The sequence below is a fragment of the Idiotropiscis lumnitzeri genome, chromosome 2, assembly GCF_059441095.1.
Source record: "Idiotropiscis lumnitzeri isolate Australia: NSW breed Sydney's pygmy pipehorse chromosome 2, RoL_Ilum_1.0, whole genome shotgun sequence".
Lineage (NCBI taxonomy): Eukaryota > Metazoa > Chordata > Actinopteri > Syngnathiformes > Syngnathidae > Idiotropiscis > Idiotropiscis lumnitzeri.
In genome coordinates, this window is record NC_142392.1 from 4,057,038 (window position 1) to 4,509,357 (window position 452,320).

General features: G+C 44.2%; 16 protein-coding genes and 3 long non-coding RNA genes across 133 annotated transcripts; 10 read left to right on the forward strand and 9 right to left on the reverse strand.

The window, feature by feature from the left end:
- The first annotated feature begins 313 nt into the window (after positions 1 to 313).
- LOC148341339 (adiponectin receptor protein 2) lies at positions 314 to 8,391 on the forward strand. Its single transcript, XM_088288710.1, has 8 exons — positions 314 to 440; positions 3,631 to 3,929; positions 6,366 to 6,518; positions 6,587 to 6,758; positions 6,828 to 7,014; positions 7,583 to 7,770; positions 7,849 to 8,042; positions 8,118 to 8,391. The coding sequence occupies exons 3-8, from the start codon at positions 6,453 to 6,455 to the stop codon at positions 8,244 to 8,246; spliced, it is 936 nt and encodes a 311-aa protein (XP_088144836.1). The 5' UTR covers positions 314 to 440; positions 3,631 to 3,929; positions 6,366 to 6,452; the 3' UTR covers positions 8,247 to 8,391.
- Positions 8,392 to 10,060: 1,669 nt separating this feature from the next.
- LOC148341340 (uncharacterized) lies at positions 10,061 to 32,757 on the forward strand. 20 transcript variants are annotated; one of them, XR_015842104.1, is made up of 7 exons: positions 10,061 to 10,253; positions 10,734 to 10,829; positions 13,278 to 13,414; positions 13,628 to 13,692; positions 13,772 to 13,869; positions 13,952 to 14,610; positions 15,714 to 16,818. XR_015842104.1 is itself a non-coding variant. In XM_088288668.1 (6 exons), the coding sequence occupies exons 1-5, from the start codon at positions 10,197 to 10,199 to the stop codon at positions 22,061 to 22,063; spliced, it is 423 nt and encodes a 140-aa protein (XP_088144794.1). In that variant the 5' UTR covers positions 10,061 to 10,196; the 3' UTR covers positions 22,064 to 22,086; positions 22,169 to 22,696. The 20 variants fall into 20 exon arrangements, 8 of the variants coding, with proteins under 8 accessions (XP_088144794.1, XP_088144792.1, XP_088144797.1 ...); XR_015842099.1 differs by lacking the exons at positions 10,061 to 10,253; positions 10,734 to 10,829; positions 13,278 to 13,414; ... (2 more) ...; positions 13,952 to 14,610; positions 15,714 to 16,818 and adding exons at positions 18,264 to 18,451; positions 18,929 to 19,018; positions 29,972 to 30,077; ... (2 more) ...; positions 30,640 to 30,951; positions 31,169 to 31,371; XR_015842095.1 differs by lacking the exons at positions 10,061 to 10,253; positions 10,734 to 10,829; positions 13,278 to 13,414; ... (2 more) ...; positions 13,952 to 14,610; positions 15,714 to 16,818 and adding exons at positions 26,573 to 26,886; positions 27,359 to 27,449; positions 29,972 to 30,077; ... (2 more) ...; positions 30,640 to 30,951; positions 31,169 to 31,371.
- LOC148341341 (uncharacterized) lies at positions 12,972 to 48,646 on the reverse strand. Of its 50 annotated transcripts, none has more exons than XR_015842118.1 (11): positions 23,201 to 23,472; positions 23,057 to 23,114; positions 22,720 to 22,772; positions 22,635 to 22,662; positions 22,536 to 22,569; positions 22,288 to 22,379; positions 22,149 to 22,218; positions 22,009 to 22,066; positions 13,597 to 13,673; positions 13,464 to 13,511; positions 13,218 to 13,392 (listed from the first exon to the last, which is right to left on the reverse strand). XR_015842118.1 is itself a non-coding variant. In XM_088288694.1 (10 exons), the coding sequence occupies exons 1-6, from the start codon at positions 48,384 to 48,386 to the stop codon at positions 47,328 to 47,330; spliced, it is 252 nt and encodes an 83-aa protein (XP_088144820.1). In that variant the 5' UTR covers positions 48,387 to 48,646; the 3' UTR covers positions 46,571 to 46,769; positions 46,842 to 46,890; positions 46,970 to 47,046; positions 47,139 to 47,222; positions 47,305 to 47,327. The 50 variants fall into 50 exon arrangements, 11 of the variants coding, with proteins under 11 accessions (XP_088144811.1, XP_088144810.1, XP_088144816.1 ...); XR_015842113.1 differs by having other exon boundaries at positions 13,219 to 13,392; positions 22,288 to 22,382; positions 23,201 to 23,471; XR_015842122.1 differs by having other exon boundaries at positions 13,197 to 13,392; positions 22,288 to 22,382; positions 22,536 to 22,662; positions 23,211 to 23,475.
- LOC148341342 (uncharacterized) lies at positions 29,856 to 32,530 on the reverse strand. 8 transcript variants are annotated; one of them, XM_088288681.1, is made up of 10 exons: positions 31,667 to 32,530; positions 31,504 to 31,561; positions 31,166 to 31,218; positions 30,982 to 31,015; positions 30,753 to 30,825; positions 30,583 to 30,648; positions 30,447 to 30,504; positions 30,252 to 30,328; positions 30,122 to 30,167; positions 29,856 to 30,049 (listed from the first exon to the last, which is right to left on the reverse strand). In XM_088288681.1, the coding sequence occupies exons 1-8, from the start codon at positions 31,675 to 31,677 to the stop codon at positions 30,301 to 30,303; spliced, it is 381 nt and encodes a 126-aa protein (XP_088144807.1). In that variant the 5' UTR covers positions 31,678 to 32,530; the 3' UTR covers positions 29,856 to 30,049; positions 30,122 to 30,167; positions 30,252 to 30,300. The 8 variants fall into 8 exon arrangements, with proteins under 8 accessions (XP_088144807.1, XP_088144806.1, XP_088144803.1 ...); XM_088288680.1 differs by having other exon boundaries at positions 30,753 to 30,828; positions 31,667 to 32,497; XM_088288677.1 differs by having other exon boundaries at positions 30,726 to 30,825; positions 31,667 to 31,883.
- LOC148341343 (uncharacterized) lies at positions 43,254 to 49,446 on the forward strand. Of its 8 annotated transcripts, XR_015842150.1 has the most exons (6): positions 43,267 to 44,133; positions 47,001 to 47,065; positions 47,145 to 47,242; positions 47,366 to 47,660; positions 47,879 to 47,965; positions 49,093 to 49,446. It is a non-coding gene; the product is annotated as an uncharacterized LOC148341343 (long non-coding RNA). The 8 variants fall into 8 exon arrangements; XR_015842145.1 differs by lacking the exon at positions 49,093 to 49,446 and having other exon boundaries at positions 43,254 to 43,565; positions 44,043 to 44,133; positions 46,714 to 47,065; positions 47,366 to 48,081; XR_015842148.1 differs by having other exon boundaries at positions 43,264 to 44,133; positions 47,366 to 47,965; positions 49,093 to 49,445.
- A 2,275-nt stretch (positions 49,447 to 51,721) lies between these two features.
- Positions 51,722 to 85,448, reverse strand: LOC148341344 (uncharacterized). Its single transcript, XR_015842368.1, has 4 exons — positions 85,241 to 85,448; positions 84,851 to 84,938; positions 84,477 to 84,622; positions 51,722 to 52,107 (listed from the first exon to the last, which is right to left on the reverse strand). It is a non-coding gene; the product is annotated as an uncharacterized LOC148341344 (long non-coding RNA).
- Positions 85,449 to 85,800: 352 nt separating this feature from the next.
- plxna4 (plexin A4) lies at positions 85,801 to 199,121 on the reverse strand. 2 transcript variants are annotated; one of them, XM_088284347.1, is made up of 33 exons: positions 199,061 to 199,121; positions 198,051 to 198,343; positions 188,056 to 189,406; positions 178,639 to 178,821; positions 126,611 to 126,739; positions 121,229 to 121,329; positions 116,100 to 116,223; positions 113,800 to 113,953; positions 113,139 to 113,238; positions 112,948 to 113,062; positions 107,802 to 108,002; positions 107,269 to 107,365; positions 106,221 to 106,411; positions 104,298 to 104,449; positions 104,108 to 104,231; positions 103,890 to 104,026; positions 103,071 to 103,238; positions 102,872 to 102,965; positions 101,962 to 102,201; positions 101,743 to 101,889; positions 100,839 to 101,073; positions 100,620 to 100,762; positions 99,344 to 99,612; positions 97,616 to 97,682; positions 97,082 to 97,228; positions 96,834 to 96,993; positions 95,583 to 95,686; positions 94,884 to 94,983; positions 93,847 to 94,037; positions 92,435 to 92,604; positions 90,670 to 90,882; positions 88,984 to 89,134; positions 85,801 to 88,450 (listed from the first exon to the last, which is right to left on the reverse strand). In XM_088284347.1, exons 3-33 carry the CDS (start codon positions 189,298 to 189,300, stop codon positions 88,355 to 88,357), a joined length of 5,748 nt encoding a protein of 1,915 aa, XP_088140473.1. In that variant the 5' UTR covers positions 189,301 to 189,406; positions 198,051 to 198,343; positions 199,061 to 199,121; the 3' UTR covers positions 85,801 to 88,354. The 2 variants fall into 2 exon arrangements, with proteins under 2 accessions (XP_088140473.1, XP_088140463.1); XM_088284337.1 differs by lacking the exon at positions 199,061 to 199,121 and having other exon boundaries at positions 198,051 to 198,467.
- An 11,117-nt stretch (positions 199,122 to 210,238) lies between these two features.
- Positions 210,239 to 247,053, reverse strand: chchd3a (coiled-coil-helix-coiled-coil-helix domain containing 3a). 5 transcript variants are annotated; one of them, XM_088289050.1, is made up of 11 exons: positions 246,804 to 247,052; positions 245,848 to 246,099; positions 245,553 to 245,628; positions 240,020 to 240,113; positions 235,132 to 235,312; positions 226,902 to 226,916; positions 226,084 to 226,167; positions 222,354 to 222,424; positions 213,362 to 213,497; positions 213,186 to 213,220; positions 210,239 to 210,338 (listed from the first exon to the last, which is right to left on the reverse strand). In XM_088289050.1, exons 1-11 carry the CDS (start codon positions 246,882 to 246,884, stop codon positions 210,329 to 210,331), a joined length of 1,035 nt encoding a protein of 344 aa, XP_088145176.1. In that variant the 5' UTR covers positions 246,885 to 247,052; the 3' UTR covers positions 210,239 to 210,328. The 5 variants fall into 5 exon arrangements, with proteins under 5 accessions (XP_088145176.1, XP_088145179.1, XP_088145178.1 ...); XM_088289053.1 differs by having other exon boundaries at positions 245,950 to 246,099; positions 246,804 to 247,050; XM_088289052.1 differs by lacking the exon at positions 213,186 to 213,220 and having other exon boundaries at positions 246,804 to 247,051.
- A 2,767-nt stretch (positions 247,054 to 249,820) lies between these two features.
- On the forward strand, positions 249,821 to 309,797 carry exoc4 (exocyst complex component 4). Its single transcript, XM_088289062.1, has 20 exons — positions 249,821 to 249,931; positions 250,341 to 250,530; positions 250,601 to 250,795; positions 252,380 to 252,573; positions 253,380 to 253,489; positions 255,525 to 255,625; positions 255,754 to 255,908; positions 257,103 to 257,283; positions 261,909 to 262,054; positions 262,231 to 262,319; positions 272,380 to 272,476; positions 286,984 to 287,086; positions 287,154 to 287,270; positions 294,941 to 295,077; positions 295,137 to 295,292; positions 295,995 to 296,173; positions 301,176 to 301,320; positions 303,489 to 303,667; positions 304,367 to 304,526; positions 308,996 to 309,797. Exons 1-20 carry the CDS (start codon positions 249,852 to 249,854, stop codon positions 309,231 to 309,233), a joined length of 2,952 nt encoding a protein of 983 aa, XP_088145188.1. The 5' UTR covers positions 249,821 to 249,851; the 3' UTR covers positions 309,234 to 309,797.
- Positions 309,798 to 310,040: 243 nt separating this feature from the next.
- lrguk (leucine-rich repeats and guanylate kinase domain containing) lies at positions 310,041 to 318,341 on the forward strand. 2 transcript variants are annotated; one of them, XM_088288238.1, is made up of 19 exons: positions 310,041 to 310,428; positions 310,827 to 310,925; positions 310,999 to 311,080; positions 311,152 to 311,252; positions 311,446 to 311,527; positions 311,599 to 311,723; positions 312,450 to 312,593; positions 312,669 to 312,749; positions 312,841 to 312,927; positions 313,431 to 313,537; positions 313,902 to 314,021; positions 314,217 to 314,313; positions 314,937 to 315,050; positions 315,342 to 315,543; positions 315,940 to 316,011; positions 316,130 to 316,287; positions 316,396 to 316,484; positions 317,610 to 317,650; positions 317,729 to 318,341. In XM_088288238.1, exons 1-19 carry the CDS (start codon positions 310,417 to 310,419, stop codon positions 317,902 to 317,904), a joined length of 1,989 nt encoding a protein of 662 aa, XP_088144364.1. In that variant the 5' UTR covers positions 310,041 to 310,416; the 3' UTR covers positions 317,905 to 318,341. The 2 variants fall into 2 exon arrangements, with proteins under 2 accessions (XP_088144364.1, XP_088144365.1); XM_088288239.1 differs by having other exon boundaries at positions 317,615 to 317,650; positions 317,729 to 317,775.
- A 7,841-nt stretch (positions 318,342 to 326,182) lies between these two features.
- col7a1l (collagen type VII alpha 1-like) lies at positions 326,183 to 351,308 on the forward strand. The gene is made up of 102 exons (XM_088288596.1): positions 326,183 to 326,282; positions 327,386 to 327,566; positions 327,631 to 327,790; positions 328,863 to 328,956; positions 329,678 to 329,851; positions 330,264 to 330,427; positions 330,494 to 330,623; positions 330,688 to 330,804; positions 330,884 to 331,039; positions 331,345 to 331,461; positions 331,529 to 331,675; positions 331,753 to 331,872; positions 331,933 to 332,091; positions 332,186 to 332,299; positions 332,381 to 332,530; positions 332,592 to 332,729; positions 333,149 to 333,295; positions 333,374 to 333,493; positions 333,741 to 333,887; positions 333,957 to 334,163; positions 334,234 to 334,373; positions 334,452 to 334,575; positions 334,651 to 334,794; positions 334,870 to 335,066; positions 335,129 to 335,203; positions 335,277 to 335,294; positions 335,363 to 335,386; positions 335,465 to 335,530; positions 335,742 to 335,822; positions 335,913 to 335,939; positions 336,004 to 336,048; positions 336,124 to 336,198; positions 336,276 to 336,362; positions 336,440 to 336,466; positions 336,534 to 336,587; positions 336,661 to 336,732; positions 336,804 to 336,863; positions 336,972 to 337,007; positions 337,081 to 337,116; positions 337,219 to 337,254; positions 337,594 to 337,638; positions 338,141 to 338,212; positions 338,287 to 338,319; positions 338,502 to 338,573; positions 338,635 to 338,694; positions 338,785 to 338,820; positions 338,888 to 338,968; positions 339,118 to 339,153; positions 339,226 to 339,270; positions 339,365 to 339,436; positions 339,545 to 339,580; positions 339,785 to 339,811; positions 339,980 to 340,015; positions 340,106 to 340,159; positions 340,275 to 340,313; positions 340,399 to 340,452; positions 340,526 to 340,558; positions 340,632 to 340,697; positions 340,812 to 340,856; positions 340,932 to 340,967; positions 341,053 to 341,079; positions 341,145 to 341,216; positions 341,406 to 341,468; positions 341,556 to 341,573; positions 341,645 to 341,680; positions 341,764 to 341,802; positions 341,882 to 341,917; positions 342,004 to 342,135; positions 342,207 to 342,287; positions 342,359 to 342,523; positions 342,584 to 342,685; positions 342,775 to 342,819; positions 343,369 to 343,428; positions 343,790 to 343,840; positions 343,956 to 343,997; positions 344,082 to 344,336; positions 344,419 to 344,454; positions 345,333 to 345,359; positions 345,435 to 345,494; positions 345,827 to 345,952; positions 346,024 to 346,095; positions 346,280 to 346,315; positions 346,389 to 346,448; positions 346,544 to 346,588; positions 346,678 to 346,713; positions 346,810 to 346,845; positions 346,920 to 346,976; positions 347,044 to 347,115; positions 347,175 to 347,246; positions 347,320 to 347,355; positions 347,452 to 347,532; positions 347,604 to 347,711; positions 347,776 to 347,838; positions 348,073 to 348,135; positions 348,243 to 348,359; positions 348,750 to 348,827; positions 348,913 to 348,966; positions 349,069 to 349,117; positions 349,518 to 349,670; positions 350,164 to 350,220; positions 350,441 to 350,635; positions 350,725 to 351,308. Exons 1-101 carry the CDS (start codon positions 326,207 to 326,209, stop codon positions 350,632 to 350,634), a joined length of 8,232 nt encoding a protein of 2,743 aa, XP_088144722.1. The 5' UTR covers positions 326,183 to 326,206; the 3' UTR covers position 350,635; positions 350,725 to 351,308.
- A 788-nt stretch (positions 351,309 to 352,096) lies between these two features.
- Positions 352,097 to 354,214, forward strand: ucn3l (urocortin 3, like). 2 transcript variants are annotated; one of them, XM_088288595.1, is made up of 2 exons: positions 352,097 to 352,187; positions 352,403 to 354,214. In XM_088288595.1, exon 2 carries the CDS (start codon positions 352,420 to 352,422, stop codon positions 352,864 to 352,866), a length of 447 nt encoding a protein of 148 aa, XP_088144721.1. In that variant the 5' UTR covers positions 352,097 to 352,187; positions 352,403 to 352,419; the 3' UTR covers positions 352,867 to 354,214. The 2 variants fall into 2 exon arrangements, with proteins under 2 accessions (XP_088144721.1, XP_088144720.1); XM_088288594.1 differs by having other exon boundaries at positions 352,117 to 352,187; positions 352,400 to 354,214.
- Positions 354,215 to 356,538: 2,324 nt separating this feature from the next.
- LOC148341351 (uncharacterized) lies at positions 356,539 to 358,595 on the forward strand. Of its 10 annotated transcripts, none has more exons than XM_088288650.1 (11): positions 356,539 to 356,800; positions 356,886 to 356,943; positions 357,228 to 357,281; positions 357,340 to 357,367; positions 357,435 to 357,468; positions 357,622 to 357,724; positions 357,800 to 357,869; positions 357,952 to 358,009; positions 358,128 to 358,204; positions 358,295 to 358,338; positions 358,411 to 358,595. In XM_088288650.1, exons 3-7 carry the CDS (start codon positions 357,257 to 357,259, stop codon positions 357,844 to 357,846), a joined length of 237 nt encoding a protein of 78 aa, XP_088144776.1. In that variant the 5' UTR covers positions 356,539 to 356,800; positions 356,886 to 356,943; positions 357,228 to 357,256; the 3' UTR covers positions 357,847 to 357,869; positions 357,952 to 358,009; positions 358,128 to 358,204; positions 358,295 to 358,338; positions 358,411 to 358,595. The 10 variants fall into 10 exon arrangements, with proteins under 10 accessions (XP_088144776.1, XP_088144777.1, XP_088144771.1 ...); XM_088288651.1 differs by having other exon boundaries at positions 357,625 to 357,724; XM_088288645.1 differs by having other exon boundaries at positions 357,622 to 357,869.
- On the reverse strand, positions 357,312 to 361,936 carry LOC148341352 (uncharacterized). 4 transcript variants are annotated; one of them, XR_015842086.1, is made up of 6 exons: positions 361,594 to 361,936; positions 361,025 to 361,115; positions 358,387 to 358,492; positions 358,109 to 358,173; positions 357,932 to 358,030; positions 357,312 to 357,808 (listed from the first exon to the last, which is right to left on the reverse strand). It is a non-coding gene; the product is annotated as an uncharacterized LOC148341352 (long non-coding RNA). The 4 variants fall into 4 exon arrangements; XR_015842085.1 differs by having other exon boundaries at positions 357,312 to 357,378; positions 357,499 to 357,808; positions 361,025 to 361,936; XR_015842083.1 differs by having other exon boundaries at positions 361,025 to 361,936.
- Positions 361,937 to 365,338: 3,402 nt separating this feature from the next.
- On the forward strand, positions 365,339 to 367,068 carry LOC148341353 (uncharacterized). Of its 3 annotated transcripts, none has more exons than XM_088287158.1 (10): positions 365,339 to 365,416; positions 365,699 to 365,752; positions 365,811 to 365,838; positions 365,906 to 365,939; positions 366,093 to 366,195; positions 366,273 to 366,342; positions 366,422 to 366,479; positions 366,598 to 366,674; positions 366,765 to 366,808; positions 366,881 to 367,068. In XM_088287158.1, the coding sequence occupies exons 2-9, from the start codon at positions 365,728 to 365,730 to the stop codon at positions 366,778 to 366,780; spliced, it is 411 nt and encodes a 136-aa protein (XP_088143284.1). In that variant the 5' UTR covers positions 365,339 to 365,416; positions 365,699 to 365,727; the 3' UTR covers positions 366,781 to 366,808; positions 366,881 to 367,068. The 3 variants fall into 3 exon arrangements, with proteins under 3 accessions (XP_088143284.1, XP_088143292.1, XP_088143274.1); XM_088287166.1 differs by having other exon boundaries at positions 366,096 to 366,195; XM_088287148.1 differs by lacking the exon at positions 365,339 to 365,416 and having other exon boundaries at positions 365,748 to 365,752; positions 365,811 to 365,939.
- On the reverse strand, positions 365,783 to 375,800 carry LOC148341354 (uncharacterized). Of its 5 annotated transcripts, none has more exons than XR_015840530.1 (7): positions 372,649 to 374,300; positions 370,110 to 370,178; positions 369,505 to 369,600; positions 366,857 to 366,962; positions 366,579 to 366,643; positions 366,357 to 366,500; positions 365,783 to 366,281 (listed from the first exon to the last, which is right to left on the reverse strand). XR_015840530.1 is itself a non-coding variant. In XM_088287179.1 (7 exons), the coding sequence occupies exons 2-6, from the start codon at positions 372,735 to 372,737 to the stop codon at positions 366,611 to 366,613; spliced, it is 393 nt and encodes a 130-aa protein (XP_088143305.1). In that variant the 5' UTR covers positions 372,738 to 374,195; positions 374,440 to 375,800; the 3' UTR covers positions 365,783 to 366,500; positions 366,579 to 366,610. The 5 variants fall into 5 exon arrangements, 2 of the variants coding, with proteins under 2 accessions (XP_088143305.1, XP_088143320.1); XR_015840528.1 differs by having other exon boundaries at positions 365,783 to 365,849; positions 365,970 to 366,500; XM_088287179.1 differs by adding an exon at positions 374,440 to 375,800 and having other exon boundaries at positions 365,783 to 366,500; positions 372,649 to 374,195.
- Positions 370,752 to 376,060, forward strand: copg2 (COPI coat complex subunit gamma 2). Its single transcript, XM_088287131.1, has 24 exons — positions 370,752 to 370,945; positions 371,325 to 371,377; positions 371,461 to 371,541; positions 371,626 to 371,697; positions 371,762 to 371,841; positions 371,916 to 371,991; positions 372,222 to 372,314; positions 372,507 to 372,593; positions 372,711 to 372,868; positions 372,954 to 373,087; positions 373,171 to 373,238; positions 373,304 to 373,492; positions 373,564 to 373,659; positions 373,742 to 373,985; positions 374,065 to 374,140; positions 374,202 to 374,305; positions 374,480 to 374,605; positions 374,684 to 374,752; positions 374,822 to 375,003; positions 375,073 to 375,202; positions 375,272 to 375,369; positions 375,442 to 375,580; positions 375,660 to 375,758; positions 375,843 to 376,060. The coding sequence occupies exons 1-24, from the start codon at positions 370,909 to 370,911 to the stop codon at positions 375,971 to 375,973; spliced, it is 2,622 nt and encodes an 873-aa protein (XP_088143257.1). The 5' UTR covers positions 370,752 to 370,908; the 3' UTR covers positions 375,974 to 376,060.
- On the reverse strand, positions 375,849 to 378,978 carry mest (mesoderm specific transcript). 3 transcript variants are annotated; one of them, XM_088287136.1, is made up of 13 exons: positions 378,785 to 378,961; positions 378,413 to 378,580; positions 377,829 to 377,908; positions 377,653 to 377,730; positions 377,457 to 377,593; positions 377,172 to 377,230; positions 377,069 to 377,109; positions 376,909 to 376,979; positions 376,747 to 376,848; positions 376,446 to 376,522; positions 376,310 to 376,373; positions 376,117 to 376,243; positions 375,849 to 376,028 (listed from the first exon to the last, which is right to left on the reverse strand). In XM_088287136.1, the coding sequence occupies exons 2-12, from the start codon at positions 378,564 to 378,566 to the stop codon at positions 376,126 to 376,128; spliced, it is 981 nt and encodes a 326-aa protein (XP_088143262.1). In that variant the 5' UTR covers positions 378,567 to 378,580; positions 378,785 to 378,961; the 3' UTR covers positions 375,849 to 376,028; positions 376,117 to 376,125. The 3 variants fall into 3 exon arrangements, with proteins under 3 accessions (XP_088143262.1, XP_088143265.1, XP_088143259.1); XM_088287139.1 differs by having other exon boundaries at positions 375,849 to 376,243; positions 378,413 to 378,587; positions 378,785 to 378,978; XM_088287133.1 differs by having other exon boundaries at positions 375,849 to 376,243; positions 378,785 to 378,958.
- Positions 378,979 to 379,433: 455 nt separating this feature from the next.
- Positions 379,434 to 448,613, reverse strand: atp2b1a (ATPase plasma membrane Ca2+ transporting 1a). Of its 6 annotated transcripts, none has more exons than XM_088281728.1 (27): positions 447,885 to 448,613; positions 447,487 to 447,763; positions 444,980 to 445,385; positions 444,494 to 444,646; positions 439,662 to 439,730; positions 438,481 to 438,517; positions 396,179 to 396,677; positions 392,076 to 392,273; positions 391,687 to 391,944; positions 391,459 to 391,584; positions 390,626 to 390,790; positions 390,474 to 390,512; positions 388,703 to 388,858; positions 388,166 to 388,380; positions 387,503 to 387,745; positions 387,174 to 387,415; positions 386,575 to 386,812; positions 386,274 to 386,453; positions 386,100 to 386,187; positions 385,913 to 386,019; positions 385,647 to 385,838; positions 385,090 to 385,303; positions 384,812 to 385,023; positions 384,625 to 384,732; positions 384,232 to 384,420; positions 383,595 to 383,684; positions 379,434 to 381,842 (listed from the first exon to the last, which is right to left on the reverse strand). In XM_088281728.1, the coding sequence occupies exons 7-27, from the start codon at positions 396,369 to 396,371 to the stop codon at positions 381,453 to 381,455; spliced, it is 3,843 nt and encodes a 1,280-aa protein (XP_088137854.1). In that variant the 5' UTR covers positions 396,372 to 396,677; positions 438,481 to 438,517; positions 439,662 to 439,730; positions 444,494 to 444,646; positions 444,980 to 445,385; positions 447,487 to 447,763; positions 447,885 to 448,613; the 3' UTR covers positions 379,434 to 381,452. The 6 variants fall into 6 exon arrangements, with proteins under 6 accessions (XP_088137854.1, XP_088137828.1, XP_088137820.1 ...); XM_088281702.1 differs by lacking the exon at positions 383,595 to 383,684 and having other exon boundaries at positions 447,885 to 447,971; positions 448,070 to 448,612; XM_088281694.1 differs by lacking the exon at positions 383,595 to 383,684 and having other exon boundaries at positions 444,980 to 445,086; positions 445,297 to 445,385; positions 447,885 to 448,611.
- Positions 448,614 to 452,320: the final 3,707 nt, after the last annotated feature.

Consider the following 452,320-nt stretch of genomic DNA (forward strand, 5'->3'; position numbering starts at 1 on the left):
TACTTTCAGTTATATTAAATTGAAATACAAGAGATAGATTACTTGGATTAAAAAATATATTAAAAAATTAATTCAACCCAGATGTTATCCAATAACTAAATAAAATGTTATCATGCAATACGTCACAACTTCTACGTCGCTTTTTTTTCATTCAAGGGCGATTGAGTGAATGAAAAACTACAAAAAGCAGTTTTGTCACTTTCTTTTCCGGGTACACGACGATTGGCCCCCTCTCCTCAGACTACCACACCCACGATTGGCTATCTGCCTCTCGTGTGTTCTACGTCACGTTAATCACGCCCCCCAAGCCAACAAGACGTCCGCGAGTGTAGTCTGTCATAAGAGAACAACAGAGAGGGGAGCAGAGCGGATCCTTGGTTACAACTCTGACAAACTGTCCCTCCCCACGAAGGAAATTCATCGAAACACGCCGGGACGAGGTAAGACAGTACAACTTTCCGTTTTCAAAACATCGCGTTGTGTATTGTTTCGAACACTTTACCTCATTTTAATACTTTACGAGTGCTAGCTGTCTTAACAAAAACACGAGCTAGCCACCAACAGGGACAAACAGCTTATTTTCTTCCCATTTTTACATTTTTTTAGTTCATTCGTGTTGTTTTAATCGAGAACTTTAAGCGCGTGAAGCTGTCAGAAGACACACGAGAGTAGTTGTGGAGTTTGTTGTGTTTTCCCGTGTTAGCGAACTAGCTCTGCTGGCTAGCTCGGTGTAAACAAACATGCGGGCTGCCCCTCAATGTGCCTGTTTTTCTTCTTCTTTTTCTTCTCTCTGTCTTTATTTATTTATTATTATTTTTTTTTAATTACCTTCCGACGAGACCCCGGGCGTCTTGCATCACACACGGCATGACATGCACACGAGGCGTGACGTAATTCACACTTAAAAGAGTGCAACCTGATTACGTGAGGCGTGGATGTCAAAAACAGGAGTGTGACTGGAGTTTGAGCTCCTTTTTGTCTCCCTTTGGTTGCCATGGCCCATGTCAACCTTGACCGTTTCTGCATCCAGACTAATGGTGGGCCTCCCTTTGCACTATGCGTGCTGTTTGTGTAAGTATGGAGAGCATCAAAGAGAAGCGATATATCACAACATATCATAGCAAGCATGCAGAGCATGCACATGATATCTAAGAAATGAAAATGCATGCAAATGTCAGCGTCAGTGTAGCTCATTGCAGCACGAAATGTCTGCTTTTCGTTGAACCCTCGCCCTGTTTTTTCTGTTCCGATTCCCGCCAAGCATGAAGTCATGCTGTCAATATTTAATAACCTGGCTAGCCGATAGCCTGCTCATCTCGAACTTTTGTCCTCGCGCGCGCAAACACGGCCAACTTGTCTTGTCTCGCATGAGATTAGCGCATGGATATTTCATGGCGTGTTCAAACGCATTTTGTATTTTTAATCTCCCTTCGGGGCACCGGCAATCTCATAATTGTGGATGTTTCTGATGAACGAATGTTTTGCTATCAATCTGTCATGACGGATTCATGAAAAGTTTTTTTTTTTCAGAGGATTGGCAACAAAGAATACACCCACCGCACCCTTCTATACGTTTGTATTTCATTGCGTAATGACGCAGCCGGGCAGAAATACAGCTCAACTTGGCTTTGAGAACTGTCATTACAAAAAAAAAAATGACCCACAGAAGTCTTTTAGCCCTCTCCAAATTTTCTTCCCCAAGTGCACAAAAGTCCACTGTAATGCTCAAAGGAAAAACAGAAGCTCTTTCTTTTTACTGTAATGAGACGGAATCAGTGGTATCAGATGAAGCCACGCTCAGATGTGTTTTACGTCTCATGTAAAAAAGACAGCGCCGATATCTTAATATAGAATGTAGCTTTCGGCTCCCTTGTCATCAGAGCGCTCTATTTTTACCGCCGTGTGACCACTGACCACCTTTGAATTGCCACCCAGTGGGTTTGAAGAAGAAGAAGAAGGAAAAAATAAAAACATCTCGTCAGAAACGCGCCAGCATGCTGACCTTGTTGCCATGAGTGTGGCAGACTATTCTAGGACACAACTTCGAGGAGAAAGGGCTCTTTTATATTAATTGTGTCTGAGATGACTTATTCATCTCCAGTGACTCAATGTCGGATTCTAAATTGGCTCCGGAGGTTTTCAAACGTAACGGCCGAATAGTTTGATCATAATGAATTGTCTGTGTCTGCTTGGCTGGATTGTTTAGTACCACCAACATTAAAATACAGTAGCATAGTAGACCCAAGTGTTCTTCAAAAAGTTTACTGTCCTTATTAGCTTAATGCTAACAGAAATGCTAAATTATGTAAGCATGCTAACCTATGAGATGGATGTTTGAACGCAAACATTGAGATGGAAATTAAAACGATTTAACGCCGACTCATGCGTGCACGTTCTAATTTTTATTTTTTTTTGTCAAGTACAAAATGACTCTTTGTCTTGCATACTTGCACACTCTGAGCTTTGAGCTTTTGCCTTGGAATTTCTTTTTGAAAAATGAACTTTCAATCTAAAAGCGCTTTGAGGAAATTACATTGACGTTAGCATTAGCACTAGCAGTTGTTGTTTTTTTTTAATTAAAAAAAAAGGATGTTTTGTATTTTAATATACAATGTGTGTAATTATTATTTTACAGTAAACTCCAAATTTGTTGTCTTTTATCAGCTTCTAACGATTAATTAAAAATAAACCCCTGGTAGCACGTTTTAACCGAGCCAAAGAAAGCTTTTTCTGGAAAAGGCTAAAGAGCAACTATTTAAAATAAAGTATATGCAACTTTTTTTTTTGTCATGTCTGGACATTACACAAGGCAAAAAAAAATGACAGTAGGTCCAAAGAGCAGAACATGTTGTCTTATCGTCTTATTGAAAGTATCTAAGTTGACATCAGATAAAAAGTGTTGTTGCCCAAGCGCCGCAGTTTGACCACACTCGCCCTTTGCCCTACTTTTTCTTTTTCAGTATTATCAAGACATAAAAAAAAAAAAAAAAATCTTCCTTCCCTTCAAATGGCCGTTGGCGCAGTCACCGAATTCTTCACCGGCTGAGTGTAATGAGTCATGTGTTTGTCTTTGCTTAACACTCACGCCCGAGTTAATTTGTATCCTGACGCTCTCCTGGAAGCAGAACAAAAAAAGAAGAAAGCGGACCAATCGGCCGATGACATTTCTTCGAGCTGCTCACTTCGCTGACTTGTTAAGGTGTACCTAATGTGGTGTCCAACGCTCTTATCCCAAGCGTCGCCGCTATCGATCGGCGTGTCAAATGGGCGCAAAATTCCAATAACGTCAACGGCTTGAGAACGATCGTAGTTATTAACGGCTTTGTCGCGAACTCGCAGCGGGTTTGCAGTTTCTCAGCAATGAGGCCGACTGAAATCTTCGAGATCTTCCCGTTTGTGCGGAGAGGGCTGTTTTGTTTCCGTGCTGCGGTTGTCTCGGGAATTGATTTGACTTCGACACAAGCGCCTCGTGTCTTCTATTTTCTCGGCTAATAAAGACCCAGGGTGCGCCCAAAAAAAATAAAACACTTTTCGTGCTGATGGAAAAAGAATGTGATTTATTTAATTATTTTAGTGCAACATTAAAAAAGAAAAAAATGATGCTTATGAAATGCGTTTGTGTCTTTCCAGCTCCATCCCACGAAATCCAAAGTGACCTCCCGATCGCAGCGCAGTGCTCCGAAGGAGAGCCAAGCACCTGCTCGGTCCCAGCGTCTGCAGGGTGGGGGGCCGGCGTTTTCAAGCTGGACGAAGGAGAGGCGAGTGGGCCCGACGGCCCGGCTTTCGTGCTGAGACACCGAACTTCCAGCCATGCAGAGCACACGACAGATAGCGAGCCGGCGGCAGACCGGGAGCAGCACCGCGCCGCAGTCAACTCAGGTTCTTCAAATGGACACCTCAGCACCGCTCAGTGCCACGCACACAATGGGGTGAGTTGCAAAAGTCGTTTGCAAGCGCTCCACTCAGATGGAGGAAATACTCACAATAGCGGACATGTGTGCTTGCATTGTGCACGGCTTGTGCCGTCTTTTTTTTTTATTTTTTTTTTACCTCTTGTAACTCAACACGGACACCTGAGAGGCTGCCTGAGGCAAAAAAAAACAAAACATGCCAACCCAACAAAGGGCAAAAGAAGCCTGTTCAATTTTTTACCTGGTCGCATGTCATGTTGAGGTTCCTTCACACCTGTTTTTTTTTTTTTTTTTTTTAGCTTGCCGTTATAATCTACACTATACTTAGTGTTTTTTCCCAACTCTTCGTTTTATGATTAAAACAAAAAAACACAATATTAATCAAATAAAAAAATATTTTATTTTATAAATGAGAAAACAAAATAATGACTTGAATCCTCACTTTTTAAAAATATTGTTTTTCTCCCCAACATAACAGCACAGTTACAGTTAAACTCTTTTGTTTAATTTCTTAAAAATGCAAAAAGACAAAAAGTCGTCTGAGAAGTGCAATGCGAATATTTTGCTTTTTCAAAGTTAAATTACAGATGAGCTGTACTTAATGCATTTTTTTTAAATCCTGCTGCTACATTCAAGTTTGAACATTGAAATCGATGATTTGCATTAAAAAAAAAAAAAATGCGCCTCCCACTAAATAAATATTTTCTGTGCTTGAGTTCGGGAAAAAAAATGATATTGGTGTTTTATCACACGTATATCTACTTTTGGAAACAATGTCTGCACATCCTCTCGTCCGTTTTAATTAATTTTTTTTTTTTTTTTAATGATTGTTTTTGTGCATTCAAGCTTCCCTCGATTGTACACGGCCTTCGCTATTGTTGTCCAAGTTAAACCTTGGACAGACTTCTATTTATTTATTTATTTTTTTGGGTGGTCGCCGCCAGCTGCTTTGTATTATTTTGCATGTGAGGAGAGTGTGTGCATGTGTGAGTCACATGTCGTGTTCACAGTGTACAAGGGTGAAGCGCTTCCCTCCCGGCGCCGTGTTGTTATGTTGCCTTCCGAGGTCACGTGACTCTGCTTCTGTTTGGTGTAATGTTCCACGGTCTCCGGAGATTGTGGATTTTCCGTCCTCCTTTCGGTGTATCTTGTTAGGGGGGAGCGCAAATATGAGCATGGCAAGTTTAACAGCGGCCATTTTGGTTATTTTGTGCGTCTAAAATAAAAGCAATTAGCACCAAATGGTTTGTACTCAGCCAGTAAATGGCCACCGTGTTGATTTAGTCCCGCCCCTGAAGCCTATTCTGCTTAGCAACAGAAAAATTTGGCAGTTTTGCACAATTGCGTTCTGAGGCGCCACATGTACTACTTTTATTTTTTTTAATCGCGCCACAAACAGCATGTCACATGTGGGTGTGCTAACATCTTGCTAGCTGGAAGACGCCAATTACCCCGGCCGCTGCAGCTATTATCGTTAGCCTGATAGCATCATTCGTTTTGTAAAATTTTTTTTTGAGAAAAAAAAGACCACAACAAATTGAACATAAGATGAACAAGAAGATACCCAGACATAAATATATATTTTTTAGAACAGTTTAAATTGTGACAGTAAGTTAAAAATATTATAACACGCAGCACATGCATTCCGACGACAGGGACTCTTCACACTTCACTTTTTTATGTGTATCTACAAATACCGTGCAATAGATGAAGAAGTATTTATTTACATGCTTGTTAAATTAGTTAAAGCTAACACAGGCGTCTTTTGTTTCAAATGTAATGAGTCTGCAGGGAGCACATTATGCATTTTTTTGGGTAGTGTGTCTGCATACAACAACAACAACAAAAAAAATAGTCTTTTGGGATCAAGTGCAGGGTTTAATCTGGTGCACGCGTGTGTGTGTTTATCTCCACAAGTGCACCTGGCTCGCGCTAAGCACTTGATGGTGAAAGTAATTAATTGATCTCCTGGTGCCATCCATACTCGGGGTGAGCCTGCAAATGTGCTGATAAGTCTTGAGCTGATACTCGTGTCGATCTTGTCGGGTTTAGCACCAAATTGCACGACGTGTGTCGGAATTCAAGATTTATGATACAAGCTGGTCAAAACACTTGTTGTTGCATAAGGAGGCGGCGCTTTAAGTGCCGTTTATTGTCCGTAAGCAGATAAATGTTGCGCAAGCGTCAAATTGAAAACAGAAAAGCAGTCTGGTCAAGTACAGTTCCAGTATTGAATTGGAAATGGAGTTCCACGAAGAAGCAGGGAAAAAAAAAAAAAAGCAGTGTTTTGTCGGCGGAGACGATTGCGCAACGCCGCTGCGTGTACACACTGCGAGCCACTCACAATGCGACGTTGAACTTTAGAATCATTAATAGACATGTAAAAATCGATTTGTGATTGAACGATACGTCGCGTTTAAACGTGTGATGAATGGCGCGCTTTTTGTTCACCAGAACCTCCCGACGTGCGACCAGGAGAGGAGAAAACAGGAGGAAGACGCCAGGGGAGAAAGAGAAGAGCGGAGTAGCGACGAAGGCTTCATGGGCATGACGCCGCTTCTTCAGGCTCACCACGCCATGGAGAAGATGGAGGAGTTTGTTCACAAGGTCAACATCCGAAATCCGGCCGGCATCCTGACGGGCCCCGAGTCACGTTTCCGCTTTTGCGTCGCCAGGTGTGGGAGGGCCGGTGGCGCGTCATCCCTCACGACGTGCTCCCCGATTGGCTGAAGGACAACGACTTCCTGCTGCACGGCCACAGGCCGCCCATGCCTTCATTCCGCGCCTGCTTCAGGAGCATCTTCAGGATCCACACCGAGACGGGCAACATCTGGACACACCTGCTAGGTGGCTCGCCGCGCTTCACTCTCAGCTCGCGCGATGCTTCGGCCACACGCTAAAAAAGTTGTTTCCTAGGCTGCCTGTTTTTCCTCTGCCTGGGCCTGATGTACATGTTCCGACCCAACATGTCGTTCGTGGCGCCGGTCCAGGAGAAGGTGGCCATCGGCATGTTCTTCCTGGGCGCCATCCTCTGCCTGTCCTTCTCGTGGCTCTTCCACACCGTCTACTGCCACTCGGAAGGCGTGTCCAGGGTCTTCTCCAAGTAAGACACATCAGAACTTTTTTTTTTTTAAATGGGTTTTTATTCGCGATAGAAAAATGAAGCTTCAAATTTGCCTCATGAACCAGTTGTTGTATTTTCTTTACTCTTCTAGATGGCACTCTCAGTTCTGTATCGGGCTGAAAATATGATGAGTTGCCATTTCATAAATCATAAATCTCTTGAATTAATCTAACACGGACTTGTAGAGGAGTCAAAAAATTACAACTGGTTCATGAAGCACATTTAAAGCTTCATTTTGCCATCGCCGGTTTTTACAGAACTATAAAATATTTTCTATACGTTTTATCCTTAGGAATTCTTGTTTTTGTCACTTTTTTTTTTAATCAAACACAAGTCATAAATTCATCTGTTTGATAATAGACGATATCCAATTTATTCTATTTAACTATATCATAGTTTTAAATTTTTTTTTTTTTGGGAGGGTATTGGGATGGAAATGAAAAGATGCTTTTTAAAAATCCAATTGAATAATAATCGTCATAGTTAAATTAAAATGGACTCAGACTTGGTTGCAAAAAGTTAGATAAGAGTTTGCTACGTTCAACAGGCTGGACTACAGCGGCATCGCCTTTCTGATCATGGGCTCGTTCGTGCCATGGCTCTACTACTCTTTCTACTGCTCACCTCAGCCGTGCTTCATCTACCTTCTGGTGGTGTGCGTGCTCGGCCTGTCCGCCATCACCGTGTCCCAGTGCGACTTCTTCGCCACGCCGCAGTACCGAGGAGTCCGCGCAGGTAGGTAGCGGCCGTCGCCATCTTTTCCTCCTCCTCGGAGGTTTTCATAATGTGTGACGGACTGATTTCTCGCTGCAGGTGTGTTTGTGGGCTTGGGGCTGAGCGGCGTGGTGCCCACTTTGCACTTTGTCATCAGCGAGGGTCTCATCAGAGCCACCACCATCGGACAGATGGGCTGGCTTTTCCTCATGGCCACGCTTTACATCACCGGAGCTTGCCTGTACGCCGCTCGCATCCCGGAGAGGTTCTTCCCCGGCAAGTGCGACATCTGGGTACGACACACACACACACGCACACTTGCAATCCCAGCAGCCTCCATTGAGCGTGTCTTGCATTGTGTGTTCCAGTTCCATTCTCACCAGTTGTTCCACATCTTAGTGGTGGCCGGCGCTTTCGTTCACTTCCACGGCGTCTCGAACCTGCAGGAGTTTCGCTACACAGCCGGAGCGGGTTGCACCGACGACAGAATGCTCTAACGCACGCACGCGTGTTCACAACACCTTACTACAGGGAGCCGGCGCTTTTTAATAACAACGCGCACACTCGCTGGCGGTCCTTCCCAGAGGAGGACAATGTGGCTTGTAATGTCACGTTACGGCCTGACAGAGGGCGCCATTTTGAAACTGACTCAGAAGCCACTTTTTGGAGAGGTTTGCTCACTGCGAGCTAGGACCTCTGGACATTAATTATCGAGTTCCTCTTGGAGATTTTCATGATTTATATCACAAAGAAAGCATCATTTTTATATAAAAAAAAATGGGGGTGGGGTGAGATTTTGTTTGTTTGAATGCTGTTTTTTTTCTAATTCAAACCTAAGAGCATTCATAAAAAAAAAAAAAAAAAGTACTTGAATATCTTCCCTGATTGTGAAGGTTACAAGGGGCTTCTATGGGTGTCGCTTTTAAGTAAATAAAAAAACAAAGTTTCTCATGTAAATAAGATTTCTAAATTTGGGTTATAGATTTGTATGAAATATCTATATATTAACATGAACAAAAAATAAGGCTGTGTTGGTTGAGGATGGGGTGCTACTGTGGAACTATTATTCTTATTTTATTGAATATGCAAGGAGAAGCATTGAAAAGGTCTCCAGCAATTGTTTTTTCTTCTCACATTTGCTGCGCGTCCAACTCAGATCTCGTGCGAATGTTTGCGCTTGAAACCAAATCGAAGATGATATGAAAGAATATGTAGCCATTTTTTATTCATCTGTTTACTATGCCGTCAGTTTTATTTAATTTTTTCAATGCCTTTTATTCTGAGCGAGAGCAGAACCAAATAAATAGCATGTAAAATGCCAAATTCAAAAGATAACAGTAAATTTTGAAAAAATTGCGCAGTATGGCGAATCCATTTTTTGACATCAACAAGCTCCGTTAATGATTGGCGAGTGTCTTCAAAAATGTATTTGCTTTTTTTTCATGACCATATTTTTATTGTGTTGACCTATTAATTTATTGCAAGTGGGATGGCATATTGTACGTTGATGCGCACTTTGCGTTGTGGTGGGATTGTTCGCTTCAGAGACCTTTACATCCGCTGTACTGTTCTAATAAAGACGCTTTGTTGAATTCTACATCTCTGATGTTGCCTCATTGACAAGTTCATAACACCACACAATCACAAACTCAATTTAGCTTTTTTTAGCTGTGCTTCATCTGGCTCAAACGTAATCAAAACAGACCTTTTGTGAGGGTCTTGATTTGGATTCTTCGGGGCTAAGTGTTACTTTGGTTCCCCCTGGTGGACATGAGAAAAAGAAACCTGATTTATTTTTTGGGGCGAATGTAAAAATGTTTATCAAACGTTGACGTCAGCCCCAAAAAACCCACAATAATAACAATAAAATAATTGCCTCCCTTAGTTAAACAAACCAAATTGTGCTGCATAAGCGTTTAATAAATCCATACATTTCCTATGAGTATATCCTGTGCATTTATTAGGTTTCTGGTTGTTACGTCACACGTTTTTTTTCAAAAACAAAGATAATTTCAAAACACCACAATACGACAGAGATTTTTTTTATTTTGGATTTTTTAACAAATCCAAGGGCTACTAGTTTGATACACGCCTGAAATTTTCTCATTTTTTTACTTTCAATGTTCCAATTTTTGCGCATGCGATAACAACCTTGATTTCTTTTTCTTTTGGTGGGGGACGAGTAATTTATTTTTCCGTATGTTCATTTGACAATCTGTCCCTCTAGTTTGTTAATCGCTTCGTCGATTTTTTAAACTTTTTATTTTAGCGTCGCTGCGACCCGGAAGTTAAATCCACCGGAAAAGGAAATGAGCAATTGTTTGTTTTGGTGTTTTGTTTGCTCGTGTTGTTACGTGGAATTCGAACAAATCCATTGAGTTTGTTAAGCTACGTTAGCGCAGAATTGTCTCTTTTTTTAATAGTTTACACGCGTAAAGACGTCCACGATGCAGGAATATTGTCTCCACGTCGGCTGTACAAAAGTGGCGACGTATTTTGCAAAGGTAACGCATGCTCACCTTTTCCACGTTTTCACTGCTTGCCTCTCTAAAAATAGACATTTCTTTAAAAAACAAACATAATATTCTATTTCGCGTGTCGCTCTAGTGACTCGATTTGTTTTAATCAAAACATTAGGTGCATTTACAATTGTAATGCTATTTTTAAATGTAAAAGTCGTTTCTCGTTACCATTTGCGATATCTTAAAATACAAATATATCTCTTGTATGTTTTAAATGCATTTAAATATCACACTGACCTTAACGAGTGCATTTCTACTTTCGATTAAAAAATGGACAGCCCGTCATCAAAACAAATGTTACATTTACGGATTAGCGGCATAAACATTTAAGAGTATTTTAATACTTCGCAGCTATTGGCTGGCAAACCACGTTTTTTTTCTTTATGCAAATTGACGCATATGCAAATTAGGGCATATGCAAATGAGCTCAATCAAAGTTTATGTTTTTGTTGATTTTTACAGGATGGAGGATGTTTTGGAAACCAAACAACCCACAGATTGAGTTCTGGACATCTGGACTCGTCTGCACTCCAAAAACGGCAACTTTTTTTGGGACCGGTGAGTGTTCTCTTTCAAGGCAAGGGACTCCATGCTCTGTGCTTAAGGGGATGGCATGCCAAATCACGCCAAAAAATTAATTTTGCCGATTTTCATTTTAATGAAACTTGATGTGCTTGGGAGTGATGGCATAACATTAAATCTAAAATTTGAGGTCAATTAGAGCAGTTTTTAGGTACTGCTAATCCACGCATATTAATGAGTTTGGCAAAAAGGGGCGTGGCCACCTTACTTTAAGCCCTTTTTTCTCCGGAACTACTTTATCAATCGTCACAAAACACATATTTTTGGAATGTGAATTTAACAAGGATTCCAAATCTGCAATCATTTAGAAGATCAGTGCTTATTTTTTTAACAGCTGAGCTAATTCATATTCGGGTGGCTGTAACTCCAAAATCTCTGCTCTGATTGACCTCAAAATTGAGATTTAGTGTTGTGCAATCACTATCAACAAGTACAGCAAGTTTCATTAAAATCAAAATCGGCTTGGTTTTAAACACACTGAGTGATTTGGCATTGAACGAGCCCTTGAGGAGGTGAGTGTGATGCCACTTAGTCATTTTTCAGTGCGCCTTGACCTCTGCTTCATCTACTGCACACACACAAGCACATCATTCAATGCTTTTGAACATTTGTTTTTTGTCTAAATGGTTTAAAAATAATTTGTTTAATTTATACGTTGCCAAAATAACACAGACTTGTTTTTCTAAATATTTTTTAAATAATAAAAAAAAAAAGATATTTTGCATGCTTAAGAAAAAAATATATATATATATTTTTTTAAATCACATGTTCAGAAGCATTGAATGATGGTCTTGTTGTGTTTTAAAGTGTTGTGCAGTACTTGAAGCTTTGGCCTGTTGTGCTGATGTGACGTCACACACACTTCCTCAAGCACACTTTGTGGCGTCCTCTGCTGCTGCTTCCATGTAGAGCCTGTCAGCCAGTGTTTAATTGTTACTTAAGTCAGACATTATTGCTAAAATGGTGTCAAATTGTTAAAAAATAGCATGTTTGTGTACGATATTGTTTAACTGTAATTCGAATGTTTTATTGCTAACTGCACCCAGACTGAGTTTAAAAAAATTTAAACATTTTAAAAAATTTATTAATTTTTTTTTATTTAAAAATTAAAAACTGTATTTATATATATTTTTTAAAGTGTTGTTATGCACAATTTGTTTTTGTCATGTTCTCATTTTTTGAATGGATGCAACTGGACTGTTTGAGATTTTGTTTGGTCTCTGATGCGAGCAAAACCCAAACAGTCCTGTTGCCATCCATTCAACAAACGAGAACATGACAAAAACAAATTGTGGATAACAACGCTTTAAAAAAAATAATTACAGGTTTTAATTTTTAAAATAAAAAAAAAAAACTCAGTCAGGGTGCAGTTAGCAATCAAAACACTCAGACTCCAATTCCAGCTGAGCAATTTATTGTACAAAAACTGCTTTTTTTTAACAGTTTGACACCATTTCAGCAATGTTGACGTGTGACTAAAGTTAAACACTGGATGACAGGCTGTACATGAAAGCAGCAGCAGAAATCGCCAAAATGTGTGCTCGAGTCAGTCATGTCAGTTCGCTTTAACCTCTGCTTGATGTAAAATGATGTTTTTGACAAAAAAATGGCTTCTCTTGAAAATATATTCCGTCAAATGTCATTTGAGTCTCCGTGTTTTATTGCTCACTACACCCTCACCGAGTTGAAAATGGCCTTGTTCTGGATGCCAACTGGACTGTTCAGGTTGTGCTGGAAAACGTTTGGCCTCGGCTCCGAGCGGGCTTGTTGGTTTCGTGCTCAAACAGCAGATGGCGAGCTGTCTTTGCTGGCGTTTGAGCAGGAACTCAAGAAGCCTGCTCGGACGAGAGGCCGAAAGTCTTCCAGCGCAACCTGGACAGTCTGGTTGCTGTCCAATCACGGCCCGGAAAAAGCAAGTTTGTAGCTACACCCACTTTGCAAATCTTTATTTGTCATGCGAAAAAAATTTCCATTACTCCGCCTACCTCTTGAAAAGACGAATCAGAATCCGTCATGCAAAATAATTTGCCTAACTCCACCCACTCTGTGGAATTGACCAATCAGTTTGCCGGTATGCAAATAAATTTGCATAGCCACGCCCACTTCTGCCGAAAAACGGCTGATTTTGGCACTAATTTGCATTTCCACACCCCTTTATGCTAATATTGACATTTCATGCAAATTTTTCTCCTAACTCCACCCCTCTTCAAGCTCAACCAATCAGATCACTTGCTGCTTCCTTATTTGCATAGCCACACACCCCTTTTTGCCAAATTAACCAATCAGATGGCTGCCTGCTCTTTATTTGCATAATGCCCCACCCACCATTCTTCACTCCATTTTCTTTGAGAATGAATTTGTTTCATTTATTTTTTATTAAAGATGTTACAAAAATGCATGACAAGATTTTATTTATTTGCAAAGTACGAGTCATTGACAGGTGTCTCTTTGCTGCTGCCTGGTGAAGTCATCAGTCAGCGGGACCAAAGCACGGAGAGCCCAACAAAACGACAGAGTCCAAAGTCATGGACGCCAGTCACTACCTGGAGAAACGGGGACATGTGAGTTAAATAACATTTCTTGTGCAGTCAACAGTTGACAAAATTAAACCTACCAGGGATGAAGAGTTTGCACAGCTGCATTCACAGGAAGCCAACTCTGAAAGAGGGGAAAAAAAAACAAAACATTTTGTTGAAGTTGTCAAGTGCAGTCAGAGCACGCATGTACACACGAGTGGTGCAACCGTCTCAAACTCGTCTTCCACTTCTTGGCAGGCTGCTCCCAAGTTGGCTTCAACATCTTCTTGATGTGTTCCTCCAACTGACGACATCGACGCAAAGTAAGCAAAATGCCCACAGTCAAAAAATAAGTCTGCACCAATCAAGTTTTGTTGAAATGACCATTTATTTTACTTGCAGATTAAAAGTCAACTTCCACACCATGGGAGGGGAAAAAGTTGCAGACCGAGGACAGCTTGGACCAGTGTGTCGTGACTTCTGGAAAACAAAAAGACATTGTGAGTCAAAACATTTAAACAACTTTGTGTTTGAGATTGCGATAAAAAGCACGACTACAAACCTGTCAAAATTCCACTTCAGACATTTTTTTTATGCTGGAACCTTCTGCTTGATGATGAACACGTGCCAGTTCTGCAAAGAGAAAATGAGCAGCAGTCACAGACAAGCCACCAAAAACCAAACGAGCACTTCCTTGTTTGGCCTCACCTTGATGTCCTGTGTGCTGGGGCCAACTTTGATTTCTGGAGGGAAACGGCCCAACATCCAGCAGAAGTGGGAGCAGAAAATCCGCCATCATGTCAAGCTGCTTCTGTCAAACAGGAAAAAATATTTAATTGACTTAAAGTCACGAGTAGTTGCTCAATCAGGTTCTGCTGGGCCAAGATGTGCTTTGGCGCCACCTGGTGGACACAAGCAGGAAGAAAACCAACATGTGAGTATTGGCACAGAATGGCAAATGTACCTTTGTGAAGCGCATCTCAGTGCAGCTTGGGAACTACAAAAGGGAAATTGGTTAAAAAAATTTCATGTCGGCCATTTTGTTTTGCAAAGTGATCAAACCTTCCATGTCGCTCATCTTCACCATGTTCTGAAACAAATTATAACATGATATCATATTTGTATGCATTTGAGTGTTTTTATCTCACCAGTGACGAGAGCAGAGTTGGACATCTCAGCAATGACCTGGAGCAGGAAAAGGGCTGAAAGACACAATGACATAGTTAGCAACATGGCATTTGGTAAGCGGTATTTAAATGGAGGTTAAAAAGAGAGAGACGCCATTTTAGAGTAAATTTGGCTATTCAGTGCAGGATGCAAGCCCGTGTACAAAAATTAAAACAATTAAAACAGAGCAATTGTTGATTCTCATTTGAATTGTGAACATACAAACGCTGGCAACCTACCTTCTGCCAAACGCGGCTCTTTTGCTGCAACGCAAAAAGTAAAAGTGCGTTAGTTTAAAAAGTTAACAGCGTTTACTTACCGCTTGAAATCTCAGGCGTTTGTGTCATTTTATCCCGCGTTTGGGATAATTAAACACTTGAGCTGCAAGACAGAAAAGTTATTGGACGCTAAACACTTGAATTCATGGTCAAAATTACAATGACAAGACTAAAAAAATAAACTTTAAACACTCACTTGGACAAACCTTTTGGTCATCTTGTCGAGGCGTCGACGTGAAGCTGTCAGCTCGCTGGAGAAAGAGAACGCTGGTTTCAAATTGTCGCAGCTTAAATAGATTTTCGCTAACGACGTGGTCACGTGCTTCTTTTTTTTCCTAAAAAGCTTTATTTAAACAAGAAAACAAAAATTGCAAGACGAAACTTGCAGAAGAACAAGTGAAAAGAGAACTAGACGGGATTCGAAACGACACCGCTCGCAGGTGCTTGCACCGTAATGCCTGTCTTTAACCATTCGGCTAATTGCTCTATGATACTTCCGGGATTTTCTTCGTCTATATTTAACCCGTTTCCATTGTCAGCTTCTGAATTGTATATACTTTAACTATAAATGTAACCCAAACGCTTTTCAGATAAGCTAGATATAGTCGAGTGGTTTTCGACTTTACATTTGGTTAGGACATACCCGCGTTCGAATCCCGTTTTCTGCTTATGTGCAATTATTTGCAACGGTGGTGCAGAGAGCGAGACTCGAACCCGAGTCACCTGAACCAGACGCAAAGTTGTAGACCAGTCAACCAACCCAGATGAAAATTTTCGCAATTTTTTGGTTCTATTTCTTTCTAATGTATATCTGTTTTCTATGTATAAATTCGATTATTTTCTAGTCTGGAACCAATAATTTCGTGTCCTGTTCCTCATTTCTATGTATGTTGAAAAAGGTTGCAAAGAGCAAGGTTCGAACAAGTTCACCGCGGTAACGGAATCCTTTTCTTACGCCATGAGCCAACCAGCCGTGTCGTTCCGGCTAAAAAAAAATGAAAGTCATGAGTAGGCACCCTGTTATCATTTTTTTTTAAAATCCAAAATCGGGTGCTGGTTTTCTGCTTCCTCCACCACATCATCCACTGAACTTCGAATCCAAGGACGGCCATTCTTTTGCATCACGACCAAGTCAACCCTCCGTGCAGTTACTCCAGTTATCCACAGGAGGGCAGTATTGCATCACATCGAGTGCTCCGGCTGTTTCCTCGAAACTTTTGTCTTGGTTTGCCTCCGCACACTATTGGGTTTATGCGTGACTCATTGGAACATAAAGAACATGCAAAAATTGGACTGGGTTATGTCAGCTTTATTTGGGGAAACACAATATGACAAAGACATTTCACTTCAGTAATTTTAATTCATGTTTTTTTTCACAACCATTCTGCTTTAATATAGTGCAGAACTTAAACTGGGCTCAAAAGTGACCAGCAAAAATCTAGGAATAATTTGTGCTCTGCCTTAATAGTTCAAACCGTAAAAATATCACAAACTATGATCCCAAAACATTTGGAAAGAGGTTCGCAAAATATGAACCATTAATCTGTACTTCATAAAAGCATGTAGTCATAGCAAATATAATGTAAATAATTGAACAGTTTGCACGTCATATTTAATTGTGGGTACCAGTGTGTACCATGCATGGCTTGTGCGTCAGTTGAAGCGAGGCTAAGAACACCTGAGATTAATGTAAGAAGTCTCGTTGCACACTTGAGTACAATGACAATAAAGGGATTTCTATTTCTATTTCTACACTCTTGATATTTTCCCCTGTGCAGTCACGATGGACTTAGAAAGCTGAGAATGGAGATGGTTAAAAGCGAGCAAATGTTGCGCCTCTGCAGTCCCTCAATAATGACACTTGACCTTTTCCATCAGTCTTGTATACTTGGCTTGTGTTGACTTCCTCCGCGTGTCCACCAGGTGGTAGTCATTATCTACTGACCTTGATTTTTATTTTATTTTATTTTTTATTGTCGATGTAATAAACTGAACTTAAACTGAGTGTGGCTGGTCCGTTTTTTTATTTTGTTTTCAGCCTTCAATCTTGGAGAAGTCTAACGCGAATGTTTCGATCTAATAATCGAGTCATATGGGCAACAAGTAAAATCGAAGTCAATGGTCCCTTTGTAATCGAAATGTACTTTTGGAGGAGCATGCAGAAAAAATGTGTTAAAGTTGAGCATGTGTTACCTGAGCACAAAATGTTCACAGTTAATGTGGACAATACAGCAGCTTCATTGTGGGAACATCTGCTCGTGCAAACGATCAAAAACTCGTCACTTGGCGTTTAAGCAAAGTAACTAAAATAGCCACGCGTTTAAAGAAACAAAACAAAGTTTATATAAACATGCCGATCAATCCAAACACTTTCTTGTTTTGGTTACATCGGGCTTTTCACTTCCGGGTTATAAATGTCTTTAACCCTCCACAAAAAACTTTATTCTGCAGTCTGTCAACAAACATTAACACACGGGAGATAGAAAAAAAATAAACCACCCAAAAACAAAAGAAATATATCGTCCGAGTCTAGTGGCTTCCTACAGTCTCGCCAACAATAATAAGACATTAGGACCGACTTGAGAGGGTCTTCCGTTGATTGCATTCGACAATAGCCACAACAGTACAACACTTTTTCATGACGTGTTTGAACACGCAATTGTTATCAGTTATCCACCACCTGAATGTAGTTACAGCGATTCACCGCAAGACGGCAGCATATGTTGCGTTTTGCCCATTTCCCCTCTTAACGTTCGCATCTTCACGACTTTTCATCTATGACGTGATTTGACCATGCAATCGTCAAGTTTTTTCCCCAACGACGAAATCTGTGGTCGTGTTCATCACCTCCTCCTGCACATACATAAAAACAAAAGTTTCTCATAAGAATATCATTTTTTACATCGTACAACAGACTGTTACAATTTAACAAGATGAAACAGTTTTGTATATCATGTGCATTTCTTTATCGCCGTACACCTTAAATGATTGTATTATTTTTGCACATTGCAAACATTTTAGCTAGTAAGACGTTAGCACGCAAAAAAAGATGTTAGCACGCCATTAGCTCAATTAGTCGCGTCTTGAAAAGGTTTCGGTTATGACGTCACACATGTTTTTTCTTCAAAAACGTACAGAGAATTTCAGAAATCAACAATACGACAGCAATTTTTTTATTTTTGATTTTTAAATGAAGCCAGGTGCCACCAGTTTGAAATACCAAATTTTATAATTAGTTTTTGACTTTCAATGTTCCAATTTTTGCGCATGCACGGGGCAGCCTTGAAAATTATTATTTTTTCTTTCGGTGGGGGACAAATATATTTTTTAAACTCTGTATGTGCTGTTTTACACTCTGTCATTTTAGTTTGTGAATCGCTTCGTCAATGTTTTTTTATTTTTATTTCGAGCGTCGCTGCGACCCGGAAGTTAAATCGACCGGAAAAGGAAATGAGCAATTGTTTGTTTGGGTGGTTCGTTGGCTAATGTTGTTTTGTGGAATTCGAACAAATGCGCTAAGTTTGTTAAGCTACCTTAGCTCAAATTAGTCTCTTTTTTATAGTTTACATGTGCGTCCACGATGCAGGAATATATTCTCCACGTCGGCTGTATAAAAGTGGCGACGTATTCTGCAAAGGTAACGCATTCTCATATTTTCCAGGTTTTCACTGCTTTCTCCTCTAAAAATAGACTTTTCTTTAAAAAACAAACATAATATACAATTTGGCGTGCCACTCAGGTGGATTTTTTGTTTTAATCAAAACATTAGGTGCATTTGCAACTGTAATGCTATTTTTTAATGTAAAAATCGTTTCTTTGCGATATCTTAAAATATAAAGATATGTATTGTATGTTTAAAATGCATTTAAATATCACACTAACCTTACCGAGTGCATTCCTGCTTTCGATTAGATAAATGGACAGCCCGTCATCAAAACCAATGTTACATTTACTTATTAGCGGCATAAACGTTTAAGAGTATTTTGATACTTCGCAGCTATTGGCTGGCAAGTCACGTTTTTGCCTTTATGCAAATTGCCACATATGCAAATTAGGGCATATGCAAATGAGCTGACTCAATGTTTATGTTTTTGTCTATTTTTCATGGATGGAGGATATTTCGGACACCAAACAACCGACAGATGCAGAGTTCTGGACTTCTAGACTCGTCTGCACTCCAAAAACGGCAACTTTTTTTGGACAGGTGAGTGTTCTCTTTCAAGGCAAGGGACTCCATGCTCTGTGCTTAAGGGGATGGCATGCCAAATCACTCCAAAAAATTAATTTAGCCGATTTTCATTTTAATGAAACTTGATGTGCTTGGGAGTGATGGCATAACATTAAATCTGAAATTTGAGGTCAATTAGAGCAGTTTTTAGGGACTACAAACCTGCGCATATTAATGAGTTTGGCAAAAAGGGGCGTGGTCACATTACTTTAAGCCCTTTTTTTCAGGAACGACTTTGTCAGTCTTCACAAAACACATATTTTTGGAATGTGAATTTAACAAGGATTCCAAATCTGCAATCATTTAGCAGATCAGTGCATATTGTTTTAACAGCTGAGCTCATTAATATTCGGGTGGCTGTAACTCCAAAATCTCTGCTCTGATTGACCTCAAATTTTAGATTTAGTGTTGTGCAATCACTATCAACAAGTACAGCAAGTTTCATTCAAATCAAAATCGGCTTGGTTTTAAACCCACTGAGTGATTTGGCATTGAACGACCCCTTGAGGAGGTGAGTGTGATGCCACTTAGTCATTTTTCAGTGCGCCTTGACCTCTGCTTCATCTACTGCACACACACAAGCACATCATTCAATGCTTTTGAACATTTGTTTTTTTTCTAAATGGTTTAATAATAATTTGTTTTATTAATACGTTGCCAAAATAACACAGACTTGTTTTTCTAAATATTTTTTAAATAAATAAAAAATTGATATTTTGCATGTATTTTGCATGCTTAAGAAAAATAATCTTTTTTTATTTTTTAATCTTAAGCACACGTTCAGAAGCATTGAATGATGGTCTTGTTGTGTTTTAAAGTGTTGTGCAATACTTGAAGCTTTGGCCTGTTGTGCTGATGTGACATCACACACACTTCCTCAAGCACACTTTGTGGCGTCCTCTGCTGCTGCTTCCATGTAGAGCCTGTCAGCCAGTGTTTAATTGTTACTTAAGTCAGACATTATTGCAAAAATGGTGTCAAATTGTTAAAAAATAGCATGTTTGTGTACGATATTGTTTAACTGTAATTCGAATGTTTTGTTGCTAATTGCACCCAGACTGAATTTTAAAAAATTAATAGATTTTTTTTTATTTAAAAATTAAAAACTGTATTTATATATATTTTTTAAAGTGTTGTTATGCACAATTTGTTTTTGACATGTTCTCATTTTTTGAATGGATGCAACTGGACTGTTTGAGATTTTGTTTGGTCTCTGATGCGAGCAAAACCCAAACAGTCCTGTTGCCATCCATTCAACAAACGAGAACATGACATGACAAAAACAAATTGTGGATAACAACGCTTTAAAAAAATAATTACAGTTTTTAATTTTTAAATAAAAAATTAAACTCAGTCAGGGTGCAGTTAGCAATCAAAACACTCAGACTCTAATTACAGCTGAGCAATTTATTGTACAAAAACTGCTTTTTTTTAACAGTTTGACACCATTTCAGCAATGTTGACGTGTGACTAAAGTTAAACACTGGATGACAGGCTGTACATGAAAGCAGCAGCAGAAATCGCCAAAATGTGTGCTCGAGTCAGTCATGTCAGTTCGCTTTAACCTCTGCTTGATGTAAAATGATGTTTTTGACAAAAAAATGGCTTCTCTTTCAAATATATTCCGTCAAATGTAATTTGAGTCTCCGTGTTTTATTGCTCACTACACCCTCACTGCGTTGAAAATGGCCTTGTTCTGGATGCCAACTGGACTGTTCAGGTTGTGCTGGAAAACGTTTGGCCTCGGCTCCGAGCGGGCTTGTTGGTTTCGTGCTCAAACAGCAGATGGCGAGCTGTCTTTGCTGGCGTTTGAGCAGGAACTCAAGAAGCCTGCTCGGACGAGAGGCCGAAAGTCTTCCAGCGCAACCTGGAGAGGCCGGTTGCCGTCCAATCACGGCCCGGAAAAAGCATGCTTGTAGCCACACCCACTTTGCAAATCCTGATTGTCATGCGAAAAAATTTTCCTAAGTCCGCCCACCTCTTGAAACGACGAATCAGAATCCGGCATGCAAAATAATTTGCCTAACTCCGCCCACTCTGTGAAATTGGCCAATCAGCTTGCTGGTATGCAAATAAATTTGCATAACCACGCCCACTTTCTACCGAAAATGGTTGGTTTTGGCACAAATTTGCATTTCCACGCCCCTTTATGCTAATCAAAGCATTGTATGCTAATTTCTTTGCTTAACTCCACCCCCTCGTAAGCCCAACCAATCAGATCACTTGCTGCTTCCAAATTTGCATAGCCACGCCCCCTATTTTGCCAAATTAACCAATCAGATGGCTGCCTGCTCTTCATTTGCATAATGCCCCACCCACTAGTCTTCACTCCATTTTCTTTGAGGAGTTTATTTCTTTTATTTTTTTATTAAAGATGTTCCAAAAATGCATGACAAGTAAGATTTTATTTATTTGCAAAGTACATGAAAACATTGAATGAAAAAAAAAAAAAAAACTTACAAAAAAAAAGTACGATTCATTGACAAGTGTCTCCTTGCCGCTGCCTGGTGAAGTGGTCAGTCAGCGGGACCAAAGCGTGGAGAGCCCAAAGTCACGGGTGCCAGTCACTACCTGGAGAAATGGGGGACATGTGAGTTAAATAACATTTCTTGCGCAGTCAACAGTTGACAAAATTAAACCTACCAGGGATCGAAGAGTTTGCACGGCTGCATTCACAGGAAGCCAACTCTGAAAGAGGGGAAAAAAAAAACCATTTTGTTTAAGTTGTCAAGTGCAGTCGGAGCACGCATGGACACACGAGTGGTGCAACCGTCTCAAAGTCGTCTTCCACTTCTTGGCAGGCTGCTCCCAAGTTGGCTTCACCACCTTCTTGATGTGGTCCTCCAGCTGACGACGCAGACGCAAAGTAAGCAAAAAGCCCACAGTCAAAAAATAAGTCTGCACCAATCAAGTTTTGTTGAAATGACCATTTATTTTACTTGCAGATTAAAAGTCAACTTGCACACCATGGGAGGGGAAAAAAGTTGCAGACCGAGGACAGCTTGGACCAGTGTGTCGTGACTTCTGGAAAACAAAAAGACATTGTGAGTCAAAACATTCAAACTACTTTGTGTTTGAGATTGTGATAAAAAGCACGACTACAAACCTGTTAAAATTCCACTTCAGACTTTATTTTATGCTGGAACCTTCTGCTTGATGACAAACAGTTGCCAGTTCTGCAAAGAGAAAATGAGCAGCAGTCACATACAAGCCACCAAAAAACAACCGAGCACTTCCTTGATGACCTGTGTGCTGGGGCCAACTTTGATTTCTGGAGGGGAAACGGCCCAACATCCAGCAGAAGTGGGAGCAGAAAATCCGCCATCATGTTAAGCTGCTTCTGTCAAACAGGAAAAAATATTTAATTGACTTAAAGTCACGATTAGTTGCTGAGTCAGGTTCTGCTGGGCCAGGATGCGCTTTGGCGCCACCTGGTGGACACAAGCAGGAAGAAAACCAACATGTGAGTATTGGCACAGAATGGCAAACGTACCTTTGTGAAGCGCATCTCAGTGCAGCATTGGGAACTACAAAAGAGAAATTGGTTAAAAAATGTTCATGTCGGCCATTTGGTTTTGCAGCGTGATCAAACCTTCCATGTCGCTCATCTTCACCATGTTCTGAAACAAATTAAAACATGATATCATTTTTGTATCATTTGAGTGTTTTTATCTCACCAGTGACGAGAGCAGAGCTGACATCTCAGCAATGACCTGGAGCACGAAAAGGGCTGAAAGAGACAATGACAGTTAGCAACATGGTATTTGGTAAGCGAAGTTAAATGCAGGTTAAAAAAAGAGAGAGACGCCATTTTAGAGTAAATTTGGCCATTCACTGCAGGATGCAAGCCTGTGGACAAAAATTAAAACAATTAAAATGGAGCAATTGTTGATTCTCATTTGAATTGTGAACATTTAAACGCTGGCAACCTACCTTCTGCCTAACGCGGCTCTTTTTCTGCAATGCAAAAAAATTAAAGTGCGTTAGTTTAAAAAGGTCACAGGGTTTACTTACCGCTTTAAATCTCAAGCGTTTGTGTAGTTTTTGCGTTTGGGATAAATAAACACTTGAGCTGCAAGATAGAAAAGTTATTGCATGCCGAAAACATGAATTAATGGTCAAAGTTATCGTCTTAAAAAAAATAAAGTTTAAACTCACTTTGACAAACCTTTTGGTCATCTTGTCGAGGCGTCGACGTGAAGCTGTCAGCTCGGTGGAGAATGAGAACGCTGGTTCAATTTGTCGCAGCTTAAATAGATTTTCGCTAACGACGTGGTCACGTGATTGTTTTTTTTCCAAAAAGCTTTATTTAAACAAGCAAACAAAAAATTGAAAGACGAAACTGACAGAAAAACCAGTGAAAAGCGAACTCGACGGGATTCGAAACGGCACAGCTCGCAGGTGCTTGCACCGTAATGCCTGTCTTTAACCATTCGGCTAATCTTGCCATGTCACTTCCGTTATTGTTATCTTTTATATTGTCTTTTTTTCATTATCAGCGACCGAATTCTCCATACGGAAACTATAAATTCAAACCAAACTTGGGAATTCCTAAACCCATGATTAGTCGAGTGGTTTTCGACTTTACATTTGATTTAGATGTACTCGGGTTCGTATCCCGTTTTCTGCTTATGTGCATTTATTTGCAACGGTGGTGCAGAGAGCGAGACTCGAACCCGAGTCACCTGAACCGGACGCAAAGTTTTAGACCAGTCAACCAACACAGATGAAAATTTTCGAATTTTTTTGGTTGTATTTCTTTTCAATACATTTCTGTTTTCTATGTATAAATTCCGATTGTTTACAAGTCAGTGGTCTAAGCCATTATTTCGGCTCCCGCTGACCGAGTTCGTGTTCTGTTCTTTTCCTCGTTTCCATGTATGTTGAAAAAGGTTGCAAAGAGCAAGGTTCGAACAAAGTCACCGTGGTAACGGAATCCTTTTCTTACATCATGAGCCGAACAGCTACGTCGTACCGGCCTTAAAAAAAAATGAAAGTCATGAGTAGGTACTCTATTTTCTTATTTTTTATTTTAATCTAAAATCGGGTGCTGGTTTTCCCCTCCACCACATCATCCACTGAACTTCGAATCCAAGGACGGCCATTCTTTAGCATCACAACCAAGTCAACCCTGGGTGCAGTTACTCCAGTCATCCACAGGAGGGCAGTATTGCATCACATCGAGTGCTCCGGCTGTTTCCTCGAAACTTAGTTTGCTTTGACACACTATTGGGTTTATGCGTAACTCATTGGAACATAAAGAACATGCAAAGATTGGACTGGGTTATGTCAGCTTTATTTGGGGAAACATAATATAACAAAGACATTTCACTTAAGGAATTTTAATTTGTTTTTTTAACAACCATTCTGCTTTAGTATAGTGCAGAACTTAAACTGGGCTCTAAAGTGACCAGCAAAAATCTATGAATAATTTGTGCTCCCCTAACAGCAATCATAACTGCCTTAATAGTTCAAACCGTAAAAATATCACAAACTATGATCCCAAAACATTTGGAAAAGGTTCGCAAAATGTGAACCATTAATCTGTACTTGATAAAAGCATGTAGTCATAGCAAATATAATGTAAATAATTGAACAGTTTGCACGTCATATTTAATTGTGGATACCAGTGTGTACCATGCATGGCTTGTGCGTCAGGTGAAGCGAGGCTAAGAACACCTGAGATTAATGTAAAAATGTACACTCTTGATAATTTCCCCTGTGCAGTCACGATGGACTTAGAAAGCTGAGAATGGAGATGGTTAAAAGCGAGCAAATGTTGCGCCTCTGCAGTCCCTCAAGAATGACACTTGACCTTTTCCATCAGTCTTGTATACTTGGCTTGTTTTCACTTCCACCGCGTGTCCACTAGGTGGCAGTCAATTGTCTACTGACCTTGATTTTATTTTATTTTATTTTTTGTGTCGATGCAATAAACTCACCTTAAACTGAGTGTGGCTGGTCCGTTTTTTTTTATTTTGTTTTCAGGCTTCCATCTTGGAGCAGTCTGACGCTAATGTTTCGATCTAATAATCGAGTCTTAAGGGCAACATGTTAAATCGAAGTCAATGGTCCCTTTGTAATCGAAATGTACTTTTGGAGGAGCATGCAGAGAAAATGTGTTAAAGTTGAGCATGTGTTACCTGCGCACAAAATGTTCACAGTTAATGTGGACGCTACAGCAGCTTCATTGTGGGAACATCTGCTCGTGCAAACGATCAAAAACTCGTCACTTGGCGTTTAAGCAAAGTAACTAAAATAGCCACGCGTTTAAAGAAAGAAAAAGTTTACATAAACACGTCGATGAATTCCAAACACTTCTTTGTTTTGGTTGCATCGGGCTTTTCACTTCTGGGTTTTAAACGTCATTTCCTTTTCCCAAAAATCTTTACTTGTCGTCTGCCAACAAATATTAACACACGAGAGAAGAAAAAAATAAACCACCCAAAAACAAAACAAATATATCGTCCGAGTCTAGTGGCTTCCGACGGTCTCGTCAACAATAATAAGACTTTAGGACCGACTTGGGAGGGTCTTCCAATTATTGCATTCGACAATAGCCACAACACTACAACACTTTTTCATGACGTGTTTGAACACGCAATTGTTATCAGTTATTCACCACCTGAATGTAGTTACAGCGTTTCACCGCAAGAGGGCAGCATATGTTGTGTTTTGCTCATTTCCCCTCTTCACGTTCGCATCTTCACTATATTTAATCTAAGACGTGATTTAACCATGCAATAGCCAAGTTCTTTTTTTCCAACGACGAAATATGTGGTCGTGTTCATCACCTCCTCCTGCACATACATAAAACCAAAAGTTTCTCCTAAGAGTATATTTTTTTACATCGTACAACAAACTGTTTCAACTTAATTTGACGAAACAGTTTGGCAGGTAGTGACCGTGGTTGTAGTTAATTCAATTTACCACGGGAGGGCGATATTCCAATGCAATCAATGTTTGAGACGTTATAAGTGAAGTTTTTTTCCAGTGACGAAATATTTGATCGTGTTTATATCGCCTCCTCCTGCACATACATAAAACCAAAAGTTTGTCCTAAGAATATTATTTTTTTACATCGTACAACAGTTACAGTGGACAGTTACAATGTAACCAGACGAAACAGTTTTGCACATCCTGTGCATTTATGTATCGCCGTTCACCTTAAACGAATGTATTATTTTTGCACATTGCAAAAATTTTAGCTAGTAAGATATTAGCACGCAAAAAAAGATGTTAGCACGCCATTAGCTCAATTCGTCGCGTCTTGAAAAGGTTTCCGGTTATGACGTCACGCACGTTTTTTCTTCAAAAACGTACAAAGAGAATTTCAAAAATCCACAATACGACAGCATTTTTTTTATTTTTTATTTTTAAATGAAGCCAGGTGCCACCAGTTTGATACACGCCTGAAATACATAATTTTCTAAATACTTTTTGACCTTCAATGTTCCAATTTTTGCGCATGCGCGGGACAGCCTTGAAAAATGTTTTTTTTTCTTTCGGTGAAGGACGATTTTTTTTTTTAACTCTGTATCTGCTGTTTTAGACTCTGACCTTTTAGGTTGTTAATCGCTTCGTCAATGTTTTTTTATTTTTATTTTTAGCGGCGCTGCGACCCGGAAGTTAAATCGACCGGAAAAGGAAATGAGCAATTGTTTGTCTGGGTGGTTTGTTTGCTAATGTTGTTTTGTGGAATTCGAACAAACGTGCTAAATTTGTGAAGCTACCTTAGCTCAAAATAGTCTTTTTTTTCATAGTTTACATGTGCCAAGACGTCCACGATGCAGGAATATTGTCTCCACGCCGGCTGTCCAAAAGTGGCGACGTATTTTACAAAGGTAACGCATGCTCATCTTTTCTACGTTTTCACTGCTTGCCTCTCTAAAAATAGACTTTTCTTTAAAAAACAAACATTCTATTTGGCGTGCCACTCTGGTGAATTGTTTTGTTTTAATCAAAACATTGGGTGCATTTGCAACTGTAATGCTATTTTTAATGTAAAATTCGTTTGTTTGCGATATCTTAAAATATAAAGATATGTATTGTATGTTTAAAATGCATTTAAATATCACACTGACCTTAACGAGTGCATTCCTGCTTTCGATTAGAAAAATGGTTAGCCCGTCATCAAAACGAATGTTACATTTATTTATTAGCGGCATAAACGTTTAAGAGTATTTTGATACTTCGCAGCTATTGGCTGGCAAGTCACGTTATTTCCTTTATGCAAATTGACTCATATGCAAATTAGGGCATATGCAAATGAGCTGACTCAATGTTTCTGTTTTTGTCTATTTTTCATGGATGGAGGATATTTCGGACACCAAACAACCGACAGATGCAGAGTTCTGGACATCTAGACTCGTCTGCACTCCAAAAACGGCAACTTTTTTTGGGACAGGTGAGTGTTCTCTTTCAAGGCAAGGGACTCCATGCTCTGTGCTTAAGGGGATGGCATGCCAAATCACTCCAAAAAATCTGAAAAAATTAATTTAGCTGATTTTCATTTTAATGAAACTTGATGTGCTTGGGAGTGATGGCATAACATTAAATCTAAAATTTGAGGTCAATTAGAGCAGTTTTTAGGTACTACAAACTCACGCATATTAATGAGTTTGGCAAAAGGGGCGTGGCCACCTTACTTTAAGCCCTTTTATTTCAGGAGTGACTTTGTCATTCTTCACAAAACACATATTTTTGGAATGTGAACGTAACAAGGATTCCAAATCTGCAATCATTTAGCAGATCAGTGCGCATTTTTTTAACAGCTGAGCTAATTAATATTCGGGTGGCTGTAACTCCAAAATCTTTGCTCTGATTGACCTCAAATTTGAGATTTAGTGTTGTGCAATCACTATCAACAAGGACATTAAGTTTCATTCAAATCAAAATCGGCTTGGTTTTCGACCCACTGAATGATTTGGCATGGAATGACCCCTTGAGGAGGTGAGTGTGATGCCACTTAGTCATTTTTCAGTGCGCCTTGACCTCTGCTTCATCTACTGCACACACACAAGCACATCATTCAATGCTTTTGAACATTTGTTTTTTGTCTAAATGGTTTAAAAATAATTTGTTTAATTAATACGTTGCCAAAATAACACAGACTTGTTTTTCTAAGTATTTTTTAAATAAAAAAAAATATATATTTTGCATGCTTAAGAAAAATAATCTCTTTTTTTTTTTTTTTTAATCTTGCATGTTCAGAAGCATTGAATGATGGTCTTGTTGTGTTTTAAAGTGTTGTGCAGTACTTGAAGCTTTGGCCTGTTGTGCTGATGTGACGTCACACACACTTCCTCAAGCACACATTGGGGCGTCCTCTGCTGCTGCTTCCATGTAGAGCCTGTCAGCCAGTGTTTAATTGTTACTTAAGTCAGACATTATTGCTAAAATGGTGTCAAATTGTTAAAAAGAAGTGTTTTTATAGTATGTTGTTTAACTGTAATTAGAATGATTTATTGCTAACTGCACCCAGACTGAATTTTTAAAAAAATGTAAACATTTTAAAAAATATATAGATTTTTTTTAATTTAAAAATTAAAAACTGTATTTATATATATATTTTAAAGTGTTGTTTTGCACAATTTGTTTTTGACATGTTCTCATTTTTTGAATGGATGCAACTGGACTGTTTGAGATTTTGTTTGGTCTCTGATGCGAGCAAAACCCAAACAGTCCTGTTGCCATCCATTCATAAAAATGAGAACACGACAAAAACAAATTGTGGATAACAACGCTTGAAAAATATAATTACAGTTTTTAATTTTTAAATAAAAAAAATAACTCAGTCAGGGTGCAGTTAGCAATCAAAACACTCAGACTCCAATGACAGCTGAGCAATTTATTGTACAAAAACTGCTTTTTTTTAACAGTTTGACACCATTTCAGCAATGTTGATGTGTGACTAAAGTTAAACACTGGATGACAGGCTGTACATGAAAGCAGCAGCAGAAATCGCCAAAATGTGTGCTCGAGTCAGTCATGTCAGTTCGCTTTAACCTCTGCTTGATGTAAAATGATGTTTTTGACAAAAAAATGGCTTCTCTTTCAAATATATTGTTTGAACTGTAATTTGAGTCTCCGTGTTTTATTGCTCACTACACCCTCACTGCGTTGAAAATGGCCTTGTTCTGGATGCCAACTGGACTGTTCAGGTTGTGCTGGAAAACGTTTGGCCTCGACTCCGAGCGGGCTTGTTGGTTTCGTGCTCAAACAGCAGATGGCGATCTGTCTTTGCTGCCTTTTGAGCATGAACTCAAGAAGCCTGCTCGGACCAGAGGCCGAAAGTCTTCCAGCACAACTTGGAGAGGCCGGTTGTCGTCCAATCACGGCCCGGAAAAAGCAAGTTTGTAGCCACACCCACTTTGAAAATCTTGATTGTCATGCGAAAAAATTTTCCTAAGTCCGCCCACCTCTTGAAACGACGAATCAGAATCCGTCATGCAAAATAATTTGCCTAACTCCGCCCACTCTGTGAAATTGACCAATCAGCTTGCTGGTATGCAAATAAATTTGCATAACCACGCCCACTTTCTGGCAAAATCGGTACATTTTGGCACTGATTTGCATACCCACACCCCTTTATGCAAATTTCCTCATAACTCCACCCCGCTTGAAGCTCAACCAATCAGATCACTCGCTGGTTCCTCATTTGCATAGCCACACCCACTTTCTTACCAAGGCAACCAATCAGATCGCTGCCTGCTCCTCATTTGCATAAAGCCCCACCCACTATCCTTCACTCTGTCTTTGAGAACAAGACGTTCGTTTTATTTATTTATTTTTATTAAAGATGATACAAGAATGCATGACAAGTAAGATTTTATTTGCAAAGTACATGGTGAATGGCAAAAAAACTGACAAAAGACTGACAAAAGACTGAACAAAAAAAAAAATCCTTACAAGTACAGTCATTGGCAGGTTAAGTCGTCAGCCAGCGGTACCAAAGCGTGGAGTGCCCAACAAAACGACAGAGTCCAACGTCACAGATGCCAGTCACTACCTGGAGAAACGGGTGACATGTAAGGTAAATAACATTTCTTGTGCAGTCAACAGTTGACAAAATTAAACCTACCAGGGATGAAAAGTTTGCACGGCTGCATTCACAGGAAGCCAACTGTGAAAGAGAAAAAAAAAAAAAACATTTTGTTGAAGTTGTCAAGTGCAGTCGGAGCACGCATGTACACACGAGTGGTGCAACCGTCTCAAACTTGTCTTCCACTTCTTGGCAGGCTGCTCCCAAGTTGGCTTCAGAACCTTCTTGATGTGGTCCTCCAGCTGACGCCGCCGACGCAAAGTAAGCAAAGAGCCCACAGTCAAAAAATAAGTCTGCACAACCAAGTTTTGTTAAAATGACCATTTATTTTAATTGCAGATTAAAAGTCAACTTGCACACCATGGGAGAGAAAAAAAGTTGCAGACCGAGGACAGCTTGGACCAGTGTGTCGTGACTTCTGGAAAACAAAAAACATTGTGAGTCAAAACATTTAAACTTTTCATTTGAGATTGTGATAAAAAGTACGACTACAAACCTGTTAAAATTCCACTTGAGACATTTTTTGATGCTGGAACCTTCTGCTTGATGACAGTTGCCACTTCTGCATAGAGTCAAAATAAGCAGCAGTCACAGACAAGCCACCAAAAATCAAACGAGCACTTCCTTGTTTGGCCTCACCTTGATGTCCTGTGTGCTGGGGCCAACTTTGATTTCTGGAGGGAAACGGCACAACATTGAGCAGAAGTGACCGCAGAAAATCCGCCATCATGTCAAGCTGCTTCTGTCAAACAGGAAAAAATATTTAATTGACTTTAAGTAACGAGTAGTTGCTGAATCAGGTTCTGCAGGGCCAAGACGTGCTTTGGCGCCACCTGGTGGACACAAGCAGGAAGAAAACCAACATGTGAGTATTGGCACAGAATGGCAAATGTACCTTTTGTGAAGCGCATTTCAGTGCAGCTTGGGAACTACAAAAGAGAAATTGGTAAAAAAAAAATGTTCATGTCGGCCATTTTGTTTTGTAGAGTGATCAAACCTTCAATGCTGTAGATCATCATGTTCTGAAACAAATTGAAACATGATATCATTTTTGTATCATTTGAGTGTTTTTATCTCACCAGTGACGAGAGCAGAGCTGACATCTCAGCAATGACCTGGAGCACGAAAAGGGCTGAAAGACACAATGACAGTTAGCAACATGATTTTTGGTAAGCGGTATTTAAAATGGAGGTTAAAAAAAGGGAGAGACGCCATTTTAGAGTAAATTTGGCCATTCAGTGCAGGATGCAAGCCTGTGGACAAAAATTAAAACAATTAAAACAGAGCAATTGTTGATTCTCATTTGAATTGTGAACATACAAACGCTGGCAACCTACCTTCTGCCAAACGCGGCTCTTTTGCTGCAATGCAAAAAGTAAAAGTGCGTTAGTTTAAAAAGTTAACAGCGTTTCCTTACCGCTTTAAATCTCAAGTGTTTGTGTAGTTTTTGCGTTTGGGATAAATAAACACTTGAGCTGCAAGATAGAAAAGTTATTGGACGCTAAACACTTGAATTAATGGTCAAAATTACAATGACAAGTCTAAAAAAAAATCAACTTTAAACACTCACTTTGACAAACCTTTTGGTCATCTTGTCGAAGCGTCGACGTGAAGCTGTCAGCTCGGTGGAGAAAGAGAACGCTGCTTTCAAATTGTCGCAGCTTAAATAGATTTTCGCTAACGACGTGGTCACGTGCTTCTTTTTTTTTCCTAAAAAGCTTTATTTAAACAAGAAAACAAAAAATGCTAAACGAAACTGACAGAAAAACAAGTGAAAAGAGAGCTAGATGGGATTCGAAACGACTCCGCTCGCAGGTGCTTGCACCGTAATCCCTGTCTTTAACCATTCGGCTAATATCGCCATAACACTTCCGGTATCTTTTTGCATTATATTTAGCCTGTTTCCACTGTCAGCTGCAGAATTTTATATACTTGATCTATAAATACAAACCAAACGCCAGTGACCGATAAACCAGAATTAGTCGAGTGGTTTTCGACTTTACATTTGGCTTAGATGTACTCGCGTTCGAATCCCGTTTTCTGCTTATGTGCATTTATTTGCGACGGTGGTGCAGAGACCGAGACTCGAACCCGAGTCACCTGAACCGGACGCAAAGTTTTAGACCAGTCAACCAACCCAGATGAAAATTTTCGCAATGTTTTGGTTCTATTTCTTTCTAATGTATATCTGTTTTCTATGTATAAATTCCGATTATTTTCTAGTCTGGAACCAATAATTTCGTGTCCTGTTCTTTTCCTCATTTCTATGTATGTTGAAAAAGGTTGCAAAGAGCAAGGTTCGAACAAGGTCACCGCGGTAACGGAATCCTTTTCTAACACCATGAGCCAACCAGCCATGTCGTATCGGCTAAAAAAAATGAAAGTCATGAGTAGGCACCCTGTTTTCTTTTTTTTTTAAATCCAAAATCGGGTGCTGGTTTTCTGCTTCCTCCACCACATCATCCACTGAACTTCAAATCCAAGGACGGCCATTTTTTTGCATCACGACCAAGTCAACCCTCCGTGCAGTTACTCCAGTTATCCACAGGAGGGCAGTATTGCATCACATCGAGTGCTCCGGCTGTTTCCTCGAAACTTTTGTCTTGGTTTGCCTCCGCACACTATTGGGTTTATGCGTGACTCATTGGAACATAAAGAACATGCAAAAATTGGACTGGGTTATGTCAGCTTTATTTGGGGAAACACAACATGACAAAGACATTTCACTAAATTAAGTGCAATTTTAATTTGTTTTATATAACAATCATTCTGCTTTAATATAGTGCAGAACTTAAACTGGGCTCAAAAGTGACCAGCAAAAATCAATGAATAATTTGTGCTCTGCCTTAATAGTTCAAACCGTAAAAATATCACAAACTATGATCCCAAAACATGTGGAAAGGGGTTCGCAAAATGTGAACCATTAATCTGTACTTGATAAAAGCATGTAGTCATAGCAAATGGAATGTAAATAATTGAACAGTTTGCACGTCATATTTAATTCTGGGTACCAGTGTGTACCATGCATGGCTTGTGCGTCAGGTGAAGCGAGGCTAAGAACACCTGAGATTAATGCAAAAATGTACACTCTTGATAATTTCCCCTGTGCAGTCACGATGGACTTAGAAAGCTGAGAATGGAGATGGTTAAAAGCGAGCAAATGTTGCGCCTCTGCAGTCCCTCAATAATGACACTTGACCTTTTCCATCAGTGTTGGAGAGCCTAGTGGGTGGACTGTATAGGTGATTTGGTTCAATGGGGGTATGCTCTTTTCACCCCTGGGTGTCGGTCAGAACACAAGGATGAGTCCAAGATGTGGGTTGGCAGCTTTAATAGTGTATCTTCACATAACATGTAACAGCACAGGCAACAGGCGGACAACACATAGGCACAGATGGGAATGAGGTGATGGGCTCAGGCATGCAGGATGCATGTGAGCTTGTGGCAGTGAGCTCATGAAGCAATGAGCGGGTGGCAGACAGTGAGCACGTGTGTGCCAAGCAGTGGTCACGTGTATGTGTGTGTGCGTGTGTGGTTCTGTAACAGAAGAAACATCACATAAATATATAGCTCAACTCAACAAACAGCAGCTATAAACTGTATTTGCATGCGCAATTACATAAGCTCAAATGAGACATCAACTGCATCAAACAGTTGCCAACTACGGCCGTGGACGGCGCACAATGGCGGCGGCCATAGGGATTGCGTACTACCTAGGTTACAGCCGACGTACTACCTAGGTTGCAGCAGACCTGACGCACCTAGGTGCATAAACTATATAAAACAATACAAAGGGGCGCGCTTTAGTGGAGCACAACCTCCCTTTATATGACTAGCACACCGCGGGGAACATTTAGGCATTCACACACCGAGCGAAAGGCACATATTCAATGACGCGGCGAACTTCAAAGGCAGCTCGGCGACGGCGCATGGCCAGAAACATGGCGGCGGCGCACAACGACATACAGACTAGACGGGAGTAGACAAGACGATGCACAGCGGCGCGATGAATGAACGCTGTAAACAAATAAATACACCGATGTACTCACTTGCGGTCAGGAACGCACACAGACACTGAGGCATCGAACACGTCACATACTAGTGGTGGTCGGCTGACAATTGCTGCGCTACAGGCATTTGCCAGTAACCCGTATGCGGGCGCTTCTCGCGAGAGCTCGGCACCGACGCAACTCCAGTCATTCAACAAGCACACAAACAATGACGACACTCAACTTCGGAACCTTTCTAACAGCCGCCCCCGAATGTACGAAGTACATTCGCTCCTAAGAAAGGTGATAGAGTCTCGAATGTCTCACGGCAGGCTGGTCTTGATTGTAGCGACGTCCTCATCACCAGCCGGGAGAGCTGGCAGAACGACCAACCTGGCCACTGGTCTGGTGTAGTTGCGCTCGCCGATCTGCACATCAACGGAGCGGACGTGTCCATCGGCGCTGGGATGGACTTGGGTGACATGGCCCACGGGCCACATCGCTCTTGGCAGCTGGGGGTCCACCAGCATCACGACAGCGCCCTTGATGATATCGGCTCTGGTGGATTGCCACTTCTGTCGTGTCTGCAGGTTCGGTAGGTAGTTACGCAGGAAGCTGGACCAGAAGTGGTTCGCCAGAACTTGGGAGTGTCTCCAGTGGCGACGGCTCAGCAGGTCAGTCTCTGGATACACAATCTGGGGTAATGATCCATCCGGCCGCCCCATCAGCAGGACGTTGGGTGTCACAGGATCGAGGTCATTGAGGCTGGATGAGACGTATCCTAGTGGCTTCGAATTGAGGATCCCTTCCACTTCAAGCAGTACGGTCCTTAGTACTTCCTCTGGGACTGGCTGGGCTCCCACCGTGGTGTACAGGGCTGCCTTCACTGAACGTATCTCCCTTTCCCACGTCCCTCCGAAGTGGGGTGCAGCTGGGGGGTTGAAGTGGAAGTTGATTTTCTGCTTGGCAAGCTGTTGCTGTAGATCTGGGGACAGGGTAGCGAACGCCTCTCGCAGCTCTCTTTCTGCTCCTCGGAAGTTGGTTCCCTGGTCCGAATACAGCTCAGCGGGTGTCCCTCGGCGTGCAATGAACCGCCTGAGGGCCATCAGGAACGAGTCGGCGTCGATCGTGTTCAGAAGGTCTAAGTGAACGCCTCTGGTGGTGAGGCACTTGAATATGATGCCCCACCTCTTCTCCGTGCGTCTTCCCACCTTGATCTGGAATGGCCCGAAACAGTCCATCCCAGTGGAGAAGAAGGCTGGCTTGAAGAGGCGTAGCCGAGCAGGTGGCAGGTCCGCCATCTTGGGGACAGCAGGTCTAGCCTTCCAGCGTCGACATTCTGTGCAGGTATGTTGGTAGCGGCGTACTGCTTCACGGCCACGCAGGATCCAGTAGGAGCGCCGTATCTCTGCGAACACTCTCTCTGGTCCGGGGTGATGCAGACGGCTGTCGAAGTCTTGAATAAGGAGTCTAGTGGAGGGGTGGCTGGGATCCAGCACGATAGGATGAACGGCTATCTGGTCTACATCTTCAGCGCGACGAAGCCTACCTCCAACACGAATGACCTCCTCTTCATCCATCTCAGGAGACAAGGTGAGTAGCCGGCTGCTGGATGAGACAGGCTTGGCAGCCTTCAGGAGCCTCAGCTCGTCTGGGAAGCTGTCACGTTGGGATCGCTTGAGGATGAGGATCTCTGCCCTGCGGTAATCTTCAGCAGTATGACCGCTGCTCTGATCTGCCGCCCCCTGCAGCTCCTGCACTGTAGCGAGTAACAAGTCCTTCCAGGTGTCATATCTCGTCGCATCTGCGGTGCTGACGGGGATTGTCGTGACTCCACAGAAGGCAGACCTCCTTAGCTCTGAGGTATCGTCGTCTTTATCAAGCTTAGGCCGGACTGGCCAATCTTCTGGGGGTTGGAGAAGGAAGGAAGGTCCTTGACTCCATCGGTTGGGCTTCACAAGGTCTAGCAGTTTCTTGCCCCTTGTGATATCATCCGCAGGATTCCTCTCTGAGTCTACATATCGCCAGGCATCAGGGCTGGTGAGTTCCTGGATCTCTGCCACTCTAGTGCCAACAAAGACCTTGAAACGGCAGGACTCCGACTGCAGCCATGTCAGAACCGTGGTGGAATCAGTCCACAGGATTGTCTGGGTAATCTTCAGCGTGAGCTCCCTCCTGACGAGCTTGGCTAGTTGGGCTCCTGTGACAGCTCCGCACAGCTCCAATCTGGGTATAGAGAGGAGACGCTTGGGTGCAACTCTTGAGCGTGCAAGAAGGAAAGACAGGTGGACTTGCCCTTGCTTGTCGCTTGTTCTCAGGTACGCCACTGATCCGTATGCTTGTTCGGAAGCATCCGAGAACACGTGAACTTCATGGGTGACACTTGACGAATCTACCTCGGCAGGTAGGTAGGCTCTTGGTAGGGTGACTTGAGGGAGGAACCCTAACTCTTCTTCCCAGCTGTTCCATGCTTGTAGGAGATCTTGGGGGAGGAGAGGATCATCCCAGCCTCTGTGCTTCTCCCAGAGGCGTCGGACAAGCATCTTGGCTCGAGTGGTGTATGGGATCAGGAACCCTAAGGGGTCGTACTGACTGGCTAAGACGCGGTAGATGTTCCGCAGCGTTGGCGCGCCATATTCGATATGTCGGTGTTGGTAACTCATAGTGTCCGTATGACAGTGCCAGCTGAGTCCTAGCGTGGATTCAGGGGAGTCTGCCTGGTCGTGGGGAAGATGGAGCTCAAAGCTGTCTGATCTTGCCTGCTTGGGTAGGTGTTCGACAACGCTCGGCATGTTACTTGCCCACTGCCGTAGGTCGAATCCGCCAGCAGCTAGGAGCGTCCGGAGTCTGTCCACCAGACGACTGGCTTCCTGAGGCGTAGGAAGACTCTGCAGGAGGTTGTCCACATAAAAACATCTCTCAATGGAGAACCTCACGTCATCTTCTGGTTGGCTATGTTCGGCTACATGGCGTTGCAGGGCGAACGTAGCGCAGCAGGGGCTACAAGTGGTGCCAAAGGGAAGAACTTGCCACTCGTACACTTCTGGAGGGTCACCTTTGGTCATGTCACGCCAGACGAACCGAAGAAGGGAACGGTCAGCAGGGAGTAGGCGGACTTGATGGAACATCCCCTTAATGTCTGCAGTAAGGGCGACAGCGTGTTCCCTGAAGCGCAGCAGCACTCCCAAAAGCGATGCCCCGAGAGTGGGTCCAGGCAGCAGTGAACCGTTCAGGCTCTGGCCTCTATACTGATAAGAGCAGTTGAAGACGATTCTGTTCCTGCCGCGATGGCTCACCATGTGGTGCGGAATATACCACTCTTCTCCCTCTTGGTTAACTTCTTGATGGCTTAACTTGGAGACGGAGCCTGCATCCACCAGCTTCTGGATCTCGAGGCCATAGACCTTGGCACGCTCTGGGTCTTTAGCCAGTCGACGTTCTGTGCTCCGCAGACTCGGGATGACGGCTTCTTTCGGGGCGCGGAGAATAGGCATGTCTCGTTTACGCAGAAGGGGGGTGGCATAGCGAAGGATCCCGTGCACCTCTAAGCGGATGGTCTTTTCTTCGAGCAGGGCCACGGCTGCTTGATCCTGCTTTGACCTCGTCACGATCTTCTCGCTTCTGTAGGGAAGAGTGTCGAGTTGCCAGAGTCTTTCGACGTGTCTAAACAGTTCTGTATCGACTGGGGATACTGATGTCAACAAACACTCTTGTGGACGTAAGGGGTCCTGGATGACCTTCGCTGGACCCTGGAGGAACCCAGCCTAATCTGGTACGGAGAGCTACTGGTCCGCCTGGAGTGCCCCGTCTGATTGGCTCGACAGCGGTAATCAGGTGTGGGTGGTCGGACCCAATAAGCAGCAGTGGCCTGGCATTGTGAAAGGGCTTAATGGGTAACCCAACCAAATGAGGGTACCTCCGTTGGAGTCGATCCATCGGGTAGGACTGGTCTGCCAGACCAAGGCGCATTGCAGTGAAGGCTTTGGAGACTTTGAAACTGGTCTTGGGGTCAGCAGCGGGAGAGATGCGGAAAGACACCGTCGAGCCACGGAGAGTCTGAACATCCTGTCGAATGGTTCGCAGTGGGAGGTCCTCCCTCGTGCCTTGTATGCCCAGGTCCCGGGCAGCTGCTGACAGGAGCATTGTCCTCTCTGACCCGTCGTCCAGGATGGCATAGGTAGTTATGGTGCGGTTGCCGTGATGAAGAAGCACATGAGCGACCTTCAGTAAGACCCTGTTTCCCTCTCGGGGGCGGTCGAGGTACAGGACTTCAGTAGTGGGGCTCACTTGCTGACTGGTATCGCTGTTCGAAGGTCTGTGTTGTCTGTCGTTGACTTCATGAAGGACCTGTAGATGCTTTCCTTGACACAGGCTGCAGGGCTTCTTCAGATCACACTGGGCTGCTTGGTGATGCCTTGCACAGCGCCAGCACCTCTTGTTGTTCTTTATCCAATCTGTGAGTTCTTCTCTGCTCAGCTTGGTTACTTTGGCGCACTGACTAAGAAAATGCTCTTCATTCTCGCAGAAAGGGCAGTAGGGCTTGGGCCTCCCCTTCTTCCTCGGTGAGTCCTTCACCGGTGCGCTGTTCTCTGTGCTCTTGGCGCCGTGGAGAACGGCAACAGTTCGCTGTCTTTGGTGGCTCTCGAACTTGGATGCTTGCTTCTCCTTTGCCCCTTTGGATCCTGTTGGCTCATCGAAGTCCAGACACCACGATTCATATTTGAGCCACTGGGCCAGATCAAGCAGAGTGGGAATGTTGCCTGCTTGTCGGAAGGTGGACCGACGGAAGTCTGCTCGCTGCTCTGGGGGTAGTTTGCTGAGCAGTCTCACCACATGAGAGGCACAGCGGAGTTCGACGTCGCCGGCGGTGCCCAATGTCCTCAGGAGACCGACCAATGCTTGGACATGAAGGGCGAACCGTTCAAAGGCTGCGGTGTCGCCGCGACGAACATCGGGTGAGTCGAGGACACTTGCAATTTTCTTGAGGGCTATTTGGTGGGGCTGACCAAACTTCTCGTTGAGGGCTAACATGGTGTCTGTGTAAGGCGTAGGTGAGTTGATGTTGGAATCTGCAATCAACTTGGCCTCTTCTAATTTCAGATGATCAACCAGGATTTGGTAATTGAAGAGCTCTGTCCCTCCCACTGGTAAGAGGTTCTCCAAAGCCATCTTCAAGCGTGCAAACTCACATGGATCACGGTGGCTGAAGTAGGGTATGGAGGGGCGTGGCCCTTTGTAGCTCTGTTCAGTGGTGGCGGGTGGATCCTGGTGCCGTGGAGCTGGAGTCTCCCAGCCTGGTCCTGGCGTCCCGTAGCTTTGCTGTGTGGGTGCTGGCAAGTACGTTGACTGTTGAGGAGTACAGGTTGCAGCATAGGATGGACATCTAGGAGGTAGATGCTGTGAGTGCGCAGGCGGGTGGAGGTTTGGAGGCTGCTGAGGTGCATAAGCTGCGGCATAAGGTGTATCCCTAAACGGTGAGGGTTTGTACGCAGGCTGGTGCTGGAGTTTTGGCGGTGGCGCCGTAGCAGCTGGATGCTTTGGTGAGAAGCTATGACTCCACTTGTAGTGCTGTGACGCAGTGGAAGAGGAAGCTAGATGAGGGTGGCCGGGCTGCGCGCTCAACTGATGGGATTGGCGGCGCAACGGCTGACTGTTGACCTTGCCTGGCGACGCTTCGCAGTGGCTAGAGGCTTGTCTCTTCATCCGATGTAACTCTGAAATCAGCTCTTCTATTTGCTCAGTCATCGTTGGAGTCGGCGGGTTGTCACAGTCTGCTGTGTCAGGCCATGGCGGGGGGTCAGGCCAGTCCTCTTCATCTTCATCTACCGAGTGGAGGGGACGGAGGTCATGACTGCTGACAGAGTGTGACATAGCTTGTTGAAGACTGAGTACTGTGTTGGTGAGCCTCCTCATTTCAGCCTGAACTTCTTGGAGTGCAGCTACGTCGGAATGAAGGGCTTGCTGTGGTTGATGTAGCACGACCTTCTCTTTATGGATGTCCTGTGTGCCATCTCTCAAGGCGCGTTTGTGCAGCACCGGATAGGGGGAGTGTGGCTCTCGGACTTCCTCCCTGGGATCTCCCTCTGGACGCTGCAGGTGGGCTAGCTGGGAATCCGGACTGTATATCCTCCGCACTGGGTGGTACAGGTCCGCCTCATGGAGGTCAGCATCCCGCCTGTGGTGATCCGTATAGGGAGTGGGGGAGAAGTGAGGGGGTGTCATCTTGGCTGCTCCCTCTTCGTGAGATGGCCACTCCTCTTCGTGCCCATGCCTGTCGCGCTGCCTGTGCCCAAAATATTGGACATGGTAGTTGTCTAAATGGTTGGGGGGGGGGCGTGTCTGACGCGTCGGTCGTGCTCCACAATCTTCAAACTCCATGTTGATCAAGGGTAAAGAGAGCATCCGGCTCGAAGGACCACAATGTTGGAGAGCCTAGTGGGTGGACTGTATAGGTGATTTGGTTCAATGGGGGTATGCTCTTTTCACCCCTGGGTGTCGGTCAGAACACAAGGATGAGTCCAAGATGTGGGTTGGCAGCTTTAATAGTGTATCTTCACATAACATGTAACAGCACAGGCAACAGGCGGACAACACATAGGCACAGATGGGAATGAGGTGATGGGCTCAGGCATGCAGGATGCATGTGAGCTTGTGGCAGTGAGCTCATGAAGCAATGAGCGGGTGGCAGACAGTGAGCACGTGTGTGCCAAGCAGTGGTCACGTGTATGTGTGTGTGCGTGTGTGGTTCTGTAACAGAAGAAACATCACATAAATATATAGCTCAACTCAACAAACAGCAGCTATAAACTGTATTTGCATGCGCAATTACATAAGCTCAAATGAGGCATCAACTGCATCAAACAGTTGCCAACTACGGCCGTGGACGGCGCACAATGGCGGCGGCCATAGGGATTGCGTACTACCTAGGTTACAGCCGACGTACTACCTAGGTTGCAGCAGACCTGACGCACCTAGGTGCATAAACTATATAAAACAATACAAAGGGGCGCGCTTTAGTGGAGCACAACCTCCCTTTATATGACTAGCACACCGCGGGGAACATTTAGGCATTCACACACCGAGCGAAAGGCACATATTCAATGACGCGGCGAACTTCAAAGGCAGCTCGGCGACGGCGCATGGCCAGAAACATGGCGGCGGCGCACAACGACATACAGACTAGACGGGAGTAGACAAGACGATGCACAGCGGCGCGATGAATGAACGCTGTAAACAAATAAATACACCGATGTACTCACTTGCGGTCAGGAACGCACACAGACACTGAGGCATCGAACACGTCACATACTAGTGGTGGTCGGCTGACAATTGCTGCGCTACAGGCATTTGCCAGTAACCCGTATGCGGGCGCTTCTCGCGAGAGCTCGGCACCGACGCAACTCCAGTCATTCAACAAGCACACAAACAATGACGACACTCAACTTCGGAACCTTTCTAACAATCAGTCTTGTATACTTGGCTTGTGTTGACTTCCTCCGCGTGTCCACCAGGTGGTAGTCATTATCTACTGACCTTGATGAGCGTCTTTTTATTTTATTTTATTTTTTATGTCGATGGAATAAACTTAACTTAAACTGAGTGTGGCTGGTCCGTTTTTTTATTTTGTTTTCAGCCTTCCATCTTGGAGAAGTCTGACGCTCATGTTTCGATCTACTAATCGAGTCATATGGGCAAAATGTTAAATAGAAGACAACGGTCCCTTTGCAATCGAAATGTACTTTTGGAGGAGCATGCAGAAAAAATGTGTTAAAGTTGAGCATGTGTTACCTGCGCACAAAATGTTCACACTTAATGTGGACGCTACAGCAGCCGACATGGAGAAATAATTTCATTGTGGGACCATCCGCTCATGCAAATAATCAAAAACTCGCTACTTGGCGTCAAAGCAATGTAACTAAATCAGCCAAGCGTTTAAAGAAACCAAACAAAGTTTACATAAAAGCGCCGATCGATCCAAACACTTCCATGTTTTGATTCCATCTGGCATTTCACTTCCGGGTTATAAAACGTCATCCTCTCTTAAAAACTTTATTTGCCAGTCTGCCAACAAATATTAACTGGCCAACAAATATTAACACACGGGAAAAGAAAAAAATAAACCACCCAAAAACAAAACAAATATATAGTTTAGTGGCTTCCTACGGTCTCACCAACAATAACAAGACTTTCGGACCGACTTGGGAGGGTCTTCCGTTTATTGCATTCGACAATAGCCACAACAGTACAACACTCTTTTACATGACGTGTTTGAACACGCAATAGTTATCGGTCATCCACCACCGGCAGCATATGTTGTGTTTTGCCCATTTCCCCTCTTAACGTTCGCATCTTCACGATATTTCATCTATGACGTGATTTGACCATGCGATAGTCAATTTTTTTTCACAACGACGAAATCTGTGGTCGTGTTCATCGCCTCCTCCTGCACATACCTAAAACCAAGAGTTTCTCATAAGAATATTATTTTTTTCATCTAACAACAAACTGTTACAACTTAACTTGACGAAACAGTTTGGCACGCCGTTTCCACAGTTGTAGTTACTTCTATTTGCCACGTGAGGGCGACATTCCTATGCAATCCGTTTGAGACGTTATAAATCAACTTTTTTTTTTCAACGTTTATTTTTTCAATGACGAAATATTTGGTCGTGTTCATCACCTCCTCCTGCACATACCTAAAAACAAAGGTTTCTCCTAAGAATATTATTTTTTACATCGTACAACAGACTGTTACAATTTAACTAGACGAAACAGTTTTGAATATCGTGTGCATTTATCTATCGCCGTACACCTTAAATGAATGTACTATTTTTGCACATTGCAAACATTTTAGCTCGTAAGACGTTAGCACGCAAAAAAAAGATGTTAGCATGCCATTCGCTCAATTCGTCGCGTCTTTAAAAGGTTTCCGGTTATGACATCACACATGTTTTTTCTTCAAAAACGTACAGAGAATTTCAATAATCCACAATACGACAGCAATTTTTTTATTTTTGATTATTAAATGAAGCCAGATGCCACCAGTATGATACACGCCTGAAATACCAAATTTTCTAATTACTTTTTTACTTTCAACATTCCAATTTTTGCGCATGCGCGGGACAGCCTTGAAAAATGTTTTTTTTTCTTTCGGTGGGGGACGAATATATTTTTTAAACTCTGTATGTGCTGTTTTACACTCTGTCATTTTAGTTTGTTAATCGCTTCGTCAATGTTTTTTTTATTTTTATTTTTAGCGTCGCTGCGACCCGGAAGTTAAATCGACCGGAAAAGGAAATGAGCAATTGTTTGTTTGGGTGGTTCGTTGGCTAATGTTGTTTTGTGGAATTCGAACAAATGCGCTAAGTTTGTTAAGATACCTTAGCTCAAAATAGTCTCTTTTTTATAGTTTACATGTGCAAAGACGTCCACGATGCAGGAATATATTCTCCACGTCGGCTGTACAAAAGTGGCGACGTATTCTGCAAAGGTAACGCATTCTCATCTTTTCCACGTTTTCACTGCTTGCTCCTCTAAAAATAGACTTTTCTTTAAAAAACAAACATAATATACTATTTGGCGTGCCACTCAGGTGAATTTTTTATTTTAATCAAAACATTAGGTGCATTTGCAACTGTAATATTATTTTTTAATGTAAAAATCGTTTCTTTGCGATATCTTAAAATATAAAGATATGTATTGTATGTTTAAAATGCATTTAAATATCACACTAACCTTACCGAGTGCATTCCTGCTTTCGATTAGATAAATGGACAGCCCGTCATCAAAACCAATGTTACATTTACTTATTAGCGGCATAAACGTTTAAGAGTATTTTGATACTTCGTAGCTATTGGCTGGCAAGTCACGTTTTTGCCTTTATGCAAATTGACGCATATGCAAATTAGGGCGTATGCAAATGAGCTGACTCAATGTTTATGTTTTTGTCTATTTTTCATGGATGGAGGATATTTCGGACACCAAACAACCGACAGATTCAGAGTTCTGGACATCTAGACTCGTCTGCACTCCAAAAACGGCAACTTTTTTTGGGACAGGTGAGTGTTCTCTTTCAAGGCAAGGGACTCCATGCTCTGTGCTTAAGGGGATGGCATGCCAAATCACTCCAAAAAATGTTAAAAAATTAATTTAGCCGATTTTCATTTTAATGAAACTTGATGTGCTTGGGAGTGATGGCAAAACATTAAATCTAAAATTTGAGGTCAATTAGAGCAGTTTTTAGGGACTACAAACCTTCGCATATTAATGAGTTTGGCAAAAAAGGGGCGTGGTCACATTACTTTAAGCCCTTTTTTTCAGGAACAACTTTGTCAGTCTTCACAAAACACATATTTTTGGAATGTCAACTTAACAAGGAATTCAAATCTATAATCATTTAGCAGAGCAGTGCATATTTTTTTAACAGCTGAGCTAATTAATATTCGGGTGGCTGTAACTCCAAAATCTTTGCTCTGATTGACCTCAAATTTGAGATTTAGTGTTGTGCAATCACTATCAACAAGGACATTAAGTTTCATTCAAATCAAAATCGGCTTGGTTTTCGGCCCACTGAATGATTTGGCATGGAATGACCCCTTGAGGAGGTGAGTGTGATGCCACTTAGTCATTTTTCAGTGCGCCTTGACCTCTGCTTCATCTACTGCACACACACAAGCACATCATTCAATGCTTTTGAATATTTGTTTTCTAAATGGTTTAATAATAATTTGTTTTATTAATACGTTGCCAAAATAACACAGACTTGTTTTTCTAAATATTTTTTAAATAAATAAAAAATTGATATTTTGCATGCTTAAGAAAAATAATCTTTTTTTATTTTTTAATCTTAAGCACACGTTCAGAAGCATTGAATGGTGGTCTTGTTGTGTTTTAAAGTGTTGTGCAGTACTTGAAGCTATGGCTGTTGTGCTGATGTGACGTCACACACACTTCCTCAAGCACACATTGTGGCGTCCTCTGCTGCTGCTTCCATGTAGAGCCTGTCAGCCAGTGTTTAATTGTTACTTAAGTCAGACATTATTGCTAAAATGGTGTCAAATTGTTAAAAAATAGCATGTTTGTGTACGATATTGTTTAACTGTAATTAGAATGTTTTATTGCTAACTGCACCCAGACAGAGTTTAAAAAAATGTAAACATTTTAAAAAATTTATTATTTTTTTTTAATTTAAAAAATTAAAAACTGTATTTATATATATTTTTTAAAGTGTTGTTTTGCACAATTTGTTTTTGTCATGTTCTCATTTTTTGAATGGATGCAACTGGACTGTTTGAGATTTTGTTTGGTCTCTGATGCGAGCAAAACCCAAACAGTCCTGTTGCCATCCATTCAACAAACGAGAACATGACAAAAACAAATTGTGGATAACAACGCTTTTAAAAAAAAAAAAAATAATTACAGTTTTTAATTTTTAAATTAAAAAAAAAACTCAGTCAGGGTGCAGTTAGCAATCAAAACACTCAGACTCCAATTACAGCTGAGCAATTTATTGTACAAAAACTGCTTTTTTTTAACAGTTTGACACCATTTCAGCAATGTTGACGTGTGACTAAAGTTAAACACTGGATGACAGGCTGTACATGAAAGCAGCAGCAGAAATCGCCAAAATGTGTGCTCGAGTCAGTCATGTCAGTTCGCTTTAACCTCTGCTTGATGTAAAATGATGTTTTTGACAAAAAAATGGCTTCTCTTTAAAATATATTCCGTCAAATGTCATTTGAGTCTCCGTGTTTTATTGCTCACTACACCCTCACCGAGTTGAAAATGGCCTTGTTCTGGATGCCAACTGGACTGTTCAGGTTGTGCTGGAAAACGTTTGGCCTCGGCTCCGAGCGGGCTTGTTGGTTTCGTGCTCAAACAGCAGATGGCGATCTGTCTTTGCTGCCGTTTGAGCAGGAACTCAAGAAGCCTGCTCGGACGAGAGGCCGAAAGTCTTCCAGCGCAACCTGGAGAGGCCGGTTGCCGTCCAATCACGGCCCGGAAAAAGCATGCTTGTAGCCACACCCACTTTGCAAATCCTGATTTGTCATGCAAAAAATAATTCCCTAAGTCCGCCTACTTCATGAAACGACGAATCGGAAACTGTCATGCAAAATAATTTGCCTAACTCCACCCACTCTGTGGAATTGACCAATCAGTTTGCCGATATGCAAATAAATTTGCATAGCCACGCCCACTTTTGGTCAAAAACGGTCGATTTTGGGAATAATTTGCATTTCCACGCCCCTTTATGCTAATCATATCCTTCTATGCTAATTTCTTTGCTTAACTCCACCCCCGTGCACGCCCCAACCAATCAGATCACTTGCTGCTTCCTAATTTGCATAACCACACCCCTTTTTTACCAAGCTAACCAATCAGATTGGTGCCTGCTCTGCATTTGCATAATACCCCACCCACTTTTCTTCACTCCAATTTCCTTGAGAATGAGTTTGTTTCATTATTTTTTTTTTTATTAAAGATGTTACAAGAATGCATGACAAGATTTTATTTATTTGCAAAGTACATGGTGAATGGCAAAAAAAAAAAAAGAAAAGTTCACGAAACTATGTACCACAAAAAAAACCCTTACAAGTTGGAGTCATCGACTGGTGTCTCCTTGCCGCTGCTTGGTGAAGCCGTCAGCCAGCGGGCCCAACAAAACGACAGAGTCCAAAGTCACGGACGCCAGTCACTACCTGGAGAAACGGGGGACATGCGAGTTAAGTAACATTTCTTGTGCAGTCAACAGTTGACAAAATTAAACCTACCAGGGATCGAAGAGTTTGCACGGCTGCATTCACAGGAAACCAACTCTGAAAGAGGGGAAAAAATACTTTTTGTTGAAGTTGTCAATTGCAGTCGGAGCACGCATGTACACACGAGTGGTGCAACCGTCTCAAACTTGTCTTCCACTTCTTGGCAGGCTGCTCCCAAGTTGGCTTCAGAACCTTCTTGATGTGGTCCTCCAACTGACGACATCGACGCAAAGTAAGCAAAAAGCCCACAGTCAAAAAATAAGTCTGCACCAATCAAGTTTTGTTGAAATGACCATTTATTTTACTTGCAGATTAAAAGTCAACTTCCACACCATGGGAGGGGAAAAAGTTGCAGACCGAGGACAGCTTGGACCAGTGTGTCGTGACTTCTGGAAAACAAAAAGACATTGTGAGTCAAAACATTCAAACAACTTTGTGTTTGAGATTGTGATAAAAAGCACGACTACAAACCTGTTAAAATTCCACTTCAGACTTTATTTTATGCTGGAACCTTCTCCTTGATGACGAACAGGTGCCAGTTCTGCAAAGAGAAAATGAGCAGCAGTCACATACAAGCCACCAAAAACCAACCGAGCACTTCCTTGATGTCCTGTGTGCTGGGGCCAACTTTGATTTCTGGAGGGAAACGGCCCAACATCCAGCAGAAGTGGGAGCAGAAAATCCGCCATCATGTTAAGCTGCTTCTGTCAAACAGGAACAAATATTTAATTGACTTAAAGTCACGATTAGTTGCTGAATCAGGTTCTGCTGGGCCAGGATGCGCTTTGGCGCCACCTGGTGGACACAAGCAGGAAGAAAACCAACATGTGAGTATTGGCACAGAATGGCAAACGTACCTTTGTGAAGCGCATCTCAGTGCAGCTTTGGGAACTACAAAAGAGAAATTGGTTAAAAAAAAAATGTCATGTCGGCCATTTTGTTTTGCAAAGTGATCAAACCTTCCATGTCCCTCATCTTAACCATGTTCTGGAACAGATAACATGATATCATTTTTGTATGCATTGGAGTGTTTTTATCTCACCAGTGACGAGAGCAGAGCTGACATCTCAGCAATGACCTGGAGCACGAAAAGGGCTGAAAGACACAATGACAGTTAGCAACATGATTTTTGGTAAGCGGTATTTAAATGGAGGTTAAAAAAAAGAGAGAGACGCCATTTTAGAGTAAATTTGGCCATTCAGTGCAGGATGCAAGCCTGTGGACAAAAATTAAAACAATTAAAACAGAGCAATTGTTGATTCTCATTTGAATTGTGAACATACAAACGCTGGCAACTTACCTTCTGCCAAACGCGGCTCTTTTGCTGCAATGCAAAAAGTAAAAGTGCGTTAGTTTAAAAAGTTAACAGCGTTTACTTACCGCTTTAAATCTCAAGTGTTTGTGTCATTTTATCCCGCGTTTGGAATAATTAGACATTTCAGCTGCAAGATAGAAAAGTTATTGGACGCTAAACACTTGAATTCATGGTCAAAATTACAATAAGTCTAAAAAAATAAACTTTAAACACTCACTTTGACAAACCTTTTGGTCATCTTGTCGAGGCGTCGACGTGAAGCTGTCAGATCGGTGGAGGAAGAGAACGCTGGTTTCAAATTGTCGCAGCTTAAATAGATTTTCGCTAACGACGTGGTCACGTGCTTCTTTTTTTTCTAAAAAGCTTTATTTAAACAAAACAAAAAAATGAAAGACGAAACTGAAAGAAAAACAAGTGAAAAGAGAGCTAGACGGGATTCGAAACGACCCCGCTCGCAGATGCTTGGACCGTAATCCCTGTCTTTAACCATTCGGCTAATTTCGCCATGGCACTTCCGGTATTTTCTTCGTCTATATTTATCCCGTTTCCATTGTCAGCTTCTGAATTGTATATACTTTAACTATAAATGCAAACCAAACGTCTAATTCCGATAAGCTAGATATAGTCGAGTGGTTTTCGACTTTACATTTGGTTTGGACGTACCCGCGTTCGAATCCCGTTTTCTGCTAATGTGCATTTATTTGCCACGGTGGTGCAGAGAGCGAGACTCGAACCCGAGTCACCTGAACCGGACGCAAAGTTTTAGACCAGTCAACCAACCCAGATGAAAATTTTTGCAATTTTTTGGTTATATTTCTTTCTAATGTATATATGTTTTCTATGTGTATAAATTCCGATTATTTTCTAGTCTGGTGTGGTCCAGTGGTCTAAACCAATAAATTCGTGTCCTGTTCTTTTCCTCATTTCTATGTGTGTTGAAAAAGGTTGCAAAGAGCAAGGTTCGAACTAGGTCACCGCGGTGACGGAATCCTTTTCTTATACCATGAGCCAACCAGCCGTGTCATTCCGGCTCAAAAAAAAAATGAAGGTCATGAGTACGCACCCGGGTTTTTTTTTTTTTTTACCGCAAAATTGGGTGCTGGTTTTCTCCTTCCTCCACCACATCATCCGCTGAACTTCGAATCCAAGAACGGCCATCCTTTTGCATCACGACCAAGTCAACCCTGGGTGCAGTCACTGCAGTTAGGAGGGCAGTATTGCATCACATCTAGTGCTTCTGCTGTTTCCTCGAAACTTAGGTCTTGGTTTGCCTCTGCCCACTATTGGGTTTTTGTGTGACTCACTTGAACATAAAGAACATGCAAAGATTGAACTTTGTTATGTCAGATTTATTTGGAGAAACACAAGATCGGCTGCAGACCGGATGAACCATTCCCATGCACAGCATTGGTCGTTCACAAACAATACAATACACCACAATGTGGACGCTACAGCAGCCGACGTGAAGAAACCATTTCATTGTGGGACCATCTGCTCATGCAAACAATCATAAACTCGCTACTTGGCGTTTAAGCAATGGAACTGAATTAGCTAGGGGTTTAAATAAACAAAACAAACTTTACATAAACGCGCCGTTCAATCCAAGCACTTCTTTGTTTTCACTTCCGGGTTATATCAACGTCACGCTTACTTAAAAACTTTATTTTCCAGTCTGTCACAAACATTAACAACACACGGGATAAAAAAAAAGAACCACTCAAAAACAAAACAAATATATCGTCCGAGTTTAGGGGCTTCCTACGGTCTCGCTGACAATAATAAGAATTTAGGACCGACTTTGGGTGCCTTCCGTTTATTGCATTCGACAACAGACACAACAGTACAACACGCTTTTTCGTCGTTCTCGTCTGATATCACCACATGTAAGTCATAACAAACAGAGATCAGAGTACTTGAATCACTCATAAGACAACACAAACACAACCCCTCCTTAAATTAATTTAATAAAAATTAAGAAACATAAAAAACATTACAATTACCTCACTGTAATAGTTATCAGTTTTCCTCCACCTGGATGTAGTTACAGCAATTCGCCACAAGACGGCAGCATGTCTTGTGTTTTGGCGTTTCGCCTGTAAACTTTCGCATTTCTGTATTTAATCCATGACGTGATTTGACCATTCAATACTTATCAGTTATCCGCCATCTGGATGTAGTTACAGCGATTCACCACAAAACGGCAGTATATCACGTGTTTTCCCCTTTCCCCTCTAAACGTTCGCATCTTCACTAGAGTTCACCTATGACGTGATTTGACCATGCGATAGTAATCAGTTTTCCACCACCCGGATGTAGTTCCAGCGATTCACCACAGAACGGCAGTATATCACGTGTTTTTCCCTTTCTCCTCTAAGTGCTTGCATCTTCACTATATTTACTCTATGACGTGTATTGACCATACAATACACACTACTTGTCATTATTTGTCAAACAATCAAAAACTCGTTACATGGCCCTTAAGCAATGTAACTAAATTAAGCACGCGTTGAAAGAAACAAAACAAAGTTTACGTAAACGCGCCGATCAAGCCAAACAGTTCCTTGTTTTCACGTCACCTATATCAACGTATAGATAAAAAACCCCTTTTTTTCCAATCTGTCAACACACATTCGCAACACGCGGGATAAGAAAAAACTAAAGCACCCAAAAACAAAACAAACGTATTGTCCGACTTGAGGGGCTTCCTCCGGTCTCGCCAACAATAATAAGAATTTAGGACCGACTTGGGAGCGTCTTCCGTTTATTGCACTCGACACCCATCCGGTTGCCAACTCTGTAATCCACCGAACTGCGAATCCAACGACTGCCATTCTTGTGTTTTTCTACCAAATAAGTCACCCTGGGTGCAGTTACTCCAGTCATCCACAGGAGAGCAGTATTGCATTGCTTCTGGTGCTTCTTTTTTCTCGAAACTTATATCATAACTTGAATTGCCTCTGCACACTATTGTGTTTATTTCATGAGACTCATTCGGACAGAAATAACATGCAAAGAGTGTAGTTGGTTATCTCAGCTTTATTTGTAGAAACACATGACAAAGACCACAAATGGAAGTTCAATTTCTTTACATGGACGGACGTCTACGAATTTTTTAAAACACCTTTGGCTCTGCATTGTAGCCATGAGCAAGCATCCTGCTTTAATATAGTCAACTGAGCACAAAAGTGAAGCGCTAAGATTTGTGAAGAATTGATGCTTCCCTAAAAGTGATCAGAACTGGATTTATTAATGAACCATAAATAAGCCACTATGAACCCAAACCATTTGCCAAACCACAAACAACATTTAAAACATGACTGAATTTTCTAAAAACATAAAAAAAATAGGTATGAACGTAAAGAATAGAACAGATTGTACGTCCTAATAAATTGTAGCTCCTGGTGTGTGTGACTTGGCCACCGGGGGGCAGCATAATACTATCACGCAGACACAAACCAAGACTTTCCCAACTACAGTACATGAACCAGTAACTTCTGTAAAAATCTTTTTTTCCCCCCCAACAGATGATGAAATAATACAACAGCTTTTATTGCAACACACCGGAAAACAAACAAATGTGACATTTTTTATTTCATCAGAAGTGCAGTGGGGGCCAATTTGGCTCACTGGGAGGTGGGGGGGGGGACGCCAGATTGAATTGGCCCAGTCACCCTCCATATAGCAGCCAGTCAACTGGGAGGAATGGAAGGAGGTTGGGGGTGGGGGTGGTCCAAGTGTCCCCCTCATTTTCGGACTAGTGAGCCCGGGATAATGGAAGGGTGGAGACGGAGGCACCCACGGGCGTAGGATGATAGAGAGGCAGCTGTGATTGCCTTCACTGCACCGAGCGTGGCGCCATGACGAGGAAGGGGGGGGGGGGGTTCTCCACATTCCTGTGATCACCACAGACCTTTGACATCAAACGGCCCCCTCGGATCACCTTCGGATGCCATGTGGTCCTGTTTGGGGTTGTAAAGAGGATAAAAGTCCTATTTCAACATCGGAATATTAAAAAAAATATTTCGATTTTTTTTTGGGGTCTGAATTAAAAAAGGATGGCAAACCTGGTTATACTATCAATGTCTATCAAAACTGAGCTTCAGCACGTCAAAGGCAGACCTTTACGACAATACAAGCGCACATCTATCTCGTAACAGAAGATGATATGTGCTGGGGTGCCAGCCGCCACCTGACAATAGAGTTTATGGTGCGTTTGTCAGCGTGCCCTTGATGGATGGAAAGTTAAACAGCCAATACGCTCGTTGAGCAGCCTCGCTCCCTGACAGAATCCTGCGGGAGGAAAAAGAAACCAAGGGAGCCGCCGCCATCGTCGATAAGTCCGGGGGTCGAGGAATCGCCGACCTTCAAATGAAGAACGCCATTTTTGGGCAGAGTGATTAAAATAGCAGCAACAAAAAACTCACGTCATTTCGATTTTGTGTGTTTGTCTGTATATATAATAATAATACTTACTGGTAGTTTTATTTTGCTTGTTTTTGTAATGTGAGCCTCGTGTAAGGCAGAAAATGCTGCCCTCTGCTGGTCAGAGTTAGGCATTACACTCCATTACATGTGTTGTATTGTTGAGTAAAAAATGTTTAATGTCTTTACATTTCAGTATAGATGCGTTAAAAGCGGCAGTTTAAAAACTGAAGAAAATTGTGCTATAGAGCTCGATCGACGTGATAAAAATATATGTTGTGATTTAATCTGTCGATATGAGCTCTATTAGATTCGACAAAAAAGAAAATAAATCAGCAGGTCTTATTTTATTTCGTTTTTTTCTACATAACAACATAAGACAAAACAACCCATCCATATAAAAAACTAAAACTAAGAAAAACTAAACGGAAACAAAGCATTAAAAAAACTTGCACAAATGGGAAAAAAATGCTGTGGAAACTAATTAAAACTCACCGAATTAAACCAAATATATATATTTTACGAGACAAGCAATTAACTTCCCCAAACTTTGCCGCCAGGAAGGCGAGCGCACCTGCTGTCCGTGCAACAGGAAATGCGCAACTCCCTGTTCTCTTTCGTCCGCCCGAACCCTACGTGAGCTCAATCGATCATCTCGACGCAGACGTTGACAAGCCGCCACTGCGACGTGACAGTCTTGACGGCTCGTCACATTTGGATGGGCGCCTCGCGGAGTGTACGTGACACATCAGGTGTTAGATTTGACTTGTAATAACTCGAGCTGCCTTTGTTCAAGCGTTGAAGAGCAGGGGTGTCCGAATTTTCACTTTTGCATTTTAAAGCGGCTCGCGTCATATATTAAAAATAACTTTCGATTCGAGTTGATTGATTAAAACGAGCTAATTAAATTGCCATTTTTTCCCGCCATATTGCGATTGTGATTTAATAAGCGATTATTTCTTTCAAAGTCCGCTTCTCATTGGTTTGACCCTGATTTCGGGTTTGGAAAGGTCAGCGTCACACAAAGCTCCCTCGGCAAGCATGCCAGTGGACACGGAGAAGGTGCGGAGTGCAGACGGAGGGGGGGGGGGGGGGGTTAGCAGAAGGGAGGGGGGTGGCAGTCAGATTGACGGAGCGTAGAGGGAAGTGCACTTTTCAAATGTCACCTTGGCAGGAAGAATGGCGGGAAATAGAAAATGCTTGAAGGGGGAAACGGAAATGTTTGACATTTGACAGTCATCAAACTACAAGCTATCAAGCTTCAAATACATATGGAGCTAATGCTAATGCTACTTGGCTACTGGATGTTGGTCAAAACGCCAAGAGAGGCTGACATGGGGAGAATTTCCAAATAGGGAGAAAGCTGGCTGTATCATATCGCAGATCCCAGCTGTGATCCGTCGGGTGCGTGGCCACAAAAGGCGCTTGGACGTGTTCTCCCGCCGCACTTCAAAAACACATCAATCACAACCCAGTCCAAAATGTCACAGACCTTTTCTACGTGGATTTCAGGCGCCTCGGAGAATGCTGAGATGCCTCGTCCCATGGGGTGGAAAAAAAACATTCAATTTGAGGAAATGACTCAGAATTGGTGGATTTTTACAGCACGTAGGCAAATGCAAATTTGGGGTTGCATGCCTTCAGTGTAGTACCACGTTGTGCCACAACATGCCGGGGGCAGCACTTGAAGACATGCAGCGTGTAATTAACTCATTCACTGCCAGCATAGATAAAATGAATGTACTTTTTTGGCTTCGATAACCGTCAATGGTAGTGAATGAATTAGTTAGTCTAACAAAACTCCAGCTCGTTATTACCACTATTTGTATGCGTTGCTGCTCTTTTATTTCTGAGTCAACCAAACTGACTGTTGAAACCGCAAGCAGCAAGCTACTCCCTTTCAACCTGTTCATGTCTAGAAGACCTTTGGAAATAAATGTGTAGGTTCAAGTCGCTGTTGACGGACTCCACCTTATGGGTCACCACATTATTATTAAGAAACAACAACAGAATCTAAAAACTATACTTTTTTTCGTCTCCAGCAACCTCTCCGCAATTGGACTAACCGATGCAACCTCAGTCAGTTATCGTACAAGCACCCTTTGATAAATGAAACTTGCTTTGTAAGCAACAATGCTAATTAGACACAGCAGAGCAAAACAAAGACGCCTCCTGCCGGGTGTGTTATGTCCTTGCGTGCCCGCCGGGAATTAAGTAGATAATAGATAATGGCCTTCTTAGGTTTTTAGGATTTGTTTTGCATCTGGAGACAGAATGTGCATGACTTCTGGAATTTTAGTGACACGCATTGGTTACATCCATGTGCAATGTTTTGCCATCTCTTAAATAAACATTGACATGTTTGGAGTGGATTTAAACGACCTCTGCTGCTTAGCCTCCCGTCATTGATACTATTGGCGAGTGTACAATAACTGAGCGGATACGCATCTGTCATTGTCAGTAGAGCCGTCTGTTCACCATTGATTTAGAAACAATCAAGTCTGTCTCCGGTGAACTCAGAGCTCACGGGTCGTTAAGGACACGAAGATGAGGATGGCTGCGTTCAAAATCACTGCATATTTCCAATAGCCCCCTTTCTAATGCCAGATGGGCTCCCTCTAGTGGTGCACAAAAGTATCACTGAACAAGTACAGTTGAGTAGTTCACATTTCAGAACAAATCATTGGCATTTAATCTCAAGAACTGTTTGTTTTTAGCAATAATTGATTTAAATACAATGCATTGCGCATAAAAGTTAAACTTAACAAAATCATTTTTTTGCCGTTTTTTTGGGGGGAGCATGAAAATGTCTCAACGCCATTATCTACATCCTAAGTAGTACTTAATATGTAAAAAAAATAAATAAAAAAATATCGGCAAAAATTGGCCCAAAAATAAAACCAATTTTTTGTCATTTTAAAAGAGCAAAGATCAGAAAATATTGATGTGAAGCTGAAACTTTGAGGATTTACAGAATTTTCAGTGAAAAACAGCATGTAAACGATTAATCGAAGATCAAAAATTGTGTTGATTAATTGCAGAGCCTCTACGTTTAATCAAGTGATACTTTCACGCACCACAAGAGGGAGCCCACGTTCCACTAGTGGTATAGGTTACATTGAGTCATGATTTAAGAATGCCTTTAAAGTCCAGTATCTAAAATTCCCAAATCAATGATCAGGGAGATGAGAATGAGTGAATAATTCCGCATACAGCGAATTGCATGACTCTCATTACGCAATTGGCATCATCGTTAAGGCGGCTGTCAATTTGAAACAACAGCAGATGTGTGCGTGACATTTACAAAGCGGCATCGCTAGAGCGTCTACCATTATGAATACGAGGTCAGGAGGGCTCCAGCAGACGCACAATTTCACAGAGGCGGCCAGCAAGGAGTTGTCGTGGCAACTCAAGGCTCACTTTCCCATTTGTCAAACCGAGGCAGGGGGGCTTCGACGGCAGAGTTGGCGGGGGGGGGGGGTACGTAACTATGGGCCATTATAACCCCACTGGGAAGACTCATGAATATTTAAAATGGAACCAATGAGAAAGGTCGGTCATCTGGGAGTAGGAGTGCGCCAAACCTGACCGGACCTTCACCGACGACGTGTCATTAAGCGTTTAATTGACTCATCGCATCTATAAAGCAAATGTAGCCATCTCTCAATGCAAATGTTGCCGGTGCGACGGAGCGGATAGGTGACGGGCGCTGACAAATTGATGACAGGAGGGAAAAGGTCACATAGTGACTCGAAATGTGTTTTACATGTGTCCCTAAAGACAAGATCAAAATGAGTGCATATATGCCGCTTTTGAGATGCAAATAAACTCACAAAATATGCTCAGGCAGACAGTCTCCTTGCTCAGTCGTCTAAGACCACATCGTAAATCTTCTAATCTTGTCATAATTGCTTGGTGAGCCTCTCAGCTATCCTCTAAGTCCAATAGCGTTCTGTAGATATAATAACTTCACCAAGGAGGTTAGATTTTCAGTTTGGTTGGGAGCAAAAACTACTGTACCACATCAATCTTTATTATAGATTTCGTGACAAAATTTGGAATTGGGGTAAGTGAAAGAATTTTGGACAGAGGTGCTTCAGACCAAAGCAACAGAAAGACCTTCGGGACAAACAAAAGAGAAGACCTGTTGAGTGCTTTTAAGTAGTGGCTCCATTCAGGAGCCCAACAGACCTTGGTGTGATTGCGGTACTGAGATAAAAAAAAATTGATCATTAACAAACACGCTGTTAAAATCTGAGCAAGAGTCGCACGGTTTATCAAGGAGAGCCAACGGGGAAGACACCCTCTCTTGAGCTCTTGACCAGATCGTGTCAAAGTGCGAACTGAACCAGTCCGAAACGGTTTGGGAGACCTCCGATGGCCAGACCCAGTGGCGCGCGCTCAAATACCAATCAGAAAATCAGGTCTGGATCCAAAATTGATTTGCTCTGCCTTGGTGGACGTCCATGCTCAAGTCCGTAGCTTTCTAATATGCAGCAGTCTCTTTGTAACAAAAATGTTCGTGGCAAAGTACTGCGGATCCATCGGAATGACTCATGACTTAACATGATGACTTCAGGCCCTCACACTCATGGGGGAACAAATGTTTATCTAAAATGAGAAGGTTATGGACACAGGCGAGTGCATTGTCCACGATGACTGCCGAGGGAAGATACTGTAATTGGGTGAGAAAATACCAAAAAAGCCGCTTTTGCTGCTGAGTGATAAAGTGGAAATTTAAGCTCTGACTGATCCAATCGTCTAATAGAGGACAGCGGGCAAAGGCACAGAGATAGACAGGAAGGCAGAGCGACTGACACAAAAATGTGCAGACAGCCAGACATGCAAATCCATACAATGAGACGAGCTCTCCCGTGGCCAAGCAGGTAGGTGGTTGTCTCTATGAGGTGCGATTAGGAGGTACACGGGTGGCGGTGATAGCATCAGAGCCCGAAGGAACGAAGGCTGAAGTCGGGTAAAGTCGGGTAAAGTCGCTACAACCTGCGCAATGCCCGGGAGGGATGCAGACGGAATTACTTGGGCCACATTCAATCTCCGAGCGGGGCCTCCGCATGCACGCCTTCCGTGGAAAATAATGTCCAAATTGGAAAAACAATGGAAATGGGGAGATTAGACTTTCTCCAACCTCATCAGAATTCACTTCCCAGCGGACATAAACATGCATTTTCACAAATGCTGCCTTTAAGTGCTAACCTTGACGCACGGGCCCGGACGACTTTGCGTGTTCTGAGCCCTTGGGCATGGCGCCCACTCGGTTCTGCGAAATGAAGTCGGCTGAAATGCCACCGTGTTTCATATTCATCATCGCCACGCACACACTTTAATCCAGCAGTTATACCTTGTGGTCCATTCAATGTTAAGTCAATTCATCGGTACGTCGGTGGTGCGTAAAAAAACAAAACACTGTTGATTATTTAGACTTTGATTTTATGGGTAGCAGGCTTGATGTGGCTATCGCCTGCGAAAGCAAAACGTTTCCATATCTCACGCTGTCCCTCATAACTGGGACATTCCGTTCCCAACTTAGTCATGGAATGAATTCAACTAAGTGAAGGTTTGATTGCACCCAAAACGGATCCAAGGTTCTCTTACGATATCAATCAGCAGTTCCCATTCAATAAATTTTTAAAACTTTGCACATCACTCAATCCCAGACAGACTAGAGTTGGTCAATCGCATCCAAACAAAGAGTTTGGAAGGACACACGGCTGCACTTTACAGTTTTGTTTTGAGTAGCCCAAAGCTAATTTTGATTTCAATGCCTTTGGCACTAGTGAGGAACTGACCAGATGGCGCAACAGTTATTACATTAAACATTCTTTTTTTTTTTACGCGATTGAACTGTTTATAGCCGAGGCAATTTTTTTAATAAAACATCAGATTTTCGAAGCCGTCATGCGCACGAGTGTCTGGATATTGGAAGCCGGACCGCCGTCTCCATGTGTCCCCTCCATCTGTCACCCGGTGAGTCCAGGGGGCCACCGTCCAAGCCCTCGATATGTGCGAGCGAAGGAGGGTCACTCAATACTCTGCCTTTATTTCCTCATGAACGGAAGCATTCATAACCGCCGCTCGCCGTTATTGTCGCCGGCTCTCCGGGAAAGAGTCGTGACCTCCGGCGTGTCCCAGACAGACGGACGGACACCAAGGCAAGTCGCTCTCCTGATCCCACGAGCGGAGGTCATTAACCGGGACTGTGATCCACAACAGCAGCCATTAGTGTCGGGAGGCGCTGCGAAGCCCGAAAGCGGCGCACCGTAATGTCCGGGTGGCGGCGGCGAGACAGAATGGTCCGTTTCAGTCGTCATTAGAGAAAAGGCAGCGGGGTCAGATGCGTTGGGGACGGATGGAGAAACACAGTGAGGGACGCGGGGCAGCAGACGTATTGTCAGTGATTACAGAGCACTGGCCGTTCAATCATGTGATGAGTGTGTGTGTCAGCTACGTGCGTTTTTCCGTGGCGATTGTCTTGGCACCGTGTGCCATATAACGCCTCAAAGACCCGCCGTATGCTATCAAACAGTATAAATTGTCAAACGCGCAAATACCAAAAAACATTCCGGTGACAACTGCTGACCTTGCCGTGCATTTCAAGTTTGTCTGAAATGATTCCATCTCCAAATCTGGGAACAACCCCCGCTATGACTTAGACAAAGCTGTCCGCCCCGAGAATCTATCCTCCCATTGACGCATTTATCGACTCTGGCCCTTTTTTTCCCTCGAAGGTGCTAATTAAAGGTTCTTGGGCAGCGGTGTGGGGGCTAATCCCGGGCCGGTTCAAGGCCGTAACACCCGGCATTATGAGGTTTAATTGGTATTGTGCCATTTCCATGATTAACACCCAACCAAGGCCTGCCACCTAAAAGCACTCATTACTCTCGGCAATTCATTAAAATAGCAGCGTGGAGTCTAATGAAAAGAAAATGTGTGCATACTATAGCGGAGTTAATGTCCAGAGATCATATTTGCTACGATTCAATTCACTGATTATCCATCACTTTCATTGCCTTCACAGCTCGGAGGCAGTGCGCTGTTTTATGGTGATGTGTGCTTATTCCCAATTCTCCTGATGGATAAAAGGAACAATTTCCGCTTGGCATAATGCAATGCAATGCGGAATGACTTTATTTAATGAATATCTAAGAGGCATGGGGAAAGGGCAGTGGGAGGACCGGAGATAAGCTTCGTCTATGTCTACATTTTGTTACCCCACGTCTGGAGGTTCTCTGTTTTGTTGCGTTGAGGGAACAAGGCACCGGTGACCATTTCTTAAAAAAAAGCTTCAGGCGGTTTAATATCAAGTCCAGTTGAAGTTTACTGTCAAAGTAAACATAAAACAAAAAGAACCCCAAGCTGAGTCTTTAAAACAAAAACATATTGTAGCTTTGCCTTAAGAAAGTAGTTCCACTCATTTCCTCAATCCCAATTGACAGTAGTGTGTGTTGGCGCGTTTACTTATTTGATTTGATTGAGCGCTTAAGATTTTGCAGTCTATCACCGTCAACTAAAGGTGCGGCCCTCGGTGCTCCGAGAACCCCAATTACCGAGACGCTTCCTTATCTGGGGCCATTCTCAACCCACACACGCTGTCAACAATCATCAGCGCTTAATGAATTCACCCACATTATTTGCCAGGTTTAATGGCCTGAGACCCCGAGGCTCTATCTATAAACGAGCCAGACCTGGGACAATCGTACTTCAAAAAAACTAAATACAAAAGAATGTGCGTCTCCTCATTTCCTGCATCTCATATACGACGTTCGAGCAAATGGAATTGAAATTTAACATCTTTTTTGGACAGCTTGTAAAGGAAATAAGCCATCACGCGGTTGGGGGGGGTGGTTTAGTGGGAGTCATAGCAACCATATCACAGCGCACCATCAGACGTGCTTTGAGATTCATAAAGCGCGCAGGCAACATCCTTCGCGTACCGTCACAATAACGCACTCAAGTATTCATCTTAATCACTTTCCTGTCATTCAAAACAAAGGCGAGGCATTCTCCAAGAGCTCAATATTTAATCCCACTTCTTAGACGGAGATAATGGACGAAAGGCGTGACTTGATGTGTTGGTTCAACAGTGTGAAGACGAGAGATTTTACGTCATGTCAAGGGTTCTCACCATAAATTTCCAAACCGCTCTCCCTCACCTGGGTTGCGGGTGACCGGGAGCCTTTCAACGTTGGCTTCTGACAAGAAGTAGGGTAGACCCTGAATTGATTGCTTTCCAATGACTGGACAAATTTAGAGTCATCTAAAAATGTCTGCCAACCAACCCAGTCCCCTATAAAAATCTACATTTTCAAAACGGCTATGTGCATTACTATTAAAATGAAGCCACATGCATCCTTCCTAACCCTATTTTGCTTTCAGGTGTGCCCTTTCAGGGAAGTCACATCACTGGATCAATAGTTCCTCGGAGGACAACAAAAAGCTGACAGCAGAAAATGAGACGTGCCCCCACTGAGATGAGCGGAATGGCAGCAAGGGGCAGAGGGCAGTCATGATAGTGTGCATGGATTGACAGGCACAAAACTATCGTATTGAAGGTGGAGTACAGTGATGAGAGGGGGAGGGCATGGGGGGGTGGATCAACATAATACAATCATGTGACGATGTAAAGGGAATGGATGAAGATACCACGGAACAGCTCATAATGGATCGAGTCTCACATTTCTATGAGGGTCTGTTCTTTCCGTCGGCTTCCAGATGAATGGTAATCACCTCTCCGCATTTAATCATGTTTTGAATTGAAGAAAAAACAAAAAACAGGAGGAAAGTGCTTCGGCCGCGATGGAGAATCGACCGTTCGGGGGTGTCAACCTATCGCTGCTGCACCATTCGCTGTGGCACCGACTTAGAACTGAAGGTCCAATTGACAGAGGCTCTAATTACATTGATGGCTCGGCGGGAAAAGAGAAAGAAAAAAGCCGGGGCGAAAGACCAGGACAGGATAACAACAGATAGTGTCGAGGCAAAAGTTTCGCCCTCGGTCTGGCAGCAGACTGGACGGAGGGATAATTGTTTCGTCAAGGGTGTGATTGCCATCACCTCCCTTAATCCATGTCAACAAAGCATTCGCACACTTTTTGACGCGTCTCGTTTGGTGCTTTGGTTGAAGCCTTTCTGGCTGAGTTCCCTCTTTCATCATCAAATAAAAGGTAACGCATCTTTTATGATTCATGGGAGAGGGATGAAGAACGGGGGCGCGTTTTCTAGGAACCACATATTGGTTGGCTTCTCTCGGTAGATCCGCTTGACTGGAAACGACGTCAATGGGCCCTTGGGTGCCGTGTGAAACTCCAAATTCAGAGAAGAACCATTCAGACAACGGCTTTAGTGGGATTTCTCTCCCCTTGAAAAAGTCCATTCCAGCGGGAATTGCAGATAATAGTGAAAAAGCGAATGACTCTGACTTTTTACAAGCGGGGCTCACGGCTGGTGACAGGTGATGCAGCAGGTAAGTTTATCCATTTACCCCACATTAGTTGTTATCGATCGGGCGTGTCAGCGCCTCTGCCATCACCTAACGTGCACCAAAAGAGGATGCGAGGCAGAAAGGGGCGCTTTGTTAAATTGGAGATCGGTGGCGCTCTGGAATCGGGAAGCCCGTGTGACACCAAATTGGGACTGATGGAACAGAGGTGACACCGGGACCGAGCCACTTAACCGACGCTAATGGCTGGACCAGATTACCAGTCAAAGCCGGACCACGGTTGTCCAAATCACCTCTCGAACGGATAGCATGAGAAAAACCACTAAACCAGTAACCAGATGGCTTGAAAGCACCATTTTCACAAGGGTGACGTATTTTGCCATTAATTAAAGAATTATACAATTATACCGTCGTGACAAGTTAGAGGAAAGGATCACTCTTGTCAGAAATGTATTTTTTTTCCCTCACAGACGGATACATGCATCGGCTCCACCGCCAGCAGATATTCTCAGATCAGTGTGATGTGACACACACTGTGAAATCAACCTGAGCCATTATTAAACCTCCTCTAAGGGGCATCACACCTACGCACCGCATTACCGTGAATCTGTCTCACATTCGCATTAATAGACATCCCAGGAATTTCATACGCCGGGATCACCGGCGTGAAATCCTTCACGATTTTCGAAGAATAGCAACCGAAGAGAAGACCTGGCGACTTTTCAAGCATAATACCGTCCTAAACCTTTCAGAATTCTCAGTCGCTGCATTAATCACTGCAGTGTGAACATAAGTGAAACATAAACCGACGTGCGGCACAACAACAAGGAGTCGTCTTCTCTTGCGTTATGATGGCTACCGTGGCGACAGTTTTAATTACGCGCCATCAGTCCACACAGAGTCTAATAAACCGGACTGTCAATCTCAAACTCATTTGAAGGTGGGACGCCGCGCCGCTGATTACATTAATCACTGACACTGAGCCTAAATGGGAACACAACACCATGATGGCTTCTCTGCCTCAGATGATGAAGTCCGCTCCAAGTAAGTCTGGTCGCACAGAGGCAGGAGAAAAGTCGCTGATTGGCCACTAATGGCGGACCTTGATGGCAAACTTTCATAATGATCCTGAATGTTCTCGAGGAACTAAATGAAATACGATGCTGCATATACACAGAGAAAAAAACCAAACTGATCTGATGAGATTTGACAGCAATCTAAAATGGATTTTCTATCTATGAATTAAACGGCGACCAAATGTGCAATCTGGATGCGATTCAGATGAAACATTAACACTTCTACGCCTTCGTACGCCGCAGAGTTTGATATACAGACGTGCATCTTGAAACACCAAATTGGATCTTATAGTTGATATTGATTCTAATCTGGATCCGATCCAGGTTCCATTTACCTGGCCTGCGTAAACTAAACTCGGATAAGATCTGACAGTGAGAGGCAGAGGTGAGGCCGGAGACATTGGTGTTGAGATTGGACCGGTATCGGCGTTGTTCCTATCCTCATGGGACTATTACTCCCAGTGCCTTGATAAAATTGACTGGACTTGAAATATAGGAGAAACACGTATTGTTCATCGGTTTCTGATCTATTAAGTAAAAGACAGAAATCCTTCCCAAGCTTTGTCACTCTTCAGAGGCAATGTTTGCGGGATGGTGCATAATTGGCTGCTTTTTGCAAATGCAAAGGAGAACCCGGTGAATGTTGATCACCGTTTTTGTCTAATGTCTAACTTGTCAGCGTCAATCATTGTTTCGCCGCTCCCTTCATTTTCCCTCCATTATCTTCTCCTTCCACCCTGCAATCCATTATTCATTCCTGCGCACTCGCGTTTGCTGGTGACAGATTGACGAGCGTTTTCAATTAAATGCTCTATTTATTTATTTTTCACAGCGGGCGTCGTGTCGCTGGAAGTTGGGTACTTTTTTTGGGGGGGGGGATCTGTGAGCAGGCGAACAGGCTGTAGGTGTGGGAGTGCTCCTGCCCACACACACCGGTTAAAGTCGATGCCAGTCAAACATGGTCAGCTCAAGTCCACGTTCTGGCCCGAGTGGACCAGATGGCCTCATCCACACATGGGAGCACATGGCACCTGGAGACTGGGCTCTCCCGGCATCCTCTTTGAATTATGGAGGCATGTGAAGTATGGAGAACCGCCCCTTGAAAAACCAACACTTCACGCTCAGATTGGATTTCGATTGACACTGCGGTGAATGCGTACGTCCCAAGGTGATGTTTTTGCCAGGCATCTCTATAGCGTTTGGGGGGCGTTATCAGTTGCGCACAGGCCTCAGCACAATGTGATGCTATCACAGCGCGTTAACTGCTGTGTTAAGCTTTAATGAGGAATAGATTAGGATGCAAAGCACATAGCATACCCACACGCAGAAGCGCAGGACCATAATAGGCCAGATAAGGGTTTTTTTTTTTTTCCTGCTGATCTCACAGAAACCCAGACGGCCTTCGGAGGTTGTTTAGACCCGGCGCCCTGTTTACAATCCCATCCGTCACGTTGACACCTTTTGTTTGCCGTTTGGATGTCACCCTGGCACGATGGATCGCCCATGCACGTGCGCTCCTTTTAAGTGTTCCCTTTGAGAGGGAGCGATGCGTGTTGACCTATGCACCCCCGGTCACGCAGCTAACCCTCCAGATAGTGAGGCTCAAGTTCAAGTGTGCCTTATTTATCCCCAAATGAAGTCTCAGAAGTCCCCTTGAATCACATTTTACACTCGCAAAGCCTGCTCTAAATAAAAATAGCAACCCGCATGGTCCAATTTAGCTCTTCCAGGAAACAACCAAGTCTTTTATGGGTTCGCTTCTATTTTTTTTTTGTATAGTACCGCCAAGATCGGAACACTATCGAGGCTCATTTTTGGATATGATCTCACGTTGTCTGCATTTATTAGCCATGGTTACAGTTTGTTTTCAGACACTAACATGAAAGACAATAGGGCCTTTTCTCTTCAGTTCTTGCATCAAAAATGGCCTCGTCTCACACACACGGGGATTCCTCACTCCGCAAACACCGCAGTCAATTTGACTTCAAAGCAAAACAAACATACAGCATTTCCCCCGTGACGGGCTGAATCGAACCCATTCCGAACAAATTACATCCTCAAATCTAAACCCATCATCATTCCAGCGTTGCTTTCAGGCGTCAAAGGTTAGACCTCGCCTTCGGTTTGTAAACAGACAAACACACACACGCGGTGCCGACGACTCACTAACAATCTTGCCAGAGCGCTAGTTAGCATCACATCCGCTTTATTGCGGGAGATTATAGAGACGAAGCAACTCACAGGGGACCCAGAGCCAGGGTGTTTGAAGAGGACGTGATCTACGAGATCATGGCGACTGTTGCACCTTCCATCATCTCCTCTATAAAGTCCAGCCAGTCATGAAATGAGGATGTTAAAACTGCTAGCGCAAACACAAGCATCCAAATGCACGGCTAGCTCCCAGGCACTTTATATTAACACGGCAATGACTGCATTGTGATTGGTCGACGCCTTTTCCAATCATGACATACGACTATTATAAGAAGAGAATGGTGCAATGGGGAAATAATTTGCAGATTTCAACGCTAACTCATTAATTGCGTCTTAACCAAAAAGGAGATTGATCTTGTGATTGATCTAGTTTTCATCCTTTATCTCATCGCTTGATGACTAGCCAATGGTGTAATCAAATCAGAAGCTGTATCCGAAATTTCATTAAGAACCCAGAGGAGCGCAGGAATGACAATGGCATTTGGCATTTACACACCCCTGTGATTCATCTCCATCGTATCATGCTGAGATAAAACAGAAGAAGTCCTAAGAAAAGGTCAGTATCTCTAGACGGCTGCAACGCCACGGGTGGGATTTATGGAGACAGTAAACCTATGCATGCTTGTCGACGCCTCTGCTGCCACACGCACACGCGGAACACACACACTACGACGCTACCTCCCCTCGTTTACTGCAATGCGCCAGCAGTGGTTAGCACTCGGAGACAAAAGACAACGAATAGTAAGAGGTGAAGGGGGGAGCGAGCATACACTCACTGTTGTTCCTCTCTTTCCTCTCCATTGATTCAGCAGATACATTTTTTAATACACGCTCATCAATAGAGCGGATGGTCTGACAAATGCATTTTTCAAACACTTGGCAGTCGATAGTCATTTAGCGTGTATCTGTGTCCCCCGAGTAAAGGCTCTCGATCAATCCGGTTGATGAATTCAAATGAATCACACGCAGAAATCAAGCCGAGCGCTTCTGCCGGCACGTCCGGCGGGCGCACTGTACCGGCGGCTGCGTTGCAGAAACAATATACACCGCCGCCCCCTTTTCAATGGGAGATTAATTAGAGCCGCGTGGGCGGTGGAGCAGCTAAAGCTAGCCGGCGTAGCTTTAAAACATCGGCCAGTCGATAGTCTATTATAGACACGCGGTCGACTGCTGTGTTAACAGCGTGACAATGCAAGTGGAGGGTGATAGAGAGTTAATAGGCGACGAGGGAGCCCTCGACGCAAGAAAGTTGGTCCAAAATGTCCTGTATGTGTTTAAATGGAATGCTTCTCGAGGGATCTACATGGATCGACTATAAATGCCAAACAATAGAGGCACAATATGATTAGCCAACTTCGCTAAAATGCACAGATCCACCAATTAGTTGCCATCCTCATTGAAGGTCCCAATGGCCAAACCACCACCGTTAAAAGTCCTCACCGTGAGACAATTACAACCCACGGAGAGCTAATTACAGCCAAAGTCAAGCTTTGTGCTATTTCTAATGATGCAGCAGAGCCGACCTCAAGGGGGGGGGAACTCTTCCAGCAAGGTAATTATGCCATTCTAGAATTCCAGACTGACCGAGGGGACCTAAGATCATCTTGACCTCCAAGACCTAGAGAGCGAGGAGAAGGGATCCACAGTAAGACCCATCACTCCCTCTCGACCTTCTCACCTGCCCTCTCGCCAGTAAACAGTGAAGAGTGTGAATAATGAGATTTTGGCCGCAGGTCACCGTCCACTCTGGTAATCTCCTCTCCTTGCGCTCGCCCGAATAATTTGGCTGCCAGCAGATGACAACAGAAGGTTTTCCTGATAGCGGTTGTGCATATGAATGAAGCATCAAGGAGGTTTTAGAGGAAGCACAAAACAAATGTAGTTGAGACTCATTACAAGACAAGATATTGGAGTAGAGTACGACGCATCAGGAAGTATTGGTCAAGACTGTAAATAGGACGTGTCTAGTGCTTTGAAAGCTAAGACGCTTTCATCATGACAAACCCTATGCCGAAGATATTCCATCAGGAATCCACTTGCCGAAGGAACCGCAGAGCATCCATGTCGGCACTACCGGTGAATGATGTCACTCAAAGACTATAATGGACCTCTAATGAACTCCCAATGCCATGCAAGCACATTTACACTGCTTTATTGCTTCTTCACCCTTAACCTCCCAGTGGAGAGGAGCGGAGAGCACTTTGGCCCGCAGAGATAGGAGTCATTATAGATGCGTTTTTGCACTGGGAAGGAGTGACTCTAATGCAAACTAGAGTGTGTCAATGGACCGAATGTGGTCTCAGCCCTTCAGAGAGGGCTTAGTGGCCTCTGTACAGTTTCAAGGACCGACATTACCACGTGCGTCACGTCGGAGCGTAGCGAGTATACAGGAAAGCGGCACGACAAGCGCCCGCGGCATTAGAGCAGCAGGGAAAAGAGGAAAGGAAATGTCAAAGACGAGAGAAACAGAACAGGCCCTCACTCCTTCCCACTCTTTCCTCTACTTTATTCCTCTTCTACCACCTCTGGAGATCCTTCCAACTTTCTCACGAAAGCTGCTTTGACAAATTCTTCTCACCAAACTCCGAGAAATCACATCAGGCTCAGATACTAATCTACCCGGTGCCGTGCGGTGGCCGATGGAAGGAGATGGGTGAGGAACGAGAGGTGGAGGAGTTCTAATTGCCTCATGATGGAATTTTAGCATCTCCTTCATTAGAAAGTAGCTTCTAAGTGTTATTGATCTGCGTCTCGGAGTTGTGTGGTACGAGAAAGCCCGAATGCTCTGAGGCCATGCATTATTCAGGCTTTCTGACAAGCACGCCTCGCCAGGGCCTGCCAATTCCTCTCAGTTGGCCTGGGAGTAGCTGCAACTCCCTCACCGCCGCGAACCTACCTCAAGCTCCGCAAACACACACATCACGTCGTCTTGACTTCTCCGCGATGAGTTTCAGGTTGTCATTCTCGCACTCACGTTGAATTCCAGCCTCACTAACGGGGTAATCCATAACCAACTGACGGCTACTTCTGCCTACTCCAATTCCCAACCAATCAATTATAAACGTCAACCTTTTCTTTCCACTGACAATGTCAGAACAGAAAAACGGACATGTTTATTTTTTTTTTTTCAACCAATGACATGTCGTAGTGCTGCTGCTTCTTCCAATATGAAAAGTCATAGAAAGAGGATGGGCCAACTTATTAAGAAGCTCCAACTTTATATCTTCTTGGTGTAATTAACAATCCATTCCCTTTTTCCCTCTTGCCACGAGCAACACCTGTGGGCATTCAATTTGGTTTGCCTCGCACATTAGATCCAATTTTAAGTCTGATAATGTCCGTCTTGCTTGGAAACAACTTTCCAGGAGGGCATGGCTGCGATTTTACTTCCAACAAAGCGAGAATATACTGTGCTGCCTCACTATTGAGCGCTACATTATATTGTCAAGGATTTGGTGGCCATCACAAGAGAAAATTCAACATTGGGGAAACAGATTGCAGTCTTTTCACTAGGCTGTGATTGCTCCGCAGTGCTTTCAAACGCAGCCTCAAGGAGCTCATATAATGAAAACGTATGCAGCATTTGAAAAATGTCAGGCTGAAGGGTCGCACAAAAGCAAAGACAATAATAATGACCGTCTTGCCCTCATCAAAATGAATTCAATCAGGACGAAATAGTTGATTTATGGCAAAATGCAATAAAAAAGCATGTCAATATGAACTTGCGAGATAATACCAGACAGCAGACGGCGAAATTGAGAGAGAGAGAGTGAGAGAGAGAGAGAGAGAGCAGAGGAGTCCTTTAAAGTCAGGATCGCTTGCCAATTTTCCCTGGAGGACGCACTACCAAGTGATGTTCACAAGAAAAGCACATCTCTTTTGCAAAACCATTCATCATTGTTTAGCCCTTCTGACAGAACCGTCTCGGGCTCATATAATGTATCTTTGTTTTCACCGACTGCAATTATCCACCAGATCAATGAATGTTATCAATACCTCGCAGCAATTAACATTTAATATCCTTCCACAGCCACTTACTCCATTAATGGCTGATTGATTATGGGAAGGCTTCGAGCCACACAGCTGGGAACGGTGTGGATCCACTCGGCCTGTCTGTCAAGTTGAGGATCGGATGCACCGCTGGAGAACCTCTGACTCCAATTTTGTTTTGCACCACAATAGATGAGGCAACCCTCCAGCAGTCAGACAACCATCAGGAAATCCAGGAATTTCTTTCATTTGCCGTCTGTCCATGTCTCCCTTGCCACTAGCATTACTCATCGCCCACTTTCCTTTCTCTTCCCGTTTGACTTGGAGCACTTTTGGTGTTTTGCTTGCATTTCACTCTCATATCAAGCAACACCCCCCAAGTCCCCCTCCACCGCAGCACTTCATAATCTAATCAGCCGTGATGTATTTTCAGCGCAAGGAGGCACTGCTTTCCATTTCAATCAAATTCAGCCCTTTCAGACGAGCCCGTAATGCAATCGTTCTGTACAAGATTCAGGCCCAATTTAAGCCCTATAGACAGCGGATGGCTGATAAACACTTCACTCCAATGCACCTCTCTCTCTCTCGCTCTATCCTGTGGCCCTACTTTGCGTCGTACACAAGAGCGGCCTGGGAGCTATCTCCTCGGGAATCCCATAGGCAAAGTTGAAGGCTTTTGGCAGAGACACAAAAAAAAAAAACGTCTGTCCATACTGACAGAAATAATCATGAGTTCACAGTCCAAAACGTCAATCTAAAGTTGATCGAAGAGTTTGAACCAAGTGGATAAATAGAGATGCGAAGGCTTAATTGCCAGATTGGGAGAGGTGGTGAAGAAGTTTGCAAACTTGACCAGTCAGGCGTAGTCTGAGAGTATCTGCTGTGTGGGCAGGTCAGGAGACTTTGCCAAGCAAGGGGGTGGTTGGGGGTTTGGTGCAACGGGCGAAGGGGCGCAGCGAGGTGTGCAAGCAGATTGGGAAGGTTTCGCTTAATAAACACTTTGTTTTCTGCTGACGATCGGAGGTCCAGAGCGAGAGATCCACGGACTGATCGATAAACTGATTTGTTCCGGGCCTCTCCGTGGTTCATCAGACGCCGGCGCCTCTCCCCGGGGGTGCTGGGGGGGGGGGGGGGGGGGGGGGGTTATACGGGGACTGAAAAGGGAATGAAGAGGATGGTGATTGGAAGCGAGGAAACAGACAAGTGAAATCAAGGAAGTTAAAGGTATAAAAACAGCAGGAGATAAGGATTTAGGATGTAGACAGACAAGATGATGATGATGATGATGGTGGGTGGAGAGCAGTCGGAGAAAATAGCTGCGACTGCGTGAGTGGAAAAGCAAGACAAAAGCGGAAGCAAAAAGAAGAAGAGAAGAGGATTTAGAAGGTCAAATATCAAGGCAACCGACAGCCAAGATGGAGGAGGAAGTTAACAGCAAAGCCTTTCAAACCCCACCGACTCAATGGCTCAAAAAACAGCCCAAACAGTTTCCTCCTCTCTTCCCGGAGGAAAAAAACAAAAACAAACATATATTCACCTGACCTGCATCGTATGTTGTCTTAACTGCAGGAAAAAAAAAAGAAGAACCTTCCATTTCCTCGTGATCCATCTCAGGGCAACTTGATTCACAAAGCACTGATAAGAGCGGTGAGATAATGGCGCAGCAATTTTGTGCCTTCTCCACAAAAGCAAAATAGGCTCCGGTACATAATGGCAACAAGCAATTGTGCCTGCAAAGATTTCAACGGCCATTACAGCATTGTTCGCCTTTGCGGGATCTGATGTTAGTCAAAAAAAAAAAAAAAATCACTCCGTCTGTGCCCAAGATATACTATTGCTCTTCAGTGCGCCCAATTTGACCAGCAATTACGCTGCAAATTAAAATGACTTGTTTTGAAGGTTGTGACCTGACAGGAGATGGTTGTGATCTTATCAGTGTGGGCCTGTATATTCAAGAGAACAACAAAAGAAGAACGCCTGCGATTCCATTTAATCTATACGCCTGATCACAAAGCTTTCTTTAAATTCCATATGCTTGGCTACTTCATAAATACAACACGGAGCTGAAATGGACTACATTAAGCTGACTCAATAGCCCGGTCATGTTCAACCTATCACCAATCTCTGCAATAGTGCAAAATTGCAGCTACCGGGCACAAGCGATACCTCCACCTTTATGCAGCAAAGAAAATGAATATGATGATTGTTATTTAAAAAAAAAAAACCGTCGTGTGCTGTTATGAATGAAAAATACAGCCAGTCTTCTAAGATCCACAAAAGTGTAAAGGTGAAGCTATTCCACAAACTTGCTTTGGGCTTATATTTATCCACATGAAAAAAAAAAAAAAACAGCCATAGACGATGTGTATTAACCAATCAAATTTGCCCCCTGGCAGGTGGATTTTGATACAGCGGAGCACGGTGATATCAGTCGGGTTTTACCGAGTGACTCCTGGGGCTACGAGGTCAGGAATGAGCGGTGCAAAGTCGTCAGCGGCTACGTAATGGGCAGCACATCCCCAAAGACTATCCCTCGTCGTTCGGTTTATCTCCAAGTTCACTTGAGTGTACGTATCACCAAGCAGAAGTTAGGCCAGAACTATTTATCGATGCATTTCCTAGGTGCACGAAGGACAGGATCCCTTCACGAGTTCAGCGGGCTGACAGTAGCTTGGACAAAACCGCTTCAACAATTCTACAAAACAAGAAATTCGTCGGCAATTTGCTCGCTGCATACGATTACGGTAGGCCGGTGATCGATAAGTCCGCCAACTTTACACTGCCTGAAGACTGAAGACTCTCACAATCCAATGATTGCATCTTTTGAGAATTCAGTAAGACAAGGCAGTCAAGCAAAGCAACCGGCGGATGACATAGAAAATACAATAGGCCGCTACGTTCGCGACGTCCACGGGATAAGTCTTGACGAAAAAGCACTGTATCCAACACAATCTTCTTCTGAAAAACAGGGAACGGAGGCTTAATCTTGTCAAACACACAGCACAACAATCATGAGGGCTGATCTTCGATGCGGGAGATGGATTATAATCCAATAGAGACTCTGCATCTGGCTATCATCCTGTGGAATCAAGTGTGGCACGACCAAAGACCACAAATGAAAGAATCGTAATAGCGTATGTGGATGACGACGCTACATATTCCCCCCCCCTTTATCGGGTTTCTTTCCTTGGTAGGCTCTCGAAAAAGATGTGAAAATGTTATTTGGCAGGATGCAAATGAGGACTATTTGAGCTCTTTAAACGCAGGTGTGCGAGAACACGGCATGCTGTCAAGGTGGATGTGGGTGTGAAAATGTTTTCTTCTCCGGCGCGGTTAGACAAACACATTTGTGCCAGCCTTGATGGAGGCGAGCGTGAGACTGGAGGCAAACACAGGGAGGGCTGTATGCAGAGTACCTCTTCGGTGAATCAATGGCTTTGGTTACAAAGCAGGCGTTTTGATTGAGTTTCACTCCTCTGGAAGGTGTGTTGCATTATTTATGGCTGCCTGTAGAGGCCATTCATTATTCACCTTTCAATAGCCGATGCGGATTGTTGGATTGTTATCTTGTTAGAGGAAAAAATGTATTCAATAGGCAGGGTCCACAATTTTAATGGATGGTCCGGGAAGGCTGAAGTTGCTCTTGAGCAGCGCTCTAATTAACATCAATGCAGTCTGATTGTCCGTGAAGAACGGACTGATGTTTGCTGGTTGAGGAGTTGGTGAAGGAGGGCTGGAGAAATTAGTTGAAGCCCACTTTGGTCTAAATTACATTTTCGGTTCTCGTGCCTTGTTTACGTATTTTTGTCATCCAGGATATGGAGGTTTAAATCCCTGTCAAGAATAAGGTGTTTAAGGCTGCGTCTAAAACATCTTCACAAAAGCTTGTAGAGAAGTGTGGTTTGGTAATCACGTTGTCCTCAAGTGGATTATCGCCATCTGCAGGACGGGAGTGGGCTCGTGTCCACCTCAATTGTACAGTCACAGCTTGAAGTCTTAAATGTGTTACAGTGCTCAACTTTCCACCGACTCTCTGTCCAACTGATGACATGTATCTTTATTGAACAGCAGCGCCCTCCGAGACGAGTGGCTGCTCGTCCGCCATTCCGATATTTGAACGGCAAAGGGCGCAGTGGAAAAAGCCTGGTCCTCCTGAGAAAGCGGATGCTGCGAGATTTTTGCTCCCGGAGAAGCGAGCTCTTTGAAGATCAGGAAATCCCACGGTCACAGTCTGGCCAACTTTTGATCACTTCCAGCAAAAAGGGAGGTGAGGGGGGGAGGTTAGTTCTGAGCTTTGGAAATTCTGTCTGAACTGGCGTTTGAGTTTGTCTCTGGCGTGTCAGCAGTGTGCAGGTTCAGTATTCATTTGGTCTCTATCCATGACAAAGTATTTGAAATCTAATGAGCGAGTGGTTCCAGAGACATATCCATTATCTATACTTCTCATCCAGTGCAGGGTAACCAAGGAGCAGCTAACACAAGGCCTCTATAGCATAAACCAAGTTATATCAGGTCACCAAAAGTACGGAACAAATAGAATTGGCAGAGTTTGCATTCTTACGCTTATCTAAAAAAAATGGCAGAAAGAAAACAAACCAGCAGGTGCACACAAATCATAAACAGCAGACATTAAACCCCGGGTTCTCCCTTCAATGCACACACCTATAAGCAAACAGGAGATGGAAGACGTGTTTGTGAAATTGGGTTTTCAGCTTTGAGGGCCTGTCGAGTAAGTTATGGGTCAAGTCAAGGAATTTGACTTTGTGGTGGTGGTGGGAGGAGGGGGTGGGGGGTGAAAAAAAATGCGCTCGGCGTTCGCCGTTAAGGGTTCATTACTCTGCAGATGCTGGGTGAGCTCGAGTTGGGAAGAGGAGTTAATTCGTACCGAGTGAGGAAAAAAAAAAACACATTAGCTGAGACCTATCCATCTTCTCCACGCTGACGCCTCCATTTGAATTGATTATTTTTTTTAAAAGATGAAGCGAGGCAATGGGCCTGTGGCTGTGTGCGCGAGTTGATGCCTCTTGCGCTGGAAGAATCTTTCATTTGGATACTTTCCATTTAAAAAGGTAGTGCCAGCTCTCATGACAAATTAAATAACATTTTCTTGGGATTCATTTCCGAGTATATCTATAAAGCCAATGCAAATGGGGGCTGTTTCTCAATCAATCTATCCAAGGTCTCTGCTTAAAACATGCGCTACGTCAACCCAACCCTTGACATCTCATCAAACAACAGCTCTCCAATATCTTAGGGCCACCATTTATATTTTAACTGGAAAAATGATACCAAGTCTTCCACGTGAGTCAAAGCTATTCCTGGGAGGATTTTGTAAGAAAGTTCGGATGCGCCCCCCCGGGCCATTCAGCTCCGATAAGTTGGCCCAAGAGGAGAGTTGGGGGTGCAGCAACAATATTAAAACAGAAAACATTTCAGGAATCATGACTTTTCAACAACATTTGGGAAACACTCAGAGGGAGGGAGAAACCCAGCACTCTTTTTGACGTATGGTATCTAATTACAGCCTCCACCAGGGTTCTACTGTGACCAACCCTAACCTCGTTCACAATCTAAGCTTTTACTGTAACAAATGAAGAGAGCGCGGCCATTAAAGCGCTCGGAGGGATTTTAATTTGCGACGGTTAAAACATTTAGCATCGTCCCACCTTTTTTTTTTTTTCCGAGGTAATTTAATATGTTGTGTTTTCTCAAATGTCAACGTTGGTCCTAGGGGCCTGCATAATGAGAAACAATAGAGAGGGGGCCGGCTGGTTTTAATCAAATAAGCCCCGCGCGTTAGAAGCTCCCCAACGAGACCCGCTTGGTGCCAGCCATACCAATATTACGCACCATTAAAAAACAATGCCCACCATGCACACACACACACACACACACACACACACTAATTAGCGCCAATCAAGAGAGAGAATTAACAGTGCTGGGGGGCGCTGTAGGAGTATTATTACAAAACAACAACAACAAAAAAAAATTCATTAAGCCAACTCGATCAAAAACAACCCAAGTGGTGCTTTAATGGACAAGTATGAAAAGGGATTGTGTCAAGTAAGTGCATTTCATCCCTGAAGGCGGCAAACTTTGTCAATTAAGTCCCTTGCAAACTCCAAAAGAACACTAAATGCGTGCTTTTCACCATACCTCAAGAAAACACATTCAATTTATTTTCTGCTGAGTCAGACGCCAAACAACTTCCATGACATTGATTGCAACAGATCCCGCTCCGGCTGTTGCGCGCCACCCTTTGGATGTACATAACCTTCACAAGACGACATAATTTCCAATACATATTAATGAAGCGCCTTTCAAATGGACGCCCTTGGAACTTTAGGTGAGGCTGTTGCCAATAGAAGTCCGTGACAGCAAGCGCGTGTGAGTTTGAAAAGGAAGGCTGAAAAGTAACAACCGTCATCTATCAAGCTAAGTGCGCGCAGGACCCACGAGTCCGAGTGAGTGACCGTGACAACGACGCCTGAATGGAAGCGCCATCAGCGCTCGATTGCCTCATTATAGTTTGTGTAAGCAACTCTAAATTGGCCGATCAATGATGTAAAACGCATTGATGATGTTTGCAATCACTCTGGCGTGCGCGTAAGTGACGAATTTGCCCGCTATTAAAACCCTGCTTCGATGGGAAAACGGCCCGGGCAGAGCTTGCCACTCCATCGTATCGAGCAGCGAGGGAATTACGAGCCCTGTAGCACAAAAACACTTGCAGTTTGACCATGAAGCCAATTTCACTCTGTGATTCCCAAATTTAAACTCTAGTAGTCGGAAAGCAGAGACGTTGGTAGGTATTCCTGTGCCGTTTATTACGGGCATCAGTGAAGAGCGTCAAAGGGCATTGGAAGACAAAGTGAGCAGCGAGACAAAGATAGCCGCTGCTGATTCAGCACATCACCAGAAAACGTCATTAAGAAAAAGAACAGAAGGGAAACAAGGAAGGAATTTAAAACAACCAAAATACGGGGGCCCTTTTCCATCGACGAATACTTTTCTAATCCAGCCATGCAGGTGTCAGTCACGCTTAATTTAAGAGCCAATCAGAGCTGGATCTAGTGGGTCACTGCCCCATTTAACATCAAAAAGGCTAAGCCCAGATCGAAAAACTGGATCACTTGAACAAACGACAACCCGTGGTTTGCCTTTTGGGAAATATTTGAGAGGCTGTTTGTTGCCATTCATTGCGAAATTAGAAAGTTAAGTCTTCCAGTACAACCCGACATATAGAAGTGTTAGATATCGAATTCTTCTGAACACATTCCAGTACATACTTGGTTTTGAGAATGACAGCAAAGGTCTGATTTCTGACTCCCTTCCGAGAAGCCTTGGTGTATCTGTAGCACCAAGTTCCAGACGCGACTTGATTGGATGACTTGCGAGGAAAATGGACCGCTGTCCCGCCAGGTGCTTATCTCTGACCAGAGCTTACAGAGTCACCCCCACCCCAACCGCCACACTGCCTTACCCTGACTGACATCCACACACTGGCAGGGGAGCGACTTCCAATCAGCTTTTGAAGCACAACGTTCAGAAAAGATATTGCCCAAAAGTTACACGGGAAGACGTGCTCTCTCAAAACGTCTATGGACATTCGGGGTAGCTAAATGTAGAAAGCAGTGCTCCTAGACCAAAACCTTGATGACTATTATCTAAGACTCAATGGATTTTGTGCGGAATTACCGGGTTTCGTAGCAGCAAACAGACAGGAACATAAGTGCTTCTCAGCCTATTGTCCGGTGGTTAACTAAGCAGAGTGACTGAATACAAACAAGAAAGAAAAGTTCTAATCCTGGGAGGCCCGCGGAAAAGACAAGGTGTGCAAAGAGCAGAAATGTTGCGGCGCGCAAGGCTGCGGACCGCAGCGTCCTGCCGAGGATTACAGATGGCCCTCAGAAGTAAATCAAAACTATGCTGACTGCCAAGGAACGGGGCTCGCCACTACGCGGCCGGGGAGGGGGGGCTGCTGCGGCAATACAGTGAAAATGGCTTTCAAATGAGTTTTTAAAATATCTAAAAATAAATTGCGTTTGAAAAAGCCCAACAGACAGACCCGTATGCCAGCTGGATGGGGGCCAAGTGAGAAGTTGCCCTCTCCCTCCATTTCTCATCATCTCCGCCTCCGCTAAAGCTTGGCATCATTTATTTCCCCGTGTCTCATTCCCTGTCGTGCTCTCACACCAACACACACCAACACATGTCACACACGCACACACACACACACACACACCCCCCCCCACACACACACACACACACGGGTATAAACAAAGTGCTCTGATTTGGTCACCAATTAGCAAGTCATGGATTAGGAAATGAATAAAGCAACTCCTTCTGAATTCACAAAGACGGAATTCACATCATGTGCTTGGCACAATACGTTGTTGTCATAACAACTAAAGGACCGATTATAGTGATTATCAAGAATAGACAAGTGTTTCCGAGTCAACATTACCATAAGGTGCCTTTGAGACGGGGGAGTATTCTGCATTTTTGAAGACTTTTCTTTTCCTAAATTCTATCTTTTATCTGTTACAGCCACGTTATGGTGTCATGAAGGAGTCTTTTCCTGACGCTTTTGGGGCAGCATCAACGCAACATACACAAAGGTGTGTGCTTCGCAGGATTAAAAGTACAAAGTTTAAAATTGCAATCGCTCTGTTTTGAATCTTCATACAAAACTTAAATGCAGAGAGAAAAAATATCCTGACAAGGGTGATTTTAGGGGCGGGGTATTATATTTGACTCGGGTAATTACGATATTGTACATTCCTGAAAGTTTTTTTTTTTTTTTTTTATATTTCTCTTTGACATAGTGGACGACTTAATCTGCCACTGTGACTTGAGTGGACTTTAAAATGAAATATGAAATGGAATACCTTTTTTTGGGGTCTGTCTTGGATGATGATGATGATGGGGATGCCGATGGCGTTGGAGAATCCAAGCAGTTTATGAGGCACTTTATGCGCTGTCTTAATGTGCTCCACTTCAATGCAGCTCCCCGGGAAAATAGCCTATTAAAGTTGATCACGAAAGCATGTCTGCCATCAAAATGCTAGATTTCTTTTTTTTGATGGTATTTGCCTGAGAGGGATTTTCCCCTTCTCATTTAAATGACAACAATGATTCACCCAATACGTATGCAAATAGACAAAAATGGAGATGAAGATGCGGCCGTTTTTTTTTTTTTTTTTTAAACAAGTGTTTCGCTTTGTCGAGCTGCGGGTGACAAATCTCGCAATCACAAAAGGGCGGGATTTAGGACACAAGACTTTGCTCTCCATCCTTTTGACAGCCCAGATGTCCAGAAACTAAACAGCTCCTGTGCATTTAATCCTGAGCCTCCTTCTGGAGATTAATTTAAAACTCGCAGATGCCTTGGCGCGGCCAGAAAGCAAATTCGGTACCGACAGCGCTCAACGTCGTACACTTTAAAAAAAAAAAATAAATAAATAAAAAAAAAAATCAAATGTGGCCTATAGAAGGAAAGCGCACGATTGCTGCAAATCCCCGCCGCCCCATTTGGCACAACTAATAACGCTAAAGAGTAAGAAGATGAGATGCAAAGAGACAGATGTGTCCAACAGGGCTCGCTAGCAGCTAAATTAGCCAGTTTGGTTTATTCAAGAGTTGTTGTTGGCGTGTCGCTGGGCCCGCTACAAAGGCATTGTTGGAACATTGCGAAGATGAGAGAGTGACATGCTGTTCACCACTGGCCCTTTATTAAACTCAACAGCTGGTGGAGCGCGACGCCGGGACTGCCCCCCCCTTCCCGCTACCACCACCACCGTCCCGACAATGACAAATGGGAAAGGTCACGCATTTGGCACGTGATCGCACGTGGCCCGCTGAGACGACATGAAAGCAGACAAACACGCTTATCAATTCTGCGGATACATGTGTTGGCAGATGCGAGACGTGCAGTGGCGGCGGCGACGAAAGGTACAAAATGGACAGTCCAGGATTTCATTTTGTTTCTTTCTGATGCAATATAATTGACATTTCTTTTCATTAGCTTGTAAATCTACATCAAGAGTTTCACTTTTTGAAAATAAAAGTGAAAATATGCAGTCGTTGAACCGACTAGTCGACTAATCGACTAGATTTTACAACCGCATATCGATGTATAACGCTTGAAGTCCACTAGTCACTAAATTGTTTGTAATTGGTGATCGCTGTTACTATGTTTAAAAAAAATATATATACATATCCATGACGTCACTGGTTAATCGATTTTCGACTCGACTTTCTAGTCAACTACAAAATATCAACCCCGTGTTGGTATACAGTATTGGTCTCAAGTGAGGAAGCTTAATGTCAGGATCCAGAATGGAGGGGAAAAAAAATGTCTAAGGGTATTCAACTACAAGAAGAATTTGAGAAACCCGGCTACAGTGTATCCGGAATAATACATAGCTGACTATTTACTGAGAGTGAATTAATCTCTCAATATGCATGACATTACTATGAAGAAATCCCACGGTGATGATCCATCTAACGTAACCCGAGGCCTTGTCATAACATTGTCACTGCATCATATCAACTCCGGGGACCTTAATAAAAGTCGACGCCGGCTCAATTATTTGGCCTGCACACACACCCCACACACACACACATGCAGCGTCCACTACCACATTAGAAGCGCATTTGGACGATTGTTATGAATAAGCGACGATTCTCAGCAGGTGCGTTCATTACGCAAACCTGATTAAAGCGGCGGGGCCCTTGGGCGTCCGAGGGCCTAATGATCCCGCTCTGCCTTTTGTTATTCATGTCGGCAGAGGCCGGGCCACAGAGCATAAACCCCCCCCCCCCCCGCACCCCAACCTCTGAGTGTGCCCAATGAGGCCTCATTAATACCACAAGAGCCCCCAGGAAGCTCGCCTCTACCTGCGCCGCAGATGGGTGGAGCCATTACGCGGCATTATGATGTCCACTTGTGTGTGACAAGATGATCTATGTTGCATTCGGCGCTTAATTGCCCTGTTCCCTCGCTCTACTCGGCCCTATTACCACATCCACCCCCTTCCTCCCCCTTTGGAGATGTTAGATGTACATATTTGCATAATGCAGTAAAGCGGATGAATCTAGTTGTGAACAAAGCAAATAAAAAAAAAAAAAAAAGTTGATGATGATAGAATTAAAATGGGGAATTACTTTTACCGCAAAATATAATATTAGGGATAAAAAGTCTTAGTTTTGGCGATATAAAAACAGGGAGACCAAGAAAAATTATTTGCAAACTATTCCTCTCATAAATGTGATCCAGAACGTGTACAACTCAATTGTATTAAAAAAATAAATAAATAAATAATATTTTCGAGAAACAAAGTCAAACTAAACAATTTCTATCATCCAGGATCATATTCGAAGTTGTAATGATTTTGGACTTTTCATCACAGTCAGTTATTATTTTTATGTTTAAATTTGAATTAATTTTTAGAGAACATTTGTTAGTTATTAGTTTTTAATTTATGAAAAAATGCTTCATTTTGAGTTTTTATTAGTTTTAGTCTTTTAGTTTTTCTTAACATGGCGCATCTGTCGAGTGCCCCCAAAAAATCCAAAAAAGGATTGAGTAATAAGGTAAACTACAATTCTTAAACAACTGAGCTCCCTTTTCAGCAATACCAAAATAAATTCCAAATGAATTCGGAGAGCTCATGAATCGATAAAGCCGAAAATGATCTTTGCAACAATTCTAAGTAGTTTGAGTTAGTTTTCTCAACGTAAGCTTCCCTTTCAGCTCGTTTTCGGAAATGCCACTATCGGCAACGCTGCATTTCCAAAACGTCTTCCCGTGGATGCGCATGTCATTAAGTGACACTACGCAATCGATCGCAACACAGACTGCTACCACATGCACTTTTCAGAACCTTCCAACTTCCTGGAGCTGCACGTACCCCTGACCCCCCCCTCCTTCCCGCCGTGGTCCCTCATGCCCATCAGATAGATTCCGGATCGCCCTTGCTTGCTGACCAGGCACTAAATTATTCAGTTGAAAATAAGTCCACATTAAAAATGCAATGACCCGCCGGAGTAGCTCATCGTCGAGCAAAACTGCAGCGCTTAACATGTACGAAAGGGGAGTCCGTGAGGGTGGGTGCCGGTTGGAGTAATCAATTCACAGGATGTTTTTTTTTTCTTTTTTCCCTGTCTAAGTATGCATCTCTAATGTCGATTAAGTGGGCAAACGGCCCAGATGAAAGTTTTCCAAATACAGATAGTAACAGCGAGAAAAGTCGAAAAAAGTTTACGCGGCATCAGCGAGTATCGTTAATGAAGACGAGCTACTTTCATTTTGCTGACTGTGAATTTTTCTGCCTCCGCTGAACGGGCGTGCAGCAACCTATTATAATCCAGACTTAATAGCCTTGACCCTTGGCCACAACCTGGAGAAGATTCCTCCAGGCATTCAGGTCAAAGTTTGTATAATATTACTCTATGCAGCCTTTCCCGTTGCCAGGTGCTTGCTTGTGTTCGCTCACTCGGTTTTCTCGTATGCTTCCTTCAAATATATGAGAAGTGCGTTTCATGACCTGCCCAATGTGTAAAGCAATTGTTTTGAACCCGTCGTATGGGATCAACGAGGGGGGGGGGGGTTAAGAGGCAGGACACGTCGCCACGGCGGCTAAATTAGAGAAAGGACAGCACAAGTGCAGCACAAAAACACAAATAGGTGCACAATAAAAGTGTCAGGCCTCTGAGGAAGAAAAAAACAAAACAAAACAGAGAGTTACTTTTCATCCTCTGTCAGCTCTTTTCGGTTTAGCACCAGGGACTCTTGTCTGGGATAATGCAACTGCAGACCCCTGGCGGGAAGGACAAACGACTTGACTGTTTATTGGAGGAAAAGGTGCGCTGACGTCTAAACTTGCTCGACCAATCCAGCACCTGGATTCCAAGATCAATAAGTGGCCCACACGGGTGCACTCTAGGCTTGGTCGACACTATTTGTGTGGCCTGAAAAGTTGCAAGTTGACTCCGAAGGCCACATTTAGTGCGGCAGAAAGGATGATTCGGAATGGGGTGGAAAGACAAAGGAACACTTTAGAGAAGGTTACAAGGCTATGGCTTTGTTCTTTAATACAGCCCACCGAGCATTCACCAGGAGGGACTAGACTGACTATTCCCGTATTTAGTTAAATAATTGCTTATTGATGTATTCAGAGGAATGAAATAAAAAAACATATTAGCAAAATTAACAATTTTATATATAAAATGTATTATTTAATATATTTTTTTATATTATTAAATATATTATTTAATATATTTTTTATATTATTAAATATATTATTTAATATATTTTTTTTATATTATTAAATATATTATTTACTTGATGACATCAAATGAATAATTACCATTGAATTAATTCCAAAAGCACCATTTAAAAATAAGAATTTAGATTTTTTTAATTTCACTAAATCACTGGCAAATTGATAAATTGAAAATTTTATAAAATTAACAAATTTAAATATACAGTACACTGAATATTTCTACTCTATTTGATTAAATAGTATATTATATATAAAATATAATAATAAACAGTGGAAAATAAACAATTTTATTAATACAGCACAGGTAACACTGACATTGATTTGATTACATAATTGGTCAACCTATTGAATTGAATTAAATAAAAATGTAAAAAAAAAAAAATATGAATAACTATGACTCAATTCTTTATCAATGATACAATTATTAAAAATAAGCATTTATGATTATTTTATCACTAACGTAAATAATCATACATGATCTAAAAATGACCTGGCCCATCTGGACATTTTTAAAAATCACCTGCAGCCCTTGAACCTCCTCACCCCCCACACACACACACACTCAATATTCTATAAAATATTCCACATCTCAAAAGATCACAAGCATTCCGTACTCAACCCGACCGTGATCCATAGTCGCATTTAATAGCTGGACGTCAGCCAACGATCTCCGCTTCCTCTCACGCGACGCAGTGTTGCCATGGCGCTCGCAGGGCTGCGGCGAGCGCAGTGTTTGGCAGGTGTTGAAACAACTATCCGTGGCACAACACGCGCAGATAGGTGCCCAATTATCTCGGTCAAAACAATCAGCATGTGTGAAGAGACGTGACGGTGCACCTGCGACACGGCTTTTCATATCAAAAGCGTGCCGCCTTTGCAACCACCCCGACACCGCCTGGCGAGCATCTCCCATGCTCACCCTCATCTGATGCTTGCACCTTTTGCCGTTCAAACAAGTTGTCCAGCGCTAAGGTATGCCATTAAGGAGTCCGTGGAAGTTCTTGCACAGCATAGTTTCAATTAAAAAACTGTTTCAAAGCGACTCAAAACTGTGGGAGGAAAGAGAGTAGCAATTTACTTGCTCAATGGGCAGGAACAAATGGGGAAAATAACAATCAATTGTTGATTAATTTGAAAAGAAACTCAGCACCGCAGCTGAGGAAACGCACTTTCCACTTTTTGCTTTCCAATTCAAGACATGTGCATTTAATCTTTAAGATTAAAAAAAGATTAATGTTATGTACTCGTTTGACGTGTTCCATCATTGTAACCACATAAAAAAGGTTCTTTACAGAGGATAAAGAATAGAAGCCCGTGAGTCCTGTTATGTCTGTCTACATATGTTTCCCCACCATTTGTGTTCAAATATGCGATGCTATTAATTAGCCCGTCCATTGCATTTCCCTTTTTGTACAACTGTTTATCATTGAGACTAAACTACTTTTTATTTCCATACTTTGCTTTTAAAGATCTTAAATTCCTTTTTAGCAGTCAATTTGTTTGCATTGAGTTGTTTCGCAAATCTGTGTAACGCATTGAGTTAGCTTGTGTACGAAAGGCGCTAAAAAAAACAAAGCCGCCTTGGCTTGAATTAAGTGAAGCTAGGGGAAGTGGTTGTTTCAGGTACACAATGTGTCTCTTTTTTTCAAGTTTAGTTTGAGAGTTAACAGTGAGTGACAAAAAAATCAAGTTGGGTCGCTCCAATCCAAAAGCGCGAGAGAGTTTTGTCTCCAGACGAAAAATTTAAAAGGCGGCTTTCATTGACATTCGACGGAAATAACCGAGTCCGGTTAAACTGCAACCAGCATCCCTCCCTGACATCATCCCTCGAGGGAGAAGGATTTACAGAAGGGATGCCGCAGCAGCTACCTGAGAAAGCGTACCTGGAAAACCCTCGGCTGCCGCATCAAAGCGTCCGACGGATGTTCTGTCGATGCGCTTTACCGACTCCTACGCGCCGGGAATTTCTCACGCTTGCGCTTGTCCTTGGAGTCACTCGCCAGTCTGATGATCACGTCACTGTGGGCATCTGTTGGTATAAAGTCAAAGGAAACGCAAAGTCCATTAAGGGAGTTTTTCATGGTTCATTTGTGTTTGTTTTAATGAAAAAAAAAATATAGTGTGTTTTATTAAAGCAAGATGTAGTTTTTATTTTTTTCCAAAGCATTCTTGTTTTGATTCTGTCAGCAAACATGTTTTTTTTCAATTTTATTTATTTCGTTAGTTATAGTTCACCTGGTTGCCACTTGCTGCTTACTTTAAATTCAGAGGCCATTCTGAGAATTTCCTGCGTTGAGTTTTGTCTTTCACCTCACTGTTCCAGAACAGCAAGCAATGCAGAAGTACTGAAAAATTCAACAGTCGGGAATACAAAAGTTTACACAAGGTCAAATTAAGTTCCCCAGTAAAAAGTTATAGTGCATTTTAGGTACATCCTCAAATTTCCAATACTAACTTTTAGTAAGCAGTGAATACTTACATTTAATATATTTTAATTGCGTTTAAGGCAATCACAGCAGAGCCTTGTCATGCACATTTCCAAACCGCACCATTTTACTTTTGCAGATTAAATCAATCCCTGAAAGCCTCGAAATATGTGGATGTTTACAAGAGTTTACATTGAAGCTATAAGATAATAGTATCTTACCCGAAAGGTCCAACAGCTGCAAACATTCTCCGCAGTCGGCAAAACGTCAATTAAAAAACGCGTCTGTATTTATAATGATCAAGATTGCGTGTGTGTGTGTGTGCGAGTTTTTGTTTTTATTTTTAATACTTATTTGTTTGTTGACAATTGCCCACATCGAGCTCTCCGTTCGCTGATGACAGCAGCTGCGACGCGTGGTCGCAACATAGTGACGTCATATCACGCTCTCTTGCTATTGGTTGTCCATTATTTTGGAGCGATGCCCTGTGGTACAGTCTCAAAATAGTGCACCTAATATTTTGACCACGGAACTCCTCATATTTCGGGTGTTTTGTTTTATTTTTTTTCGTTTTATGGTTAAATAATTTTAATAGTCTATTAGCCATACATTTGAAAATAAAATCCTCCAGCATCCTGATTGGTTTGGATGTCCTTTGGGGGCGTGGTCCCACGCTGTACCAAATCAGGCGCACATTTTTAAACCTCCTTGGTGTAACTAATGAACATTATAATGCATTTTAAAAATAAAAAACTACAAAAAAACAACAAACAATACTTGGTTTCTTAATAAAGTTTATTCTATATTACAAATAGTATTTTGTTCTGGACTGCAAAATAGGAATGCATTATATTTACATACACAGGTATACAATTAATTATAACAAAGTTAGAGAAGCTCACCTTCTATCCCCCCGGGCTGTTTTGATCTCTTGATAAGATACTCTTTATCTTTCAAATATGGTCTATTAAAAGTCTGTTTTTGTGTGTGTAACACCTGCTATAATACTGAGCTAGGAGGACGTCTGTACTGTAGTTCCTACAAAACGTTTCAAGGTGGAAACTTTATCGGCGCTGTCACTCGGTGGTGCGTTATGTACACATGGCTGGTAGGACTTCTACACACAGTGTTTATTTAAGCTTAGCTACATGAAGGACACGGCTAATTTAGAAGTCTACCCATTTACGCCAACCTCCTGCAATTTCATGTCTTTGATATGTATGACAGCCATCGTGACCAGCGTACACCCCGCGAGCGGCTTCGGGCTGCAGAACGTGAGCGACAGCCGACGAGACCAGTCTGCCGGCAGCTCGATTTTCATCTAAACCGGTCAACATGCAAGGACGCAGTGCACAGTGGTGCCTTGAGATACCAGAGTCCGGGCTTTTTTTTAGTTACGAGCCGTTTGGATGATCTTTGCTTTGACTTGCGAGCAAAAACATGACACACGAGCACTGTATGAACTGAAAGAATTAGAAATACAATTCCAAATCCCAGCTGACACTCAAACTTAACATAAACCACACATGTATTGAAAACAATAAATCAGTCTGCTAGCTTAATGCTAATGCTAACGCATAAAGGGAAACACCACAACCAGGCTCAGGAATAGCAGCTATGTGGCGGTGTTTTAACTTTAAGCGACACATGCAGACAAACAAGAATACTGACAGTCATATATTTTTAATCCTCTGCACAGAATAGCTTATTGAGGAATGATACAATTAAAGCCCCCCTCCAAAAAAACAGGGCTAAAAACTGTTCAGTTCAAAATATTCTATTTAATTGTGTCATTATTTTTAGCGTGCTATTTTTTCTTTTTTTGTCGTTGTTGGAACGAATTAAAAGCATTTTTATTCATTTCAATGGAAAAAGATGATTTGAGATAGGAACTTTGTCTTGGAACAAATTCAACTTGTATCTCAAGGCACCACTGTTTATTAATGATCAGATTCTGCAGCGTCAACTGGATAAAGGTTCCACCTTAAACTTCAATACCACTATCTGCTTTTCCCTATCTCCAGTCTTTCAAGCAAAACAAATTTTAAACAAACACATCCACATCATCATCGCAAGGCTTAGAGTTCTTTTTTTTTTTTCTTCTTAAATAAGTTTTTCTTAAATGGTTTTACATGCGCTTAAAAAGCCAATAAAGGTGGACCGAGGGCGGCCTTCGCACATTCACATCACCACATGGGGCACGTTGTCAAGGCAAAAGAAAGGGCAGAGCTTCACAGGATACAAGAGGTGGCCTCGCTCTCTCGCTCATCCGACAAGTCTTCAGTTCACTGTCGCGCTCCATTGTTCTGTTTTTCTGTATTTTTTTTTTTTTTTTTTTTTCTCCGAGAGGCGCGAAGACGACACCAGCGCCTCCGCGGCTACACTACGGCCGGCGTCCACCTTGAAGGCTTGTGCAAAACAGGAAAGAAAGGTGTGGAAAAGCCAGGAGCCACGAAGCATCTCCACAAACTGAGGTCAGAAAAGTAGCACACAGGTTCCAGTCACATTTTTTTTTTTTTTTTAAAGTCCATTTTTGTGGTTGTCCTTTTTGTTTTTAGTTGTATTTTTTTTCTTGTTCTTGTCTGTGTTCCTCTGTGGCACTTGACAAATACATCTTTTTGTGTTGAAAATGTCAAGCTCCTTTGGTTTTTAGGCTGACCAACTTGATATGTCCGCACATCCCGGGACATTGTTGATTAGTGTGTGTGTGTGTGTGTGCGTGTGTAAATGTGTGTATGTGTGCTCTGAAACCACACGCACACACTCAAATTATCATCTTTGTGTGCTTCTAACGGAGGAGCCCACTCGAGCCGCGTGGGGCTTCGTCGACGAGAACGTTTTCAGCCGGATGGAAGCGTGGAAGCTAATGCTAGCAAATGTGTGCTAATGTCGGGCTTGTGGGGACGCGGCGGGCTCTGCAGCATCGTCAGTGCCCTCCGAAGCCCTTAACCTCAGTCTTAAATGCAAATCCAGCTACACGGGAGAGAAAAACAAACAAAACCATTTGCATCGATCCCAGTCACATGTCCGAGATCCGCAGAACCGGCGTCCAGTTGTCGCACTCCTCCCAGTTTGAAAGAATTACACCTGTCAGTAAATTCTTAAAGGCAACGTAAAAATGTAAAAAAAAAAAAATCTGTGTCTGTATGCAGCAGTGGATGAGGGACCCAAAACAATTCAATCGAGGAAGCAGGAATGAAAACGACGACGAAAGAGGAACAGGTTTTCGCTCAGGCACGGCTCGGTGTCGGACAAGAGTGTGGACGGTGGCGGGTGGAAAGGGGCCGGGGGATGTCTCTTCTCTTCTTCCCAGTGCACCCTGGGAAGTGCGGTCCTCAGCTCTCCAGCGTCATGAAGGCCACCACCTGCTCCAGTTTGAAGGCCAGCCTCTGCTTCCTGGCCGCGTCGTCTTGCTCCAGTGCACAGACAATCTGACACACACAGAAAAAAAATTGACGTGACGTTAGATTATTGAAAATACAACGACAGCGACTCAGTAAGCCGCGGTATTTTTCTCAGATGTCTGTCTACATGTGTTGCTCCAACGTTTGTTTGTTCAAATAGCCATTCCTTAAAGCGTACCACCGCCACGTACTTGCTGTTAGCATTAAGCTAGCAGGCGCTAGAGAAAAGTTACCTGTTTTTTTTTTTAAATACATGCGTAATTTTCATTATTTTATATTTAGTTAAACAATAAACTTCAAACGTCAAATGTGATTTCAAGATTTTGCATACTTTATATGTTAGCATTAAGCTAATTAGCATGAGACAAAATTTTCAGTGTCATTTTTAATATTCAAAGTTTAATTCTGACAGGAATATTTTTTGTTTAATGTGTCATTTTTACAGTAAATATCGACTGGGACAAACACACGGCTTGAAGCACGCACTCTTGTCCTCTTTTTTAGCGACCAGGGCAAAAAAGAGCGAACACTATAAAACCTGTCTTGTGACTCGCACATACCTCTTCAGTGTATTTGCCCACGTAGGAGTAGATCTCACTCAGAGAGCTCATGCTGTTGAACTCGCTCATGTGCATGCGTGATTGTTCGGCCAAGTAGGCGTTCATGTCCTGGTCGCTGATGGCCGGCATCTTGCTGATGTCTGAGTAGTACCTGTAAACGCACACACACACACAACACGGAGGGTTTCAACCTTGAACACTACAACACGCGTTCACACTTGGTTGGAGTCAGCAGCAGCAGCAGCTGTGTTGCATCCATCAGCAATGTTAATTAAAGCCGCTTATTTGCATATTTAAATCCCGCAGCTCCATCCAACTGGAGGACAAACACAGCGTTTTTTTTTTTTTTTTGGCTGGGTGGTGCAGGGCGTGTTTGCGGCAGGGAGAAAGTCTGCATGGCCAGTAGATGTCTTCACGGGAAAGCAGGTGGCTGTTGTTCACGACTTTTGCACGCAGGTCGATCATACTTGCGTGGCAGTGTGCACTGCGGAATGCTCGTGGCTCGAGAATGTTTTTATTTGCATATTTTAGTTTGTGCACAGGAATGGAATCAAACAGGAATGCATCGTCCGGACAGTAGCTGCAGATCGTGAGGGGAGGGGTGGCCTTTGGGAAATTGGGAAAATGTGAGTTTTCCCGAACGGCCGGTGTATTTACGTAATTTTTTCCATCATGGCCTCCCTGTCAACGATTTAGCGCGTGACGGCCGCACCCCGTTGCTGACTACATTTCGGCACATAACGGTACATATGATAGAATGATACATGAGATCCTGTATATGAGACAAAGCTGCAAATATTGTGCAAATGCTCCTTCCTTGCCTCTTCACAGTGTGTGTTGAAGCAACAGTATAACCCCTGCGACATATGTCCCATTTAACATACTGAACAACTAATATATTGCCGCAATAAATGCCCCCTTGGATAACCGACCAGCGTGCTCGTTTCTATTTATTTATTTTTTTTATATGAAACCATTTTATGACAACGATCCACTTTTAATTCAAACAAAGGGCCATAAAACAACCGATTCGCAAAAGTGCTGACCCGTACGCCGGCGCACTTGTAAACAAATTACTTTAATGGCCGCCGCGCATTCTTCCGGTGACGGCCATCAAATTCATGGAAAGTGTCATCATCGCCGCAACCCGCTCTCATTTCGCGTCCCTAAATTGATGACACAAACATCCTGCGGCGAGTTTCTCCCTGACTTACTTACTACTTCCTCTCCAACTTCTAACCAACTCAACTAGCAGCCCTCTGGCGGAGATGAATCAGCATCCTCATACCTGCACGCGCATATCTGTAAATCAGATTCCTGGCAGGTTGCAGGAACACAACACACATGACTAATGAGGGCACGGCTGAGCCTTAAGCCTCGCACATACGCCGCCGCCTGCTTGCAAAAGCTGCCGGCGCATGAATAAAGTGTGCTGCGGCGCCATCTTTTATTCACGAGCCTTCCCCAGCCCTCAGACAAGTAAATGTAATATAAATCTCATTTGGACAAATGCCCGTGTGTATGTTCGATGTTTTTCCCTACACACTCAGAAGGTTCCATGCCGCATGGTTCTCGCATCCATTTCCACTAATCATGTGTTTCACGCTTCGTGGATGACAATCTCTCAACGTGTTGGACTGAAACGGAATCTAGCGCGTATGCTGGCGGCGTCGGGTCGGCGCTCACCTCTCCACCCAGCTCTTGTAGCTGGGGATGTCCTTGGCGTACAGCAGCTTGTTGGACGGCGAGTCCTTCCCAAGGCGGTGCTCGGAGGTGGAGCACGAGTCCATGAAGGTCTGGGCCACCACGGACAGGCAGGCGTCGGTGATGCTGCTCTTGTGGATGTCGAACACGAACTGAGGGTTCTTGATCACGTTCACCCAGAAACGCAGAGGTAGGCTGCCGGGCGAAGGGCAGGAAAATGATAGAATAGCAGTTGCTAGAAAATTGGAAAACCGGCATTGGCCGTGAGGGTCCTCACTGGGGACTGCATAATCACATGCTCCATGTCGGCTTGTTTGTCTCGAATTTTGCGCCTGTCCGGAATAACAAAGACATACTGTACGTTGGACGCTGCTGGCTCAGGCGGTATTAGGAAAGCGCCGAGCCACTTGCATTGCTACATCTTCACAAACGTGTGCACTTTTGGCCGAAGTTGCAAAAACTCAGACATGGAGTCTGAGGGAGGAAATGCAATCATCTGTTGTGGGGGGGGGCGGGACCAACAAGCACCACTCCATCCATGCCCACAAAGCTATTAAGATGGACAATCTAGCACAAGAGGATTTGGACCACAGGAAGTAAAAGTCTGCATTATGACTTGAACATTAATCGAAGCAAAGAATCTAGAGGGATTAGGCCAGTTGGGGGGGGGGGGGGGATCAGAGGGATATTTAGGCTGCCGCTAAGCCGCACCAGCTGCCCGCTTCTTTGAGTTCTTTCAAATGATTCTGCGTGTTCAAAAGAAGTGGCGTAATAACACCCGCGCATCAGCAACTGTGTGGCAAATCACAAAATTGTCCGGAGTTATTTCATGCTGGGTATATTTTGGAGATGTTAGATGGCAGTCATCTGTGCGCTTTGTTTAAATATCACCTGTCAGGATCTGTCTAGAAATATAAACGTCAGTCTAGCTGCCCAAATGTAAAACGTAACTAGAGCTGTCTACGGATACGGTTACTTTGGGTGCCTGACTGACAAAATTGATGAGGCCGTATGACATCATGTGGGGTTGGTAGCTGTTAGCATAGCTTCTCCTTTTTTCTAACGTTGCGTGTCAGATGTTTAGTTAGCTATTTATAATAATACTTTCCAGACAGATATTCAACACGAGAGGCATGAATCAGAGAAACGATAGTGTTTAGTGACCCTAGCAAGCAAGAGGTAGCAGGTGGAGAGCGAGTTAGCTTAGCGCCTAGCATGTTTTCGGTAGTTCCCAAGCAGCCGCAAAGCTAACAAAAAATCTACCGTGTAAACCGCGCACCCTTCGTAAAACATCACATCTAGTCTGACATGATGTGGAGTAAGACTCGTAATGTCTACGGAAATCTCAATAATGCCTTTACAATAATGGTTTTCCCGGCGCGTCCACCTCCTTATTTGTCCCTCGACACACATTCATGTGAGTGAGGCATGCTGGGATCTTTGGCAAAGGGTCAGGAGGCTAATAAGATATTAGCGTGCGTTGAACTCCCACAGAGTCGACTTGCCTTTTTTTTTTCATTATTTCAACACCCCTCCTTCACAGCTCACTTAACCCCTCGCCACCCTTGAGTTCATCAGCACCTATTACTATTAATCGCACATTTGTGACCGTGGAGATTTCCACGGGGAGTTTTGGCCCCAAAAATGTGTGCCAGAGGAGATTGTTGGCAGCGTGCCTCGAAGATGGCGGATGGCTATTAAGCCTGTGGTACAGTGGGGAAAGATATTTCATCAAGGTCAAACGTACCAGTTGCTCTTCCACGTGTGTCGCACGTGCGGGTCGTGGATGTTGTGTTTGTCGGCCTGCTCGTCCAGGAAGTCGAACATGTACTTGATGGCGAGCGGAAGGGCGCTTCCTCGGTGCGCTGTGCTGAAGATGGTCTCAAAGAGGTCGTCCACAAACTTCTGCAGCGTGCCCTATAAAGGGAAGACGGAGAGCGTGGGCTCAGACCATCAAAAAGATGGAAGTGATTCATTTTGAAATGTCGAGAATAACTGACGCGACACATGAGAGGACGTGTCGATGGACTTTTTATAACATCTCGCAAACAGAAGGGGCATCACCTAAATCTCTCCGTGCTGGCGGATTAGCTCCCGCGGACGCTGCACCATTGACCGTCATTTGATTTAATGTTGGCGACTTGACAGAAAGAGGAAGAAGAGGCGCGAAGACGACGCTGGAATCTAATCCTCTTGTAGAATGAGGAGGAATGAGATGACGGGATGCAATGAAAGGACAGAGGTTTCCCATTAGGGATGAGGTGCAGGCAAATAAAAATCCAATTTGGGCTGGAGTGTCTGAGCGAATCAGAAGAAGACGACAATCCCGTTAGCCAGACAATCATAACTGTAATTCTAATGCGGTCCTCATTCCTGACAGCTTTCTTCCCCCCCCCCGCCATGTAGATAGAATCATATCTCACTGGTTCAAACCCACGGGCCCTTTTTGCCAGACGATGATCTGACAAGGGGATGTGACGTATGGCGAGCGCATAGTGCCGAGGCAATGACATTTCACGTGCTCCATCTCGAGAGTGTATGTCGGGAGACATCGCCGCCGGCTGCTCTTCTTCACCCGGCAGCGGCGAAACATCCGCTCGCCATTACAGCACAAATACCAAGTGCCTTTCTCGCTGTCTCGCAAGGTTTTTTTGGTGCGTCTGAGAAGTGCTGTAAAAGTTCCCTTTAAGGATATTTTTAGATCATATTGAATGATAACAAGTAACTTCGTAAAAGTAAAAAAAGGATCGCTGCAATGCATCAGTATTTCCTACTCAGATTCTTCCCCCTTAAAATCGTTCCTCCAAAAAGTTTTGAGACTTTGCTTCACTGTTTCCAGTGTTTCGGTGCGCTGAAAGTAACTCACGTCATTGTCTTTTTTTTTTTTTTTGCGCAGAAAAACCTCAAACAGCCTCTTATCTCGAGCCCTTCTGATAAGACGCCTTGTCAACGCCCAATTCGAGAGAGGAGGAAAACAAACAAAACTACTAAACTATCTACTTTCTCTCTCATCTCGTTGCCTCAAGGGAGGCGAGCAGAATACATTTGAATAATCCTCTCCGAAGCGATGATTCCAGCAAATGCATATGTAAATGAGGGAGAGGCTTTTCCTGAGTCATGGGAATGCTGGATGGAGGTCAGGCTGAGCGGTAGCCTCACCTTGGTCGCCAGAAGTCTGGTCAGGTAGATCTCGGAGACCATTTTGCTGCCGCGGTCGCCTTCCTTCTGGTCACCGTGCTCGTGGTTCTTGACCAAGTGCCACACCTTGACGCCGCTCTCCAAGTCAGGCGTGATCATGGGCGTCCGGGAACGCAGGCTGTCGGGACTTCCCGTGTACTTGATCATGTTCTCTGTGCAGGGCGGAGAATGAAATGCAAAGTCTCAACATGAAGGCCAAATGGTGTTTCCAAGACCCGAAAAGTGGTAAATCTTCGCGTCTTTGTGCGGTGACGAGACAATGGCTGACACAAAATCGAAGAGCTAAAATACAACGTGCCCACCCGGCGGACGGAGCGGGCCATGACATTTCCAAAACACACGGCTCACTGAATGTTGACACAGTGTGAGTGGAAATTGATCAGCAGCTTTTCGGGCGCAATCAATCGCTCCTGAGAGGCAAAGAGGGAGGCGATCCCTGCAGAAAGTCTGAGAGAGAGTGCGATTTGGCCACTTGGATTCGTCTATTTAGATCCCAGTGTTATTCTTAAGGTGCTTTACAGCATCCTAAAATCTCTTTGCAGCAACTCTCCATGTTAATTGGATGGCACTCGCGTTTGAAGAAAGCGAGTCGCAGTATCCCTCCTGGCTTGTGCTAATTGGACTTAGCGGTGGCAAAAGGTGAGGCTTCACAGTAGCCTGCTCCGCGTCTGATGTACGCCGAGTGTCCGTCGCCCTCTTTGATCAGCTGCTTACTGGAGAACAAATAAACACTGCAAAATGCCTGCAACACTGGAAATCCTCCACAGTCACCCCAGGTAGAAACATCTGATTACAGCCGAGACTGAACAGAAATGATGAATACGATCAATTCTGAGTTTAATTTGTCCCTTGACCAAACATGTAGCTCAGTTTTATTAATCAGTTTTCCCTAATGAACTGAACTGGAATTAGCTTCCCCCTGAAATCTGGATTTTGGCCTGTTTTACTGCCGCTTCTCCACCCTCCCCCTTGAGGACGTAACATAGAAGTGCACTCACCATACTTGCTAGCAGACGTTCGAGACACAGTGGAGTTGTTCACCGAATTGTATGCCGTTACTTGCTTGGGAACCAAGGCCATCACGGCGTTGTCGGGCACCTGCCGTGGACACAGACACCAACATTTGAATCGGAACTTTACAGAACTAGAACGCAACTTCTGGATCAGCATCATTGTTGAAATACGTGATTGGATCTCCACCCGGTATCCACGCTGATGAGTGACAGTTTGGTGTGGGCCTGTGTGACATCTCTATTTAATAATAATGGGATCCTCTCGGCGATGTGGAGTGTGTATACGGAGGTGTGAACAATCACGCAGTGTGAGTGTGTGAATGCATTTGTCAGTTCCCAGCTCATCCAAACTGGTTTCAATTAACACGACTGGGATCCTGCACACACACGTATGCGCACACAGTGTGAGAGTGATGTCAATAATGCGAGTAGGAACGCTGCAGGGTTAATTGAAGTGATCTCTATCATTGTTTGGTTGGATGGGACAGGGAATAAGCACCCGGGGCCTTTTTGTGCATTATTAAGATCCTATCTGTATTTCACTCAATCTGCAATGTTGATATCAAGTGAAAGCAGGGGAGGGGAACCGAGGTGGGCAGATCTTTTGTATTGCCGCATCTCTGCAACCGTCAGACATGCTCCTATTATATATACGCCGAATGGAGTCACAATGGGGGGAGTTACCTGATAGTGGGCCAGCATGTTGAGTCTCTTCCAGTCGCCTTCGATCTTGGTGGTGACGTCCTCGTCCTGCAGGATCACACGCTGGCCTCGGCCTTGACGCCACTCTGAAAATCCACGATGACGGATGAGAAAAAAAAATTCACTCAGTCGGTCAACAGGTGGGCAAGATAAACCCCTCGTCCCCCAGTCCAATCATGCCGGGGAACGAAATGAAGCGCCGATCACGGAGGTCTGTCTATGGAGGATTGAGCGGAAACATCAGACTGTCCTGTTGTTGTGATTATTTCATTTTAAATCTACACACAAGATCTTCCTATCAAGATGGAAATGAGCACCTGTCAACTGTCAAGTCCCAGTGAACCAGACGTGGGATAGATGAGGAACAGATCAAAGAATAAACTCCAAAGTGGGATTCCGCCAATTCACATATGGACTCAGGAGTGTTAAATGTGCGTGTCGTCGTATTACAGACTCGCACACAGTCAAGTTGACTTCTGGGAAAGTGTCTTATTCTGCAGTTTGCATGTGAGGACACACACACACACACACACACCTACACACAAACACACACTCGCTAACTGAATCGTCTTTGTTCTTGGCCCTGCTGGGGACTGCAAGAGTGGAAGAATGAAAACAAAAAACAAAAAAATAAAATAAGGCAGTCAGAAAACAACACTCAGGACAAACCTGTCTCCGGAGGGACTCCTCCACAATCCCATTATCCTTATCAGGACTCGCAATCACAGTGTGTGCATATGTGTTACTCTGTTTCGGAAAGGTAAACAAGGACTTTTTAGTGATTATGTTGACTACGGTATCGTCAACTATACTAGGGCGACATTTGCTCCACCAGACGCAATCCAACAGTCATGTAAAGCCATAGACCACTTCTCCCACAGACAAGCTCCTCTGTGTTCTACAGGCCCAAAGGGGGATCTGTAAAACAATTTGGTCCGAGAGTGTCCTTGAAAAAAGGAGCTAAAGCAATCTTCGCACCTAAGAGTAGTTCTCATTCCCAACGGGATGCACACGGCCTCTCTTACAAGATACAGGCTGGTTAGAAATACGACGAGGAACACATTACCAGTTGGCAGAGAAAATGACAAAAAATCCTTAAGAAAATATGAAACACAATATCTCCATTGATTTATCCTGTGTTGACTGATAGATTGGAAGTCACTGAAAAAGTATAGACTTTGGATTTAACGATCGATTCTCAGTCCTGTGAGTGGAAGGAGATGGTAGTCGTACCTAGGTCCATGTCGGCGGCTTTGAGGCGGTGCGAATGCGGCACGTTCTTGTAAATGGCATCCAGGATCTTCTCCTTCACCTGACTGATGGTGTCACAGTTGAGTGCCTTCACTTGGATCTCCGGGCTCTTCTCGTTCTCCGGGTGGATGCAGTTCACCACCTGACGTCGCGAGGACAGAATATGAACTAAAAATTAACAGAACTAAACTGTTGCATTCAGGTTTTGGTGATCCCTTCCTCATCCTCACCAGGGTCTTGTAGTCGATTTGTTGTCTGATGAGCTTGTCCTCGCTTAGAGAGTACCGGGCCTCTCCAGTGATGGAGTCAATGGGACCCTTCTCCATCTGCTGCTTGATGGCGCAGAAGAGCGAGAAGAGCGGCTCGCCCGCACACTCCTGCACAGAGATGGCGGGGGGTCAGATTCGTTTCGCCAGTGGTGAGAAACTTTAAACAGTATCGTTCATTGAAGGCTGTCAGGCCGTGTGGAGACTTGAGAGAGTAAGGCCACGAGTTTTGCTGCGATTCCAATTTACATTTATATATTAAATCTCGTCTTTGACAATCGAGCCATGTTTTTTTGGTTCAGTTAAACCTCGAGACTTGTCACAGGGTCGCAGTTTTTCCCGTGATGGTGCATCGATAGACTGGAATTTCGCCTGACTCCATTGATGACTTCGAATCATGAGCTGGATGTAAGTGTTTGAGGAAATGGATATAACGTCCCTTTGAAAGCAGGCACTTGACAAAAACAAAAACTGATGATTCCAAGTCCTCTCCGTTACCTTGAGAAACTTGTAAAGAAGAAAGGTGAACCAGTTGGTCAGCATTTTCTCCGCCACAGACTCGGTCCTGCGGAGAGACGCAACACATAATAAACGATGTATCCCCTCATCAATATTCAGCATCAACATCGTTGCGATGCCTATTGGTTACACAAACATAACTGCGGCGACACAAAACGGGGGGGAAAAAAAATCCTTGTGTCGGGGATTTGAATGCGATGCAAAGCAATTAAAAGGCTTGATTTGATCCTGCCGGATTGATGTGCTCCCAGTAGGAACACTGGCCTCATTATCAAACCTTTCTTTTTCTTTTTTTTTTTCCTCCTCACTGGACTGACACTCTACCCGTGCACAATGGAAAGCAAATGAATACGTGTCTGCTTCAGCGCCTGGCATCCGTGCGCCGACTGTGTGTGTCGACCCTGTGTGACTGATCCCGTGTGAATGAATGACTGATGCATGCATAAAAACATCAGTGGCGCTGGCGAGGGCACATACGAGGATCGGATAACCTTTTTTTTTTTTTTTTTTTGTGTGGCCGGCAGCAGGGGACTACGGGTGCATTTAAAGGCATCAATATTTCAGGATTAGCTTCCATTGTCGGAGAGTTTGGGCGACCACCTGCAGCCCACCCGCCCTCTCGACGCCCACATAGCCACTTGAAGGGGCTTCACACCGAGGCCCGCCATGCCAGTGGGCCGGCCTGGCACAACACCTGGGGGGGATTAGCTTTCCGTCGCTCGCCGCTGGGCCCCTCCCCCCCTCTCTTCTCATCCTGCGACAAGGTCACCCGGGTCACGTTTGATCCTTTCTTTCATGTGTCCAGTAATCACACACGGCTCCAAATCCTCTCTATTTCCTCACGTCGTTTGTCTATCAAAGGCCTGAAAGGAGCGTGGAGAAAGGTGGGGAAGCGGTATTACGGTGGACGAAAGGAAAATCATTCTCTCTCTCTCCATCTTTGGGAGTACTTTCAGAATGGCGAGCAGAACCTCACCCTTTAATCGTTTCAAGATAATCTGACTTCCGGGGGGCTCTAAAACGCTTGATCAGTCGTGAGCAAGGTCAGAATGAAAAATGTATTCTTGAGGGTGAATTTTACAATTTCAGGTATGATTACTATTGTTTTTTTGTTTTTTTTTAATTCCATTGTTCTTTAAATCATGACAAGGATAACTTTGATCATTTGAATGTCGCCTTGAAGCCTGGCTCATCGTGAAAATGGAGCTTCAGGCAGCAAAAAAAAAATAGAAAAAAAACCTGTCGTCAACATACAGTAAACAATAATCAGAACTAAACTGACGTGTGTGTGTGCCTGCATGGCGGGATGAAGAGTAGGAGGAGGAAGAGGAGATTGCGGCAGAGACTGCGACAGATGGTTGCGGAAGGCTCTCGTTAGTTAGCTTGCCTGGTGCTTGTACTTCAGCGCAGGTTGAGATGGGACAGATGGAACGATGTGTGCGTTTGTGTGTGTATGCGTGTGTCTGTGTGTGTGCACACATGCACACACTTCTTGGCCGAAGAATCAGTGGGTAGCCATGCTCAGATGCTGTGCCAGATATACGCTGTTCGCACACTTTAAGCATTGATTTAGCAATCAAGCGAGCAGGGACGGGGAGAGTGGCAGAAATAAAGATGGTGACCAAAGTCATGCAGACAGCGCGAAGGAATAAATTCACAAGAAGAAACAGTGCAGGCTTTTTTTTTTCCCAGTTCACCTGGTCCTACCTGCGGAGCAAAAGCTTGGGGTGGTTCTTGCTCTCCAGGTTGCGGTCGATGAGGTCGGACAGAAGGTGCTTGAGCACATCGGTGGCGTACTCCAGCTTGCTCTGCAGCACCGTCATGATAAGCGAGGCCACGTTGCCGCGGTCGCGCATGGAGAAGCCCCGCTGGGCTTCCAGCGTGCGGATGAAGCACAGGAGGTAGACCTTGTTGTTGATCAGCTGGCCGAACAGCTTCAGGCCCTTCTCCACTTGCTCCTGTCGGTAGCCTGGCACCTGCGACGTTGGAAGAAAATTACGAAAACATTCACTGTTGGTTTATGGTCAACGGGATCAGTACACGCCAACGTGAGCAGCATGGGGAACTGTCATATTTTGGGAGGAGGAAATTGCGGTAAATTTTAGCAGCCAGGGGAACCTCATTCCATTCTAATATCAATAGTCTCATCAGTATGGCCAGTTCTCGAGCGAGATTCTAAGTTTTGACGCATTCGTCAGCGTAGAAAAAAAAAAAATCGTCGATCCTCTCGAGAGCGAGTTTAGAGGCTTTGATGCCGCCGTGCTGCCATTTCAAAGCCGAGCCCACTGCGTCCCCGCGCCGTTTATCCCAACCGCCGTGCTTGCTGCGTGAGCTTCAGACCTCCATGTTTCCTTTCCTAACGAGCACCTACGGAGTTTGGGCTTTCAACGTCTTCCTCGCGGTGACGCGACGCCTCTCTGCAGAACATGCAGCTGTCAACTTGCTTTGTGTTTTCATCAGCACACAAACTCGCTATGTGCACGTTTCCACGGGCGAACTGGAATATTACTGTACCCTTTCCATCACCTGGTCTATTCCTGTCACCCCTGCCGACACATCAATAACAATTAGGCGCGAGTCAAACACCTAAGAGCAGCCTTCTGCTTCCTTCATTAGGCTGCCGTCGCACATCGCCTCTTCGTGCCGTTTGACATTTATACCAATTAAAGCCAAATTAATATTGCTTATTACTGGCAAATTCTCATCAAGGGACGAAGTGGCCAACCTTGAGGGCAGCGGAATGGGGGTCAATCATCGCCTTAATGGAACAAGACGACTCGCCCAATTACGGCTGTCAATCAATGTCACCGCCGGGGATAAATTACGATATTTTTCTTTTACTTCTACCTGACTGACGGACTTTTAATTTTATTTTTTTTAATAAGGTGTCCCATACTGTTGATGCACTCGCAAGGTGGGGGTTACCAAAAATCACCAAGTCAATCTGGACAACTATACCAGACAGGCCAAAAATTAAGCATACCTCCAGGTCTCTGAGTACGGGATGTTCCTCAATTCCCGGGAAGAGGACTCTCATGGTGTACGTCCTGTAATCCAGGAAGGGGATCCCCGCGCCATCCAAGTCGCTTGTCAACTCGTGGATATCAGTCTGCAGCTCTGCAAAAGCTAACGGGAAAATAGGGGTGTCATGATACAATGTCGTTGGGTGGAGATATAGACTCCCTGTGTACGGGTTTCGTACCCTCCTTGCACTCCAGCGCCACCCGCGACTCCAGGTTGTCCATCTGCATCTGCAGCCGCTTGAGCGTCAGGTCGCTCTCGCGCGACTTGCGCTTGTAGGCGATGAGCACCATGACGATGGCGAGGAGCAGCAGGGCCCCGGCCGCCGCGATGCCAATGATTGCCGTGCTGCTGAGCGGGCTGTCTGAGGTGATGTGGACCACACCGGGTGAGAACTCGATTCCGCCCACGCGAGCCTGAGGACAGAACAGGATTGGCTTATGACTGACGATAATGGTTACTTGTTCAACTTAATGAACTTCCAGGACAGTTTACTGTGCGAGATGGTTACTTAAAAGTTTCCTGATCTGCTTTCAGGATTTCGGCCTGTTTCACTGCCGCTTCTCCTGTCTAATAAAAGAAGATTCATCTCAGACTGTACTTTCAGGACAGTATGCTGAGCTATAATGTCAATCTCTTGTTCGACATCACCTCCTGATTTTGGCCTGTTTGGCTGCCTCTTCTCCTGTCTATTGAATAAACAGAATCATCTCAGATTGTTTATTGGATTTAATTTGGCTAAATTCCAGATAAAATACAAACTACTATTTCATATGATTCCTCTGAATTGGTCCAAAACGGACATATTGATTTGAATCAAATGTGTTCATACTTCTGCTTCTTGCATTGTTTCATAGGAGTCATGCCCAGGTGGAAACAGCAGGAAGCATTTGGAACAAAGTGGCCATAGATGGAGTCCTAATTGAGTTTCCCGTGGTCCAAATCCGCACAGACGGACCATTTGTTTGTCTTGTGGGCAGGAATGACAAGCACACGGACAATCAGTCTGTCTGGGAGTGCGTGTGCAGATGCACAGAAGGCAGCATTTGTCTGTCCCAGCATGTATTTGTACTGCTGTCACTCACGAGAACTTTGTGGCGACCCGTAAGGTTGGGCGACTCGCACAGCAGCTGGCTATCGGACACGGTCAACATGCAGGGCTTCTCTCCGATGAGAACGGTGTAGTTCATCTTTCCGTTTCCACTGCTGGTGGGTGGCAAAAAGTTCCGCCCCTGCAGGAAAGCAATGAAAAAAACTTCTCATGCACTGAAGACACGCACATGACATCTGGAGTGTGAATGTACCTTCAGTATGATGGGCGATCCGGGTTTAAGCTCCAGCACACCGGACGGGCTGAGAGGCTCAAACTCGGGATTGGGGTAATAGATGAAGTTGGTGTTGTTAAGCGCCATGACGGCCTGCACGTCGTCCAGCTTGAAGCCAAACTCGTCGGGCCTCTCCGGCGCCTCCTGCTGTTGGGCCAGGCTGATGGGAAGCTCAGGGGCCTGGCACTGCATGGATGTCGGGCTCAGAACCTGGCACAACTGGAGGAGACAACATGGTGAGGGCTTGACATGCTTTCCTTTTGAGCACTCGACTTTCTCCTTGGCTTGCAGCGATTCAAGAAACTAATTTTCAAAACAGGACTGCTTTGTCTGACATGTCTGTATGGAACTGTCAGTGTCACGACAGCAGCCAGAAAAGGCCTCGCGCAAACATTGTTCAGACGGCAACAATAACCTTCAGCGTGAAGCCGCTCCGACCGGCGCCTGTCGCTTTAATTGGGTCCTTGAACGTCACACTGGACACATCTGGAAAAGGTTTGCCAGACGTCCCTGTCATGTGTCCTTGCTCAAAGTTGACTGCATTATTTGGGAGACTATGTTGGAGAACGACTCCACAAAGGCTGTGTGAGGGTGATGTAGACAAACTCTAATATGCAACTTTGAAAAATTTGTAAGGCCAAATCATTATGTCGTGTAGATACTATCATCCCCTTTTGGTGTCTCATCGTCAGTCAAATCAAAAGAGACCTTTGGATGGCGTGAATAAAGGCTACAAAGATTCTGATAAGGGACAATCTCTGCGGATATCATTGCATCTGCATGGAGATAAATTTCATCACCCTCTATTAATTTCAATCCGCTCACTGTGCCCTGCTACTGACCCATTTACGTCATCGTGGCACCAGACAATCAGTCCAAGTCGACTTACATTGAGTGCCTCGTGATCGTTGTATTTGGCTCGGATTAGCGGTGTTTGGATGATATCCAGGTTGGTTCCTGTCACTGTCACAGGGGTGTTTCCACTGCAAAAAAGAGAGAAAATCATGCATCCTCATGTTTCAGCTGAGTTGTTACAATTACAGTTATTAAGAACGCGAAGATACCCGAGAATTATATTTCCTCCTTACCTGTAGATGCTCCATTCGGGCTCTATTTTGGTGATGGTTGGGTCCTCCACGTACTCGAAGCGCAGGTCCTTCTGGAGCTGGGCCTTGTCGATGCTCACAGACACTGGCACGTTTCCGTAACCGTTCAGTGACGCGTGTGTACGGCATGTTAGCCACAGGCCGTCACGCCTGCGGTGGAGTAAAAACCGTGTGATGAGGCCACATTATAGGGTCACGGTTGCTTAAATTAACGAACTACCCTTGAACTGAATGTATGCGGGATTCTAGAAAACTGATATTTTAGGTCCCCCATTGGGAAAAGTTGGAGTTCCATGACATGGGTACACTAGACTAAAACTAAACTTATTGTTACCTAATTGTTAGGCGGGTGCTATATTAATTTGTATGTTTGTGGTAGTTGGCCATGTTCTTGCACCATGAGATTCCAAATTAATGATCATCCAGTGTTCTTTTTCATATATATTTAGTGTTGAAGGTGGATTTTAAGGACACACATCTCTGCACTGTCAATCATGGCAGAGACACGCCCTCAAGCACACCCAGCCTTATCAGCTAAATGAGAGCATAACTTACCAAAGGAGCTTGGTGCTGTATTGAAGAAGACATGAAAGCGGTGATGGAGAACGGAAACTCATTAGGAGGATATTTATGGAGATCGTAAATCCGGGGCGGGTCGTTTTGCCAATGACTTGAATATAATCTGATTTCTTGCGGCCCTGGACTGTCTGCGCGGCTCTTTTATATGGCGCAGTGTGTGTTTTTAATTGACTGTGGAAGTGCGGCGGTCAGCAAGGGGGCGCATGTGGTTGGACGACTAACTTGAGGAAGGTGCACGGCTGGTCCTTAAACATGATGGACACGTTGCTGCCGGCGTCCAGGTGGCTCCCTGTGATGCTGACCACGGTTCCCCCGGAGACGGGCCCTCTGCTTGGCTTGATGCTGTGGATCCTCGGAATCTGTAAAGCCAATTTGCGAGCAGTTAAAATAAGAATGATGTTGCCGCACGAAATAAAGACTTAGCGGCAAAAACCTCTTACCACAAAGTAATAGTACTTGGATGACTTGGCTGTGAATTCCGGCCGGCACTCGCCTACGCCGACGCACACCTTGACATTCCCCGTGTACTGACTCTTCTCAGCACGGCCCATCTCGCACACGATTCTGTGGACGCGTCATTCCTTGTAAACCTGCCGTTTCTAAAGACAGCATATAAGGCACCCCACTTACTGTTCTGCCGGGATGTACCCATCCCGAATGGGCGTGCACTCGACCTCTGCCACCTTCACATTGCCCTGGATCTCGCGGAACTCCAAGCCGAGGTTGTCGCCGCGAATGGTCACAAGTGTGCCGCCTTCTCTGGGACCTCGCAGAGGGGTAATCTGGAAACAGAAACGAGAGACCCGTCCACATCCATGTGCTGCATTGACAAACGCTTCACTCGTGTCACCCTCCACTTCATCTCCTGTCATAGTGCTAAGACAACTGGCAAGCGCATTTGGTTCTTGCTCTTCTCAGTCACGCATGTTCGGTATCACGGTCTATAGTGTTGAAACATTTAGGAGTAGTAGAGAAAGTTTCTTTTCCTCTTGCCTTCTCCTCTTTGCCGCTCCAGTGGGGCAACTTCGCTTCAATTTCCTTACAACCGCGCCAACAACTTTGAAGAGAAAGGAGTGGCAGTTAAAACGATTAAGATATAATAAGCGTTTAGATGTGTTCATGAAGAGATGTTTGTGGGCCCTTGATTCCGTTTTTTGTGTTAGGGGACAGCTTTGGTGATCCACATTACATGACACGAGAAGAGAGTGCCATCAGAATGGTAATCACCATATAATTTCATTGAACGTCTTTCGATGTGCACAGATAGATGGGCCTTAGTGACTTAGCTTCTCGCTCCGGGCTCATCTAACTCCCACACATGCATCCTAATGAGCTCCAGCTTTGTGGGAGAGGAATCGTCCTCACCACATTCCACGTCCCAGATTAACAAGCCCCCCCTCCGCTGATGTCTATCTTTGCGCCGGGCGGACCACCGCGTATTGGCAAACACAAAACCGAGGCAGAGTGAGAGAGTCAAGAAGGCGAGTCAACGAGGCATCAATTAAAGTTGGGACGAGATAATTGAAGGTTACGTTACACGACAAAGGCTGAATCGCTTTTCTTTTCATGCTGTCTTTACAACTCGACTCTTGACTGTCTTCCAATCAGCGGTCTGGCTTCTCCGTTTCATCCCGACCACCCCTTCATTCCGTCAATGATGTGGCGACATAATCTGATTCATACCGCAATAAAGGTTTGTGCTTCATCGCTTCCTCCAAATCTCCACGGAGGTCACGGGTCAACACATCAATCTGGGATTACATTTCCATTCCGGCATGCCCGCCTCCCCTTTTGCTGTACCCGACATTCCGCACAAGCATGCTTGGAGGGGATTGCTTCCGGCCTTTTCCCCTCATTGCCTCATCAGAGCCGCCTCCTCTGGGACACCGGGCAGAGGACATTACCGAGCAATGGCCAAGTGATCGTCATCCCTTTTCTCTCCTCCCCTTCATCTGGACATCCTTCCATCTGTCTTTACTCATGTCCTCCCCCTATATGGTCCTCGTGTCTTCTGTGGAGCCAGATGACATATTGTATGTACCATGCAGCCTCCGACTTCCGACATGACTTGTGAGTGTGCCAATGGCAATCTACGACACTTTTTGTCGTTTTCAATAAGACTGGTGTGCTGATTCGTCAGAAACAAACAAACCCTTGGAACTCTTTTGTATCAGTAAACTTTAAAAGGGATGCACCGTAGATTAGTGGTTAACAGTTCTGAGGTTTGGGTTTTGAATCTCGGCTCTGGCTCAGAGTTTCCATGGTCTTCCCGTGCTTGCGTGCGTTTTCTTCATGTACTCTTGCTTCCTCAAACAGTTGCACATCCCTGCTCTAAATTGTCCAGAGGTGTAAATACGAGCGTGACCAACCCAGGGTGTACCTAGCCTCTGGATTAAAGTTAATTGAGCCACCAGTTCACCTTTGACCCTAATGAGGAAGTTTTATAGAACAAGAATGGATGGACTTTTCATAGTGTTTTGGACCCAAGTACAGACCTCCAGAACTCTTCACCAAATATATTGAAGTGCAGAAGGATTCAGGGCTGAGACTTACATGTGTAATGCGCGGGTGGGTACACTTGCTGTTGATGCCGTTGTGTTCCAGCCACTGGTTCTCTGGATGCGGGCAGTGCTGTTTAAGCGTACAGCGGTTCTCCCCTTTGCACCACACACATCCAAACAGAGGGTCCGCCTTCAGGCACAGGCCGCAACTCCCGCGCTGGGCGTCGCACTTGTACAGATGAACTGCACGCCATGCACATGATAAAGGTAAGACAAGAAGAAGAGGGTAATTAAAAAGGGAGACAAGAACTACAAACAGATTTTCATCCAAAGTCTGAATCTGTGACAAATGAGTGCAAATAGGCAGAGAACAACAAACAGGAGAGTTTCTTCGCCTCATTATACCATTATCTGTGGTGCCTTACGCCTCCGCACGTTTAACATACTATCACCATGGCAACAAGCCAGACGTTTTCCTCCTAATTGCGATTAGTCGGAGGTGTGATCTGTCCATCTCGTGATGCCCTGGGAGATGATGTTTCTCCTTTTCCACTGCTGCTGCTTGGCAGCTATCACGCCAAACTCAGTTTGCTTTTTAAAGCACACCGGTGTCGTATAATACACCGCATTTGGTTCCTGGACTGGACATTTAACCACAACAGGCTACTCGTGATCAGATAATAAAAACTTTGCCTTTGGAGAAGATGAAGCAGCTTGTGGCTCATTAGCTGAGGTTATAGCCGAGGTTATTTTCAAACCACCTACTTCAAGACATTTGTGTGCTTAGTCTCTCCTCTCTTGTCAGATTCCAACCGGTTCTTCATGTTGGTTCAAAACGTATGCTGCATTACGTATCCACAGAGATGAAGAAAGGTGAGGAAAAACGTGTGGAAGTTAACCACTGAATGAAGAAACATCAGAAGAGACTTGCTGCACCTCAGCACACCGCCCGCCTGTTGCCATGGAGACTAACTCCGAGGGCAGGAGTGGCCCTACTACGTGTGTGTGGTTATAAAAAAAACAAAAAAAAACTATGTTGACATAAGATGCGTATGTGTTTGAATAATAACAAAATTAGGAGCACGCCTGTTCGTGCTTACCTTTGTTGTGGGCGGGGTTGTCGATGCTAAAGTCGCCGTTCCAGATGACGGTCAGCTCCACGGGAAGGCTGCTCATCTCCATCCCGTCATAGAAGTACTGTCGCCACGGCAACCAGGGTAGGAGGGAATAACAGGGAGCCGTGAGGGAGAAAGTGGCCATCATTATCTCCCGCGTACAAAAAAAAAAAACGCAAGCGGCGACACGATCCGCATGCAACAGGTGGCTGTACACACACTAGAGGCAATAACACAAATACGTTTCAAAGACTATTTTTGTGACAGAATCATCGTTTTCGGCAAGATTACAGTTTCCCTCCTTCAACGCTCAATCAAAGTACAATATTTGGATTGTGTGATGATTATGCACACTAATCCCACAGACACACAAGTAGTCAGAGTGATGAGGACAGGCATAAGGAGGAGATGCTTTTCTATAAACACAAGAGCGGCACAAAGCCTTTCCCATGCTAATCTGCTGCCGACACTCAAGAGTTGTACCGTGGTAACACAGAGGATGGTTGCTCAGAGCTCACCGAAGTATTCTGACACTGCACCGAGGAGCTATTGAAGCGCAGGGCGGGGACGCGGTGCTCATTGCCCTGGATGGTCAGCAGGCACTCGTAGCCTCGCTGGCCCGACTGAGGCTGGGGCAGGTTCTTGGCTCGCAGAGTGATGGGCTTCACCACGTTCACCGGGACCAGGATGCGCTCGGCCGGCAGGAGCTGGGGACACTCCTGGAAGAGACAGAGACAAAATTCGCTGTGGATCCTACATACCATTGCAATGGGACTACAGAGCTCAGATTTGGTAGAAACCAACAACTGTTGTGTATCAAACAACTTAAGGAAGTCTTTTGGAGACATAAATTCAATAAAAAAAGCAAAAAACACAATGTACCAAGAGCGTTTTCATGAGACCAGGTTAGATGCACTACAATTCTTGAATTCAATTTGTTTCTCCCAAGCTAAGAAATTGCAGAAACCAAGAACCGTGGAGCGCCCAACAATAAATTGGCATAAGAGTCTCACAGTTTTCTTTCTCCCATGTCAAGAAATGGTAGTACCATTGACATCCGTAAAAATAAGTGGACGAGATGCAAGAGCGATGTCATCAGAATGGGAGTCCTCTTGTTGTATGGTACTCGACAGTTCTTGGTTTTTACAATTTGCCAACTTGGTAGAACTGTGGCTTACCCCACAATAAGACAACTTTGAGGAAAACCATGATGGTAAAAATCGAAAGAAATGGGCAGAATAAAATGGAAAAATTGGTCTCTGGCAGGAACTTCAATCTTGTCCTAGGTGGTAAAATAAAAGCAAAAACAATGACGTAAATCAGCGGAGGTAATGCTAGAGTGGATCTCTTCGTCAACATTGAAGAAGAGGACAGAATCAAGGAGGCATAAGAAGGCAGGACGTGAAGAAGGATCGAGACTGAAGGCAGCCAAGAACTTTTGACGCATTTTTAAGGCGGGAGAAGTGAAGAAGTGAACGAGAGCGAGGAAGAAAAATAAGTGACGGGAAAAGCTTGGGCATGTCAAAAAGGGCGAAGAAGAAGAAGTAGCGGAGCAGATAAGGCGAGCCAGCGTGGCGGCGCACGTTCAACCGGGCGATAACGCTCGTGTGGAGTTTATTAAAAGCCACTTGATTGGGTTTGCCTGAGTGACTGACTGGATTGCTCCTCAGCGAGGGGGGGGGGGTGACACTATTCACAAAGTCATTATAGATAAATGACACACACGCGCAGAGCGAGAGGTGGTGTGTTTGCGTTTCATTTGCCTACATTCGGAGAATGAAATTTAAGTGGTGGGGCGAACACACATACACTTAACACACTTGAACAATGGCAGCCGTGCATGCGATCCACCCGACGGAGGCGAAGGCAGACGAGTGTGACTTCAATCGACAAGACACAGCTGATTGCGCCGTATGCTGATGACGAGGTGTCCAGAGGCAACACTTTGTCACAAAGAAGACAAATTGCAGGCAGACAGACAGAGCGCCTCCTTGAGATAAACAACACAAGGCAGCCGTGCTCGCATCATCGGCTGCCGTGGCAACTAGGAGGAGCGCTTCTAAATGCACCTTTGGTTCTCTCGTCATGAATATTTATACTACTTGGACAAAATAAGTGCCCCCAAAAATACAAATATAACCCTTATTGATCTTACAGGACTTGAGTGCAATTTTGCAATAAAAGTAATAGAGTATAAAAATTATATATAATAATGATTTATTTATATTTATTTACTATTATAGATATTTTTCATTTATATTTATTTACTATTATAGATTCTTTTAAATAAAAAAAAGGAGGATTAGAATGATTGTATACAAAAAGTAATTTAGTACAAAAACTGGAATCATAATATATATATATATATATATATATATATATATATATATATACAAATTTGAACAACTACATCCTTTAAATAATTAAGAAATTAAAATTGATTTTTTTGTCATGCATATTGGATTAACAAAAAACACTAAAATACACTAAAATATATGTTGTCAATTCCTTATTTAATTATATATATATTTAGAAGACTTTCTTCTAAATCTCTAAACTATAAAAAGTAAATCTCTAGATTACATATTCAATAGATTATACAACCAATATACAGATTCTCTGTGCGTATGCGTGCGCGCTACTGATGCGAGCGGTGATGCCAGCCGTCACCTTCTGAGATTAATGCCGACGTTACGTTGATGTAATGTCAGTTGTGTTTATCGCCAGCCTCACACCCCCCCCTGGACTCTTGGGATGTGATAAATAATAGGGGCGGCACAGATACGCCCGCCGTACACAGCGCACACACACTTACACACACATTCCCATCTATAAAAACACCATCAGGCTGTGCGCTGCCAAGAGAAGACGGCGGAGAATAGCGGTATAAAAGGGAAAAGTCAAACTTTTTGCGCTGTTGGCAAGGCAAAATGAATGCAAAACAAATAAATAAATAAATAAATGCACTGTTATCATAACAAAAGCCGTCTGCAGCCTTCGCCTTGTCCTCTGTACCTCTAATAGCGTCTGGTACGGGTGGAGGAGCTCAGACAGGTTAAGTTGGGGTGCGACCATTTAAATTGAACACAAATGTTAAAAAGAATTCTAAATGCACAGGGAGCCGGTGAAGAGACGCCAGAGTAGAGTTATGTGCTGCCTCTTTCGAGTCAAGAGCCGAGCAGCAGCATTTTGGACCAACTGGAGACACTTGATGGAGGATCAGCTAGCTCTAAAATAAAGTGCATTACCGTGATCCAGCCGAGATGTGACGAAGGCATGAATTACTGTTTCAAAGAGATAGTTTTACTTTAGTTTACTTTAACAGCACCAATTTACCAGTAAAAGCCTGAACAAAACAAAATGTCATCCTCATAGTAGCACGAGCCAACTGAAATGAACTAACAGCTGCCTTGTTGCCAAATATACATTGCTGTATGTCAACATGGCCATACTAATGACTGCAGACAACAACAAGTAACTTTTAAGTGTTTACTTCTACGGAAGCCTGCAAACTAGTTGGCCCGGAATTAATTGCGCATCCGGCTGGTTCAAAACAGTGAAAACATTTGTTAACAAAATCATCGCTACATTGGATTCCATATCAACATTGACTTATTATGAGATGATTAGCAACAGGTGGGAAGATGTTCGTGTACTTTTTAAGGATGTTGGTGAGGCACATAATGAGCCCAGGAGGCAAGAAGTCTCAAGTCCACGCCACCCTCGCGAGTCGACCCTTCGCGCTGACCCCCGCATTGCCTCCGACTCCCTCGCTCTGTTCCTTTCTTGTCGGGGAACCTGCTTAGATCCGCTAATTGGAGCCTGGTGGGAGGTGTGAAGGGTGGCGACGGCGCCCGAACAGGAAATGGCGTGGGAGCTGTGAAGGCCTCTTTCTCGGCGTAGTTTCAAGTCCCGTAATTATAGCCGGCCCGAGGTGTGAATATGATCGACATCTCTAGATTTCGCACATTTCCTCCTCGAGATCTTGACCCAAGACGCTCTCTCATGAGGTTCCCTCATCACCGCAATATTTCCGGTATCTCCTCATTACGAGCACCTCGCTTTTCTACGGGAATTTTGCTGCCACCATCCCTTCCTCACATTAAGGGTCTCGAAATTATTTTACAAAAGACTCACTAACCTCCAGCTCCCAACTAGCATCTCTTAAAATCGGCATTTAGCTAACTCCATTAAAATCATCCTGATCTGTCAATAAACTCCACAGACTTGATCAACGCCGAAGCACTTAGTGCTCCCTTTGTTCTGGGCAGTAGTGGCGGTTGTTTTTCTAAAACTGTTTTGAATAAAGTGGTGTGGTTAATAAGAAAGTTGGATCCAAAGAGATCTCAACAGGCAGGTAAACATTGCTAATTGGGTAAACAGACACAGCTTATTCCCACCGTAACGGCGTGACCGGGAATATTTTTGTTGTCAGGCTAATCCCGGTGGTTAAATCCTTGAGACGCATGAAGGACAAAGTTTGGCAAGTGTCTGAGCCGTGTACCCCGTGCCACCGGCAGCATGAATAAAACAGCGCCAGCTCCATGCCCGGCGCGGGTTTTAGCGCAGCACCACCGTGCATACTAACAACAAGCTCAACCAGTGGGGAGAGAGGCGGGATATAGCTATCATTAGCATACCACAGGGAGATTATTCCCAAAGCCTCTCGGAATCTCTTCATTGTGTCGGAAGAGGAAAAGATCAACGCCGACTTGTTGCTGTTTTGGGAATGGTGGACGCGCGTCCAGCGAGTGCACGACCTCGGCTCGGCAGGGTTAATAAAAAGCAAATTAAAAGTCATTAAGGCTACAAAACACCTGCCCCCCCCCCCCCCCAACACGGCTCATCAAAACGAACCGTGTCATTAATGTGCAAATGCATAATCCCTCTCGCTTTATTTGTGGCTTTTCTTGGAAGTCAGCAACACAATGGGAAGAGGATTGGCACATTATTATCCTCAGTCAATATTGACCAGCAGCGCCTGAGTTAATTGGAAAAGTAAACCGGCAAAGACTGGGGCCTGACTAAGCAGACGGTTCAAAAGGATAATGGAAGACGTCGGGAAGGAGGGAAAATAATATCGGGCGCGTAGGTTGAATGGCTCCGGGGAAATATTGGTGGTATAACACAATGGCGAGCAGACTGCTCATCAAACCAGACAATCTGGTTCGACGTGTCCCTGCGCTCGTCCAGACGGACGCCAGCGCCACTGATCTTCATCATCGCTCACCTCAGGCGAGGATTAACCGGCCACCAACTCCCAGCAAGACCGCCCTGCCGAGGAAAAAGTGCTAAAGACACACACACACGGGCACACGCTCAAATCTCCCTTTAACGCTTTCTTATCAAAGAGAGACATCTCCTGCATTTGAGGGAATAGCAACTTGCACCCCCGCCCTCTCTCCTTCCCTTCCAGTGCGGTTCTGGCTAGGCAAGTGGGGAAAGTGGAGGCAGCTGCCAATATGATGGATAATTCACAGTCGCTAAACTGTCTCAGGGAATAGGGAGGGTTACCCGGAAATAGCTTTTACTAGCTTGCGCCAACCAAGCCAAACGGTCTCCGGAACGACCACCTCACACACAAGCCAAACATATCACCTCTGTCCAAATGTTTTATCGCTGATACCAAAACAGTCTGGAAGTTTGGACCGAATGCAAACTCACCTCTGGTTTCTTGACTCGACCCTCCTGGAAGGAGCATGTGCGCGGGTCGTGCGTGCAGTCGTGTCTGTATTTGCACCAGTGGCACTGGTATGGACTGCTCACGCACGACAAACACCTATAAAGACACCACAAAAAAAAAAACTTATGTGTGCTCTAGTAAAACAAAAGATGCGACATGGTGCAAGACTCACGACTTGTGCACGCTGCAGTTATAGAAAACGAAACTGGTGTTGGCGAACGCCAAGCCGGTCTCCTTGGACTTGAGATAGAGTTGTACGATCTGGTGGTCGCCTGGAGGAAACACAGCGTGCATGGAATTTTATCACTTTTTCACACGCCAATAGAAGAGCCGCAAGTGTTCCGCTTGTTGCAACGGTATCTTCGGGGGGAGGTTTGAGAGCATCCCTGCAACCTTGCAGGAGACGATAAGGTAAGAACACATCTCCCTGGGGATGGAAAGCAGTCTTTGAGGGAGTCTCAGACAAGCTAAAGTGGGAATGCGATGAAACGCTGTACCTCGTCTGTGTCCTTTTGTCTGGCTAATGAAGGGCTTCATGTTTAATTCATTATACGCACACACACACACACACGCTGGCACAACGGTCACCTCGCCACTGTCAACGCGGCCCACTCATTCTCCTAGCCCGGCTAACAAAGAGGGAATCATTCATCAATCAAGGTAAAGCACCCCTGACAGTGGATCTGTTCTAATTAGGCCCTGTAAAAGTTACCTTGAAGGCTGCTAACGTTAACTTCCCTTTCCTCCCAGGCTCCCTTTCAGTGTGTCGACCAAAAATTGGCTAATTACTTCCAGGAGAAAAAGACGGAAATAGAAGTTCGACGCTTCCTTACCTTTGTCAACGACGACACGAGGCATCTCCTTCTCGGCCGGGGAGAAGCACTTGATGCGATTACCCTCGACCAGACCGTTCATCTCTGCCAGGTCCTCGAAGGTGCAGTTCACTCCTGCGGAAAGCTCCGGCACGTTGTGAGCTTCCAGGACCAACTTCGGGAGAAACAGAAGGAAAAACAGTAGATTTAATCAGTCTGAAATGGTTCCTATTCTACTCATTGGCTCGCATAGCCCATGTAACAACGTGGAAAGCCTTAACTGGTTCCAACCAGATGTGCGCCAGAGTGCAGATAGCTAGAAAGATAGAGCCTGGAAAAAGACACAAGCGACACAAAATCACTTAATCTAAGGCCAAATCTAACAAAAACAATACCTGGATTCCAAGAGTATCAAGTGAACTTTGGTTCAACTAAGTAAAGCGCTAAAATAAGGGAACCATTAACCGGCACCAAAGAAGATCTTGACAGGATACCGGCGAAATCATGTGATCCACTCTTAGAGTGGCCTATCAATTAGATCGTACTTATGACGCCAATAACGGAAAGCCCAGACAGGATTGGCCAAATATAATAGAAGGTTCTGTCATGATAAAATCCAAACTTTACAGATTGAGCAGAGTAAAGGGGTTGCCCCAAATTTTCTGTCATTGAGAAAAATTCCTTGTGAACAGCCATGTTTGGACTCCAGTGTCTTTTTCCTATTGGACCATTGACTTCTGTTCTGCACCAAGGGACAATGGAAATTTTAACACTGGAAAAACTTGACCTACGAGGTCCAGATGTTGAAATAAGGCGTTGGATGCCAACCTCATACTTGGCCCGAACTGGGGCCCCGCCATTCTGTATGTCTCGGAACAAACAATTTGTTCTCCAGATGAATAAAATTTAAACCTCAAGAAGTGCATGGCCCAAACATTGTGGATGTTCTTGAGGATGAAAGGGATGCTGATTCACCTTCTCCACTTGAAAATGCTGCATCAGCTCACCACTTGGTAGAGTTTGTGGGGTTTAAGACAGTGGGGGGGTGTCGTCCTTGAATACAGAGCCGGCAAAGCAGGTGTACGGGGGTCAAGACCGGAATATACATATTGATGCGACAAGCGCGTCTGCGGCGGTCCTCGGTCAAGGCTTTGATTTGCGGCGAGTCCCGTTCACACTTGGCCAGAGCTGCCTCAGCAACGGCGGAAGGGCCGAGCTCAGCTGTTTTTAGATTGCGCTTTAATGAAGTCGAACTGCGGGCGGGGGTGGGGGGGTCTAGGCCTTCATCTCCAACAAGTTCTCTTGCCTCTTTTCAAACAATAATAATAACAATTCCATTGTGTTATCTTCCTAATGTGAAGTCAAAGAAAGGTGAAGGAGGACGTCCCAGCCCGAGGCCCCGCCGTCATCCACTTGGGGAAATGTGCGCCGTCGCCTTAGGGTAAAACGCCACACCGGGAAAAGGTTAAACACTCATGCGGAGGATCGGAATGAGCCCGATCACACACACACACGCACACCCCGACATACACACACGCGCAGTCTATGAATACCATTAGAGTGGCGCAGAGGTGGAAAAGCAACAATGGTGTGCGTGACCCTCGGAGCAACACAGATGGGAAATGATCATTCAGGCCTGACCTCAGTAAATCAAATAGTATTGTACAGGGTGCACACTACCTATTCATGCACAAACCATATTTAAGGCTCAGAGGTGAAATGGAAACGTGAGCACCACCGCTGTGTTTGAATTTTGAAGTGTTTGCAATAATTTATTCATTTATTTTTTTAAAAAGCCACTGACTGGTAAGAGAGCAAATGAGCACACATGAGTGTAAGGGGACCATATGGTACAAAAACAAAATAAAATGGTTCATTCAATTTAGTAAAAAAAAAAACACATAAAAGGTTCTTTTTTTCCAGTGGCTGGAACAGATTAATAACATTTCTATTCATTTCAATGAGGAAAGATGATTTGATAGAATGAACTAAAGTTGAATCACAAGACACCACTGAATTTAAATACTTGCAGAAGACCGGGAACAAACTATCCAGGGGAAATGTGCGGCATTTAGCTGCCAAGCATCCCGATACAATGCCAAGCAAATACTATGGGATGTTAACGAGTGTTTCATTGGACAGGACAGCACATTTGCACAGCCGGGATTTGAGTTGTGTTGCTGTTGGCAGGCGGCGCGATCCATGTAAAGAGTGTCCACTAATCAGAAACGAGCGCATCGTAATCACCTCGTCCGAGTGTCAATCTCTCTCTTGCGAGCGCTTCTTTCATATTGAAGACCTGAAAATCACCGTGGACTCACCGTCACGCTGAACTGGGACACGGAGATGTTGTTGGGGTGCACGCTGAGGCGCACGCACTGCTTGATGTCGGACGCAAAGCGGCGAGGCTCTGACGAGCGCTCGCATTTCTCCTTTCTGGTGCACCTGCAGAAAAAAAAAAAAAAAAAAAACAAACGCAAGAAAGCCGGTGTTATTCATGACACGCATGCACCTGTTGGGAACGTTTCTCGTATTTCCTCCGCGGGGGGATACTCATTACAGTGGTTTGTGAATGGACCCCCAGTAGACATAGGTGTGTGTTTAAAAACAATGGCGGCTCTATATGTGTATGTAGAGTGGGGCCTTTGGGTAAGTCTTCATGACTGGCATTCATGGGCAATGTCAAGCGCAGGTGGAGGTTTATATTCCTTCCTTCACGCCAGATGGTACGATGAATCGTCTTTCACAACCCTAATATATATATATATATATATATATATATATATATATGTATTACTGGACTGGATTTGCGTGTGTGTGTTTTGATTGACAAAAGTTATCATAGCACCAGGATGCAAGGTGAAGTCAATGTGTGTGGTCGCTTTGTTGCGCTCATGATGCTTAAGTTATTTCGACTGAGCTTAAGTCTCATTTTCTACTCGCTGATGGAAGGGATGCACTGCCATTTGCACCTCTATGGGCGTGTGTGTGTGTGTGTGTGTGTGAGAGACGGTGTGTGTCCACAGAGGGGTCATGGCCACTGGGCCAGGTAATGACTCTCCCACGGGCCCCTCCATGCGTGTTTGCGCTATGTGGACCAGCACTCATAACGATAGCAGCGCTCCTTGTGTGTGTGCGCGTGTGTGCATTTCCACATGGTGGCGTGTGTGTCGTTTCGAGTGTGACACCGGAGCGCACACAGCCCGCGGCTATCACGCACGCCGTATGTGATAATGCATAGGTTATATGCTAATTGGCTTCGAGCAGGACTACGCAGCGGATTATTTATTTATTTTTTTTGCACTTCTACATGAAAAAGTCCCACATCATAATAATTAAAAAAAAAAAAAAAAAAAGAAGGTATAATTCCCAATCGGGCTTGATTGGAGACCTCTCAGGCCCGTGTTGACCTCATCTGCAACACGAGAGTCAATTAGCTCATCAAAGGAGGGCTTTGTGATGAAATAAATCTCCAACATATCATCAGCAGCAACAACAGTGGCGGGCGGTGACAGATCCATCCGTGGCCTTCTCTCTCTCTCTCTCTCTCTCGCTCTTAATTGCGTCACCTTATCAAAGGCCCCCCGGGTGAGAGCGAGTGCATATTAGTCTCCATTCAGGGCCAATCTAATCCTTTCAGCTCGCCCCTCGCCTATCAGGCGGCGGCGGCGGTCAGTCAAACGGCTCGCGTTTTCACGCTCGTGGTCGCAAAGCAGATGAGAATTTGCGAGACGGCTGAAGAACAACCGGGTTTGAATCGTCGCTGTATTCAAAAACAAAAATATAATCCAACATACTTCCGTTCTAAGGGGTTATTAAATGGTGGACGCACACACGCGTATTGATGCAGTGCAGACATATTGATCGCCTTCTATGAAAACCAATATGGCCGTTCTACACACTGTATGCAAACACGGCGTGACCTCGGATATTGACTTTTGCGTCACGGTTCAGAATACAATACCCGTAAACTTGACTAAAGGTCTACGCGTCCGCGATTATGCATTTTAATGGACAAATATTAACATCATCGATGAAATGTTGTCAGTTTTCCTCTGAGTGATCACTTTTATTTACTGCGAGAGACTTTTCCGCTGTCTCGTCCGCCACTCCACGACAGTTCGTTTAACTGTCACCGAGCGCCAAATCCGAGGCAGCCCCTCCCACTTGAAGTCCTTGCTGTCTCATGGAAGCATTCCGAACAGACACAGAGTGTTGGACCTGACTTTAAAGTGTGTGTTTGATAGATGGTGTGTGTGTGTGTGTGTGTGTGTGAGAGGCAACTTGGAGGTGCGCAGGGTTTCGTTCCAACCTGACGCCCCCTGTCACTTGGTGCCCTAGTTCCCTTCCCTCAGTTCACTCCAGCACTCTGCAGGAGGTCGAGGGTGGTCACAGGTGACACCAAGTGACCCTGGTTCGACCCCCCCCCCCCTCCTCACCCCACCCATACTGGAGACAAACATCCTACATGTACACATACGTACACACCCACACACACACAATGGTAATAATATGTGTTTGAACTTGTAAGTGTGTTTATTTAGCTTATGGTTGGGGGGCGGGGGGAGGCGGGGGGGGGGAGTCCTCTCTCGGTGCTCTTTTTTGCCAACAAAGCACGCAAGTGTTTGATTCCAGCCTGACCAAACACAATTAGTCCGTGGTGGGTTTTTAATTAGCATAAGTCGCTAATGAGCACCGGTAGCGGAGGTAACGGATGAGCGTGAGCGCCGAGACACGCGGCGACGGCGGCGGCGCCGAACAAACATCCGATGGTTCAGCCAATTAGTTTTTGTTTTTTTTTTCCCGCGGAAAAGGTCATTCATCTGACAGCCGTTGAGACGTTTTCAATTGTGGGGGGGGGTGGGGGTCCTAGAAACTCGGCGGCATGACTTGCAAGTTGGATTCCGCCATTTTGTATGTTTGAAATGCATCGCCGAGCGCTGTGGGAATTTTCTCAGGCCAAAGGGAGAGATCCAGATAGTTAATTACTAAGCCTAAGTTATCACAGCATTAGCAATGTGCCTCCACATCCGTGCGAAATACGACGACAATGCAACTCGGGCGGATGCGCCGTCCAATCTGTCTGCCTGTCACGCTTGACGGCCGACGTGACGGCCTCGTTAGCCGCCGGCGTGACTGACAGCTGACAGACTGGAAGGAGAATGGGCGGTGACGAAGCATATGGGCAGAGGAGTCGGCGTGCGGACGGATGTCGGGGGAGTGGAAGAGTAGCGATCGTGCATTTTCCAATACTATGTCGTTTCATTTCTCGCAATAAAATCGTTTTCTGTCATGAACACAAACGCTGCAGCAACATATAGACAGACAAAATTATTATTATTAATATTTATGTGCAAAATGAGCTTGCAAAACGGATTAGCATCGGAAAGCGGAATGGGAAGATGCCAAACAGGTGAGGTTTGAGGTTGGATAGGAGAGAAGCCGGGGGCGGTGCGTACGCTCCCTTGCAATCAAAGTCAAAGCAAGGAGGGAGTGTTGAGGGCCTACATAAACGCTGAGTGCTTGTCAAGGACAATGACTTCACGCATGTACACACACAAACACGCACACACACACACACAAAGCATCCACTCTTGTTGATTTCCTCCCTATTGATTGTCTTTCTCCTCTTCCCCTCGGCCCTCGAAGCTCCACTCGCCGATCTATAGCATAAATACGGCCTATGCTGATCCACAGCGAAGAAAAGGCTCAAGACCACCGGGGTGGTTTCAAGGTTGATTGGGAACTTTAAAGCACAACTATCAGGAAGGGCATTTCAAAAAGCAAATCGTCGTGACACGTCCCCCCCTTGATTAAGACGGGGAGGGGCATCTTGGGACGGTTTAGGTGCATGCTACTGATGACGAAAACTGGCTGGGGTATGCACACGCAAATAAATGATCGGCTATATATAACTGATTCCATTTCGTACCTGCAACTATTCACACATTACGTGTTCATGCCGTAGTGTCTTGCACAGTCACAGATTTGGTGGGGGTGTGCTGGTGTGTGTGTGTGTGTGTGTGAAGTGGCAGCTGAGGAGATGAGCAGATTCTATCAGGCTAAGTGTGACAGGCCAATCTGTGGACACCCATTTGCCGTGTGGCCAGGAGCATGTCCAGGGCGTTAATGGTCTTCTTGCGCACACGCACACACACACACACACACACACACACACACACACACACCCCCACCACACTCTCAAAAGTGGAAAATTACAGACAAATGGCAAACAATCGCACTCCAGGCCAATAGAGGGCAGTGTTGCTGAATTGTATGGAAGCCAAAGCAATATTTTCATTCGGATATTTGTTCAAGACACCCAAACATACTAAAATAAAGTGAATAATACAGATAACTGTGTAAAAATAAAATGAATTTTGTCATGTTTATCAGTTTTGTCAAATGTCTATCACGCCCATTTACCAATAACAACAATGATGTTGTGCAAAATTTGTCAAATTTTGTGCAAGTTCCGACTGATGCTTTTGATTTCGCTTTATCCTCACTCCCGCCTTGGCGAGCATCCAGCCGTCTATTTGTCTGCTCTTTGCATCTCGCCCGCCCAATCTTTCCTCGCACCTCCAGTGTTCGTTCAATATGCTCCTCTCGCCGGCGTACATCTCTGCCCTCGCCGTGTCCTCGCAGCGCCAGCAGGGATGAAGGTGCTAAATGCGGCCACTAACGCACACACAGCCATCCGCGCATGCTATACCCAAGGGCTAGCACTGACACGAGAAAGCCATTTTCAATTTACAGCCGAGTGGGAAATCAAGCGCCCACCCCAACTCCGGCAGACAGACGGGAGTTTGGCAGCTGGCGGCGAAGAGTGCGAATGTGCTCGACAGATGGAAAGACGACGTCGGCGGCGGACGGACCGGCAAGTTGAATCGGGGATAGGCTGGAAAGTGAACAGCTTAGTGAACAAATTGGGACGTTCACATGCTGTCACCAGTGTCGCGTTGCATGATGCTATTGATGCTAAGTGTGCTAACGCAACCAATAAAGCATTTTAGAGTCGTGCGGACCGAGTTGCTCAACAACATTCGGCCACTCTCACTTCATTTTGGTTAGATTAAGTGAAAGTCTGGTTGTACATTAAGATTTGGGTTTAATTTGTTCTCAAATCATGGTTCCTCATTCAGATGAATGGAAATGCAATTAATTTGTTCCAGCCTCACCAAAAAAGATCAACAATTATTCGATATAAAAAAAAAAAAACTGGAAAATGTCCGTACAAATTACAATTTGTTCTTCTTTTCTGGTTGGCGGTACACTGCAAGGTTGCCAGATGTTTAATTTGCGGCTGCCCTCTAGTGGCAGAGGTTTGAAGTGCATGACATTTCCACTCATTCCACTGAGGAAAGTTGATCTCTTATAGAATTGATTCTTGAACAAAGTCAAGATGTCACTGCCGATGGGTGTCAACGATGATTGCCGCAGGACTTACGTGTTGTGCAGGACACACCAGCCGCAGTGAGGGTCCCCCGAGCCGAGACATTCGCTACAGGTGGAGTACTGACCACAGGCTTCCACCGGCATCCTGGACAGCTGCAAAAAGCACCAGAAACAACAGTTAAACTCCTCAGTCATCATTTTTTTTTTTTAGATTCGGACGCAATGAAACCTTTTCAAAGGAATGAACTTGATTTCAATTTTGAAGATTGTTGCCCTTAATATTGCAATTTATTATGAGATGATTTTTTTTCTCAAGGTCCTCTTCTTCTGTACTCAAGACTGAAAAAAACATTTTGCAGGATTTTTAAAGGACAGGGTGAAGAATATCTCCAAAGCGTACAACCTGGCGCAGAATGCTTTTGGCACGCAGGTGCCAACCTTATCGCTTCCTCTAACGGCGCACTGTAAGGATGCTACACCTTCGCTTAGTCTGCAACTGGAATTTCAAAGTGTCTCGTGAACGCAGACATGGCAGATGTCAGACACCTGACTGTCGAAACAAAAAGCTACACTCCACCACTTGCCGCGTCTCTATCCACAGTTACACACTCATGCTTGCTTACAGCTGAGCCGATTCTGGATTCGCAGGGGGTTGCGTCTCCTCGTCAAAGTCGGGACGAATGCTGCATGTTATTACATGAAAAACAATGGGGGTGTATGTTCGTGTGTGTGCGAAGCAACCGGTGTGTTTTGTCCCCTCCCGCTGCGCCGAGGCCGATTTGCATTAGACAGATAAAGGGAATGAATTTGAGATGGAATCGCGGGGCGAACAAGTGGCACACAAGGGGTCCGACGCGGAGAGGGGTGAGAAAAGAAAAAAAAAAAGGCCATTGTGTCACGCGTGTGTGTTGTGTCTTATCACGAGCGGCTATGAAACCCAAATCTCCCGGCACGCTTGTACCCGCGTCACCTCATCCTGGGCTTTGTTATGCCGAGAGCAGCCAGTCAGAACCGCCGCAAACAATGGCGCCGTATCTTTATAATTTAACACTTGGTCGCTGGCAGATGTGCCCACTTGAGGGCACACATTCAGATGCCCTGGAAAGTCAACTCTCGGTTCCGGAGCTTGGGTCTTGATATCATTCATTCAACGGCGATGTTCGTATCGTATAACATTTTTTTTTTTTTTGCCCTATCAAAAATGGTTGAGCCACGGAGGCATCCATTGTGCTATCAGATTATAACGAGCATAAACACCCTCCTGGCGTTAAAGCCAGATCTCCGCCGGCCTCCTTTATGCACAGTAGGCAGAGACGGCATATAATCGGGCTTTTAAAAGAAGGCCAAGATCATACTTGAAGTGCACTTGAAGTCTTAATGTGCAAGGGGGGGGAAGTCGCGGCTAATGCTGACAAGTGAGGAACATTGAGACAATTCCACTTTGCGTCTCGCTCCTGACACAATATCACTGACTTGTGGCGCAACCCGCACGGGGGGGACGTGATCATCAATTAAATCTTCATCTCTATCTTGTAATAAACTCATTCGCTACCATTGACGGATAAAGACGTTAATTTTTACCTGGGCAGCAAAGCACCCAATGCGATATGTGATACTAGCATCTCCTGCGAGCTAGCTTGTGACTGCCGCGCCGGGTGCCGAGCGTGCAAATAATAAGATAATGAAGTTAAATGTACGCGATGTAATGTACCAACAGCCCTCCCAGCTGTGCGTGTAATGTATGTGTAGCGCACGTCTCCAATTTGATATCTCACTGCTCATTAGTGCCGGAGGATCAGCGACAATCACAGTGAAATGATTATTTATATCGGTGGCGAGGGATGGGAATAATAATGGACAACCCACTGCTATCGCGACGGCGTGTCGTGCCGATCAGAATTAATCACCAGCTACGCTGACATTAGTGATATTAAACAACTCTACTACTCTTGCGCCCTAAGCATCAATTCCTCCCAAACTCACACTTCCTATCCACCGTATATTTCACATTCAAACAACCGCCACTTAAAGTGCATCTGATTAACTTAAAATAAAGTTCAGGTGTTCTACTACGCTTCTCTTGACATTTTTAGTCTGCACATCTTACAGCACAGAGAGTTTCCATAGCATCAGAGGGATCTAATTAGTCAACAAGACGGGTACACAAGAATTCCCGAGGCGTTCAAAGTAACACGCAACACAATAGAAACAGTTATCATCAAGGCCTTCCCAAAAACTGGACGTCCATCTAAAACTGATTAAAAGACGAGAAGAAATCAGGCGAGGGAGCCTGCCAAGATTGCTGCAGGAATTTCTGGCAAGTATTAGCTTATAAGTACATGTGACATATGGCTGGACTATGGAACAGACTAGCAAGATGAGGAAGCCTTATCTTGCAAAGAAAAAGATCCAAGCGGCACTAAATTTTGCCAAATCACATTTTAAATCTCACGAACTGCAGGTGGGAAAATGTGTTGTGGTCTGACGAGACCCAAAAGGTATGTTTACCGTATGTTTGAGGCAACTGACTAGAACATCTGACCTTTATTTTGGGTTGTTCAGAAGTACTTGAAATGATGATAATTGTGTGCAGGGTCCCATTTAAATGAGTTTAAATGTGATTGGTTAATTTTGATCACATTTCAATCCAGTTGCACATGTTATGTCATATTAATGACAGAATAAATTTATAAATGATTGAACAGGGGTGTGTCGACTTTTCATATCCACGCAGACAAGGAGACAAGTGAATGATTCCACAGCCCAGAACCCTCCTGCGATGTCCTGCTGCGTCCACATCGCCCCCTAAACCCGTCACGCTCGGCGCGCCACTCAATCCGCCAAGCGTTGGTTTCGTATCATAAACCGGCTTAATGGAGCGGACCCCGGCGACCGCACGTGTATTATTGTTTTCGCTTGACGTCCTGAAAAGGTCAAATGAGAAAGGCATCCATCCCGCCGTCGGGACTGTCACGGCGTGACAAACGATTGGGACGGGATCAATCATTTTCAGTTATCTTTCCGCGCAAAGGACCCTGGACTGGGAAGATTTTCTACTTAGCTTTGTTTTTCACTCAGAGGTAGGTTAGCGCCGAGCTAATGCTAACCCTTTATCCACCATTTTGCTTTTGACACTTATGTCTTAGAATCTTGAATGAAAGTGGAGAAAGCATTTTCGTGTTTTCTACCCTGGCTGATCGCCAAATATTCATCCTCGGAAAGTTTTCCCGCGAAGTTTTACCAACATTGATATTACTCGACAATCACACATCCGCATCTTAATCCGGCCATAAACAACAGAGACATTTGATGTTCTCCTCTCATAAAATATCTGGACAATGGCCTTCATCTCAACCATTTTGACCACGTCAGACATTCCGCCGGCATCGCCTCATAAAGCTCCCGCGTCTGCTTCTGCTTTCAAAGTGTGTGTGAAAGCAGTTTCAGCACCGTGTGTATCTGCAGAGGGGAGATGAGTTGAGGAAGCACACAATGAGAGGCCATTAAAGGGAGGACAAAAGGTAAAACTTCCCTGCTTTGAGTTAGCCGACTCGAACGGCGGCCGCCTCGCCGGCTTGACGTGTATCGCCGCCTGTGTTCCGCTTCCTTGTTAGACCGAACTGGGGCGCCAGATCTAAACACCTTCGCTAGTCTAGCAGAAATTAAAAGCATACTAACACTAAACTGCTTTGATTCCGCATCAAATTAGTTGCCGGATTTCTCTCGGGAGAAGGAAGCGGTTGACTTTGAACGATCTCACCCAAGTACAGTACACATTCTCAATAATTCACACTTACAGATCTGCATTTGCTACACGGAATATCAATAATTGAGCGTGACCAGCCACTTCTACAGCGAGAATGGGAGGATGCCCGACAGCTACCAAATATTCTTGGTATGAGGTGCACTCACATTTAACATGTGGTTCACAGAGTTTAAAAGTCTGGCAAAAGAACTTATATGGTGCTCGTTCATTCACTAAGCAACTTTGATTTGGTTGAATCATCCTTTTATGTGAATTTAGTGAATTAGAAGAGTACAATTCTTTGCATTTACGTAAATCATGGGTAGAACCACAAAAAAGTCTTAAGAAAGCCATAAAAAAAAGAGTAAGTCTGCCATTTTGGCCAGAAACCACCATTTAGGGTCTTCGTGGCAACTTATAGCAGTCCTTCACATGTCCAAGAGGTTTTTGCTACCTTACTTGAGCCACCGACTGGACGGACTGGCATGAACCTTTGCAGTCTCATCCTGAATTTTCACCACAAAAAATAACTCAGCAGCCAGAGTAGGTCCGAGTCAAACCCATTGCCCCTCTTCTGTGTACAGTCCTGGCATCACTAAATCCGAAGAGGACTTTCCAAGGGTGTGCTTGGAACAGTTTGGGGGTGGAGCTCAATCGACCTGCTCTGTTCTCGGCCTCCTGTTGCGGGCTGCTTCTTCGTTCTGTCTCAGTCCCGGGGCCGGACGCAGCATGCGGCCTCGTCTTATTTATGGCACAGGCTGCTTTTAATTCTGTTTGCCACATCAGTACTACGAGTCCGTGTTAGCGTGCAACATAAGTTGATTGTGCTTGAGTTCTCTGTGAGTTTGTTCCTTTGCTGTTGTTTGAGTATTCCCAGATGTGTCTCCCAAAACACTTAGGGAGGGCCGTGTTTTAACTAGGCTAATAGACTAATTACTCCGAAGCCACTCCCACTGCCAAACTGGACAGCCACAATCACTTAGTGTTTATTTTTCCAATATGCACTAATTGAAGTGGCTAAATTTGTAACACGATATGGGACGTAAGGGAATAGAACACAAAGGGAAGGGAAGGAAATTAAGAAATGGTAATCATTTTAATGCGATACAGTGTCTTCTTCTTGGAGCCCAATTATGGATGCTAAAACCGAGAGAGGAGTAAGGAATCTAATTTTGCTGGTTAACAGATTTGCAGAACTGATAATTGGATTCCATGACAAAACGGAATCCTAAATGAACCTTTTCCACTCATTCCCAGTCTGTGCCTCGGCATTCTCTCCCTCTCTCTGACTTGAGGTCCTTTTTTTGATCTTTAACCCAATTCCATCCTGATTGTTAAATGCTATCTCTATAATCTTGCAAATATATGCAGACACATTCCCACAGGCACACTCCAACGCTTCGACGTGGACTGATCAAGACCACCGAGAGTATCACAAAGGTTGGATCGCTGAGTCACATGTGCAAACAGCTCGCGTGTCCACAGACTTTACGTGGTGCTATTTTCGTCCTGATGGAGGTATCCACAGCCTCTCGGTGCTGCCGTCCATTAGGCAGAGTGCTGCTATTTCGCTCCACATTTCAACTTTCAACAGTGTGAACAACACAAACACCTCTCTCCACCCTTTTATTCACTCCATATACCATCATGGGTTTTATACCTGGTGACATGTAAAACCGAGCGTCTTACCTGGGTCTCGGACATGACGTAGAGGTAGTGGTGATCAGAGGAGAAGGCCATGTCGCGGAGGACAGGTCCGCTTTCCACTGCCTGCACTGTCTCGTACTGCAGGGCCCGCGAGGAGCCGTCCACTCGGATCTGCAAGGAAGCACAAGAGCATATAAGGAATGCGTATTCCATCCAACACGTATATTTGACGTGTTATTCCATTTTAAGTCGAGGTGTTATAACGTACCCTACAACAACGGAGGATTGCTTGAGGGACAATCTTTGCAGGGACTTTTTCAGTAGCTCTTGTTGACCTTTGCTAAAGCTGAGGTACACGAGTTTGAACATCCAGTAAACGTGGAGGAATGCCTCAAAAGTTCAGCAGGTGCATACTGTCAAGGATGCCGTTGTTTTCCTAAACACGGTTCGCTTACTCAGCAGCAAATGATGCCCATTGATCCAAACACAACCCGATGGCCGCGAAATTGCATCCACCTCACCCGCATGGGGACTTACTCAAGCAGATTTTGGGAACCCGGCGGACTAAGAGGTTGTGGACGTGCGAAACGGAGCCTTGTTAAAGTTTTGATGACTGTGGCTTGTTTCTTCTTTGTTGGCTCCGCAGCTAAGTGGCGGGAAGATAATTGGACAGGAGGCAGATGCTTGCACGGACAGGTGAGTCCCTCCATGATTAATTACGATAAACGCCTGTGACATCACTCGCGCTTTGTCGGCATAGCGTTACCACATGTTTTTTTCTTTTTTTGGGGGGGGGTTGGATGTCAAACAGTTGAATTCATTCAATGATCATATAGTGCAAGAAGAAATCAAAGTATTCAAAAAGGAGGCCCCTGCATATTATACCTGGAACTGACTGCCGCAGGAGAGAGCGGCGTGGCCAGCAGCAAGCCACACTGCGACAATGATCTGTAGACGGATTCAAATGCCAGTGGACTAATAAGCAGCAGGTGTAGGAATTTGATAGCAGTCATAAACGCTATTTTATAGCAATGAAGAGAGTCGCAAACCAGGTTTACGCGTCTCCCCTTCATTTCGACCAAGTCCATTGATCGCGAGCTGCCATCCATGTTTCATTGTCATCATTAATACATCCTAACGTTAATGTTTCATCAGCCTACAATCATTAAGGCAGCCACAGTGGTGGTAGCCAACATTATCTGATTCCGTTTCGACGGCAATGAAGGGGATTAGCCGCTCTATGCTAAATGGATTACAATGCTAATCTCCGCTATCACATTAGCACGACACAATAGGCCTACGCTGCCGGGCTGACTTCATTTTGCCTCAGAGTGCTTGGGGAAGGTGAGAGATCCGTTTAGCCCCTGATTGACGCCTACTAATGAGCGTAAACATGTGGTATGGAAAACACTGAGAAGCACACGCAGAATGCGTTGGTGGATGAGGAGCGTACTGGTCCACTGCTCTGTGACCAGACTGGGTGGGAGACAATCCGACCACCTACTGCGTCCCCCTTGTGGTAAAGGGAATAACTACACATGGATGACTCACACTAAAAACAAGAACATCTATTTCCAGGCCTTTCGAGACTTAAAAGTGCAGAATGTCTGACATATTGACAACAACAAAGAAAATAAAAAACAAATGACACCACTTGTTCAGATGGCCTTTTTTTTTTAGCCTTTATGGCAATAATAATATCGAGGCCCGAGTGAGTGTTTCATCTCACGCTCAGCGGGTCTACCAACTAGCAGAAGGCGCTATGCAGTCAGGGAAGCCATTCCGGTGCGAAAGCCACAGGATTACCCTCTCGCTGCGTCTACATTTTGGCAGCGGACGCCACAAAAGGCACACTGGAAACTTCCTCGGACTCTGCGCGGAATCAATTTGCCGCGGGCTCCGGCGCAACGCTGAGCCGACAACCAAACAATAACCGTGGAGAGGGATGGTGTGCTTGCTCGGCAATGGAATATGGATTCTGTGGGGCTGTCGTCACGCAGTTAAGAAGTGTGCTAGGCATGGCACAATAGCGGCTAACACCTTGATATTTGGAACGTACACAGAATGAAGTGCTGAGTAAAGTGTCGCTGTGGTCTGACCTGAGGCCATGTGACCGCAGTGAGGTGCGTGGGCTGGAAGGCAATGCCATCCAAGGTCAGGCCGGGAAAAGGGAGGAGCTCTGCAATAAGCCACATGGATCTAGCGTATATCACCACCCTAGAAAAGTGTCCTCGCCTCCGCTTTGAGAACATACCCTGGTCATGACAGCAGCCAGTTTTGGCAGCAGTGTCGCCAAAACGCCTGATGACTGTTCCAAAAATCTTTGTCAAGCAAACACAGCATGTCAGTCAGGTAGACGACAGGGAGGAACACTGACTGTGAAGGAGCCGGGAAGGGAAAACAACACATCGCTGCCGCATAAACGACGACGTGTCTCTTCACACGCTCCATTCATTCCGACAGTGATACAATAGTGGTGGTCGATTGCCAGAATTTGTCCGGCTCAATAAAAATACATGTGGGAGGAAAAAAAAACCCGCCTGAATCAGTTCCACGACGTCAATCAACGCTGGAACAAAGACTCTTATACTGCCTACGTGTCGCTTCAGGCAAGATGGACTTGTGGCTGATTTGACACTAATCTGAGGGTAATAGCGCTGATGTGTGACACTATTGCTTGAGAGAAATAAAAAGCTGAATTCAGCGCTTAAGCTCGGAGGCCTACGGAGCAAGAGCTGCGGGTAACATTGTAATAATAAACATTTTGTTGGTACATATATTTTAAGATTGCTATACTGCAGTTGGAACGAGACAGGACTGTGGTGCTCACTGAAATGTCATTGTCGCTGAGAAAATCAACAACACACTGCCAGCAGAAGCCAAGAAGGAAACCCGACCTTTAGAGGTGTCATTTACAAAAGGCGAAAAATAAAATACAAGTAGGAGAAATTCAAACAGGCAGGTAAATGGGAACTTGTGTTTGCCCACCCAGGTTTTCATCACCCCTCATCTGGGATCTGACACCAAGTCAGCGACAGCTGCAGGGGATCCCCCGGCTCGTTGACTGACCGCAGTGGCATTCAAGGTGCGCTAGAAAGTTAGCCCCCAGGTCGAAGCGGCCTGCTAATCTAACCTCATCCCCCTGCTGTGAGCTGCAGAGAAGGAAGCAGAGTGTTACCGTGAGGGCTGATGGTGTTGGACGTGAAAGGGGACATGTGTCTGGAGGCTTCCCAACTCATTTCTCCCTCGGCCTCGCCCTCCCTTAGCTCCAAAGAGGTGAGTGGCAGGTCTGCCTGTTATCGCTACCTTGGAGCTTGGAGAACGGGTGAACGGGGGGGCGGGTGAGTTTGTCTTCACGTCTCTCCATCGTGGTCGTCTATCTCCTTCCAGCACAGTTGTCAGTTTGACCGGACCACCTGCAGGAGCACGAAGTTTCGTCGAGGAAAGAATCCTCGACTTTGAAAGTGTTATTTACTTTTCTGTCGTTCTAGAGAGAAAAGCACAGGAGCACGTTTCCTAAGTCGTTAAATGGACGGGTTCCATTGTGCCAAATGCAAAAGTTTGGCTTGTTTTTGGAGTTGGCAGAGACGCCGAGGACAATTCTGACAATTTTACGCTTCCAACTCTGTGGGAAGACTTTGCGCAAGGCCCGTTTCTGTTCCAGGAGGACGGTGCCGCAGTCCATAAATGCATGCCGGTTTTGATTGTGATGTGGAACAACTTGAGCGCACACCATCAAACACCTTTAGCGAGAACCAGAACAGAAAAAACAAACCAGACTCACAGAAACACTTGAAAATCTCACCGGACTTCTTCTGCACAATTTACACAATTCCATCAGTCAAGAACTATTTCCCTATAAGAGTATCCAAGACCACCCTTTCACTGCCTCATTAGAGACACAGCAGGATGTTGGATGCGACAGGTAGCGGCCCTTTGATGCCAACAAATATCAGGCCTCGCATGGAAAAAAACTCACATTCATGTTTTTCTTTCAACCCAATTATTTCCTCTGCTGTTTCTCTTTCCTTGAGACCGATAAGAGGTGTTGCTTGAGGCAGCGGCAGCTACCAGCAGGGCCTACAGGACCCCACGGAGAAAGCAATGACATAATTTGAGGCGTGCATTGCCACCTGTGTCTCTATTAGTAGAGCAACCCGGTGGTCGTGATCCAAGAACAGCACGCAGGTCATTATATTTTTTTGTGACCGCGGGCTGCGGTGTGAAAGTCAAAAGGCTTTGGGAGCCATTAAACAAGTCAACACACTTACCCCCCCTGGAGAATCGCAGGGACCGAATCAACTCTTTGTGTCGAAGCAAGAGTCAGCTTTTCAGGCAACGCAGCAGTCATGACTTATGGATTCAGTCATTCCGAGGTGTGACTGGCTTGAGCTTTGCTAAAATCCAGGAAAGTTTATGCACAAAAACTCGCTCCAAATACGATTTGGAATATGGCGATCACACTGCCATGCATGGACGAACTTTCCACAGGCGAGCTCCGCCAAAATGGTTGAGTTCAGCCCAAAGAAAATGCAAATCAAAATACAGTCTGCTTCCCATCCAAGCAACAACGGTTGACAATATCCTGCCTCCCCAGCTGCCACTTTGATGGACCATAACGAGAGCGGGATCAGATTTTCTTTTGAACTCAATGCCGTGACCCACGATGACCTGGCGATGCGCATATAGGGAATAGGAACAGGAATGTTGTATGAACTGGAGCTCCCCCGGTGATGGACTTTGATCAGAAAACACCCCCACTACCCATCTTCATGTAACGATGTCTGTCCGTAGGTTTATCTCCATCAGACCATCAATCAGCAGCTCACTCACACAGGATGCTGAGTCTGTCTCGGCCTGATAATGACCTATTGACATCCCGGCATCAGCTTCAGTTGGAAGGTGAGGGTATTACTTTGAGACCACCCAATTGCTGACTATCTCTCCCTTTTAGAGCTTTGCCTGCTCGATAATTCTCAATGTGTTTACCAGGACAACGGCCCGGGTCATCACGTTCAAGGGTTTGATTTGACTTCATTGAAGATAAACAAAACACATATGCTCAGAGAAAATGTTGCGGAAACACACAGCGTCCAATTCATGGCCTTGAGCTAATTTAGAAGAGAACGTTTATTGACGAGAACCACAACAGGGAAAGTCAGTGTGTGTGTGTGAATAATAGATGGGGAGCTGAAAGCCCAGACACTGTCTGAGAGCAGCCTGGATCCTGTTACCACACACTGCCATCAGGACAACTTTGGTGAACCGCCCCCCCCCCCCCCACCCCCCAACACACACACCCACACACACACACACGCACACACGCGTGTGCTGTACACAGAGAGTCCCAGTGACCTTTGTGCACAAATTTCTCACAGTGCTATCACTGAACTGTTCCAGTTTTAGTCTAATCCAGCAATTTTACATGGAACATACATGAATATTTGGTACACTTGAAAATGTTAACCCTCTAGTAGACAAGAGACAGGAGAAGGACTTTGGGAATATTGAGATCTATTTTTTTTAAAAAACCATACATGGAAGGAGTCGATCTGATAGCTACTTCTGAGAAGTGTCTGCCTAGTTCCGCATGAGTTATGGTCTGCCTAAACAAGGGCTCCTCAATCCTATTCCTCGAGGGCTATTGTCCTGTCTGTTTTCCATCTCTCCCTGCTGCAACACACCTGATTCAAATCAGGATTGTCACCTAGCTACCTTGGAAAACAGGACTCCGACCCTCAAGGACCAGGATTGAAGACCCCTGGCCTAAAGCAACCATAGACAACTTGCGCTCTCTCGTACAAAAATTGATAATACGCCAAAAGAGAGCGAAAGGACCAATGTCTAATTTCTCATGTTAATTTTTCCAACGTCAACATTTGGTTTAGGGTACAACGGTACCTAATGAAGTGGTTTGGATGTGCTGAGCTCACACCCAGACACAAAGTCATTAAGTGTCTTGCCTGTGCAAATTTGTTAGGAGCTATACGTCGGCCGCCTCGGTTCACTCGCAAACGCCTTTGATTTATGACGTTGCCTGCAAAGTTTCTAATTAAAAAGAGAAGCCCCTCGTAGGCAATTCCTCAGAGATAAACAGGTGCGGATCCCCGTGTTCTCCGTGCATATATCCCCCCGTCGCCTGCCTTGAGGCCACTTGATTCGTCTTTGTATTCCTTCCTCTGCTCCGCTATTTTCCGGCTTTTACTCCGTTATTAAACAGACCGGCACGCCGCTTGGACTGTTCGAGCCGTTTCCCCCACTGAGGTGCAAAATTGGATTGCTGGCACAGCGGCGGGCGGCGGCTCGGCTACAAAGCGAGGCAGAGAGTGAGGAAATGGGGAAAAAACAAGAGGAGTGACTGCGGTAAAGCCCCCCCCCTCAACGGCATGTGTTGATTCACCAAGCACAATAATAAGAGAAAAAAAATAAATCAACAGAGAGGCAAATCGTTCAATGCCCTTTACTAAAATTAGCACCTAGTTATCAAGGGCGAATGTGAGTTTCACGCCCGTGCATTCCGTCGTAGCGCACGAGCGATGCCTTGTGCATGACAACGGAGGCATCGCAGTGCAGCTCAAAAAAGCAAGTGTGTTGTTTCAGCATGGTTGCTTATCTAATCACAAAGATGAGTCAACAAATAAAAGGAGTGTGCGAGGCATGATACACACGGTATGTATAATGTAGTGTAAAATAAATCGTCTAAACACGCAGCTGTTCCGCGAGGTGCTGTGGTAGCGTCTTAGGGTGCTTTCACAGTAGAACGCATTAATCGAACTCGATCAACCAGTCCTGGCCATTCGTTACCTTGACTTATTTGACTTTAATTCATTTCGTGATCGAGATAATTTATTCATGTTATGCATTGAAATGAATTGAAATGTCATAAATCCATTCCATTTGTGACTCGGGAGTTTTCATTGACTGAGCACAAACAGAACCACGGGTATTTTTTTAATTTCCCGTCTTCCCAGCGTCCATTTTGGATCAAGACCGCCGACTCATGTCAACAAGGTAAAGCAAGCGAGCCACAGACGGATAGCGGCGACGGGAAGCGCGACGCCTGTCGTATAGCGGGGGTGGCCTGTAAGCCTCGCTAACGCTTGAAGACGGATAAAAGTTCATTCTTTCTCCCAGAGAGACACACACAGACACGCAGAGGAGAGAAAGAAGTCTAAGAGGATATTCCGTGAATGGGGACTGTCAGCTGGCGTTGTGCAGAAATCCTCTTATACCTCCAAATTTCAATTAGGTGGGGAAGCGCTCCGCTGGGGTGCGGCGCGCTCATTGCGGCGCCACAAGTAGAAGGGGAACGAGGAGGGATTCGTCACGCCGGCGACAGGCCCGCTCCACCTACATTATGATTTAAAGAAGAAAAAAAAACAACCCGTGTGCTCCCTCAACCGACTTCCAACTGCATTTTGAGTGTCAACGGCTCCGCGCTCGACGCCACTCCAGTGTTCAGTCGGCGCTGTCGCAATTGGGTTTGTTCCACCGCGTGGAGTTTGAACTTCGCCTGGCGTCCGTGTGACAGTCGCAATTACGCCGCGCGTCAGCCTCTCCAAACCGACTTTATGTAATTACAACACCCCACGCAGCCGCGCATTTTCACGCCGCGCTTTCGCTTCATTTGAACCGCGACCGCCCCCTTCGCCCAGACAATAGTTGACTGTGTACGTGCAACCTCAGATCAAGCGCAAGGTGTTCACTTAGTCATTGAGGCGTGAAGCTAATAACTTCCGGATGGATGCATGTACACCAGAAACATGAACAACATTCGGGACTGAAACGCTACATGCAGCTTTCATGCATTTGTGACGATACGGTAATACTAGTTTCATTCAAAAAGTCAAGTTTTTAAAAGCGTCAGTTTAAAGCAATTGACCCTCTTTGGTGGCTCCCTTTGCCTCAACAAAACGGCATTGGCAACTTCCTCTCTCAGTTTGTCCTGAAATGTCCTAAGACCCTTTCACACGGACCATCTGTCCCGTATGTCAGGTACTGATGCGGAACGGCATCAAATGCCGGCTCTCCTGCTACGCCAATTAGCCAGGGCGTCTCTACTCTTTCGTAATCGTTACCTTGACTCTTCCTGAGTCACCATCAAGCCCTTTTCAAACAATCCCTCCTTTTCTGACTAAGCAGCCCTTCTTTTCCAAAACTTCACGCCGTCGTTCTCATCCTCTCACCTTACACCACTTCTATCCACCCCCCCTTCCCTTCACTCGGGTCCCAGCTTCCCAGCCGGCTTTCATCCTCCCCAGGTTAGATTACTGCAAAGCACTGCCTGTCTGCCAGCATTCCTGAAAGCTTTTCATCTCTGCTCCGATTCATCTGGCGGAGAGACGGCGTGAGCCAGGGAAAGAGAGATTCCATAGCCCTTCTGTGGCTAACCTGCGCAGCGTGATGCAGTACAGGGAAATATCCCAGAGACGCCCACTCGTAGCGCTGAGGGACAAACCACGCATCTGATGCAAAAGGGATGCCGACACGCAGGAGTCGGCATATCGTCCAAAAAAGCATGTTTACTCAAGACATCGCGCTACGCACGGCAGAACACGAGTCAAACACTTTTCCCACCATGAAGATTAGTAAAGCGGCTGTCTGCCATGTCTCCCACAGATGTGTTTGTCCAAACAGCTAAACCCGGATCGACTTGGGCGGCATACAAACGAGGAAGATTCAAGAGAGATCACGGCAACAACCCTCCTGAAAAAGCAAGGCGGGTAAGACGAACTTGAGGCACTCACCATCAGGAGTACCAATCACATTCAGATCGTATCAGTCTGTTGATTATTTTCGTAAATAGGCAATTAATCACTTAATCCCTCAGTGAGTTACATCAAGTTGAGCCATGTGACTACTGATGACACGGTGCCCTCAAAGTATTGAGGGCACGTACCCCTAAAGTGATATTTATGGACCTGACAGTCTTCCCTGACCCGGATCACCCGCGCCCTTTCATCTTCCTGCTGTCACCGCCTTATAGATGTACAACCGGAGCCTTGGCATTGATGTGACATTCTTCTGTGTGTGTTGGAAAGATAACACCACTGCCACGCAAACTACCATCCCATTCATCGCCTCGCTCTGCTTCTCTTTCATCATTCCAATGCAGAAAGTGTCGAGCGTAATGACTAAATCATCTCTTGTGTTGTGATGACGTTCACGTTCAGAGGGACGATGACGCCGGGCTGATTTATCAGTTTTCTTAAGCGGCCACTTGAGATGAACGAGCGGGGTTTACGACGACGCAAAGATGCCCGTTGTTGGCCGGCGGGACAAAGAGCGGCCTTCTGCGATAAGCGACTGTCGTACAAAGACGACCGCGAAACCCGAGCTCGGGGGAGCCCGATTACTTACGTTATTTACAAATGAGTCATCAAGTGTCAAATCCAGGAATCGTCCACATTAATTAAGACACTGGCTAACACTATTTCTTTTGTGCGTGGTGGACTTTGAAGATAGGATGTTTGTATGCTGCTCCAGAGAAAATTAAATTACACGCTTGGTATTCGGGATGCTTGAACAACGATAAGACCGTGGAGCCGACGTGTAACGATTTGGTTGGCATGCACATGAACAACCGCAAAAGTCGATTGAAACGAGCATTGGTCACATTATTAAGCCTAATACAGTCGGGCTGTGTGCAGTCTCTTGATGAGGCAACCAATTATGTTGTTGGACAGCTGTGTTTTGCCACAATTTTCCTCCTTTTATTTCCATTTCCTTTGCTCTGCTGGAAAACTGTCATTTCCACCTCCTGTGGGCTATGTATTTTACCACGGTCCCTTGACTTCCCGCCATTACAAAAGCATGTGTGCGTGTCCAGGGAGTCTGCGGCCAGAGGAGATGAGGACTCAAAGACGAGAACAGGTGTGAGGATTAGCTTTCCTATCCTCCTGCAGCTCTTTAGCATTTTAATGAAGCGGTTTGGGGGGTCACAGGGTGTCTTTCTTCCGCCCCATCTAAGTGTGTCTGCGTCTGGGGGACAAAATTTGGCAGCGTGGGGCTTCTAAGTTGCTTCGAAAAATACGCCATAGGCATTGAATGCCTGAATCAGGTTAGACAGCTTTGTCTCAAAAATATGCGGGTGCTGTAAATATCAAGTTTGTGTGTCAGGTCCAACCCAGAATAAAAGAGCAATTTGGGTCTCTCCTTTGGGCATTCGTCCAAAGCTGCGCCAGTATGCTGCCTGATAACAGAGCGGGCACACGTGGATTAAGGCTCTATTGAAGGAACTGTAATTACCTGCTGATATGAATATTATTATTAGCACTAGCGGGCAAAAACCTCACCATTTTCCTTTTTTAAAAAAAAAGCAGCCAAGAGAATTGGAAGGGTTAACTCAGCAAGAGCGAGATGACCTCGCTTCGATTTCACAAAAGATGAGTAATATCGCAGTGGCCGGACATGGGATCGTATTGTTTTAGGAAATTTATGAACAGCAACGATGAGTCTACTTTTACTACTTGAGACATATTATTCTAAAACTGCAGTACTCTTACATGAGTCCCATTTTGGGGATCTCTGGATCTGGGGCATTGCAATCAATGTGACATGTAGTCCAAATGACAATGACATACGCTAGCAAAGCCAATTGGTAGGACAAAAGTACTGTCACTTGGCTAAAGGAAAGGACAGAACACTCCTCCCGGCCAAAAGGGTTCAGACTTGTGATCAAAGGTGCGAGGCAAACACCCGAAATGGAGACTGAAACATTTTTTTTACCGAATCAACAGAAACCCGCCACGGAACAAAACCGGAGCCACGGCAGGAGGGCCGGGCGACTCTTCTCCATTGGACAAAAGCTCTGTCATTCACACGGGGGGTCAGGAGGGTGGTCAAAACTCAAATAAGGGAGGGGACAATGCGTCTTTGGCGCGCATACACTCTGAAAGAATGCATGGCTAATCAACCTCGGGGGGAGAGGCACATAATAACGTTGAAGTGACGGTCTGTGTGAGTCAGAATACCACTGACGGCTTTTGAACTGGTTAGAATGGCGGAGTCCATGAAGAGGAGTCATTGACACACACTGACGTCCGCTTCACGGTGCTTTTTGGCATTGAGCGGGCCGAGAAGGGGGAAAAAAAAACACTCGTGCCTCGGGCTACGAATGCCTGAGGAGCGGCGCAGGGAATCGAGGCGCTGACCTCGGGGCGTCGAGGGGCAGCGAGCACAATCATGACTGTCACTAGAGCTTTACAATAACACCGGCTTTGTCTGGACACCTCGCTGGTTCTCACGCAGACGTCCGACGACCTCGGACGCACCAGCCGAGGCGATAAAAAAAACGAGCTTGATTTCCTCCAACCGTCAGTCAATTCTCACTGAGCAAGGCCGTTGATGCTTCGAAACAAAATAGATCACATCATGCGAACCCCCTCTTGTCCAACATCGCCTCAAGTGGCCGTTCGCTACCCGTACGCGTGATACCACTGTGTGACTAATTATCATTCATTCCGTCTTGTGTACAAGTTTGTGTCCAGGCTGCTTTGCATTCCTCGCCGCCGACGAAAGCGGGACTTGTGTGTGTATATGTGCGTAATTAATTGGATATGTTTGTAATTAGAGGGAGAGCCACGCATGCCTGGGCTGCTTTTGTTTTGCCTGTTGTGCCCGACGACGGCACATGAAAAATAAAAACTGATTACAAACAACACTAATTACAACTGTATTATCCGGGCTCTCTCGCTTTGCAGGGTTAATTCTTATTATGTACACGCGTGTCGTAGATGCCGCACATACTATCTGGCATGATACGGGAACACCATAGCGACCATTAGCTTTAATGCTGCAAATAAAAATGTGCATTGAGCGAGATCCAACAAAATTCAGAACTCGGCACTCAGAATAATGGCGTTTACAAACGAAGGACAAACACATCTTTTGGCGGCAATGAGCGAGGGAGCAGCGAGTCAACCAGGCAGCCATTGAAAATTGTTCAATAAGCCACTTAGCTTGATCTCCAGATTGGAGCTGCGCAAATGAATGAGAGGCAGAGCGGTGAGCGGTGCTTTCACTTATCTTTGCTTCTTGCCTGGCAGGGAGGGTCGCTAATGAATCCGTTGTGTATGCATGTGTGTGTGTTTGTATTTTTTATTTTTTATTTTTGCCTGACTGAAATTTGAAATTCCCACAACCACATGTGCGCACTTCAAACTCTGCCTAGAATTCCATCTGATTAAAACCCACGACCACCACCCTTGTTGGTGTTAATAAAGCTTTGCCTCCAACTGCTTCTATTTCCAACAAACATGAGACCAAACCTTTTTTTTTTTTTTTTCCAAAGCATCGTTAAATCAAAAACTTTTCGGCGTGACTCGGAGCATTGGATTCCATGATACGATGGAAGACGTTAGGGGACTGTTCAAAATGCTGGAGCTCCCCTCTTAACTGGAACACGTAAGAGGGCTCATATAACAATAGTTTAGTTACGTTTAATGTTCTATTTGCCTTCGTAGACAGACATTTTATTTCATGTAAGTTTGATCTTCATAAATAGTGTTGAGTTCTGAATTGGCAAATGCTAAGCTAAATACTAAAGAGTTAAAAAAAAGCAGCCTGCGAGTGCGATGTATTTTGCAGAAGAATGACACCCTGGTCCCAGAAAAGAAGGAGTGAGTCCCTCTGGACGCTTTTTGCTCTCTCTCTCTCTCTCTCTACATCCCTCTGTTGCATGGCTAGGATAACCCTGAGTTGCCATGGCAACAAGGACTTGCTGCTGCGGCGGCATCGCAAAGACTACAGATGGAGAAGGTAGTGGGAATAAAAGAAGAGCGGGAAAGAAGTGTGCGTCTAGCGAAGGTACAAGGAGAGCAACATCAAGTACGTCCCCAAAATTCATTCGCACTTGAAAAATCAATATCCACTTGTCCTAGTTCTTCCTCTTTCCCGAAAACTCCCTCACCAGCTCCCTTTTATTCCCTCCTCACTTTGTGCTATTCCTTTTTTCTCACTGTCCATGCCTCCTTCACTCCCCATGCGCGATGAATTAGTAATGACACGGTTGCAAGTCCACAGTGGTGACGGAATAGTAATTATGAAAATGTCAATCTCGGTGACGCCGGGAGAATGAGAGAGTGGCCATTAATGTCGCCGACATTTGCACTTTGTTGGTCTGATGGGAACACGAGAGCTAATTCGGCTACTTTCACGAGAAAGGACGAGCGTTTTCAAGACTTGGCGTTTCAGTCGACTTTGGGACCTTTTGGTGTGGATGATCTGAGTTTTCATGGTCCAAAATTGTAGCGGGTACCAGCAGAATTGACCGTTACAAAGAGTTGTTCCGATCCGATCACGTTTTCAGCTGGTCGGTCTCGGCGTTGGCAAAAAAAGGGTAAGATGTGGAAATATTTTATTGGATGGATGGAAGGAACGAGTCCTTTCTGTTCTGCGCCTCGATGAAGGCAGATGCCGTTTTGGCTCCCTTCCTTGCCTACTAAGTCTTGGTCAATGACAAAAAACTACACAAGTATTTCTGACTAGAAGAACGTGGAAGTGGGAACCTCCTTGTTTGGGCGGAATGTTTGTAGCCGGGTATACTTTGGATTCCTGGAACAAGAGGAATATTTCATGTCTGTTCATTCGTTCCGTAGGGGACGTGGGAGACCTTGGGACGTGTTTTTGTTCCCCTCCCACTTCTCAATTATATCCCCCTCTGTTCGTCATTGTTTTTCATTTCTCTATACTTGTGCATGACAATAAATTTGATCGCAAATTCGCACAGACCACAGGAGGTAACGTACGGCCAAACATGCTAAATCGCTTTGTGATTGTTATTCATCCACTTCTAAGCAACACCTTAAAAATTAGAGTCACCTTCATGCTAACAGTAAATATGACATCTCATAATCCCATATATAAAAATCGACCATAGCGGGCAAGCGATAAAGTCTCCATCGGCATTATATCCAAGTTCATAGACTCCTAGGTAAACGCGGCGCTGTCACACTGATGTACCAATCTGACCCGAGCAGGTCCAGCCTGCTGAAACTCACATCAGCCTGATAAAGATGTTCATAAAGGGATTTATATTGGCTGTCACGGAGTGTATAGATTCCTATCTGGAACATACAGATGCACACGTAAACACGTACAGGTGCCTGGTCTCATTCATCTTCACAATTTATGCTTCCAATCCCTCCAGACCCCCCCGCTCACTCACTCCTGTGATCTGGCCGACTGATTCTGGTTGTGATCTTCGGGGTATTGGGTGACAAGAGGAAATCACAGCGATAGCATCAGATTCAGGAAGCGTTCCCTCACAAACAGACCCATCGCCGGCCCAGGCATCCATTTCGGCGACATACGCCCGCCACCAAAATCCTGGATGCATACCGTCCAAAAACATAGAAAGACATTTTCTGCCACCGTCAAATGGCAGATTTAATAATGCCAATGGATCCTGCAGCTTTAGTCTGAGTCAACGGAAGCAACACATTGCACAGATGGTTGAGATCTTGGATGCGGCATGTACTCGATTCAAACGAGTAATGTGCTTTAACGAAGAATTTGGCTTAAGTAGACGCTCCCGCGTCTTCTCGTTCACTGCATTACATAACACGCGGCAATAAAGGGGCTAATTAAAACAAATTCACAGCACTGGAGCAGCTTTTTACGACAGCGCTCGCCTGAGTGTATATACAATAAAGTTTGACGCTAAGTGGAGGTGGGAATGAAGAGGCACAGGACATATTCATTAACAAAATCCATTAGTGTAAAAAGAAAATGAATGGAAGATAAACAAACGGCAGACGCTTGGCACTCACTCCAGTGTCAAAATTCTTGCTTACGGCCAGACAGGCGCGCGTGTGTTTCGACTTCGGAAAGTTATCGGCGAGCGTTATCGGGCGCCACTCAAGGTCGCCGTGCTCGGCTTTAATTAACGCCCGCCGCCAGAGGGAGGCTCCACTGATACACCGAATTCCGAGAGCACCGTTGCAGGCTGGCTGCACACAAATGCGCCGGTGATAAATCACACTAATCCGGGGGAACTCTTTGCACTTCATGTGATGCATAAATCAGCCGGAACACAAATACACATTTTATGGAGAGGAACTCTATTTACACGCATAAGTAATAACACGCATACATACAGTAATCTCCCACCATAATAATTCGATGACCCAAAAAGTCGCAAAAAAATCTGCGCCTCTTCGCTTTGTCGTGAAAATATTTTATTAATTTATATTTTTTTCAAAAGGACTATAGTTGCTTCACACTGCTCGTTGGAGGAATAAAATTAGCAATGATCGGCAAATTAATATAGCTAGCCACGTGCGTCCTATCATTTTATAAACGCTGACGAAATAAACCTGCAAGAACACAAACTGTTAACGACACATCTCAACATTAAGACTGGCTAACAGTTAGCCAGTTCACAGCCAGCCACTAACCGCAATTCACAACAGCTAACTCGACACCCACGTCACTCACCAGTCCAGACTATGCCTTTTAAAGTCACACACACGCACAAAAAAAAAAAATAAATAAATAGAAGGCATAATCACTTCTTATCAGAATGATTGATGAGATGATCGGTAGAATAATCAGTTTTGCATGATATATGAACGTGAAATCGGATAAGACCGATCTCCACAGATTGTCAGTATATGTAACACGTTGCAAGCTGAGGTCTGACACTACAACAGGATGTAAAGTAAATAATTCAAACGTGCTGCGTTGTACACAGTTGTCAACACGGCGGCAGATCTGCGCATAATCTCCCCCTAACCCCCTTTAAATTTGCCTCTGACCGACAGTGCTGCTCCCTCGCCATCTCGTTCTCCCTCCTGAGCAAAGCAAAAGACTATGAAGACATATGTACAAACACAACCAATTACAAGTAAACTCCGGTGAAAACTCGCAGCTCAAGCCTCTGGTTAACAAAATAATGAAGCGGGAGAAGGAAGGGGGGGGGGGGGCGAACTATGTAAACACGACAACGCTAAAAAAGAGCAAAAGGGAAATAAAGAGAATAACAAAAGAGCTGGAACGACTTGCAGACTAAAAAAAGGGGCCGTGGCGTGACTGCATTGCAGTTTTATCACGCGACTACACAGCACAAAATGAGACCAAAGGAATGCGGGAAGAAAGAGCGAGGGAGAAAGGAAGGAGAGCTACGATGCCTCCAGTGCCCGTGACAGTCCGCCGGATGATTTATGGCCAACATTGTCTTGTGGTGTAATTGGCCGCTGGCTCACTCTCTACTTCTTCGTCTACTTGGTCATCGTCTTCTTGGTGGTGTGGGAATGGGAGCATGAGGGAAGGAGAGGTGTCTGTGGATGGACTCAACCCAAATGTCTTGGAGCAAGGAGATCAGGGTAATGCGCATGAGGCGCAAAACTAAAAATATTGACCTCTGCCGGGTCTCGTAAATAAAGCAATTATCATCGACGTGCTTGTCAAATTCATGCAAAATGGTATGACAGCCTTGTCATCCATAAATTTTGAGAGTGGGAATCATGGGACCCAAAGTGGATCTATTACTGTCTTAGCCCGCCAAAATATAAATATAAATATATAATATAATATAAAAAAAAACAAAGAAAAAAAAACAAAAGGGCTTGTTTTGAACTGAAGCTATTTGACTGAAGTTGTGTTTAGAAATGTTTCTACAGGAAGAGACAAAAAATTTGATTTGTAACGGTGGCACATTTGATCTATTCGCTTGGCAATAATTTGAAGATGCTAATTCGACCATGCTAATGCCAACTGGACAATACAAGCTTGGCTGTTTTTCTCTTCGCCTAGCAATACTTTTAAGATGCTAATACAACCATGCTAATGCTAACTTGATAATGCTAGCTTGACAGTTTATCTATTAGCTTGGCAAAACGTTTAAGATGCCAATGTGACCATGCTAATGCCAACTTGATAATACTAGCATAACAATTAGCTTATTATCATTCCCCTGAAACTTGGTATCTTTTAGCGATCACCGAGGATGAGGTTCCCTTTAGAAGACAAAGGTGATGTTGATGACGCAGCGCTGAGCAAACGTGAGTAACGGCATCCGTGTTGTCTCAATTTACTCTAACGTGACGTCACCGCCGCCAGCTAGACATGAAGTCATTTTGGAATTTTCAATGAACTGTGAAATGGGATCCAAATTGATTATATTCTCAGGCTAAACGCTGCTTGGTGGGTCACCAAGGCGGACGTCCGGAGTGAGATTTTTCCTTTCGGGCTGCTAAGTGACGCGGACTTCTGCGATAGACGCACTTCAAACGGACGCAGTGTGTCTTTTATCTTCCCATGCATGCGGCGCGCACACACACGGCAGAGATGGAAGGGCAAGATGACAGCAAATTGGACCATCATCAACCCATTAAAATGGCCGTTATCAGGAGTAATTTGGACTCAAGAGAGTGAGCTCGGCACTACCTGTTAGAAGAGACACATGCCCTCTAGTGGCCATGTTTACAATTACGCTGCCCTGTTTACTCCTGTGCGAAGCAGGTGTTCTATTCAAAGACATTGTTTTCGCTCCGTATGACTAAACCGGGCCAGTGACTTCTCGTCTCCACACACATTAAGGCCTCCGGGAAGGAGGCGGAGCATGTGTCAATGCATGTGAGCAAAACAAAGAAAGAAACGAGGCAGAGTTGCTGTAATAACTCTTTTCCCGAGACTGAGTGACACATGCACTCCTGCCCTCGGGAGTTGAAGAAGACAGTGGGAATTAAACATGTTAAGACACATTTGACCTAACTGCAAACGAAAACAGTGAAAGGCCCGAACCCAAAACTCCAAAGCAGCTCGTAACGATTTCCAATCATTGCATCACTGACGATTTCTGATGACATCACAGCCGCATCAGAGGTGAATCCGTAAAACCCAATCATCGCTTTCAATTCATAGTCGATAAAACCCGATTAAGTGGTGAGAAATATCCACCATTTTACTCGAAAACAACTTTCTCTATAGTGTACAGGAAGAATATATAAGACAGTAACAGATGTCGAGGTCAATAAAGGCAGCCAATGAAAAGAAAACACACACAAAAAAGACAGAAGCGCTCCCGTCCAAACTTCTGTCTCAGTAACAATAAAAGCAGCGACAAACTTTGCGCCGGGAAACAGGTGCGGATGAATATTCATGGACGGGGCCGAGCCGCATCCAACCGCAATTGTGCGAGGGAGTGAGTGTTTTGTTGAGCATGTGTCTAGATAGCTGTGTCCTTGCGTGGGTGGCCAAAAATTAAAATAAAAAATACGGCCAGTGCTTAGTGAACAAGAAAAACAGAGTGACTGCCGGAGTGAATATTCATGACTCATAAATAACAGCAGGGAAGGGGGTCAAGTCAATCAACGGGACGTAAAGTGGGTAGGATGTCAAAATGTTGCCCCATTGCAGATTTGGGCAGGAAAAATAACTCGATAAGTGCGCAAATGATAAAGTCACAACATAGTGCGAGGGGAAATGCAAAACTAACGACACTGTTTCACCCACAGAGAGACAACAATACATTATTGATGTGCTCCTGCTTCGCCCCCAATCAGCTGTGATTGGATTCTTCCACCGTCAAGTGGGCAGACGGAGACACATTACGCTGGAGAGGAAATCTGAGAAATGGAGTGCTGTGATTGGCATCTGAATTCCATACAAAGAAATCCAAGAGCCATAGTAAGTGTGCGACGAGTCAAACGACGCTGACCCACTTCTGTGTCACTCTGCGTATGTTGCGCGACCTCACCATGTCACACGGGGTCGGCAGGCCTTGTATGACAGCTGTTAAGACGGAGAAACCGTGTGTCAGCAAATGCCCGTCGTGCATCGCAATCACGTTTGAACGTTTTATAAAGAGAAAAAGATGGACGGTAAAGAAAATGGACTGACTTTAACAGTACGATCACGATGTCTGTCTCTCTCTCTCACTCTCTCACTCTCTCACTCTCTCACTCTCTCACTCTCTCACTCTCTCACTCTCTCACTCTCTCACTCACTCACTCTCTCACTCTCTCACTCACTCACTCACTCACTCACTAATTGAATTGCAGAGGTGTTCCTATTTCCACCTCTAGTTTCAGTCACCCATCTTCTTTTCACACCACCACTCCCCCATCCATCCTTCCCTCCCTTCCTCCAGCTGCCCAGCCTGCTGCTCTACCGCCTCTCCCTCAGGTGAGCGAGTGACGGCACCCGCCCGTGACGCCACGCTGGGACGTGTGGCACTTGTGCCGCCACACATCTCATCTGCCTAAATTAGCATGCATTAGGCTTCCACATTTGCAGTTAAATTGCGTGTGAGGGCTGACAGACTGCGCCACCGGTGGCAGATGGGGGAGGAGCTTCAAGAAGTTGCCCGTCTTTTTGCACCAACTGTGTGGCGCTTTACTGGAAGCCATTAAAAAGCCACGCGGATTTAATGCGACCACGGCTGCCTGAAGCCGCGCTATTGTTAAGGTGTGTGTGTCTTGAGCAAGCAACGTGTTATCACTGGCCACCAGTCTCATCGCAATCATCACTGAATAAACACACTTAATAAAACATTGTCTCCACACTGGCCCTTAGTCACACGGCGAGAATGGATTTCATGCTTGGTTAAAAAAAATACATTATTTTGCCGGTGGAAACAAAGTAGAAAAGTAGACCTACCTGGTATTGAGAGAATCATTTCGATGGTGCCAATTGAAGGGAACATGGAAAGAAAGAAGAGAAGAATTAGAAATAATCACAGAGCACAATATGTCTTTCAGTGTGCACAACAAAACAAGCGTAAAATGTTCAATTGGCAGCGCCTAATAACCGCACGTGTCAAGCTCATTCAAATCCATTCAGCAGGGGGGTTTGCGCCAAGCCAAAAACTGCACCCGCAGGCTGAAATGATCAAATTTGTCAGGCTCGTACCGCAAATCGAATTCGCCCGAATCCTCATCCCGCTCGTGCCGCGTTTTGCCGTCGTTTATGCCAGCGCTAGTTAAGCCCGGGGTCAGAAAGATGTGATTCATTAAGCAACGCATCACGCTAGGGGGGAATCGATGCTTCATGCTGGCACGGCCTTGGTTTTCCCCCCTCGTGAGGATAAGCTGGACAAGCGGCGGCGTGGCAGGTTGCATGCGAAAGGGAAGCGCGTGTAACACTTGCAATTAAACACACACAGCTACATAAATATTCAAGCTCGTTTTCCCCTCGGCTTTGTGGACCGGATCTTATCGCCGATTGAGTGGACTTTGGTTCGGGGACTTGTAGACACAGGGTGAGTAAACCGTAAATCGTTATACTTAGGTGGATCCGAGACACCACTGGAAGACCAAGAAGCTCATCAGTGTGAAAAATGATTTCAAGGACTACAGCAAACCGCACAAACACAGAACAGTGGAAGCCGACGGCAGATCGGGGCTTCCGTTCCAAACGAAGTCAACATTTTGAAAAATCACACTAGTTACGTAAAACATTGCTTAGCACAGTCACTGTGTGGCTGCATTGAAGTGTCACATCACAAGGAAGCAGTGCGAACCAAAGAGTCCTCAGGCAAACACGCTAAGTGGAAAGCTTTGTAGGGATTAGAGATAAAAGGCCATAACAGAGTCACAATGTTGCTCGTCGTCAGCTTGCAAACATTCATAATGGCTCGGCCTTAGTGAGATGCGTCCTGGCAGAATTGCATCCGTCGCCGTGCATGTGATAGTGATGAGTCACCCAGGCGGCAAAGGGAAAACAGGACAAAAGCTGTTTCAAAGCACCCAAATTCTGCACAGGGGTGATATATAAACGCGGCTCCGTCTCAGTACAAACAAGGTGTTTATCTCCGGGTGATGGGAAGCGGTCTTTCATTCCTACTGGTTCCGATCACGCTGATTAAAGTCTCTGACACAACTGAATTGTACAGGAGTCACGGCCGAGGCGGGATTATCGACTTTCCAGTTGACCATGACTAACCAAAGGAGCGAGACTAATTCGGATTAGACATTCATTGCAAGTATGGTTTGTTCCAATGGATGTCGATTGATCAGCAAGACCCACCCACGTAAGTCAGATCACTTTAGATGGAAGTGAAAATCCATACAGAATCCCCCGAAGGACCGGAGGCATCAACGCCATACCCGTCTCCGCGCGGACTCCTGCTACCGCAGCAGGTCGAGACCAGACCGCTTCCGTGGGGAGCCACTTAGTGCATTATCAAATTTCATAGTTTGCTCGCAGCATATGTAGCCACTCTTATTCGAATTAGCATTTATACCGCGCAAATGAGATAGGAGATGAAAGGGAGCGTCGGAAAATAGCAGGGCACGAAGAGAATGATGGAAAATCGTGATTAAGGTTCAACAGATGGGCGTCATTCCGTTGAGATGGTTGACATTTGGGCACAGGGGGAGAGAGGGACGCTTTCAAGTGGCATCTTGGAAAAGTGAGCAAATACTTGGAATGGGATGCGGTTTGCATCTAAACGCTGGAACAAAGGAGGTGCTTCAGTGCTTGTGGGGCTCTCTCCGCACCATACTCCACTGTTGCGAAAATCAATTACAATGCAGAACGCGCAACACTGTTTCACGCCGACTAATAACCAAGCGGAATGGGAGTGTAATTACCTGACAATGGGATCTAATTGGAAGTAATCAGAGCCGGTCAGAGCCTGAGGAGAAGAGTCCACGACATTGAGGGTTTTTGTCCAACTTTGCGATAGTTCTAGCTGCGTCATCGCACCTGATAGTTGTCGACATGCATTTCCTCCCTCACACAAACGACTAAGCGTTCTCATCATTTTTCCGCTTCCTCTTTTTTATTCCCCTTTCCTCCAGTGTCTCTTCAAGTTCCCTTCAGGATCACTTCCCCCCACCTCACACCTTGTCTTTCTTTCTCAGAGCAAATGACAGCTCGCAGTTTCCCTTAGATTGCTCGCAAGATCCGCCTCTCCTCTGCTGTAGGCAGCATACACTCGCGTCTAACCCCATTATTTATTGATTGGCATACGGGTTGGGGGGGCGGAATAAGGCTAGGGCATAAGGTCCTCACAAGGGGGGCAGAGTGGAATTTCCATAAAAGATATTTAAGACCAGTGAGTCTCTGTATTTTATCCAGCACAGCTGAAAGACATACTGAAGTGTCATAGGGCATGATGAAAGTACAACCTACACCTCATGAAATATGGACATCATATAAGAGTGGAAATAAGGGAGGAGGGGTTAAGGGCTTTTGTGTGGGATTTTAGGGGCAAGACTGGGTGAACGTGTTATAAATCTAACATATGCATCTCAGGATTTATTCACATCCAGGTAGCCTCCAGTCAAAAGGCTACTCACCATTTCTCCAAATGGTAAAAGCGAAGTGACACCGCGTGTCATTAAATTCCAGCACACTTCCTCAAGATCTGCTGATTCAAAGGCAATCGTTGACAAGAATAGTGCGAGTGTTCTATAATAACCCAGTGAAAGGTCAGGCGATGGTTTCTGCAGTCTCTTGTCAGCATTTTTTTGGGGGCGCCGCAGCCAAAAGACAATGGGGGTTATATATTTTCATTTGCGTTCGGAATACCGACGTACAAACTCAAGAGGGAGCACCCGCTGCTTTCCGCAAGGTCCTCCTCTCTAGTTACTCTATAAATGATCTATTGGCCATCATTTAGCAAGGCTGCATGTTAATCATTCATCACAGCGAACCGTCCGGAGCGCAGGAGAGCGTTAGCCAACCGTTGTAAAGATGGAGAGTCGAGGGCTCCCGCTGGGACCCGCCAGAAGAGGAGAAGCGCTATGGATCATACCATGAACATTAATCATGCTAGCCTAGTTTTCCCATGCAAAGTGCAAACATGCGGAGATGTCTCGAAGAAAGGGGGTGCATGTGGTACCTCACACAAAAGTGTGACGGTTAGAAACGAAACACAAGCTGCTGCTGTAACTTAATATCTGGCAAGAGTTTGCATATTTCCGCGACCCAGATTTGATCAAGTGAGCTGGACACCACTAAATGCGAGCTGGTGACTTCTCATATGAAAAGAAAGAGTAAAAAAAAATGCCAAGGGCGAGAGTAAAACAGTCGTAGCAACAAAACAGCCAAGATTCGAACAGCCGAACCTTCGGTCACTTTGGTCGCCCAAGAACTGAACCACAGCCGCTTAGCAGGTCAACATGGTTTGTTTTGGTAGACTCGAGCTGGTCACCAGCTTTCGTCAGCTCCTGGCTGAACCCCGGCAACTTTCTGGTTCGGAAATTTTGAATGTTGGTTGTAACTGTAGGTCAGAGCTTCTGACAGTGTCCAGGCCAACAGAGAAGATCTCACCCTGACCTACCGCCCGTGGGGAATATAAAGCGCAGTGCATTCTGGGACATTCTTATTACCATATACCATATTATCTACCACCACGCAATGAGGTGACAGCTGTGTTTACCTGCCACCACACAAGCGCTATTCCAACCTCCATACTACCGACATTCCCCGGGGAAGCCAACTCAAACAAGTGGTTGACCCACACGTATGCCAGTCTATGTGCGTTTGTCTTCGCAACGTCTGGGTCATAAACAGCAACAGCTGCAGTCGCTTCTAATTAAATACCTGTGCATCTGTCTCGGGTCCCGAGCGGGGTGTCGCGCCGGGTAAGTGTGGCGGGCCTTGTGTGTATTGTGCTTCGGGCGAGCCAAACGTTGCAAACGTGCCGTTTCTCGCCAGTTCCTTCCCTCGGATTGCTCTATCAACGTGCAATTAGTTTCAACTCCGCGTGCATACTTTAATGTGTTGTCGTAAAAGATATGGCCCACGATGGGAAGGATTAAAGTGGACCCCTTACTGTAATTATTAGCGTCTATAAAACATAAGGAAATAAGGCTGCATAGACAACCGTAGAGGGGGCGGAGTGGAAACTAAATCACATTTGGAAGTACATAAAAGAAAGCCTTGAGTTGTCGCTTCTATTGTGATGCTGACAAAGATGTGAAAGAGCACTTTGTGGGTCAACAACGGCGTCCAATGTACGATTCCGGGCGACATCAGTGCGGCGAGTTGTATTCAAGTCATCACCTTGCCTCGGGCTACTTCTGCCTCTAAATTGAGGTCAGATGTCAGCGCGTACGGGCGCCCCAAACGCTTCAGTCAATACGTCGCACACGCGTGGACACACAAAGCCGCCAAGGGGAGGGTGGCGGACGGGCATCCTTAGCTCATCACGCCCGAGGGGGAAGCGACGGTACTTGACCCTCTTCCATATTTACCGGTCGCTGCTGGCGTCAACAACGAGCCGTCTATCCTCTGAAAATTTTGCACAGTAATGTGCTTAAATCTCTTCTCTGTCCGGGCTTCAGTACATGGAGACACAAGTAGCCTTGTCCCCTCACGCAGTCGTCATATTTTGAGAGTTTCAATGGCATATTAAACAGCCATAGCTGTAGCTTGCGGATGACTCGCTCTTTTGTTTGACTCATTCAAACATGAGTCCAGATTGAGGACATCTTTGCAATTTCTTATGATTTAAATCCAGTTCAGGTTAATACTAAACTTATGTAATCAGTTGAAGTCACAAATGTTTGCATTTGCCCCCCCCCATCCCCCCTGCGACCATTAGGAGTCATACTGTGTCAGAGTTCTAGGTCTGGACAACTCGTTGATCATTGGGCTGTGAAGAAAACAGGCGGCCTGAGGACATTATTGACTGAGATTTATGAACCACAGAACAAATAAAGGTGAAGGACGCCAGGTCTCTGCGATACAATTTTGTATATTTTTCTACGAGCAGGTGCAGTGCATCCAAGCCTTTCCCCATGTGTGGTCTTCTGGAGACTCAATACAAGCATAGACGTATTTGACCGTTATTGGCAGGAATGTATTAATCAATACACTCGATTGCCGTAGTGCTTGGGCGGGTACTTGAAGAAACAGAAGCAATGCTTTTGGTATTTAAAGATTATCCCCTTAGAGAGGTTAATGGCCACTTATGAATGCTTTGACTATTTCAAACACACACCAGCTGCTATCCGCTATCCAGGGAGCACCCCCCCCCCTTCCCTTAAGATCCGGGGTCTCATGTATGAGGGGGAGACGAGAACGAGGAATCAAGAAATATGGTGGCTACGAGTTGGCCAGTTTGCCTTAGGGATGCTCTTTGCAGATCTGATTCCACCCTCAGCTCCATTGTGGTCTGTTGTGTATCCTAGACCAGTCAATAGCTCCAACCCCTCTCCCAAGAGGTGAGCCCTCCTAAAACACGCATGAGTCTAGGAGCTGGGAATCCGCCATCAGAAACCTGCAGGGCTTTTCGAAGCTGGTGGAATATCTCAAAGCTAAGTGAGTCCATCTTTCCAGGATTTGATCAGAGGGTTTTTTCATCCCTTCTAATACTATTTTACTGTTCCTTTTCTTTGCTCCTGCTCAGAGAGATATAAAGCTTGTATCCTTGCATAAATCAGACCGAAAGCCCATGGGCAGGGGTATTCTTACATCCCACCTGCTCATTGTAATAAAAAATACCCCTACGCCGATTGTGCAAAGCTTGACTTTATCACCAGGAATTACCAAGGGAAGGAGCTCAAATCTCATCCTTCCAAAACTCAACTTTCGTTCATTTTAGATTTTAATTTAAATTGTACGATAATCCAGGGATGCCATTTGGAAAACGGCAGGATGAGGAGTGGGAAATTTCGGGCCTATGAATGTTTGATGAGGCCAAATGGCCAGTTGTTGTGACCCAGCTGCCGGGAACCAGGTGGGCTTTCAAGGGAGGGAAACTGAATTGGAGTGACAAGAAAGCACCTGGCGCACAGATTTGGTCATTTTCTTAGCTGCGGTTGATAGAAATTTGCCTCCAAAGATTTATTTGTTTACTTCCTCAAGTGCAGTCAATCCTTCCCCACTTCCTCTCAGTGAATAAAGTTGAGGATCAATGCACTGTCATGGCTAATGTGCACTGAGGGCAACCCTTCCGAGTGGAAACTAGGTCTCGGTATCAGAGCATGGCCGACACAAATCACCGTTTGACAGTAAAAGCAGAACAACAAATGGGAAGAGCGGGTAGATGAAGAGAGGGAGGACAGATGGAGTTAATGGAGGGGAGGACTCCCGGCTTAGCGTCACATTCATCATTAACACGCGGGAATGGACGCAGACAGGACGACCAAGAGAAGGCAATGAAGACGTCGTGAGGAGTTGAAGTTCCAAACTACTTCTTTGCTTTTGTTTCCGTCGGCATTCCTCTAATCACCTCGTACTGCTTCTTCCATTACGAACAAAGATGCTTAAGCGACTATTACAGCCATCCATCTTTCGTTTTAAGTGCCCCCTTTATGCTTACCAGATTCACTCATGGCTTTTTAAGCCCATTGATTGGCCCGATCAATACATCATCTTGGGGAAAGTTTGGAGATGCTACATTAGCGTTCCCAGATGCTCAGGAAGCTCGGGGCGGTCGTTTGCGGAGATGGGTGCTAGTTCATTAGGTTAATGGGTGACAGCAGGTGGGCTTGCAAGCACCCGGTCCTCGGTCCTCTTTTGAAAGGACTTTTTTTTTAATTATTTTCATTGTGTGCCATTTAAATGCAAACTTTTCAATAAAATTCAGTCTATCCTATTTGTGTTGACACAGTCCGGCGCCGCGCCGCATAAAATAGATAAGTACTGATTGCTTCCCTATCTTACTGCCGGCCACCAATGAGCTAATCTGCCACGTCGGTTTCGCAATCGGGCCGTAGCGGGTGACGTGTGACTGAAATGGATGCACAATGGGACGCCGCACAAGCCACAGATAAGAGAATAAATATTGATTGTGCTTGTATATCAGTCACATTGTGTCCTTCAGGAGACACGACGGTGCCCTGCCATGGCGACGGTGTTTCCCTGCTTCGCAATGTCGTCAAATATCTTGATTTGATCAATTCATTTGGAAGCAGACTCATGGCAGCGTAGCACACCCCAAGAATTCCATATTCTTTGCCCTCAATCTTCATCTTTTGTTGAGCATTACAACTTTGCAGGAAGCGGATAAACCCGACACTTTTCAGAGATGAAAGCACAATAAAAGTGCACACGGGGGTATGCGTCACCCAAATATAGACGCCGGCGTGAGCACGTGTGTCGCTAACAGGCAGTGCGAGTACTCAAGAACTGTGGAAGTGTTTTACAAGCTCAAAGCGCCTCTGGAACACACACACTTTTTTGAGCGGATCAGCGATCCCACTGCGACTTCCATGCAGACTCTTCTGGATACTCCCCCCTACACACACCGACACACACACTCACAGCAACATATTATAAGGCTGCAATCATCCTAATTTCATCCCGCCCTCACTCCTGTTCCAATTCTGGTACATACATGCTCTACGACAACCTCTGCCTATTTTTCTTTTCCATTCTGCCTTTTCTCTGAAGCCCTGAGCAATTACCCGCCAGGCCTCTGGAGAGAGAAAGAGAAAGAAAACCGGAGAGAGGGAGTTGAGTGCAAAACTGGTTTATGTATGGAAAGAATCATGATAAAGACAACCAAAAAAACATTTGTGGAAAGACGGCAAGGATGAGAACGTCATGGGTGTTGAGGGTAGTTGGAGGGTCACATTTACATTTGTTGGAAAGGGTGCAGGTCTGTTCTGAACCAATTGGCACAAAAACCGGTACCCAAACTAGAAATATAAATAATAATAATTTGGTGAGTTTTTGTTCATATTTGGGACCTCAAAAATCATTACGGAGAATGATAAGAATCATTTCTACAGAAACAATTTTGGGCCCTAACTAGAGCTGCAAATAATTACTTACTCGTTTGGTCCATAACATTGTGGGCAAGAATGTTGATAATTGTCTTCCCAAGTAAAAGCAGATGTTTCCAAATGCCTTATTTTGATTAAACACAAAGAAAATCCATCTGCTTTCATAGGGGAGGACAGAAAACTCAGCACATTCAAAATGAGAGGCTGAAATTCTGAATTTCAAGTTAATGTCTCTGATAACAAATCCAAAGTGATATAAACGTGAATAAAATTCACCATATGCCCGGAGAGTGCAGAGTCCGCCGCTTCACTAAGCACCCCAGGTTGATCCATTTAAGCACACAATGGAGGATTACATTCTCATCTGGCCGACACTGCAAAACATTGTGGCTTGAATGCAACCTTGGCACATGCCAGTGGGTCTGCAAGGTGGAGCACTTGGAAATTGTGGACGACTCAGGCCTGTCATGGGCAGGATGGGATGGAGGAGTAGGGGTGGGCTAAGGCCCCTCTCCAGTGTGGAGTGTTTGTGAATTGCTTTTGGCTTGGGGGCTAAATCCTTTTTTTTTTTCCCTTCCCTGTCTTTTATTCATCCTTCACTGTACCACTTCCAATTCGCACACATCTCAGCCAACTCCTTTGGCCATGTGGCAGGTGTGAACGTGTGTCTCCCTCGCCGTAGCCGGCGAGTTGGTTTCTAAAACAATAGCGGACCCTCCTCCAATTGACTAAGCCGGCACTCATTCTTCCTTCACTGTCACACGCTGACAGAAAAAATACCGACATACCCGCCCACCAGACTCACACAGACAGTTGCAGTGCGCCTGCTCGCTGCATTCAGCCGCCTGATTAAACCTCTGCTTATTGGTAATTAAACATTGTGCTTTGTGGCAGCATCCAGCTCTACGTCGCGTCCACTGGCACAGCGCCGCACCCCTCCTTTTTTCCCCTCCTTGCCTTTCAGGAGGCCGCAGGTGGCACAATTGGCAGTAATGTGTTCTAATTGTTGGCAGCGCTGCCCGGGTGAATACGTAGCGGGGGTCTCAAAATTGGCAGAGGTACAAGTAGGAGGAGGAGGTGGTAGAACTCAGGAAAGGAGGCGCATAAGCTAGCAGGATGTGAATGGACACGTCACCGGCGTATTCCTGAGGAGAAGTTGGCATCAAATAAACAACGGAATGGAGGAGAAAGCTGCTCCCCTCACGTACAAAATGTTGCCCTCGCTGTTGTTGTCATTTTTTCCCAGCACAGAGACAGCAAGAACGAGGTTCCCTGGGGTTGAGACTCGAGCAGAGTGAGCGAGTAAGCAGACTAAGCAGCATCGGCTAGCTCCAGATCACATGACCCCCCGCGGGGATTCCCTTTATTAGATTAGTTTACTGAAGTTCCCCCTCAACCTTCACTTTGGACAAATCTGTTTTGGGGGACCTTTCAGTGCAGAGAGGGGGTCTACGTCTGGAGAAATAATATCGAATCAGTGTCTAACTATCGTCTCTTCCCCTGCCTTACCCCGTGACCTGACCTGGATTTTGGCCTGTTTTACTGCCGCTTCTCCTCTCTCCGTCCTAGGTTTCTTCCTCCCCCCTTAATGGCTTTTCTGAATTTTTCCTTGCCTGAATGGGGGGGGGGTCTAGATCAGGAACATTTTTGAACTGTGCACCTTTGTCTGGAGATATATTTAAATCTCCAACAGCATTTATACATTTAGTTCTAACTATAGTTTCTTCCCTTGCCTTACCCCTTGACCTGATCTGGATTTTGGCCTGTTTTACTGCCGCTTCTCCTCTCTCCGTCCTGTTTATTACTCCACTCCCCCCTTAATGGCTTTTCTGAGTTTTTCATTGCCCGAATGGGGGGTTTAGATCAGGAAATGTTTTTGAGTTTTAAGAAATATGTGTAGCCCTTTGTACCTCATTTGTGTTTATGGCCTATATAAATAAATTTCACTCAAAAAACTTCTCCCCAGTGATACACGAGGAAGATGGATGCTCAGTCTTAAAAAAAAATAAAATAAAAAATCTCTCTCACACACGTGCGGAATACACAGCATGACTCCCCACCACATGTGGTAGCAGGCAATGGCAGTTTGAATGCACAACAGTGCACTCGTAGCTCTCCTGCCAGGCAAGGCAAAGATATACATCAGGTGATTTAAATTGCGACTCCCATGTATGTACGTGCGCGTGTGTGTCGTTATCACCAAAGTCCCACGGAGGCAATAGAGTGACGCCCCTGCATCACATGCAGCCATATTGCAGCCCGCGCACCCAATCGCTGTTATCTGTCCGGCTGCACACAAGCAGTCATGTTGTGCGCTCACACACACATAATCTCATCGCTCTCGCTATGCACAAGATGCTAGGTCATCTCCGTGCAGGTCGCCACGGCAACAGCAAAGGGAGCGTAAAAGTTGCGGGGTGCCGGCGTCTCAAGGTTACTTAATCCATTCATGTTTTAATAATGCCACACCCTTAGGAAAGTGGAACTGAATCCCTTGTTGGTATGATGAAAAAAAAAAAAATAATGCGCCCTATCTGATCTTTGCAAGGTGAAAGCAAGGAAATTACCTATATACGGTGGATGTTTGCGTCATGAAACAAGATGGAAGTGGTTAAGGCTTGATTTCAAACTAGCGCATAAACATGGTGGGAGAACGCAGATGTGGGAATTGTTGGCAGGTAGCACGGTTCGACACGAGGTACGACCTTGACGCAATCACGTTAGGTTATGGAAAATGAGTCGGGACTAGCTGAATAAGACCAAAATCCGCCCCTTAAACACGCTCCAAAATCTTCTATCAAGACTTTCCAGAAGTCTGCAAATTGCGATTACAATTATGCACGTTCAGCACTTTCGGACTCCCGAATCCTGTGACGTTTGGAAGTTCATCGCACGTCAGCTGAGGGCCGACTCATAGGTCGTCATTTCCAACAACAAGACACGGACGCAGGAAGATAGGGGACCTGTAAAAGGATGACTCTGACACTGTCGTAGGAACTCTAAAGCGACTTTGAGAGCATCTCATAAACCCCGGTGAGAGCATCATCCAATCCATATGATATAAAAAACATCCTGTGAGCAAGAAGAGGATTTTAAGAGTCCATTTTAGGCCGAATTAAAGTCAAACCGACGGTAGAGTACGCTGGCAAGAGAGGACTTTGTCCACTTTCAACTGTTAAATGACTTTTTGAAAAGTCTGTTTAAAGACGGCTGGCAAAGATCGCAACACAAATTGTTAGCAAACGCTTGTGTGCTCCCAATTCCGTTGCTAATTTGTCCAACTTGTATTTGAAATTCCAAAGTCTTTCCCTTTATAAATGATAAATGAGGTCGGCGTGCTTATCATTAGTGTTGTGTGTTCCATTATTAATGGCCGTACAGTACGCCGTCTTTTAAGTGCAAGCATGCCTCGACTGCACACTTTTTATCAGCATAGAAGCTCGGGCTGAACAATTAATCAAATTCAGATCAAGATTGCAATAGAATACAATTTTAAATTTTTTTTTTCATTACGATATACAGTATATGAATAGATATATATATATCGAGTTAAGTTCAGCGCATAAAAATGCAGACCACGTCTTTACATATTGTTTCATGAAAAGCTGCAATCAAAAAAAATAAAAAAATCGCAATTAGATTATTTAAAAAAAAAAAAGATTTCAGCCCTCGCATAAACTGCAGTTACGTAGTTTTGAAAATGTGTTTATTGGCCCAAGGGAACTCGTATACGGGCCCCAGTCACTTTCATAGACTTGATTTGATTTTCTCCCCGTCCCAGCCGTGAATTAGGACGGTCAAAAAAAAAGGAGGCAGTAATGTTGACGGAGTGCTGGATGAGGAGGAGCGGAGTCTGCGTTGGAAGGCGAGAATAAAGCGAGAGCGCACTGGGGAGAAGGAGGCGAGACGGAGGGAGGATAAAAGACCAATATAACCTCCCACACCCGATGAGTATTCGCGCGGGCGAGCCTCGCAAAGAAAGCGCATCCTCATCCTCGGCATCCGTCATCGACGAGTGGGAGTCGCCTTTACGGAAAATTTCTTTTTTAAAAAAAGGTGGCGCACATGATCAGGCAAGTCTGATTCATCACGGGAGATGACACAAACAGCGGAAAGAGATTCCCCTCAGGATGGCAGAGGGGAATATGGCCTCATGTGCTCGTGACGTGTTGCCCGTCATCATCGCGGGCGTGGCTGGCAACCAGAGGCTAAATTATTCAACGCGACAAAATAAGAGAACATCGTCGCGCGCGCGTTGAAGAATAAATGGCCTTATAAATGATGGATGAGCGAATCGTGAGGGGGGGGGGGGATTCTTTTGTTTGGGTTCACAAACATATGCACAAATTCAAAATTAATGGCGCACGGATTCAAAACGAGATACTAGTGCTAATGAATAGCAACATGGTGCTTTACGCAACAGAACAAAAATGGTGCACCAACACATGTAGACAGACACACATTCTTTTATCCGCTACAAAAAATGACTAATAGCGAGTTATTTTGCAAATCCCATCAATGAACAATGGTCAAATTATGACTTGACACCCAATCACAGATTTTGCATAAAATGCAAAATGTTACCAAAGTATGTTTTTATAAAGTACATTAACACTGCTATTCACATTATTATTCATTTTTTAAAAAAATGTATTCTCGTTAATACCAATTATTTCAACACGGGGCTGCTTTGCTACATCCCGCACTGGGTATCCTGAATCTGTACAACGGAATCTGACGGCTACAAAAAAAATCTGTTTCTTTTTCGATAACGCCTTGTCCTCATTAGGGTCGCGATTGGGCTGGAGCCCATCCCAGCTGACTTTGAGCGACACTTCGGACTGATCTGGTGCCAAACAATCTGCTAAGTGTCAGAAAGCTTCGTCGGAACAGGGCAAACACTCCAAAACACATTCTGACATGCCCTGACCTAAACCCTATCGAACATCTGCGGAAGGAGCTAAAAAAAATGTGGTGTAGCACAATGGAAGTTGCCACGACTTTTGATTTTGGATGACTTTTCGAACCTCGATGAGTTTTTGGAGAGAGACGTGCCGCGTGTGTTTGGACAAAGTGGGGACCCGATCGATGGGTTGAGACGAGTGCGAGGCGGGGAGGACGCAAGCAGCGGGAGTACGGAGTGGAAATGAAAAGACAAAAGGCAATAAGGGGAAAGCAATCACACACCGAGCGGCAAGTCACACACACACACACACCCACACACACACAAATCCAGCATATGTCTTGAGTCGTGCCAGTTGGGAGACATCTGGTCCCAAAACTCCACAGGTCAGAGAAAGTGACACGCTCCATGAAGCGTGGACGCGTCTGTATGTGCGCGTGTTTATTTGGTTGCCAATAAGTCCGGCGGTTGCTATGGTTACCGTACCCTTCCTCCCATTAGACCGCGTCCTGTAAATACACACGTGACAGAACAAACAAACTGAATTCAAAACGTGTTATTACGTGAATGGTCTGCGGTTTCTGGAGTGTTCCAAGTATTTTTATTTTGTTTTGGGAAGGGAAATTGCAAGTGTAACCAAAACATTCCGAAAAAGGCCGCCTCGGCGCGATTGTTTTTGCACTTTGGAACGCGACAGCAGAGATGGAGCTTGATATGGATGATTTATCGCAACGCAATCGCGATAATTGTTCGGCCATTAGCAATCGGCTCTGGTGAAATTCACTTAAAGGCAAAAAAAAAAAAGCACACAGAGCCCTGAAATCAGATCTGCCGATCATGTTTATCGCAGCGATAATGAAAAGATATAAAGCTTATCTTGTGCAAGGGTCTGGTTTTCATGTGGCATTTTGTAAAATTCCAAACAAGATCTTTTCAGTTGTTTTCCTCTTTCATGTCACCTAAAATGGAGAAGAAAAAACGGGAACCCACCACATGTTTTTGAAAATTTGTTCCGCATGCTCTACAAATGTCGGCAAGATGTGATTGGACTGATCAGTTGAGCAATGTGCGCGGGCCGTGTTTTTTTTGTTTTTTTTTTCTCTCTCCCCAAAAAGAAAAACTGTTTCATCAGAGTGTGGGGATGTTTTCTTATCTAATGACCGGCTGTGACCTCGATGTCTTTTTAAAGTGAGCGTATTTGTCTTGTTGTGGCGCCGCTGAGAGTTTTGAGACTCTTTTTGTGCAAAAAAAAAAAAATGAAAAGAAAAAACAGATGATATGATTGTTATACCGCGAGTTTGTACAGCGCTGCCTGCTCATTAGGCTGAAGAGAGAGATATACACTATGCTGGCATGGTGCACCAATCAAACTGCGTGTGTGTGTGTGTGTATGTAAGGGTGTGAGAGTGTGCAGAAGGCTCATTAGACGGCCTGCAGAAAGAACAAGAGCCAGTGACTGCAATTACACACACAGACACACACAGACAGAGTAACAAGCTGCCGGGATGCAGCTAAAAAAGTGACACTGTTAAACTCGACTTAACATTTTGATCAACTTTAGTGGCGAAAAAGCTAAATAAAGATTTTTGTTGCAAGGGGTTTGCTTGGACTACTTGGCGAAGGCCACAACAACGAAAAGAGGCAGAGGGCCAAATACCTAAGGAGGGTGAAATCCTGAATAGTCAGCTGAACTGCAAGATTTAGAACACCTACGCCGCCCGAGTAACAGAAATGCAAGACCGATAACAAGACAAGAAAGCTCCTTACAATGCACGAAGGGTTCCCCCCCAAGTTCAGGATACTGAGGTTGTGCACACAAGTGGAGAGAGGAGAGGGGGCGTGGCAGGAGGATCATCAGCCCCCCCTTGGACGACCTGCTTCGTGAAAGAATCAGGTAACAAAAGCCCAGTGAGAAGGAGCCAGATGGGCTTTCAAGGAAAGACTGCATGGCATGTACCAACAAATTGAAGAAGTGAGTGAAAACATACCAGTGGTGGGAAAAGGCTGGACTGAAAGACGACGCGGAGGCACTAATCAGGCCCTAAACACAAGATCAATAGAGGCCGGGGTCTACTAGATCAGACAGGACCCCAGGTGCAGGCGATGATAAGAAGCCCCAGAGATGGTGCAGTAAGTCACAGTTGCTGGTGGGCTAGGTAGACATGGAGCGGCATAACCAGGTAGCAGGAATAGTCTACTGGAACATCTGGAGCAAATATAGACTAGTGGTGCCAGAATCAAGACCGGAGCGACCAAGATCCTGTGGGACTTCCAGATCCAGGCTGAGTAACTTCGAATAGTATTGAACCTATATGTGCATATGGACTCCATCTGAAAAAAAATAACACAATCGGCACTACTCTTTTGACAACTGGAACAAATCAAAAGCTCCTCGACGAAGGCCATCCTGTATTGTGACCCGTTCTTCACCACATTAACTTGAGAGTGTTCGTAAATAACGGGAGTTCCCAAGCAAAACAATCTGCATTCCTTTCGCCGCAATGTGTAAGCTGGCCAAGTCTGTTTCACAGAGAATTGCGACACACTCCACCGAACAGAAAGTCCCGAAACAAAGAAAACCAAAGCGGGAGGGTTGCGCAATGCCAGCTGCAGAGCAGAAATGAGTCTGTCTGTGATAATTGTGATTAACTGCTGCACAAATTCCACAAGAAACGTTGCACATGGTGTTGTTTTTTTTAATTAATCTCAAAATTGAGTGGGGGATTTTCACAACAGAGGAAGCATGCATTCTGTGGCGGTTTCTGGCATGTGCCGCATGTGCGGCCTCATAAGGCGGTCTTGCTGAACTCACAAGGTCCACTCTAGTGTCTTTTTTATTGTGTATGTGTGCATTTTTGGGCGCGCATGTTGGGGGTGGGCACCAAAAACAGGCGTCAAGCTAAACTATTTCGTATTCCGCCAGCAAAATGTTGCCCGTGCTCCCACTTTCTTTTTAATTCCTCATTAATTAGCAAGCCAACAAACAGAAGGCGCAGTGTACGCCATTTTTAAGGCCCGGCCAAAAGTCCCGTTGGCGTACGCCGTCATTAAATGTTGTCAAGGTCTAGACGGGGGGGGGGGGGGGAACAAAGCCAACAGGGCTTCCCCCAACTTGACACCCGGGGGGGGGGGTGTGTTTGATGAAACTACTGTATCTTTCGCAAAGACGGCGTGAGGGGTGGCTGGCGGGTGTCAGGAGTGTAATTAGTGCAGGAAACACACACACGTCCCACACTGAGAGGGTCCCTAGAGAGGGTGGGGACGGTGGACGAGGGGGGCCCGGTGGTGGGGGGCAGCTCAATCAGAAGGTAGAGCGCTGCTGCGTGCAGGTGCCATTGTACGCTTCCACTTTTAACCTTTCACCTCCGACTCTATTCATCGTGATACCACATTAAAGGCGCGCACACGCAACGCGCCGTCCGCTTTGTATGCTCAAGAGCAGCTGCTGCAAAGACGTCGCTTATTTTAACAGGCAGGCGTCAATCCAAGGTCAAATTGCAGCGCTTTAAAGATACAATGTTAAGCTTTTGCAGCAACTATGCGTCGACCTAAATGTAATATCAAAATTAAAATAAATGAACTCGTCATATTTGAATAATACCTTTATTTTGTGATGCGATTTTTGTGCGCTAAAAACTTTAAATTCCGAATAATGCATCGAGAATGAGCACAAGCACCTCCATTTGAGTATATGCCGATACCATGTACCGATACTAGATGATATCATTACGTTAAATACTTAAGAGTTAACCAAGTTTAAAAGTTGTTTTTCCTAAACTCACGCATCCTCGTGATTAATTAATGCCCCGCGGGGAATAGCGCAAACATTTTGGATTCAATCTAAACATTTTGTTGCATTACCAGCTCATTCCCTCATTATGCTGATTCGCCGCGCACGAGTCGCACTTGCGACTTAACACGCTTCGCCGATGCAAATGAGTTTGCGGCGAAGACTCGTATGCCAGTCGGTAATAAGAAGTCTGTGGTGCATCCGGTTGGGAAGAAAGGGGGAGGTGCTTCGCTGAACAACAGCTGTCGGGATTTGAAGAAAAGCCGCGTGCCCCCCCCCCCTCTTTGCAGACCCCATGCGGAGCGCGACTGAAAGGCCTTGCGGCGCCCAGCCCAGTAAGCCTGACTTCCCCGTGGCCGGGGGGGAGCCGACGCCAGGCACCCCTCGCCCCCTGACGCCATTGCCGGATGTCCCATAAGCTCAGCGTGGGGGCGTTCCGCTTACCACACGCATATATTGACACCCCCGTGAAACAAACTCGACCGATTTCTTGGTGATCAATTGCAACCGAGAGCAGGCCCGACGTGTGTCTGACTGAAGAACCGAGGCGGGTCATTTATCAGATAAGCTTGCTCATTTGGGCTTCTTCGGGAGGAGTGAAAGGAGCTGTAGGGAGGCTTTCATCTCTCGGGAGTGAAAGCGGAAGAGGCGACGATGAGGAGGCCGAGCGTTGGAAAAAAATAAATAAATTAAAAAGAACGAGGTAAAGAATGAGAGAGATAATCCGAGAGGATGTTTACCTTGCTGGTGCTGACAGGGGACAAAAGAGGCCGCTAATACGTGCTGCCCCCTGCAGGGCCACGGGATATTGAACACTAGAAGTTGGGCGAAGAAAAGCCACGTGCAGGTACCAGACAAACAGTCTCATGAGTGCGTGTGTGTGTGGGGGGGGGGTTTGGGGCTGTGAATCCATCGGGCCTTCTTGGAAAGGGAAAGGAGGCCATTTGCAAGTCAAATGTGGCATATAATGACACGGGGAATCATCTGGATTTATTGGAAGCCACCGTGGAGAGGAGAGAAGCTTGATTTGAAAAGAAAATGCATAGATTTTGTTCCGGAGACCATAAACAGTGTGCGGTATTTGCCTACCACTGCAATCGGTGTCTTTTGAGGGTGCTGAAAAAAGGTTATTTGGTATAGGCCGAAAAAAAAAAAATAGTTGCGATCCCATCTCGTTATCGAGTCGCCATCGCGCACATCTAAATCCGTTTTCTGACGGCGTGTGGCGCTCTGTGTGGAGCTTCCAATTTGACAAAAAACACAAACAGGACAGCAGAAAAGCAGGAGCATCCTGATGAGGTTGGGTTTCGATACGTCCGTGCTCATCGGGTTCTCTATCGCATTTATCTGCCTATTCACGATTCGCGTAACGTTTTTCAATTGATGGCGACGAAGAAGGAAGGGTGGGGAAAAAAAAAAAAAAAAAACATCTGCTGGGAGTGAGAGGCAGACGTGCCGAGAGGCAAGCGGTGAGATAGCGGCTGAAGGGAAGACGCGGGGGCCTTGTTGTTGATCTCATTAAGATTAATTCACTCCGACAGGAAAGTAAGCACAGGGAAGGATACAAAACACAAGCAGGGAGGTGTAGCTTTAATGGGATCAATAGCCGGGGCATCGGCGCGGGGTCAGCGGCCGTGTCCACGGCGGCCCGTCTCCCTCTCTGCTCTCTCACTGATTGGATGACTCGCATTCATTTCACACTCACCCGTTCTTAATCTCTGTTGGGGCAATTTTCGGAAAAAAAGTCTTCAATCACCAAACCTTAACCCAATAGAGAATGCATTTTACCTCCTGAAGAGAAACCAAAAGGGAGAAACAAGAGAATATTTGAAAATAAAACCCGTCCGTTAAGTTGAATACTACTTTGTGCTAGCCGGTCAATAGAGATTTTTATTGAGCACTAGCATAAAGCTAACTTAAACTAGCTATGCTAGTTTAGTTTTACAGTAAATTCCAACTGGAGTCCAGAGTCTAGTAGTGGTCAGCTCGGACAAATCTAGTGTTCTGTTCCATGTAGGCGTAATTCTAGAACAAGAGACCTCAATCCTGTTCCTCGAGGGCCACCGTCCTGCCCGTTTTGCATCTCTCGCTGCTGCAACACACCTGAATCAAATGATCAGATAATCAGCAAGGTCTGCAGAAGCTAGATACCGATCCTGATGGTTTGAATCAAGGGGCGACGGATAACAGGCAGGACACGGGCCCTCGAGGAACAGGATTGAAGACCCCCTCTTCTAGAAGATTAATTGCCTCATTGGTTGCCAAAATGTATCAACTGCAGAGAAGCGCATCAAACGCTGTACCCCTGCTGCCTCATTGTCGCTAAACCACCATGTGTCATTAATCTCACGTCTCATAAAACTGCACCACCAACAACAGAGCACAAATTGGCCGGAAGCGTCGCTTCCCTTCAGGCACGGAAGGAAAAACCGTAAAACAGCGACCATTTAAAAACACAGTTTTGATGACAGAATTAACAGATTCGGAGAACAGTCCGTTATCAAGGCATCGTCGGAGAGTTTGATTACCCTGACGAAAAGGGGAAAAAGCAGCCGGTAAACGCGAGGCGGCACACAAGAAGTCCCGTTGCCTTCATCTCCAATAACGGTCCCTTCAGTTTCAGCACCGATGCTGCCAGTAACCGGTACCCGAAAACAAAGCCCCCCGAAATATCACTGCCAACACATGGCACATGCATTTACACAACAGTGCGCGTGTGGATGTGCGTGTGATAGAGCTCAACATGAATAATTGAACACAGGGAAGGGAGAAGGCAAGGAAACGGGGGGTGAGGGTGGGCGATGTGGTGCGGGGGGTTGAGGGGGGGGCGCCAACTGCCAGACTCGGCTTACTTTCGGAGGAAGGCGAGCCAAAAGGTATGAAAGAAGCAATGAAAAATGAATCGAATTAAACAAGTAGTGACAGCTGCGTGGACGGGCGCATCAGCGATGATTGCATAGATTGAGGGTCAAGAGTCAAAGTAGACGGCTGAGGTCAGAGGCGTTTTGAAAAAAATAAATAAATCTGCACAATGGACGGACACAATGCCACCTGGACGCTCAACATAATTGATCCAAACACAAAGCCGGCACATGAATAATTTTATTAAAGAACACACTGCTTTGGCTCGTGCCTTTTGAAAAATTCAGGATCAATTTGTTCCGGCGTAACCAACGGATGACTTCATTTGGCTGCGTCGGACCGCAACAAAAGCAAAGAGATGCTTTCCGGGAAACTTAATTACAGGAGACGAGAAAGAATATTTTGCATATTTTGCCGCAGTTGGTCTCTTCGGACTTGTTGTGACGGTCAACGTCCTTAAGAGGCTCGGCCCCCGCCGGCGGCTTTTGCGGCTTCTAAAAGCGATGTAATCGGGTCCGCATTTGTAAGGAGTTTAGGGAGGAAGACAAACTGATTTGCGGATTGAGGCCTGTTTGACCGTATCTGATGGTCGTAATCTGAGCTGGGTTTTTAGCGGCATAACGTAATGCCGAGGATATACGGCGAGTGTTGGCGAAGCTCCTTATTTTTAGCTCCCATCCAAGCGCACTTATCGCATACATTGGCTTCTCACTTTTTTTTTCGACACGGTAATCCTCTATCCATCCGCTCCAGACAAATGACACGTTCCAGATTACATCCCAATTAAAGGCGCTGTCGGTGCTCTGCTTGCAGACGTTTCATCGTGGACAGCAGACCCCCTCCGTTTAAATCCTTATTAATGATCCTATTTACACTTGTTGCCAGTTTGATCAAAGTTTAGCCGACGTGTGATCTGGGGCCTTTTCATCTCAGCTGGTTCGACGAGGGCGGTTGCGGTTGTTGGCGGGAAGATGCGAACTGGCACTGGTACAAATGAGGATAAAGAGCCACAGAGGGTGTCGGAGGTGTCTGGAAAACAGGTTCGGCATGATAACGGAAAATAGGACAAAATTGTCAACATAAGGATAACTGTCTTCAGAATGGACTGTTTGGAGCGACACGCTATCTCAACATTAGCTAAAGTTTGGATGGCCTTTACGTTTGTACGTGGTTCTTTCAAGCGGACGCTTAGAGGTAGTCATGGAAGCATTTTGCTAGCTAACGTATTCTAGCAACGGGAATATTTGGCATGCTAGCAACTAATGAAAGAGTTCGCGAACTTGGATGCCACACATGAGAGATGGGCTAGCTTTAGCATTATTTGCATGCTTTTTCTGAATGTCTGCTGCTAATGTTATACATTAACGGCTACATTACGCCGCCGACTCTGTGTGATCTATATCTTTGCTGCTGTAACACCTCAAATTTCCCCATTGTGGGACTAATAAAGGACATCTTATCTTATCTTATCTTAGCTACCATTTGGATGTACTTTGGATTGTCCGTGGTTCTTTCAAGCAGACGCTCAGAGGTATTCATGGTGGTATTTGGCTAGCTAACGCATTCCTAGCAACAGGAATACTTGGCCGGCTAGCAACAAATGAAAGCAAGTGTGCGAATTCGGATGCCAGACATGAGAGACGAGCTAGCTAGCGCGATCTAGGATGAGGCTATTAGCAAAGTAGACCAGAGAGAAAAATGCCTCCTTTGTTCGGTAGCTAATGTCAACACAAATAGCTCATGCGGGATATTTGGTGTGAGTCTGAACTCAAGTACACACCCTCGGCCTTTCAAGAACAAAAACTGGAAAAAAAACCAACTTACTTATGAAAATAACACATCATACTTGCTGAGTCTTGTCTGCCTTTCACCAGCTTCACCGTCTCAAACGTCAGTCCTCACTCTGTCCCCTCAGGGATTTTTTTTCCCCCTTTATTTCGTTTTGCGAAACAAACTTTGAAGTCGCTACCCCGTAAAATGATATTGCTCTCATTTGTTTTGAGTTTTTTTTTTTTTTTTTTTTGTAGCCAGAAGCACAGAACGAAAGCGAGGCGAGGAGAGATGGATGACATGACCGAGTAGAGACAAAACAAGGCAACAGAGGATTGCGAGTGATGAGAAACAGTAAAGATGAAAGGATGGACAATAAGCCAGAGAGAGGGTGAGGACATTTTAGGTGTTTTATGGACACTCTCCGCTACTCAGCCCATTGGCGCATTCATCACCGGGACAGATCCCCTAACAACACGCACACATATGCACTCACACACTCCCATTGTCTTTATGGGAGCTCATTTGGTGTAAAAGCTTTACTAGACATGAATCAAGTAACCCTGCGAAAACCAACAAACACGGCCATCGTCCGGATGACACAATCCACGCTTTGATTGACGGCTTACATAAAATCATTTCTGCTTTCAAATCCATGCAAAAAAAAAAGAAAAAAAGACTTAAGTCTTAATCTTGTGCCCGGAAGAATCTTTGACCGTTTTTCCACAAACCTGCTTCTATTTTTAAAGTTTTTCTGTGAACCCCGTCATTGAAAAACCAAATCCTCAAATCCACACGCCACGTAATTAATCTGATTCATAAATCAAGAGAATCGAAACGACAAACTCTTGATGCCGACACCGCAGCTTACCCGCCGGCATGCAAATTTCTCTCTCGATTCGCATCAATCGTCTTCCTCGCGTGTCCAAACCACGCCCGCTCGGGTGACGTGTTTCTCTACGAGCTTCCCGCCGAGTGTGACGGATTAGATTCAACCGCAATACTTTTAATGGAGGGGACCGGGAAGGTCGCAGAGTCACCTTTGAAGGGGCCGAGAATGAGCGAAGCGATCGATATCAGGCGTGGAGGAAGACTGTTTGTTTGTGTGCGTACGCATCCCATTGTGCGAACGTCAAGAGCTAAGGTGGGTCGCCGTCGGAGAAATTACCCGGCTCTCGACTGGCACTTCACCTTGAACTTACGTGCCTCAATAAAACATTTTGGACATTTCTGAGCCCGGAATGCGGATCGCTTGGTGAGTTTGCTACAAAATCTGCTCGACCCTGAACAAAACTGATAGCTGCTTTAGTTTGTCCTCTTCGTTACAGAATGACCTCTGAGATATGAAAATAATGTCACCTCTTATCTCTGTGAACTGACCTTGCTGCAAACTACTGGCAAATGCGACGACTTGATTTCTGAGTCGCGGCGGTTGTCGACGACACGGCGCGGCGGACAAACAGGCCGGCTTGCCGCTGCTAAACTTCCCCCGTTGAGTCCGTTTGAATCCCATAATAGTCGATATTAGTTGCTTAGCAACCCAGCCTGGCAACGACAGAGAGTCGAGATATGCTATCGCCGAGGAAGAAACCAGAGAAGACTCTCATTGAGGCTTTTATTAAGTGAGGGAGAATGGGGGGGCGAAAAAAAACAACTGCTGAAATGGATCTAATGCGATGTAGACCGAGTTTTTATTACTGTTTGCTAACAAAATAAGGCGCCGGCGTTCCATTTGGGATCAGGTTTTGGGGATTAGTTTCTTTACGAGCTTTTGCCAGAGATGTGGACACTCGCAGTAAACACCACGGTCCTATTCGTCAGCCTCGGGGTACTCTTGCATCACAACGACAACAATCTCCTTGCAATGTAGCATTTGTTAGCATTTTCTAGCGGTAATTGTAAAGTCAAGACGGCTTAAAGCCCAGCTCCTCCATTAGATCCCAGACAGAGTTTGCCCGGAGACAAAATGGCCCCTTTCACTCACAAATGAGTAATTTTCACTCCTCATCCATAAATCAATTACGTATAATCCCCCCGATACAGAGAATTAAAGGACATTTAACATTAAGAAGCTTCAGCGTGCGGTCGTCAGGGCGCAGGGACATTGACGGAAAGATGTCTTGCTTCTTGATCTTTGTCTTCGAACACTACCAGAGAGGAAACAAAGAAGGTGATGTATCGAAACGGCAGGATTAGTCGAAAGCTTTAAAGCAAGATGGCGGTGGAACAATAGAAATACAGAACTCTAGGGGGCTCGGACATGCTCCTTGGAGACAAATGAAGCGGATGCATAATCGTTTCCGAAAAGATGAGAGTTAGACCCTCGCTTCCTCATGCTCATTTGTCCATGTTGCGGATCAACCCCCCCAACCGCCGTCCCCCCACCCAGCAAAACTACAGTGTGCCCCAACTGTCACCACAAGCTCATTATTCAAACGCTGGTAGACATTCTGGCCCTATATACTAATCACAAACGAATGGCTTATCCAGCAGCTGCAAGCCGGCTTGCTGATCTCAAACAAGGTATTAAAAAAAAAAAGAAGCTTCAAGAAGGATGGCGCCATACGAGCCCGCCGGGAGAGCGTTTTCCAATTAAAAAGCGTGACAAACAGATCAGTCAACGCAAAGAAGTCTGGAAGAGGGAAAGACGGAGTCCCATGTTTTGTCGTCAAGCGGAGGGGAGGAGAGAGGTGAAGCGGCTCCGTCTTTGGGCGCCAAGTCCGCAGCCCACGTAGCGGCGGACGCGGCGCCTGCCAACGCGTTTTAGCACCAGCGCTTGCATCTGGAGGGTGTTCAGACACCGGGGGATCAGACAAAACTAAAGTGTAGGCCGTTGTCGCACAACATCAGGTACTCGTGAGACTGAAGTGATCCTTTCAATACAAATGTTACAGCACTTATTTTGTCGGAGAGGCGCGGTTGGAATGTCCCTAAAAAACCGTGGGCAAGCGCTATAAGCTAGCTAGGATGGCAGTCGGGGAAGAGGTTTGATTTGTTCTGCGAGTCACAGCTGAGACGAAACAACTAAGAGACGCCAAACCAAACGGAATGTCCGCCGTTCCGTCCTCGTCGGACTTCCTCCTTTTGCTAGCCAAACACGGATGAAAACAAAGCAAAAGAGCCGTTTTCCCCTGGTAGCTTTTAACAGCGTCCATATCGGAAGTCTTTTTCTGAATGTTGCCGCAAAGCTTGAACGAAAGGGCGGAATTTGATTATATGCGCGAGCAAAAAAAAAAAATGAGGCCTCCATCTCTAGAGGGACGAGTTGTAGACAAGATGTGTTGAGATTTCGTCAACACTGAAAGCAGACTGAGAAGGGGGGCGAAGGGGGGGGTGCACATCAGAGTATCCTTGAAAGTCCAATTTCCCAGGGTGCCTGTATGTCAAGAATCAAGGACGTGAAAAAGCGGGATTAAAAATGTCAACGTTGCTCACTTTTTAGTGGATCCGGGAGAAAAAAAGAGGCTCTTTCCATTTACGACGCGACGGAGCCGGCAAACCAAAGGCAAATAAGGTGTGGGGGGTGAAATAGTCGCTTCGTCACCTGTGTCTTTGTCACAGAGTCACACCGGCGGATGTTTACACTCACATCTGCTCAGTCGAGGAATCTCAATGGCAACATCGGCGCCCTCGCACCACGCGGCGTGTTTGTATATGTGTTACTATGAGATGACGGGGAAGCGAAGCGGCGCAATATAAGCGTGTAAATAAAGCGAGGCAAACATAAGAAAGAGCAGCTGGGAGATGCTGCCGGTTCACGTCGCTCATTTACACCTTCCACTTGTCTGCGATTTTGACGGGTCGTTTGCGATTAGCGATTCGTTGAAAAAAGAACGACGATTTTCAGCGAATGGATCACTTCAGCTTCGCGAACGGCAGCCATCGTCAGATGGGAGGAGGGATTTTACTGACTATATCGCCACGATATTGGCGTTTACTTTACTCATCTAAGGTGAGTTTCACATGAGTTGATCATTAAAATCAAAGCGATCTAAGACCGTACGTCGTACAAGCCCCCCATGACCAATCAAACCACGCTGATCCCAACTGACGCACTCGCTGAAACGTGACCTGCCGTGCGTCCAGTGAGCGTGATATCAGGATGTGTAGACGGTTAAAATGTCTGTCAACATTATTCACCCCCCCCGTCGCCGTAATCAACGGGGAAACCGAAACTAATCCGCACCAGAGATTTGAACGAAGCTTCAAATTTCCGTCTCTGAAATTCTTCGCTCATGCTTGTGGTGACCACTTTGAAGCCGGATCCAGTTCCAACTTTGAATGGGTGAATATATATACGATATTCAGAAAACCCATCACAATAGTGGCGACGGCTGCGTCTGCAGCCCCCAATTAAGTCGATCGCCTTAAAATGTAGTCGAATCCATCGTACCTGCCTTTGACTGCAGGGCGAAGGAATGACCCAGTTGTGTGGCTGCAAAGTGAGAGGAAGGAAGACGGGAGCAGTGGAGGATGGAAAGAAGAAAGGTGAGCGAGGGCACCGGTCGCCCCAAGAGACCTCCGGCTAGCCATGATTGGTCGGGAGAGAGAGGAAGGAGGAGGGGGGGCGGGAGGGGGTGGTGATGGTGGGGGCTCACCTGCAGTGTGTCCTCTATATTGCGGCGAGCAATGCGGTGACATCGGTTTAAAAGCCAGAAAAATGCATCGATATATACGTCAATTGCTGTCTCCATCAGAAGGGATTTTAGAAAGTGGAAAGAGCGGCACAAAGGCCAAGTGGGAACACAGAAGTTCTTTTTTGAGTAACTATTAAAGAAAAGGATGCTAGTTTAAGTATGCTTTTCTTAACCGAACACCTAAAATGCATGATGGGCAGAAAGTACGCGTTAGCCCAGTAAGACGTTGGGCAATAGAAGCTTAAAACGATTTAGTCAAGCCCTGATTCGATTTTCATTCACGATTTCGATTGGATTCAAATTTTTCTAACAAAATGGATGACTCATTTTATAACCAAAAGAGATTTTCATTTTATCAACAAATTGCATTTTAGCCTCATTACAAACAGTAACTTTTCAACAAAAACTTGACAATGATAAAATAATTTGGACTGTTTCACTCCATATTTTGTCAAGTTATCAGTGTTTTGTTCGTGCCAGAACTAAACACGAAAATAATTTGATTTGACCGTTAGCAGGACAAATGCTTTAGTGATTAAAATTCCCATTTTGATCCTTTGATTTATTTTTGAAATTGATGCATTTTGTAAGCAGTTGAAATCGATTTTAAATCGATTTTTTCAATTAATCGTTAGACCTCCAATATCGGATAGACCGAAAATTGCGGAACACCAATACGGCTCAAGGACAACACTTGATGTAGTCGCATCACCGATATCAGCTTGAATTTTACTCGATATCTTATCGGAAAAGAAATCGGCGACAGCGTTCATCCCTGGTACGAAAGCGTTGCCGTGCAGAAAACACTGGCGGGCGTTGACATACTCGCTGATCCGGCAGCCGACATGTCAACACGAGAGAAAAGTTGTGCATAATTATCTCCCCGTTTTCTGCCTTGACAATAACAGGCGAAAGCTAAGGGCCGTTAATAGCGCGGCTAATTAACTGGCTGACTAGATGCGGGGCTTTTCAAGTGGGCTTAATAGGCGAGATGGAGGCTAAGAACTCAAACAAGCTCTTTTGAGGGTGTCAAAGACGTGGATTGTGTCGCTCCTCGCTGTGCGGTTAGATCACTTCCAGGATCGGGAGGGGGGTCGAGATCATAACACGTATTTCAACGCACAAAATCGGCGGCTCGGAAATTCCCGTGCAATGTTAACAAACGAGCTGCTTGGATGTTTTGATAAATGATCCGACAAGCGGCTGTGTGCCAGCCTTTGAGGGGCTATTAGAGACACTGTGATGTGACGCTACAGAGAGTCGGATGTATGTTAAGGCTATGATGGAAAAAAAAAAAAAAAAAAAAAAGCTCGAGTATGTCTTGTAGATTGCGTACAAAAGGCAGCCAATGGCAATATTGTAAAACGATACGTCGGATCAAAGAGTCCGTGACGTGTCAGACCTTGCCACGTCCTTTTCTTAACCCCGAGCCGTCAACGCTCAGCGAGTCAACTCCGGTTCAGGGGAAAGGAAGAAAAAAAAAAAGTGCAGAGACGAAAAGTGAGTCATTTTCCCTCTTCAGTTTCTCTCTGCCTGCTCGGGCGCTTCAGCCTCCACGCACGCACGGGAGGCGGGAATGGCCTCTCCAAATGTCTCGCCGCTACACGCGGGTACTTGCCTTAATAGCTGCACAAAAATGAACATCAGAATACTTTTTTTTTTTATTTTTCTTTTTCCCATCAGTGCTTTTGCCCTCCGTCCCATCGTTGCTCTCTCCATCTCCGCGAGCGTGGACCCATTATTCTCGCTCGCCAATTCCGGCTTGTCTCACATTTCTCATTGGGGGAATAAAACATTTCGCTCGGCTTCTTGTCGGAATACTATTTTATTTTTTTTTTTTTTATTTTGCGGTTCACAGAAAGGCAAATGACTACAAGGACCGTGATTCATAGCGGCAAAATTGCGAGTGCATGCGCGCCCTGGAAAGCTTATCAATTATGAACGAGCGTCGACAAGGAGCGTGGCTATAAATAAACATCCAAATGACACACGGAAGGTGACCGGCTATTTTTACATACACACTTTGCATCTGCTGAGTCAGGCATGCAAATATGCGAACATGCTAATCGTTAGCGTAGGCGGACGAGATGCTGTAGATCCTTCGCAAGCGAGCCACGTCAATCTTTGCCTCCATCTTTATCCCGGTGAGTCAACCGCACTCTTGAGTAAAGCAAAATGAATGAACAAATGATAAATTAAAAAATAATTAAAATAGAAAGCAGCCAAGAATTGAACATTTTGGGTTGTTTGGGCAGCCTGAACCAGAGTTTAGTTTTCGTTTTAGAAATCTATTGATACTAATTGACAAAGACAAAAACAAAGATTTTGCAGCAATTATAATTAGTATAGTTAGTTATATAAACGTAAGATGTATTTTCAAATAGTTTCCGAACCGGTTGAGAAAGTGCATGATTAGCTATGCAGCAGAGTCCCGCATATTACACGTTAATAATCGCCGAAAATCGGCATCGCAATTAAAATGCAATTGCGCAGCCCGACCGACCTCAATGGTCAGCCTTGTCACATGTCAAACACGGTCTCTTGTAAAAAAAAAATGTTTGTCACTTCTTGTATAAATTCCAACCAATGATGTTGAATGCCGCCGGTTACCATGGCAACACGCTGCGGCATTAGCTGGTAAGGGAGCAGCAAAACACTCACAACAGCGCCAAGTCAACTGGGAAGCACTGCCGAGGAATACTTAACAGGAACATTAGCATTCTCGCGGCGCTAGCCGCATGCAGCAGCAGCAGTTTGGACCACGGGCCGGACTCACGCTGCTCTTCGGCTTGCGCCGCCTCGCCGTCGACGTGTTCTGACAGCGTAACAGCGGCGGGGCGGATTGGATTTCGCCGCAAAATGCCGACACATCCGCCGGCATATTTCATCATTAGCTCTAAGCAGTTAATCCTCCGCTCTACTGACCGCGCCTCGGCTCGGCCCCTTTCAATAATCTGCATCTGGAGCTAACCGAGCCATCGTGCGCCGACCGAGACAAGCGTGGAAGACGAACAAACACGCATGCAAAACAAAGACGCAATCAACCGGCGGAACATATGGAATCGGTTCAGAGCAATGAACTCAAAGAAAAACTCCGGTCAACGAGCGACGGAATCCAGAGGTTTGCTAGCTTATGTGTTTAAAATTAGCATACTACGACCGAGACAATTGGTTTCAACTGCAACGCGGCCTCGGTCCAAAAGTGGCCCGCGGACCTGCCGTTGGGGACCACTGACCTACCACAAACTGTAAATCGACGTACCTTCACGTACAATTGACTCCATTCTAAAACCGATTTTTTTGGGGGGGTCGAGGAAGCGAGAGCGCGACAACATCTCAAAGCCAGTGAGCGTAATAACGAAATGGCAGATAAATGGCATGTTTGTGACGAGGAGGGACACGCGGGAAAAAGACGACTCGGGCAAAAGGGGGAACGCCAACGGTGAAAAAAACTTTCTTTGACGGGACCAGTGCCCCTCTTGCCCCCGCCTAGACCCGGCCCTGCTGATTCGACAGACGAGAACACTCTTTGTCTTCATGTCTCGGATTTGACTTCCTCTTCCACATTCGTCACGCGTCGTTGCCCCCCTCTTCCGTCTGATTGGTGCAGACTGGAAAGAAGCAGCCGCGTTAAGAGGTGACTGAACCGTCACAACCTGACACTCGCCTCTCGGCGTTGGAACCAAATTCTGACAAATGATCTGCTTGCCGGAAAAAAGGACGACTCGGTCTCGGCGTTTTGCATGCGCAGGTCGTCCGGTAACACTTCACCCCCGAGCTCGTCCGAGCCGACTTCCTCTGCATGCCGTGCCGCACTCGTGTCAAGTTCAAGGTTAGCCGCTCGTCGGTGGAGGAGCTGCATTAGCACCTCCGCGGGCGGCCCTCGGTCTCCACTCTGGTTTTCCGTCCCTGCTAATGCGGCGCGCCGACCGAACGCTAAGCAGACACCTGCGGGGAGGGTCGAGGATTCCCCCCCCCCTTGACCTCTGACCTGCGAGTGGCCGCTTTGAACCTCGCCCTCAACTACGGAGCCTTTCATCCACATCACATCCCCGGCGGACACCATATGGCTGGAGGTGGCCATCAAAAGAACTCTCATGTGAGCCAAGAGCGGAAAAGAGGGGTGGGAAACTCAAAAATGGAAGCAAAGGGTTCCGAGTATATCGGTTTACCGTTTCTATCAGGAGACGCACGCAAAGACTCAGGTGAGACCATTTCCGAGGGTCCCTCTTGTACGCGACCATCGGAATGAGTTTAGATCAAGTGTCTCCTTTTCGAGAGGGAACCAATTTAAAGTTGGTCGACCATGAAAGCAAAAAAAAAAAAAAAAGCGAGGAAATGTTGCGCTCGCTTCTTCAAAGCGCAACGACAACTCTCGAGACCCCCCACTTTCAATTCAGGAACTGAGCTTTTTTTTTTTTTTTTTGCCGAATGTTCTGCCACTTCTTCCTCTCCCGCAGTCGACTAAACGGCAAATCAGAAGTGAGTTCTAAGTCGAAGAAGTTGCTTTGAAAAGTGAGTCAGTCCTGCAATGACGTCTTTTTTTTTCTTTTTTTTGCATGAAGACCATCATAAAAATCAACAATGGAATGAATCCAGTAGTGCATTTCCACATTCGCCGACCCGCATCGATCCAACCTTGGCAAAGCCTCGTCTTTATTTATTATTGCTGTTTAGCTATAAAGCACTCTTTTATTTATTTATTTTTCGGGAACGGATTTATAACATGTCTGAAAACGCCATCAAGGATGAGACAACGCACACCGGTCGGTATCGGCAATCAGGCGAAGAGGTTCAAATCCGGTTGACCCAAAACAACATCAGCGCTTTCTCATCAAGATCAACTTGAAGGTGCGAAACCCGTCCAGCCATAGCTCACACGTTCAAACGATACCTCTCAATTAAATAATTAAACCATCGATTGTCATAAATTGCCCCAAACAAAATATTACCTCAACATTCGCTAACCAATTCCCGCCCCTCTTTAAAACCATAAAAAAAAAAAAAACGGAACACACCCCCAACAGCGATGCATTAAGGTCCATCCACTCTATTTTACCGGAACGCTCATTTTTATTCAGACGGATGTGTCGCCCGCAGCACTATAAATAAGCGTTAAAAGCCAAAAAAGACTGAAGGAAGGTGGCGGAAGGGGGGGGGCAAGTTGAGGTGGGCGAATGGATATAAATCAACATCCATTAGTCCGGAGAGGGGGTGCTTATAAAGTCACTGATAAAGGAGGTGGACCGAAGCTCGGACCTTTTATTGTTGTGCTGTTGTCTTTTATTACCCGTGATGTCATCTAATGGTATACACTTTAACGACCGGGGGCGGAGCCCGCCGCGCATGGGAGGGGAGTATTGCCGTGTAATGGGACTGTGTGTGTGCACTTGTGATGGCGGAGTATTGATCACCTTCTGGCCAACATGTCCGCCATATGGACGCAAGCTGAAGAGAATGTGTTGGAAACAAAACGCAAATGTGCAGGTGACGATATTCACAGCCGCTTTTATTACCCGGCACGCTAAATTTGCCGCTCATTATCATACATGAGCAGCAGGTATAAAATATGATTACATAGTTGGCGCTGCCGCGTGACGTTTATTACGGGAAAGGGCCGCTCGGGGCCCCCGCGCGCAATAAAAGTAGCAAAACAAACACAGGAAGGGGGCGGTAATCACGCATAATAAAGAGAGTCAAAAAAAGAAATAAATAAATAAACATTGTTTCTGCGTGCTCGGTGATAATTCTCCGGTTCACGTCTCGTTTCTGTCACCTCCACCTTGTTTTCTCCGGACCTGTGAGGCTCACCGACCCGGACTTGGACAACCACAGCTGACATCGAGAGCGAATTATAACGTCACATTAGCTCTGCATAACAAATCGTGCGGCATGCGACATGTTCCACCAGGGAGGCGAAGAGAAAAAAAAAAGAAAAAAAAGCAGGTTTGCTTCAAAGTCCTGTTCCGGATACAAAGTCAGAAAAAACTGTATTTGAACTTAAATGTGCCTGAAGAAACAGATAAGAAGTCCAATCAGTTCTGCAACATGCTGATGTGTGCTGTCTAGCAACTTTGGCAACATGCTGACGCCGGCTCCCATTTCTGCCCCCCTAAGGGGTGGGCCGGGATTTAAGTCCAAAATGGAGAAAAAAAAAAAAAGTAGACTTGTGATGCAGAGGATGCACAGGAAACGTGCGCGTGGGTGTGTGCGGACGAAGGGGATGTTGCGAGACACCAGATAGGTTTGGCTGAAGGAATCAAATCCTCCCCTCGGGGGATCTCTTGATCACACCTCCGCTTCCTCACAACACACTCAAATTCATCGCACGCATGCACACGCACGCCGCGGCAAATCCAGCTGACTCAGCGGGTTTTCCTCAAAGTCAATCCGACTTACTACAACTCTCCTTCCTCGTATACGTAGCGCACCCCCTTAGAGGCTCTTACTCTGCCTTTCGCAAAGGCGACTGCGCTTACCTTCTTCACACGGCCGCTCTTGGTGCCCACGAAGACCAGCGAGTGGTTCTTGTAGACGTAGGCCACCACGGAGGTCATCTTGTCGTTGGCGTCGGAGAAGAGGGGCCTGCCGCGCACCATCTCCGACACGCCGAGCGGCGCGTTCATGTCCAGGCCGCAAAAGTCGTCGTCGATGGTCAGGAGCTGCGTGGGGATGACCAACAATGACGGGAAATTAGTTACGTCCGGTTAAGATTCACCATGATCGACTAATAATGATGTGGTGAAGCAGCATGTGGCGCGGGTTATTTGGTTCTTATTAAGTTTTGCATGAAACGTTTGGGGACCACTAGAGAGACGGAAAACCATCACAAGTCTTCTGCCGTCTCCGTCAGGAACTGTCGGATGATCAGGGCAGCGACTGAGTCAAAATGGAAAACTTGCAGTCTTGCAGTTTGGGTAAGCATGTGACCAACTCCATCAAATAACCAAACTCGATAATATCATTTCACACACTTTGAATTCTAAAAGGAGCCAAATTCGAAGCCCTCCCCCTGCGTGAAGACATTTGTTGTTGTGAATCTCAGAAAACGAGCGCGAGTAGATGACGAAGATGGAAGAGGGCCGCCGTCAGGCAGCGGCGCCAGAGGCTGAACCGTCAGGCACGATTCACCGCAGTCCACCCGAAGCCGGCGCGGCGCGTTATTAAAACGGGAAATGAGGCAAAGCGTCATGACGCGTTAAAGCAAATCGCCGCCGTGCATTGATGTACTCTCAGCAGACATCTTCGCCAAAGAAAAACAAGTCTGAGGACCCTTTCTTTGTTTGTATGCGGCATTCCTCCCTGCCGCCAGACAATATTTATATCACGTGACACGGGATGGGGAAGAATGACTTATGGGCTTTGATAAGAGAATAATGGCGCCTTTTGATCGTTATTCCGCTTGTGTGCGGGGTTGGATTTGAAAACTGTTTTTTGGGGAGTGGCACGGTGTGACGAATGGCTTCCCCGTCTGATTGAATGCGAGAGAAAACTTGGCAGGTGACGACGCCTTTCCATTCATTCAGAAAGCCGTCCGCCGTGATATAAGGCTTGAGCTATGTGCCGGTGATCACATGAAGTCCATTATCCCCGAGTATAATGCGACGCCTTGACAAACATTAATTAATGCCAAAATAAAAACCACTTGCTCTAAAGTGGCAAGCGGTCGAAGGTGGAATGCTCTTGGATTAAGAGGCTTCTTTAGTCCTAGTTTCCATTTTTTCACCCTTGAGTGGTGCTTCTTCGTAACCTTTCACGACGGAAGAAATATAGACCCTGTTGAGTGGTCGATGAAGGTTACCGTATTTTCCAGACTATCAGGCGCAAACGGCAACAACTTTGCTAACTAAAACGGAACAGACCCAAGAGAAAAAAATGTAGATTTATTTTGCGTATTTTCTGAACTATAGAGCACCCCTACTGGTGAAAGAAAAATCCGCAGAAAAGCCACACTGTTGTATTAGCCGCATGGTTCAAAATCTAGGAAAAAAGTAGTGCCTAATAGGGTAGTCGGATTGGGACCAAGATAGTGTCGCAGGGTCGGAGGGTAAAACGAGCAAGGACAAAGGAAAACGGTAAACGACGACGAATATACGGTAGCGCTTATAACGTGAACCGTTGCTAACGATACGGAGGTGATTCCGTAAAAATTCCAGAAAGTTTCCTTCTCATAGTATTCAGTTTCTTTTCTTCCACGGGATTAAAAGACTAACAGGCTCAAGCAGATAGAAAACTGTAATATTCGCTGCCTTCATTATTAAACGCTTCCTCGGAGAATAACAAAATACGCAAAGACATTCCTGTCAAGTGCAATTACCTGATTCCGAGCCCGTGAAAGTGGTTTTGATAATCCAAAATAAATCACTTGACATTATCTGCGTGTGTGCATATTTGTGTGCGCGTGTGCAAAAATGTGTGTTTGTCACTTGTGCCGTGTTATTCCAGCCGCTTGCCAATCACATCTGCCATCTCGTCGAGTGCGTTTCGTGAGCGCGCCTGCTGCAATCTGGTGAAATATACTTTCCGTCTGTCAGGAAGCAGACACGTTTTCATTACGCCGCCGCCGGAACATGACATTGGTACTCGTGACGCTTACAGACGCCCTGGGTCGGAATGGCAAATAATATCAACGCGGCGCTCGACGTGCGGCGTTAATAAGATGCTGATGTGACTGGCGCGGTGAGGTTTGGCGTTTGAAAAACATTGATGTGTTGTGGGAATGACGGAATAACATTTCTTGTGTAGCCATCCGGTGCGCAAAATGGGAGGGACACAAATGCGGGTCCAGAGTTTGGTTTTATTTCGGTAAGTGGGATAAAAAAATAAACAGGGCGATACGTGATCCCACGTCTATCACATGACTAGCACAAACCCTCCCACGTTATCGAAACCGCTTTTCCTCACGAGGGTCACGGGTATGCTGGAGCTGTCTTCGGACAGTAGGCGGGGTAAACCCAGAACTGGTTCCCAGCAAATTGCGGTATTCTGCATTATATTTACAAATTAATCTTTGAAATATATATATTTTTTTATAATCTTTAGATCGCTTCCTCTTAAAATCGCTCAACGATAACTCAGTTGAAATAAAAGATGAAAACGTATCAGCGATACGTGGGGGGGGATTAATAACTAGAGCTGCACACTTGCCTACCATTGACAGATCTCTCCGTTTTGAGTCCCTGATTGGTCAGTGATCCTACCGAACCTCCTTGCCAGCAATTATAGTCATCAGCCAATCAATTTGGTTCCAATCTTTATTGTATTTGATTCTTAGGCCTTTGTGTCTCTGGCATACTTTATGGACAGATGGATGGATGGCTAAAAATACACAACCCAATATAATACAAGGTTGGTGTATTTGATGGACTCACAGACCAAGAACGGAACAAAAACCCAAACCAGACTACCAGCGACAACTACTGTCAGTCTGCGTATACGTATATGCTGTCAATGGTAATTGAAAAGGAAATTGTTCAGTATTCCTTTGAGTATCCCGCAGCCAAGAAAAACAAACAAAGACGAACCCCAGTCAGTCCCGACGCAAGCGGCGGCAACACGAGAGCGTAGTTCCTATATTTGGACCGTGTCCAGAAGCTGAGGCAGAATCAGGTCACTCTCGGCCGTATCCATCTTTTGGCTGCCAGCGCTACGCACAAAGCGGGAGCGCTCCTGGACTGCAAGCGCGCAGGGGTGGGGGTGCGGTACGGGATCAGCAGATATATACACGCCGAGCTGCGGCAAAGAGAAGGGGCCACGCGAAAAAGCGATTAGCGGCGACTGAAAAAGATCCGCTCTCCAACGCTCTCTGATGTATGGCCTAATCTGGGCTGGCGCGGCGACGAGGGCCCGTTCCGTTGGCTGCCGGTTCACAGAGTTAATGACACATATTCAACCGCAGAGGAAATTTCATTTCATGTCGCTGCTCCGCTCTCACGGGCTCCAAATAGTCCATTTTCTTGTCGTGGCCTCGTCCCTTTCGCGACAATTATTCCACACAAATTTGGACGAGGACCATGCTGTAATGTGATCATTCCACATTAATACCAATCCGAGCTCGTTGTGCTTTCATGCATTTTCACTGATTGAAGGGGAAGTTTTCCCTTGATAGAAAAAAAAAAAAGTAGCGCCTCTTAAACTATATAATTACATAATACCGCATTCGCCGATGCCAAATTGCTGACCTGACAGGATGATCGGCAGAACTATGTCCTGACTAAAAGGATTCGTTGAGCTCATTGTAATTATATGATACATTCAAACCAGGTGGAACAATTAAGCAAATTGAAATCGACATTGTAATGTAGCACAATGCAATTTACAAATCGCGAAGGCTGCAATTTGAGGGAGAGAAAAAAAAAAATCATTTTAATTTTCATGGATAAGGATCCAAATAACAGGTTTTACATCGCATTTTTGGGGCTAAATTTGTTTTGAATGAATCACAGAGAGATCCCCGAAAGCTAGGAAGTTGAGGCACAAGCTACATGCTACTTACGCTAGCTAGCAACAAGCTTCGTTTGGGTACGGACGCGGCGAAACTCGTTGCGGAGTCACTCCCAAGTGAGTAATCTTTGCCTCTGTGACGGATAAATTACATTTGTGACGAATCGAACACCAAGCTAATTGCTAAGCTAATTGCTAAGCTAAACCAAGATTGACAAGGCTAACGGCTATGGAGACATTTTTATATTATATTGAGGGATTTTTTTTTTAGCTTGGTGACCATGAAATTCCGTCATTGCTGCATCCTTTTGGATTTACAAAAGGAATATATTCTGTGATCAGACTTTGTTATTCTTAAAATCGAATATGCATTTAATTGAATAAATCTGCTTCTGATGTCTTCTGATCCAGAGTCTTATTATTTTTTATGCTTCATGGAAGCATCCCAAGAGTTTTCTTTTCATTTCTTTAACCAACACCGACCAAGTTGAGCTACAATTCAGTTTGAATTCAATTCCGTGGATCTAACTTCCCCTTTGCGTGCCACTGCGGGGACCACCCAGTGATGACAACACGAGCGAACAAAGGAAAAGATGATTTCGGTGCATGCAAAATGGAGAACGCAAAAAAGGGAAGCGACGGGGTGCTAATTCATAATAAACAGAGTTGAGAATTGGGGCGCAAATGCAAGAAAAATGAAAGCTGCTCATACTCTTTAAATAAAGCTCACGCCAATGTTCGGAGGCTGAGGGCCAGCCGGCGGACAACGTTGCTTAATCACAGAAGAATGATATTGTGATGAATACTGACCTTTAGCAAGTGGTATCATGTATGAAGATTTAATTAGCAGGCCGGCCAGCCAGCCAGCGAGCCGGAGAGCGGATATGTGGATGGATGGAGTGGGATGAAGTGGAGTAGGATAGACGAGGGGGGGTTGAGGGGGGGGGGGGGCGGTCTGGATGGTCTTAATGAATGAATGAACTTGCCTTTCACTTCCTGTGGATGTGGCCGAGACTGACTCATCGGACAGAAAGCCACTGATTAAGCCTATTATTTAGTCCCAGTACACAAGATTATATATTTGATCCGTTTATTTTTATAGTCTAGATACGTTCAGTGCAGTCGATGCAATTTTTTATACATCAATACATTTATAAATATTTTGTGTATTTTTTACGACGATTTTATCAGGCTTTTGAGATATTCTTTTTTTTTTTTTTTTTTCAAGTTTGACCTGTACGCTAGCACAATACCATTCGTTGTAATTTAAAACTATGAGGTTTCAGGAATTTTTTTTTTTTTTAAATCCACTTGTTGCTGAACGCTTAATTCCAAAATATATCGCAATCAAAACAGGTTTTCGAGATATTCTTTTTTTTTTTTTTTCAAGTTTGACCTTTACGCTAGCACAATACCATTCGTTGTAATTTAAAACTATGACGTTTCAGGAATTTTTTTTTTTTTTTTTTTTTAAATCCACTTTTTGCTGAACGCTTAATTCCAAAATATATCGCAATCAAAACAGGTTTTCGAGATATTCTTTTTTTTTTAAGTTTGACCTTTACGCTAGCACAATACCATTCGTTGTAATTTAAAACTATGACGTTTCAGGAATTTTTTTTTTTTTTTTTTTTTAAATCCACTTTTTGCTGAACGCTTAATTCCAAAATATATCGCAATCAAAACAGGTTTTCGAGATATTCTTTTTTTTTTAAGTTTGACCTTTACGCTAGCACAATACCATTCGTTGTAATTTAAAACTATGACGTTTCAGGAATTTTTTATTAATTTTTTTTAAATCCACTTGCTGCTGAACGCTTAATTCCAAAATATCACAATATATATCGCAATCAAAACAAGTTTCATGATTATTATTATTATAGAAAACCAACGTTAATCGGTAGCAATCGAAAACGTGAAACCGAGATTCACATGACGAATGTGCGAGAAGGGCCCGTGGCATGTTGCTTAATGACACGTAATTAATGATCATTAGCCGAGAGGGGACGAGCGGACGGCCGCGGCCTGCTGCCGACTTGCACGCAAGCGACCTTGTCATTCTCTCCTCGGAGTTAAAAGGGTGTGAAAGTCGGTGAAGAAAGCATTCCGAAGAGAGGACGGAGCGATAATGAGGTGGGATGGGGAGCACCTGAACGGGACGAAGAAATGAATCAAGGATGGGTGTACATTTATTAAGACTCCCCCTTCCCATCCCCTCTCATGCTTTTGTTTTTTTTTTTGGTTTTTTTTAAACTCGTTTTTTTTCTGCTGACCGAGCGAACATGTAAAGTGCAGGCGGCTGGTTTTATAGGTCACATGCCACTTCGCAATGATCTATGGATGCGGGCCCTTCTGCAGACTTATACTGTTGAGCGTGCACTATGTGGCTCGGCCGAGCGTGCATGGTGGACTTTTTTTTTTTTTTTTGGGGGGGGGGGGGGGGGGAGCGTCCTCGCTGTCCTCTCCATCATATCCTGCTTTCTTTCTCTCTCCGAGCAGATTATGGAAAGCAAGCGAGGATGTCGGGATTTATTCCCGGGTGGAAGAGTCACAAAATCAGTCATGGCGCTTCTTTCTCAATATCTGATCTAAAACATCAGCACTGCTTTCGTAAAAAAAAAAATAAATAAATAAATAATAATAATCATGGGAGGAAGAATGGCTTCATTGTTAATCTGACCGAGGATTACTCGATGCTGCCAACATTATCCAATCACTGGAATCCTCCATAAAAATCTGGCAGTTTGGACGAGGCAACATTGTTCATGCTGGATTAATATCGGCCTTTGGTCTCGTGATCAAATATTTTATGATGTCATATTTCATATTGTATGACTTTTTATGCAACTTTCAGTAATTTTCCAAAACAAGCTTTTGCTCATACCGTCACATGGATAGGTTCAAGTTGGTTGCCACGGTGACAAAAAAATAAATAAATAAAAGAAAGATGAAAAAAAGCCAAATAACGCTCCCCATCTGTGCGTCGCATTCAATAATGAGGCTGCGGGTTTTCGCATGTCGCCTAATTGGAGACAAAATAAACAAAAACTCTGAGCGAGTTTGAAAAACAGCACACACTCACACACACACACAAAATACAAACCAAAAAAAAAAAAAAAAAAACAATGAACATGGTAATGTAATGAGTTGAAATATACGACGTGACGGATGATGTAAGTGTATGTTAAGTAGCATGCTTGCATTCGGAATTTTACGGCGAGCAAGTTAGCGATGAAATATCGAGGATGCCTTGAGGTCATCTTATCGCTGCTTTATGTTAATATGATGAAAAGTACACCCTCAATTAATTTCATAATGCTCTCTTCTTCTGATTAATGTGATCTGGTGTCCATGATACACTTTTTTTTTTACGACGGACCTATCACCGCCCAACGCCGGGATTTAATCAAGGTAAATACTGCGGACAGTCGGGCGTAATAGCGCCGCAATCTGCCGAGCAATTTGCGCCATCTAATCGGAAAGCTGTGGATTAATCACAACATACCCCGCCGCCGTCAGCTGGTCGAGGGGCGGGGGGGGGGATTTATTGAGGAGTCGTCGGTGTTGCTTTAAAGACTTGATTGGCACGACTGCTTTAAAAACATTTTTATGCAGATTGCTTTTAATGTTTGGGGCGACGGCGTTTACAAGTCCTATTTGCATTCTCGAGCGCTAATATGCCGAGTGGGAGTTTGATGTCATTGTGGCTTTGTCATTGGAAAGTCTTTGATCGAAGCGCTTTTAGGATCTGTACCCTTGCCGGCCTTCGACTTCAGATTGGAACTGGATTTCCGTGAAAAGCAGGAAGTGGTCCTGGCTAAATTATAATGCTGCTGGACAAAGACAACCGAGCTTGACTTTGAACGAGGGATGTCCAAAACTGGACTGTACTCAAATTTGCGGGAAAGAAAATGCACCCATACCGCCACATTGATACCAATTTACAAGTCTGAGTTGAGGTTAACAGAATCTGCTAAGCAGTGAACAGAATAGTAACGATAAACAAAATCGGAGTTGATCTGCAGCCATGACTTGGCGCTATTTTGACAAGAGAAGTTCCTTCCCATCCCTCACTAGATGAAAGCAGCAATCCATCGTGTCATCTTTTGATCGCGTGCATTAGCGCGGTTGCTAACAGCTATAAAGTCCTAAGAGGAAATATTCAACTCATTCACTACTAGCCAAGTAAAAAAAAATAAATAAATAATGGATCTTTGACGCCTTTAGCCGTCAATGGCAGTAAACGAGTTCATGAAAATTTCATGAAGCCTCTTATTTGGAGCGGTATTTCTTACACCCTCCTGGTGTCAACGTACGAGCGCGCGTGTGATTTATCTCCCGCCGTGTCCGCCGCCCCCACTTTTTCAGCGGGGTCCAATTCACGCGGTGGCAGCGACGATACCGTGGCGCGTGGTGAAATGGCATCATTCCGCGGCGCAAAGCCCAGCATGCGCCCTCACACACATACACGTACTTCCGCTCCCTGGTGACAGCCCCGCTACGGGCATGATTTATCCTGCCCTCGAGCGGACCGACGACGCCGGTGCAACGCACCAAAGACGTACTCCCAGATTTACGCCTCGATTCCAGAGGTCGACACGAGGAAGGGTCAAATCCTGAGATTGTCGACGACTGAGGTCACAAGTCGGGCAAATTCGGAAATACGACCTTGAGCCATATAAGGTACATTTATTTACTATTGTAGCGACTGTAGGAATTGCTGTTGATCCTCGCACTGAATGTAGAACCAAAAAAAAAATCGCTCCATTTTCTCACAGTGCTTTTATTTCATCTTTTTATGCGTTACTTATAAAGGTTAAGGGCAATTACTTAACGTCGCTTTGTTGAACAGTATGTCGTAAAACCATTATTCCATTCTTTTCATCAAAGCACAGGCGTATGCTTTCACAGCAGCTCCGTCCCGTATATTGCAAGACTGTCGGAAATAATTGAGAGCACCCTCACTGATATCTTTATCCGGTTGTGGTTCATTTAGCATTGGCGAAACAAACCCAAGATGACAAATTTTCTTCTTCTTGGGGTTGGCTGCTTTTATTAAGCAAGAGGTAGAAATAAGAGAGTTTGGGCTGTTGAAAGCAGTCCAAACACTCAGCACCCAATTCAACCCGGCTTTCTTACGTGGGTGCGTGTTTGTGATGAACTGAATCACAGAATCGGTAATGTTGTTACAGAGGAATGGAATTATGGTAATTTGGCTGAGCACTGAGCTGCATTGTTTTAAAAAAAAAATAGGGTGAGTGGATAGTGAACATCTCTTCATAATGAGACGGTGCATGAACCCACCCAAGAAAACGTTGCTCATCAAGGCGATCCAACCCAAAGTATTACATCTGAGCCATAATGAGGTCATCGGTGTCTTTTAGCGACACTTACCTGTGCTTACATCAACTAAACAGCGAGAAATCAACAAAATACGTCAAAGCCGTACTCACCGCACTGCTGCAGGGGATATCTTTGACCTTGAGCCAAGCCAGGTCGAGCGTGCCCTCGCCCTTGTAGCACGACTGCAGCCTGTCCTTGATTCTCTCGTTGATTTTGCGCAGAGAGAAGACGCACAGGGCAGAGTCTTGGGACTCCTGCTGGGGCCGCCTTTTCTGGCCTTTGGAGAAGACCGCGAACAAGACGTCGTCGTCCGGCGCGACGTCCAGCGAGCGCGCCAAGTTGGCGCCCGCTTTGGAGAGGTAGGCCGCCTCCAGCAGTCGGTACTCCACATTGCCGCTGACGCATCCAATAGGCACCTCAACGTACGAGTTGAAGGCGGTGTCTGCTTTACACAGGCGGACTATCTTGGAAGTGTAGACCTGTTCTCGGCCCGCCGAGGAGGACCCGGTGGTCGGGCCGCCCCCCATTTCAGGCTGCAGCGTGAGGAAGTAGACAAAGCTTCCACTGGCGAAGCCGTAAATGTAATAAATGTCAAAGTCTGGTATGACAGTGAAGGTGTCTGACGGGATCTTAATCATTGAGGCCACAAACTCATCGTGGAAGACGTAAGCGAACATCCCATCCTCCTCGGAATTTCTGGCCAGCTTGCGACTAGAGATGGTGGGGAAGTACTCCGGCTTGCCGTCCACCGCCGTGGCGACAAACAGCATGTCCGGGGAGGCGTTGCCGTAGGAAACGATGACGCCAAACACAGAGCCGCTTTCGTTGACACCAGAGAGGTAGTGTTCCTTTTTGTGGAAGGGTTCTCCGAGTTTGAAGAGGTCGTCCAGGCGCAGCAGTTTACAGATGCCCTGGTAGAGGCTGCCGCACGCCAGCAGACGGTTTTCCCGGTAGTCCATCAGCAGCATCTTGTTGACGTTGTTGGTGAGTGTGAGCGGTTCGCTGCAAGGCTGCACGATCCGCGGCGGGTAGCACTTGCGGTTGTCCTCGTCCGGCCCGGTCTCGTGAGACACCTGGACCTCCAAACCCGGCGACAGTTTATAGATGCGATTGACCGCTCCCAAGTAAACGTTGCCATTGCGATAGTCCACCGCCAAATGGTTGAATGTCCATTCGGGGTTCTCCGCGCGAAACGACGCGTACTCTTCCTCCTCGAGAGACGCCGTGATCACTTGGGAACCGGAGACGTGAGACTGCGGCGCTCGCAGCGGCGTCTTTGACGACGCGAGTGGCGCCGATGTGGAAAGGAAGCAGCATAGAAAAAAGCAGGTCCGTGCCCTGGCATGAAACGTCATGGCTGTGCCGAGGCCGTGGGGTCTGCGAGGAGTGGGATGGAGGCACGGTCCACTACTGTCGGCCGATCAGGATCAATCCTCTTTCAAGATGGAGGGCATTATGCACCTAGAAGGGAACAAGAAAACAATGAGAAGCAGCACAAATTTAGCCCCCAAAAAATCAATGTATGGATCAAGCAGAGAGTCGTCTCCGAGGAGGTCATCAACATGGCTCTGCGCAGACCCCCGTACGCCACCTTCTCGCCTCTATGCACCTAATTGATTCTCCCTTCAGAGTAGCAATTTGCAACCTTTGGCGATTTCTCCGCTGCCTCCCAACAGGGCACATCACCTGCTGACTCTGCACACGGCGCAGCACCTTCACTTTGTCTTTCACAAACTAGCACAAAGGCGAACAATAATTAGGCAGGGGAAAACGCAAACGCTCGCAGAAATAAGCCTACCGATATGACATGGGGTCATTCCAAACAATGACGTTCTGTTCAACGTGGAGTGGCTCGAAATGAGCAGACAGGGAAGACGACCCAGCACTTCCTGTAAACACGGTGCTCCCTTGCAAGTGTCACCTGCTTGTTAGGTCTCCCTGGTGGGAAGGTGGCATTCATCTGTGTCGCATCCGGGCAAGCGCAATCAACCTGAGCAGCCTCAATTGTGTCTACACAAACAGGTTGGCACATAAATCCAATCTTAATCAGCTCTTATTACAGTCTTGAGTCCCTCAGGGTAATCCGTAGCAGTTTTCTGGTATTATGTAAAAGTGATTCCAAGACACAGTGATACCTTGACTTACGAGTGCCCCAACATCCGAGTGTGGAACCGCAGGGCTGCTCACTCGCTTTCCCCGAGAGACCACAACAAAGCACTCCCTCTCTTGCTATCTCAAAGCCGTGGTTATGAATAGAAGACTTAACAAAAGGGGGAGGAAGGAGAGATTAAGGTGCGAGATGTCGGGGGCCGCACTTTCACCTATCACCACTTTGAACTAAACTGCACTCCCAAAGTCAAGGTTGGATGTGGTTTTGTTTGGATGGTTTTAAAGCTAACTGTACGACGCAAAAATGATTGATCTGGAGATAGTCTTGCCAAAGAGAAAACAAAAAAAAAACAGTCATGAGAAACCATTAGCAAAAATCAAAGATCAACTTCCTCCAAATTGGCCAATTTCCAAGAGCATTTAGACAATCTTTTATGGATCTGTCAGGAGCTCCTTTTAGCTTGAGCGGCAATGATGGCGTAAATGGAAGGCCGGGGCAAGACGTGACAATTAGTAGGCGACGACGTTCAAAAGCAAGAGCCTGACAAAATCTATTTCTATTCAAAGACTGGAGCAAAAACGACAAGGCGCAAATGAAGATTGGGTCTTCGGTAAACTGCTTAAAAGTGACAACACAACAAGCGAATGGGATTAAGAGAGCGTGAGTGAATGACAATGAGAGTAATTATGACGAGAGATTATGTGTAAAGAAAAACAGATTTCTGCGTCATTACCACCAGTAAGATAATCAAAATGAATATGACAACTGATTTAAAGCTTGGCCGCGGCGTCTCTTCAACCGCCACGGCAACACTTCGTCACCTACAGTTGCATCGGACATCTGAGTTTATCGTAGGACGGTCCTCGTCTGCAGAAAACGCCAATAGGACTAAAGGGAACTCGGGATCTATCTGGGATTCTTAGACGCCACCAAGACCTGAACCACAAGAAAAACGACCACGCCAAAACTCCAACCTGGACATCAAACACAAACTTCATCTGGTGATTAATCGTCACCATCAACGATGATATGAAGCTGCACCCTTGAACTAATCCCGCCAGCTACCCTTCCATCCACACGGGGAAATAAATAAAGATTGAGCGATCAGGCCTGACACGGGGCTAAACTAACACCCTGAACAGATGGCACGCTCATTCCTCTCAGGAAGACAGTAGCGGCAGAGGAGGAGGCAGCGAGGATGGAGCCGCAACGTCCTTGGGTGTTTACATCAAGACGCGGATTAGCGGCGTGGATTACTGTCACCGGATACCCGCTCTGGATCGGGGAGTGGGGAGGGTCTAATCCAACACAGATATCATGAAGACGAACAGAAAAAAAATATGTTGGGATATATTAAAGGGTTTGACTGCGGTCCTTGATCAAGTATCTGCCGAGTTCTCCTGAGGCGAGGTCATGAATCGGCAACTGGCGCCGACCCCCCCAGACGAGACCGCAGACATGTTTTCTTTCACAGCAAACGGATAATACAATATCAGAGAGACAGGAACAAGGTCTACTGTCATATTTCCTTGCTTCAAGTCTTTGCATCCGTTCAATTTCAGTTCCTGGAATGTTTAGGGAAAAAAATGAAAATCAAGCGCAGCCAGGCAAAGATCCAACGGTCGTACCCTCTGGACTTTCGCCGACATCTGCCCATCTTCTCACCATCTGTGTAATATTTGCCCCTCCTTCACTTATTAAAACCAATTCAGGAACGGAAATTCAACTCCAGCCCCTCGGAACGTCGCCTGGAACATGACGAACGGTTCCACGTATGACTGCCGCGAAGCCCGAAAAGGAGTGTTCTCCGAAAGCCACTCGTTCGGAATTCCCTGTAATCTAGATCAAACGATCTCGTTCACGTTACGATACCCTCTCCATCATCCAAGTGCCACAAGCTCTCGCTCCCAATCAACAAGACGCAGATACTTTGCCGTAATTACGACCGCGGCAGCCAAGAATCGCTCTTAAATGTTTAAAAGGCCGCGCCGCTTTTTTGAGGGGGGGGGGGTTCCGAGAGCTAATTCAAAGCCTTAAGCGGCCGTTCCTCCTTTTTTCACTCGTCTAATTCCCAGACGCAGAACGCTCGCGGGTAGACAAAGGGGGGATACGCATCAGTTCTCGTCTGTATCCGCCGCACACTGGCATCGTCTCAAGTCCCGACACGTCTTCGCTGTGTTCCTCCATCTCGCCACTCATCCTCAGTTGTTCCCCCTCTCTTGATTTCAGCTCCTAACAAACGCAACCCCACTGAAAATCTGGTTTTAATGTAGCGGCTAATGAGTTGCGGTTTAGCGCCGGATATTTTACACTCGTTTTCGGCAGACACTTTGAAAACTTTGCTTCTGTGTACGGCCGAGGCAACATTCAGCAAGGTCATGTGACCATCTGCCATTGTCAAATTGTTGACCCATTGAGTAAGTGTTTCTTCTGAACAAAAACCACAAGTCAAATTTAAATAACCATTATCGTAAACACCAGAAACGGGCCAAAATAATAGGACCTCAACTCCGTACGGTGCATTGCAGCTTTTAAAATGTGGCTCCTCTCTACATAAATATTGATGCAGCTCTTCCATTGGCTCAAACTAATAAAGTGTCCTGTGAGTTCATTTTCGTTGAAAAACGACCAAAATAACATTGACCCTACATAAAGGGGAGATGATTTGGTGTTGGGCAGGGATGTAATAAAAGTATAAAAGAGTGTCGCATCCAAAAATGAGGCCCCGTGTAAATAATAACAGTAATCACAGCAGCGTGTTAGCGGGCCGTGCCCTGAGACCGCGCATGAGAAACCTCGGAACACCTTCATGGAACGCGGCCAGGTGATTATTGGCGTCGTGAATCACCGCTTTTGCAGTTGGCTTGCTAGAACGCTGCACCGTGTCCAACAGACGTGCTGACGCGCATGCAGGGAGCCTGAGGGGAAACCGCGCAGGATTGTATCGCCGTGATTCATGTCAAGACAAGTTTGGAGGGAACGCAGGGGTGAACTGTCATCAGGACTTGACGATACTTTTAGAGGCTACCATTTGCTGAAACCGCACTTAGTCCGCAATTATCCTCATTTGCTGCATTTTGGCCTGTTTTACTGCCGCTTCACCTCAGCTGCACCCTCTTTAAAAAGAAAAATGACAAATTCCAAACAATTCCAGTCCACATTTTCAATCTTTTTACTATGTGAATCCATGTGCCACTGACCCATCTGATTCCCAATCTATGCCCCCGAGAAGACTTGACCTCCGGGATTAAGCGCTTAGCCACAAAACGCTTCATAATTTACAAGGCTTTGTGCTGGTGATTAGAATGAAACATTTAATTTGTCCGCCCACCGCACCAAAATTTCATTGAGTCTGCCGCCAACTATTGGACAAAAACATTAATCCAGCCAGTTTTATTCAAGCGCATCTGGATGGTTGGCAGCATCTGGATTACGCCCCCCCCCCCCACCCGTATAATCCAGTGGTGATGAGGAAGAGCCTTAAGCGTCTTTAATTTCACTGACATTATGCTGCTCCTTCTGGTGGTCGCACCTTGGCCACCAGGGGGCAGCACAATATAGACATGTACTAAAAAGTTATTAGCTGCTCTTTGCAGAGGATAAAGAAAATAGACTTGGGAGTATTGTTCTACATGTTTTGCATATTTTTTCTGGTTGTGTTTTCAAGCCTGTGGGCAACCAAAAAACAACAAAGCAGGAAACTGACAGGTTTGACTTGTAAAAGCCCCCATTTTAATTGCACGGATTTATTAGTAAAAGTTTTGTTTTAAACATTTCCTTTAAAGTGGTTTCCCTGCGCTGGGAGGTGTTTAAAGTGAGTGTAGGCAGGTTTACACTCCATTACTGGGCCTTTTGCCTCGCCTCCTCGCTTGTTTGTCTCCCTTCAGATGTTCTCGCCGTGTGTGCAACCGCAGCCCTCAAAAGCCCGTGGCATAAACACATCAGACAAGCTTTCTCCGAGCCAGCCAGCCCGCCCGCCCGCCTGCCTGCCAGCCTGTCGTCCTTCACAGCTACAAGCGAGAGGATGCAAATTGTTCTCCCCCCCCCCCCACTCCCTCGCCACGACTCTCGTCGCTTCACACGCGGTCACGGCCCGTGCTTTGACGCCCTGATTTTCCACCGAGCTCTACCGCCTCGCTGTTTCTTTTGCCCCGCAGAGACACGACGAGGTTCTGACAAACATATAGTAAGTAAGCACGCTTGCCAGATTTGCCGCCGGGGCCCCCGGAACGGCACAAGCAAAGCTCCGCTGGATGAACTGCGGCGTGACAATGCAAAACAGATGGACACAAAAGCAGAGGGAGGAAAGGCTGAAATGCTCATTCACAAGTTGGGAGGTATGCTTCTGCCAGATGGGGGGGGGGGAGTCACTTGGAAGATTGATGTAATACAACAAGTCACATTTTGTACACTCAGGACTGAAAACCACATTTAGACTTTGTTAAAAGTGAACATTTTTTCATAGTTTTTTTTTGTTGCGGTTATCGCAAAACACTGCCATGTATAGATTTTGTAAAATTCTTACCAATTGTAAAATTACAATTAAAAAAATAATGCCTTTTTTTTATTTTACCTTGAAAATAAAAAAAACATTTTCCTGTAAATGTAAAAAAAAAAAAAAAATTATAACTTTCGAGCCACTCGTGCAAAGATGGATATTTTTTTTTGGGGTACTTTTTTTCCAGGTAAAATTCCAACGGTTATGAAAGAATATTTATTTATTTATTTATTATTTTAAGTGAGATCTAATGTACTCCTTGAGCTGAACATTTTTTGTCGTGAAAAAAAAAAAAAAAAATCAAATTCCAATCAAATTGTTCATTTTAAAACGGCTACTTTCTTTCTTTTCTGTCTTTTAAGTAAATTTTTTAAATTTAACATTTTAAAATAAAATGTAATCACTTTTTTTTGTTGTAGCATCCCTTTTAGAATGACAGAGAATTAACGTGTTTTACTCAGAACTTCCCACATAATTTGACATATTTTCCCTTTCAGAGTGACCCCTTGATAAAAAAAAACAAAACAAACAAAAAACGGACCGTCGTATGTGACAGTATGCGCAAAAGCACTTTGCCCCACTCATCATTCATCATTGGTGCATTTCCAGTTACTGCCAACCAACATTAACACATCCACACATCATTTCTCTTTTACTGGCCAAGGACAATTTCCGAGAAGTTTGGAGTTGGCAAAGCGGGTTACCATGGGGACACGTGAAGAATGTTGTGTGTCACAATTCAAGGGTGAGTAAATTACCCTCTGAACAAACGAAAAAAATGCGACACCCGCCCACCACTAATGTATACATCAACATATACATTTGTGAGTCTCTGCCGCTGATGATGTCACGAGTACGCAAACAAGCAGCCCTAAGTGCAATTCACTCCTTAAAATGTGGAAAAATACATTAGTGAGCTTTAGCACAGCAATCAAACCGCCACAGTCTGGGCCAGAACACAACAAGCAATGAAAACATTTCATTCCAGGGAATGCTACTAACTTCTCCCCGGCACTTGGCGGGGGAGTACTGGGGCCTGGCTGGGAGTCAATCACAGCATTCACACGCGTTTCCAAATCCCATCAACAAAAGCGCAAGGAGAAGAAAAAAAAGAAAAAAAAAAATAAAAATCACAAAAGTCTAAAAAAAAATAGGGGGTATCACCGTGAAAAGCATGCAAACAGTAGCGTAAGCCTCACTAAATCCCTCATGAAACATCCCCAAAACATGTTGCTGCTGTGCTATCATTTATCCTGTCCATGTTTCTGTTTGTCCCTCTCAGTACAGAAACTAGTCAATAGGTGCTTCCTGGAAGCTTTGAGCGAGACACAAACGAAAAGCATTGATCTCCACGATTATCCGGAGATCCTCAAGGATCAATTTGCAGTCCCAGCTACTTTAGCGTCCGAAGAGGTTTTAACGACTCGTTTGTAAGCAATTATTGTCATCAGAGGGCATAGATGCGCCTCTTTGAATGAAGTGTCTGTCAATCAACCGAAATAGGAAGGATACAGCGTGCCATACAATGCACGGAAAAAGGTCACGATATTGAAACCAATTAGAAGTCAAATGTAATCGCAACAGATCGCGGCTCTCAGACTTTTTACATCTAATACCATATAAAAATAAATCTATTCAATGCAAATAAATTCCACTAAAAAGTTAAATACAACTGAACTGACACTGAGCACAAAATATTTTTCACGTACCACTAGAGGGAGCCTGCGTATCAGCAATGGTACATGTACGGAATTTTAAAAATTGTTTTTTTAATTTTTATAAGTAATTCACAATATACAGGACATAAAAATTACCAATAGGCTTGCTAACAATTTGATTTATTTATTTTTTTTTCATATTTTGAGAACATTTTAAATCTGACTCAGGAATCTATCCAAGTATTCTAATGACAAGATGATTTTAAAAACCGACTACATAATTCATTTCTTCAGAAATGAATCTAAGTAAAAAAAAAAAAAAAATTGCATTATATTTTTTTCTATACATTTAATTTTTTTATTCCAGTATTTTCTCCCCAATCAATTTTATTCCCACCTAAAATGTTCTCACTTTTGTCAAAATAAAATTTATTTTTCAAATCTTCAATATTACGTCCACTAAGGCCTCAAAATAACATCACGAATGATGCTTATCCTCATGAATTGTGCCCAAGCATCAGGTGGTGCCGTAGACCTTAACACCCAAGGAGTATTATTACCAATCAGAAGTCTGAAGAAAGGTCCAAGAAGGCAAAACATTGTTAAAAAAGGGACCTAATCGGAGCTGCAGAACAAACAGAGAGCGCCATTCATGTCCGCTGCACAGCCTCATCATTCACCAGCGTGTTCATCTCACTTCATTCACACACACACACACTTCCGCAGAGTCTCCCCAACTCCACCAAACGTCATCCGGCAAGGTTGCCGGGTGAGATTAAGCATCAGCGAGGCTCGATATTGACAAGGCCGTGCTCCTTGTAACCATAACGCCGCACCTGACGGACACGGGGGAGGTCATATGTCAAAAGTGACTCGCTTACAAAGGCGACTACCCGGCCGGCGACCAGATAGGATTATCCAACTCCTCCTCTGGGACTCAAATGTTTACCCTCTTCCCTCACTCGGGACCTTGATGGTCGTGATGCACACTAATGGGCCACTTCTGATGGGAAAAAAGAGAAAGCACACAAACGCGCAGCGCACGAGTGAGGTGTTCCGAAAAAGTCCTTGGATTAGAATAATTTGCCTAAACTGATGTGCCTAATAAAGCGGTCATGCTTGATTTTCAACACGATTCCTGCAGCGTGGAATGTGGTCGTAAACAAATCCATGTTGTGTTCTGCGCATTCATGTATTACAGCGGCGTTAGCGCTCCGCCGATCCCTCCAGGGCTCACATGCGGCAACCCCTCCGGCCATACTTTGAACACACAGACTTGCACTACGAACCGAAATGCAAAGTAAAGGTGGCTTGGCGAGACGACAGAATGCCAATAAAAGCGCAAACCTAAACATATGCTCCAATAAACGCAAATTGACACGACGCGCAAAAAAAAAAAAAGAAAAAAAAGTAAAACGCGCTTTCACGTGATGATACTTGAAAGACAGCCAATAAGAAGCGCATTTTGATGATGGATCTCACAACACCTCAAATGCAACTTGCCAAGTGACAACGTGGAGTCGAATTCCCCTCGCAAGGTATTTCATCTTAAAACGCGCCAGTTGAGTGCCCCTCAGCCAACTTTTCAAGATTAATCACCTTTATTAAAAGCAAGAACGAGCTGCCAGATGGCAAACACAGAGAGAATAATTCATATAAAGGTTTGTTTGGAAACGCTTCCTCGACCGTAAGCTGAGCCTATAAAATATGCAGCATGCTTGCTTTTTGGAAAAAAAAAAAAAAAAAAAAAGGAAAAAGCCCGGGCGTTCATCACCGCATCCAAAGTGGGTTGAAGCAGGTGCATCCCTCCACAATCCCAAAACAGGTCAGCCTGCTTACCTGGACTCTCTGCAGATGTCACTTCGCAGCCGCACTGCGGAATACAAGAGAGGCACGTCCAAAAAAAAGAAAACAGCTCCCAAAAGACACAAAAATGAGAGAAGATTTGATTAAATCCTGCCCGGGAGGCGAGTCCACTTTAAATCCACACATTCAAAAAAAAAAAAACACACTTCCACGAGCTTGCAGTGGCGGACCTCCGGCAACAGCGGCAGAAGCAGCAGCATCCCCCCCCCACGTTCAGCCGGAGCGTAACACGCCGCTCAGCGCGCACTCACAGCCGGCCGCCGCACCTGCCATGCCCCGGCGAGGAAGCACGAGAAGAGGAGGAGGAGGAAGAGGTTAGCGCGTGTGCACGGAGAGTTTGGGATGCGACTCGGTGCGGCGCTCCTGCTCAAGTGACGCTTAGGGGGTGGCTGCAGCAGAGCGGGAGTGAGAGGAAGACGATGAAGGGAGGAGGGAGAAGCGAGGAGGAGGAGGAGGAGGAGGGGGAAGAGGAGGAAGAGGGATGCCTCGGAGTTGGGCGCTTTTGCCCTTCACACTGAAAAGAGGAGGACGTCAAGCAAAGGGGGAAAAAAAAAAATCCAGCACCTTTGCATGCACTTTTTTTTTTTTGGGGCGCACAAGTCAAGCAAAGAAAAAAAAAAAAAAAGTAATCCAGCACCTTTGCATGCACTTTTTTGGGGGGGGGGGGGGCAGGTTCCGAAGTCGGATTTTTGGGCGTCATTTCCATATAATGACAGGGAGTGATTAAAATCTGCATTATTTTATCTCTTTGATGAGCTTTTAAATGCTTCAGGCGTGGGTCCAATTAGCGCAATTAGTATTCAAGCAGCCTCATTTACGGCATGTGGTTTTAAATGGGTGGAGGCGGAAAAGCACTTTTCAAATAATGCAAATGTGATTTTTGAGGTCTCTTTTTTTAGGGGTGTGCAGCAGCAGCCTCCTTCTCCCCCCCCCCCAGCCCCCCCACCCCTCCTCCAATTGGCTTGTGTCTGCAGATAGCTCACCGAGAAGGACAAGCGCTGGTTGAAACTCTGCATCAGAGCGCCACCTAAAGGACAAGGGTGAAGTGCAGGCAGCTCAGCAGCGCTGCCAGTGGTCACAATGAGTGCTACGCCTGTGAATAAAAAAAATTGAAACAAACAAAAAAGAAATAAAAAAATCAATAAAAGATTACAAGTCTGACAGTTTTTATGTGATGTTTTTCATTGTATTTTAATTCCTTCATTTAGAATTTTTATTTGTATTGATTTATTTGAATATATTGTTCTGTCTACATGAATCATATATTTTAATTAGAATTTATTGCTTTTGTTTATTATTTTGGGGGGATTTTGGTTGTTTTTGATTCATTTGCAATGTGTTATTAGATTTTATTAGTTTAAATATATTTTATTACACACACACACATGCATCATCACTAGATGAAGCGTGCAACTTCCGCCACAACAACGATTTATTAAAGGCGCAATAGCCGACCAGCATTGGACTTTTGGCCGCATTTGTATCAGGTAAGTCATTTTAAAAGAAAAAGAAAAACTTCTGCGCGGGTTTGAGTCCAGGCTCTGCTGTTCTCGGTCTCGCTTATTTAATTATTTCTTTATTTTTTTGAAAATGGAAAAAAAAAATGATGATCATGAGTAACATATAATTATTTTTCACATCTTTTGACTAATTCGACTTGTACTCTGGAGTGACTTTTAAAAAGCAAGCCCCAAATCTTCTTGACGGCGTTTTTGCGCTGGCAGTCTCCTTTGCGGGCATCTCGCCACTCATTTGAAGGCCGTAAATGCATCGATATGGACAAAGCTATTAGCTTCAAGCGGGCTAAATCAACAGTCTCGCAGATTTTCATATCAGATAGCTCAGCAAATCAATAACGCCGCCATCCACTGTGACAATAATGTGTCACCCTCACATGACCTTATGAAATTAATGTTTGCGTGCGTCAAACAGCAAAACCATAAAAGACCCACGGAGAGGCGACCTGTGCCGTTTGAGCGGAAATCCTATGAGAGTACGAGTAAACAACATTTTCGGAAGTTTCATTCATTTTACAACAAAAAATGCGGAAAGATTTCTACAAAATTGGTGCATTCAGTTTTGCATAAAATCCTCAATTTTTTGTTGTTATTAGATAAAAGAAAAGTTGAGCAACCAAAATGTCCGTTTTTTTTACTGAACAAGTTCATCCTCTAGTAAAAAATCTTGTATCACATATTACAAAAATAATCTGTACAGGCGCTAAATTTAAAAAAATTTAAACTTTTGATGAAAATCCTAATAAAAAAATTTGGAGGTCAACAAAAAAAAAAAAAAGAAGAAGAATGCCATACGGTCGGAGGATGTGTTAGCTTGCCGCTAGCTTCTTCATTCACGCGCACTGACCAACGTGACTGGCACGTTTGTCTTGCAAATGAGACGATGACTTATGAATGGTGTTGATGAAGTTGCCGCCTCTAATTCAGTCGAGTGTGCGTTTGAGGGTGGGGGCCGGGTTGGGTAGATTGTGTATGTGTGTGTGTAGGGGGGGGCATTCTGCCGCCAGCTGGCATGGTGTTGTCTCAGCAGTTCTACCAACGTTGCCCCAAGTGCGCGGGGGTCCCTATTTGAATGAAGCCAGTGAAGCCCTTTAAGCACAGCTGCATGCTGCATCTAAACCTTGAAATCCCCCCCCCCCGACAGTGGCGCACACATCCCACGGGTCTTTGTAGCCCCCTTTTGCAAACGTCTACATACAAACGCAGATGTCCATCAAACATCTGTTCCAGCATCCCTTCCATCCCCTTTGCCTTTGACAATGAGTTCAAAATGATCCAAACGCAAAGGATTGTAAACTGTATCACAAAATGTGCAGGTTGCAGAGATATTGCAACATTTAAACATTCCGTTTGTGGTGTGCTTTTTTTTTTTTTTTTTTTTTGGTCAAGGCATGACATTTTTATTTATTTATTTATTTTTTAAATCAACTGAATATGTCAAGTTTGCTACTCATTAACTCGTTCATTACCCCCCCAAAAAATGGATCTTTGACGTATTTATCCGTCAATGGGACTAAATGAGTTGAAGTATCATTTGTGTTTGTGAAATACATTTTTTCACAAAATGTACAGCCTTTGTCAGAAATCTCAATAAATTCTAAGTCCGTTAGTGGAGAGGGACCACTTTTGTATTAAATTCTATAAACCTCTATGTTGGAATGAAAACAGCAGCATGCAAACTGCTCGTTTCCCATTTATGACAATCAATCACTTTCGTACGAAATCCAACTAAACACCCGGCTCGATTCACACCTAAAAATCATGTTCGTATTTATGTTGACATTTACAAACCTGTCACCGATGATGCGTGGCGTCCATCTCAATTGAAATGTTTGGTTCCCTCCCCCTCCCCCCTCCCCGATTCCAATTCTGAACTTCGAAAAGCAACAACACGGCGCGTGTCAGCCTCGCGCATGATATCTCATTTTTATAATGAGCTCTCATGCGCCGTGAATGACACGCTCAAATCCCACTGATTTGGATAGTAAATAGCTTTTCAATGCGTAGTCACATGGTAAATGGTATTGAGGCTGACATTTGTGTTTATATACCAGCGAAGCGGCCGAGGACGGCCGTGTTGACGGTGTCACGTAATTAGTTAGTTTGCATATTGATGACCTGATACTTTTATTTGGCGAGTGCGTGGGTGTGTGTTTACCCATCCGTGGATCATCTCCGCCAGCCTCCCTAGCAGGACAGCAGCTGCCCGACTGTCTGTCTGTCTGTCCGTCCATGTGTGTACCAGGTGAGTTTCTCCCGTCGGGTCTCCGGAGATCCGTTCCAAGCCGCCCCCCTAAAGAGTTGAACCCATGGGTGCTGCAGATGGTCCGGCGGCTTGGAGACCGGGGGACACAAATTATAAACGCCAAGAGACAAACAAACAAAAACTGGAACAATTTTCAGAGCGCAGACCTTTGCTTATATGTGCCAAGTGATGCTGTTCCCCTCCAGTCCTGGAGGGGGCAATACTGCTCGTTGAAAGGTGGGTTCAAACTAAGGCGACAACAATGAATGGGATAACTTGAATAATCGTTTTACAAAAGAAGGTCAATGTTTACCTTGAAGCTTCGCAGGGATCATCAGTTGACGCCCACGTCACTCACCAGATCAGGCGCCGGCTTTAAAAGCCAGAAAGTCACAGATACTACAGCAGAACATAAGGATGGCAACCTCAAGTGCACATCTCATACATTTTAAACAACACAAAATACAGACTACTCAATTAATCGACTGAATAATGTGTAGAATATGGAAGTAATAGCTGCAGCTCTAGTTACTACACTGTGTCATACGGAACCTTGCGCAAATCAAATGTAAATAGTGAATATTTAGAAAACTAGAAAGGAAGTCTTGGTGAAAACATAATGACCAACCCAACAAACGGCAATCAAGGCCGATAAATTTATAGACTTTGCTGAAAAGTCAAAGACCCCATCGAAAATTAGGGGCCAAATTAACAACCAAAACAAAGAGTTCTAGCAAAAAAGTAACAATTTTAATCTTTGCCCAACTGCCGGCATTCAACCAAGTTATACGCAAACATGTTATATTGTTTAGTCAAAATCCTGCTAACCAAACCAACAAACGGCAATCATGACATCATTTTCCGCCTCATGCTTTCCGTGCTCCTTTCTGATCCAGTTGAAAGCCTCATCAGTAAATATCTTAATTTGCCAAACTTACTGTGAATGACTGACAGATCATTTAATGTGCGCGCTAACACGCAACGGGAAGTGTGTAAATTATGCGCGATGTCTACTCTTGATAGAGCTTTGCATATGTGAAGCTTGTAAACACATTCGTTACGCCGCGGCACAATCGAAGCGAGTGTGAGAAAACACAAATTCTATCTTGAATCTACATGTCGCCATCTTCCTTTGAGAATCAAATATTCTTTTATATTCCGCCCCCCCCCTCAAAAAAAAAATAAGCATAACTGCGAAACATGCAAACTAGACTTGATGTGAGCATCTGTGACTTTGGTGCTTTTAAAGCAGGGCTGTCAAACTCAAATACACAGTGGGCCGAACTTGAACAAAGCCGCGGGCCAGCATTTAATTTTCTAAAAACAAGATAAATGCAGATTTTTTTTTTTTTATATTGATTTTTTTTATTCTAAGTGGTTTTATTAAAGCAATACCATGTTTAGTTTTTAAAATTACTATTATCATTTTGAATGGTCATTTGGGCCAAATATAATTACACTGCCGGCCAAATTTGGCCCGGGAGCCAGAGTTTGACACCAAGCTTTAAAAGCCTTTAAATTGAACCTTAATCGGGGGGGAGTTAGGTGTGACATCCTTGTTGAGTCCTCACAGGTGAATGAGAACAAATCTAGGCATGGACATGTTTTTGTGTGTGTGTGTGTGTGTGAGAGTGAAGTCACAGGACAACTCATTAGGTACGCAGTCCTGTCCGCGGACGAACAAGGGAGAGAGAAGGACATTGTGCTGCAGTGTGCGCACTCTGCATGCCAGTCACACGGCGCAAGTTGCGTGCACGTACGTCATGTGTGTTGGAGACATCCAAATCACGGCTACACACCGTTTGCAAAGCCTGACGTGGATTTATGTCGCTTCTTGCTCAAAGAGACAAGCTGAGAGAAAAAAAAAAAAAACAAAGGGACAAATTAAAGCAAAGGCTAGGAATCGCCGGTTCCAAACTAACTCAGGAGACGGCTTATTGAGTGTGCTGTGTTTAAAGAAAGTGTTTTTATTTTTTTTTCCATTTGTGTCCTTTATGGAATTTATTGACATGCAGCAAAAAAAAAAAAAGAAAAAAGTGTGATTCACACACTGATAAATGACTGCACACTACATTGGCTGTGATCGTCGATAAGAATCCCTTGGATTTTGTCTTATTTGGATGCAAATGAAGCAAAGGATTACGTCTCGGGGCTGAGATGTGTGCGTTTGGGCGAAATGGAATCGGCGAGATGACGGCGACCACGCCGGCGAGGCTTTTAATGAGCGTTTGTTTGATTTGGGGAATTGGAAACTGGAAGGTCTTTATTTTCTCTCCTTCCTCCACGCTGATTTGACGACTTTAGGACTAAAGCAAACACGGTTGATGCGCATATGAGTTTGTTTCCCCGTCTGACCTTTTACCATATTCGCTTCTGCCTTACTGATGCCTCGGTTAATTCGATATTTCAAACACAACAAGCAAGCCAGAGGGTGACAAAAAGAGAAAGTTAACTAAAAGAGAAGACAAATAAAAAGTCTTCGATCTTCTTTTGATTTATTCTGCAACCTTTCCAACGCTGATATTACAAACAGATGGGCAACTTTGGGCACAGAAGTGGAGGAACGTTGTCAGATTTCTGTCTCGTTATCAGTGAAGGAAATTGCACAAAAATTTAAATCCGCTGCTATTTTGTTTCTAAACAGGAATCAAAAAGAAAAATACGGCTCACTAGACCACACAAGTCTTTATAAAAAAAAAAATAAAAAAAAAAAACAGTACAGAAATGAAGCAAAAATTTTAAAATAAATATATAAATAAAAAAATAATAAATAAATAAAATTAAAAAAATAATAAATAACTTAATAAAATAAATAAAATTAAATAATAACTAAATAATATAAATAAAATTAAATAATAAAATAATATAAATAAAACTAAACAAATAAAAGTTAGCTTATATAGATATATATGTAATAAACAATTATAACCGTATTTTGTATTAACGACACGACGCGGCTTTGCGTTACGCTGCGAAATCTCTGCGCTGATTTCAAATGCAAAATGCCAGCACTTAAAACATGAAATCTTTTATTCAGTAGCGTGATTGTGGCGCACACGTGGGCGCTTCCAAAGCGCTCGCGGTCACTTCCTGACCTACGTGTGGTGATTACAGCCCGCCTACGTTTTCTCCGTCCTCCCTTACGTGCACACACACGCACACACACACACACCTCAGCGACACATGACAAATGAGTACGGCTCCCACACAAACACTGGCGGTGCAAAAATATGATTATTATTGTTGGGTGAGGTAAAATTTGCTGCTGCAGGTCTATTGTCGTATCATATACGTTGATGCGGTCATCCGGCATTACATCATGATCAAACAGAGTCGAATTTAGTGGGAAATCACACAAAAAGTAAACCACTACAGTCCGGTGCCTTGAAATAAAATTAATAATTAAATGTGGTTTATTTAAAATGAAACAAGCTAATAAAAAGCATCACTAGTCGCGGTGTTACATCCCTTAAAATGCCTATTTGAAGAGTGAAGCAACACATGTAGACAGACAGTGGAACAATATTGACAGGCAATTATTTTTTTTATCATCTGCAATATTATTTTAATGACATGATTACTGTATGGTTTTATAAAGTACGATAGAAGAATGTTTTTTTATTATCAGCTGGCGAGAATAAATTACTGGCATTCATGCCAGTAATTTCAATAGGCGAAAGAGGAATTGAGTTATGAGCATGGTCACGGAATGAATTTAATTCTGAAGTCAAGGCAAAAAAAGAAATTTTAATACTCACATTAAAAAAATGGCCAAAAAAAACTTTATGAATTTTAATTTTTATGGTTGAAACATTTCACAGTATATTTAAATGAAAATTATTCGTAAAACATCTGATCAGATTAGTGATTTTATTTTTCTTCAAAACACTGAGCGCATACAGCCGAATAAAAATCAGGAAATAAAACATAGATTTAATAAAACAAGATGACTTCTTAGACTTGGTGAAAAAAAGCAAATTGTTTTGGGCCATAATTATGCCTACTTTAATAACGTATAATTTTTGAAAAAAAATAAAATAAAAACAAAACTGTACTTTGTTTTCTTTCCAAATAATTACCTGTTAATTACAATAAAGTGCTTTATTTTAGGAGGGCTTGAAATAAATAAATAAATAAAAATCCTACTCAATTCCATCAAGCGCATCATTAACTTGCAAGGAGACAGTTTCCTGAGGGGTGAACAAAAAGTCTGTGCACCAACTCTTTTGAGCAAAAGAGGTTTTAGAAACAAGGAAAAAAAAAAACAATAAATGATTAATGCTTTTCATTAAAGGGCCACACCGGGATAATTTCGCCTGAGTGCTGAGGAATGTTTATCACCCTGAAGCCAATGTCATTAGCAGGAAAGTTCTGGTATCTTTAACACACAAATTAATTTTGCGGTGTGTAACACAATGGAGAACAAGCTGGATACGTGTGCGCGCTGATGTTTGTGATATTAACCCAACTTGGCTCTCAGTGTCGACAATTAGCCCGCGAGTGCTACTCGTGCACAGGCAGTCACTGTATGTTGCACGAAAGCCGAGCAAATGGACCATGCAGATATTCTGAGCGGACACCCGCCAAACATCACCGATTTCGAAACGCCACGACCCCTTTATCAAAATCAATAACCCCCCCCCCCCCGTCCCCCGGCAGGTGAGCGGCGTTGCGGCGTTCAAGAGAAACGGCTGCAATAACAACAACAACAACAACAACATACTAATGAGCGCGGTGGGGAGAAAGGTCAAGGCCAAACAAAAGAATTCCTCCTGATAAATATTTAAGTGTGATTAACACGAGCGGGCCTAATTAAGTCACCAGGCTTTTGGCCCAAGAAAGGCGCTTTGATTAGGGGAGCTCTCAAGATGAATGCCACGGAACGGCGCCATCAACGCCAAAGGGACGGGGGTGGCGACTGAAGTGTTCACCAGCCAATAAAAACGCAATTAATTGCTATCCCATGTATAACCGAAATGACGGCTCGAGTTATCGTCGCATGAACCGATACTACAGAGCGAACAAAATTAGTAACATTGATATTTCAATGCATCGACAGTATACCTGGCGTTTTGTGCGTATTGCTGATAACGCCGCCGTATGCGTTGTCCCTGCACGACTCCTTCAGCGCGACATCATATGTGGAGTCAGCCTATACGGGAACATGAATGCCCCAAGGCTTTGTGTCAACACGGGGGCCTTGAACACGATGCACCAATGTGTGTTTTTATCGCGCAATAGCTCCCGTTTGCCCTGCGGCCTTCTGTCGACAACATGCTCTAAAGCCTGTTGTACTGTAAATAATAAATAACGCTTCCCTCTGTCTGTGTGTCTGCAACGGTGAGCGAGTATAGAAATACTGCAAGTATGTGAGGCCGAACAAGCTCCTCGCATGTGTACAAGTCATTTAAATCCCCTCATAAAGGGCGAGGAAACGTATTTCACAGTGCTGAGGGATTAGTGGAAACGGGCCTCTCAGAGTTCATGGCTGGATGGGCTTAAGGCGCGGCCGCGTAACAGGTTTAGCGCGTCGCGAAAATGCCATCAAACGCTTAAAAATGTTTGCTTTTCACCGGGAGAATTAACTTAAGAACATGTATTTTTGTTGGACGTGCGCAAGAGAGTCATCAAATTATGAGTTATGACATTTCAACCGATTTTCGCCTCAACATCTGCCAATCAGATCTGTTTAGTCTGCTTATATTACTCAAAGTCGTAAAAGTTTTCTTGTGTTTCTCTATGGCTGTATTATACCACCCTCTAGTGGCCAAGGTGCATAATAGGAGCAGCACAATAGGCATTGAAATGATGCAGAAAATGTGGCAAAGATTCTGTTCATTAGGTCATATATATAATAATCTATATAACGTTTATTTCTCAGGGCAACAATTATGAACAACTTTCGCAAGTAAAGTAGAAAAGGGGTGTGAAGTAGTAAATTGTAACCTGGAGCAAGGGCTGTAGGGAAGCCGTCACATGCTGATGAATGGCGCCATCGGGCCGCGCAGAGGCATCAGAGCAGCTTGCCATCTGCCCGCCCATTACTACAATGGAGCGTTTGACTCTTTTGCCTGCAACACTGGCATCCGAGGAAACATTGGCACGTTTCACCGCCGTCCTAATTGAACACACGGTCTCCTTACCCAAATCACATCCATGCTTTGCAATTTGAGTGGAGCGTCGTCTTGATGGGCTGGAGTTGGAAACATGGCGAGAAAAAAATAAATAAATAAAAAAATCAATGGAACGGTGTGGAGGCATCAAGAAGGCACAGGCAGATGGGAAGGCGAGCAGTATTTTTTTTCCTCCTTCTGCGAAGGTCATTAATTCCGAATGAGTCGTCATGACAATAGATAAGGAGAAATGAAAAAAATACAAACAAGTAGCATGTAAAAATCCATCACTTTGATAACGCTTTAAAATAAAGGTATCTCAATACACATTTGTTGTCAGGTGATACCGGTGATTTAGGATAGAACAATGTGGATTGTTGTCACTTTATCTGATCAGGCTTAGTCAGCTCGTTTTATTTATCGCATCACTCATGGCTCTAAGACCTTTGAAAAAGAGTTTGGGAAGATGACATATCTTTAGCGGATTAAATTAGTGAGCGATGTTGATTTCTGGGTGGTGTTGTGTATGCATCGAACTCAAACAAAATGGTGTTTGATTTCACCGCCAAAATAATCCTAATTTTGGAGATACGAGGATTACGGCCGACAGCGACATTGTCATACCATAGCCCAACGTTTAGTTTTTTTTTTTGTTTACACAAGCAATTTGCTATTGGGACTCAATTAAAGTAAATTTCGACTCACCTTCAGCCCAGGTAGCCTTTCCAGTACTTGATCACATCCATCACCGTGCTGCCGGTGGCCCCCGGGCACCCTCCCGTGTGGTCTGATCTGAATTTTAACTGCGCTTTCTCTTAAGCAGTTACAATTCAAGGACACATGGGCAAGGCTGGTTGAAACGGTGTTCTGGCGTCGGATTACAACTGCCACAATATGTTCAACATTCAAAGTGGTGCTACAAAAATAGCTCTGCACACAATCCCAATCAAGCCAGACCAGCATTGGATCTGGCCACATCACGTTAATATATCAAACTCAAGAAGCTTGATGCCGTAAAATCACTTTACGGAGATTTAAGAAACCAAACCATTGTTGAGACTTTCCAGAGAAGCTTTCTGAATTAATAACGCTCTTGAGATTGCGCAGGCGTTCATAAATCTACCCTGTTTAGATGTCATAATGGACCCCCCCCCCCCCCCACCGCCCGTACGCCATCTCCTAATTTGATTCGAGGGCACCTAACCTCATTTCAGGCTTAGCTTGGCCTCAGAAGGCGCCGGGTCACTTGGAGAGACGCGAGAGAAATTGGCACCTGTCGTGAACTCCGAGTCATTATCCGCAACCTTTAGAAATGCCCTCCAACACACAAGGTATAATACAAGTCAACCCTTAACCTCTGGGAGAGTCCAGAAGTCAGGCCAGCTGACTGACAGACAGAGAGGGGGGATTAATCACAAAGAATCTCATGCTTGCATGCACACAGACTTCCTCTCTGCCTCCTCTGTCCATCACCCACGCTCACTTTCTCCTCATGATTCGGAATTAAGATTGTATCCTCTCAGCCATCACCTGCCCGCGCATCAAACTCCACCCGAAAAAGACTTGAGTCGTAGAGTTCAGAAAGCATAGAGAAGCTGTCTCCTCCATGACAACATTAGCCCGGGAGACAGAGCAGGGACGAGGGGAGAAAAAAGGAACAAAAACACAAAAACAGATTATGGAAGCGAAGAGCCGGATGGCAACGGTTCCCTGACGCCGCCGCCTCCTGGGCTCATCTTGGCAAAATGTCGCTGCGACAAGCACGACGCGGTCGCGCATCCATCAAAGACACCCGCCGTTATTAGCATAAAACGCACGAGACACAGGGCGCTTGCTGAATATTAATAAAGAAGGGGGCGGGGTGGGGTGGGGGAAGTTCAACAACAGTTGCAACATCTTTTATTTTCCTTTGATCACGTGGTGGTCTGGAGAGTTACATTGAAAAGACGGAGCACAACAGACAGGTGAGCACGTGTAATTGTGTACAAGGTAGTGCATAGAATTATGACATCAAAACAGGACTGTTTGCAAAAATACTTTCCTATGGGTGCAAGAGTACGTGAGGATGGGAGGAGGTCAGGTATGGCTTGTAGCTATCTTCCAACGCAACGCTTCTGGTGGATCGTCCTCGTCCTTCTAAGGCCTCAAACGGGGTAAAGTGTCTCTTGCCTCCATGCTACTTCCACGGGAGAGATACATGACAGGGCTTCAGATCTGACTTAGGGTGTGCATTTCCGCGCTGACTCCATCTTCATCCTCTTGGTCTTATTTATTTTTTTTTGCGGCTTGTCGCTCGGTCAATAATCAGTAATCCCACACAATAAACTCTTGATTGCGCCACCGTTGGTATTCCCTTTCTTCCTTAACCCCCGGTCCTCAACTTGGTCTGGGGGGAAAAACAAACAAACAAAGCTCAAAATAAAAACACACCAACAGAAAGAGATTATGTCATAGGGGTAGACAAGACAAAGAGGAAGGCATGAGAGTACAATATAAGTGAACGGGGACGGCACGGAGGTGGAGGAGGCGGGGGGGGGTTGCACCGTTGAGAGAGCACCCAAGGGCAGTGGATTCCGTGTTCGCGATAAGTGCGACCACAAATCCCCGGCGCTGGCTGTCAATAACCATTTGAACTCGGCCGCTGTGGCTAAAGACGGCGGGGAAATGACGAAGGAGCCAGCCAGGGAAAGAGCTTCGGAGAAAGTGATGCGGTATGACTTGTGTCCAGCTCCTCCAAAAGACTCCCTATTATTATTGATCAACCTGTAAAAGTGTCGCGAGCTATGGTCAGGCTACACTTGGACGGTGATTCCATTTTACTGCAAATTGGCCCTTTCTGTGGTAACATGGTACGTCAAAGTGATCATGAGTCTTGGAGTACCTCGAAGGGAGAATCAACAGCCGAGCGGGACATTTCTAGATCAAGAACCGTACGAGTCGAAGCAGAACTTTCACGGCATTGTAATCGTGTATTTTGAACCAGAGCCCACAAAAATAAGCTTCAATGTCCATCGACCATTGGTGTCGTCAATTGATAGCAGCAGGTGGGGTTTGTTGTTCAGCCTCACACCCGGTGTGCTTGTTTGTCTGTTTTTGTTTTTTTCGGTTCGGAAAAAAAAAAATCAACACCATCGACGAGCTGGCTTAAAGGTGACCATTTCCTATGACCAATTGGGACTCTGTTGTGTTTCCATTGCACCAATTAGAATGAACTCCCTGGCTGCTCGGAACCTTGGTCAAGGTCAGACAGAAGGTGTATTTATCAAAACAGAAAAATGCATACACACGGATTTGGAAGCCTGTAAAATTTCTGACTATTTACGATTCCCAACAGATCGATTCATTAAAAAACGACGCAGTTGTCCGTTGTCACACTTTGCAAAGCTCCGAGACCGCAAACGCGGCTCGAGGATGTGAGGCAGAGCGGCAAAAGGGTCGGGGGAAGAAATGAAGTGGACAAGGGAAAGATAGGGAGCAGGGGCCACTCATGCGGCGGGAATACGCAATGAGGGAAAAGCGGCCGTGGACGCAGCGCAGATCGGGCCGGGTGATAAACTCGCTGAGAGGGAACGAGACAGGTTTTATCCCGCTTGCCCTTCGGCTGCCTCCGACTTACTCTTAAGTTAAGTGTCGAATGCATTAGAAATGTGAACTAAGGACGCGGCGAGAAGGGGAGGGCGTTGCGGGCGTCGAAGGCAATGCAAGTGGGTCGAAATGTCATCAATGACAGCGGCGATAAGAGTAATTATCAGCGACAAAAGCCGGCTGTTGTCCTGTCTGGCTTTAGTTGAAGAGTCAATCTTAGGAAAGTGAGATTTGGGGATTCGTCGGTGCAGTTTTTCGTCAGGATTCAACATGGAAGGGCAGAGAAGGGCAAAGAGATCTGAGGCGTCTTCAGTTGAGAGACCACATGGATCATCCGAAGGGTCAAAATTGCACCTTTTGACATATGTATGCAAGTTCCTGCTTAGGCTCTGATATAGCAGCGTAAATATTCTAATCTTGGTCATCGCTCTCAGCGTCGTCATTCTTTCTTTTTTGGCTGCATCACTCCGCATATTATTGCTTTTGGAGACTTTATCACAAAAGCGTTTTTTGGGCACCTAATGACTTTAAAAAACAAGTCCGATAAAGCCCAGACGACCACGAGTGCGCCGCGATTGCCGAGGGCCGATAAACACAGAGCGGGATTACCATATTGTCGGCAGGCTCGCTTCAAAACAGTTTACGAGATCATATAACGGCACCCTGGCGGGGCTACAGGTAGCTGCGGCTAAAAACGCAGCGCACCATGAATAAAACATCCTTGCAATTTACATGACGCAAAGCTGAAAAATCTGACCGCATGTGAATTTCATATCTAAAATCGAGTGCCGTAAAACAATGAAATTGTAAAAGAGAAAAAAAAATCTAATAAAAAAAAAAAAACTCTCCATGAATGTAAATGTGTCCTTTTGGGCGGCGAGCACCGGTTATAGATCGCAGAGTGAGTGGCCGGAAATCACGTTAGCATCCACTCGAGTGGCTTCAGCGCGACTGCATTTTAACTTGCCACTAAGCGAGGAGACTCCAGAAAAGATGAATGGTGTCCAAGTGTAATGACATCAAAACACAAACACAGGATGCTGCCTTTTGCAGGAAGGTTTGAGGGGAAATAAGGTGTGACGTTAAAAATGCTGATCTGGGAACGAGGAGGCACATGGGAATCGAATTCAAGCACAATGTGGATACTTGTTAGGAGGGAGAACACAAAATTAATCAGCTAAGGGCTAAGCTAATTGTGAGAATTTAGCGATATTTTTGAATCCTTGGATTTTGCCCTTCAAAATAAAAGCACGCCAGTATGATAAGAGTTTGGTCTCACTATTTGCGAGTCACACTCGAACTCTGTTTCGTGAGTGTGATCATTAAATAAGCCCTGAATATTATTTAGGGAAAATGAAGCTTCATGAAGCACTTTTTTTTTTTTGCTCCTCTCGATAATGCTATGAGATGAAAGATACAGACTAGTGCAATGAAAATGTATTCAGTTCCCACGGCATCTTTAAAACAAGCCATCTTAGAAATCTTAGAAATGATCATAAGTGCTTCATGACGCTTCATTTCTCCACACTGTCCGCTTTTATTCTGAAGGTCTGACTTTTAACAGGTTACACAAGACATTTCCCCGAGCCTTGCAGAGCAGACCGGGAGTTCCAAATTCTCACACATAATCAAGCGAAAGACAACTTACATGTCATCAGTCCGTGAGGCTGCACGCTTATTTTTCTTCACATGCAAAACAAGCGCGTTATTGAAGCAACAGCCCAACATTTTTACGATTAACACATGCAAATGCAAGCGTTATGAATTCCGAGAAGCACGTCACAAGCAAAATTTTGCAGTAATGAGGAAAGCAAAAGCGCGCACCTGTTTCGCATTGTTGACACACTGCAGGTACATGGCGGCCATGTTGGAGCAATGGAGGGTTTTGCCGGCGTTTTCTCTGTAGCACGCAAGGATCTGGCCCTGCAAGTCAGCGCACACCGGATATGTGTCGTAGCGCCTGCGAAAAGGGAACGAGGGAAATAAAATGTGCCGGGGTAGGCAGAAGTGAGGGGAGACAATGCGGCCCCCATTGGGCAATACTGCAGTCTATGGTGAGAAGACCCCCATCCACCCTCCGTGTCATTCCACTTCAAAACACCTGAAGCAAGAATCAGCATTAAAGGAATCGCTGAAGGATGAAACCTTTTAAAAATGGACAAAGCAGGACGTCAAATCAACGACTTCACCCTCAAGGAAAGGAAATCTATTGGTACCAGGGGAGCACATGGGAGACGAGTGTGCAAATCAATGTACTGGATTACCCAATAGAGACGATTTGTAATGCGGACGCGGAATTACAAGAGTGATAATGCTTTGGTAAAATGACCCCAAAGCTTGGTTTTTCTTCCATGTTCTACATATCAAACCCTCCTAAAAAAAAGGCACTGCAGAGCAAAATATTGATCCATCCTCTGGGTATCGTCATTGATCAGTAATTGCTCCCTGACAGTGCCAGCCGATCACAGAGTACAAACCCCGCCCCCGTTCTTTCTTTTAGCATCCCGAGAAAGGTGTTGGAAATCTTGAGTGCTAAGGCAACCCATCACTTGCTCGGTGCACTCGGCGTGTCCCCAAGGCCTACTGCGGCAAACCGGTAATTTCCAGATGCTAGGGCTCGACGTTCCGCTCGACTTCGACGCGGGAAAAGGCGCACGGTGCCGCCTTGCCTTGTCCAATGTGAAACTGCTTTTGTGTGACGCGTCCCAAACGCCATAAAGATGCATAATGACGACATGTGCGCACGTGAGGGCGATTACGCTAATGGAGGCGTCATCATTTTGTTCACGCCAGTGCACAGGAAACTCCGTCGGTCGCACTAAAACGACCATGAAAGAGGTTTTTTTGTGGCCTGTCAGCGACTTGAAGCCGGGGTCCCCCGTCGTCACAATCAGATGTTTGAGTCGGCCCCCTGGAGTGGGAAATTATCCCCCTATTAGATGCAAAGCTGGGGATTGAGAAACTATGGGTCATTACCCAGAGTGCAATGCAGCAGGAAACCGATGCGGATCACATGTACATCGCCGCATGGTTTTGGAATTGTCCTTGCATGTGTAGGTCACAGATAATCACAGTGTGACAGTCGAAGGGTCAAACAGGAATAAAAAGGGGAGGTATGAAGCCACTTCTGATGACACATTTTGACTGTAAAATCTGTAAAATAATTATCCAAAATGGAGACTACCTTCATGGTACATATTTAATTGTAATGCTACGACAATGCAATGATGAACATGAAACAGTCATCGCAAGATCGATTGTCGACTTCGTATACCTTTGTACCAAAGAAATTCGGAATCCGAAGACACACCCCCATGGGCTAACGCTCTTCATTCTGTGTCAAGGTACTAAACAACACAAATCTTTTGCCACCCTCCTCAAACGGATCCTGGCACTCATTCAGGACACCGCCCGTGGGCATTTACTGTGTCTAGATGGGCGGCTAATTGCTTTCTTAGGCCTCGGTGGCAACGCCAGGTGCATCCCGCTGATACAAAACGCAGTGTTTATCACCGGTAATGGACTCTTGTGAGACAGAAAAGGGACAGAGGAAGAGGATTTTTTTTCACTTTTTTTAATGCTGGCTCTGCAGTACAGAGGCTGAGACGGTACTTAAGTTTAATCTCTGTGACAAGAGCACCGCTACATGCACAATACAATATCATCTATCATGAAAATGAACATTAAAAAAAATAATAATAAAATCAGCTCCGACCACAAACCCTCCCCTTATTCTTAGTTTTTCGTTAGGTGCACTCGTAATGACAGTGAGACTGATGTTTTATATCATGACCTCCACCAAGGCCTAACGATCCTTCATGCCATATGCACGAAATTAGTCATTGAGATTAATGACCTCGTCATGGAGGAAGTGATGAGAATTAGCCAGGAATGTGAGGAAAAACTCCGAACAAACAACTTCCTGTAAATTAACCTGAAGCAGCCATTTTACACCTTGGTAATAATAAAGTCACAACATGGAAGGTACATAAAAATAATTTGGACATACAGAATGTGAAATAGAACAAACTAAAAAAAAAAATGTAAAAATCAAATTGGGGCTTTGTATTCATTTAATGTTAAGCCAATGAAAGTGAAACAATCTGTTATTTTAAGACAAATGACGCTCCTGGAAATAAAGCGTACCATGACATTTCTTCCCATCCCTACAAATTAGCCCAAAATGTCACACTGATACTTCCCTCTCTTTCATTTTTCACCTTTCCGCCCCCGACTCTCCTTTCCCTCACCCCACCTCTGAGATTCATGGGACATTTCATGAAATTCCATGAGGTGGCCGACACGAAGGGAGACATCAAGCTGGATGCGGTTGCCTTTTATTGGAATGGTGTAAATGTGAGTGTATGGACGTTGTTTACCAGAGATGGTGAATTTAAAGACGCGTCGAGGGAGGGACTTGCCTGGTGCCATCAGTTGCGGTAAAGGCCTCTATGACCATATAAACACATTGTGAGTCTTTCTCGCTGTGATACTCTGATAGAGGGAGCCAAAGAAAGAGGAGGAGGCTGCTTTACTGGAGATATCCACATTACAGACTCTCACCACTGTGCCATAAATCAAAAAAAAAAAAAAAAAGCAGGGAGATCACATAGGCCACTGTGAGATGCTGGAGTAGCCAAAATGTACAATAGGGGGGGAGGGGGGTTATACCAAATGGAAAAAAATAAGACCCAGGAAGAAAGCGAATGTCAAGAAAAAAAAAAAAGCAAAGGACGTCGAAAAGAGAAGCGGAGTAATATCGGCGTCTCGCTCGCTTAACATGCAATTAGCTACCATAGATTACCAGCTGGCTTCACTTCAAAATGTCTCCTTCCTCAAGGTGTCCCCGACATCATTAAACCCACGTCAGCACTTTCGCATGCAGCGGAAAAAAAAACGACTCGCATGGCGATGCGACTTATTGACGGAGCGCCGAGGACATATTGCGATCAATAGGCGCGACTTTGAATCTATACGACGCAGATTTCTATAACCTTCCAAACCGATACAAAGTGTATGGCTCGGTTAATTTGCAGTAATTATATTTGAGTTTGGTTGATACCCAGCAAAGTTAGAAGCAGGGCTGAACCATATGGATGAAAATTCAATATGTTGATATTCATGCCAGGTATCACGATAATATTATGGGTTCCGATTTATTTATTTATTTATTTTTAAAGAAAAAACGGTGGACTGTTTTGAGGCTCCCCATACATTTTTCTACCATTTATGATGTCAGACCACAATTTATTTATTTTTTGTCTGGCTCAATTTTAGAAACGGTCATAAGATTTTGTACCAAATCCTACAAAATTCAATTATTTCATCAGGCTCTGTTTCAACTCACCTACTAATAATAAATGCACACAGATCAATCAAGCACAAAACCGGCACATTGGACAGTATGGATCACTTTAGTCCGCCGCCAGATTGAGTTCACAATCAGCACGTTGTCTATTTATCATCATTTGGATCCACTTAGGGGTTAACAGGGTTAAGGGGAGGGTGCGGGTCGCCCCTTAAATGGCTCTCATGTTCTCTCCAGTCAAGGCGAGTGTCACTACTGCGGCGGGTAGATAAATATAAACGATCCAGTTAAAGAGGAAAAATGACACTCGATCTTTTTCTTTAAAGTGGACCCGAGTGACCCCCTGCGGTGCGTCAATCGGAGTGGATGGAAAAAAAAAAAAAAAAAAAGGTAAAAGGTGCGACATGAACGAAACGTGCGAGCTTTTGGCAACCCCGAGAAGAGCTTTTAAAGCCGGTATTTGACTTCTGGCGGGCCTCCGCTGACCGCCATCTCCTCGGTTGCCATGGTGACAAAATTAGGCTCGGACCTCACCTGACAGCGAGGTTGCCGCTGTGTCGACATCGGCTCGCTACTTGGCGGCTCCAAATGAAGTCCTGTCATCTTGACTAATTAAATTGCAGTCCAAATTTTTTTTTTTTGCTTTATAATCAACAACTAATTGCGCCTCTCATTTCGGAGGCATGGCTATTTGTCATTTCAATTAATCGGAGCGGTGCCAAGGAAGTAAAAGCACTGGCTAAACACCTTATTTACATTTTGCGGGCAACTTTCAAGCCAAGTCCGTTGAGAGAACCAACTTGACCACGAGTTAAAAAAAAAAAATAAAAAAAAACATTCCTCGGGAGCGTTACGTCGGCACGACGGGCACTTTATAGTCACCTTGAGATAAAGCGAGGATTGTGGCTACTGTTATTGTCAACAGGATTAAATTAAAAAAAGAAAGAAGGAACACAAGGGAGGGGGGGGCGGTGGTGAGATCTTTTCAAAGGAGGCATTAAATAAACAATAGACAAAGTAACTTTTGCCGCCTGCGGGGAGGGGATGAACGACACTGAAGTGACAGACAAAAATGAGCTCCTATTCTCCGCGGCCAACCTGGAAATGTTGCACACATACATAATCAGTGGCAAACACAAAGAACCAACAATGCGGTCTGATCTCCACACAAATGCATACATCAAGGTAAGATGCGGCGGAGGAGCGTGTCTGGCGGAGGCTTACAAAACGCTTCCGCTGCTATTCATTCCCCGTCATTCGCGACGTCAATTCAACAGGGAGCCGGGTTAAAGTGAGCAAAGAAGGCTGGCCGAAAGGTTAGCACTGACAGGAAGCTTAGGACCCCGTTTTCTTTCGGCGCTTTGCATAATATCACATCTTTCACTTTCTTACACGGCTGGCAGTTTGGCCCGTTGGGACACCGAGTACAGCGCACGTGCCGTATACGCACCCTTCCATACGTGCCACGCGGGAAAGGTCACGCATTGAAACGTCGGACAGTGCGATAAAGCATCAGCCGAAGAAAAAAAAACAAAAAAAACTACTTGCTGCGAACGTGGCAGCATATAAATCAGACGCAAGGGGTAAGACGGCTTCTTTTTCTGCAGGGAACCGGCGACGCTTATCTGCCGTCGGAAAACGAGTAAACATAAAAAATGGTGTGATGAGCTTACCCTGGGGTTACATTATCTCTCATGTATTACGTGTGTATATGTAAGAAGCGTTAGGAGCGCAGATCTACAAGCTCAAGATCATATAAAGTATGTGTGGTTTACTGGGAGCATAGTTGGCTAACATTTAACAGGATACTAAAATCCAATAATCTTAATAAGATTGTACATAACCACTTCCAAGATCAAATTTAAGACCCATTAGATACAGTAGAGACATTCGTTGATTATTAAATAGATTTACTATTTATATACGCATATACGTACGGCCACATACAAATATACGTACAGGTATTTATACATATATGCATATACAAATACACATAAACATACGTATATGAATATACGTATACACATATACAGACATATACAAATATACGTATACCGATTTAAAAACAATTACATATACATATATACATATATATACATACATATATATATATATACATATATATATACATATACATATACATATACATATATATATATATATATATATATATATATATGTATATATATATATGTATATATATATATATATATATATATGTATATATATATATATATATATATATATATATATATATATATATATATATATATATATATATATATGAAACCACATATACAGACTTATTTCTGTTCGGAACCTGGAAATGTCATTCATGAGGAAATGTTGCAAAAATGAGCACCCCCACCCAATACAATAAATGATCCAAATTGGTATTTTTCAGCCTTGGTAGACGTGCAGTTTTACCCAAGTGTTGCAATATAAGAGATGGAATTATCCTATAAAGCAGAAAGAAGCTCTACTATAGCAAAAAACTAATAAGGTTTTATTTCTCCATCAAGGCAAGCAAATGCGAGGGGAATATACAGCCTTTACGAGACTCTCGAGCACCTGCGGGAACCCTATATTGCAATCGTGTCATTGTATAAAGTTTTTAAAGTGGAAAAAAAAGTTCTTTTTTTTTTTACAGTCGTATTGAAAGCCAGAGCATGTAATGAGGTCAGAGTGACGCTCGTCACGTTTCAGTTGGGAGCGCTCCGTCATACTCTGGCGGGAATAGAAAATGGCAAGGAACAGCTGCAGTGCACACTCAAACAAACAACAACATAAGCGCACATGCACGTATCTACACACACGCACACACACAACTTTGCTACCCAGGAGGCCCCACCTCTCACACTTTCATTTATTTTTCAACATCACCGAGGAAAATGACCGCACCGTGCCTCTGGAATGAAAGCTTCCTGTTGGACGCTGCGGGGCGGAAACTCATAACACCTTTTGAACATTGCATACGATGAGCTGTGTTATGGATTGCTTATTGACACATGAGATGCGTATACTAGAAGGCATTTTCATTTCTCCCTTCCTTGACATAGATTATTCATTTATCTTTCCCGAGTGTTGCTATAGGGATGAGTAACTTTTGCAGAATTACATTTTGGGCAATGGAGTCTCATAATTCACCCTATGGGGTTGATTCATGTCGACCCATGGCCTTTAGAGTAGATTCCAGAGCTGTACCAAGTAACCTGTTCCTGTTCTGTTCCTATCCCATAACCCCGTAGGGTCGTTAGGGCACCACAGATGATCTGTCGACCAGCTCTCTCCATCGCTCTCTGTCCTCGGCAGCTCTCAGCACCTCAGTGAGTCTCAAGTCAGTCCATTCTCTGATCTTTTCTTCTGCTTCCCTCGTTTCCTTCCACCTCGTACGGTTCCTTATAAGATGGTCTTTGCAAGGCCTGAGGATCTAGTGATGTGATACCACTTCCGTTTCCGCTTTTCAACGGGTGGTTACTCTCTGCCACTCTCATATTAACCAACGCTAATCAATCCCGACCGTTCACACCGCCGAGTCTCTCCACAGATAGAATCTAATATCTGAACGAGAACCCAATAGCCAACGTCATGTTCGGTGCTCACAACTACGTCGGTAGCGCAGATGATCAGGCTAAAGCCAAAGACGCCTCGTTACATCCAATTAACCCTGCGCTCTGATCCCCACGCTGCATCCCATGTACCACCAGACCTTCTCGACATTTAATTAGCACACACATATGCACACAAAGACCCCCACACCCGGCTCCCGTTGCCGTTGTAATCCAGTCACAACCGTCCTAATGCACCCCCTTTAATCCAATCAGCCAATCGAAAGTCTTTGTACACATGCCGGCGTCACATGACTACCCACCCGGTTAGGACCGACGTTCGCTCGCAGTCAGCGCCGTCATTTGGCACTAATGTTATTCCGGTGAGTGATTTCTTTTTTTTTTTTGCCCAGCCACCCCCCTCCCCTTGCTTTAATGCGATTTGGTAAGTCTCAGTTCCAGCCTGTGCAAGTCCAGCGCTACACCCCTGGTGGGTCACGCTAATCAGTTTCCAGCATTTCTCAGGGAGACAATGATCCTGGTGTTAGCACTGGCTAATGACAAGCTAACACAATAAACTCAGCCTCCTGAGGGCCGGGGCCCAATTTGGCCCCACCGCTTGCGGCCTCCTCATCCACTTTCCCTACATTACTATGGAGTCTAATGGCCTCTTATTAAGAAGACGGATGGAATGAGGATGGGGAGAGATTCTTCAAGTACTTGGGTTACATGTGTGTGTTGGATACATGCTACACACGACTCCTTGTATGCTAGTTTATTATTACCTTCTCAGCTAATGGCCTCAATACAGCAATCAATCTTTACTTACTGGTATACCATATACAGTATTCATTTATGGACCGGACGGTGTATTCGGTCCCTCTTTGACTCGTGCCAGACTATAGACAGCATTACCAGCAGTAAGTCAGATCCGTTTCCAGTGAAGGTTAGACTCCGCCAAGACTCCCATTTCTCACTGATTCTGTTCATAAACTTGCGATGAGAAACGGCACCTCCAAATTTAAAACAATGGTCCTTACTCAGAAAATGGTGCAGTGCCCTTTCCAGATCTGAGATCTTGTCCCAAGTGGACGCAATCAAGTATCCTGGGGTCTTGTTCACAAATGAAAAATTGCGCATAGGTGCAGCGTCTGCAGTGACTCGGACATTGCGTGGTGAAAAAAGAGCTGAGTCGATAGGCAAAGCTCTTGATTTATGGTCCCATGCACGACCTGTGGGTCATGACCCAAAGATCGCCGATATGAGCAGACAAAATTAGTTTCCTCTACAGGGTGTACTGACATGACCCTTTGAGAGCTTGGTCATTCAGGAGGAGATCAGAGTAGAGCCACCTATGAGGTGGCTCAGGCATCTGTTTAAGATGCCTTCTGGATGCTTCCCGGGTAAAGTTTTCCAGGGACATCCCACCGGGGGGAGGACCCGCAGAAGACTCGGGACACACTCGAGAGACTGGCTCTGGGAGCATCTTGGGATTCACCCAAGAAAAGGTGGACGAAGCGGCTTGGTGGAGGGAAGTCTGGGCTTCTCTGCTTAGGTTGCGGCCTCCGCCATCCGAATCGGCAGAACAAAATGACTGAACGGCTGTTTGGATCCAACGTACTGTGATGTTCTTTTCTATACTTTGTTAATTCAGTTTAAGAGGTTCAAGAAGTATTGTGCTGCCTTCAATTAACGACAGCCCATTAAGCCTTCGTACACTGCCACGAGAAAAGCCCCGTCAGCTATCATCAACATGCCATCAGGGTTATCACTCAGCTGCATCATCAACATGAGCTAATGGGCTTCACTAATGCTGCCCTTGATTGAAAGCCGAGGGTTAGATTGTGGCTTGCATAATTCAATATCAGGCAAAGAATTGTGATGGATGTCTCCTTTTTTGGCTAGCACCGCCCCGACATAGCCTTGTGTCGGGAGTCAGAATAAGCGAGTGGGGACTTACTTGAACTTGGCATTCACTTGGTCAGCGGCTTTATGATAGTTCTCTGTGGTGACCTTGTAGAACTGAGTACTCTGCAGACAAAAACAAAGTGCAAATGACTCTTTTTGGAAATGTGCTTTGTGCAAAACCATGCAAGGCGACTTTTCAGGTAAAAGCAATCAGAGCAAAATCAAACACTTCAGCAAAGTGGTATCCGTGTCATCTGGCTGCCAGGATGGCCGAGTGGTCTAAGGCGCCGCGTTCAGGACCCAGTCTCCCCAGGAGGCCTGGGTTCGAATCACGAATTTCCCCATTGTGGGACTAATAAAGGCAATATTATTATTATTATTATTATAAAAAAAACTGCGGCGGTGAGGACAGGCCTATTACCAACTGGAACAACAACAAGCAGCAGTCGCGGAAGGTCAGAGGGTTGCTAGTCAAGAGTGTACAGACACCGGGTCAATCCCCCCCCCCGGAGGGCCCGTCGTAAATGATGCCATCGGGTAGCCATTCCATTTGAATTACTTCTTCAAACGCGGCCGTATAACCTCACTGCGACAACATTTAAACCGCTCGAGGAAGGTCTGCTTCCCATGCCCTGGCTGGCCGTTGCGCACATTTATGATGGAGCAGTGGGGAGGTTGTAAAATGCAATGGATGCCGTGATGGAGTGGACGGAGTAAGAGACACAAGATGATCCAGGATGAGTTGAAATATACGGCATGCGCGAGGTACGGTATGTAACGGTCGTACGAATGACCGGTATTCGTACGAGCTCAATCTCCTCATAAAAGAAGACATTCATCATCATTTAGGAAAGATCAATACGAATGAAAAAAAGATCAATAGTCGTGTTGGAGAGCCGGCGCGAGATGGGACATGACAACTGTGAAAAACGGGTCCGACACAAATGGGACACCTGTGACTAATCATTCCAAAAAAAAAAAAAAATGACGGCCATTTTGTGACATCGATATGTAAATTGTATTTCGTGTAACCTTTGCATGTGCTTGAAATGCGAGTAAGATTTCATCAGGGTCATTGTTTTCCATTCGGTCAAGAGAATGACTGCTTGTTCATTATTTAGTCAACTCTGTAGATAATTGATTCATGGTTGCATTTTATCCAATCGCCTTATGAGGTTCTGTTCCCTCGGTAGACCATAAAATAGCCCTCAGCCGACCGTTAAAACAAATACATGAGCCGCCTTTTCCGCACAAATGTAAATACAAGTCAACGTAACGCTTCTCTAGTTTTGCATTTGACGGATGAAAACTAAAACGAAGGAACGTTCGAAAGCGCCAACTCGTAAGCTCATGCTGTATCTGTGCCCTCTTGGCCTCGAACAGAGTGCTTTTCATTTTATACAAAGAAACTGTCAAGAGCGCGGGAAAAAGGATTTAGAAGTAGCTTTTTTTTTTCTGTGCGTGTTTCCAGATAAAAAAAAAAGTATATTTCTTGGAGAGAAAAAAAAAAAAAAGTATTCTCGGGAGTTTTGAAGTTGAACTATTGGATAGGGGAAGACTTGAATAATAAATTTAAAGTAGTAATACCTGCCAAAATGGCACGGTTGGCACTAATCATCGCACTAATCCATCCGGGAAGACAAAAGGCCTCCAGCGACAGTGAGTGGCACATTCAATACACAAATAACGTATGCACCGACACGTGCGCATCTTGACACATGACACCGCTATACACCCTGGCGGCTGCAGCGCCACGCTGATGCACGGAAATCACAAACTTGAGTCTCAAATTGCTCGGAAACTGATTGACAAGCCAAGTGGGAGCGACAACATTTTGGGGTGAAAACGGAACGGGCGCTTTTCGAGGAGCTGTCGGGGAATTTCAACGAAAAAAAAACAAACAAAAAAACGCTGGGTTGCATTTCCCCTGCAAACAAATCAATTGCTATCAATTTTTTTAAGTGACATTTTTTGGTTCGGCTGCTGGACAGGGTGCCGTAAGACAAATTAAGTCATTACTGGTAATGTGTTGCGATGATATGCCAACGATAGAAGCTACAGAAACACACACACAGAAACATCCTGTAGCTTAATTGGGCATTTTTAAATGAATATAACCAAAATAACTCCTGGTGCAAATGGCTTCTTCTTGCCGCTTATCTGCAGCTAAGCAGGAACCACAGCATGCGCCACAGAGGAAGCGAGGGAAGCAACTTCCCGTTCGGACGAGATTCATAAAGACGATACCAGCGGAGAAATACGACGATAACCATAACTTTTCCAATCACTTTTCGTCTCAGTGGTGACTAACGGGAACGACGTCATCCTCCGTGGGAGGCCAAACAATCGAATATCATCAATAGACGAAAAAATGAAAAAAAAATGCTTGTGGTGAGGCGGGGGGGAGGGGGGAATGAAACGTGCCGCATGGAGGGAAAATGCTGATAAGACAAAAGACCAGAGAAGAGACAGATGTGCCGGAAAAGAACGAAAACAAAGGCCGGCTGATTGTTAAATATGAGATTGTTTTACAGCGGGCAGGTATTGAGTGAAGACGTAATAAATATCTCGATATTGTTTTCAGAGGCTATTTGCTCGCGGTGGGCCCGATGAGAAGCAGCGGCGGAGGCAGCAGAAGAGGCATCAGGCTGAGCTGCCTGCGAGCGCGCTGATGGCCTGTCACTGGGAGCCTCGCTGATGAATGGCCATGTTGGATTGGAACAGACGTGCAATATATATCAGGCTTATATTCCCTCTCTCTGTTTCTCGGTGTTCCTCTGCTACTTTGCTGTGAAAGTGAAATATGTTGGGAGCGGGAAAAGACGCAGGGTGTGGAATTTTGAGAGGAGATCCGGGGAAGGAATTTTCGAGACGTAATGGCAGCAGACTAACTTTTCTCTAAACTTATCACAGGAGTCGCTTTTTTTTTTTTTTTTTTCTTTCTCCACACCGATTATTCTCCCTTTCCAGCCTCGCTTTGGCGTACGAAGGTGATCCGTTGACACTTTGATCGGCACGTTATTGATCAAAGGACAAGGCGGCTGATGAACGGTCGCTCTCTGGAGTCGATAATGCCTCTCTGTTCGTGAGACTCATCTTTTCAACCGTCTTCAGACTCGGAATATTTTTTTTTTTTTAAATCATGTTTTTTTTTTTTTTTTTTTAAAGAAGCTAAGAAGAATAAAGAGCTCCAGGGTCAATGTGACGATTAAGCGCCTTTGGTGTACTCATCATAATCACTCAATCGTCAACGTAGCAGACGTCCTGTTATAAGTGTTCAAACGTCTAGAGATCTAAGTCTCTCTGAAAAAGAAAAAAAATAATTGGATGCGTATGAGGGAAAAAAGGAAAGCTACCCCGGTAATGTTTTTTTTTTTTCGTTTCATGAAGGTGAAATGTGATCAGATCACCCCGTTTTTGACCCCGCACGTTGACTTGCAGGCGCCGTGTCTTTTCCCGGCCTGGCATGAGGCTGCCATTTGCGCAATGTAATAGAACCTCATTCGCACAGGATTCCGTTCGGCGCATCGAGGGAGGGAGGGAGGGGGCGGGGTTACAGCATACATTTTTTTGAAGCATGACATATCACCTTTTGTCCTTGAGGCAGTTTGAAGTAAGTATGACTTTTGTGTAACCTTTAGTCAGCCTGACTACGTAAAAGGTAGCCCGTAGATTTTTATATAAAGTCACCTTTGCGACACTTTCATGTCACTACGCCATTTTGAACGCTCAAGTGTGCCATCAAAGTCATTTTCAGCCCAACGTGGATGTGGCAAACTCACCCGCTCCTCCAGCCGAGCCACCTGCGCCCTGTAGAAGGCATCCTGCTTTTTTAGGTCGGCTTCTTTCGCCTCCAGCTGCTTAGCCTGCACACACACACAAACGTGATCGGTGAAGTGTTGCAAGAAAAAAACAAAAAAAAACAACTGAGTCAGTTTCAGATAAACGTGCGTGATTGAGGCTTAAGTATAATGACGGAGTGTGTTTGGTAAAATCTTGTCAAAATGTTTTGCACAATATTTTCATGTCTTTTGGGTCGAATGAGGTTGACTTTACAAGCACTGAATTTACTATGCTGACCTATTTATGGGGACTTTCACGACTAACAAACAGCTGATAGCGTAGAGGAACGAAAAAAAAAAAGTGTCTCGCACTGCTGGGAGGAAAAAAAAAGCAGTCATTTAAGTGAAGGTTACAGACTTGAATCTGAACTAAGCGCTGACAGTTTGAAAGGGAGTGCGGAATGTTGGTGTCTGATTGATTGAATGGTGGATGGAGTTATCAGGTTAACCTTGAGTTGACTTTTTTTTTATAGTACTTGAAAACCAAAACAAAAAACATGAGTTTCAATTTACATTAAAAAAAAAACGACAGAAATGGAGAATTTGTGGTATTCCGAGTCGCAGGTTTAGCTTTGACAGAATAAACAAGGTAGATTGGCGCATCTTTGAAGTTACAGCGCTGAGCTTCAAGGCCTGCGTTGAAATGCGTCTGCCATTGATGCGCGGCTGACAAAAAAAATTGAGTGGAAAACCAAATCCTTTCCTTTGACATGAAAAAAAAAAAAAAACTCTTTCATTGGAAATTGTCAAATACTTACCCTAAGTTCAATCTCCTGATTCGGAAGCAAAGAAAATAAGAGAGCAAAGAAGAAACCATGAACTTTATCAACATGACTTTTGAAGAGGTTTACTATTCACACTCGAGTCTTTCAAATCTCCAACAAGGTCCTTTCCACTCCCAATCGACACTTATTGTACTTTATATAAGCGACACCCGTCGTCATGCGTATGCATTAATGTCATATACCGACACACCGCCGAGGACTGTTCGGGAGGATAACGGCGATGCAAATGAGGCCTTGAAGCCAGCGCTTTTGTTTGAAGGAGACCGAGATAATGACGGAAGTACACCTAATGAAAAAAAAAAATGCATTAGCCCATCCAATTTCACCGTGCGCCGATAAGCATCTGTGTTCAAATACTCCATTCGCTTGCGGGGTGGAGCTGCATGCGTTATGACTCTGGTGATGTCACCGAGAGGCTCGACTGTCATCCGATTGGAAAAAATGCCGCGCGAGGTTATTTTAGTAAACGAGAATACGAAATAACTAAAATGAAATACGATGAAGGATTTTGAAAAACTAACAAACTACATCTCAAGTTTGCCATTTTTTTTTAAAACTAACTATAGTTTTCGAGAAAATGTGCTTTGTTTTCGTCTTTGTCAATTCACTTAATACACGATTTTGAATCTAGGTCCTCCAAAGTCGGCATTTTCGGCTGCATGGTGTCACTTCGATCGCCCACGGTTTCAAAAGTAAAAAAAAAAAAAATAGTATGCTGCACATCCAAATTATTGATTTAATTATTTTTTAAATATATATATTTTTGTTGAATTTTTACTACCCAATACACACAAAAACACTCCAAAAAACGAAAACTAAACTAAAACTAAGTGCTTTTGAAAAAACTAAAACTAATAAAAACTAAGAAAGCATCTTGAAAACGAATTAAAACTGACTAAATAAAAAACAAATCAAAACAAAATAACTATAATTAAAATTCCAAAACTGTAATAACCCTGCTGACACACAAGCGCACGCTTGTGACTTGTTAGCGTCGCTCCGTTCAGAAAATTCCACTTTTCAATGTGTTACCATTGTCAAGGGTGCCAAAATATCTGACCAAAGCCACCAACTCAGCATCTCCGGTTATCGCCGAATCAAGGTTGTGAAATGGCCTGAAGGCTATCGCCTGGTGGAAACGTCATTTTCAGAGCCAGACACAAACCAACATGGAAGCGGGGGAGGCTTGCGAGCAGTCACACACGCGTTGAAGCTCAATGTTGGGCCTGAAGACGTCAGGCTTTGCAGACAAAAGATGCACTCAGACGGCGGGACACAAACACAACCTCAGACATTGATCCGAAGCGCACACACACACACACACACACACACACACATTCACACACACAGCAGCCGAAGCAGCTGTACCCACAGAGGCCGGGCGGGTAGGCGGAGATAAATGTGTGCTGAAGGCAAGACTTAAGGTGCCATTAAAGGAGGAGAGGTTGTGATAGAAAATGAGCACCCTGGGGTTTTTTCTTGCGCGCGCGCATTAAATCTCCTGGCGGGCACGTTGACCCGCCTCCTTGACGACACATTCACACCCCGACGTGCACACTATGTCCCGATTACTTCCAAGTGATCGCCCCCTTTCAGCGGACTTTAAAAGATAATCTAATCACGCTCAGGGCCAAACAATAGCACCAAGCGCACCACTGCCCATGCACCTTTTGTCCCTGTCATGAAGAGGCGGCTGCGGCTTAGGGACGGGAGGAGTGGAGGTTTGTGGAAAGGAAAATAAAATGAGACAAGCATCTCTATAGCCGCATCCACAATTTGGATGAAAGATTTGGAGAGGAAGAGTGGAATCACCTCTGCAAAGACACAAGGCTGCACTTTTTCAAATCATAACGCATACCACCACCGAGAGGAAACTTTCATCGCTCCCTGAACTTGTGGCCATCCTCTCCCGGGTTCCTATTAAGTATAGTAGCACAATGGCTCAGGGTGACGAGGCAACGGAAGTGCGACCGCGGTGGTCAGATTAAACGGATCATTTAGACGAGGTGAATGCCTCTGTGAATATCAATTAGCCAGCCGTTGAATAATTAAGGACAATCGTGTTTTTTAATTAGCCATCGCAGTTTGAGCTGTACGGACCGGAGGTGGCGGAGGAGAGGAGCTGGAGGATGGCAGAATGATGAACACAGCTGAATTCTGCCGCGTCAGACGCCTGCTGTCCCTCGTTGGATTTTTTTCCCCCATTTATCCCCTACTACTTGGTGTTCTCTCAAACGAAAAAATAAAGACAAATAGAAGAAAAACTGTCTTGGACTCGGGATCACCAATGACTAGTACTGTAATTCTTTAAAAAAAAAAAAACGGCTTCAAGGTAATTCTGTCATATAACGACATGACTTAAAGTTACAATGAGTGCCCACTCAATGAAAAATAATCATACGGGGTGCAAGATCGATAGGGCACAAATCAAATCTCACCGCATTAACCAACAACACCTCATCCATAACCTCTGTGTATTTTGCCTCACCGCCCCGTCAGGAGTAACATCACAATCAATGCTGCCTCACGCCGTCCACGCCAACGCTGCGGATCGGCGAGGTCAGGGCTGCTCCCATCTATCACAGAGCTTTGCGACAAACAAAGTGATAGCAAAAGCCGCGGGGCCGGGGTGTCCGGTGCGCTCCGACAAGCAGGGGGAGGGAGAGAGAGGTCAAAGGGCGCCGCCATGTGACCGTGCTTTGGTGTTAATTGGCATGGAGGTGGCGTGGGAGATACGGGACATGGATAGAAGGGAGGACGAGTGATCAGTCAGAAATGTGGATAGAATGAGAATAATTGGTAGTATTGGTAATTCATTGGCAGTTCAAGGGAAGTCAACCCAAAAATTGTCTACCAATGAAAAGCAACACTGAAAAAACTGCAGGCTTTGTCATCCTGAAAGAATAGTTGCGAGAAGCAGCACCGCTAGAGATACGGCTTTGAAGTTGGTCATTGTCAATTATTGATGTAATTATTGACTCTCTTGCTTGCACAGATTAGCACAAGTCTTCATTCGGATATACTCCAAAGTGTTGCCATGTCAACATAGCGTATCTATATTTGCAAACTCCTGAAACAAGCAAGGAGGACTGCGGTGGATGAAGACATCACCTCAGGCTTCAGAAAGAATGACCGTCCCTCGGGATCTCTTTGCACGGTGAGTAATGAGGCAGTGACCTCATGGGTCAGAATAGTGACCCGTTCAGGACAGGCACCAAAAGTCCAGCGCAAAGGTCATGCAGCAAAAGATGTAGGTGGCGTTTCAAAGAATGTGCGTGGATGTTTTAAAATGAAGTTTGGACCTCATTGACTTTGACCACAGGTCAAAGCGACGCTTAATGATCCTGAAACATCTTTTCTCCAAAATTTGTTGAGGTTTCAAAAATATTCTCTCTTTTTTTTTTGTCGGGAGGGTGAACAGTAGAATTTATGGTAATGGATAATCACATCAGCGATAACTCGAGCTGCTTCCTCAATATATATTTTCAGGATAGCAGGGAGAGCATCTGGGGAAATGATCCTCTGGTGAAAAGAAATGGGTTGTGAGCGCACAAAGCTTAAAATCCTGGTAGAAACATGAAAAATCAATTTCCTTTCTACTCCCTGACACTTCAAACGCCACAGGCCTTTGTTGAAGATGCCGACTGTGCCGCAGAGCTGGCGTCTACTTTGCTGAGAAGCGGCGACGACATCTGCTGGACCCACGGATTGATTAATTGGCCGATCAGACGCCTGCAGTGTAAACTGACTGATTGATCGTGTCGAGGTTGGACCCACTGCCTTTGTCGTGAGCCCGGGGGAGCGCAACCTCTGGAGGTACTTCCTTCATCTGTCATGTCCAGCATGCACCAATGAGATACCAAAGGCTGAAGCTTCATTACAGAGACACGGGAGGGATGGGGGCGGTAATGTAAGAAGGTCTCAGCCAAGGTGTGAGGAGCAGGGGGCAAATCAAGAGCACAACAGGAACAAGGTGCAAAAACTGTGGCGCTTGTAGATTGAAAAGGGTAGATAGCGTAGCGAAGCAGTTGAGCAGAACTCCGCCAAGTCAAAGAATTCCAAATTGAATCAGTACCAAAGCATAGAACAGATTTTAACAGGGTGAGGTAAGAAAGTGGCAGAAGTATCCAGAAAACGTTTAGTCAGAGACGGAAAATTCCTCTATTTAGCCTCGGGAGTCACGTTTACCTGGCTTTGGACAACAAAGCCAACCCTGCCGGGAGCAGAGTAAATGCTGGAGAGAGGCGGACAAATAATGCCAGGATGTGTTTCTGGACATATGTGTCTTGTACATGAACTCCTGCGGCATGAGAATCTTTAGCCACCTCCATATGTTTGTAGCCTTGTGTCATCAGGATGCAGTGGACATTTTTGCAGTCTTTTCATGAATATTCATTACACGCAGCAGCAGGTGGTCCTTGAGGTCTGATGAAGCCAGGCTGGGGGGCTCACAGTCCACCCCAGCATCTGTCTATCAAGTCCATGTCAACAGATTCAGGGTCACCTCTAACCTGCCTGCCGTTAAATTCCCCCCGTTGCTTCCCAGAAAAACTGCTTGCCGAGGCATTGCTGTACTTTATTTATTCCCCTTTGACGTTTGTTCAAAGTTTTGGATTGGTTTGTTTCCTAATTGAAGGCTGTTTTCAAAAACGGCTTCTTAAATCAATATCTTCATTTTTCTGCTCGTTCCAGGCGCCTCTATTTATTCCCCCATCTTCCCTTGCCGCCTCCCGCACGTACATCATTCGGAATTTTCATCTCCTCGCGAGCTCCTCGACGCTACTCCGTCTTTGTTCTCTCCGTGTCAAACCTTTTTCCCCGCCGTTCAATCAAAATCTGCGCCGCAAGCGCCATTAGCCGCGCCAAACATTCACTTCCCACTAACTGATACAGCTCCGCTGTCACAGCCGAAAGGGGCGATATGCAGCGAGACAATTCAGAAATGAAAGAGCCGGGGTTCCGCCGAAAGGGTTCAAGGATTCATTTTTCCAGGTGTTCTTAGATGCCCCGCATAATGAGGTGAGCTCGTTACCGTTTGCAGCTTCTGCGTCAATTAAACTTCGTAGGATGGCGACAACTCTGTTGAGCCTCACTGTTGTCCTGACACTACGCTCATTCATCGATCAATCAATCGCTACTATTGTACAGCTTCGCTGATGCCCACTCGCTGTGCCAATTAGCTAACAGGGTGAGGGCCTGGCGCCGGCGGAGTGCCAGTAAAGAGCTTGCCAAATTAGGGCTTTAGCACTAACCCCCCCAATGCAGGCACGGCGTGTGGGCACCTCACCCTGGACAGGGTGAAGGCCGACCCTGCCAACATGTAAGGAACGGTTGAGTGGACTCCCTCCAAGGTAGAGCGTGGGAGAGAAAAAGGAGGGTTTAAAAAAAAAAAGAAAAAAATGGACATACAAAAGATACCACAAAAAGGACAGTTTTTTTCCCCCACCCTTAAAGCTCCCATCATCTGGAAAAAAAAAAAAAAAGATTCAAAAGGATTTTTTTTAATACCACCAAGGGGCACCAATTCAAAACCCAGCAAGTCTCCTTTAATACCGAGGAAATTAAATTGTCAGCATGTTATCAGCCCGGTCCAGTTGTCTGGATCTGAGACGCGACAGCAAGAAACATGGAGATACAAGGAAGGGAAGGAGGGAAGAAAGTACATGTTGGGTGTTTCTCGGTAACTGGTTTGATTGGCGATTTGATAGGAATCAGGAAGTGTGGAAAAAAATAAAAAAAGTAAAATCAGCAAATTCACTGCAGCAACTGGTGCGTACATGTACATCAATAATGCAATAAAGAGTTGCCAAGTAGTGATTTATCAACCCTTTTAATTATTCATCAGTATTTTCTCCTTTCTAGTTCTTCTACTGCGATATAAGGACTACCTTACTGGGATCCAATATCCAAATCATGTCATTCTCAAAGCTCATCTTAAATACAGGATACAATGTGTTTGGACACTTGAGAGCGTTTCGGACTAGCACAGGTAGACCAAGCCGATGTTTGGAGCACAGAGAGATGGATGACTTTCGGTTTGATTGAAAATTCCGCCTTAAGGTTAGAGCCTGTGTGTGACCAGTGATGGATTGGCCTTTGGACCAGTTTGGCTCCTCAAGCGCCTGATTCGTTCAAAGTTAAAAAACATGACGGCCGGGTCGGTGATTTAATTAACACTGGACTGTGACGAACAGCGAAAATAAAGCGTTATTCAAGATTTGGAAGCAATGCTAGCCTTGACTTCCTTCGATTTGGGTATCTGCCAATTAACATCGGCGCATGAGTGGCAGAACACGCGTGAACCCTGACACCGAACTCGGCGAAACAACAGAACCGCGGGAAGCCGACAGGAGTGACTGACAAGCCGCAACCTTGCGTGCGCTCCCGTGAAGTTTCAATTCCGAGGAGCTGGACTCGCGACCACCGAGCCCCGGTTACGCTATCAGCAGCGCTCAAGCTAGTTTATCACTAGGATCTCCCGGTTTACAGCACAATTCTGCTTCTAACTTTGTAAATCATAAAACAAGTCCATTTTCTGTTGCAGAAATCCCCAAAAGGTAGCCCAATTCCATATAGTTTCCCCACTTTCAGCTCCTCTGAGTGGAATGTTCTCCATAATCGTGCGCGGTACAAATCAGGTGCAATGAGATCCTGAATCAATGAGCTGAATTGAAATCCGACACGCCGTTTGAACTCATGCCTGCACGGCGAACGCTCCAGCATGCCCACAATCGTAATTGGCTCGGGCGGCGGATGCAGAGGTTATGGCTATTATAGGTGAGCGTGGGGAGGCATAACTGTTCACATCATGGCTCTTATTGTGCGTGAAGTAGACGAGAGAACGCATGTGGTCGCAGGGCTCGTCGTGACCCGTTTCTTAATGAGTTTGGGTGGCGAAGGGGGAGTAATCAATAGCGCAGTCAACAGCAACTACCGCCGATGACAAATGTTTTCTGAGGCCTTCAGGTCAATTCACATTCAATTAAAAAACACGGAAATACAGTCGCGAGGGGCAATAAAGACACCTGATTAAATATTGAACCACCTTTAAACGAGATTTACACTTCTTTCCTGGGTGACGCAAAAAAAAGAAAAAAATGCTTTCTCATCAAAAACTGGGAAAAACCTTTGAAACAAAACTGAAGGCGCATCAGACAGTGTCACATGGCGAGGACTCAAAAACAGACCACCGAAAAATGAAGGTGGGAAGATGACGCAAGAAGGGTCCGTCTGCCCACTGGGCGATCCTGTTGGCGTTTCGTCGACCAATGAGAAGGATCTAGTTAGAACGGGGGTGTTCCCAACACGACACAGTGTCGCGCAGTGGGCCTTGGTGATTACCTACCACTTTCGATTTATGCCACAATTACGTAAGTCAAATATCGCGTACGAAAACTTAGTTTGTGCAAGCAAAAATGTGTTCCCCATGGAAAACACCCTCCAAGTGTACGCACGAAATCGGTTTTACACTTACGGCTTCACCCTTACGATGCAGGCCAATCAGGAGTCGGACACTAGGGTTGATTATGATTGGCTGATTCCTGTCCAATCGTAACTCAGAGTCAGGGTAAAAAAAAATAGAATCGAATAGAATGGCGCAGCGCAAAACAATGACCACAAATCCGAGAGATGATTTTGCATTATTAAAAAAATTAATAAATAAAACAAACAGTACATAGAACTAAAGGGACAATAACGTTAAACCAATCAAAGATATTTGAAAAAATTGTTTTTTACCAAAACAGCATGTTAGAATGCAGAAGACCCTTCTATCGACTGTTTGTGTTTGAGGTATTTGACATCACGCTTACGTAATTGTGGCATAAATCTAACACCGACACCAGACGTGGCCCATGGCGTGAGGGGGCGTTCTCGTTTTTTAACCCATTCGTGGCTGCAGCTGGATCGTATTGGATGAAGCGGCGCAGGGTAGGAAATGTTAAGTTACACTGTCGAGATATTTACTTCCAGCGTCTCCAGTTTGTGTTCCGCCCCTCAAGCTAATGTAAAATGTGTGTGAGCGAGAGGTGAGGATCAATGAACTCTCGCTCTGAGTGATGCTCACACGCCAACAGAGCTGGCATTTGTCAGCGAGCCAGGCATGACTTGTCGAGTTCCGCACGCGAGATTCACTTCAGTGGGCTGGGATGGAACTCGCCTTTGTGAAAAATAAAAAGTTTGCAAAAGTTCAAGCCCTACTCACGTAGAGCTGAGTACGCAGTTTCTCTTCTTCGGTGGCGATGCGTTCCCTGATGACGGCCTGCTGGATGCTCTCCTCAGCCACGGCGCGTTCCGCGGACAGAATGCGCGACACCTCGTCCTCCACGTGACGCTTGGCCTCGGCCTGCGCTTGGGCCGCTGCGCGGGACTTCTCCGCATCGAGCCTGTTGACGACAAATTAGTTTTTTTTACCTTCGCCGAGGGATGTTTTGGCAACTTCATCAAAAGTGGCATGCGACGGTTGCAGTAAGTCACCAAAATGATTTTGAAAATATCACGAATGCAATTAGGGAGCTGCTGAAAGCACAAATAAAGCCTGATATTGATTTTCAAGATGTGTCAGAAGAACCCACAGTAAACATACCGTTGCAATTAAATAGTCAGCCCGTCTCAAAGATTTGAAATGAATTTGTATCGTTTCCAAATCATTTGCCCCGCGATTGTCAATATTTAACGACAGGAAAGCGCCGTTACCTCCACAGCAGCATTAAGCTCCATGCAGACACAAGACCACCATTTGAACCCCCGTCACAGAGCTCTCTTAGTTACCTAGCAACGCGCTCCCTGTGCAGCGACAGTGCGCTTGATTAGAAAACAGGAGGAACGTCCCTGAAAACCCCTGAACAGCCTCCTCTGCTAGGAATCAAGTGGCGAGGTAAAATAAACACAGAAGAGACAAAGCGAGTGCCAGGGCAAATTATGATAGATTGAAAGAAAAGTGGATCCCAATAAGCTTCAAGTCAAATTCTGAGAGATTGCAGAAAAAAAAAAATAGTTTGACAAGTAGCATCCATTTTTTTGCTCTAAAGCAATTCAAGAACTTTGTGCCATAAACCCCATTATATAATTTGGAAGGATCCAGATGGACATCGAAAGCTCAGCGATGACCAGGGTTGTATCTGAACGAGTTCAACAAACAAGAGATCAAAAACTTGCTCATAATTTTGGGCGATTGTGAATTGAACGTAGTTTATTTCTGAATCGTGAATTTTTTGGGTTGGAAACAAGTAGGGTAGGAAAAATGTAGCGTCTTATAGTCGGGAAAATCCGGTAGTTCATTTTTAAAAACGTCGACTCAACTTTAAACTAGTAGAAAACTAGAAAAAATTTCCCAACATTGGTGATGACGAGAACAGGCTCCACTATTTGCAAGACGATGACATGTAGGTCACGTCGGATGCCTTCATGCCGCCGTTGGTGGCGAACAGGAGGCGAAGGGAGCCTCCAAAACCGACGACAGACAGGAAGGGAAGAAGTGAATAGCGGCAACTTGACATGTTTGGCCCTGGAGGAAGCCGAGCAAAGACGGAGTGAGGAGTTGGTGGGGGAGATGGAGGGAGGCCAGCCATGTCCACTCCAACAGTCCGCTGGGCCGCACACGTCAGCACACTCCATCCATCATCGGGCTCGGACTCCCACTCACTCACACAAACACCAACACACGCACATACCCACACGGGACGCTTCCTAATAGCCTTTTACATTCACCATTTCCCCACAACCTTCACTTGGAAGCTCGCTTTACTCGGAAAGTTGATGTGGAAAGAAATTGGATGCAAACGGAGCACACGTATCACCCCCCCAACCCCACCCTTGCAATCATTGATAAACGTTCCGTATAAATAGACCAAAGAAAGAAATAGAAACGGAATAAAGAAAGCTTGGCAAAAGAAAAGTGCATTTCCTCAGACTTCCTCACAAGTGCGAAGCCAAGCAAAGACCGCTATCGCGAGCTGGACGCTATCTGTCTGCCTCGCCTCTATTGCTTTCCAGCCATTATTGCACTCTCCCGAGGATATTGGACACATTTTTCATTTGGCTGTACAGGATTGACACCAGGTGGGGAAGAGAGCGGTGAGAAAGACGATGCCTCATTCCAAAATAGGTGGCAAAAAATAAAAATAAAATCCTCAGCGTAATGGAATGATTTTGGAGGACATGGATGATGTTTGCCCTTGGACTGGAAGTGCGCAAAATGAAGTGGTGACACTTTATTTTCCGCGGGTATCCAGGAATTCAATCAGGAATGTATGTTCCAAGTGAACAGCTTGGTTGGCACGGTGTGTTGTGATGTGCTGAATGCATGCTGAGTTATGGATGTAAGCACTCAAGAGAGGGCGACACCTAACGGGAAGCCATGCGGGATGGTGCTCGGGGAACTGCAATTGGTGAGATAGTTGGCACAAAGCGAGGCTTCCACTGGGTCTACCTGATTGGTGTCCAAGCTCAGATGATGGAATACTTCAATGCTCATTGTTGACACAAACAAGGGACCAATGTCCAAGGGACATGGGTTTTCGAATTGGGACTTGGATAGAAAACAAGGAGGCCAAGTACTCTTTAGACATGGGGGTGACATTTCTTTTTAACTTCCTAGTATTCTAAATCTCTCTAAACCAGCTTCAATCATTTTCACTGGATTTTGGCCTGTTTTACTGCCGCTTCTCCACTAGTGGATCTTGTTGATTTTTGTGAACTGAGGGCTTGTGAAACCATTTTGAGACAGCAGTGTGCATTCAAGAGTGCCTGTATTTGCTTTTTCTGACCTCACGTAACCTGCGCAACCCACCTGCTGCTGGGGCATACCTTCACAAGATGAGGGGCAATACTGCCAAAGGCCGTAGGATCGAGGCCGGGACCGTACCGAGATGGGGACCAGAGAGCGGGGGGACTGACTGGCAAAAAAAGGGTCAAGTGCCCGACAAACTTCTTAACATAACTTTGAACATCACATATTTTTTCCATCATCGGTTCTCCTAAGCATGAACGCTTACGGCCATCGACCGGCGTTCCACATGAGCTTTATCTCAACACTCTGCACTTGGCAGGATAGAGTCCGACGAAACAAAGGCATTCAGAGGCGCTTTGCAATATTGATGTTGGGAATAATGTCGCTGAATGCTGCCCATGAATATTTGATGGCCCCGATGTGCTCTCTCCGACACATATGCGCTGGCACATAAACACGACACACCTGACTATGAAAGGGAGTTAAAAATTAAGCGAGGACGATGAACGCGGCCGATTAATTTAGAAACGTCGCAACATAAAAGCTGTTCTGCATTCTCCCCGCTCTACCATCAAGCCGGCGCTATAAAACCGGAACGGCGATGGGTCTTAGAACGTACGACTGTGGCTAATCACAAGCATATGGTCAGCTTGAATATGCAAAGTGGTGCGTAACCCTCACAAGAGGCAAAAAGTATCACAGCAAAATGCGATAAAGACCATGACTCAAACATCGGCTCTGATTGCTTTGTTTGAATACTCATTTAATAATGTCCACCGGGACAACCAAGCATGTCCGAACGAACCGACAGTTTGATGCAAGCGCGACAGCGGTCCTGTCCGCCTCATCCTATTTCTTTGGCGGCGTTCCGCTCCGACGCGTCGCAGGCAAATCTGCACCCCCGCAGCTGCAGCTCCTCGCAAACAAACGAGTTCAGGGCCCACGTTCAAATTGACTCCTCGCCGAGCCCTAAACTTCACCTCTTTGCTCGAGCGTGCCGTGCGAAATGCAGATCTCAGGACTTCATTTATGGCTTGAAAGCTCCGCAGAACAAATAAAGACTGAAAACTTCTTGCCTCCAATTTGATTTGATCCCGGTCGGCCCACAAGGGAGCGCAGCTAAGAACTGTTTCAAACTTCGCTCAAACTTATTTTGGATTGCTTTTTACAACTGACTGATTCGGATGTCATTTGGTCTGCTGTGCCTCGCACAACCAAAAAGTTGAGGATTGTGGCCAAATCTGCTCTTGTTTACGCTCCCCAAAAAATTATGTTCATCTCTCAAATGAACCAAAACCGAACCAGCTCCTTAAAACCAAATTAGATAGAGAATCATGTTTTTTGGCACATCAATACATCGCTAAAAATGTGGTCACTCAATACAGCAGAAATTTCTTTTTGTCCCCCCCCCCGAGAACTGCAGTCAAATGTCACTTTCAAGCCTTAGAGGTCTTAAAGTCAATTGCCAGTAAAAGAACAACACACACACACACACACACGCACAAATACATCCAAGTGCAGCTGATGATTGCTTGTTTACGGCTGCGTTTTCCACTTCCCCCCTCGCACGAGAAATGAGGGTTTTGAAAGGCGCAGTGATGTCCGTTAATTGCAAGGAGGGAGCAATTGTGAGGCACTTACTCCTTTTGAACGGGCGTCAATAAATGAGCTGCAGGAAGCAGTTGTAAGAAAAATAAAAAAAGGGAGAGCTGCAAAAAAAAAAAAAAAAGAAAAGCAAAATAACCATTTGTCTGAGTCACTTTCCTCTTGAAGGAGTTTATAGATGGAGGTTAATCAATAATCAAGCACTACCTCCTCCTGAATCAAGAGAGCTTGTGTTTTGGTGCGTGTTTAGTCCCTAATCACGATCGTCCATTCACCGAGGTCCACTGGACAGAGTCCAGGTCTATTAAAGAGGGGGGGGGGGGGGGGGGGGGGCATTATTGAGAGCACCTGCTTGTTCCTTTACCTACGCGCTGAAAACGTTTTGTGCGTTTCTGTGTTTGGCGGTGGTGAAATGGATCGCCCCCACTTTACATCCAGGAAATGACCTCAGGATCAGCACCCGCCGTTCGCAGGCATGATTAATTGATCCGGATGAGACGGCGAGAAGTAGAGGGAGGTGGATTGGAAACGCGGCGGGGATCGGATGCCGACCTTTATGACTATGAACGAAAAGTGGCGAGAGTGTGGAAAAGCCTCCAACGGGTATGGGGTGACTTGTGTCACGATCGCGGAGAAGGTGTTCCTAATATTTTGGGAAACAACCACAGTCCTAAACCTAAAGTATCGCATGCCATTGAAAGAAGTCCGGCGAATGTGGTGTTTATTTTATTTTATTTTTTTTTTTTGGGCTTCTTACCAAGCCTGCAGGTCTTGCTCTGCCTTGACCCTCTGCTTCTCCAAGCCTTCGTACAGCTCATCACTGATCCTTTTCTTCAGGGCTTCTTCATCAACTGAGAGGCAAAGAGAGAGAAAAAAAAAAGTTTGGAGCGTCAGCGATATCCGTCAATGGCAGTGAATGAGTTTTAAGGACACGGGCAAAGACCTTGTAGATTTCAGAACGCCTCACAAATGAAATGACTCCCAACATTTTCTGCAACCTTATCTAGCTATATTCATGTCAGGGACATCACACGTGGACGCCTCTTGTGTCCTCGCCGCTCTATCTTGGCAGGTAATTAAGCATGAAAGTAAAGATGGCAGCAAGCGACCAGGCCAAAACGTGCTCGGAAGACGCAAGTGCCACACGGTGCCCGGCATGAGCGTGCGTGAGTGGAGATTATATTCACACTGCATTAGTGAGATGGGATAATCCCTATTGTCAGAAACTATTATTACCTGGTAAAATGTAATAACAGTGGAATAGGCTCGAGACGCACACACTTGCAGAAAGACAATTTCCTTCAAGGTGGAAAATGTTAATATAGGCTTTTTTTTGTGTTAATGTCAAGTGAAAATAATTTTCTTTTAAACAATACTATTTTCTCTGCTAATCTAAACTGATTAATAATCTTCTTGTGGAATATGAATTAAGCATAACAATCATTTTCGTTCATCCATCTCAGGGGGTGGCCATTTTGCCACTTGCCGTGGAATGAAAATGACATCACAGCTGCTCAGGTAATGTCCAATCACAGCATTGCTGGGCACCTCGTGTGCAGACCGGGGGGTTCGTATGCGTTATAGTTACTCATTTGGCTAGCCCGAGAGTTTAAAATTAACGGAGTGAGACCGAGACAATGAACATCTTGACGTGTGTCAAATGCAAGTTTGTTTACTTTTATGTGCAGCCCGGTGCAAAGTGGCCTGTGATACCGGTTCTGGGCCGCGAACCTGTGGTTGGGGACCACTGGTATAGAGCATGTTATTGCCACATTGACAGTTCAGCAATTTTTGTACGAATCCGACCAAATTCTCAAAAGAAGAGACGCTTAAATATAAGTAAGAATTTAACTCTAAGGCCCATTGATATGATTTTTCAAGGCCGACGCGGAGGCCAATTTTGGGCTGAAAATCAAATTTAACAGATGAATTGAAAAAATATATTTTACAGTGAGCGCCAATCGCGAACAGCGATTATTTAAGTCAATTTTTAAAGAGCCAAAAATCGGCCAATTTAATCGGTTGGGCCCGACTATCATACTCAAAATTTAGTTAAGCCCTTTCACCAAATGCCAGGAATGTTGAAATTGTCCTTTTAGTACTAAGTGCAGTGTGAAAACTGAAGTCATTTAAAGTCTGCTTGTGGCATGACGCTGAAGTAATGCTGACAACCATGTTTTCTTTTTTAATAAAGTGTTGCAATGAATGCATAAAATCGCATCTCATTATCTCATTATATTTATCTCTCCCACCACCTTCATATAAAAAAATGCCGCAAACCTTTGCCGGCAGCTTATACACACCCCTCGCCCTTAATAATTCAAATCACCTGCTTAAGCACGACAAAAGCATCAACGGTAAACTTTCTCCCGCGACCGGCTAACGAGAGCGGAAAATATGATCTGCTCGGCACAATAAAGAGGTGCCGCGGATCAGACGCCGACAGAAACATCCTTCATGCCTCAGCCGTCGTGTTCGTCAGCAGCAGGAAGCATCGTTGATCAACAACATTACGACTCTATCAGGATCAGCCGCGGACCATTTACAGGGGAAATGTTAGAAAGATGAGTCTACCGGCGATGTGAGCTGTTCAGGAAGATAATAAAATCAAATAAAACAAAAAAAATAAATATTAAACTGGTGGATTGAAAATTTGTAAAAATGCCTATAAATTAAAATATCGATTTGAATTAAAAATATGAATAAAAATTAAATTGACACACACTTCTAAAATAACAAATTTGCTCAGAACACCTTTGAGCCACTTTTTTTTCCAGACTGACACGCTTCGAGTACCCACCGATACCAAGTCACCGATACCACCAATACATTTGATTCATAACATTTCTACTTATACATCCATCCATCCATTATTTGGTTGCTTCTCCTCACAAGAGTTGCGGGCGTGCTGGAGTGCCCACACCAGCTGTCGTCAGGCAGTACACACCCTGGACTGGTTGTCAGCCAATCGCAGGGCACACGAAGACAAACAACCATTCACACTCTCAATCAAACCTAGGGACAATTTGGAGTAATCGATTACAACATTCCTAGAAAATCACAATGCCCAATCACTGGAAAAGGACCTGGTAAAGATTAAATTATTTCTTAAATATTTCCTTAAAAGTCAAACTTTGTAAGAAGCATGTAATAAACAAGCTCCTTTGAGCCAGACGCAAACTGCCAGATGCAAAATGTTAAAAAAAAAAATTCATCATCATCGCACCAATCAGAGCTCCGTGGAAAATCTGGCGTGGGAAGGAGGAAAAAAAAAAAAGAAATAAAAAGTGTCGGCCAAGTATCGCCGGTGGAAATAATAGACGAAGGCAAATTGCATTTCTCATCAGGGCTTTCATTAACCTCGGGACCCGCGTGGAAGGCCTAATCTGTAACATTAACACTTCCTCACGATTCCTCGGTGGAGTCGACGAGCACCTTTCGCCATACTCAAATCAGAGTAAGAATTTACAAAAAAAAAAAAAAAGCAGCCGGGAGCATACAGGTGCCGTTTACATTTTTTTTTTTTTAACCCCAGTCATCATTCCAAATAATCTTAACTGACAGCTCGGGCTTCCGCGAGATAACAAGGAACGTCAAAAGGAAAAAAAAAAAGCGCCACACTTGACCAGTTTGAGAATGGCAGAACAGGGTCCGAGAAGGCTATTAGTCCAGTGTGGAATGTGTTTGTACGCGTCACGACGCAGAAGGTGTCGAGAGGTACTTCACCTTGACGGAGGTGGAATCTGACACAAGTCTTATTTAAGTCTTACAGCACCTTTTATTTCTATTTTCTCCTCTTTTTTTGAGGAGTGGTACTCAATTTTCTTTTTGATGTTCGAGTGGGGCGGGGGGAGTCTTGCACATTTAACTTACTGGACTGTTTTCACCATATTTGAATCATTTTTCTATTTTCGCCACTGAGAAATGTATTGTTATTGGGTTTTTGTGGCTCTCGATTTGAATTTGAAATGGTTGGGGGCGGGGCCTCAGAGCAATTTTTTTAATATACTAATTTATTGAACTATTTTCATTTAATTCAAAGGGACAAATGCGATCATTTCTATTTTGACCTCATAAATTTATCGTTATTGGAGATCTTGCTCTTGATTAAATTAAATTAAATCTAGGCGTTTGAGGGCGGAGCCTTAAAGCTTTTCTTTTTTTTTTTCATTTTTTTATTTTACAAGATTAATTTACTGACATTTTTCAAAGTGTGGTACTAATACCGCTAGTGGAACATGGGCTCCTCTAGTGGTACGCAAAAGTATTACTAAATTAATTGTGCATAATTTTAGAGTGGCAAACCTTTATTTTTTTTCTCAATTCACTACTTTTGTTTCATGTTTTATGAACAAATAATATCAAGAACTTTAATGTTGGTCATGATGATGGTAATTGGACAGCAAAAAAGTTCTTTTTTTTATTATTTAATTTCCTGTTAAATGTATTAACTACGGGGTCAAAGGGCGCACTTCAATCCTTGATAATATTTATTTATTTTAAACCGCATTATCTGCGGTGTCAAAGGGCGTGCCTCAATTTTCTTTTCAATCGTGTGCAACCCTGCTCCTTTAAATCCATCCCCAAAGAGTCCAAAGCTTTTGTTAAAATCCACTGTTGCGCTGTGGAATGAACATGGCCTCCTCGCCTCGCCAAATGCACTTGACGCATTTAAAAAAATAAAAAAAGGGGGAAAAAAAAAAGACAACACACACAGCGTGCTATTGTCGCGTTTATCTTTGAATCTGAAAAGCAATTAGCACAAACAATGGCGGGATGCTTTAACTGGAGAGTCGGCCGGGAGAAACGGCAAAAGGAGCTTTTGTTGGATATTAAGTGAGTAAATTAAATTGTCTGATTGTGATTATCACGCGCTCAACAAACGGCCGAGTGGCGCGGTTGAAATTTGGTGTCAAAGAAGGGCGCAACGAAAAATTACACCGCGCATACACACTCCCCTTCACCGCAGCCTGCTGGCTTATTGTGCCAAACTGCAGAGGTGTCGTTTTAATCACTGGAGTCACTGTGGCGTGGCGCAAGTTGGCCTTTTTTTTTAATTAGCACGCTGATTGAGCACAGTAAAGAACAAGGGTGGGGGGGGGGCCGGACGCTCATCTCTCTCTGCCCACTCAGCACCCACACGCCTGTCTGTGCGTCATGAGCAACATTCAAATGTCCTCAGCCCAACCGGTCAGGAGAGTTCGAGGAAAAACGAGCATGCAACTTTACTTTTAGACGAAGAAGTTATGACATCAGTCAGATTCCACCTTGTTCGGATCATTATTAGTCATAATCCGGGCGACGTTTGCAGGTAATGACAGCCAAAACTGCCGCCGTGATCGCCAGTAATGAGCTACTAATTTATTAACATGACCAGGGGAAAGAATTTATCATTTCATTAGCAATCAGAGGCTGACAATGAATCACAAGAACGAAGACTAATTACGAAGTTGAAGACAAAAAAGCGTGAGGTGGCTTAAAGTAAACACCCACACAATAAACATGATTAAAATTCAAAATGTAGCCGCACATAAAATTAATCCCCGGACACTTCATCCTCGTAGAACCTCTAATTAACTTTGACGAGGAGGCACGGCGTCCGCCATATAACTCATAATGAAATGAGTCATTACAGAGAATGATTTGACTTTTATAATGCATGTATTTATTTTTCATTGGCGAGATAACAATTTGTCTGCCCACCTCCAAGGGAACATGCAGCAAGGGCTGTAACCATTTACTTAAAAAGTGACACCAATGAAAACTTCACCGTCTCACTCCAGAAAAAAACATGACACACTGTGCAATATTTTTCTTTTGTAATATAATTCATCATTAATCATATTAATATAATATGTATTATTGTTCTAAAAAAATTATATATATTTTTAAATAAATAACTAATAAAAATAAATAAATATATTTTTAATAAATAATATATATATATATATATATATATATATATATATATATATATATATATATTAATAAATCAATAAATAATAAATATTTTTTTTTTCATTTTTCTTCTCCCAGTAATTGTATGAATACACTTTTCGGCATCTATAGCCGTCAATGGCAGTGAATGAGTTAATCACACGGCAACAGCAATAGTTAGTCTTCATTTTGGGGAAAACGCACAATCAATAAATAGTCTGCCTTTGTTTGAGGAAAGGAACAATGCAGACTTAACACTTTAAACCTTGTGATTTATTATGCGTGGATTATTTCATATTATATATTCACTTCTGATGCCATTTAAGTTTGTCGCACACTCTTGTGACACTTACTTGCTGGTGCAGCAGGAGGAGGTGGTGATGGTGCGACTGGACAAGACTCGGGGACAGAAGATTCTGACCGCATGACCTGTTCAGGAGGAGGAGGAGGGGTCACGTGAGACTGTGGAGAAGGTGTTGGCAGGACAGTGGTAGGCTCAGAAACAGGAAGGGAGGAGATGAGGTCAGAATCAGGAGGCAGGAAAGGAGGAGATGCAAGGGATTCACTAAGTGGAGTTACAGCATCCACCGCGACAGGGAAAGGAGCGGGAACAGGGGGATCGGAATTAGAAGGGAAGGGAGTGGTTACCGGCTCTACAGCTGGAGCAGGAGTAGGTTCAAAAGTAGGAGGCACAACTGCAGGCAAGGAGGAGGAAGGCAGCGCCATGTCAATGACAGTGGGTGCTTCTACCTGCTCGGGTTGAGGGGGAGGAGGTGCTATGGTGTCCTTGGCAGGTGGAGGGAAGGAGGGGATGGGGTCAAAAGGAGGAGGAGGAGCAACAGGTTGCGGATGAGGGGCCATCGAAGGTTCTCGCATTCGATTGATGACGTTCTCGGAGAGCTGCAAAGAAATAAATCAAAAATTATTCTTCAACACTTTGGTTTGAATCAAAGAAAAAGACTCAATCATCTTATTTGGGAAGCGCAGCCATGACATGAATGGGATTATGCCTTTGTAAGAGACTCCGGCCAACTCCTGAAGTCTTATCTAATTGTCTTAAAGCGGCTCCATCTAAATTTAACCACACACGCTCACTTTTGAAGCCCGTTTTAATTTAGCAACTCATGTTAGGGTAAAGGTGGCGCAAAAGCACGAGTTGCTACGAGCAAACATATTTCACTTTTCGATAACAATATTTTACATCATACTTGACGGAACGGCGCTTTACGTCATTCATTTATCCCTCCAGCCTTCACTCATTGATTAAACAGCGTATTCGCACGTGGTCTGTGACGTCAACGTCAACATTCCAATGACATTTATTTAGCCCCGCAATTTACTTCCACACATATTCACGAATTAAAAGCGCACAATTAATGTTTACTCAGTTGTTTTAAGAAAATTTATGCAGATGGGTGTCATTAAGGACGCGTTTATTTATAAGATACAGTGAGCGATTTGACAACATCGTTTTAATCTCGAGCAATAATAGCAAAATATTAGGACCTGATGATTGCATGACAATAACATGACACGATCACTCATGCAACAGTTAATTGACATTTTCTGACATAATGGAACATACAAGTGAGGTGTCAACTCACCCTGATGCCCTTCACCACTGTTACATTCTCGTTCTCGTCCGACTCAAATGACACGCGGCGGGTACTGTTGTTTGCGCCCATTGTCAAACCGCACGACTAAATCGGATTAGATATTTTCATTCATTAACAAACACAAATGTCTAGTGGAGCTGTAGCAGACTTTAGAAGCGTTTTGAGTTGTCCGAGGCCCGCACGTTCTCGTTCCGGCTTCCCCAGTAAACGTAGGCAAGGAAATCAGATCTGATTGGTTAAGAGCGCAGCATTAAGAATTTCTATTGGTTATGTTCTCAAGAAGGGGCGGAAGTATTAAAGAACCGAGACCCCACTGTAAAAAATGGTAGTCGGTATTTTGAGTTGTTTTTTATTTTTAAAATAGATATTTTTAATTATTGATGCGATATTTATGTGTTCAAATTATTTTTGCATTAGCACTGTCTGTCAGAATGGGCGTAAATCTTAAAGAAACCATTACCCAATGTGTTAGAAACTAACACATTATTTAAAATTAATTTTGATAATAAAAATATATTTTTTGATTATTTCTGCAATATGTATGTGTTAAATTTATTAGATTAAATTATTTTTCATTCGTGCTGTATGTCAGAAATGGTCGTAAATGACCCCGCTATAAGAAATTATAGTCAGTATTTTGAACTGTTTGTTTTTTAAAATATATATTTTTAGTTATCAATGTTTTATTTATGTGTTAAAGGGTATTATATTAAATAATTTTGCTTGATGTTCTGTATAAATTGTTATGAGTCGTTCAGTTAAAAAAAAAAAAGATATATAGTTTACTCAAGCTGAATTACATTACCAAGGATAGACATGCCATAAAGCTCAAATGGTAAATAACAAGAGTTATTTGTGCTGACAATAAGTGGTAATAACAATAAAAATACATATTGCCGCCAAGTGCGAGGTAATTATAGAACAGGGCAGACAGAAGGTGAGGAGGAGGAAGAAGCAGGCGTAGTATTGCCACAGATGACCTATTGTAATTCACAATCCAACACAACATATTGCTTGTGGCTTTGGAAAAACGCCCAGATTGTTGTCAGCTTCACTTTCCACCAAGGAGCATATCTTTGTCCAGTCAGTGCACAGGCACATCTGTTGTTTACATTGAATTATGACTCATTTTGGTGGTTTATTTCTGTTCCTTTGTCTACCAGACACCCCACCAAAAATCTCAAAACAACTCATACAATGGTCTTGCTTCTAAAATGGTTAATATATATATATATATATATATATATATATATATATATATATATATATATATATATATATATATATATATATATATATATCTTGAGTATAATGATTGATGGCATTTTTACAATTTGATTGTGTTAGGTACAATAATTCCAGCTCCAAAATGAAAAATTACAGCTTTTGTTTGTTCCAGAAAGTCGCGCTGCCTTGCAAGCTATCAAAGTATTGCACAGAATTTGATTTTACTTGAGTACAAAGGCTATCATTATGGATGGCAGCTCATAACTCTTGCTGTCTAAACTCAATACATTATGAACAAAAAAAATATAGTTTCTTGAGGTTTTGATGCAAGGCATACATAAATTGGATCAAAAATACATTTCCAAGTGTTTATGGTTGTTTTATTTATTTTTGACTTTACCACATATTGCATGGACCGGTAATATGCTCAAATAAAAAAAAGAATGTTTATTCTGAAGTGACTGTGGCTTTGCAGCAATTTACACTTTTTTTCCCAATCTGTGTCATATTTGCATTATCAAAACATCGTGTTTCATAAGTCACACTTTGCTATTTTGACATTACATCTAAAAAGCAAATTTTCCTGGTGTATTATTTCCCCACGTGTCATTTGTCTTTGTTGTACGAACATGCACAGCTTAATTGTGCTTGCCATTCTTCTGTTTGTGTGTTATCAATGAAAAATTGGTTTCTCGTGCCTTGCAGTTGATGCGCATTCCCCAGGGGGGACCCTCAACTCTGAATCTATTATGATCACAGATTACATAATGAGTAACTGGAATATGCAGCGGCGCCCCACGGGGCTCTTTGAAAACCCTGAGGCTGTACTGAATGCAGAGCTTATATAATAGATACACGCCTGAATTACAGCCTAATAAATACAGTCTTGCGTGCGTGTCACAAAGGTTTTTTCGGTCATCTCTTATTTAATATTTATGTTGAAGCAGACATTTTTCCAAGCAACACAACACATTATTTGTGTCCAAACACACAACAACCTGAACAGCATGACCTTGGCCCACTGTTATTGGGGACGAGAAGGCCAGGAGATTAGACGGACTGATGGGCAGAAGGCTTTGGTGATAACAACTTCAAAATTAAACCTGGACTAGAAGAACTTAAGTCCGCTCTTTTTCAAAAGAAAAACGTTAGCGTCTTCTCTTTTTTTTCGTGGCTTGATGAGAAGGGACATAAAGATGGGCGACAATGTTATCTCGTCATTCCACCGGCACATCAATCACAGTCTAGACTAGTAAGAATCGACCACCTCCACCCCGACAATCAATGTCCTCTACCATTGTCACCAGTACAGCAAAGATTGTCAGAGATAACACCAAGCAAGGCCTTGCCAAATCAACCTATATGGATGCTCTAAATTGAAAGAGGCTATTAAGTAACTGGCAAACACTTGCTTCTTTGCTCGCTTTCCTTTTTTTTTCGTGAGAGAGATATGGATCTAACTTTCCAATAAAGGGGGTTTCTTGCTGTGATCTGTAGATTCCTGTGAAAATCAATAATGCATTAAAACGTATCTCTGGATGCAGGATTTTACTTGCGGCACAACCAGTATACTTTGTCATTAATTATAACATTAACTGATTTATTTTTTTAATTCATTATTTATTGCTATTATTTTGTATTTATTTTAGGTAAAACTATTTGTTCTTATTGTGTACATGCTGTATGCTGCGTTTTTAAAACTTTACAGCGGGGGAAGAAAATTATGTATTTAAACTACATCTCCCACAATCCCTCGATGTAAACACGCGCTTCCGGCTTCCGGTTTGGTTGCCTTTGCAGCTGGAAAAGATGGCTGCAGACACTGGGCGATACAGGGGAGCTGTCAACAAAAACAAAGACCCCTCCGGTCTTCTCATCTCCGTCATAAGGTATTTTTTGTCGCATATTTTTATTTTATCAAGTGAAAATTTGATGGAATGCGCTTGGACGATTATCGCGCTAACGGAAGATCCGCTGACTTTCGCTGAAGCTTTCCTGTCATTGTCTTCCTGTTTGGCTCACATCGAAATCTCCAAATAAAACTGTTACGTTGGAAATATTTATTTGCGGAGAGATAATACATTTAATATGAATATTCCCATTTGATATTTTGTTGTCTTTGCCATTTGTTGAATCTTGTTAGAAATGTATCATTTGTCTATCGCATTCTGTTTTTAGAATACTGCCAGGTTTGTTTGGAGTAGTATTGCATATGAGAGGTTCATCAATAAAGTTGTAACCTGCTTACATGAAGTGTGAATGTGTGCAATATCACATTAAATCCATCTATCCATCCAGGACATTGTCCAGCAGTGATGACGTCCAGGACAGGGAGACAGAGAAGGGTCGTCTCGAGGAGGCCTTTGAGACATGCGACCGCGACCTGGACCAGCTCATCGTCCAGCACTACGCCGAGCTCACCACCGCCATCCGGACCTACCAGAGCATCACCGAGCGCATCACCACCTCCCGCAACAAGATCAAGCAGGTCCGAAATAGAAAATACCCTTGTCATGAGTGCCGTGCCGCTGCTGCTGACGTCGCCGTCTCACACGTAGGTGAAGGAGAACCTCCTATCCTGCAAGATGCTGCTCCACTGCAAACGGGACGAGCTGAGGAAGCTGTGGATCGAGGGTATCGAGCACAAGCATGTCCTGCAGCTTTTGGATGAGATTGAGAGCATCAAGCAGGTGCCTCAACGCCTCGAGGCTTACATGGCCACTAAGCACTACCTCCACGCTACGGACATGCTGGTGAGTGGAGGAAAAATGAGCTTCTAAAAATCACTGAGAAATTAAATAATAATAAGAAATAAATTTCACGTAATAAAATAACCAATTTTGGCATTATAAATTCATGTAAATATGCTTTGGCTGCTCCTTCAGATGTAAACAAGTTATTTTTTTTGCCGACTGGAGCCTCTTGGGACTTTTGTTTGCGCTTGTTCACACGCAAACATTTTTTTTTCGCGTCTTAAAAGTTTATTCCCTGCATCCTTTCATGGCACCAAAGGACCGATTTGTAGCCTTTAATTCATTCACTACCAGCTGAGTGAAAAAAAAAAAGGACATCTTTAGCCGTCAATGGCTGTAAATGAGTTCAGCGTTTCGGGTTTGTGCTGTTCAGGTGTGCTCACCCACACATCCTTCCCTTCGACTTTGGAAATAATTAGTCTGCCCGAATGGAGATATCTTTGAGGGCGGGGGGGTGACAAGAGAAGTAGGACGACGGCGGGCACAAAAGGAGTGTGAAAATCCTCTCGAGCGCGGGCGGAACCAAGCGGAACTTCCTTCCAACCTGCGCTCGCTCGGCCGCTTTGACGCGTTTTGAAAAGGAGTCGAGAGTTCAAAGTCAGTCGGGCTTTGATTTCATTGATCTGGTGCCGTTAGAAATAGTTTTTTTTTGAAGGCCTCTATGCTTCCAAATATTCATGAGTCACAGATTTCATTTCCCTCCTTGGTTTTACCGCGAAAGAGGTGGATTAGCTGCAAATAAAATTGGGTGTGTTTGAGTGAGGCTTATCTCCAAGAGTTGACAATTAGAATTCAGACTGTGTTCTCTCCTCGACTGAACGGCAATCCTAAACCCTGTGGTCTTGGATGAAAAAACTCTCATCGTCTTCCTTCTTTTTATTTATTTTTTTCAATACCTGAATTTCACTTTTATAAACTTTTATTAAAACATTGTGCAGGTCCTCCCACTGGTCTCGTACTTTTGTATAATTATATTGTCGCTGTTGGGCGTAAACCTCATTATCTCCATTTATGGTCAACTTTTCTTTTTTTTTTTCTTCACAAATCAATTTGGCTGACAACAAATTATTGAAAATTTCTAGCAGCAAATCTAGCAACTTTTTTTGAATGCTCAACTGTCTAAGAAGTGTTGAAAAAATTCGCCTCACTCGCAGTTTTGGAGGACGATAAGGAGTAAAAATTGTTTGCTTAAATCAATTTAAGTCAGCTCGTTTTGTAAAAAAAAAAAAAAAAATATTAAATGCATAGGTGCAGAAGGAACTAGTCAGCTGTGAAGGTAAGTTCATGTTGGTCGATTGATGTCAGCCCAATTGTTTTATTTATTGCAGCAGGCACAGTAGATTTTATTAATGTATTTTAGAAATTAATATTTTATTTGATTATTTTTATGAAAAAAAAAGGAATCTCGGAAATGTTAATTTTCCCAATTTTTTTTAGTGATACAAGTTGATTTAAATGAACCTCAAATTAATCATCAGCATTTTTGTGTTTCGCTGCTCTGCCCAATAGGAGCCGTCGCATTTTGAGACTAGTCGGTTCTGATTCTGCACACAAGAAAAGCCATGTATGCCCCGCCCCTTTCAGGTGTCGGCTGTGGAGTCGCTAGAGGGCCCCCTGCTGCAGGTGGAGGGCCTGGGCGACCTGCGCTTGGAGCTCCACAGCAAGAAGCTCAACATCCACCTGGTGCTCATTGACGAGCTCCACCGTCACCTCTACATCAAGTCCACCAGTCGCCTGGGACACAAGAACAAGGACAAGAACGCGGCGCGCCTTCCCGGGTAAAAGTCGTTAGTCGTTTTGTTCTGCTTTCATCAGTTCATTTTGTGCAGTTTGGATGTGCCACCTGTTTTTCTCCAATTATTGCGCATTTATAAAAATACATTTTCCTTCCAACATCTTGTTTGTTCGGACTGGTGTTAACATCCTTTTGTGCGAAAAAGTAGAAAGTGGCGCCTTCATTATAAGTTCAAACGAGTGCCAGTTGCCAATTATTTCCCGTGTGGACTCCAGCCCAATTACACACACAAAAAGAAATCTTTCTATATATTTTCCATGAATGCAGACTCGCGCCGGAGACTCGGTATCCAGCGTGCACCGGCGCGGATGCGTACTCATTTTGTCCAACTAGCGCTTACATATGTGGCGGTAAAAACATATTAGCGCTAATGCGGCGAAGCGACTTTGTTTTGTTTACGCTTTTGTGTTCAGGCATCGCATGTGTGGGCGCCGTAATTATGGTGGCGGCGGGTCAGCGAGGTACAGTGATTTATTACGCAGGGTCGGCCGGTGACAAGCGCCGGCCTCCCTAACAACAAACCCAGCCTTCATGCAACCTCGCTCACTTAGCCGGCCAACGCTGTGTTGACACCGCCTGGACTTTAAAGGGGCTAAATTGCTCCCACCTCCATCTTAAGGTGCGAATAAACAGCTCATTGGGAGGCAGTCGCCAGTCCCCGCGCAGATGCAAGGCATCGGGGTTAAACAGTAGATTGATGCTGTTAGCGAAAAGGCGGCCGGGTGGGTTTGTTTTCGCCGTTAATGCGCCACTTCCTGTTTGAGACGTTTGATGTTTTGTGTTCTCCAGCTCCGCGGGGAAAGACACGTCTCCCATGGCGGCGTTGGACGTCAGCGGCCTTTCCACCCCGCGCAAACTCCTGGATTCGACGCAGTTCAGCACGCCAGGATCAGGCAGCGGTAGGGAACATGCGCTCGAATGCACATGAGGGCAGGATGTGAAAAGTTATTTAATTAGAAAAATATGTGGAGTGCACTTCTTCAGGTTTCTTCTACTTGTATATTAAAAAAATAAATAAATTGAGTTGACTTCCCCTTTAACTCGTTTGCTGCCATTGACGGCTAAAGACGTCAAAGGTTTTTTTTTTATTATTATTTTTTTTTATTCGGCTAGTAGTGAATGAGTTAATTAATCAACCCGACCACTCGCACCATAAAAAGTGTGATATTTTGTATAATGGAGTCATTAGCGACCACATTTGCATGTCATTACGGGTTTGCATGGCCAACCCGAGAACACAATTCCACACATGCAAAACAGAGGAAGTTTGCCTCATTTCGCACACGACATTTGTTACAACACCCTCAGCCGCCGCCATCGTAGCGTGCGTTTCCCTTTGGCGACATCATAATCATCTTGTCCGCCTTTATCTGCGTCGTTTGTCATCCGCCGTCGCTGTCATCGCAGCACGGGGTGGCGGTAGTAGCGTCGGTGGGCGGCGAGCATTTGTAATGCTTTCACTGGCAAACGGTGCTGATAATGCACAGGAGCAAAAATGAGAATTTAATGAAAAAAAAAAAACATCAAGAGAGCAATAAGTTTGTGTCATGCTTGCTTGGGTTTTTATGAGTTTTTCTTCTTTAAAAATTTTCTGCGCCTTACTATTAGCATGTTATTCAACCAACCAAGTACGACTTTTATTACCACGACAACCGACAGGTGGCGCTGAGTTGGTGCAACTAAATTTGCGACCTTTACTCAGGGATGTGGAACCCAGGATGTGGGGGTTGGTTTTTTGGGGGGTACGGGAAATGGATAAAAAAAAAATCATCAAAGAACACGCGGTTAAATCAAACAGAACAATGGGCACTACAACCGCCGATTCAATGACAGTATTCGTTCCATTTCTATAAATCTCAGAGTGTTGACATTTTCAAATGATCACTTCCAGAACAACCCTAGGAAATCACAGTGTCCACATCACTTGAGGTTTATTGTGAAACGAGCCTTCTGCAAACAGTCACTTGAAAGTGGCCTTGGATCTTCTGCCAGCCTGGCTATTAAGTCACAAGAGGAGATATTTGGCAAGTTCGGTTTGAGTCATCCGTATTAAAAAAAAAAAAAAAAAGTCATGTCACTTAAGAATTACCTGGTTGTGTAATTTGATACTTGAATCTTTTCCGCTCTCCCAAGCCCACGCGTCGTCACATTTCGGCGGCAAGCGAGCTCACATGCGCAATTGGTCACTAATAGATAATACGTTTTCATTCGTCTCGGCCACCCCGCGGGCCTGTGCGCTAAAAGCTAAACTCGCAGATTTGTCCAAATTATTCAAAGAAACGGGCAATTAGCAGGCCCGCAGGCGGTGAAAGTGCCTGTAGACTGGCGCACTCGCAGCTGCGGTCGGCGGCGCAGCAGCCCGCCTCCGTCAGTGGCTTAAGCGTGCCGTTTTGCCTAATAGTGTTAGAGCACCTCATCTGTAGCTCGTAATTGTCATAATTATTACGCAAACTACGGCTAGAACGGGGAGAAGAGGCAAAGGCGACCCAAAGTCCATTAACTTGCCATAAACATTAACTCCCCTAACGTGCTCTGACGGGAAATTGGGACGCCGCTTCTCGGGGAAAATTGGAGCCTCGCTTTGCTCGCATTTGCGCCACTAATTTGGTTAAGTCATATTATGTTTTTATGTATCGGCTTTGGTTTGTTGCGTTATTAAGAAGCGCCTCCTGTGTTTTGCTGGATCTCTCTTATTGGAACATGCCTCATAAAAGTGCCTGGAGATAACTTTCTTGTGATTTAACATATTAAATATGAATGGTATTATATCTCACAGGCCCGTTTTTTTTTCTTCTTTTTTTTTTTTTTTATACCGTCACTGTAGAGGTGCAAATAAAGAAAGAGATGAAAGGCACCAAAGGGATTTTTTTTATCTCGTTTCTTTTTCCGCTGTATGAAAATAATCATGCGTTGCGCTGCGTGTTTCCTCTCTAGTGCGCGAGCTTCAACAAGATGCGCGGGAGTCGAACCAATTAGACCTCCCCGAGGTGGACCCGGAGGAGAACAGCGCAGAGTTCATGGGCATACTGATAAAGGTACACGGAAGGAACATGACGGGATTGTCATTAACACATTCAGTGCCATTGACGGATATAGACGCCAAAATTTGTACCTAGGCTGGAATGAGTTAACATCCAATAAACATCCGCCATATTTCCCTCAGGCTCTGGCCAAGCTGAAGAAGATCCCCGAGACCATCAAAGCTATCATGGAACGTCTGGAACCGGAGCTCAAGCAGATAGTGAAGAGGTCCACCACGCAGATTGCAGACCATGCCTACCAGAGAGGGGAGAACCTCGCTCAGGAGAGCCAACCAAGGTGGAGTAAAGCGACAAATTGTCGTGTCAATCGTATGTTACTGTAGCCAGCAAGCAAAGCGTGGGGAGTCTCTGTCGCCGAATCGCACGAATGCCGTAAGTGAATGGAAGTCAGATTCTTCCTTGACAATCTCGTCATGTTTTTGTGGTTCAAACTAGAAATGAAATATAGATAATTGATGAGGCTGAAATTTTTTAATCGAGTGTGTCATGGAAATTCCAGGTTTCTTCTTGACATTATTAGATGTAAATGTCCTCAGTCCATTTGGTTTTTTTAGATTTCACCATGGTCACCATCGCGGCATGATTGCTTTTGTGTCCGCTATTTCCGAACCAATCAGACGCTCACCCAGGTATGAAGCAGTCCCACCTGCCACGAAGCTCGCAAACGGCTAGTTTAAACCTTGACAAGTCACAGTTTAACACACCCCATCCAATCTCGCACCTGCGCTAACATCTTAAAAGCGCTCACGCCTCTCCTCGCTCGGCCAACCGCCATGTCTCAGTCCAGTGATCCCGGACCGCTTAAAGAGTAGCGTCTCACCCTCCTGTCAGGGTTGCTCTCCGGCGGCTCCACCTTTCCTTGTTTTTCCCTTAAATCCCATCTGACCTCACAATGCATTAGACCGCTGCTCCCGTCGTGTGTGTGTGTGTGTATGCGTGCCAGTGCTTAACGCCGCATTTGCACGTGCGCCGCGTTGTCTGCATCGGGTGCAAACACATCCAGTTTCTCCACGTGCTCACTTCCATTTAAAGTCAAACCGGGTTGCCATGGAAACTCCGTCCAATGTACCACTCGTCTTGGGGAACAATGGCGTTGTTATTGCGTGCTGTGTCTTACAACTCTTTCAAAGCTGCTCCGTTCAGATCCCAAGGTGTGAGCTGAACTAGACCACTGAGTATGTTTGCAACGATCGCGTGAATTGTTTAATTTGTTGATGCAATGACACTCAACACTGGAGTGGGAAAAAAAGTCCAATTCATACTTACGCATTAGCACCTGTGGGTCACACCAAAAAAAAAAGGAATTTTAACCCGTGCATAATGTTTGGCCCTGACATTTCACGACTTTTGCTACCCAAAATACAAAAAAGAAAAAATGACTTTATACGTCATATTGCTTGAGTTGTTTTAATGACCCGTGACTTTTTATTATTTTCTTTCCTCCCCATGTTTTCGGGAGCCCCCTGCGCAGGCTTCTGCTGGAACTGCTGGAGCTCCTCTTTGACAAATTCAAGGCGGTGGCGCAGGCGCACAGCGTGGTGCTGGCCCACCTGCAGCGCATCGCCGTGCAGTGCCCGGCCGGCGCCCACGAGGAGGGCATCAAGCTGTACGAGCAGGCTGACGTCTCTGCCAAGATCCAGGCTGTGCTGCAGGTCAGACTCAACTCGGGAATATTAAAAAGTGTGCGGTGAGAGTACAGTATTAAAAATTAATGGCCGAGCACTACACCTTTATGAATGTGTCATTCTACTTAGTGAGAAATTACGCCAAAAAAAAAAAAAAAAAAGTAGTAAAATGTCCCAAAAAGTAGTAGTCTTGGTCTGCTACTTTTTTTTTTTTTTTAACTTATGTTTTTATTTATAACACGAACCTCTCTGGCATCGCCTCAGGCTTTTATCTTTTTGTCTTCATGTGAATTCACCTTCTGATGAGCAGCAGATGAAATCGGTCAAAGAGAAGGAGCAGCGGGCGGCGCTATGAATGGCCTTCAGTTTGTCAGCAAGTGGAGGCCAAAAAAAAAAAGAGATATTTATTTAAGCAGGTGTGAGGTTGACCTATCATGTGTCTAATCTTCATTCCGATGCTGATTATTCTCATTCAGGATAGGCGAGTATCGATTCCAGGTATCGGTATCGGACCGATACCGGCCTTAATTCAAAGTATCGGGTCCTCGCGACGGTGGCTGATACCAAGGTGCCCTCTAGTGGCCGTTATACCGTCAGTAGCTAAATGGCATGCCTGGCTGACGGAATCTTTTTATAAGTAAACTTTCTAGATCTACATTCATAAGCTTTGTATTCATGCCGAGTCGGAATTGACCCGAATGTAACAATGTTACACTCAACCTCTAATCTCGTTGCACACTTGAGTACAATGACAATAAAGGGATTTCTGATTCTGATTCTGAACCTAAAGTCAAGTTTGTAGAGAAATAATAAAATCAATTTTCATTTCAATATGACACACCTTCAACTACTAGTAACACGACGTGCTTATAAATTCTTTTATAAGTCGTTTATAACAAAATGGATCCATTAGAATTAGCATCTCGCTTTGTTTTGCGCTAGCCATTTATTTTGGTCTGTGTGTATTCGCAACAATCACTCTTGTGTTTCTTTATTTATTCGGTTTATTTACTCCTCAGCATTTTTTTTCTCGCCCACTGGGGACAAAAACACCACTTCAAATATAATAGCGCTTGTCAATCTTCCGCACTTGCTGTTGATAATTTCCACCCTTCCTTGTTTGCATATCTCGCATTGTCACAGGAGTCTCTCAATTTCCCAACACCTCGTGCGCACCTTTTGTAATTTCCTCTTTAATCTCATTACTGCCGACGATAGCCGAACAGCAGAGAGTGGGAATTAAAATGACTTGTGCCTTTTTAGTGCCGCTGTAGAATTTCATCGGACGCCGAGATGGATCTTATCTTACAACCTGGTGAGGTAGTACATAATATGGTCGTGATTTGTGATTTTGTGGTGTTTGAGCAGATTCCTCGGGTATCCGCTAGGGAAAAAAAATATCAGGAAAAGCCTACTAGAACAGCTGAACTTTATTTGGGGTGTGCAGACTTCTGCAACATGCCTATCATTTCTTTTTTTTTCTTTACCTCAATGAATTTTGTTCAATGGAGTTGTGAAGGTTAAAGGTCGCATGAAAGGGTCACATTGATCAGCAAAAAAATGGAATTTAGACAGGGGTGTGTAGACTTTTTATATCCACTGGCAACAAGACAGAATGGTGATTCTATAGTTTTTTTTTTTTTTGACAGATGTCATTTAATGTAGGCAGACGATGCCGTCAAACTTTAATCTCCATTTTGAGAATTCGTCTGTTCATCCTTGCTTGCGGTCTGAATTCAATTTACAATCCGGCCTTTTTCTACTCTTTTTGCCGCTCTTCAAAGTTGTCTGCGTTTTTGGAGATCACGCAGCAGCATCAAGGGCGAGCTTCTTAGACGTGGACTCGGCTTTGATAAGTCCTCTCTTTCTCCCGCTGCTGTGATTTTTTTATTTCCCTTTTCTTCCGGGTTATCTTTTTGACACATTGCTCCCATTTATTCCCGTCACAACGCGTCACCGTTACTTCCTAATCTCGTTTCTTGATCACGTTTGATTTTCTTCCTATTCATATCTCTCGCCGCAAAAATGAATCTTTAATTGCTGCGAATGAAATCACCAACAGGTACTTTGTGTTTACGTGTAGGGGAAAAATGAATACGAGTACGCCCGTGATTCGGAATTCTTTACATCAGCCGAGTGAGAACGAGGCAAATTAAACTGCCAGCGAGGGCGTGTAGAAGACGATCTCTTTTAATTAGATATGAAAAGCAACGTCGCCAACTTGTTCTCTTCCAACATTTTAATCAATGTGTCTCATTTATTCGCCTCGTAGTTACATTTTGCCCAAGCGTGCTGACAACTGCCGTCTCATCTCCGTCACCTCACAAAAACTTCTTAAAAAGAAAAAATATCCATGTTTTTGCAAAAAGTTACTGGATACAGTCGTTTTCTTATTTTAAACTTTTTTTGATGGGGCGAGAAGGGGCAAAAAGGGTGCGCACAATACGCGGACGGCCATTTTGTCACTTCCATTGACTGCAAATGTCTTCTGACTAACATGTCTTCTGAAGCTGAGCTGTGATTGGTCGTTATCTGAGCCCTTAGCCACTGTGATGTCATTTTCAGTCGACAGAAAATGCCAAAATGGCCGCCACCTGAGATGGCTAAAAACGGGTCGATTTTGCTGCCTAATTCATATTCCACAAACGCAATATTAATCAGAATGTCATGTTTTGATGAGGAAAAGCGCTTAAAACTTTTTATTGCAAAAATAATTTCGGGGTTGTCGTCCCCTTTAATTCATTCACTGCCATTGACGTGTATAGACGCCAAAATATTTTTTTTTTTCATAATTTTGTAATTTATTTTACCTGGACTGGCAATGAATGAGTTCATGATGTTAATCATTTCTCGACTGGCAATATTTTTTCTAAAAATAATAAATAAAAAAATATGAATTTAATGTAATACAGTGGAAAATTTGGGTGCACCTAACTTTTTAAGAAAAAAAGTTAGGCGCACCGATGCAGCCAATGCCAAATGAAATCGAGAGCCATGTAAATACCGCCGCGTACTTTGAGCATCAACATTTTGATATCTTGCCCCGGTCATAATGAATGTACAATGGAACGAGAAAAAGAGTGTGTAGCGGCCTTATTAGGTGTCGCGTTCCAAGTAATTGATAATCCACCCTCTGCCTTTCTTCTTCTTGATCCCTCCTTGACTTTCCCTTAAGTTCTGTCATCAGCAACCTGTTCGTCGTTCATTTCCTGCCCCGTAATCACCCGCTCCTTCTCAACTTCATCCCTGGCCGTCCCCCCCCACCCCTCCTTCACATCAGCGCACCTCCGTGTGTCTCTTTCTCGTTGCAGTCTGGTTAATTGCCTCCAAAGTTCACGCTGTCAGCGGGCTAATGCAATTTAAGTAGGGTCGGAGACCCTCCTTCTTCAGCGCGAGCGTTGGCATTTCAATCGTTTCGCTATGGGGGCGGGGGCGGGGGGGCGTGGGGGTGGTTACCACATCAGCTCATCATTAGTAATTAATACAGTGACGGGATTCGTGGAAGACTCGTAGCAAACAGTGCCATGCAGCGGCCGCCGTGACACCTATTGAGGTTTACTTTCAAACCAAATCACCACGTTTCCATTCCGTGTGCACGCTTGGACGGATGCTATCATGTAACGGCTTGCCCATGCACGGCGACAGGGTTGCTCTCTTGCTGCGTTAATTACATCATTACGGGGCGGGATGGATCTCCGTCTGCCCGGCCATTAGTCCTGTGCCATTCCCGGGCCGAATCGCACCGCGGCGCGCTGCCGAATTAGACGCACGCTAGGGCTAAATGGGCGCCGGTAAATTATGGAGCCATTTGATAACGTTGGTGGCGCTATTCCGGAGCATATGTATGGCGCACCCGGGCGAAGACGAGCGAGCGAGGAAATAGAACGGTTTTGAAAAACGAGAGGTGACGGGTGCGAGCGAGGATAGAATGATGGAGTGGAGGAAGTTAACTTTTCTCCGTCGGACCAGATTTGCGATGGGCTCGTCCTATTGTTAGAAGTTGATAAGATTTTTATGAAGCATGATAAGACGTTGACGGATTTGGCCATGGATCATTGGCTAAAAGGAGGACGCTGCTCTCCGAAGTGGTCATCACACACCATCAGTGGTCTCTGAAACAGACATCGTATTCAATTAATCAATTAATTAATCATTTTTGGTCTCTTGGAAAATTATTTTTGGACTATTTTAATGCATCCAGCTTGGTGGACTGACATGGTTGAAAATCAGTGGTTGGCCGTACATTTCACACCTCGGTCTTCAGTGAAGTCCTACTTCGTCCTACTTGAATAAAAAACCCGTCCTATTACCGTCATTTGTGACACCACCTGGAGAAAAAAACAAAAAAAAACACTTACGCAGTACAGAGTGAAAAAAATCTGAAATCTCATTGACTTTGACGGAAGGGATGCACACACGATTGTATCTGAAGGACTCGGACGAATAGTGCGTGCTACTGGTTTTGTGAAATCTGCCTGGCAACACAAGCTAGCTGAGTTCTGATTGGATAAAATCTCTCACTAAAAATACACTCGGATTTAATATGATTTCAATGTCAAGAATATGATCATTTTTTTCTTGATTATGTGAGGCCAGCAAAGAAAGCCTTGACGGCCCACCGTTGTTGAAAATGAATTGTCTGTGTGGACCAGGTGCTGCTAATGGAGTACCTGGATGTGAAAAACAGCCGCAGCGCTACAGAGCCGTCCGCCCAGCTCGCCTACGCCAGCACGGGCAGCGAGTTTGCCGCCTTCTTCGCCAAGAAGAAACCGCAGCGCGCCAAGCAGTCGCTCTTCAAGTAAGGACCACGCACGGCACTCGTCCAATCGAACCACGCCACTCGTCACCGAAAGTCCGGTCGCACGAGTAATATAATGCGCGCCCAGAGACTTTTGAGCTGTTCACAGCTATGTGCTTCATTTTCACGTCGCTCTTTTTTTTTTTTTTCCGCCAATCTTTCCGTGCCTCTTTTAGGTTTGAATCATCATCCCATGCCATCAGCATGAGTGCCTACTTGAGAGAGCAGCGACGAGAACTCTACAGCAAAAGCGGAGAGCTGCAAGGTGAGGAGGCTGATCGGGAGTGAGAGTGTTGATGAACATCTGGAGTTGTTGGGAGGGGGCGGGTGCAGATGACAGGACGCGACGTGTGAAACGTATTGACGGAATGTAAAACGAGGCGTGTGGAGGCGGTTGAGAAAGGAGAATTTTTGAGCAGATGGACGAGCTTGCCGCTAAGTCATCAGGTTTCGAAATATGCAAATATGAAATATTTTTCGTTTCAGTTGGTCTATCTTTCCTTGTGTATTTTGTTTTAGTTTTAGTTAGTTTGAAATTTAATTGGGATAATCTTTTGTTTGTTTTTTTTTTGTTTTAGTTTAGTTACTTTTAGGGCTTGACAATGTATCCTAAAAAAATAAATAAATAAATAAATATAGATAAATAAGTAACATAAATAAAAAATAAATATATTTTTTCCTAATTATTTATTTATTTATTCATTAAAAAAAAACAACTAAAAAGTTTAGTCATCAGTATGAAAAAAAAATAAATAATTTAATTAAAACAAATATATATATATATATATATTTCCCAGGTGTACTTATTGTATAACTGCACAGTGACTCGAAGTTCAACTGTACGTCTTCAGCCTATTTATCAGTAAAACTCCAACTCAGAATAAAGTGATAGTAAAAACTCTTTGAAATGAGCCAAGTTGACAGGAGGGAGTGCAGATAGCAGCTGGACAAAGCAGGTCGAGATGTAACACTCGGAAAAAGAAAGGGATAGCAGGGTGACTTTGCAAAATACACCCACAGGGACAGACCTTCAAAACCCTCACACACACACGCACACACTTTGTACACACAGACACACTCAGCAGTGAGTGAGCGAGCTGCACAGTCAGACCCTGGAGAATCAAAGCTGCTCTATTGCTCCTACATCTTCTCTCCCGGAATCGCCGTCTCTTTGCCCGTGACCTTGAGGTTTCACTCTGCGGCGCTGTTTGCCTGCAGCCACTCCTACCTTCACACCGAAGCCCCTGTGGACAAAGAAACACAGAGAAAAAAAAGCCAACGAGACAGCCAGGAAAACTCTTTTTATCTGTACATCGAAAAATGCCCCAAATCTGACTTCATAGTAATTAATCAGTTTATCGACAATTTATGATTCAGTTGTATCCAGATTTAAATATTTTTGGGTGAAATTCTAAAATTAGGGCTGCAGCTATTAATTGAATAATGTGGCACCCACGTCACTCACCTGGCCAGTTCCCACTTTTTAGCACAATGTGAGGTGCGCGACTCCATTATTGAGTTTAATCATGTAAAATCAAGTTACAATCTGATTACTCAATTAATTGATGGGACCGTTGGTAGAGTATTCGATTGAAACATATTTGATAGCTGCAGCAGTTGCTAACGTAGCACCACCTCATTTGGCATTGATAAGATTGTGTGGAATCACTCGATGAAATTGGATCAGGTATATAAAAATTAGGATTTTTCATTAGTTTGTTTTTATTTTGTTTTGGTTTTTGATTTATTTATTTTCATGATTTTTATTAATATTTTTTATTGTATTTTTTTTAGTTGAGTTATTATTAGTTTTAGTCTTAGTTTTATTTTATTTTATTAAATAGATGGAGTATTTTTCAAGGTCAATATAAAGTCACTAATTAATATGTAATAAACTAAACCGGAATTGTCATACGACTGACCTTGGTTGTTCTTTCGCTACGGATGTTCAACCATATGAAAAAAAAAATATTTAAAATTAATGCTCATGGTTAACACACACAAGATAATGATGCATAAATAAAATGATTTTGAAAATCCAGGTTGACAAGCAAGTAAGCTGTCCCCTTCATCCACCTCCTGCTATATTAAATACGTTGACAGGCATTTGAGTCACAAACATTCAAAGTACAATACAAAGATGTTGCCGTACTCACTAAAATTCATTAATCCAGTTTCTATTCTCCTGAGTGAATGCCTTCCTTCCATAACGGGAAGAAGCAGCACTGATCAACTGTGGATAAAGGAAAAAAAAAAAACTCAAATAGGCTTGAAATAACAGCTCACTTTTTTTTCTACATCTTCCATCTGTCTGCACCTCAGAAAAGAACAGGCAGGATTTGTCTCCCCTTTTTTTTTTTTTTTTGAGTGGCTGAATGCCTCGAAGCGTTCATAAGAAGATGAGATTTCTCTGGGCTTTCATTTCACCTGTCACAATGCGCCGCGCCGTCCGCAAAGAGCCCCGGCCCCCAGCCTTTTGAACGGCCGCAACGGGATTGAAGCAGTAAGAAATCATTTAGAAAGTGAAATAAGTCCAATGCGATGTTCGGGTGGGGGGGGGGCAGGAAGGACGAAGGAGGGGAGGTTAAAAGTCATTGTTTTCATCAGAGTCCCGGAAGAAGCCATTAAGAGATTTCTGAGGTGGAGAAATTAGGAAAAAAAAAAAAAAAAAAACATGCATTGAAGACTTCATCCCGCATCAAATGAAATTGGGAGGAAAAGGCGCCTGAAATGAGAGATGGAGTTGATGAGTTCTCGTGGCGGCGGGATTTACTCGCCGCTTTGAGCCTAGTCGAGTGTATCTCGACGCTTATTTTAAGTCAATAGTGTTAGAAAGTCCGCTTGCAAACATTTCCAAGTGATTGCGGAGAATCCTTTTGGGTGCAACTTTGGCTATTTAAATTAAAGTCGCAGTCCTTGGCCGCAACATGAAGTAGACCTAATTACATCTCATACGAGAACAAGTTTGAAAAAAAAATAAATGGGACTTTACACAAAAATAGGTCCACACAAAATGTTCCCCCTGAAGCTTCTTTGGCCTCACATTGGGGCGTCCATGAAGACATTTTCCGTTTTTAATCCTTTAAGCAAAAGATATTTGAGCAATAATAATCTAACGTGGTTATATAATAAAATAAATTACTGACCGTATTTTCCGGACTATAAGCCGCTATTTTATTTTCCAAGATTTTGAACCACGTGGCTAATACGGCTTTTCTGTGGTATTTTCTTTCACCACTAGGGGCACTCTATAGTTAAGAAAATACAAAAAATATTTTTTTTTTTTTTTTTTTTTTTTTTTTCTCTTGGGTCTGTTCTGTTTTAGTTAGAAAAGTTGTTGCCTTTTTTTTCTCTTGGGTCTGTTCTGTTTTAATTAGAAAAGTTGTTGCCGTGTTTAAAGGCACTGTTTTAACAATCTGATTTTGTACCTTTATGATCATTCACCGTACAAAATTGTTCTGTCCTTATAGCCTGGTGCAGCTTGTCTATTGTTTTTTTGTGTGTGTTTTCCTCAAAAAAAGAGTTGCTACAGCTTATATACGGGTACGCCTTATAGTCCGGAAAATACAGTAATCTTTATCCTCTGCGAAGAACGATTATTATTTTTTTTTTTTAGCTAGCAGGAGCAGCACAATGTCCATCGTATTGCAGCAAAAGAAGAAAAACAGCTGATTGCATTTTTGCCAAACACACGCAAAAAAAACATTCCCCGATTAGCTCAGTACCTGACCAACCTCGCCGAACATTTCATCAGGCGCAATTATGGGCTTCACGTTCTCACTAAAGGCAAGGCGGTCCCTCGGGGGGGTGTAGACGACACGTCAAGGTTTTAATCAGCACGTGCAACTGTGCGGTAAACAGGAACCAAGCGAAGAAGTGTTTGTTTTAATATTACTATTACTTTGAAATGAATGTGTAATTTATCTGTTGAGCGCCGGCCGTATATCAATGTAACGCATGCCAACACATGCACGGGAAGACATAATTGCCTCTTGCACACTCCGCCACGCCTCATACGCTTCAATTAACCCGCAAGTCTTTATTACAGCTCCATATGTAGCCATATGTACCGCATTGTGTGGGGGTGTGTGTGTTTGTATAGGCTTGTCACAGTGCGCGTGTTTACTTCACACCACATCACCTCATCCACTTTCAATCACGCTTTCGATGAATAAATGATGAAAGTTACAATTTTCCATCTGTAGATATGTCATCATGACCAACACACACACACACACACACACCTCCGCTGTTGTCTGTTCAGCCGGCTGATGACACGGAATAGCCCGTCGGTCATTTTGGAGGTGAAGTGAGAATATATATTTTGTCCTCCCACCCATTCACGGCGCTAAGCCAGTAATATATTTTTAAAAAAATGCGTTGTGTCGCGGCCGGTCAGTGTGTTGTCTTGCTTGTCACAATCGTACCACAGCAGCGTGCCCGGCATATGCATGCAAATAAAGACACATGCTTGTGACCCACACCCCCCCTACCCCCGCCTCCGAGATGTTCACATCGCCCACTCTGAATGTATTTCGCGCGTTTCTGCTTTTGATAAATCAAAAACATTGGCGGAAGCGATCTAATTATAAGGAGCTTTATCCGCCCCCAGCTCTTTGATATGAGAAAATACGGAAAGTTGTGTGTTGTTTATGTATAAAACCGCAGCAATCCCTTGAGAAGGGGCAGAATGGTGGAGGGTGGGGGGGGGGAAGTGGCGTTCCATGTCAAGCTGCTTTGTACACGGCAAGGGTGGGACAGGAGGTGCAAATGGAAAAAGGGTCTGGCGAGAGATGTGGTGATGTGTGATATACGACGCACACGCCGGGAGAGACCAAAGCTTTGCATTCTGATTATGACAATAACCACTTTACCCTCCTATTCAATGACACCCAAGTCACTCACCGGGTAAGGCGCCAGTTAACAACCATAAGACTCTACAATCTCATTTGTTGACACCCATGTCACTCACCAGGTCAGGAATGAGTTCTTCGAAAACAGGAAATATCCCAAATTTGAGATCGTCTCACGTTTAACCAAAGAAGATAACGTGCAATGTCTACCGCAGAACAGAACGGGTTAGTCAATTTCCGGCCTACTTTACACTCTTATTAAATGACACCCATGTCACTCACCAGGTCAGGCTTCACTTCACCGCACGCCAACTCTACATTCTGATTCCCTGGCGTCTATGTCGCTCCGCAGGCCAGCCCCCAACTTTCAAAGCTATATAAAAAAAAAAAAACATCACAGATACTACAGTACAACCCGATATTGTAACCTGCACCTCACATTTAAAATAGTGGCGTTTAATAATGCAAAATTGTTTCTTTCCTTATTAATCGACGGGCTAATCAGTAGAATACTTGATTCTAAAAATGTTTCCTAGCTGCAAACATTCAGAATATTTCATCCCCTTGAGTCCTTTACCTCTCCTCCACGCACGGCGATCAATACCCGACTTTCCCGTCACCTCGCCATTATGGTTTAACATATTCATAAAGCAAACCTCACATGAGATTTGAACTTTGTCAGTCGATTTATTATTATTGTTATGGGATTTTAACGGCGAGGGGTCGCTCGCCTTTGCCTTGCCTGGCTCCTTTTTTTTTTACACGCATTTAATGTTCCGACTTAATAGAAATAAATCTAGCCGGTCCTTTCCCCGGCATTCCCCGCGCTTGTGTCACGAGGATGACGGATGAGGGCTTACGTAGGCGGTCGGAGCGCTTGTACGCATACCGGTTATGTCATAGGCGACACGTAAGACACGCTGTAATTGAACCACACGTCATCTGTATTTGTCAACTCGGCAATGCCTCGGGGAAACCTCCCAAACACGTCAGCGGTAATATCATACGTTCTTGGATCTGCTTTAAAATCGCTGTTTTTGACAGACGGCGTACTTTATTTACCCTGTACAATAATTTGCAAAGTAGATCAATAGGTTTTATAAAAAAAAAATCAATAAAAAATGATGTGACAGGAAAAGAATGTCTAATATATGTTTCCTATCTAATCTCTCGTCCCACCAGAAGGCAAAAGTGAGACTTTTTCCAACAAGGTCAACTTAGTTTGCTCAGCGGTGAAATTCAATCACAGAGAAAAGCGCCGGCGTATTCTTCTCCCCCAAGCTGAAGCTAATTTCAATTAGTGTGGGAGGTCCTGCCGTCGTTGGCAGCACTGAGCGGCACCTCGGTGTTTACTTTTCATCTCGGGTAGAAGCAGGCAAGTAAGTCGGAATCGTTGGCATTCGCTTTTAACTCATTCAATCCATTAGACGTATATTTACATTTTCAAAATTGTCGTCCCTGCCTCCCAAAGACGTATATATACGTCATAGCCGTTTTTTTTTGTTTTTTTTGCGTCATAGCTCCATGTTTTTATCTTTAGAACACAATATTCTGCAGGCCTTCAAAAAACAGAAAAAAAACCGCTGTGATTTAGGTGTTTCCTCTCGTGAAAACGGCTGGGAATAAATGAGTTAAGGATCGGGAGGTGTTGGCATTGGTGATGAACGGGCAAAAAACTGCTTGTGGCGGCATGCGACGGGTTCCTGAGGTGACGACTAAAGTTTCTTGTGATTTTTTTCTTTTTCTTTTGGGGTGCACACTGCTGGCATCGCATGGACCATTAAAGCGAATGTAGAATTCGATTTTTTTCCAGCCGAACTTTTAAAGCCCGTACATTGTTGTCACAGCATCACCGCCAGCCGCTCACTCAGTAAAATCCACAAAGCCATACAAAAGAAAACCACACATTTAATAATTAATCCCGCTCATTTCACGCCTCGATATATTTATGCTATTATTTATTTATGCTATTAATTCTCACCAGAGAGTTGGGTTCCCCTGGCTGGCGGAGCACGGGCTTCAAATTAATTTTAATAATGGAAAGCTCTCATTAAGATCCAATCAGACATGAAGGCTGTCTGAGTGTAATGGGATGCCCCCACACTTGACCAAATGATTCATGTATTATTGAGGCGCAGGTGGCATTTGCCCAGTCTATGACAAAGTGCGATTCCCTCGGAAACTGTGTTAAATGCAGATGATAAATGCATAAGAAAAAAAAAAACGCAGTTTGGTATATCAGGGAAGAAAATGCAAACCATGAAACAGCTTATGTTTTTGAAATGTTAAAAAGTGGTAAATGCTAGCAGAAGTCATCCGATAAATGAAAGATTCAGTCAACACAATAAGTAGGGCGGAGCCTCGAGGTGCAAATGTTCCTTTTAACGATCTATTTACGTACTATTAATTGATCAGGTTTTTTTTTTTTTTTATCCATACTTATTTAAAAAATTGTTACGAAGAGCTGAGTTTTGATCGGATTAATTGCATTTCCATTCATTTCAATGGGAAACATGACCTTGATTTATGAACAAAGTTACAAGCGAGCTCCCAAAAACAATTAAGTTCATAACTTGAGGTTCCATTTTTTTTAATGACTCACGGCGTCATCTTTTTAGGAAATTCACTTAGTTCAAATGACTTCCGTCCGTCAGGTTAGCTGACCGGTTTTTCCTTGTGAAGTCTCACCAAAATCCGTCATTGGTCCGAAACTTTCAAATGACTTTGATGCACATTCGCCGTCCATTTTTAAAACCTACTTTTATTCCTTGGTATTCAACTCCGCATAGACTTTTAATCTTCTTTTGGAAAAAATTCCAATATTTTGATAAGTGTTAAGGCTGAGAAAAGTAATAATTCACCTTGTGACAGACGAATGCTACAATGGCTGTTTCGAGACAAACAAAGTATCGCCTAAATATGTCATGGAGCTGAGTGACACTCTTGTAAATGAGCGATTATATCTTATCTTTACTCATGTCTTTACTCCTCGTTCTCTAACACGGGCTTGTACGTGCACGCTCAAATCACCCCAAGTCTCCGAAGACGCGCCGTTTGATATTACACATGCGTTTTCTCTCACCGCCTAAATCTGGTCCGGGGCCGGAATTCATCGCAGGATCAAACCGACTTTTTCTCATCAAACCCAGGAAAGTGTGGCTAATGCAATTTCACTAAGTCACTGACTGACTTGATTACATGTGGGCCGGGGGAGATGATGCTAGGGCGCTAACGGGGGGGGGGGCTGGTTGGCTGGCTGGAGGCTTGTGTGGTGTAGGTAAGTCTGAGGAGATACCGGAAAGTGTACTGCTCAAGATTCAGCCGCATTAAGATTCATTAGGATTCCTCCCCGTTCCCGCGCTAAGCCGTCCCTTCTTGCACACGCCGCTAATCCCGGATGCTCACCCAAGTCCGGACCAACAAAAACATTTTTCCCCAACTATGCGGCGACGGCTGGTAGCAGTCGGGTGCCATCCTGACCCTGTCACGTCCAGACGAGTCTGAAGGAGCCCCATGCATATTAATGCCTGCCGCTATTTAATATTCAACGGTGTTATGCCCTGTTGGCAGCTGCTCCCAGACCCTCATGGATCAGTGAGGCTTCCTCCTCGCCTGCCTCGCGTGACACTGTTGCAGATGTTTAGAGCGTGAAATTAAATTGGTCATTGTCATCGGGGACCAAAAGGTGGGGGGGACGGGTCGCTTGTTTGCGCACGTGCGAGCCGTTAAAGAAAACTTCCCAGACGTCTCGGAAAGTTGGGCGGAGGATGGAAGATGAGCGCTCAGGTGGCAGCTTTGTTTGTATTCCTCTAATTGAGTCCTAATTGAATTGGCACCAAAAGGAGGAGTCGCACAGGCGGAGGCGCCCGTTCGATGATGGCGGATCAAAGTCAGAAGTTCTCCGTTTGAACGTTGGCGCAGGAATAAAAGGCCGACCTCGTCGCTTCTCATGAAAATTCACCGAGAGTTGTCGCCCGTACGTTTCAAATAAAACATGTTCGATTAGAAATGCATTATTGAGCGCAGCCCGGGGAACAATAGCTTGATATGCATTTGAATGCACGCCGCCGAGGTAAGACGGAACGCGCTTCGGCACGGCGTGGAAGTGTCTTTGTGTTCTATCACACAAGCTTCGCAAGGCCATATTGGAAATGGAAATGGAAAAAAAGAAAATAAGTAGACAACACTAGGCCCTGGTCTTTGTTCCCAAAACTCACTTTGCCCATCCACCTCTTGAAATTTCCCATTAGCTCATTTAAAGTCTCTCGGGAACTTCCGTATCGCTAAATCACAATTTGCTTGCGAACACCGTGTGCGCCGTCATCCTTGGTTTGTATGGCGCATACCTGAACTCACGATCATTCTTTCCGCCGCGCAGTTTGCCGTATCGACGGAAAGCCGCAATTCCGTCTCCCGTCAATTTTATCGATTACTTCTGCATGAGTGGAGGTAATGAGCTTCAGTGTTCTTTCACTCCCCTGTGATATCCGCCTCGTCCCCCTTTTCTGCATGAAACTCCAACCCCGTTCTGCCGCCCCATTGCCCCAGTATCGTTCTCGGCTACCAATGACGCATTTTCACGTTATTTCCTGATTAGTCCTTGTTAGCTGAGGTGGAGCGTGGACTTACGGTTGTATTTGGGACTACGGGACAACATGGTGGTCTAGTGGTCAGCACGTGTGCCTCACAGTCAGGAGCCAGTCATAAAGACTCTAAATTGCCCTGTAAGGGATTTGTAGTGACCCGTCTGAGGCGTCGCTTGAAGTCAGCTTGGATAGGCTCCAGTTACCCATAAGAATTCAACATTCATTTGTTGTCACGTTTTCATTCGGGACTGAGACTGGACATGGGTGCCAGTACCGTATTTCTGTAGTCAGACTTGTACAAACACTCCAATGCTCAGACATCAATTCCCAACTTATGGCCATAGAATACTTTTCTGTCCACTCTTTACGGCAAAATAAAGTGTAGTACAAATTGTGGGTCCTTTTTTGGTAGACAGGCGCCTATGCCTTTAGTAGCCTCGCCGGGCGTTCCGGCGCTGATGGCGCATCTGGCAATTTGGTGGTAAAAGGTAGACTAGATTTTAGACTCCCAAAAAGCAGGTCTAAGTGGTGGTGCAGGTGGTATAATGCGATTTTGATTGAGACGGAGCCAGACCGATTTGGCAATCTTACGGAATCATTGTTTAAATCAATTCGTCAAAATATTATAATCCTTACCTTAGAAATATCTTAATAGCACCCACCTGACCACACGGCCCAACTATGGCTCACATGGACTGACTTGCAGGTTACCCGTATAAACGCAAGTACAGAACCCAGCAAGTCAATTTCTGCTTCCGTACTGCCGAGCTCTATGTGCGCTTTGACCGCCCAGTGTTTAAAGGGTATGAGGGGAGCCGCTTCGGTTGTCCGGGAGTCGGCTGCATTCCATTATTAGTTCTACAAGTTTGTAATTCTTTCTCTGTAGGTGGCGCCGATGACAACCTGATGGAAGGTGGAGAAATGAAGTTTGTGTGTAAGCCCGGAGCGAGGAACATCACTGTCATCTTCCAGCCTCTTCTCAGGTACGCTTCCTCTGACATGTCCACAAATCAAAATAAATTAGCGGAAAATCAAACTGAGTTACCAGAGAAGAAACGCCGACACTCTCAAGATGTCAAATCCGGCACGTGACTCAATAACAGTAAAAATCAAACTAATTTGATTACGAAGCCACTTAGTGACCATCCATTGATTTGTGACTTTTTAACGTTGATCGACTGACCGTAAATCGGACTCGATGTAACGCACTGGCTCTCCGGTTGGAAATGTTTTGTAGATACCCTCCAGAAATTGGAATCGACAGCCGTCTTCACGTTTGCTTTGCATTAGATTCGCGTCTTTGGAAGGCCTGCTCGTTTTCGACATAACTCCCAAGAGATTTGCTCCAATCTAATAATGAAGACGCCTAATTGAATTGTGATGCGCTGATGCATTACCTTCAAGGCTCCATTAAAGCGAGATGGTTCTTATTTCCTCGCCGCGCAATTTGACGCCACGCAATGTGTATTTGGAATGCACGGGGGTGGGATGATTGTCGCGTTTTTGGCACCTGCGGAGAAACGCGGCGACGGAGTAGCTGGCAAACTTCTTTCATCACCCTCATTGACTGCCATTGACGACTAAAGACGTCAAAAATAACATTTTCAAGTCAATCCCCACAAGCGATGCAAAAACAAACTCCGGAAAACAACAACAAAAAAAACCTCGCCTATGCCACGTTGTCAATAATGGTTTGTATCAATCACTTGGAGTTGCGACGAGACCGTGAGCGCCGCTGGCACGCCGCGGCTTACAGATGGTTTTCTAATGGTGCAGCTCTGCTGATGGATCGCGGAACGTCACGCCGCCAGCCGCGCAACTCGTGGCGACTTTAATGACTAAAAAAGCATTCGGGTCGCACGCAAGCTGGCTAAATTAAACCCAAACAACTCATGCCAACTTGTGCCATTTATCCGATGCTGCCATTTTCTTTTGTTTTCTTAATATTTTGAAGACATACAAATGCATGGGTGTCAATGGCATCCCGTCTAAGCCCCTCCCCCTCCGTGTGTTTCGCCACTGCTGCAAATCAACGTACGCATTAGGCGCCGCCAAGGCCGCCATTTGTTTACCATTCCGTCTTGGGCCGTCTAGCAGCAGAAAAGTTGAGAAGGTACGCTCTGGTGCCTTCAAGGTTGCGCGTGTCTGACGCTGAATATACTGACGGGGATTATTTATCCCATGGGGCTCTGAATCCCCTGCTGGTTAGAAGCCCGGCAGGGAGGGACATTTTAGTCAGTCAGACGGTAAGAAGAAAGAGGCAAGTAGGAGAAATGCTTTCTGATCGACAGTATCCTTCTGATGCAATGAACTCATTTACTCCCATTGACGACTAAAGACGTCAATGCTCCATTTTTTTTTTTAACCTAATTAATTGGTTAGTTAATATGCATGAATGGTAATAATAATAAAAGAGTATCTGACGTGTCCTCTGAGGTTGCGAAAAGTGACTATATGGCTTTGGGGGGGATTGTTTACGCATGCAGTCGCCAATTTAGTTGACTTGTGGGGTCTCCAGTTGACATTTTGCTGGTATTTCCACCTCTTGCACCGGCCGGGCTTGGCATTTTGAAAAGATTCTGCGAGGGGCGCTAATCTCTCCCCAGTTCACCCGTCGCACGAGGCCCGGGCGGGGCGATGCTTATGGATGTAAATTAGACAAAAAAAGATATGCATGAGCGTCATGTTGATAAAGCAGGGAGCCAATGTTATTTTACGGATCGGGCTCTTGAGAAGCATGACGGAGGCGTCCGTGTGCCTGGCAAAGTTGGAGTGAGGAAAAAGTGTCCACAAGGTCGGCACGTGACAGAGGGAGCGGCGAGGGGGAAGGACAATGGAACAAGCAATGAAAGTAATGAGGAGCAGACAGAGAGCTCCGTGACAGGAAGAGGACAGAAGGTCCCGGCCACCCGCCGCAGTTGCCTGTGGTGAAAACGGCAACACACCATGACTCTGCACTAATTTCACACTCTCATTAAATCCACTCGCCGAGAGCAGACAGTCCAAAGACGACAAAACAGAAAAAGCAAAAGTGGGAAGGTGAAATGGGGCGGTTTTTTTTTTTGTTATTTTTTTTTTTAAGTTTTATTTTAAGAGTCTCTCAAATGATTTATTAGAACTTTTATTGCGTTCTTATAAGATGACCGAGGTGAGGGACATTTTAAAAATTAGTTTAGTGTCCCATCACAGAAGAATCGTTAAAGGAGACATTTTGCGGATTTATATTTCTTAACAGCTTCAGCTGTAAGGAAGTATTTTACAAATAACGAATAATACAACAATAAAGACTGCGACAACACATTTACAGTAATCAACCCCAAAAAAATCGATTGCGATATTTGCCAGAAAAAAATCCGTTAACCGATTAATTGGCTGTTAAATTAAAAAATATATCTACTTATTAAAAAAAACTCTCTTTATGCTCACAACAATAATGATTTGTATTATCGGCAGAATGTTTGGCTGTTGCAGGATTATTTATCGTTTCGTATTTAACCGTACAACCGAGTGAAAAATTGGCAAAAATCATTTGTTTGCTTTTTTTTTTTTTTTTCATATTATTCCTTTTGTCTTGTGTTTTAATGTTCCAGTTGTTGTAAAATGCGCTATATGAATAAAGTTGTATTGTTTAATGCGTAAAAAAAAATCAGCAATTTTTTCCCGATTTTAAAAGCGTTAAAATTAACCGATTAATTGGTCAGGAGTTATTAAAAATTTTTATATCTCAGTGAAACTTTTGCCATGTTCTGCTACTAGTACGTCATTCTTGGTCTGTAAAAATGAGTATTGGTACAGCCTCCTGCATGCTTCCCCAGCTCAGTTTTCTTTTTGCATCTGTCTTGATCAGCGGCCTTTTCCTTATGTTTCTTTAAATCCCATCGCGTCATCAAGAAGGAATTTACACTAGAAAAGGTCGCGAGCTCGCGCGCGAGGAATGAAGTCGACAAAAGAAAGCAACAACATTGAGGCGGGAGCAGATGGCGCTGACGGGAGAAAGAAAGCACAAAGGCAAAGATGATTTAACAAAAGGAACAAACGGACAGGTGGGTTGAGAGTAGAACAAGATAAGAGCGAAGAAGAAAGAAAGCGAGAAAGCCTCTTAAATTGCGTCTGTTGAATGGCTCGTTAGTCCGCTTTTGAATTGATAGATTTGTATGCGCGTGCTATTGTTGCTGTAAAACAATGTGCCGCCTGGCCATGGGGAGAAAATGAAAAAGGACGATAACAAGAGCGCTTAACTGCTAAGTGCTTAACATTAAACACTGCAATATACCCCACTGCTGTTTGGTGGGAAAAAATGAAATGTTTCTCATAGTGCAGCAGGTGACTTGGACTCTGCATTACAGATTCGCCCAACCCGACTCCAAAAAATAAAAGCGCCGAGTCGACAACACCGATCTCCTTAAACAGCTGGTCATATACCAAACAGATGAAGTTATAACTCATTCACGAGCAGCCCTGGTAAAATGAATGCACGTCTATATCCGTCAATGGCAGTGAATGAGTTTTAACAGTAAAATAAGTTCAAAATAAAGAGAATGAGATGCTAACGCAAACAAAAGTCTGCTAGCATTAGCATAACTCATTCACCACCAGCTGGAAAAAAAAATGGATCTTTGACGTCTTTAGCCGTCAATGGTTTTCCTCAAGTATAACGTATAGCCGCGAGCAAAAAATGAATATAATGCGTGTGGTTGGCATGGACACACACACCTCAGATATTAAATCCATCATTGCGGGGGTCTTTTCTCCCACGATAGAAGGCTGGATAAACGCTTTGATTTTGTTTATCCACTCCATAATGGAATCACACTGGGTTCCCGCGGCAAACTGCGAAGCCGGCCGTCGTCATCTCGGCCCGGGAGGGACGGACGCGGGATGCTTGAAGGGTTGCCTCGGCAGTCGAGGTCTTGTGAAGTGGGCTTTGTAACATAGAAAACCGCGGCTTATAGCCTGGTGCGGGTTGGATGTCGTTTTTAAAAAAAAAAAAAAATTATTCTTATTATTATTTATTTATTTATTTATTTATTAATTGATTGCTGCGGCTTATATACGGGTACACCTTATAGTCCGGAAAATACGGTAATCAAATTCAAAATTGACTCACTGTCATTGAATATATATACATAAATATATTTGCGTACATATTTACGTACGTATGTATGTACTTTTATTTATATGAATACATATATATGTCAATGTCTACAATCGCTTATTTTTCAAAATAATTTAGCTCCGGACTGTATCCTGAACAATCTGTTCCTATTGTGCTGTAATTTTGAGCTCCATTTAATTTAATTAAACCCACCATCCTGAGAGCCGAAGCAAGGACAAACACGGGAGGCCTGAATGCTAACCCGTAACAAGGATGCGACGCCAAATTCCGATATTGCAAAGGATTGGTCATTAACGTGTGATTTCCAGAGTTTCTCTTTCCTCTACCTTCCCTTCTTCCATCCTTCAATCCCCTGACAACGTGAGCTGCCACTCCGCGTTAGCGTCACATGAGTGAGCCCACATCACAGCGGCCTTTGATTGGGGGCCGGGCCTTTCCAGGTCGGCGAGCCGCTCCCTGATAATAACCTTGTTTGATTGCTGGAGCGGCGATGTAATTGATTGATCGGCAAAGGCTTTTTTTTTTAGGGGGGCTTTTGAAGGAGGCTGCGCCAATGCCAGGGAATGGGTGCGTGTGTGGCATATTGTGCAAAGCTCAAATGGAGACATATGCTGCAAGGGGTTACGTCAACCGTGCGGTACAGTTCCGACTGGCATGCCTTTATAAGGTGCGGTTCGGAACGGCAGGTCCTGACAAGGTATTGCGCAGCTCCTCATTTTTGCTGTGTTTAGGAATTTCTTTTTTTTTTTTTTTGTCCAGTATTTTATATTATTTCCAAATATTTTATGTAATATTGTTCGGTCTTGTCTAATAGTTTTTTTTTTTAAATAATATTTTGAGCATTATTTGCATTGGCTTACCTTAATATAAAGTTTATTCTATTTTTGTCAATTTTTTTTTTACCTAATATTTTTGTTGTTCACCCCCCAAAAAGAAAAATGTATCATTCTATTATTTGTGTATTTTTCTTGTAATATTTTTGCTTATATTTATTTACATTTTAATTTATAATTTTTTTTTTTTACATGTAATACTTCAAGTATTTGTATATTTCTTCCTTGGGGCCTTTTGGTATCTTAACTGTTTTGTCGTCATATTTTATGGTCTTTTCCAATCGTTTTTTTTTTTTTTTCTTTTTTTTTAACGTTATTTGCATTGGCTCTCGTCAGATCGCAAAAAAAATGTATTTAATGATTTGCCTTGTGCCGCTCCCATTTCTAAGTGTTTGGTGAGATTCCCCCCCAAATTGACCGAGACTTTTGTGGGATTATTTGGACTCCGAAAGGACGACTCGTTAATTACGGCGACTTCAATGAATTTAGTTTGATTTGATCATGTCTTATCAATGATGTCACACTTCATCTTATCACGAAGACTCAAACGTAAGGCATGAGCTTAAATCTCTGCGTTTCCGTGGTGTCTCTTAAACCGCCCACAAACTCCTGGAAAGAGCACAAGATACATTTATCAAAGAGATGGATGTTCCTCCCAGTTTGCCCTTCCTCTCTCATGCCCAAACCGCCGCCCCCCCACTGAGTGCGCGAGCCGTGGAAAAAGTCAAACCGGCAGGCTGATTGCGCCTCCTTTTTAAAGTTCTCAAACTGACTTCAAGTCTAGAAACAGTTTAGCAATAAAACCCTACACAGAACTTTGCGCAAGTGGTGTGTGATTGGTTGGGAATTTGAGACACAGTACAGTGGAAACGGAGGTTGGGGGTGGTGGAGGAAAAAAAAAAAAATCCATTATGTTTGATGTGAGCGTCTCACGGCGAAAACCCGGCGAAACAACATTAGCGCGTGTTGTAATGCGATTGCGGCTTTGCGAATATGAGATTTCTAATGGATTTCAGCGCATTAGAACATTCTTTATTCGGAATATTTATTCCCCCCTTGGTTTTCAAATGCTCTTTCGCTAAGTACGACACCTCCCCTCTGTGTGTTCTCCAGCTGGCAGCGGTGATTCTTTTTCTGTGAATCATTATCATTTTTACATGTAAAATAAAATGTGTTCCCTCCACATTTTGCCGAACTTTCACAAAATAAATCAAGCGCGAGCAGACCTAATGAGTTAGATTAAGGAGGATGCAGAGGAGATTGACACGCACACGCGCTCCCCGCCGCTTGACGAGATAGGAGATGGAGTGAGGCCATTATGCAAATGTCAGGTGTCAAGTGTAAATGAGATTGGAAGGACGGGAAACAGAAGTATTGGATATCATCGCGCCGGTGAGGTGATGAGAGCATCCCGACACGAAGGTGCAGCAGAAGGACGCCTGACGTTTGAAGAAAGGGACAGATATTGACAGTCGGGTTATTGGAGGTGGCGCGTGAGCGCAGTCGGGGGCTCAAATGCAACAATTTCATCAGAAATTGTCATCTATCTGTGTATTGTTTCTGCCAAACTGACAGCATGCAAAGGATAAAACAAAAATAAATAAATAAAAAATAGGAATGAAATATAATGATGTACAAAATATGTGAAATCAGTGCCCAGTATAAAAAATAAAATACAATTAAATTAAATTAAATTACATTAAATACCATTATTGTGCTAATCTTACTTAAAAAAACAAGTCGAATTAATAAAATTTAAAAAACGTAATTCAATAAATTGCAAAAAATATTAAATGAATTAGTTATGTACATTAAACAAAATGGTTGAAAAATAATAAAATTGTTAAATTGTTACAGTTATATATTAATGTTAAAATAAAATTCATTAAATTAATTTGAAAAGCTAAAATAATTATAACAGTTAAAATACATTATGTACAATATATGATTATCTTAAATTACGATTACTCAAAAATATGGATTTTTTTTTTTTTAGTACATTAATTCAAATAAAATTTCCAAATGGGGAACATAACGTAATACAAAACTTTAAATACAATTAATAAGAATTACATTCATAAAATAAGTTAATGTAATCATAAAAATTCACTTAAAGTAATAAAGCGTGAATAATAAAAATGTAATTAAATACATTATGAAATTAAAAAAGTGAAGAATGCAATTAAATAATTACATTTAAACTTGTAAAATATTATGGTCCAGTCATTCAATAAAGTGATGTTAAAAATCACCAACTTTATTTATAGAGCACGTAAAAATCAGACACTCAAATTAAAACAGTAAACAATAAAACACTAAAGCAATGTCGAGTCTCATGCTGAGTCGTAAAGGACAAACAAAAAATCGAAAAATTCTGACAAAAAAACAAAAAAAAAAAAATCATGTTCCGGTTTCTGAATGCTTCTGCATCTCTTCCGACTTAACCTTTGGTCACCCTGATACACTTCACCGACCGGCGGACGGGCCGCGATATTCCCCATATGGCTTTGAACATGAAAGGCGTCACATCAGAGCCCAAGTGAAACGTTACAAAGAAAAAGGTCAAGGTTGTCATCTCTCTCAAGTGGACGCTCGGCGAGCAAAACATGACAACAAGCGGCCGAGAATCGATGAATAATTTAACCCCTTGATTCATATTTGCCCTTCCAGCAAATGAAAATAAAAAAGTCGTTAAGCGGCATCCATTTTGCACTCGCTCGCTATTAGTGCGATGCATTTATGTCTAATAAATCTGATCTTGTACATTTACTCCTTCGCTGCCATTGACGGATAAAGACGTCCAAAAATATATTCATCTTACCTGGGCTGGCAGGGAATATTTTAATCTATTCCTAAAATCGCTAATTAAATCGCCATCGGAATATTAAAGAATGCAATCGGCAATTTGTGGTGATGTGTGGAGAGTTCCCGAAATTGCATTGTGAGCCAAAAATGAGAGCCGTCACCCAACCCCTGATTGAGGCGCCGCCAGAATCCCGCCTTGGCTCACTTTGTCTCTTTTACCTGCGCGCACTTCCCCATCGCTCGGGGGATCCCTTCGGTGTGTTCCGCACCTCTCACCACTAGTTGTCTTTATTGCACTTTTCTTTTTAAATTCAATCAGGCCGTCACCGAAGCCCTGAGAACTATTTCAATTTACTCGTGCGGGATGGAAAGGCCTCCATTTAACATAAAGAGGCCCGAGGACGAGATCGGGAGCATTTGGAGAGATAAACGGCGACGGGGTGCTAAAAATAGAGCGAGCGGTGATGGAATGAAGGGTGGGAAATGGAGAGATAAGACATTGTGCCACGAATGACGAGGTGATAACATGGCGTGTGATATCGCGATGGTTTCCATCGGAGCTACTATGCCAGACGGTTAGCGCCTCGCAGACGGCGTTTACATTAGATACAGTCGCGGCCAAAGATTTTAAACCGCCCTCTTTCACTTCTTGTTTGTTTCCGGGCCTTTCTCACTTGAGTCTCCTTTTACGGAGGTAAATTGCATTTGTTGTGTTAGGTTATCGTCTTTTGTATATTGCAGCTTTACTGCATGCAGGAGTTATTTATTTATTTATTTATGTATTTATTTTTTCATTTTCTGACCACATAGCACTATACAATCAAAGCGCCGACTTCCAAGAACTGTAAGTGCACGAAGGGTGCCATCACTTGTCTGTCTCTATTGACAAGCCTTACACAAAGCGGATAAAAGCCATCATTTAGAGGCCCATCGCTTCCCCTTTTTGTGTCGTGCGGCCAGAGCCATCGCTTGCCCGATAAAGCTCTTAATTGCTCCGCCGAGCATTTCTTGCGCATCTCGAGCACAACACTAAGTCGAATCAACATTGATGGGAAAAAATAAATAAATGAAATGGTTTCAAATCAAATCAAACTACAAATTGTGGTATCATAATATACAGATTTTTGATACCACATAATTTGAGTCTGATACCGAATATCGATACCTCTTGACTTTTGATATCAAACAGTTTACGTAACGCAATGACAAAAATTGTCAATAATTACTGCTGAGGAGCAGTTAATTAAATAATAAAATTGGAGAAAAAAAACATTAATACAAATATAATATAATAAAATAAAAAATATTAATACAAAATAAGTCAACAAAATCCAACTAAATGTGGATCAAATTATATTGGAATAAAAAAATAAATTATTCATTAATTAATAAATTGATTTATAAATTAATAAAGAAATACAATATAAGTTGTAAGTTTGCTCTTTTTTGTTTTTGTTCCACAAACTTAACAAGTACAAAAAAACATGGAAACATGACCTTATTAATGCAGGTAAAAAAAATTAAATTAAAAAAAAAAAAATCATGTTTTAAAAAAAAAAAAAATGGTTGCTCGTCAGCCTTGGCAAAAAGACTAACGACGAGATGGTCTCAGCCGCAGCGTGAGAGGGCGTTAAAAAGATGTGAGGCAAGCGTTAAGAAGATGGAGGAGCGGCGCCATGGCGGCCATTTGTCTTTTAAGGTTCCGGTGGCGTCAGCTAAACAAGGCCATCTCATTTCCTGTTGTCTGCAGGAAGCAGCTGTCTCGCTAGCGTTCCCGCCGCCGCCGCCGCTTGCTGCTTCTTGGGCGCTCATCAATCTCACTCGTTTTAATTGGTCTGCGCCACACTGCGACGAGCCTCCTTGTACGGAAAAACGGAAATAGGCGCACGAACACACTTTGAAGATGCATTTGTTTGACACATATACAGCGGGGGACCTAGTTGTGGACCTTGTGGTACACCAGAGACCGATATCACACTGAATACTGTCCTATTAATATTTCTAAACGTCATTTAGCTAAATGTACGTAGAAAATAGATTAACAGGTCAGAAGTATCCAAAGTTTAACCTGGCAGCCATTTTGAAGCAACCGATGCGAGAAATAAAAATCTCTCCCATTTATTTATTTATTTTTTAAAGGCATCATGAAAAGTGATGACTACCTACTACGAATATTTTTTTTAATTAAATGTTTTATTTTTTTTTTAAATGCTTAGCTGCAAAAAGCTGTTTAAAATTAAAATAGTAGCATTTTTATTTTTTTTTATTTTTTTTTAATTTTTAAAAAAAAACTTTAATTTAAAAAAAAAAAAAAAAAATTTTTTAAATCCCCTACTATAAATATTTTGAGACTAATGATGATCGGAATCGCCGCTTAAGTCTTTCGCTCTCGCAAAAGTACTGACCCGATATTTGTCATGTGGGCTTTGATTGTCCACATTTGCCCATCATCCATCTTGGTCTTGGCGGAATCCACAAATTTTTCTCATTAGGCCTTCTCCTTGTATCGCCATACTTTTATGCACTTCACTTTAGACTCAACGACTGCGTTCAATCATCCGCTGCATCGCGCCTCACTTTTGATTCCTTGCTTGAAAATGGGAATGAAGTCTGGAAGCTGCCACACTGCCATCTGCTGGTCGAAGTGAAGATTGCACAAGCATTGCAGGAGAATGGATTGAAAAAAAAAATGTACATTTTAATCAGACTGAAGGGATAAGCTCGGTTATGGCTTATCTACGCAGGTTGTTCAACACATCATCTCGTCCAAGCATGTGTATATTCCAAATCACGCATTTAAGATTAATTTGCACTCGTCAAACTTTTCAATTTCCCTGCTTGGAATCTCTAGAGGAACTCTCTCTACCTCTAACTCATTAATTCAACACCACCATAAAAGTAGGCGCTAATCCGAGGGAATCGATATTGAAAGTGCAGTTGGATAACAATTAAAAAGGGAAAAAAAAAAAAAAGATTAAGTGTCGGTGTTGGCTGTGCGGCGTGAAAACTCTGCAAGTGTCGCACATCCATTAGCATCCTTTAATGACTTCGCCGTTCTTTCTGAAGTGGCTGACGAGTGCCGCGGGAAAGAATCATAGCACATAGATAAGCGCTTTGGTGTGTCACCGGATGGCCAGTTTTGTCACGGGACGGCGTCTCATCTTTTATGCCAGTGTTCTTGATGGCTGACGGTGAAATCGGAACGGAACCGATTTCCCACAATAACAAAAAAAAATGAAAAAAGTGCTGAGTCTTGAAACGATACGCTATTCTATCCCATTTCTCTTTGGCCGCGGTTACATTTCTGCCGCGGATGGAGACGGATGGTGAGGGTCGTTTGGAACCTGAGGTTTGCTCTCCAGATGCGGGGTTGTGAGTTGCGACGTGGGGTAAACAATTAATCGAATTCAAAGACAAAAAAAAAAAAATGCTCTCTGTATTACTCTCTCTCTTTTTCTCCCTCTCTCCCTCCCTCTCTCTCTCTCTCTCTCCCTCTCAACCTCTCTCTCGCTCTCTCAATTTCTCTCTCATTTTCTCTCTCTCAAGTGCTGTAAAGCCGGTAAATTATTTTTTAACTAATAGCAAAAAATTCCGAATTAATTGTAAGAAATCACATTTTTCAATTATTTAATTTTTTTAAATTATTATTTTATTTGACCATTTTATACTTGAATAAATTTATATTATATATATTATATTATTATTTTTACATTCAAGTTGTTGTAGTGAACGGTTAAAAGACCGCAAGTCAGTTTTTAGTAACTCAAAAACTCCAATTGAAGGAGGTAAAAGAGTATGTCTTTGATTTTGTTAAAAAATAAATGAAAATGCATGAGACATGATAAAATAATCGTTATGTTAAATTACACTATTGTGGAAAAAATTCACTATTCAAATATTGTTTCAAATCATTCAGCCCTTGCGGCCATCTAACATCTTTAAGGCTTTTCAATCACATCTCCCGGCAATTTGAATGCCAGGTTAACTCATTAGCCCGAATCCCTTTCGGTGAAAAAATACAAAACATTCAAGAGCGCCGGCATTCCTACTCACACACGCGGGGCCGTGACACGGACAATTATCCGGCTCCCTTGTATAGAATCGGACATCTGTTTGTTAATGATGGATAATTACATGTAGTCAAGCGCAAACACCGGTTTCTTCATGGGAAGGGAGATGTTGGGTCGAAATATGGATGTCTAGAAGAAGGAATGTTGACGCTTGAAGCTGGCTTTGGGTCTCGTGCCAACAAAATGTAGTCCGTTTTTTTTCTGACTTGTTCGGAGAAGCTTGGAAGTGCAAGTCAAAAATGATAATTGTTTAACTCATTCACTACCATTGACGGCTAAATACGTCAAAGATTTTTTTTTTTTTACTCGGCTGGTAGTGAATGAGTTAATAAGGTAGCTTGTTTAACTCATTCACTACCATTGACGGCTAAATACGTCAAAGATTTTTTTTTTTTTTACTCGGCTGGTAGTGAATGAGTTAATAAGGTAGCTTGGAGTATACTGCTGCAGAATGACGCATCCTCATCTGAGGTATCGGTACTCGGTATCGGTGTGTACTCAAAACATGGCTACTCGTATTGGTATCGGGCAGAATGTCCGAATATTTTCAAGTGCTTATTTTTTCTCTCAAAAAGACTTTTCCCAGTCCGCGTGAGCCGTGCGGCATTATGTCGCCTCAAGATTTAAAGTCTACGTGTTCTTTTTTTTTGTTTTTTTTAAGGAAGCCTGTCAGCATGCAAGTTAATTTCCATCTATTCTAGTTTGTAGTCATATTTTTATTAGATTTTTAAATTTTTTTTATTTATTTTTTTATTGCATCACTAAGACCTTTGAAATCGAGTTTAGGGAGATGACACAATCACCGTCGTTAGTTTTTTTAATATGATTTTGACGACTATTTGGTTTTTAAATTTTTTTCATCTAATTAAATCGCCGATTGAACATCAAATCGCCGACCCCCTCCCTTTGCTCGCCCACACTGTACAACAACCTTCGCAGCATGTCAGTGTTTGTCTCAGCTCGCCAGGGCGGCTAAGTGAATTATTTAAGGTTATTAAGATTCCACACGCCGGGCTGAGTCGTCGATGCGGCTGCCGTTTCCATAGCAACCCAGCCGATGCATCCCATCCCGACCGATTTTCGCCTGTCATCTCTGCCTCGCTCCCGCCGTCCGTTTATCCCGGTTACCTCAGTCCAACCCTCCCGGCGTCGCCTTGCGGGTCGACGCTCGCCGTCACCAGATGGCGCGTTTACGACTCGCCGGGGCCCCGTCGCATTACTCAAATATTATCACCTCTGTCTGCGGAGAAATCCATCTGTGCTCACACACAAAGCGGACGATCCATCATCTCCACTCCGGTATCGAAACAATGACAGTAATGACAGGCGAGGATGGATCTCGGGGCAACGACGCGCCCCCGTAATAGTGGCAACTTTCGATTTTAGTTTTCTTTATTTTTTTCCAGATGAAGTTGTCAGCAGAAATTGCATTTTCTCTTGAAAAGCGGCGGACTCTCAGGGCGTCTAAGTTCTCTCCATATTTATAGAGCGGTGCTGTTTATCTGGTCTGCATTGTTTGACAGCTTTAATGAGGCCACCGAAGAATTTGTCCCACTTTTGTGCTGCGGTCGAATCAATGAAGGATTTACAGTGGCTTTAGACTGCACTCGCGCGAGGCCTCCAATCTTGCTGACTAATTGGGTGCAAATGCTGAGTAGTGTGTGAGGGTGCCAGTTTAATCCGCGGGAATTGTTTTGTTCGCTTCAAACAAAACTTGTTGTGTAATATGACAACATTAGAAAGGATCACAGGATGATAAAATATTCTGTCATGCCCGATTGAGATTTTTTTTTGCTTCAGGTCACTGGACATTGTGCTGCTTCTTCTGCTGTGTGTGCAAACGCCCCCTAGAGGGCAGCGCAGGAGGAACATACATACATGAAGATGTCTCCGTTCCTTCGGGAGCCACAGCAGTATCAGTTCTTCGCAGAGGATAAAGAATCGATGCATTTGAGCACAGTTATATCATCCATTTTCATGTTTACCCCCGGTGTTTGTCTTCAAATATCCAATGATTCTGAAGCCTTTCTATGTCGTTAGCATTAAGCTAGTCCCGACTTTTATTTTGAAAAAGTTCGTCAGGTCACTTGCGTCTTCAGGGACCACTGTGATAAGTTATTTTTTTTGGTTTGGATCAAACTTGGTCCTGTAGCGCACTTTGTACTCGTGACACCAGCAGCCCGTTGAGGCAGCCAAGTACCAAGTCCTAAGACCGACTTTAATGATGCAACTTTTAACATCCGCTCTATTTGAACTGCAAACAAGAGTGCTTTTTGCTATTTTGCGTTTTATCTTTGCATCCTTACACAACACTCGCTTTGTTGTCTCCTCACGTCAACCGGGGTTATGCGTAGCCGCACGTCTTGTAGGTCAAGAATTTTATTTTTTTTTGCCACAAGGTTTGATTTATTTGCGCATTTCTATGTGCCGCGCGCTCGCTCTTGCGTGGTCGGCCTCGCGGCGCGCGCAGGACGAGGTCAGCGGCCGGCGATTCTGACAAACGAGGTGCGCGTGTGCCTGTCCGAGCCACATCCGGACCACTTGGGAGACTTTTTGCCGAATGATTCCGAATGTACTGTGTTCTCAAACTAACACCGCTGGGTGTTAAGGAAAAAGTAGTGGAAAACCAGAAATAAAATCGAGTTTGTCCCAACTCTTCTGTGCAGGTTCATTCAGGAGATTGAGATGAACATGGGCGCTGGCCAGGCCAAGCAGTGCCAACTCCAAACATTCCTGTCCTACTACATCAACGACCTTTTCCTCAACCAGGTCGGTGACGCCGTGAAACCGACTACTCCCCTAAAACCCGCCACTCATCTAATCCTTCACCACACAGGTGCGAACAGACATCAATAAAGAAATCGAGGTGGTGAGCAAGGTAGCCGACCCCTTGAAGATCCTCGCCAGCGCCGACACCATGAAGGTTCTTGGTGTGCAGAGACCCGTTCTCCAGGTGAGCTCGCTCGGTCGGGGCACCGAATATTTCAGCTCGCTCGGCAAAAAAATGACTTGCTCATGACAAGTTAGCAAATTGGAGTTGGGATTGACTGGAAATGTTTTTGTGGATGCCGTTCAGGCCTAGTTGCACGGACTGATTATTGAAATCGTTTAATATTTGTAGACGCTCGCTCAAAGTGCCTGTTTTTGCATGTGCATACCCTTTAATTGTGTTTGTTTTGTCAAGAAAGACACTGTCAAATTGTTTGCGTGGAGCTTTGGTGTGTACAGTATCTGCGTGTGTGTGTGTGTGTGTGTGTGTGTGGTTTCTGCGGCTGCTCATCTCCCATGCTGCAAACGTCAGTGGCAGTTCATTACAGAGGTAGCGCGAGGCAGCGGGTGTTCGGAGTTCAGCAGGGTTTGTTTACGGCTCGGGCCCCTCCTTAACGAGAGGAGTGCAGCATCTTGCTAATTATGCTGCTGTGGCTAATGAGCCTTTCTGCTGATAGCGAGAGCGCGCAATAAAGCACTCCCTTTGTTTGGGATTTTTTTTTTTTAATTGGGTTGAATAAAGGAGCCCAGCAGAATTCGGCGTCTTTTCACTCCTTTTTTTTCAGGCATCGTTTTGCGACCTGCGTGTGTGGCTAGGTTCCATTGTCGTCAAACAAACACCATTTCTCAATGGGTGGTCAGGGAAATTAATTTTTTAATTTTATCACGATTCTACATGGAAATTCTACTCCTAACATCTCTTTAAGCAGTCATGCATCCAGTGTCATGAAATAAATTGCAACAGAAGTTGAACGCCTAGTCGGGCTGCAGCAGGAATCAAAATGGAAAGTGATTAAAGCAGACCAAAAAAAAAAAAAGTTCCTTTAATGCAAGGCCTTGCAGTGGAATCGATTTTCATTCCTGCCGCAACCCGTTGAGGCGGCACTGTAGCTCAACTTGAGTTAGTTGCGCCTCCTGCCGAGCGTAGTAATACACATTGCGCTGTTATGTTTTGATTTATCTGCAGCCCGTTTAGGCGTCGCGGGACTTGAGTCTACTGCACCTTCTGCAGTGGTGTCACTGTTGCCACGACTACGACAAACTTGGTTTTGACTTCATTTAATGACCTTTTTGTTTTGCATTTTGAGTCCTGCCGCAGCCTGTTTAGGTGGCAAAGCTGCTTAAATTCAGTCTTTTGAAACTTCTGTAGTCTTGTACTGAAATTTATTACGCAACTATTGTATTACCTACGAGAACTTTTTTTTATTTTTTTTTTATAAATATATACTTGATTTGCTTCCCGCCTACTTTTGCATTTTGTTTAATCCCGCAGCCCGTTTACCGAGCTTGAATGCACCAAACGACCGCCCTGCTTCTCGTTTGAGTCGTTTATCTTCACGATAGTTCTTCCGCGTAGTAGCCTGGGCACTTTTTCTTCCGAGAAGTACAAACTTAAGTCAGTTGTGAGCTTAATGTCCTCACTTCGACGCCTCCGTGACTGCAGTGGATGATTAAAGATTATGGTGACTGCGCCATAAAATGCTTGCGAGAGTTTCCAATCATGGAGCAGATGTGTCTTTGTGCTGGACCGGAGTGTGACTTTTTTTTTTTTTTTTTCTCCCCTGCACATATGTATAAGTGCGCCAGGTGTTGTCATGGAACCTCACACACACACACTCTGTTGGCATCATCATAACCACAGGGGCTGATGAGAAGAAGAGAGACAACTCAATATAGTTTCAGCACATTAAGCACACGGTGCCGGCCCGCAGCCGCATATGGGAAACCATAGGGGAGCACATTTTATGGCCGCATCTGCTCACTTACGTCTGTTGAAGCATGCTAAGCTGCTAATGTGAGCTGGAGGTGCTACTGGAGGAAGGTTTTTAGGTGGAGGATCTTCTAATGCTGTGTTCCCCCATTTCAATTCATGAGAATGCTGTTAATCTGTTCTGGCCGCCCAAAAAAAAAAAAAAAAAGCAACACACATGTTTATTTGATTGCTTTTAACATTAATTGGAGAGGCTCAACCTTAATGGATTTTTTTTTTTTTTTTTTAGCGAATGGCATTTCTGAAAAAAAAATTCCGATCACCGATTAATCGGCCGATTAACACCAAAATGTTTTATTATGATTAAAATAACTTTTTTATGTTTTCTTAGCGCCCACATCAACGAAGAAATTGAAAAATGAATTACAGAGGACAAAAAATTTGACTTTTTTTACTTTTTACAATACTTAGCCAGTTTGAATTTTTTTAACTTTACAACAGTGAGAAATCGTCAAGAATTGTCCAATTTTTTTCACCCATTTTTACGAAATGATCTTATTTGTATTAATATCTAAAATTATACATTACAGTATTTTCTATTGTTATTTCTGTTTAAATATGTTTAAAATGTGCTATATTATTATTAGTTATGCCAGTTGGCTTTGGAACGCATCCCTATTCTTTGGAACGCGGCTACTTTATCTATGTACATGAGTAGGTCATATTTTTTTGTCACGCCCCACTGCATCATGCGCATAATTCTTCCAGCTGCGTTTCGGCTTTTCATAAATCACGTTGCATTGTGATCCATCGGGGCACCCCTTTTGCGTCACTTCTATCTGACTTTGCCGCAATCGTTCCACGGGAGTCAAGGTGAACGGGCGCCTATAAACAATACCTATTCAGCGGCGGGTTAATAAGTAATATCGATACGGGAGATGATTTCCCTATCACGAGTCGACAGTGGTCCCCAAAGGGGGCTTGGCGTGTATCGTGAATGTATATCATCGAGTAATAGTAAGATTATAATGAGCCTGACACGTCCTGGCTATAGTCGGTCCTCAAGGACCGAGAGATAATGTCCATAGAGGTGAGTGTCCATTCGCTCCTGATAAGCTTGAATCCATTTTTTTTTTCATCCCCTCACATGTGTGTGCGGGAATCAGATGGTGAATCCAACACACAAGCACGCGAGCGCCGAGATGCTATCTGTCCAACTCTGATTGATTCATTTAATTAGAGTTAGATAGAGGCAGAATAGAGGAAGAGTGGAGGCGAGCGAGGACGACGCTGGCGCTGCCGGGGAGCTCGTCAGATTGGCTCCATTTATCTTGGTCCGAAGTAAAGCACCTACAACTCACCCTCCACCAGCACCACCACCCGCATTCGGTGTGGATCTCAACATCCAACATGTACATTGCCTTCATGGAAGTGATTGATTATTAATTGGACAGCAAATCAATCACATGACTGAAATGAATTGTTAAAAATATAGTTGCCTTCTGACATAGTAGAAAAAATATTTGTCATTTTTTTTAGGACACTTTATAGCAGACGTTCCAAAAGAATTTTTTACTTGCTTGATTTTTGCGCATCTGTCGATACCGAGGTATGATCCGATACTATTGTGAGACCCGACCCGATACCACTCCTCATTCCTTGTACCTCAGGTTTTATTAACTTTAAAATGGACAACTCTACTTTTAGAATACATTTTTCTTTACATTTCTTTTAGATTATATATTTTTTCATTGAAGTGTAATTTTACAGTTTAATAATTGCAATATAACCTTTCATTTAATCATGCCAGTTTTTGTTAACATTTATTGTATTCATTTAATTTTCTTTAAAAAAACAATACTTGTTAATCAATGATAAGAAATCAGTCGGAATATATAATAATGAAAAAATTAAACAATTTCATATATTATAAATAATGTACAAAAAACACTGATTAAAAAAATAATTGAAAGTAATTTACGACACTAATCCCTATATCATTGTGGCATTTTTGGGAGGATCTATCGACTAATTTTCAGAACATAAATCAGAAAATTCAAAGTCCTTAAAGGACAATATCCCAGAATGAAAAAAAACAGCTGAATACAAATCTTGAACAACATGCAAAAATAAAGCCTCCATTTTGAGCGCACATATTTTACAAAATGCCTGCTGTCAATCCCATTTCTCCCCATTTGTGACTTCTTCCTCCTCCACCCTTAAAAAAAAAAAACAATTGTCACAATTCCAATTCCATGTGTGATATGTGCATCACAGGCATGTCGCGCCACCAGTGATCCGCTAATGATGTTGACCTTTTACCATTCATAATCACATGTGCCTACGCGTGTGCGTGCGTGTGTGTGTGCGCGCGCGCCCAACCTCCACCTCCCCTAATGACACTGACCTTTATTGTTTGTCGTGATGTGTAGGCAATGCTTATTTGCTTCCTGCTGATTGCCTCCATGCTCCAACACTCGCACACGTGTGTGTGGGGGGGGCTCCTTTTTTTTATAAAGCAGACCCCCAGCACCCATCAACGGGTGCAGCAATCACAGCACAATACACCTGTTAGCTCCATCAACCGTGCCCTGTGATTTGGACTCAAGTGCGAGTGGGAAGGAGAGGGGGGTGATGATTTATGCACACACGCACACACATTGCTCGTGTTTAATTTTACAACACCCTAAAGCTGTTGTCGCTAAGTTGCTAACTTTTTATCATGTTGCTTTGCACAAAAAAAAAAAATCACGTTGACAGTCTTCTTCAGTGCTATCCGGATTGATTTCATACTGCCCCCTGTGGCCAAGTCGTGCACAACAGTTTGATATCGAGCGTCGTCGTGAAATTAATTGACTTGTATAAATAAATACGTACGCTTGTAACTTGAAGGAGACCTTTCTTCCCACTCCCCCCGGGACTTCCATTTCTCGGCTGCCTGAGGTGCAACCTACCTTGGCCCCCTTGTTATCTTGCGCCAAACATGTGTGCTCTCCAGGCTCACACCCGGTCTCAACACACCTCGAGCTCAGCGCTTTGTTGTAGCTCATGTGAATACTCATCCGCGTATTATAAAACATGTTTTTGCAGCAATGGTTTGCAAGGCTTCCACGGCGAACAACAAGTCCGAATGAGCCCCGAAAGCGGATTCAGTTCGACGGATGTCAGCCACAAACGGGCACGTCTGGTTTGAAAGGTTTTGCTTGGTAATTTTTTTTTTTTTTTTTTAATTTGCACATGATTCCATTGTAAATTTCCACGATTAACTCATTCATGACCAGCCCTGGTAAAATGAAAAAACGTAAATAAAAAATGTTCAGAATTAACCTTGAACTATGATAACTTAGAGCACCCCTTTTTTTTTTATCGATATTGACTTAATGAGATGTGACGATAAATGCTTTGTATAATTTTTCTGTCATCCATTAGAATAATGAACAGCTCAAAAAATACAAAAAAAAAATCCAACAATGAGATAATTAGTCTAATGGATTTTTGCTCCACGGCAAGGACTCAAATTGCACATCTTAACTCTTTGGATTGTTTATAGCAGGCCACCATATTTAATTTTGCGTGTGTGTGTGTGTGTGTGTGTTTTGGGTGAGCATGTCGGTCCATCTGCGAGCAGCCAAGTGTGATATTGCTGCTCATCTTTCAATTAGAACACTTCCACAACGCCGCGTCGAAGGCCGTGATGGCGCCCGGTGAAAGAGACGTTGTTTTCTTTTATGAACTCCATCTCATCAGCCCGCCAGCGACGTGATTATTCCGCCTAAATGGGAACGCGTTTGTGAAGTTATTCGCCGACATGTCATCCATCTTTACCTCTTTATTTACTTATTATTACCCTCGCCAAGTGCGATAAACGCAGGAGGTTGTTTGAGGGATTTTTTTTTTTTTTTTGCAGGGCTCCGTTTTACGTTCTTCGTGTTATGTTTTTACGTGAAGCTTTTACGTTACTTTTGTGACGTAACGGCAAATGATGATGTGTAACGTCGTTCCGTTACTTTAAGTTGTTGCGTTAATTTGTGAGCTGACGTTAATTTATGTTGTGAGTAATTTGTGGTACATTTTATTTTGTACGTTGTTACGGTAGGCTTTATTATATTGTGCTAGTTTTAGTTTTGTTACGTCACATGATGTTGCAATGTTAGCTTACGTTGTTGTCGCACCGTGTCGCATTACGTTTTTGGCCTTCTGTGATCTTACGTTATGTTGCGTGTTAGGTTGTGCTTTGACGCTACGCCGTTTGACGTTACGCCGTTGGGCATTGCGCTATTTGACGTTACGTCATTTGACGTTACGTCGTTTGACGTTACGTTGTTTGACGTTGCGTCGTTTGACGTTACGTCGTTTGAGGTTACATTGTTTGAGGTTACGTTATTTGACGTTACGTTATTGGACGTTACGTTGTTTGGAATTTCGCCATTTGACGTTACGCCGTTTAACGTTACACTGTATTACATTACGCCTTCGCTCCAGGACCATTTCCCGCCACACCCCCATATTACCTAAATTTGGAAATTTTTACACTTTATAGGTAAGCAGCTGAGTTGCATCAACAAACTTTCATACCCCCACTCCCCTCACACACGGTTCACACAAATAGTCGCGCCGGGCGTGTACACGCGAGCCATCCGCCATGTGTCAAACGGGGGGGAGCCCATGTGTGACTTTCCTCTGACGTTGATGAATGATGTGTCAAGAACCACGCTGGCGTCGCCTGCCTCACCCAAGAGACGGGGGGGGAGATCATCTTCTGTGGTGTGTATTATTTTGGCAGGCTTGTGGCGCAAATGGCGTTACACCAGAGAACAAGGGGTTAAAACATCTCTGACCTCTATGTGACCTTGAGTGGGCCCGGCGAGGGCGGGAGGGGGCGGGATTTGCCATCCACATGACACCAGTCCCATTCTAGCAGCTCCATCCTTTTAACGCATTAATGTAATTCCCAGTTTGTGTTTCCTTTTTTTTTTTTTTTTTTCCGCGCTCTCGGCACTAAAGGAAATAACCACTTTTAGCAACAGCTTCCGCGGCATTACAGCGCTTTTTCCCGCCGGGAGAGCGCGGCCATCATTTTTTTTTTTTTTTTAACTGTTAATGACAGCAGTTTACCCCATCAAACCACGACATGCATTTGCAAAGCCCAGGCTCCGATATTCCTCCGTGGCGGCGCTTTTAAAGTGGCGGCGTGCTAAAAGAGTAGATGTAAAGTGCACGCCGGCTCGGTTTCAGGGCTTAATGCGGCAACACTGACGGGGGAAATATACGTGCTTTTCACTCAAGAGCACCACATATTGACCTTTAAGCATGAGTAATTAGAGAAAGAGATGTGGAGAAGCGTGTGGACCGTGCGTGTTCTCTCCGATATAATGGTCAACCAAGATGGAGTAAAACGCTCCCTTCGCCAATCGGGTCCCTTGATTACTTTTTAATGATTTGGTGCTCGAGACAAATGGCCGTTTTAAATGAGCAGAATGAGACATTTGTTGGATGAGAAGGAACGCATTGTTTACTTTTCTTCATTCACCAGTCTTGGAGCGATGTGGAATTGACGTTTTATTGTTGTCTTGGAATACTTTGCTCGGTTTTACACAATGGATCCCCCTCACGAGCGGCCGCCAACGGCAAAACCGATATTGATTTGGATCAGCACCAAGTGGTAAATCCTCATGGACACACACGTCCGGCTTTAAAAAAAAAATAAATAGTCACAGATAATTTAAAAACAAGTTTGAAAAATGGATGCCATCTTGTTTTGTCTCCTCTCGTTGTCCTGCTGGCGGCGTGCGCTCGCATGTCCGCAGCCAGGGTCTGTTCGGTTCTAGTCTCCCAGAGGCCGCTCGGTTTGCGTTGCCTGCTGGTGACATTCTGAGCAACGGGCAAAATGAACATTTTCAATTTTCATTTTATTCTGCCTGCAGAGCACCGTGGTGGTGGAAAAGTCCATCCAGGATCTGATGAATCTAATGCAGGACTTGAGCACCTACTCCAACCAGTTCCTGGAGATGGTCTGCGACAAACTGAAAGAGTATAAGGAGATCTGCAACACCGCCTACAGGTAAAGCCTCCAAATGTTCTCATCTTGTGTTCGGCGAGTACAATTCTGTGCGTCCTCAGGGCAATAGTTCAGTGCGAGGAGAAGCTGATCATCAGCGCTTCTTGGTCCAAAGACGAAGACATCAGTCGCCTGCTCCAGTCTCTCCCCAACTGGGCGAACATGACCCAGCCCAGACAGACGCGACAGAAACGAGAGGACGAAGAGGACTTCACCCGGTATGCACTCACACACACTAATCCTCGAGTAATTCTCTGCCTCGAGGACTTATTTGTGTATGCTGTCCCTCTTAATTAGTGATAGACCGATTATCGGCCGCGCCGATTATCGGAGCCGATATTTGGCATGTTGCCGATTATCGACATCGGCCTTTTTTTTTACTTTAAATCCCATAAATTAAACGCTGGTTTATTTTGGCTCGCTGCAGCACACATCTCTCGCGCTCTCTCTGCTGTGCTCGTGGCCCTGCGTGCAGAAGCAGATCTGATTGGTTCCTCGTAGCAGCCAATCAGCAGTAAGCTGCCTGTTTTCTTTTTCACCTCGAGTCACGCGCACTATAGGAGAGGTCGCGCTAGCATAGGAAGGAAAGGAAACAAGACTTTTCCGAAAACTATTTGCCGTAGTAAACTTTAAGGAGATGTTTGTTTTCATTGAATTTGAAGACATGCAGCTGAGCCTGGGAGCTCCGTCACAAAAGTTGTCTAATAAATATGTGCTTCAAGGCATTTAAACTATAGTCAAGTTTGGGAGTTTTTATTTTTCAAAATTCTTACACCATTTTAACCCTTTTTTCAACAAGTGAATATCGGCGTCCAATATCGGTTATCGGCTTCCATGACTACTAATAATCGCTATCGGCCCCGAAAAAAAGCATATTGGTCTATCTTTATTCTTCATAATCGTAATCCTCCATTACACAGAGCGGCGTTCGCCAAAGAGTCGGAGGTGCTGACGGGCAACCTCGGCGACAAGCTCATCCCCGAGAACGAGATCCTTCGCGACGTCAGCGATCTCAAGTCCCTGGCTAACGTCCACGAGAGCATGGAGTGGCTCGCCGTCCGCCTCAAGGTCTTCTTCGCGAGCCTGCCTCCGGGCTCCGGTGAGTCGCCAGCCGCCGGAACCTGACGCCGCTTCATCTTTTTTTCCACAAATCATTCATTTAATTTCCCGCGCTATTACCCGAGCACTAAGTCACTTTAAAATTTACATCAGCCTACTTTGTTTTCTTGTTCAAAATGTTCGATTTCTACGACAACCTATTCAGGCAGCAAACCTTGAGGATCAGAGCGAAACCCCTTCACAATAAAATACCCAAGCCAGCTTTGATTAAATAAAGTTCACCCAGCCGAGGGATTTTCTTAATACGATTTCTACTCCGGCCTATTTCGGTAGCCGGCTAGTTGCGTCTGAATTAATTGCGCCCTCTGCTGTTTGGAACCAGATTTATGAGACATTATGAAGTTAGCTCACCCTCGACGGTCAGCTTTTTTTTATGCTTATACCTACGCTCCATTAAGTTTTTTTTTTGGGGGGGGTATTATCACACACTCATTACCTCCTCTATTATACCACCTTCTTCCGTTAGCGCGTGCGTCTAAACGCCGCCGCTAATCCTAACTCACGAAGCCATTTGCGATGCCTCCGCCTACTCCGTTGTCACTTTTGCGTCATTATTCACGGAAATCACTCACACCTGCGGTCGCGTGCGTACGCGCTCGTTCGTCTTTCCCGTTGAAGGCAATTTGGATTCGCGATATCCGTTTAAAAAATGTTCACAGTTTCACTTCCTTATCGTTGATAAGGAGTCAATAAAAGGACCGGACAAAGTAATTGTCATTAATTTGTGTGTGTGTGTGGAGGCTAAGGGCACTTACTTATCATGCCAGGACAGCCCAAGCATTGTTCATTATTTAGTGTTTGCCGAACTGATGAAGGACCAAATGTGTGTGTCCACAAGTGCGTGTTGAGTTAGTGTACGCGTGTGTGTGTGAGGGTACGAGGCTACCGGCGGGAGAGAAAGGGACCCCACCTTATCTCATCCCGTCCGCCCCCTCACGTCCATGCCTCTCCAAATTGGATTTTATATTACAGGAGCAGTCAGGTATGAACAACTCATTTTCCTCTCCCTCTTCTTCTTCTTTTTAAACACTTTATTTTTCCCTCTATATTCCTTTCATCGCCCGTCGTCAACTTGAGAGCATTTCTTGTTTTGTTTTAGTCGAACGCGCCGATGAATGTTAACGACGGCGATGGTGATGGCTTTGACTTTGTGCGCTGAGAGGTCACTGATGACAATCAACTGAATTTGCATCGGGGGGGGGGAATGGCTTCTTATCAGGCATCTTGGCGCAATACTTGACATCAAATTTACTGTGCGTGTTTACAAGCAACACAGAAAACACTGCTTTGTTATACAAAAATATTAAACCTGGAACAATAGACAAAAATTGCAATATTTTAAAGGCGGAGTTAACGCAGAACTTCACTAGTCTTAAACATGGCGGCCATTTTGTCACTTTTTGTCAACGGATAATGACATCACAGTTGCTCAGGTAACGTCATATCACGGCTCACCTGCTGAGCCGTGATTGGACGTTAGCTGAGCCTTGAGTTACTGTGATGTTATTTGCAGTTGATAGAAAGGCCGCAAAATGGTCGCCGCCTGCCATGTACAAAAACGGGTGGAACTCATATTCCACAAACGCAATATTAATCGGAATGCCGTGTTTGATTAGTGGGGATGCATAAACCATATTCTTGTTAAGAATTATTTTGGGTTGACTTCCCCTTTAAGAAAGGAAAAGGCAACTGAATTTTTAATAATGCTATGACGCATTCTGATTCGGCGTTGTGAAAAAAAAAAAATAATAATCCGATTTTGTTTTGTATGTATAATTTTCTACTTCAAATTTAAATTGGCCTCCAAAAGGTCATCCATTTTTCTGTGTTTTTATATCCGCGTATGTATTTAAGTCGGCAAGCCCTTTTATCTCCCTTGTGGCATAATTTGACAACAATAATCGTCTTTCCGCGTAACCTTGACTGCGTACTTTCCTCCACGTCCATTAACGGTAAGCACTTTGACTAAAATTCTCATTGCTATTCCGAACGGAAGTCGACCTGGAGGCGTGCGTGCAACAGGAGATGATAGCGTTGTTTGTGCTAGCTGAAAAAATATCATCTTTTTACTTCATCCTCATGGAGATGACTTGTGGAGATGTTTTTATTTTATTTTTTTTGAAATCCCCAAACTCATAAAGATATTCCCTGCCTTACTTCCTCACCTTCTCCGTGGACGCTACTCAGATGCTCCACTCGTTCTACCAGGGGCAGCAAAATAATTAATAACTCTCCTCCTCGCCTCTTCTCGCTTACTTGCTCCGTCGTCCGTCGCTCATGAATCATTCATGGTGCTCGCCCCCGCCCCTGCAGGATGTACTTCTTTTGCTCACATTCCTCTATTTTCCACAAAAGGATGTTTGTCAGCGCTAAGTTTTTTATGTCCTCGCTGGGGCTGAACAACTAATCGAATTCAAATTGACATCGCAATGCAGTAAAATGCAATTTTTTTAAATCGCAATGGCTGCAGTGTAATTGATGTCATTAATTCTTTCAAAAATAAATTACAATTAAATTTCCTTTTTTTAATGTAATCTTAAACTATATGTCCATAAAAAAAAAATAAAAATTTTTTTGTAATACAGATGAATTTATTGCGTGGTTGTTTGCAGGTTTTAAGATGATGCAAAGCACAGAATCGACCGTTCCGAGTTTTTGATAACCTCAACACTGTGTGTCTTGTTTTGTTGCATCTGAGCTCAGCGTTGGATACGGTGGACCACGATATTCTGCTGGCTCGTTTGCAGCACCAGATGGACATTAGTGGTAGCGCACTCGAGTGGAATTTTCGTGTTCGGCTTGGTTGCTGTGAGTCTGTCTTATGGCGTTCCACAGGGTTCAATTTTGGGGCCCCTTCTGTTTTTATAGTATTTTTTTTTTTTTTTTTGGGGGGGTGAGTGAATCTATATGTATGCATGTGTATTTTTACGAGCGCACTTTCACACCCTGGTGAGATACCCGTCGCCGCATTCGCCACCGTCGTCTCCCATTTCCGTTATTTTAAGGCGGCCAATGAGACCGTGATGTCGGAAGGTTCCTCGGCCGGCGTCGTCGACTCCTAATGATCCGATAAGTTGACCATGGGGAGTAGCCTCCTAAATTCAATCACGGCGAGTCAATTAACACCGTTCCCCGGAGAAATTAAGGCGCACCGTCTCTTGCTATTGGCGCGACTCATTACGGCGCCGAGGAGATTGATATCAAACCGTCGACAGGAGGCCAGGAGATATCTCCTCTTGGTTTGACGGTTTGGCGCTCAAGCGGGTTCGATGAACTAAAACAAAGCTGTACTAGTTAATTAACCAGCAAGTCCTTCTTTGCAAAATGAAAGTATACTCAAAGAAATGCTTTATCTTCTATACGTCTCGAACAAGTCGGGTCCCATCCAAACCACCCGCTGTGTTTGCCTTGTTGATTGGATGGAACTGACCCGCAAGTGGCCGATATTTGCCCGCGCTTCTTATCAGTCGGGGCTCATTTAAAGTAACTCTAATGGGGATTGGATGTTCACCAGTACAAACACAAGGCGTCGACCGCGGGAGTTCTCGCCTTGCGAGGAACTCTGCAATTACGCTGATAAGACTCCCGTTCAAACATGCGACGACTGGAGATGGTGGATATATAGGAAGGTTCTGGATTTCAGTGTCGGTTACTTACAAATGTGTTCGCGAGCTCGCTCACATTAGACTGGAATGGAAGTGGAAATTAAGTGCCACCTGATCACGAGAATTGTTTTATTTAATTTTCCTTGAAATTATTAGCCGGACTATTAAATGAATAAGTAAATGATACAACTTTGATTGCGTTAATTTATTTTATTTTTTTATTTTTATTTTCAAGGAGTAATTAGGAACAAGATATTTTTACATTATTATTATTGCTGTTTCAGAAATGTTTGGTCAAATGTTTTTTTACTATATGCATTGTGGGTTTTTTATTTTTATTTGAAAACATTAATTTAATAAGAGGCTCTTAACAATTTTATTGTTTTTTTTAAATTATCATTCATTGCTTTTATTTGAAATTTAATTTAATTTATTATTTTTTTCGGAATAATTAGGAAGAAACTACACGTAAAAAGGTTCATCCATAATGCTTTCATTTTATTTTCATAAAATAAAAATAAAAAATTACGACCAATGCGCATTTCATCAAATATGTAGGATGGCATACAAATGACCTTATTTAATTTTTATGATTTTTATTTCATTTATTGCCCGTAGCAGCCAAAATAAAATCCCCCAAAATAAAATGTATTAATTTTTAATAAATCAAATAAAAGACATCTGTTGTTCAAATTCAGTGGAAACAAAGCGGCTCTTGGAATGATGTAGCACATGATAATTTTTTTTGGTGTACCGAATATTGTTATCATGTATCATGTATCAAGTACAGGTGACAAAAAGCTTATTTCTTTCCAGTTGTGAGGAGGGGAGGGGGGGGGGGGTGTTGAGGGGAGGTGTGTGTGCTGGCTTGCATTCATGTGTGACCTTCGCAAAAGCGTGAAGAGTAGCAGGGGAGTTGGCCGCGCGACTGCGGCACATCGATCGACGACCCCTGCATTCTCCGACTCAACATCGCGCACGCTCGCCTCATTGACCAAATAGACTTACATATGAGTGACGGGGCCAATTTGTCCCCCAACCCTTTTTTATTTTTTTTCCCCTCCCCTTTTGCCAATTTACGACCATTGATCTACACCGGGCTGAATTTATATACACTCATCATGCTTCCTTGCTCTCTGCCTATTTTTTATTTATTTTTAAACACTCACATCCACACGTCGGTCTTTTGTGTGGCTAACACCGCAGTGCGCCGACACGCGCTCCTGCTGCCTCAGCACAAGCGAGCCAATAGAAGTGCAAAGGCGAGCTGAAGGACGCGATGTGAAGTTGAGCGTTCTTTCTATTTTTTGCCTGAATCAAAAGTTGCAAAGCCCACTCAAGTGTCACGGGCGTCACTCTCGTTTACTCTCGCCGCAGGTTTGTCTCCGTGCTCGTCCGACAGCCAGGCCATGGGCGACGGCGAGCGCAGCCGGGAGCAGATCCTTCAGACCCTCGGTGACCTGTGCAGGGGTTTCCAAGACATCGCCAACCGCTGCCTCCTCACGTTGCACCTGGAAGTCAGGTACGCGTGGAGCTAAAGTGCAATCACGTCACACAAGAACAATTGTCATGCTCAGCATTAAGACAGAAATAAGGAATGAATTGGCTCATTTTGGGGTTATCTAATATTAATTATGTAGGTAATTAAAAATGCGTTGGAAGCATATTTTATATATTTATTTTTACGACAGTCTGTTAAAAGCATCACACATTTTATTTTATTTCATTTCATTTCATTTTTATTTTCTTTTATTTTAATTTTATTTTAATTACACATTATCACATAAGGCTGCTTCATATTTTCTGAGCATATCACATTCAGCCAATAAAGCTTTCATAATGTAAAAATTATCATTTGAATTTGTTTATCTTTTTAAATAATTTTCATAGTTGGTACAATCACATAAAAAAATTGTGAATGGAAAAACGGGAAATATTTTTATGAAATAAAAAAAATCTGCACAAAAGTATTCGCATAACATACCGGACAACTTTGTTGGTGAAACTAAAACTACAACGGTTCAACATCAATGACACCGCTTAAAGAGTGGGAGCAAAGGACAAACTTCTCCATTTTCTTCCCTTCCTGTAGGTGTAACCAATTATTTGTCCCATACAGTGTAGGTGTTTTCAATCTCTTATAATATCCGAGTTAATTTACCACACCATAACCCTTCTCCCCCCCTGCAAGCCCTTAATAGCCGCCATCAACCCACTTCTTGCGACTTATGCAACGTTGTTTATGCTTTTCAGTCAGAAAAAGGGAGGGAAAAAAAACCTCCCCGAGGCGCGCGTCCTGCAATACGCTCCACTCCATTGGCTCCCCTCATCCGCAGAATTTCCCCCGATAGTTGTACCAGTTAAATGAAGCCGTGAAGAAGAAAGCGCGCATGGTGGGAGATGAGCACGGGTCATAGGAGGGTAATGCAATATATTGTTTCTTTATGTCGGCATCTTTGGAACGCTTTCCTGTATGGATTGCGACTGTTTATTCCTAAGTGCAAAGTGGCGTTTATTATTATCAGGCCAGGGGAGTCAAATCTAGAGGTTGAACGGCCATTTTTTTTTTCCAGAGTGAACACGAAGGTAAAACTCCAATTACGCAACAAAACGTAAACACCAAAATTACAAGATATCACCATATGCTAATTAGCATATTCACATTTATATTTTTCGATTGTTGATCGTCCCCGTTCTGTCATCTTATGGCCTTCTCAGACTCAGAAAAGGAGTTTAATTAAGAGTTGGGTTTTTTTTCTCTATAAAAAAAACTTAAGACACGATTTCTAATCAACTACTTGCTTAGCCGTTAGCAAACGTAGCATGAGTTGAAATGCAACGTATACGTTCCAAAATTTCCTCACTAGCGTCCGTTCCTTTTTTTTTCCGGCATTTTGATTGGCTCTCGTAAAAAAGTGTAGGGCACTGTCTTCGTATTGGCGAAGAACGACAACGGACGTCTTGAAATTACCAATCGTTGAATATTGCACGCGAGGCAAAACTCCAAATCGGCTACGAGACACTGCGTTAGTCTGCGACGTGTTTGTCGGACTAAAATGGGCATTCGTACCATTTGTGTACTTTTATTTGAGAGTAGGCTTGCATGTTGCTCTTTTATTTTCCATAAAAGATTTTTTTTCCATGCTTGAGGCATCGCTGCAAGTTTGTTGCGCAATGCCACCACCTGTTGTTTTCAACTATGCCATTCTAATGGCAAAAATCGCAATCGCCGATAAATCGATTTCAAGCATGTCACATTCATTTAACCTTCAAACTGAACATTTGCTGTAAATTTCCATTATTTATTCACGATATTTACCAGCGGAAAGTGTCACGGCGACAACCCCTCAAGCAGCGAAGCAACAGTCCGCTCACACGAGCTGAAGCAGATCAAATGAAGAAGGAATTAAGTCGCATTCGCCGAGCCGAAAGCTTCATTTTGCTCCGCATTCTTCTGCAATTAAATGCTTTTGAACCGAACACTTTGCTTCGGGGGCCTGGAAAAAAAAGGAAGCTTTTGTGTTTTAAAGGCTGCGGGCTGTGTGTTTACAGGAGTCTTGTCGTGCGCAGCGTTTCACCTCCTAATCATATTTCACCGCTGAATAGCACCCAGCTGTGATGAGCGCCGCCAAATACTGGCATCGCGAAAGAAATATGCGCCTATTTGAGTTTGAAATCCTCTTCATGCAGGGTGCACTGCTTCCACTACCTGATCCCGCTGACCAAGCAGGGCAACTACGCCATCGTGGCCAACGTAGAGAGCATGGACTACGACCCGCTGGTGGTCAAGCTCAACAAGGACATCTCGGCCATCGAGGAGGCCATGGGGGCCGCCCTACAGCAGCACAAGTTTCAGTACATCTTTGAAGGTAAGCGAATCTGGGTCAAGGTGGCGAGCCTGTTGCCGTTAAATACCGGCGAGAAGAGCGACTGTTAGCTTGATGCTAACAAACAATGCAAAATGCAATAGACAGGCTAATGAATAGCATTGTCCGTTTTTGCCGAGACTAAATAGCAAAACATGTCGACAGATACTCACCGATATATATCATCGCTGTCCTGTGTCCAATTTTGTCATTTTTCTGGAACTACCGCTCCCAGTGCAGGTAAAATGAATCGACTTTTTGGCGTCTATACACGTCAATGGCAGTGAATGAGTTAATAAGATTTGTGTAATCCCATTAATGTAAAAATAAATTTTAAAAAATGGACGTGTTTCACAGGACAGCGTTGATATTCTTTATCCTCTGTAAAGAATGACAAACTGCATAAAAATTGTTGCAAAAAAATAAAAATCTTTCCATTCCATTTAATTATGTCATTGTATGTTTTTATGGAGTACAATATTGTAGATCGCTATTTTTCTTATTATTTTGACTTTTGAATGTTTAATTCAGTTCGTTTTAATTAGTTTGAACCTTTTTAAAAACACTTGGTTTTAGTTTAGCTTGTAATTTTCTTAGTATTAGTTTTTTCATATATAGTGCATTTTTCAATTGCAAGATAAAAAAAAGAAAATGCTCGCTAGTATGTAAACAAGTAAAGTAGAGTTTGTGACCTTCCCTAAGGTCTGGGCCACCTGATCTCCTGCATCCTCATCAACGGCGCCCAGTACTTCAAAAGGATCAGCGAGTCCGGCATCAAGAAGATGTGCCGGAACATCTTCGTCCTACAGCAGAACCTCACCAACATCACCATGTCCCGGGAGGCCGACCTCGATTTTGCGAGGTATTCTTGTCTTCTCCTTTTTTTTTTTTTTTTTGGGAGGGGGATGAGGGCGTAACTAAAAGAACCTGAAGTGCGGCCGGTGTGCAAGAAAAAGCATTGATTAGCGCCTTGTCTGTCAACTTTGATTACGATTGTCGACGGCTCCTCTGTTCTTACCCCCCCGCCCCCACCCCGTTCTGATTGCGCGGCGTGGGCGGCGCTGAGGCTTTGATTGGGAATCGGCGTTGTTTACACTTCCCGAGATCCGCCGGACAGCCCTTTTTTAATTATTCATTCTGCGCAGCGGTCTATGATTGAAAGATAAAAAATGACTTTTTTATGTTGCGCTCACAAGGATGGTGTACCTAATGATCTGACCCTTTTCAATGCATCTAATTTGTTCTCCTAACAGACGGCTATGTCTGAAACTGAGGCGATGGCATTTGCTTTTTTTTTTTTTTTTCGGAAGACTGCCCTCGTGAGAGGCGGCAGATGCTCAACTGTGTACACATGCACTTTGTATGTGTGTGTTAAGGACATGCAGTTTTTGTTTTTTTTTTGCCTCCGTTTGGGGAAAGAGTGCCAGTCAGAGAGAAGGAGAAAAGTGGACAAGGGCACAGTAATAAGCATTGATCTGAGTTAAAACTGAGCAGAAGCCCAGCAGCCAACACTGCAGAACGCATGAAGAACACACAAAGACACACACGCGCACACACAACTCCAACTGAGATGTTGAAACATTGCCCCCATGTGGTTGCGTACCAGAACAGCAGGTTCTTTTTTTGTTCCGCCCTGGTCTCAACGTCCTCCATCCCTCGCCCTTCATCAGAAACAAGACAAGAATCTGAATGAAACTCGCCAAAAAGTTAGCGGGTGTTGCCTGGCAACCGGCCACCCTGGTCTCTGCGTCGTATTTGGGGCTGCTCAACATATGTCAGCGCCTTTTTAAGAGCAATATAACGATATAATTATGTTTTTCTAGCGGCTCCCGGCGCTGCTTCAGACGAGTGAAAGTTATTTAAAGCCTTCGCAACTGTTCTCGATTATTTAAATGAGTTTGTGGTTCTTTTGCTCAGGGCGTCTAAATGTACTTTAGCATCTAATGAGCGGCTGCTTTTAAATGCGGTTTGAATCAGGTTTTAAAGGGCCAGTATTTCTTATTAATGAGTATATACACACACACAGGTTGATTTTTAACATCTCAACTGACTTTTAAAGTGTAAGAAACACCAGACATGACCATGAAAAAAAACTGTAGGAGAATAGCGGGAGAGGACAAAGAAGAAGCGGCTAAGCTAACTGTTAGCGTCAAATAAACAAACGCGCAACCAGTTGCTTCTCAGCTTGGGTCCTAATTGCTGATTGTTCCATTTTATGTCACCAAAAAATCACAATCTGGATTGAATGTAAATACTGCGGTGTCTTGATTTCCAAGTTTAATTTGTTCCGCTCAGAATTAGAAAAAGAATCTATTATTTTTCCCGAATGAAAAAAATTCCATTACAGCCACTCCAAAAATGTGTAAAATATTCCTGAACTCATTTACTGCCATTGACGGCTAATGACGTATAAAATCCTTTTTTTTAAAACTTTTTTTTACGAGTGAATGAAGAAAAATAGCGCTTTGAAAAATATATTAACAAGATGCCACCAGGGGGCAGTATGATACATGCTTATTATCCACACAAAGAAGAGTGATTCAACAAACTGCAGTAATATTAATTATTTTTGCAGTGGACAAATAATATATGCACAAGCATTATATTTGTTACTACGCCATTAATATTTAAATATCCATTGCTTTAAATGTTATAACACTGCAACATTGATGCTAGTTTTGTTAGCCCATCTACGATGTAAGTATAATTAAATTCACGTGTGATCCACTTTAATTCAACCTCCGTTTGACATTAAACTTCAACAGGGGAAAGGCAACAGCTTGATGCTGTGACGTCCGCCACCAACGCCGCTTTGCTTTGCGCTCGAGCCCTCAAATTAGTTCCGACGCGCCGTCGTAAACACCGTTCGGTGACCCGCGTCGGCAGGTAGCAAAGGGCTGTCATAGCCCGCCTCCTGCTCGACGAACACCTGTCTGACAGGCTGGTTTTTCCAAACCGTCTGCTTCAGGAAACGACTACACTGGCGCACGTGTGCCGTTGTGGCAAACAAGCCAAAGTGCGGCGCCACGTCACCGGTGGAGAGCCTGTGGTAATAAGTGGAGCTGACAGGCGTGTCAGAAGCTAGTGAGGTGTCAACAGATAAAACTGTTTGTATTTAGGGGCCCCGGCTGCGGTACACTGTCACTTCCATCGGCGTCTGCCTCGCCTCCTTGTCACCCTTTTCTTTTTGTCTCCCCTCTTCCTTATCTCCCCCCTTTTTTTGCTCACTGTCATCATGCCTCTCTGGTTGCAAACCACCAACTTTAGGCACGCGTTGCAGTGGGACGAATAACCCTGCACTAATCCGCGGCTTGGCGGAAACGCAGCTACCACCGAACAATTTTGAAAAAATAATTTTAAAAAATTCTGCCGCTCAGTATTGTGATTGCGATTTATGATGTGATTAATTTTTTTATCTAAAAGAAACCCAATAAATTAATTACACTAAACAGTAAACTAATCAGATTTATTAAACATTTTTTAATTTTTTTTTTGTAGAAGTCATATGAAAAGATTTCACTTCGACGTTATCACTTCAACTTGTCGTGCTTCACGAAGCCCTGATGATAAACTGCACACGCTGAAGTGTAATTAATAATAAATAACAAAATAATAAGAATACTAATAATAAATAATTAAATAAATAAATGTCAAAATAAAGCGATCTGACCAACCAAAATGAAGCAGCCTTTTTTTTGTTTTTCAAATTTGAATTTGATTAATTTTTCACTTCACAAACCGTAAACAATTGCTCAAAAACGAGGCTTCAAATCGTTTACTGCTACTCCCGGTTAAAGTTTATCCTCAATCTAAACATTAAAAAAAAAAAAAATACTCATTGTGAGTTTAGAAAACACCCACAAGCGCATTGCCTTTGGCGAGAGCATTTACGCAAAACGCTGTCGATGCATAGCATTGGCGCTGTGTCTTAAAGATTTATTTTATATATTTTTTAGTTCTCTTATTCCAAAGCTCCTTTTTTAAATTGTGCATGGCTGCTCTGTGAGGCCGAGACAAAGCAGACTCATCAGTCCAGTCGGATGTTGTGGTGGCGGCTGATGGAGAGCATCACGGATGGCCTCCCCATCCATCCTCCCCCTCTCCCCAATCCTCCACTGACCCATAAAGCCTGCCTGCTCAGCTAACTAATGTGTGACAGCAAACGCGCTGACAGAGGCAGCCTGTAATGGCCTCCTCACTCATTCATTACTACAGCTGCAAATGAATTGTGATCGCTCTCTGCTTCTTTTTCGTCACACATAAGCTCGGCGGCGTTCACGCATTGGAAAAGTGACTTCATATTGTTTGCAAAGCGGGAAGAGAGTGTATGTGGGAGGGGTTGTTTAATTAGATTGTGATGTAAATTACACCACAGGGACACACGGGCAGCTCTCTTGTGGGTTGCTCATAAACAATAAGCCGGCGTGTGGACGGAGGTGTTAACAATGCCTGCGTTGCATTGCAAGCGTTGGTAGTAGTGTTATTCATGCTCTGCTTATTTTATTTTATTTTTTTTTTTGGACTTGGGAGGAAAAAAATTCAGGTATGACGGTGCCAGCAAACTCAAAACTCATTTCAGATGGTAAACAATAACTTTTCCTTAGAAAAAAGTCAGCTAGCTTAATGCTAACACACAATGCTAAACTTCATCAACAAGCTAGCAAAAGTAGCATTTGTCATTAGGTTGTAAAAAAAAAAAAAAATGGCACAGCAACACATGTAGATAGTCTAACATCACGCACATGCATATATTCTTTATCCTCCGCGCAGAACAATTCATATTACGGCAGCTTTAGGAGTCTTTATGAATGTTTATCTCTATTGTATTTATATATTGTACTGCCACCCGGTGGCCTGGAACTGCACAATTAATTAATCATGATCCGCAAATAGTTTTATTCTTTACGTTCTATTTAATTGTGTTTTTGTTGTGTATTTCTATAAAGCACAATACAAGTAGAGTGCTACTTTTTCTGAAATTGAAATTGATATTTTTCTTTTTTGAAAAACAAAAATAGTGTTTGCCTGTATCCACATTAAAGTCAGGCAAAAATGGCGGACTTCCTGTTCATTTTCGTGCACCCAGTTATGATAAAGTCAAATGTGCAGCCGCATATTCCTTGTCATGGCGTTTTTGATTTTCATTGCGACCTTTAAATCTAATGTTCCCCGCGCACTACTCACTCCTTCAACAGCATTTCATTATTCCCATAAAAGCGTGCAGTAGATTTTTTTTTTTCACCTCGACGGTAACAGCAGCTTTTTATGATTGCGTTGCTGATTTACAGACAACAAAATAAACTTTAATTTTCCCTTCTCTGTACTCTTTAGGCAGTACTACGAGATGTTGTATAACACGGCGGACGAGCTGCTCCACCTAGTGGTGGACCAGGGTGTACGCTACACAGAACTGGAGTACATCAACGCCCTGTCGCTGCTCCACCGCAGCCAGACGGGCGTGGGCGACCTGAGCACCCAGAACACGCGGCTGCAGCGGCTGAAGGAAATTGTATGCGAGCAAGCCGCCATGAAGCAGGCCAGCAAGGACAAGAAGATCACCACCGTGTGATCCCACGCCAAACTTCGAACCCATCTCATCTCATAATTCTGTCCCGATTACGACATTTCAAATTCTCTTCCTCTATCTGCTTTTGTAAACTGAAATCCTGGAACATAAACTTCCCCCTCAAGCGGCCCTCCCTTTGTTTTAGTTCATTAACTTGGGAGAGAAGTACTTAACAAGAGGAGCCGGAGGAAGAGGGCTTTGTCAATACCTCACTGGCCCCCCACAATCTATCATATTGACACTTTGGCCCGATGGGAAAACAGCTGCAGGTTCCCCTTGGACGGGTTTAACAAAACTTGGCGTAAACCCTGAAAAAGCTGCTACTTGCTGCAATTCAATACATGGGAAACTTGAGCAGAATGTTAAGTGACGGGCTGTTGTAGAATGCCTGCTGTCACACTCAAACATGTCAACACTTGGGCTTTATTTGTTTTTTATTCATTAATCACGTTTAATTTCCTCACATTAATATCATATAAATGCCTATAAATCTACATGCACCACTTGTGTTTTTTTCCCCATGTCGTTTTGAATGATTACATGATATACAATAAACATTCAAATGTCTCTTGTCTGGTGTTTTTTGCTCAGTCGCCATTTTCATTTATTTAAAATCAATTTTAAACACTAAAATAATTATGTCATCAGCATTATTGGTAATTTAAATTCAACACATTTTCGACCTGTTCGTTACTATGTCATTTGACACGTGATTGCGTCATTAGGTCATGTGACTAAACTACAGGTGTCCCTGATTACATCACAGTCGGTAAGTTACTCGCCAAACGTCAAGCGTTGCAAATATGTGCTTTCTCGTCTTGCTATCGGTTTAAACATTAACATTTGGTAACGTCATCTCTCTCGATTTAACGTGTAATTAAAATCGATTTATTTGAGCCATTCCCATTCGTTTTTAATTACGTTTACGACTATTTGCTCATCCGTTCACTACCCAATGGGGGGGTAGCTATAGAAAACTATATTACCCAGAATCCTTTTCTCCGTCGTGCCTACACGTTGCTAGGCGACACCACGGCGTGTGCTAATTGCTAGACAGCTAGCTGCATTACGTCACAACGACGGCGTCCGAGTCTGTCATTTTTGACGATTTTTCGTCATTTAATAATTGTAATAACCAACCAATAATTAAGCTAAGTGGTCAGAAGAGACGACCAGGTGTGTGGACATGGCGGAAAGGGTAAAGTGTGACTTTATATGAAGAAACTTGCCGTGACTGTGCTATGTTTGAATATCTTTCCACTTAATAAATCAGGTTAATTCCTCGGTTGTTTATGTAATTTCACAATAATAGATATGTCATAATCTATAGTAAAGCATTGTTTAAATGTACTACACCTACTGGATACTTAAACACCACCAAGATAATGAGCCCCAATACAAATGCTCTATTAAAAAAAAATCTGACTTGACAAAGTTATGTTCAATTTCGTGCTCATATCCTAACTTTGTTCTTTTTTCATTCTCTTAATAGTCCGTCTGAAGTCTAAAGTGAATTTAAATAGCTGTAATTATTACAAGAGGCTACACTGCTGTAATTGTACATGTTTAATTATTCTTCATTATTTCTGATCACAGGACGTCGTTTTAGGTGTCGGGTTGGTGTCCAGCTGCGTGGCCCGTTTTGGACGCTTCAAAACTGGACTTCAGCACCCATACCACCATGTGGCGCTTCCGGTAACTTGCATCTGTAAAACTCATTAACCCTAAATAAAAATATTCAGGTGATTTCCCTTTTTTTCCTAACCAGAATCGCAAGCTGAGGAACATCTCAGTTTTGTCCAATTATGTTCACGTGCAAAAGCTCGAGCTGTCAAACAACAGAATTGCAGGTAAATACATGAATCAGTAAATATTCTTGGGGGTTTTATGAACCGGTATTCAAAACTTTTCCATCGTCTAGATTTATCCTGCGTGAGCCACATGCCCTTCCTCGTCATCTTGGATGTCTCACACAACGAGATCTCAGATTTCTTTGGCTTTGAGCCCCCGAAGAACCTGAAGGTACCGGCAAGCAGGACCTTGAGCTGACAGCAGAAGACAAACTTTGACTGGTGGCTGTGTTATTCCCCATGACGGGCCCGCATGCCATCTGCCGTCACTCCAAACATGCTTAAAAGGCTTTCAACGCCCTTGAATGCTCAGCTAATTGAATATCCTTGTGGAATTAGTCAAATTCTGCCTGCTGTTTTTTCAGGAGGTCAACTTCTCTTACAACATTTTGACACAAATGAAGGACATGTCGGCCTACGAGGCGCTCGTCAAGCTAGACTTGGACCGTATCCTTATAATATGCAAATGATGAGATGCATGCGTGTTCACGCAGCGCCCTTGACTCCCTAAAAATCAGACAACCGCCTGAAGCAGATCCACGGGTTGGAGAAGTGCTGTAAACTGACCCATCTCAGCGTGGCGCACAACAGCATCACCAGCATCTGCAGTCTGGACAACGTGCCGCTTAAAGACCTCAACCTGGTCAGTCCTCAAAAGAGTCACTGCTTATTTATTTTTGCTTGGATTTTTCACAAGAAGTGTGTTTTATTTCACTTTTAGTCAAATTATAATTTATTAGAAAATAAAAGCTCAACTCAATTTTATTTTAAAAGCATTTTGTAAAAAAAACAAAGTGCTGCATTAAAAAAAAAAATCTACAACATCAACAAATAAGATACTAAAATAAGGGATCTAGTTCTGTGCTGTGTGGAACACCAAGGAATAAAAAATGTTTACTTTCTTTAATTTTTGGGATTCATCCCGCTTTCTCCATTAAATGAAACCTTGGCCTCCTCTTCTCTTCTTCCCATTTCGAATCCCAACATATGGCCACCAAGGCTACAATGGCCCACCGGTAGTCATCCTGTCCTCACTTTTGCTGACAGGCTGCGTCAGTGAACAGCCAAACTTGTCCCACAGCATGTCCCGCCCTCTTCCGACACGCAGAGAGCGACCCTTTGCCAGTCCTCATGCTCGGCGAACGCCTGCCAGCCTGCGAGATAATGACTTTAGTCGAAACATGTAAACTAGCGACCGGTGCCCGTGAGGGTTTTGGCTTTGTGCTGAATGCGCGCCTTGCCAGCTGTTTGACCTGCCTCATCTGTCTGAATTTAGGTGGCGTGGAACCCTGCAGAGTGACTGCGGCTCACTTCTAATTTGAACTACAGGGAATTTTTGCTCTTAAACGTTTTCTCCGTCTGTGTCCAGAGAGGGAACAAGTTGAAAAGCACGGAAGGTCTGGAGAACCTGAAGAGGATACAGACTCTGGATCTGTCCGTGAACCGCATCCGTAGTCTCGCTGGCCTTAACAACCTCCACCTGCTTGGCACCATCAACCTGGAAAGAAATCAGGTGTTTGTGCGCTGACAGAAATGAAACGTCAGTGCACGCTACACTTTGACACAATTTATTGATTTATTTCAACAGATTTCTGAGGTCGAGGAATGTAAGCATATTCACAATCTTCTCCTGCTGAGGGAATTGAATCTTTTGGGGAACCCCGTTCAGGTAACATTTAAGTTTCACGCCATATTTGGAGGCTGTAAAAAGTGGCCCAAAAAGAAAAGTCAAATGTTTGGTATTTGTGGTTCCGTGTTAGGAGCAGCCAGAGTACCGGCTGTCGGTGGTCTTCCTCATCCAGCATCTGACCATGTTGGACCAGGAGAAAGTCACTGTTGAAGAGAAGGTTTGTCAGAAACAATAAAAATGTATAGCAGAACGTGTACCGCTACTGTTACATGGCCGCCCTCTAGTGGTATGATAAAGAATATAACTATTAAATGTTTAAACAGCGTGATGCTACGTAGCGTTGTTTTATTTAATTTTCATTTCCTGATTACAATTTCTATTTAATAGGACAATTATTTTGGGGGAAAAAAATCTAAATACATTTTTTTCTCTTCTATATTGCGATTTAATATAATTTTTTTCAAGGTCCTCCCATGTATTTTTTACAACATTTCCTATATTTTCTTTGGTCCGATACCCGTTTATTTTAAGCTATCAATACTCGTGGAGGCTGCCGATACCTGCCACAGATACTTAAGGCAAATAAAATCTGACATTGATTAAATTCTCTTCAGTAGTACTTGGCGCTATCCTACGCCAAATCTTCGCCTGTTTCAGAAAGTAAGATCTTTGTTCACAATTTTTTTTTCTCACTGTGAAAAATAATATTTGATAATCCAGGTGATGTCCATCAACAAGTACGACCCTCCCATGGATGTGGTGGCGGCCAGAGATCACATGACCCAGCTGATGTATCAGCTGATGCAACCTCAGCACCTCTATGACACGTTGGTATCCTCGTCATTTGAGCCTCCGACAAAACTTCATTTCCTTGCGCGTCCTTACAAGCCAACCCGTTGTTGCGCCGTTGCTCGTCATGCCTTGACATATCTTTTCAAAAACTCCCCACGTTACTTTTCAAGGGCCTTGTTCGCTTTGGTTATCTGCAGCGTTTCCTGTTATCTCCTCGCACAGACAATAAAAAGTGACAAGTTCATACATCACTTGAGAAAAAAAAAAAAACGGGCAGATAATTCACCTGAGGTGTTATTCCAGCAGAGAGAAAAAAAATGCATCCATCTTGTCTGTTTATTCACCTGTAAAGCTTTTAAGTTTCATTCCAGTATACAAATGTTGTGTTTGTCCATGCAGCACTTTACCAAGCGAAGACGCTCCGTATCCGATGCTAGTTCTGACCGGCCCGCAAGGCTGCGGGAAAAAGGAGATGGCCCATCGCCTTTGTGAGGACTTTGAAGAATACTTTGCATATGGGTCAGTGTCTGAAAACCAGATGCAAATAATTCAAACCTGGAGTGAGTGTTCCATTCTTGAACACACATTCCACTGCCAAAGGGGTCTTGTATTGAGACTTAACCCCGCTGTCAGTCTGGTATTCGTCGCCGTAAATTACGCGCTTCTTCCACTTCCATGGGCGCTGACGTCTTTTTTTATGAACGTCTCACGCAGGATCAGCCACACCACCAGGGAGCCCTACTTTGGCGAGGAGAACGGCAGCGACTACTATTTTGTCAGCGAGGAAGAGTTTGAGCTACTCGTGCAAAGGGTGCGTCTGTTTAGCAATTAACTCATTCACTACCAGCCGAGTAAAAAATAAATAAAAATCTGTTAATTTGATAATCAACATTTACCAATTAACAGTAGTAAAAAAAAAATAAATAAAAAAAAAAGCTTTGACGTTTTTAGCCGTCAATGGCAGTAAATGAGTTAATCAGAATTCATTCTTATCCTTTCTCAGCTGAAGGGTTGAAATTTGGATGCATACTTTTAATGGTTAAAACCAGCGCCATTTGTTGGAAAAAATATACATCTTGATTAAGTATAATTTTCTTTGCATATACACTTGTCAGATTGTTTAAACAGATGAGGATGTGGCAACCCTTTCCATGATTTACACTTTGTGAGCATACACGCTTCTGGCAAGTGTCACGTGAAGCTTTGAGCAGTTCTTTCTTCTTCCTCTTGATCTCTCCTCCTCTCTGTCTCTGTTGTCAGACACCTAATTTATTGCCCACAACTCCCGTGCCTCCCTCCCTTTGCTTGCTCTCCAATATTTTATTGTGCATGTTTCAGCAACATGGTACAAAAATCAAACCAGAATTCTACAAAATTCAACATTGCGTCCACTAAACCTCACCTTCCTAACTGGGCTGACCGTTCCGTTTGCAGGGAGCTTTCCTCCAAACCGTCCAGTACGGCGGCCACAAGTACGGTTTGAGCAGGGACGCCATCGAAGATGTCGCCCGGGAAGGACTGGCGTGCTGCGTGCAAATGGAGCTGGAGGTGACAGGAATGACATCGACAAAAGCCTCAGTGGCAACCGCCTAAAAGATGTGGAATTGAACTGCATGCTTTGAATGGAATAAAATAGCTCCCTCTTGTGGACAAATGTAAAATAGCTAACAATAACGATTTTTTGTTGTTGTTGTTGTTGTTTGGTTTTTTGGAGGTGCGTAGCCTTGTTATTTGAAGCAAATTCAAAAAATAAAAATAATTCAACACAACCGGAATGCCTCATGAATCATAAAATGAAACATGTTGAGTCTCAATTTCCATCCTCTGTCATCTTCACAGGGTGTGCTGAGTCTAAAAAAGAGCGTCTTTGAACCCCGCTACATCCTGCTCATCCCCACCATCGCCGAGAACTACAAGGCCATGCTGAGGAGTCGAAACCTCTACACGGACGCCCAGACCGAGGCGGCGTTGTCGCGCATCGACCTGTACAACAATTTCAACAAGGAGCGGCCCGGCTTCTTCGACAACGTCATCCGTTCCGGTACGCTCACCGGCGAGCTGTCTTTTCGCTATTAACGTCAACACTGTGGAGGATATGCAAATTTGATAGCAAGTGACGATTTTTTTTTTTTTCCTGTCGTCGCACTGCCCCACAGAAACAAACCACCCCCTCTTGTCACTGATAAAGCCTTCGATAAATGAACGCGCCTCGCTAAAATCCATACCGCACAATTTCATTCCCATTACCGCTTTGTATTAAGACCACGTCAAACCGTTTGTCATGCCGGTGCGTTTTCGCCGCTTTCTTAATGAGACCAACACGCGGGCAGGGCAGCACACTCATCACTTTTATGCACCGCTGACGTCCTCCATCGCTTTTGCTTTCATTGCCGCTCGATGGGCGGGCTTCGTGAGCATATTTTGTGCGTGCGTGCAGATAACTGGGACAGAGCCTACCACATGCTGGAGCGGGTCGTGAAGAACTACCTGTTGCTTGGGGACCAGGACGGTAAGAGGAACCTCACAGAAGACCTCTAAAGGTCATGAGGGCGCTTTTCAACTTTTTTGGGGTCATTACGGGGGTGGGGGAAAGGACAGCTGCCCTCAAAAATATTTTCCTGCCTCAGGTGAGAGTAATGCGAGTGAGAAGCCCCCCACGGAGCAGCTAAGGTCAGACTCTTCCACACCGTCCCACCCAGCCGCATCCTCCTTCAGCCCCTCGGAGCCCCTCCACAGAAACTCTTGCACCCAGGCCCAGCAGCCGCTCACCCCTCGCAAGACTACTGTGAGTTCGGATGAAAAATTACCAGACGACCAATCCTCTCTTCTGCCAGTCATCAGCACTCTTGTGTGTTTGTTTTGTTTTTTGTCCGTCCTTGTGTCTCCTCTCCAGGAGCTGGCTTCCATCCTCAGGCGGGAGCAGCCGGTGCGAGAGGCAGTCATGGGGAAGAGTCCGGGGGTCTACAGTTGGCTCATCAGAAGGTACATTTTGAAGCAGCACACACACTTGACTGGCGCTTGCTCATGCCTAATTCTGAGTGGGGGCCAAAATTGCCTTGATTGGCCCACTTGTCCTGTTTTTTTTTTTTTTGATGGTTTGTTTGGACTTCCTGACCTTGAGTGTGAAGCGGCCTCGCCGCTGAAACCAGCAGCAGCGAGGCTAATTCGATGGGCTTGTTGTAGTGTTTCCACTCAGCGCCAACACTCACCTCCTCTAAAACTACAAAATGAACACACAATGGAACAAACACCAATTATACACTTTTACTCCTCCCCCCCAAAATGTTATTTAATAAAATAACGCTCACTCTATAATATTTACTTTATACTAAATATATTAATAACTCATTTAAATATAATTTGAGTTTGTGCCATTGCGACTGTCACCACGTGCAACTTGGCCACCGGGGGGCAGTATAATAGAGTCATGAAAACGGTCGCTACTTGAAATGACTCACTAAGGAGGATAAAGACAGTACGCTCGTGTGTATTCTTGTTTTGCTCAAACGTTTGTGTTGAAATATCCGTTGCTTCAAGGTTTATCGCTGGACGTGCAACAATTAATCGGCAACTGTTAATTGGTAAATGTTGATTATCAAATTAACAGTTTTTTAGTGACCATAAACAACAGTAAAAAAAAAAAAAATTTTAATTTTGCGCCTTTATCATGTACTAAAATATTTTTGGGAAAAAATGAGTCATTCATGCTGAGATGCACTGTTTCTAGGCTTGCGATTTTTTTTTTTTGTTGCCCTTTCTCACCCCAAATGTAATTACAATTACGTATTTTCTTCTGTATGCCCCTGTGGCCTCATCTTCACGTCATCCCTTTGAACGTTACTCAGCCCCGCAGTATTTGTGCAGGAGATTCCAGACGTGTCTTCTTGTCTGCACTCATCTTCGCCGGGATGCGTCCCAGCTTGCGCGTGACTCCTTCACGTATTGTCACCGCGCATCACGTAACTGTCCATTAATTGAGTCCCAGGGGCCATCATTTTTGTTTCCAGGCAACAAAACAAAGTGGAGTTAAAGATTCTTAGACTCCTTTCATCTGGGAATCTGCTCTAACTTCCACTTGTCATCTCGTTTTTTTTTTTTCCTCAACAGCTCAGATGAATCTCCGGGACACTCTGCGGATACCTTCAAAGGTTGTTCCACCGAGATCCCACTTCATATCACGAGTCGATTTTAGATCTCATTTCTCTGCTTCACGTTGTCGTTTAAAGGTGACAAGCAGCTGCAACAAACACCAGCCGGCATCACGCCCCTTTCTGACCGACGCCCCGGATCCAGCGTCAAGCCCATCCTGCCTCCAATCCCGCCTGGACGCAAGACCCCGCAAGCCAATAGCCCGCTGTCGTCGCCCAGCCGCCGCCACGTCCAAGCCAGCACGCAAGGATAGCGTGGAGGTTTTTTCCTTAAAGACGTGACGAGAAAAGCACACTGATTCACTTTGTTAACGGAGCGCATCGCTGAGTGACAACGTCTGTCAGTGGCTCTCCTCCAAAACAAACAATTGCGCCTCAGTTTGTCTTTTCATGCTGCTCGTGCGCAAACGTGTCAGGATGCTGCTTTTTTTTTTTGTTTGTTTGTTTTTTTCTCTCCTTGATGACTAACCATGTCCAGCATTTTTAGTTTGCATTTTTCAACTGGTCATCAAAACTAACATTGCACCTCTAACTCGTCTGAATCTATGCACAGATTAGCGTTTCAAAGTGTAAACAGGGAGGCACACCTGGCCATCCATCACTGTCTGTCTTGCTCTGAAGGCAGCAGATGTTGCAGGGCCGTCATAATTCTTTGGCAGATATTGTCTGCGCGCCGGAGCCCCAACCACCGCCCCCCCCCCCCCCCCCCCTGAGGTCTAACCTAGTTACGCTGCAGTCGGCGCCGCTTTCCACAAAATCCGTGTCCACGATCAGTGGCCTTTTGATATACGGGACAGTCCGGACACGCAGTACTAGGAAAACTTGTACTTTCACTCCCTGGTGGGACTTTTATGTGTCAGTGGACAAAAACGCAAACTATGCTGTTTCAATTTTGTAAAACAGCAGAGGAAGGACATTGCGAATGGCAGGAACATGAGGCAAGGAAATGACTACAATCTCATTGTGACTGACGTCACATGAAATAAAATGCATTTTTGAATTATGACTAACAGCTTTTTCCATCACAGCGCCATCTGCTGGAACTCGTGAGGCACTGCACCCTTTTGCCATTAAATGTATATTTTGCCAAGTTACGTCCGGTCAGGTTTATTGGTGCAGCCCTTAAGAGTCGCACACCGTTTTTTCAAAAAGTCAACATCGTCACCCTGGTGTCGACACCCCCCCACGCAAAACTGCGGGTTGGGGGGGTTTGTGGAATTCCCCTTTCAGGATGACCAGACTTTTAGGCAATGTTAGTTTAAAAAGCATGAGACTCCTTACTGTGAAAGCCTCACTTTGCTCATAGCTTCTCCGAGAGGGGTGCGGGGAATTTGGAGAAGTGACAGTAAAACAGGCCAAAATCAGCTGAGCAATGCGAGAGCGTCGAAATAGACAGAAAGTTCAATAATATGTACTAAGTGCAGTGCGATAGCGTGCTTCACTATTGCCCGTGATAAAAGTACCCTGAGCCGACACTAGCATCGTGAAATCTTGCACCGATAGTGACAGTGCGGCCGCATTGACTGCTGCATGATGTGGCGCAATGCTCAGTCGCCATGGCAACGGCTCTCCTCTCCCCTCCCTCTCCGTTCCTGGTGCGCGTGGACGTATAACTCCTCGCCGCCTCTTCCCTGAGGACACATTCATTCGCTACCAGATTCATTGGCTGTCGACTCGCTGGAAACAAAAAGTTTCTGTTTTAATTAGTTTGCTGCAGTGTGTGTGTGTGTGGGCGTGTGTGTGTGTGTGTGTCGCCGCGTCATCCATCTATCTGCGTCGCCACCTACACCAGCGGCACCCTCTCGGCTGCTCTCCCTCGCCTCTATCGTCCTCATCCACGCTCCCCGCTGGCTCTCCAGTGTAATTAAAGCCAGCCAGTGCGGATAATAGAACCGTAATGGTGTGTAATTGCGATAATCAATACATAGTGCATACTAAAGAAGTCAGCGTTTATAAATTTAGAGCGGAGGAGATGCCGCTTGGTCCCTATCTCGCACGCCTCATAAAACTCCTGTGACCTTGAAGTGGTCTTTTCCGTCATTAAATCACATTTAGGGAATAGTTAGCTTGCTCACATGCTAGCGGAACCTAGCTTAGCATGAGCGTAGTGACGGGTAAATGAAGCTTCAAATTTGCTTCGTGAACCAGTTGTAGTATTTTTGGACACCAGTAGGTGGCAATCTGTTCAATATTGGCCTGAAAGCACACTGACTGGCCATTTTTAAAAAAAACTTTATTTAAACCAACAGTGCCATCTAGAGGACTCAAAAATACAACTGGTTCATGAAGCAATTTTGAAGCTCCATTTTTCCCATCACTACATGAGCGCTCTCCAAGGACAAAAGCAGAAGATGGCGTTCATGTATCCTTCGGTGGTGTTGTTAACGTTCTGAGTCTTGACTCCTTGGACCTCTCAGGTTGTGTCCTCGGGGGGGGTGTTCACTCCAGCTGTGCCAAAGGGCGGGATGACCTTCACCTTCAAGCAGGGAGCGGGGTCGCCAACTTGGCTGAGCAGGTAAGCTTACCTCGGGCTCTTTTGAAAATGAATCAAATTGTTGCATATAATTTATCTCCTCATCTGATCCCGCACTGCCCAGCCCACTCGCCATTAATTTCACGTTTCACGCCGTCGTATCGAAACACTGCACAAGTCAGCTAATAGCCGCGTTCGCCCCCGCCCGTGTAGGCTGTCATGTTCCGATGCTTGAACATTTGTTTAATAAACAGGACGCAGCTGATATCAGCACTTCAGCCAGGCGTCCTGCAGCCCTTTTCCATTCTTGTGCGCTCTGGCACAAAAAAAAAAAATTGCAGTGACCCGCTCGCAGCAGACTTGTCTCTGCTTGTGTGTTTAAGTGCGTGTGTCATCCCTCAACCGTGACCGACGTGCCGTTTTTATACAACACAGGGAAAAACATTCCTGTGAGCTTCCTTTGACAGGTGGAGGTTAAAAAAAAAATGCATTGCATTCATGTAAAAAAAACACCATTTTGAGGTTGATGAGTGGCATTTGCTGGAAAAACTCACGACAATTTCATGCTAAAATATTTTCCGCCTTTAGAGCGCCTTGTCCGCTGCAAGTGTGTGCACATCGGTTATGCAAGTTGATTTTATTTTTTTTTAAGTCAGATGTGGCAGCCAGTGTATAGCCAGAGGCCTTGCACTGACGTGGACAATTAGAGTGCCTCGTCGTTGCGGCGTGAAAAAGCCCCGTCCGACCCGGTGAGATATATATCCTTCTCGATTTTGAAGCCTCATTTTATAATCTTGCCGATTTTGTTAATCATTCAAATTTCTTCAAATTTAAGAGACTTTTTGTTTTTTTTCTCCTCAGGGACTTCATGAGCCGTTCACTCGTCTGGCGCGGGATGGCAACGTTCCAGTAAGTTCTCATGCAAAAATCAAGCAGTACGCATTTGATCTTGCTCCCTTGCCTTCTGTTTTCTCAGCATCGATGGGATTTACCGAGCCTGTGTGCTTTCGTTCATGATTCGGAGATTCTCTTGCCGACTCAGGAGTGGTAATTGGACCCACGCTCACGACTGCTGCGTCTCAATCCTCTCTTCGGGTCTCGAATGCGGGCCTCGCTACGCCACCTCTCTGTTTTGCCTCCCGTTGCCATGACGGCTCGCGTCACAGTCGCACGGGGCTAATTGAGTGAATTTATCACGGCGGAACCGAGAGAACCAAACCAAACCAAAACGTCTCCAACACGCGTCTTTGCAGCAATGACCGCTTTGGAGGTGAAGATTTGAGTTTCGCAATCACCCCTTGAGAAAGCCGAGTGACCCGTCCGCGCTTCAAAATCGAATTTTAATTGCTCATTAAATCCACACGTGGACGCCATTTTCATATATCATCACTCGCCCTTGGAAGTTGCACTCCATTCGTTAGTGGCGTTCTCCACCGTAATGCGTCGTTTAATCACAATTTCCGAGAGAAATATTGAGACACATCTGTTGTGCCACAAGGCAATTGCTCTTTTGGAACATTGCAATGTGGAATGGTCCCGTGCCCCAATACTTTTTTTTTTCCCCCCTAATTTGCATTAATGAGAGGTTTTCGTTGTGGTGTTTACTGTGCTGTATTCCTTTTGTTCCCAGCGACAATCATCAGTTGCCTGCTCTGTGTATTCCCAGCGCACCGCCCACTCTTAAGCCGCCAAACTCTCACACCCTTCATCCTCCAACTCCCTTTGGCTTTCCAGATTTATTGCACTTTTTTTTTGTTTTGTTTTTTTGCTTGTTTTCTTCCTCCCCCCTCCTCTGTCTTTTTGTTTCCCTCGCCTCCCAACGCACACGATTGCGTTCATGTTAGCCGGCGGCGTGAATTTAATCACAACTGCACCGCCACCTCTTGTCGCCGGGGGAGCGAGCGTGCTCGCGTATGTGCCCGCGAGGGGGGGCGGTTGAACGCGGGCCCACTCGGTGTAAACAGCGCTATTAGCGGTTAATACCCCCCCCGACCGTGTGAATGCATCCAACAGGTTCCACGCGGCCGCTTTCGTATCGGCACACATACACCTGCAGCTTCGAGTGTGACTGCAGATAATTGAGCCTGTGAGGACGGCGTCACGCCGAATCGTGACAAAGGTTTACGCGCGCTTATTGTGGGTTGGAATGAATGACAATAAGGTTTGTGTATATATTTTTATTTAGATATACGACAGACATAAAAATCCACAAAGCAGAATTTCACTAGATTGGTAAGCTGTAGTAATATATTTTTATTTTTTTGCAGAGGATAAAGAATGTATGACACATCGGGGTTGGCACGGGGTCACGAAAGCTTTTAGCCAATGTGGCTAAACGGTGTGAAAATCTCCTAGCCACATTTGAGTGTTTTTAGACACGCAAATAAAACGGAAGGAAGTCGAGGTATCACTGTGGTTGTTTATTTGGATCGTGTCGGGTGACGAGTACGCCTAATGCATTGCTTCTCAAATACGGGGGCGGGCCCTCCAGGGGGGGGGGTGCGATGCGATGCTGAGAGGTGCGCGTGTGAACCTGGGGAACGTGCTTTTTTTTTTTCCCCGCTGTACTACAATAAAGTGTAATTGCACATCCATTCCAGTAGATGGCAGTGGCGCTCTCATTGTGTGCAGCGAGTATTAACTCAAGGGTGTTGTTTTGTTGTGCAAAGAGAAGAGTTGGTTGGGGGGGGGTGAATTGTTTTCTTCTTGCTGGGGGGGCGTAACATAAAATAATTGAGAAGCACTGGCCTAATGGCTCATATCGGCGTTGGGGTGGGGGTGGGGGGGTACTATACCACATGACGTATGCTAGAAAAGTAGTTTAAAAAAAAAAAAAAGTCTTTCTCTCGATACCTTTCAGTGACCTACATTGCAACTCTTGTAAAAACAAAAGCCCCCCCGAAAAAAAAAAAAGTGTTTGGAAACATCAGTGGTTTCACGCTTGCTTTATAGCCCCGTTGCGACTCCTAGCGAGAAGAACATTAAAACGCCTGGAGACAAACTCCAACCTCTTTGACTTCCTCTTTGACGCTCCAGTGAAAGCCGTCCAGGATGCCTCCAACCTCTCGTTTGATGTGCCAAAGGTCAGCAGCAGGGCAACGTGTAGCCCGATCGCCGCGTCTATGCTTACTTAGCCGCAAGACGCATTTCGGTTTTGCGCAGCGCATTTATTTGGAGCAAATGGTGCCCGGTGGGTGTCGATGTGTGATGACACAACATGCTTCTGGCTCGACAACGTGCGTTTGGAGTCCAAGCATGTCAGCGCTCACAGCTGGCCGAAGCCCATTAAACCAGTCACCGCATTCCTCCAAAGGTGACCCGGTGTCCAATTCCAACAACAAACCCCCCCAACCCCCCAAAAAAAAAAAAACAGCCGCTTGTAAAACATGATTTAACTCGACTGCTTTTTTTTTTTTTTTCTTATTCCTCAAGTCGTTTGCTCTGGTTGTCTTCGGGGCAGGGTCAAAGCGTCGTAAGTCACCCCCACTTCTTCTCCAAAGGTAGCAGGTTGCAGCAGCACCCACCCCCTTCTTCCCAAACTATTTATGTATATTAGCCAAGCCCCAAAAAATCCAAGTGTCATTCATTCATTCATTCACACACACACCTACCTCCTCTTTTCACTCACAGATTCATGAACGACCGCCTCGCTTGGATTTAACATTTTCTTTTTGTCTTTTAGGGGATTTTTCCACCCCTGTCTGGAAGTCTTCTGGATAATTCTGCTGAACTTGTGCGGAGAGGTAAGTAGAAGGCCCTTTGAAATCCATTAACCTTACTGCACTTTAATGTGCTGATTTAACAAGCTTGAGTGTTAATCTTTTAAAGCAGCGCGTAGCTCATTATATTCTCTTTTTGTGATTGTGGATGTGTACGATGCACTTACACGTCTGGCACACCTGCACTAATGCAAATATTTTTTTTTTCTGTTGTCTATGTTGCTCGGCTGCACCTGCAAACTTTCTACTTTTAGCTTTAAAAATCTGAATTACATCGACGACGTGTGCTTTTTTTTTTTTTTCGCCGCTAACCGTCTTGCGGGGATAATCCATTCCGGGAGGTGGCGAGGTGGAAAATGCTATTATGTAGAAAGAGCTGACATACGGCGACACTTGCAGGGGCCGCCGGCGTGTGTGAGAACAAGCGAGAGAGAGAGAGAGAGAGAGAGAGAGAAAGAGTGAGCGAGAGAGAAGCAGATAACACGGAGTGAGTCAGTGAAGTTAATTTTGTAATATTGTTTAATCTTCTCGGGGCCGTGATAAAGGCAAGTGTTGTGCCACTTTGTTGTTAATATGAGGCACTGCATTTTTTTTTAATTGTGGCTGCCTCTTGCCTGCATGGTTTAAACACTAAAACCACAAATGTTATAAGCAGCATATTGTGGCATATTTAAGCGTGCCGACTGTCATTCATAAAAAAAGAAAAAAAATCCTCCACACCTGACTGGCTGCTCTCTGCACTAATAAGATACATGCAGAGACATATCTGCATCGGTATGCGAGGAGGAGGTGAAGTGTGTTGTTACGCGAGCCCTGCCAGCCCCGCTCGGGCTCGCACGGGTTGTAAATGTCATCCAGCCTTCAGCCAGGTGGTCAAATCACAGCGAAAAATTTTCCCCGAATGACTCCCGATTGAGCCCAATCGCTTTTTATGGCACTTTTATGCTCATGTTAATTGGTCAAGGCAGAGCGACAAAAATGGTGGGGGGGGGGGGCTAAAGTGTCCGGACATGCTTTTTCATTGCACCCGTTGCATCTTAATTCCTCATTTTGGCAAGATGTTTTTTTGATTATTGTATTGTGTGAGGTGGCTATGCGCCGCGTGGTTTGATGTGGAAAAGCTTCACCTAAAAAAAAAACCTTAGCCTGACGTTTTATATAATACAGAGCACAATGTTCTTGCAGTCTTGAAACGGTGCTAATAACCCCTTAAGTCATTCACTGCCATTGACGGACGGGTATAGAAGCCAAAAAGTACATTCTCTAGTTTAGACATTTTTTTATATTTCATTTCACCTGGGCTGGTTGTGAGGGAGTTTTTAACTCATTCAATCCATAAAAAAAATACTTATGTGTTTTCAAAAACGTAGTCCTGCCTCCCAAAGACGTATTTATACGTCTTATCCTTTTTTGCGTCATAGCTCTGTGTTTTTATAGCATTAGAACACAATATTCTGTTGGCCTCGCAGAATCAGTCAAAATCCCGAAAAACGCTGGAATTGAGAGGTTTCCAATGAAAATTTCTGGGATTAAATGTGTTAATAGACCCCCTGGTACTCTCTACAGTTAAGTAAATAAGTGCTGTGATACCTAAACGTACTTGTTGCATGTTTCACGTTCGTCACGCTTGTCTGCACCGTCTTCTCAGGAAATAATGAACCCGTCAGTCTGCTCGAGCTCCGCCGACACAACAGCACGCATCGTGTCGTTTTCGTTCGCTAAACAAAACACGGGCATATTTAAATATGCGTGATAATCCCGAGGAGCCTTTCTCATAATCAAATATTCTCATTTGCAAAGGTGAAATATAAAAAAAAAATAAAAATGGCTTGGTTTGAGTCCACCTCTGCAATGCGAGACAGCCCCTTCTGGATTATTGGGGTCATAAATTCCAATCGTGTTTGTTTGGCCGCCGCAGTAATTGCCTCTGATAGCTGGCGTAGTATTAGACAATTTAAAAAGCTGCGGCGTGACACTTCTAAACCTTTTTTGCCACCGTTGGAATGTGCTGTAAAACTGTCCGCAAGGTAAAAACGACCAGTTGAAACCCCCCCCCGCAAGCAACCTTTTATTACCCCCTCGCTCGCCTTTATTCGGACAATATGCAATAAATGGATCATAAATAGTGAGTGATTTGCTTGCATCCTCGCAAGTTAAATGCAATGTAAAAAAGGGGGAAAAAAATGGCTGCTCACGTTTTATCTCTCTTTGACTTTCCCTGTCTCAGATAAGAGGGAAGAAGCGCAGGAATTGATGATCCCGGAGCGCCGTCCTGGAAGGGGATTTGTGAGGCGAGGGGGGTGGAGGAGGAGGAGGAGGAGCGGGTGATTGGAACGGGGCAAAGAGGACAAGCAGAAGAAGAGTATGGGCCGCTCTTCGGTTTGCACGCTTCTCCTGTTGCTTTGCCTCCTGTGTCGGAGCGTCACGGCGCAAGCGGAAGGTATGACATCACGCTTCCTGCTTTGATGGAATGTAATTCAGCGTTCTGTTTTTTTTTTTTTTCACACTATCATATCCTTCAATGTGATTGGATAATATTGTCATTGATTCAAATGGGAGCCAATCTGGTGACATCATCCTGAACCCAAACTTTTTTTCAGAAGTCTGAGAGCCACGAGTGATGCAATAATCAAAACAATAATCTTACTTAAATTTGAAGAAAAAATAAATAAAAAATCCCAACTTCGAATCTAGAGGCACCATAATGCAGTACTTTTACAACGCCTGTTAGCTCGGGCGGGCGTGAGGAGGCAGGTTGACCGCACGCAATGCGGCCTGTGTTTACCTTAATATTCTAAGCGTTGCTCATTGCTGTGCGAAAGTTTTATCGCTGGAGTGCTCGGAATATTGATGCTCTTTTTGGGCTGACTTGTGTGTCATGAAGCATTCATGGGCGTTTGCGCGGCCCGCTGCAGATGCGAGCAGGGAAACGAGATGAGCCAAGACTGCCGTCTAGTGACAAGACGAATATGAAGTTGTTGGGATAGTCAGCAGATTTTGTGGCATTTAATTTTTTTTTTAATTTTCATAAGGTAGAATTTGCACAAATATCATATGTGTGAATTCAAAAAGTGTTTCAGACAACGACAAAAAAAAATAAAATAGCGCATTAAAAATGTCTTAGATCATCCCACATTTATCGATACTGGTACCAGAATCAGTATTTCTGCAAAAGAAAAAAAAAAAAAAGATCCAATGTTACAACACCGATACCACACAACCAGCTGTCATTTTTAGGTTAAGCAGAGTTGTCGGCGTCTGCTGAAAGTAACTAATAAAGTAATTTTGTTAACATTAAAAATCAAGTAATCGATAAAGTAACTTATTACTTTTGGTTTGAAAAAAAATTGTTGTATTATGCATCCTCAATCTTAACTTCAATTAACTAATACTAAACTACGATTTAAATTTGATCTATTGGCTTAATTTTTCCCATTCAAAGCATGCAGCAAATTTTTTATGATCATTATTTATTTATTTATTTTTTACATGTGAGCGCGAATAGTTGTGTTCGTCTCTTGCTCATTGCGCAATCTACGGTAGCCTGCAGGACGGTGGTGCAGGCCGACATCGTGTTCCTGGTGGACGAGTCGTGGAGTGTGGGCGCGAGCGGCTACTCCGCTTTCAAAGACTTCATCTCGGCGATGCTCTCCTCCTTCGAGGACAGCCTCGTAGGAGCCGAGGGCGTCCGCTTCGGAGTCACCGTCTTCGGCAACGTCCCCAGGTAAAATATCGACGTGCCAGCGCATCGCTTTTGGAGCGTGCCTCACTTCCTGTTTGGCTTCCAGGATGCGAATCGCCTTGACGGACTACGGCTCCTTGGAGGAGGTGCTCGGGGCTGTCAGAATGCTTCCCTTTGAGGGCGGAGCCAGGAAGATGGGCGCCGCCCTCCACTTTCTCGTAGACCAGGTTTTCAGCGCCGCCATCAGTCGCGACCACGCACCGAAGGTACTGACTTACTCGTTCACTGCCATTGACGTGTATAAACGCTAAAAAGTACATTCATTTTACCTGAGCTGGTATTAATGAACCCATCATATGATTAAGTACGATAGTTCGAGCAATAGAAGTCAATCCATTTAAGCCAGCAAAAATTATTCCTTCCCCGATAAAAGACGCTCGTGATTGGTCTGTTTTCCAATAGGACGGAATAAAAAATAAAAAAAAGAGTGCATTAAAGTCAGCGCCGCCTGCGCCAGACGGCAACTAAACTTGTCAAATGATAAAATGTGAAGTATTTTCCTTCTCTATCAGTCGCGTGGCGACTCGGAGTAACGCTGCCGGTTAGCATTCCCATCAGCCCGCTATCTTCTGAGTGTGCGCGTGAATAATTTTGCACTTGACGAAGGAAGGCAGCGGGGGAGAGGATTAGGCTGATATATTGAATTTGTCGTGGCGGGGCGTTTGCGAGCGGCAGCTACAATCACATATTGATGCTGTCCTGCCTCTTCTTCCTCCTCTTCGTCTTTCTTGAACTTTCCATGAACTTTGCTTTCATTTTTATGAATGAGCAAATTGAGAGTCTCGGTCGCATTCGTGCATCCCGCTTGTTCTTTTCGCTTGATTTATTCAATTATGAATTCAATTATATACTAAACCATGAACAAATCCGTGGGGGGCTTTAACGAGTGTGATGCTGTTTTTAAATGAGTTTTTTTTTTTTTTCATCCAAACAGTGGTGTATTAATTATTTAGCGACATAACTGCGCAAATGTTTAAACTGTAGAATGGATTCCAACAGTAAAACAAACAGGAGCTAAATCTTGATGGGACTTTTTTTTATCTATTCTGGATATTTTCATCACGAATACAGCAGTGCCTCGATACAAGCCGTCGTTCCGCCGATTTTTCCGCTTTGACTCTTTGATAATTTGACATGACTCGACTCAAGACAGTATTAAAAAAGAAAATACTCCGGCGTGTATTCTTTATCCTCTGCGAAGAGTGACATGCAACAAATTGAACTAGTATCTCAAGGCACCATGATGCACACGCGTGACCATCTCTGCTTTCTCCTTAGGTGGCCATTCTGATCACAAACGGACCCTCGGACGACCCCTTTGTCGCCGCAGCCAAAGAAGTGGCCGACAATGGGATTACGCTCTATGCTGTCGGTGAGTCCGCATTGTGAATTCCCGCAACATCCCCACTGCAGCGGACCACTCCGATCTTATCCGAACGGCCGTCGTCTCACCCGCTGTTAGAAATTCACGTCCTGTACAGTCGCGATTCATTGGATTCCTCCCCGGAACCTTGTGATTGTGCGAGATTCACATTTCAAAAGTGCACTCATGGCCATCTATACAATGCATATGCTGCACACTCCCTCGTCACAATATTAGGTACACCATGCCTCCATGTGTAGAGCGGAATGATGGATACAGCCAAAAGTCGACTTTCACGACTTGCCTCACACACATGCGCCGCAGCCGCGCATACGTCTTGCTCCCCTTGCTGCGAGCGCTGCAATAATTACTGCTCATTAGCCAATCGCTTTCTAATTGCGGCCATTATTCACCGGACGATTCATCTACACCTCTGACACAGAGTGCCGCTCTTCTTATTCATCACCGCCACGCTGAAGCAAACCTGCGGGTGCTTGCTTGTCAACAAATATAAGCCCCGAAAAACACCTTTGGACACCCATGTCGATAATTAAAACAAGTAGACTTTCAAAAGCACAAGCCTGAGTCAGCTTGTTGTAAATATGCTGTTTCATTGTTATTTCTTTGAAGTCAGACTACAACAGTGAAGCAATTCAAGATGTCACAGCTCCCCCCAGTGGCATAAACTTGGTAGTGACACAATATTGCTCCGCATGCTTTTTGGATTCAGGCGTGAGGGGGGCCGAGGAGGCCGAGCTGAGGATGACTGTGACGCCGCCGTACGAGGAGCACCTCTTGATGGGCGCTGATTTCCCCCTACTGGAGGCTGTCCTCCCAAAATTGTCCCGCCGTGTTTGTTTCACCGCCTCGGAGCCGCCGCGCCCTGTCAAAATGTTCCAGCCCGGTGAGGGGAACGTGCATAGCATATCAAGCGTGTGACTCATTTATTTTATTGGACAAACCCCAAAAAAACTTTAATGCATGCGTCAATTTCCATCATTTTTATGTAAATCCAACAGACTTGTTTTTTTTTCTTGTGTATTATTTTTTTGAATTAATATTAATTGGGCTTTGCTTTAAATTTTAATCCATGTTAGCATCTCCATGTTCAGGGTTATAGTTTAATTGTAAATTTTATTATATAATTAAATTTTATTTAATTATTAATTAATTAATTATTTATTAATATTTTTTCTCTTTTTTTTTTAACATTATGTAGTTTGAAAGTTGTCTTGCATTAGTTTAGTGACAAGAGTATATATATATTTTTTTTAAATATGATTTTTTTCCCCCTTTTTTTTTTAATCTGCGTTCAGTCAAAGAGCCCATTTTGGGTCCCCGAGACCTGCAGGTTAGCGAGCATTCCTACGGCTCCCTCAGATTGACGTGGACGGCGGCCACGGGGGACGTCACGGGATATCGAATCACGGTCGTCCCTCTCAGCTCCAGAGGACAATCCATCCACACGCAGCAGCGACAGGTGAGCGAGGTGTGAACGTTCCGCACATCCGGGCCAGGTGTTTACTCCGGCCTCTGCTCCCTTAAGATTGATCTTAAAGCAGACATGACAACAGTCGTGGTGGCAGAGCTCAACCCTAAGACGTCATATTCCCTGACTGTGCACGCCATGTATCCCAGTGTCATCGGCGACTCTGCGACGACTACCGCCCAGACGAGTAAGCGCAACGCTAAAAACGCCAAACGTCGCTTTACTCCATAAGCACACGTCTTGTCTTTCAGCGCCATTGCCTCAAGTGTTAAATTTCCGAGTTATCGAAGAGGGTCTTTTCTCGCTACGCCTGGGTTGGACGCCTCCTCTCAAGAAGCTCAATGGATTCAAGATTCTCATCCCAAGATGTACAAAGACAACCTGCAACGTTTTTTGACACTTCCTTATATTTTTGTCAATTGACCTTGTCCGGTTTGTCCAATATAGCCAACCGACCAGGCTTTGTGTACGAGCAGCTGCTCCCAGGAGACGCCTCGTCGCACGTGATTGACAGCCTGGAGGAGGACAAAAAGTACACCATCAGTGTTTGTGCGGTTTACCCGCAGGGGCTGAGTGAACCTGTTTCCATCGTGGGAAAGACATGTAACTATTATTACATCTGAGTTTGATGACACTAATTATGGTTGACACCAAGTATCACTTGCTAAGAAACAGAGAAAATGTATAAAATCACAAAGTTGTAGTACTGCAACATGTCCACTGGAGGGCAATGTTGTTCTATGCCAGATTGCTAATTCTAATTTGTCCGTTTTTTGGTGGTTTTTTTGGAGAGAAAATACAGGGATTGAGTATTTATCATAGAGAGATTTAAAAAAATCTATCTGCATATGTTTGTCTGTCTCATCACATTTATTTATATTTCACGATTTATTTTTTGTGCGTTATAGTGAAGCTGGTAGCAATTCAAGAACTCCTGGTCCAGAATGCAACCACCGACACCGTGCAGGCCAAATGGACTTCAGTCAAAGGCGCAACAGGATATCGTCTCACATGGGCGTCGCCAGGTAATGCGGCTTGACGACTACCAGGATTTTATTTGCCACTTCCCATGCGTTTTTTTTTTTCTTTCAGACGGCCACATAGAGAATATCAACCTCAGGGACACCTTTGACTTCTACATGATCCAGGGCCTCCACGCGGGCGCCGAGTACACCATCACCATGAATCCCATCTTTGGAGACATCGAAGGGCCCGTCACGTCCGCCAAAGTCAAGACATGTAACTACAGCACTAAAAAGAACCCAGGCGCGATGGAGTATATGCTCCATGAAATGACTCGATGTCGCCCCCATCAGTGGAAAGCAGCGCGGTGCAGACCCTGAAGGTGTCCGCAGTGAGTACCAGCACCGCTGTCATCACGTGGAACAGCGTGTCAGGAGCCACCGGTTACCGACTGGCCTGGGGACCCACGATAGGTGAGTTGGAACTTAGCATCCCTGCAAGAGCTTCCTCTTAAGTGTCGTGTCATTTCTCAGAGTTTGCGGGTCGGGACCGTCCCAGGCAGTTGGCCCTGAACGGCACCACCACTGAGTACCAGCTGAAGAATGTCGCCCATGACACAGAGTACGCGCTGACTCTCTACGTGCTCTTCGGATCGGTGGTCGGGCCTGGCATTACCGCTACCTTCCGAACATGTCAGTACCTGTGTTTAAAACCGGACGTAGCATTAGCATAAACCGAAATATTAGCATCAAAAGACTGATCCTGTTTCTCGTCGTTCATCCTCAGCTCCTCTTGGTTACGTGTCCAGCTTTGAGGTAACAGTTTACACGAGCACCGCCATAGAAGTGCAGTGGAGTCCAATAGTTGGCGCCACTGAATACAAACTCTCCTGGAACGCTGGTAAATGTTCTTGTCCCTGGCGTTCATATTCACAATGACATGCCTGAAATTTTTCACACACGTGCAACTCCATGTTTGCAGACGATGGCACCCCCCAGTTGTGCTACTTGGACCGCAGCGTTCTCGTCTATCACATTACAGGCCTGAGCCCACGCACCACGTACACAATCACAGTCCGTGCAATATACGGCAACACGGAGGGGCCAGAAATTTCCTTAACTCAAATCACAGGTGGTGAAGAATTTTGGTTCCTTTGGAGATTTCTGGCTTGATTGCATTTTTAATTCCTCAGCGGCTGACTTGGACTCAGAACCGCCCCAGCTGGTGAAGGAGGTCAAAATAGTGGACACTGGTGTTAACTCTGTCACCGTTTCCTGGAAACATACACCTGGTGCAAGCAGCTACAAAGTCTCCTGGATCCACTTCATGGGTGAGATTCTGCGTCGCTTGCACTCAGAATTGCTGTGATATTGCTGTGGCTCATTTGCAGCACCAGGTGGGCGGCGTTAGTGATGGCGCTCTGGAGTACTTTAGATTCAATTTGGCAGGCAGGTGTTCACCTTGGTTGCCCTGAATCCCACCCGACCCCACTTGTGGTTTTGGTGTTCCACATGGTTCAATTTTAGGCCCCCTGCTGTTTTCTAAATTGAACAGTAATTTGAAATTGGGCGAAAAATTGGCGCTGTTGTTAAATCCAGCAATTCTGCCCTCCCTTTTCTGACTCCCTCTATATTTTAGAATTTAAGAGGAATTTAGAATTTTTTTCAAAATTATTCATTGTCTATTGACTCAGAGCTCTCTAAGTAAACTTGAGTTGGGTATCAAGACTAACTGTTTTGCTGCCACTAGGGGGAGAAGAGAAGTCCCATATGGTGCCTGCTGGCGTTCGAACCTTCACCATCGAGAACCTACGCGAGGGCTCGGCCTACAAGATCCAAGTGTCCTCCATGACGGGCAGCCGGGAGGGAAGCTCTGTCCTGGTCACAGCGCGGACATGTGAGTCAGTGGAGTAAATTGTGTGGAGACCAGAACAAATTCACCCTTTGACTGCTCTCTCTTTTAATTGGACTTTAGTGGACCTTCCCAAAGTGACTGGCTTCACGGCCGTGAACACGACGGACAGCAGCACTGTTCTGAGCTGGAACCGAGTGGCGGGTGTCTCCGGTTACCTTCTGAGCTGGCGGCACATTTCAGGTATGAGCCAGCCTGTCATTGACTTTTATGACGCACAACACACTTCCTTCTTTATTGCGCCTTACTCATCTGAATGTTTTCACCAAGTGTTGTTTTGTCCCGAAATAAATATCCGACTCATCCCCCTGAGTTTGAAGTCGATATGACGAGCTTGACACGTTATTGCAATGAGCGTATTAAATCACAGCGTAAATACTCTCAAGTGGGGGAGGGAAATATGAAATAATGACAATGTGTTTTGTTTTAGTGTTTGAGACTAAAAAGGAGACGCTGGGTCTTAGTTTCACCTCCTTTAAAGTCGGGGAGCTCCTGTATGGCAGAACATACATTTTCTCCATTCGGCCTTTGTATGGCCAAGTGGAGGGACCCATTAGCACCGTTTACCAGAGAATTGGTAAGGAACGCTCACGGGATTCATCCACTTTTTGTTTGATGTAACAACAGCATATTTTGTGCATCTCAGTGGGACATCGTCCTCCAACGTCCCAGCCAGCACCCGTGACCTCTTATGTCACAGCAAGCACCACAACGCCTCAGACCGCCACGAAACGCACCAAGCACCCCGTCGTGCCGTCGATTACGACCATTAAGACCACCCCAACGCATCCAGCAGTGGCCTCCCCTCAGCTAACGACACCGAACGCGGTGACGACAGCTCCCTCAAGAGCGGGTATTTCATTCTTGTCGGGGTATAAAATAATGCTGATTGTTGAACTCGCGCGTTTGGTTGCGTTTGCCAGAATGCAGCCGGAGCAAAGTGGACACGGTGTTCCTGGTGGATGAGTCGTCCAGCATCGGCGCGAACAACTTTGACAAAATGAAGGAGTTCATATTCCGCGTGGTCGCCTCCTTCCCGGTCATCGGCCCCGAAGGCGCGCAAGTTAGTGTCCTCTAACGCAACTGTGCGCCATCCAGCCTAACATTTTGAAATTGCAAAAGCTGAAACGTCGCCTTTCAGATAGCCGTGGTTCATTTCAGCGACGAGCCTCGCATCGAATTCCGACTCAACGATCACAAAGACCGGAACGCTGTGCTTAAGGCGCTCATGGGCTTGCGCTATGGAGGCGGCAACACCAAGACAGGTTTGTGCCGCACGTAGCGGCAACCGCGCGACGGGACCAATCGTATTTCTTCAACTTTTCTGCTCGTCAACGCAGGAAAGGGCATCAGCTACGTGCTGCAGGAAATGTTTCAGGAGAATGTGGGCATGAGGCAGGACGCCGCCCATGTTCTGGTGCTGATAACAGACGGCAGAGCCCATGACAACGTGGAGCCCCCCTCGAGGGTCGCACGTGCTCTGGGTCGGTTACAATTCCATCCGGGATGGACGTTTAGTTCTCTCTCATTTTTAAACCATCATGTCATTTTTTGCGTAGGTGTCAGCATCCTAGCGGTCGGGGTCGCCAATGCCGACTTGCAGGAGTTGGCTAAAATCGCGGCCCCCAGCGGGTACAAAAACGTCTTCTACTCGCCGACCTTTGATGACTTTCCCTCCGTCGAGAGCGAATTCATCGGGAGCGTCTGCAGCAAAGAGCTGCTCTCCGAGTTCAGGCTGCGTGACGATGACGACGAGGTAAAAGGAGAAGGTTTCATTTTGATGCGGGAATATTTCAGTTCTTCTCGCTTCCTTTTTAGTTGACTCAGCTGGACACGCCCACTGATGACCCAAAGCCGCTGGCGAAACCTCAGCCCCCCTGCCAATGCGTCAAGGTACGTTGCAAATTTCAGATTCCAAACATGATCGGTAAAACATGTATTGAAATTATTCCGCTGTCTTTCCCAGGGCCAAAAAGGAGAACGGGTGAGTTAAAATTATACATATTGAAAATAATGTGGGATTAAAATCCGCAATGCGCTGCACTCTTTCAGGGCGATGGTGCGGGAGGAGGTCTGGTATGTGTCACTCAAATATTTCTAATTTTTCCCCGTCATTTTTTGGCTTCACCTGAGACGTTTGTTTTTTTTTCGTAGCGATTCAGGCAAACTCCCGGACAGTTTGATCCTTTTACCTCCACCAAGGGGGAGAAGGGTGAAAAGGCAAGGACCGCACGCTCACTGCTAAATAAAATTGAACGCAAGTCAGTTAACTCATTCACTACCAGCCGAGTCCAAAAAAAACCAAAAAAAAAAACGGATCTTTGACGTATTTATCCGTCAATGGGAGTAAATGAGTTAAATGTGTCGCTGTGACGGTGTTGTTTTATTTGATTCTGTTTTTCACGTTGGCCATATTGCTTTACTTGGAAAGGGACCTCCCGGAACAGATGGCATTCCCGGGCTGCCTGGACGCCCTGGAAGAACTGGACCCCCGGGTTCCGCCGGCCAGCGGGTAAGTCAATTCCCAAGAACAGACTCGAACCCACAGGGAGTTTATTGCTTTAACACTTGTTGCGTTGTGTGTTTTTTTTTTCTTTTTCAGGGCACTCCAGGCGTCCCAGGCGATATGGTAAACCTTAAATCATGAATTCATGTGTTTAATTAAACAATGACTATTCTTGTGTTTTTATCAGGGTCCTCAAGGACTCACCGGTCCCAAAGGCCAGAGAGGCGAAAGAGTAAGTTTTGACATATTTGATTGTATTTTAGGAACAATCATAAAGCAAAAATATGTTTTCGGTGTCTCACCACAGGGCGAGCCTGGTTACGTGATAACGGCGCCAGATGCTAACTTCATCCCCGGGCAAAAAGGCGAACCGGGATCCTCGGTGAGTCTCCCGCTCAACATTTTTGGGTGATTTTTCAGGAATGAGTTTCAGTCTGATGACGTCTTTTTCTATGACAGGGTTCCCAGGGACCTCCTGGTGTTCCCGGAGTCATCGGAGTCCCGGGTTTGCCTGGCCCAGCGGGGCCACCAGGAATATCTATCAAGGTCTGAAAAGAATTCCGGTTCGAGATTTCAAAGGAACAGCCATTCTCATTCATGATGTTTTGAACTTTCTTTTGAAGGGGGAGCCTGGAGAGCCAGGAGAAATGGTACCCCAGAATTGCGCTACTGCTTCCGTTGGACTTTAAATAACATGCTCGTGTGTTTGTTTGAAAGGGTTTACGTGGGAAGCCGGGCACAAAGGGTGACACGGGAGAAACTGGAAGCGATGTAAGTGCAAATATGATCAGCATTAAATTGCGTGTTTCAAAACCATCTTTTTTTGTTCCCGACCACCATCAAGGGGATCGCAGGGTTGCCCGGTCCAATCGGCATCAACGGCGTACCCGGCTTACCGGGTCCAAAAGGAGAAAAGGTAAGAGTGCGAGCAAACATTGCTCTCAAAACGTCACCGTGTTTACTTGCTCCAAATGTAAACTTTTGCAGGGTGAATGCACACTGAGCTTTGAAGGTGCTAAGGGGCCTCATGGAGAGCCGGGTGAGAAGGTACTGCACACAAAAAAAAACAAAAAAAATTCACGTCCTCTCCTGTACTTTTTAGTCACAAATAAAAATTCCAATCAAAATCAAACTAATTTTTTTTTTTTTTTGCAGGGAAACACGGGCGTGACTGGACCAGTCGGCCCGAAGGTACTCAATATTTCATTTGATTTCATGTGGGTCTGTTTCATTTGATTTGCGATCATGTCGTGCATCTGTCCAGGGGGAACTTGGAGAACAAGGCGTCCAAGGACCTCGGGTGTGTATGTCATATTTGACCAAGATTCCCGTTAATGCGAACGAGATTAACGCAATATCTACTTCTTACTGGTTGTTGAGAATTTAACCTTTTTGTCCGCAGGGGAAAAAAGGATTCAAAGGGGAGCAAGGAGACAAGGTGAGTCCACACACATGCACGTGCTCATCTGGAACGTACATTCGATGGAAAAATCCAAATGTCCTGCTTCGTTTTAGCAAGGGAATTACTCATCAGCCAGACCAGGCGTGGGCAAACTACGGCCCGGGGGCCACATGCGCCCCGTGAAATGTTTTAATCTGGCCCGCCGAATTTGAAAAAAATGAAATGAATAAACGTTCATGTTTTATTTTCTAAATACTGAGATTTGTCAAATTTTAGAACCCATTGTGGTCCACCAATCAAAAGGTTTGCACACCCCTGAGCTAGACTAACAGATGGAGGATGAAAGTGCGTCTCAATTTTTTTTTTTTTTTTTAGGGTGAACAAGGCGAAAGGGGGCCCGGTGGACCACAAGGACCAACGGTGAGTGTGATTAGTGATGATGACAAAATGCATGTTTTATTTGACTAGCATTATGGTAAGAATTTACCATTTTTTTTTGGTCTTTGCTGTTCAATGTGTTATCTCACATCTCTTAAATTAGCCTCTCGGAGAGATGCCGGTGATTACACAAGAGCCAAATCATTAAAGCGTCAATGGATATCTTTCACACATTTTGTCCCGCGTGGCTGATTTTAATTTGAGGCACCCCCCCCCCCCCCCCCACCACCTCCCGGTGAGGCGATCGTCACAAAGATGCTCCCTCTTTGCTTTAATGCCTTTTTTTGTCGAACGCATATTGAAAAAGTCGACAAGATAAGCGGCAATTGCGTCAGCGAACGGAAAATGATTTCATTTGTGATGTCATGCTTTGGAAAAAGTAAAATTGAACAACCTTTACAAAGATGATAACGCTCTGTGTTTATTATTCGGTTTGTTTTGAATGCAAACACAATGTGGAATGTTATTTAATGATTTCTCGCAGGGACCGACGGGGCCCATCGGCCTCAAGGGAGACGAAGGTCCGAGAGGCCCCCCCGGAGACACCGCCACGGCTGTAAGACCACCACCACCGCCACAATTTTTTGTGTCCGCGCTTCATATTTTTGTATTCACGTCCCATCCTAACAGATTATTGGTCCAACCGGCAAAAAGGGCGTCCGGGTGAGTCACGCTGTTCATGAAGCCGTCATTTGATTTATTGTTTTGCAACGCGGCGGGTTCTCCTCTGGGCCCGCCAATCAAACACAATTAAGAGTTCCTCTGCGAATTTGGACTGAATGACTCAGTGAGCCGCTCGTTGGCTTTTGAAAACTCTCTGATGTGTCACATTTGCCGTCCTGCAGGGAGACGCGGGACCGATCGGACCCGCGGGGCCTCCGGGAACAAAGGGTGACCGAGGAGAGAAAGGAGAAAAGGTTGGACCGTTAAAAAGCATCGAATGTGAAAATTAGGAGTTGAATTGATGTGTGCTTGCAGGGAAGTCCAGGTTTTGGCATTCCAGGACAAGGAGGACCAAAGGGAGAAACCGGCGAGCGGGTGAGTGATTATATCATAAAAAAAACTCATCCAGCATTTTGTTGCCATTTTTTTTTTTTTTTTAAATCTATATTTCGTGATCATTCCCAGGGAAATGTTGGTTTATCCGGAAAACCAGGACCAAAGGTAATCAAATCGATTCTCAAAAGATCCGATAGTGACAGCGCTATCGTCATCCAAATTTGTTGAACAGGGACAGGACGGCTCCAAAGGTGACAAGGGGGAGACGGGCTCACCCGGAAATCCCGGAGAACCCGGATTAAGAGGTAAAGATGTAAGTAAATCACATGAGGTTGTCACAGGTTGAATTCCTTCACACCACAGAAGCATCAAAACGTTTGTCCGTGCTCCTTGCGGAATTTCATTTTTTTTTTTTTTTTTTTTTTGTGATGCAACATGACGAGCGTTGTTGTTCCTGTGTAGGGAGAAGCTGGCGTTAAAGGGGGACAAGGCATAAAGGTGCTGCAGAAAAAAAATGAAACATGCTGAAATGAAAGAACACTTTGATGAACTAATTTTGTCGTTTTACAGGGCGAGCAAGGACCACGAGGAGCATCCGGTGACCCCGGAATAAGAGTATTTGACCTTTTCTACAAAGTGACAAAAATTCTAAATGACCGCATCAACGGAATGAACCGAACTGTCCATGTTTTATAAAATGTTCAATCAGGGCCCGCTCGGGCTACCGGGCCAAGCGGGAGCGCGGGGCGAGAAAGGAGATATTGGAAACGCCGGCCTGCCTGTAAGACAATTAAAATAATAAAACATTTTTCCGGCGGAATCGCCGGTCGTCAACGCTAACATTTCGTGATTAACCACGTGTAATGAAATTTCTTTTGTCTTCCTCTAGGGGCTCGATGGCGAGAAAGGCGACAAAGGCGAGCCGGTGCGTGCGCCCCGTTTGCGTTTGTGATCCGCTGCGCCGCTTTGTCTCGGCGATTGCTCTTCCGATAACTTTGTCTCGGCCTTTTTTGTGTGTGTCGCTCTTCAGCGCACCTTCTATTTCCTGCAAATATCGCACGTGGCGTCCTATTGATGTGATTTTAAACAGTGTTCTTTTTCTGTGTGTGTGTGTGCTGTCGTCACAAAGGGAAAACCTGGACCTCCGGGAACGCAAGTAAACAAACCTTTTATATCACGTGTGACAGCGTCTCATCAGTCCAGTCATATTTCACAGGCCCATTTGTCGCAGCGGCGCTCGTAAAGTCGAGACAGTAACGCGCCGAACAAGAAATGAACGCTCTCAATCTTTTCTTGTCTTTTTTTTTTTTGTTGTTTTTGCCAGGCGGTACGAGACAATATCTTCGCCCGAGTGATCAAGGTGTCTTTATCCATATCACGTTGATTTTCATTTACCCAAGAGATTTCTTCTCGTGTCTCCTTTCAAACCTCTTCATCGGCTTTCCGTCAGGGCAATCCGGGCGAGCCGGGTTTAAGAGGAGAAATCGGCCTGCCCGGACCGAGAGTGAGCTTCCCATTTCCTGTTCTCGGAAAGAATCTATAAATTGCGCTCTTAGGAGCCATTGAAGGTTTGTGTGAAACGACCGCCTTCAAACTTCATATCTTCTGTTTGTTCGCAGGGTCCTGAGGGTAAACCTGGACGGCCAGGCTCCTCTCTGGTTGGTCCGAATTTCTTAAGATGGCGAGGGTAATGTAAAAAAAAAAAAAATCTTGATACTGACGCGTATACGTGACTGTGTGCAGGGTGGTCCTGGAAAAGACGGTCTTAATGGTACAAAAGGAGAACCAGGCCAAAAGGTCAGCTCAACATTTTATTTCCCCACACGTCCACGCTCACAATCGCGTCATATTAGGTTTTTTTTAACTGCAGGGGGAACAAGGACCCAATGGAGAGCCTGGCTCAGTAAGTGTGCACAAGAAGGAGTAAAATATTTAAGACGCTCAGTTTGATTGCTTCCTGTATGTGCTTTTGATAGAAGGGCGAGCGAGGAGAACAGGGTCGGATCGGGATCGCCGGAATGCCGGGATTACCGGGAACTCCGGTGAAACCGTTAGATTAATCATAGATTATTCCCAGAATATCGTTCTTCGAAATGAGACGCAACGTCCCCCCCCCTGCCGCGGGGTGTTCATTGATTGTCCTTTTTGCTTTCCAGGGGCGAGCCGGCATCGATGGTAAGCGAGGACTTCCGGGGAAAGATGTGAGGCACATTCCGACATACCAACTGCTTGTTTTGTGAACGTGATTCAATTTTAACTGGGTTTCTTTTTAACAGGGAGAAGGAGGACAAAAGGGGGAAGAAGGCGAAAAGGTCCCTACATTTCACGGACAATTAAAAAAAAACACAAACTTTTTTTTTTCCTGTCAATTTACACTTTTTTTCTCTCTCTTTCCAGGGGGAGAAAGGTGACACAGGAGCAAACGTAAGTGGCTTCACGTTTATAGAAAGTAACAAAAAGGGCAAATTTTCTGTTTCGTTGAATTACAGGGAAAAGACGGCATTAAAGGAGAACCGGGACCTCCGGGTTTGCCCGGCAAACAGGTCCTCATCACTACTGAGGTAAGAAAAAAAAAAGAATTATGGAAAAAAAATAATAATAAATTAATTAATTAAAAAAAATATTAAAATACAATTTAAAATAAATAAATAAATAATAAGATACAATTTAAAAAAATTAAATTACATTAAAAAAAAATACCACCTGTCGTCTTTTGCATTAAATTCACCTGACTTGCCGTCCATTGACAGGGCGCCACCATCGATGAAATCCGCCAAGCCTTTCCCGTGCCCATGGGTCCTCCAGGAGCTACTGTGAGTATCTGGCCCAGCGGTTGCCGCCATGTTTCAGTAATTGCCCAAACCAATATCTCCTTCCTCTCGTCTCTTTTATGTGTTCAGGGCTCGCCAGGAATGAAGGTAGCACGCAAATGGGTTGGGTTGAATCCCAAGTGTAAACACACTTTCTGATTTTCTTCTTTGTACGACAGGGAGAGAAAGGCGACGTCGGCATGAAAGGCGAAAAGGTACAATCAGTCACGGTCAAATAGAGGTGAAATGGACGAACGGAATATTTAGTCGTGATTGACGCTGCATTTTCCTCCAAAAGGGTGACGCTGGCGCCGCTGGGAAATCACTGGAAATGAAGGTGGATTCCTCGTTCTGTTCTTTCTCGTTGTTTGAACTGAAAAGTACCTCAGCTGCACGTTTGCGCTTTCCTTCTCCAGGACATTGAAGTCATGTTTGAAACGTACGGCATCAAGGTGCGCCCTCAAACCGCACATTGTCCTTCCTTTCATATGTTTCGGTTTTTTTTTAATGATTTTTTTTTGTTGCTTTTTTCCCCCAGCTGCCTCTGTTGAAGCTTTTGATTGACAGACTGCTGCAGGACAGCGTCGAGGAGCTGCTTCGCGCTCTTGGCGAGGCAACCAAGCAAAGGGACCAAAATATGCAAACCTCTAACGTCATAACGGAATATACGGTATGTCACGTCAACTCGCATTTTATTCACCGCGAGAGCATTCTTAACATCCGGTGGCATCGTTCCGGCAGAACGCTGTAAAAGTCGACTTATCCAGCCAGCCGCTTGTGGACGCCATCGAGGAATTTGAGTTGGACCAACCGACGCAGCCTGTGAGTGACACGACGTCAAGCATCCAAACTCAACAGCATTCGTTGACGGTTTCATTTTCCCCTCCTTGAAGGACTCTTGGAATGAATCTACGGAGGGTCCGACGTTATGGACGCCGCTGAAAAAAATGGAGGAGGGTCTTGACGGGACATCCAAAGAGGAGAACGTGACTGGAACGTCTTCATCCAAAACCAATCGGACTCAAGTCAACTCTACTTTTCATGCCACTTGGAACCAGGTCAGTTATTGCGTCACTTTGAGCTCTTCTCGTATTTATGCATCTATTATATTTTGGCAGACCGTTCCCGCCCAACCGGGAAGTGTCGCCCAGACGAACCCGCCCACTCACACAGGCAGAAAAAGCTCAGGGCACAGGAAGCAGAACAGAGAACGTGGGAAGGTAACGTTTCAGTCATGTGTGGCTAAACGTACTTCAAAATGCTCATGATGGTGACACGTTTCTTCTCTCGTGTCACGCCTGTGAACCAGGGCAGGGGAAATAAAGGACGACATTCGAAGCAGACGCAACACCTGGTAAATGAGACCACGCATGCTCATGTCACGCTCACGCTGGTTGGAACTCGCGATCGTAAAGCTGCTTGAATACGGAAATATAATAACGCACCTGCCGTGGCTTATATTTTGTCACTGGTGAATCTTTAAATTGTTGATTTTGACAATAGTGAACATAGGTCTGGAAAAATATTTCTTAAAATCTGGACGCAATATTTATTCAAGTTATATATATATTTTTTAATTATATATATATATATATATATATTTATATATTTATATATTTAATTTTATTTTATTATTTTTTTTTTTTTAAATAATTAGTGTAAAACTGAAACTCCTGTTTTTATTTTATCAATTAATTAAACTTTAAATGAATTTTTCTTATATCACACTCCCTAAAAAAAAAAAATTTAAAAAACTCCATCATCCCACATCAGGCAAACCTTGACCAAGACAACGTAATCGAATCAGAATGCAAACGTGCGGCGGCCATGATGTGCTTTTAGACGCTCGGTGTCATCTTCGCTCGACGCTAACGCAACCGCGTCTCTCATCTCCTCCCCTTAGACGAGCGAGCCGTCGGAGGAGGAGCTTTACGACGCCCGCCGATACGAACGGCGAGAGGAGGTAGGCGGCTTGAATTGACGTCCAGGCGCCCTCTCGTTAACGGGCCCGTCAGACGGCGTTTTCATCACATCGTCTCTGGGAAGGGGCCAATTAATTGCACGCCTACTTGCTATGATATTAATTAGCAGCCCGTGGAGTTGTCCCCTCATTGTGTTGTTTAATTAACTTTCAGTCGCTGGAAAAACTTGTGAAAGTGGATTGAATGCTTTTATCGCACGCTTCACAGAAGTCACAGCAGATTAGGTTTTTTTTGTTTTTATTGCTTCAGCCGCTGAATAAAAAACATTGGACTTGATCGAATTTATCGAGGTAAAACAAAATGTTCTTTTTTTTTTTTTTTTTTTTTTAATGCCGCAAACAGGATGAGGTGTCGCTGCCGTCTCCTCCCATCAGCGCGCAGGAAGCAGAGAAGGTGGAGTCCTCATTGACTTAACACACACACCCCCACACCCACACACACACACACGCAAAGACACCATACCGTATTTAAATATTTTGCTGACAAGCATTTGGTGGGCGGTTGGCAGGTGCCGCCAATCCGGGTCAAGAGGAACTGGTCTGACTCAAAGGTGAGTGTCTGAATCCGCCAGGTGGTGGCGCTAGCATGTCCAAAACCATGAACACTGTAAGTGACCGCACGATGATTTCTATAGAGAAGGAACCGGCGACAAATTGCGATGGAGCCACCCGTACAAAGTCCAGGAGACGGGCTCGGGCCCGATGACGATGAGGATTGGAGTGGCGACTGGGAGACGCGGGAGGAAGACGTGGACCGGGAAGAGGACGACGAGTTCGAGAGGCAGCGACAACGGGAGGAGTGGGAGAGGAGGAGGGCCGAGATGGAACGGACGGGCGAGGAAGAAGGCGGCCGGCCTTACCCGTACCACCCTGACTATTTTTACCTCAAGGTAACGGCCAGCGCTCGTTCTACTGCGTATTCAAAACGAGCTCATTATATATATGTGCGTCTTGTTTTTTTATATTATAAAGGGGCAACCAGGCGAGGACGGAATGCAAGGTCCCAAGGTAAATAAACACTTTTACTCTTTTAGAACAAAATTGAAAAGCAATTTTTTCTCTCACAATTTTTTTTTTTGCACTGAGTGGTGCGAGTGAGCTGTATTTAAAAAAAATAAATAAATAAATTTAAAAAAAAACATGTCACATTTACATTGGCGCACAATTAGGATCAGAACTAGATTCAATTTGGTTTGACAGACCTGCGCAATTTCACGTACAATATATACATTAATTTATTTATTTTTTTTAGAACTGCATCAATGGCAATTTTTAGTCAAATCTGATGAAGAATACATCTCACATTCAGACTGAAAATCGCTCATGTCCAAATATGGTCCATTCCACATTTTTAAAAAAATATTTTTCCAAATTATTCACCAATTTTTAAGTGCTGAAAATGGCTTGAGAGCAATTCTTGGATACGTCACGTACAACTGCGCCTCTTCCTCACTACGTGGGAGCCGTGCAGCTTTGTGTTGACTCAAGATTGAAAGTTTGCATTTTTTTTTCTGCAAAAAATGCGTTCAAATCATTTTTGGGGATACATTTAGGAGGCCTGATGTGATCAAATTGATTTATTTTTCTAAATTGCATCTCTCATGACTCTCACCCCTTGGAAATAAAGTTTGGGAAGATGCGCGCAAACGTAAGCGCATGGTCGCCGCCCCTCGCCCACGTTCTTCATGTTGCATCAGAGCTGGGGGAACACTTGGCTGCCGTCCGGCCTTGCTGCTCTTTTGATGCCGGCTAGATTAAAAGAAACCCGCGCATGAATAATTCTCCTTGTTAAACGACGCTGACAAGCGCGTTTCTTCCCCATCACATTGCTGACTTTGTCAAGGTGCGCTCTGACTTTTCCCGTTTGTGCTTCTTGATGTCTGCAGGGGGACATCGGCGAGAAGGGGCAAAAGGTACGCGATATATACTCGGGACGGATGTGATTTATTATTCGGCAATGAAGATTATCATGGATGTCACGTGTTCAGGGAGAGCCAGGCGTCGGCCACCGAGGGCCCGAGGGGCAAGCCGGTCCGCCCGGCAACAAGGTGACACGACACGTTTTCGAGAAAATAACAAAAAAGCGACTCATTACGACACAATCACTTCAACATTGCTGCGGGTTTAATGTGAGGGGATTTAATTGGCTGCGTGACTCATTTTAAAGCATTTTGTGATTTGAACACACAATTGGAAAGTAATTATTTCAAAGCATTTGGCAACTGAATCATAAGCAGCGATGTAAAAAAAAAACAAAAAAAAAACAAGTATTTGATTACTTTCCAAAAGTTTTCTTGCTTGTGTGACGAAAAAGTCATAAAATGGGGTTTGTGATTTTTAAACTAATAAAAATAAAATTAATCCTGACTCATCAACTCAGGGTGAACCAGGAGAGGCGGGGCCACCGGGCGCTCAGGGAATCCAAGGCATCCGCGGGAGCGCAGGCATCCAGGGCGACCCGGGCATCAAGGGCTCCCCGGGGGACCCCGGAGAGCCCGGTCGGGAGGTACGAAGCCATGTCAGCTCTCTGCTTTGAAAGCGATGCACATGCGATGATTGGTGTGTAAACTGATGCAGGGTGAGCGCGGGAAACGGGGGAAAAATGGAACACCGGGAGGCGCGGGACCTCCCGGAGCACCGGGAGCGGATGTAAGCGCAAATAACTACACTCTATTAGCATGTCGTGGTTTTTTATTTTTTTATTTTTTTTTATGTCATTGAACTTAATCACATTTTACACAAAATACTTAAGTAACATGTTGAAAGCTTTTGAAGCAAACTATGGAGTCTGATTTTCTATTTAGAATGATGACATCATTCTTTTCTGCCACAGGGATCTCCCGGTGTGCCTGGAGTAAAAGGAGACAAGGTAAATAAATATATTTAAATAAGTCAGAAATTCAGTCATCGTTGCAATTGCAAAATGTACACGGCCTTCGTAGGGTGAAAGTATCCCCGGAGAGGCGGGGCCTCGGGGTTTTGCTGGTTTTCCTGGAAAAAGGGTATGATTTATTTCTCATATATTTAAATCATTCAAGAATGCTTTTTTTTTTTTTTAACAAATTGTCGAAAACGCCTCTCATGGATTCTATTTCAGGGCGACCAAGGGGGCCCAGGTGTGAAAGGCAGACCAGGACTTGTAGTGAGCACTAACTTCCTTGAGCATTTGACTTGTTCCGTTGCAACTCAAGTCAACTTTTTCAAAAGAATCTTCTTCCTCTTTGTTTTTAGGGCTCCAAAGGTTTACGTGGCGTCAAAGGTGTCAAGGTAAACGTCCTCTTCCAAAGATGCAAAGTTGTCATTAGCATTATTTATTTTTTATTATTTATTTATTTATTTTATTTTTTTAATGTCTAACAACAGGGTGAACGTGGGATGCAAGGCATCAGAGGAGAACGGGTATGTTTATTTTTTTCGGACAAATTGGGCAGAAAAAAAAAATTCCGAACCTTTTGTTTACTTCGACACCATAGGGGAGTGCGCTCCAAATGCACGGACCGCGTGGATTCAAAGGCGCCAAAGGCAACGCGGTGAGAGCCTTCTAGCATTTGCGGAGTTCCTGAGAACATGCTTGAGACGTTCTCGGCTTTGTTGCAGGGTGAGCGAGGCTCCCCGGGATTTGACGGCGATAAAGGAGAGAAGGGCGAGGACGGTCCGCCCGGAGTTAAGGTATGCCGATCATGTTATTCTCCTACATCCCCAAATTTCCATTTTCCAATTTGTTCCAGGGCCTGAAGGGGGACGTGGGCACCAAAGGCGCTTTGGGACGCTTTGGCACTCGAGGACCAGGCGGTCAGAAGGTTTGCCAACCCTCCTTGTGATGTCGCACGGTTTTGAAAGTGTTATGAAAAAAATGAAACAATTTGTCTGCAGGGAGATCCGGGAGAACCGGGCAACCTTGGAGTCATGGTAAAAAAAAAAATAATAATAATAAATAAATAAATGTACACAAGCCAGATTAGGTGTCAGTGAATGTGTGTGTTGTCATTTTTTTTTTTTTTGAAGGGTCGCCCCGGAAAGGACGGCGTGAATGGCACCAAAGGGGACAAAGGAGACACGGGACTGCAAGGCCAGAAGGGTAATCAGGTACAGGACAAGAAACCTGTCCATTAAAATATCCTGACACCTTAACCATTTGTTATTTTTGCGTGTTGCAGGGGGATCCAGGAGTAACTGGCTCAGCGGGAGATAAGGGAGCCAAGGGAGAAAAGGGCTTCCGGGGCATCCCGGGACGTTTCGGGAGTCCCGGTCTCAATGGTGAAAAGGTTCGTCAATGAGTTGACCGATCATCGGCGCTCTGAGACCAATTTTGAAATTGCTTCTCAACAGGGGGACACGGGCTCACCTGGCAACCCCGGCATACCTGGCCTGAACGCACTCGCCGGACGAAAGGTAAAATTGCCACATAGGCTTAATGCTCATAAACGAGGCAAAACGCCATAGATGGGCGAACAAATTATTCTTCTTTACGCAACAGATACTCGAAGCCAAACGTAGACAGACAAAATAACAATACTCATGTGCAGATATTCTTCATCATCTGCAAAGAACAAATGTGAACGTGAGGAGCAGCCGAATGCGCTATCTCAAGGCACGGCTGCGTTAATCTGTAATGTGTTCTATCAGGGCGACAAAGGCATCGCGGGCATCAACGGCGTTGGCGGTGACTCTGGAGAAAAAGGGCAAAAGGTTTGCGCATGAATAGCATGATTATAAGAATCTAGAGTCCAAAATTCTACAAAATGCTTCAAAAGTACCCAAAAGGTGAGTTCATATATTTGTTTTATGGTGTGTAGGGTGCGGCCGGTTTCCCAGGCTTCCCGGGATTCAAGGGCTCGGTGGGAAGACCTGGAAAGGATGGGGGCCGAGGACCTGCAGGGGGGCCGGGACTCCGTGGGGACCCTGGAGCCAAGGTGCGTTATTATTCCATCATTGCTGAATACACACCCACAATATGTCGATTGTTGGTAGCGGTGAGTCATGTGACTACGAGGTCTGAATGAGTTTGAAAATAAAAATCGTCTTATTGGCTAAAATAAAACCAAATAAGCCATGAATTAATTAAAAAAAAAAAAATTCAGCCCTCGTATTTAAATATATTTGTAAAATTATCATTTACCATAGCTGAAGTAAAGTCTCTGTATAAAAGAGGTTCGGCCCTCATCAGTTAGCTACTCGCCGCTACAATTACGACGCCCACAGAGCGTCCGCGCTCCTCTAATAAGAATATTGTCAGGACGGATTAATTGGCCGTGTGTCACGCTGCGCGTGGAGACGTGTTTAATGTGCCTTTTCAAAATAAGGGCGTGAGTGGCCGGAGAGGAAAAGTGCAGCCGTGTCAACGAGGGGCGCCCGGCGCTCCCGGAATGCAAGGCCAGAGTGTGAGTGTGTGACACATTGTAACACACATTTTTTTTGTTTTGTGTTTGTTTTATCTTTTCAAATTGTGTGTATATGTACCTATAGGGCATGTTTGGAATTGGAGGAGCGAAAGGTGACAAGGGGGAGCCTGGACTCTCGGTATGCGCTCACACACACCCCCACGCACACCCCCACGCACACCCCGAGTATCATGCGCTCAACTGTCAAAGAGGAACACTGATTATGTTCATCTGTGTGAAGGCTCATGAAGTGAAGACGCTCGTCACCCGGGAGGTGATGGACAAGTGTGGTAAGTGCGTGTGTTGGGTGGGTGCGTGGGTGTGTGTGTGTGGGTGGGGTGTAAGAAAGCGAGAGTGCGTGTGTGCGTAATGGTGTCAGTCGTACACGGTGAACTCTTCCTTATTTGTGAGTGAGCCAAAACGTGACCGTGTGTGTGTGGGGGGGGGGGGGTGCGTGTGTGTGTGTGTGTGTGTGTGTGTGGCATCAACGTGGCACCCGTATGTGGCACCATCTGTTGTGTTCTGTCAGAGGAACACACACACTCCATGGTGCCATCATTGACATAAATACATGCATACATACACACATAAACACACATAACCCAGTAAAAGGGGACATGGGTAATTGTAAGAAATATCCAATTATGTCAAGGCTGAATGTGTTCCAACGTGGGTGTGTGTTCACTGCAGGCTTAGAGTACAAGTTGATGGTAAAGTCGGTGGACCCCGACGGCAGGTCGGCGCCCGCCGGCCCGCATGACCTCGGCGAGGATGAGGACGACTACGGCGACAACGCCGAACAACAGATTAAGATGCAGAGAGGATTCCCGTTGAACGGCACCGGTGAGCGCCTCGTTGTCACCAGAAGACGTGTCGAGTGGTTTGCAGGGGGGGGGGGGGGGGGAGCACAAGGAGCGTAAACGTGACGCAAGAAGCGGCGGCACATTTCAAGCCTGCCTATTAGCGAGCGCGCACCCCCCCGCCCCCATGGCGCAAGATCAATCTGCAGCCCAATTTAGTGCCATCAAAAGACTGCCATTGCCCCACTCAATGACACGCTGCTTATATTTTTTGGACGCATTTAATTCGACCCATCAGCATTCAACTTTTGCAACTACTTAAGAAGAAGACCTTGAAAAAAATTTGCGCTTATTAAATCGCAATATTGAGGGAAAATGTGCTTACGCAACGTAACTATGTCCTGAATAGAATTGTCTATTTGGATGTGCGTCCTTTAATAACTGGGATTTTTTTTTTTCAATTGTTTCGTAACAATTGCTTGATGATTCTTGGAAACAATAACAGGAAATATAACAACTCGCCCTTTTTGTTTTAGATGCCATGGAGACGCTCCAGAGGAAAAAAAGACGCCTTTTTGGAACGAGGTCCTCTGGTGAGTCTCGCTTTCTTCTTCTTCTGCTTCTTGTTTATGATTCTTATTTCCACCTCATCATCTATGAGTCATGACTTGTTTGAAATCAACCAAAAAACGGAATCCATGAATGTTTGACGGGCCCGCGTGCTACTTTTTTAAGTACGCAGTGCAATATTGAGTTTTGTCGAAATGTGTTACGTCCTTGTGAGAGGAAACGACTCCGCTTTTTGTCCCCCAGAGTCCGAGGAGCGCTGCCTGGAGCCCATGTCGGAGGGCTCGTGCTCCGACTACGCCCTCCTGTGGTACTTCCATGCCGGCGCGGGCGATTGCCGGCCCTTCGTGTACAGTGGCTGCGGCGGCAACAGCAACCGTTTCGCCTCGCAACGAGAGTGCCGAAGTTGCTGCGTGGCGACGGCCAAGCGCGGCCGATGAGGTAAAACGCCGTAAAAAAATAAAAATGAAAAAAATCAGATACTGATTTTTTTTTTATTATTATAAACACATCCGATTGTGTTTTCGCAGACGGCGGCGGTGCTTGGACATGAGCAGGAAGGACTTATTTGTACTGTAAAGGATTCTTATTTAAATATGTGTGATCAATGACTATCAATCATATAATAATAACTTTTTATTAGATTTTTTTTTTTTATATATTTTAACTTTTGAGTTTTAAATTCACTTAACTTTATTTAACGAGCACTTGGGAAAAAAATAGAACCTGAACTAAAGTGCAACCATAAAACACATGACGCAAATAAATGTAATAATCCTTTTTAGTAACGATGTAATGACGTGACGTCGAAACAGCGCCTCCTTTGTGTCTTTCGAGCGTCCTATCACATTCCTTCTGTTGGCCGTCCCTTGTTCATGTCATTTTGCCACATGCAGCGCAGGACGAGACTTCCCTGGAGGAGGTAATGATGAGCATGAAAATAAAACCCACGTCATTTAATTGGAGTGACTCCACACAAGTATTTTCCACGAGTACGTGATGTCACGGGGAGCCCGCATAAAGCCGCGACATGTCCCCGCCATTAAAGTTGAAGAGGCGTAAGTCATCACCCCCCCCCCGCCCCCACCCGGCGAGTGCGAGGGAGGACGCCTGTCACCGCCTCGGCGTGGTTATTAATCCCGCCGCGCTCGTTACATCTTGACCGCCATGATCGCCGCCTGTAAAAATGTGCTCATGTGTTGAAATCACGTTGAGTCAACTGTTCGCCTCTTGGCGGGAAAAGGTGACGCGGGGCGATGGAACACGCGTCGCCAACCCAACGACACGACCACGTAAAGAAAACATCTGTTTGGTAAGAACATCTGATATTTATTTTAGTGTTGAATCTATAAATTGTTGTCGATAGTTGGCGTCAAAGCACAACTTGTGTCTAAATGAAGCTCCTCAGTTCATTCCCACATACTTTTTTGCCAAGATGGTCGGCAAAAAGTTGCCCAAGATGGCAACGAAGAACAACTTTTATCAAAGGGAGGCTCAAGATGGCAGCAAAGCACAGTTTTTGTCGAAGCGAAGCACCTCAATTTACTTTAACGAAGTTCCTTGACACCAAGTTGGCGGCCCAACAACATAATTTGGCTCACTTCAACAGAGTCAACAAACTTGACTGAAAGATTAATAAAAATGTAGCTAAAAGTTTAAAAACAAAAAGTTCTCAAAATGATGCTTCAAAATAAAAGATTTTTTTATTTTTTACGTTTTCTGTTTTTTGTCAGAGTAGTGGAGCTGCCCGTGGTGCTGAAATTTGGAACGTCTCGAGTCATGAAAAGCACTAATTGACTGGAAGTTCAGCAACGGTTGTTGTTCATTGATCGGGGGCGTGGCAGCCGTATGCGTCACAGATGACGTCACATTCGCTACTAAATGGAAGGCGGCGGCAAATGAAAGTGCAAAGTACAGCTCGCCACTCTCGCAATCGGGATTGTTTCGTTTATTTTTGGAAAGACTGTCGTGTTTTTTTCCTTTGATTCGTGCGGTAAGTTTCAATGATTTCATACTTTATTATTTAACACTGAAATGTAAACAAACATTTGCATACCAAAGTGAATATAAGTTCACTTTGAGCACAATTTTATAGCTTCCAAAAGTTTTCCTTTACTCAGTTTAACACACGACAGTGGTCGCAGTTTGCACAAATTGTGCTGCAAGTGTACCTAATGAAGTGTCCTGCAACTTGTGCCCCCCAAGCAGTGGACCCCCCACACGATATGTTGTCGTCCCTCAAGACCCTGCTACTGCTCTCGGTCCTGTGCCCGCCCTCTTCCAGCTTGTGCCTCCGCTTGACCCACGGGCGCTCGGACCTCCTGTGCGACCACCAGATGGTCGCCGGCGGAAGCTTCTCCCCCGAGGACGTCAGGGGCTCCCTGTTGCGCTCCTCCGCGGAGTACCTGGCCACCTCCGTGTCCGAGGAGTCGGCGAGCCGGGAGAAAAGGACTTCCAACCCTGCCAAGTCGCGCTTCCAGAGCCGGGCCAAGCTCCGCGGCTCGCTGCTGCGCAACGGCGGCAAGGAGGAGCGCAGGAGCCAGCTGACTCTGTCCCTGGACTTGCCCACCAACATCATGAACGTGCTCTTTGACGTGGCCAAAGCCCAGAACCTTCGCTCCAAGGCGGCCGAGAACGCGCGTCTGCTCGCGCGCATCGGCCGGAGGAAGTGACGCACGACGAACGCTTTTGCGTGAACTGTTCGACTTGTTTGTCGCATTGTGTTATTGTTGGGGACGAGTGACTTCTACTGACTACTGACGCTTCACTGAAAAATGGCTGGATTCGTGACTATATTTGTTGTAGGTGAGGCCGTCAAATCACTACATTGCCAATTATCGATTAAATGAGGTCAACAACTTATCTTTTATTTGATTCTGTATGAACGTTTTCAAAGGCTAAAGCTGACTTATTTATAATTCAAGCACTTGCTCAAATTGGACCATCATCATGCAATGTTTTTCTTTCATCTTGTGTTTCCCAGTGGCTTCATTTTTCGCTATTGTTCGAAGTTTCGCTCCAGAGCGCCCAAAAATCGTCAGTTGGAAAATGCATGGGAATGTCAGTGTGAATGTGTGTATCTTAGATGTTTTATTTTTATACTCAAAATTGTTTTCCTCAAATAAAGCAGACGCAACAAAATACACTGCGTTTATCTATTGCGTGGTCGTCAATGTTTAATTTTAAAACAATGAAAAGTAGTCATAGATGAAATATAGTGAAGACGCGAACGTTGAGAAGGGAAGGAAAAAAAACAAGATATGCTACCATCTTGTGGCAAATTGCTGTAACTACATCCCGGTGGCGGATAACTGATAACTATTTTATGGTCAATTCACGTCAGAGATGAAATCGAGTGAGATGCGAACGTTTAGAGGTGAAAGGAAAAACACGAGAGGAGGAGATGATGAACACGACAAAGATTTTATCATTGGAAAAAAAAACTTGATTTATAACGTCTCAAACACGGATTGCATTGGAATATCGCCCTCCCGTGGCAAATTGAAGTAACTACAACTAGGTCACTACGTGCCAAACTGTTTCGTCAAGATAAGTTGTAACAGTTTGTTGTACAATGTAAAAAATAATATTCTTCGGAGAAACATTTGGTTTTATGTATGTGCAGGAGGAGGTCATATAAACACAATCAAAAATTTCGTCACTGGAAAAAAAAACTTCACTTATAACGTCTCAAACACTGTTTGCATTGGAATATCGCCCTCCCGTGGTAAATTGAAGTAACTACAACTACGGTCACTACCTACCAAACTGTTTCGTCAAGTTAAATTGTAACAGTTTGTTGTACGATGAAAAAAATAATATTCTGGGAGAAACATTTGGTTTTATGTATGTGCAGGAGGAGGTGATGAACATGACCACATATTTCGTCGTTGGAAAAAAAACTTGGCTATTGCATGGTCAAATCACGCCATAAATATAGTGAATATGCGAACGTGAAGAGGGGAAATGAGCAAGACACAACATATGCTGCCCTCTTGCGGTGAAACGCTGTAACTACATTCAGGTGGTGGATAACTGATAACAATTGCGTGTTCAAATACGTCATGAAAAAGTGTTGTACTGTTGTGGCTATTGTCGAATGCAATAAACGGAAGACGCTCCCAAGTCGGTCCTAAAGTCTTATTATTGTTGGCGAGACTGTAGGAAGCCACTAAACTCGGACGATATATTTGTTTTGTTTTTGGGTGGTTTCTTTTTTTCCTATCCCGTGTGTTAATGTTTGTTGACAGACTGTCAAATAAAGTTTTTTGAAAATAATATATGACGTTTATAACCCGGAAGTGAAAACCCCGATGGAGCCAAAACAAAGAAGTGTATGGATTGATCGGCGTGTTTATGGAATCTTTTTCTTTCTTTAAACGCGTGGCTATTTTAGTTACTTTGCTGAAACGCCAAGTGACGAGTTTTTGATCGTTTGCACGAGCAGATGTTCCCACAATGAAGCTGCTGTAGCGTCCACATTAACTGAACATTTTGTGCTCAGGTAACACATGCTCAACTTTAACACATTTTCTCTGCATGCTCCTCCAAAAGTACATTTCGATTACAAAGGGACCATTGACTTCGATTGAACATGTTGCCCATATGACTCGATTATTAGATCGAAACATTAGCGTCAGACTTCTCCAAGATGCAAGCCTGAAAACAAAATAAAAAAACGGACCAGCCACACTCAGTTTAAGGTGAGTTTATTGCATCGACACAAAAACACTGCCAGGATGGCCGAGTGTTCTAAGGCGCCGCGTTCAGGACCCAGTCTCCCCAGGAGGCCTGGGTTCGAATCTCGAATTTCCCCATTGTGGGACTAATAAAGGGCAAATTATTATTATTATTATTATTATTAAAATAAAATAAAATAAAATCTAGGTCAGTAGACAATTGACTGCCACCTAGTGGACACTCAGTGGAAGTGAAAACAAGCCAAGTATACAAGACTGATGGAAAAGGTCAAGTGTCATTCTTGAGGGACTGCAGAGGAGCAACATTTGCTCGCTTTTAACCATCTCCATTCTCAGCTTTCTAAGTCCATCGTGACTGCACAGGGGAAATTATCAAGAGTGTACATTCTTACATTAATCTCAGGTGTTCTTAGCCTCGCTTCACCTGACGCACAAGCCATGCACGGTACACACTGGTATCCACAATTAAATATGACAAGCAAACTGTTCAATTATTTACATTATATTTGCTATTACTACATGCTTTTATGAAGTACAGATTAATGGTTCACATTTTGCGAACCTCTTTCCAATGTTTTGGAATCATAGTTTGTGATATTTTTACGGTTTGAACTAATAAGGCAATTATGATTGCTGTTAGGGAGCACAAATGATTCACTTTTGAGCCTAGTTTAAGTTCTGCACTATACTAAAGCAGAATGGTTGTTAAAAAACATAAATTAAAATTCCTTAAGTGAAATGTCTTTGTCATATTATGTTTCCCCAAATAAAGCTGACATAACCCAGTCCAATCTTTGCATGTTCTTTATGTTCCAATGAGTTACGCATAAACCCAATAGTGTGTCAAAGCAAACTAAGTTTCGAGGAAACAGCCGGAGCACTCGATGTGATGCAATACTGCCCTCCTGTGGATGACTGGAGTAACTGCACCCAGGGTTGACTTGGTTGTGATGCAAAAGAATGGCCGTCCTTGGATTCGAAGTTCAGTGGATGATGTGGTGGAGGGGAAAACCAGCACCCGATTTTAGATTAAAATAAAAAAATAAGAAAATAGAGTACGTACTCATGACTTTCATTTTTTTAAGGCCGGTACGACGTAGCTGTTTGGCTCATGATGTAAGAAAAGGATTCCGTTACCACGGTGACCTTGTTCGAACCTTGCTCTTTGCAACCTTTTTCAACATACATGGAAACGAGGAAAAGAACAGAACACGAACTCGGTCAGCGGGAGCCGAAATAATGGTTTCGACCACTGACTTGGAAATAATCGGAATTTATTCCTAGAAAACCGAAATATATTGGAAAGAAATACAACAAAAAAATTTCGAAAATTTTCATTTGTGTTGGTTGACTGGTCTAAAACTTTGCGTACGGTTCAGGTGACTCGGGTTCGAGTCTCGCTCTCTGCACCACCGTTGCAAATAAATGCACATAAGCAGAAAACGGGATACGAACCCGGGTATATCTAAACCAAATGTAAAGTCGCAAACCACTCGACTAACTACGGCTTTAGGATTTCCCAAGTTTGGTTTGAATTTATAGTTTCCGTATGGAGAATTCAGTCGCTGATAATGAAAAAAAGACAATATAAAGGATTACAATACCGGAAGTGACATGGCAAGATTAGCCGAATGGTTAACAACATGGATTACGGTGCGAGCACCTGCTAGCTGTGCCGTTTCGAATCCCGTCGAGTTCTCTTTTCACTGGTTTTTCTGTAAATTTCGTCTTTCAATTTTTTGTTTGCTTGTTTAAATAAAGCTTTTGGAAAAAAAAACAATCACGTGACCACGTCGTTAGCGAAAATCTATTTAAGCTGCGACAAATTGAACCAGCGTTCTCTTTCTCCACCGAGCTGACAACTTCACGTCGACGCCTCGACAAGATGACCAAAAGGTTTGTCAAAGTGAGTTTAAACTTTATTTTTTTAAGACTATAACTTTGACCATTAATTCATGTTTTCGGCATGCAATCACTTTTCTATCTTGCAGCTCAAGTGTTTATTTATCCCAAACGCAAAAACTACACAAACGCTTGAGATTTAAAGCGGTAAGTAAACCCTGTGACCTTTTTAAACTAACGCACTTTAATTTTTTTGCATTGCAGAAAAAGAGCCGCGTTAGGCAGAAGGTAAGTTGCCAGCGTTGAAATGTTCACAATTCAAATGAGAATCAACAATTGCTCCATTTTAATTGTTTTAATTTTTGTCCACAGGCTTGCATCCTGCAGTGAATGGCCAAATTTACTCTAAAATGGCGTCTCTCTCTTTTTTTAACCTGCATTTAACTTCGCTTACCAAATACCATGTTGCTAACTGTCATTGTCTCTTTCAGCCCTTTTCGTGCTCCAGGTCATTGCTGAGATGTCCAACTCTGCTCTCGTCACTGGTGAGATAAAAACACTCAAATGCATACAAATATGATATCATGTTTTAATTTGTTTCAGAACATGGTGAAGATGAGCGACATGGAAGGTTTGATCATTCTGCAAAACAAAATGGCCGACATGAAGATTTTTTTTAACCAATTTCTCTTTTGTAGTTCCCAATGCTGCACTGAGATGCGCTTCACAAAGGTACGTTTGCCATTCTGTGCCAATACTCACATGTTGGTTTTCTTCCTGCTTGTGTCCACCAGGTGGCGCCAAAGCACGTCTTGGCCCTGCAGAACCTGATTCAGCAACTACTCGTTACTTAAAGTCAATTACATATTTTTTCCTGTTTGACAGAAGCAGCTTGACATGATGGCGGATTTTCTGCTCCCACTTCTGCTGGATGTTGGGCCGTTTCCCTCCAGAAATCAAAGTTGGCCCCAGCACACAGGACATCAAGGTGAGGCCAAACAAGGAAGTGCTCGTTTGGTTTTTGGTGGCTTGTCTGTGACTGCTGCTCATTTTCTCTTTGCAGAACTGGCAACTGTTTGTCATCAAGCAGAAGGTTCCAGCATAAAATAAAGTCTGAAGTGGAATTTTAACAGGTTTGTAGTCGTGCTTTTTATCACAATCTCAAACACAAAGTTGTTTGAATGTTTTGACTCACAATGTCTTTTTGTTTTCCAGAAGTCACGACACACTGGTCCAAGCTGTCCTCATTCTGCAACTTTTTCCTCCTCCCGTGGTGTGCAAGTTGACTTTTAATCTGCAATTAAAATAAATGGTCATTTTAACAAAACTTGGTTGTGCAGACTTATTTTTTGACTGTGGGCTCTTTGCTTACTTTGCGTCGGCGGCGTCAGCTGGAGGACCACATCAAGAAGGTTCTGAAGCCAACTTGGGAGCAGCCTGCCAAGAAGTGGAAGACAAGTTTGAGACGGTTGAGACACACACCACTCCTGTGTCCATGCGTGCTCTGAATGCACTTGACTACTTGAACAAAATGTTTTGTTTTTTTTCCCTCTTTCAGAGTTGGCTTCCAGTGAATGCAGCCGTGCAAACTCTTCATCCCTGGTAGGTTTAATTTTGTCAACTGTTGACTGCACAAGAAATGTTATTTACCTTACATGTCACCCGTTTCTCCAGGTAGTGACTGGCATCTGTGACGTTGGACTCTGTCGTTTTGTTGGGCACTCCACGCTTTGGTACCGCTGGCTGACGACTTAACCTGCCAATGACTAACTTGTAAGGATTTTTTTTTTTTGTTCAGTCTTGTCAGTTTTTTTGCCATTCACCATGTACTTTGCAAATAAAATCTTACTTGTCATGCATTCTTGTATCATCTTTAATAAAAATAAATAAATAAAACGAACGTCTTGTTCTCAAAGACAGAGTGAAGGATAGTGGGTGGGGCTTTATGCAAATGAGGAGCAGGCAGCGATCTGATTGGTTGCCTTGGTCAGAAAGCGGGTGTGGCTATGCAAATGAGGAACCAGCGAGTGATCTGATTGGTTGAGCTTCAAGAGGGGTGGAGTTATGAGGAAATTTGCATGAAATGCAAATATTAGCATAAAGGGGTGTGGATATGCAAATCAGTGCCAAAATGTACCGATTTTTGGCAGAAAGTGGGCGTGGTTATGCAAATTTATTTGCATACCAGCAAGCTGATTGGCCAATTTCACAGAGTGGGCGGAGTTAGGCAAATTATTTTGCATGACGGATTCTGATTCGTCGTTTCAAGAGGTGGGCGGACTTAGGAAAACTTTTTTCGCATGACAATCAAGATTTTCAAAGTGGGTGTGGCTACAAACTTGCTTTTTCCGGGCCGTGATTGGACGACAACCGGCCTCTCCAAGTTGTGCTGGAAGACTTTCGGCCTCTGGTCCGAGCGGGCTTCTTGAGTTCATGCTCAAACGGCAGCAAAGACAGATCGCCATCTGCTGTTTGAGCACGAAACCAACAAGCCCGCTCGGAGTCGAGGCCAAACGTTTTCCAGCACAACCTGAACAGTCCAGTTGGCATCCAGAACAAGGCCATTTTCAACGCAGTGAGGGTGTAGTGAGCAATAAAACACGGACACTCAAATGACAGTTCAAACAATATATTTGAAAGAGAAGCCATTTTTTTGTCAAATACATCATTTTACACCATATGTCATACATCAAGCAGAGGTTAACGCGAACTGACATGACTGAGGTGGCGATTTCTGCCGCTGCTTTCATGTACAGCCTGTCATCCAGTGTTTAACTTTAGTCACACATCAACATTGCTGAAATGGTGTCAAACTGTTAAAAAAAAGCAGTTTTTGTACAATAAATTGCTCAGCTGTAATTGGAGTCTGAGTGTTTTGATTGCTAACTGCACCCTGACTGAGTTATTATTTTTTTAATTTAAAAATTAAAAACTGTAATTATATTTTTCAAGCGTTGTTATCCACAATTTGTTTTTGTCGTGTTCTCATTTTTTTGAATGGATGGCAACAGGACTGTTTGGGTTTTGCTCGCATCAGAGACCAAACAAAATCTCAAACAGTCCAGTTGCATCAATTCAAAAAATGAGAACATGACAAAATAAATTGTGCATAAAAACACTTTAAAAAATATATATAAATACAGTTTTTAATTTTTAAATTTAAAAAAATCAATTAATTTTTTAAAATGTTTAAAAAAAAATTTAAATTCAGTCTGGGTGCAATTAGCAATAAAACATTAGAATTACAGTTAAACATTATCGTACACAAACCCTTTTTAACAATTTGACACAATTTTAGCAATAATGTCTGACTTAAGTAACAATTAAACACTGGCTGACAGGCTCTACATGGAAGCAGCAGCAGAGGACGCCACAAAGTGTGCTTGAGGAAGTGTGTGTGACGTCACATCAGCACAACAGGCCAAAGCTTCAAGTACTGCACAACACTTTAAAACACAACAAGACCATCATTCAATGCTTCTGAACATGCAAGATTAAAAAAAAAAAAAAAAAGAGATTATTTTTCTTAAGCATGCAAAATATATATATTTTTTTTATTTAAGAAATACTTAGAAAAACAAGTCTGTGTTATTTTGGCAATGTATTAATTAAACAAATTATTTTTAAACCATTTAGACAAAAAACAAATGTTCAAAAGCATTGAATGATGTGCTTGTGTGTGTGCAGTAGATGAAGCAGAGGTCAAGGTGCACTGAAAAATGACTAAGTGGCATCACACTCACCTCCTCAAGGGGTCATTCCATGCCAAATCATTCAGTGGGTTGAAAACCAAGCCGATTTTGATTTGAATGAAACTTGCTGTACTTGTTGATAGTGATTGCACAACACTAAATCTCAAATTTGAGGTCAATCAGAGCAAAGATTTTGGAGTTACAGCCACCCGAATATTAATTAGCTCAGCTGTTAAAAAAATATGCACTGATCTGCTAAATGATTACAGATTTGAATTCCTTGTTAAGTTGACATTCCAAAAATATGTGTTTTGTGAAGAATGACAAAGTCACTCCTGAAATAAAAGGGCTTAAAGTAAGGTGGCCACGCCCCTTTTGCCAAACTCATTAATATGCGTGAGTTTGTAGTACCTAAAAACTGCCCTAATTGACCCCAAATTTCAGATTTAATGTTATGCCATCACTCCCAAGCACATCAACCTTCATTAAAATGAAAATCGGCAAAATTAATTTTTTAAGATTTTTTGGAGTGATTTGGCATGCCATCCCCTTAAGCACAGAGCATGGAGTCCCTTGCCTTGAAAGAGAACACTCACCTGTCCCAAAAAAAGTTGCCGTTTTTGGAGTGCAGACGAGTCTAGAAGTCCAGAACTCTGCATCTGTCGGTTGTTTGGTGTCCGAAATATCCTCCATCCATGAAAAATAGACAAAAACAGAAACATTGAGTCAGCTCATTTGCATATTCCCTAATTTGCATATGAGACAATTTGCATAAAGGAAATAACGTGACTTGCCAGCCAATAGCTGCGAAGTAGTAAAATACTCTTAAATGTTTATGCCGCTAATAAGTAAATATAACATTTGTTTTGATGACGGGCTAACCATTTTTCTAATCGAAAGCAGGAATGCACTCGTTAAGGTCAGTGTGATATTTAAATGCATTTAAAACATACACTACACGTATTTATATTTTAAGATATCGCAAACAAACGAATTTTACATTAAAAATAGCATTACAGTTGCAAATGCACCCAATGTTTTGATTAAAACAAAACAATTCACCAGAGTGGCACGCCAAATAGAATATTATGTTGGTTTTTTAAAGAAAAGTCTATTTTTAGAGAGGCAAAGCAGTGAAAACGTAGAAAAGATGAGCATGCGTTACCTTTGTAAAATACGTCGCCACTTTTGGACAGCCGGCGTGGAGAATATATTCCTGCATCGTGGACGTCTTTGCACATGTAAACTATAAAAAAGAGACTATTTTGAGCTAAGGTAGCTTAACAAACTTAGCACGTTTGTTCGAATTCCACAAAACAACATTAGCAAACAAACCACCCAGACAAACAATTGCTAATTTCCTTTTCCGGTCGATTTAACTTCCGGGTCGCAGCGACGCTAGAAATAAAAATAAAAAAACATTGACGAAGCGATTAACAACCTAAAAGGTCAGAGTCTAAAACAGCAGATACAGAGTTTCAAAAAAAAATCGTCCTTCACCGAAAGAAAAAAAAAAAATTTTCAAGGCTGTCCCGCGCATGCGCAAAGATTGGAACATTGAAGGTCAAAAAGTATTTAGAAAATTATGTATTTCAGGCGTGTATCAAACTGGTGGCACGTGGCTTCATTTAAAAATCAAAAATAAAAAAAAATGCTGTCGTATTGTGGATTTTTGAAATTCTCTTTGTACGTTTTTGAAGAAAAAACGTGCGTGACGTCATAACCGGAAACCTTTTCAAGACGCGACTAATTGAGCTTCTGGCGTGCTAACATCTTTTTTTGCGTGCTAATATCTTACTAGCTAAAATTTTTGCAATGTGCAAAAATAATACATTCGTTTAAGGTGAACGGCGATACATAAATGCACAGGATGTGCAAAACTGTTTCGTCTGGTTACATTGTAACTGTCCACTGTAACTGTTGTACGATGTAAAAAAATAATATTCTTAGGACAAACTTTTGGTTTTATGTATGTGCAGGAGGAGGCGATATAAACACGATCAAATATTTCGTCACTGGAAAAAAACTTCACTTATAACGTCTCAAACATTGATTGCATTGGAATATCGCCCTCCCGTGGTAAATTGAATTAACTACAACTACGGTCACTACCTGCCAAAGTGTTTCGTCAAATTAAATTGAAACAGTTTGTTGTACGATGTAAAAAAATATACTCTTCGGAGAAACTTTTGGTTTTATGTATGTGCAGGAGGAGGTGATGAACACGACCACATATTTCGTCGTTGGAAAAAAAGAACTTGGCTATTGCATGGTTAAATCACGTCTTAGATTAAAATAGTGAAGATGCGAACGTGAAGAGGGGAAATGAGCAAGACACAACATATGCTGCCCTCTTGCGGTGAAACGCTGTAACTACATTCAGGTGGTGGATAACTGATAACAATTGCGTGTTCAAATACGTCATGAAAAAGTGTTGTAGTGTTGTGGCTATTGTCGAATGCAATAATTGGAAGACCCTCCCAAGTCGGTCCTAAAGTCTTATTATTGTTGACGACACCGTCGGAAGCCACTAGACTCGGACGATATATTGATTTTGTTTTTGGGTGGTTTATTTTTTTCTTCTCTCGTGTGTTAATATTTGTTGGCAGACTACAAATAAAGATTTTTGGGAAAAGGAAATGACGTTTAAAACCCAGAAGTGAAAAGCCCGATGCAACCAAAACAAAGAAGTGTTTGGAATTCATCGACGTGTTTATGTAAACTTTTTCTTTCTTTCAACGCGTGGCTATTTTAGTTACTTTGCTTAAACGCCAAGTGACGAGTTTTTGATCGTTTGCACGAGCAGATGTTCCCACAATGAAGCTGCTGTAGCGTCCACATTAACTGTGAACATTTTGTGCGCAGGTAACACATGCTCAACTTTAACACATTTTCTCTGCATGCTCCTCCAAAAGTACATTTCGATTACAAAGGGACCATTGACTTCGATTTAACATGTTGCCCTTAAGACTCGATTATTAGATCGAAACATTAGCGTCAGACTGCTCCAAGATGGAAGCCTGAAAACAAAATAAAAAAAAACGGACCAGCCACACTCAGTTTAAGGTGAGTTTATTGCATCGACACAAAAAATAAAATAAAATAAAATCAAGGTCAGTAGACAATTGACTGCTACCTAGTGGACACGCGGTGGAAGTGAAAACAAGCCAAGTATACAAGACTGATGGAAAAGGTCAAGTGTCATTCTTGAGGGACTGCAGAGGCGCAACATTTGCTCGCTTTTAACCATCTCCATTCTCAGCTTTCTAAGTCCATCGTGACTGCACAGGGGAAAATATCAAGAGTGTACATTTTTACATTAATCTCAGGTGTTCTTAGCCTCGCTTCACCTGACGCACAAGCCATGCACGGTACACACTGGTATCCACAATTAAATATGACAAGCAAACTGTTCAATTATTTACATTATATTTGCTATTACTACATGCTTTTATGAAGTACAGATTAATGGTTCACATTTTGCGAACCTCTTTCCAATGTTTTGGAATCATAGTTTGTGATATTTTTACGGTTTGAACTAATAAGGCAATTATGATTGCTGTTAGGGAGCACAAATGATTCACTTTTGAGCCTAGTTTAAGTTCTGCACTATACTAAAGCAGAATGGTTGTTAAAAAACATAAATTAAAATTCCTTAAGTGAAATGTCTTTGTCATATTATGTTTCCCCAAATAAAGCTGACATAACCCAGTCCAATCTTTGCATGTTCTTTATGTTCCAATGAGTTACGCATAAACCCAATAGTGTGTCAAAGCAAACTAAGTTTCGAGGAAACAGCCGGAGCACTCGATGTGATGCAATACTGCCCTCCTGTGGATGACTGGAGTAACTGCACCCAGGGTTGACTTGGTTGTGATGCAAAAGAATGGCCGTCCTTGGATTCGAAGTTCAGTGGATGATGTGGTGGAGGGGAAAACCAGCACCCGATTTTAGATTAAAATAAAAAATAAGAAAATAGAGTACGTACTCATGACTTTCATTTTTTTAAGGCCGGTACGACGTAGCTGTTTGGCTCATGATGTAAGAAAAGGATTCCGTTACCACGGTGACCTTGTTCGAACCTTGCTCTTTGCAACTTTTTTCAACATACATGGAAACGAGGAAAAGAACAGAACACGAACTCGGTCAGCGGGAGCCGAAATAATGGCTTAGACCACTGACTTGTAAACAATCGGAATTTATACATAGAAAACAGAAATATATTGAAAAGAAATACAACCAAAAAAATTCGAAAATTTTCATCTGTGTTGGTTGACTGGTCTAAAACTTTGCGTCCGGTTCAGGTGACTCGGGTTCGAGTCTCGCTCTCTGCACCACCGTTGCAAATAAATGCACATAAGCAGAAAACGGGATACGAACCCGGGTATATCTAAACCAAATGTAAAGTCGCAAACCACTCGACTAACTATGGCTTTAGGAGTCCCCAAGTTTGGTTTGAATTTATAGTTTCCGTATGGAGAATTCAGTCGCTGATAATGAAAAGAAGACAATATAAAGGATAACAATACCGGAAGTGTCATGGCAAGATTAGCCGAATGGTTAACAACACGGATTACGGTGCGAGCACCTGCGAGCTGTGCCGTTTCGAATCCCGTCGAGTTCTCTTTTCACTGGTTTTTCTGTCAGTTTCGTCTTTCAATTTTTTGTTTGCTTGTTTAAATAAAGCTTTTTGGAAAAAAAAACAATCACGTGACCACGTCGTTAGCGAAAATCTATTTAAGCTGCGACAATTTGAAACCAGCGTTCTCTTTCTCCAGCGAGCTGACAGCTTCACGTCGACGCCTCGACAAGATGACCAAAAGGTTTGTCAAAGTGAGTGTTTAAAGTTTATTTTTTTAGACTTGTCATTGTAATTTTGACCATTAATTCAAGTGTTTAGCGTCCAATAACTTTTCTATCTTGCAGCTCAAGTGTTTAATTATCCCAAACGTGGGATAAAATGACACAAACGCTTGAGATTTAAAGCGGTAAGTAAACGCTGTTAACTTTTTAAACTAACGCACTTTTACTTTTTGCATTGCAGCAAAAGAGCCGCGTTTGGCAGAAGGTAGGTTGCCAGCGTTTGTATGTTCACAATTCAAATGAGAATCAACAATTGCTCTGTTTTAATTGTTTTAATTTTTGTCCACAGGCTTGCATCCTGCACTGAATGGCCAAATTTACTCTAAAATGGCGTCTCTCTCTTTTTAACCTCCATTTAAATACCGCTTACCAAATGCCATGTTGCTAACTGTCATTGTGTCTTTCAGCCCTTTTCGTGCTCCAGGTCATTGCTGAGATGTCCAACTCTGCTCTCGTCACTGGTGAGATAAAAACACTCAAATGCATACAAATATGATATCATGTTTTAATTTGTTTCAGAACATGGTGAAGATGAGCGACATGGAAGGTTTGATCATTCTGCAAAACAAAATGGCCGACATGAAGATTTTTTTTAACCAATTTCTCTTTTGTAGTTCCCAAGCTGCACTGAAATGCGCTTCACAAAAGGTACATTTGCCATTCTGTGCCAATACTCACATGTTGGTTTTCTTCCTGCTTGTGTCCACCAGGTGGCGCCAAAGCACGTCTTGGCCCTGCAGAACCTGATTCAGCAACTACTCGTTACTTCAAGTCAATTACATATTTTTTCCTGTTTGACAGAAGCAGCTTGACATGATGGCGGATTTTCTGCGGTCACTTCTGCTCGATGTTGTGCCGTTTCCCTCCAGAAATCAAAGTTGGCCCCAGCACACAGGACATCAAGGTGAGGCCAAACAAGGAAGTGCTCGTTTGGTTTTTGGTGGCTTGTCTGTGACTGCTGCTTATTTTGACTCTATGCAGAACTGGCACCTGTTCGTCATCAAGCAGAAGGTTCCAGCATCAAAAAATGCCTGGAGTGGAATTTTAACAGGTTTGTAGTCGTACTTTTTATCACAATCTCAAATGAGAAGTTTAAATGTTTTGACTCAAAATGTTTTTTTGTTTTCCAGAAGTCACGACACACTGGTCCAAGCTGTCCTCATTCTGCAACTTTTTCCTCCTCCCGTGGTGTGCAAGTTGACTTTTAATCTGCAATTAAAATAAATGGTCATTTTAACAAAACTTGGTTGTGCAGACTTATTTTTTGACTGTGGGCTCTTTGCTTACTTTGCGTCGGCGGCGTCAGCTGGAGGACCACATCAAGAAGGTTCTGAAGCCAACTTGGGAGCAGCCTGCCAAGAAGTGGAAGACAAGTTTGAGACGGTTGAGACACACACCACTCCTGTGTCCATGCGTGCTCTGAATGCACTTGACTACTTGAACAAAATGTTTTGTTTTTTTTCCCTCTTTCAGAGTTGGCTTCCAGTGAATGCAGCCGTGCAAACTCTTCATCCCTGGTAGGTTTAATTTTGTCAACTGTTGACTGCACAAGAAATGTTATTTACCTTACATGTCACCCGTTTCTCCAGGTAGTGACTGGCATCTGTGACGTTGGACTCTGTCGTTTTGTTGGGCACTCCACGCTTTGGTACCGCTGGCTGACGACTTAACCTGCCAATGACTAACTTGTAAGGATTTTTTTTTTTTTGTTCAGTCTTTTGTCAGTTTTTTTGCCATTCACCATGTACTTTGCAAATAAAATCTTACTTGTCATGCATTCTTGTATCTTTAATAAAAATAAATAAATAAAACGAACGTCTTGTTCTCAAAGTCAGAGTGAAGTATAGTGGGTGGGGCTTTATGCAAATGAGGAGCAGGCAGCGATCTGATTGGTTGCCTTGGTCAGAAAGTGGGTGTGGCTATGCAAATGAGGAACCAGCGAGTGATCTGATTGGTTGAGCTTCAAGAGGGGTGGAGTTATGAGGAAATTTGCATGAAATGCAAATATTAGCATAAAGGGGTGTGGATATGCAAATTGGTGCCAAAATGCACCGATTTTTGCCAGAAAGTGGGCGTGGTTATGCAAATTTATTTGCATACCAGCAACTGATTGGCCAATTTCACAGAGTGGGCGGAGTTAGGCAAATTATTTTGCATGACGGATTCTGATTCGTCGTTTCAAGAGGTGGGCGGACTTAGGAAAATTTTTTCGCATGACAATCAAGATTTTCAAAGTGGGTGTGGCTACAAACTTGCTTTTTCCGGGCCGTGATTGGACGACAACCGGCCTCTCCAAGTTGTGCTGGAAGACTTTCGGCCTCTGGTCCGAGCGGGCTTCTTGAGTTCATGCTCAAACGGCAGCAAAGACAGCTCGCCATCTGCTGTTTGAGCACGAAACCAACAAGCCCGCTCGGAGTCGAGGCCAAACGTTTTGCAGCACAACCTGAACAGTCCAGTTGGCATCCAGAACAAGGCCATTTTCAACTCGGTGAGGGTGTAGTGAGCAATAAAACACGGAGACTCAAATTACAGTTCAAACAATATATTTGAAAGAGAAGCCATTTTTTTGTCAAATACATCATTTTACACCATATGTCATACATCAAGCAGAGGTTAAAGCGAACTGACATGACTGACTCGAGCACACATTTTGGCGATTTCTGCTGCTGCTTTCATGTACAGCCTGTCATCCAGTGTTTAACTTTAGTCACACATCAACATTGCTGAAATGGTGTCAAACTGTTAAAAAAAAAGCAGTTTTTGTACAATAAATTGCTCAGCTGTAATTGGAGTCTGAGTGTTTTGATTGCTAACTGCACCCTGACTGAGTTATTTTTTTTATTTAAAAATTAAAAACTGTAATTATATTTTTCAAGCGTTGTTATCCACAATTTGTTTTTGTCGTGTTCTCATTTTTTTGAATGGATGGCAACAGGACTGTTTGGGTTTTGCTCGCATCAGAGACCAAACAAAATCTCAAACAGTCCAGTTGCATCCATTCAAAAAATGAGAACATGTCAAAAAAAATTGTGCAAAACAACGCATTAAAAAATATATAAATACAGTTTTTAATGTTTAAATTAAAAAAAATCTATATATTTTTTAAAATGTTTACATTTTTTTTTAAAATTCAGTCTGGGTGCAGTTAGCAATAAATCATTCTAATTACAGTTAAACAACATACTATAAAAACACTTTTTTTAACAATTTGACACCATTTTAGCAATAATGTCTGACTTAAGTAACAATTAAACACTGGCTGACAGGCTCTACATGGAAGCAGCAGCAGAGGACGCCACAATGTGTGCTTGAGGAAGTGTGTGTGACGTCACATCAGCACAACAGGCCAAAGCTTCAAGTACTGCACAAAACTTTAAAACACAACAAGACCATCATTCAATGCTTCTGAACATGCAAGATTAAAAAAAAAAAAAAAAGAGATTATTTTTCTTAAGCATGCAAAATATATATATTTTTTTATTTAAAAACTACTTAGAAAAACAAGTCTGTGTTATTTTGGCAACGTATAAATGAAACAAATTATTTTTAAACCATTTAGACAAAAAACAAATGTTCAAAAGCATTGAATGATGTGCTTGTGTGTGTGCAGTAGATGAAGCAGAGGTCAAGGCGCACTGAAAAATGACTAAGTGGCATCACACTCACCTCCTCAAGGGGTCATTCCATGCCAAATCATTCAGTGGGCCGAAAACCAAGCCGATTTTGATTTGAATGAAACTTAATGTCCTTGTTGATAGTGATTGCACAACACTAAATCTCAAATTTGAGGTCAATCAGAGCAAAGATTTTGGAGTTACAGCCACCCGAATATTAATTAGCTAAGCTGTTAAAAACATATGCACTGATCTGATAAATGATTACAGATTTGGATTGCTTGTTAAATTCACATTCCCAAAATATGTGTTTTGTGAATTTTGACAAAGTAGTTCCTATGAAAAAAGGGCTTAAAGTAAGGTGGCCACGCCCCTTTTTTGCCAAACTCATTAATATGCGTGGGTTTGTAATACCTAAAAACTGCTCCAATTGACCTCAAATTTTAGATTTAATGTTATGCCATCACTCCCAAACACATCAAGCTTCATTAAAATGAAAATCGGCAAAATTAATTTTTTAAGATTTTTTGGAGTGATTTGGCATGCCATCCCCTTAAGCACAGAGCATGGAGTCCCTTGCCTTGAAAGAGAACACTCACCTGTCCAAAAAAAGTTGCCGTTTTTGGAGTGCAGACGAGTCTAGATGTCCAGAACTCTGAATCTGTCGGTTGTTTGGTGTCCAAAACATCCTCCATCATGTAAAAATAAACAAAAACATAAACATTGAGCGAGCTCATTTGCATATGCCCTAATTAGTATATCCGTCAATTTGCATAAAGAAAAAAACTTGACTCGCCAGCCAATACCGAAGTATTAAAATATTCTTAAATGTTTACGCCGCTAATAAATAAATGTAACAATTATTTTGATGACAGGCAGTCCATTATTTAATCGAAAGCATTAAACTTAGAAACACAATCGATTGGGTCAGTGTGATCTTTAAAAGCATTTAAAACAGACTACACATGTATTTGTACTTTACGATATTGAGGGTTTCGTGTTTTTGACAGTTTAATTCAAAAATAGTTACATGACCAAATACAACTAGTAAAACGTCGCGTTAGATTGTGCACACGAACCTCATGATTGTGCACCAAGTCACATAAAGATCAAGCTAAATAGGAGACTATGTTTCTTTTTAAACAGAAATATACTTCTAAAGAAACAAGCTTTGAAAACGTGGTGAAAGTTGAGGACGCGTTACCTTTCACAAACACGTCGCCACTTTTGAACAGGTCGACGTGGAGCCAATATTCCTTCATTGTGGACGTCTCTGCACAAATAAACAGTGCCAAAAAGTATTAATTAACGCGAACAAACTCAAAAACACGACATACCGTTTCCAAACAATTCTTCGCTTCTGCTTCCGTTTCCGGTCAATTTAACTTCCGGGTCGCGGCTGAGCTATCTTGCAAAATAACTAAATGATATCTACGTAGCCGTACAATTTATCCCGTAGCGTAGATGACCACGTGCGAAAGGCACAGTACACTCTGAATGAGTCGCAAGCAAGTCACAGGGCCGACATAGACATTGTCACTGAGCTGGAATCGAACCCACGCTGCCTGCACTTAAGACAGGCGAACGTACCACTACGCCATCAGTGTGACACCGTGTCGCAGTGAATAAAGAATTAGAGGGATAAATTATCGTTTATGTGTCAAACGGGACTCACAGTGTAAAATTTTAAATTACTATTAAAATTAAAAAATAAAGAAAAATAGTCAGTTCTAATTTTAATTTAATTTTGACTTAATACTAAACATATAATTAACAACAAACGCGTCAAATACTCTATTATTTTAGTAAAATTGGCATTGTCTCGTTTTAATCTTTCATTATTTAGATTTTTTTCCCAATAGTTTTAGCAGCAGGACGACAAAAAAAAAAATATTTGATGACGTCACGACAGGAAGTCAATTGCACTTGTGACTACGTGGAAGGTTTCGCTAGTCTCCCGGTCGACATCGTACGTCTGCAGTTCGTCAGCCAGTTTCGACACGATGATCAAGAAGTTTGACAAGAAAGACGAAGAGTCCGGTGAGTGATGAATGTTCATGTTTGACCTCGTAGTGGCGACTATGATCGTTGGGTTTTACGACACGGAGGCTCGCGGTTGGCGTGCTAACAACTTGCTAGCATGGTACCTGAAAATGAGCAATCGGGGTGAGTTATCGTAGCAACGTGGACTAAAATGACACTTTAAGGTATTTATTTGACGCATATGTGATGAATTAACGCACGTATGACTTAATGTATTTTTTAATGTGTAAACGATTGTTAAACGGTTAGCTCAAAGCTTGACAGCCGATGTTGCATGTACCGATAACAAAATGATATAAGGAATAATAATGTTAAGTATTCCGTTATTAAATCATAATTGTTCCGTTGTTCCATATGCATGTCCGTTTTCTTTCAGGAAGTGGCTCAAACCCTTTCCAGCATCTGGAGAAGAGCGCCGTTTTGCAAGAGGTGCGATTCAAACTTGCATGTATTTGTAAAGAAACATAACTAATAATATATTGATATGTGAATGATTCTGGTTTTGTCCACAGGCTCGCATCTTCAACGAGACGCCCATCAACCCGCGAAGATGCCTGCACATTCTCACCAAGATTATTTACCTGCTCAACCAGGTCGCACAAAATAGCGCATATTTTATCGTTTTAAATCTACGATTTTGCACCCCCTCTCACATTTGTGGACTGCCATTCTTTTAGGGTGAACATTTTGGCACCACGGAAGCCACCGAGGCATTCTTTGCCATGACCAGGCTCTTCCAGTCTAATGACGTAAGCTCAAATAATCCATTTTGAAGTGTTAACTTTTACTATAAATGTCATTTTGTCTTGTTAGCAAACCCTGCGGAGGATGTGCTACCTGACCATCAAGGAGATGGCCAACATCTCCGAGGACGTTATTATTGTCACCAGCAGGTTCATAGAGCTCCACTTTTACATTAGCTGCTTGTCTGTTTTTAATAAATAACATTGTCATTGTTATTGTGCAGTCTGACTAAAGACATGACTGGCAAAGATGACGTGTACAGAGGACCTGCTATAAGAGCCCTCTGCAGGATCACAGATGTAAGATATCTATCCAACATATTTTTTTTATTTTATATTTAATTTATTATTTAATCTTTGATTTAATTCACATTTCATAATATTTGCACTGGAGAGGGAAGCTCTCCAATCTTGTTGTACACCGAGTACAATGACGATAAAGGGCCTTCTGATTCTGAGTCAAAGTCATATTTCTAATTTTTAAAAAAATCAATCAAATGGAATGCTGACGTTGTCCCGGTGTCTCGCAGACCACCATGCTTCAGGCCATCGAGCGGTACATGAAGCAGGCCATCGTGGACAAGGTGCCGAGCGTTTCCAGCTCCGCTTTGGTCTCCTCACTGGTGAGATGCGCTTGGGTCAACACTCGCATGTAAAATGGTTTTGTCGTGTGTTGAACAGTGATAACTTAGTTTCAGCAAAGGTTGCATTGATTTTGGAATTTTCATTGTAGTTAGTTATTCGTTGTAGTTTGTTTTATTATTGTAAAAAGTAGTTTTAATTTTGTTAACTAATATAATATTTAATACGCTCAGCACATGGTGAAGATGAGCTACGACGTGGTGAAACGTTGGGTGAACGAAGCGCAGGAGGCGGCTTCAAGCGATAACATCATGGTTCAGGTGAGAACGTGCCTCAATAGCGATTAAAGTGGACATCAAATATTTGTTTGCTTACCTGGACATCATGCACGGCTGCTCCACACGACACTTGCGGTGTTGACTTGTTATGTGTTGCAGTACCACGCTTTGGGCCTCTTGTACCATCTGAGGAAGAACGACCGGCTGGCCGTCACCAAGATGCTTAACAAGTTCACAAAGTCGGGGCTCAAGTCGCCGTTCGCCTACTGCATGCTCATCCGCATCGCCAGCAAGCTTCTGGACGAAACGGAAGGAGGGTGAGAAGGACGCTCACTCACGTTGGGTTGCTCCGTTCAATCCTGATGTCCCGTGTGTATTTTTTTCTTTTTTTTTTGCGCGCAGTCACGACAGCCCCTTGTTTGACTTCATCGAAAGCTGCCTGAGGAACAAGAACGAGATGGTCGTGTACGAGGCCGCCTCGGCCATCGTGCACATGCCCAACTGCACGGCCAGGGAGCTGGCCCCCGCTGTGTCCGGTTGGTTAGAGCCAACAGCAATAAAAAAAAAAAATGGCTGCCTGATTCATGATGATTGAACTTTTTTTTTTTCCTTTCTGAAGTTCTGCAGCTGTTCTGCAGTTCCCCCAAAGCCGCGCTGAGATATGCAGCAGTTCGGACCCTCAACAAGGTACTTGAACCCACCTCTAGTTGACACATCCGAGTTACATTTGCTGTTGTGCTTTCGGCCACCAGGTGGCGATGAAGCACCCTTCCGCTGTGACTGCGTGCAACCTGGACTTGGAGAACCTGATCACCGACTCGAACCGGAGCATCGCCACGCTGGCCATCACCACGCTGCTGAAGACGGGCAGCGAGAGCAGCGTGGACCGACTCATGAAGCAGATCTCGTCTTTCGTCTCGGAGATCTCGGACGAGTTCAAGGTGAGACTTCTGCGCCGTGATGAACTTGATGAATCCGAGGCGCCGCTCGACTTGATTGATTGCGTCTCCAGGTGGTGGTGGTGCAGGCTATCAGTGCTCTGTGTCAAAAGTATCCCAGGAAACACAGCGTGATGATGAACTTCCTGTCCAACATGCTGAGAGACGACGTAAGCGGCCAACAAACCACTCGGGAAAATCGTCACTACTTCCGACTTTCAAAAGCGCTCACCTGCGGTTTCCTTCTTGAAGGGCGGCTTCGAGTACAAGCGCGCCATCGTGGACTGCATCATCGGCATCATCGAGGAGAACCCCGAGAGCAAGGAGACGGGCTTGGCGCACCTGTGCGAGTTCATCGAGGACTGCGAGCACACGGTGCTGGCGACCAAGATCCTGCACCTGCTGGGCAAAGAGGGCCCGCGGACCCCGCAGCCGTCCAAGTACATCCGCTTCATCTTCAACAGGGTGGTGCTGGAGAGCGAGGCTGTGCGAGCCGGTCAGCTATATTTTTCAACATCCACGCTAAACTTTTTGGTCTTCAGATGATTTTTCTAAATCATTTTTCTTTTCATCAGCCGCGGTTAGCGCTTTGGCCAAATTCGGTGCTCAGAATGACGACCTGCTGCCAAGTGTTCTGGTTCTCATGCAGAGGTACTTAATTTAAATTTTTTTTGTTCCTGCCAGCTGCAATTTAAACTTGGTGTTTCTGCAGGTGCATGATGGATAGCGACGACGAGGTGCGTGACAGGGCCACGTTCTACATGAACGTGCTGCAGCAGAAGCAGAAGGCGCTCAACGCTGCTTACATTTTCAATGGTGAGATGAGATCAAATGCTAACGATGTAGCTTCTTCGGTTAAAGCAATTTAGGTTCGTTTTTTTTTTTTTTTTTTTTTTTTTTTAAATCTGAAAAAGATTTCTTGATTGAATGTATGAATTGCCCAGCCCTACATTGAGCGTCCTCCCAGCATTCATCTCATGTTGCGTTCAGGCTTGTCGGTGTCCATCCCCGGTCTGGAGAAGTCGCTGCACCAATACACGCTGGATCCGACAGAGAAGCCTTTTGACATGAAGACGGTTCCTCTCGCCACCACGCCCATCACAGAACAGAAAACGGGTCAGTCGGTCAGGTCTTGAAAGGCAGATTCATATTTTCTGGTTGGGTTGCCTCTTTTTAAATGTTGTTTCCATTCAGAAATCACTCCCGTGGCGACGAGCAAACTTCCAGAGAAGTTGGCCCCGTCCCGCCAGGATATCTATCAAGGTGAGACCTTGTCTCCAGGAAGCGTCCTTTCACTTTTTGTGACGCCACCGGAATTTCCTCTCCTTTCAGAACAACTGGCGGCCATCCCGGAGTTCCAGACTCTCGGCCCGCTCTTCAAGTCGGCCGACCCGGTGCAGCTGACGGAAGCCGAGACGGAATACGTGGTGCGCTGCATCAAGCATACCTTCTCCAGGCACATGGTCTTCCAGTTTGACTGCACCAACACGCTCAATGACCAACTTCTGCAGAAGGTTCCGGACGACGCAGTTCATGCCAACACGATTCAATCGCCGTCCGCTCATTGCCGCTCGTCATTTCAGGTTCTTGTGCAAATGGAGCCGTCCGAGTCCTACGAGGTGCTTCATTACATTCCCGCCGCCAGCCTGCCGTACAGCCAGCCGGGCTCCTGCTACACGCTCGTGCGCCTGCCCGATGACGACCCGACAGCCGGTATGGCGAGCACCACGTTCTGATTGGCTGCTCTTGACAGAATGATTGACATAATGACATTGTTTGCAGTGTCGTGTACGTTCAGCTGCACTATGAAGTACCTGGTGCGAGACTGCGACCCCAACACGGGAGAGCCGGACGACGACGGTTACGATGACGAGTACGTGGTAAGTAGCGGCGCGCCGTCAACGTGCTTTGTTTGTTCCCGCTTTCGTCTCATTTCTTTGGTTGTGCCGCAGCTGGAGGACCTGGAAGTGACCGTGGCGGATCACATCCAGAAGGTGCTGAAGCCGAACTTCGGAGCAGCCTGGGAAGAAGTGGGAGACGAGTTTGAGAAGGAGGAGACGTTCGCGCTGGCGTCCGTACGCACGTTAGACGGTACGCCTCATGAGAATGCTCGTCACGATCGTCGTGCCGATGTCTCCTTTCATCCAATGCGGTGTTGTTGTTGCAACAGAGGCCGTGAAGAACATCGTCAGCTTCTTGGGCATGCAGCCGTGTGAGCGATCGGACAAAGTGCCAGAAAATAAAAACTCGCACATCCTCTTCCTCGCTGGTGGGTTTCATGAGAAAAAAACAAATTTTATACAAACGTTTAAAGACTCACTCAGAATATTACCCCCCCCCCCCGTTTTCACAGGTGTTTTCCGGGGAGGTCACGACACACTTGTCCGCGCTCGCCTCGCGCTGGCCGACGGCGTCACCATGCAGGTGACGGTCCGCAGCGACGACGAAACGGTCGTCGACGTCATCCTGGCGTCTGTGGGCTGAAGCGCAACCTTTATCGTTTTACCTTTTTGTCTAAATCTAACATCTACTTATGAATCTAGAAGAGAAATAAAGAGTTATTGCAACAAACCTTGTTTTTTTTTTTGTACAAAACTATTTATTTGATCATCAAGCTCTTTGCTTACTCTGCGTGTTCAGAACGAGTGAATAAAGTTAAAGTAAGCCTTGAGGAAACCCGTGGGGTCTTCCAGCTGCGGGTAATGACTGATGTGCCCGTCCAACACGCTGACAGTCGACCTCTGCACCAGTTGCCTGCCGGAACATCAGCGTACACACGTCACCTTCATGCTAACAACGGCGGGAACGATAGACACTCACTGGTAAAGGCGGATGAAGTGAGGGTGGGGGTTGACCGGGTCCAGTGGGCCGTAGATCAGATGTACTGAAAGACGAGGATGTCAAAGGAGAGCAGACAACGAAGGACACCACAGTGTGTATGCGTGATGGTACTTACGTGGCACGAATGTGGACGTGAGCGCGCCAACCCATCGCTCTCTGTGCTTTAATCTCTGGTTGATGTACTGTAGAACACTGAGAGACAAAAACAACTTTTTTTAAACAAACCTACAGCATCATATTTAGTCAAACAATATCTGTGTCCTCTGCGAAAAAATGAGGCTTACTTAGCAATCATGTCAGTTTTCATTGTACTGCCCCCTTGTGGACAATGTTTGAACACCAATTTATTCAATTATTATTGTATGTTTTTTAATATAGAAAATAAATATGCTACAGAGTATGTTTTTCTTACACACCTGTCTAATACAAGATTGCCGTCATTGTAGCGCAGACTGGTCCACATGTCCCAGAACTCCGCATCTGTCGGCTGCGTGTATGGCCCGAAAACCTCCCCGATCCTAAAATCAGCCAGTTAATCCCTTTTTTGTTTAAAAAAAAAAACAAAAAACAGTGCTGACCCTTTCTGGAAGATCATGTAGTTGGTGAGCCTCATGAGGACAGGCGCCAGAAACGTGGAGTCTTTGAGGAGCTTGAGGGAGAGAAAATGGTTCTCAGTAAGACATCACAACCTCCGTGGCATGAGTGGGAGCTTGTGAGCAGGCGAGCGGTGGGACTCACTATCTGCAGCAGGCGAGGGTGGTGGGCTTCGGGAAACAAGCCTGTGTGGAGCACGAGTCAGTCACGGTGACTACGAAAATTAAAGGACTGCAAACACACTAACCTCCGTTTGAGAGACACAGGCTGTTGATGTTCAGGTGACCCGTGCGGTTTTGGTCACTCCTGTCCAGACAAGAAAATAAAATCGCTGGTGTTCTTTTCATGTACTGATTAAGAATCAACACAACTAATGCTAATTTCTGCTAGCCTATCAATAGTGTTTCTTACTCAATGTTAGCATCAGGCTAACTGACTTTTGTTCTAATGTGGTTTGTTTGACCATTTCAGTTGAAATATACAACGTCCGCTTTTTTTAATAAAAAAATCATAAAATAATTTTGAAGTCTACCGGTAGAGCAGCTCCAGCGCCACCGTGTCGCCGTAGTCATGTGACAGCAGGTTGATGCGCTGGTTGGCCAGACCCAAGTGCGACACCAGCGCCTCCACCACGCTGGCCTGCTCGAAGATGGAGTACCTGTGTGGTCGCTGAGCAAAAAAAAAAAAAGTAAGTTCAGTTTTGATAGATTCACACACGAAACACTCACCGGCTTGTCACTGAAGCCGAAGCCCAAGAAATCCAGTGCTATGACCCTGTTGAAGCGTTGGGTGAGCGGCTCCCAAATCTGTTGAAGAATGCAATGAGTGGACACATGTAAGGCTTACAACAAATTAAAAATCATACTAAATTAGCAAATGGAACGTGTTGTTGTGGCACTCGGACCTTGTTCCAGTCATAGCTGGAGGTGGGGAAGCCGTGGAGGAGAAGAATGACGTCGGAGCTTCCCAAGGCGCCGTGAGAATCTGTACGGTGAAGACATACTGCAGTTAATGAATGTAAATACAGCGTGGTTGGAAACATTTCTTTCGGAACAGTTTACAGTATTTAGTAAAATTGTAATTTATTGCCATTTTTATCTATTTATTAAATGACGATGGGGGATTTTTTTTTATTATATATAATTTATTTTCACAGTTATTACAGGTAAATTGATGCACTTCAAATCGTTTCTGTGACAATATTTTAATAAAGTTATTGTTTTTTGTAAGTTGGCGATTCTTTCTTTCTTTGTCTTATTTAATGTTAATAAGGGAACATTGTTATGCAGAGGTGTACTAAAAATACATTTATAGACGAATGATACTATTTATAGTCACGGCGCAGCGTTGGGGCGTGCAAAATGTTTTCTTCTTACTTGGGGGGGGTAACATAAAATAATTGCCACCATCATGTACCTAAATGCTTATTTCTCATCTATTCGCCTGAGTAACTTTTTTTTTCCAAAACCATTTGTAGATGTCAAGCACCTCTGTAGAAGATCTCGCTGCCCCTGAAGGTGAAGCCTCTACCGGTGTTGTGCCACTTGAGCAGTGCAGCCGACAGCTGAGGCGGAGGGATGTGCAGGTAGACGGCCAGCAGCGGAATGCACACCAAGCCGACGTGGAGCCACCACTCTTTCATCGTGGACCGCTCAGCTCATGTCAACAAACCCCCCAAAAAATTTTTACACTCACGCCAGTCAATTTTCTGACATTTTGTTTCACTTGTATTTGAGTGGACATTAAATGCTACGTTAGCATTAGCTAGCACTAGCGAGATACTCTAAAAATCCTTTCAGCCTCACAGCTAGCAACACATAATAAAATACATGGACCCAAAAGTATGATATATGGTTATACCTTGTGGAAATAACGGCTCATAAAAAGTTTAAAAGGTTTTAAATCCTCACTTAAAAAAACATTCACGTGAAGACCTTCGGACTGAGATTAGCCTCCATAGCGGCAAAGACTAGCGTGACAACAGAACTGTCACTCTTATAGACTCTACATAATTTCACAATTTTCATGAATACCCTTAAAAGACTAGGATTTATATTTAGCAAAATTATATATTTGTAGCCTCAAAACTATTAACATTGAGTTTTATTCATATTATACGTGATAAATGTTCCTAGTTGTGAATGCAATGAGTGTGTGTCTTGTTTCATTACACGATCTACGTTGTCCAGCGGACACGAGAAAGAAATGAGACGGGCTTTGCTGTCATCTAGTGGTCAATTGGGGTAAGTGCAGGTAAGCTAAAATATCGGGTCTATTTCTTTAGTATGATAAATGATTAAAATGCTCATTTTTAAGTTGAAACAACTGAGCCAAACGTTATGTATCAGTCAATGGTGAGGGGCCTTTGTTTGTTTGATAATTGTATCTGCAATAAAACAAATAAGTACGGTCAAACGAGACAGTTTAGTGATTGCAACTCATCCAGTAAATTCATATAGAATTTTATGGGGGGGGGGGGCTACTGCAAAATGAACAGGGTCGCTCCAAGTAGGCTAAATACATTATTTATTTTTAAAAACCATACACATTACTCGACAAGTTTCAAATGTAAATCCAATCACGATATCCATTTAAAATGCTCAAGATAAACAGACATGAAGTACTTTTATTTCCAAATGTTAAAAGATAAAAAAATTATAATCCATAAAACAGATGGAAAAAAAACATTCATTCCTGTGTTTTACAGGAATAAGCGACAGAACAAACTCCTGGTATGGATTCCGCTTTTTGTGTTTTCAAGGTCTTCCTAGCTGCTATTTTGTCATATCTGTAAAACCAAACAAGGACAATAGGCCAGCACCCTCAATATTTATTCCACACGCCTCCGGGTGAAGAAAGCCGAGGGGGTCTGCAGGAAGAACGTGCAGCCACCAATCCCAAAAAAACAAAAAAAAAAAACAACAAAAAGAGGCCTGTTCTCTCTCTCTCCCTCAAACCTATTTGCACCCTGAGATGAATATTCCAGAACAACACATTTTTGAGTGGCCTCCCCGCAAACTGTCTCGTGAGCATGATGAAAGCTCAATAAATCACTTTATCGTCATAAAAATACAAAGGTACATTTGTTGTTTCTGTATCAAAACTCTTGCTAGGAAATAAAGTACCCTGTGCAGATAGATACCAGTGTAAGCCTCGTCTTTATTTAAAAAAAAAAAAAAAAAAAGAAAGAAAATATATAGATCCTTTTTTAGTGTTTCCAGTACACCAGGTGTCCAAAAATGTTTCCTCTGTGAGTAAGGGGAGGAAGAGAGCGGAACATTTTTGATGTTGCATCTGTGAGGGGGATTGAGAAGCACTGAAAGTGTGAAGTACATAAATTCCAATAACTTAAAAACGACTGTCAGGGCTCAATATTTAGCAAGCATCCTCAGGGTTGATCAAGCTTGAACTTTGACTCGAGCCAAGGCACATTCACTGACTAATTTCGACTCAATTGAACCCAAGTTGTGTTGCTCCTTTTGTGCAAATAATAATGTAAAAAATGTGTCACCTTGTTCTGAATCTGTTTCGGAAGAGGCCACGCTTGCTAAATACGAGCCTCGTTGACTCCCTTTTTTTTTTTGTGGTGAGAAGCTTTCAACATGTGGAAATGTTTGAACACAGGGTAATGGATGAAAACGAGGACTTTTTCTTTTCCCGGAAGGTTTTATGCACGTGGAAACTATAGAGTAAATATTTATAACGATTTTCCAAAACACGTCATCGGGGCCGGGCCGGGCCGGGCGGACCTCCTCGCTATACAAGACTTAGTGTTTATTGGTTTGGCTAGAAGTTTCTATGTTTATCTACAAATATATAACAAATAAAACTTGCAGGCAAAAATACTTAAGTTTCAATAGAAACACCCTTTTTTTCCTGAAAATACAGCAGTATCTGAAATAATTTTCTCATTCATATATATATATATATTTTTTTTTTTTAAATCTGTCCCCAGTTTTTCTGCATCATACGTCAGGAAGCTCTTGCGCCTACAAACAGGAAAAAAAAGTATCTACAAACTTTGTAAACAGACCTGCTCCCCCCCCCCCGTCCATAAACATAAATAAGTCAAAATATTAACAGCCAAATGGAGCAGAAATTATTTTTTTTTTTTTTGTGAGCGAGGGCCGAAGAGCTAAATACACAACACCATCGAGATTAAAGAGAAGTGAAAATGTTCTGTCGTCTTCAAGCCGCGAGGACCTCCTCCTCTTCGTCGTCGCAAATTCAAATAATATTAATAATAATAAGAGTAGAATAAGAAACAGGTCACTTTCAATCCAGAGTTTATGATCACGCCTTCGTCCAGTCAGACAAACCAAAAGTGGGGGCGGCGGAGTCCTGGTGTTGTTTAAGAAGAAGAAGCGAAGAAGAAGAAGAAGCTCAAAGAATCCACACAAGCCGTTCCATTCCTCCCAATGTTCGTTCAGCCCCGCCCAGCGCAGACCCCCCCCTGGTTCGCCCTCCGCCCCCTCCCAGTGTAGAAAAGTGGTAAGGTGCCTTCCAGGGAGGTGGGCGTGCTTTGCGATCAAAGGGAGGTCTCCAGGCTGTGTAGGGGGCTGCCCGGTACGGGGGGCTCGCCCGCTTTGGTGGCCTCCGGGAGGAGGTGATTGCTGCTCTCCACAGCGTTATTGTTCTGGTTTGGGGAGGCGGGGTTGAGGGCGTGGCCGCCGGGAGGCGGGACGGCGCTCGCCGGCGAGGGCGGAGCAGGTGAGGCGTTGCGGGGGCTGGCCGAGTTCCGCTTGGTGGGCGCGTCGTCCTCGGCGTCCGTGTCGTCTATGAGGGGGATGTGCGGCTCCGAGTCCTCTATCCGAAACTCCGGGTGGGTCATGAAGTTGTGGATGGAGGTCCGCGACTCGGGCTTCTCCAGGCCCTCATAGAGGGAGATGGAGCTGCGGAATGCATTCACCACGCGGATCTGCAGGCAGGGGTGGGGAAGGGGGGGGGAACACCACGTTAGACAACCGGCGCGGGCGGATGGTGTCGGAGGCCGAGGCGCGTGTCAATACCAGGTGAGTTTTTATTTAGTGGCCTCAACACAAGAACGCCGTCAGTGAAGCAAACGTGCAAGTCGTTCTGACACCTCGTGTAAAGGCCTCCAGCAACGTTAAAAATTTGAAATAGCAAACTTTCAACGAAACGGAGCCTTTGGACGTTGCTGAGGCGGGCTCGGCGGCCGTGTGTCGGAGCGCTTTTTGGACGGTGCACAAAGTGAGCGAGCGGCAAACCCAAACGAGTGTGTTGAGTACGTGTGAGTACGTCACCAAACGCTCTGGAGAGGCCCGCTTCTGATTATTCATCAAAATGCAAAAAACCAAGAGCAGAACTAAGAGGAGGGCCTAAAAGATTTTGGACATGCTTGGAGGAGAAGAAAGGAAGAGAAGAAGAGAGAAAAGTGGAGGGAGGACAGAGAAGAGAAGACGAAAAAGCAGACAGAAGCCAGAAAAGAGAACAAGTCCAAAGAAAGAGAAAGAGAGGATGGACGAGAAGACAGGAGAGCAAGCGGGTCGTGACTTCAGATGGATGGTCAGTCGTATGCGATTAGTTTTTTTTGTGGCGTCCGAACAAACAAAATGGACAAAAAAAAAAAAAAAAAGCTGCTGCAGCCAAGCACGTCCACAAGCGGGTCGGTCATTAGACAAAAAATACAAAAAAACAAAACTGGCACACGAGAGCCGAGAGCGAGCCCATGCAGAGCGTGTGCTACCTGGTGCTCTAACGGCAGTAAACCTTTGAGTATAGCCCATGACACATTTCACAGAATCTAAAGAAAAACACGCGGCGGGTCAGTGGGATGCGGACCGACACACGACTGCTGACACAGACACACCGAGGACCACCTTGCAGCTTTTGAACCTGGAATGAAAAGTTATTGACCAAAGCTCTTCCACCTGTTGAGAGGAGAGAAAAAAAAAAAGAAAAAGCCGACAGTTGACATTCATCCCCTTCCGTCAAGCTCTTCTCACGCTGCTCCCGGCCAATCAGGAGGATCTGCGGGAGAGGAGAGCCGCGAGGGTGCCGATCCGGATCATCCCCGCCGCCGCCGCCGCCGGAAGGAAGCCTCGTGGCGCTTTTGAGGCGTTCTTTAAGCGCGTGTCCATGGGCGTATACTCAAAACATTTACTCAGCGAGGGACAAGAGCGCTGCGACGCGGACTGACTGAGGCAGACGCGACCTGCTCAATCCTGAAGACGCCGCTGAGAAAATGCATACAATTACACATTTCCCTCGTTATTCATCACAGTCCAAAAAAAAACAAACCGAAAAAAACCCAACGACATTCCAAGCAGAAGCCGAACAGAAGACAAGGTGATGACAGAGAAAGAAAACACAGCTCCACGCCAGAAGCCACCTGGTCACATGGTACATAGATAGGAACAGCATCATGTGGCATCCAAGCTTGATGAGAGATGTGGGTGCCTTTTTTTTGTGTCAATAAGAAGACGGGAGAGGAAAAAGAGAGAGTGAGAGGCGAGAGAGGTTAGAGGAGAACACGTCTCATGCACGAGAGGGAGAACACGCACTCACACCCCACAGCGGCAGAAGCGGAGTTGGTGGCGTTGTTGTTGTTGGTGGTGGTAGTAGAAGTAGTAGTAGAAGGAGAAGTAGTGGTGGAGGAGGAGGAGGTGGAGGTAAAGGCTACATGTGTAGGGCTAGAAACATTGGTTACATCGTGCTGCTGCTGGCTGGAGTTGGAGGCCTGCCGCCTCAGAGCCCCCTGAAAGGAAGTTCCGCTCTGGAACGCACTCACTACATCCATCTGCAAAGAACCACACAGCGTGACAGCAGAAAGCCCACAAGGACAAAGAGAGAGAGAAAGGTGAAATAAGAGCAATAACCATAGAACCAAAGTAGAATATCACTTGTTAAAAGAGAGGAAAAATACAGCGAGTCGTTTAAAAAAAAAAAAAAAAAAAAAGGCACTGATAAGTTTCATAACGCTTTTGACCAATCAGCTGCTTTCCTTTCTCAACGCCTTTCACGAAAGCAGTACAGTGAACCCCCAACTATTCACGGGTGGGCGGGCGTTTGCTGAAAAACTGCCGCTTGGGCAATATCGTCACGCGAACCAACCGTGACCGACGTGTGCTGAGGAGCTTCATTCAGACAAAAGTAGTGCTTGGCCGCCATATCAAGGAATTACGCTGCGAATAGCAGGCGATTCACTGTACAGTGGTTAACAGTGCCGCTGCAACAGCAATGGAGAGTTAAAAGACATTATGGCTTTTGATTCCCTTGTGAGCGGCATCGGTTGGGCGGGATTTCCCCAAAGCTGCCCCCCCACCCCAAAGCCTTTGTTTCATCACCTGAGTCTGGATGCGATTGAGGCCGCGGAACCACAGGATCTGGCCGCGACGGAGCTCCCGCTCGGCGTGGTCGATCTCGTCCATGTCGTCCAGCTCTTCCAGCTCCTCGTCGGGGATCTCCTCCTTCTGGGTGCCGTGGCCCGCCGTTTTCAGGAACTTTAAGCGGCTTGTGGGGATCGACGAAATGACCTGGATGAGGGGAATTAAATTGAACTGAATTTAAAAAAAACAAAATGTTAAAAAAAAACGAATAACCCCGCTACACTGGCAATTTAGTACACAAGTAGGACATAATTAATTAAATACTTAAATACGTCTGCATAAAAATTGCTTCCTGCAATACACCAATCCTACCACAAAGGGGCAGTGTTGAGTTGTAAATCGTAGCCTTACCTGCCCCCACAGCAGAGAACCAAAGCCCAGGAAAGTGCACCAGAGCCACTGGTCGATGCTGAGAGCCACACAGCTGAACGGCTTCCCTCCAAACTGCACGATGACGATCTGGAAGGAAGAAAAGGAGACCATTAGAGGCGCAAACGCTTTTGGCGGGTGAGCGTAGCGGTCGAGAACCCGGCGGTACCTGGATGACGAAGGTACCGAAGACGATGCTGCAGAAGATGAGGTTGTTGAAGATGCCCTCGAAGACGTTGCGTTCGCCGTGGATCTTGCGGGCGTTGATCTCGTTGAACAGCTGCATCAGGACGAAGGTGTTGAAGACGATGGTGTAGTGCTCCGAGGGCGGCGCTCGGAGCGGCGCGTTCCTGCCGCTGTCGATGTCGAACATATTCTCTCCTGCGGCGTTGGCGGAACGTCAGTCTCGGGGGCGAATCCAGCAAGCAAACTCAAATCGTGCCTTACCGGCAAAAAGCAACGTGAAGATGATGACCAGCTGGTACACGCCCTGGCCCAGTATGTTCTTCATCATGGTCCGAGAGATGAGAGGCTTGTTGCGGCCGTACGGCTTTCTGAGCAGCAGGGCTTCCGTGGGCGGCTCCGTGGCCAGCGCCAACGAGGCGAAGGTGTCCATGATCAGGTTGACCCATAACATCTGCACCGCCTTCAGAGGAGAGTCCTGGAAATCAAAAGTGCTGGTTTAAGAATGTGTACTGCATCATCAATGTGTGCAAAAAAGGGGCGTGGCCATGGCTATTATAATGAATGAACAAAATAATTAAAACTGAAAAAAAAATCTGCTCTGCAATGGGTGACGCCTTTGTTCCCGAAGCTTGCATCTGAAGCGGCCAAAAGGTTTCTCCCTCATCCAAAGGTCATTTAGAAAAAAAAAAAATATATATATATATATATATATATATATTTACCCGCCAAATCGACCACAAGCTCACAATTCACCTATCGTTCAATAATCAACTGACTCAACCCTGACTTGGGTCGTCAACTCCTTCACTGAGACGAACCTGTGTGATGCACGCGCCCGTGAACGCCACGATGACGGCCACCACATTGACGGTCAGTTGAAATTGCAGGAACTTGGAAATGCTGTCGTACACGTTGCGTCCCCACATGACCGCCTTGACGATGCTGGAGAAGTTGTCGTCCGTCAGGATGATGTCGGACGCTTCCTTGGCCACGTCGGTGCCGGCGATACCCTGCGAGGGAGGGGGGGGGGGTTCGTGATGCCACGTCTGCCGCCTATCGCGAGTACTTTCACGCGGTGACTCACCATGGCGAAGCCGACATCGGCTTTCTTCAAGGCGGGACCGTCGTTGGTACCGTCCCCTGTGACGGCAACCACTTGCCTCTGCTCGGCCACGGTGCTGTCAATAATACCTAAAGCAGAAAAAAAAAAGACGTGAGCTGAACCCAAAAGCGACAACGCCGCACATTTGTGCCCGACAAAATGAACCGACCTTTGACTAAAGTGTGCTTGTCAGTCGGGGAAGAACGAGCCAGCACTCGTAGTTTGGGCCAAATCTTGTCAATGCGCTCTTGTTCGATCTAGAAACACGCGAATCCAAATGAATCATCCAAAAGTATTTCTGGAAGCGTCTGAGGGATGTGAGCTGCGCCGCTTTCCCGCCTACCTCTCCCTTCTCGTTGCGTATCCGTCGGTTGAACTCTTTGCCCTCCAAGCAGAGGAAATCGTCTCCGGGCTGCAGGATGCCGCACTTGCTGGCGATGGCGCGCGCCGTGTTGATGTTGTCGCCCGTCACCATGCGCACCGTGATGCCGGCGCGCTGGCACTTTCGAATGGCGTCGGGGACCTTCCAAAAAAAAAATAATAATAAATTATCTTTTAAGTTAAGACTTAAAATGTAATCGGGGACCTTCAAAAAAAAAAAAAAAAAAAAGATCTTTCTCGTTCAAGTTGTTCGTTTTTATTACCTCAGGTCTCACGGGGTCTTCGATGCCCACCACAGAGATGCAAGTGAGCCCGGTGAGGATGTCGTTCTCGTTGTCCCAGTCGGGCTCGCCGTCCTTCACGGCGAAATCTCGGTACGCGAGGCAGATGGTCCTCAAGCCTTCCGAGGCCATGGGCTCGATCACTTTCTTCACCATGTCGTCGCGGTCTCGCGGCCGAAACACCTTCGACTCGCCGGACGCCGTCAGGATTTTGTAGCACCTGGGAGCGTGGAACACGGCGATAAGACAACTGGGAATGGACAAAAGGCCTGGAACGAGCGGAATATAACAGTGAGGGGCAGACAAGAGGAGAAAACAAAAGCCTTTGAATGCAGAGCGGCGCGAGCGTGACGTCACGCTAAGCCCTCTGTGGGTTAAAAAGAAGCCCGCTTGGTTAAGAGGCTTACGGGGTTGTTACCAGCTCATTTTCTCAGCGCCTGTTTATAAGTCGCAAAGTAAGGGGCTCGGGTGGGATGCACTTGAACTTCTTAGCTGCTTTAAGACGTTTTGCGTAGCGCTCACGGGCATCTGGAGCAAGCGGAGACCTATGGACCGAAACCCATCAAACGCAAGGCGCTTACTTTTTGAGGAGGATTTCCGAGGCGCCCTTGCTGAACATCCGGTAGCTGCCGTCGGCCATCTTCAGCACGGTGCTCATGGACTTGCGCACCGAGTTGAAGGTGTACACCTTGTGCAGCTTCTCCTCGGGGATCTCGTTGCGAATGGTCTGGTAGTCGCGCTTGAGGTCGGTAGAAAATCCCAGCAAGGCACATTCGGTCTTGTTCCCGACTTGCCGAGGCAGGCCGCCTTCTTTCTCTGGAGGCTACCGGGGGGGAGGAGGCGTGAAGATAATGAGCGGGCCAACTTAAGCGGAATCGTGACCACAAGCGGTACTGTTTCCCGGACGTACCATGATCTTGGTCGTGTAGGCGCAGTTGACGGCGATCCCCAGAATCAGGAAATCTAAAATGGAGGCTGGGATGTTCTCCGGCTCCGGGACCTTCTTGTAGTATTTCTCGGCCACGTAAGCCTGCACCACCGTCATGCGGTTCATGGTGAGCGTACCCGTCTTGTCCGAGCAGATGGCCGTGGCGTTGCCCATTGTCTCGCAGGCGTCCAGGTGACGCACCAGGTTGTTGTCTTTCATCATTTTCTGTCAACAGGACGACAGTCAACCGCTACACACAAACTGCTTCGCCGCTGGATAGTGACGGGAAAATGAAGCTTCAAAATTGCTTCATGAACCAGTTGTTGTATTTTTGAGTCCTGTAGATGGTACTGTTGGTTTAAAAATTAAAAAAAAAAAAAAAAAAAGGCAAGTCTGTGTGCTTTCAGCCCAATATTGAACAGAGAGTGCCATCTAGTGGAGTCTAAAAATACTACAACTGGTTCATGCAGCAGATTTGAAGTTTCATTTACAAAATCACTACCGCTGGATAACAGAGTGGGATCATAGCTTGGCCTTCAGGTATCACTCAGCATGTCTTAACACCCTGGCCTGCAACATTTAATAGGCTAAAGCATAAGCTGGTGGCAAAAAGGCCACGCAGCTAACAAGGTTAAGAGACTTTACCTTGACAGAGTACGCCAGCGAGATGGTGACGGCGAGCGGGAGGCCTTCGGGGACGGCCACCACCAGTACGGTGACGCCGATGATGAAGAACTTGACAAAGAACTGAATGTAGATGGGTGTGCAAGCCTTGACCCAGGGCAAGTTTTGGATCCAAAAGGTGTCGACCACAAAGAGCACCACTAGGATGATCACGGTGATGGCCGACATCACCAAACCTGAGAGGAAGCAGAGACGAAATTGAAAATCAAACAGTCCAAAACAAACTTAAAGATGTTTGAAATGACATGAGAAGAATGCAAATATGTCGCACCAGGACGTTTTAAAAAACTCAGCTAAATTTGAATAAATTAAAAAAATAATCATTACATGCGTGACGTGCATGCACTCGAGGCTGACAATGAGGCACTTAAAGCGGTAGCGGGAAGTTACATTTTTAGAGTGAAGGCATAGTCGCAATTCATTTTACAGGGACTTTAAGAAAAAATAAAATAAATATATAAATCCATGTATTTATTTATATTTTTTAAAGCCTCTCACCCGCTTTTCCGATCTGTACGGCGAGTTTGGTCAGCTTGCCCTGCAGGACAGATTTCTCTTTCTTCGGCAGGTTGGCTTTCTTCTTCTCCTCCGCGTCGGCTCCCTCGTCGCTGTTCAGAGGCTGCATTTCCATGGCGGCGCCGTCCTGCGCTTTGGCTGCAAACCAAGAAGCCGTTTGATGTCGCGAAATAAAATGCGTAAAAAAAAAATGATTTGTGTTTGTAAAGACTAAACATGCCTCCATATTCACAGTGCCATCTCACGGTTTCTCCTCCCTCGCAGGCACAACAGACGAGAATCCCGACGACACGCGAGCAGATAAAATATGAGCGCTGGTCTCCGCAGAGCCGTGATGAAATCATTAGCCGTGCCGGGCTGTGAGGATACAGCTGCTAAAGCCCTCCAGGACAATTGTCACATCTTTCTTCTCTCAAACTTTGGATGCCTTAACTCATTTAATCCCAGCCATTTTCATTAGAGAAACCCCCTCAACCCCAGCCTCTTTCTGGATTTTGACTGATTTTGCGAGACCAACAGAATATTGTGTTCTAATGCTATAAAAACACGGCGCTGTGACGCAAAAAAAAAAGAATAAGACGTAAAAATACGTCTTTGGGAGGCAGGGACTATGTTTTTGAAAAGGTGTATGTATGTTTTATGGATTGAATGAGGAAATTAAACGCCTCATGCAGTGGCGCACCCGTGAGGGAGGGGTGATGGAGTTGCAGAGGGGGTAGCACTGGGCTACTGGAGCTGCCGCGAACTGCGCTAGGTTCTGGACTTACACGGCCGGAGTAATCTCAGTCTAAAGGATTACGGCTGATTCCTGGCAGACAGAGGGAATCTGTGCACCGGGGACCAACGCCAAGGTTGTGGTCACAGACCCCAGTGCCATCAGCAGAACCACCAACCCCGGGTTCGCCGGTTACCGCCACAAAACTTTGTTATCATGTTTGTCCGCCTTCAAATTGGACGCAATGGCAACCACGGGAGTCACAAGGTGGGAGCCGCAGAGAGAGGGAGGGTCGGAGGAGGTGGGGGGGGGGAGTGGAAAGCAGATGTTCTGGCCCCGGAATTGTTGCGTCGCTTTAATCTCTTCATCACTAATCGCTGTAACTGGATTCGGTAGCACCTGCTGCCCAAAGCACAATGTGCCAGGCGAGGAAAGAGTGGGGAGACGGGGCAGGACGATGAGGATGCCAGCACAGCTTGTGTCGTGTCAAACGGGGTCGCGGTGAAATGCAAAAAAAATTAAATAAAATAAAAAACACTTGCCGGGAAGAAGAAGCGCGGCAGCCAATTACACGCTGCCGTTAAATAGGAGGCAGGACGCCGGCTAATAAATGTGGGCGCTACATTTGCGAGGCGATTATACACACTTTAATGGGACCACCTACGCTTTACCCGCTATTGGCGTTCGCGTCGGATTTAACGGGCTGCGGCGTGCAGTCGGCACGCTGCGTCGCACACGCGCTTCCTGACTCGTTCCACATCAACTCCTCGGAAATCAACGACACACGTTTTTAGGAGGCGGTTGCTTTGGGTTATAATAAAAAAAAATAAAAAAATAAAAAAAAAAGGTTTGTTTTTGCTTGTTTTGGAAAGCAGATTTAAAAAGAAACAATTGGGAATCGGTGAATGCTAATAAAGGTCCGCTTAATACATTCGAAATCAGCTTACGGTGCGTTCAAGGTCGATTCGCATGACTAAAAAGCAGGTTCTCTGTGAGTGTGCGTGCGCTGGGCTCATCTTTTTCTGAATAGCAACTCACCTTTCTTCCGATTTTCAATGGAGCCGTCCTGCTTCTTGTCTGCAAAAAAATAAAAAACAAAAAAATAAATGGCGGAATCGCGATGCAAAACCAGCGGCGTCGCACGGAAAATGACGCAAAGAGAAACCGAGCCAGTCGGCGAGGACACGCACTTTTCCTCTGCTTCTTCTTCTCCTGCTTTTCCTTCTTCTTTTCGTCTTCATCGTCGTCGTCGTCGTCCTCGGCGGCGCCGAGCAGCGTGAAAATAATTCCAGTTTGAGAGTTGACGCCCACCGCCGTGACCAGCATTTTCCCCGAGCCCTCCATCACGTGGGTGCCTGTCGGGAGCGAGGAGGCAGAGGAGCAAAGACGCCACTTCAGCTTCGCAACATTTACAGACCCAAAAATACAAGCCTCGCTTGATTTATTCGCCGAGTGAGCGGAACACTTGACACACTGCTCTTGTGGAAAAAGGCTACATTTGAAAAAAATCTATGCTATGTTCTATAAACAGGAGCGGGATGGCTTACTTAAGTCAAGGACTTGCGAACCCAGCTGGAACTGTCTGATGAGTCACTACAGTAAATTAAAAATATCACAAGAAAGTCTTCTTTAAAGCGCCTCACGCTGACGTCCTCGTAGGCTTCGCCAATTCAAAATAGCCGCGAGTGCATCTAAAGCAGGGGTGGGCAAACTTTTAATTGGGGGGGGCACAATGGGTTCTAAAATTTGACAGAGGGGGCCGGACCAGGAGCAGATGGATGGAATGTTTTGCTAACCTCACATCATTGGAGAAAAAAAAATACATTTAATTTTAAATGAAAATGAACAAAAGCATTATAACACAGCACATTATTTAGAAAATAAAAAAATATTATTTATTCATTTAATTTTTTTTCCCCCAAGTATGGCGGGCCGGATTAAAACGTTTAATGGGCCGCATGTGGCCCCCGGGCCGTAGTTTGCCCACGGCTGATCTAACGATGTTAATAACTTGGCTCGTCACCTGATAACAGCATTAAATCTTTTTCTTGCGTTTTCTTGACATGGTCCGACTCCCCCGTGAGCGAGCTCTCGTCGATCTTCAAGTCGTTGCCTTGGATGAGGAGACCGTCGGCGGGCAAAAGGTCCCCTGCAAATCAACCAGAAGGCACAAAGAACATTTTTATATATGTTTTTTTAATTAATGTTTTCGCCAAGCAAGTCTCAAGTGCGAAAATTAAATCAGTCTTACCGTATTTTATCTGCGCAACGTCGCCCACGACAATCTCCGCCACGGGGATCTGGATGACCTGGCCGCCGCGGACCACGGTGAACTTCTGCTCCTGCTCGATGCGGCTCTGGAGCCCGCGGAACTGCTTCTCTTTGCTCCAGTCGTTGAACGCCGTCACCAGCACCACGCAGATGACCGACAGCAGGATGGCGGCGCCTTCGATCCAGCCCGCCTCCGCCTCGTGCTCGTCCTCTGCGCCGCCGGCAGCCTTCCCGCAGTCTGCATGGGGAAAAAATAAATAAAATGAAAAAAAAAAACATACATACCGGTCAGACAACTCTATAAACAAACACGACTTATGTTGTCTTTCACAATGATGACAAAGCGGACCATGACGGCAACCAACCTACCTTCTCGTTTGGCATCTTGCGGTCTATAAAAAGAAAGGCCAAGTGAAACTATGGCTGCCACTTCCAGGATAATCAGCGTGACATCCTGCAGCGCCTCCCACACTAATTGCAAGAACGTTTTGGGCTTTTTGGGCGGTATCAAATTTTGCCCAAACACTGTTTTCCGCTTCTCGATGTCTGCCGGCTGCCCACTTAAACCTGGAAAGAGAGAGAGAGAGAGAGAGAGAGCGACGGTGGAGGGAGATGAGACAGATTTCAAACAAATGCGTCGTGCTTCATCTTTCATCGAGGGGCCGCGGCGTTACACATCTTAAATATTCAGAAGTCTTAACAAGGAGCCATCTCGTCCGACAACAGATGGATGCGGCACTGATTGGGCTAAAAGTCGCGCTGGAGGGGTGACAAGAGGATAGACGTCAAATACAACAAACGTGTGACCGCATGCATTCTGCTGCGCTGCGGGGACCCCAAACGCCCCCCCCCCCTCACCCCCAAGCCATTCACATGCCTCCACAAATATTCAAAAGGGGCCTACACACAGTTGATGATGCACCGCAGTTTTTCAGCTCTATTCATGCTTGTATGTGTGTGTGTGTGGGAGGGGAGGGGGTGCATGGAGCTGCGTGTGTGTGTGAGAAGTGATGAGGAGGTGGACGAGAAGCGGAATTTTGAGGAGTGGATGAAACCGCGACTGATGGAGACGGCCGGGCTGGGAAAAGCGGCGTCCTTGTTTGAACTATTTCTAAGACTGATGACTCGTCAAGTTAAGTCAGAAAACAGCTCTATATTTAAAGCACTGACTTTCTGACAAACTCAGAAAAATGGTGAGCCGTGATTGGCCGTTACCCGAGCAACCGTGATGTCATTTTCAGTTGACAGCGAGTGGCCAAATTCCAAATACCAAATTTAGATTTTTTTTTTTTAAGTTGACTTGCCCTTTAACAACACTTTTTAGGAATAAAACCTATTTTTTATTTTTTTTTTGTCAACACAACCGGATCCTTTCCTCAAGGTCCGTTAGAGGTAGACATCCGGAAGAGTGAGTCACCGGCACCAGCAGCACAGTCGACAAGCTGCGGGGTTTACCCGGCAATAATTGCCCGCCGCGGCTCCCTCACCACCTCACACCGCCTGCTTTGATTCTTTAAGCCACTAATGAAAAGACGCTGACAGCTACAGGCCCGGTTCAATTTTATGCCACATTTTCCCTCGCCGCTTGGGCGCAATAAATATAAGTGACAGAGCAGTCGGCACCTCATTCACGCCGACGGAAACTGAAAAAAAGGCAGGCCTTCGCCGCCCGGACCGCGGCGGCCGGGTCAAGCGGCAAATCATTAACCGTTTCGTTTGGGGCGCTTGGCCCCGGCTGACCACGCTAGCGTCATCCTGGCCGCCGGCGAGGGAGGGGGGGGGGGGGGGGGGGTTCTATGTGAGGATTGGCCTTGTTGCAATCCAATGAAACAAAGCCGCAGTTTTTTTTCACTGACTCAAGATTAAAGTTTTGTGTCAACAGGCAAGCAAATAGAGCGATGACGCCCACAAATGACATATAACCTGCAGAGAATGGAAAATTCTTTGCGCTTTTAAGAGGATGAATCAGCACTTAAGATGCCTTAAGATAACAGCTCCATCAAGGTCACGCCGCTTCGTGTGCACAAAATGCACTGATGAGCAAAAGTGAATTGCAGAAGGTATCAGCGCAGCCACAAGAGTCCAAATGTGCTGACCAATCACAGCTTTGCGGCAAAAGCAACAAGAGCGACATTTGACACAATGAGGCCGATTTGTGAACAGCGTCCCGACGACGGAAGCCGACAACCCAAATATTTGACTTCACCGAACGGGTGAAAAATAATGGCTGGATGGATTCAGGGGGTACGATTACGATGAACAATATGCTCCGATGGAGTGACTGACGGCTACGGACGCTGACGGAGATGTGCTTGCACTTAACCTGGCGCGGCGGCGGCGACCCCGAGATGTGACATTCAAAGTGGAGCCGAAGTGCTGAAAGGATGGCACAGTATGTGTTAAAAGAGCGCGCGGACCGACGGGACTAAAAATAGCCCGGCGCAGTCGACTTGACACGTCTTTACAGCTCAGGCCGTATATCAGTCACATCCCCGCCGTGACGCATTGCTCCACTCAAAAATGTGCACTCGCCGAGCCCACCCAAGGATAAACCTGAGTATTATCGATGACCGAACACGCATGACATGAAAACAAACATCTCTCGTCACCGTGGGCGGAAGCTGCCGAGTGGTGAGCGCGGGGCAGCGACGGGAAAAGTTGAGCACAACTTCCCTGGGTGAGGAAAATGAGCATGGAAATGAGGAGGATTAGGGAGGGATTGGTTAAAGAGGGTTTTAGATGTAACCGTCCAACTAATTAGAAATCCCTTTTCAATTGTCAAGCTGCTGTAATCCCGCGCCAATGACGAACGAGCTCATTGGCGCTGTTAAATATCAGAGCGAGCGAGCGCCTCGTAGTCGCGTGACAAAGTATGACAGGAGTCTTTAAGGCTTCCCGTGACACGGTCGCATACGTGTGAGAACAACTGGCACCTCAACGGAAGGATTCGCAGCTATTCCCCCATCACGCCTGCCACGACAGCGCTGGCGGGCGGGAAGGAGGGCGAGGGAGATGGCACGGCGCACCTCGTGCCATCATCACGTCGTTAAGGTAATGATTCTGGTAGCGGCGGCGCCTGATTCGTGCTGCCACGCAGCGGGGTATTTACGGCATTCCCTCTGGCGAGATGAAGCCCGGGGAATTTTTATTTATTTATTTACATTTTTTTTTTTTTTTTCCTTCGCCCTCGCTCCCTCCTCGCTTTGAGACTCTGCGTTACAGAGGACTGTTTGCTGCGACAGTGAGTATGCGGTGCCGTTTTAATCTGGGATCAAACTGAAAATCCTCTCCCATAAGAGTTCAGTCAAGGTCACACTGGCGATTAGGCAGACTGTCTATAGAGAGATGTTGAAACAGAGTAGCGGGAATAAAGGAGGGGAGGGGAGCGGGAGGTCTGTGCAGTCAACTAGCGAAGCTCCAATGTCGTCAAACATCTCATTTGCACAAAAAAAAAAAAAAAAAAAAAAAAAAAAGCTGGGGTGGGTGACGACAGACTCATTCAGGATCGCTTCCCTGAAGATGAACTCACTCCTTCCGCAACACGATTGGGCCATTACACGGCGGTCCTGAAAGCCTCTCGTTTTGCTGGACCACATGTGCGACACGAACCGGGTGCAACGCACCAACCGCCCCCCCTCGCCCACGTCGGAGGACAGCTGCTCTGTCTGAGACGCCCACAGCAGAGACACAGAGGTGAAACAGGAGAGAGGGGACACGGCCAGGCCCTGAAATAGAGCCGGAGTGGCCCGGGTCAGAGCCGGGCTGCCCGGCCACCTGTCTGACACATGAGTTTTCCAAGGAAGTGATGTCAAGGTGGCCAACGCCATGTGCTACGCGGCTTATGCTGTGCCAATGTGAACGATTGAAATTAAAAAGCAGCATCGGACCTCAACACATTTTTACGTAACTATGTGAATAAACATGTAATAACTCGACAATTTTTTTTGGACTCATTTTGCTAGCCTGTGGGTTTATTAGCGCCATGCGACCGAGACAATTAGCATCTTCACGTGCGCCAAGAGTTCGTCATAGATGGATGCAACAGAGACAAAATCAATTATTGGTCAGCATTGAATGATAAATAAACTGGAATTTTTTAAATTTCTTTCATCTGTGCGGGCCGCCGCTGTGCAGCCCAAAGTGGCCCGCGGACCAACATTTGGAGACCACTGCAGTAGAATTTTAAAACCGCATATATGTTTATTTAAATAATGTCTCGATTTATTTTTAAAAGCTTAAGAAATGTGGTCCACATGCTTACATATTGTCGACGAATGTTTACGTTGCACCTGACGTTGTCGCAGTGAACGATTAAAAGTCAAATTGTTTAAAACTGAAGCAGGTAAACAATATATTATTTGAATAGAAATATTAAGGAAAAAAAAAAAATCGCAATTCGATTATTTATCAAAATGGTTGAGCAACAGCAAAACATCAGACTTAGCTAAAATGAGGAGAAGGGTTTACGTTACCGTCCGTGGGTGAGGATTTTAAGCGGCTGCAGAGTCCGTGAACGTCCCCGTAAGATTCCCCAATTTTGTTTAGGCCCTCGGCGCCTCGCAGTTCCATGAGGGAGCGCAGTTCTTTCAGCGAGCAGCCAAATTCGCTGTCGTGGTTGGCCTCCACGATGGAGTTCTTCACGCCGCTATACGAGTTGTTCGCCATGGTGTCGCTGTCTCCCGCACAAATGCAAAGCTCGGAATCAACCGTAGCGGTGAAAAAAAAACAAACCAAAAAAAAAAAAAAAAGTTGTCCCAGAAAAGCTTAAATCCCCGCGAGCGCTCGCACGGCGGTAGCTCCCATAAAAAAGGCGACAGGGCCGTCAGAGGCAGCTGGAGTCATGCGGCAGCGGGTCGCGGGGCAGCGCTTCTACAAAGCCAGCCATGGCCCTCGGAGACTTGAGTCTTCTTCCTGGCCTCTCGTGGCGACGGAGGGGAACTCGCAGAGCCGGAGATCAGCATGCAGTCAGATCTGCAAAAGGAACAAGAACAAATACGCTGTCAAGGAGCCACCCAAAGGCAGTAAAACACATCCATTATATTATATTATATTATATTATATTATCTGCCTGTGTTGCTCCACCATTTGTGTTCCAATTTGGAATATTCAGCAATGGGGCATTCCAGTCCTACGCATCGCACAGGCCGCTCTCAGGAAGCAAGGTTACCTCGTCTGCCGAGGCGCTGGCGGCGAGCTGGGACCGACTGAATGATTACTACAGGAAAAGCCTGGCGTTAAATCTAATTAAGACTATCTGCGGCATCGGGGAGCTCCGCGGTGGCGGTGGGGGGGTGGTTGGGGAAGGATTCTGAGCACAATATGATGAGGTTGAGTTGATTTGGAATGTATGGATTCCTCTGTAGCAACGACATCTATGCTATGCTCATCGAGAAAAAAAAAAACAAAAAAAAAAACGAGTGCGGTCAGGGCTCCTCTAATCTCGGAAATGGGTGGCGAGATAACAAAGCAACAGGTCGCGGTTTATCTCCGACTCCAAATATGTCACATGGGACAGCGATGCAGCACAATAGATAAACGGAGGGCGCATTGGCATTAGCGCTCGCAGCTTGTTCCGATGAGATTCTTGGAAATTATTCGGTCACACGTCGAGATTCCACTTGTGACCATCTACCGTGGGAAGGGGGGAGAGGAATTTGGTTTTTATCACAATTGCTGGGCTGTTTGTTTTAGCGAGGAAAAGTCACATCAAGGGGAAAATGTGATCAGAAGAAATCCTCCGCTGGCCACAGACTGAAAAGTATATTTAGTAACATTAGATTTTAATTACAATATTATTTAGATTTATTAACATATATCGAGATTACTTCCTCATTCGTTCATTGAAGTCAACTCCATCGCATGCCACAGCAAAAACAAAGGCGGCCGACTGGTAATTGTCATGGATGCCTCCTGGCCCGATGCCTCGGCTGACTGCCAAGCTAACACAGGTTTGTCGGCATCGGGAACGCGGCGCACTATTAATGGTCCGTGGCCGTGATGTTATGCAACACAGGCCGGCCTGAGAGATACGTGAGCAGAGCGGCCGTCGGCGATGAGGAGTCTGTAACCGATGGCGCGGGATGCCAGAGGCTGACCACACGGTGCAAATGGTGCAATCAGGAGCAATTAGAGGTTGTGGGGTAGAAGGGGGGCGGGGCTTGCTCAAGGACACGTGGGGGGGGGAACTCCCTCGGATGTTAGTTTCCAATTACAGCTCTGGATTTAGAGTTGGACCAGAAGACATGCTTACGGGTATTGTTGTATTCTCTGCTAGCATGGTTTCTATTTAACAGAACATCTAAACCGGTGTTTCGTGAGACATGTTCGCAAACGAAGTTAGATGGCTCAGCTGAACATTTTGGTGTTCAAATACGCAATGTGTAATTGTTTGTTTTATGTGCCAGTTTGACAGTGAATTTCAACAGGCGGTAATAAATAAACAGCTTGAAGCAAGAACGCTTGGCTTCCTATTTGGAGAACTGGCCGAGTGAAAGAGAGAAGAATTCGTTTTAAAAGTGTGTTTTAATACCAGGGGCAATATTGCGCATACGTCTCACACCGATACTAAGACACCGACACCACTTTACTGGTTTGACGTAATATCTGCAAAAAGAAAGACGTGCGTTTGGCATTAACATTCCGATTGAAATCTTTGCCGTGCCTTCGGAAGCGGCGCACGCAACTGTCGCCGAGAACGACGGGCCGGACCGACGCTTGCCGCGCCGCGACACTTTGGGGTTGCTGAGGCAGGTCACTTGTCACGACAGGGGAAAAAAAATCATCGCGAGTGGATCTCCTTGGCCTGGCAGCTGGCGTGGGACGGCTGACTGACAGCGGTCGGGGTTAACCCTTCACACGCCACGGCCAGGACGTCTGCGGTCAAGCTCGTCTGGAATAAACGCAGACAATTAGCGGGAATGGTGGCCACCGTTTACCGACGAGGACCCCCCCCCCCCTCCCCCCTGGCGGTTTGCACACCTCCGTCAGCCAACCACACAGCGCGAGCGGAGGAGAGCAATTCAAGGGATCCCTCCGCAATGGAGCCGCCCGCCTAGCACGAGGGGTGGTATTTTTAGCTTTTCCCCCGGACCGCCCCTCCCCCCTCCGCTAGCCTGCCGTCGAACTGGGTCAGGCCATGTAAATGTGGAGGGTACAAAGCAGCGACGCCCTGCTCGCCTCTGTCACGACTGAGAGCTACTTGAGAGGCCCTTCAACACCGTCCGAGGTGTCGGCAAAGTCAACAGGCGCTTTGCATCTTGCAGCCTCCAGACTGGAGACGTTGACACAAATAGAGACGAGCTATCGCCTTTCCAAAGGCCGACAAGCTCGAACACGTCTTCATTGAAGACTTGTACAGATAAGGCATTTACTGATGTTTTCTTTTTCTTTGTTAAAAAAAATTCAAGAAGAAAGGAAAAAAAAAATTGCATATTAAATCGCAATCGCAATATTAAGGAAATAAAAATCGCAATTCGATTTCAAAATCGTTCACCCCGATGAAAGACAATTGCCGGTTATAGGAACCTTTTAAAACTCAGTCCCGTCTGAATTTCCTGAAGGCGTGCGCGTTACGTATATTAAGTGTGAAAAATGCTACACCGCCAAAATGTTACGTTGCTATGTGGCGGCAGCTGCAGACAAGAAGCGTCTTTCAAGAACGCTGCCTTTGAAGATGAGACCCACGCTGTGTTCTTTGCAACGGACGCACACACGCACACACACACTCATCCCCTCTCTCACCATTCATCGATGCAGAGTGGTCAACATTGTGATGATACTGATCGAGACGGAAGACTAAAGATGGAGCATCAGGACCGACCAATCACGCATCACTTCGACATTTTGTCTAAATAATGAAATGGAATGCAAAGAATTAAACTGGTTATGTAATAGGACAATTATTCTACCAATTATCCCATCAATTGATCAAGTAAATCAGACAGAAATTGGATTTTAACGTATGTGTGAGAAGGAGGTACAGTTTTTGTCCACTTGGGGTCGTCATCCTCACATTCCACGGGAGTATCTGTAACACGTTGAATGTATACCGCTCAAAAAGACGGCGCCTGATCAGGTGAGTGACGTGGGCGCCAGCGAATTGGCGTTCAGTCACTTGTCGGAATCGTTTCCTTGAAAGTGTTCATTTGCGTGAGTGATAAGGTACTTTTGTTTGCTCTGCTTTGCTTCTGAATGTCAGGAAGCGTGCTTTTTATAAATGCTTTTCGGTGTTCGCTTCCCTTGTGTGAAGCGCATGGAGTTGTTTTGTGCATGAAATACGCGATGTAAATAAAGATGCCCTGCGACACATTTTTACGCTAAATTATCGTCGCCCTCCCTACAAGCTGTTTGTCACTGAATACTAGTGATGCGTAAATGAAGCTTCAAATCTGCTTCAGGAACCAGTTGTAGTATTTTTTGGACTCCGGTAGATGGCACTCTCTGTTCAACATTGAGCTGAAAGCACACTGACTTGCCATTTTTTTTAAACCCTTTATTTAAATCAACAGTGCCATGTACAAGAGTCAAAAATACAACAACTGGTTCAGGAAGCAATTTTGAAGCTTCGTTTTGCCGTCACTACTGACGTAATTACGCATTTATTACGCAATCATCTGTGCTGCTGCATGAAAGCAAATCGTTAGCCTGATAGCATTTTTTTAAGTAATGTTTAATGAGGGACTTCGGCAATCGTACACAGCACACATGTCGGAAAAGGTGCTGATTGACAAAAGTGAAATGTTATTTTGGGATCGGAGCCGCTCGTGAGTGTCATACGAGGCGGCTGTGAGTGGGGCTTTTCTTCCACGAGCTCGCACTAGCTACGACAGTACAAAGAGAACAGAGCGTCTTTTGACAACATCGGGGAAATTGGCACAAGTGTGCCGCATCTGAACCCAACCGCTCCGCCCCTCCCTCACGGCCCTATAAAATGTGACAAGTCTGGATTACAAATGTAAGCAGGGAACGTGATCCCGACGCGGCCGGGGAGCGTCGAATGACACGAGGGACGTTTGCCGCAACAAGTGGAACCACGACGGGCTCGCATCGACGACGGAACAGGCCGAGCTGTCGACAGTCAGCTGATAGGAAGACGACGCAGCGATGGAATATGGAAGGAAATCAATTTTTTTTTTCTTTTCATTCAATCTTTAGCGACTGCAATGGTCCAAAGGCCTCAGGCGGAGTGACAATGTGGTTAGTGTTGGTTTACATAAATCATTAAACACGCTCCGCGGCTCCATTGGCGTAGCAAGACGCCAAGGACGGCACTCTAAGGAAAATAATAGTCAAAATGGAGACAATAAAGCGGCAATGTAGAAACAAAGGCCAGAATATATAAATATAAAATGATGGCGGCCGATGTGGCAAAACATTTCAGTTCATTATTTACGTCTACAAATGTTCTTGTCGAAAATCATACGATAAAAAATTGTATAGTACAAGCGCTTGTTTTCCCCTTAAAATATTACAAATTATTTTCGATTATTTTCATTCACGTAATATAACAACTTTTCATGCTTTTGCTTTATTCTCTTGTAATAACGTATTTGTCATACTAAAAAAACGACGGCGAATTTGCTCTTATGACTTCATTTATGTAATATTACTTAGAATTTATTTCCCGTACTAGACTTTTAATATTGAGGTGTTCTTTACAATTGCGGCTTTTCTCTTGTAAAATTACGACTTTACTCAAATATGCAAATGTATTTATCGTACGATGAGTTGAGAGCATATTCCAACTTTATTTTCGAAAATGGCGACTTCGCTCGTAATATTACGACTACGTAATACATGCCGTATTAAAAAAAAGGCCTTTTTTTCTTGTGATAGTACAACTTCTCTCATAACATTGCAATGTATGACCCATTTATAAATTGAAGGATGAAATTTGCATGAAATTGTTTCCTTTTTCTTTTAATATTATTCCATAAAACAATTAAGACGTAGGTTTATCCCATCCGTCTTTTTTGGTAATGTTACAATTTTTCCCCCCCTCTCAAAATATGAGAACCTTGTCTTAGTTTCCTTTCGGAAATCATGACAGTGAACATTGATCATTGTACACAAAGCAACGCTTGTTCAGCAAAGTGCTGAGCTGTCATTGTATGAGGTAATGCCCAAAGAGAACTGGACCAGTGACACACCTTGCATCAATTAATTAGAGGCTTATCATGCAGTTCGCAGATAAAAGAATGCAACTGCGCTCGGCTGCAGGAGCATCAGTAGCACAGCGCTGCAACGTTTAATTGGATAAGCGGTGATCCCTTCATCCCCACACCAAAAGGGGGCTCACCGGCTGCAGCCCACGTGAACTTGGAGGCTTGCAGGTAACGTGGAGCAATGCAAAAAGCACCCAGGGAGAAAGTTACCGTGCGTGAGGATGCAGTGTAGCTTGGGGTGCGTGTGGGGAGGTTGGAGTCTTTTAGAATAAGGAGGTTGGGCTTCCACGTTTAGGAATAGCCGGTTTGACACTGCAGATGGTGGGTTAAATCGCATCGACGGGCTCGGGGGTCTCCGTAGAGGGATCGATGCTGGTGAATAAATGGAAGGTGGTAATAACCAATGTGTTGTTTTATAAAGCAGCCAACTTTTTTCCCGGAGCGTCATTTGACGTGCACATTGACGCACGGTTGCATGCAACTGCCGTCATGTCACGAGGGTTCCGATGCACCAATAAAAAGCAAAAGCAAAAAAAAAATCTTCAATCAATATATCGTTTTAATAGCCCACAGCGTCCCACGCTAGCGCACAGTTAGCCTCATAGCTCCCAGGCGTTAGCCTGTGCTGATTGCAAAGAATCCACAAATGCGACTTTGTCAAACATTTGACAGCCCCTTGCAAGTTAACCCCGGGCGGGGAAGACAAACGAGGAAGGCGTGACGGAGATTTTCGCAGCTTCCCGACTGAGAGGCCACCCCGGGCTCCAGAAGACAAGCCGCCCCAATGTCAGTGCCTCTAACCCGGGTAGAAGGTTAGCCGCGTTAGCTTGCCGTGGAGGCTAACCGCCGAGCGGCAGAAGGGACTCGCGCTGGTTTGGACGCTGCCCGCAAAACGGAGGCACTTCGCCGCTTCACGCTTCCACGCCAGGCGGCACTCGGGAGCCGGTCCGAGGAGGCCGCGAGAGCGGGGCGTTGTAGCCCGAGAAGAGACGGTAAGGACAGGCGAAAAATACTTACTCCGTTCTCCGAAGAGCACCCTGAGTCCCTGCGTCCCTCTCTCACTCCCCCTCAGTCTCAGCGACTCCAAGGCTCGCTCTGGTGGACTGAGGTACTAGCCCCGCCTATCGTGACGTCACACTCCTCCGAAGAGTGCGTTTAGCGTAGCGATACGTTAAAGATGGTTCCCCACCTTGGGCAGCCAGTGAACGCTGAATTGAAAATCGCGTTTAAAATTGATGCAGTAATATCTGACTAAAATAACGATGCTCCTCATATGAGTTTAAAAAAATACCATTATGCATTCAGCTATCAGGTAGTGGCTGATGTATTTTTCCTACGTGGCGGTTGAATGGGAACTTCCCACAGGTGTCAAAACGAAGGCCTGGGGGCCAGATCTGGACCGCCACATCATTTTATGTGGCCCACAAAAGCAAATTATGTGCATTGACTACATGTTTCTTGCTTAAATACAAAAGTTGATTGCGCTCTGGCCCTGTAAGGATGAATTTTACATCTGATTAGTAAAAGAGAGCACCATAGCTAATATAATTTAACAGATTCTGAAGACCCGGGCCGGATTAGATTCGACATTGCAATGCATACAGATTGACATTTGTTTTAACTGATTTCAACGCGTTAGAAAGAGAACACCTACAGATGCAAAACTTGAATTTAATACATAATAATATAATATTGAATTGAATTTGTACGTCATTCATGTCATACTGATCCCAACATGTTATTCATATTTATTAGGTGAGCTATTAACTAAAAGTTATCATCTACTTGGCATTTACTTTCGTGTCACCCCGCGTGTAGACGAAAGCGGAAGTGCTTGTGAATGCCTCTCTTGCTTCCCCCGTGTTGCCTTTTTTCCACAACTCCGCCGGGGACATGTGATGCGCGTCAAAAGGGGGCGGGACACGGTCCGCTGGTGTGAATTCCCATTGGCTCAACCCGCATATCAGTCGCCTATGGAAACGGTTACGTCATGACACCCCCCCACATCACAATCCCCTTCTCGTAGTCCCTCTTTGCTCTCCGCTCTCTGTATAATAACGGGATTATTGAAGAGTTCACACCAGCCTATGATGCAGCATGCGCAACGCATTCACCGTCACTTCAGTGCTGCATCGTTTTCCCCCCCTCTTTCTCGACAGTCAGCACTGAGTGACTCCAGTGACTCCACCTAGGCCACTCTTAGCTCGCCCCCCCCTTTTTGCCTCTAATCTAACCTGACGTCATTCTTTCCATGACGTAGCGCTTTTTTTTCTCTTCTGATCTTCGCCTTCAATGCCTGTAGTCATTGTGGTGAGGCGTGCACATGGAGAATTATGTCAAATCCCATCAAGTGCATTTGCACCCCACAATTGACTGTGCAGCAAAGATGTGCACAGCGAGACGCGTGCATTAAAGCTAGAAAATGAAAGCTTAAAAACAGTCATAACGTTGGTTGATGATAAACAGAGAGGGGTCAAACCGCAGCGTGTAAAACACTTGCTGGCTCGACATAATGGGACTTATCAATCACGCCTCACAGTGCATTCAGCTCACACGGCGGCTCTGCAAACCGTGCACACACAAGTTTACTTTTTTTTTTATTTATGGGAACCTGTGAGTCACTCGTAGTTCAGGTGGAGGAGGAGGATTCGGAAAGAATAGAAGAGGAAGCTCAATAGCAGGGGGAGAGGAGTTTAGATTGATGCAAGTTTGCTTGTGCAATCATATGCATGTCAGTTACAAATTGAGAGAAAAGCAGTAAAAACAGAAAAAAATGCTATTTACAGAACGGGACTTTCGCCATTTGGAGGTAAAAAAAAAACACGATAAAATGTGCAAAGATAGAGCTATTTAGTACTGTACTCAGTTGCAGAGAAAAAACATTTTTCTTTTCATTTCACAGGGACTTTAATGGCCGTTTCTTGTGGCTTTCATAGTCTAATCTGTGATTTTAAAGCAATGCGTCACAGTCCGATATGGCTCTATTCCTCTAATTTTCATGAAACCAAACATAATCGTGTCTAAACGATGCAGATGTGATAAAATTGAATGTGAAACCGAATGTGAGGCAAGAGAACTTGCCATGAAACCACCAAATCGCCACTTCAAATCTATTACACGCTAAACACCCGCTGCAGGCCGGCCACACAAATGTCTGTTGTTTGATTTATTTCCCATTGCTGATGTGAATGATTTTTTTTTTTTCGTAACAGTCATTTATCCCACTTCTGTTATATCGTGCGTTGACTCAGTTCCTCCGTGGAAACATGCCACATGCTCCAGAGCATTTTGTGAACTCTAGTAAATGTCAAGTGTCATTAGTCCCTGTGCATGCTAATGTATTGTCACCATAGTTGACGATATGATTCACATGGCGGTGTCATGGCACGCCCCCCCCCAAAAAAAAAATCCCCCCCCCAAAAGTTCTTTGGATGTGAATGCTTTCGCAGATTAAAAAGTACAAGTGTGGTGGAAAGTAATGCTTTTCAGGATGAACCAAATTAGCTGTGGTTGAGTGTGTGCGTGTTCATCCCAACATAGAACTTTAATTGCCGGGGAAGAACTTCCATGCCAAGCAAGCTTGACTAATAATTAAAGGTCGAACAGCAAGTCCCACAATGAGAGCAAGACTGCTGTCGATTTTTTTTTTAATTACCACTTACAATTACATGTATGTTAGTTAATTAAAAAAAAATAATTGGACCATCTATTAAATGTTATTTACATTTTTAACCGTCTACTAATATTTATGATTTGCATTTATACATAAAAAAAAATATGGGGGTTGAGACCAGATCCTTGAGGGACGCCAGTTCTCATTGACGGCTATGGTATTCCACGAATCCCTGAATTCACGTTCTGAGAGTATTTCGAGCAAGTAATAACGGCCGTTCGATCTCATTCAGAGGATACATTCTGGTAAGAACACTTAATGACGCGATCACCTCCACCCGTGGCGGTGATCTTATCACATGTTCGAATGGCTGGCCACGTTCAAGTGTTTCGTCTGTTCACACTGGGAACAATGTCTCATTCAGAGAGGATGGGGAAAAAAAAGTGCATGACACAGCACAGCTCATCAGCAAAAAAAAAAAAAAAAATATATAGACATTTTTACATGCTGACTGGAGGGAGAGATTGTTCCCCTTTAGGTCAATCGAGCGGAAAATAACAATGTTGCCGTTCTTACTCAATGGCTGTGTATGAATATGGCTTCCTCGAGGTCACCTGATCTTTCTACGCGACGCCGTTGCTCCAACGGACGTCGCTTTTTTCCACTGGCTCAGCACATTGGCACATGGTGGAAGGCAGAGAGGGGACGGCTTTTGCGGGCTTCCTCCTTTTCAAGAGGGTGGAGAGAGCGAGAAGTGTCGCATTCTTTTCAGACATGATGTGTGGGGAAAGTTCTCAAAACATGTCATCGAGGGTTTCTTTTTATTGATCGTCGGCTTCAGTTTGTGTTAATGCGGCAAATTGTAACAGCTCACTCAAGACTGCGAAAATCACTTTTCCACTCTTACACGTCGGGAGTCTCAAATTAAATGATGAGGAAAAAGTGTCAGACTGCTTAAAAAAAAAAAAAAAGCTGTCAGATAAGAACGAATGCACGATACAGGTGTGTGAAGGCAGAGCGTGTGAGCGTATCGCACAAAGCCGCGCTTGTGTCGTCGCTTCTATCGCCAACGGCCCATGTTTGTGTTTCCAACCGCCGCAGGAATTTACTGCAGGCGGTCGCGAGTGCAGCCGCCGGGGGCCGAGCGTCCGACGGGACAAAGGCCAGAGTTGTCGGGAGAGAGAGAGAGAAAAAAATAAAAGTGGAGAAGGGTGCGGACAAGGCGTTATTGTGAAAGACGCGTGGACTGGAAAGAGGCATGATGTTGCGCGAAATCAAATTATTGACCAAAAGTGTTTCTTCGTCTCATATCAAATTGCAGCTTCTGATTTCGAGTGGAGCTATTCAAATGTCAGCTCAAGTGATTTTATCCGCTGCATCACAGATAATTTAATTTACAGGCATATTTTCTTTATCTTCTGCGAGAAACAATTATTTCAGCAAATTATTCACAAAGTTTCACTATTCGCCGGCCAGCCTGGTCACTATCTACACTGTATAACTGTGTAATTACATTATATCCCTTTATGTTATTACTGTAATTATTATTATTATTTTTTTGCAATGCCAAAACGGATTAAACGTAATTCCATTCATTTAAATAGGCAAAAATGAATTGAGATACAAATGCCGCACGGTCACATTTGTACATTTTATATTTATTTGCAATGCACAAAAAAAAAAAAAAAAGGTCAAGTCAATTTAAAAAGAACATGAGACTGTTCCCATCTGTTGCTATTATGCAACAATGTATCTCAACCACGCTCCACATTTTCCAGATGCGTTCGCTCGACGATGAGAAATTCAATTCGGTATAATTTACTCGCAGTTTTCGAACCCAGTAATTCAATTTTGTTCAGGGCCATGCGGCCTAACAGCAGCAACTGAAACGACCTGGCCAAGTTTCCACTTGCGCACAATAAGTCACTACAAGTGCAAACTGTCGGGAGAAAGTGACCCACCCAGCCTAATAAGTGCATGTGTGACTGAGAGACTATATAGGGCGTATAAAAGTGTGATTGAGTGTGTGTGTGTGTGTGTGTGTGTGTTAGCACAGAAGTACCATAGAAGGGTGTTGGCACGGTGTGGTTGTAGACATGTTTTCCACTTAACGTTTTCCGTCAATAGCCCGACGGGCTGCACTGACCGTTGGAGACAGCGGCAACAATCTGGGACACGTAACGTAAATAGACTTGATAGCGCAAAAATACAGCTAAGACCGTAACTGAGAATCTGCATTTAGACCCGTGGAGGGTCTGAATAAGAGAAAAAAACGCACGAGACCAAAAATATCAACGACAGAGCAAGAATAAATGAGACCAGAGAGGAACTCTCGCCTCTGGCTGAGGGGTTTTTGGCTAAATTGGAGGCAATTAAGAAGTTTTGTGTTTGATGGTACAGGTGGAGGATCAATTAATGTGAAATTAATTAGAACCTTCAGAGAGCAAGAGAAAGTTGAATTTTCCCCGCTCTGAGCAGGCTAGTCTGGCCTGGATCGGGCACAGATGGCAACGATGGGGGCAGATCCAATGGGAACTCGGCGCCCTTTACACACCATTTCTTTCCTTTTCGCATGGGGGGGGGGGGGGGGTGATTTCCCCCTGGGAGGCGAAGGGGGCACTGAGATGAAGAGAGAGGCAAGGGCATATGTTGCTTGGAGGGTAGAGAAGCGAGTGCACTCTCCATACAAATATACACCTCACCCTCTTCCTTGAGGTAACAGCCACAAAAAAAAAAAAAAGGACTCACAAGCAACGGCATCTGCTTGTTCCCCTTGACAATCTCGCCATGTTTTTTTGGTTCAATAAAAAAAAAAATAATATCGATCAGTATTTTGTAAACGCAGTCTCATAATCCGATTTTTCAATGCAGTGCGTCTGCAGATGTGCGCTGACTGTAATTTTAGGCGTTTTTGTATAGAAATAAAAATAAAAACTGCTTTTTGAAAATGACATTTTCTGTTTTCCAAAAGCACGAAAACTAACTACAGTCGGTATAGCTGCATAAAAGTTGGCAAACTCAGGATTGTTATAAAACAAATATTTTGATTTGTGGATGGTTGTTTAAAATCATATTTTTGTTGCCTTTTTAATACATAATAATTAGCATGATGTTTTTTTAAATATATCTTGCACAACACAAAAAAACCTAGACTAAAACTAAGAAAATTAAATTAAAATAAAGCATTTTTGAAAAACGTAAACGGATAAAAATGAACGAAAACTGAAAACTAACTCGATTAAATAAAATAAAAAAAATAAATAAAAAATAAAAATTATATATATATATATATATATATATATATATATATATATATATATATATAAAATATGAAATTCCAAACAATTTTTACCGTGGCCTTAGTTGACAACAAAGTGCAATAATGCAATGATGATTAAGAACATAAATAAGCGAGCAGCATAAAAAAAAAAATAATCCACCCATAAAGCGTCCACTTATTTCATTAAGGCCCAATAATAGTCACGTACATGTGCACCAAAAACAACCCCGTCATTACACAGTGTTCCATCACCACTACCGCCGACACACCCCTAACCCCGATTTAGAGAAAGATGAGGGAGAGCCGGCCGGGAGGGGCGAGGGAGGGGGAATTCGGCATGATCCTAGTGCAGCAGATGGATATGTCAGATATGCCTGCATGGGTTTATGGAGACGCTTAGTGGTAATGTAATGACCTCTGTGGGGGTGTGTGTGCATGTGTGTGTGTGTCAATTACCCCCTTTGGTCCGTCTGGGAGAAACTCGCTCAGCTGGAGCAAAAAAAAAAAAAAACAGCACGATATGCTTCCTCTAACTCCACATTAGTCTGTTCTGAATGAAAGATTTGGGATTGAATCACCTCTGATGGATTACATCTATTTTGTAATTCATAAATTATACGTATATTTTTGTAAGATCATTTAACATTTTGGACAGGAGCTTAAAAGGTCCATGAAGTGTCTAAAAAGACAGTGGGAAGTTTCTTCCAACACGCTCGTAAACACATGAACCCTTGACTTTTAACATGCAATTTTCCTCCGCCGTCATCTATTTTTCTACCGAGATGGTTTATGGAAACTTTCCGCCCTTTGAGCGTGTCACGTGACGTTCACTTGAGGAGTTTTCCGAGGCTTGCGGGTCATGTGACACATCGGCCCGAGTCCTCAGAGACCGGACCCCGCGATTATCAGCCCTAGCCCAGTTTAACGACTAGCCTACATTCGGATAGCCCAGTTCCAGAACCACCCCAGAGGAGTCCAAATAAGTCATGAGCTCACGCCGGAGAACTCGAGCCTAAGACTGAGTTGTTGCAGGGGCACCAGAACCCGGAGGAGAGGATTTACAACCTATCTATCTGGCGAGTTTATCCTCGGTGACACGTGTCTCACTTGGATGGCACGATGAAAATGTCAGAACCTTTTGGTCTTCAAGGTCTGGTTGGCCAAGATTGGTGATTGGCACCAGGCCGAATCTTCTGTCTTACAAACAGTTGAGTGTCAAACACACACGGGAGGGTGTGAGCGACGGAACACAATCCAGAGCAGTAGCATCTTGCTAAAAAAGGAAGAAAAAAAAAAGAACCGAGGGGAGTGTTGAAGTCTGCAAGTCATCATGAAGGTCGTTATCGGGATATTCACGTTGGATGTGCGCAGCAAGACCGCAAGGTCTTGTTTCGGAAGGTCGTAAATTCTTGTACGGGTTCAAATCATAAATGGGATCATTTTTTTTTTCCATCTCCAATTTTCCTTGTTTATGTAGGTCACAACATTGCGAGGCTGCCGCGTCCAGCCTGAGCCGGCCGGGAGCGTCACTCGGTGGCATTGTACCGGCAACATGCATTATGGATGAGGCCCAGTAATAATGGATGAGACCAGTGAGTAACCTGAGGATGCGCTGGGACATGGAGACTGCTCACGGCTTCACCATCTTCCCCCCCCCCCCCTTTCTCCGTTTGGCCTGGACACAAACAAACATGGAGGTGTTCTAATAAAGCAATACGCAAGTGTCAACAAGCTGGTTCGCCGCGGGAAAGGAAAGGCTGGCTCGGGTTTTACAACCTGGTGTCAGTTTGTTTCTGCGATTGAATTAGCTAGAACAGGTGTGCAAACTGCGGCCCGGGGGCCACATGCGGCCCGTTATGTGTTTTAGTCCGGCCCGCTGAATTTGAAAAAAATTAAATTGTTAGTGTTTTATTTTCTAAATACTGTGGTTTTTCAAAGACAAGATATATTGTTGGAATTATTTTGTTCACTTTCATTTCAAATTAACTCATTCACTGCCATTGACGGGTATAGACGCCAAAAAGTACATTAATTTTACCTAGGCTGACAGTGAATGAGTTAAATGTATTTTTTTTCTCCATCTGCTCCTGGTCCGGCCCCCTCTGTCAAATTTTAGAACCCATTGTGGCCCACCAGTCAAAAAGTTTGCACACCCCTGAGCTAGAATCAACTACCACATCAGTTATTGGGATTATCAGTCCTGGAATTTTGGATATTATATATACACCATGACATTGACTCGCTATCCAATCAGATTGCAGAAATCTAAAAACCAAAACGAAGATCAAAAAATGATCAAGAAAAACAAGAATGTCATTGCATTGCGACAACATTGTCCAATGATGTCATCCGTTATACTTACGCAATCAAAGACTAGGATCCTTGGGAATGAGCTACTTTGAATGTCTTCGCTGAAAAAAAATTAATAAATAAATTTAAAAAAACACAAAAAAGGATAAAAACTAATAACACCAAGGACAGCATCGCTGCAAGCTTCATTGCACCGACGCAGCGTCCAGTCCGCTGGCTCTGATGCCTTTGATGACAAAGACTATTATTTGTATCAGTCCTGGAATTTGGGATGCTTTCAAAAAAAAAAAATGGATCACAAGCCAAACTAAGGCCAGAAAAGAAGCTACCATGTGTCCATTTAAATCTGGCTTCTCACATCTCGGGACTGCTAACTGTTAACGCCGTCAATTCTTAACCAGAGTAAGCTGATTGCTTTCGGATAGATTTTGAGTTAATTTTAAAGTGACTTGCAAGTTTGATTGGAAAAAAAAAAAAAGTGTCAGCCTTCACTTGCCGGCATGAATCAGGCCGATTATCCAACAAGCGACCATTAGCTCTCTGTGATGAGATCTTTAAAGTCAGCTGGCACACACAATGGCAGCCCTGTGTCCAAACAGCTGCCATCGCCAAGCACCCCGTCCGACACACACGCGCAGCAGTTGCGTGAAATCCAATCGCGACATGGGCCAACCTTACAGTAGCAATCAATGACCGGCACTTTTGACAGGTGACACTGCGGTCTGCCGAGTAGCGGGCGACAGATGGGGAACAGGGAGGCCTCTGCGTGTGTTTGTGTGGGCGGCGGCACTATCGAGTCTCATCCTCCGTCACGCTGACAACGGCACGCTTAGTCACACACCTGATGGACTGTGAGAATGTGTGTGCTGATCACCACAGAAGCAAGCTAGTCCGGGATTCCCGGAAGAAGAAATCAACTATCTGGCGCGACGCCACCAAATACGAAACGTTTATTCACTTTAAGTTCAGTTCACACATTCACTGCCATTGACGGATATAGAAGTCAAAAAGTGCATTATTTTACCCTGGCTTGGTAGTAAATGAGTTAAAAATGTCCGTTCCAATAGTTTTGCTCACTTGGAAAGTGAGTGGATTTAAATTAAATGTGCTCTGTTGAGATTTCTTTTTTAAGTGTCCTCCATAAAAATAAAAAAAAAATAAAAAAAATAAACGGCCTTTTGTCCAAGGCTGACTGTGCCACCGCTAATGCTGCAACATCTCACTCTCTCCCATTTGACACCTTGCTTTTGCACATTCTGTGTCGCTTCAGTGGAATGTTGCCGAGCCTGGAAGCGCGCACTCCCTCAGAGCCGCTCACATTGCGTGATGAGATTAAAGCAGAATAATGTTGCATACTAATGACGGGATGCGCACCCCCTCACACCTAAACTTTTTGGAGAACATGTTTCAAGGTCACGTCATTTAACTGTTCCATTCGATTCGAAACTGATTGAAAATCTGACGTCTGCAAGTGGCTGGATACTGTAAAATGACAAACGGTTCCGCAGTGATGACTTTTTTTTTTTATTTTCTGGAAAAAAATAATTCTCTGGTTGTGCAATGAAATTACATCAAAGACCACATTGAAAGAATTTTTTGTTATTTCTTTTATTATTTATATTAAAGGTAACTTAAACCTTTTGTCTCTTCATTTATTAATTTTTTTAGTGTTTTTTGTCAATATCTTGTTCAAGTATTAAAGCAAAAAAAAAAAAAAATAAATAAAAAAGTGCAAGTAAATTTGGGTTAAAAAAAAAAGTTGAATTCTGTTTGAAATCATCTGCGATCGAAAGAATCCGTTCCTCTTCCTGTTGTGGACATGAACATAAAACCTTATCTCCTCGGCGGTGGTAAAAATAAAATAAAGGTAGTCAAGCCCACAATTTGTCTGTATGTGCCTCTGTAATCATTTGCAGGAAATTTCAACGTTTCATTCCGCGTGACGCATTTGAGCTCGCCCGTATTTTCTCACCACCAAACTGAAAACTTTGAGAGTGGACTGCCTGTGAAACATCACAAAGAAAAAAAAAAACTATACTGCCACCCAATGGCAAAGGAGTGCACAGCAGGGGGAGCAGCACAATGAATTGGACTGCAGAATAAATGTTCTTCTTTTTTTTTTTTTCTTTTTTTTTAAATTCACTTGAGTCAAACTATTTCAAATTATCAGTACTCTGACTTGAGTACCGTTTTTGGCTTCTCTACCCACCTCTGCATGCAAGACAGTTCCAAGAAGTGTGCTTTGACTGCATTTATGGCAACAAAACAGCAAGTCTGCGGGGCCAATGTGAAGGGTTAGGGGCATTGCGCACTATTTCAAGACAGCATACACCTGGTCGTACTGTATGTGTCGTCAAGAGTGTGTCACATGGTGGGAAAGGAGATAGTGGGGGGGGGGGTTGGGGGGGACTTGTACGTACCCTTGAGCACAAAAACACTTTATAAATAACTGAGAGACACATGCCCGCACTTCATTAACATTCCAGCAAAGGAATTATTAGAGATCCTGTCTGGGTCTGTCGAAAACCTTATCGATTTTAAAGAATAGCTCAGTGGAAATGTTTGTGGTCAAAGTTCGGTTGTGCGTCAAGCCCTTAAAAATCAATAATAAGAGAGTTTGCGAAAGATTGGATGGACTAAAAAGAGCAAGATAATTATTTTTTGTTTGCGCAGAGGTTGCCTGGGGTGTCTTCATTTCTAGATTTAGCTATTCTTTAGGACGTAATCAACACGGGTTGGTTTGAGTAAAAACACAGACTTCTGAATAAAAAGCAGAGAAACTCGCTTCATTGTAACGAAACAAACAGATTGATGGATTTAAGTTTTGTTTTTGTGACAAACTATAAATCGACAGAAACGAGACAGAGAAATTCCTTTTTGATGGCATTATGAGGGTTTATTTACAGTTAATTCCCGTATTTTACGGACTCTAAATCGCACCCGCACATAAGCCGCAACAACTCCCCTTTGAAAATAAATAAATAAATAAATGAATGAATAAAAATTATATAAAAGCAGCATCAGGCTATAAGCCGCAAGATGTTTACTGCATGTACAGAACGATTTTGAATGCACGTAAAGGTACATAAACAGATTGTTAAAACAGTTTAACCATTTAACACGGCAACAACTTTGCTAGTTACAACAGAACAGACCCAAGAGAAAAACAATCAAAATTAAGATTTTTATTTATTTTATTTTACTTTTTTAAAAATTTTACATAATTTTGAATGACCTTATTAACAATCTTAATTACATGTAATTATGGTTTAGAAATATGTGAGTTAAAATTATTGACACCAGCGTTAATTATTTTGGCTGATGTTTGAAGGATCATAATTGGCCAATGAATCGGTCAAGCCCGAATTGCGATGACTGCAAAAGTAAATTGACCGAAATAGCCACATGGCAATATTACTACTACACGCACTGTAATCATATTTTTTTTTATAGGTAGTACACGAGATTACAGCGAGATTACGCAACCCGATCCGCTCGCATCCCATGAATTCCATCTCGCATCGCCGCTGAAGTGCACATTCCTGTCCTATGAGGAGCGAGCGCACGGGAGGCCTGCAGGGGTCTGTCCTAAGCTGACCCGGCCGGGCGCAGAGATAACATCATTCCTCCGGAGAGCCGCGCTCCCTCGGCTGCCCAGCCTGCCGTTTCCAAGGCGATGAGCAGCTCGCATCGCCTCTCGGAAGGCTTCGCAAGATGCGTCCGTAATGGTTGGCTTATTGATGTAGAACAATGAATGGCGAGCGGGTTAACATTGTGTCTTGAATGCTGTATGCGTGTGTGTGTGTGTGTGTGTGTGTGTGCGAGCGAGTGTGTGCATCTGCGAGCGAGCATCTAATTGGGCTGCGAGGCGATCTGAAGCAACAGAAGCCAGGACATTCATTGAGCCTCGGGGCTGGACAGAAAAAGAACACACAGCAACACACTGAACAAAAAAAAATGTGTACCCGGCTGGGCCCCATAGGATATTTTCTTTCGATCAATTTAGACTTAAAAAAAAAAATAAATAAAAAAAAAAAGCAAATTTCCGCGCGTTTGCATGTGAGGTATCCAGTCGGCCAACAAATGCTCTTATGGTGCATTCGATTTAATTGGGCAGAGCAATGCCGCAGGAGCTCGCCCAAGTCGTTTACGGCTCTTCGGATTGGTTATTGACCGCCGATCAACGAGCGCTCGATGGCTAAATATAGAACGGGTGATGCAAATGAAAATAGAGGGGATATATAAGTGCCGTAATGAAGTTACACGGCCGCTAATGTTATTTTGTGACGGCTGAATGGTGGAAATGAGATAATGCAAATGAGATGGTACCCGCACGCGTGAAGGTGTTTATTTTTCGCTGTGCATATTCGACTTCATTCGGATGCAACTACCGCTAATAGTCGAAAGACAAATACGCAAACATGACTTCCTTGCGGCGGTATCGCGGCTAAAAAAAAATAAAAGAAGAGGCAACACAAAGCTGAGATATTTGTTGTCGGATTCAACATGAGTGTGTGTCCGAAACCACGCCTTGCTCAACTGTCAATCAAATACCACTATTATGACCTCGGCTAAAAGGCTCTGGCGGCTGCGTCGTCGTGCTGCGACAACGAGGCGTTCTAAAGTGGCCACAAAGCCAGCTGTCAAGTTGAATTTAAAAAAAAAAATCGACAAAAATCTCCCCACTCTTCGCTCTTGTGTCTGTAACTGTGTGACCTGCGTGCACTCACAGCAGACAACGAGGCACTCTGTGGTGGTTACACAGCAGATTTATCCGTAGGGAAGATGTATTTTCGGGCCATAATGAAAGAGTCGAAAACCAATTGAATGCTAAATCCTTATAAGTCATTACTCTGTGATTTTTTTTTTGTTTTGTTTTTTTGCTTCTTTTTTGTTGTTGTTTTGGTTACGACGTCAAAACGTGTGCAATTCAGCGCATGCTATTCTGTCTGTCTTTTATCCCAGCGAACCAAGGCCACAAAAATGGCATTTTCACGACTTTGAAAATGACGAGATAAAATATGTCCTCTAAAAACAAACGGGAGCATATTAGTGACTGAAGGACATTTCTTATTCTCGCCTGCTATTTCTTGTGTAATTGCAATTTCAAACCTTTTGACACATTCTGAAGCTCTTCTCCGCTTCTCGTTGCGGCAAAGATTACATTTGTCATTGGAGGGAAGAACCCACACACACTCGCACTCTAACATATGCTCTCTAACTCTAGTATATATATATATATGTATATATATATATATATATATATATATATATATATATATAAATATATATATATATATATATATATATAGTAAATAAATAAAAAAATATATAAGTAAATATATATATAAATGTAAATTTAATTATTTTTTTAATTTATATATGTTTATTTATTTATGTATATATTTTTTATTTATTTACATATATATATATATATGGTAAATAAATAAAAACAATATAAGTAAATAAATATATATATAAAAGTAAATTTAATTATTTTTTTAATTTATATGTTTATTTATTTATGTATATATGTTTTATTTATTTACATATATATGTATTTATAGTAAATAAATAAAAAAAATATATAAGTAAATAAATATATATAAATGTAAATTTAGTTATTTTTTTAATTTATATATGTTTATTTATTTATGTATATATTTTTTATTTATTTACATATATATATATATATATATATATAATTTTTTTTTTATAATTTCTTTTTTTTTTTCTGAGCCAAAAGCCACAATAAATGTGTGTTGTCGCGTTTTAGAAGCCCTGAACAACTCTGTTTGTATTTCTCCAGGTGCGCCGACGAATACTGAGTGTAATCACACCGGAAAGCTCGATCATCTGCGTGTCATCTCAGTCTCAAAACGAGAACGTGACGACGGGACTGCAAACACACACACACACACGCGCACGCACGCACGCACGCAATGCGTGTTGGGACGAGCGCCACGAGGCCCTGCTGGGACCGACCAGTCTCTAAGTAAACAGATGTGCTCTCGGTGCAACTGCGGCGATTGAACGCGTCGCAGGCAGAGTCAAAATGTGCGATCGGAAAGTGAGTAAAGGAGTGAGAGAGGATGTGATAAAACACGCAAGCATATACCTACAAACGCACACGCGGGACTTGCACTCGCACAACTTTGGAAATGGAAACCTTTGGGGCAGATTTGTTTATCCCAAACTCGATGTTGATTAAATTGTAGCTAGAATGCTGTTGAATAATAAATGGGAATTACCCTTACATTGTTTTTCAAGGATATATTTGTAATTAGTGATATTTTAATGCCGGCAGATAGATTGTAGTCACATGTCCTGTTTCATAACAGCAGACTTTCTCATGGCGATAAATATCTTGTAGCTGTGTTTTCATTTTATTCAATGCATCAGTGTCAGATTGGCAGGCCATTATCTCATGATGACGCGACAACTTCATTTATCCAGCTCCAAACAATTAAAAGGTGTGCAATTGACATTTTCAAGACCTTTGCAACCGCATCAAGTGTGTTTATTAGAAAAGCACGGAATACATTAAAAGTACTTGATCTGCCCAACCGGGAGTCATCTAATTTTATCCGTGACTGAAATACAGAGCGTAAACACCTTGAAATAAAAATATGGTTTCGATTAGCGTGCCGTGTGTCTGGGGGATGACGAAGGCACAGCTGATTCCGTCGTAGGGAATACTTCCTCTCAACGGGCTTTTGCGCTTCCTGTTGTGTTTCCATGGCGCTGCGTACAAAAGAGGACAAGCGCCTCTCCTGCAGGAAGCCATAAATAATTGATTGGCGTGTGGCTTAATCAGGCCCGAGGCCCGCTTGGCAATTCCACAGCTAGCTATAAATAACTCAGGACGCTAATTGCGCCATACGTCGACGCAAACGTGGTCAGGCGGGACCGCAGTGGCTTTCAACTCGTCATCCGTGGCGCTTTTCGGAGAGGAAAGTCTGCAAGGATAGCGAAGTAGTAGGGAATGCCTCTCACGCTTCCAAAATCCTCTCGCATCATCACACTAAAATGCACTCTTGTAATACGATATATTAAAATACATGTCTGTCGTGTTCATGAGGGTGGTTCAGTGGCCTGTATGATAGTGCTTCAATAATGTGTATGAGAGTTTTCCAGTAGTAATATGAGAGCGTTTCAGTAGTGTGTATGAGAGTGTTCCACTAGTGTGTGTATGTGTGCTTCAGTAGTGTGCATGAGATTGTTTCAGTAGTGGGCATGAGAGCATTCCAACAGCAAGTGAGCGTGTTCAGTATATGAAAGCCATTCAGCTGTGGACATGAGAGCACTTCAATAATGAATTTTGGAGCGTTTCAGTTGTGAGTGTGAGAGTGTTTCTTTAGTGTGTGTAAGAGTGCTTCAGGAGTGAGTATGAGATTGTTTCAGTCGTGGGCATGAGAGCATTCCAACAGCAAGTGAGAGTGTTCAGTATATGAGAGCCATTCAGCTATGTACATGAGAGCGTTTCAGTCATAGAACGCTTCAATAATGTTTAAGAGAGCATTTCGGTAGTGTGAATGAGAGTGTTTCAGTTGTGTGTGTGAGAGTTGCCGTTAAGTGTGAAAAGCATTTCAGTGGTGCACATGAGAATGTTTCAGTTGTAACCAAACAAGTGTTTTAGTCGTGTGCATGAAAGATTATCAGTGCTGTGTGTGAGAGCATTTCAAATGTGGGTGTGAGAACGTTTCAATAGTTTTTATGAGAGGTTTTTAATTGTGTGTATGAGAGTGTTTCAATTGTGGGTATCACAACGTTCAGATAGTTATATGAGAGCTTTTCAATAGTGTGCATGAGAGCATTTTAGTAGTTTGTATACCAGAATAAATCAGTCGTAAGGAGGAGCGCATTTCAGTCGAATGTGAGAGTGTTTCAGGAAGGCGTATGAGAGGAAATAAATTCACTCGGGGGTGTGTGAGCACAAAAAAAAAGTCCAATCTTATGTTGGTGAGTTTCGGCAGTGTGTGAGTGTAAAAAAATGGAATAATATTTGTTCATTTAATTAGTATGTATGAGAGCATTTCAGTCATGCGTATGAGAAGTCCTGAGTTATGTCCCCAAGGGCCCCCTCATAGAAAGCTTCTTCTCTCGTTTTTTTTTTTTTTTTGTTGCTGTCGCTGACAGAAGGAACAAAGTTGACGGTCACGTCGAGGGCGAGGCACTTAAGAGGCAAAGCACTAACGACCTCGCCGTCTCCGTTCAACGAAAGGAAGTGGCGATAATGCACGGGAAACGTGTGTGTGTGTGTGTGGGGGGGGGTGTCCAAATTGTCCCTGTCCTTTTGAGCCAAGATGACTCACAGTTCAAGGTTAGCAGCAACCTCCCGGGGCAAAAGTGGCTGGCCTGTTATTATCATGTGCATGCCGCGTACTCTCGCGCATTTTCTCCCATATATACCACTTTTACGGTGGTTTGTCACCAAATTGTCACCATGACAACTAATAATTTACATCGAGCATACAAAAAACAGAACTCCAAAGACCATAATCAAGATGGCTCTCCTGACTAAATTTTGATGTTTTTTTTAGTTTAACTCATTTACTGCCATTGACGGCTAAAGACGTCAAAGATCCAGTTTTTTTTACTCGGCTGGTAGTGAATGGATTCAAGGCACATCGGGAATGGTTTATGATTCCACCAAGGATCCTGAGTCGATGCAACACAAAGCCACTGATTTGAGCCGTGCAAAGCCAGAACGTTCTTTGCATTTCAAGCCACCGACGGTCTTCCCCGCTCACAGATGTGGGCAGACCTGATACGAGGAGGGCACCCTGCCAAGCACTCAAGGTCCACTTAGGTCCACTGGAGTGGGTTGAGATTGTGGAGTCAGCACTTAGTCCTCACACATACAAGACCCAGACTCCTGTCGGCAGACAGGATCCGATATAATATTGACACGAAGGCAAGATGCTGGCATTTCCTGGTCGGTTTTTCTTAGCGTAATGGACCATGATTGACCCATCAGAGAATTCGAAGGAAAACTTTAACAGTATGACAAAACAATTTAGGATTTCGGGGTATTATGAAAGGATACTTTCACAGCAGATAGTAGAAGCCAGGATTTGAACTGGCAACTCTTGCTCTACCAACTAAACCACAGCTGCGCTTTGATAGTGAACATGTGGTCTATTGAAAGCTCATTACGTTGAACATGTGGCGCAATATACTCGAACCTCATCCAATGGCTTTACCACATGGGATCCGTTTCCGTACCAACCGCGGCGACATCGGCTAGTTCGGCCCATAAAAGTCATTTCTACAAGGCTTCTAAAAAGGTTTTTGATGTTTATCAAGCCCAGTACAAAAGGGAGAAGGTCAAAAATAACCAGCGAAGATGGGAGGCGGACAGGGGGAGGGTATGGGGGGAGAGCTATTCCCCTTTCTGTGGGTCATTGCCAAATACGGTCACGGCACAAGCTCCCCCGCGGCTCTTTATGCGGCGCCGGTGCCATCGGTCGCTTGAGTCGAGGTGCATTCAAAAACAGTCCACGGCCAGGGGGAGTTATTTTTTGGAAGGGCTCCCAAATGCTCCTTTTGGAGATTCTTCCCAGGATGCGCGGCAAGTTCGGAACTGGGTCGTGGTCACTGGAGATTAGGGGCAGTGCCGCACCAGATCCAGCTTGGACTATGTATCTTAAATATACGCGTTAAATTATGTCTGTCACAACTTTTGTACTTGGGCGTCACTCCAAAATAAGCCAAATAATCCACGGCGGGGATTTGAAAGGACGTTGATGCTTCGGTAAATTTTCATCTATAAAATCCTCTGCTCGTGCAAGTGGTTTTACCGTGAGCTGGACTGAGAAGCCAGATCCAGTTACAACTGTGAGTGGGTGAACGGTACCACTGAGTTCTACAGAGCGCCGTAATTGTTTTTTGAAGGTGCACTCAGCCTCGTGGGCAAACCCCCCCCCCCCCAAAACTAGGTCTTGTCAATTCTGCCTAGCAACAAGTGGCTACAGTTGTATGATGTGACCAAGAGGCCTCGGTCCATTCATCCGGATCCTATTGTGGCGACATCTAATGTTGGCCACCAGTCAAATAATAAATCTATATTGCGGTTTCATGAAAAAAATAAATAAATAAATAGATAGCCTGAGGGATGCTCGCGCTCCTGAACTTTGCCCCTCGTGACAATTGCGTTCCTTCAGGACTCACGACATTAAGTGCCTGTGTGTGCACATGTGTGTGTGTGTGTGTGTGACGTAACATAAACCATGCCCTGATTCTGCACAGCTGGGCTTCTCAGTATTCCAGATTACAATAACGTCACCGCCTCGCCTCCGCCCCTCTCCTCATCCCTCCCGGTTGCAGCACACGCTCCACTGAACTCACATCCACTTGCAACACACACACACACACACACAAAGTCCAATGATGTCACTGAACCCACATTCCGTCTCCATCTGCTCGGCGCATGGCGTTATCGTGTTAGCCCTGGCGCATGTCGCTTCCCCTTTGCATATTTACCTCTCATTTTATTTCATTCATTTTTTATTTATTTTTTTAAACATGATGCTCCCCTTCCCTCGTTCTCGCTGACTCACGAAGCTCGTACATGGAGGCCTGACGAAATATCGCTCACACCGCTGGCCAGATGTCCAAGCCTTTATTTAGAAGCAATGGCACTCTTAGCAAAGTAACGACAGCAATTTGCTCGCGTGCGTTTCGAAATAAACGTTTTGTCGGCTGGTTCGTGCCAGCGAATGAGATGACAGTCAACTGCAGGGGGGATGGAGAGACATTTTGCTCGGGTGTGTGGTTGCATGTGTGTAAGAACCACATTTTGGATCATTGTGGTATGTTTCCTCCGGTGATTCTTCTCTGCCTAAATTCAACACATAGCCGATGCATACTCGCCAAATATGCGCGTAAATAAATCAGTAGGTTCCAAAATCTTGTAATAACTTGATTATGACATTGACCGCAATATCAGGAATTTGTAATTACCAGACAAATATAAATGAGGATTCAAAATTGCAAAAAAATCAAGTCGTTGCCATGGCTCTCAAATGCTATGGGCGTGTCCGCTAAATGCACTGAAACCACGCTTAGCCAACTTGATCACGAATACAACCTGGAGTCGGGGGGGGGGGGGGTAGTTCGCGCAACGAATGTGGTTGACGTCAGCTATGCAGCAACTACCTGGATCAAAGCTCCACTGAGGTAAGCAGAGATGAAAACAAGCTCACGGTGTTTCGGTCTCAGGCGGAGATGAAGCTTCCAACGTTGCCTGCTTCGCCTCTTCAAGGTGTCATGAGTCAACGATACGACACTGCTGCTTAACTGGGTCAGCCGGGGACATATTGCGGCCGTCCACGCCGATTGAGGTTAGGGGACGAGGGATTAAAATAAAAGTTGACCAGATTGAATTTTGTCACAGCGGGGGGGGGGGGGGAGTATTTGCTTGCTGGAGATTTATTTTGGAATATTTGGTAATAAAAATACGGCTTAAGGGCAGGCATCAATGGTTTGTGTTCATCCAAATAGAATCCACACTTATTGGAAAATTTTATATTAAATTAACAATTAATTGAGATTTTTTTTTTAATTTTTAACGTGTATATTTACAATTATATTTTTGTCACTCCAGCAGAAGGAAATGCGTGAAAGGTCCAAAATCTGATTAAAACCACATTTTTGGGGATTTAGCAATGCTTTTGCACATTTTTACACAACTTATAATTGAAAAATGTTTTGTAAAATAGTCAAATTATTTTGCGTGTTTTAAATTATTACACATCAAACCATCAAAAGAGGCACATCATTTTTAGCTCCGTTGCTAGTCCAAATGTACAATTTGCAATTTCTCATTTCCAACCAGTCACTCCTGAATTAATTAACTTCATCCATGCAAATTTCCATCCTTAACTTCTTAGCCACACTCCCTCAAGGCCCAACTTGACATGACGTCGCTTTGCCACCTTTGCCCGCCCTAATTTCCAAACATCGCCTCCCCACCTTGTCGTCGCTCTCCCAGCGTCGCGATAAAAGGCTTAATGATGTCATTTGGCCTGCTAATGCCTGTTTATTGCAAGGAAGGAAACAATTTGCTAAGTGGAATATATGATGAGCGCAGAAGTGAGATAGAGGCCGACTGTACGATATCTCGCCCCACTGGCCCCCTTCCAGGAATTATTTACTCCCTGGTAGTAAAACAATAAAGAGGCCGTGTATTGATTGGACGGGAGAAGCCGGGAAATTCTCTTGCAGTCTTCATGGAGCCTTAATGAAGAAACTGAAAGAGGGCGAGACGGTGAGGGCTTTTAACTCACTTCCTGTTTGACAGTACAACGGCGACAAATAAACTGGAAGCGGACAGTGGAATAGGTTTGGGGGGGGATTAAAAACACTGCAGCCGCTGGCGATTGGAGGCGTGATACAACATGCCGCCCCCACCCTCTCCCGCGGCTCGGAGGATGTAGCGATAACAAGGATACAGGTGGGGCCGGGGGGGATTTGCAGAGCGGAATTGAGACTTAGAAATCAATTTTCACGCCTGATTGAGGAAGGGATGTGAAGGCCCAAAAAAAAAAGGCTGTCAGGTGGATTTAGCAACATATTGCTAACTAAATCGGTTGAACTTAAAATGCATTTTGCAATTGTCATGGAAACCAATCCAAGGTGATACGAGCGCCAGCGCATCTGTTTAAATTTCACTTCAAAAAAATAAAGCATTCAAAGTTGACATTTTTGATGACAGTAATAAATTCCGACACGTGGATGGTGCATTTGTGGCACGCGTCAATGACGCTCCACCATGACGTCATCGCTTCCCGCACTCACCATCTCGCCTTTGATCATCTCGGATGGAAAAAAAAGATGCTATCACGGGAGCATTTCTTTGGAGTTGGGCCCACGTTAGTGTGAATTCAACTTTCTCAGCATTCCCGCAATTACTCTTTTCCTTCCTTTGGCATTTACTGTTTAGCCGCCCTTCCGTATTCGGAGCATCACGACATGAAAGCCCGCTGGGATCAAGTGAGTTGACATCACACAATGATCACGAATTTTAGCACTGATGCGCCTTCGCAAGGTATGGTCAACACACATTCGCGCTTCTCGTCTTTTCAGGTCAGCTCTGTAGAGAGCACTTTACTGTAATGAGCTGCTCTACTTTCGCGACAGATGGAAAAAAAACGCACTCCGCCATGCCGCGCTCCTAGGTGCGGCCAACTTAGTCACCGCCGCGTCACAAGCCGTCAACCGATCGGGGCGAGGCCAGCGAGGAAGAAGGGTGGGGGTGCAGTGGAAAAAAAAAAAAATGCCTTCATCAATATTGCAGCGGCAAGGCTGCTGAAAGGCAACACCGCTCGGCCAACATATTCCATCATGTCATCGGGACGGCGGATCGAATGCCTCGGCCTGACATGCCAACATTGTTACCCGAACAAACCATGATGCAAAGGCGCCTTCATTATTCATGCGCGGCTTCTTTGAAGGAAAAGCCGAGCGAGCGACTGCTCCGGCATACAATTATCAGCAACAAGTAGGTCAGACCTTGAACATGAACGTGAGCGCCACAAGGAAAGACTGACGGGCGTCATTTTCCAAATTGCCCGGACAGAAAACAAATAATGCTACAGTAAGCTACATGCTAATGCTACCGCGAGCTACATGCTAATGTTAAAGCAAGCTACATGCTAATGCTAAAGCAAGCTACATGCTAATGCTAAAGCAAGCTACATGCTAATGCTAAAGCAAGCTACATGCTAATGCTACAGTAAGCTACATGCTAATGCTACAGCAAGCTACATGCTAATGCTACAGTAAGCTACATGCTAATGCTACAGCGAGCTACATGCTAAGTTTTGGGAACAAGGGCTACTTTCGTAACCCGGCTGCCAACAGAACAGTGAAACAAAAAATAATATAATAAATATAAGAATATAATAATCATAAAAAAGACATCGCCATGTTGACTAAAAACCGAACGCGAGTTGCGGTATGCATGGTGAGCAGAGAGCGAAGACTTGTTTGGCCAATTAGTGTTTTATAAATAGACTAATAAATTTGTCTTATATTAATATTGTGCTCTTCGCAAAGGAAGTACAAAGGCTTCTATTTTTCTAAGACTACATTCACAACACTCCGTCACAGCGACAACTAATTAAGATATTCATACGAGTTCTAATTAGCTTCGCCCGTGTTAATTCCTCCACTCCCAACAATGACGGTAATTTGAGCACAGTCGGCTTACGTGCGCTTTGGCAACCGCATGTCATCTTATCGGTCCGTGTGAGAATGTTGTCGTCCCCGCCGCCGGTTTGTGTACGTGTCTTTCTTTGTGTGGTCTGACCAAGGTCAGGGTCAGCGCGCTTTTAATCCGCGCTGTTTTCCAAGCCACTCCAAAGACTTTGACGCATCACTTTTTCGATCTATTATTCACAAGTGGCAAGACCTTCCCGCATGTGTGTGTGTATACGCTAGAAAAACAGCATGTCTCGGCAGCTCGCTTCATAATTCTCCCGCATGTTACACGCTGATATCATGTGAACCCCTGTTGAATAATCACGCTCCGGTTGCACAACAAACTCTGAATTTGGGGATATTCAAACGGCCCGGTTTCATAAGCAGGCGGCTAAGCCTTTTACGGAGGGTACGATGCATTTTTTTGGGGGGATCCATTCTGCGAGGAGCAAAATGGCCGAATGTGTGTGTGTGTGTGTGTGTGTGTGTCGCTATCAGGCCCAGCGCCAAGGCGGGTTGACTGGCCTCGGTGCTATCAGTGCAGCGCAGCTTGTTTACTCTAATGAACACGACGCGGCCAATTGCATTCTGATGCCACGGCGAGGACAATGCCAACGCACCTCATCGGGACGCAGTCAACAAAGCGGGCGAGCATTGACTAGACCTTGTGATTTCTTGTGTCGGGGGCGCTTAAATAGGTAAAGACTTTCGCTTTATTGTCTGTATTCACGCAGGCAGAAGTGTTGTGCTAATACTACAAGGTGGGGGGGGGGGGCATGGCGAGTTGAGTGCGGCGAGCGCTCAAATCCAGTAGCTAAAGCTTTAAATCCTTCCAAACATGTTTTCTTTTTTTCTTTTGACTCATTTTGGACCAATAGGAAAATAGTTAATATGAGAGAAGCAGGGGGGGGGGGGGGGGCAAACTCCCCTCCGTCCAATAGTAGAGCTTCTTAGTTGTTTACTCAAATCTCTAAAATCCCTCTGTGAGCGTTTATTCAGCCTATGTGAGCGTCTGCAGTGATGCGGCAGCGCCATGGCGTGCCGGGGCCCATTACATCATGGTCCGCAAAACACCCCTTACACACACACACACACACACACACACACACACGTGATCTTGCTCAGAGGTAACGCCACGTTGCTCTGATGATAGTTTTTGTGGTCCCCCTCCAAAAACTGGCATCCAACGACTTCCTCGTAATGTCATCTTGCATAGTTCACATGATGACATTTTTACATGGACTGTCTCCACTCTGTGCCAAAGCTGCTTTGAGCTCTTTGCGCTGACATCACCCCTGGTTGTCGTCAGCGAGCGTGGGTCAGACCATTATGTTGAGTAACAGGAAGGGGGGGGGGGGGAGATTACACGCACATCCCAATACCTTTGCACTCACTTCTCTCTAGCATCAGGACAGACTCTCGGAATCTACGTTCACAATAAACGATCATCGTCTCTAACCTGATGCAAACCGAATAAAAAAAAATAAAATTTTTATTCGTCGTCGCATACAACTAAAATAGAACCACGTGGGACCCCGCAAAAAGGCTCAGTTTTAAAAATTAGATTGGAAAATGAAAATAAAGCTGTTTCACTCACATGAATCCCCTTGGAAATCACCATGAGACGGTGAGTGACTCACCATGTTCTACCTGCATAAATTAAGAGTTGTTAATTTTGCAGACCTGATTAAATTTCAATTTAAACCTAATCGCTCCACTCTAGCATTCATCTTAAAAATGCAAGTAGATTGCTCTGCCTCACTCACTGACATCGGGATTTTGGCCTGTGACTCAAATCTTGACTTGAATCGAACCATCCCAGCCACCCAGTGCGAGTCGTGCCGCAGAAGCGTGCGTCATCGTGTGGGCCCGCTCTCGACGCTAACTACTTAAAAGTACTTCACAAACGCACGCGGCGTCTACTTGACCGTTCTGTCCAAGGGCGAAGAGCCCTGATGCGAAACAAGGTGCAAGTTTCACACAAACGCTCGCACGCCTACGCTCATGTTTTCCTGCCTTCTGCGCCAAACAAAACAACACAAGTTTCGCATACATTACATTGTATCGGGTCGCCTACAGGAAGCGAAGCTTCCACTCCTCCAGGAGGAATTTTCCGAAGATCTGCGGGACTTTTAACCCTCCCCAATCTCTTCTTGAAGGACTTTCCAGCGAGCTGACATAATGTTGCATTAACAGATCATGTGCTTGGGCTCGCATTCCTGGAAGGACAGCTCGGGCACAAGAACTGGGAAGTACCGGGTGGAAGTCACCCAGCTGCTCATCTTTACACTGCTGTTTGTTAAAAATACCCCCTGAAGATGCCACACTGGTCCTGATGACAACCGTCTCCATGGCGATGAGGGATTAACAGGTCGTCTGGTGGGTCAGAGGTGGGATCTTCGGGGGGGGGGGGGGGGGGGGGGTGTCACGGATGGCTAGATTTGTGTGGCTTGCGTACGGGGAAAGGGAGAAGGGCAGCTGCACTGGGAGGAAACTCCCACTCACCCTCCCCAGCCCCCCCTTGACACGAAAATGAAATACAAATACATGAAATGTATATTTATTTTAAATTGAATCTCATATTTTATGACAGGCCCATTTCTATTTTGTGAGAAGTGTGAAGGTGCAATGGAAACATCTAAAAGGAAGAAGTGAGAAAATGTAGGGGGGGATTTTTGAACGTGAAAGGTTGATAAGAGGGGAAATCCTCAGGGTCCAAATGCCAGTCGACTCGGTAACTGCCAACCCACGCCTCTCGTCCCTCCTGAAGTGAAAGTATTTTGAGCGCGGCGGTGACCTCGGGCCGAGCCCAAGCACATGCTGGAAACTTTTGTCATCGTTTGGACACATTTCACTTCCTCATTTCAATTTTTGTCTTTCTCCCTGGCACGTGTTTCATTTCATTCATTTCCCGCGGCTGGTATGCAAAAGATAACCAGCTGGCTCTGAAAGCAAAGCTTGCACGAATGGGCTGTGTGTGCATATTTCAATAAATATGAGTGTGAATAAATGCCCACACACTGGAGCACACTCAAATGGGTCAGGAAATTAATAAGCAGCAATGCAGAAGAAGCCATTGTGCGCGTGTGCGTGCGAGTGTAGTGGAGCTCTTCACATTCTAATTGGAAAGGGATGAATGAGGCCTGAGCGTGGTTCCACTCCACAGCCGAGTCACCAAAAGGCAATTTGGCGCTCTAATTTACGGCCTTCAATGGCTCTCACCTCCCGGATGGTTTGACTGCGAAGGGATGCGAACCAGGAAGCGGGATGCGCCGATCGGCCATGTTAATTCTTGGCGTGATTGGCAGCGCTGCTTATGGAGTGCAAGCGGACGTCAACAACAACATCATTGCTCAAACTCCTTTTGAATCTCCTTACGCCTGCGACTAGGTTACACCTAAGCGGTTGCCGGCCGCTGTGGGGGCCTCCAGGGACCCACCTGACGGCTGCTAAGAGACTGAGTCACAACACGCCGCGCTGCTCACGATGACAGTTACACAAGCTGGGGAGGATCTGCACAATATTCATTCTAAGCGATTATTACTGTCGTAATTACAAAAAATATATTCCAAAAATTCTCAATATGCAATATTCAATCATTTTTAGATTACTGAATTCATTGTCTCTTAAAAAATAATCAAATTTAATACATGCAATAAAAAAACTAAAGCTAAAACTAAAATATTTCTTCAGATTTTTTCAACTTTTTTCTTGAAATCTTTTTCAAGAAAAAAAAACATATTTAAGAAATAAAACTTTTATCCTAAAACTGTGTTTCAATATTATTTTAGGCAGTTGTGAAACTGTGTTTTGTGTGTATGTTTGTATTATACTGCCCCCAGTGGCTAAATCGTGCATACCAGACAAGGCGCGAATGAAGTAATCATAACAAAAAACTGCTTAACCCTTTTTATTTCATCAAGTTTTTATAAATTACAATGTTATATAGAGTTCTATTTTCCTTATTAAAATAAAACATTTCAAAATTTGGGTTTGGTTTTTCAGGGAAGCGGGTGTGGATTAATGGCATTTACATTCATTTCAATGTGAGAATTAAAATTGCACCTCAGGACGCTACGCTATTTCATGTTCAAGCCGACACTTTTATTTCGTGGTCTTACATATACACGCACACACACTGGTTCATTTCTTCCACCCTGGCGTCTCTCGTTCCTGCCGCCATCCAAACAAGACAAGTGAGGGTTGCAATTACGGGAAGGAAACCGTTTATTTATAGCTGGCCCAGGATCAGCGGCAGAACAACTAGTCGCGTGGCACAGAAGGTGGGTACGAGTGAAAAAGGTGGGGTAGGGTGGGGTGGGGGTCTGTGTGGTGGCTAGCGAGGGGTGGGTGTGGTTATATTTAACCGCACTGTGATGTCAACACATGGCATGCGACGTTGCCATGGTTTCCCTTTCAAGACAGGCGCCCGCTTGCTTATCAGCGCGGCGCACAGGCGGACGAGGCGGGGGACGGAAGGTTCAACTGGAAGAAAATGCAAAGATGTCCCCCGGCGGTCGCCAGCATCCCTCTCTGAACTTCACCTGCCCTTCATTTACCCCAGACATCCAAACTCTGTTCTTTTATCAGGCCTTCAACGTATAATTCCTCATTGGTCGCACTTGTGATAGCATTAGCTGACGATGTTAAGGCCTTGTGATGCTTTTTGCCGCAATTTTATAGCCACTGTTAAAAATGAGGATCCTGATTGGAAGACAAACTCTCTCTTAAACCATCACGCGTCCACGGAATTTTTGCACTGCCACCAAAAATCATGACTGCTTGCTTTTTAATCACCTTTGAATCCTTAAACATTCCTTGAATCCTAACTTTGGACTCAGACGTATTCGGTTCAATTCTTGTCTCACAATCTCTATAAATGCGTTTTTGACTCAATTTCATAACCACACTTATATCTATAGTATACTCACATACTCATTCACTCCCATAGACGGATATATACGTCAAAAAGTCCATTAATTTTACCTATGCTGGCAGTGAATGAGTTAATCACTGCCATTGACGGATATAGAAGTCGGAAAGTGCATTCTTTTCACCTGGGCTGGTAGTGAATGTGTTAAAAATCAGGACCTAGCCTAGAAGGAGGCTCCTCGTTTTCAAGGAGCTGGACAAGGGAATGACATCATTTGATTTCACTAAGGGCAGCATGATGAGGTAGTGGTAAGTCACAAGACTAGTGTGCACCAAAAACGTGCCCGTTAGCCTAATTGTAGACGTAAATTACGCAGAGGTGTGATTTTGAGGGTAAATGGCTGTTTGCCTTTCTGTGCTTCGCGATCGTCTGGCAACTAGCCCAGCACAAAATCAGTTCTCAAATGGTTGGGTTGGCACAAGCCAACCTTGACTGTGCCAGCTTAGTTATTGTTATTATAGAAGGATGGTATGGTATTAAAGGATATAGCGACTAATATAACAATTATAATGCGCATCTCCAGTAAAACAGCACGCATCAGCAGAAGCCGCCTCAGGCTGAATTGGTCCGGCGAGCAGTTTAATAACCCCCCGCTGCCTCGCTCACACTCAGGTTTAATGGCCCCCTCTGAAAGCGTCACGGCTCCTGTCAGGCGTGCGGCACGGATGCCGCCGTGACACATCCGCCAACGCTCGTCCGCGCTATCTTCTGGTCCAGCCGGATTGAGTCCAAACGGGCAGTAAAGCGTGAGTAGGGAGAGACGCGGGAACGTTCCTCCTCACTCTCGCTCTTGGAATAGGCGCCGATTAGCCAAAGCTCCTTAAGCTAACTGCTTCCATTAGCAGGACATTACAGAGGATGAGAGGTGTCACAGATGCTGCAGCTGCAACACTTGAGGGGAGAGTGACATGTCAAGTGGGCCATGTGCAGTATTTACCGCACTCCTGACTCCAGCATTTTACAGTATATACTGAAAAGGATTGAACGCAAACATATGGAGCCTTGACTTTGAAAGCGCTTCCCGCTCCTTTGTCAACCAATTTCCCTTTAAAAATATATGCCAATCAATTTCAATCACATTGAAAGTCGCCTTAACGCATTCACTTCCAGCAGAATTAAAAAAAAAAAAATGAATCTTTGACGTCTCTAGCCGTCAATGGCAGTAAATGAGTTCAAGGTGTTTCGTCCTCTATAAATGTTTTCTTTTTTTACAAAGAATCATTTACACCTCTCATCAGTACATATTCTCATCTTTCGAAATCCAAATCACCTGAAATTTCCGATACTCCCGGATGACAGACATTACTAATCGATAGGTGAATGGAGGATAAGTGCTCCTCATGCAACAGGCATGGCGAAACGGAAAAGGTCAACGAGTGATTCAGACTGATTTTCTGACGTCAAAAGAGGGTACAAAAAAAATTAAAACAGGGAAAATAGTCACCCCTAAAATAAACGCCCGCCCCACCCCCCCCCCTCTCCGCAACCCTCTTTATTATGCATACATGTGCAGCTTTTACTCCCACCCAGATAAAGGGCGTACATCAAGGGCGCGTTATTAGCGAGCACGTGAGTCCCGTGTGACGTTTGCACCGAAATAGATCACAAGTCTCCTCCGGCGGGTCTTTTGACTCATCAAAGTGAATCTATTCTCTGTAAATGCTGATCCAGAAATACAACAGAGACACACTGAATGAGGTGAATGAAAGAAAAAAAAAAGCTGCTTTGAGTGACAGCCACCCCCCCCCCTTCCTGAAGATGTTCTATTTCAGGACTGGCGTGGATTCATGGGAAGCATCCAGTTAAGTTCAGGATGAGGGAGAATAACAATACCAAGGTGTGAAGTCACTCCGTAGGAATATACGACAACTAGACACCTGCACATTACCACAAAAAAATAAAATATATTTAAAAGGCCACTCAAAAGAGCATAGACGATATTTGCATTCGAAAACATTTGCATTTGTTCGAACATGCTTGTAGGTTAAATGCTAAAAAACTACAATATTTTTCTCCATAGTGCTACCTGGTATTGACGTGCATATGAATAAGTAAAAAAAAAAGAAAAAAAAGCAAGATTTCTGCAACAAGCTATTTATCACCCGCGGCCCCCCCTCACCCCCCCGCCTTAGCAATTATTTCTTTACCGGTCAATATTGATTTTACGCGTGTCCGTCCCGCTTTGATGCAGAGGACGGCACGCTCAGAATAGAGCCTGAAATCCCTCCTTTGCTAAACCGGAAACGGCTATATTTAACTCCTCCAAGTCAGGTTACTATGACAAACGAGGGGCCGGGCGTCCCATATTGCATTAGCGGGGCACCGTTATAGACTCCTCTCTGGCCTCAAATGAGTTTGAAAGATCAGATCGATAGCGAGGCCCGGCTGCACCGGTGTAATCAAAGGTTATAAAAATGTTATCTGGGCCTCGGCTCTGCTTCTTCGTCTGTCTTCTGATTTGATTTTCCTCTTCTTGTCTGAATATGATAAAATCCTCTGTTGATGTCATTTTTAGGTCGGATGATTCCACTGCTAAAAGATTAGCTGCTGTGAGGGGAGGGGAGGGGGGGGGATGGGGGGGCTGGCAGTGCTGATGTAATACGTACGTAAAAGTATTTCTAGCTCTGCTGTCAGTCAAGTTATAATGCATCGAGGTTATAAAAAGTCTACACACCCTTGTTCAAAACGTAACTTTTCCCACCATTGTGACCTATTACCTATAAAACTCAATTCACGAATATGAAATATTTTCCAAAGAGCCTGTAAAAATAACCGAGATCCCGTGCTTGCATAAGTGTACACACCCTTTTATAACTGGCAATGCGGCTGTGCTCAGAATTAACCAGAAGTGGCTATTCCGTCAGACTGACAGAATGGTCTTGCAGCCCGTCACTGATGGACGCCCGTTTTTCTGCCGATTGACTATTATGGACGGCTGTGATTGGCTAAGGAAGCGGAACCAAAAGATGTCACTTCACTTGGTTAGGACAACACAAATCTGCAATCTTTGTTTTGAGTCTAATATTTTATTTATGTGTATTCATTCTTGCACAAGCCTGCAGATTTTGTGCTAACGCTGACTGCTATATTTGAACGGTTCATAATTCCATCCAGAAACTTCTTTGTCTCTGCGTTCACAGAAACCGATACTTTATTTATACAGCTCTCGTATTTGATTTTATTAAATTGTGCACGAAGAAGGTGGGGAAAGATTGCATTACAGTTGTATTGCCGAAGCTTATTTTGTGTTTAATGTGAGTGATGTGATAGCGACGACTCAAGCTGCATGCCGCCCGGCTCCATTGTTCACTTAGCGTCTGCCTCTGTGTATTTTGGAGACAAAGTAATTGAGAGAAATCAGATTACGTTAGATCAACACAAAGGATTATAATGCTGGGTCAAATCTCGAGCTCGGGCGCCCGCAAATCTGTGACAGATTACGTTTTTTTTTTTTAAAAAGGAGCCTACGTCATGCTGCATTAGAGTCCGAAGATGAAATATTGCTATTTGATTGGCACAAAAACTGTGAAATGGTCACGTTTAATGTAATGCGCTTTACTTTGGATTCAGCCAGCCCTCCCAAAAAACTTCTGACCATTCCAAATTGCTGCTGCTCTCCTGTTAACTGGAACATCTAAAAGTCTAGTCATCTCGACACCCAAACACATGGCGGTTTAGAAATGGCACTTTTAACTCATTCACTGCCAGCCCAGGTAAAATGAAAGTACGTCTATATCCGTCAATGGTAGCAAATGAGTTAATAGCATCCAGACTTTTTTCTCGCCATAGTGCAAAAAAAACGAAGGGAGGGGGAGAGTCTTTTGCCATTCCCTATGAGACCGATGAGCAGGAGAGGACAGCGCGGTTTTCACGTCCCAACACATTAGTGAGCTGGCCCGTGAAGGGAAGCGTGTGTGCGCCCCGTAGTGCCGGGTCCCACGCGTGGGTTGCGGCTCCTTAATGCAGCCCATCACGTTTCATCACACTCACATCGCACCGCCGCCACGGCAACAGAATATCTGAATCGTAAACCGGAAAGTTAAAGTCAGGAAATGTGATACATTTATTAGCTAAATAATTTGAGGCAATTAGGCCGATAAATTGTTATGTTTGAGGTGTGTGCATTTTTGCAGTGTGGGTGGGTGTGCGTGTGTGCGGGGGTGGGGGTGCGTGTGTGTGTGTGTGTGTGCATGCGTGTTGACAGATGATACGTTTGAAGCAAACACCACCCACACACACTCCCGGTGACAGCAGGTTTCATCACCAGGCCACGGACCTTTGTCAGCTACAATCCACATGACAAAAAAATGATGAAACCAGTTTGTCACGCTCATATTTAAAAAACGCCTATCATATATTGTAGTGGGTCGCAACGTTTTCAAACCCCCAAAAAAAAAGAATATATATATATATAAATATATATATATATATATATATATAGCAGAACTATTACATCATTAGCCTAAATAGCATAATTGCTAACATACCGTTACGATAACCTATCAATCGATTTTTTTTTTTTTTTTTTAAATATGGCTTAAGATCACTTGAATCAAAAGTCCATATGCAAACGTCACAATATGACATCATATTATGAACCTCAAGATAATCATAATTATCCTCACATATTATTTTATTCATTTTGCTAGCTCGTGGGTTGAATATTAGCATCATTTTTTTTTTTTTGATCTGTATGTCCCACTGGTCTTCGTAGTTCACAGCGCTGTGTTCAGCAGAAGTGGGCAATTTATTTTTAATGGCGGCTTTGAATAAAGTAACATGACGACGACGATATTGTGGCAATTATAATATCGCAATATCGCCGTTTTCATTACAACCCTTGTGTCAGATTTGCCTGAGTATAGCATTTTTGTAAAATATAATATTTACGGAAAAAACTAAACTGGTGATTCACGAAAAAGGGCTCTCAAAATCGATCCGTTTTTTTTTTTTTTTTTTAATTTTGTGGCAACGAGAAAACCTGCCACGTCCTGCCTCCTTACAGGACTTTAAAAAAAATGGCATCGTTTTTGTCATCTATAATTGCACACAATCTCTTCCAAGAGATGCTAGGACGACTGGAAAATAAAACAGTCGATGCCCAAGATTGATCTATTTCAGGGTTGGTAATCTACGCGCGGCGGGGGCGTCTTTACATGTCACCATGATGCCGCTGGGCTACAAAGGGGAAATAGATGGCAGAAATCAATAAACGGCGGGGCCTTTCCTAGCATGATGTCACATCACAGACCGAAAGAGTATACATCATGCGGTGACTTCATCCGGGCCCATTTGGAAAGAGAACGGAAGGAGAGACGGTACCTTACATATACATGAGTCCCGCATTCGAGTCTGTGCTTTGAGGTTCTGCGACGGCTAGCGGTGCGAGGTCAACTTAACGGATGAACCGAGCGCGGCGTGACGCTCCGACATCAAGAGTGAAGGCTAAGAATAAAAAGTGGAGCAATCCCCATGGCGGACGTAAAATAGAGCAAATGGCCATAAATGCTGGCGTCGTCATGGCCACGACTTCCTCAAGAGTCTTTCTGCTGCTGTACACTACACTGGCTAATCAGGTTAATCTCTCGCACATACAGAACATAACCTCAATTCGGGATGAACCGATATTGTACTCTGTACTTTATTTTCATCAGTGTTTTAAAAAAAAAAAAAAAAAAAATCAAGCCCATGAAGTGAGTGTCGCTTAGCTGCATAAAATTTAGGCGGCATCTCTATCATGAGTAGACCAACAAAAAAAATCTCAAGAAGCCATATCTGAAAAGTCGCAGGAGGTCTGCTATTTATTTATTTTTTTTACCCGGTGTATTGATCGCCGACTGATTTTACTCGGCCAAGCAAATCCGGCCACCGCCGAGCAGCATCAAGTGACACTTTAAACAAGGTGTGAGCAAACTACAGCCCGGGGGCCACATGCGGCCCGATAAACGATTTAATCCGGCCCGGCGAAGTTGAAAAAAATGAAATGAATAAACCTTTGTTCATATTTTATTTTCTATATTTTGTTGTAATGCTTTTGTTCACTTTCATTGAAAATTAAATGTTTTTTTTTTTCTCCATCTGCTCCTGGTCCGGCCCCCTCTGTCAAATTTTACAACCCATTGTGGCCCGCCAACCAAAAAGCTTTAAACAGATCCCGACGAGCAGCTTCATGTTCCCCAGGCCTGACGGGCACACGGTCGTTTTGTAAGGGCCGAATGCGGGCCGGTAAATCGAGCCTGTCGCACTTATTCAAGCAGCAATCACGGCAGGCATTCAGCGAGTGAATGAAAGCCATCTTCCTAATAAAGACAGAGCTGCGCATTATTTCTCGCTCTCTGGAGGGCACGCTGCGTCTCGAGCTTGATGAAAAGAACGTAGCTACCTTGGCAAATAAAGTGAGGTTTATTTTTTTTTTTTTCTCCTTTTATTTTTTTTCCCCCGGCTGCTGCCGTCACTCGATTATGTGGTGCCTTTTCAATAGGCCTTTGTGAAGGCTGCGCTCTAATGCGGCACGCGTCGCTGCTTGGGAAAAAGGTCCATTGTGGGAGTGGGTGTGTGGTTTTTTTTTAACATCGGGTGATGATCTTTCAACTGTGGGCGGAGGAGCCGTGACCTCCCCCAAGGGCATGTGGGAATTCATAAGTGTGCGTGGTGAAGGACGCGACATAATGGACAAACATGACTCTCGATAAACAGTCGGAGATGTGCGCCAGGATGCATTTTTATCGACGCGTCTTGTCGACGCTGGCTGACGTTTGCCCACAGACGAGCGCTTATTGTGATCGTTAATTATCTGCCCACAAACATGCGCATTACGAGCTCTTACGAAACAGCACTTTTGAGAGCACTGCCTTTTATAATTTCCTGTCTTTCTCATTTTTTACTTGTCTTGTCTCGTGCTATTATGAAAACTAAATGAGTAGGTGTCACCTTGATGACAATCTCTAGGCTGCCCAAAATTGGCAAAAAGCGAGCAAAAAAAAAAAAACGGCCACGCCGCCACACAAGTAATTGCCGGGATTGATCGTGGGAAAAAGTGGATTGTTTTCATGGCAACCGCCGCTGGACCGGGCCCGGCCGGCGAGGGATTGACTGACAGCCGCGCACGCCCCCAGTGTTGCAAAGTGTAATTTAAGGAGCGATATTCGTGCGCCTCCTTCCGACTTTGTAGTAAACGGTAATTGATTGGTGATTATACGCTGGAATTGTTTTCTGTCATCAGCGAAGCAATTAATTAGACGAGCAAAAGCCCCGGCGGATGGCTTGTTGGGCACAGCGTGTTTTCATTACAAGCGAGGCACATCGCCGCCTTGGTTCCTTTTTTTTTTTAGGGAGGGGGGGTGCTGTCGGATACCTGCTGACCACCGCGGGGTCCCTCCACTTTGTGAATAACAAAATAAGACGCCTCAGTTCCAAAATTGGCATGATCAGACGTGTAAAGGCAAACATTGAAGACACAGATACAGTTCCGTCAAAGCAAGCTGTGAGCATGAAGCCATGACAGCCAATCAGAAATGAGCGCTGAGGGTTGATCACGTGACTTGGAAAGCAGTGACTTAATTGTACTGAGCGGGACATGAACTGAGATTTATTTTTTGTTTTTTCTCTGTTTGCATAAATGCCTTGCAAAAGGTCTACAGGTTTAACACTCACGCAACCTTTGGATGATCTCAAGCATTCTGACTTTCGAGCATTTTATTCCCGCCCCCAGAGACACAAGCCGGCTGATCATTGGTCATTCTGGACGAATGTCACCTTTGCCTGCCTCGAAACGGGAAGTGTGAATTTCTCGCCTTTCCAAATCCCTCCAGTGTCAAACACCTTTCGCGCGGCCGCCGCTTTGCCTCCGTGACTAGCGGTGAACTTTCAATTAACACGCGCAGCAGACAGAACGACATCCCCGATAGCTAAATCAGCGTCGGCCGCGCTGTAATTCTCCACATGTCGCGAGCGAGGTGTTAGCGTCCCGGGGACAATGAGCGGTATTGGCTTTCGCGGGGAGACTTAGCAGCACCCAAACATAGCGCTGACTCCCTAAGGATGTCGGTATGCGTGTGTGCGGATATAAGCGATAAAATTAGCTTCGTAACAACAGGATGTTGCGTAATTTATGTAACCGGGAGGTTAGCGACATTGCACGGTACATTTGACACATTTTGACGATGACTTTTAAACAACTGGAGGGTCGCATTTGGTCCTCCAAGCAGATAGGGGGCAGTATAACATGAATGCTAACATGAATTGAATTAGAATTAGTTTTTAACACTTACCCAGCAAGTTCAGCTGTAACGTGATACGTTCACAATCCTGTGGAAGAAAGTACATAAAAGTTCAATTAATTATACAAAAAATACAGACTAAGCCCTTTCATATTGTGCTTATTATGACTAATTTTCTAACCAGTGAGCGGCGGTGAATGACGGCCACATCAATACTGAGCTTATCTGACACTGCTAAACTCGTTGATTTGAACATTAACAAACAGCGCTTCTGCTGACACAGAGAACAAGAAGCTGACAATTAATTACCTGACGACGTGGCGACAGCGACGAAAAGACAAGGCCGCCCGCACGCCTGCCACAGGGCAAAATGTGCCGCGCTCAAGTCAAAGCGACACGTTCGACAAGCAAGCCGAGGGCACCACGAAGCCCCTCGTTCACATCATCTATTACCCATACTTGACTCGGGGCACGCGGGGAGGGAGAAATACAAGCATTTGCTCAAAATGAGGTTTTTACACGCCGTTTGAGATGAGAATACTGAATTACAACAAACGAGGGGATATAGTGAGGAAAATAATCCTACAAAAACATCCACAGGTGGCAGACGGGTGTTCATTAAACAACCAGCTAGGCTAACTCGCTAGATTACTACTTTCTTATTGTATCGTTGAGTTTGACTCGCCTGTGTGCACCCCCCCCCCCCCACGCAGTATGCACAGGCGATTCCAAATGGTACAAATAGCGCAAATGCACAAGGACATATTCTGAGCCACACGCATACACACATGCACACTCGCGTCTTCTGAGTTAATTTTAGCAGCACGAGTGCATAAATCAATGTGAATACTGTATATACATGGGAGTGTAAAAGTGAGGTGCTAAAAATAACCCCAGTGTGTGTGCTTAGTGTGTTTGCCATGCTGAACGTAATCACAGTCAAATCTCTCCTCCGACTACGAATCACAACATTTGAACACACTTATTAAAATCCCCCCCAGCCTGGACACACACACACACACACACACACACATATATACAACCTACAAGCGAGCCAGTGCTCATCACACACACTCCTCTGCTGGGCATTTCACCGCACACTCCCAAACGCAAAGAGACAGGCCCCCATGTCAGAACCGGAGGCTGAGACGGAATGAAGCGAGCTCTACGCTACCTCGCAATGCTGACGCCATCACTCGTGCGATTATTAACGTTACAAACACAACACACACCTTTCATGTGGATGTGACGAGTGGGCGAGGATTCGAAGTGCCGCCGTGCGGTGGGTGCCGATGCCTCCGCTGGGAGAGAAAAAGAGAGAGAGATTGATTTTCCACACAGTCAACAATGATTTTGTCACGCAGGGAAAATACACCGTACTCATTTATCCCTAACATATACACACACGTGCACACACGTGCACACACACACACACACACACACACACCCCGACACACGCACGCACCCACATCCTCGCCGAGAGAGCGCTACCAGGCAACGCCATGCAAACACAACACGCACATGACTCACACGTTGTGTTGAAGTGCCGCATTTCTGCTTCGGGAAATTGAAGAATGCAATAGAATATATATTCGATTTGATTCTTTATATTTAATTCAGTTCACATTAATAGGTGGCAAACTCAAATATTTTGGCTCAAGAATTATATTTTGCATAATTCAGAGATTCTTAAAGAGCGGTGTGAGCAGTTGTGGTTTGTAGGCTCCCTCTCGAGATATGTTAAAGAATAACTTCCTAAGGTACAGTTCAGTTGTATTTAACTTTGAAGTACATTTGCATTTAAGTTAAACTTCAATATAGGAGCAATTTTTCTTTGAATTTTATGGGCGCGACAAATCAATTATATTGTTATTCACGAGGATGTCTTAGATGCAACAATATTCAAATGGTGTAATAATATTACGATGACGATATCATAAATGAATTCAAATGAGTTTACCTTGAATAATTTGCTTCTATTGTATAATTTCACATTCATGATATTTTTCAGTATTTCATAAAATTTGAGTTAGTTATCAAAAACTTTTAATATCAATGTATACATTATTAGGATTAAATATTATCATTTTATTCAATATTTATTGTCCATGCAGCCAGCCTAGAGAGCAAAATAGTCAATTTATTATTGCAAGTTTCTGTCACACTAACACTGCCCTTAAATAGGAAAATAAAAAAAAAAACACGTTAAAGGATGATTCAAATAAAATGTATGACACAAAGAACTTAAAAAAGTAAACACATAAGCAATCTGTCCTTTCAAGAACAAAATTAAATACAATTGAACTGTACTTTTTTTCCTCTCTGGTTGGTTCAGAAAGTCCCTGCACTTGGATTTTCATTAAAAACATATTTCAATATAGAATACAGCAGGTCCAATACATGTGCATGACAATTTAAAAAAAAAATATGATTCTGGAAGTGCTTACTTAGCAACTTCCGGACCACTGTGCATATTAATTGATTCGATATATTGTTTTTTTTTAATATTATGAAGAAGAAAAAAAAATGGGACAAACTAAGTGTTTGTAAATGCAAGCTTGTGATTTGAGAAGAAGTACGGGGTGGATGCATACACAAATGATCACTTGTTTAATGACCTTTTGTGCCAATATGGGGAAATTAATGAACTGTGACATTCAATTATACACCAGCGCCTTCAATCACAGCAGCACTTTGGAGAGACAAACACGGGGAACGCTTGAGAAGGACTTGCTTGTTTATGAGTGTCTCGTTGGCACGGGGAGCCATATCATTTGCATAATCATGAATAGCAGATACGGTTGTCAGGGGAAACGCACCAGGCAGAGAGAAGCGAGCGAACGCGGCAGTGATGAGCAAAGACGCAGAGCATTCCGTCGCTTGAGTGGCGCGACGAGTTTTTGAATGGCATTGCAGTGCGTTTGGACGGGCACGCAGCTTCAATTGAATAAAAAATATCAAGGGAAAATATATTTTGTTAGCTTTGTAGCATAAGGGCAAAGGCATTTTTAAATTGCTGTCACAATATCAATAAAAATACTAGTGCGCCAAGCTATACATTTTGCTTTTGTGTGGTTGAATGAATCAAGGCAACTTGTGTAATTTATTGTTTATACTTGTTTTACAAAAAGGTTCAAACAGTATTTGGCCAGTTATGATGTTAGGCGAACAATTTGGAGTTGAGTAAAAAACTAAACTTGTTTGCATAACTCTTGTGTCGCCATGCAAAAAAATATTGTGTCGTATTGAAGTACAATAGCATTTTGCCTTTGCACTTTTAGATATTTTGTTTTAATTTCTGAGTAAAAATTGTTAAAATGGATGTGAACTTGATATGAATAACCTTGGTTTTTTTGTAAACTGAATTAGTTAAAATTATTTTGTTGGGAGTTGCAAAAAACAATATAATTGAAATTAACTGTAAAAAAAAAATCTGCTTAAGAGAATTACTGGAAAGTGAAACTTTATTCAATCAATTTATTTAATTTTGGTTTGCAAAAAGTTTATTGAATTACTGAAGAAAATAAAAATAAACCTATAGTAGATCAATATCTAACATAGAATATATTTATAATGTAATGAGTAAAAATTACCATTTTAATGCTTGTCGATTTTTAACCTGATGGTCAAGAATGCAGATGATCAGATGTTCACTTGTAAATGTAAAATGTAACTTCTTTTTCAGATATAGATTATAAGAATTTTACGTTTATATTTTGGATGAATTTAAATGTATATGTTCCCTCCGAGTGACCATTAAAAAAAAAAGGTGGATTCATTTTTTTAATGTGAACATCCTTAATTTCCAAAAGAACGTTGCGAAATACAAAACGGCACAATCCGACGCAACTTCATTTGTTGCTCACTGTTGCCCCCGTGTGGCACAAAGTAGTCTTGCAAATCTCATGAACTGACAGTCATGTCACAAAAACATACGGAAAGGCCTTTTTACAGTTATTTTCAGGGGCTCACCCTTCTTTCCTGTGGCACATGAACCTCCTCTCGTCAGATGGCTCTCGGCCACTCGATGTCTTCGCAGCACACCGCAAAGTTGATTCGCCGCCCCTCGGATGCCCTCTTCTCCCATCTGTGTCATCGCCCACCCACGCCGCGTCAACCTGCCTCCCTCAGACAGCTTATTCCCTCAGCCTCCGCCGGCCTCCCACGGCCATCCTCCCTGCAGCTAAAAAAAAAAACAAAAAAAAAACACTCCGGAAAAATGGACGGCTAAGAGGTAAGATGGACCCCTCTCTGCATGGTGCCCGAGGCCCAACATTTCCCTGTACAGAACATGGCAAGGATTGTATTTATTTATTTATTTTTTTTTTTTAAGAGCTGTCACTTTGAACCCCCCCTCCCCCCCACAGCTCCAGGCGGCGAGACAATGAGTCATGCTTCAAAAATCAATTTCTTCCCTTTTTACCTCTTTCTCGCTTCTGGGGCCCGGTGAGGCAGTGACGGGATAATCGATTGCACCGCCGTGGTCCTGCATGCGAGTGCCGCCCGTAGTTTAGAATACAAATTCCTATTTTTACAAAATTCACGCTGGTGTCTCAAAAATGGATCGACAAACTCCTTGTGAGCTTCCAGTTCGAGATTTCGATCTTGTTTTTGAGAGTGCTCACTGCTAGCCTCTCGTGGTATCAAGCGGAATTGCACGGCGGGCAGTGACCCAAGCTAACAGGGATGATCAACTCAGAATTAATAACTGGAATTCCAGGTTGAATATGTGAATCTCTTTCCTCTCCTCTGCTGCTATTTTTATGTGATATGCGCGCACATTGGACATTACTCGCTAAATTGTGACGGCTCAGAATGCTTCATTTCAACATGCAAAGACTGAAGTTCATGTATCGCACTTGGTGACGAATCACTGACAGGCCGCGTGTCTGGTGGCAGGCGCTGGATTGGTGGTGGCGGGGTTCATGCTCATATTGTCCTCGGCGTTCTGTGCGGGATCGATCGTCTGCGATCTTATTTAGACGCCGCCAAAATTCGCAGCTTCGCATCGACTCGAGATTATTACACTTCGGTTTTGCCACGGCCGCCGGCTGACAGGCGGCGTCTTCATCACAACTTAGTCACTCATCACTGGCAATTTTTCTTTATTTTATTTATTTTTTTATGGGAGGGTTGGATCAGAGCTTTTGAGGCCAAGGAGGCAAAATGGAATAGCTGGCCTGGACGGGGTTGAATCAAATCATGACAGTGTGGCATTAACTGCTGCTTGGTGTATTTCAAAGAGCCAATTAAAGCATTTTAAATCAACGCCAGCGTATCCATGGTCACATTTTGGTTGGGTTGCGGGTTTTTGTAATAAATAAAGTTTCTTTTCACTACTGTGTATTTATTTATTTATTTTTGGTATGGTCAAGCCACTTGCTTCAATTCAATCAATATTGTGTTGCCCCTTCTGGTGTGTGCGCCTTGGGGGCAGTATAATACAAACATCTAGATATAAATGGTTTCTCACTAAGCCGCAGTAATATTAGTGGCTCTTTGCAGAGCATGACAAACAAACAAACACAAGCCATCTGATTATAATTGACCAATTTTCATTTCAATATACATTTCTATTAGAAGTCACTTACGTGTCTGCCCGTATTTGGTAATGTGGGATCAAAATGCATCCAAGTGACCCAAATATTCAGACTCCCAAAACAAAAAAACAACAAGAAAAAAAGACTGTAGCGCCCAAAATATGAAAAACAGCTCTCAGGATAATGCAGTGCACTTCTATGGTACGCCACAATAATATGACGTGGTGTTAAATAAATACGTCAATGAAACTTGATGGTGCAGGTGTACCTAATGTAATGTCCAGTAAAGATAAGCTCATTTGTGTTTTGGACTCTGGTCCATTTTTTTTAGCACAATGGCGGTATTGTTGCAGTCCTGTGCTGACGCAATGTGACGACTCGAGGATCTTTTTTTTTTTTTTTTTTTTTTTTAAATCGACAATGGCCTCAGATGGCATCTTTGCCTTATTAGAGGCCGAGATGTCAAAGGTCAGAGGGGTTTACACGGATACCATAATGTGCACACCCACCACCTGTGTACGCACCTGAGCCACACGGCAGAGGCGCGCTAAAGATGGCCGCTGACTTTTTCTGGCACAGCCTCGCCGCTGTTGGCGAGGCATTCAGGTACCTGCCATCTGCTGTTTACTCGCCGCCACCCTCGACGACATCTGACAATCACACAGCTGTCCGTGCCGCTGCGCCAAAACACACAAATGCTCGTTGGTGAGCCCACAAACTTACATGTAATTACCAGTAGCTTCGGTTGACTCATTTTATTGATTATGCATGCACAGAAAAATTGACCAAAAAACGTAAAATTTCATTTTTTGTCATACATCTGGTTCTGAAGTGTGCGATCGTATGTGAGCCACCCATCGCTGGCTTATCTATTCAGATGAATAATGCTGGTGATTATTACTACTTTTCATTTGCATAATAGTATGCATCGCTCCTAATAATGTTTGTTCTCTGGTGTTCTGACAAACAGCTATAAAGGGAAAAAAAATGGGACGAGAAGGTGATGTCACCTTTCTGGGAGTTGACCCCTCCTGTCATCCTGGCTCATTAGTCAAGACGAGTCCAAGGGACGGACGCTTGTGCCACATCTATTTCTGTCCTCATCCCCAATTTTGGCCTGTGCACGGACATGGACAGGTTGATGCATGTGTTGGTTTGTGACACCAAATGCAGTGATATTTCTTTAACTGTGTCAAGGACTTGAGGTGCAGTGCAGTTCTATGAGCTTGGAATTAGAAGTGGGACTGCTGCCATGGTAACCAACTAATTGATCTATGGTGCATGGCGAGAAAGTAAACTATAGTTAGTAACACGACAACCGAGACACCTGGGCCAGGACCAATCCCAAATTGATGGATGATGTGGCCGCTTTGCAGGAGCGTTCATTAATCCTCCACTGGTGGTCCTGTCCAAGAGCTGAAACACACGTACACACACACACACACGCCCCCACACAGTATGTGAATGTGTGTGAAACTTCAAGTGTAAATTGCAGGCCGTTGTCGGTACTAGATAGGTCGTGTTGCTGGATGTGGACGGGGTCCTTCGGTAGCCTTCACGTCTGCTGATGAATGTCACTCGATATGATACATTGTATTATATTTCTTTGACTCCATGATTGTCACCCCTTACATTTGTATGGTCTGAGTTACTAAATAATAACAATTAAAAATAATAAAGTATATTTACTGCTACTTTTGCGAGGATCGTCTTTTTTTTCTTTTTTGGTGGCCTCTGCGTGCCTGTCGAAAACGTCACGTCAATGCTGAGTTGCTTTGGGAATCAGACTGGTTCAGGGTAGGGGGAAAAATATGGAAATGTTTCAGTAAGAAATATTTCACACGATATACAGACATTATATTCATACAATCTTGTAGCCTGAGTGAACCATTGCATTCTTGCAAGTTCGCCAGGAGAAACGTAAACGTTCCACTGCTGTGCGGCAGCGGCAGGCGGAAGTGACGTAGAAGCTCACGCGCCAACGTGGCGCTCATGCGGTTATTTAGTTTTATTTTAGTATTTAGTGGATAGAAATGTGAATAAAACAGCCAGGGGTAAAAACAACCAGAGGCAAAGAAATACATTTGGAAAAATACGTGTTAAAGCGTGACGTCAGTAGCAAGCGCGCATCCTCCGAAGGACCACTTCCACATCGAGCAACACGTCCCTATCTTGTACCGACACCGTCACTATGCGGTGGTGACGTCACCCAATTACAGGTCACTAGATTGACAATTACACACATGAAGTTTCAGAGCAGGCATAAGAGGGTCGACAACTGACAATAGTTGTGTTTATTGAATATAGTCGAATAGCATCCGTGGAACTACATTTGAAAGCCACATGCGAGGTGGCTGCTCGAGCGATACGCCACTGCCATCATGTGGGACTTTTGGAGTACTGCAGGGAGCTAATGTTAGAATGCGGACTTCAATCACGGTTTCTCTCGTTTTAAATGCTTTTGTGGGGAACTTTTTTTTACTTAACTTTTATTTTCATTAAATGACTACTCTAAACGTATCTACATCCATCCAATCTGCTTATCATAAAATCGAATTTTTTAAATAGTTTAACGGCTATTCCCCAAATATAACCTAAGAAGAGGAATCAATTAAAACCATTGACAAAATCGGAAGAAAATAAGATACATTTCCCTCCAATGATGAAAATTAATAAGAGTCTAGCCAATGGTTCTACAATCCTGTTCCTCGAGGTCTACTGTCCTGTTTTCCAATTTTCCTTGCCGCAACATTAAGAAAATCTGCAAGGTCTGGAGAAGCTAGAAAATCCTGATCATTTGAATCAGATGCGTTGCAGGCAGGGAGACGGAAAACAGGTAAGACAGCAGACCTCGGGTCTTCAATCCTGTTCCTCGAAGTCCACTGTCCAGCCAGTTTTCCCATCTCGCCTTGCTGCAACACATCTGATTCAAATGGTAAAATATCTGATTCAAATGGTAAAATAATCGGCAAGGTCGGCAGATGCTGGATACCGGACAAGGGAACAACGATGAAAACCCCTGCGCTCGACTATCAAAGATTGGAGAACAAAAGGCAATCTTCAAAAACATTAGGATTTCCTTTCAAATATGGGATCTAATAATTCTTTCCACAACACCTGAGTAGTTCTTTTTATGGCTCCAACTTTTGGATACACACAAAGAAATTCCTCTTCTCCAACTACCAAGGTTTTAAACATTTTTTTTGCCTTTAACTTCTGTAGTTGCACATGATATATCCACATAAGAAAAATGGTTATTTACCTGATCGTTGGTCGGCTGCATTTTGTTAACTTTAGTTTCGCATTACACAACACGTCAAAACACAAAGTGTCCGTTTAAAAATCTGGTTTTTATTTTGGACATACTGCACACTCATGATAAATCTCCATAAACATTGATCCACGCCACGTGTATTTACAAGCATAAACATGGTCCAAAACCGATCCGCGACTCTCACAATCGAGCTCAGACAAAAAAAAAAAAAAAAAAAGATGTCTTGGATTGCATTAAAGTCACCTTTCAGGAGCTCCTGGCCCCAGGAGTCCTGGGTCTCCCCGCGCGGCAGAGCCTGTTGTCCCCAGTGGGCAGGCAGGGCTGACCTGGAAAACGCTCACACAGTGACAGAGGTTGCATGGGACCATTAAAAGGACAAAGCAGTGCAACAATATCTGCCCTTGGTTGCTTGGTTACCTGACCTTTCAAGCAGTGCCCACACCACCAGCTCAGGTGCCTTTTGCTTCGCTCGCTCGTCGAGAGGGGGGGGCGGGCGACAGCACTCCCTAGTGGGCGCCCGCTGCGAGACAAATACAGCCCATGAATCGTGTGACAATGACACAATTGACACAAGCAGCACCGCTTTTTGTTCGATTCGGTCACAAGATCCCCAAAAAAAGGTGGCAATGCCGTATTCACACCTTTTCCGAGAGAGAGGGGGGGGGTGCTGCTTCGTCATTCCGGTCTTGGAGTTACCAGCACGGGTCATACATTTCCTCAAAGTCCTTCTGTTGGAAGGCAAGACAATTCTCATAATAATCAGAATCCAGGGCTGCGTACACACTGTCGGGTGAAAGGCATTCGCCGTAAAGAAGAGACCAAGTACCGCGCGAGGCGGGGGTTTGCTTCTCTCGGTTATTGCTACACGGCGCCATGTTGGATTCATGCTGTTCTATTAAGTATTGCGTCGTGTTCTCCGGCGCCATTGCTCCCGGGTGAAGTCGCCTCGCACAGGTCGCGGCTCGTCGATCCGCTCTCGGCTGCGCTTTGTAAGGGCCGTTGGTCAACTTTCGACGACGGTTCCGTCTCTGGCGCTTGCCTGTACTCGTGGATTTGACAGCGGCGACGCTGTGTCGACAGTGAACGAAGGCCTCGTCTTCCTCGGCGGCCACGCGAAGTTGAGTCCACCGGAGCTTGGTTGCAGGCTTTAAAGTTAACCGTACGGCGTCCATGTGTTTTGAACTGGTCGTATCCATTGACGCGATATACATTTCAAGACTTGGGTGGATGGAAAAAGGAAAAATTGTGAACTTTGCTTTGGGGGGGGGGGGTACGCGAGGTTTTAAGCAGATGATCCCACACGGCGTTAGTGCGTAACTCCGACGGCGATGACGAGAGTGAAGCACGTCGTTTATATTCAAAGCACTTACCCACAATGCAGCGGTTTGGTCGACTTTATGGCGTTGCTGCCACCAAGTGGAGCGGAGGGACATCACCCTCAGATACAACAATCAAAGATACTCGAAATAATCTTACATCGAATATTTATGAATGGATGGAAAAAATTGCAACAATAAAATTCTTAAGGACTGCCACTCTTAAGATACAATGAGTCAATATGCATGTAAGTACCTTTACGACTTCCCCGTCTATTTCATCTTCAAAATTTCCAAGGGAATCAACCCAGACGAGGGGCACTGCATGGGAAAAGCACTGTCAGGCCGGAATATGTGTTTTCTTTCGAAATAAAAGGGGTCAGGCCGGAAGTGGTGGAAGTATAATTTGAAAATAAAACCATATACGCTTTCAGACCAACTCGAAATAAAAGTACGACCGTCCGGAACGGCCATTTGAGTTAGCTTCCCCTCTTCATACTGCATCAAGCATTCCTGGGGAAGGAGAAATTTAGGGAGATGAGCCGGTTTGGGGAAAGCAGCAAGCAGTGGCATCCTTATGCACTTGCAGAACATTGCCTAATGTAAGAATCATCACGTACGGCGCCATCTTGTGGACATATGGTGGTGAGTTTAAAATAGCATACGGCGCCATCTTGTGGACATATGGTGGTGAGCTTAAAATAGCAAAGTCTATACATCCATACGCGGAGCAAGTTTTGCGGTCCAGCCATCTTCCAGCCAGAAACAGCTGCGCTTTTTATGGGGCCAAATTATATAACAGTACAAAAAAAACAACCAAGACAAAGCGGGGTGAAGACTTTATTTTTCCCAAGGTAAGACCACCAAATTCAAGCAAATCTTGTCTAGACCACAGGTGCTCCAAGGCGGGAACAAAATGTCAAATTTAGTTTGAATTATCACTGCTTAAAATCTACCTAAATAAAATCTTCAAATTGTCGTTTGAAATAATTGCGACATAACTTCCAGGCTTGCTAAAATTTAACAAAATAAATTGGCATTTGTAAAATTACAATTTTCTGACTAAAAAAAATGTAAACTTTGATATGGTTTCAGTCCTAACGGCGCTCTACGGAAAATTAACTGCATGTGGCCCGTGACAAAAATGAGTTTTACACCTTGGCCTAGACAGCCTTCCAATGCAATAAAGTCATCCGCGTTTAAATGAAACATTAACAGAAAAAAAAACCCAAAGCTAACTTAAATAACGTGCCAAAAAAAAAAAAAAAACTTGCAAACTCCTCGTGCAGCCGACGCCTTTCCGCTTCTTCCAATCCCGTTGGATCCCAAAAGCCGAGAGCTCTCTCGCAATTCACGCTGACACAAGAGAATACAAGACTGCACGACTGTAATATTTCATTTTCTTTTTTTTGAGGGGCGGGGGGTGGTTGCCATTTTCTCTATATTTTCTGCTTTTGGTCTGCTGCTTTCGAGCAAAACCATCCTTGGCGGAAGGGCGCTCCCTGTCTCAGCGAGTCGGACGCCGTGCCGACAGAAGCGTCTGTGGGAAAGCAGACGGATGCCGGTTGAGAAAAGCGGAGGAATGGCGAGAAAAGCAGCAATGGCGACTCACCCGGTGGCCGCCGTGGCTACACCATCCCGTATATTTTTCATACTTTCAAAAAATGTATTTATTATTTCTTATTAATAACCCATTTTTAAATCAACCCAAAGCAAAAACAATAAAAGCAGATTCAAAATGAGGCAACACCTGCTTGAAAGTAGTTAATGACAGGGCTTAGTGTTTGTTCTCAAATGGATAAAGGTTTAAAAAAAAAAATCCAACAATTTTTTTTTTCAGTGTAGAAAGACTCGTTTTTGAAAAGCCTCGTTTGGTCAACGTGTTCCACGAGAATAGGCACATTTTTTCAAGGGGATCTGGCCAGAGGCGGGGCACTGTCAGGCAGAAAATGGTGGGCGACCTTTCAAAATAAAAGCTTACAGCACCGTCAGGCAGGAAGTGGTGAAAAAACAATTTCAAGAGGCACATCCGCCACTGCCATAAAACTGAAGCTTCAAACCAAAATGGTAGCCTCGCTGTGTCTTTTTGGGCAAGGCTTTTTCAGATTTTTTTTTTTGTGGGTCAACTCATGAGAGAGTTGCCTACCAAATTTCATTTAGTCAAACTCATATGTCACCAAAATGACCATAAAATGCCTGCTTCAAACCAAAACAGTAGATTTTCTGTGACTTTTCGGGTATGTCATCTTCAGATGTATTTATTAGTTTTTTTGGGGGGGTGGGTCAATCCATGAGCGAATTAACAGCCAAATTTATTTGGCTCAAACCCATTGCCACCGAAACCAACTTTAAACAAAAATGGCAGATTCTCTGTCTTTTTAGGCATGGCTTCCTGAGGTTTTTTTTTTTTTTGTGGGTCACCTCATGATCGACATGCCCACCAAAACTTTACGTTGCTAAGTAAAACCAGCTTTGGGTGCTGTTTTTTTTTTCTTTCTTTTTTTTTACCCAGGGGCCACAACTGTGGCAATTTTCAAGGTCACATGGCACTAGTTTGAGGGCATTAATAATCTAAATCCAAGTCTGTGCAACGCATGACTGTACTCATGCTTCAATTGGTGCCGAATCAGCCAGGTCACACGAATGTAACACCCAAATCGTCCTGATTGAGTTTACGTGCAAAAGTTGTCTCTCAGGTCATAGAGCCAGGGTCGTGTTCACCTTTGGAGCCAGATGACATAAAATCAGACTTCCCATGACTAGAGAGTGTCAAGCCATGTTTTGCTCGTCTGGAAGGGAAGTGGGGATCTAATTTTCCACCCGAAAGAACTGGGGACTTATTGTTACGGGTGAAACTGTTGACAGCCCCCCCCCCACCCCCCATTTCCTCTCAGGACTTGCGTAGGGGACACTTGATTCCTTCATCCCAGCTGGTCCAAACATAAATATGCCAATATATATATTTTTCACAAAGGATGTCAGACAGAAACTACGAACAAGGTTGGTTTCTTTTCAACAAACCTGCACGGGCACGGGTCATCTCTCCATGCTAAGCTCCTTTTTTGGAAAGCGCCCAAGAGGCATTCCGGCATCCCCTCGAGCCCTCTATTTCTCCTCCTCCTGTTGGCTGTGTGGTAAATTATGAATTTGTTGGAAAAGGGGAGGGGCGGGCACATTCACTCGGATACAAGTCTTCTCTGTCTTTCACTCAGTTGGAAAAAAAAAAAAGAAAAAAAAAAAAACTGTATATTTTTTTTCTTCATATGGGAGCATGTGCCCTTGTGATTTGTTAAAGCAATGTTGCATTTAATCTGTTGAGAAAATATAGTGATTCGATTTTGATGTTGAGAAGAAAACACTGAAATTATGGCTATAGAAATGCTTTAAAAACATTCCATCATGTCTTCGGAAAGAGTAGCGGGAGGGGGTGGGGGGGGGGGGGGGGCAGTAATTGGCCCAAAGGGGGGGTTGGGGTTGGAGGTAATCAGCTGACGCTGGGGAAAACGGGTGCATTTGAATGCCTCATGGGCCTTTTTAATGAGCTACTCAGTGTGGACTGTGGAGCATTGGAGTTAGTCAGGCCTTGAAGGATCACTTTGGCAAATAGTGAGAAGTTCTTCAAAAAAAAAAATGATGGCGTCCAGTTATTTTTTTGGGGACGGGCGGGGGGGGGGGGGGGGGGGGACTTCTACCCCCAGTTGAAGTTGACTGACAAACCTAATTAAAAATATATCCACTTTGTGTGTTAACTCATTTAATCC

What these genes read in the sequence shown, in the direction of transcription:
- LOC148341339 (XM_088288710.1), top strand. Translation starts at nt 6,453, where the DNA reads ATGGGCATGACGCCGCTTCTTCAGGCTCACCACGCCATGGAGAAGATG. An exon ending in CATCTGGACACACCTGCTAG is followed by an intron (nt 6,759 to 6,827) that starts GTGGCTCGCCGC and finishes GTTGTTTCCTAG; the next exon opens with GCTGCCTGTTTTTCCTCTGC. An exon ending in GTGTCCAGGGTCTTCTCCAA is followed by an intron (nt 7,015 to 7,582) that starts GTAAGACACATC and finishes TACGTTCAACAG; the next exon opens with GCTGGACTACAGCGGCATCG.
- LOC148341340 (XM_088288668.1), top strand. Translation starts at nt 10,197, where the DNA reads ATGCAGGAATATTGTCTCCACGTCGGCTGTACAAAAGTGGCGACGTAT. An exon ending in TGGCGACGTATTTTGCAAAG is followed by an intron (nt 10,254 to 10,733) that starts GTAACGCATGCT and finishes TGATTTTTACAG; the next exon opens with GATGGAGGATGTTTTGGAAA. An exon ending in ACCTGGAGAAACGGGGACAT is followed by an intron (nt 13,415 to 13,627) that starts GTGAGTTAAATA and finishes ACTTCTTGGCAG; the next exon opens with GCTGCTCCCAAGTTGGCTTC.
- LOC148341341 (XM_088288684.1), bottom strand. An exon ending in AACGCTTGAGATTTAAAGCG is followed by an intron (nt 22,773 to 23,056) that starts GTAAGTAAACCC and finishes TGTCTCTTTCAG; the next exon opens with CCCTTTTCGTGCTCCAGGTC. An exon ending in CTGAGATGCGCTTCACAAAG is followed by an intron (nt 22,383 to 22,535) that starts GTACGTTTGCCA and finishes CCTGTTTGACAG; the next exon opens with AAGCAGCTTAACATGATGGC.
- LOC148341342 (XM_088288676.1), bottom strand. An exon ending in AACACTTGAGATTTAAAGCG is followed by an intron (nt 31,219 to 31,503) that starts GTAAGGAAACGC and finishes TGTGTCTTTCAG; the next exon opens with CCCTTTTCGTGCTCCAGGTC. An exon ending in CTCAAGTGGAATTTTAACAG is followed by an intron (nt 30,505 to 30,582) that starts GTTTGTAGTCGT and finishes TTTGTTTTCCAG; the next exon opens with AAGTCACGACACACTGGTCC.
- plxna4 (XM_088284347.1), bottom strand. Translation starts at nt 189,300, where the DNA reads ATGACGTTTCATGCCAGGGCACGGACCTGCTTTTTTCTATGCTGCTTC. An exon ending in CCCAAGCTTTTGCTCCGCAG is followed by an intron (nt 97,683 to 99,343) that starts GTAGGACCAGGT and finishes GTCTCTCCGCAG; the next exon opens with GACCGAGTCTGTGGCGGAGA. An exon ending in TTCTTTACAAGTTTCTCAAG is followed by an intron (nt 97,229 to 97,615) that starts GTAACGGAGAGG and finishes ATCTCTGTGCAG; the next exon opens with GAGTGTGCGGGCGAGCCGCT.
- chchd3a (XM_088289050.1), bottom strand. Translation starts at nt 246,884, where the DNA reads ATGGGCGCAAACAACAGTACCCGCCGCGTGTCATTTGAGTCGGACGAG. An exon ending in TCCTCCTGCTGCACCAGCAA is followed by an intron (nt 240,114 to 245,552) that starts GTAAGTGTCACA and finishes TTTGCCTCTCAG; the next exon opens with TTGATGAAGAAGCCCTGAAG. An exon ending in GAGCAAGACCTGCAGGCTTG is followed by an intron (nt 235,313 to 240,019) that starts GTAAGAAGCCCA and finishes TGTCGTCAACAG; the next exon opens with GCTCGATGCGGAGAAGTCCC.
- exoc4 (XM_088289062.1), top strand. Translation starts at nt 249,852, where the DNA reads ATGGCTGCAGACACTGGGCGATACAGGGGAGCTGTCAACAAAAACAAA. An exon ending in GCTCAGGAGAGCCAACCAAG is followed by an intron (nt 255,909 to 257,102) that starts GTGGAGTAAAGC and finishes CCCCCTGCGCAG; the next exon opens with GCTTCTGCTGGAACTGCTGG. An exon ending in GTTTCAGTACATCTTTGAAG is followed by an intron (nt 303,668 to 304,366) that starts GTAAGCGAATCT and finishes ACCTTCCCTAAG; the next exon opens with GTCTGGGCCACCTGATCTCC.
- lrguk (XM_088288238.1), top strand. An exon ending in GTTGCTTGGGGACCAGGACG is followed by an intron (nt 316,012 to 316,129) that starts GTAAGAGGAACC and finishes TTCCTGCCTCAG; the next exon opens with GTGAGAGTAATGCGAGTGAG. An exon ending in TACAGTTGGCTCATCAGAAG is followed by an intron (nt 316,485 to 317,609) that starts GTACATTTTGAA and finishes TTTCCTCAACAG; the next exon opens with CTCAGATGAATCTCCGGGAC.
- col7a1l (XM_088288596.1), top strand. Translation starts at nt 326,207, where the DNA reads ATGGGCCGCTCTTCGGTTTGCACGCTTCTCCTGTTGCTTTGCCTCCTG. An exon ending in TCGGCGAGAAGGGGCAAAAG is followed by an intron (nt 345,360 to 345,434) that starts GTACGCGATATA and finishes TCACGTGTTCAG; the next exon opens with GGAGAGCCAGGCGTCGGCCA. An exon ending in AAGGCAGACCAGGACTTGTA is followed by an intron (nt 346,589 to 346,677) that starts GTGAGCACTAAC and finishes CTTTGTTTTTAG; the next exon opens with GGCTCCAAAGGTTTACGTGG.
- ucn3l (XM_088288595.1), top strand. Translation starts at nt 352,420, where the DNA reads ATGTTGTCGTCCCTCAAGACCCTGCTACTGCTCTCGGTCCTGTGCCCG.
- LOC148341351 (XM_088288641.1), top strand. An exon ending in AACGCTTGAGATTTAAAGCG is followed by an intron (nt 356,944 to 357,227) that starts GTAAGTAAACCC and finishes TGTCTCTTTCAG; the next exon opens with CCCTTTTCGTGCTCCAGGTC. An exon ending in CTGAGATGCGCTTCACAAAG is followed by an intron (nt 357,469 to 357,621) that starts GTACGTTTGCCA and finishes CCTGTTTGACAG; the next exon opens with AAGCAGCTTGACATGATGGC.
- LOC148341353 (XM_088287148.1), top strand. Translation starts at nt 365,814, where the DNA reads ATGGTGAAGATGAGCGACATGGAAGGTTTGATCATTCTGCAAAACAAA. An exon ending in TGAAATGCGCTTCACAAAAG is followed by an intron (nt 365,940 to 366,092) that starts GTACATTTGCCA and finishes CCTGTTTGACAG; the next exon opens with AAGCAGCTTGACATGATGGC. An exon ending in CCAGCACACAGGACATCAAG is followed by an intron (nt 366,196 to 366,272) that starts GTGAGGCCAAAC and finishes GACTCTATGCAG; the next exon opens with AACTGGCACCTGTTCGTCAT.
- copg2 (XM_088287131.1), top strand. Translation starts at nt 370,909, where the DNA reads ATGATCAAGAAGTTTGACAAGAAAGACGAAGAGTCCG. An exon ending in ATGACCAACTTCTGCAGAAG is followed by an intron (nt 375,004 to 375,072) that starts GTTCCGGACGAC and finishes TCGTCATTTCAG; the next exon opens with GTTCTTGTGCAAATGGAGCC. An exon ending in GCACATCCTCTTCCTCGCTG is followed by an intron (nt 375,759 to 375,842) that starts GTGGGTTTCATG and finishes CCGTTTTCACAG; the next exon opens with GTGTTTTCCGGGGAGGTCAC.
- LOC148341354 (XM_088287179.1), bottom strand. Translation starts at nt 372,737, where the DNA reads ATGGTACAAGAGGCCCAAAGCGTGGTACTGCAACACATAACAAGTCAA. An exon ending in CAGCCGTGCATGATGTCCAG is followed by an intron (nt 370,179 to 372,648) that starts GTAAGCAAACAA and finishes TTATTTGTGCAG; the next exon opens with AGACGTCCACAATGAAGGAA. An exon ending in AGAAACGGGTGACATGTAAG is followed by an intron (nt 366,644 to 366,856) that starts GTAAATAACATT and finishes ACTTCTTGGCAG; the next exon opens with GCTGCTCCCAAGTTGGCTTC.
- mest (XM_088287139.1), bottom strand. Translation starts at nt 378,566, where the DNA reads ATGAAAGAGTGGTGGCTCCACGTCGGCTTGGTGTGCATTCCGCTGCTG. An exon ending in CCTGTGTCTCTCAAACGGAG is followed by an intron (nt 377,110 to 377,171) that starts GTTAGTGTGTTT and finishes TGCTCCACACAG; the next exon opens with GCTTGTTTCCCGAAGCCCAC. An exon ending in GGCAATCTTGTATTAGACAG is followed by an intron (nt 376,523 to 376,746) that starts GTGTGTAAGAAA and finishes TTTGTCTCTCAG; the next exon opens with TGTTCTACAGTACATCAACC.
- atp2b1a (XM_088281728.1), bottom strand. Translation starts at nt 396,371, where the DNA reads ATGGCGAACAACTCGTATAGCGGCGTGAAGAACTCCATCGTGGAGGCC. An exon ending in CATTGAAAATCGGAAGAAAG is followed by an intron (nt 388,859 to 390,473) that starts GTGAGTTGCTAT and finishes CTTGGTTTGCAG; the next exon opens with CCAAAGCGCAGGACGGCGCC. An exon ending in GTTCTCTGCTGTGGGGGCAG is followed by an intron (nt 384,421 to 384,624) that starts GTAAGGCTACGA and finishes CCCCTCATCCAG; the next exon opens with GTCATTTCGTCGATCCCCAC.